Source organism: Lampetra planeri, chromosome 2 (assembly GCF_965212315.1).
Source record: "Lampetra planeri chromosome 2, kcLamPlan1.2.h2, whole genome shotgun sequence".
Lineage (NCBI taxonomy): Eukaryota > Metazoa > Chordata > Hyperoartia > Petromyzontiformes > Petromyzontidae > Lampetra > Lampetra planeri.
In genome coordinates this window covers 25,031,092-25,607,807 of record NC_136108.1, presented here as the reverse complement: position 1 = coordinate 25,607,807, position 576,716 = coordinate 25,031,092, and the positions used below count along the sequence as shown (strand labels likewise).

Below are 576,716 nucleotides of genomic sequence, written 5' to 3'. Positions count from 1 at the left end.
AAAAAGCAGAATGTCCCTGCGGATGTTAATTTGACGTGAAAATATAGACCTAAACCCGTAACAGAGACTACGGATTCAACGTGTTAGTTTCCCGGTAATTTATGGATGTCATATTCTCTGGGTGCTCCTTCTGGCCTGCAATATCCATGATGTAGATGTTGGAAGTCTCAGTCCCGAATGATGGCTAAGAACTGGTGAATTATGTACATCGGATCATTGTCGTCGAGTACACTATGAATCGCACATTTGTTCGGAAATGTATTTGACCGATGGTGATATACTGTACTCCCTTACTCAACTGCATTTTGCACAAGGGAACAGCAAATATATCGTCGATATAAATATGTCAAGTACACCTAAGCAGGTCCAGGGGAAATCATTAATATGATATTCCGCTACACTTTAAGTGCTACTTGTATACCGTAATGCATTTTTTTCAGTTTTCTGAATTTTTGTAACTTTCAAAACAAATCTAAACAATTGAATTAAGTATTTTTTTGTCAAATACCTAATTTTTTTTCAAAGCGAAAAAAGTAATTGAGCTAAATCAGTCACAATCACAACCTCACAAATGTAACCTTTGAAGAAAAACGTAGTCGCGACACGCGATTAGTGTACTCTGGGTTTGTAGATATCAGGTTATTGTGATTGAGCTGTTCCATAATAACATTAAATTCAATCCATATTTGGTTATATATTTAAATCCTCGCGAGATACAACCTTACATTTGTTTTACAAATACAAAGAAAATTGTTAAAGTAAGCCTAATTTGAAAAACTCGCCTTCAACAAGAATAGAACAATTAGTCCATATGAAATTTAACAATTGTAAACTGGATATAGTCACTTATTGTGCATTGATGATATAAGGGCCCTTTAAATTGTGGATACTCTTTTGGGAAGATAGTTGAGGTGGGACGTTGTGGGGAGAAAACATAAAATACTATTGCACTGATTAAACACACTCGATGATTACAAATACTATTTGTAAATGCAGTCATTGCAATTTAATTCAAGCAAATGTCAAATTACAGAATGTATATGACGCTACATGTCAGTGAAAGTTGGAGACTGCTGTATGGAATAATTGGCTGTGTATTTTTGCAGAATTATGAAGCAGAATGAGATCGCAATAAAACAAATCACATTTAAATCACTATTTTATTATATCTGAAAGTTTGGGTTGCATTTAGCATAGGAAAAGATATACACATAAAGGTAGAGCTAAAGCCAATGTTGTTTACACTATATATGCAAAGGTGAAATATAATAAAGAAAATAACACTCAGAAAATATGAATCGCAAAGCTGGCATTATCTGCATGAATATTACCATTGACGGTCCTTCAGTTGCAGTCCAATTGCAGTCCAGTTGCGTGTCGGTGCCATGAGAAATACAGATTCACATTTGGAGTTCGCGCAGCCGGGCTGAACGCCACCCGGTGTGGGTATAGAACTCATCTCGCGCCTTCACGGCGCCTCTCGGTACGGACGAGTGACACGCCTTGCATGCGTACGATCTACAAACGTGGCTTGTCGCATGTTAAGTTTTTTTGTTGTTAAATATCCGGGCTGGACTGAGCTGAATTCAGTCGAAACAGCAATCCAATGACCACTCCTTTGCACAGTCATCGTTGGCTGGAACCTTCGACTTGTTGCACTCAAGAACACGGCATAATCACGGGTGGCTTGAGTAGGCCGGTCATTTCATGACTGACAAACAGAGTAAAACGATTGACATCAACGGCTCTCTCTCTCTCTGTATGTTATCCCCCAACCTCACAACGGTGACATTGGCAATGTGCAAGGGAGACACCAACGCTGTATTGGACGATGTTTAATAAGCTACTACCTAAAACATCGCATGCGGTATGTTACAACCGAGAATACATTGCCGTGCAACTCTGTGCGCGTGCACCTTCGATTTCACGCGGCGAAATAGTGAACGGCAGGAACATGGATGGTGTCTATTTTTGAACGTGGCGTTGGCGTGTTGTTTAGTCTTCTTAACAGACGAGACATGCAAGCACGGTGGTTTAAACAGGGGGGAGGGGGCATTTAAATAACACAATCCATTATCGTGGCCATCAGGATTTAATTTCAGCAGCAGGAGCTGTCTGAGGCTGAGCGCCGGAAAACATTTCCCCAGGGGGAGGAGGGTGGTGGGGGACAGCTCCAGTGGGTGTGAGGGTGGTGGGGTGGTGGAGGAATGGAGGGGGTGTGGATAAAACGAATCTCTGGAATAATGGTGACGAGTGTTGTGGTGCTGGTGATGAGTGGTGCTGAGACTGGAAGAGAGAGAGAGAGGGGGGGAGGCAGGCAGGGGAGGAGGAGGAGGTGGTGGGGGTGGGGGTGTGATAAGAGAGAGGGGGGCAGGGAGGAGGAGAAGGGGGTAATAATAGACAGAGGGGAGAGGGAGAAAGCAGGAGGAGGGGTGATAAGAGAGAGAGAGGGGGGGGTGGGCAGCAGGAGGAGGGGGAGGGGTGATAAGAGAGAGAAAGGGGGGGGGCAGCAGGAGGGGCAGGGGTGATAAGAGAGAGAGGAGGGCAGCAGGGGGGGAGAGAAGAAGGGGGGGGGGGTGATAGACAGAGGGGGGAGGGAGACAGCAGGAGGAGGGGGAGGGGTGATAATATAGAGAGGGGGGGCAGCAGGAGGAGGGGTGATAAGAGAGAGAGAGGGGGGAGGGCAGCAGGAGGAGGGGGAGGGGTGATAAGAGAGAGAGGGGGGGGGGCAGCAGGAGGAGGGGGAGGGGTGATAAGAGAGAGAGGGAGGGGGGGGACCAGGAGGAGGGGGAGGAGTGATAAGAGAGAGAGAGAGGTGGGAGGGCAGCAGGAGGAGGGGGAGGGGTGATAAGAGAGCGGATGCGTGCCGAGTGCGTGAGGCTCTGGCGGGCGGAGCGAGGGCGCGTCTCGCCGGTGACGTGTTACGAGGGGGTCCTGACAAGTGATAAGGGCTGCAGATAAAAGCTCGCACAGGCGAGCGAGCGGGGCGAGGGAGGGAGTCGTGCGAGCGAGGGAGCTGGGGGAGAGCGCTGAGTAGCGCCATGGAGTAGCCGCAGACGCACACAGACACGCAGCGAGAGAGAGAGCACCGTCAATCACCACCGCTACCACCACCACTACCACCACCACCATCATCAATCAGATAGCAAAACCCCGGGAGCGCTGCGAGACACGGAGGGCGGTCGTGGCCGAGATCAACACAGTTCACACACACACAGAGGATACACACACAGAGGATACACACACAGAGGATACACACACAGAGGATACACACACACACGACACACAGAGGACACACACACAGAGGATACACACACACATACAGGATACACACACACAGGACACATACAGGATACACACACATAGGATACACACACACAGGACATACACACACGACACACACACAGGACACACACACACAGAGGATACACACACACAGAGGGTACACACACACAGGACACACACGGTATACAGGATACTCGTATACATAGACACCCGAATGCACGAAACAAAGAATATATAGGATCTGCGGACACGTCCACCTACAAGTACACGCAGTACAGTAACAGCGCATACACAGACATACGATCCGCATCCACAGCACACACGTACAGTGCCACACACAGCACCGCACACACAGCACCAGTGGCATTGCACCACCACCACCACTCTAACACCACCACCACACTAACACCAGCACACTAACACCACCACACTAACCCCCCAGGACACTGCGACTTGGGCGGTTAGCGCGGGTGAAGGAGGTGGAGGAGGTGGAGAGGATTTCACAGCGCGGAGCCGCCGGGATTTATGGCGAATCGCGACGCCTCTCGCTCGCCGGGCAGAGACGAGCAGAGCACCTCACAGGTGAGAGATGAACAGAGCACCTCACAGGTGAGAGATGGGCAGAGCACCTCACAGGTGAGGGGTGAGCACAGCACCTCAGGTGACGGGTGGGCAGAGCAGCTGACAGGTGAGGGGTGGGGCAGAGCACCTCACAGGTGAGAGATGGACAGAGCACCTCACAGGTGAGAGATGGGCAGAGCACCTCACAGGTGAGGGGTGAGCACAGCACCTCAGGTGACGGGTGGGCAGAGCAGCTGACAGGTGAGGGGTGGGGCAGAGCACCTCACAGGTGAGATATGGACAGAGCACCTCACAGGTGAGAGATGGGCAGAGCACCTCACAGGTGAGGGGTGAGCACAGCAGCTCAGGTGAGGGGTCGGCAGAGCAGATCACAGGTGAGAGATGGACAGAGCACCTCACAGGTGAGGGATGGGGCAGAGCACCTCACAGGTGAGAGATGGACAGAGCACCTCACAGGTGAGGGGTGAGCACAGCACCTCAGTTGAGGGGTCGGCAGAGCAGATCACAGGTGAGAGATGGACAGAGCACCTCACAGGTGAAGGGTGGGCAGAGCAGCTGACAGGTGAGGGATGGGCAGAGCACCTCACAGGTGAGGGGTGGGCAGAGCACCTCACATGTGAGGGGTGGGCAGAGCAGATCACAGGTGAGAGATGGACAGAGCACCTCACAGGTGAGGGGTGGACATCTCACAGGTGAGAGATGGGCAGAGCAGCTGACAGGTGAGAGATGGACACAGCAGCTGACAGGTGAGGGATGGACAGAGCACCTCACAGGTGAGGGATGAGAGAGGCCCCGGAGCGGACAGGGACACCGCCACCAACGCAGTGGGGACATCCTCGGCTGGCCGAGGATGTCTCCACCCGTCCGTCCCGTAGGTGGTGCCGACGGACGCACGAGGAGTGAAGAGCGAGCGACGTGGGTCCGTCGTAGCAGCAGGGCTGCTGGTAACCGGTTCGTGGTTACTCGTTGTGCTCTGAGATGATGATGATGACGATGAAGAGAGAGAGACGCAGCCGGGTACTGTGTTGAGTGGGAACTTGCTGAACCCGTGAGGAGGTGCTGGCGTGGGATTGGCGAGTAGAGAGGCGGATGGCGATGCTTGCTTGTGATGGTGGGGGGTGATGATGATGATGATGGTGGGGGGTGATGATTATGATGGGGGGTGATGATGATGATGGTGGTGGGGGGTGATGATGATGGTGGTTGGAGATGGAAGGTCGAGGTGGCTGGGGAGGGGAGTCCGGGGTTACCGGGAGCGCAGGCTCGCGTGGAGCCGGTGTCCCACTCGGGCGAGGAAGGAGGCGCTGGACGTTGGAGAGGCAGAGGGTCGTGTGGGTAGAAGGGGTAGGTGGTTATAGGGGTAGGTGGTTATAGGGGTAGGTGGTTATAGGGGTGGATGAGTCGAGGGGTAGGTTGCTATAGGGGTAGGTGGTTATAGGGGTTGGTGGGTAGAGGGGTAGGTGGTTATAGGGGTAGGTGGTTATAGGAGTGGATGAGTCGAGGGGTAGGTTGCTATAGGGGTAGGTGGTTATAGGGGTTGGTGGGTAGAGGGGTAGGTGGTTATAGGGGTAGGTGGTTATAGGGGTGGATGAGTCGAGGGGTAGGTTGCTATAGGGGTAGGTGGTTATAGGGGTTGGTGGGTAGAGGGGTAGGTGGTTATAGGGGTAGGTGGTTATAGGAGTGGATGAGTCAAGGGGTAGGTGGTTATAGGGGTGGGTGGTTATAGGGGTGGGTGGTTATAGGAGTGGATGAGTCGAGGGGTCGGTGGTTATAGGGGTGGGTGGTTGTAGGGGTGGGTGGTTATAGGGGTGGGTGGGTAGAGGGAGGTTGGAGGCGATGGTGCCACACTCGTGAGACTTGAGGTGACTTGGTTCGAGAGCGGCCTCGGCGCAGCTCAGTCGTTGCGTCTCGGAGTGGTGGTGGTGGTAGACGTGGTGGTGGTGTGGTTGTAGACGTGGTGGTGGGGTGGTGTGGTTGTAGATGTGGTGGTGGTGGTAGACGTGGCGGTGGTGTGGTTGTAGACGTGGTGGTGGTGGTGGTGGTGTGGTTGTGGTGGTGTGGTTGTAGACGTGGTTGTGGTGTGGTTGTAGATGTGGTTGTGGTGGTGGTTGTAGACGTGGTGGTGGTGTGATTGTAGACGTGGTGGTGGTGTGGTTGTAGACGTGGTGGTGTGGTTGTGGTGGTGGTGGTGTGGTTGTAGACGTGGTGGTGTGGTTGTAGACGTGGTGGTGTGGTTGTAGACGTGGTGGTGTGGTTGTAGATGTGGTGGTGGTTGTAGACGTGGTGGTGGTGTGGTTGTAGACGTGGTGGTGGTGTGGTTTTAGATGTGGTGGTGGTTTTAGACGTGGTGGTGGTGTGGTTGTAGACGTGGTGGTGTGGTTGTAGACGTGGTGGTGGCGTGGTTGTAGATGTGGTGGTGGTGGTTTTAGACGTGGTGGTGGTGGTGTGGTTGTAGACGTGGTGGTGGTGGTGGAGTGGTTGTAGACGTGGTGGTGGTGGTGTGATTGTAGACGTGGTGGTGGTGGTGGAGTGGTTGTGGACGTGGTGGTGGTGGTGTGGTTGTAGACGTGGTGGTGGTGGTGGAGTGGTTTTAGATGTGGTGGTGGTGTAGTTGTGGATGTGGTGGAGTAGATGTGGAGCGGTTGTAGGAGCGGGATAGGTGTAGGATGGTTGTACAATAGTAAGTGTTGACTGTGTGGTTGTAGTACCGTGTTTGTACGTAGTCGTAAGTATGAGGTAGTAATCGATGAGGTTAGGGGATGTGGATGTCCAGTCGTAGGAATGTTAGTGGATGTGGAGTTGTATTGGGGTGGTTGTGGAGTTATAGGGGTGGTTGTGTGGGGGTGGTTGTGTGGGGGTGGTTGTGTATGGGGTGGTTGTGTGGGGGTGGTTGTGTAGGGGTGGTTGTGTGGGGGTGGTTGTGTGTGGGGTGGTTGTGTGGGGGTGGTTGTGTGTGGGGTGGTTGTGTGGGGGTGGTTGTGTGGGGGTGGTTGTGTGTGGGGTGGTTGTGTATGGGGTGGTTATGTGGGGGTGGTTGTGTGGGGGTGGTTGTGTGGGGGTGGTTGTGGGGAGGTGGTTGTGTGGGGGTGGTTGTGGGGAGGTGGTTGTGTGGGGGTGGTTGTGTGGGGGTGGTTGTGTGGGGGTGGTTGTGTGGGGGTGGTTGTGTATGGGTGGTTGTGTGGGGGTGGTTGTGTGGGGGTGGTTGTGTATGGGGTGGTTGTGTGGGGGTTGTTGAGTGGGGGTGGTTGTTTGGGGGTGGTTGTGTGAGGGTGGTTGTGTGGGGGTGGTTGTGTGTGGGGGTGGTTGTTTATGTGGTGGTTGTGTATGGGGTGGTTGTGTGGGGGTGTTTGTGTGTGGGGGTGGTTGTGTGTGGGGGTGGTTGTGTGGGGGGTGGTTGTGTGTGGGGGTGGTTGTGTGGGGGTGGTTGTGTGTGGGGATGGTTGTGTGGGGGTGGTTGTGTGTGGGGGTGTTTGTGTGTGGGGGTGGTTGTGTGTGGGGGTGGTTGTGTGGGGGGTGGTTGTGTGTGGGGGTGGTTGTGTGGGGGTGGTTGTGTGTGGGGGTGGTTGTGTGGGGGTGGTTGTGAGTCGCTCACACAGTCGAGGGCAGCCTCGACTCAACCTTCACCAGCTGACACCACCACTAACTACCCAACTACCGTTTTAAACAAAGTCTTCCTTTTGTGTTGTTTGTGTTGCTCGCCGTCGAAGCCGTCTCTTTCATATATATTACATTTGACAACCGGCTTGTTTGTAAGAGCTGCGTGTGTCGAGTTCCCCTCCTTGTGAACCTGAGACGCGTAGCCACGTTACTGTATTTGGACATGGGGCCGCGTGCTGCCCACGTCTATTGTTGATGATGAGACCCAGTGACATCTACACACACATCTACAAAGATCTACACACACACATCTACAAAAACATCTACAAATATCTACACACACATCTACACACACATCTACAAAGATCTACACACACACATCTACAAAAACATCTACAAATATCTACACACACATCTACACACATCTACAAAGACATCTACAAATATCTACACACATCTACAAAGATCTACACACCTACACACACATCTACACGCACATCTACAAAGATCTACACACACACATCTACAAAGACATCTACAAATATCTAAACACACATCTACACACACACACCTACACACACACATCTACAAATATCTACACACATCTACAAAGACATCTAGAAATATCTACAGACACATCTACACCCACATCTACAAAGACATCTACACACACATCTACAAACATCTACACGCACATCTACAAAGATCTACACACACACATCTGCAAAGACATCTACAAATATCTACACACACATCTACAAAGACATCTACACACACACATCTACACACACACATCCACACCTACACACACACATCGACAAAGCTTGTAACAGAATGTTGAGGCAAGTGCTGTTAGCGAGCACCTGTGAAGCACACGAGGGGGTGATGTCGCCAGCAGTACCACGCCCGACCGCCTTTATCTCCCCAGTGGCGATATTTACAAATCGCACCGGGTACTCATTTTAGGCTGAGTCTACCTAGGGGCGGCCCAGATACTCGTCGTCGGTGTTTGTCCGTGAGCGGGAATCGAACTGGGGTCGCCGAGTTCGTAGAGTTCAAAGACAAAGATCCCCCGTATAGTCTTTAAACAGACTGTTGGGGCAAGTGCTGCCAGCGAGCACCTGTGAAGGCCGGCACGGCGCACAAGGCGGTGGGGGGCCACACGCATAAATACACGTGCATGCAGGTCGAACTTCTTTCGCACCGTACGTAGCCCACCGTGCGATAATCACATACGTTTGTGGCAAGTGGTGCTAACGAGTTCACACATCTGCACACGCACATCTACTTAGGCGCGCATTCATCAAGTCGGGGGTAGAGAACGCGTCTCGTCGTGTTAACGACATCTGGCCGCGTCAATTCATCTGCTGTGCACTTTTGATATGGTTTTGTGTAGCGGAGGCTCGTTAAGTGTAGCAGCATCAACTTGGAGTCGTGTATGGAGAGAGGGGGGTTTCCTGCAGTGGTGCGTACGCGTCGAGCAGTGTGCATCATCTGCCAGACACGATTCATATATTCGCACACGGCGACAGAATCCGTCCGCCGAGATCACGGCCACGGAGGCCGATGGAAGAACGGCGACGATGTTGCAGCTGGTGGCACTACAAAGTGCCAGTGGGAATGGGTGGATTGTTAAACATCGCCGGGGTGGTGGGAGGTTGCGGCAGCTTGGAGAGGGCTTCGTCCAGCAGTGGACTGACCGCGGCTGAACGATGATGGCGTTTGACTGTTCAGTGTTTAACATGGATGTATGTGAACGTCGCTTAAGGGTAAGTGTCGCGTGTGTGTGGGGGTCCTGGTGTGTGGGTCCTTGTATGTAGTTAGTACTGTGTGATGAACTTCTTTCGTACCCTACGTAGCCAACCGTGCTAATCGGATGTGCGTGTATGCGTGGAGCGTTTAAAATAATAATAATCATCATCAGCCTTGGTCTATCCTCTGCTGGACAAAGGTCCGCTGCCATCCACAATTCTGCGATGTAATAATGTAGCTCTTAATGCGTGCACAAGAGCTGTGTGATACGATCGTTCCATCTCCTTGGTGGACGTGTTTCTCGGACGCTTACCATCCACTCCCTGGCTGCCACTTCGCTATTATCGTTTACTTTCCTTGGCAGCGTGGATGATGTCTTTACCAACAAACAAAAAACCCTGAGTATGTTCTCCAATCCACGTGTTCCCTTTTTCCCTTCGTAATTGTAAACCCAAGCACACACCTCTTCGTATCTTGCGCTCGTTTTTTTGTGAATTAACCAAGTGCAACGCGACTCGTATAACCGTGCATCATGTCCGTTGAATACGTTTCGGTGGCTAATTTGAAGCGTATGTTCAAGTTTGCAAGGTTGCTTTCAAAAGTGCGCCGTGTAAAGTTAACGCGTACAGACAGTCCTGTCTCTATATGCAGCGGCAAGTACATTCCTGTACACGCTGGGTTTAGACGTCTCGATCACGCCTGTTGCGTGTCCAATACAACACTGGCAAACGCTGTCACAAGTGTTTTTTGAACTCTGATACAAGCACGTCAAGTAAAAAGCACGTGATTTATTGCCTCTAGTTAGTGAATGCTGTGAGCCTCCAGAAGTGACACGTGTGGTTGTTAGGGTGACCGTGAGAGAGACATGCTTTCATGTGTCTTGGGTTTTTAGTGGTGGTGGCTCCCGTCTATTGGGAAACATTGCAGGGCTGAAGGACAATTGACCATTGCAGAAAGCTTAGATTCATCACGCTTAGGCTTGTTTAATTATTTACGTTCACGAACCAGGCTCCGTGATGATTCACTTACATATTTCGCTGTTTAATGGCCAAAGTATCACACTGCAGTACGCAAATTAAAACATATCAGGAAATATGTTTGGCCCATTACTGCAGTGTTATTTAATTGTAAAATTGAAAAATGCCACCGTTGTAATTAAAATATTTAGCCATGAGCAAAAACTTATTTTCGCACTGTATATACAGCCTATGTATTTGTTACCACTAATATTCGTTTCACCATACGAGTTTAGACATTGATGGAAAAGTCGCAGTCTTAAAAGCGCACGCACAGTATAGTTTTGTGGGTACCCCAACAGGAAATATTGGTATCAAGTGCTAGCATTGAATTGTACATTTTCAGGTACTGTGTGTAATACATTGAGTACTAACACTTTATAATACTGTTGTTGTGTTAGAAATTAATTAATGAATCGGTTTAAATTATTAGATCCATAACCACAGGGACCAAAGGCAAAAGTAAAAGCATTGTAAAATTATTAAAATACTGCATCTTGTACCATATTGATAGTGTGGTGATGTTTAATATCGTCTGTAAAATACATTAAGAAATTAAATTCAATCAGTTGAGGACAACTGCCATGAAATACGAGGCTGGAATTACATGTTTAATGCATTTTTAATCCAGCGTAGTTTAAGGATTTGCAGGACTGTACTGTCGTTTCATTGTCATAAGATAACTCGACTCAACCCTCCAGGGTCATTACAACAAAAATGCCGCTGCGTGTGAAGTTGCCAGTGGTCTTCCGATCGAGAAAGACTGGCCCCTGCCATGGGAATATGGATTTTCCAACAGTGGCTTTTGGCTCCTAACTGAGAGGAGCGGCCACCCTTTAGCTTGTTTGAGCGGAGGTACCAACATCGATTGTGTATAGTCAGAGCTAATTCTCATTTCTTTTTTGTTTTACATTTCTAGGAATGGTTCGCAGAAAGAATCTCCCATTAAGAAATGTGTTGGAGGCATCAACTACTGAAGCCGCAAGTTCAGAGAGAACCAAGATACGCACAAGTTTAAAGGGGACTACAACCGCCGGGGTGGATGGACAACTGAGGTCAAGACTTGTGAATTCCAAGAGAGTACAACAGAAGCAGATTAATCCCAAGGCAGGCCCAGAGGGGGATTCCCAAGCAGCCATGATGGAAACAAGTCTTCTGTGTGTTGCGGCAGAGACCTGTTTGCCAAAGACTTGTGATTTTTTTATTGGTCAAGCCGAGATGAAAAGAGAGGACAGTACGGGCAATTGTCCGCCAGTGAAGCATGAAGAGGTCGCTGCTTTCTGTAAAACATACAGCCCTGAATGTACAAAACAAACACAAGAGAAGTTAACTTCAGACGATGGAGTGAATGACTCTGAACAGGCAGAAATCGCCGCCGACGACACTCAAAGAAAGAGCGAGCCAGACTCCACCACTGACACATCATGCAAAGTAACTACCGCCGGCAAAGATGACGAAGCCGACGAGGTTGGTCAACGGCCTTCCCCAAAGTCCCCTGACAACGACGGTGTCAAGATCACGGTAAAGGCGGACGATGTTGGCACCTCCCCAACGCCGGAGCTGCAAGACTTCACTTGCAGTGCCTGTGGCTACAGTTACTATGGCAACGATCCTACTGACCTCGTGAAGCACTTTCGCAAATACCACCTCGGGCTGCACAACCGCACACGGCACGACGCGGACCTGGATAGCCGAATCCTGGCGCTGCACCGCACGGGCCGCCTGTCGGAGACGAGCGAAATGTTGGGGCTCGCTGGCCACGCCGATAAACTGAAGATTGCAGTCATCCAGAAGACGACCACCTCGTCCTCGAATGGTTCCTACGATGTGCAGGTGAGTAAACGCAAAGCTAACTGATGAGCAGCTGCTGCCATTGTCCCCCCGCCTCCCCACCCCGATCAGCACTGGGAATTATAACTGGCATGATGGGGCATGCCGGTAATACACTACTTTTGTGGCAGTGGTTGGTGAGTAATGCAGACATATACAGTGTGCGGGGCACCTACCTGCAACATTTTGGCTGATGAGATGGTAGTGCACGCAGACGAAAGATAGTTTCGTGTTATCCTCCCCTGTGAACGTGTGCTCCAGGTATATGGTACTCTGTTTTACTCCCATAAGCACAGTACTCGCTAAGGAATTGGCCCAATATTCTCTTCAGGATCCCCCTGAAAGAGATTTTAAAGATGCATGCTTACCAGACAATTGCTATCTTTACGTGGGTATGATGAATGTTTAGTGGTAGAAAAGTGAAACGAATTTACACGAGTGTGTAGAAAATGAATTATTATGACAGTACAGCAATTTATATTGTCTCAGCCTTTAAAGTGAATTTTGGATATACTGTAATTTAAATGTTTGAAATATTTCCTTACTCATATTTGAACCAATGGGATATCTCAGTTTTTAGAAGACTGGGCTCACAGGTAGCTTCCCGGTTGGGACTAGCGTCCTCTGCTAGGAGCCAGGGTATAAGGTCAACCAATGTTAACTTTGCACAAAGTTGTACCAATTTAAACTACCGCAAAAAGGATGAGCGGCAGAGTAATTTCCCTTGCATGATTTGAACCATCAGATTGTGAATGCATTTCTCTTCCACACTCTCCTTGTGCTGCTGACCATAAAAGTATATATATTTTTCAGTAGACAAGTTTAGGCAAAATGTTGTATACTGTTCTTGCGTTAACAATGCATATGCATTATTATCCCTGAAGGTGGCGATACAGGGCACCCTTATCGGTATTGGGCGGAAGACTCCGGACTGCCAGGGCGACACAAAATACTTCAGGTGCAAGTTCTGCAACTTCACGTACATTGGGAGCGCCTCGGCAGAGCTGGAGAGCCATGCCCTCTCCGTGCATCCCAGCAAGCTGAAGTTGTCTGCCGAAAATCCCAACGATGACCACAGGAGAAGCAACGCAGCCGCAGACGTAGACGCCGACGGGCAGATTTTGGATGGTCCCGTTGGGGCGAGTCAAAATGCGCGTTGTGAAAATGTTGAGCAAGAGTCGGCATCTGAAGGTCAGGGTTTATCGCAGCTGCCCGCTGCAGGTGCCACATCCAGTGCCGCCGCCAAGCAGAGCGACGATTCACTTCGGCGTCTCCAGTGCAGGTCGTGTAGTTTTGCCTGCGAGGGCGGCGACGGTGAGAAGTTGATGTGCCACTACCGTGAAATCCACGGTGATACGTTTTCAGGACCGTCTCCTGAGAAACAGGAGGAAGCGACGGAGGGGGCTGTGATGGATGAAGTTGTTCCGGTGACGGATGGTCAAGGCTGGCTCGCCGACGGTAGCTCGTCCGTTATAAAAGGCCCCGGGCGAGGAGACTCCAGAACCGCGACGCCAACACACACCGTGCTGCCGGAGGGCAAAGATGGTCTTAATCAGGAGACCTGCCCGGACCAACCACTGGAAATCTCCGTGCATGACGAACGTCGTGACACTTCATATCAGTGCACAAAATGTATATTTACATCGCCCACCGAGGAGGGACTTGCTCGGCATTGCAGGTTGGTCACATCCGCTAACAGTATCACCCTTCAAGTGCGGTTTATTTTCTGTTGACCCTTTGCCCACATGCCACATAGCTTGGTATTGTAGTAGTGCATGATTATGCATGCTTTTTAAATTAATAATTAACCGTTCATGGAGGAAAGAGTTGAGCACGAACCCCCACGTGGGGGAGTAACGGTAGGGGTTATAAAATGTCTGTCGTCACCAAGCCGTTAGATCCGTATACGCAACTTTTCCCGTATCATACACCTCGATTAACTGTGATGGTGAAATATGAGCGCTGCAGTTCAAGGGATGAAACGATATACTTTACACGTTGAATGCAGACATTGTTGCTGTCATCCCACGCGACACACCAATGTATGTTTTTCTTTTGTTACTGGAATATACGGCAAATAAAACACATATGCGATATGACACGAATGAGAATATTCTAAATAAAATGCTATCGTTGAAGCTGTCAAAACAGGAAGGAGTATATGAAGCCATTCTGTTGGCATGCAAAAATGTGAATAAGGTATATGGGCAGACATTACCTACTATGGGTTACCTACCTGTTCAAAGTAATTGTAACGAGTTATGCCTCCTGTCGAGAAATGGATTGTTAATTTAACCATGTTTGATCAAATATATGTGTAATACGTATTTGCAAGATTTGGTAGACACATCACCTCCACACTTTTACTGATGTGGGATGTCTCATGACTTTCATAGTGTATGCCCAAAAGAGGTTTAGATCAAATCAGCTGGATTGTGGGTGATGCACATCTCTGTTGGTGGTCTTGAGCCAACGGTGGAAATTATACATTACTATGGCCGGGACAAGTCTCTCCATAGGTGTCTACATTTATTGCACAGTCAGTCAAATAGTAACTTAAGCCTTTAGTCACAGCTCCTCATGCCATGCAGATTATGGGTTTTGTTTTGACCATACCGTCAGTGCAGGTCTCATGACTGGTTCAGGTGTCATTCATCACCAGTCTTAGCCGCAGCTAGGAATCGAACTCAGGTCACCGGGTTAATAGCACAGTGCTGTAACCACTGACCCACTGCGCCCCCCCCCCCTACGCAGTTTGTGGGCCAGAGCAGAAATCAATACCACCTAAGGTAGCAAAACGTTCGTCATTCTGATGTATTTACATGGCCGAAAAGAGTGAATTATTTGAGAACCCACTCGTTTCAAACGGTTATCACATAATTAATCGGTATTGCCCACATAAAGAAATTGGAGCCGCAAAGGTCACGCCACCTCTGGTGGTACCGATAATTGAAATATACGATATTTGGCTCGAGGACTACCATGACTGCGTACAAGTACAGGAAAACAAACGTTGGTAACTGCTACTTTGTCAAGGAAACGTTTCTGTACGATCATTGGGAGGACGGATTCCTTCTCCAGGAGGAAGTTGTGTAAATACCCCATTGCTACATGGTAGGACAACTGTTGTATATGTTTGACAAGGTAGGACTCACTTTATAGACAGCAGAGCCATGGACGATGGACTACGTCAATCTCCAGCCAGCATTTGAACTCGCACCTTTTAAAAATATGAGCTGAGCCCTCTTTTGTCACGGGCTATAGCTGTACGTGTTAAAAGCCTCACGGCTTGCTGCGCTGTACATTTTAAATTGTATGTATAGATTTTGTTTCTATATATATGTGCTGGTTTTTTTTGCACCTGCAGAAAAATCCACGGCGTCATGAAATGCCAACACTGCGATTTTGTTGCTGAAGATGCGCCCTCCCTTGAAGAACATTTCCGAAAAGTTCCCCTGCATGTCATTTGCATGAGTCAGGTGTCACCGGTTACAGTGGGGCCAGAGAGCGCTATCAAGTCCGAGCATTCGGCACTCTATACCAATCTGCTCGCCACATGGGCCACATCTGGCTTCTCCTTGGTCGCGCCTGTTAAGAGCGAGAAGCCGTGCGATCTGACAGGTAACGGCTTAAGCCTGCAGTCAAACAAGCTCAGCGCGAGGTCTTTAAACAATCTACTCGCGACTCGGGGATCTGGATCGTCCGGTTCAGAGCACGGGGTAAGCCTTCGACAGCTTGAGGGCTCCGCGTCAAAAACGGTCCTCAAGAACGTTTTGACGGCGCAGAGCGCCGCACGAGGTTACTTCGCGACGAGGCAGTCGATGACGCAGTTCGTCTCGCCACATTTAACCTCCGACCTCGGCGCCAGGACTCAGAACTTTAAGGGCCACAATGTGGCTCCTGTGGAGGATGGCAGCAGCATGATGTCCGGCATGGATTTCATGACCTTCCCAGCTGCGGATGGTGAAAGATCCAGGGAGGAGCTCCCATCACTCAGAGTGAGTAAATGTGTTATCTGTTTTGTTTTGGTAATATTTACTTAACTGTACAAAAAAAAAGTGAGACTAACACACGTGCAGCTGCTGTATCTTGATTCTAAGAAATGTTTAATCAACCAAATCATCATGTTCATAATTTAAATATAAAGCCTGGTCTACTGTTAAAATATAGCTGATTCAGTAAAAGAAAATAGAAGGAATTCTTTGCAAAATAAAAAAAACTACTTGGATTCCCAACATATACTGTAATTGTGTTTTTAAAGGTGTATGTATGGCTTTCGTCAAAGAATACCTTTCATAACTACTATACAGTACTTTACTTTAAATCGTTTCCCCCCCCCAAACAAAAAAAAACTAGTCCAGTTGTTTATATAATGTCATAATGATGGGTGTTTTAAAAGAGCTGTAAAGTTTTTTTTAAACCCGCACGTGACTTCTGGATCACAGCTGAGGGTAATGAGACTTGTAGAGGGTTTAGCAGAGCGCGTTACATAATGTCAAACTAACATTGCTTGAAAAATGTACATTGTGCTCCCCATATACATATACACATACTCGTATTCATTAAAGTAATTTCCTACGCAGCTTTCAAACGCTTTGTAATAGAATAAAGTTGTCTCGTTGAAACTCTTGAGATTATTAGAGTGCAGTATTGTTTGGCAATATTTTTGCCCCCCCTCCATTCTTATATACGAGTTACGATGAATGATTACATTTTTGTTAATGTATATCGCGTGTAAATAAATGCTAAACTACGTCCGTAACGGCTGGAACATCACACAACACGAGAAGCGGCGGCTCAGACGCGACCCACAAGGGTTATGGGGGGAAGTCAAACGATACACAACGGAGCCAGGCCGGGAGAGAACGATGCCCTGATAAAAGTTTACAACGTTGAGTTGAGAGGAGGGCGACCTGCCACTTCTTGATGGTGATCCCCTTCCTTCAACTTTACACGACGTGTGACTTTTAAATGCCGTTTTTGTCAGAGGAAGGTGGGTTTTATTTAACACGCGGTAGGGCTTTCACTACCAATATTATCCAGAATAGAGGTTTTTGGGTGTGATCGCATAAATATGAATGTGTCGTTAAACCCGCCACCACCCGACACAGCCAATTTGTAAGTTTTGTCACATAAACACAACTTGTCAATTCGTGACTAGTTCAGCACACCGTGTTTTAGAGTAAACCCACAACATTTACAACTTAAGTACGACGTTTCACCGGTAATTACAAACAGCATCATCAAGCCACAGTCAGAATTGTTGAGAAATCCAGTTTTGGTATTACGTGAAAAACTCCTTCAAACAAGTAAAAAAAACGGTTTTATTCACAACTTTGTTTAACTCACGGTCGAAGTACGTCAATGATGCGACCCATGCTCCCACATCAACGCTTACTTGAATTAATTGATTACTTTATGAATGCATCTTCAATGTACAACTTTTGTTTGTGTGGAGTGAGGGTGCCCGTAACTCGTTGACACGGAGCAGGCGAGCCTGAGACACGTGGCGCCTGCTTCTTGGGCGAGGCGATTCGAGCGTTTAGGGCCCTCGGCGTTTTTGATCTACACAAATATATATATAAATAATAAGGCGTCCACACAAAATGAAAATTGCTTTAAGTAGCGAATACATTGATTATTTGATACAGCCACGCATTGTCACCGGATCTGAGTATGTGTGAAAAATGTGGAATTGATTTGACAGCAGGAAGTAGACTAAGTTTTGATTACAAGATTTGACCACGACAGGAATCAAGTTAAGTAAAACCGTTGAAAAAAAACTCTTATGAGTGCCATTTGTTGGTGAGGAGGTGGGGAAATGTCAGCGATTGCTCATTTATAATAATAAAAACCTTCATCGTTTCAACGTCAATGCCGTATTCCACGTACGCTTATGTGAATGGGGAGATTTTGTCGGTCATTTTTACCAATTTTTACCTATTGTTTATACGAAGTATCATTTGGAAATGATTTCGACAGAAAATCCCTTGAATTGTGTAGCTTTTTTGCCGTGCAGTGTTTTGCACAGCCCTTTATTGATCCACTGCTGGATGCGAGAGCCTCCTCCCACACACTGTGCGGATCATGGCGGGGTTATTTGGCCATTCTTCATTCACTGTGGCTCTGTGAAGGCGGGGTGACATTCACACTGAAGTACACAACAACAATTCACCATGCTTCTCTGCTCTGCTGCTGCTGGCCACCGCGTAGCCCCCACAGACTATAACACCTGGTTTATGCATGGCGATCACCCGTGCTGGCACGAGCACCCAGCCTCGATGCTGCTTTGGCTTCCGAGATTTGACGATGATTGGGGTGCACTGCGGGTGATGACTGTGGTCATCGGATGTTCTTGTGCAATTTCTCTTAATTCCGTTTGTTTACTTTTTTGTATCCTCCGCCTCGCCTGCCGTGGTATTTCCGACTCCCTTTGTTTAAGTCATATACTGCTCTCGCTCTCTCCGTTTACCTCATATTTTTTCATTTGCAGTGAACAGCGGGACAAAAAACGCAGCACTTGTCGTCGTATTGATTATTTTTCCTCTGGAAACAAATCGGTCTTTCAGCAGGGGGTGATTCTTTGAAATATGCTTGGTCGTGGCGTGGCCAGCTATTGATTACTCTGTACCGTGGGTTAGACTGGGGAAGGATAGTACCATGACTGTACTGTGGGTTAGACTGGGGAAGGATAGTACCATGACTGTAGTGTGGGTTAGACTGGGGAAGGATAGTACCTTGACTGTACTGTGGGTTAGACTGGGGAAGGATAGTACCATGACTGTAGTGTGGGTTAGACTGGGGAAGGATAGTACCATGACTGTAGTGTGGGTTAGACTGGGGAAGGATAGTACCATGACTGTACTGTGGGTTAGACTGGGGAAGGATAGTACCATGACTGTAGTGTGGGTTAGACTGGGGAAGGATAGTAACATGACTGTACTGTGGGTTAGACTGGGGAAGGATAGTACCATGACTGTACTGTGGGTTAGACTGGGGAAGGATAGTACCATGACTGTACTGTGGGTTAGACTGGGTAGCATAGTACCATGACTGTACTGTGGGTTAGACTGGGGAAGGATAGTACCATGACTGTACTGTGGGTTAGACTGGGTAGCATAGTACCATGACTGTACTGTGGGTTAGACTGGGGAAGGATAGTACCATGACTGTACTGTGGGTTAGACTGGGGAAGGATAGTACCATGACTGTACCGTGGGTTAGACTGGGGAAGAATAGTACCATGACTGTACCGTGGGTTAGACTGGGGAAGGATAGTACCATGACTGTACTGTGGGTTAGACTGGGGAAGGATAGTACCATGACTGTACCGTGGGTTAGACTGGGGAAGGATAGTACCATCACTGTACCGTGGGTTAGACTGGGGAAGGATAGTACCATGACTTACTGTGGGTTAGACTGGGGAAGGATAGTACCATGACTGTAGTGTGGGTTAGACTGGGGAAGGATAGTACCATGACTGTACCGTGGGTTAGACTGGGGAAGGATAGTACCATGTCTGTACCGTGAGTTAGACTGGGGAAGGATAGTACCATGTCTGTACCGTGGGTTAGACTGGGGATGGATAGTACCCTGAACCCACGTAACATGTGGGGCGTAAACGTGGGGACACAATTTCGAATAAAACGTGACGTGACCCAGAAACACATCGGTGGGGCTTTTTATGCAGCTCAAGTGAACAACGCTATGCAGACGTTTGGTTTCTCGATTCATCCCCGTAGAAATTAAAGTTTGTTGTTGTATGCAAGGGAACTATGAGAATGTTCACAAAAAGTAAAAAAATAGATCTTCCATAGCTGTGCAGTCGGTAATCTTGTTCAATAGACATTTCGACGAATGTAGGGATTTGGTTATAGGATGCGTGGGGTTGTAATGTTTGTAAATATACTCCCAAATTTGTACAATCCCTGTGACCTAATTAATCATTCATTCACGTTTTTTTGTTGAACGACAATGCCACGTTGGCAACTTAATCTTGTAACTACATGTCCAACTGGCAGCCCGGGATGTTTCTTCAACGCAATAATTTAACATAGATCTGCATGACCTAAAATACATGGAACAAGTTTCATTTTTTTTTAATTTACAGTCAAGGTGGCAATATGAGTAAAAAAGTGGATGAATGAGTGGACCAAATAAAAATGTAATTCTACTGATTTATAGACACTAAATATCTCAATTTTACCATTTTTTAAATAAGCATCACGTTAATGCCAACTAAAATACGGGTTGCTTTTTGCGACGATCGATTAAAAGCTTGCGTTTTATCCACGTCGTGCAGAAACATAGCGATGGATCCCTTTACCATGCGAATAATGACACTGGGCACCTTGCAATGTTTACACACACACACGCGAGTTTGTGTACACGTCCACATTTTTTGGTGTATGAAATGTCATTGTTGAGTCCCCACACCTGCCACACACCGCTGTCGTTGAAGCTAATGTTACTCAAGACACGTGTTCTGTACCCTTCAACCCTCTTTTCTGGCTGAGCTAATGTTATTCAAGACACGTGTTTCTTACCCTACAAACCTCTTTTCTGGCAGAGCTAATGTTACTCAAGAAACGTGTTCCCTACCCTACAAACCTTCTTTCTGGGTGCCCTCGTTCAAGACTTCACCATGCAGTGAGATCTTTGGACCTAACAATGCAGTGAATCTGGGTAAACAATTACAGCTTACTCAGGCCTGTCCAAGCTGTTGACGTTTAATTAGCTATTGTGTTGCACAAGTATTTTGCAATCACTGCCATTATCCATGATAAAATATATGTACATCCGATCCACGTAAAATAATGCCATTGATGTGTTGTTCTACAAAGACAAATCAAAGACAAATATCCCCTGTATAGCCTGAACAGACTGTTGGGGCAAGTGCTGTTAGTGAGCACTTATGAAGGCCGAGACGGCACATGAGAGGGTGGGTGGCCAGCACCACGCCTGGCCGCCTTTGTCTCCCTAGAGGCGATGTTTGAGGCTGAGTCGACCTAGGGCAGACACAGGACCGGTTCAGATAATTGTCGCAGGTGTTGGCCGTGAGCAGGAATTGAACTGGGGTCGCCAGGTTCGTAGCGCAGTGCTCTAACCCTTACACGTACTGCTCCCCATTAAACATGTGTCGTGTAAGAGCTTACAAACACACACACTCACGTGACTTTAACCCAGGCCAGACAAGTATAAGCTTGAGATGAATGTGCACATTGCTGAATGGCCACATGATTTTTTGGTTATAAGCTACTATATGCAATATATTACGTAGTATTTTTTGTTATATTAAATCATCTTGACTTCTGTATCAAAATTAAAATGTGCTTGAATCTTGACAGTTACCATAGTACAACTTGGTTTTAAGTCAACCGTTTTGATATACAAATGAAATCTGCCACTACGTCACAGCAAGTGGTGTCACAAGCAATGCACGTGTTATAATCTCGAGCTGTGGTCAATGTTTCTCCTTTCCGTGAAGAAACTCGGCGTACAATATCATTTCTGATGCAGTGCACATTTAGAAAACGTCCACAGCACACTTAATCTTCCTCGATTTAGCAGCAAAGATGGACGTTGCCTGAGACTTGGCTCGGTGAGCTGAAGAGCCAGATATCTTCCTAGTGAGGTGACTGGTCGGTCCAGTTTTGGCCACACTTTGACACTGATTGTCTAGGAATGGTGATTACTGCCCTCTTGCTGGTCTAGGACTTTATGTATCCTATCACGAGCCAATGGCATTGACCTTGCATCTTTATTGTGGTAATTTGTTTCATTTCTCAAGATTATTTCACTTTATAAATAAGTACGTGTGGATATAAAGCTCATCATCATCTTCACGATCCATGGGCAGATAGCCCGTCCACTGCAAATTCTGTCATTTTTGGGTTATAATGCTCAAACTGACAATATCTATGTATTTGGTCAAATCTAACATGGTTTAACATGTTTTAAAATGTTGAGCGCATATTGCGAAAGCCTGCGATCACCACTTGGAAGACAAGCATTGGTGGATCGGGCAGATTCGTGAAACTCCCTGTGGCTGCGAGGTGGCCAGGAGATGGTCGGTAATATGGCAACTTCGGTTCTTTCTGTCCTTCTGCCCGAGTGTGGGGGCTTTTCCACGATGCTTCATTTTCCACCCACAAAAGGGAATCACTCATGAAATTGAATTGGACAAATATATCCCAGTGCAGGATCCTCCTGGCAAGGAGTCTTGGGCTACAGCAAGGCTCCCCTAGATAAATACCTGGTATTACCGTGTTGTGTTTTTTTAATCGAGTTCATTAAATACATCCTGTTGATAGAAGTGGATGTTGCTTCTGAGGCTCGTGTGATGTGGACAGTTTTCTTCATGAATATAAGTAATTGCATCCCTTTTGTAAGATAAGTGCATAGATTTCGATTTAAAGCTTTCGTGACTGCAGGGATTCATCTTCTTGGTTCTTTCGGTAAAGTCACGTAGAAGGGAAAAAAAATTAACATAATAAAATACAATTCTCACAATAATTGGTGAGAATTGTATTTTATTATGTTTTATTTTTATTATTTTATTATTTCCCTTCTACGTGACTTTACCGAAAGAACCAAGAAGATAAGTGCATAGCTTTTGTCAATCCTGCTGCTGGATGAGAGGCTATCCACGCCGTGTGGTTCATGGCGGTTATTCGACCATACTTCACCATGCTGACCAATGCTGGTCGGTGAATATGAGATGCACAGACATTGGAGTTTAGTAGAGTACGGCAATGGATTTTAGCTACACTGCACTATGCCGACACTGCAGCCCCAAAGCTGCCTCCAAACATGCATTTCGCATGATGGTCAATCATTCAAGCACTACACGATTCATACTCCAACCCTGCTTCGATCCTGAGATCTGACGAAATAAAACACATTCCAGGTGCTTTGGACATATATAGGTCTAATTCATAAAAAAATATATTGACATTTGACATTTAAACACTTTTGAAAGGGGGAGTGGTGGTGCTGTGATTGGTGCACGCACTGTGCTATGTATCTGGCGACTTGAGTTCATTCTGCATCAGTCGTAGGGATTGTTTGACGATACTTCACCACGCTGGTCAGTGCAGGTTACTCAAGGTGGGACGGGGCCAGGGTTTCATTCAGATCAACTTGCCACTGATATTAGCTGTGGCCGGGAATCGAACTCCGGTGTCGTCGTTTGCAGCGCTTCGGTTGCTGCGCCACCGCCCCACCGCGCTTCCGTCGTGAGTTGATAAATAGTTGACAATGAAAGTGGATAATAACGTGTGCTTGATCTTTCTTGGGCCTTACCTGGTACATGAAAAAGAGTAAAACTCAACAAAATAGTCATAGCTTTTTGGAATGGATACATAAGATGACACCACTGCTACACCATTTCTCGTAGGCACATGACAAACGCCGACAGGATGGAAAACGTAAGCTGTGCACCTCGGTTTGTAAGCCGTAACCTAAATATTAACGCGCTGGACACGAGGATGGAAAACTGTGTTCGCGTCTGTCGTGGCTGTAGCACCACACATCGCAGCCGGGAACACTGTAGCCGAGGAGCATGAACATTGAGTGTGTTGACACAAACTCCACGCGACCGTTTTAATGCAGCGTGCACAGCGAGGTTTAAGCGAGTGTAAAGATAGCAATGCCTATGTGCTGTATCGCTAGCACATCCCTGTGCCATGTGTGTGTTTAATTCAGTGTTGTTAGAGCAGTGTTATTGACGAATGCGTCGAGTGTTTTTTTTATTTGTGCCAACCCAGTATCTCCTAAACGAATTTGTCCTGTGTCAAAAGTGATGGTTAGGGTTATTTTTAAATGCCAGTTGATTTAAACCAATACATTTTAATTCATCTTACACCACTTACATTTTTCTTGTCACAGCAATTCTCGGAAGTTTCTGAAATGCGTTAAGATAATTATCTTACAATTTATGAGTAAAACTCTATATACATAGACATAAAATGTAAAAACTTAAATATCTTGGGAACAGTAGCCAATCAGTTTTTTTTCAATTATCGTATTGAATTCAGCACATTAAAATCCATAATAAACAACACATTTAATCTCTGAAGCAGACGTCTAAGAATTGTAGACCGGTATAATAATGGGCTATTTGAATGGAAGGCATATACTTGTACTGGTGCATTATACAGTACTTTGAACACTCATCAGGCGGGATTTGTCAGTCCTACATCCGATGATGTATCTATTATCACGTGTGGAGCGGCTGTTTTATCACCGACGGAAGTCAGTCCAAGAAATATCAGAGCCGCTCTGTACATCATAACAATCACTCCTTTTATCCGTGAGCTTATCTGCAATTAATTTGTATCTGTCGATGGGCGTCTTTCCGCTTGAATATTTGGATAAGATGAAGAATGTGTTACTTCACTCACTCCTCCTTTCGCGTACAGAGGAGCCGCATGACAAATTCCACACGTTACTGAAGTGCGGGTTATTATATCATTATTATTACCACACTTGTTTACCCAGGAGAGCCTCGTTGAGGCTCAAGCCTCTCTTTTAGGAGGGTCCCGCCAAGTTTTCACAGGGGTTGGGTGATGTTCGTCACGTGTTTCCCAAATAAGATAATTTTGGGAGTAATATTACAACGTGCGTTTTAGAGTGTTTGGCCGCTATAAATTTCCACGTGATAAACCACTTGGTTGAGCTATAATGTGTGGCCAAGTCGCGTCTGAAAAAGAACTAACGTAGCTCAGTGGGCTTTACCTGGTAAAATAGAAAATAGTTTAATATAGTGCTAACCAGGGTGGCGAGCTCCCGGATACGAACCAGTGAACACAACAGCTCTGGACCGTGTCGATGTTTAAAGAGAGCAACGCAGTCATCGATCATGGAAGCGCCCACTCTGTGGACACCTTCGGCACGCTGTGCACGGCGCGCAACATCGTGACTGCCGTCGAGAACGCGTTCTACGCCGCCTGCTGCTGCTGGGTTCGTCGCGTTCAATGGCGTCCGCGGGCATCCGCAGGCATCCGCGATCACTCCCCCACGCAATTGGTGTAGACTAGGTCCATAATAGTACATGGCGGGGGGTGCAAACGCTGCAATTCAACTGTCGACAAGTTAAACTAAACTTTTTTTTATTTCACCAGGTAAGGTCCACTGAGCTAATTGGCTCTTTTTTCAGAAGCGACCTGGCCACAAATGATAGCCCAATGAAGTTGCTTATCACGTGGAAATGTATAGCAGCCAAATACTCTTAACGCATGGTGTTGAGTCTCTAAATGTGGAGGGAAAAACCGGATGACCCGGAGAAAAGTCCACACGACCACGGCGAGAGAGACATGCAAACTTCAAATACACAGGCGTCAGGGTCGGGATCGAACCCACGACCTCCTGTATACCAGGCGAGGTAGTTAACAGCATGTGAGGGGAGCAGGCGTTTCCGTTGGGGGTCCAGCGGTCTTCTCCGCGTGGCACCGCACGTGGAGCGATGCCACGGCATTAGGCAGTACCGAGGATGGGCTGATGTCCCCTTTGTTCACTTTTTGTATGAACAAGAAAAAGGAGGTTTCCACGCAGTGTTCACCGTTCAGGTAAAGTGAAGCTGTATTGCCGCATACCTCTGGGCTTGTGTGCACACGGCAATTTTCAGAATAGTTTGTTAGTCTCGGTTGGCTTTGGAGCTTAATAGTGAAAGGGTCTCTTCCTGTTCGTCATTTTCACAAAAAATGAATGAGGGGTTGTACTCTAAGTTCACCTAATTATCTGCAATAATGGAGATAAGCTTTTCAGATAAGGGCACTATTTTGGTTGACAGATAACGCGAGGAGTATTTATGTACGTGCGTGATGCTGGGATCCTAACACAGTGGTTCGCGTGCTGCGCTATGAACCATGCGGCCGCGGCCAGTCGCGGCAAACGCCCATGTGAGTGATCTATAAGCCCGTCCTGTGCCCATCCACAACAACTACAACCGCCATTCTCCACTGAGCAGCGGAGACGTCACCACGGCTCTTGTGCCAGGCTATGTGCACTTTAAGGCCGTGTCGTGTTGAACGCCCGCTGGCAGGGGGTAACGGGACCGACCCATCCACGAACCCGCACTGACCCGCGTGGTTTATAATGAACCCACACCGCCTGGGGAAGGCCTCCCTACATCTAGCAGTGGATCGACTCAGGACTCTGCATTATAATACGTTGAGAAAGGAATTCGGGAAACAATAACACGAAAATATGTCAAAGGTCAAAAAGGCGTAGTTTGAACGTGATATGCCAAACTGTGTAAAAGGTGCGTCACTTTGTATAAATTAAATTTGAAGCATTGTTCTAAAGTAAATAATGCGTAAACATTTATCTGTATGCAGTGATAGCAACAGTCAGTATATTTTGTTGATAGCTTAAGTTATTATAATTTAAACTCCAATTGTATAGTTACCTACTTACTCTGTGTGCTCTGTTGTACATGGTAATTTAGAATGGGTTTCTATCTATACTGTATCTCTAAAGTAATGGGATCCAATGTTGTGGCTGCCCACACATTCTCTTTAAAGGCACTTTGTCCTTGCCACTCCGTGTCGAGTGACATTACATTTTAATATGGAGAGCAATATATAAAATTTGTTGCACAGAATTATATTTTTCTACATTAATATGGATGTCATACAAAACACTACAAAAGTTTCGTATTTATTTAATAGCAAATTATTTAAATCTCGCGACTTAGCTTGTGGACTGAATAACTCTTAATTTGCCCTGTCGTAAAGACTTGTACAAAGATTTGTGCATGTAACTTTGCACTATTTTTTTTTACCAAAAATGAGACATTTCGGAACGGTTTCAAAATGGGAATTGTGAAGTGGATACTTTAGGTCCAGTATGAGGTCCCAAGTTGCGAAACATTTGCTTGGGCGCACTGATGAAATCTTATAAGGTCTTGGGGTAAATATGTGTTTTGTGTTTTCGTTCTCTTTCCCCTCATTTAAGCAGAAGTTGACATTCAATAGGCATGCTTTGCAGATGTTGGTGTAAGCCAGATTCACTTTGAAGCTCGCAAATGATGGCATGGGTCTTTAACATGCACATTAAGCAGCCGTTGCTGTCTTCCTGCACAAATTGCCGTTTGGCAGCAACAATTAAAATTGTGTTTTGTTTTGTTTTTTAAAGCTAGCCGAACGGACAGGAATGGCGCAAAGCTACGCAGCCACGAAACCAACGATGGATGAACGTGGAGTGTCGTGTTTTGCTGTGTGCATGAAGCATGCATTGTAATAATTACATGGGCAGTGGACCTGTTTAAATGGTAACTAATTAAACAAAAAAGTTTTTCACGAAACTATTTTTTATTCTACTGGGTAAGGCCCCACCGGGCTATATAGCTCTTTTTTTTCAGAAGCGACCTGGCCACAAATGATAGCCCAACGAAGTGGATTACTATAAAACACATGTTGGTTCTAAATGTGGAGTGAAAAACCGGAGAGCCCGGAGAAAATGGACACGACCAAGGGGAGAGAGAGAGAGAGAAACACGCAAACTCCACATATACAGCAGGTTGGGATGGAACCCCACGACCTCCTGCATACCAGGCGAGGCAGTTGACATCTCTGAGCCACCGTGGCGCCCGTTAAATGTGTTCTCTGTTTTTCCAAACAGAGGAAGAGAGGGCAGGGACTGTTTTGTGTAAACTGCCTCACAACTACGACGACACTCTGGAGGAAGAACGCCGGCGGTGTCTACGTTTGCAATGCCTGTGGCCTCTACGAAAAACTGCATTCTGTAAGTTTTCAAACTTTTGCACACACCCTCAGTTTAGCACGTAGTAGTTGTAGGGCTTTCGTGACCAATATAATCCACAGTAGAGGTTTTTTTTGGTTCGATCGCGTAAATATAAATGTGTCGTTAAACCCGCCACCACCACCCAACACAGCTAATTAGTAAGGTTTGTCACGTAACAAAACGTGCCAATTAGTTACTGCTTCGGCACACCGGTGTGTTGGAGAGAAAACCCACAACAATTACAATTCGAGTACGACGTTTCGCTGTTGATTAATGACACACCCTGCGATGATAGATGTACAATTATTTGAACTTTTAATGTAATTTATTCGCAGTTTGAACTCGTGCAAAATAACGTGCTGCCATGGGGGTTGGTAGTCGTGAATTGGCTGTAAGTAGAGGATGATCATTTAATGGCTTGTACTTTGCTGTTAAGGAATGACAATAGGCACTGAGTTAGCATTGCAGTGCTTCCACATACACGCCTGCCAATCATACGGCTCGCAACACCGCAAGTAGCATGTATACATATTTGTTCACTTGGAGATTTGTTCAAATATCATAAATCTCAAGGAAACCGTTGAACGTGTGCTTGTGTGTGTGTGTACGCGGAGGAATTCTCATGAGTGAATTGAACCTGTAATGTAATGACAGCAACCCCTATCCACGCCCTTGCCGACCACACCCAACTGGCCTTTAACAGACTTGAAAGAAGTGCTTAAATAATGGCACTTAAATGATCAACTGAACAACCAGCTGGAAAAGCTGGTTTCTATCTCAGGCGGACCTTCACACTTACAGTGCATTTGTGTCATTGTGGAACACTCAGAACAGAAGTGCTGCGGTGTTTTAATACAATTATTCTATCGCACGACGTTGTTACCACCCCCCAACTCCCCCCTCTGCTCACGTCAATGTCTCGGCGCGCTTTCTCCATTGCAAACCGCGCGGTCCCTCGTGCGGAGGCAATGGCGCAAAGCAGCAGCAACAACAACAACAATGAAAACAACACTCGCACTCGGCGTCTGTTAGTGGTGAGGTCCACGACAGATAGGACACGGTGACCTTGTTGTTATTGCCGTGGGCAGGAACGTCCAGACACTCCTTTCCGTTCCAGATCTTAATTGGACGGCATTCCGTTTCCAACGTCAAAGGGCACGTTCCTTTACAGGACGTCAGGTTGTTATTTTTTGTTATATTAGAATGGCATCATTATCGTACAATCATTATCTATCCACTGCTATACGAACATCTTCCCATACCGTTGCCATCCCTTATGGTACAGCAGCACTGTTCCCATACATCTCACTACTGTACTGTACATCTCCATATAATAAGCCAAAGTTGTGGTGCGGTGTTTGGTGCTGCATACCTGTCAACCCTTATCATTGCCGACCTTATTACAGACAAATTCAGACCTCATTAGCCACCCGGTGCCCCTTATAAAAAGTGTTCGTTCTACAAAGCCCGTATTGAAACGGCTGTACGCCGAATGGACCTGAAAACTGAATTTGCCTTCTTGGTTCTTTCGGTAAAGTCACGTAGAATGGAAATAATAAAATAAAACATAATAAAATAATTCTCACGACGTTTCGGCCACAACGCAAGCAGCCGTCCTCAGGTGAAGACCAGGTCTGTCAGGGAGACGGCTGCTTGCTTTGTGGCCGAAACGTCGTGAGAATTATTTTATTATGTTTTATTTTATTATTTTATTATAAGAAGATGAATCCTTGCAGTCACGAAAGCTTTAAATAGAAACATTCCCCCTTCTTCGATAAGCCCCAGATTGACCAGTGTGGTGAAGTATGGTTAAACAGCCCCCATTGCCGATACGACATGGGGAGGCATTCATTCAGTAGTTGATTTACTGAGGGCTGTATTTTATGAGTATAATGATATAGAAATGTTTCTTTTTATTTTAAAGGTGACCTGGTGTCTCCGAGGGTGTATACTAGTTGTGTACGGTAAAGAAAACCACAGGCCCCACCAAGAAAACATCATTTTACATTTGATGTTTCTTCTCTGCTCCGTCACTCATGGCTACGCAAACAATAAACAACATCGGAAACGATTGGTTTTGTACTTGCTGTGATTTGGCCAAGCCTAGGCTTGGCATTTTTGGCAGACACGTTGTGCCGACGTCTCAATTATCAGATGATCAGCGCAGGTAAAGAGCGCAGTCTAGTGGTTATGTCAATTAGAGTTCCTTTTCGGTCTTGTCTGATGCCGAAGACACAACTGGAATGCGATTGTTATACATTAGAGAGCATTTTTTCTAAATAGGCCTGGTGTTTGGTCAGCACTGCTTTCTTCAGTAGTCTAGAAAATGAGTTTCTTATAATATACAAAAAATAATAAGTAGGACATATATATTATTCACACATCTGTCCTTCCGTATAAAAAGAGGATGTTTTTTTTTATGCACGAGGCCTTCTGGGAGTTCTTCAGCAGCATTGTTTTAAAAACTAGCAAACTCTGGACCGGTTTCGACAATGTCTTATCAGCAGTCAGGCTTTGCTTGAACAGATGCTGCTGAATGGCCAGATGTCATAAGCAAGGACCCTCTCTATGAGTTGTTGGTCCGAGTTAGATACAAAAAAGTATACAACACATATTCTTGGTTCTTTCGGTAAAGTCACGTAGATAGAAAATAACGTAAAAATAATAAACACAAGCGGTCTTCATCAGGCGGATGAAGACCGCTTGTGTTGCGATCGAAATATCGTGGGTTTTTTGCATTTATTTTTATTTTATTATTTGTATTTTCTATATATGTGACTTTACCGAAAGAACCAAGAATATGAATTCCTGCAGTCACCAAAGTTTTAAGTCTAAATTTATACGACACATAACAACACAATCGGTAGCTTTGTTGACCTCGATTTCATTCTGACTTGCTGGATGTTCCTGCAGATGCTTGCTGTGTAGTTTCAATTTAAACTTCGTATCCCCATTGCTAAATTTGGTTGTGTGGATTGTTCTCTTTGACTTGACCAGTGAGCTGAAACAATCACGGTTGGCGCTTTTCAATGCACGTACACCATGTGACAAGTTTATTTGCTTGGCTGTGTCAGGCAGTTGATGGTCTCAAGACAGAAACCTGGCCAGACCATTCCGTGGACTAACCCGGAAATCAATCATTTAATCAGAATGTCGACTGTGAAATTCTACACGTTCAGCTACGTTTTACCACCTCCTGTGGTAACAACTTGCGATATGCTCCAATGACTGCCTGCGGTTATACTCCCATAGCATCTTGCGCCCTGTATTTGCCCAGGTTTTTTTTTTAAGCACGTGTGCAGTAAGACATGCGGAAACCAGACTCATTGGGTGGACAGCCTTTTATTCTGGAAGATTGGGCAATGTCTTTATATACTCCAAATAATTAAACGTAAATCTTTAGCCGGCGGTGGTGGCTATGCACGCCTGTAATCCAGCGCAGTGGAGGCAGCGATGGTTGGTGAATCATTCAAACGTTGTGAAACTCCGTACCCCGGCTTGCCCGGCAGAAGGCAGTTCAGCAAAGTGTGGACTAATATTATGTCTATTCTGTATGGGATTGAGCGTCGTCCCTCTCAAGCATGGCTTTTCTCGGTTCCCCGGTTTCACCCCCACATGGAACCACTCATTAATTGGCCAATAACACCTTCATATATAGAGGATCGCAGAGCTTGGGAGGTGGGAGTTTTCTGTCTGCGAGAGGGAGCGAATAACTGCCGCGGCAAGTTAGAAGTTGAAATCATTATCCGTAGAAACTATTGACGAATGCAATCAAACTGTAGACTAAAACATTTAATTAACTTAATATCTTTAAATTAGAACTCATCTACAATCATTTATTCGCAAAATAAATGTATAATAGCGAGAGAACACACAGTTCCAATTAGCAGAGCACGGATTTGCCGATGGCAGCAGTCTGCCACCGCTGTGCTGGCTCATAACCTTGGATCGCCCGCTTCTCGACATTAATTATCTAAACACAGTACTGTGAATAAAATGCATTTGTTATATATTTTACAAATTAATAACCGCAGAATATTTAACCCTCATAACCTTCTAACCACAGCTTAATCGCGGTGGAATGGCATTCTGGCTGGAATTCTAGATTTGTTTTGTGGCCGCTTTGTTCAACGTTCACCAGATTCCGGTTTACCCATGCTTGGCCTCGAAAAGTTTAGCCTTGTCCGTGGGCTGCCTGCGCGTGTATCTTGTGGGACGTGTGCGAGGTGCATTCTCACGCGTGTGGATTTCACGTGTGCTCTCTCTCCGCAACGTAGGCACCTCGACCATTGAGCATCATCAAGCAAAATAACGGAGAGCAGATCATTAGACGCCGCACCCGCAAGCGGACGCTGCCAGACCCTCCGCATGGAGACCAGCATTCTGGGATGAGCGGCAAGCAGAAATGCCTCTCCAGCAACAGCACTCACAACAGCGACGGCCATACCGCTGAAAACAGGATGGCAAACGGTGCCTTAAGCTGGGAGAAGGGGCCGCAGAGAGCCTCACCAGGGCATCCTCCCAAAGTGCCAACATCCTTGAGCAGGAATCATGCGTCTGCAAGCCACGTCCACGTGCCTACATCCGCCATCATTACGGCGACTTCGCCCGCTGACCTTAGCATCCAGGTATGTCCCTTGGTGGATGGAATATGTGTGTACGTTTATTTTATTTGGTGGGGGGGGGGGGGACATAACAGTGTTACATTTTGATTTAAAGCTTTCGTGACTGCAGGGATTCATATTCTTGGTTCTTTCAGTAAAGTCACGTAGAAGGGAAATAATAAAATAATAAAATATTAAATAATACTAATTCTCACGACGTTTCGACTGCAACACGAGCAATCATCATCAGGTGTGAAATCCACAGCACCTGATGATGATTGCTTGTATTGCAGTCGAAACTTCGTGAGAATTTGTATAGTTTTATATTTTTAGTATTTCCCTTCTACGTAACTTTACCTAAAGAACCAAGAATACATAACAGTGTTGTTAATGAGCTTAAATCCGCTTCGACACGGTTTTTGAAGTGTATCTTGAAGAATAGCTTCATCTCTTTGAAGGTAGGCTGTACACGTTGTGAATAAAATGTTTTAATATCTGCGAGGGGTGGGAGAAGCCGATGACTCGAGTTCCTTGCCAGCCACACGTCGACCATCAGTGGCGACAGATATCTGAACCAGTCCTGGGCCCATTCTTACACTAACCTACAATAGACCACCTGGGTCAAGTGTGGCCAAACAACCACCGCTACTGTCACAGCATGGGGTGGCCTTCATCCCAATGTGGATTTCTTTGAGTTAATTTCGTCATTGTGATAGAAACCGTGAACCCCCCACCCTCCAATCGAATCACGTGGGCCGAGCGGTAGTGCATTGTCCACGTGTTGCAGAGGTTTACGGTTCCCAGCCCAGAGGATCACCCCATGGTTAATCCTGCGGGCGTGCTGCCCGTAAAGCACTCTCTGTCTGCTTTGCAGTGGACGTAAAGCGATCCTGTGAAGTTATGAAATAAAAGAGTAAGCCACGTGTGCCAGCGTCATGTTCGCAAAACTTCCCAAGCGTGATTAATGACTCGCAATTTACCTAATTGGGTAAAAATCACGTGCAGCATCACCCCGACTGGAAAACTTTCATCACCCGTGAAACTTGAAGCCTTCGTGATAGCCATACACTTGTAGAATGGGGCAAATAGGATATATGTTAATTGCATTGAACAAACTTATGATGTAAAGTGAAGCACCGTACGAAACAGGAGAGGTGTGTAACGTATGGACCGTATGACTCTGGGGGGTTTAAACAGCTCGACGAGTTTGGAGATCATTGCAGAGACTAGATTTGAAGCTTTCGTGACTGCAAGGATTCATATGCTTAGGTTTTTTCAGTAAAGTCACGTTGATGCAGCAGTCGTGCTGTGACGGTTCCACCTGAAGACGGAAGCTTGTGTTGCCTCCGAAACGTTGTGATTTTTATTTTATATTTCTTTTACTTTTATTAATTTTAATTTAATTTTTTTTTACCTACGTGACTTTACTGAAAAAAACCTAAGAATATCATTGCAGAGGTTAGACACCAATTTAAAGACACCCATTTGATTGGCCAGTAGAATTGTCAGCTACTCTGAGCACAGCTGTGCAGAGGGGGACACGAGTTGGCAAAACACGTTCCTTCGGAGTGGGCAGGTAGGAACTTGGTTGGACAGCGCATTCGTGCACGACAGACAGACAAATAATCCCTGGTGGGCAGTGTGGAACCTGTTGTTTCTACTTGTATAGCACTCATTGGTAAGGTGTAGGGTGGTGATATCCCCTATTTGCTAAGGGTTTTTTAGGGTATTCTAGATGGGTTTTGATTGTGTGGTGTTTAATTTAATTTTATAGAGCGTCTTTGAATCTGTTGCATTGATCTAGCAGTTTGTCTTTTTGTATCCTGTTCTTACGCGTGTTCTCTTTTCATGCTTTACTTGTGTTATGGATCTCTGTGTTACTCATGCAGTGACTCGTGTTAAATTAACTACAGTGGTTGGATTCCTGGCTGTCGTCTGAAGGAGTGTCGGAATCCTAATAAACCTCTCTTCAGTGCTATTTTATGTGGAAACTTTCCATCTTTCATATGTTCCAGCTATATTAATAAAATAGGTCAAATTTTCATGTTATTTTATTTGCGGCCTCTGTGTTGCAAGATTTATGATCTCGCTTCTGTTTAATATTTCGTGTTTTTGGTTGGGAAGGGAGTTCCTAATTGGCCAAGGTTTATGTAAATATCTTGTGCTTGGTGAACCTGGAAGTAGTAGCCAAACATTCTGGATGATGTATGTATGTTGGACTTATTTTTGACAAAACAAGGATTTGGTAGTTTGATCGGTGTTTAGTATTCTTCCTCTTCTCTGTGTGGTTCTGGACAACAAGCTCCGCATTTCTAATTCGGAAACTATTTTAATGATAAATGTCCTCCTTTGCCAAATACAGAACTGTGTTCAGAGGCGCATACAGGGGGTAGGATCCAGTAACAAGAGTTCACAGAATTAATTTATCCCAGCCCCATGAGTTTCAGCTGCAAGTTTCTAAGACGTGATTCCCCCTTCAAAGTCGTCTCCTTACCCAATGTTACATCATTACCAGCGATCGCATGGCTTCCGCAAGCAGCCCAGGGAAGCCTCCAGCTCACTGCAGAAAGAAACCATCGTACGGGGAAAAAAATCCTCTGTATATATACACAATTCATGCACACTTTCCTCGGCGGATAAGCCAATGCAGCAATAAGAGGAATTCACTCTCCAACACAACCGGTGTGCTGAACGAGTGACTAACTAGCACGTTTTGTTTACCTGACAAACCTTACTAATTAGCTATGTCATGTGGTGGCGAGTTTAACGACACATTTACAATTACGCGATCTAATCCAAAAAAAAACCTCCGTTATGAAGAGGGGTTTTCTCTCTTTGGAAACCCTTGTGGTGTTTTTTACATCGGTGGAGAGACACATGCCGATGGCGTATAATAACCTTGCCACTGGTGTGCACTCAGTCTGCGGCGTGTCCTCAAAATACTTCCTTAACATAACCCCGTTAATTTCCACAAACACAACATTTGCCCATTCGCGGTTTGTAATGTTATTTATATCGCCAATGTCCGGTTTACGACGGTCCAATCCACATTTACGACATTTGCATAACACCATCGTGGATATATTCACGACGTGGAGGTTTGATTTGCGACACGACTCCGCACACATTTGAGCCGGTCTGGTTTTCCACAGTGACTCGGCGTGGAGCTTTTGTCATTGTCAAGTGGCTTTTTTGTGGATTTGTTTTACTGATGAAACTCTTGTTTAATATAAAAAGGATAAAAACCGAATGATTCTTCTTTGGTTCTTTCGGTTAAGTCACGTCTAAAAATAAAATAATACATTAAAATAATAGCGACGTTTCGATTGCAACACAAGCAATCATCATCAGGCATAAAAGAAATAGCAATAAAAATCTAACTAGAAAACTATAGACAGACATAAGCAGACAGACATCACAAGGACACACAGAGAAAGGACACATATCGGCACAGAGAGAGGCGTCGTTTCTGTGACGGTCCCTTAAATATAGAGAGGGGGGGCGGGGACGGAGAGAGGGAGGGGGCAGAGAAAATTAGCATATCAATGAGTGTACGGCAACGTGTTGCTGCTGCGCAAGTAAGATGACGACGTGGCACGGCACACAAACTTGAAAATTAGGAGAAAGGCACACTAAAATTAAATAACCTAGTAAAATATCGAAATGTAATGTAATACAACACAGAGAGTCGGTCAACGCACAATTAACGCATAGCCTGGTTGATTACGTATTTCAAAGATTGCTAAGTTAGAATTTAAGTGTGAACATTCCAAAAGAGAGGACACAGGCAGAGAGAACAAATAGCCAGAGAGAGAAAAAAGATAAGCTTAAACGGCAACGTGTTGCTGCTGCGCAAGTAAGATGACGACGTGGCACGGCACAACATGCTAGAACATTAGGAGAAAGGCACACTAAAATTAAATAACCTCGCAAAATATCGAAATGTGATGTAATACAACACAGAGAGTCGGTCAACACATAATTAACGCATAGCCTGGATGATTACGTATTTCAAAGATTGCTGAGTTAGAATTTAAGTGTGAACATTCCAAAAGAGAGGACACAGGCAGAGAGAACAAATAGCCAGAGAGAGAAAAAGGATGAGCTTAAAACTTCCCCATTGAAGTGGTTCAATCTTAATTTGGAGCTTTCGTGACTGCAGGAATTATTCTTTGGTTCTTTCGGTTAAGTCACGTCTAAAAATAAAATAATAAATTAAAATAATAGCGACGTTTCGATTGCAACACAAGCAATCATCATCAGGCATAAAAGAAATAGCAATAAAAATCTAACTAGAAAACTATAGACAGACATAAGCAGACAGACATCACAAGGACACACAGAGAGAGGACACATATCGGCACAGAGAGAGGGGTCGTTTCTGTGACGGTCCCTTAAATATAGAGAGGGGGGGGCGGGGACGGAGAGAGGCTATTTGTTCTCTCTGCCTGTGTCCTCTCTTTTGGAATGTTCACACTTAAATTCTAACTTAGCAATCTTTGAAATACGTAATCAACCAGGCTATGCGTTAATTGTGTGTTGACCGACTCTCTGTGTTGTAATACATCACATTTCGATATTTTGCGAGGTTATTTAATTTTAGTGTGCCTTTCTCCTAATTTGCAAGCTTGTGTGCCGTGCCACGTCGTCATCTTACTTGCGCAGCAGCAACACGTTGCCGTACACTGATTGATATGCTAATTTTCTCTGCCCCCTCCCTCTCTCCGTCCCCGCCCCCCCTCTCTATATTTAAGGGACCGTCACAGAAACGACCCCTCTCTCTGTGCCGATATGTGTCCTCTCTCTGTGTCCTTGTGATGTCTGTCTGCCTATGTCTGTCTATAGTTTTCTAGTTAGATTTTTATTGCTATTTCTTTTATGCCTGATGATGATTGCTTGTGTTGCAATCGAAACGTCGCTATTATTTTAATTTATTATTTTATTTTTAGACGTGACTTAACCGAAAGAACCAAAGAATAATTCCTGCAGTCACGAAAGCTCCAAATTAAGATTGAACCACTTCTCCGGGGAAGTTTTAAGCTTATCTTTTTTCTCTATCTGGCTATTTGTTCTCTCTGCCTGTGTCCTCTCTTGTGGAATGTTCACACTTAAATTCTAACTTAGCAATCTTTGAAATACGTAATCAACCAGGCTATGCGTTAATTGTGTGTTGACCGACTCTCTGTGTTGTATTACATCACATTTCGATATTTTGCGAGGTTATTTAATTTTAGTGTGCCTTTCTCCTAATTTTCAAGCTTGTTGTGCCGTGCCACGTCGTCATCTTACTTGCGCAGCAGCAACACGTTGCCGTTTAAGCTTATCTTTTTTCTCTCTCTGGCTATTTGTTCTCTCTGCCTGTATCCTCTCTTTTGGAATGTTCACACTTAAATTCTAACTTAGCAATCTTTGAAATACGTAATCAACCAGGCTATGCGTTAATTGTGTGTTGACCGACTCTCTGTGTTGTATTACATCACATTTCGATATTTTGCGAGGTGATTTAATTTTACTGTGCCTTTCTCCTAATTTTCAAGCTAGTGTGCCGTGCCACGTCGTCATCTTACTTGCGCAGCAGCAACACGTTGCCGTACACTCATTGATATGCTAATTTTCTCTGCCCCCTCCCTCTCTCCGTCCCCGCCCCCCCTCTCTATATTTAAGGGACCGTCACAGAAACGACCCCTCTCTCTGTGCCGATATGTGTCCTCTCTCTGTGTGTCCTTGTGATGTCTGTCTGCTTATGTCTGTCTATAGTTTTCTAGTTAGATTTTTATTGCTATTTCTTTTATGCCTGATGATGATTGCTTGTGTTGCAATCGAAACGTCGCTATTATTTTAATTCATTATTTTATTTTTAGACGTGACTTAACCGAAAGAACCAAAGAAGAATTCCTGCAGTCACGAAAGCTCCAAATTAAGATTAAACCGAATGATGTTTCTGCTGTTTCTAATGGGAAAATAGGGGTCTGGATTTACAACGACAGGCTTCCAGGAACGCATTGTGTCGTAAAAGCGAGGGACCGCCTGTATAGTACGCAATGGCGTAAAAACACTTCTTAAAATCCCAAATTAAGCCTGCAAGCCCAGTGCTGCAGTAGTTTCTGCATTGTGCAGCACTGGACTGGCACTGCCTGACATAGCATGGAGACACGGCTGACAGGACTAAGCAGTGCTGCTTTGCGCATTGTTCACTTTTGAACTTTCCATTAAAAAAATCCATTCTATCCATTAACATTATTTCAAGTACACGTTGAATAGGGTGCTTCAAAAAAAGGAAACACTTATATGGGACTTTCGTTTTTAATGGAAAAAGAACGGATAATGCACTGTAACATAACAAATGTATGTTAAAAGCTTCAAAAAGTCAAAGAGTCTCTTGTTCGCCATGATTGTCAACACATTCCTGGAATCTTCTCCAGGTGGTCTCCAGAGCCGGGAGGCACATTTTTCGTGGTATTGTTGCAAATTCTCCGAAGTGTTAACATTTTTTTGAAGCCCCCTGTATTTGCTTTTCTGATTCCTGTGTTTGCTAGATGAAATCGCAATCATTAGTGCACCTCGTTGTGTGTTAATCGAGTTACGTGATGCCGCGAATTTCCGCATTTATATGTGAGGATTAACATTTTTCCAACTTGTGTGCTCACTTTGGATCATTTCCGCTTTTAAGAGCACAAAGCCAGACCCGTTCCACGGAGGTTCAAACGACGGCGGCGGCGCCGGCGTTCAGAACTGGCGGGAGGCACGGACGGACTCTGCCGCCTCTGTGGAGAGGCAGCATCCTCTGGGGCGCGTGTGCTACGTGAGCCCGCTGGAGGAGCGCGAGTCTCTGTCTCGGGGCAGTCCCATCGAGAAGTACCTTCACCGGCCGCACTGCACCCCGCCGGGGAGCCCCATTGAGAAGTACCAGTACGCCTCCACCGCCGCCGCTGTCCCCACCACCGCCCTACAGGCAGCCCTGTCCGGCGCCATCTACCCCCTCAACGGGGAGTGGCTGCGACTCTGGAGCAAGTACAGGATGATGATGGCGGCAAACCCGGAGAGCTACGTCGGCGGATTTCCGGCCGGCCAGGCACCCATGCACCTCTCGGACTGGGAGGCGTACGCCTCCTATTACCGACTGGGCGCTCACCTGAGCGGTGCCGGGGCGAGCGACGGGCCCCTCGATCTCGTGGTGAAGAAAAGGAAGACGTCGACGCCCGACAGGTGTGTCTCGGCGGGATCCTTTGCCGCGGCCAGGCGGGAGAACCGGTCCGCCGGCTCGGCGACGGCACCGCCGCCGCCGTCTGCCACATCGCAGCCGAGGACGGTCGAGAGGGGCACGCAGGACGGCTGCTCGACGAAGTGCGCTCGCTGCGGGATCATCTTCCAGGACGAAGTGTTGCACACCCTGCACATGAGCTGCCACGGAGACGAGGGCCCCTTCCAGTGCAGCATTTGCCAGCACAAGTGTCTCGATAAATACGACTTCACCGTGCACATCCAGCGTGGCCTGCACAAGATCTCGCCTGCGGTGCCTTTGCCGCAGAGGCCTGGCAGTCAGTGAAAAGGACACGGCTTGTCGTTCGGATTTTACTTGACAAATCCTGCTTTTTAAGGTTATGCCCATTTCAGACGGCGCAAGTTCATTCGTAGAGCAACCGTCAAATAAATCGACACTTAATTGGCCATTTTTGTACGGGCATCTTTTCAAGTTCTCTAATTTGTATTTTTTTTTGCAAATATCCAAGTATTTCGTTGGATAATTGCAGATTCAACTTGCACTCCGCTTCTGCATTGTAAGAGTTGGCTCTGATCACAACGGCAGCTATTCAAGATTTGTCAAGTATGAATTTTAACGAAAATTAGAATTGATACATTGTACCCTTAAACAAAACATTATTTTAGAATTCAGCATCGCTAGATATTGCTGTGCCCGATTGAGCGATAAGGCTTTAGTTACAAATGTATTGCATTAAAACAATGATTTGCTAAATATCAACATGTTATCGGATGAGGCTGTAGGCAGTAGCAGCTGCCCGAATGCCATTCTGCAAGTGAATGGAGAGTTACCAGTGCCTTTGTAAAGCATATTGGGTCAATACTGCTCTCGATGGGAGTTTACAAAATAGGACAGCAAAAGCCGTATTTTAGAATTGTCTTTTTATCACTACAGCATGGCTAAATAGGGTTGACCTCGGCGAGTGGCCGGGGTACTCGTGTGCGTCGTGCGTAATACTGTTTGGCCGCGAGAGAAGAACGCGCTCGCGCGCGCCGTCACAGTTATTTTTGTACGTGCGTATCGTGGGACGCTGCCCCCGACTGCGGTTACCAATGGCTCGCGCGAGCTCGTACTGGGGTGCCCGCCTGCGCGCCCGCACCCACCTCTCCGCTTTGCACACCGTGGGCCCCTCTCTGCTTGAGCGTGCGTAGCCCGTTGTTCTTGTGGTGGCGGTGTGAGGTAAGGCCCCGTTGACTATTTGTACTCTTAGTATAAGCATGCTAATGAACCGGGTTTTTTTTGTGTTATAATTCACGTGATGCACAAAGTGGTCGCTTATTCTCACGAATACTTACACAAAGGGCTGTTACAAACGCGATAGATAAGGGATGATGTTACGTGCTTCATGATAAACGTTTTTGGGTTAGATCGCGTTATTTATAAATGTGTCGTAACCCTCCACCACCCGACACGGCCAATCAGCAAAAAAGTGTCACGTTGACAAAAGACAAATAGTTGACTACTTTAGCCCACCGGTGTGTTGAAGAGTGAATCCTGGATGTAATTACCAGCGAAATGTCGTACTCAAAAACTGTAAATGTTGTGGATTCACTCTTCAACACACCGGTGGGCTAAAGTAGTGAACTAATTTGTCTTTTGTCAACGTGACACTTTTTTGCTGATTGGCCGTATCGGGTGGTGGAGGGGTAATTACGACACATTTATAAATAACGCGATCGAACCCAAGAACGTTTATTATGAATAATATTGGTCGCGAAAGCCTACTACGTGTTAAACTGATGTTACGTGCTGTCCATTCCGTTTTGGGTGGAAGTAATTTGCGAGAATCTCGAGTGCTGAGCACGTTGTTGAGTGCTTGTCAGCATCCTCCCTGGACTCCCTCTCGCTGGTGACGGGCCCTGAGTCCCCCGCGCGCCGTAGTAAAATGCGCGAACCCAGTCGCGTGTCATTTAGACGACTCCACCCAATGCGCCGGTAAATGCTGAGGTTTTTTTGCGTTGCGCACATTTGCCGAAAGGCACCAGAACCTTTTTGCCGTCCTGTGTGCTTTTTGTTGTTGTTGTACAGGGAATACAAATGCAATGCAAAAAAAGAAAATCGATCATCGTTATTTGGCAAGAGTGGAATGCAAACGGTTGCATTTTACGTCCGGTGACAACACGTTAAGAAGTCGATCTTAATCCGCTACACTTGCTTACAAGTACCCAAAGCCACGCAAAGTATTGCTCCTTCTGTTATTGTTTAAGATGGAGAGCCATCGGTTTAAATTTTGTGAAATTGCATCTTCTGCAGGTGATCTCTCAAGCTTAACTTGCCAATCAATATCTTTTTTATCCTCTCCTTGTGGTTGAAGCATATCTGTTTTTTTATAGTTATTTTGTAGGAATTTACTCAAGCAGACAATTATACGAAGTTTACAGTGTGCAAGGAAAACATTTAGTATATGCAAATGAACGTATTCACATGAAAATGCAACAGGATTGCACTGTACAATGTATTAAAGTATATACTGATTTAGTTTTTATATATATCTTTAAAACAATCCACATTTTTCCACAGATTTTGTACTGCTGTTCAAAAGCATGTCTTTGGAACTAAATTATTTTGTAATGCTATTGCCAAAATACAGGCCCCCTCTTTGATATTTCTGCCGTTTGACATGCCAATATTTATTTAAGCAAATCTAAGTTTAGCTGGTCTATAGTGCACATGACTGTTTTACTATATATATCGATAAGCATGTGTGTAAAAACAAAATGCACATTGAACATATATATTGAAGCCTGTATTTTGAGCACAAAATACTCTCAACATTCCAAACATTCACTTTTCAAAATCTGCAAGATCCCGTGGAATGCATGTCATCATTGCAAAATAATACACGCACATCAATTGTATTTTAAGAAATGAGACTCCGTGTATATCTTCATCCTGAGCCCAGAATAACATATGTATAACATTTTATTACATTCATATTGTATTGCCTCTCAGTCTTAACGTTTAAAAATATATATATACCTGCTATGTATGCATGTGCCATGTTTACACAATTGGCGATACATACTGGATTGTAGTTTGAAGTGAGACCCAGTGGGGGGTCTGCCGTGTCGATTCTGACACGGACCACGTGCGGCCACAGGGGGGGGCGGGGTTGTTGTAACATTGGTTAAAAGCACACACACACATTGCAGTTGCGATTACTTTATAATGATGTGCGTAGAGTACATCATTTGCAAAATACTAGCTACGTAAAGTATACTGTATTTTACTTCTTTTGTAATATTTTTTGCACAGAGGAAGTGTTTGTTTTAATGCAAGCTGGCTTGGTCTCTTCCCCCCGCCCCACCCCGAAAGGTACTCTTGTTATTTCAGCTGCTTGGTGCATTTTCAGCATTTCTTTCTAACTTTTTAGTGTAATGCGTGTCGAATGTTGAAAACATTTTAATGCTTTTGTTTATTTTTTAACAGTGCCTGTCAAGTACTGTAGGATTTACAATATGTTAATTAAAAACGTTTTTTATGAAACTAAAAATGTCACTTGTGTGATCTGTTTGCACTGTCATGCTTGCACTCAAAACACTGTTCTTGCAAACCGACAAAAAGTAAGTTGCAAAACTAGTCCCATCCGGGAGGCATTGCTGCCCAGGCAATAAACAAAAGAACACAAATGAGAGTGATGGGTAAGGAAGGGAGAGCAATTCAAGGAATTGGCCAAGCACCGCAATGCAGAACCCTCCTGAGAAGTCTTTGAGAATCGGCGCGGTGTTCGGGAAACAATACATTACACTTGATGCTAAATAATGATTATTGTGCATAACAAAGATAAATATCACCCTTGTAGCCGTGACAGACTGTTGGGGCAAGTGCTGTGAGCGAGCACCTATGAAGGCCGGAAGGGCACACCAGGGGGTTGGGGTGGTAAGTACCACGCCCGGCCGCCTTTGTCTCGTGAATGGCGATGTTTACACACAGCGCCAGGTACTCATTTGAGGCTGAGTCAACCTCGGGAAGGCCCAGGACCGGTTGTCACCGGTGTTGGCCGTGAGCGGGAATCGAACTCGGGTCACCGGGTTCGTGGCGCAGCACGGTAACCACTGCGTTACCGCTACCCACACACACACACACGTGTTACTATTAAACCAGGAGAGCCTCACTGAGTCTCAGGACTTTTTTTCAGGGGGGTCCTGCCACGTGTTTTTCTGTAGTGGACGACGATGGTCACGATGCATCATCCCCAGATGCGCTGCTGCGGCCGTCTGGAACGTTCTTCCGATATTAGGAAGTCCGCTGGAGGCTATGCACGTTTAAATCTAGATTGGTTATGTACGGTGCAAAATAATTCGAGCATACTTCGACACACGTGGTTTACATCAGCAGTAGTCACCGCATGAAATAGTCATCTGGCTAGGCGACGCTGACCCCAGCACTGTGTGCATGAAAGTTGGATCGCGATCGTTCCATGGTTGCCAAATGTGAGAATGAACCCCACTCAGTGGGGCGAGACGGCGTGCAACGGGATTGCAACCGATTTCCTGGCGCGACAAACGACCCAATCGTGCGTGGTACAAGTTTATCTCCCCTCGATAGGATTGCATCTCATGTTGTTGCTCGGGAGAGCGGGAGATCGGCGATCGACTGCGTTGATGGCATTTCGTCGTTGATTTGTCACCTAACAGAGTGGGCCGCATCCGCTCCACGAACCATGGCGGTAGATGCGGATAGTCGATGCACAAATGGAAAAATGAAAAACTCTCCAGTAGTTGCGCGACTGTGGTCATCCGGAACAGACCGTCCAACGTAGAACGACGCTAATGCCCGATCCACAAAAAAAAAACACCGCCACTCCTGACGCGGTTGTCTCGGCTTGACAAACTGAATGTGAAATTGTAGTCGTTGCTCTGCATCAGCCGTACGAAAGAAGGATTGCATCTCACCGATTTGCATGGGGATTGCATTGTGCGCGCGGGCCTTCCGAGACAATCGAGTGGGCGTGTTCTGAATTGCACCACGTGGTGCGCCAACAGCTGAATCACGCCTCGAGACAATGGGACGGCGCGCGCGCCATCACCACGTGAAGTGGCGAATTCTTCCTCCCGTAATCCCATTAATCCACTCCATCTCATTTCCTGATGCTATCGCCATTAACGCGAACACCTCCCTCGGGAGCTCACAACCACAGCGCCAGTGTCCAGCGCCTCGATTATATCATCAAAAGACGAAGAAGAGCTTCCTGTACAAGCCTGTCACAGACTGTCGGGGCAAGTGCTGTTAGCGAGCAGCACCTATGAAGGCCGGCACGGCACGCGACGGGATGGGTGGCCGGTGTTTACACACGGCGCCAGGTACTCGTTTGAGGCTGAGTCGATCTAGGGGAGGCCCATGACCTGTTTAGATAATCGTCACTGCTGTTAGTGGTCGTAACCGGGATTGAACTCAGGTTGCCGGTTTCGTATAGCAGCGCGCTAACCGCTACACCACAGCCCCCCACAAAATAAAAAGATGAAGAGCCCCCGTGGAGCCTTAAAACTGTTGGGGAAAGTGCTGTTAGCGAGTACCTATAAAGGCCGTGCACGGCACACGAGGGGGTGGGTGGCCAGCATCACGCCCGACCGCTATTGTCTCCCCAGTGGCGATGTTTACTCCACACCGCACCAGATGCTCATTTGAGGCTGAGTCGACCTTCTCTCTATATATGTCCACGTGCACCCACGTGACGCGCTCACCATCACTGCCCCATTCGCCAGCCGGCGGCAGCAACAGCAGCAGCAGCGCCTTCAGGTAGCCCCCCACCCCTGAACTCTGCCATCTCAACTCCTCCTGGGTTGGGGGCAACCTCACCGCCCGCAAGCGATCGACATGGGATCGCTTTTTGGATCGGCAAGGGTGGCACGGGCAACCCCTGGATCGGAGGGGTTCGCCACAGGCTTGGGTTATACGCCTGGATCCGTCCACTTGCTAGGGCTGAACGATTTGGGGAAAATATCTACTTGCGATTTTTCTGACAGATATTGCGATTGCGATTTGATTTGCGATAAAAACATGTTTTTAAATCAAGCTTCAGTTCAATATTCACTGTGTAATAGATTTAAAACATGTGATGGAGCATTACCACATAATACCATCAAAATATGAACTGATATATATTATAATGCAAGGATGAGAACTTAAAATATATGAATTGCTTCCAACATTTGTTTATTCAATTTTTTTAATTTAAATAAAACAATCAAACATAGAACAATTGTTAAGTTAAGTAAATATAGTTATAATAATAAAAAAAATAAACAATTCCAATAAGAAAGTATAGTAATATGACTTTTCAAATCGCAAAAAATCGCAGCCTTTGCGATTTGCTAATCGCATTGTTTCAAATAGTGATTTCGATTTGAAATCGAACACGCTCCTTCGGAGTGGGCAGGTAGGAACTTGGTTGGACAACGCATTCGTGCACGACAGAAAGCTCGGGGTCACGTGACGCACTTCAACCAATCCGGGAGCGTACATGTTTGGGAGGGGCTATGCACGACAGACAAATAATCCCTGGTGGGCAGTGTGGAACTGTTGTTCCTACCTGTATTAATCGTTCAGCCCTACGACTTGCTCACCCGCCAACCTTCACGTCAGCATTGACGTTGGTGAGAAATCTCCGCGCTCGAGAGACGGACAGACCATGGTGATGTGTCCAACTTCAGTTCAGGACAGCCTTCTCATTACTCATTGGTTCTTTCGGGAAAGTCACGTATGTATATTTATTTTTTTATAAATCACAAATAAAATAACCAATGAGTATAGTAATTATTGCAGTCACGAAAGCTTCAATTCTAGCCTTCTCATTCATCTGAAGAAGGGGGCCCTTGTCAACAACGTTAGTCTCGTATGCGTTTGAAACCCCGGCGGGGAATATACATGTTATTATTTGTGTATGTCTCATAATCATCCTCATCGTCAGCCATGCTCAATCCGCTGCTGGATGAAGCCCCTCCCCAGTCCCCAAACCGTCACCACCTCTCACGATCCTGCGATGCAGCAATCCATCCGACACCTGCCGCGACACGTGAGCCGGACTTCACCGCTCCATCTCCCGTGGCTGGACGTGACCCTCGGACGCATTTCTGGAATGAGACGGATTTTTGTTTTAGTTTGTTACAAACAGCCATGTGGTGTCAGAAAGCAATGGACCTTGCAGGACCACTGGTGGAAAGCAGCAACCAAGGAAAGGAAGGTGGTGGAAGGACTCGGGGAAAGGTCGCTTGTGCCCAGACGACAGCAACTTGCGGTCGGTGCAATCGCGGGAAACAGTCCACGTGGCAAGTGGCCACATCGGAGCGACTTCTTTCAGGGGGTTCAGGTGACACGGCGGCTACGCTCTACGCCGTGTAGGCGTGGTTCCAAAATGTCTTGTGACCCCCAATTATTTGACCTTTGCTTATTCATTTCTCTTTTCACACACATTTGGTATGCAAAACAAATATGAAGTTTTAGGGAATTAAGACATCTGGACCACCCTGTACATTAGCAGAGAGCAGTGCGCAAAGCATTCAGACAATGATTATGAAGCAATTGTAAGTGTGGGCATGCAAAATTAAACGTATTTTTTTATCCTATTTGTGAATGTTATTACGATATTACTCGGTACATCATATTACATTTGCAAATAAAATTCCACGTTCATTTTATGACGGTATAAGACTCTCAGCAAGTGGTAATTGTAGGATTGAAGAGGCAGCCTTTTATACAATATGCCCGCTGAGTTTTTATTACAGGCAATATTACTGTGCGATTGGACCCACTGTATGAATAACCAAAGCGCCTAATAACCCATATTTTTGCATGACCCCTTAATCCTAGATGAAAACGCCATCTGCATCCCTTGGGAAACGTTCTTATAACCGCTTTCATCAAAATATATACCGGCAGCTACGAAACTAAACTATCTTTTTTAATTTTAGCAGGTAAAGCCCACTGAGCTATGTGTAGCTTTTTTATCGGAAGCGACCTGACCACAAATGACAGCTCAACGAAGTGGCTTATCGCGTGGACAGTTATAGCAGCGCAATATTCTAAACTCACGTTTTTCGGTGTGGAGAGAAGAATCGGAGGAACCGAAGAAAAATCCACGCGACCACGGCGAGGGAGACACGCACACTCCACATATACAGCAAGCGTCAGGGTCGGGATCTTACCCTCGACCTTCTGAATACCAGGAGAGATAGTCAACATCTCCCCATCCACATTGCAGCATCTTGGCTTTGTTCAGAATCAAAGTGTCTACCACTGACCCTGAGGCTGTTGTGAAATTACATATTCCTGTGATGGGAGCCGGTACATCCATAGAAGGTCACTGTAGATTTACATTTTAACGACCGCACAGAGAGGGAATCGTCATTTTTATACTGGAGCTGGAGGAATCCGATGAGCTATGAAGCTCTTTTTTCACAGATGACAAGCAGGGACAGGTCAGAAAGTTACAACAACAAACAATACAAAAACGTGACAGGAGTGCACAGGATAGGAAAAAAAAGCACATCAATTAAAACGGCCAGGTACGGTGTGTGCGTGTGTGTATGTCGATATATACTCAGCCTCAAATGAGTACCTGGTGCGCTGTGTAAACATCGCCTCTCGGGAGACAAAGGCGGCCGTGCGTGGTGTTGGCCACTCACCCCCTCGTGTGCCGTTTCGAGCCTTCATAGGTGCTCGCTAACAGCACTTGCCCCAACAGTTTAGTAAGGCTATACGGGGGATATTTGTCTTTGTTGTCTATATACTGGGTTGCAACGATTTGCCAAAATTGAAAAGTTACCCGCAAATAAACTCAGTAAATGCCTTGTAATTACGGCAATCATCGCCTCCCACCACCCCGTCCCCCTTAATGCAAACCAAGGCCGTCATTATAATATATATTGTGGGGGACACATCCCCCCAGTATTCAAATATTCTCAAAATATCCCTTCCAATATATTGCTATAAAATAGATTTCTGTTTATATGATTGTGGTTATGGTTATACTTTATTAATCCCTAATCTCTGCGATTACGTACAATAAAACAAGAAAATGTATCTAATACACTATTAGACATCATTGTAAAAAAAAACTCCATCCTATGTGCTAGTGAATTTTTTATGTTTTAGGCAGGAAATTCGTTTTCAAATTTAGATTTTTTTTCTTGGGGGGGGACCCGCAGACCCCCTGGAAGATTTGGTTCCCCCAATATTGACTCCATGGCTACGGCCTTGATGCAAACCAACGTGGCAGGACCCTCCTGACCGAATCACGAGCCTCGGCCAGGCTCTCCGACTGTCGACACGAGCCACGGGAACCGCGAGAGACGCGACGGGGGCCGTATTAATTCCCTCCGTCTCTGTCTAGCACCACAAGCACCGTTGCTTCGGTCTACCCGTTGTTGTGTGTGTGTGTGTTGACCGTTCCGCCATTTGCATACATTCTATCCGACTAACATTTAAAACGTTTTGTCTTAAAGTTGACGGTTATGACATCGGTCCTTTGAAGAGGCCTTTGTCACCAAACGAATGCTGAATGGAAGGGCAATTGCAAAAAAACAAGCAGGAATTGTTGTTCGTGACTTATTCGTCCCATGGGCATTGCGTTGAGGAAATATAACACAATGTAACACATTTCCCAAATGTAACACATTTCCCATTGGAAATGAGGACGCAATTCCGATTTCCAAAATTGCCTTTAAACGCTTCGGTCCGCGAGAACCTCTTAATCTTGGCCAATAAAAAAGGTTCATGAATGGCACGCGCTATCGATTTCACCCCTTTTGTAACAATCGGCGGTGGAATTCATCCTCCTGTCCATGGTTAATCGCGGCCGAGAGGAAGAGCGAGGAGTGGTAACGTCCAGGGGGGAAACAAAGAAAGAAGCGAGGGAACGCATTCACTTTTCTTTGGGTCTTTCGGTAAAGTCACGTCGATAGGTTCAAAGAAAATAACAAAAAACTGCGACGTTTCGATCACAACACAAGCGTTGCTGATGACGAACGACGTGTCGATCGAAACACAAGCGTTCGTCATCAGCGACGCTTGTGTTGCGATCGAATCGTCGTAGCTTTTTGTTGTTTCCTTTGAACCTATCGACGTGACTTTACCGAAAGACCCAAAGAATATGAATGCCTGCAGTCACGAAAGCGCTAAGTGAAGGTTGAACGCATTCAGCTTCGCCCGCGAGACGAGCGATGGCTGATTACGATGACGGTGACCCAGTGAGGTTATTGTACCGCGATCACAGGCAATCACGGATGCCCATCCATTTATATCATCTCCAGGGCGGTTCCTAATGAGGGCTGGCGGGGGTTGACGGACGACGTTGACAGTGACGAAGCACTGCGCTCGCGCTGCGCCCCTGACGAATGGCCGATACCATCCGCGCCCATAGGTGCCGCTCTGCACCAGCCCATCCCCCCCACCCCCTTTCGTGAAACAGGTAAAGGCGCAGCCTTGCAATGCCTCGCTCACGCCACTGCTGGCGGAAGGGCCTCCGCTAGAGGGGAGCTCGAGAAAGCCCCCCCCCCTCTAGAGCGGCGTTCTTCACTCATTTTCTGAGGGGCGGGGCGGGGGGTGGGGTCACTTTCGCCGACGAGACATCATGAGCGTGATTGGCCGCCACGCCATTTGAAACCATTGTCGGCTTTGACAGCAGCACGACGACGATGACGGGTAGGGGGTGTCTTCACCACCCGTGTCTTGTCGGAGTTTGCCGCACGTCAAGGGCCGCACTAAAGGCCGCCAGGGGCCGCCAGGGGCCACCAGTTGCAATGAAGAACACCGGCTTCGGGGCCATCCATTGTGTAGGTACGCAAAAATATGTCAAAACTTGAGCCCCTCCCCCCTTCCTGTACGCACGCGGACTTTTTACCCCCTCCCCCCCCGAATCCTAGAGAACGGCCGATATTTAATCCACGCAGAAACGATCAAGGATTAATCATATTGACGTGTTGAAGCAAACAGATAGTCCACCGCCGGACAATCTGACTCATTTGAATGTAGACAAATTATTATCGAGGCTTCACCCCCCCCCTCCGTTTCCTATGCGAACATTGTCAGTTGACCCCCCATACGCAAGCGTACGCATTTGGGTTAACCCCCCACCCCCTCCATGTGTACGTACTCAATGAATGACCCCTTCGAGGATATTTTGTCTCCGTTACGCACTGGTCAGACGCCTTGGAAGAGGTGGGAGCACCCACACTTTACCCCACCGCACGCGTCCTGCCGATCAACTAACTGCTAAGTGGACAGATGCCGAGGGGGGTGGGAGGGGTTCAGAAACTTGCCCAGCGTTTTAACTGCCGCGCCGGCAGATCGAACGGGCGACCTCTGGATTGCGAGTCGAGCGTGGCCAACTGGTTACGCCACGGAAGCACCCCACACACTTCGTAAGATCAATAAACGCAGCTGCACTGAATGCAGGAGTTCATATTCTTTGGGTCTATCGGTAAAGTCACGCAGATCTAAATTTATTTTTACAAAAAACAACAACGTTTCGATCGCAGCACAAGCAGTCATCATCAGGAGAAAAAAGAGCTTCTGATGACGATTGCTTGTGTTGCTATCGAAACGTCGTAGTTTTTTGTAAAGACAATAGTTCTACGTGACTTTACCGAAAGACCCAAAGAATGCCACCCTATTATTGAACATTCAAACAACACCCCAACTCATTGTTTGTTCCGTGGCAATGCAATTATTGTGATTAATTGTCTAAAGTTGGTGACCCGGCTAGGTGGCGCAGTGGAAGATTGCAAGTTCGAATCCTCGTCAGAGGTTAACTCAGCCCATCATCATTACAGGACAAATAAAATAGGTATCACTTTGTGGGGAAGTTCACAGTTGGTTGTCCTATAGAAATATCACTCCCCTCCATGCCCCCGGCATAGGAATGTGGATTTTCCGTCACTGGCTCTGGGTTGTGAACAGGAGATGAGAGTTACGACTTAACGGGAAACCACGTGGGCTTCAACTCATCCCATCAGCAGGGCCGGATTGAGGTTCTTGTAGGCCCTAGGCACATCAGTTTCGTTGGCCTTCAGTGTTGACTCTGCAGTTGCTGCTGCTGCCGCGTGTGTCACTACCGCCGCTGATAACAAACAAAAAGCCACTGTCTCCAATCAACGCTAGACCAACAACGCCGCTTGTCATCCCTGCACAACTCTCCATTGCGAATCTGCGAAAACACCATTTTAAGATGTTTTTTTGTAAATTTTGCAATGAAAAAAATCTCGAAAAGTTAATCTCAGGTGCCGAATTTCTCTCTCACCTTCTGAAAAGAAAAACGATTGACATGACTCTGCCTCTTTGTATATGCACTGTGCCTATCTTCACTATATACATATATTTATTCAAGAAAGTATCTTGGTTACATACAAATAAAATAAAATATGATCAAAACTTGTTTTCGTAGGCCCTTTAATTTCGTAGGCGCTAAGCACAGTACCTACTGAGCATATTGGATAATACTGCCCTGCCCATCAGGACTTTTTTTTATTATTATTATGGAGCAGAGAGAAAGGAGAGAGCATTCGCTATCACAGGCTTTGGCCGTCCTCTCGACAACCCACTTCTCTTGAAACATTTCCAGACAACAAATCGAGACGCAACATCGACACATTCCACCACGTGTTCTCGTTGCATTGGAGGTTGCCTTGCGTCAACGTGAATCACCCGTCCCGTCACACGATATGGCGGCGTGAACGTGTTTTTTGTTGTTGCTGTTGACCATGACGACGATGGCTCTTTCGGGCTTCACCTCGGAGTAGGTGACTGGCTCACTGCTGCCGAGCGGACGCTCGCAGTGAGAGCAAAGCAGCAGCGCCCCCTACTGGCCGATGCGTGCAATGATCTCTCCCTCGATCGATCTCTCGCCCGCTCGTTCCCCAGCAAATCGACGGCTGATTTCATTTTCCTTCATCAAATCGACATCTTAGCTCCTAAACGGGCCGGCTTTGTGTGTGTGTGCGCGCGTGTTGGGAGCGGCGACCCGAGTTCGATTCCCGATCACGGCCAACACCAGTGACGATTATCTGAACCGGTCATGGGCCTTCCATAGGTCGACTCAGCCTCAAATGAATACCTGGTGCGATGTATAAAAACATTGCCACTAGGGAGACAAAGGCGGCCGGGCGTGTTGTTGGCCACCCACCATGTCGTGTGCCGTTTCGGCCTTCATAGGTGCTCACTAACAGGACTTGCCCCAACAGCCTGTTCAGGCTATACGGGGCATCTTTGTTTTTGGGAATCTAAACTCAAATTTATCACAATCTCATCACTTCTTTGGGCAACTGGCGGCAAGCTCAGAGAGAAGTAGCCACAGGTCGAACGCGGTGGGAGGCGGCATTCATCAATCTACACACATTTAAACAATCTACACGCAACAATTTACACGCAACAATCTACACACAACAATTTACACGCAACAATCTACACACAACAATCTACACACATCGCGCCGTCCACCTCTACGCACGGACAGCACCAGACGACAGACAGTTGCATCAAATCACGGCCACGGCCGTGACATTCCCAGCAGGTGGCATATGATGCAGCCATACAGTGAGGAAAAAAAATATTTGATCCCCTGCTGATTTTGTACGTTTGCCCACTGACAAAGAAATTATCAGTCTATAATTTTAATGGTAGGTTTATTTGAACAGTGAGAGATAGAATAACAACAACAAATTCCAGAAAAACGCATGTCAAAAATGTTAGAAATTGATTAGCATTTTAATGAGGGAAATAAGCATTTGACCCCTCGGCAAAACATGACTTAGTACTTGGTGGCAACACCCTTGTTGGCAATCACAGAGGTCAGACGTTTCTTGTAGTTGGCCACCAGATTTGCACACATATCAGGAGGGATTTTGTCCCACTCCTCTTTGCAGATCTTCTCCAAGTCATTAAGGTTTCGAGGCTGACGTTTGGCCACTCGAACCTTCAGCTCCCTCCACAGATTTGCTATGGGATTAAGGTCTGGAGACTGGCTAGGCCACTCCAGGACCTTAATGTGCTTCTTCTTGAGCCACTCCTTTGTTGCCTTGGCCGTGTGTTTTGGGTCATTGTCATGCTGGAATACCCATCCATGATCCATTTTCAATGCCCTGGCTGAGGAAAGGAGGTTCTCACCCAAGATTTGACGGTACATGGCCCCGTCCATCGTCCCTTTGATGCGGTGAAGTTGTCCTGTCCCCTTAGCAGAAAAAACACCCCCAGAGCATTATGTTTCCACCTCCATGTTTGACGGTGGGGATGGTGTTCTTGGGGTCATAGGCAGCATTCCTCCTCTTCCAAACACGACGAGTTGAGGTGATGACAAAGAGCTCCATTTTGGTCTCATCTGACCACAACACTTTCACCCAGTTGTCCTCTGAATCATTCAGATGTTCATTGGCAAACTTCAGACGGGCATGTATATGTGCTTTCTTGAGCAGGGGGACCTTGTGGGCGCTGCAGGATTTCAGTCCTTCACGGCGTAGCGTGTTACCAACTGTTTTCTTGGTGACTATGGTCCCAGCTGCCTTGAGATCATTGACAAGATCCTCCCGTGTAGTTCTGGGCTGATTCCTCACCGTTCTCATGATCATTGCAACTCCACGAGGTGAGATCTTGCATGGAGCCCCATGCTGAGGGAGATTGACAGTTCTTTTGTGTTTCTTCCATTTGCGAATAATCGCACCAACTGTTGTCACCTTCTCACCAAGCTGCTGGGCGATGGTCTTGTAGCCCATTCCAGCCTTGTGTAGGTCTGCAATCTTGTCCCTGACATCCTTGGAGAGCTCTTTGGTCTTGGCCATGGTGGAAAGTTTGGAATCTGATTGCTTTTGTGAACAGGTGTCTTTTATACAGGTAACAAGCGGAAATTAGGAGCACTCCCTTTAAGAGTGTGCTCCTAATCTCAGCTTGTTACCTGTATAAAAGACACCTGGGAGCCAGAAATCTTTCTGATTGAGAGGGGGTCAAATACTTATTTTCCTCATTAAAATGCAAATCAATTGATAACATTTTTGACATGCTTTTTTTGGATTTTGTTGTTGTTATTCTGTCTCTCTCTGTTCAAATTAACCTACCATTAAAATTATAGACTGATCATTTCTTTGTCAGTGGGCAAACGTACAAAATCAGCAGGGGATCAAATACTTTTTTCCCTCACTGTAGACATGTTAGACTAGAAGTGGTGTGCCGTGGTTCAGGACAATGTTTCGGGTTGTCGACCAAGCTGAAATGAATCTCTGTTTCACAGCGCTGGGTCTAAGAGCAACAGTGCCACTTTGGGTCGCAAGACTCCACTTAGGTTTCCAGAATAGTTCAAGGCCCTGAGAGGTTTAGAATGAACTGTGACTATAGCCAGATGTAAATCAAATGAATACGATTTTAATTTTACCAGGTAAGACCCACTGAGCTATATAACCCTTTGTCAGAAGCGATCCGGCCAGAAATGATAGCTCAACGAAGTGGATTTGCACGTGGAAATGTAAATAAGCCAAATACTCCAAACGCATGTTTCTAAATGTGGAGGGAGACACCGCAGGATCCGGAAAAAAATCCACACAGAGACATTCAAACTCCAAATATACAGGCATCGGGGTCGGAAAGAAACCCATAACCTCCTCCATACCAGGCGAGGTAGTTAACATCTCGCCCATACTATGGTGAAATACGATGGCAGACGATGGTAGCACAGTCGTGATGTATAACCCAGAAACCTGAGCTTTCGATACCAATATTTTGACATGCATTGTTCGGATTTTGGACACACGTGATGACCTGGCCAAATCTCTGTCGTAAAACCTTCCACCAAACCGATACAACTATCACGTGTGCAAGCTTTGAACGCGCCAATTGTTCTTGTGACAGCTCACTGGTGAGTTGGCGATCAAACCTTTATCAGATTGTTCTCATTCGTCAGTGGTAAAGCCACTGCTGGTTTATTTTTGTTACCGAAACAAATGTTTCTTGAAGAAAAAACCCGATGCTATCCGACAAGAATATATTAAAAATATATATTAGGCTTCAATTCGTCTCGTTTGCTTTTGTGTGTGTGTGCACTTCAGCCATTTTGCAGCCGAGGTGTTGCAATTTCATTTCCCGACAGTGCCTGCGGTCCCCAACACTCGTTTTACTTCAAATTAACCCCAGGGAGGAGGGAGGAGGTCGCTGGAGACGAGGTTTAGGAATGACACACGGCTGCCTAACTCAATGCAGTCTGCAATTGCTCTCATCCACGTATTGTGGGCGGATTGACCGGTCCATGCTTATTGCTGCAAAACCCAAATGTTCATTGGATTTAGTGGCTTTGTGAAAGAAGAAAAAAAATCAGCATTTCCCGCACAGCCACAAAAATCTAGCTTTTTGTTATTTAAGGAAACCACGGAGCTGACATTGATGAATGGCCACTACCCAGCCACTGTGCAGAAGCAACTGTTTCCAAATTCCAATTACCGCATGTTTCCTAAATGCACTAGTTAATTAAAATCCTTTGTGTACGGGGAAGTTAGGGCATTCAAAATGGAATTACCCTTTAATAAAAAAAAAACATGACATGGGTTTCTTCATTTAGCCTTTCCTTTATGCTCGTTTGCATCATTCATCAACTTAAAGGTATCTGTGTGTTCCGTTACAAATTATTGATTATCATTATGCCAGGTATCCTGCCAAATAAATGTACGAAAGAAAGTAATCGACACGTGCATAATTTCCATTAACGCGGCTTCTGTTATTAAACATTGGCACAAGAAATAGGATTTTTTTAGACGTAATTATATATTTAAATCTGGCCCCAAATGCAGCGGACAGACTGCACGTGTGTGTACCGCGCATGTTTTAAACATCAAGGGAATTTAAACAATGTTTGCAAATCCCTCTAGGTGGCATGTGTGACCCGTAAGACGGAGGTGCAAGGTGCGTTACAAGCTGGAGAATTCATACAAAAAAACCCAACAACATACGATTACATTTGTCCAACCGTTTTGCTTTGGAATAAATGCATATGTGGGGGGGGGGTGTAAACAACTCGTTCTCAGCGTGACAAGTTATTTTGAAATCGTTTTCTAGCTCTGTGCGCCGGTGCATTATATTAATCATATTCCATATTTTGGATAAATTTTCGTGGCCAAGAAATACCCATTTAAAAAAGAAATACGTTTATTGATTTTTGTTTCCCAAGGTGAGGCTGGGTATTCTCGTAAGCAATTTAAAGCAAAGAAATGCGAACAAACCGTACGCGTGCGCTCTTACACGGTGTGCATTTTGATAGACCGCTTTGCTCTTGATAATATTGAGATTTTCTGGCTCGGAGGTGGATTATAAATTGCGTTGGCCATATTTCCGCTGCCTCTGAATGGACTGGTCCGTGCCTCAGGTGATGTATGGTAGAAAGGGAAACTAACTGCACCTCATTAAGTTCAGCTGACAGGATGGAACTTTCTGTGGTAAATCAGTATGGTGCCATCAATTGCCTCCACCACCTTGGCCCCGCTAAGCCGTTCATGCATTGAGCAGTGACTTTTCAAGTGGGGCCATCTGCTATGCAGACGTTTACCTTGGCCTTATCGCGCTGATGCATTTGCCTTTTCCTATATGGCACGGTCACCTCTCTCATCCACTCCATTTTTATGTTAGTGGTTAAAGACCTATTTATATTGATTTATGGGCCTTTTTAAAAATAATTTAGCCACAGTGAGAATGTCACCAAAAGTGGGACGTTGCGCAAAGGGCGTTAGTGCAAGTTCCATGGGACAACGACCCACTCCCGACGTCAACCCGCGCTACTGAGGCTGCAGCGTCGTGCGAGGTACAAAGCGGGAGCGGTCGCGCAGCGGTTAGCGGAGCTAACCCGAGTTTGATTCCCAGGTACGGTAAACTTTCGACGGCGAGTGACATCTCAATCCGAAGAAGCTCCCCGGCACGGGCAAGCACCCTGCCGAGCAACGCGAAGACGCATCGGAAAGCTACACAGCAGCACTGCCGCCGGAATGCTTGCTCGGTGGCGAAAGTCCGAGTTGTAGCGTAATCTATCGCATCCGGTGTGCGCGTCGCGTTTGTCGTACATGGACGTTGCGGTGTGTGCACAAGTTTTATTCGCATCAAAGTGAAAGAAAAAAAACAACCCCCGAGTTTGGAGAGTCTTAACCCCCGGTTTCACAATTAATGCGTCGTGCAAAATCGACTACAATACAACATCGTGGATTCAAATCGAACTATTCGTGGAATGTTTTTCTTCCAGGTCCGGGTATTACCATAAAAAATGTAATGATCCGCTCGCAGCCCCAGCAAGTTCGGGGATGTCAGCGGTGACGCGGTGGTCACGTGCACCGAGAGAACTCGGAATTGTTGTTGTACATAGAAAAAAAACACAACTAATTTTATCACAGTCATTACTTAGCATGCAGTTTTAAGACGAGATGTGAACACCCTTGTGTGTTTTTTCAGCAGATCTGTTCCCACCACCTTAATAAACGGATCAAATATTAAACGTATGAGCGTTTTGGACAAAAAGTCGCTATATAAATCTACATAAGGTAAGATATAGTGCCGTGGGATATAATTCACATCGTGTCTGTTCGGTTAAATGGATAAAACGCTGAAATATGAATGATAAAAAAATACTTTCAAATGTCAGGAGAGTATTGGATTTTCCTTAAATAATGATTGGATCGAGGCGGCTTGGTGATTTAGGGGTCAGGACACTGAGTGGGCACCGCCAAGATCCTGGGTGCAGATCTCAGTAGCCCCTCTTGATTAAACCGGCGACTTACGTGTCGCAAATTGACGATCTCGGCCCATGCTCCAATTATCGCACGTGCAACAACTGTCACATAACTGTAATATCGGCCGTTTTTTTCACATTTTGGTAAAATTCAAGCTCTGAGATAATTAAGCACACATCAGTTCGCTTGCCATCCTCCTCTTCGGAAGGGTGCGTGGGGTCGTGCAACGACTCTGGTGTGAGGTCACCGAAATTGTTTCAGAGGTCACCACTCTGATAAGGGGTCACTTCAATTGATATCAGAAATGGTTCCGTGGCATTGCTTTCATCTGGTCATCCCGTAACACGAGCTGACGCGAGGGATTCCCCGTCGGGCAAAAATTCGACTCTTCATATGACAACCGACAGAATTTGGGGGGGGGGGGGGGGAGGTCTCAAATGATAAAACAAAAAAACTTGAAAAATTATGACAGGAGCATGAAATTGGCCTATCTTGAAGTCACTCAGGCTCTCGCGTTGCGTTGTCAAAATCGAAGTGCCACTGCATTCGTTGCGTGTTTTTTTGAGCCAGTGGTGCAAATTCCACAGCTCTCTGGCAGGGTCCAGTATCGCAAAAGGACGGCCATTATTGATCGTTCTCCAAGCGGTTATTTACCCAGCTGTACCCATTCTACTAACCCCCCCCCCCCCGACCAAAAAAAACCGATGGTTTGAGTTTAACCCGGCCGGGAAAATAATCTTCAATTCTCACGATTGCCGATCATTGATTCTATCAAACGGCCCACACCTATGCGTATTGTGGTGTAGGCACTTATTCATGCTCGGAGTATTTGGCGAGATGCCGAATTCTGCTGCCCCTTGTGTTGTTTTCACGTCATGTTACCGCTGGCCCTTCGACGCCAATGCGGCGGAAAAAAAGAACAGAGGTTGAGAGTTGTCGCCCCGAGCACTTTTACACTCCGCACGCGCAGATGCGTGGGTCAGCAATCACGATGACGTGGGTGCCACCGCCGCTTCCCCGTGAGCCAACCCCAGCCCAGTCACGGTGGCTATGAAACACGCCGATTTTGTTTGGTGTGAGAAAAAAAACGTAAATTTTAAATACGGTACATACTGTACAAATTTCTAGGATTTTTTTGTTCATGAAAGTAATTCATAATAATAACACTTTAATAGTAATATTAATGATGCTGGAGTTTGAGCCGTGGTAGTGATTAGCACTCTGCACTTTGGACCTGACCATCCAAGTTGAATTCCCAAGCATGGCTAACAGTGGCGCGTGATATCCCTCTCCACCTTCACCAAGCCGCACTGACCAGTGTGGTGTAGTATCGTTAAAAACAACCCATGACCGCCATAGTTGTAGGAGGCTCTCACACATTGCTGGATTGAGAACGCATCTACAGTTGATCATCGATTATCCGGCTTCCAACATATCCCAATGCAGCAAAACCGGCAAAACCGCTCCAAAGGCTGTAACCAGTCTGGCCATTGGCACCACGTGTGTGACAAAAAAAGGTAGCTTACACTTGATTTCAGCGTTAAATATGATATCCAGTACATGCAACAACTCAATAAAAAATACTGAACGTATATTTATGGCTAATAACTATAGTAATAAAAACAGAAAAAATACGAAGTGCGATCCGGAGAAAAGTGCGTCTAATTCGGCTTTCGCCGGAGCACCGGTCCAAAGGCTGCATCAGACCTGCGGTCGTCAAACACATCAAGTTGTTGAGATTCGGAACGGAAACAGGAGAATGTCTCCACAACTCTGGTTGTCGCCTAATGAGGCTGGTTGTAATTACCGGCAAAACGTCGTAATTCGAATGATAAATATTATCGGTTTACTCTCCAACACACGACCGGTAAGCTGTACTGATGTAGTGTAATAGCGCCGGCTGGTGGACAGCAGCGGCAACTGTGGTGGACAGACAGCACACACGCCGGTGAGGGCGTGCACAGGGTGTAGGCAGAGCGGAGGCACTAGGGCAAGGGTCACGGAGGACCCCGTCTGGAGGCCCCTGGAACCTGCTGGCGGGTTCGAGAAGGAAGGCGCGGTCAGGGCGGAGCCAAGCCGCGCTGGGAGCATAAAAGGATCCAAAAGTGGGGTCTCGAGGCTGCCGGTTATGGGAATGAACTCGTCTTGTTGTTGCCGTCGTCTCGTCGCCGACGTCGCTAAACGTCTCCGCTCAATATTGCGCTATGAAGGATAGTAGTTGGCTATCTCAGTCAGCGCCGTCAGTGTTAGACGGCTGGTGTTGTGTACAGATTAGGCTGAGCTACAGTGGAGCGTGTGCGGACGAGACCGTGAAAGTATTTAATAAAGAAAGTGCCTCTTAGGAACTCTGTCTCTGAATCGTTGACACTACACTAGTAACGAACTGGCACGTTTTGTTTACGAGACAAACCTTGCGAGTTGGCTGCGTCGGGTGGTGGCGAGTTTAACGACATGTTAAACAATATTTTTTCTATTAAATTCATGGGAAAATTTCGTTTTTTACGCAGGTTTTTCTATGAACGCATCGCATCCCTTTTGTAAACCGAGGGCTACCTGAATGAAGTGCACCGCGCCCACGCGCGAGTGTCTGTGGACATTCGGCTGCTGTTGACTCGATTCAACCGAGCCAAGGATACGGCTCTCTCTTGAGCCATTATCCAGCGCTCCCTCCCACGACCTCATGCCTGGGTCACCCACGTGACGTAACCTCGTAATATCGACCTCTCTCGCAGGGCTTGCCTTGCTCGTCTATATGTTTAGGCCACGTTATCCACGGGTTTCCCAACGGCGGACGTCAGAGGCCGAGCCTCCTCGCTTCGATTGGCGCTTGCATGGTGAAACCCAACGATCGGCTCAATGCCGATCGACCATTATCCCTTCGAAGGCAGTCGTTTCGCTTCATTTTTTTACTCTTGGCCACCTTCATTGTCACGGCGACAGCGTGCACAATCCACCGCTCACAATCCCAGCGGTGCATTGTCCAGCGGTGCTGTTTCGCCGTGCCGCTCGTGGTGATGGGCCATTCAGAGGCAGTCTTTCCAGCTACAATGAAAGGCGAAGGTGCAGCCCTCCAATCGCTGGTCACGTCACTGCCGGTGGGAAGGGCATCGGCTGGAGGGAGCAGTAGAGAGCCCCTCCAAGGGTGCATTTGTATCTCTATGTACGAACGTATGTTGAGCTTCTTTCGCACCGTACGTGAGCCAAGTATGCTAATCGAAGGTGCGGTGTACGTGTGTCCCAGTGGCGGCGAGCGTGGCCTCTGAATCAATTTCCATGCATCTCTCAGGCGTGAGAGTGACGTCACACCCGACAGATGTTGGAGTGACGCGACAGGTGTGGGAGTGACGCGACAGGTGTGGGAGTGACGTCACACCCAACAGGCGTGAGAGTGACGTCACACCTGACAGGTGTGAGAGTGACGTCACACCCGACAGGTGTGAGAGTGACGTCACACCTGACAGGTGTGAGAGTGACGTCACACCTGACAGGTGGCCTCAGTGCCCTGTGGCCACCTGTGATCTTCTTGAACCAGGTTCGGCACGGAAAAGGCTCCGGGCGTGATATTTTACATCCACTGTGAGTTCGTGGCTGGTAGCAGTGGGGAATTTGAAGTGACATCGCGACTATTCACGACTGTTACATTTCCGATGGCAGTCTGTTGACTGAATGCACAAGCCACAATTATTGAGTTCTCAGCAAAAAAATGATATCGATTGAAGCCGCCCCGCCCGCTGCGTTGTCTGGAGGATCTTTAAAAGAGCCAATGTTACGTCCAAGGAGTCGATAGACATCACGAACAATCAAAACACGTTTGATGCAGCTATGGATTAAAAGTGTTCATGTTTAATATAATATGGTGTACGCAGAAACCTTGTTTACAATGGTGAAACAATGGGATTACGTTCCTGGTACGAGTGAACATGGGGGGGGGGGATTGTAAGCATTTAATAACAATAACTACAATAAATACATTATAAATAACAACGTGTTTTTGTATTACCTTTGATGATGATTTGACGACGATGGAGGTGGTGGTGATATAATTCAGGAGGATGCCCCCTCATGAGATGCAGGTGATTGATCATGTAGCCGGTATCGGCTGACCTGTAATGAATCGCATGTATAATTGTGCACTCTGCAACAAAGGGGAACCTACACATCTATTTTGCACAGCTATGGACAGCCGGGTGCGTTGTTTTATTATGATTATTATCTAAGACCAGGCGATGGTGATCAGAGTTTGGACCCCGAGCCCCCACGTGCACGGTAGAGTCCGAGGCACGCCGCAAATTGAGAATTTGGGGCTATCTTCTGAACCTGAAAGCTACATTCTACATTAGCTCCAATAAAATATAACTTTGATTGAAATTACATGAATGTCAATCGATTGACGGGAACTCGGTTCTGTTAACGTTGATTGAGTTATTGGTGTAAATGAAAATATGCACAATTAAGACTTTGATATTAAAGTAGATTTCAATATGTAAAATACTTTTCTGAAATATTAAGACTGGTGCTAAATCGCATTAACAAAGGAATTCAGCTACGTAGCAACTTATTTGATTAATGACCTTTTTATTTTGATCAATCCAACTCGAATCAATAGATATAACGGAGCTGGGAGATGTTGAGTGTTTTTAGTGATCAAAATATAAGTTGTTTTTGTAATGGTTCGTAACATTTGGGCTTGTCTCGCGTTGCGATCTTCGTTGGGAAGGCACTACATGGCTGACTCAGAGCTTCATTGTGACATCGCGTTGATGGGGTTGGCGGCACTGGTGTTCTTACAGGAGGTTCAAGATTAAGACGTAATAATTGTTTTGTTTGTTTCATAGCTGTCAGCCTATACGGCTTATCCCGTATTTTTGTGCAGGAATATTGAGTTTTCAGGTCCATACGGCGTACATCCATTTCAATACGGGCAAAAAAAAAATTGGTCTATTTATTTGTGTTTCTCCCTTGTGATGGGACTTTGTAGGATGAACGTTGAGATTTATAAGGGCACGGGGTGACCAATAGGGTCTGAATTGGTCTCTAATTAGGTAGGCACTGATAAGGTTCAAGTTCAAGTTCATTTATTAAGTATAACCCTGTGAGCCATTCGGCTTTTGAAAGGTGTTGACAGGTATGATGTGTATTGTCAGTAAAATTATTTCTCTAATTATATATTCTAATTTAATATTAAAACATAATTAATGTAATATTAGCAAGGCCTGTGAGAGGCACTATAGCTGTTTTTGGGCAGATGATTTATGTTGGATTTTAAAATGTTTTTTGTTAAATGTTTGTTAAATAACGTGTATGTTGAATGTTAAATGTAAGCGGCTGTTATCATAATTTATATTTGGGCTCTCTTTTGGACCGAGGGATTTAGCTGCGGTGTTGTGACGTGGAGGATATCTGATCGCTCTTTCAGATATGCAATTTGCCCTTCTTAAGAGGACCTTTGAAGTTACATTTTGCCGTTCCACAAACCCCTGGTGTTCCGCTGTTATCGAGTCGCCCACTTCTCCGGAGGGCAGAACACAAAGCAGAGTCTACTGATCGTCTCCGAACTTCATTATTGTTATTCTTATCTATTTATCTGTCTCCCCTGCTCGAAACAATTCAGGACGGGAGTAGAGTGGAAAGGGCGGACTGGCTACAATAACAACGCACAATTATCATTTTAGCACTCTGGGGAGCCGCTATCCGCAAACACTTTCCCTGATTGCATTTGCGTTATTTTTAACGGACCTCGCAATCGATTCGTGTACGCCGAAATGTACAAACGAGTCGACTGTAAGTAAAAATACACAACAGCAAGGTGAGAGCGGGGATTACTGCGAGACTGAGGACTTAGCGGGCAGCCGAGCGGGCGTGCCGAATCATCGCAGCAGACAGTACCTGGTGCGGTGTATAAACATCGCCACTGGGGAGACAAAGGCGGTCGGGCACGGTGCTGGCCGCCCACCCCCTCGTATGCGGTTCTGACCTTCATAGGCGCTCGCTAACAGCACTTGCCCCTACAGTCTGTTAAGGATATATGGGGGATCTTTGTTACACCACAGCAGCACCCTAGACACTTGCGTAGTTAATCATGCAGAATCAAAGACCCCCCCCCCCCGTAGCTGATTAATTATATATATTTTCATGAAACTAACAAGATCACTTGGTGTGTGTGTGCTCGTGGGACTTGTGTGTAATCTGTTCACACGTGATGGGTGCGCTCAAAACACTGTCTTTGCAAACCGATAAATAGTAAGCGCAAAACTCGTCCCATCCGGAAGGCATTGCTGCCCAGGCAATAAGTAAAATAACAGGGATGAGAGTGATGGGTAAGGGATAGCAATTCAAGGAATTGGCCAAGCACCGCAATGCAGAACCCTCCGGCAAAGTCTTTAAGACTCGGCGCGGTGTTCGTGGACTAATACATGGCACTAGTGATGCGAGAGAATGGTTCTTGTGCATAACAATGACAAAGATCACCCCTATTGCCTTCACAGACTGTTGGGGCAAGTGCTGTTCGCGAGTAGAACCTTATAAAGGCACACGAGTTGGTGGATGGGTGGGTGGCCAGCACCACACCCGACCGCCTTTGTCTCCCGAGTGGCGATGTTTCACACACCGCACCAGATACTAATTTGAGGCCGAGTCTACCTAGGGGAGGCCCAGGACCGGTTCAGATAATCGTCACTGTTGGTGATCGTGAGCACCAATCGAACTCGGGTCACCAGGTGCGTCGCGTAGCACGCTAACGGCTACCACTATCGCTCCACACAGAATGCGGATTCGTGCCCGTGCAGACAAGCGTGGCCCTGATGTGCTCTTAACAAAGTCAAGCTGCTCGGCGCTACGTTGCTGGGATTGCAGTCCAGATGTCGGAGGGACGTTATCGACTTGTTCCTGGGCCACTGGTTATTTTTTGCAGGTACATTTTTATAATTAAAACTTGGTATTTATTTTGTATTATTAAACGTAATAGTTTCACGAACCCGGGGGGGGGGTCAGCAATCTGCGGCTTTTTAAGGAGCTGCCTCGTGTCTTCATCATTAAGAGCCACCGTCTCGGATTCGCCCACGGTGCATTGCGGCTCTGGAAATAGAGGCTGGGTTTTTTTACACGAATTCGGGCAAAACAAAATCTCTCCTCTTGTTATTTTGGTTGCCGAGCCCTGAACGAGCTTGTGCCGACCGGCATGGTGAAGTACAATCGATTCACCCCCTTGGATGAGAGGCGTGGGCAGGCCTTACATCCAGCAGTGGAGTGATGGAGCAGCGCGTAATTAGGTTATTATTATTATTATATTTTTCCAGTATACAATTGGCACACTTAATTTACAATATTTGACATTCTACACCGTTCACTTTGCCAAGAACGTAACATTTGAACCGAGCTAGAGCATCGTAATGAGAACACAATGCATCACCTTAGCGCGTGGCATATCCATTCGAAATGGGGACGGGCATGTTCACACTTTGAAGCAATTTTTTACATTTCCGTGAAGCCGTATTTAGAGAGCACAGGATGTGCCCACAGTTACGCGAGGTAAATTATTACAAAAGGGGTTTAGTGCATTTCCGCATCCAAAGAATGTCCCCGATTGTGCGAACACTTGACTATACAGACGATGATCACCACCAGCGATGACGCTGGCAGCATTATCCGCTCCATCCTATCCTGCCAACCAGCGCCCACCAGCATCAACAGACCCACGACGATCTGCTGCTTCACCCGCGTGTGAACCTCGTGCGGCGACACAGTTTCGGGAGTCTCCGGCCCGACGACCTGGAATGCGTTTACCGGCTCACGGCCGCCATCCATCCCTGAGCCTGGGCCAGGTTTTGCAAGCGACTTAAAGCGGCGTTGTGTCCAACGAGTTTACGACATGCGATCAGTGCGCAATCCTGCCGTGCTGGACTCATAAGAGTACGCGATAAGACTTTCTCAGACTGACCTGTTCGTTTATCCCGTACAGATGTCAGAACTGTTCCTGACTGCAAATTGGCAAAGTCATGTGAGCACATGTTTCGGGTTCTGTCGAGTCAGCACGAAAGTCAGAGGTCCCCAGCAGCAAAGCAAATCAAACGGTCCCTCCGCTGTTCTACACGGGCCCACCTCGTTGTGAATTGGAGGCATTTCAATGAGTTTCATTTCACAAAAATTACCGAAAAGTAATTTCCGCGCTGAGCGACCGAGGAGTGCCGCCGCACAAGTCACAATGAGTTCTGTTATCACATTTCTTTTTTTAAATGAGCCCTCGCAACGTCGTAAAGCAATTTAAATTGACGAGCTTGCGCTGGGACGTGCCCTGTGCCGCCTGGCACGGCGCTCACGCTGAGATGTTTCTACAGCAATGGATCGCATCGGCTTGCTGTAATTATTCTTAATTTGTACAATTCCTACACCGTACATCAGCAAAAGCTATTAAAAAAAAATACACAGTACGCATCTCTCTCTGTACCTGTGCCACGTCCTTTCTAAAAGACGTCAGGAATCATGACCTTCCTTCCATTTAGCTCTATCCATGATATTACTCAAGCACATTGCATTAGATACTCCCAGCATATATATAGTCGACCCATAGCACCTGGGTCTGCCCCGTGACCTCCTGCCAGCGGGCGTTCGACACTTCACGTGGCCTTAACGTGCACATAGCCTGGTACAAGCGCCGTGGTGACATCACCGCCGCTTAGTGGCTAATGGCGATTGTTGCTGTTATACATATATATATAAATAATCGATGCACTGACTGGTGGTTGGGACATCTTAAATGTGCCAAAATGAAACGGTGAACAGTGGCATGACCCTAGCTACAGTATACTGTACTCCCACACGGAAAAAGCGGAGCAAAGGAGAATCTCCAAATGAAGTGAACATTTTACAATAATACAGTAAGTAGGTATGCTGAATTTATTTCGCACCGAACCTAGCCAACCGTGCTAATCGGAGGTCCGGGACAAGGACACAAACTGCACACACACACACAAACATTGCTGCTGTGTATGTTACACGTCACAAGATGTGAAGGGCGGCATCGCGTGACTTCCGAATTCGGGCTTGAAATGTGAACATTGTCAAACCGACCGCGTAGGATTTTCCCGATGTGCTTCTTGTTTTGTTCGCCACGTGTTTTCCGTGGCACGGTGTCCGACGTTTCGCTCCACGCGCTGGAAGCTTCTTGAGAAACTCTCCTTGCGCACCAGCTTCAGTGGCTGAAAATAAAAGAACACAAAATATTTCCCGGCATGTGCAGCGACATGACAGGCATCATCTCGTACAGGAGAGATGCTGTCATACCGTACGCCTACCCATACAAAGAGTTGGCCATGGTTGCTTGGCTGTTCAAGAAACGTCTCATGTTACATCTTTCTCGAGCTGTGCTCGTAATCATTCTCATCAATAATACTCAGAACGCCCGGCGAGGAGGTGGTGCCGGTCGGATTGCACCATAGCAAGATCGTGAGAAGTGCCAGCCGGGGCATTATCCGGCAGTGGACCGATCATGGCGAATGGTGACGGTGATCAATGATGATGAATTTTAAAACAGCTTTCGTGGAAACTGAACACATTACCAGCACATAAATAATGCGTTTGTTGTGCATTCTGTAATATAAAATATCCACGAGACGTGCAGCCCTGATGTAATTAACGTTCGCCTTCTCAACACAACCTCGGGCGGGTATTCAGGGCCCAGCGCCACAGAACCGGGCCGATCAATGGCAGCAAAAGGTGACGCTGACAATGGCTTGGATGGCCTGATTTTTTAATGGATTTCGTCTTTATTTAATTCAGAAGCATCGTACAACCGAGCACTCAACCCCCCCCCCCCCCTCCCATTAACATTTGCCTGTGCAATAATATGAAGCAAATTAATATATTCCATCCATTTTCATCGCTACTTTCCATTGCCGCGTCACGGTTTATCCTGCTGCCGCTTGCCAGCGTTAGTCCCTCTTAATTGGGGTCCGCTCCTCTCTTTTTCTGTGGTCCTCGATCCGTCGCCATCTCCACGGTAACGCCACCGCAGCGGTTAGGGTTGTGTCTAGGCTGGGCTGTACGACGTCGAGAAGGAACGAGGCGAACCTGTTGGACATAAAGAGTGTTAACAAAGGTGCCTCCTGCAACTACCTTGTCTTTGACTTGTGCTACACTACATGTCTCTCTCCCCGTGGTCATGTGGATTTTTATCGGGGTCCTCCGGTTTTTCCCTCCAGGTATATGAGCATTTGTTTACGAGTATTTGGCTGCTATACATATCCACATAATATGCCACTTTATTGGGCTATTAGTTGTGGCCAGGTCGTTTCTGAAAAAGCGCTATATAGCTCAGTGGGCCTTACCTGCACATTTTTTTGGTTTTAATTCACTGTTGTCTTGGTCTCATAAGCCGTTATATATTCACAATCGTCCCTTTGTTCCTTGGACTTGGTTCGTAGATCGCTGTGTATGAAAAGGTCAGATTTGTGAACACCTACAGAAAATTACGATTACTCGGTGCAAATTCGCAGCCGCAACTGGGAGCGGGGGCGCTTTGTCGGTCCGGACGGACACGTGATGCTCGGATATATGACGTTTTTACTGATGAAAAGGCCAACGTTTTGTACCTGCAGGGTTAATAACCAGCCAAAAAAACCAAGTCAAACCATTCTGTGTCCAGATTTCATTGTGTCAATGTATCTTGAGGGGGGGGGGGATGGAACTGAAATATTAAAACGCACCAAAGGTCATAAAGCCTCGACACATTAAATTTTCACTTGCTTTGCCAGCCGTTTCTTTGGAGGTAAACAAAGGATTATTACAGCACGTTTAGCAAGAGGAGGGGGGGGCAACGTTGATCCACGTGTGCTGCAAGCATTCAGTAGCGCATTTAAAGTGCAAATTATCACGACGTTGTATTATATTCTGCAACTGCGCAGGTTGCCACAGTCGTGCCGCGGTGTGTTATTTTAAGTCGCGCCACGCGGAATCGCTCTGAGCGTGGGGTGTGGAACGCGACGTTGGACATCGCGCCGAACGTAAACCCGAGGCACGTCAGAGAGTTCCGTTGCAATAATGATGATGACACACGTTTGTTCGAAGCGTGGGTCTTGTGGGACAGAATGAACGTGAAATGGGTTCACGGTTACACGGGTAAGCAAGATGCGTTCACTGGTTGGGAATTTTTGAATAGCATTAAGATACTGCTTTAGTTTAATAAGGCATATCCGCACAACATTTACATGTACGATAGAATCTGCGACATTAATGGAATAAAACACACATGCTGCACGAATGCAATTTCATGTTCCTGACCTGGGGGTTGGCGAAACCCAAATGTGTTTTTGGTCCATATTATTTATTTTTGGGGGTTTTCGTAACATAGCAGCTTCTACGTTTACTCTGATTGCCATTGTTAAACATGAACGCATGTACAGTATTCATTTCAAACACCGCCGTGATAATACATATCCTCTATGTTAATTCTTTAGCTCTCAACTTAAATTGTATTTGATTTAAAACATGTTTATTGAGTCTTATATTATAAGCCTCGAATATATATTATCTAGATGTTTGTGGCGAGGTCGCGTCTGAAAAATAAACTAATAGTGGTAAAATAAAAAGTGTATTTTTTCCTAAACTTTACACTCCTATCATATTTTTGTAGTGTTTGTTGTTGTAACTATCTGACCCGCTCCTAGTGGATATCTGTGAGAAAGATCTTTATAGCTCATGAGATTCCTCCAGTGTAGATATTCTGATTATGATAATTGGCTGTTGGGTTAGATCACTTAACCTTATCCCGTTCCAAGACATCTGCAAGTTGCAGGGTGAATCTCAGAATGCACAAGTAGCTTAGCATTAATTTTATTCAGAGGCAGAGCGCCGCTGTTTCTAAAGACATTACTGCTCACCGCAGAGAACCGTAGCCACACGACCGCCACACTCTGCGATAGCTAGCACCAAACTGTGCCACAGGCCTACCGCATGGCTTTGTGGGAGCCTTGGTACCGATGAAGTTACTTGAGCCTTTCTTACGGTTCTGTTCCGATGACGTACAGAAGGGTTAAGTGTTCCTCTCCGGTCAAAGTTGCATTCCCCACGCTTTGTGGTGGTCACTGCCTTAGGCCTGGACCCAGGAGGCGTGCCGCGTAGTGACGCAGCTCTCAAGTGTGCAGGGGGTGCAACTGCACTGTGTGGCGGCCAGGCGCCGGGCAACAAAAAGGGGAAAATAATACAAGGGGGGGGGGGGGGGGGGGGGGTGCCCGTATCATTCCACTCCTATTTTACTATTTTTGTCTTATCAGGTAAGATGTAAGGCCTACTGAGCTATGTAGCTCTTTTTCATAAGCGATCTGGCTATCCCAAATGATAGCTCAACGAAGCGGCTTATCACGTGGACATTTACAGCAGCCAAATAATCTAAACGCGTGATGTTGATTCTAAATGTGGAGGGAAAAACCGGAGGACCTGGTGAAATATCCACGCGACCACGAGGAGAGAAAGAGAGACGTGCACACTCCAAATATACAGCAGGCTTCTGGGTCGGGATCGAACCCACGACCTCCTGCATACCAGGCGAGGTAGTTAACATCTCGCCACCGTGGCCTCTCCTCACACTAGGGTCCGTGCCGCTGTCACTGTGTAAATGACCCCATTCTAGGCTGCTAACGGTGACACTACTCACTGGGTCACGAGTTGGTCTCACCGCTCTGCTGCCACGGTGGGAAATCCTCGAGAGAACATTTCCCTCCTTTGGCTGCCACTCGGAAGAAGCCTCGCCCACCGGCCATCATCGTGTCTGCCGACGTCCCCTGCCCGAGGCCTCGTGCACCTGCAGTTCGGCATTGCCAGGTGTGTGCCTCTTCCTGCAAAAGGTGAAGAGGGGAAAGGTGCGAGCCCTGCAAATGCCTGCTCACGCTGCTGCTTGGCGGAAGGACGACCTCCAGTGTTTTTCATCGCAAGGCCCCGCGGGCCCCTGGCGGTCCCTGGTGGCCTTTAGTGGGCCCGTGACTTGCGGCAATCCCCGACAATACATACAGAGTGACAACACCCCCACCCATCAGCGTCGTGCTGCTGTCAAATCCAACAATGGTATCAAATGTGTGGCGGCCGCTCAGACTGATTATGTCTTATCGGCGAAAGCGCCACCACCCCCACCCCACCTCTGAAAATGAGTGAAGAACACTGCTCGAAAGGACATTTGGCCTACCCTTTCATACTCACTGGACATGTTGGAAGAGGTCTACACACTTTGCCCCACCACGCGCGGGCCTGCCGCTCGACTGTAATCTACAGCTGGGTGGAGGGCGGTGGGGGGGCGCAAGTAAACCTGCGCCACCGTTTCCACTGCCACGCCGGGAGATAGAATCGAACTCTGACCCTCGGTGTGCTGGCCACTGCGCCACCACGATCCATACGCCATCGCCAGCAATTCGCATTGATTGAACACTATGTCCTGTAAAGAGCGTATATATATATACACACTGCATACGTACATATGTGCTGTATATATGTAAAGCACGAGGGACATTATATATAATGTATATGTATAGAGTATTTAAAATGCTAGAGAACTGAAGGTTACCCCGACCAGAATATTGCATAAATGTCACATTTGCATGTGCTATCAGTACTGGGTTAAAATACATACCGCTTTAAAAATAAATCTGAGTGAGGTAAGACGTTATCACAGGTATGTTATTTCTCATATTGTAAAAATGCATAGTCAATGTGGGTATAAATCTGTGCTGTGCTCTAGCCATTTCCATGTATTAGAGCCCCAAGAAGACCACTGTGAGCCCTAACACTGCTCCCTATTGGGGTGCTACAGTTCGGCGGAAACGGTGGCGTGGTGGTTAAATGCCGTAATCATGAGAAATTAGAAAAACTTGTGTGGGCCCGTGGGGGAGCGAACCGCAGTCGAATTCCAGCAGTCTTGATGTGCCTCAACGAGAACAAACGCTGCGATGACGTGAATAATCAGAACACGCAGGCGATGACAGAGAGGTGACAATTTTGCGCAGACAACCGCGGAGAGGGGCGCGTCGAGTTGAACGCCCGCGAAGAGACGGGGACACCGCATCGAGACGTCACATTGCTCGGGGCAGAACTCGTCGCGAGAAGGTCGGTGGTCGAGACCACTGATGACGACGACGAAGGAGTGGCAGCTCCCCAAGGGAGAAGCGATCGAGGGGGACGACCGACCGTGGAGATGGAACGATGAGATCCGCCTAAGGCAGAGGAGCGAGACGTGCTGCAAAAACGCCGAAGGTGGCGACGGCTTGGGGGGTGCCATCCTCCAGCAGTGGATGGATCGTGGCTAATGAAGACGACGACGAGGCAATGCTGCATCGGATTTCCGTTGCATAATGTCAAGGACGCCGATTTGTGATCCGTGCACCGTTTCTTGATTAGATTTGAAAGTATATTCGGTTCCATTTCAACATGGAAATTTCTCATAATGCCGCGTTATATAAGCCCGCGCATTTGCATGAAGATTTCTGTATATGTCTAAATCATTGACATTGGCACCCTTTGTCTGCCCTTGTCCATCCGTTTGCCGTATTCCCGATCTCATGTATACAAGTCCTTTATTTACAGCGCCATTGCGCCGGTGTACGCAATACATTTTCCAAACGGTTTCTCATAAAATGGCACCGTGCGTGCGTCGTCGTGATAGCAACTGAATTATTTATGCATCACGCCTTCCCATGATCTACCGACGTTAATTTGTTGAGCTTTATTCGATCCATTTAAAACGGAGCGGCGAAAGAACTGGAGCCTTGGCATTTGCCTGACAATGTAGCACAGCGTTCTTCACCACAACTACAACACTTGCGGGTGTCAATGTAGGCAGTACGAGGTTGTGGAAGGCGGGGAGTGTAATAGTGTGTGAAAGAGTAGACTTTTCTGCAATTAAAAGTTTTTAACATTTTTCCCACCACAACTCTTGTCGACTTGTTTCAAATGACATCACAGCATCTCTCTGGCCTGAACTGCACAGCACCGATTTCGCCGTGAGACTCACCGTACTATACACACCCATCCCAGATTATCGCACCGTCGTTTCTTTTGCCGAGTAACGTTGCAATCATGACTCTCACTGCTTCAACGTATTTCTTAAATTGTTTTGCCTCCGTGAAAAAAACACGTTTATGAAATAAGTTACCAAAAACGCGACCGTAATTCGAATTGGAAGTGTACGGCTGTTGCCCGTCATTCACGCGGCACGTGCCGCGAAACGTTGCTCCTCGGCGATTGGCAGCGTGACGCTTGCATGACGTCATAGTTTAACGTTGCATAGCCGGAAGCGTGCGTGTTTGTAAGTGTGAAGGATTGTAAAAAGTTGTCAACGGCCGTACGACGCACGGCAGGTTTCAGCTAAGCGAGCTGCAGCTAAAGAATATTCACGGAATCCTTACGCGGACTGGGAGTTCCAGCAAACCACAAAATGAAAACAATAATTATACAAAATTCAATTGACACTTTTTTTGGGGGGGGGGACTGTTTTTTGCGACAATCGTCATTGTGATCTTTGATATCGCCTTGATCATGATCTGAAAACTATTTCGAATAGTTTTCAGATTATTATTTCAGATTATGATATATACAACTATTTCAGATTATGATCAAGGCTCTTGATTGACTTTGTCCCTGCAAATGAGTGTCACTGCCCACTCACACTCCAAGGAAACCCTTCTCTTAAATGTTTCCACTCTTGAGATGGAGCTCGATAACCACGCTTGGATTGCGAGCTCATTTGTGACGCGGTTGTTGTTGTTGTTGTCTCTGCCACTGCTGATGGTAGCCCTCTTCAAACGGGCTCAACTTTCCCCGGAGGGCCCGCCATCCCCTCCCCTCCGCCACTGTCTTTCGTGAGTCATCTCCCTCTCTCTCTCTCGATGGTGCAAGCCCCCTCAACGCGCTCGCGTTTCCGTAGGCTACGACGCCTCGACTTAAAGGCCTCTTCAAAGCTCAATGCTGGACGCGTCATTAAGTAGCAGCGGCAGCAGCAGCGGCAGCAGCGGCAAGCCCCAAACGGTGTCTCCCTCACGGGTGACCTTTCCACGATTCTCCAATGGGTGACCCGCAGTCACCTTGTCACCGATGATCATTCTAAAACACAAACTCTCATTACCTCAGCTAAGCCAGTACAGCCCCCCCCCACCAACCCCCCAATCTGATCCCTTTGATTCTTTATTCTTACTAATGACCCCGGCCTCATTATCATCGGCGCATCTTTCTCGTCTAATTATCTCTGGATTTGCACACGCCCACTGTTGCTAAGGGTCCTTCCGACAAACAAGATACACACTGGGTGCCATTTGTGTGTGTGTGTGTAAATTCTCTGCTTGGCATGAGACACTTTCTCGAGCTCGTTACAAGCACAGAGAGTTTGTCAATATCACTTCACCAGCCTGTAATTTAACCACCCGAAAAGGGGTGCGATCTTGTCGAACCTCGCAAAGCTAAGGGAGAGAGAGAGACGTGTAAACTCCAAATATACAGGCATCAAGGTCGGGATAGAACCCATGAACCTCCTGTATACCAGGCTAGGTAGTTAACATCTCGGTGGCGAGTTGATGGGTGGATTGGATCATTGGGAATTAACCGACGGGGTGGAACAGATTGGGGCGATACAAGGACAGAGCAGGGCGCAGATAGGGGTGGCTTCTGATGCCGAGGCTGTATGTGGTTGCTGTGGCTGTATATTATGGTGGTTTTAAATGAAGAATATATATCGCCCACAGTTTCGACTCGGTGAAGTCCGCTTTCACACTTGAGAGGGCGAATTCGAGTGGAGATAGAGCGATGAGAATTGGCTCCTGTGCCGGAGCCATATGAGACTGCAACATCGCAAGAGCATGAGGGATGCCTGTGACGTGGGAGGGGGGGCTTCTCCTGAAGTCGACCGACCCGAGGCTGCTGACGGTGGTGAGGATGAGGATGAAGGAATTATTTTATTTTTCTAGCTCCGTAACTTTCCCGAAAGAACCAAAGAGCATGGATTCCTGCAGTCACGAAAGCTTCAAATCAAAAATGAAGATAAGAGTTGGAAAAGTTAAGCAAGAAATACAATTGTTTCTTTACCAAAATAACAAAGTTAGCTTCTCTTTACGCGATGTCCTTGAAATGTTTATGCTTCAAAATATTTTTGGGATTTAAACTTCTTGGTGAAAGCCCACAAACGTGGGCCTCTCCTTGCATGCAACGGGGAGCAGCTGAAATCCGCAAAGCATAAAGAATGAAATTATCCGCTTAACTATAAATTTAAATGGGTTCACAAAGGATGCGGTGCAGTGTTATCTCCTGTGGCCTTTCATGAACAGATTTAAACTCATAAAGCGAGAAGCCTCGTTTTGCCTGACTGTCGGCCACAACTCACCGTGGAGACACAACATGACTGCGGTGGGCTTGTAAAAGCAGCCAACTTAATTTAATTCAAATTTACGTTCAGCCGGTATAGTGATGAAGACGAAGAAACTTGAACTGTCAAAAAGACCGTTCTGCCGTGTAAGAGAATGGATGCAAATGATGTAAAAAATAAAAATCCTCATCGCATTTGTTACCAAAGGACGGTGACAGCCCCCAGAGAAACGTCGTTACCGCACACTCCGCTGCGTTGGCGGAAATTTCGCTGCTCAATCGCACGGCGCCAAATTTGAAAATTGCAAACGAAGATTTTCTCTTTTAACATTTCCAACAAAGTTAAATTTATTCGGCAAAAGTTAATTTGGCATTGCCGATCTATGATTTTTTTGTTTGTTCAATATGTGAAACAAAAACCCCGCCGAGAATTCAGAAGAAACACCGCACCATCTCTCGTCAATTTTGTTTCTTCCCAAAGAGTATTTAAGACAAATCGTTTACACGAACGTTGCGTGTTGCAAAGGTAATGGCTTGTGTGACCGCCCGCCAAAGCAACGAATTAACCCACTCAAGAGTCGCCGCGACGCTCAGGGAATTTACATGCAGTTAAGCGTCGCGCATTTCAATGCGCCATCAAAAAAGCTGTTAGACGCGCCAATATACGGCACCGTATATGCACCAATACATCATTGCCACACTCCAGAAGAGCCATGCGCTTTAATGGCAATGGAGCGATTAAACAACACAATTACAATTGGGGAGTGTATTTCAATAGTCACAGTCCATCAAAGGGTGTGAACGCATTGTGATAGGGACCGTGCAATAGCCTTACAATCAGGGTGTGCACTCTAAGGATGCCATCAATTTATAGCAATGCAGCGAAATGCCGGGAATAGGAGGCATTTATTTTAATGATAGGACATCTTTCAAACGGGGGGGAAAATTATCATACTAATAATAGCTATTTTATTTATCTGGGAAAGTCTCCGCCGAGTTTGAAGTCCTCTCGAAGGGTAATTTCAATTCATCTCGAGATATATCTGGCCAACAGGAGCACTTAAGGATAACACCGGCACGTCAGAGGACGATGATTACATATGCACCGGTGAGTAAAGTTTTTATCTTCTACTTCTTTTTGTCACCTTATTTTATATTTATAGAGCACCTTGGCTCAAGGAGCTCTGCGTAGTTTAAAAGCGGTAACAAATAGATTCGTCTCGATGGCGCGAGGCAATTGGAAGCGATGAGGAATGAATAACAGAAGGGCACACAGGGGGTCACGAAACGTTCAGGGGAGGGACGGAGTTTGGCGGGGGGGGGGGCAAGAAGAGGGGCATGGCCAATGGAGAAGTAGTGGAGCTGTCCATGTCAACTTCAATGGTGTTATTGTTCATGCTATCTCCTGCTATCTGCAAAGACAATCAACTAAATTGCAGAATGTAAAAAAACAAATCATGAAATAATAATCCGCCCATTCTCCGTTTTGTTGGGCCATTTCATTCATGATCGTGGACAAATTCGGATGCCCGTTGACCTCCGGCGAGCAAGCCAAGTGTACCCGCAGGATTTGGCTCATGCTGTGAGAAGCACGGGAGACGTCCTCACATTTTGCGTACCAGAGGAGTTGTGTTGATATTTCATCCTGTGATTGACCAGTCATTTTCCCAGCATGGACGTTGAGCAAATGCATACTAACTCTTATTATCTAAGATTAGTGTGGATAAGAGGAGTTAATTGGAAGAAAAAAATGTAACATCTGCCATTATTCCCATACCCTCCCCCTCCCTCCACCACCCATGCAGTGTTCAATCTGAACCCTTTTAACAATGAACATTTCCAGATCGGAGGATCAATGTTATGGCCAGCTACCCTTATCCATTTCAACATCTAAATGGGTTCTTGGTAGATGGAGCGCTATACTAAACAGCACTATAGGAGGTCACTATAACATGGTTCTAATGGAGATGCTTAACCAACAGCGCTATAGGAAACAGCACTATGGGAGGTCACTATAACATGGTTCGAATGGAGATGTGTTATGGACAGGGCTATAGGAAACAGCTCTAAAGGAGGTCACTATACACCGGTTCCAATGGAGATGCGTTACCAACAGCGCTATACTAATCAGCGTTATAGGTCACTATAACATGGTTCCAATGGAGATGCATATCAATCGTTATATATTTTTTTACCTATGAGAGCTTAATTGGGATATCAGTAATAGCCTTCATAATGATACTGTACACATGACAAATGTATGAAATAATTTTATGAACAGAAAATAATAACTTTAATGATAATGGCATTAACAAAAATACAATAAGTTATGTATTCACCAGTGCATTCGGTCAGAGCTTGCGTAAGATTAACGACCATCTGCCATAAACACACGATCCGCGGCAAGCTGTACAGCAGCTTGTTATTTTTTTTTAACCTATCTACGTGACTTTACCGAAAGACGTAAAGATTATGAATATGCTGTACAGCACTAAACAATGGGATTACTCGATCCACAGATCGCCAATGAATCGATGCACTGATTAACCATCGATGAATCGATATCCGAACGTGGCTGTCGGATCGACTTTGAGCAGACTCTACACAATAGACGCCTCGGCTCAAGTTCAACAAGACCACCTCCGATGAGCACGGTCGGCTACGTACAGTGCGAAAGAAGTTCAACATACACACACGGTACATACAAACACACCACCCTACGGGAAACGCCACGCCCACTTTCTTCCATATATGGGCGGCTGATAAGCGCAGGAATGTTCCTCCAGGACGAAGAGCGTTATAACGAAAACGGCGTTGTAAGAGGCGGCACTATAAGAGGTGCGCCTGTACTACACTTGATATGACTTTACAAAAACAGTTCATCCGTCGAAATCGAATTGCATTTCAAATTCCCAGTTACACTTGTTGACATTGGATAGGATGATAGCTGCGACTTTTAGTTGGGTTGGCAGTGGGAGGATCTCGTTTGAAGGAAAGCCTGTTTTGTCATTTTACTTATTTATTTTCGTACATTTGCCTTACCTTAAACATCTGTAGTCACCTCTGGGTGACATTAACGATGGTCGCCGCAGTTATGGTCTTTAGTTTTCCCCTGAATTACATGCAAACGTGAGAATAGGTTTTACCCTTTTTTCTGGCAACAAAACAAGTGTTGACTTAAAGTTTTCGTGACTGCAGGAATTCATATTCTTTGGGTCTTTTGGTAAAGCCACGTAGATAGAAAAAATACATAACATTAAAATAATAACAATATATATACTGTAACAATATTACGACGTTTCCGTCGCAACACAAGAAATTGTCATCAGGTGAACAAGCAATCGTCCTCAGGTTTTCACCTTGTGTTGCGATCGAAACGTCGTGATATTGTTATTATTTAAATTATATTATTTTTTCTATTTACGTGGCTTTTCCGAAAGACCCAAAGAATATAAAAACAGGTGTTACGATGTTAAAACACCGAACTGAAACATTTTACAAGGAATCATGTCTGCATTAACCACAATACTTGTGGTCAGAATGCAAAAAAAGGGAAAACCTATTCTATATCTTGGTACTGGCAAAGGAGGTCACATGATACATGAAAACGTGTATTTTGGGGAGTAAAAGTTGAATAAAGAAAAGGTTAACTCGACTATGTGCCGAAGGTTATCTTGCTAAGTCGTTAAGATGTGCAACTGAACTCACGGTAACCACCTCCCCTCCCTCCTAATAAGGGGGACCCAAATGGCTACTCTGTTCTATCCAGATGGTTGACAAACGTTTTGGGTTGATGTCCCCCTCAAAGAAAAATCATGCAATTTTTTTTATTGTACAGAATTTATCTTTTATATATATATATATATACTTTCGTTTTTTTCTAGCAAAATTGTACAAAAACAGGAGCTGGATCATAATGGGTTGAGATGACTTGTACAAGCGAGATGGCCGTGGAGGGAGTAGCTACTTAGCGGGCGCGAGAAAGCACTGGGCACGTGTTACGGCCAAATTTCTTTAATTGTCATGTTAAATAACTCCGTCTACCCGGGACACCACGGAGTCAACAGAATTCAAAGAACCGGGACAATGGGGAACGGAACGTAATGTTTCCATTCAAAAAGCAGATGGAGTAGGCCATTTATGCCAGTCAATCTTTAGCCTTGCTTAGAATAAATCCGGAGTTTTTTTCCCTTTCATGGTCGGGTTTTTATAGAAGACTATATAGCAACTGATTTCTTTGGGTTTCACATCTAACTCAGGCGCTCAGTCGACAAAAAAAAAACCCTTGGAATCTGAGACTTGACTTAGAATTTCAGTCGTGCTCCAAAATGAGAACATCGTTCAGTTGCCAGCGAGTTTGGCGCGCGCCTGTTATCGATTTTATTTTTAAGGCAAGGGATTGGTGGATCGCAGACACGCCACCGGAGTGGCGGAGTGTGATAGTCACGAGCGCCCCACAAGACGAATGCGACAAAGGCATCCGTACAATTGTGGCCCCTCTTTTCGTAGCCGAGCACCTGGGCCCCCTTCATATGAGGGCTGTACGACACATTCGACCACTATTGAGTCGTGCCATAGCCAACGCGGCGGTGTGTAGCCTTAGCATCGACAAGGCTCCATTATTGCAACTCACTACTCTATGGGACGTCTGGCAAAAAACATTAGCAAGCTGCAGTGTGTACAACATTTTCTGGCACGTGTCGTGACGGGTCTGCAAGATCCGACCGTGTCCGTCCGGTGCTCGCCGAGCTGCTTTGGCTTCCGGTTTCCGAACGAACACATTGCAAGGTCGCACTCACTACACGCAAAGTGCTTGCCACAAATAAACCACAATACCTCGCTGATCTCATCAAGGAGCATAAACCATCATGCAAACCCCGGTCAACCTCGCAGTGGCGTTTGGCTAACCATTGAACAAAGACGGTCACCGCATCGCGCCCTTCAAAATGTCCTCATGCGGCCGTCTGGAATGCTCTTCCTTCTGCTATTAAGAAGCCACTGGAGCTTTGCACTTCTACATCTCGATTGAAAACGCATTTCTTGATGCAGCTGGTCCGCCCTGTCCCTCTCCTCCAGTGGATCCTAACGAGGGGGGCAGGTCGGCTAAATAAATAACAAGAACAAAAATAAAGTTGGAAGACGATGAGTAGATACTCTGCGTTCTGTTCTGTCCTCCGCAGAAATGGGCGACTCCATAACAGGTGAGCACCAGAGGTTTGTGGAACGGCAGAAACTTTATTTAAAAAGTGTTCTTTCTAAGGGCATTTTCGTATCTGTAATAGCGACCGCAGCTCCATCTCTGTACAGAATCCGCAGCTCAATCTCTCAGTACCGAATCCGCCCACATCTTAATTGGGGGAGGGGGTCGTACCCTGTACTCTGCTGTGCACGTGCTGACTCGGGGTCCAACCCCTAATCAGCGTTGCATTCACTTAAAATACAAATTAAACGAACCTGGCAACCCGTTTCAGCTGTGAAATGTAATAAAACATAATTCACAGATGTGGCAGAGTGCACAATTACACGTTCGATTCATTTAGAACTGCTCCGTCTGCTTATTTTGTTGTCCTTTCTACGCACCTCCGATTAGCACGGTTGGCTAGTACGGTGCTAAGGAAGTTCAACATCCATTCTGGGCACAGTCTGGACGCCATCGACCGAGAGATGCATCCACTGCATCGTCGAATCCACGAGACTCCCTGCCTTGCCGGGAGATGAGCAGAGCTCCAAGCAGGTAAGTATATACGGGTACAGTAAGAAGGTGGCTGACCCTGCAGATATTTGAGCGCTGCACAGCTTTTCTCTGAGCGATTCTTTGCCGGTGTCCTAAAATGAACAGTAATGCAGAATCAAAAGCAAATAATCCAAATAATAGCAGTGCACAACACAGTCTAAGCGTAGAGCTTTCGCATCAAGATCTACATTAATAGCAACTCACATTAAATGTGGATATCCATGATCAGAACACATTATAATCGCAACCTAAATCTACACGTTCACTCAATTTAACGGCGCGCACTGAGAGTTTAAGGTGGGGGCAGTGGCGTGGATGGTGGTTGGCGTATTGCAGAAAGGACCCGGTGATCGAGGGTCAGTGGTGAGCGATTTTTCGAAATGTTAAAACCCTCCCCCCGATGGGCAGCTTGGCTTGTGGTGGGGTGGTGGGGGGCACGCTTGGACTGGCCATGGGGTTGCAGTTCAGAGGGCAAATGCCCCATGGTGGGCTGGTCCATTCCGAGGGCCGGTGGGGGGGGGGGGGTGTGGGCCGGTCTGTGTGGGGAAATTGCAAATGAGTAAAAATATATAACATGTTTTCAAATTTGTATATTTTATTATCTCTAATGTGTATGCTTCATCATTTACAATAATATACGCTCTCGGTTGGCATTAAGTCCCGCCCCATATTTGCAGCCCCAAAGATTCTTCCTCTCCGGGCCCATTAGTGTGGTTTACACCCAGCCCCAAATGGGCCCAATAAGGATTGCACGACAAAATGACACTCACACTCCGTCCCATCGCAACATCTAACTACCTCCATCAGTGCCGGATTAAGCTAGTGCGGGGCCTGTAGAATATGTTATAAAGAGGCACTACGAAAAATATTAAAACACAATGTTTTAACTTGCATAGTAATGTAATTGTATTTTTCATTTGCTATATAACCAGATAATACGATAAATTGCTAACCTTAACACCCAGTCGTTCGTAAAAGTTGGAGGCAGTATAGTACTATAGTAATAGAGCAAGTGCAGAATCACTGAACCGGAATTAATAGCTAAAAAGCATTTAGCGCGGGCCCCTAGAATGTGTGGGGCCCGTAGCATATGCTACTTGTGCTACTAGGATAATCTGACCTCCACGGCCCGAAGACTTTGAGCCCGATGTGTTAGTCCCAGTTCGTCTCTGGTTGTGGGGGGGGGGGACACTCGCAATGCTCCCTCACTGGTTCGTTGATCACGTGACCAGGAATACGCAGTGGATGTAGCAAGGTCACTGCAGATCCTGTGCAGGCACAGTCTGATACAATCGCGTCTCATCCTCAGCTGAACTCTCTCTCTCTACACTATGAGCATTTCCTGCTCGCAGCAGTCAAAGTGATTTCCTGCACAAATAAGCTTTGCGACGGTGCTCATCTCCTGTGTTATAACCGTACACCAATAGTGGAAATTCCACATTTCCATGGTGGTGGAAAGTCCATTCAACAGACAACCACTTTTAACCTCACCACAAAATGTAACGTATTCTATATACCCTAGAGGCGATTATGGACTGAGCCAACCTCCGACTAGGATGTGAACTCTCAAGTTTCATGTTTGTGAGTCACTCGCTCTACTGCTGAGCCACCTGGGCAGATCATAATTACGTACAATCGAAAAACAAAATCGAAAAACAACTCCAACACTCTTAGAAAATAAAATAAATACATATTTTTGTAACACAATAATAACTTTGATCATTGTATATCACAGTCCTGTATAGGCATTTGACATTCTTCTAGAATCCTACATTTCCCCACTTGCAGTGTGGATTTTTTTTGTATAGCCTCCCGTCCCATAAGCAATGTTGTGCGTTGTGATGAACCGGCCTCCGCAGTTCTAAATGATCAGTGGAGACGGCAAAATCGCTTTCTGGATGGGCTGACAGCAAGAAACAAATCTTGCCCCAAAGGTTTGTGGCAGGAAGCTGGCAAACATTTGGAATTGTGTTAGAGTGGAAGGGGATAGTGCCAGAGATGTGTGTCTTTGATGTGGTCTGTGAGATGATGGAGGTTGGAAGGGGGGGGGGGCGTGCGGGTTGCCGGCAGGTCTGCTATAAACAGCATCGGTTCCCCGAGGCAGGCCGACTGAGAGACGGGCGAGTGGGAAGTTGAGGTTGGTTGCTTTGATGTTCATCCGGAGGGCCCCTTGGACCACTTTGCGTCCTCAAGAGCACGGAGAGGTGACAGCACTGAATGAGGGACAAGAGTGTGGCGGGTTGTTTTTTTATTTCTCCTCCTCAAAATGGATGGAAATGACGAGTAAATACTGGGGTATTTTGTGTAAGGTATCAATGAATGGGTTTTGGGAATTTTCTAGAGCCTCAGAAAAGAGAGAGAACTGTGTATGTGTGTGTGCGACACCGCACCCTGGGGCACTGCACAGGTGCCCATGATATATTACTCTAAAACATGTTTTTTTTTTACCAGGTAAGGCCCACTGAGTTGTATCACTCTTTTCCAGAAGCGACCTGGCTTTCACAAATGATCGCTCAACGAAGTGGCTTACCGTTGCGTGGACATTTATAGCAGCCAAATTTCATAAACACGTTGACATTGATTCCAAATGTATTGGGGGGAAAGCCGGAGGATCCGGAGAAAAATCCAGAGAGAGAGACACGCAAACTCCAAATATACAGCAGGCATCGTCAGGGTTGGGATTGAACCCACGATCTCCTGTAGACCAGAGGAGGTAGTCAACATCTCCCAGCCACCGAAATAATAACTCGGCGGTGAGATGTAATTTAAGGCTTTAAAATGCCCCACTTTGACTAGGAGGGCCCACTTAGGCTGACCCTGTGGCCCGAAGCACTTTAAACATTTGGGAGTGTTGTCACCAGTTTAAATAAAAAAAAATGTTTGTTTTTGGCCTCACGCTCAATTCCTGGTCAGGACAAAGTTGCGTAGTGAGCCCGCCCGAGCAGTAGAGGGTGGCCAAAGAGTGGGCCCCGGGGTCCTGTGATCTGCGGTCGGGGCCAACGTAGGAAGTGGGCCATAGCATCATGCAGTTGCTCGGCATTGTTTGCTATGAGAGAGAGATTACAAGAGATCTCCGTCTTCATCGATGTAGGAGTCTCTGTTTGTGAAGAGGCTGCAGCCCTGACTCGCTGACTGGAAAGTGGGAGAAAAGTGTCAACCTTCACGCGATCCTGGCATCTGAATAATTGTGTTGCATTCATGATTTAGCAGGGCGAGTCAAAAATGACATTGCGAATTCAATGGAAGCCAGATATGATGATGATGATGATAATATCAATGCAGAAATTACGTTGCATCATAAAAGCCTGCGAACATATGCGCGTGTAGGTATATCTGCGGGAATATATTAACGCACTAAATTTCACATGCGAGATCTGCAATGTGTACTCAGTCACTTACACCAAATTAAATTGATGCTTATTCTGGCGAGAATGAAAATTTTATTGCGCAAAAAAAGATAGAGACGTTTTTCAGCGAAATTACTCCAGTGGCAGTTTAATCCAAAGTAATATTTCTCACCACTAATCTCAATGTAATATTTATTACTGCATATTAGTAGCAGAAGAAGGCTGCAGTGCCGTATTCCAGCATGCGTAATCAGGATGCAATAAAGCAACAGCGGCTGGCTGTCACACATCCTGATGGTGCGGTCGTCAGAATAATAATAATAATCACTTGTGCATGCATCACCACGATCGTGAACATTGTCACAATTGTAATCGATTTCATCACCGCTGGAAGCAAAATTGTCCCCGTGTACGTGATGATTCGTGGCTGTATTCGTTATCATCGTATTATCATCATGACCTCGTGTGGATAGAATGATGGACACGGCCCTGTCCCGGTGCCGTCGCACCATAACATCATAAAATCCCTGCATCATAAAATTTCGGGATTAAAAATGCTGCAAAGGGGGATGAGGCATCAAAGCTGCGCCAAACACACCCATTCCTCGCAGCAATGGGGTAACTCTAGGGGATACAATCTAAATCTTGCATGCCTGCTGCTACCCTTTAAAAATATGTTGCTACTGTATGCATTAATATCTAAAGAAGTTTACAGAGCCTCTATCGGGAATGGCCGTTATGGGTGATGTAATCATTCGAATGCCGATATGGCTTTGGTGTTCAAATTTCAAGTGTGTTTGTTTAACTAAGTGTAAGCATACAGTAAGAGACCCAGGTAGTCTCATTTGTAAATAACTTGGATCACAAACAAATGGAAATGCCAATAACATAAAATTAAGCAAAGCTATGTGGTTTTCCACCATGCGATACAAGTGAACATCCATCATAAGGCTCTCCAAACTGCACCAGAGCCAGGAGCAGTTACCAAAGTACGATTCAGCACGAGCCTATGCATCATCATTCATCCACTGCTGGATGAATGCCTCGCCATGTTGTCACCATGCCTCGTGTTCCTTTGGGGGGGGGGTCACAGTCCATCTCTATCTCCAGCATGTGCCGATCCCTCCTTTGGCTGCCACTCCTGTCACCGGTAACTCGTCCATCTGCCGTCACCCCCCTTCAAGCGATACGTGCTGCCCAAGTCCCAAGTTCCCCCAGGTATCAACGTAGACCCGTATCGAAGTGGACAAGAACGGTAACCACGGAACGCCCTGTTGCGATATTCCCCCTCCACCACGTCGCCTCCCCCTTGCATCATCAGCACGACACGTGGTGTAAACTCATCCATTCCGCTCTTTCTCCCCTCCGGGGCCCTGTTATTTTGCTGTTGTACGGCCCACGAGAAGCAGCTATCAGAGACTCGCTTGTAAGTGATGCGTAGCCATGATATTGCTTTGTCTGAGAGGTGCTAAATTGCTGCAGATTTATATTTGGGGCGGTGTGGCAATTTGTGGTCCATCGCACAAGAGGAGAGTTTGATTTCCACTTGCATATCAAGTATTCGCATCCTCCGTGGTTTGTGCTGATACCGGTATGCAGGAGGCTGTTGGTTCGATCCCGACCCTGACGCGTGCTGCTGTATATTTTAAGTTTGCACGTCTCTCTCACCGTGGTCGTGTGGGGTTTTGTCCGAGTCCTCCGGGTTTTTCCCTCCACATTAAAAAACAACATAATGAGTTTAGCGTATTTGGCTACTGTAATCGCGCGCGGTTTCAGATGCGCGTCTGCGGCCGTCCGAACGCTCTTCCTGCCGATATTAGGAAGCAATTGGCGCTGTGCACTTTTAAATTTTGAAGAATAAAAAACGACTTTCTTTAGAACTGCTTTTTTGTGTTTAGTTTGTTGTATGTATGTGGAACTGATTTTGCACCGTACGTAGCCAACCGTGCTAACCGGAGGAAAGAGCCTCCGCTTGGCGGGAGACGTGGACAAATCGCCTGCCACTGGGATGAACAACGCGCGGCCTCGACCGTGAACTCTCGTGAACGGGAAGAGCCGCGGACATCCCCTCGTGTCGTGGACCCCTCGGGTCAACAGCTCCTAAATAATCCAGCAGCTTCCTCCTCCTCTTCCGCACCGCCTCAGCACCCGGGAGTACTGTATTACCATTATTCACATTAATTGGCCACGCAAGGCATTGGCACAGTACGTGTGTATTTGCATGCGCATTTAGATGCGGCCAAATGAATACGCGTACCGCGTGTACGCAGTAAAAAAAATCGAACGCGAATGGGACTGCATCGACGCTATTTAGATTCTAAAAAATTGTTGCATTTACTTTGGAAGCCTTTAACACTTGAAGATCGCCTCTCCTGGTGTCTGCTGGGGCGTCTCCGGGTAGCGGCGCGTCTGATGTCCTGCATCAGGCGTCTCATTAACAGGAACTCCATCGAGTGTCAAGACCGCAGGTTCACTCCGGCAGTTCAGCGCGTTTTGTAACGGTCCCAAACTGCATCACTCCTCACCGCGAGCTGCGCCGTCTGTGTGTCCCCCCACCCCGCCCCCCCCCCCCTACGGGTTATTCCCAGATGATGGATCCTCATCTGGAAGTCACACTTGCAAGGATTTCTGTCGGTGTTGTCGTTGTTTTTATAGGCACTCAAAATAACTGTAGTGGTACCGGGGGCTACTGCATCAGAGCCAGGAATGTTGCTCGAAAATTGGTGAAACACATCGAGGTGCTGTGACCTTGGGTTACTTTTCTTTCGCTGCTGTGCATTCGAGGGTTGCAAGCGCTATAATATTGATTGTCCACGCGGTGTTGATTTTTCGCTGCTATCGCCACACGCTCATGTATATGCACATATGCACCTTATGGCGGGACCCCGGGGTCCCATACGCCCCCTGCTCTCACATAAACATTATATTTTTCATGTAAACAAAAACTTTGCTCTTTTTCACCAATGGGTTTGAAGGATGGTGGCAAGTGTTGTCTTGTTAACTGAAAACTACTTACCTGCAGTATCTCTATTTAAATACACTGTCGAAAAAATAATGTACACCCCTCTGTCAATCATCGTATTTCTCAGTGTGGATTTGTGAACACACTTTGTAAAAAGTACATAAAATAGTACGAGTTTTCAATTCGCTGTTCATATGGTAACAAGCTTTTATACCAATGTTATTCTACAGAGTAGTGGGTCGCCACTCCTCTTATCCGCATTGATACGAGGATATGTGGGGACTATGGCTTAACCGCAAAAAAAACTATCTAAACAGATGCATACGGACAAGAGAAGTATTATCAAACAGGAGGAATTAACGGTGCAACGCATCTCATCTGTTAAATATTTGCAGGTAATAGGATTGTCATCGATTGATCCTGTGGCTGCAGACATTGGTAGGTCACAAACAATAATGAAGATAAGAGAGCAGTTTCACTGTATTATTATGCATCGCGTGATGACAAATACAGGACTTAAGTCGTGTAGGCAGTTCGAGCAGCTTTGGATGAGACTTATGATCCTGCCCATACCCGAGCATGGAGTGCATTCGCTTGTTCAGCTCTCCTGCGCATTCGTCCTCGCTGCTGCTGCGCTTGGACACCACGTGACAACAGAACGATCCGCGCCACGTGGGTCGCGGCGTTTATGTGCGCGGTGGGACGGAGTCGCCAAAAATAAATACATTAATGACGATTTTGACTTAAGTTTATTCGGGACCCCGGGGTCCCGCCATAAGGTTCATTTGCGTATGCAATGTAAGCAATGTAAACAAACATATCTATTTTTTAACGACGAAATCATTAGGCGATGTCCCTGAGTGCTGCTCTGCAATTACTCTCTGACACCACTGCTCGCAAAAGAGCCTCCACTGGAAGGAGCTCACGGGAATCCTGTGTTGTAGTTGGGCCCACACTTCTCGCCTGGCAAGACGCCTTGGTAGAGGTGGGAGGACCTGGGTCGTATTATCCAATGGGCACAGCCAGCACAGTAGGAACTGTGCCTAGGGCCTACAAAAACACATTTTTTTCCCCATGTTTAATTTGTTTGTATGATAAAAAATGTAACCAAGATATCTTACTATTTGGTTCTTTCAGTAAAGTCACGTAGAAAAAAACAAAATTTAAGTGACTTTACCGAAAGAACCAAAGAGTAATTCCTGCAGTTACGAAAGCTCCAATCAAGATATCTTCTTGAATAAAAAAAATTCTAGCAAGGATAAGCCGCAGTTTATATACAAAGAGGCAACGCCATATCAATGGCAATGTTTTTTTTTACTTCATCAGGTGAGAGAAAAATTTACGCCGGTGATGGACTTTTCGAGAGTCTTTTCAACTGTAGAAAGTTATCACTGAAGTCCCGAGGACCTACAAGAACCTTAATCCGACCCTGGGGGGGGGGGGAGAGTTACCCACACTTTACCCCGCCACAGACGACTAGCTGCGGCGTTATCCGGTTTCTACGCTGCGTGGGTGGACAGAGGCGGTTGGGGAATGGGGAATCCTGCATAGTCGCCTTAACGGCCCTTCAGTGAGATTGGACCGACGATATTTGCGAGAAAGAAAAAAAAATCCTGGATCAAAATAATAGCTGGACTCGTTTGGCACGAACGTGCGCTGTGCTTTTGGCTACGACAGATTACTCTCAATCCAAACGGTGTACGGGCCAGAACACACACATTGACGACAGAGCATTGGGCGGCGTAATGGAGACATCGTCACGCACCCTCAGAAATCGGAAGAGGGCGAGAGGGACACAACTACACGGCGCGATTGACTCCAAGAAGGTCGAATGCCTCACCACGCAGCACGTGGCTCGAGGGCTGAGGTCCGTAGCAGGAGCGTGTTTAGGAGTCGGAGGTGGGGGGGCGGTGTAATCCAGAGGCCCTCACAGGCCCATCTAGTACGAATGTGACTTCGACACTTCTCTAAAACTACCGTCGTCCAAACTTAACACGAGTGACTTCAGTACAGGATTTGAATTTTGCGGATGAGGCTCGTTGTCATCCTGGTCGTGGATTCGATCCCGACCCTGACGCTGCTGTATATTTGGATTTCGCGGTGTCTCCGGGTCTTCCGTTTTTTTACCCTCCACATTTAGAATCAACATAATGTGTCTAGAGAATTTATTTGGCTGCTATAAATGTTCGCATTAAAAGCCACTTCGTTGAGCTATCATTTGTGATAGCCAGGTCGCTTCTGAAAAAGAGCTATATAGCTCAGTGGGCCTTACCTGGTAACAAAAAATAAAAGTTTAAATAGTTTACAACCTGAAACCCAGTTGAGACAAAGGTGATGCCCCTTGTCCTGCTCCGACAGCTGTTGAGCTTCTTCATCTCCGAACCTCCCTGCGTGAAAATGTCACACGCACCTCGGGCCACGCACCACGCCAGCTCCGTAGCCTGCAACGCGTGCCAAACGCACGACTCCCAGAGATGACCTCTGGCACACGCGCGTGGCCCCCGATGAATTAGAGCAGTCGCTGCTTCTCTCGCCGCTGCTTCGTACCACGCTGGAGGGCTCGCACAGGCCACCCCATACTCGTGAACTGACAACTCTGTTCCGCGTGCACAACGCGCGTCGCTATGCGTGTATGTGTCGTGACATGGAATCGGTCACTTAGCAGCATAGCGCTTGTCGCTGGCAGGGAAGGGGATCTGCAGCTACAGCAGCCCTGACTGACAGCAGGTCACGTGATATACCAGAGAGATGGGTGTAGGGGAAAGGTTACAGAAGGGACACATGAGGGAAGCCCAGGAACCCGCTAGTAGGTTCTAGAAAGGGGGCTTCGCCATGGCGGAGCGAGGCCACGCTGGGAGGATAAAAGGGGACCCCGAGCGGGAGCTTGGGGCTGTCGTTTGGAGTGGGATCCCCTCGTCGTGCTGCTGGAGTCTTCGTCGCCGTCTGCGTCTTCATCTTCTCGGCGTCGTTTGCCAGGCAGTCTGCCAGCTGTCCACACTGGGAGCTGTAGTTACCTCTTGTGAACTGTGAAGCTGTGTTTCTGAGTCAGTCACCTTATATATATGTATGTTGAACTTCTTTCGCACCGTCAATAGCCAACCATGCTAATCGGAGGTGCGAGGAGGGGGGGGGAATACAAACTGAACACAAAATGCAGTTTTGTAAGAAATGAGTTTTCAATCTGGTTGATTTAAAAGTGCATAGATTTATTGGCTTCCTAATATCGGCAGAGCGTTCCAGACGGCCGCAGAAACGCATATGAAAAAGCAAGTGATCGTCTTTGTTCCATGGCCAGCCAAGAAAGAAGCAGGACTGGAATGGTGCTGCAACCGCTCCCAACCAAGAACCACCATCGCCGCTTTGTGCAACAGGGGCTTGTCACCGCGCACTTCAAACGTACAATGGACACCGTCCCAACGTCGCCACAGAGTGACTCACAAGCACGCACACGAATACCTGAGCTGTACCCGCCGACTTGGTTAGATCGCGTAAATATAAGTACTCTGGCTGTCGCCTGATGAGGCTGGTTGTAATTACCGGTGAAAAGTCGTCCTCGAATTGTAAATGTTGTGGGTTTACTCTCCAATACAGCGGTGTGCTGAACTAGTAACGAATTGGCGCGTTTTGTTTACGTGACAAATCTTACTAATTGGCTGTGTCGGGTGGTGGCGGGTCTAACGACACATTTATAATCATGCGATCTAACCCAAACAAAGCCTCTGTTTTTGAATATCGCTATGAGTTACCCAGCAACCGCCATGTGGTATTACATTATTCATAGAGGGCGCTGATGGAACGGCAGGTCAACCCAAGTCGGCATGGTCTGTCACCAGGCAAGAACAGCAAAAAGAGACGATACACTCAGGATGCCCTCAAGTGCACTCATGAACAACGTAACAAAGTTACTGTGCGAGCACACTGCATGACCCACATGCCTTACGGCCTTAATTGTTACGATTGTCCTATCGATTAGCGTTGCCTATGTGACCAGATCGCCCGGAATGCACCCCTCCGTCGCCAGATCTCGGAAGCTAAGCAGACCTGTGCAGTGTTGTGATGGGTGACCACCAAAGCCAAAGATCCATCCCCTCCATCACCCCCGTATAGCCTCGTGAGTATACCTGATCTGTCGACAACAACAAGACAGATAATTTAATGGGGCTTGCGGGCCCCGTGTCGGGCAGCAGAGGGCACCGCATCAAAATCCATCCGAGTAGAGGAACTCCTCTACTTATGAACATTCGACTTAGGAACTTTCAGAGATACGAACAAACCTCTTCATGTGTGCAATTGCCTGTTCAGACCGAGAGTCGTAAGTTCAATCGCCGTGCAATAAAAGGCGGTGGTGGCATCCACATCTGCAGAACATGAAGAATCAGGGGCATCTACATCTTCAGGAGATTATACAACTTTTAAAGCCATTCCCCGTGTTTAGTGCACACGCCGTACAACATGTTTGGAATCGACAGACGAAAAAGCAAACAAATCGACTTACGAAAGGACCTCTGGAACCTAACTCGTTCGTGAGTAGAGGACCCAGCTACTTGTCCGCGTCTCCAGCTCTCGCCAATCTGCACTGACCACCAGCGTGGTGAGGTGTGGTCGAATAGCCCCAAGGGGCCGACACAATGCGCCGAAGGCATTTCACGTCGGAGTCCATTTTTTCGAACGGGTCTGTGAATAATTACATCCGAGTTGCTTTATTTTCAAAATGCACCCAAACATTCCTCTCTGCTGTGGCATCAAGGAGGGCAGCCTCCTCTCGCGGCTGCCATGACAGCGCTCTCAGCCACGGACTAATCGTTGTTGGGGCTCTTTGGCGCCTTGGGCTTGTGGGGCCAACTGAGAGTGCTTCTCGAATCCACTGCCGGATGGTGGTCGACTCCGTCGTCCCGTCGATGATATCCTTTGGCGACCGCGCGAAGTGTGCTCGAGGATACTTCACCACGCGATGGTCAAATGAGGGCTGGTGAAGATGGCAACGCGGCAGGGCAGTCACGCTCGCGGCCTCACTGGAGGGCGTTTCGATTGCCCTGATTTTTTTGTTCGTCATTTGCCTTTTATAAATTCATAAACAAACTCCGATCTCGTGTTCACAGCCTCGGGGTGCAGAGCAAAGAGGGCGCGGAATATCTTCTGCAAAAAAAAGATGTCAACTAACAATAGATGTCCGTTGTAATGTATGACTATATTACACCCCCCCCCCATTCCACCCCTCTCGTCGTCACAGTGGCATCATCACATTTACCCCCTCTGCTTAAGACCGAAACAGAAGGAATTCTCCACAATTCTGGCTGTCGCCTGATGATGCTGGTTGTTGTAATCACCAGCGAAACGTCACAGTGCACAAATTGTAAATGGTGTTGGTTTACTCTGCAATACACCGGTGTGCTGAACTCGTAACAAACCTTACTGATTGGTTGTGTCAGGTGGTGGTGGGTTTAACGACACATTTATATTTACACGATCTGACACAAAAAGAAAACTCCTGTGATATATCTCAGTAGCACTTTAGTGTTGAGCGTGACGAGCGGTGGCGCAGTAGTTAGCACACTGCGCGACGAACCCAGAAACCCTCGTTCGATTCCCGACCATGGCTATCTGCATTGGCGAGTGATGTCATCACCAGCCACCAGCCCCCCCCCCGCTGACCTTTAACCCAACCAGCACTGAAGACGGTGGTCAAACAACCCCCATAACTGACCACGATGGCTGAGCAGGCCTTCCATCATCCAGCAGTGGATTTACAAAGAGCTGGACGTCATAATTATTATAAAGCCGAATATATCCTCCAGACAGCAGGTGTCGCTCTAATACCTGGGATCGTGGACGGAAAATAAGGAAGGGCCAGCCCTGCAAACCAATCCAACGCCTCTGCAGATCCGTCATATTCACCGTAATATTCCATCCCAATTTAAGTGTTTTAATTGCAATAGCGTGTTCGGACATGAAGAAATAACAGCTTGTTCCTAATTACAACCTTAAGATTCCGTGCGCAAAGCTCGCCCCTACAAAAGGAAAACTCCAACTGTGCCAGTCGTTTTTTACGATTCGACATATGGCACAGAATGATGCTCGTAGACATTTGCAAAGGTCGGCAGTAGGTCTGCGAATATGTGAACGTGTTAAATCTCAAATAAATAAATAAATGACACGTTAAAAATTACCCAAAAGCGAACTTCGCGCCGGCGTTTTCAACTGAAACTTCGTGCCACGGCTTTGCTGCAACGCAAGCGAATGGGCAGCAGCAGTAGCCATGATCAATCCACTGCTAAATGAAGGCGTCGTCCCAAGCGTAATGACAGAGAGGCAGCCCAAGGCACGGGGGCGAGGGGAAGCCAGCTCGACTGCAAGGGCTCGATGCTCGAGGGGTTTCGCAGGATCGTCGTGATCGATAGCGACGGCTTAAAGACTCCCCTCCATCCAGCAGTGGACTGGTCATGGCTGCTGCAGCTGCTGCTATTAAATGGGAACACTGCCCAGGCATGATAGCAAGGCGGTGACGAGGTGCGGGGCTAGGGATTACTGAGTCACTCGCAGCAGGAGCCAGCAGCTGCAGCAGCAGCAGCGAGTGATGATCTCGCCACAGATTGTCCACCGATGCAATTTGTGCGGGGGGGGGGTATTTGGGAGCGGGGGGGGGGAGACGAAAACTTCCCGACGTCTCAGTCGCGAGTAACCTCGGGGCTACGGCACACGGCGGAGTTTTCCTTTGCGCGTCTCAACGCCGTCCGCCCGTCACTGCGATGTCCGCACGGTTAGCGACTGCCCCGAAGCCGCCGCCGGCGGCGAGCTGAGTTCGATTCCCAGTCACGGCCATCACCGGTGCTGCCCCCCCACCCCATCCCCCACCCCCTAGGTTGACTCGGCCTCAAATGGGTACCTGGTGCGATGGGTAAAAACTTCGCCACTCGGGGGACAAAGGTGGCCGGGCATGGTGGCGGCCACCCACACCCCCCCTCGTGTGCCGTGCTGGCCTTCATAGGTGCTGCGAGCTAAAAGCGCTTGCCGCAACAGTCTGTCCAGGCTATACGGGGAGGGGTAACTTTGTCTTTACTACCCGGGCTACGAGCATGGGGCCATGAGGGGCCAGAACCTCGTATCACCTACCACTGATGGTAGCCGTGACCGGGTATCTCGCCTCGGCATTCAGATTCGCATATTCAGCGCGCCAATTGCTGTGCCACTGCTCAAATGAGTGACAGTCGAGAGCGCCAACTGCCTGTTAGCGACGTGTCAATTGACCTGCGTGGACTACACACCCAGTACAGGGTAGTGTATTGTTCTACTAATATGTTCACAAATTATCACGGCGGTCGCATCCATACATCTCCGTAATATTTCCGATAAAACTAAATTGTAATCGTGTTTTACGATCAGTCTCGAATAATCTGCGCGAGCCGCCTTGCGCTGCAGGAGATTTCGTATTTAACATGATTACGTTTCCTTTCGATCTCTTGCGTGACAATTGTGGGGGGGGGGGGGGGTAGCGGGGCTTTGTTGTTGCTGCTCTGATTTATTATTTTGTACCATCGCTGCAACTTTTTGTCTTCGTAATTTTGGTGACCCGGGTAAGTCTGGAATTTCTTCTTGTTTTCACGAGTTGCTCACCTGGTTAACACAATAACAATATCAACATTGGAACTTTCAGCGTGGTCCAACAGCTCTGGTCAACATTCATCTCAGCAGTGTCATGTCCAACGGAATGCATTCAAGTACTTCGATGTTATATTGTGACAATCGCAGAATCGTACGCTGTAGCGACATGCGCACCGTGTGCCTATGCAGCTCTCACAGGCCTACACACAAAGTATACGTGGTAGAGAACGCGTTCCTGTGTGCGTTTCGTGTTATTTGTTGTGCTAACATCCCACCAAATGCTGAGAATAGTGATCATCATCAGGCGTGGGCAGTTCACCGCTGGAGGAAGGCGCTTCCCAACTATCCTCTCACGACCCCGCGTCATCCTTTCTTCTACTTTGCACTCCTATCGTGTTGTCGTGCTGTTTGTTGCTGTGGCGTTCTTACCCGCCCCTATCGGCTGCCACATGTGAAAACGAGCTTCATAGCTCATCGGATTCCTTCAGAGTACACACGTAGATATGATTATGTTTTGACCTGGCGTCGTCTCTTTCTTGTCGCTGTGTCTCTGTTTTTGCCACGTGCCGTATCATCCCAATGGAGTCATTCGCGGGTGATCGCTTATTTTGATCTTCTCCAAATTTGGAGAAAAAAATTGTACCATGACTCCGGCACGGGATCTTTAACATCCACCGCGTAGCGGACAGCGCGTGGTATTATTATTATGTTAAAGAGGTGATACACCAGTGGGACTGTGTCGCTCGGCTGGCCTGGGAACGCCTGGAAATTCCCCAGGAAGAGCTAGAGTCTATGTATAGTAGTGTAGTGTATAGTGTAGTGTATAGTAGTGTAGTGTATAGTAGTGCAGTGTATAGTAGTGTATATTGTATAGTAGTGTAGTGTATAGTAGTGCAGTGCATAGTAGTGTATAGTGTATAGTAGTGTAGTGTATAGTAGTGTATAATAATGTATAGTAGTGTATAGTGGTATATAGTGTAGTAGTGTAGTGCTGAGTCTGTCGCCAGTGAAAGGGATGTCTGGACCGCCACTACTCAACAGGCTGCCGCCGCGACCCTCACCAGGACAAGCGCATTGAGATACGAATGAACGTAAGTTGTGATCGTTGGTGTCTTGTCGACCATCGTAAGGCACTACTACCACTACTACGGAAGCACAAGGTACGCCTGTCCATAAACATCCCATATTATACCATACATCCCAATAATCCTATGGAACTAATTCATACATTTACAGACACACACACACACGGACAATTAGGACAATAATTAGGGCGCTGAGATGGATGTAACTGGGTGCCCACAACAATCCCCGGAACAGCGTTCTCGACTCTTCGGGCTCATCTGAAGCACTGGCGACAGCGTGGCTGTTGCGGCTCCTCATCTCGACACGGAGTGTTAAAGAGTCCGTGCCGTTGAGTTTTTTTCTTCTTCATAAAATCCCCGCATTCTCTTGCGCTTGGGCGAGAGCGCCACCACAGATACATTCCAAATCCGCCCTCACTCGTCTCTTTTGGCGCTGCGCTCGGCTCGCTAACCGATTTATTTTCCTCGCGCGCCTTCTAAAAGCCGCTCCGCCCCTGTGCTGCGAGGCGTCTCCTTCGCGCGAGTCGCACAGAGACTGCGCGCGCACTGACTGCGCGTGGATGCGCGCTGGCGGAGGAGTACCCACACTGGACCCCACCGGCGCCAGCCGTGCGCGCAGCGGCACCAGCAGCTGACGGGTTCGCTCTGAAGGGGCGGAGGCGGAGCGAGGGAGTCTGTGCCTGTCGCGTGTACCTCCTGTGTATTTGCGTGGTGCTGCTGTGCTTGCGCGACTCATCCAAGGCTCGAAGCTCGCAGCACCCAGAACGATCTCTCTCTCTCGCTCGCTCGCTCTCTTCCGGCCACTCAGAGGAGAGAGCAAACGCAGCGTGAGGCTCATGCCGGGGTGTGCGGTGGTGGTGTGGGGAGCAGGAGGAGGAGGGCTGGTATGCGAAGAGTATAATGCCACAAATCGCACCGCTTTCGGAGAGCGGAGTGGCAGAGTGTTGGGCATAAATCAGGGGAGCTGAATTCCAGCAACATCGCACGCCGCTCCGCTAAGCCTGCCCACCGCTGCCGCAGACAGACAGCCTTACGCTCTCCTCCTTCCTTCACCCCCCCCCCCCCGCCTTCTGCCGTCTCTCTGCTGCTCCACCGTACCCGTATTTCGCGTCACCCGTCAGCTGCCAGCGCGGGGAGCGATGGGGGAGATGCCGTTACGCAACCCCGGTGACGACGAGGAGTCCATCTCCACGAGAATCGTACGGACTCCGCGAGACCGCACCGCAGCAGCCACAGCGGCTATCATCGCCGCTGACATGGCCCCGGGGGCTGCATCGCCGCAGCCACCGCCGCCGCTGCCGCCGCCTCGGCTGCCAGCCCCTGCCCACAACCACGAGGGTGAAGGAGAGGGCATCGAGTCGCCCGGGTCGCCGGACACCCCGTGGGGGAGGTCCCGGCGCGGCAGGGCGCCCGCGACCCCGCGCGCCAGCGCCCCGGGGGCTCATCCGCGCGGCGCTGTTTCGGCCGAGACTCACGCGGTGATGGGCGAGCGGTCCGCCGGGCGCAACAGCAGCGATGCCGAGCCCCTGTCTGCGACCACACGAAGCCGTGCTGGCAGTCGTGATGGCTGTGATGATGGTGATTATGGTGGTGGTGTTGATGATTCAACGAGCAACGCCACTTCGTGCCAGGATGATGGGAGCGTCAGTCGCTCGCCTGTCGGGACGCCTGTAAACCGCGGCTGCGCTTCGCGGCAGGAAGCACCGCGGTGGTCCACCTCCTCCTCCTGCTCTACCTCCTCCTGCTCCACCTCCTCCTCGTCCACGACGGGAGCCGCGCCGCCGCCACGCGGAGCCAGCTCCACCTGCGCCATGCCCTGCGTGCTCTGGCACTTTGCCCTTCTCGTCCTGCTCGCCTGCACGGGCAGCGCGCGAGGTACGACTCTCGCACCGCGGCTCGCTCCGCTGTGCCTGCAACTTGCAGCCCGTAGCGTGGCGACACCACTGGCGACTGCGTGGCCGCTGTTTTGTTTTTTTTTCTTCTCGACACGACACCGGCTCGTGATTGAAGGACCTCGCTGTTACGCAGTGAGCGCGTTGCGGGATAATTGCAGTTTAGGTGACGGGTTTTTTTTTTAGTAGGCACACGGTATAATACCGTTTCCAATGTTGTAACACAAATAACACGGACTCTCTCTCTCTCTCTGTTTCTCCTAAAGCCCTCTCGTCGTGACTAGCAGACATCGACGTTGGCATTTAGCTCCTGAACAGATTGCTGCCATAAGCAAGGGTAGAATGCTGCCTGTTTGTGGCACTGTTATCGCACGATCGTCGTGCTAATGCATCGTGCATCCAACGTACACTTAAGCAAGGTTGGCCACGTACGGTGCGAAACGTTACGGACTGTGGGGGCACGTGCTGTCAGCCACTAGTTATTAATTTCCGCAAGGACGCACGAGAGAGAGAGAGAGTGGATGGTGGGTGGCGTCGTCAGCACCACGCCCGGCCGTCTTTGTCTCTCCACTGTTTAGAGATCGCGTCCTTGAGCGAGGCACATAACCGATATCAAGCTCAATTTTTGCGGAGTTGCTAACCCAATGCGCTAATCGTTGTGCCACCGCTCCACCCACCCACACGCATTCAACACACGACAGCGCGATACTTACGCACGCACCAAAGGCACACAGAGGGGGACACGTGCGCGCCGATGCTCTGTGACCGTCATTTTCGTCGCACTCCTCGCCTCCAATTGCGGAGGTCCCACCGGGTCCCGGGTGACGTCCCGTGGACACGGCGGCTCCAGCGCGGGCGGCCGCGTGCCCGTGACCGCGGTGCCGTCGGGATGCATCCACGCGTGCATTTAAAAAGGATGATAACAACAAACAACAACAACAATGTGTCGTTACACGTGCACACACGTAAATGGAACGCTACTAACACGTCGACGACAATCAGTGGCGTAGCTATTGGGTTGTGCAGGCGGTTAAACTGCGCCCGGACCTAAGGGCCTCGTTTGGCCCCCAGGTGCCCCGGATTCAAAGCGAGGGGTGGTTGGGGTGTGGGGATTTACAGCCATGCCCCAAAGTGCGAGCACGCGACGCAACGCCACTGATTGATATGGGGACACGTGGCCATGCGGGACTGGAAATAAAGTCACGGATGATTTAAACGCGCGCAGGTGAGCTGAGCGGGGTACCTGCTCGCCAGGTGTGTGGGCGCTCTGGTTGTGTGTACAACTGTGTGTGTGTGTACACCTGTGTGTGTGTACACCTGTGTGTGATTGTGTACACCTGTGTGTGTACAACTGTGTAATTATGTACACATGTGTGTGATTGTGTACACCTGTGTGTGTGTACACCTGTGTGTGTGTACAACTGTGTGTGTGTACACCTGTATGTGTGTGTGTACACCTGTGCGTATCTATGGGGAGAGCGGTAGGGGTAGCAGTTAGCGCGCTGCGCTACGAACCCGGCGAACCAAGGTTATATTCCCACTCACGGTATAACACGAGTGACAATTACCTGAACCAGTCGTGGGCCTTACCTAGGTCGACTCAGCCTCAAACGATTACTTGGTGCGGCGTTTCAACATCACCACCAGGGAGACAAAGGCGGCCCGGCGTGGTGCTGACCCCCCGCCCCCCACACAGGTGCTGCTACTCGCTAACAGCACCTGCCCCAACAGTCTGTTCAAGGCGACGCGGGGGCGGGATGTTTATCTTGGCTCGCGTGTGCGTACATCTGTGCGTGCGTGTCGCGATGAGCTGTGACTTGCCGTGACCCGCGCGTGTCAACGACACCGCGGCGCAGTTGAGCCGCGCGGAATAAACTTTCAGCGCACGTCCGCGAGCACTGAAAACGCGAAACAAATGGACCCATTGTTGTGTAGAGCGACCGTGGCGTTGCTACGTAGTACCATTGCCAAACGCGCATTGTCTTCCTGCCAATGGCGAACTCGTGTGGCCCCCCCCCCCCACGCATCTCCTCCACCGGCGTACCATGCGGGTGGACTCACCGAGCCTCCACTAGGTCGACTCGGAGTTAAACGGTAGGGCATGAAACCATCAGCGCTGGGCGTGCGTGCTGCTGGTTACCAGCACCACCACCAGCACCGCGCTGTCCGCGAGCCGTGCCGCTCACAGCACTTGCCCCAACAGCCTCTGTCGGATACCCGCGGGGGGGGGGTGCGGGGGGCGATCTTTGTCTTTAATTAATTTGTGTTTGCAGTCGTCTGGTACATTCAACAGTATACATTTATCACAATGGGTGTTTATGTATGCATTATTATGATGAATACGCCGTGTAGCGCCTGTGTCTACACAACGCGCGTGTGTGTGTCGAGGTCTGTTATGCCAGGAGGGATGTGAAGCTTACACGAGTGAGCGTGCCTGTTTTCATTTGTTTGTCTTGTCCGTCTGTAGCTGCTAATGCGTTAAAGCAGCACCGCTCCCGTCTCTCTGAATTTGCATGCGGCGCCTCCGCTGTGATGCACGCGTGCGGTGTGGTTGGTGGGGTACATCTCGGGAGAGAGCGGAACGCGATCAATAGGTGGTGGCAGGCGTCGCTCTTGAAACTCCTGGAGTTGTACACGTGTTTGTATGTATTGTGTTTGTGTGTGTTGTGGTTGTGTATGTTTGTGTGTGTTGTGGTTGTGTATGTTGTGTGTGTGTTGTGGTTGTGTATGTTATGTGTGTGTTGTGGTTGTGTATGTTGTGTGTGTGTTATGTTTGTGTGTGTTGTGTTTGTGTGTGTTGTGTGTGTGTGGCTTCTAGTTGTTGTGCTGCAGGCGAACACGTGTTCGGTGTGAGTTCGCGTTCCACTCGGATCATATCGGGGCTGGCTCGTGATGCGTGTGCGTCTACGTTGGGGTGCCACGCTGGCGAGATGTTAACTACCTCGCTTGGTGTACAGGATATCGTGGGTTCGATCCCCACCCCGACGCCTGCTGTTTATTTGGAGTTTGAGTGTCTCCTCGTGGTCGTGTGGATTTTCTCTGGATCCTCCCTCCACATGTAGAAACACGCGTGTAGAGCTTGAGGGTGATATACATTGTCACATGATAAGCCACTTCCTTGGGCTATCATTTATGGCCAGGTCGATTCTGAAAAAGAGTGGACCTTACCTGGTAAAATAATGTATCGTTTCCAGTTCATTATGGTGCGCGAATGCGTTTCATTGTAATCATCATCATCATTAGCAGCCACGACAATCATAATCACCCATCATCAATCAATCACCTGATAGATGAAAGTGGTCAGCATCTCTCGCCACGATGTGACGTTAATAATCCACCAATAGCACCGTCACACGAACTAATTGCATCGCCGTTCGGTATGTGTGTGTGTGCGTGTGTGTATGTCTGTGTGTGTGTGCGTGTGTGTATATCTGTGTGTATGTCTGTGTGTATGTCTGTGTTTGTCTGTGTGTATGTCTGTGTGTATGTCTGTGTGTTTTGCTGTGTTTGTGTGTGTGCGTGTGGTGTAGCTGTTAGCGCGCTGCGCTCCGAACCTGACTCTCCGAGTCCGATTCCCGCTCACAGCCAACACCAGTGCCGATTATCTGAACTGGTCATGGGCCTCTCCTAGGTCGACTCAGCCTTAATTGAGAACTTAGTGCAATGTGTAAACATCGTCACACAAAGGCGGCCGGGCGTGGTGCTGGCCACCCACCCGCTCGTGTGCCGTGCCGGCCTTCATAGGTGCTCGCTAACAGCACTTGCCCCGACAGTCTGTCACAGGTTGTTCTTGTTAACGACTGCGCGTGTGCGCTGTGTCACAGGCGGACTTGTCGCTGTGTCACCGCGCTGCAATTGCGCTGGAGGGGCGCGCGGTTTGCTCGCCGGCTCGCACGCGGCGCGGCCGATCTGCGATGGGAGTCTCGCGGTTGAGGCAGACGCCAGAGTGCGGGGCCGCGTATTTGGGAGGCGCCGGTGGTGTGCGGCCCGTTACAGCCTCGCGACAAGTCTTTCGACAGCAGTGCACGGAGCAGATGCCCATGCGTGGCTGAAGGCATGGGTACGGCCTCTGTGGCTTTCGCCGACCCTGCCTTGCTCCGAGCGCCGATTGCTACAGATGTTAAAACCCGAAGCTGACGAGGTTTGCTGGAACGCGTGAGGTTGTACTTGTCTCGCCGCCTAGGCGCTGGCAACGTAATAACCAAGGTGAATGTTTCATTTTGCAGCACCCCGCTGGGGCTGGACAGCGACTTGCCGCTAAGCATGACAAATGATGTGGAGAGGATTGCATCCAAACAGCGGAGCAATTGCACCGAGCATTGGCGACAGCGAGTCGACTGTGGAGATTGTGTACTCTGGCAGCTTTCCTTCGGCTGAAATGATTGCCCCCCTGCCGAGATTATGTTTTGTTGGATGACACGCATGGGAATCGAATGCTTTATCACGTTATGTGGCAATGCGTGATACCCTTTGTATGTACGTGTGTGTATGTTGAACATTCTTTCGCGCCGCAACGTAGCCAACGGTGCTCGTCGGAGGTGCGGGGGAAGGACAGCAAACTAAACACAGCAGAAGGACAAGAAACTAAACACAGCAGCAGGAGGAGGGGTTCTCGATGAAAACCGGCGATGCGCCGTGCCCACCGTTTTTTTTGTTCGATGGCTGAGCCAAAAGCCGTTGCTGCTACTGCGAGGGTGACACGGGAGAGTTCGCGTGATGATGATGATGGCGATGATGGTGGTGGTTTATGCTCTTTGACGAGATCGGCAAGGTGATTGTGGTTGTTGCACGTCGCGGAGTAAGACCCCTCGTCCATCCAGCCTCTGCTCCACAAGCGCCTTCAAAGCATGCCACACACTACGTCCATTGCGCAGTCTCGCCAACATTTATTGATGAACTGACTCTGCATGCGACAACACAATCCCGAGAGGGTAAAAAACAGGACTGGAGGTTAGCGACGTCCTGGTTGTATTGCCAATAGACACACACATTGAGTTTACTGTTGCCATGTTCATGTTGCATTTTATGGATAAAACGACACCTTAGTTAATGACAGCGACTCTATATAAAGGATATATACAGGGTGTTCCAAAAGGATGGACACAATTTCAAAGCAGTATGTTTCCCGATGTCAACATGTTACAATTACACAAAAAGTTACAAACGGTTTTATTAGTTATCAACTTTTACTAGTGATTTTATAAATGTGCCCTCCACCTGCTGTAAGGACAACATCGAGACGATAGTTGAATTCGTCCCAAACGCCTCTCAAAGTGTCTTCTTCCACTGAAGTCACCGCTGCCGTGATTCTGTCTTTGAGGTCATCCAGATTAGTCGCTAATGGTGGCACAAAAACACGGTCTTTGACGTATGCCCACAAGAAAAAGTCGCAGGGTGTGATGATGTCTGGGGATCTTGGGGGCCAAGAGTGTAGCGCCAAGTCTTGGGGTCTCGTGCGACCTATCCAACGTTGAGGCGGCGCGTCTTGCGAATGACTGAGGCTAGCGGCTGTTTGTGCGCTGGGAGAGGCATCTCGCGGTAATCATTTTAAACTCTATGCCCCGCCCTCTCTATGCCCCAGCCTTTCAAGTGGTAAGAGTTTCATTCATTGGAGGTTAGTGGTTGCAGAGATATAGCGATTTCAAATCGGGTCCATCTTTATAAACACCCTGTACACATAGCATTGGCCCTTCTTCATACACACGCGCAGATGCATCGTGTGCAGCAGCAGCAGCAGGTGATTTAAGCTCGCGATATGTGCATCAAAGAGATTTGTTTTTTTTAAATCGCATTAGCTGTGTTGCATGTAATGGGTTCACACGCAGGTAAATAGTTCACATTCGCGTGACCCCCCTCCCTCCCCCTCGACCAAATTAGTAAACAACAACAAAAATAATCAATTCTTGACTTGAACTCCGACCCTGAATTGCCAACCGCGCATTGAATAGCCGGACAGCTAAAATCGTTAATCCGACCCAGCTTCTTGCATCGCACTCCCAGTTTGACGTCAGGTTGCCATTTTAAATCAATTGGATGAAATGCGCCTTACAGCATGTAAATGATTGATATTATTATTTGTGAACGTACATCGCACCATTTTTTTTGGAAACCTTTAAATTGTACTGTGTCTGTTTGTGGCTAATATTACAATTTTAATTTGCGTTAATCCTGGTGTGCACGTGATCGTGCAGTGGTGGGGGGGGGGGGGATAAACCCCACAACGAGGTGGGCATGGAACGAAGGTCGTCTCCGATCGGGGTCTCATTCTCGCCAACAGTGGGGGATGAGTTAACGCGTTGAACATTTTGGAATTGAGATTATTGGGAGGGCACGTGTTGCATCTCTGCCAGTCACTGCTTGATGTTTGGATTATTCCCACGCCCTACCTGCCGTGACTGTAACCGTGTCGTCGTGATAATGAGAGTCACCCGGTGTCACGTGACACCCACTTCATACTCGGCAAATGTGTGATTGCAGATCGATTCGGACCAAATCTTGTTTGGATCAATCAATATACAAAACAAATCGGATCTGCAATTTCGTATTTGGACCTGATTTTCGTACCATTCCTTTTTTTTCGTTTATCTGAAAAGTGGGAGCTTAACCCCTTGACTCTGCCGGAGACTCAGAGGAGCATTGTTGCGGCAGTGACAGCTAGTCCTGTGATGCACGTCCTGATGGATAAGCATGCGTGGCCAGGACACCGACGCGCTATTGGCCCCCTGAATGTCGCCTTTGCAAGGAAGCATATCGCCAAACCAAGCCGTCGCTGTCCCGTTGTCTGTTGCGGGTTTTAATTCGCTCACATGCGGCGACGCGGTCGGACGTGGGGCAACATTGTGTGTCTGTACTGTGTGTGTACTGTGTGTGTGTACTGTGTGCGTACTGTGTGTCTGTACTGTATGTGTGTACTGTGTGAGTGCTGCGTGTGTGTACTGCGTGTGAGTGCTGTGTGTGTGTACTGTGTGTGTATTGTGTGTGTGTACTGTGTGTATTGTGTGTCTGTACTGTGTGTGTGTACTGTGTGTGTGTACTGTGTGTGTATTGTGCGTGTACTGTGTGTGAGTGCGGCGTGTGTGTGTACTGTGTGTGTACTGTGTGTGTACTGTGTGTGTGTACTGTGTGGGTGCTGTGTGTCTGTACTGTGTGTACTGTGTGTGACTGTGTATGTGTGTACTGCGTGTGTGTACTGTGTGTGCTGTGTGTGTACTGCGTGTATACTGTGTGTATGTGTGTACTGTCTGTGTACTGCGTGTGTGTACTGCATGTGTGTAATGTGTACTGTGTGTCTACTGTGTCTGTACTGTGTGTGTACTGTGTGTGTGTACTGTGTGTACTGTGTGTGAGTACTGCGTGTGTGTACTGTGTGTGTGTACTGTATGTCTACTGTGTGCGTGTACTGTGTGTGTGTACTGTATGTGTGTACTGTGTGTGAGTGCTGCGTGTGTGTGTACTGTGTGTGTGTACTGTGTGTGCAGTGTGTGTGTACTGTTTGTGCAGTGTGTGTGTACTGTGTGTGTACTGTGTGTACTGTGTGTGCTGTGTGTGTACTATGTGTGCTGTGTGTGTGCTGCGACGGTTTCCATCTTTTTGTTTTGGAAAGCATCTACCGCACGCAGCGAGGGGCAACTTTGTGCGGTTCCCAGCACTGGCACGGCCTGTTGAACAAGAGACGAGCAGACACTGCAGTGCTCATTTGAGCGGCGAACTATTTTGACTCTCGCTTGGGTTTCAATATTTATAGCATCACAAGGTTTTGGATTGGTGCGATGAATAATGCATCTCCACGAGTGACAGGACAGAATCGGAGTTTATTGCTTTTTATTATTATTATTATTACCCACTGTCTCATCACAAGCGTAACTTTATGCATCTTCAATGAGGTGTGGGGGCGGGGGACCCAAAAAGAATGCCCAATGAAAGATGACATTAATGTCATCGCGGATGCTGCAGCCTTCCACAGTTTATAATCTCGTTCTTTGCCTTGGTTCTGCGCGAATGCACATCGTTTCTGTCCCAATCGCCTTTCAGTGCTGCAAATGCTGCCGCACAATGGAGTGGGACTTGCATGTGTAAGTAGTGGTGAGAAATTAGCACCCAATACGAGCCCGCCGGTAACAGGGGCTGCGGGTGGAGCCAACTCGGTGGAAGTTTGGGAGGCAGAAACGGGGAGCTCAGGTGAGTGCGGACAATGCCCTTTGTTTACATCCACAATCGAGATGTGTGGGTTAAATCGCGCGAATATGAATGTGTCGTTAAACCCGACACCACCCGACACAGTCAATTGACAAGGGTTTGTCTACCGAAACGAAACGTGCCAATTCGTTACTTGTTCAGTGCACCAGTGTGTTGGAGAGGTAAGGGGCAGTCCATAAATGACGTTTACGCACCTGGGGGGGGGGGGGGGGGGTCAGACATTTGTGACGATGTGTGACGAGGGGGGGAGGGGGTTTGAGAAATGTGACGTCACATCAAAATACAACTTCAAATAAATATAGACAACACGTTCTACTTAATTAAATAGACTTTTTAACATATGTTTTCACCTACAACATCAGAGTGCAGCGGCACATTAAATACGCACTACAATGACAATAGTTTAAAGCGATTTGAAGCATGTTTTATTTTTTTTGGGGGGGCAGAGCTTTGTGACGTCATATTTTAGGGGGGTGTCTGAGTTTTTTTGACGCCGTGTGACCACGGGGAGGAGGGGGGTCATGAATCGTTCAAAATCTCGTGACGTCATTTATGAAAGGCCCCTAAACCCACTACAATATTAGCAACTTCGAGTGCCGTGTGGCATTTCGCTGCTAATTACAACAACCAGCATCATCAGGAAGACAGCCAGAGTCGTGGAGACTTCCTCCTGCTTCGGCGTGAATGTTTTGGGTTTGAGTTAGAAGTGCGTGATTGGGTGCTTTGTGCGTACTGTAGTATGCATGTTGAACGTCTTTCGCACCGTGCGTAGCCAACCGTGATAATCGGAGGTTGCGGAGGTTGTGGTGGGGTGCGGGGCCAACAATCCAAGCACAAAAAATCAGTCGTGAAGAAAGAAGGTTTCGCGTGATTGTCATCATCATCGGTCGTGATCATTATCGGCTGTGCTCGATCCACTGCTGGACGAAGGCTGCCCCTCCCGCGACCCCGGGGAATGCGGCAAATCCCCCCAGCGCCGGCAGCTTCCGTGCTCGAAGGTGCTCGCGTTCACTCCTCGCCGCTCGCTTTCTCCTTTGACTCCTCCACTTCCCTTCGCGTGCGTGAAGTAGAAAAGCACTAAACAATTTATACATAAAACTATCGCCCAGGAAAATGTGCGCCGAAGAGCCCGTTACGAGCGAGAAAGCAGCCCAAGTGTGTCGTCAACGCAGCAGACATCGTGCGGATGCTGTGTCCGTGCAGGGAGGGGTCCCGTTGGGGGTTAGTGACACCTGCGGGAATTAAGAGCCTCCCCCCTTCGTGTCCCCTTCCTTCATCCGTCGCAATGACCCCGCAAGCGCGTTGCGGCGTGGCGACCTCCGCCTGCTTTCCTCACGGGCAACTCCCCTCGTGAGCCGCGTGGTGCGGTGAGGCGTGCTGCCTGCGTGTACGCACCTACGTCGGAATTCTTTCGCACCGTACGTAGCCAACAGCGGCGATCGGAGGCACTGCGCCTGGCTGCCGTGGGGCGCCTGGAAGTGTCAGAAATGAGAGCGGCATCTTCTTCATCTTCGTCGTTTTTCCACCGCTGTTGCAATCATCTGACACCGTCTGGTTGGCGCTCCTCCTCTTCGCGCTGTATCCCCCCGGTCCCCTCTTGCGTCAGTCATCGTGGCGGCGGTCACTGGCGACGCAGGGCCAGCAACGGCAGCAGCAGACTGACAAAATAACAATCAGTATTAATGAGCAGGTGAGAGAGCCCATTGAGTCAACAACAATGGACGGCCGCTGTCACCGTCACTGACGGTGGCTGGGCACCGGTGCCAAAAGCAGCGATGACGAATGTCGTGATCGTCATCGGTCATCATCACCTACGATTACCTCCTGGATAAGGGGGTCAATTTATCCCCCCCCCCTCCGATGTCCACGTTCCCTTGCAATTGTCCGCGGACGGGCGCTGTGGATAATCGGATGGATGCAGCGACGCCTGCTTCCTCCCTACCCTTGCCCTCATCGCAGACAATGCGGGTGATAGGGAGACTTGATCTGTGGATGACGGGAAGAATCATGGATTAGCCAGACCACGTGGATGTTATTGGTCACTGATAAAAAAGAAACAAGCATGCAAAAGGGAAGCTCTACCGCATACCGAATCCCGGCTTATTTTAAAAAGCACGTTCAGACACTGGCATCGTTAAACATTCCTTTCGTGGGATATCTTTTGGTCTACTGAGCGGGCCAATTTTTCTACCTTGTGCTGGCCCAAAAAAAATAAAACTTTCTCACCACTGTTAGCACTGAGTCAGAGGTTGCCCGCTCGGCATTTCAAACTACAATCGTTTAGGGCCCAGCACCAGGGGGTGACATGCCCCACAATGCTCTCGGATCAATGGTCATCAGGGGCCCAGGGTGACGGTAATTGACGGGTTTGCTGGAGACTTTGTCGGCAGTTATGTAATAATTATGTTCACCCATCAACCCTGGCTGTGTCTCCGTCGCCCCCTTAGAAGACTGAAATGCTGGCTACCGCATATGTGCTGGTGACAATAGAGAAAGTTTATACTGGTAGGAACCTCCTGGTTAAACCAGCCCACAGGGGATTATTGTGTCCGTCGTGCAGTAAGGGGCTGGGTGGGGAGGGAGGGGCTGGATGAGGAGGGGAGGGTGGGGAGGGGCTGGGTGGGGAGGGTGGGAAGGGGCTGGGTGGGAGGGTGAGGAGGGGCTGGGTTGGTGGGGAGGGTGGGGAGGGGCTGGGTGGGGAGGGTGGGGCTGGGTGGGGGGTGGGAGGGGTGGGGCTGGGTGGGGAGGGGCTGGTCACCACGTGGTCAGCCTCAAATGAGTGCCTGGTATGGTGTGTGAATATCGCCACTAGGGAGACAAAGGTGTGGAGCTGGCCACCAATCCCCTCGTGTACCGTTCTGGCCTTCATAGGTGCTCGCTAACAGTTCTTGCACCAACAGTCTGTTAAGGCTATATAGGGGATCTTTGTCTTTTGTGTCAACAACGGTACTGTAATTGCAATCACTGCTATATGCATTTTATGAATCTACAAAAATGATTTTAACGAATTTACTTAAAATCGTGGGTTTTTTTTGTGGGTACGATTAATTAGTGTTTGCTCTAAATGACTGGGATTGGGAGGCCCAGGGTGCGGATTTCGCACGTTCAGAGAGACGCTGGGAGAAGTGGAGGGGGACACGCAGATGGGAGGCAGATGGGAACTGACGTGAACAGCTACGCAAGGCGCGGGGTAATTACGCAGTGAAACATCCCGCGAATGACGGAGACAACGAGGAATGGAGAGAGTGAAATAGGCAGGAGGAGACAGCCACAGACACGGGCAGAACGATAATAGCGATTCGTAATATTAATAATGCAATCATGACTAGAGAGGAATATGTTGCCTGCAAGAGATGCCAACACAAACAGAATCAGAAGTTATTTTTCACAGATGTCCAGTAGAGACGGATCAGCACGTTACAACAACACAACACAACAATACACAAAGGCACGGTAGGAGTGCGACATAAAGAAAAGGGTAAGCGAGTCAGTACAAAAACATTTGTTTTATATATTTATATACTGTACGTTCGATTTTTCAAGCTTGAGCAAGGCAGCAAAATAACAAATAACGACAACACTCCCAGACAATGCAAAGCAGTGCCGGCAGAGACGTCCACACGGACACGTCCACACGGACACGGCCAAACGAACAGGGCCACACGGACACGGCCACACGAACACGGCCACACGGAGAGGGCCACACGAACACGGCCACACGAACACGGCCACACGAACACGGCCACACGAACACGGCCACACGAACAGGGCCACACGGACACGGCCACACGGCCACACGGCCAAACGGACATTGTCACATGGACAGGGTCACATGGACAGGGCCACACGAACACGGCCACACGGCCACACGGACACGGCCACACGAACAGGGCCACACGGACACGGCCACACCAACAGGGCCACACGGACAGGGCCACACGGACACGTCCACACGAACACGGCCACACTGACAGGGCCACATGGAGAGGGCCACACGGACACGGCCACACGGACAAGGTCACACGGACAGGGTCACATGGACAGGGCCACACGGACACGGCCACACGGACACGGCCACATGGACAGGGCCACACGGACACGGCCACACGGACACGTCCACACGAACACGGCCACACGGACAGGGGCACATGGAGAGGGCCACACGGACACGACCACACAGACACGGCCACATGGACACGGCCACATGGACACGGCCACATGGACACGGCCACATGGAGAGGGCCACACGGACACGGCCACACGGACACGGCCACATGGAGAGGGCCACACGGCGAGTCACGCGAGTCACTCGTGGGGCCGTGAGGATCGCATCCCCGCTGATGCGCAGCGCTTCGCACGGACGCCTTCGCCGAAAGAGCAACCGTAACAGATGAGCAGCCCGTTCCCCGTGTACACAAATATAGCCGTGCTGTACGACCCACGTAGCGGTGGACAGCGTTGTGCATCTCACGTTGCATCGTCACCGTGAAGGGCAGTGGCCCGCCGAGTCAAGTGGCCGTGGTGTGGGGGAAGGGGCTGTGGGCTGGTGTGTGTGTGAGTGGGGGGTTGATGAGCTTTTGTTCGGCCGGATCGAGGGGGCTAAACGGGCGCGGCATGGGCTAGAAAAGAGATGGAGTAATGTGGTGCAGGAGGATGTGGAGCTGAGTGGACTTGCCGATGACTGGTACCAGCGGTGTCAAGATCGGCCTCTGTGGAGGAGGCTCGTGAAGGACGCTGCTGCTGCTACTGGGCAGTTGGAGGCAGTCGCCCTCCAACAACAACAGAGGGCGGAGGAGCGACGCTCACAACAACGAGCGGAGCGCCGGGTGGCTAAAGCACAGCAAGTTGGCACAGTCGGGGGCACAGGTGGTGCATCAGCCGGTCGTCTAAGCAAGGTCATATGTTTCTGTACAATTGAGCTGCGGAGCAGGGGCTAAACACTAAACTATTTTTTACTTCACCTGGTAAGGCCCCACTGAGCTATACATCTCTTCTTCAGAAGCGACCTGGCCACAAATGATAGCTCAACGATGCATGGTTTTGCGTGGAACTGTATAGCAGCCAAATAACCTCAACACATGTTTCTAAAGGTGAAGGGCAAAACCGTAGGACCCCGAGAAAAATCCACGCGACCACGGCGAGAGAGACACACAAACTCCACATAAACAGAAGTCGGGGTCGGGCTCGAACCCACGACCTCCTGCATACGAGGCGAGGTAGTTAACATCACCTAGCCACCGTGGGGCCGTGGGCATCTTGGGCCAGAGGCTTGAGTCTTGAGGCAGCGTTCAAGGCGACGTTAATCATTGCAGTCGATACCGCAAGCGAGTGAGTGAGCGTGAGTTGGTGTGTCTAAGAGCGGCTGGTTTGTCCCCAACAATCTGTACAGCTTTCCAGGTTGAGGGTCATCGTTGGTGTGTCAGGGGCGTGGAGGTGATTTCTTATCAGGGGTCCCGCTTGTTTTCCTGCAGAGATGTTGTGGGATAACATTAGGGGTGGGCGAGGGAGGCGGACGGTCGATATATTATTATGGGCTGTCGGGTATTTTGAGCCGTGGAAGAAATTGGGTGGTGTTGGGTGTGAAGGGAGTGGCGAGAGAGGGGCGGCGGGGGGGGGGATTTGACGGAACGCGTAATCTGCAGATATGTATGGACGCGTTGTTTGGGTAAATCACACACGTGGTTCGTAGGAAGGTATGAGGTTGATTGTTCAGGTCAAGGAGGTCCCTAATGGTGTCGATGCTTGAATTCTAAGTCTTATATATTTTAAACTCTACCAATTTATTGCTATGACGTCCACAGTAATATGTGCATTATTTGAATCGGCAAGAGCGCACGCGGTACAAAAGCACGGCTCAACACTCCTCTTCCCTTCTACAGTACTGTATAATGTCACCTTGATAATAATAATTGAGCACATTTAACATTTGCCCCAGTGGTATATGCACATGGCTATCAAAGATGAGCCGTGCTTCACAGACGAGTAAAGTCTGCCGGGAGGAGACCATGATGAGATGTGGCCTAACACAATTATTTTTTAAGTAATCAAATTTGGGAAAATCCCACCGTGATGCCAGCACACATAACCTGCTCTTGTTATTCGTAATAATGTCACGGGGTCTTTAACGTCTACTGGGAAGCAGAGGGCGTATTTTTCATGGTTAATGTGCTTGCAGTATTTACCAGGGTAGCTACCGGGTTTGAACCACGAAGCTCTTTAACAAGCGGCTTTAGCCTGGCCATGCCACGGGCCCTGTGTTCATGTGTATTCCCTGTGAGGAGTCGCCACGTGTTCATGTGTATCCCCTGTGCAGAGTCGCCATGTGTTCATGTGTATTCCCCTAAGGAGAGTCGGCATATGTCCAAGTCCAACGATTCCTCATTCAATCCCCCAGCTTAGAAAAGATGTAAAGGTCGAGATCAGCCAATCAGGGGGTGCAGGGATTAGAGTATTTATGTGACTCGTCCATTGATCCACGCTCATTCACAACTCTCTAATGCATGGCGTGCCTCTCCTCACTCGTGGCCACATTTGGCCACGGTCCACCTTGTACCCAGCTACGGGCGCCGTCTTCACAGCTCGCCCGCCACGATCAAATGCCACGCCACTGACTTGACAACCCCGTGCGCATTAATTCCAGGCAATGAATTAATTGCACGTTCATCGCACGCGCGCCCAATCGTCGATTGGCCGTTGTTCCGTTACGTACATCTGCATGTGTTTAGTGCGAGTCGTATATTTTGTGTGTTTAATGCGGACAGGCAGAGCGCATTGCAAGTGTGGTGCCGGTGGTTGTGGGTGGTGGTGAGTGGTGGCGGTGGTGGTTGTGGGTGGTGGTGGGTGGTGGCGGTCGTGGTGTTGGTGAGTGCTGGTGAGTGGTGGGTGGCGGCGGTGGTGCGTGGTGGTGGTGGGTTGTGGGTGGTGGTGTAAAGTTGTGGGTTTTTTTTACCCATTAAGGGCAACTGCACAATGACACTGACGCTCCCTGTTGAAGCCCACCTGCTGGTAAGGGACTCGCAAAAACACGAGGCACGGAATCGTTATGAACCTTTCTCGGTGCTTAAGCAGGTTCGTATGCAAGTTTAATTAGCTCGAACCAGCGTGGCAAAGGTAAAAAAATTGGCTTGGAAGCTAAAAAAAAGTTGAAATAAAAAAAATGATTGTTTCAAATAATGCTGAATTCATAACCCAAGCGGTCAATCCGCTACAAGGGCCTGCCAACGCCTCGTGGGTCGTGGGGTTTATAAAAACAACTTCACCGCAGGGTGCAATTTCTCACTTTGTTCCAGAATCGGTGGTGGGTTGGATTAGGTGGCAAGTTGGTGAGTAAAAACCACAGCAAATAGCAGGAGGTACACTGGAGGTGGTGTGTTAGCCGCAAAATAAGTCCTGGGATTTAATTCACCAGGTCAGGCCCACTGAGCTATGTAGCTCTTTGTCAGAAGCGACATGGCCACACATGATGGCTCAACGAAGTTGCTTATCACGTGGATTTCTTTTGGGATAGCAGCCAAATACTCAAAAGAGCGTGTTAATAAATGTAGAGGGAAAAGCCGGAGAAGATTTCACACGACCACGGGGAGAACATGCAAACTCCAGTTAAACAGGCGTCAGGGTCGGGATCGTACCCACTACCTCCTCCATACCAAGCGAGGTAGTTGACATCTCGCTGCCGTGGCGCCCTTAGGGATGTTTTCCTTCACATATGAAATCACATCATACTATGCAATACCCGATATCCATTTAAAAGTATAATTTCTCAGAGAAAAAATGCGTCAAACCACTGCTGGATGATGGCCTTCCCCATGGTGATCGTACCGCCCCACGGTGGTGAATGTGGGATGTTCAAGGTTGCTGCCGGGGCAAGTTTGGATCTCGCTCATTGCCCATCTTGGTCATAGCCTGGAAAGTGTTGCACTCTTATCGTGTTTTGTATTCATCTTCTTGGTTCTTTCGGTAAAGTCACGTAGAAGGGAAGTAATAAAATAATAAAAATAAAACATAATAAAATTATTCTCACGACGTTTCGGCCACAACGCAAGCAGCCGTCCTCAGGTGAAAACCAGGTCCGTCGAGGGCATCTGTGAAAAAGGAACCTCATGGCTCATCGGATTCCTCCTGCAGTCTCAATTAAGAGTCTGATTCTGGAGCGAAATTGGATCGTCGGGTTTCGTCACGCGCTGCACTAACCACCGTGCCAGCATTCTACCCGCAATGAATAAACCTACCAACATCAGTATCGCGAGTATCGGTGTATAAACAAACATGTGCTCAAACAAAGTTAATTGGAACGTCACTTGCTCTGAGAATACGGTGGCTTTTCTAGGATTACATAAACAATATTTGATGGAGATAGAACTCAACTTGTTTCTATAATTAAGGTGCCGTGGTTGCGAGATGTTAACTACCTCGCCTGACGTCGGAGTTCGTGGGTTCGATCCCGACCCTGACATCTGCTGTATATTTGGAGTTTGCGTGTCTCTCTCCCCGTGGTAGTGTGGATTTTTCTCCAGGTCTTCCGGTTTTTCCCTCCACGTTTAGAAACGTGCGCAGAGTGTTCGGTTGTTATAAATTGCCACGCGATAAGCTACTTCGTTGAACTATAATTTGTGGCCAGGTCGCTTCTGAAAAAGAACTATATAACTGAAGTGGGCCTTACCTGATGAAATAAATAAGTTTCAAAATAAACTAGTTTCATTATTACATATGCATATAAGTCTGAAAGAAAATGCATCTTTACTTGCAAATGTGGAGCGACAGTAGTACAGTGGTTTGCGTGCTGCGCTGTGAACCCGGCAATCCGAGTTCAACTCTGGCCACGATGAAATATCAGCAGCTAGTAATTTTACAACCGGTCCTGCCTTTTCATGGTCGAACAACATTTCTTACTTACTGAGATGGCATCTGGAGCTGTTAATCCGTTAGTGGATTGAGATTGGTTTGAAATATTTAAAAAATCTAAATCCGTAAGAATTATTCAGCAAGAAAAAAAATATCATGGTGATTTAAAGCTTTAGCCTTGCTATTTGCTGTCGATCGATCGTCACATGGAATCTTAAGGTCTAAAATATTATACACAAAAACTAAAATCTCCCGTATAGCCTTAACATACTTTTTGGGCACGTGCTGTTAGCGAGCACCTATGAAGGCCGGAATGGCACACGAGGGGGTAGGTGGCCAGCACCACGCCCGACCTCCTTCGTCTCCCCAGTGGCGATGATTTTACATACCGCACCAAGTACTCATTTGAGGCTGAGTCTACCTAGGGGAGGCCCAGCACCGGTTCAGATAATCATCACCGGTGTTAATGGCCGTGATCGGGAATCAAACTCGGGTCTCCGCCGGCTTCGTAGCGTAGCGCGCCGACCGCTCCACTGCCGCTACCCACAAATATAATAGAACACACACACACACAGGGGCACTGTGGTTGTATATGCATGCTAAATGAGAGCCACGTTGGCTGTAATTATCCGGGCCGTTCTTAACCCAGGATCTCAGCAGGGGCAGCCCTCTGGTCTGACACGCAAATTAGCCACCTGGGCCAGCCCAGCCATCGCTCTACACTCGTGGTCCACATGAATACTTTATGTCATTTACATATATATGAAGGAGAGTCAATGACTTTTGAGAATAGGATATTAAAATTATGTTCATACTTACATGTTTTTTTTTTTTATAATGTGATCACCGCCTACTATCGCGGTACAGTAATACAGTGCTTGGCACTTGTATAGGCGGGTGGATTGAGCTTCTCATCCAGCAGTGGAGAGGTGGGGTTCGCGGATCATGTAGACACTGAGTCAGGATGAGTGCACGACGCACCTATCTGCTGGGCAATCTGGTGCATGTTTGCGATGCAGTACAGCAAGTACGATTATTTTTTTATCTGCAGCATTAGAGAATTCTCTTGAAAGTGTTTGGCTTTTCTGTAGGCAATTTGGTTTCGTCGCGAATTCAAAGCATTGGATATGCAATGGGATTCATACTCTTAGGTTTTTTTTCGGTAAAGTCACGTAGGTAAAAATAAAAAGAAATAATAAAAATGATAAAAAATTATAATAGAAATAAAATATTTATCATTTTTATAATTTTTATTATTTATTTTTATTTTTATCTACGTGACTTTACCGAAAAAACCTAAGAGTATCAATCCTTGCAGTCACGAAAGCTTCAAATCTAGAATGCAATGGGCTCTAAAAAAAAACTTCAAGACTAAAATCTTGAAGACCAGATTAGGCTTACACGGGCCATCATTACTTTTCAAGTGACATTGTCCACAGACGTCGAAGGATTTATCAGATGAGATAACTGATAAAAACAAACAAAACTTCACAATTACCTTGGAAAAAATGTTGCTTTGAGACAAGAGGCACCCATAAAGCCCATCCACTCGTGACACGCTTTGCACGTGTGGCACACGCAACCTTGGCATCGGACGCTCTCGCTGGAGAATTCTTGACAAATAAGCATCGGGGTAATATTGTCCACAATCGGGCAATATCACCCCGGCGGTGAGTGCTTGCCTTATCTCTCTCGTGTACCTGCAACACGATGAAATATCGCTGCGCTCAACAACTTTGCAGATAAAGGCAGAGTTCTCTCCCACCATGTCCTGCTTTCGTTGCCCAACTGCACAGTGTGAATTGCACTCCCGCTTATAAAATATGGCTTTCATTAATGCCTTTTCCTGCAACACCGCCACCACGTCGGAGCCGCAAGAAGCCGACGGCTCTGCCAGATTTAACGCGCGCACGTTGAGAGGCCTCACATTTATCCTCCGCACGGAGCATATGCTTGATGTGGTGGATTTCATTAGCGATCTTTTCTGCAGCACAGCACAGGCGCCGCGGTAAGCAGATGTCCCCCCCCAAACGATTTAATGCCTTCCCAATTTACACAATCCTGGTATAATTCCTCTTATCTGAGATGAAGTGAGTTAATGGATAAGATAATTTGCGGCTAAGAGGATTGTCCTTTGGTCACCCAAAATGTTGTGTGCGGGCTTCAAAATCTGAACGGGCGGCTCTCCTCGGTTGCTTTGCCCCACATCGCACGCGTGCCATGGCGCAGGGCGGTGGAAACAAACAAACATGTAAAGAGGCTTTTTTATATATAGTAATTATTCAAACTAATTAGTCTGGTCAAATCAACGGGAAACTCTGCTCACCCACGCGGAATTCCTGGGGTGTAAATCCGCGTGCGACGCTGCGCTGCGTCCTGCATCCCTTTTAGTGCAGATTCACGGCCTATTTGAAGTGGCCTCGCTGACTGAACGGTCTAGGACGAGGAACGGAGGGGCTATCTCTCACAGTGTCAGGAGGGCAATCAATGGAATTATCGTGGACATTTTTCGGATTGCTGAAATTGAAGGGATGCAACGAGGCACGGAATTTAATATCTTTAGCACCGTTCTGTAGACATGAAACTGAATTTTACAAAAGTGAATTGCTGTATCATGACCCACGCGGACCGCTCTCAGGAGGCGGACCGTATAATTTATCAAAGTTGGAGGGCGTCAGGCATCCGATAGTCGTTGGAGAGGCGAGGAACCGGAAGCCAATCCTAGGAAACTTGCGCTGTCAATGAATGACGGGGTGAGCGAGTGTGTGAATGACTGGCAAATACAACCACAACTGTATCTGGTAGAGGATACAATAGGAGGCTGATTTGATGTCCTGGTGCGGTCACAAGATGGCTCCCTATTGGTCAACCATGCTATTATGTACGCTGATAAATCCGGTAATTGTTGCTTACTCTGAGGAGTTCAGGACTGTTGTTGCTGAACCTGTATGTGTTGAGCTTATTTCGCACCGAACGTAGCCAACCGTGCTAATCAGAGGTGCGGGGGAAGGACAACAAAAAGCAGTTATAAATTTGGAGCATGCCACCATCAGCCCCACCAAAACCAATCACCAATCGGCGTATTTTATCTCATCAAATGCTTCACCCGTTTAAACTCCCCAATGAGTGAAGGGACCGTTCTGGAGAGAGTGGAGAAGTTCCCATTATTGTGCAGTGTGCTTATGACCAGCTCTGGTTTGGCAACAGACGCGTCACTCCGAATTAGTCGAGTGGCATTATCATTTCATCGGCTGCATTTCGCTGTGTAGAAGCTACATTGCCTGTCGCTCCACACAAAGCTTCGGGTCTTCTCAGTCACTGATGCCCTCTCTTCTCTATGCTTGTGAAATGTGGACCCCTCTTGTGGAATATCTGCAACAGGTTGAAATATTCAGACTGGCCTGCCTATGATCCATTCTGGGTTTAACCAGACTGGATTACAGTACGCAAATCTCACGGTTTCTTGAAAAAATGTGGGCACAGTCCCATCGGTGAGTTCGACCATCAGGGAGGGCTGCGTTGGCTGGGTCACGTAGCTCGCATGCCCAGCCACTCATTACATGCCCAAGCAGCTTCTGTTTGGCTGCTTCGAGGTACCTAAACAGGCGCGGCACACGCAATAGAAGCCATCAGCTGATGCGATACATGAGGATGTGGAGCTGAGTGGACTTGCCAATGACCGGTAGCAGCGGTGTCAAGATCTGCCGTTTTGTAGGAGGCTCGTGAAGAACTGATACAATTATGCATTTCCAGAAAGCTATGAGGTCGATCGGTGGTCTGTGTAAAAAAAATACTTTTATACTGTTGTTCGTATGTGCAGACATTATATATGAGGAAAACATATTGTCTCGAATAGAGGTTTTGTTGGGTTCGATCGCGTAAATAAAAATGTGTCGTTAAACCCGCCACCACCCGGCGTCACAGCCGAATGATAGGGTCTGTCACGTCAACAGAACATCCTCATTTGTTACCGAGTTCGCCGTGACGGACGCCTGGTCGCAATGACGAACGTCGGGCGAACGTTCAAAAGTACCCCACGGGCAGTACTTACGAGACAGTGCGAACAACAACAACAATAATAACAACAACCACAACCACAACTAAACCCACCTAATTGATAACTGAATTCATCCACATCGTGACAAATGTTTTGGATCGCCGGAGCGATGTGAATCGTTTACGTGGCTACGAGATAATGTGATAAACAATGCAATAAATAACGCCATAAATAACAAACGGTGGGGGAGTCTCCGTGCGTGTGATAAGGAGCAGGAGGAGGACGAGGGGGGAGGGGGGATTGTTGGAGGATGCCAGCCAGCGAGGGAGTTTGAGAACTCGCGATTTATTGGAGAATAACGTGAGGTGAGGAAGCGAGATGCGCCCGTTTATTGAAGCATCACCGGGCGATCCGGCGCGGCTAATGTCGGAGAGCATTAACGTAAACCACAGCGGCCGGTAATGAAATAAAAGTCTTGGACAACTCATTTGAGGAGGCAATTCCGTGGAATGGGCTCTTAAAAAGTTGATCTTATTAAGCAATTCGAGCTGAGGGGATTTTTGATATTTTTCCACTAATAGAGTTGGAGATGTTTATTTTTTCTCTCTTTCTTTCTCTGTCTCCACCGTCAGAGAGTGTCTGTGGCAGGGGATGTATCAGAGGGTGTCTGTGGCAGGGGCTGTATCAGAGCGTGTCTGTGGCAGGGGCTGTATCAGAGCGTGTCTGTGGCAGGGGCTGTAGCAGGGAGTGTCTGTAGCAGGGGCTGTATCAGAGGGTTTCTGTGGCAGGGGCTGTATCAGAGAGTGTCTGTGGCAGGGGCTGTATCAGAGCGTGTCTGTGGCAGGGGCTGTATCAGAGGGTGTCTGTGGCAGGGGTTGTATCAGAGCGTGTCTGTGGCAGGGGCTGTATCAGAGCGTGTCTGTGGCAGGGGCTGTATCATAAGGTGTCTGTGGCAGGGGCTGTATCAGAGAGTGTCTGTGGCAGGGGCTGTATCAGATGGTGTCTGTGGCAGGGGCTGTATAAGAGTGTCTGTAGCAGGGGCTGTATCAGAGCGTGTCTGTGGCAGGGGCTGTATCAGAGGGTGTCTGTGGCAGGGGCTGTATCAGAGAGTGTCTGTGGCAGGGGCAGTATCAGAGGGTGTCTGTGGCAGGGGCTGTATCAGAGCGTGTCTGTGGCAGGGGCTGTATCAGAGGGTGTCTGTGGCAGGGGCTGTATCAGGGAGTATCTGTGGCAGGGGCTGTATCAGAGCGTGTCTGTGGCAGGGGCTGTATCAGAGCGTGTCTGTGGCAGGGGCTGTATCAGGGAGTATCTGTGGCAGGGGCTGTATCAGAGGGTGTCTGTGGCAGAGGCTGTATCAGGGAGTATCTGTAGCAGGGGCTGTATCAGAGCGTGTCTGTGGCAGGGGCTGTATCAGAGCGTGTCTGTGGCAGGGGCTGTAGCAGGGAGTGTCTGTAGCAGGGGCTGTATCAGAGGGTGTCTGTGGCAGGGGCTGTATCAGAGAGTGTCTGTGGCAGGGGCTGTATCAGAGCGTGTCTGTGGCAGGGGCTGTATCAGAGGGTGTCTGTGGCAGGGGCTGTATCAGAGCGTGTCTGTGGCAGGGGCTGTATCAGAGCGTGTCTGTGGCAGGGGCTGTATCATAAGGTGTCTGTGGCAGGGGCTGTATCAGAGAGTGTCTGTGGCAGGGGCTGTATCAGATGGTGTCTGTGGCAGGGGCTGTATAAGAGTGTCTGTAGCAGGGGCTGTATCAGAGCGTGTCTGTGGCAGGGGCTGTATCAGAGGGTGTCTGTGGCAGGGGCTGTATCAGAGAGTGTCTGTGGCAGGGGCAGTATCAGAGGGTGTCTGTGGCAGGGGCTGTATCAGAGCGTGTCTGTGGCAGGGGCTGTATCAGAGGGTGTCTGTGGCAGGGGCTGTATCAGGGAGTATCTGTGGCAGGGGCTGTATCAGAGGGTGTCTGTGGCAGGGGCTGTATCAGAGGGTGTCTGTGGCAGGGGCTGTATCAGGGAGTATCTGTGGCAGGGGCTGTATCAGAGGGTGTCTGTGGCAGGGGCTGTATCAGGGAGTATCTGTGGCAGGGGCTGTATCAGAGCGTGTCTGTGGCAGGGGCTGTATCAGAGCGTGTCTGTGGCAGGGGCTGTATCAGGGAGTATCTGTGGCAGGGGCTGTATCAGAGCGTGTCTGTGGCAGGGGCTGTACCAGAGAGTGTCTGTGGCAGGGGCTGTATCAGAGCGTGTCTGTAGCAGGGGCTGTATCAGGGAGTGTCTGTGGCAGGGGCTGTATCAGAGGGTGTCTGTGGCAGGGGCTGTATCAGAGAGTGTCTGTGGCAGGGGCTGTATCAGAGCGTGTCTGTGGCAGGGGCTGTACAAGAGAGTGTCTGTGGCAGGGGCTGTATCAGGGAGTGTCTGTGGCAAGGGCTGTATCAGAGGGTGTCTGTGGCAGGGGCTGTATCAGAGAGTGTCTGTGGCAGGGGCTGTATCAGAGAGTGTCTGTGGCAGGGTCTGTACCAGAGGCTGTATGTGGCAGGGGCTGTATCAGAGAGTGTCTGTGGCAGGGGCTGTATCAGAGAGTGTCCGTGGCAGGGGCTGTACCAGAGCGTGTCAGTGGCAGGGGCTGTACCAGAGAGTGTCTGTAGCAGGGGCTGTATCAGAGGGTGTCTGTGGCAGGGGCTGTATCAGAGTGTGTCTGTGGCAGGGGCTGTATCATAAGGTGTCTGTGGCAGGGGCTGTATCAGAGAGTGTCTGTGGCAGGGGCTGTATCAGATGGTGTCTGTGGCAGGGGCTGTATAAGAGTGTCTGTAGCAGGGGCTGTATCAGATCGTGTCTGTGGCAGGGGCTGTATCAGAGGGTGTCTGTGGCAGGGGCTGTATCAGAGAGTGTCTGTGGCAGGGGCAGTATCAGAGGGTGTCTGTGGCAGGGGCTGTATTAGAGCGTGTCTGTGGCAGGGGCTGTATCAGAGGGTGTCTGTGGCAGGGGCTGTATCAGAGCGTGTCTGTTGGAGGGGCTGTATCAGAGCGTGTCTGTGGCAGGGGCTGTATCAGGGAGTGTCTGTGGCAGGGGCTGTATCAGAGCGTGTCTGTGACAGGGGCTGTACCAGAGAGTGTCTGTTTGCAGGGGCTGTATCAGAGCGTGTCTGTGGCAGGGGCTGTATCAGGGAGTGTCTGTGGCAGGGGCTGTATCAGAGGGTGTCTGTGGCAGGGGCTGTACCAGAGGGTGTCTGTGGCAGGGGCTGTATCAGAGAGTGTCTGTGGCAGGGGCTGTATCAGAGAGTGTCCGTGTCAGGGGCTGTACCAGAGAGTGTCTGTGGCAGGGGCTGTACCAGAGAGTGTCTGTGGCAGGGGCTGTATCAGAGAGTGTCTGTGGCAGGGGCTGTACCAGAGTGTCTGTGGCAGGGGCTGTATCAGAGGGTGTCTGTGGCAGGGGCTGTATCAGAGGGTGTCCGTGGCAGGGGCTGTACCAGAGAGTGTCTGTGGCAGGGGCTGTATCAGACAGTGTCTGTGGCAGGGGCTGTATCGGAGAGTGTCTGTGGCAGGGGCTGTATCAAAGGGTGTCTGTGGCAGGGGCTGTATCAGAGAGTGTCTGTGGCAGGGGCTGTATCAGAGAGTGTCTGTGGCAGGGGCTGTACCAGAGGGTGTCTGTGGCAGGGGCTGTATCAGAGAGTGTCTGTAGCAGGGGCTGTATCAGAGAGTGTCTGTGGCAGGGGCTGTATCAGAGAGTGTCTGTGGCAGGGGCTGTATCAGAGAGTGTCTGTGGCAGGTGCTTACCAGAGGGTGTCTGTGGCAGGGGCTGTATCAGAGGGTGTCTGTGGCAGGGGCTGTATCAGAGAGTGTCTGTGGCAGGGGCTGTATCAGAGAGTGTCTGTGGCAGGGGCTGTACCAGAGGGTGTCTGTGGCAGGGGCTGTACCAGAGGGTGTCTGTGGCAGGGGCTGTATCAGAGAGTGTCTGTGGCAGGGGCTGTATCAGAGAGTGTCTGTGGCAGGGGCTGTACCAGATGGAGTCTGTGGCAGGGGCTGTATCAGAGAGTGTCTGTGGCAGGGGCTGTACCAGAGAGTGTCTGTGGCAGGGGCTGTATCAGAGAGTGTCCGTGGCAGGGGCTGTATCCCTGGCAATGCGCATAGAGTGCTCCGTAGACTCTTTTGGGGATATTCAGTAATTGCGAGTATCCACGTTGCATCTTTAGGAGTGGCACACAAATAAGTTACCGTTGTGAACGCATTAAAATAATCTTCTGAGAGCACAACCACTGAGCAACGCCTTTGTACGCACCAATGCACGCCGAACCGATTTCATGCTGGAATCAATAATTGCCTTGCAGTTGATCAATGGGGCATGCCAGGCCACAGAGTAACATTTTGTGGAGTTCAGGCAACAATTCAACAAACCAGATAAAATTCAACTATGATCATGATTTCTCTTCGCACATTAATCGATCCGCAATTTTAACAATAGACGGAAAACCCAAGGTCCCTCTATTCGTGACCCAAGAGTGAAGAGCGATTTCTGAACGTCCTTGCCTCTGCCCGAGGCTCTGATTGACAGCCAGGTGGCATTCTGCCCCGGCTGCCCGGTTCCAGACTCGGCGTGCCTAGCACAATTGGTGAGCACGTTTTTTCTTACATGAATAGGGTACAGTGACTCTTTAACAAGAACAACAAATCCAGTATTTTCGGAACATTTTCTGATGCAACAAAGGTGTTCATAATCTTAGATCGCGTAATTATGGATTTGTCGTTAAACCCTTCACCACCCAACACAGCCAATTATTAAAGTTTGTCACGTGAACAGAACATGCCAGTTATTACTTCAGCCCACCGGTGTGTTGGAGAGTAAATCCACAACATTTACAGAATATTCAGGCAAGTCGCCATGATGATTCTGGATGTAATTACCAGCGAAACATCGTACTCGAATTGTCAATATTGTGGATTTACTCTCCAACACACCGGTGGGCTGAAGTAGTAAACTCTTTGACGCGTTTTGTTTGCGTGACAACCCTTACTGGCTGTGTCGGGTGGTGGAGGGTTACGACACATTAATCCTGACACGATCTAACCCAAAAATGTTTATTATCCTTAATATCGGTCGTGAAAGCCTACGTGTATCACGGCATAATGTGTTGGTGACGACACAGGACACATTCCCCCTTTGTCAACATAATGTTGTAAAAGTTCTCAAAAGCATGAACCAAGCAAATGTTTAAAGTATTACGGGAGTTGTGAGTCTCTGTTGATTGTTATCGTCATGTTGCTTTGCAGGTAGCATGGCATCCGGGCGATGTGGCAGTTGTAATCTAATAACTGCGAAGAATTGCTTATTGCAGTGAAAATCTTTGCAGCATATAAAACATACGATCTCTCTCAAATTCCGTGCTTGACACTCTCATGAATGTTAAATGAAGTTATATGAAATTGTCAAGATTTCTTTTGTTGACACATTATTGAACTAAATACGGAAAAACACAGAAATATAACAACTCCCGCATATATATTTTTAGATGTCGACTTCATATATTACATTGACTTGCGGATTACACCTTTAAAAGTGTTGTCTTTTGCTGGCCGCTCGGCACTTCATGCCTACGGGTCTTGCACCCAACAACAATTATTATGAAATAGAAACGAAATAGAAACATGTAACATGAATCAACAAAACAATACATGTCAGCTTTTGTCGTGCGCGACTGCAACTTTGTTGGCCCCCAAAAGTGTTTGCGGGTGGCTCCGGCCCAAGAGCGCTGCAGTCCCCGCTCTGCTTGATCGGGAACGTGCTCATGACTATTTGTAACTGGTCGACAGTCGAAGCCTGTTGCCGCGTCGCCATTTTTCTTTTAAGCGGAATGTTTCTGGAAGAGAGAGGGAAGGAGAAAAAAAACGCCACCCACTATGAATGAGGAATATCCTCGTGGTGACAGATTAAATGTCATCATATTGCAGTGATTTAACCCCTTTACAGTACCTACATTGCATGTTATATACACACACACAGATAAAATACGATTACATGCGAGGTGATAGCACCGTCAGATTGGTTGGAATGAGGTCACGCGTCCGTGATGGCACCGTCAAGGGCAAGCTGCTTCGCCAGGGGAAGGAACATTTCACAGTGGTAAATATACAGTGTTTGTGTGTGTGCATCAGTTCAGCGGGCCCAAAGATCCACAGCGTCACATGGTCGGCAACAAACTACACTAAGAGGTGATAGATAAAAACGTGATGAAAATGAGAATAGATTTTTACCCTTTTTGGAAATAAAACAGGTGTGTTAAGAGGGTTCAAACACCAAAATAGATACCTTTTGCGAGGCATCAATTTTTATGTTGAACCACCACACACATGTGGCGAAACATACAAACATGCTCTAATAAGAGATGTATGTCTTTCCACAAGTGTGTCTGGTTAATGCAGGCTTGATGCCTTGCAAAAGGCATCTATTTTGGTGTTTGAACTCTCTTAACACCTGTTTTGTTGCCAGAAAGGGTAAAACCTATTCTAATTTTTTCATCATTTTGATACTTGCCAAAAAGTTCCCGTGGAGATAAGAGTGAGTCTGCCTTTTGTGTTCAGTTTGCCGTCCTTACCACGCACATCCGATTGGCACGTTTGGCTACATACGGTGCGGAAGACGTTCAACATGCATACGTTTCTTGAATTGAGCAAGGTTATCATGGTAAGAGCTTGAGAAAAGGGACGATGATGATGATGCTGTTGGGAGGGAAATTCCAAAGTGGAGAGCGGTGAGAGTGAAGAAGCAGAAAGCGGAGTGAGGGTAACTCACAATGTGGTGGTTGGCTGAGTCGAAGCAGCCTGGTGATGTTGGAGTCACCAGACCCAGTCACTTTCTGTGGCACAGCCATTCCGATATTTAACAGAGATAAATGTTTGAACTCCACACAAGGTGTGACATACTCAGTGTGTGTGTCGTGGTTTGTTTCGCTTTTTTTACGTGTGGTTTCCATGTGTAATAAACGACTGGACCACGATGTCTGGCTCAGTGTCCTTTATTCGGTTCGTGCTGTACACCCACACGGCTGTCTTTACTCTGTAGCTTCTCCACGGTGCTGACTCCAATGTCGGCCCGATCCACAACAGCAGCCCCGCTGCTGTTTCTCTCACACAGCCCCCCTTGGCTGTACTCGCTGCAACTCCTCTCTCTCCACAGCTCTGACAGCCTCGTGCTGTCTCCCTCTCTCCCTCCGCAGCTCTGACAGCTTCGTGCTGTCTCTCTCTCTCTCCGCAGCTCCTCCTGGCAGCCACACCGCTGCCTCTAACACGCAGCCCTTCTGGCTGTCTCCTCTGCAGCTGCACACCACTCCGCAGCTTCCTCTTGTCTTCGGGGTTGGCTCCCGATGGCCGTCGGTGCCCCCCCTCTTCTCACTCGCCCGCGTGGCCTCACTCTTTTCCGCTCACACCCCGACTGCCTTCCCCTTCCGGTTTACCCGCTTAAGGACCCGAACCTTCCACCCACGTCACATGACTCCACCCCCCGTGACGTCACATCCGAAAGGTCGCTTACGCCCGCATTACACCACCCTCCCCCGTAGAAAAATCCCAGCCGACCTCGGCTGACCAATAGCAAATCGTAATGCGGCGAACCGAGCTTCCCCCCCTAAAGGACACTAAGCATACAATGTAACAGCAAGAACAACAACAACAACGCAATTAACATCAACGAACGTACAAAAAGCATGCAATAAATACAACTGTAAGAAAAAAAATAACAAGACAGCAACAATCAACGAAACGTAAGCGATTTGGAACGTGTGCGGGTCGCCGGCCCGTCCCGGACGGTCGGCGGCCCACTCGCAGAACGGGAACGCGATGAAAGTCGAGGAATGACAGGGGGTAATCCCCCTGTCGCAGCTGGAAGTCCACCGACGTCCCGTGTCCCTAAAGAGTTAGTCTTGGGCTTGTCCTGTGACCGTGCCCGCAGCTGGGTCGGAAGGGCTGCAGGGCTCGAAGGTCCCGCAGACCTGGCAGGCGTCCTCCGAGCAGGGCCCCCCGTCCCCCGCAATGTCACGGCCGGCCCGTCTGGAACAGGCACGACAGGCGCTCCAGCAAGATCAATGGACGCAGGCAGGGGAGAGTCAGCAGCAACAGACCCCGGCAAGGCAACATTGGGGGATGACGCATCATGTAAGGGAGCAACATATGGTTTCAAGCGCGACGTATGCACAACCCAGCGACGAGACCCAATCTGGACGCGTGCTGACTGTGGGTTGGGAACCGCAATGAGGCGTACGGGACCATGCCAGGGTTTGTGCAATTTCGGCGAGGTCCCCGGACGTACCTGTGGACAATGAAGCCAGGCTAGGTCCCCAACCTTCCAAGGGCACTCCCCCTCAGACCGTCGCGCATATCGCTCGTTCCGGGCCTGGGCTTTGGCCGTAGCCACGCGGGCATTCTCCCGCGCCTCCGTGACTCGGCGAACCGTGTCCTGAATGTATTCAGGAAGTGGTTTACGAGGTCCCTTCACCCCAGTTCCCAATTGCACATCCACCGGCGGCACGTTTTCCCGACCATACATAAGGTAAAACGGCGAATATCCTGTAGCCGCATGAGGCGTCATCCTGTACGCCGAAAGCACCCCGGGGATGTGCAGATCCCAATCTGATTGTTGTTCACTCACGGTATGGCAAAGCATGGCAGACAATGTCCTGTTCAGCCGTTCAACCATACCATCCGTCTGCGGATGGTATGGGGATGTCCGTACTTTCTTAGTCCCAAGGCCCGCGCACACTTCCGCCAATAATTTAGAAGAGAAATTCCTGCCCTGGTCCGTGAGGAGTCTCTCAGGCGCCCCCTTATCCATAATATACCCAAACAAAAAGGCGTCGGTAATGGCCGCGGCCGACTGATCGGGCAACGGCCAGGCCATCGGCCAACGGGAGAGGTACTCAACCCCTACCAGCAAATATTTATTACCCCTCGCCGATGGTGGAAAAGGTCCCAATATGTCCAGTGCCACCAATTCATTGACTCGAGACACCTGAATCGACTGGAGAGGCGGCACGTAAGGATGTTTCGGCGGCTTACGTCGTGCACACGCAGGGCACGCGCGCACGTGCCCTACGACATCTGTCGCCATTCCGTGCCAAAAATAATGACGTTGCAACGTCAACAAGGTCTTCTGCACCCCTAAATGTAAGAGAGTGTCACAATGGAGGGTTCTAATCAACTCGAATCGCAAGGACGTTGGTACCACCAGGCGCCAACGTTCCTGGAACCCCTCCCGCCACATAAGCAGACCATCTCGGAGAGCGGTTTGCGGCCCCATAGCCGTACTCGGACTCCCATTGTCCCTAGCAGACCGCTTCCGCAAGGACACCAATGACTCATCCATCATCTGTTCCCGGATCCAGACAGACCGCGGCAGATTCAAAACCCCGTCAGCCGGTCCCGGTTCCATCGGAGTGTCCGACTTCTCGACGGCCAACGTAAGCGGCTGAGGGGGGTTTGGAATCGGCGAACACCTATGCGTCCCCGACTCACATTTACAAGGGGCGCGCCGCGGTAATCTGGAAAGTGCGTCAGCGTTCGCATGGCGCACTCCCTTCCGATGTTGAATTTGGAAGGAAAATTCCTGTAGCGTGTCCAACCAACGTGCCAACTGTCCGGATGGCTGGTCAATTTTAAGGGCATATTGCAAGGCCGCATGATCCGTACGCACAATAAAAGAACGACCGTAGAGGTATGGTCGAAATTGCCGTAGGAAAAAAACAACCGCCAATAGTTCTCTGCGAGTGACACAGTAGCGGGTTTCCGCAGGAGACAAGACTCGGCTACCATACGCCACGACACGCTCTACACCCCCTTTAGACTGTGATAACACCGCCCCAATACCTGTGTCACTCGCGTCCGTATCAAGAATGAATGGGTGATCGAAATCGGGATAATCCAATGTTGGGGCCGTGGCCAATAGATCACGCAGACTCCGAAAGGCCGCCTCCTCCGGCTGTCCCCAAACAAACTTCCGTCCTTTACCCGTAAGGAGATGCAAGTGCCTCGCAATCGTCGCAAAACCCGGCACAAATCTTCGGTAATACGAGGCAAATCCCAAAAACCGCCGAACATCCCCCACGGTGGCCGGAGTCGGCCAATCCCGGACGCACGCCGTCTTTTCCGGATCCGTGGACACTCCCTCAGCACTCACAATGTGCCCCAAATAGCGGACGGACCGTTGCAGTAGGTGACATTTCTTTGGTTTGAATTTCAATTTGGCAGAACGCATCCTCGTGAACACTGTCTCCAGCCGCGTCAAATGTTCATCAAATGTGCGGCTGAAGACAATAATATCGTCCAAATATATAAGACACGTCTCCCACTGCAACCCCGTCAAAACGAGCTCCATCAATCTTTGAAATGTAGCAGGGGCCGCATTCAATCCCATCGGGAGACAGTTGAATTGAAATAACCCCTGCGGCGTACGGAATGCGGTTTTCTCCCGTGAGGACTCGTCAAGGGGAAGCTGCCAAAATCCCGAAGAGAGGTCCAGTGTGGAAAAGAACTTAGCCCCCGACAATGCGTCGAGGGAGTCATCCATACGCGGCAGGGGGTACGCATCTGCCACCGATATCTTATTCAATTTGCGGAAATCAACACAAAATAGCAATTTGCCATCCTTCTTCTTAACCAAGACGACTGGAGCGCCCCATGGGCTGTTAGATGGCGATATAATGTCCGCAGCCAACATGTCTTCCACTGCCCCCCGTACGTGTTCTCGCTCCGCAGGACTCATCCGATGCGAATTTAATCGAATAGGGGCAGCATCGCCCGTCTCAATGTGATGGTAAAGCAACGAAGTGCGGCCCAAATCCAAATCATCGGAGCTGAACACATCGGAATATGTCAACAACAATTTACGCAGCACACCACGTTGCTCCATGGACAGGGAAGAATTTCCGTCACATAAATGAGCAACCCAACGATCATCCGAACTCCTTGGCTCGGAAACCCCAGCAACAACTCCCCGGCTATGTGGACAATCATGGGTCGCAAACGCCGTAGTGGCATGTGCCACAACCGTACCGGCCGGGACACGGACGTTTTCTCCCCCCGCATTAAGCACCTGTAAAAACGGTAATTGATCCGGCCGGACGATGGTCTGTGCCCCCACTAACGCCAACCCGGTTGTTATCGTGGCGGACGGTGACAACAAGACCCCTACTGCTCCTAGCCGATCAGGCAGGGGCTTCCGATACCGCAAGGGTATAAGCATCTGTGTACCAGGTGGGATGTCCACAGATGCGACGGACAGCGCCTGCACTTGTACGGCCGAAGCAGGTCGCCCCCAGGGCGACGGCAGAAACGAGATTTGACGGCCCCCCGGCAGTTCAATACAATTCTCATTGATTTTGATCAAAATGGGCATCTTAGCCAAAAAATCGGTGCCTAACAAACAAGGAACCGCCAAAGATCTCGATATCAACACAACACCCGAGGCCGACACATCCCCAATAGATATCTTAGCATCCACCTGACCCACGATACCCATGCTACCCCCGTTCGCAGCGACGCACGACCCATAAACCGGACGCACAGCCCCCGGCGGGATGCCCAACAGATGGAAAATGACATCCGAAATAATAGTCGCAGACGCGCCGGAGTCGACCAAAATGCGTACGTCCACCCCTTGTATAGACCCCGGTACAGTGGACGAGCCCGTAGCGGCCGCGACGACTCTCCGTGCCAACTTGCGCCACTGCGTGACCGAGCGACAAGGCCCCGTCGAAGGGCATGCTTTAACCACAACGTTAGGATGGCGCAACGACGGTGATGGGTGAGGTGTAAAGCCTTGCCGAGTGTCTGGTGCGTGCCGACATGCCTGTTTCGGAGGATCTTTAGCCGACTTGACCGGTGCCGAGGCCTCCTGCTGCGGCGGAGCCGGGAAGCGGGCCCAGCAGTCTCTGGCGTAGTGGCCCCTACGCCCGCAGCGGAAACATTCGGCCTCGTTGCGCCGAAGCGCAGGCCTCGCCTCCTGACGGCCCCGTTCTGGTAGCGCCGCGCGCGGTCTCGGCCCGCCGCGTCCCGTCCATGGAGCGGAGGCGGCCGTCAGTTGTTGAGGGCCCCGGTCATCCGGAACATAGACAGCCTGCGCAGGGTTCCACCCCAGCGCATCCCCTTCTTTGACGGGCCCCCCCGTCCACGCCGTCACTTGTTTCCAGCGACGGAGGTTGAATTGCGCATCGAGACACTTAGCAGCCGTCCGGGAAGTTAGCTTCTCATGCCCACACACAGGCATGGGGATCCCTAGATCCCGAGACAGCTCCAACATTTTCCCTAATATGAGAGGCTCGAGCAGGTCCTGTGGCGTCTCAGGATAAGCTGCCATGGCCAGCTCCAGCACCGCACCCCTGAACGCCACGGGCGACTCCTCTGGTGCTCGTTGTCGTTGAGCGAATCGCCGATGCGCATCATCTGGTGGCTCATAAGCATCGGCCATTTCTTGAAAAACACCACATAAAGTTGCCTTCTTATCGGTCGTTATGGAACGGAAGAATCGGACAGATTCGTCGTCCAGGAGAGTCGGCAACACCTCCAAAGCCTCCGCATCGGTCCATCTTGCTGTGCGTACCGCCGCCAAGAAGCGGCAGGCGAACGCGCTCCAGTCCCCACCGACGGAAAATTCTTTAACCGTTGTAAGGTGGCGACTCCGACTCCTCTTCCCGCCGTCTTCCAATGGTGGTGGTTGTGATGGCAAATTCAAAATGGCGTCGGCCCGCGGCGTGGCCAAGATGGCGGTTTGGCGCCACGGAGCGCGCAAAATGGCGGCCTCTTGCCGCGTGGGCAATGGCGGCGGCAGGACAGGCAACGTGGCGGCCCGCGGAGCACCAATTGCATCATCCATCGTCCCTGGCGCGACGAGATGGCATAGATGCGCCAGGACGTCCTTAAGTGCCTCCAGTTGTACCGCCATCGCTTGCCATCGTTGATCCGCGTCTGATGATGTCGACGGACCCGCCACCGCGCCAACATCCTCCACTCCCGTTCCCGTGGTCGCCTCAGCCGGGCTCTCCTCCACCACCCCAACAGGATCCGTGGTTGGAGGGAGTTCGTCGTCGTCGGACGAAGAAGCCGATGCAGGCGCCGGATTAACTTTCTTCCTCACTTGTTTCGACATGCCGTTGCACTTCCGACACCAGTGTAATAAACGACTGGACCACGATGTCTGGCTCAGTGTCCTTTATTCGGTTCGTGCTGTACACCCACACGGCTGTCTTTACTCTGTAGCTTCTCCACGGTGCTGACTCCAATGTCGGCCCGATCCACAACAGCAGCCCCGCTGCTGTTTCTCTCACACAGCCCCCCTTGGCTGTACTCGCTGCAACTCCTCTCTCTCCACAGCTCTGACAGCCTCGTGCTGTCTCCCTCTCTCCCTCCGCAGCTCTGACAGCTTCGTGCTGTCTCTCTCTCTCTCCGCAGCTCCTCCTGGCAGCCACACCGCTGCCTCTAACACGCAGCCCTTCTGGCTGTCTCCTCTGCAGCTGCACACCACTCCGCAGCTTCCTCTTGTCTTCGGGGTTGGCTCCCGATGGCCGTCGGTGCCCCCCCTCTTCTCACTCGCCCGCGTGGCCTCACTCTTTTCCGCTCACACCCCGACTGCCTTCCCCTTCCGGTTTACCCGCTTAAGGACCCGAACCTTCCACCCACGTCACATGACTCCACCCCCCGTGACGTCACATCCGAAAGGTCGCTTACGCCCGCATTACACATGTAAGCTTTATTTTGTTGTTGTAATGCAACGTTCACCTTTGTCCATTTATCATGGAGACCCATCTAAATGTGGCATCTTGGATAGCCTGTTCAGGTTTAGCGCAAAGAACGGTAAGTGTTTAGAAATGCGAGCAGGGTAAACCATTCCTCCACTCCTGCAATGCACCGCTTTGCCTTTTCCAGTCGCCTCATTCATCTCGCGCTTACATACTCATTCTTGTCGATCTTCAGCATAATACTGTCAACGTAACAGTTTACATTTTACTGCTCGCAGAACACCTATTGAAATATAAACTCGTGAATAATGATGATGATTGGGGCATTGTGAGGGCACAGATGTCCACAGACAGGTGGACACTCAGAATTATTTGCACGCGACGCAGAGCAGAACGAAGTGGATAGAAACCCAACCATAGCTGGACTCGCTTGTTCACCAGAAAGCTACTGGGAGCTATTGCACGTTTAAATAATCTCGATTGAAAACGTATTTCTTTAAAATTGCCTTTTGCGTTTAAGTTTGTTGTCCTTCCCCCACCGCACCTCCAATTAGCACGGTTGGCTACGTACGGTGCGAAAGAAGTTCAACGTACATACATCGTGTACTTACGTACACCGAGGAGGCTGGCGTTGGGAGTCATGGCTAGTAATGGAGAAGTTTGCCAGTTCGATCTCCCTGGCGCGGCATGCTGAAGCAATGGGCACGCTTATTTCTGCAAAAAGTAAAACACCGAACAACAACAATACCTTCCAGCAGTCTCTCAGTGAACGGGTTTAGTCTGTTCCACGAAAAATACTGTTAAACCGAAGTTACTCTTAATCGAATTCACTTATAAGTTAAAAGATACATTTAAAAAAATCACCGAGTGTGCAAGAGAGCTGTTTCCACCTGCCAAAACAGAAGACGTTACAATTGTAATGCGGGCGTAAACGGCTTCGCGGATATGACGTCATGCGGGGGAGGAGTTAGGTCACGTGTGAGAGAGGGGTGAGGTCTTAAGGGAGAGATACCGGAAGAGACGGGAGAGTGTGGGAGACTGAGTTAGAGTGAGGCCACGCAGGGCGGAGGTCGAGGAGTGGCGAGATCGCCACACGCACACGGAGAGTAAGACTTGGCACCGTCGGCCAGCGGTGACCAAGCGCGGAGGAACGACGGGCAGCGGTGGAGCTGCAGTGAGGGCAGCGGTGGAGCTGCAGTGAGGGCAGCCGGAGGACTGCACAGGGGATCTGCAGCAGAGCTGCAGAGGTGTGGAGGCTACGGGAGCGAGGGCAGCTATGGAGCTGCCAAGGGGAGAGCTCTGAGCGAGGGCCGTGTGGGACAAGTGTAAGAACCCGAATAAAGGACAACGGAGACAGACCCAGGATCGAGTCCTTTATTACACAATGTAAACAAAGCCAGTGGAGGTCTAAACGCTCATAAATGGGCGTCGCTGATTGGCTGAGGGCGTGGCTCACCCGCAATTTACGAGCGGTCGGATTAGCCAAAATTTGGTGCTCGCGTTCTTAACGGAAACACGTGACCGTTAATCAGAATGTTAATGTTAAGTCGAAACCGTGGTGTTCTATGGGAGGCGTTAAACGTTAACCGAAAAACCGTTAATAGATGTCACTGTTAACCAAGGGACTAGGGCACTTCACCTACTCTCCCCAAAGCCAAAACACAAACAATTTTAGTCGCCTCCTCTGGGCCAGTCCTAGGAACTCACGGCAAAAACTCATTGTTTATACTGTGCTGTATGTTGAACTTCTTTCGCGCCGTACTTAGCTAACCGTGATAATCGGAGGTGCGGGGGGGGGACAACAAACACAAAATCAGTTCAGGAGAAGTTCGTTTTTGCCACGGGTGTGCCTCTATATTAATATGCAATTCACATCAATCAGTATGGAGAGCAGTGTTTTTGAAGTGTTACTCAAAGCAGGCCATGCATTAGTTAGCGCACGATTTGCATAACTCCAGTGTGCCTCTACATGACACAGTAGTGCTTTTTTTACGTGGATAAAAGAGAAAGTTTAAATCTTGAAGAGCCAACGAAGGAGTGGCGTGTACACAGTGGGGGGGGGGGGGGGGGTACGGGAGATAGACTCAACACCTCTTGTGGCCAAGTCGCCCTGAAGGCTGCACGCACAGAAATCTGACCCTCGAAACGTCTTTGAACAAAAAAGTATTTTCGCTTGAGAAAAGGCAGAATGCTTTTAGTTCCATTCCCGGCTATGGGCCAGCGTCCATGCCGAGCGATGTCTCAACCACTCCTGGTCCGCCTCCCTCTTCACCAGCCCACACTGACCAGCGCGGTGAAGTATGGTCAAACACACCCCCAAAGACCGACGCAGCGTCAGGAGGCCTTCACCCTGCGGAGGATTGACATTAGTTGTTATGACATGTAGTTTATGAAGCATCGACATTGCAGTGACTATCTTGCCAATTACAGGAAAGTATTCATAACATGCAATCATGGTTAAACTCGTTATACACAGTACCGCTTATCTAATTGGAATTTGAAGCAATTTTAGATGAGATTTTTTTTATGCGTTCAATAGTGCATTGCATAATCTTGTTCCCAAATGTGTTTAATTGCAAGGGGCAATGCTCATCGAGAATTCAGATTTTGTGCGCTGCCAGCGGGACTTTGCGCCAACTCTCACTGCACACAGAAGCGAGAAGGAAAGTTTTCTGTGGGTCAAAAATTTTGTTTCGGAATGGATTCAGCGTGTGGTGCAACGATGGACTCGCAGAGGTCATTGGCTCATTTCCGCACGCCAGGTGAAATAATGGGCAAGCCCAACTTGAATTCTCCCTGCCTCTGGGCACACCGCAGTGAGTCGATTGGGAGAGAAGGCCACATGCCGTAGGAGCGGTCGTCTGAGCAAAGCACTTTGCAGAGCTCCACCTTGACCACTTTTCTTTGCTATGCAGCCATTTGGAGGCCCATCACTCTGGGCTATTCTGCTCTGTCAACGTGAACTGTCTGTGACATCACCCAACCCACTACTCTGTGAATGGCCGAGCACCCTGCTAATAATGAGGCTCCTCCCAATTGGTAAATGGGATTATTTTTGGGTTGTTTTGGTTGATTGGAATCTGGTGAAATGGTTTTGTGTGCACATGGTGACGTGGAAATGGCCCAACTTGCCAGGATATCCAGCATTAGGAGAGCATCTGGGTTGTTTTGGATAATTTGCGTCGTCTCCAGTGCGCCACAGATCCGGCATCAAGGTTTACCCGTCTGAGAAGGATTAGATCAGTTTTCCTTTTAGAAGGAGTTCATGTGAAGAGCATTTCCATTCAGTCGTGTACATCAGGTAAGAATGAGCGTTGGGAATACGAATCCATTTCCATGTATTCATACATTTTGGAAGTGATCAAACGTGAAAAAAAAATTGTACTGAAATAATACTATACATTTAAAAGCTTAATGCGAGACAAATGTTTCCTTGCACACGTTACACAAGACGCATGCAATCAGACACTTTATTTATTTTAATGTCGCTATGAGACCTTTGGCAATATATACTAATAAACAGACCTGTCAACCCCTTACCAGTGCCTACCTAATTACAGATCAATTCAGACCTAATTGGTTACCGGGTGCCCTTATAAATCTCAATGTTCATCCTACAAAGTCCCATCACAAGGGAGAAACACAAACAAATAGACAAAACATTTTTGTTGTTGTTGCTTTATTGAAACGGCTGTTCACCGCATGGACCTGAAAACTCAATTTATCTGTACAACAATATGGGCAAACCATATGAGTTGACAGGTAAGTAACATTAATAATAAATTAATGGAACATGTACTGTATAATAGTGTTTAGTTTCATATGGTGTCGTCTTTCATGCAAATTGAATCTCACAATAGCTCATTAACCACAGACCAAGCTTGGAAGGCAGCAACCAGGCAGTGAGTCGGCACCAGCAATTGCCCAAGCTCTGCAGTGCTTTATATATTAAGATGTTCTCAGCGAATTAGTGAGTGTTTACACGCCTGGAGACAACCCACACGTGCAAGGGCGAAACACTCAATCACATACAGAGGAGACACGATATTAGACCCCTAAGCCAGGGTAGGGTCTCCTCGACGCCCACAGGAAAGGAGTTTCGCAGCATTTGTTTAGTGAACCACCAACCCTCGCACCACCACCACCGCCTGATGATCCTATATGTAGCCGGTGTAGGCTTACCTGTGATGAATCGCTACGTATGATTGTGCACTCTACGGCATACCTAAGCAAACAGTTTGCACAGCTAGGGAGAGCCAGGTGCGTTGTTTTATTATAATTATTATCTAAGACCAGGCGATGGTGATCAGAGATTGGGCCCCGAGCCCCCACGTGCACGGTAGAGTCCGAGGCACGCCGCAAATTTAGAATTTGGGGCTATCTTCTGGACCGAGGAATTCAGCTGCGGTCTTGTGACGTGGAGGGTGTCTCCGATCGCCCACTTCTCCGGAGGACAGAACACGAAGAGGAGTCTACTCATCGTTATTTTTATTATTATTGTTTATTTAGCCGATCTGTCCCCCCCCCCCCCCTTCGAAATGATTCACGACTGGAGGAGAGGGGACAGGGCGGACAGGCAACATATACATGTGTACACCGTGCCTGGCACTCCTACTTTACCGCTTCAGCAGCACCTGGCCTATTACTGTGGGACATGTGCCACCTAAACCGTACCCACTGTTGTTTTCACGCTGTCGAATTGCCAACGTGTCGGATGATTGAACATAGTTTACGACGCTGTGTTGCCAAGAGTAATTGGGCACCCGGCCAAAGAGGAAACGGTCGTGACGACTGCAGCGCAAATCTGCCGCGTGTAGACGCAGGTGCAGCAGGAGTAGGGATGTACGTATATTGTTTAGTTTCTTCTTCAGATTTCGCATTTATTTGTGTATTATTTCTATTTTGTTTCATGAGAACCCAACCGTTACAGTCCTTCACGAAAACCGAACGCGCGGCGAATGTAAAGTATCACGGTTTTTCGGGTGTGAAGCCTATAGGTTGGATCAAATACCACGCCACCGCCGTGGGGGCGGTGATCGTGTGTGGCATACAGGCGATCCCTCGCCAACCGCGGTTTCATGCATAGACGGTTGTATTATTTGTATACCAATTCGCCAATCGCGGCCTGGAAATTTGAGTATCCGCGGGCAAACACGGTGTTGAGGAAGTCACACGACGTGCATATTACGCCGTTGCATTGCAGCATGACATCTTTGCACTGCGTGACGCCCTTGCCTCTATTACACACGGCGGGGGGATCCGCATCACGAATTGGTGAATTTCGCGGGGCCGCGGTTCTTCTCCGTGCCATGGCACCACCGCCCATGGCGACCCGCGGCGCTGCGTAGCTCGATCGGCTGTCCGTCTGTGTTTGCTGCGCCGCGCTGTCATCCGCGCGTCGCATCGCAAACCGCATGCACCTTCGTTTTGTCCTTGTTCATGGACCCGAAGCGTGCCCCACGAGTGGTGAAGGTGAGAAAAAGGGTCCGAGGGCAATAAAGGTGAGAGCAAAGTGGAAGTTACAAAATGGGACCGTTTTAAAAGAGGCGTTAATATGTTCAAACACCAAAAGATACATTTTGCAAGGAATCGTGTCTGCATTAAGCACACGTACTTGTGGTAAACATGCAAGCAAACATGCTCTGATACTATATGGCATTGTCTTTGAAACTGATTTGCCAACACCAGAGACAGCCTTCTTGTCAGCCTAGTCTCACCAGTGTCAGACCAGAAAACGCCAAACGGCAAACAGTACAAAGGCAATGCATTATGAGAGCATTCACATACCTTCAATGTGAAGGTAAAGAGCAAGTGTTAGGCCTGTACGTGGTGAGAGAGTTGCGTCTGTGACCCAAAGGAAGAGGGGGAGGGTGGGCTGAGCCCATACTCCCTATAGTATGTCGAGTTAGTGAAATGTGTATTCATGTTTGATTATTCTATTGTGTAATGGAATGTATGTCATTCGGTGTTTAGTTAACAATCAGGCAGCTTAGTTAAGCTACGGTGTGCGACTGCGGGTGTGGTTCCCCTAACCCCATATTTCCCAAAGGCCCTGTGATTCACCAACGGCGAATTTGCCTACAGCGGCCTTTTCCATGAACATAACACCCCGCGGTTGGCAAGGGATTTACTGTATTTATAAAGAAAGGCAGAAAGAGAGAGAGGGTGGGGGGCGATAATGCAATCTAACAAGTATGTAGGATATGTACGTACTGTATGTTGAACTTCTCTCTCACCGTATGAAGCCAACCGTGGCGATCGGAGGTGCGGGGCAGGGGGACGATACACTAAACACATGAAGCAGTTCCAAAGAAATGAGTTTGCAAATCTGTAGATGTAAAAGTTCACAGCTGCTGTGACTGGCACACAATCACAATTCCCATCCGCGTCCCCGGAGCGGCGTGCACAATGCAGAGAAGCGGCTTTATACTTTAAAATATATATTTATTTTCTATTTCAAACTGAATCATGAAGGCAGAAGCACACCTGCTGATACCCATTTTCTGGGGCGCCGTGGTGGCGAGATGTTAACTACATCGCCTGGTATAGAGGAGTTCGTGGGTTCGATCCGATCCCCTACCCTGACGCCTGTATATTTGGACTTTGCATGTCCTCCCCGTGGTCGCGTGTATTTTTCTCCAGGGTCCTCTGGCAATAAAACAGGTGTTAAGATGCTTAAACACCATTTTCCCCTCCAAATGTATAAAACATGCGTTTCATCATCCGTACTTTCTCGTGTCCATCGCCTCTCAGCCTTCGGCTCCACCAACCACTACTGCCTTGTGCATTGCTTTGATTTACCTCGTTTCCATATTCGTCGTCGCACCTTTCAGGAACGCATCGCCGACGTAAACCGGGGCGTTACTGTGCCGTGTGCCGTACTTCTATGCTCCCTAGTCTCTACTCCGCCATCTTCAGCGACCGACAATGGAGATTGCATGTTTCCAAACTGTACATTTGGATAAAATGAGACCTTTTTGCCATTGTCAAAGGATGAAGAAATACGTGTGGCATGGTTACGCGTGGTTAATGCGAACTTGATTCATTGATAAAGGTTTCTATTTGGTGTTTGAGCATCTTAACACCTGTTTTATTGCCAGAAAGAGCAAAACCTCTTCTTATTTTTTCACACTTTGATGTTGGCAAAAAAGGTCCCATTTTGTAGCTGCTCAACCCGAGCTGTAAATGTTCTGATACATGCATTGTCTTTGTACTGGTCGCCTTTTGGAGTTCCCTAGTCTGACAGTGGTGACACTAGAAAGGGTGAAAGCTATTCTTATGCTGTATATTTGCGTGTCTCTCTCCCCGCGTTTGGGGTATTTGGCTACTGCTACACATTTCCACATGGTAACACTCGTTGAGCTATTATTTGCGAAAGCCAAGTCGCTTGTAAAAATATAGCTACTTATATAGTTCAGCGGGCCTTATCTAGTAAAATAAAAACAAGCCAGGATAGGCTCTACAATGTACGTGTTGTTGTTGGTCTTGCTTGCATTCGATTTCGTGAGGGGGCATCCCTTGCTGCCCCGAAAATTGACGCACTCCCTGCCAGACAAGTTCAGAAACCTCTACCCTTGACCGCTCCTGCACAATTGGCGCATTGTTACCGATTAGAATTGGCCCCGTGTTCAAAAGGGACACTGCAAAAGCCACGTGCATCAAACTCCACAGGGGCTCAGGCAACAAACTCCACAGGCATGCATTTTTGTTTCGCTTCTGTGCTTTCAGCTGTGCTACAATTGCCACGTGGGTAAAATCGCCGGCAATTGAAAGTGCACGCAAACGAGCCATTTCGATTCAAATGAAATATCGCAAATGAAAACCGTTACCACGATCAACTTACGAGTGCTGTGCCAATTATTGACGTAGTTTGGATCTAATTGGGGAACTGATCACGTTGGGTGCGATGTCGGATACTGAGCTAAATTAATTTGATTATATTTTGTTGTTGGTACTACTGTATGAGCTGGCTGCTAAATCGTATAAGGATGTGGTTGTTCATAATTGTACAGCCGGTCTGTCAATCCACTGCTGGACGAAGGCCTCCCCGCGTCGTGTTGTTTGACCATAATTCACCATACTGGTAAGTGTGGGGAGCCTAGACGTTGGAGCATAGAAGTACAGTACAACCATGGATTTTTTTTGTCTGCACTGTCCTCTGCGGATAACATAGCCCCCGCATCAGGCTACAGCTCCTGCTCTGTGCATGAATGTCGCCCATTCGAGCACTATGCAGGCTCAAACACTGCTTTAGCTTCTGAGATGTAACAAAATAAGGAATGCATTGTCTATAAATTGGTCCTTTAGGCCTTTAACAACCACCTGTAAAAAAAACAAAGCGCAGGATTTTATTTTTTGAAAGAATAGCCGTCCGATTCTAGAATATCCTCATCTCCCATCGGCACTGGGGGAGCAGGGGCGACGATGATGATGAAAAAAGCGATGCCATTTCACCTCGTCTTTTTTTCACACACACTCGAGCCAACGCGCTGTCCGCAATAAACCGCCGCCCGCCGCCAATATCCACGACGCTGTAGCCCGGTCGCTTGCGCTGACGTTGGAAAAACCATCCGAGCCCCCGGCCAGCCTGCTGCGTTGCGACCCGTGTACGCATCCGCGCAAGCGCTCACCACGCTCCGCGTGTCGTTGGAGAGGAACCCCCGTGTGGGTGGGTGGGTGGTGGGGGGTGGACGCGAGAGTGCACCGCAATGGTGGCTCCGTAGACGTTGAGAGGCCATCGGGCCGTCGGTTGTTTACCACGTGTCTGGCACGGTGTCTGACGTTTCGGCGTGGAAGCTTCGACGGGGACTTCGTTGATCTGACTCCGCGTACAATTACGTTACTTGTATTTTGCTTTGCCTCCCCCCCCCCGGTAGCCATTGGATGTGTTTTTGCTTGGTATTGGGAATCCGCAGTTAAACCCGAATAGAGAACAGGCTGCTCTTATAGGGCGATGAAAACAATGCGTGTGGCAGGGTCTTTCATCTCAAGGAAGCTTCCTAGGCAACACCGCATTTCTTAGAGGGTGCAATGCAAATAAATATATATTTAATTTCGCGTTCGTTATTTTTGCATTCATAATTCAAACGCAATTGCACCACGTTACAAGAAGTGCTGCAGATTTCTCGAGGCGCTTTTCCACATCGACACTTTTTACGATGTTTTTTGGTGACCAGCTTCATCTCCGAAAGGTACCTCCAGAAGTGAGGTACAAGCCCGTGCCGAGGGTTGCCAATTACATCGCTGCGCATTTACGGTGAGCGATGCTCGGGAAGTATGCAATTGAACATCATCTGCATTGTGAATGCCGTTAACATACGATGACAATTACAAGGAAAGTGCAGTAGTCAAAACGCGAACTATATACCGACACGAACTCGACAAGCATACTTTGGTTGATGCAGAAACGTATGTAATGCTTACTGCTGTCTACCAATAATGACGGCGGAGGCTAATTTAACACTGGTTTTAGCAGCATGTAACATACAGCGCCAAATCGCATTGATGGAAAGGGGAGGGTGAAGGCTGTACTCTCTCGAATAAAAGAGAAAATGTGTAAATAACCGAGTGAGAAAATATAATTACAGCTGTGTACAGACGGCGAATGATGAGACCACATTGCTTAAAATTACATAGGATCCTAATACAGAAATTATAAGTGGTTTTAATTGGAAATTAAATTGTAGGATATAAAAATTAACCCGTAAAAACAAAGTTTGTCACTCTAAATCCTTTATATGCGTGGCGGCTAGAGTCCTCTCGTCCTCTGGCTTGAGATGGCTGCCACCTATGGGTCAGATGATTGTCAGCATTAAGCAATTGGTAATTAAATATTTTTTAAAAAATCCCTAAACAGTGTAACATTTTGGAAAAACATTTTCACGAAAATTAATTGTCACGCACAACGAGTCTGTGTGGAAAATGTCAGCTCGATTGGATCACGGGAAGTGGGTTAAAAAACGACCGAAAGATTTGCACGGTCGTAAGCAAGCAAGCAAGCACGCAAGCACGCAAGCAAGCAAGCGAACTTAATATAAAGGATTTAATAAACAACAACGTTTTGCAATATTATTCACTTTTACAATAGAATAAAATTACGAATTATTATTTACAAGCTGATCAAAATATGAATATGCAATGCTGACGTCCATAGTTACAACAATGGAAAACCGCACTCAGCACCCGTGGCAGCATGGGCAAAGCCAAGCACCGTGAGTCGAGTCGCCACGTGGTGTGATTTTGTCGGGAAAAGTGGCGTCTTTCAAGCCAAACAATTTACAGGGCAGCACTAAATATTGCGTCTATGGTAGCTCACGTAGCTGCTCTTGCCCAGCCCCCTATCACTCGGTATAGCCGTGGGATATGAGTGGATTTATTTCCAATATTGTTTTGTAGGGTTTTTTTTTATTTGCTGGGATATGTCTCCACGCAAGTAGTCCTCCACATCTCGTTCAATCCCCATTACACGACACAGACGTGTTTGATTCATACAGGTACTCCAGCTTGATCCTCTTTTGGACAGAACAGATTGTTCTGCCTAGTGGATGTCTTCAGAAGGCGGTGTTCCTGCGGCATATTAAGCGACGTGAAGTTTGATTTTATTTTTTCACCCTGCAGATGTACGCGCCTGCGGGTCGGACAGCCGGGCAATTTGGCACGAAGTCCGACGTTTCGCTCCACCTGCTCGGGAACTTCTTCAATTCCCTGAATAATTCAGTTCGCGACGCTCTTGGTGCGTGGGGCGAAACGTCGGACATTCCTCCGAATAAGACTCGGTTCAATCTGCACACACATTGGGAGCTGTGCGGTAGGATTCGTTTACTGCGCTCTCCGACACTGTGCCGAGGATCTCGGAGGGGTCGGCACGCCACGGTGATGTTACCATCCTCGCCACGGCGATGTTACCATCCTCGCCACGGTGATGTTACCATCCTCGCCACGGTGATGTTACCATCTTTGCCACGGTGATGTTACCATCCTCGCCACGGTGATGTTACCATCCTCGCCACGACGATGTTACCATCCTCGCCACGGTGATGTTACCATCCTCGCCACGGCGATGTTACCATCCTCGCCACGGTGATGTTACCATCCTCGCCACGGTGATGTTACCATCCTCGCCACGGTGATGTTACCATCCTCGCCTGGCGTGCACGAGGTCGGAGGTTCGATCACGATCCCGACCCCGACGCCTGCTGTATATTTAGAGTTTGTGTGTCGTTTTCCCCGTGGTCGCGTCGATTTTTTTTCTCCGGGTCCTCCAGTGTTTTCCCTCCACGTGTAGCAACGTCCACGCGATGGGCCACTTCGTTGAGCTGTTAGATGTGGTCAGGTCACTTCCTAAAAATATTACATTCAGGAACATTCATTTTTATAATGTCGATTATTTGGCTGCTATACATTTCCACATGATAGGCTACTTAGTTGAGCTATGATTTGTGGCCAGGTCGCTTCTGAAAACGAAGCTAAATATATATTATTTTTAGTGATGAGCATACATTTCCTGCCCTTAGCACTCCTGATCGTGCTTTTCGCACTGTTTGGTGTTGTAACTTTCTGACCCGCCCCTGCTTGTCATCTGTGGAAAAGCACTTCATAGCTCATCGGATTCTTCCCGGATAGGTAAAGATTCTGATTCTGAATGCGACGTCCACAAGCGGTGAGAACGGGGTGCGGAGGGGTGGGGGTCGAGATGCATGGTGGTGCCAGGCGAGGTGAAACATGCACTCCACCAGATAATTGGTTTTTTACCCTTCCATCTGGCAACAAAACTGACACCTTTTTTTACAAGGAGTCATGTTTGCATAGACCACAATACCTGCAGTCATAATGCAAACAAAAAACATAACTCTGATAATGTGCACTGTCCTTGAAGTTGATTGGTCCACACCCGAGACAGCTTTCCTTAGAGCCTAGTCTCACATGGGTTGGACCAGATGATGCCAAAAGGCACACAACTCAAAGACAATGCACCATCAGAGTATGAGAGCTCGGGTAAAGCATTTCCACCATTGGAATCTCATTTGCCAGTAAAACATATGATAATTGGTTTTTTACCCTTGTTTGCATTATGACTGCAGGTATTGTGGTCTATGCAAACATGACTCTTTGCAAAAAAGGTGTCAGTTTTGTTGCCAGATGGAAGGGTAAAAAACCAATTATCATATGTTTTACTGGCAAATGAGGTTCCAATGGTGTAAATGCTTTACCCCAGCTCTCATACTCTGATGGTGCATTGTCTTTGAGTTGTGCGCCTTTTGGCATCATCTGGTCCAACCCATGTGAGACTAGGCTCTAAGGAAAGCTGTCTCGGGTGTGGACCAATCAACTTCAAGGACAGTGCACATTATCAGAGTTATGTTTTTTGTTTGCATTATGACTGCAGGTATTGTGGTCTATGCAAATATGACTCCTTGTAAAAAAGGTGTCAGTTTTGATGCTAGATGGAAGGGTAAAAAACCAATTATCATATGTTTTACTGGCAAATGAGGTTCCAATGATGCACTCCACCAGTTCCCTTCTCCAAGTGTCGGCGACACATAAAGCAGCTCCCTCAATGCCCATTAGTCACGTCGCATCCACTCCATCAGAAGCTCACTGCTTTACGAAGCCACAAAGCCATCACTGAGAATTGCACGCAGCGTGTTGCATGCTGGAGGATGTGCACTTCATAAATGTGTAGTGTTGTACAGACGGACTCTTCAACGTCTTTTGTAGCACACACTTTTATTCGTCTTATGAACACAGTCCCTATGCACTGAGGGGTATACGGTCCCCTCACCCGTTACACTCAGAACGTACAAGCCTCCGCACCCTACAGGCTACTTAATATCCCGCTCTTTCAATGTCCTCTGACTGGACCTAGGGGATGTCTCCCCGACCACTGGTTACTCTGAACCCTAGCCCTTATAAGGGCTGGAGGGCTTGGTCCAGGGTCCTAGGCTTCTTCCGCCGTCTTGGGTCTTCGTGTAGTCGAACTCCCCCAGAGCTCTGAGCGCTCTGGCTTTATACTTGTTCGTGGCCGGGTTGTCCAATCCCCGGATACTTGTGGAACCCTGTGATTGGTAGTTCCCAATCTGCTTTTGGATCCCAATTCACCCTATCTGACCCTGACCGTTTGGTCGCGCGGGAAAACCTTGTTTATGGTCAGCTCTCACAGCTTGTGAGACCCTGACCGTTGGGTTGAGCGGGTAAACCTTGTTAACGATTTGCTCTCCCAGTTTGTGAACATCGAGTAGTTAACTCTACTACAAATGTAAATGATTATAATCCGGGTCCTACTAAGTGGTACTTGAAGCTTGTCTGTTCGCTTAAAGATGACTTTATTGAAATGGTCAACAGCTCGTGTTGTTTTGTACGTATGTTGAACTTCTTTGGCACCGTACGTAGCCAACCGTGCTAATTGTCGGGTTATGACAACAAGCTAAGCACAGAATCAGCGCTGTCGAAGTGAGTTGACTAGCTGCTGGGGCTGCTTCGACTCGAGCGGCATCTCTTTGTTAAACCACCACTCTAGCTCCCTTCCCTCGTCCTGTGTACAGGGGTGGTCCAAATGAATTGTGACCAACCTTTTCACTTTCAAAAAGTTAACATTTTTGTAAGTAAATTGTTAGTGAAAATTTGGGGGGGGTCACAGGACATTTGGAGAACCATGTACAGTGCAATTGACGCGTTGGTCTCGGCCACCCGGCTCCTGGGGTCAGGCCGACCCAGCACGAGCAGCGCGGCGTGGCCAATCACAGACCCTGGTCCTTGTGCCAGTTCCGGTCCTGGAGCTGGTCCCGGTCACATTGCCAGTCCCAGTCCTGGACCCAGGCCTGGTCCCAGTCTCGGTCTCAGTCCCATCCCTGGGCCCGAACGTGAACCACAGCCAGAACCCCGCTCACTGTGCCCTGCCAGGCAGCAGCCGCGACTGTGACAATCTGTGACAATCTGTGACGATCTGTGACAATCTGTGACGATCTGTGACAATCTATGACGATCTGTGACAATCTGTGACGATCTGTGACAATCTATGACGATCTGTGACAATCTGTGACAATCTGTGACGATCTATGACGATCTGTGACAATATGTGACAGGATGTGACAATCTATGGCAATCTGCAAAAACACCTGCAGCAATGTGCTGGCAAGCACGTGATCTGCAGGAGGAGCACCTCTGCCGTTTGGCAGACCCTCAAGACATTGCGTGTCTCCATTACAACGCTTCAGTCCCGACCCCTTCCACCATCCCCTGGGCTTCTCGCCGCCGTTATTTCAGAATGTGCAAAGCAATCGTGACGGATGCCTTGCCCGGCTACTCCACGGGGGGAAGGTTGGGGGGAGGGGTAGAGAGGCAGGCGATGCCTCGACTCCATTTCCACCGGTTCCACGAGTGCGCGCCACTCACGCCGCACACCCTGGCGGCTTCGCTGTGATCCGCACGGTCGAAGGACCTTAACGTTCAATTGTGACGTCACCCTTGCATGCCACGCGGAAGAAGACGAAGAGGAGCAGGAGGAAGGTGTTCGGGGACAATGCGTCCGTGGTTCCAGTGGCTGCCAATTGGAGGCGCCCCACCGATTGCCTCTGGGAAGGAGAGCTTTCATTCTTGATTTGAAGCTTTCGTGACTGCAGGAATTCATACTCTTTGTTTTTTTCGGTGAAGTCACGTAGGTAGAAAATATTTCTAAAATCATTATTAGAGAGCTTTCATGTCCACATCTCTGGGCATGGTCATCCGGACAGCATGGAAATGGAAAGACATGGGTGTGCAACACGCTGGGCTAAGGGGTGGCATCCTAGGACGTGATTTTGAAACCGCATTAGAGAAAGCGAGCGACTCCAATTCGCATTTTTCCCAATTAATGCTCACAGCTTTGGTCATTATGTGGTTCACTCTGTCTTGCTCCTCTCCTCGCCATTCATTACGGAAGAGTTTTTTTTGCAGAGATCTGCTGTTTTTTTCCTCCCAGACTTCTCGTTAGAGGGAGCAGTTCATCTCATAACGGCACAATAATGAGCAAGGAATTTCAGCGGGAACTTTCCGTCCTCAAATTAAAATGTATGTTTCTGACAAGGAAGGTTCTTGACAATAATAATGATAAAAAAAACACACAACTATCTGTAGCGCCGTCAAATAGGCGAGTCACTGCAAGAGCAGTGAACAAACAGGCGTGCACGGTAAACACGGATCCTTCGCTCTGAAGGGAACAGTCTTTTCGTCTTCTGTTTGCGGAGGTGGTGGAATGTCAGCAGCGTTTGTGTCGTACGGCGCTCAGAAACGGCTGTGGGCACAGCAGCGAGACTTAGACGCAACGAAGGGGTGGAAAGGGTGGGGGCACGTGGTGGTATCGGAGCGATAGCATCTCTCCACTCTGTCCCTTCCTCCATTGGCTGATTGTGGCCGCTGAAAGGAAGGGAGGTGGGTGGGAGAGGCACCTCATGGTGACGGTTCATTGAATTCGTCGGCTACGGCACGCGGTTGAGGTCACATATTCTTCTCCGGTAACCTGGGGGCTGCTTCTTCTGTTCGCTCCGGCTGAGTCGATGGAAGTCGGTGAGGGATAGAAGTGGCACCGCCGTTGTCGCATGCGCAGGATGCCGATAACCCCAGGAGGGTTTTCTTCTGGCTTTACGGAGGGTGTGTTCAAAATTTGATGAACGTCGGTTCTGTCAAATCTCGGTGTGATGCATGCGACGCGTAAAAGGCGCAGCCGTGCAGTTGCCCGCTCGTGCTCCCGCTGGAGGAAGGGCCTCCCACGAGAGGAGCGCGTGTGAGAGTCCCACTCGGGCAGCGGTTCTTAACCTTTACTGCAGCTTTGCACCCCTTTGGTTCTCAATCGTAAAAAATGTTTATAATGTTTGATGAAACAAAGTAGTTGTACTTACGTGCCTGTACTTAATTTGTGTTTCGATGATTTGCCTTCTAATAAAATGTGGCCGTGTCTCGCGCCCCCAGAAAGGGCATAACGCAGCCCCAGGGGGTGCAGCGTGATGCACCCCGGATTAAGAAGAACCACTGCTCTCGAGGACATGTGGCAGTGTGAAAAGAAAAAAGTTAATTTACGACTTGATAGCAGACTGAATGCATCCGCTTGAAAAGCCGAATGGGAATTTTTTGAATAGACATAACAATTCCGGAGTGTTTCTTAAACACAACATCACCGTCAGAAAAACGTTGTTTGGATTGCAGATTTTTCTTGCAAAACACTGTTGATGGGACTTTGTGCGATGTCAATGGTTAAACAATTTATCCGAAATTTTAGCTGCATCTTACACATTTTAAATCGAGTCACGCTTACGTCCTCTTGCATGCAGGATGGGAATCGGGCTGCTGTTACGCATGCATTCAATTACATGGTGTTGGCTTGACATATTTCCACCACAAGCCCAGGGCTGCCACTGGAGATGATGGCTGCCCCGGTGTTTGCTTGAGCGTTAAAGAAACCGTGACTTATTTTCCAAGTGGTTCGTGGTCTAAACAAATCATTTTATTATGTGGCCACAGAGCTTCTGACAACCCTATTATGTTTTGCTGAAATATAAACACATTAATGTAAACCTATACCCTCGAGATGATAGTGCTCAAATGTCTGAATTAGGCTCCTGACCTTGCGAGTTTTCATTTTGTCATTTGATCACTGGTTACAATTTATGTAATTCAGGACGGATCGGAATTAAACTCCGCATACTGCTAAATGAGGTGGCTAGTTGAGATCTCGTTAGACTGTGATGCATTGGTTTTCTTTTAAAGCAGTTGGATGGCAGGCTTCCAGGCATATTTATATAACGTGTAGTGTGGAATTGGATTACACTGCATGTGTCAAGATGATGTGATTTGTGAGGCTCGTTCCACCATCCATGTGCATGTGTATTTTGTGACACCTGCTACAGTATTTGACGCTGTTATATTCCGAGCTCGTGGCCCTTGTCTCCAGAATGGGGCATCAGAACTCTCTGCATGGCGGTAAAAAAAAACCTCACGTTTGACATTTAACGGATCGTTAAGTGTGGGGTTGGTTTTCTTCGAAAATTAACTATGAATTTAGATCTTGCATTTTATTCAACTGCATTCCACTTAAAAAAAAATTGCTCTTACAATTACTGGTACAATCGATGGACCAGAAATTAAAATCATACCATTGCCTTCCTGGTGTGTAACCACCCCCCACCCCACCACAATAATAACCGATTACAAATAACATTGATTAACGACCGTACAGTTCAACGTACGCAATCAGTCTAAATGTGACCGCATCTCAAAGCGTCGTGATTGTTTCAGCTGCAGTGCTCGGACCTTGAGAGAGAGGATGGGGGGGGGGTGGTTGCCGTGGGGGACGCGGGTGTGTGACAGAGAGGAGGAGCAGATAGCAGATTCCGTTAAAGAGAGGCCAACAGAGGCGCGGAGGTTGATTATAGAGGTCCGTAAAAAGGAAAAAAGAAAAAAAACACCCGCGCGCCTGAATGGATTAATTACTGAAATTAGTGGTGTTACCTGTGAAGGCTTTGTCCACGACACCTCCATTGTGCGCTGCTTGACAGCGAGGGGCAATCTCGCGGGCCGTAGGTCACACGCCAAATTGTTTTGCCACGGCGGTTTTTGCCATCATCGTGGATTTTTTTTCGTGTCGCCAATTTTAAAATCCCTCATTCGAGTGTAATGAGCGGTGTGATTGTGAGTCTCTGCACCGTCAGCCGTCGCGGTACTCTGGGTGAGAGCGATTGGAGGGGGGGGGGGGTTGTCACGGGGTCCTGGGGGTCAGAGTCAAGTGTCAATATTCGTTCACGAGTCACGTTTCAGGTGTAACATTAATGCTCCCGTTGGTGCGATTGCGGTTTGCCCATCGCTGTGCCCCGTTGTTTTTTTGGCTTAAAAAAACCCAAACATCGAGAGCGTCAGCGCGCTCGAACGGACAAACGCGGTAGCAGTCGCCTCCATGGATGAGCCGGGAGTTAAAATCCCACATTCCCATGGTCTTGGCACTCTCGTCGCTTATCGAAAGTGTACTTTTACAACTCAAGTAAAGTACTGCATTTATAGGGGAGGCTGCCACTGTGGTGTAACGTGTAGGGCCACTGGAGTTGTGGTCCAGAGGTCGCCGGTTCGCTCTCCTCCCACTACTGAATCGAGGCCTTCCAGTTCCGCGTCAGTCAGGTGGATGGTTTGATCGTGACCTTAACCACGCTGGTTTGTGTGCGTTGTTGAAGCGGTATTGATGCAGATAGCAATTTGCCACTCATTTACGTACATACAGAGTGCAGTATGTATGTTGAACTTCTTTAGCACCGTACTTAGCCAACCGTGCTAATCGGAGGTTCGGCGCAGTTGGTCCACCCAGGTGCGACGCAATTGCCCCACCCAGGTGTGACGCAGTTGGTCAGTCCAGGTGTGACGCAGTTGGTTAGTCCAGGTGTGACGCAGTTGCTCCACGCAGGTGTGACGCAGTTGGTCAGTCCAGGTGTGACGCAGTTGGTCAGTCCAGGTGTGACGCAGTTGGTCAGTCCAGGTGTGACGCTGTTGCCCCACCCAGGTGTGACGCAGTTGGTCCACGCAGGTGTGACGCAGTTGGTCAGTCCAGGTGTGACGCAGTTGGTCAGTCCAGGTGTGACGCAATTGGTCCACGCAGGTGTGACGCAGTTGGTCTACCCAGGTGTGACGCAGTTGGTCCACGCAGGTGTGACGCAGTTGGTCAGTCCAGGTGTGACGCAGTTGGTCCACCCAGGTGTGACGCAGTTGGTCCACGCAGGTGTGACGCAGTTGGTCTACCCAGGTGTGATGCAGTTGCTCCACGCAGGTGTGACGCAGTTGGTCAGTCCAGGTGTGACGCAGTTGGTCAGTCCAGGTGTGACGCAGTTGGTCCACGCAGGTGTGACGCAGTTGGTCTACCCAGGTGTGACGCAGTTGCTCCACGCAGGTGTGACGCAGTTGGTCAGTCCAGGTGTGACGCAGTTGGTCAGTCCAGGTGTGACGCTGTTGCCCCACCCAGGTGTGACGCAGTTGGTCTACCCAGGTGTGACGCAGTTGCTCCACGCAGGTGTGACGCAGTTGGTCAGTCCAGGTGTGACGCAGTTGCCCCAACCAGGTGCGACGCAGTTGGTCAGTCCAGGTGTGACGCAGTTGCTCCACGCAGGTGTGACGCAGTTGGTCAGTCCAAATGTGACGCAGTTGGTCAGTCCAGGTGTGACGCAGTTGCCCCAACCAGGTGTGACGCAGTTGGTCAGTCCAGGTGTGACGCAGTTGCTCCACGCAGATGTGACGCAGTTGGTCAGTCCAGGTGTGATGCAGTTGCTCCACGCAGGTGTGACGCAGTTGGTCAGTCCAGGTGTGACGCAGTTGGTCAGTCCAGGTGTGACGCTGTTGCCCCACCCAGGTGTGATGCAGTTGGTCAGTCCAGGTGTGACGCAGTTGCTCCACGCAGGTGTGACGCAGTTGGTCAGTCCAGGTGTGACGCAGTTGATCCACACAGGTGTGACGCAGTTGCTTCACGCAGGTGTGACGCAGTTGGTCAGTCCAGGTGTGACGCAGTTGGTCAGTCCAGGTGTGACGCTGTTGCCCCACCCAGGTGTGACGCAGTTGGTCAGTCCAGGTGTGACGCAGTTGGTCCACGCAGGTGTGATGCAGTTGGTCAGTCCAGGTGTGACGCAGTTGCTCCACGCAGATGTGACGCAGTTGGTCAGTCCAGGTGTGACGCAGTTGCCCCAACCAGGTGCGACGCAGTTGGTCAGTCCAGGTGTGACGCAGTTGCTCCACGCAGGTGTGACGCAGTTGGTCAGTCCAAATGTGACGCAGTTGGTCAGTCCAGGTGTGACGCAGTTGCCCCAACCAGGTGTGACGCAGTTGGTCAGTCCAGGTGTGACGCAGCTGCTCCACGCAGGTGTGACGCAGTTGGTCAGTCCAGGTGTGACGCAGTTGCTCCAGGCATGTGTGACGCAGTTGGTCAGTCCAGGTGTGACGCAGTTGGTCAGTCCAGGTGTGACGCAGTTGGTCAGTCCAGGTGTGACGCAGTTAGTCAGTCCAAGTGTAACGCAGTTGGTCAGTCTAGGTGTGACGCGGTTGGTCCTTCCAGGTGTGACGCAGTTGTTCAGTCCAGATGTGACGCCGTTGCTCCACCCGGCCTCTGCTGAGCCGCGACGAATCGTACTCGGCTCCTTCTTTGGTGGCCATTCCGAGCGGGAGGCTGCGTTTTTGTCAGCGTTCGCTCCATGACCGTTGCGACGGTGTCAGTCGCGCTGGGCACCTCACGCGGGGTACCGCCTCAAGGTCTCCACCTTCCCCGCATCTCAAAGTGCCTTCGTTTGGCTACTCGAGTCTATGGAGTGCACCGGGGACCTCTTAAGAACCCCACACGTGCATTCATTTGACTCTCTGACAGTCAGGCGTTTAACTAAATCTGAGCGTGAGTAAATAATTCTATTGTGCCTTAAATACGTAATTGTACAGTAAACAGATGTTGTCATTATTTTAATCTGCATAGAATTATATATTTTTTCTTCACAAATTAGCATCCTGTGCACACCGCACACCGCTAAACATCTACATATGCAGCAAGTCTCATTAATATTGCATTGCGCTCAAATGAAAAGTAATGACAATGCTATGCTTGGTGAGCTCATTAATATTCATGAGGCTGCACCCACTGCACAGCTCTACGCCGGAGCCATGCCACGCGCATGCTGCTCGGCATGATGTCCGACGTTTCGCTCCAAGCACAAATGGTCATTCAGGATGGATACACCTGTGCAAAAAAATGATATCCCATTCATCGTTGATTTTGCTTCATCGCCATTTCACCCAAACACCTCTTTCCTCAAAGATGAACGGTTCGGGGTGAGCTTTACAAAGCGGCTCGATCGAGCATCTTAAATGCGCCTCCGGTTAGCATGCGTGGCTACGTATGGTGCGAAAGAAGTTCGATGTACAGTAGAAGTCCTCTTAACAACGGTAATAGGTTCCACAGAACGGGTCGTTTGGTGATTTTGGTTGCTAAGCGAGTATAGGAGATGCACGTTAAAGGCTTAATTCGTTCCGATAGCATCGAAAGTTCCCCCTTTTTAGCACAAAAAAACGTACTTTATAATATTTAAACAATGAAAATTAATACATAAATATACTAACAACAGTATACACACAATATAAAAAAACATGGCTAATCAATACATTAATTAATATTTACTGTACCTACAACAGCCCTTTGTTAACAGGGGAATTGTCGGTAAGCGAACACATTGGGCTCTATGGAGGCACTATACTAATATACACTACACTATACACTACACTATACACTACTATACACTACATTATACACTACACTATACACTACTACACACTATAATTGTTTTTTTTTACCCTTTTATCTGGCAACAAAACTGACACCTTTTTTACAAGGAGTCATGTTTGCATTGACCACAATACCTGCGGTCGGAATACAATCAAAAAACAGCATGATTGGTCTACACCCGAGACGGATTTTCTTAAAGCCTAGTCTCACATGGTTTTGGACCAAATGACGCCAAAAGGCATTCCGACCACAGGTATTGTGGTCAATGCAAACATGACTCCTTCTAAAAAAGGTCTCAGTATTTGTTGCCAGATAAAAGGGTAAAAAAAACAATTATCATATTTTGCTACTGGCAAAGGAGTTTCCAATGGTACTATACAGTACTCTATACACTACACCAGAGGTGTGGACTCGAGTCATGTGACTTGGACTCGAGTCAGACTCGAGTCATGAATTTGATGACTTGCGACTCGACTTGGACTTGCATAACAATGACTTTGTCCCACCTATGAGATGTGGACTCGAGTCATGTGACTTGGACTCGAGTCAGACTCGAGTCATGAATTTGATGACTTGCGAATCGACTTGGACTTGCATAACAATGACTTTGTCCCACCTCTGCACTACACTATACACTACACTACTATACACTACTATACACTACACTACTATACACTACACTATACACTACACTATACCAGAGGTGTGGACTCGAGTCATGTGACTTGGACTCGAGTCAGACTCGAGTCATGAATTTGATGACTTGCGACTCGACTTGGACTTGCATAACAATGACTTTGTCCCACCTCTGCACTATACACTACACTACTATACACTACTATACACTACACTACTATACACTATACTATACATTACACTATACACTACTATACAATATACACTACACTATACACTACACTATACACTACTACACACTACACTATACACTACATTATACACTACATTATACACTACACTATACACTACACTATTCACTACACTATACACTACTATACACTACACTTTACACTACTATACACTACACTATACACTACACTATACACTACATTACTCTACACTATACACGACTATACACTACTGTACACTACACTATACACTACACTGTACACTACTATACACTAGACTACTATACACTACACTATACACTACTATACACTACTATACACTACACTACTATACACTACGCTATACACGACTATGCAGTACACTACTGTACACTACACTGTACACTACACTGCACACTACACTACTATACACTACACTACTATACACTGTACACTACACATTGGGCTCTATGGAGGCCCCCGTCGTTAAGCGATTAGTCGTTAACAGTGGTGGTCGTTAAGAGGGGTTCTACTCCACAATACTATACACTACACTCTACACTACACTATACACTATACTACGATGCACTGTACTACTATATAGTACACTGCTATACACTACACTATACACTACACTATACACTACTATACACTACACTATACACTACTATACACTACACTATGCACTACTATACACTACACTATACACTACACTATACACTACACTATACACTACTGTACACTACACTACTATACACTACTATACACTACACTACTCTATACACTACACTATACACTACTACACTATACACTACTATACACTACAATACTATACACTACACTATACACTACACTACTCTATACACTACACTATACACTACTATACACTACACTACTATACACTACTATACACTACACTACTATACACTACACTATACACTACACTATACACTACTATACACTACACTACTTTACACTACACTATTATACACTACACTATACACTACACTACTCAATACACTACACTATACACTACACTATACACTACTATACACTACACTACTATACACTACACATTGGGCTCTTTGGAAGCCCTTTGTGCGATTAGTCGTTAACAGGGGTGGTCGCTAAGAAGAGTTCCCATGTACATAAATACCAATGTAACTTGTTGACCCGCCCATAGCGGACATCTGTCCAAAAGAGCTTCATAGCTCATCGGATTCCTCCTACATTCTAAAGTAAAGATTCTGATGGTGGAATCTCCCAGCCACCTCTGCCCCATCCGACAGCACGAATGGGTTCCCCACAGCCTATCAATCGACAGGTCGCATGCCGATGAGCACGGTCGGCTGTGCACGGTGCGAAAGAAGTTCGACGTACACGTTGTGCGGTAAAGTGCGGGAACTCCCAGTGTGGAGCAGCTGGCCAAATAGTTTATCTCGAGAGGGGGCTCTCCCGAGGTCCCTTTGTTGTGGAGGCCTCGTCCACCAGCAGTGGCGTGGGCGAGCAATTGTTTTACCTTCACATTAACAGGTCCTTGCGGGGTGGGCTGGTAGGAACGAACAAATGAATGGCTATAATAAAATGAAATGGCGGGGGTACGATACGAAGGGAGAGTTTGAGGCCTAGTTCTAGGCTTTAGGCCTAGCTGTAGGCTTTAGGCCGCTGTGAGTTAATTTTTAATTTAAATGTTTTAATTAAAAACTATCTCAGGGAATTATAAGGGAATGTTACACTTGTTTAGCCAGGAAAGCCTCACTGAGTCTAAAGGTTTTTGTAGGGTCCTGCCAAGTGTTTGCAGTAGGGGGCGATGTTGCTACACCTAATCGGACATCGGACGGACGGACGGACGATATAATCTATTGTAGGCTGGTTCACTTCATTCCTACCAGTAAAAGTACTCGTGTCAGTCTTTCAGGGTACCGCAGATTCGAGCCACGGTGACTTGCACACCCCGTGTTTTTAGATTTAGAACGTAAGTCACGTGTCAATTATCTGCTAATTGCGTGCTCCTATCGGGAACCCGGATGAATCTGTAGTAGCCTGCCGACAAAGACAATGTTGAGCGCTGTGATAAAAGCTTCATTGTAATCAAATGAGGCCTTGGAAGGTGATGGACATGGGTGGGAACAGCTTCACTGCTTATTAAATGCAGTTCCAGTGTAATGTACTAATTAATGAGTCTTTTGTCCTTATAAGTGGGGTATAGCGAAATGTAGTACGTTGTTGCGACAGATTTGTGTAGGATAGGTTACCAGGCAGAATAAAAGATCACGTTACTGGTTTTTATCGTATTCAAAGCTCCAAAAACTAACATCGGTTAGTTGACTCATAGCCCCATATTTTTTAACTATGAGGCAGTAATTAATGATTGTATTAACAGAACAATGAACCAGTGTACTAAGGTATTCTTACATTCAATTTCATCCTTCCCCTTTAACATTCACATATCACGATCGTCCCAACGGCAGACGCAGGGTTTTCATCCCCAACATTACAAAAACAAGTCACGTGCAATGTGGCATTTTAGCAGGTACCCTTGGCTCATCGAACAGAATTGAAATGCTCACGACAATGATGGGCCAACATCTGGAATTTGTGATCACGGACGGGCAGTGTTCGCTCAACGAACCTCGGTCTCCCGTGATGACGCAAGCAACAGGGCCGACGTCTTGTAATTCGCGTGACACTGAGCACCTGGTTGGGTGCTGGTCGCATTTAACCGAGCGACTGTTCTGCGCAATGAACCGGATCTGTGCCCCGAGGTAACCACAACGTGGCGTACAAAGCTCCGTGGATATCTATAGTAGAGGTGTTTTGGGTTAGATCGCGTAAAAATATAAATGTGTCGTTGAAACCGCCACCACCCGACACGGTCAATTAGTAAGGTTTGTCATATAAACGGAACATGCCCAATTCGTTACGAGTACAGCACACCGGTGTGTTGGAGAGCCAATCCACAACGTTTTCGCCGATAAATACAACTCGCATCATCAGGCCTGACAGCCAGATTTGTGGAGAAATCCTCATGTTTCGTTCTTTAAACAGAGGGATGCATGTGATGGCGTCACGTGTGAGCCCTTCACGTGCGAAGGCAGGGTGGAGTGGGGGGGGCATTAATGAATACGTATAAATTACAATGGGTACCCATTACCAGGCATCTTCCGCCTACGTGTTAAACAAAGCTCCGTTTTTTGCCGGTGAGATTGCGATACCCCCCCCTTGCCCCTGGAGGAGTCTCTGCCGGAAGGGAGATGATGCCTGCAGATGTTTTTTTATCATGCGCCCAAATTGGACCAATTTAGGAGGAACAGCACAATTTGTTCAGATCACAATTCCTCGTCGTGATGGATAGAAGACATTTTCTCCGTGTCAAGTAAAAAAAAAACTAAATCCAATGAACTCGCTGATTGAAGACGTGAACCCCGTCGCGTAAAAAAAAAGAAGCCATTGTGTTGGATTTTGTAACAATGCCAAGCAGCATTTTTTTTACGATGGGAACGGGCTTGGCCAAGTGCCGCCGCCGCGTGTTCCCGCGCGGCTCCGTTGCCTTGCCGGCCCCACGCGTTGTGCGGTTTTTTTTGTGTTTTAGGGTCGTGCCCACGGACGGACGGAACGACGCCCTGCCCGGAACGTCGTCGCCGTCGCGCTGAACAAAGGCGACGCCATTGCGCGTGGGCGCACCGCGTGTGTTTAGTTTGTCACCAGGGGCCGCGACATCCCGACGGTGAAAGGGGCCGGGGGAGCCTCCCATGGCATTCTCGTCGTCGAATTTCCAGCGAGTCTTCGTGATTGAGAGGTAGTCAGGCGCGCTTGAATACTCGGGTTTGCACAATAACAATCGACGCACAACGCTCGCGCTAAACTCCATCTTATTAATAGGGACATAGTTATGCCTTCTGAGCAAATAAGAATTAACCCAAGACACACACACATACATTCTACACCGTAGCGAACATTTGTATGAAGAGAACATTTGAACAAATTTTTTTTTTTTTTAGGATGTATGTTGAACTTTGTTCGCACCATACGTCGCCATCCGCACTCATCAGAGGTGCGTGAGAAGGACGACAAACTAAACACAACATGAACATAGATTTTAAAGTACAAAGCTGCAGTGGCTTCCAAATATCAGAAGGAAGAGCATTCCAGACGGCAGTGAAGTCAGCAAAGGGGGCTCGAAAGGATATTCTCATTAAATATCACAGCCCCGATAATCACGGTTGGCTACGTACGGTGCGTCAGAAGTTCAACATACGTCCGTATTTGAACACATTTGTTTGTTGTTAAAATGTGAGATGTCAAACCTGCAGAGGGATTCGGCGAGCCCCTCGCACGTTACGATTTATATTTTAGGGATCAAAGTAAAGTTCTAAGTCCTTAACTGCAGAGTGACACTGTACTCACTCGCACTTTAACTTTGTAACCATCTGGAAGAAAAAAAAGCATGCGCAAGTAAATGCACCGGCAGTCTCTGTAAAAGCTTTCAGACGTAAGTCCGCTCGTCGCGACGCAAGTTTTACTTCGATTGCTGCAGCGTTCCGAAGGCTGCTTTGCGTGGCAGACACCAGAGGCATGAGCTGTCATGCCTCCCCGCGTTCCGGGAGAAATAGTGGCCGTGTTTGCAGACAATAGCGGAGTCCAACGCATTCCTCCATCATTCATTCAAATGCATTCCGCCATCCTGTTCGCGGTGTGGGGGGTGGCCGAGACCTGGGGCGGATATGTGGGATATCCCCTGCAGTTCACTATGCGTACGTCTCACCCTCCCCCCCCCGCGCAATAAATAGGTGGGCACAGCAGGTCGCGGGGTGCCAGTAGAGAGCTGCACTTGATCGTGAAAGGAGAGGGACCTGTTTTTATCCCGAAGGGGGGGCCGACAGTCTTTCCCCGGTCTTCCCTGCCTGAGGTGGCATTGAGCAACACGGTGGTTAACGAACAATACGGAAATAATAAAGAAAAACATGAAAAGTGCTTACAGAAGCGTGGAGAGACAATAATTGCAATTATGCCATTTATAACGCGCTCAGCGTTTCACGGACGTAAACGGTCGTGACTCTTAGACTCGGAGCTAAGCTCAGTGTCGCTTAGAAGTCGGGCGGCTGAGGAGGCGGGGGCCCTTTAAGTGCCTCTTAAAAGTCTATCGGTGTAGATTTAATGCTGCTGCGAAGTTGCGGCAGCGGGGATAAATGGTGGCCATGGTTCCACACGGCGAGGGCTGCCACGCAGAAACGACGCCCGGCAGTGACCACGGCCCTGCATATCGGTGTAGAGAGGAGGAGGTTCTGAGTCGCGTTGCTGCTGTTGAGAGTTCCACCGTAAGCCGTCGTATGTTTGTGTGTTGAACTTGGTTCGCGCCGTACATAGCCAACCATGATAATCGGAGGGGCAGGGTGATGGGAGTGTATGTTGAACTTTTCTCGCGCCATACGCAACCAACCGTGGTGATCGGAGGTGCAGGGCAAGGACAACACACTAAAACACAAAAGGCAGTTCTAAAGAAACGAGTTTTCAATCGAGATTAATTAAAAGTGCATAGCTTCAGTGGCTTCCTAATATCGGAAGGAAGAGCGTTCCAGAAGGCCGCAGGAGCGCATCTGAATGTGCCGCGCCCTCCTCGGCTAGATCCCTCACGTCCCTCCGCCGGTTTCCCATCCCCGGCTGGGTCACCTGTCCATGCAGGGTGATGGGAGCGAGGAGACGTTAGATGGACGACTGCAAGTCGACGTGTGGTGGCGCAGGCAGGCGGTCCTGCTGTCGATGGGAAATCGGCGGAGGGAGTTGGGGGAAACTAAACGAAAACTGAAATGTTTTTTTTTATATTACCAGTTAAGGCCCACTGAGCTGTGTAGGTATTTTTCAGAAGCCAACTGGCTTCTGTGGACATGTATAGCAGCCAAATACTCTAAAACGCATGTTTATTCTACATGTGGAGGGATAACCAGGAGGACCTGGGGAAAAATCCATGTGACCACGGTGAGAGAGAACACACCACCTCCAAATATACAGCAGGTATCAGGGTCCGGATCGAACCAGGCGAGGTCACTAACATCTCGTCACCCGAGGAGGACGCGAGTGAGATTGTGTTTCAAACCATTAGAGTGTTCTTCAGGATGGCCTCGGCTTTGGAGGCTCTCGATGAGAGATCGTGTGCCCCGCAAGGCGGCGGCGGTGACGCGGCACTCCCGAAAGCCCCTCTAGGTCCAGAGGTGTCGCTGCAATCGACCGTCTCCCGTTTGAGATTCGCCCTTGAGATATGAGCTCTCAATGAGGCGGCCGACAGTGGGCGCCTTGGCAGCGACCAACAGGGGCCAAGCGACCAAACCTCCCCCAAGGGACTCTTACCGGATGGATGCTTGGGAATCTCGCAGTGAAGGGCAGCAAATTGGAACACGCGGAGAAGGCGTGCAGGTTAATTGCAATATTCAAATCTGTGAAAAAATAAATGCAATTGGGCTTAATTACAATCTAGATTTGAAGCTCTCCCACTTCAGCAAAAAAAAAATCCTTGCTGTGCTTTTCCTACCTGATGATGATTGCTTGTGTTGCAATCGAAACGTCGTTATTTATTCATTTTATTTTATACCTTCGTGACTTTACCGAAAGAACCAAAGAGAATGGCTTCATTACAGCCGACGATCAAGAACAACGACGGAGTGACAGCTGAGGCGTGAAAGAGGGGAGATGCATCCGCCGGGGAGATAGAGCGACGCGATCGGCTTGTGCGCCATTCGCCAGGTGGAATCTCCCTTCGCAGATCGGTGAAGGGGGTAGCGGCGGATTATGGAAGCGTCCATCCAGCAGCTGAGCGAGCACGGCTGATTCTGACATGCGGCACATCCCACGGTTTGGCAAGTTGACAAGTTGGCAGCGCGAGATGCGGAGGGTGGGACTCGGCGTTATTCACCCCGTCGTCTGCCGGTGGCAGAAATTGCATTAAAACAAAAAAAATCCATCGCTTAGCCCTGCCCACACCCCCCCCACCCCCAGGTCATCGGCGACGGATCATTGCCCTGCTGTGGAAAGATCGGCCCGGCTGCGCGAGCCGTTGCCCGCGTGCGGAACTCTCGCGAGGCGTGCGGTGGAGAGCAATTTGCGTCGCGTTGCGCCCGGTCAACGAATCGAGAGCCCCAGATGGGGTTTTTCTTTTTTTAGAATCGATGCCGCCGTTTTGCGGCCACACGGCAGCGGGACTGAACATGTCTGCACTTGGCATTCGTCTCGCGCAGGCGCGCGAAAAGACCCGCTTTTTAGTTTAACTCTTTAAGCCTTCCTTTAATGTGCCACTCTCGACAGCGAGCATAGTCTCTGGCCCTGATGCTGCTACTACTGATGCTGCTGCCGCTGCTACTGATGCTGCTGCTACTGCTGCTGCTGCCGCTGCTGCTGCAGCTGCTACTGCTGCTGCTACTGATGCTGCTCCTGCTGCTGCACAGATGACAGTGCACCGCGAGCCGCGACAAAGTGCGTCAAGGAGCGACCGGGTACAAAAGGCCCAAAAATGTAACGGCACACAAAGGGACGCCCGATAAATGGGGCTCAAGGCCCGCTGGTTCACCCCCCGTAGCACCCCCCAACACGTCCGTACAAAAATGCAGCCACTGTTGCTTTGGGTTTACGCTGAGCAATCGACGCGTCCTTGGGATGTCCCCCCCACTGCCCCCCCCCGCCCACCCCAGCCCCCCGCCACACCCCACCCTAAATTTTTATAAATAATATTTATTTATTTGTTTTTTTTCGGAAAAAGTAACATCACGCCGCGTTGTGACGCCAGCGTCGGTGTCTCATACGGAAGAGTAAAAAAAAAACTTGAGGGTGGAAATTAGTATCAGAAGTCGTTCTGGGCATCCCCTAAGTGGGCGCAGCCTTAAATAGTACCTGGTGTGGTGTGACGGCACTCGGTAGACAAGGGTGGTGATGGCCCCACCAACCACTGGTGCCCCATACCAGCCTCAATAGATGCTCGCTAACAGCTCTTTCCCCAACAATATATATTATATATTATGTACGTATGTTGAACTTGTTTTGCACCGTACGTAGCCAACCGTGCTAATCGGTATCTACTGTTGAATTAAGCCTTCCCTACATCATCCCTATCCGTCACGATCTTCAGATTCAACCCATTTCACTTCTGCAGCATATGAGTTACCGTATTTTTTCGCATATAACCCGCTGGGTATACCTCTTTTTACAAACAAAACAAGACCCTGCGAGGTATATGGAGGTGCGGGCTATCCCAAAAATATTTGACACGTGTGACATGTCATAACTCGTTTAATGTTTTCATGGTAGGACTATCCACTGTGCAACACTTACCTTTGACTAAAGCACTGCTGAATAAACCACTCACACTAAAATTGCACATGTTGTCACGTTTTAAATGATTCGAATTGTTTGTACAATGAAACGACAATGTTGGAAGTGGGCGAACTTTGTTTACCGGCGACGGGAGAGTTCGGGGGAGAGAGGTGGGGGGGGCGAGGCGACGGCGTTACCGTAGTTCCGCTATTATCTGCGCAGTGCGCAATCTACAAGTGCTACAATTGTAATTATCTACCAGTTATGTGTTGCTTATTTATTGGATATTTACTTGTGTTACTCATTTACTGTTTTAAGTTCACTCGATTCCGGTTTGTTTTCTTTGTGCACGTTATGAGTTTAATGTTAACAATTAATAGTGGAATGTATTACAAATGTAAGCTTTGTATTAATATGATGGAATTAAGCTGCGGCAACGACGTTAAAGATGTGAATGCATGCGGGGTATATGGAGGTGCGGGCTATCTGAAATTTGTTTTACACAAAACGCTATTTTTGCGGGTTATATGCGTATGCGGGCTATATGCAGGGAAATACGGTAATCCCATAACTCCACTGTGGTCCTCTTGAGGGCATGTGCTGTCCCTTGGCTGATATTTTGTCACCAGACTTGTCCATCAGCCATCGTCTTCTCGAACCACGTGTCTTTTCCAAGTTCACTTTTCTCGACAGTTCATATGTCTCTGATGTGTATTTCCTCTCTCTATTCCTTTGTGTTCCTCTTCATGGCTCAGCGTATTTTCCAAGCATGCATCTCTCCATGCACCCTTTGTGTATTTTTCAGTTTATTGTTCAATGTTCATAGTAGGCGTCCATGTTTCTGCTCCGTGGCATAGCAGACAATGCGCGCTGATTGAAAATACATCTTTATCGTCCAACTATCAAATGCAATTCATGGCCAAATATCCATTTACAGACGAGTGGCACAAATGCTCTTAGAAGCCTACATGGCTCTACATAGACATATACATTGTATTTTCTACAGAAACAGATTGCTGCAGTCTGTTATTGGTGATATAGAGGATCTTTATCGTATCTATATTGAACTTCTTTTGCACCGTACGCAGCCAGCCATCCTAATCGGAGGAGCGAGGGAAGGACAACAAACTACAACACAAAAGGGAGTTATAATATGCTAGTGCGTACGACTGTGAATGTGTGGATGTACATGTAAGAGTACGGGTGCCAATGTGTGTTCGTGGCATCAAAGTGCACCTGGCCTGGCACAGGCGCCGTGGTGACGCCACCGCCACTTAGTGGCGAATGGCGGCTGTTGTTGTTTGTTCAAGGATGTGTGCGGATAATCCTGGGGAAAACCAGGACAGGTGACAACCCTCCTGCTGACCCCGGTGATTGTGGAACTGAAGGCAGACGCCCGAGCCAAAAGAAACCACTCGGCCATGGCAACACCGCTCCACCGGAGAAATGCAGCCCATTTCTACGAACTAAACTATTAACTATTTTGTGTTATTTTACCAGGTGATGCCCACTGAATTACGCAGCTCTTTTTCAGAAGCGACCCGGCCACAAATGATAGCTCAACGAAGTGGCTCATCATCACGTGGAAATTAGTAGCAGCCAAATGTTCTAAACGCATGTTACTAGATGTGTAGTGGATTAAATTGAGTCGCAGACGTACTCTTTGGAGGCAACACATTTATTAACACCAACACAAAGGAGTAACTGCCCCATTACCAGATAACAACCTATGGTGGTGGACCACCAGGCTAACTACACTAATCACACTGGGAGTAGCTACAACGGACAGGACCCCGGCTTGGGTCCAGGTCCACGTGTTGGTGACTCTTCTCGGACTTAGAACGTAGATCTTCAGGATAACAACAGCAATGCTGAACCCCAGTCCCTCTGGGGACCCGGTTTATATCCTCACGAGTCGTGACTGGCCCCGCCCTTGGCCACGACCACCTTCTCGAATCCTCGAGCAGGATCTCACCCGACACGTGACCACCCCTAGCCCCCACTTGGGGCATCTGTGTAGACTTTACCCATCACGTGCCTTCTAGGGTCAACCAGAGTACCCTGGCCTACATTAACCCCATTCATGGCCGGCGGCACCCTCACACCCCCTCCTATACGGGGCAGCACTGCACGCCGAGCGTGGTGCCACTCAGCGCTCTTGGGCTGGCACTACACCCACATGTACGTGATGTCCGCCATGTGAGGACATCGCACGCCGTGCCTCTCTAGGGCCGGCACCACACAGTGACATCCGCGACGTCACTACAAATGCGGAAGGAAAACCAGGAGGACCCGTAAACAAAACCACGTCATCCAAATATACAGCAGTAGGCGTCAGGGTCGCGATCGAACTCACGGCCCCCTGCATACCAGGCGATGGAGTTAATATCTCGCGGTACCACAGGACTCCGTTGATAGGCGAGGCTGAGTGACCTCATTCTGACACTGATGGGTCAATCCCGGCAGTCCTCATGTAACTTCTCATACAAAACCTTTCGATAGATACCGTCTGATGCAAATCAATCCGTACAATTCCCTGCAATTTCCGCTGCAAGCGCAGGCCATCGCTCCCGTTTACATGATCGACGGCCCTGGTCTATCCACTGCTGGATGAAGTCCTCGTGGTGATCACGATCGATCTGGTAGGCCCTGCACAGGAGCTGAGTCGTTGCTCAGTAACGTGACACGCTTTTAAAATTACCTGGCCAATGTTTTTTTTTTATATATAAATAACAATTTGACATTGCTACAGTTGCTCCGATGCCATGTTTCCCCCGTTCCTGTGTACATTTAGATGGATGTATCCCATGGACATAGCTGGTGATTACATGAATGGAAAACTGCCATCCCAGCCGGAGCATGTTGTGAGTCATGTGGCACTGGTGATTGCCCACGTGCAAGCTTCATTGTGCGAGCCACATTGAGAGGGAGCTTTTTTCCCCAAATGGAGGATAAACAATCCATTAACTGTAGCCTGGACAATGAATGACGCAGGACAATGGTTTTCTGCCACGAAATTAAAATGCCACGTTTTTGTCTTGCAATAATGATGATCATACTACTAACAAAAAATATATACTCCTGAATAATGTGCATTGCCTTTAATTTAAAAGTGCACGAATTAATTCGGAAGTGGCACACGTTTTCGTTTTCCAATAACACCCTCCGTTCTAATGTAGATTACGCACACAATAAAATATGGCATTTGCCAAAACAAAACGGTGACGTTTGTAAAGATGAAACTTTGTTTTGTACATGCGGGTAATTTGTCAATAATAACGATAATCGCAACCATTTACACCCCTTTGCCAATCCACTGCTGGATGAAGGCTTCTCCTCACGCCTTTTGGTCACGGGGGTTGTTTGACCATACTTCACCGCGCTGATAACGCGATTACGACTGGGTCTCACGTTGCGCCAACTGTGCTGGCAAGTCGCTTGCCATCGGCCGTGAGAGCGGTGACACAGGGAGGGGACTGTCTGCAATGGCTGAGAGTCGCGTGAGCGTACGTACGCTGAACTTCTTTCGCACCGTACTTAGCCAATCATACTTCATCGGAGGTGCGGGGGGAAGGAGAACAAACTCAATACAAGAAGCAGTTCGAGAGAAGCGAATTTTCAATCGAGATGATCTAAAAATTCACAGCTCCAGTGGCTTCTAAATATCGCAGTGAAGGGCGTTCCAGACGGCCGCGGAATCGCATTTGAAAGTGCGAGATGCGGTGACCGTTTCCGTTTGATGGCTGAACCAAAAGCCACTGCTGTTGCTGCTGCGTGGATGGCCGAGAGTTCAGCGACTCGCCCCGCTGTGAGCGCCCAAACCTATCCGAATCGTAAACCCCTCACGCAAAGTTGTATATTAACAAAGATGGCTCACGTAAAAAGCATTCGGCATTAACGCATTTACGATATAACGTGCGCTGTGTTGTGTTTACACTTTACTGGAAGAATTAACCACACATCTACCACAGTGTAAAAGCAGAATTACAGCTCGTAATATAAAAAGGATCGTTTATCTACGCTTGTTTTTTTTTATTATGAGAGAAGCAGAGGTCAGAGGAAACAGAATCCAGATAAAGAGAGAGAGGGGGAGGGTAATAAATAATGAACGTTGGGACATCGTGCCAAGGTTAATTGAGGCAGAAGTCCGCCTTCATTTCCCCTGACCTGTGACGCAACCTTGCGTTTGTCCTCCCCGTCGTTATCGGGGTGTAGTTAGCAGTAAATTCCATTTTGAACGAGAACGTCCCACCACGAGATCCTCCAAACGATGCTCGCTACCTCCGCCGCACGCGTTAACCCCTGCACCACGCTGCTTGGCCCGTCAAGGCCTTTCGCTCGCATCGCGAACAAAATATCGCCTCGCAACGCGGGCGCCACTGACTCACGGGAGAGGCGACGACTCGGAGGGGCGCGAAGAGGAACCCCAGAGAGGCGGTGAAGGCGGCAGATAGGCGGCGAACCCTGGTGCCAAATTCCGCCCAAGCTCTGCGGTCCTCTATATATGAAGGTGTTATCGGACAATTCACGAGTGTGTAGATGTGGGGAGGGAGGAAGCGCCCGAGCACCTGGATGAAACCCGAGCATGCAAGGGGGCAACACTCTATCCCAGCCGAGGGTATGCTGACCCCTGAGGCTACGTGGCAGTGTCCCAGGGGGTACCTGAAGTGCTTTAAAAATGTGTGAATTTGTATCGTACGTGAGAGTCATTGGTGAATAATCACGTATGAATAATCTGCCAATATAAAATAACTTCAATAACATTGTGATCCACGTGGTAACCGAGAACGATCTAAAGACCTTTTTAAACTCGTTGATTGTAAACAATGCGGGTTTCAAAGATAACCGACTTTACCGAAAGAACTAAAGAGTAATTCCTGCCGTCACGAAAGCGCCAAATCAAGTTTGAGCACAAACAAATGACATCACGCGTGCGGAACTCCCGTTGAATTTTTGGTATTATTCGCTTGCAGTTACCAATTAAGTTAACATACCTCACAAAAATTACAATTGGTTAAAATATTGATATTCATTATTCATACATTCATTTCTCGGAACCACGTTGGGTCATGCAAGGGGCTACTAGGTGGAATCAAAATTGAACAAGGGGGAGCCAAAAAAATGAATAATCTAATTTAAAAAAATATTAATGAAATCTAATAAAACAGGAGACAAAAAAGGTTGAGAACCACTGCTGCCCCATCCCATACAAGTGGGACCCACGTAGAGTCCACATTCTGGTGTTGCCACCTTCTACAAAGCCAGAGGATGGCGCCTCCTCAACCGTTTGTGCAGTGATCCACCAACCCTCGTTGCCCACACAGCGCTGGATTCTGTGATGTGCACGCCACCACCGCTCTCGCTCGTGTTTCCCCGAAAGAAGTTCAACATTTAACAACAATAACAAACAACTACGCAGCTGTGGCGGCATGCCGCTTGGATGCTGTCCCTCCCTCGCCTGTCACTCACTCTCCTGCACCGTGGTGGAGGGACGCTGAGACACGAGAGGGGTGTTGTTCTTGTCAACAGGCAACGCCTGCCAACCCTGCTGCCGATTAATGCAGTTGGCTGCCGATTCCGAAACCCTTTCTTGTCTACCCGTACAATTTTCAATGGTCATCATACCGTATTCTCAGGTTTTTTCGGTAAAGTCACGTAGGTAAAACATTAAAAGTAATGAAAGTAAAATAAAACAAAACAAAAATAAAAATAAAATAAAATTCATGACGTTTTATTTTATTTTTATTTTTGTTTTGTTTTATTTTACTTTCATTACTTTTAATGTTTTACCTACGTGACTTTACCGAAAAAACCTGAGAATATGAATCATTGCAGTCACGAAAGCTTCAAATCTAGAATTAGGTCATCATACCGCTTTATTAGATTTTGTTTTTCCTTTGATGCATTTTTTTGCTTTTGACACGAAAATAAATCGGTTCGCAGCAAAAAGGGGTTCCAAAAACGGGCAGGGCCGCCGAGAATGGAAGGGACAATGCAGAGCAGCAGGGCGTGAGCCAACCTCTCAGGCCTCGTAATTGCAGGTGACGCTTACACGCGCGCGGCCCAACATGCGTGTGTGTGTGCGCGCGCGCGGCTACGTGTGTGTGTGTGCACGCGCGCGGCTACGTGTGTGTGTGTGCACGCGCGCGGCTACGTGTGTGTGTGTGCACGCGCGCGGCTACGTGTGTGTGTGTGCATGAACGCGGCCACGTGTGTGTGTGTGCACGCGCGCGGCCCTACACGCGTGTGTGTGCACGCACGCGGCTACGCGTGCAGCTCCGCGTGTGTGCACGAACGCGGCTACGCGTGTGCGTGCAAGTGCAGCGCTTTTTGTCAGCCCACTAGAGTATTGCCTGCTGCGGACCCCTGCCCCCCCACCACCACCGTACGAGTCGCGGGGTTACTCTCACCATATTTCACCACGCTGGACATCGATTATTTTTTTCTAAGAAAATTCTTTTTTTTTGACCATGTCAGGCCCCACTGAGCTGTGCTACAGCTCTTTTTCCGAAGCGACCTGGCCCTCACAAATGATAGCTCAACGAAGTGGCTTGTCGTCATCACGTGGACATTTATCGTAGCCAAATAACTCTGAACGCGTGACGCTGATTCTGAATGGGGAGGGGGGAAACCGGAGGACCCGGAGCAAAATCCACGCGGCCACGGGGAGAGAGAGAGGGAGACGTGCAAACTCCAAATATACAATTTGCAAATATGCAATGTCCATTGTGCGTCGCTGAGGGCGGTGGAGCAGAGATTGGGGAGCGTCGTAATACGGGACACGCCACAGTCACGCCCCGGTTTGCGTCGGGGTTGCGTTCCTGAAATGTGCGACGACAGATATGGAAACGAGGTGAATCAAAGCAATGCACAGGGTAGTAGTGGGTGGTGGAGGCGATGGATAACGAGAAAGAACGGAGGAGGATGATGATGGTAATGTTGTCAGCGTTTTAAGTGTGAGCTGAGGCGACGCAAGTCAGGCACAATTATTTATTTTGGTGCACTGCCCCCTGCTGCCCACTAAATAGCCATGCAGCCCGCTTCCCCTGTGGTGTAATAAAGCGACTGCCTCTTCCACTCACGACGCAGGCTCGACGCAGCTAATGTCAATCAGCTTCATTGCTCGTACTCAATTTCACTTGTTTTCATGTTATCATTTTTGGTGACCCCCCAAGGTGACGCAATACAAAAACGAGACTCCGTGCCTTCGTCACCTGGTTCATACCAAACGGAGACACAAGTTTTGCTTAAAACAAAAAATACGACTTGATCAAATCGGGCACATCGTGGGCGATTTTGGTCACGAGGAAGGAGGCGAGCAGCGGGTGGATTTAATGAGAGAAGAGGCGACAGGAGGGCGATTGGTCACTCGAGGAGCGAGTGTTGCTGGGTAGCCTGGGAGAGGTGCTGACGATCTCCGAGTGATGAACGCGGCCCGTCTTGTAAATGCACACAACAACCGCGGCGGCGTGGGCCGTGTTACGGCAGCTAATTGACGAACGTTACACACGTTCACGCACGCAGAAACAACGACACAAAAACAAGACAACACCTCGCGCCTCGATTGCTTTGCTCCGTTTGTTGCTGTTCGAGTCGCAATTCTAGAATTCGGATGAGCGCGCCACCACCACCACAGCGTCCGCACTGCATCACATCCTCAGCTACGGCCGCTGGGTTGCTGCATTCTTCACCAGTGGCACTGGACGGATACATTATTATATCAACTCACGTTTGTTTTGTGTTCTCATGAGTGTCAAAACCGCGGCCGTCAGAAAACACTTAGGCGAACCCCACTCTTGGGCACATTTCTTAGAGACGATTTAAACGTCCAGATTTGAAGTGTTCGTAACTTCAAGGATCCATACTTTTTGGTTCTTTCGGTAAAGTCACGTAGGTGAAAAAATAATAAAATAAAATTTAAATAAAGAACAAATAAAATATAAAATAACTACTTCGTTTGCTTTTTTTATTACTTCTTCACCTACGTGACTTTACCGAAAGAACCAAAGAGTAACGATTTAAATGGTGAATGCGGCGCATCGCTGCACATGTGTGAGTGCGCGTGAGTGAGCAGCGCTTGCCCCAACAGTCTGTGAAGCCTGTACGGTGTAGGGGGGGTTCTTTGTGCGTTTGCGAGACCGTATCGATGCAGAGAGACTTGAGTAGCTGCTATACAGCACTGACATCACCCACAGCCTTGTGTGCGAGCATCACCGATGATGATGATGGTGGTGATGTTGTTTTTGTGTGCATCTGTGTCCTCGCAAGAACTCTTCCACGTTGTCTCTTGCCTGACTTGAGGAGAAGCTTGCAGACACTAATTGTGGGTATAGTAAGGTAGAGGGCCCCGTATTTTCCATCTTGCCTGCTATGGAAAAGTATAAGACAATTCTGTAATGATGGGGTTGTGGAGGGCTTGACGTAGTAGCAGTATTATTATTGTCATCTTCACACGCGCGGATTTATGCGCGCGCGCACAAAGTTCACGTGCGCGCGCGCCCGGGGGTCGATTGTCTACCGGAGCGGCGCGTGTGGGTGCCACCAGGTGGCACCGATGATGGGGTGGGTAGCGGCACAGCGGCAGGGGCCCGGAGAGGCCGTGCGCCCTCGGCCTCAGGGGTCGGCCACCTGCGGCTCCGGAGCCGCGTGCGGCTCTTTTACAAAATAAAAAAGTCCGCGTCGAGGTCGCCACTGTGACGATATATCAACTGCCTCGCCTGGTCTGCAGGAGATCGTGGATTCGATCCCGACCCTGACGTCTGCTCTATATATGACGTGTGCGTGTCTCTCTCTCTCCCCTCGTGGTCGCGCGGATATTTCTCCGGGCCCTCCGGTTTTTCCCTCCACAGTAGAGTGAACGTGCGTGTCGAGTATGTTGGTGCGATATATTTCCACACGCTGCGCCACTTCGTTGAGCTATCATTTGTGGCCAGGTCGCTTTTGAAAAATAGCTACGTAGCTCAGTGAGCCTTACCTGTTTTAAAAAACGAATGAAATAGAAGACGTGAAAATGGAAAAGAGGAGAAGAAACTGCTTCGTGACGTTATTTATTGAGAACCGTCGTCTCGTATTCACCGCAGTGCATCGCGCCTCTTGAAATATTAAGGGGGTGTTTTTTTCTTCCGAATTCAAGAAACTAAAATGGCTCTTCTGGTTATTTTGGTTGACGACCCCTGCCCTCGGCTGTACTGCTCAGTCGAGTATTTGATGTTTTGCTTTTATAAAAAAATAAAACGTCTAGATTGTTTTTCAATAATGATAGGCCACTGCTGAAAACAAAACAATTCCACATGACCTGCTGTTCTCCACCATAAACTTTATATGCTTTACCAGGTAAGGCCCACTGGGCTATGTAGCTCTTTTTTTTATAAGCTACGTGGCCATCACAAATTATAGCTTAACGAAGTGGCTAATCACGTGGAAATGTAGAGCAGTCAAACACTCGAAGCCAGGCGTCCGCAACCTGCTGCTCCGGATGCGCATGTGGCTCTTTAAGGACTGCTCAGTGACAGTTATTGATTAAGGAACCGTCGTCTCGTATTCACGTGCGTTGCAACTCTTTAAATGTCAGATTTTCTTACCGAATTCCATTTTGGTTTCCGACCTCTGCGCTAAACGCGTGACGTTGGTTCTAAATGAGGAGGGGAAAACCGGAGGACACGGAGAAAAATCCACGCGACCACAGGGAAAGAACGTGTTAACTCCAAATATACAGCAGGCGTCAGGGTCGGGATCGAACCGACGACCTCCTGGATACCAGGCGAGGAGGCTGTTAACATGCGGCATCCACCAGGTAAAGGCCCCGTGATACCACCAACAGCCGAAAACTTGGAGTTTTTGTTTCATGATTTTCAGTTTCCACCTCCCTGCTCACGGCCGGGAGGGAATTCCGTGATGATGCTGGACAGGCTTGGGAGAGTTGGGGTGCTCTAAATATCGGCATGCAGCAGACATTTTCTGCGGCTTCCATGAGATTTGATATCTTTTTTTTATTCGTTTTAAAAGCCTTTGCACCAATGGAGCATTTCGCGTGGGATGGTTACAGAATGGGACGGTTCAAAGAATGGCTCCCGATTTCACCGCCATGTAGGAGGTTGCTACATGTCCTCGCGTTCCCAGGGTCGTTCTCTTGTTTAGGTAGTCGTCCTGGGAAATCCGCATGTCTCCCGTACCTGGATTTTGTCCTGTGCATAACGATAGACCACTCTAGACATTTCATTGATATGCAGTTCCTTCCCTCTCTCCGATTCTTGTGAAATATTCTTATTCCCATGGTATGTCCCGATATTTTTTTTGTACTTCAGAGGTAGCAACCCTCTTGCAATGTTTACGTGTGTGCCAATGGCATGTTTTATTCCACTTCCCAGTGTGCAGGCTCACGCACACATCTCCCTCATGAATGGAAATATAAAGGCAAGCCACAGCAGTGCGACTGTAGCCGTGCAAACGAAACTATTGACCATATCCTCCAACAGTGGAGGAACAGCAAAACCACACGTACTCTCTCTCTCTCTCTCCTAAAGCCCTCTCGTCTTGGCGATCACACCTCGACACTGGCGCCTGGCCCCTGGACGTATCGCCAATACGCATGACCAGAATAGAATTCCGCTGCACCCTTCCGAGAAGGTAGTTACACACTGGCGCCGACCCTGTGGGCTTCCCGCACACGGCGCGTGTGTAGGGGGGAACCTTGCCGTGGAGCTCAGAGAGCGCCCGAGTTGAAATTCTGCCGCGTCCGCTGTGAACGTAAGACCTCTGGCCCCTCGGGCCACCGTTTCATTTGTCGTAAAAGCCATTTCTCCACTGCTGGAGAATACCGCAGAGGGAACGTGGGGGGGCGGACGCAGCGTCGGTGATAACGTGGGCAGCTCACCGCGTGTAGCCCCTCTTTCACAATCTCGACGCCGCACCTCCCTCCGCCGCTAATAACCGGAGCCAAGCCCCCTCGCCCCGCTGCTGCGCGCCGGTTACCATCTACAAATGTCACCCGGCAGCCTTCGCACATAAATCCTGGCTTCTACAATGACGGGTACCACAAAAAATCGCTCGTTGAGAACGCCTGCAACAGTTATTGCCTACAAAGTAAATGTGGGCCCAATATCCTATGGTGAGATGATATGTTTAATGATCCGAGGGCAAATTCTCTTGTTTACAAAATTTATGTTCGTTATAAAATGTAAAAAAAAAATCTGCTCGGTTGGATTGATGACCTGATGATATCTCGATCGAGTAAAATCCTATGATGAACGACATACGATCGGAGGAATATTTTCATTTAATGCAATTTTTTAAACACAGAAATCCAATATGAACGCGAGTCTGAACCAATTCCGCACTCCGAGTACTTTACGCTCAACAACCTCTTTACAACACTTGTGCGAGTTTAATGACACATTATCCAGAAATGGACATTTTGAACAAACTACTCTACAGGAACAATGTGCTTATATTCTACGGGTAAAACAACAACAACGACGATGATGATGCTTTAGAATGAACTGAAGTGTGTGTGACACAGAGGAGGCTCGTGCTCACGTTGGCCTGGGTTTCATCCAAGCCATGACGATGATCGATCGCTCGAGAGAGATCTCAACCAGTCCTGGGCCGTCCCTTTCACGAACTAAGCGAAGTATGGTCAAACAACCCCCACGATTGACGTGGCATTGGGAAGGCGCTCGTCCGGCGCTGGGATTGCCCGAGCGTTTAACGGTGCGAGCGAGTGCATTGAATCGCGTCGACGTCCACTTAGTTGTGCGTGCGTGCGTTGCGCTCCGTTTAGGTAGATTCCATTAAAACCCTGCACCGACACGAATGGGGATGTGTGTTGAAGGCCTAGGAGCGTGAATGAAACTATCCCTGTCACGTATCTGGAGCCCCATCTCATGGGGCAGTGTTGAGTGTGCTAACTTCTCGGTCAGACTCTTCACGATCACGCTCAGCTTGGGAATTTTGCTGCCATACTTTGGCCTTCGCCTTGAGAGACACTTGCAGCTCTCACGTGATTATTGTTATTATGGGCTGTGTCAAGTTGTTGTTGTTGTGTGATGAGTGCTTGTGCGACGGTGCTACCGTGGTGTAATGGCCGAAACAACCCCTGTACTGCCACTCCTTCTGTCCACCTAATTAGTGTAGTATATGTGGATAGACCACAGTATGTATGTTGAACTTCTTTCGCACCGTACGTAGCCAACCGTGCTAATCAGAGTTAAAAAAAGTGTTTTACAATCTGGATGATATAAAAGTGCATGGCTCCAGTGGCTTCCGAATATCGGAAGGAAGAGCGTTCCAGACGGCCACAGAAACGCATCTGCAAGCGCGCGATGCAGTGACCGTCTTTGTTGGCTGACCATCGAATGAAATACGGTCACTGCATCGTGCGCTTCCAGATACCCCTCTGTGGCCATCTGGAACGCTCTTCCTTCCGATATTCGGAAGCCACTGGAGCTATGCACTTTTACATCTAAATGGGAAACTAATTTCTTTAGTACTTCGCTTTTTGTGTTCAGTTTTTTATCCTTCCCTCACACCTCCGCTTAGCGCGGTTGGGTACGTAGGGTGCGAAAGAAGTTCGACATACGCACATACGTGGCATCTGGCCAGTGTGGAAGAGTAGACCAAATACCCTCCACGAGGCGGCTCTCGAGATGTCCCACTCGCTGGGAGGCCCCCTTCGCCAGCAGTTGCGCCAAGCAAAGCGACTACAGGGCTGCGCTCATTACCACCCATGGCGCACTTGTGCTGTAGCCCAGCTGGCGAAATGTGTCGGGGGCTGTGGGCCGCGTGGCGCCTGCTGTGCTGCCGCTGGTTGGGTGGGACCGGCGCCTGCCGTGGCCGGAGGGATAAGTGAAGCTTGAAGGCACGGGGGGAGACGGTGAAGATTGAAGACCACCACAGGTGACCTCATTTAGAGTGCCCAGCTGTTCAGCCGTGGGTGTGCAGCGGCAGCAGCGGCAGCAGCGGCAGCGGCAGCACCGCGGAGCACAATTATTCTTGCAGCACAGTGGTGGCGTGTTGCACGAGGATTGACTCCCTCCCGGCTGCCGTGCCTCTTTCTCACGCCGGCTTAATCCCGTAGTTTAACACGGACTAATTTTGGCAAGCGTTTTTAATATTTAATATTAAAAATATATAATTACGTGGAGTTGTTACTGACTGGAAATTCTGGGGGGCTTAAATGGCGTTCGCCAAAGTAATGGGATTCCACCGCCGTGCGCGATCGTTCCGACGGTAGAACTCGACGGGAACCTACAAACGCCGCAGCGCCGGCACATTGTTAAATGTGCAGCCCTTTTTGCCAATCCACCGCTGCCCGCAACGCGGCGTTCGAGGTCGCGGGAAACCGTACTTCACGGCGCGGGTTGGCATCAGCGGGAGCAACAAGGAACCACTCAGGAAGCGCTCGCCGATGATGTTTAACTGCGGCTGGGAATCAAACTCAGGTCGCCGGGTTTATTTCGCACCGCGCTAATATAACCGCTGAGCGACAAACAGAAAACCGGGTAAATAAATCATGAGTTTGCCACTGCTTTAGCTGGCAGGACGTGGTCGATAAATATTTAACAGCGGGGAAATATATTGGCTGATGTGCAATTTTTTTGCCCCCGCTTTACATTTAGAAAAAAAGTTGTTTATCACCGGTTTGAACCTCTTCCACACCCTACGTGGCCCACCGCGCTAATCGGGAGTTGCTAATCGAAACTCCTTCGATAGCAAATCCAAGGCATATTTATTCAGGCACATGTTACCTCTACCCTATTGGTCGCGATCCTCCTATCTGTGGCTAATATTATCTTAGAGAAGTCGGTGGATCTGTGAATCTCATGGAGGAGATGATGATGATGATCATCATAAAAAAAATGAATTCACCACCCCAAAAATTAAACACAAATCGATTGGTGGACGAGCATTCACAAATGCAGCCCCCACATTATGGAATACTCTCCCGCTACACATCCGAAAAATAAAATCAATTGACTTATTCAAATCTGAACTAAAGGCCATTGTATTTGTCCAGGCATACGCTGAAAAATAGGCATCGATATTCATGGTCCAACTGGCTCGTAACTTTCTGGCCACTCCACCTCCACCCGTCCTGTAAAGGTTCTCCTAAATCCGGCGAAATATTGGGATTGTGGTCTGGGCTATGGGGAGACCGAACGGATTTAATTAAAGTTATTTTCTCTGTGATGATCATTTACTTGTTATGTGCATTTTTTCTCTCCTTATTTTTGTATTCATCTTTTTGTTTTTGATTTGCAAAGTAAGTGGGGGTTTTATTTTGTTCATCGTCTGTGCTAATTGATGTTGCGGCGTTGTGGGATGCTATTGCATGAATGACACTCTAGAAAATTTAACTTATAATTATTACTACCCTGTGTTCTCCAGGATACAAACAGCTCGCAATGTCCTGCACAGCATCCCCACATTGGCCGAGCGAACCCAAACGGGATTGCGGTCGTGCTGTGCTTGTGTTGTGGTTGTGGTTGTGTTGTGGTTGTGGTTGTGTTGTGGTTGTGTTGTGGTTGTGTTGTGACAGGATCCAGGGCACCTCAGAGATTCCACACTGGCAGGAGGCGTGGCTTTTTACACTTTTGCCCTCCTGATGGAGTTCGTCAGTTTCTCATACCACCCCGCGATAGCTGTAGACATTTTCGGTGTACAAGAAAACCTTGCCCAACGTGGCTTCATGAAACGGGTGTTTCAGCAACGCGCGGTTTACCTAACGACGTCTGTTTTCTGCAAGGCCGGGGGTGATGCTTCGGCTTCAAAGCGGTTTGACGCTGCGTAGATTCCCATCACCGCGTCGAACATTGCTGCCGCGAGAGTGCCACATCTGTTTTAAAGTGTGAATGAATCGACAGTAATAACTATTTATTTGCCACCTGTGTCTGATGTGAATATGTAACACGCACTCAACGCGGACGAGACACAACGCGAATGCCCGTACAGCCACATGCATCCCGCCGTTCAGTCGTTGACGTAAGTCACGCGGACGCCGCGGTCGTGAATCACGCACGGGTTGTCTACACGTCCATGCGCAGGTGACGACGCTGCCACTTGCTCACACGCTGGCATTGAGGGCGCCGTATTTGTGGTGGATGCCACGGGGTTCGCGAAGGCTTCTCTACCCCTGGTCATGCAGATCACCCAGGCGCCGGTGCCGCTTCGGAATTATCTTTTTTTTTATATTTCACCGAGATAATCCCTTGAGACGGAAGATCTCATCTCCATGGGTGTTCCTGGGTGTTGATTGACACATATGAAGTATTGGAAATGACGGCAGGAAACTCCTTGACGGGTAACACACTTCTTTTATTAAATCTTCGCTTATCTCGATACAACGTGTAGTCTCTATTCTTCCACGTACGGTCACCAGACACCGGTACAACTCGTAACCTCTTTTCTTCTTATAACACACCGTACTGAACTCGTGTAGACTCCAAGCCTCTGGCTACACACGCCTCACTCGTCTCGTGTAGACTCGCCTCGTGTAGACTCCAAGCCTCTGGCTACACACGCCTCACTCGTCTCGTGTAGACTCGCCTCGTGTAGACCCTATGCCTCTGGCTACACACTCATCACTCGTCTCGTGTAGACTCTTCTCGTGTAGACTCTTCTCGTGTAGACTCTTCTCGTGTAGACCCTACGCCTCTGGCTACACCCATATCACTCGTCTCGTGTAGACTCTAGGCCCCGGCTACACACTCGGCATGCTGACACTGCATGCTCACCCTACACCCCGCCTCTGGGTTACACAGAGTCCCGGTCCTCGCAGGACAGCGGGACTAGGTACCGCAGGGCCCTGGCTCTTCCTCCCGTCTTCAGTCTTCGCTGGTTACACTCTCCCCGTGCGCCTGTGCGCATCCCCTTATATAGTCGTTCCTCCCGGGAGACGGAGCGGATGCGGACCTCGATGCGAGCATCGCTTGATAGTGAACCAATCACAACGCGCTATCTCTACGATCCTTTTTCCCCAACGCGTGTTTTCACTCACCAACCAATCACGCCGCGCTGCCACTCGATCACTCCCACACCAGCACGTCACCGGCACCCAGCCAATCAACACCACACAACCCACGATCCCGCGTTGACCCCTGATCCCTCACCGTCAGCGCGCGTCACCACACACACATCCAATCACAACGCGCTGGCACCTGATCGCTACCCCAGCGCGTATCACCACTACATCACCCCCCCCCCACATAGCTCGCAGCCGTCCCGGCTGCTAACCAACAACCTCCCACATCGTTAACACAACAAACCCCCCCCCCCCAGTGTGCCCCGTAACACAACAACAACACAACAGCAACCTATGTACAATTTGACAATAACCGCAAGAAAAGTTAACAATACCACACACAACACCTTATAAAAAAAACTATATACAGCCCGACGAACAACATAATAAAAGCGATTTCTAGAAAACGAACGCGCCCCGCGTGTCTGCAACTAACGAAGTGACGAGGCGCTCCCACTGCCTCGACTCCTCACGTGGCAGGTCAAACAAAGTAGCGCGACCTGGCGCGAGTCCGTCTGGCCGGTCCGTCATACGGGACGGGACACTGACGACCGTCAGGCGGCTCCGGCTGCTCTAGACGGCGTGGAACGGGCCTGAAAGGCCCGGCCCCGCCGCGAAGATCCGGCCGCCGGTGGTCGGCAGCTGTCAGTTCCGAGACACCTGGGAGCAGATCAGGCGGAGACATGTGAGGATCAGGCAGAGACATTTCCCCCTTTGGGTCGTCGGTCACGTCACATGCTCGGCCCTCACGACACAATGGGAGGCCATATGGAGGCGAGAACGGTTTCAGTCGGGAGGGGTGGACGTACCACCGTCGTTTTCCCCATTTTATCTGAACGCACTGGGGCCGTGCAACGCGCACGATCTCCACGGGCCCCCGCCATGGCCTCAACAATTTAGGCGACGTAGCCAAGGGCGCCTGAGGGCAATGTAGCCAGGCCCTGTCACCCGGTTTCCATTCGTGCACGGACACCTTCCGTGCCCGCAGTCGTTCATTAGCAATTTGGCAAGCCCGCGAATTAAGCCGTGCGGCCTCCCTTGCTTCTGTTAGCTTGTGAATATTGAATTTAATATGTTCCGCCAATTTAGAATTGGTTCGTGGAGCGGACAAGCCAAGCTGCATTTCCATGGGCGGGTCGGCTTCCCGACCGTACATCAAATAGAATGGGGAAAACCCTGTCGCTGCATGGGGGGCCATTCTGTACGCGGCAAGGACCCCCGGGACCTGCAGGTCCCAATCTACATGTGCCTCACACACCTGCTGGCACAGCATAGAAGTCAAAGTCTTGTGAAGTCTTTCCACCATCCCGTCTGTCTGCGGGTGGTACGGGGAGGTACGCACCTTTTTAGTACCCAATAAATCGCACACCTCTTGCAACAATTTACTCGAAAAATTTTTACCTTGGTCGGTCAGCAAGCGTTCGGGAGCCCCCTTGTCCAGGACATAGCCCTGGACAAAGGCGTCCGTCACAGCCGCTGCCGACTGGTTGGCGAGAGGCCACGCCATAGGCCACCGGGTGAAATATTCGACCCCCACCAACAGGTATTTATTCCCTCTAGGCGTGACTGGAAAAGGCCCCAAAATATCGAGTGCAACGAGCTCGTTAGTGCGCGAGACCTGAATAGATTGCAGCGGTGGATTAGCTAGCACGGGCGGTGGTTTCCGTCTGGCGCACTCAACGCACCCCTTCAAAATATTTACCACGTCACTCCCCATTCCTGGCCAATAATAGTCACGCTGAAGCAGGGCAAGCGTTTTGTTTACTCCCAAATGCAAGAGGCGTTCGTGTGCGGCCAAAACAACTTTCCCCCTCACAGCAGAAGGCACCACCAGCGCATGCCGCCGGGACAAACTGTCCCATCTCATCAACATGCCCTGTTTAAGTACATAGGAGCCAGTTCGCTCCTGGTCCTCTTTAGGACCACCCACCCTGCGGCGCAATGCTAGCAGGGAGCTGTCCGCCATTTGGAGGCGGCCCCACTCCCCCAGCGACAATGAGAGCAGCGAGTCCCGATCCTGATAGGTAGCGGGGACATCCCCGATTGGCGCGCCCGCAGTCGCAGCCAATGTCCCCTTATCTTCCACACCCGGCGGTTTACAGTGCGCCGATCCCGATAGACACGCACATTTCTGACACGGCAACAATCGCGACAGGGCATCGGCATTTGTGTGTCGCAACCCCTTAAGGTATGTGGTCGTGAACTGATAGTTTTGGAGGACTTCCAACCACCGTGACAATTGGCCCGAGGGTTGGGCAACCCTCAATGAATACTGTAGCGCCGCGTGGTCCGTCCGGACCATAAAGTGACGCCCATAGAGATACGGTCTGAACTGTTGTACAAAAAAAACAATGGCGAGCAGTTCACGACGGGTGACGCAGTAGCGCTGCTCAGCCGGAGACAACACCCTGCTACCATAAGCGACCACCCTTTCGACTCCCCCAACGACCTGAGACAGTACCCCCCCAATGCCCGTATTGCTAACATCCGTGTCTAGCAAGAAGGGACTCGCAAAATCCGGATAACGCAAGGGTGGGGCACCCACCAAGGCGTCCCGGAGGCCGCAGAATGCGGCCTCCTCTTCCGGTCCCCATTTGAACTTCACACCCTTCGCCGTAAGAGCGTGCAAGGGTTTTGCAATAGTGGCGAAGTGCTCAACGAATCGGCGATAATATGAAGCAAACCCAATGAAACTGCGCACGTCTGCAACTGACGTGGGTGTCGGCCATGAACTGACACAGTCCGTCTTTGCGGGATCGGTAGAGATCCCCGAAGAGTCGACAATGTGACCCAAGTATCTAACGGACTTACGAAAAAGGTGGCATTTGGCCGGTTTAAATTTCAATTTAGCCGATCGCATTCGCAAGAACATCCCTCTCAATCGCTGGAGGTGTTCCTCAAATGTTTTACTGAAAACAATGACATTGTCAAGGTAAATCAAGCACGTCTCCCACTGCAAGCCTGACAAAACCAACTCCATAAGGCACTGAAACGTCGCTGGAGAGGAGTGAAGTCCCATGGGTAACCAGTTAAACTGGAACAGGCCCCCTGGAGTCCGAAATGCTGTCTTAGGTTTAGACTCTTCGTCGAGTGGCAACTGCCAGAATCCCGATAACAAATCAAGAGTCGAAAAATATCGCGCACCAGACAATGCATCGAGGGACTCGTCCATCCTGGGGAGCGGATACGCGTCAGCCACAGAAATCTTATTCAGGCGACGGAAATCTACGCAAAATCGCAAGGAGCCGTCTTGCTTCTTAACCAGCACAATAGGTGCTCCCCACGGACTGGAAGAAGGCGAAATAATGTCGGCTTCAAGCATATCGTTAACGGCCGACTGAACATGTTCCTTTTCAGCAGGACTCAGCCGGAAGGGATTTAACCTGACTGGTGCCGCATCGCCCGTGTCAATGTGGTGGCGTAACAAATCCGTACACCCAATGTCATATTTATGTTTACTGAACACATCAGAAAATTCCATTAGTAACTCGCGCAGCGCACCCAACTGCACCCCTGACAAATCGTCCGAGCCCGCGCACAGCGAATGGACCCATTCAAGGTCCTTCCTCGGTTCAATATTCTGCGTGGGGCTCGGATCAACATGCGCAACCAGCCGCTCCTCCGCAGGAACCCGCGCCGCGTGAGCCAGCACGGTACCCTGCTGAATGACGGCTGGCCGCGATCCAGCGTTTAAAACCATCACAAACGGATCCTTGTCCGCCCGAACCAAAGTGTGAGCCACCGACAAATCGACCCCTCCTACAGCCCTGTTTGAAGGACCCAAAAGCATGCCTTGTTCCGAAGTCCCCTCTACCCATGGTTTCCTTAACCGGAGGGGAATTAACATCTGTGAACCCGGGGGCACGTGCACGGTCTGCGTCGCCAATGCTTGTATCGTGGCGCACGCCGTCCGAATCTCAGTAGGGCTCGTCAAAAATGAAATGCGGCGACCCGAAGGTAGTTCAATGCAACGCTGATCGATTAGAATTTTAATGGGCATCTTAGCCAAAAAATCAGTGCCCAATAGACAAGGAACCGCCAAAGAAGACGAAACAAAAACGGGTCCCGACAATTTGATATCTCCAATGCAAATGGACGCCCTAATCTGACCGATAATGCCCAACGATCCCCCATTTGCGGCGAAAAAACGGCACATCCACTGGGAGCAGTGGACGGCACTGGACGGGGAGAATGTTATAAATGAGGTCAGATATAATAGTCGCCGACGCCCCCGTGTCCACCAATACCCTGACCTCTACCCCATCAATAGAACCCGCAACGACGGATGAACCCGCTGAAGCAGCCACAATTCTATGTCCCAACTCCGACCACTCAATGTCTCTCCGGTCCCGGCCGAAACCCCCTCGCGTACCGAATCCCCGAACCCTAACCGGCCCTCTTCCGTCGCTCCGCGACGGCCCATGCGTGTCGAGTGTGTGGGCCGAGCATGTGAGGTGCCGCGACTTGCCGGGGTTTGTAGGGATGCCTTGGGGCCTTGGTCGTCGTCCAGCCGAGATCCCATGGCGCGCTGACGGGGAGCGCGGCAACCGGACGCCACGTGGCCCCGGAGGCCGCAGTTGTAGCACGTGATGAGGGTCGTCGGTGATCTCGGTTGCTCCAGCTTGCGGGTCGATCGCAGAGGCGACCGACCCCCCGACCTCCAGTCCCCCGGTCGTCCCGCGGTGAACGCCTCCTCTCGCGGACTGACGACTTGTAGTTCGGTGATCACCGGACCCGGAGTTGAGGCCACAGCAGCGTTGCAGACGACCCCCTGTTTGCGTTGAAGGGCCTCGTGCGCTTGTATACTCGTAGCGACCCGTAAGGAAGAAATGTCGATCTCGTCGGCCGTGTTGATGGGGACCCCCAGGTCCAGTGCCAACTTAAGCAGCTGCTCCAAAACCATCGCATCCTGGCCCTCCTCGTCCATCCGAGGGAATGCAGCATCGGCGAGAGCCAGCAACGCCGTGCGATAGGCGAGCGCGGTCTCCGTGTCCGCCTTCCGCCTCGCATAAAAATGATGGCGGCACGCCGAGGGAGGTCCGTAGACCCTGGCCATGAGACCCAGCGCTGCCTTAAGCGTGGATCGGTCCGACCTCCGAGCTGACATGAAGGCCGCGAGCGCGTTGTCGTCCAACATGGCAGGCAATGCCCGCAGCGCCGTAGCATCCGACCAGGCCGACATCTCCTGATGCGCCAAAAACCTGCGCTGAAACTGGCCCCAGTCCCCGCCTTCCGCCTTGAAGGCCGACAATGCGGGGAGGCGCTGTTGAAAAATGAAGTCGTCCTCTGCGTCGTGGTTCCTTCCCGCCGTGCCGTCGGTGTGTAAGATGGCGGCTCCAATGGCGGACGCCTGATGGCGGTCCGCAGCGCGCGTCGATGACGTAAGATGGCGCGCTTGGAGACCCGCAACCACGTGGTGGTCGCCGTTCCCGCCAAAAGTCGCCGCCGATGAAATGGCGGGAATCGCCAAGTCATTTTGGCGGGAATCTGCAGGGCGACCCTGTAGAATGTCCGCTGCCGTCTCCGCTCCTGCCGACGAGCTGATCTCCGCCAGGATGGACGCGGCGGCGAGCAGCAGCTCCGCCAGACGAGAGTGCGCCTCCCGGAGCACGGCCTCGGTCCCCCGCCGCTCCTCCTGCGCCGCCGGCGGATCCTGCAGCGTGGGCCATTCTTCGTCCTCACCCCCCGACGGCAGCTGGCCCGGGTCGTCAAGGTTGTCCTCGCGGTCACTCCCGTGGGTCCGAACGGTCTTCCTCGTATCCATGCTTGGAAGACAGTTTCACTTCTGACGCCAGTTGAAGTATTGGAAATGACGGCAGGAAACTCTTTGTCGGGTAACACACTTCTTTTATTAAATCTTCGCTTATCTCGATACAACGTGTAGTCTCTATTCTTCCACGTACGGTCACCAGACACCGGTACAACTCGTAACCTCTTTTCTTCTTATAACACACCGTACTGAACTCGTGTAGACTCCAAGCCTCTGGCTACACACGCCTCACTCGTCTCGTGTAGACTCGCCTCGTGTAGACTCCAAGCCTCTGGCTACACACGCCTCACTCGTCTCGTGTAGACTCGCCTCGTGTAGACCCTATGCCTCTGGCTACACACTCATCACTCGTCTCGTGTAGACTCTTCTCGTGTAGACCCTATGCCTCTGGCTACACACACATCACTCGTCTCGTGTAGACTCTTCTCGTGTAGACTCTTCTCGTGTAGACTCTTCTCGTGTAGACCCTACGCCTCTGGCTACACCCATATCACTCGTCTCGTGTAGACTCTAGGCCCCGGCTACACACTCGGCATGCTGACACTGCATGCTCACCCTACACCCCGCCTCTGGGTTACACAGAGTCCCGGTCCTCGCAGGACAGCGGGACTAGGAACCGCAGGGCCCTGGCTCTTCCTCCCGTCTTCAGTCTTCGCTGGTTACACTCTCCCCGTGCGCCTGTGCGCATCCCCTTATATAGTCGTTCCTCCCGGGAGACGGAGCGGATGCGGACCTCGATGCGAGCATCGCTTGTTAGTGAACCAATCACAACGCGCTATCTCTACGATCCTTTTTCCCCAACGCGTGTTTTCACTCACCAACCAATCACGCCGCGCTGCCACTCGATCACTCCCACACCAGCACGTCACCGGCACCCAGCCAATCAACACCACACAACCCACGATCCCGCGCTGACCCCTGATCCCTCACCGTCAGCGCGCGTCACCACACACACATCCAATCACAACGCGCTGGCACCTGATCGCTACCCCAGCGCGTATCACCACTACACATACATAGCGAGCAACGTAATGACACGTACACAAGCATTTGATATATATAAGCCCGTATCGTTTGATGGAGGTTAATTTATTATTTTTTAAACAACTGTGAATATCACACCAAGTCAAACACATCAATGAGTATATAAATAATCACAGGGCGCGCACCGCCGAATCGTGCAGAATCGGCGCTCGCTCACCATAACAGCTGCAGATGATGTGCGAGCGAGTTTCCCAATGAATCTTTAAATACGTTGAGACCGGCGGGCATGTGTCCGTGAGTCTTGGCAGAGAATTATTCTCGCCGCTGCGTGCCCCTTCAGTGACCGCTCGCAGATGACTCCTGCTAATGATGCCACTCAACCACCACGATGAGGGGCCGGCAACAAAGGGCAGTTGAACAGTGGCGTTCGTGTACCTCTGCATTATTCCTAAATACACAGTAAACCCAAATTACCCAATATTCCGAATTGTGTACAATGGTGCTCCCCAGTGCCTCCTGCCTCAATAAAAAAAATGCGAATTTGTTTTACAAACTCTTCACACACCGTACGCACTGACACACCTGCATCAGTTCTACCCAAAACTTTGAATTTGAATCGCAGACTGAGGGATTTCTACTTCAGTCCCCTTCCATTACTTCTCGATGTTGGTGTAGACGACTTGTCTGAGAGGGTTGACTTCCACAGAGTGCAAAAACAAGGTGAAGTCCAGAGCGACGGCTCTGCACGAACGCTCACCACTCTCACCACTCTCACCACTCTCACCACGCTAACCACGCTCACCACGCTCACCACACTCACCACGCTCACCACACTCACCACACTCACCACTCTCACCACGCTCACCACGCTCACCACACTAACCACGCTCACCACTCTCACCACGCTCACGACGCTCACCACTCTCACCACGCTCACCACGCTCACCACTCTCACCACGCTCACCACCCTCACCACCCTCACCACTCTCACCATGCTCACCACACTCACCACGCTCACCACGCTCACCACACTCACCACTCTCACCACTCTCACCACGCTCACCACTCTCACCACGCTCACCACCCTCACCACCCTCACCACTCTCACCACCCTCACCACGCTCACCACGCTCACCACCCTCACCACGCTCACCACGCTCACCACTCTCACCACGCTCACCACTCTCACCATGCTCACCACGCTCACCACACTCACCGCGCTCACCACGCTCACCATGCTCACCACACTCACCACACTCACCACGCTCACCACACTCACCACGCTCACCACTCTCACCACTCTCACCACGCTCACCACCCTCACCACTCTCACCACGCTCAGTACACTCACCACTCTCACCACGCTCACCACGCTCACCACACTCACCGCGCTCACCACACGCCCAACACTCACCACGCTCACCACGCTCACCACGCTCACCACTCTCACCACGATCACCACTCTCACCACTCTCACCACGCTCACCACCCTCACAACCCTCACCACTCTCACCACGCTCACCACTCTCACCACACTCACCACTCTCACCACGCTCACCACTCTCACCACTCTCACCACGCTCACCACCCTCACAACCCTCACCACTCTCACCACGCTCACTACACTCACCACTCTCACCACGCTCACCACGTTCACCACACTCACCACGCTCACTACACTCACCACTCTCACCACTCTCACCACCCTCACAACCCTCACCACTCTCACCACGCTCACCACGCTCACCACTCTCACCACGCTCACCACGTTCACCACAATCACCACGCTCACTACACTCACCACGCTCACCACGCTCACCACACTCACCACGCTCACCACACTCACCACTCTCACCACGCTCACCACCCTCACCACCCTCACCACTCTCACCACGCTCACTACACTCACCACTCTCACCACGCTCATCACGCTCACCACACTCACCGCGCTCACCACACGCCCAACACTCACCACGCTCACCACTCTCACCACACTCACCACGCTCACCACTCTCACCACTCTCACCACGCTCACCACTCTCACCACGCTCACCACGTTCACCACGCTCACCACGCTCACCAAGCTCACCACGCTCACCATGCTCACCACGCTCACCACGCTCACCACACTCACCACGCTCACCAGGTGCGCCGCCACCAGACTGAGTCGTTGTTCTGGTCGTGGCGTGCGGCGTCGCTCCACGTGCGCATGCCCAAATTGGACCATTCGGTACGCCAATTCGGCTCATGGCGAATTGCTAATACTGTATATGTGCCGAAAGCGCCGCCGTTCCGATTTATCCCCAATTACGAATGATCAACTACCAAAATAATGAGGTTTTACTGTACGTATGTACGAGTGTATGTGCGTAGGTTGAACGTCTTTCGCACCGTACGTAGCCAACCGTGCCATTCGGAGGTGCCGGGGGGTAATTTACCCCACCCACGACTCAGGTCGTTGCGCCGCTTACCTATACCGCGAATTGAGCACATGGCCCGGAAATGCAAGACTGGTACAACATACCAATGTTCTCACATCTTTTCAGGACAACCGGGAGAGCGAAAACATACATAACTCTAATATACTCACGCATTAGCTCTTGAAACTACTTGTACAATGAAATCGCATGTATATTTTTAACTTTGACTTGAAATTCATGTTTGCAAATATTTTGTGATACGATGTAAATATATGTGTGTGTGACTTTGTTTCAGCGTATTTTAACAGCTTTGACAGCTTTGTGCTTTGACAGCACAAAAAACAAACCTCCTGCAGCTCAGACGGGCAAACAATGTAAGAGATGTGTGGACAAGGTGAGACAGTTTAAAGGGCACGCGCCACTAAGACGCCTTACGGACACATCTTCTGCGTGCGTGGTAATGAATCGCACACGCTTGCGTGTTTGCGTGTGCCCACGTGGGTTGGAAGTCTGCTGCTCATGCAAGTCTCTGCAAGTTTGTACATTCGCCACATTAAGGCTGCCGCAGTATGCAGCTGCGTGGGTTGCTTCAGCCCCGACAAATTGTATAAGCTGGCACTCGGAAACACTTCTCGTGCATATCAAACGCGTTTACGCTTGTTTGTGCGGCAGAATGTGCAGCCTATCAATTTCTGCTGCCGACTCTCTTGAAGCAATTATGCATAGAATTGTGGTTTGCATGGTGCCATTAAGAGAACAAAAATACAATGACAGGACAGTGAAACTGCCATATCAAAAAAATGCAATAACATCTCCGCTTCATGACTTTAATAAAGTGCTGCAGAATAGCATAAAAGTTTTAAGTTTGTCGAATTGACCGAAACAAAATGTGAAGGCATAAATTTCAGGGACATTAAAATGGGATTTTTTTTTTTTTGGGACGTTGAGTGTAACTCACATGAGGCAAAAAAACAAGAACGTGAGTTATGTTCACAAATACTAATTTGCTGCGCCCACATCATGGGTTGCTTCGAACACAAGCCTCTATGTTTGTTGTTGTCAGCATATAAAAAATTCTTCAACGTGATTTAATGTCAATCACCGCTCCAGTACAGTACCTGCTAGCGTGTCTGCCTTGCAATTAATCATAAAAAAGGAGTTTGGGTCAAAGGGCACACGAGTGGAAGGGGAGGGTGGCTGACACTCTCCGTCCAAATCCTGAGAGTGCTCCACAACCCACTGATTATCGAACCACTCTGCCACTCTTCTGCTCGGCGCTTCCATCCCACCGGCCTGACATTTGACTCCCCTCTCACTGGGCGCCACACCCCTTTGCCATGGGTCTGCATTCCCTGAGTCGGGAAGAACCTGCCACGGCACGTCACCAGCAGGGACATGTTTTCGGGCCAACAAACGCACAGCCATTTTTGTTAACCCACTGCTGGATGCAGACCTCATCATGCGAGGGTTGTTATTTGACCGTGCCTCACCACGCTGATGAGTGAGAACTGGCGAAGACGGGGGAGCGTAGACTTGTGAGCAGAGTACAGCACAACAATGGATGCTTCTGCATTGCCCTCTGCTGCCCGCAATGCAGTGACGCTCATTGCACTTGATAATAAATACTTGCCGCCGTTTCACCGGGCGGAAGAGGCGGGTCTCATATTCTGACCCATGAACGGTAACCCAAGCCTCTGGTCGTCTGTTAGCCCGGCAGCAGCGTGGCCTTGTCGAACGAGAGGGTCATTCGACAGCTCCGACATGTAAATAAATGAACGAGATTTCAATAAATGCTATACATACGAATCCGAATGTTTATTCTGGAGGAATCCGATGAGCTATAAAGCTCTTTTTCACATATGTCCAATAGGGGCGGGTCAGGACGTCACAACAAACAAAAACAAACACGAAAGGAATGCAAAGTATAGGAAAGGTAAATAAATCTCTTAAAAATATACAAATCAAACTAAAAATGTTTTTGTATCTTACCAAGTTAAGCTCACTGAGCTATTAGCTTCTTTCTCAGAAACGTCCTGCACACAAACTATAGGCAAATGAAGTGGCTTATCACGTGAATATGTCTCGCAGCCAAATACTCTGAACTCATGTTTATTAACGTGGAGGGAAAAACCGGAGTACCCGGAGAAAAATCCACGTCACCACGGCGAGAGAGACACGCAAACTTCAAATATACATCAAGCGTTAGGATCGGCATCGACCCGACGACTTCCTGTATACCAGGTCGCTTCTCAGAAGCGACCTGGCCACAAATGAGAGAAACTGCCACCGGTGTTAAACATTCAAACGACACTTTCTGATTTGGCTATGAGGATGGAGAATGGGGGGCTCGGCCTTCGGATGCGGGGTGGGGGGGGGGCTCAGCCCCCTCCAGACACATCCACCCCTCCGGGGCTGCTGTTCTGTCTGACACAAGACAAAGATCACTCTTAAGATGTTGAGATTCGGGCTGCCATTGTTTCATGAGAATTCTTTCAAATGAAGGTCAGCATCGCGTATACCAATTGCGGAGGATGGCCAACATTGCTTGTGGTCTTTGTCTTCCCAAAGCTTTATGTCGATAAACCTACGCCAGGTATTCATTCTGCTTGAGGTGACCTAGGCAAGGCTCCAAGCCTGGTCCAGAGATAGCAGTGATATCTCGTGTTGTGCATGGCCAGGAATTAAACCTCAGTGCCATACAACAACCTGCGGGTTTGTGGTTCAATGCACGAAACACTTTACCAACGATCACAAAGACATAGATCCCCCCTATAGCCGTTAAACAGAGTGTAGGGGCAAGTGCTGTTAGCGAGCACCTATGAAGGCCGGCACGGCACACGAGGGAGTGGGTGGCCAACACCACGCCCGGCCGCCTTTGTCTCCCCACTGGCGATGTTTACACACTGCACCAGGTACTAATTTGAGGTTCAGTCGACCTAGGAGAAGCCCGTGACCGGTTCAGATAATTGTCTCCGGTGTTGGCTGTGAGCGGGAATCGAAATCGGGGCGCCGGGTTCGTAGCGCAGCATGCTCACCGTTACACTACCGCTCCCCGTGTGCATCTGCCCCACATCTCAACACACACACACACGCGAAGGGGCACGTGTGATGGAACGTTCAGCACTGATGCGAGGCTGTTCAAACTTGGGGTCTTTTGCACGCTGCAGAATCGCGTCTCGAGGAGTGGGCCCTCCCCCGCCTCCCCCACTGCAAATGTTCTCTACCCATGTCGGAATGTAGTCGACACCTGTGCAGGCCTCTTATCTGTTGATGTCACTTGGCCTATTAATAAGCATCATCATCGCTACCACTACGGGGTTAATTAAGAAATCATGGCCGTGCCGTTATTAACCTCCTGAATGACTTAAGAAAATTCCTCGCACATCGTACACTCGTCACGCGCAACTGGAAAGATCAATTCATTTTGGAATGCTCGGAATTCCTTTCACATCCTTCAAACTCCGAGCACTCTTTGACCTTAAGTGAGCGTCAATCTGACAACATTTCAATGAGACCTCGCCCACCGCTGTCTGCCGATCGCTGGTGAATCGATAGTAGCAGCAGCGCAACCCAAGTCGCCCACGTCTTCCGGAACATACATGTGAAACATACATGTGAACATACACGTAAACACCCTCGCCCGCAATGTTTCCTGGAGAAGTCCCGTCAGCTGAAGTGGTTATTTACACTCAGTGATAATAAAAAAGCACCCGTGTGATTATATGCTCATGTGTTATCCAATTATATAAGCTGACTGGTGCAGTATATCAGGTGGTAGATTTAATGTTTTGTTTGCTACAATGGGGCGCCACAGTGGCGAGATGTTAACTCCCTCACCTGGTATACAGGAGGTCGTAGGTTTGATCCCAACCCTGACGCCTGCTGTATATTTGGAGTTCGCGGTGTCTCTCCTCGTGGTCGCGTGGATTTTTCTCCGGATCCTCCGGGTTTTTCTTCCACATTTAGAAGCAACATCAACACGCGTTTAGAGTCTTTTGGCAGATTTGCACACGATGATAAACCTCCTCGTTGGCCTGTAATTTGTGGTGAGGTCGCTTCTCTAAAATTGCTCAACACAATACAGCATGCAAATATAAGGAAATGAATGCAGTCGATGCAGTTTCTTTTTACGAACGAAATTCACACAATAAGCTATTTTTAATGATGGGGGAAATATTAAAGTTAACTTTAAAAAATATGGGGAAAAATTATAATTGTATTTAATGAAGGCAATTAACCCGCGACAAAGCCGGCCCGCCGAGCGTCTCTTGGTCACCCGTGTCCGAGAGCCATCGACAAATTGCACGATAATGATGCCGTCAAAACAAAACGATAATGATGCCGTCAAAACAAAACAAAGAAAACCACGGAACAACTACAAATCATTGAAGTGCTAAAGACGCCGGCAAACATTGTCCACCCAATGTTCAAGGACGTTCATGATGAATTAATCTCAGCTTGCCACGATGCAGATATCAGCGGTGCTCCTCCCCAGTCTAACCCACAGTACAGTCATGGTACTATCCTTCCCCAGTCTAACCCACAGTACAGTCATGGTACTTTCCTACCCAGTCTAACCCACACTACAGTCATGGTACTATCCTTCCCCAGTCTAACCCACAGTACAGTCATGGTACTATCCTTCCCCAGTCTAACCCACGGTACAGTCATGGTACTATCCTTCCCAAGTCTAACCCACGGTACAGTCATGGTACTATCCTTCCCCAGTCTCACCCACACTACAGTCATGGTACTATCCTTCCCCAGTCTAACCCACACTACAGTCATGGTACTATCCTTCCCCAGTCTAACCCACAGTACAGTCATGCTACTCTCCTTCCCCAGTCTAACCCATGGTACAGTCATGGTGCTATCCTTCCTCAGTCTAACCCACACTACAGTCATGGTACTATCCTTCTTCAGTCTAACCCACAGTAAAGTCATGGTACTATCCTTCCCCAGTCTAACCCACGGTACAGTCATGGTACTATCATTCTTCAGTCTAACCCACAGTACAGTAATGGTACTATCCTTCCCCAGTCTAACCCACGGTACAGTCATGGTACTATCCTTCCCCAGTCTAACCCACACTACAGTCATTGGACTATCCTTCCCCAGTCTCACCCACACTACAGTCATGGTACTATCCTTCCCCAGTCTAACCCACAGTACAGTCATGGTACTATCCTTCCCCAGTCTAACCCACGGTACAGTTATGGTACTATCCTTCCCCAATCTAACCCACAGTACAGTCATGGTACTATCCTTCCCCAGTCTAACCCACGGTACAGTCATGGTACTATCCTGCCCCAGTCTAATCCACAGTACAGACATGGTACTATCCTTCCCCAGTCTAACCCACACTACAGTCATGGTACTATCCTTCCCCAGTCTAACCCAAAGTAGTCATGGTACTATCCTTCCCCAGTCTAACCCACACTACAGTCATGGTACTATCCTTCCCCAGTCTAACCCACAGTACAGACATGGTACTATTCTTCCCCAGTCTCACCCATGGTACAGTCATGGTACTATCCTTCCCCAGTCTAACCCACGGTACAGTCATGGTACTATCCTTCCCCAGTCTAACCCACAGTACAGACATGGTACTATCCTTCCCCAGTCTAACCCACAGTACAGGCATGGTACTATCCTTCCCCAGTCTAACCCACAGTACAGACATGGTACTATCCTTCCCCAGTCTCACCCACAGTACAGTCATGGTACTATCCTTCCACAGTCTCACCCACGGTACAGTCATGGTACTATCCTTCCCCAGTCTAACCCACGGTACAGTCATGGTACTATCCTTCCCCAGTCTAACCCACGGTACAGTCATGGTACTATCCTTCCCCAGTCTAACCCATGGTACAGTCATGGTACTATCCTTCTCCAGTCTAACCCACTGTACAGTCATGGTACTATCCTTCCCCAGTCTAACCCACACTACAGTCATGGTACTATCCTTCCCAGTCTTACCCACAGTACAGTCATGCTACTCTCCTTCCCCAGTCTAACCCATGGTACAGTCATGGTGCTATCCTTCCCCAGTCTAACCCACACTACAGTCATGGTACTATCCTTCATCAGTCTAACCCACAGTAAAGTCATGGTACTATCCTTCCCCAGTCTAACCCACGGTACAGTCATGTTACTATCCTTCTTCAGTCTAACCCACAGTACAGTCATGGTACTATCCTTCCCCAGTCTAACCCACGGTACAGTCATGGTACTATCCTTCCTCAGTCTAACCCACACTACAGTCATGGTACTATCCTTCCCCAGTCTCACCCACACTACAGTCATGGTACTATCCTTCCCCAGTCTAACCCACAGTACAGTCATGGTACTATCCTTCCCCAGTCTAACCCACGGTACAGTCATGGTACTATCCTTCCCCAATCTAACCCACAGTACAGTCATGGTACTATCCTTCCCCAGTCTAACCCACGGTAGTCATGGTACTATCCTGCCCCAGTCTAATCCACAGTACAGACATGGTACTATCCTTCCCCAGTCTAACCCACACTACAGTCATGGTACTATCCTTCCCCAGTCTAACCCACAGTAGTCATGATACTATCCTTCCCCAGTCTAACCCACACTACAGTCATGGTACTATCCTTCCCCAGTCTAACCCACAGTACAGTCATGGTACTATCCTTCCCCAGTCTAACCCACAGTACAGACATGGTACTATCCTTCCCCAGTCTCACCCACGGTACAGTCATGGTACTATCCTTCCCCAGTCTAACCCACGGTACAGTCATGGTACTATCCTTCCCCAGTCTAACCCACAGTACAGCCATGGTACTATCCTTCCCCAGTCTCACCCACAGTACAGTCATGGTACTATCCTTCCCCAGTCTCACCCACGGTACAGTCATGGTACTATCCTTCCCCAGTCTAACCCACGGTACAGCCATTGTACTATCCTTCCCCAGTCTAACCCACAGTACAGCCATGGTAATATCCTTCCCCAGTCTAACCCACGGTACAGTCATGGTACTATCCTTCCCAAGTCTAACCCACGGTACAGTCATGGTACTATCCTTCCCCAGTCTCACCCACACTACAGTCATTGTACTATCCTTCCCCAGTCTAACCCACACTACAGTCATTGTACTATCCTTCCCCAGTCTAACCCACACTACAGTCATGGTACTATCCTTCCCCAGTCTAACCCACGTTACCGCCATGGTACATTCCTTCCCCAGTCTAACCCACAGTACAGCCATGGTACTATCCTTCCCCAGTCTAACCCACGGTACAGTCATGGTACTATCCTTCCCAAGTCTAACCCACGGTACAGTCATGGTACTATCCTTCCCCAGTCTCACCCACACTACAGTCATTGTACTATCCTTCCCCAGTCTAACCCACACTACAGTCATGGTACTATCCTTCCCCAGTCTAACCCACAGTACAGTCATGCAACTCTCCTTCCCCAGTCTAACCCATGGTACAGTCATGGTGCTATCCTTCCCCAGTCTAACCCACACTACAGTCATGGTACTATCCTTCTTCAGTCTAACCCACAGTAAAGTCATGGTACTATCCTTCCCCAGTCTAACCCACGGTACAGTCATGCAACTCTCCTTCCCCAGTCTCACCCACGGTACAGTCATGGTACTATCCTTCCCCAGTATAACCCACGGTACAGTCATGGTACTATCCTTCCTCAGTCTAACCCACACTACAGTCATGGTACTATCCTTCCCCAGTCTCACCCACACTAGAGTCATGGTACTATCCTTCCCCAGTCTAACCCACAGTACAGTCATGGTACTATCCTTCCCCAGTCTAACCCACGGTACAGTCATGGTACTATCCTTCCCCAATCTAACCCACAGTACAGTCATGGTACTATCCTTCCCCAGTCTAACCCACGGTAGTCATGGTACTATCCTGCCCCAGTCTAATCCACAGTACAGACATGGTACTATCCTTCCCCAGTCTAACCCACACTACAGTCATGGTACTATCCTTCCCCAGTCTAACCCACAGTAGTCATGGTACTATCCTTCCCCAGTCTAACCCACACTACAGTCATGGTACTATCCTTCCCCAGTCTAACCCACAGTACAGTCATGGTACTATCCTTCCCCAGTCCAACCCACAGTACAGATATGGTACTATCCTTCCCCAGTCTCACCCACGGTACAGTCATGGTACTATCCTTCCCTAGTCTAACCCACGGTACAGTCATGGTACTATCCTTCCCCAGTCTAACCCACAGTACAGCCATGGTACTATCCTTCCACAGTCTAACCCACAGTACAGTCATGGTACTATCCTTCCCCAGTCTAACCCACGGTACAATCATGCTACTATCATTCCCAAGTCTAACCCACGGTACAGTCATGGTACTATCCTTCCCCAGTCTCACCCACACTACAGTCATGGTACTATCCTTCCCCAGTCTAACCCACACTACAGTCATGGTACTATCCTTCCCCAGTCTAACCCACAGTACAGTCATGCTACTCTCCTTCCCCAGTCTAACCCATGGTACAGTCATGGTGCTATCCTTCCTCAGTCTAACCCACACTACAGTCATGGTACTATCCTTCTTCAGTCTAACCCACAGTAAAGTCATGGTACTATCCTTCCCCAGTCTAACCCACAGTACAGTCATGGTACTATCCTTCCCCAGTCTAACCCACAGTACAGTCATGGTACTATCCTTCCCCAGTCTAACCCACGGTACAATCATGCTACTATCATTCCCAAGTCTAACCCACGGTACAGTCATGCTACTATCCTTCCCCAGTCTCACCCACACTACAGTCATGGTACTATCCTTCCCCAGTCTAACCCACACTACAGTCATGGTACTATCCTTCCCCAGTCTAACCCACAGTACAGTCATGCTACTCTCCTTCCCCAGTCTAACCCATGGTACAGTCATGGTGCTATCCTTCCTCAGTCTAACCCACACTACAGTCATGGTACTATCCTTCTTCAGTCTAACCCACAGTAAAGTCATGGTACTATCCTTCCCCAGTCTAACCCACAGTACAGTCATGGTACTATCCTTCCCCAGTCTAACCCACAGTACAGACATGGTACTATCCTTCCCCAGTCTAATCCACAGTACAGACATGGTACTATCCTTCTCCAGTCTCACCCACAGTACAGTCATGGTACTATCCTTCCCCAGTCTCACCAACGGTACAGTCATGGTACTATCCTTCCAAAGTCTAACCCACGGTAAAGTCATGGTACTATCCTTCCCCAGTCTAACCCACGGTACAGACATGGTGCTATCCTTCCCCAGTCTAACCCACGGTACAGTCATGGTACTATCCTTCCCAAGTCTAACCCATGGTACAGTCATGGTACTATCCTTCTCCAGTCTAACCCACTGTACAGTCATGGTACTATCCTTCCCCAGTCTCACCCACGGTACAGTCATGGTACTATCCTTCCCCAGTCAAACCCACAGTACAGCCATGGTACTATCCTTCCCCAGTCTAACCCACGGTACAGTCATGGTACTATCCTTCCCAAGTCTAACCCACGGTACAGTCATGGTACTATCCTTCCCCAGTCTCACCCACACTACAGTCATTGTACTATCCTTCCCCAGTCTAACCCACACTACAGTCATGGTACTATCCTTCCCCAGTCTAACCCACAGTACAGTCATGCTACTCTCCTTCCCCAGTCTAACCCATGGTACAGTCATGGTGCTATCCTTCCCCAGTCTAACCCACACTACAGTCATGGTACTATCCTTCTTCAGTCTAACCCACAGTAAAGTCATGGTACTATCCTTCCCCAGTCTAACCCACAGTACAGTCATGGTACTATCCTTCTTCAGTCTAACCCACAGTACAGTCATGGTACTATCCTTCCCCAGTCTAACCCACGGTACAGTCATGGTACTATCCTTCCTCAGTCTAACCCACACTACAGTCATGGTACTATCCTTCCCCAGTCTCACCCACACTACAGTCATGGTACTATCCTTCCCCAGTCTATCCCACAGTACAGTCATGGTACTATCCGTCCCCAGTCTAACCCACGGTACAGTCATGGTACTATCCTTCCCCAATCTAACCCACAGTACAGTCATGGTACTATCCTTCCCCTGTCTAACCCACGGTAGTCATGGTACTATCCTGCCCCAGTCTAATCCACAGTACAGACATGGTACTCTCCTTCCCCAGTCTAACCCACACTACAGTCATGGTACTATCCATCCCCAGTCTAACCCACAGTAGTCATGGTACTATCCTTCCCCAGTCTAACCCACACTACAGTCATGGTACTATCCTTCCCCAGTCTAACCCACAGTACAGTCATGGTACTATCCTTCCCCAGTCTAATCCACAGTACAGACATGGTACTATCCTTCCCCAGTCTCACCCACGGTACAGTCATGGTAATATCCTTCCCCAGTCTAACCCACGGTACAGTCATGGTACTATCCTTCCCCAGTCTAACCCACAGTACAGACATGGTACTATCCTTCCCCAGTCTAACCCACAGTACAGGCATGGTACTATCTTTCCCCAGTCTAACCCACAGTACACACATGGTACTATCCTTCCCCAGTCTCACCCACAGTACAGTCATGGTACTATCCTTCCCCAGTCTCACCCACGGTACAGTCATGGTACTATCCTTCCCCAGTCTAACCCACGGTACAGCCATGGTACTATCCTTCCCCAGTCTAACCCACAGTACAGCCATGGTACTATCCTTCCCCAGTCTAACCCACGGTACAGTCATGGTACTATCCTTCCCAAGTCTAACCCATGGTACAGTCATGCTACTCTCCTTCCCCAGTCTCACCCACGGTACAGCCATGGTACTATCCTTCCACAGTCTCACCCACACTACAGTCATTGTACTATCCTTCCCCAGTCTAACCCACACTACAGTCATGGTACTATCCTTCCCCAGTCTAACCCACAGTACAGTCATGCTACTCTCCTTCCCCAGTCTCACCCACGGTACAGTCATGGTACTATCCTTCCCCAGTCTAACCCACGTACAGTCATGGTACTATCCTTCCCCAGTCTAACCCACAGTACAGCCATGGTACTATCCTTCCCCAGTCTAACCCACAGTACAGTCATGGTACTCTCCTTCCCCAGTCTAACCCATGGTACAGTCATGGTGCTATCCTTCCTCAGTCTAACCCACACTACAGTCATGGTACTATCCTTCTTCAGTCTAACCCACAGTAAAGTCATGGTACTATCCTTCCCCAGTCTAACCCACAGTACAGTCATGGTACTATCCTTCCCCAGTCTAACCCACAGTACAGACATGGTACTATCCTTCCCCAGTCTAATCCACAGTACAGACATGGTACTATCCTTCTCCAGTCTCACCCACAGTACAGTCATGGTACTATCCTTCCCCAGTCTCACCCACGGTACAGTCATGGTACTATCCTTCCAAAGTCTAACCCACGGTAAAGTCATGGTACTATCCTTCCCCAGTCTAACCCACGGTACAGACATGGTGCTATCCTTCCCCAGTCTAACCCACGGTACAGTCATGGTACTATCCTTCCCAAGTCTAACCCATGGTACAGTCATGGTACTATCCTTCTCCAGTCTAACCCACTGTACAGTCATGGTACTATCCTTCCCCAGTCTCACCCACGGTACAGCCATGGTACTATCCTTCCCCAGTCAAACCCACAGTACAGCCATGGTACTATCCTTCCCCAGTCTAACCCACGGTACAGTCATGGTACTATCCTTCCCAAGTCTAACCCACGGTACAGTCATGGTACTATCCTTCCCCAGTCTCACCCACACTACAGTCATTGTACTATCCTTCCCCAGTCTAACCCACACTACAGTCATGGTACTATCCTTCCCCAGTCTAACCCACAGTACAGTCATGCTACTCTCCTTCCCCAGTCTAACCCATGGTACAGTCATGGTGCTATCCTTCCCCAGTCTAACCCACACTACAGTCATGGTACTATCCTTCTTCAGTCTAACCCACAGTAAAGTCATGGTACTATCCTTCCCCAGTCTAACCCACAGTACAGTCATGGTACTATCCTTCTTCAGTCTAACCCACAGTACAGTCATGGTACTATCCTTCCCCAGTCTAACCCACGGTACAGTCATGGTACTATCCTTCCTCAGTCTAACCCACACTACAGTCATGGTACTATCCTTCCCCAGTCTCACCCACACTACAGTCATGGTACTATCCTTCCCCAGTCTATCCCACAGTACAGTCATGGTACTATCCGTCCCCAGTCTAACCCACGGTACAGTCATGGTACTATCCTTCCCCAATCTAACCCACAGTACAGTCATGGTACTATCCTTCCCCTGTCTAACCCACGGTAGTCATGGTACTATCCTGCCCCAGTCTAATCCACAGTACAGACATGGTACTCTCCTTCCCCAGTCTAACCCACACTACAGTCATGGTACTATCCATCCCCAGTCTAACCCACAGTAGTCATGGTACTATCCTTCCCCAGTCTAACCCACACTACAGTCATGGTACTATCCTTCCCCAGTCTAACCCACAGTACAGTCATGGTACTATCCTTCCCCAGTCTAATCCACAGTACAGACATGGTACTATCCTTCCCCAGTCTCACCCACGGTACAGTCATGGTAATATCCTTCCCCAGTCTAACCCACGGTACAGTCATGGTACTATCCTTCCCCAGTCTAACCCACAGTACAGACATGGTACTATCCTTCCCCAGTCTAACCCACAGTACAGGCATGGTACTATCTTTCCCCAGTCTAACCCACAGTACACACATGGTACTATCCTTCCCCAGTCTCACCCACAGTACAGTCATGGTACTATCCTTCCCCAGTCTCACCCACGGTACAGTCATGGTACTATCCTTCCCCAGTCTAACCCACGGTACAGCCATGGTACTATCCTTCCCCAGTCTAACCCACAGTACAGCCATGGTACTATCCTTCCCCAGTCTAACCCACGGTACAGTCATGGTACTATCCTTCCCAAGTCTAACCCATGGTACAGTCATGCTACTCTCCTTCCCCAGTCTCACCCACGGTACAGCCATGGTACTATCCTTCCACAGTCTCACCCACACTACAGTCATTGTACTATCCTTCCCCAGTCTAACCCACACTACAGTCATGGTACTATCCTTCCCCAGTCTAACCCACAGTACAGTCATGCTACTCTCCTTCCCCAGTCTCACCCACGGTACAGTCATGGTACTATCCTTCCCCAGTCTAACCCACGTACAGTCATGGTACTATCCTTCCCCAGTCTAACCCACAGTACAGCCATGGTACTATCCTTCCCCAGTCTAACCCACAGTACAGTCATGGTACTATCCTTCCCCAGTCTAACCCACGGTACAGTCATGGTACTATCCTTCCCAAGTCTAACCCACGGTACAGTCATGGTACTATCCTTCCCCAGTCTCACCCACACTACAGTCATGGTACTATCCTTCCCCAGTCTAACCCACACTACAGTCATGGTACTATCCTTCCCCAGTCTAACCCACAGTACAGTCATGCTACTCTCCTTCCCCAGTCTAACCCATGGTGCAGTCATGGTGCTATCATTCCTCAGTCTAACCCACACTACAGTCATGGTACTATCCTTCTTCAGTCTAACCCACAGTAAAGTCATGGTACTATCCTTCCCCAATCTAACCCACAGTACAGTCATGGTACTATCCTTCCCCAGTCTAACCCACGGTAGTCATGGTACTATCCTGCCCCAGTCTAATCCACAGTACAGACATGGTACTATCCTTCCCCAGTCTAACCCACACTACAGTCATGGTACTATCCTTCCCCAGTCTAACCCACAGTAGTCATGGTACTATCCTTCCCCAGTCTAACCCACACTACAGTCATGGTACTATCCTTCCACAGTCTAACCCACAGTACAGTCATGGTACTATCCTTCCCCAGTCTAACACACAGTACAGACATGGTACTATCCTTCCCCAGTCTCACCCACGGTACAGTCATGGTACTATCCTTCCCTAGTCTAACCCACGGTACAGTCATGGTACTATCCTTCCCCAGTCTAACCCACAGTACAGCCATGGTACTATCCTTCCCCAGTCTAACCCACAGTACAGTCATGGTACTATCCTTCCCCAGTCTAACCCACGGTACAGTCATGGTACTATCCTTCCCAAGTCTAACCCACGGTACAGTCATGGTACTATCCTTCCCCAGTCTCACCCACACTACAGTTATGGTACTATCCTTCCCCAGTCTAACCCACACTACAGTCATGGTACTATCCTTCCCCAGTCTAACCCACAGTACAGTCATGCTACTCTCCTTCCCCAGTCTAACCCATGGTACAGTCATGGTGCTATCCTTCCTCAGTCTAACCCACACTACAGTCATGGTACTATCCTTCTTCAGTCTAACCCACAGTAAAGTCATGGTACTATCCTTCCCCAGTCTAACCCACGGTACAGTCATGGTACTATCCTTCCCCAGTCTAACCCACAGTACAGACATGGTACTATCCTTCCCCAGTCTAACCCACAGTACAGGCATGGTACTATCCTTCCCCAGTCTAACCCACAGTACAGACATGGTACTATCCTTCCCCAGTCTCACCCACAGTACAGTCATGGTACTATCCTTCCCCAGTCTCACCCACGGTACAGTTATGGTACTATCCTTCCAAAGTCTAACCCACGGGACAGTCATGGTACTATCCTTCCCCAGTCTAACCCATGGTACAGACATGGTGCTATCCTTCCCCAGTCTAACCCACGGTACAGTCATGGTACTATCCTTCCCCAGTCTAGCCCATGGTACAGTCATGGTACTATCCTTCTCCAGTCTAACCCACTGTACAGTCATGGTACTATCCTTCCCCAGTCTCACCCACGGTACAGCCATGGTACTATCCTTCCCCAGTCTAACCCACAGTACAGCCATGGTACTATCCTTCCCCAGTCTAACCCATGGTACAGTCATGGTGCTATCCTTCCCCAGTCTAACCCACACTACAGTCATGGTACTATACTTCTTCAGTCTAACCCACAGTAAAGTCATGGTACTATCGTTCCCCAGTCTAACCCACGGTACAGTCATGGTACTATCCTTCTTCAGTCTAACCCACAGTACAGTCATGGTACTATCCTTCCCCAGTCTAACCCACGGTACAGTCATGGTACTATCCTTCCTCAGTCTAACCCACACTACAGTCATGGTACTATCCTTCCCCAGTCTCACCCACACTACAGTCATGGTACTATCCTTCCCCAGTCTATCCCACAGTACAGTCATGGTACTATCCTTCCCCAGTCTAACCCACGGTACAGTCATGGTACTATTCTTCCCCAATCTAACCCACAGTACAGTCATGGTACTATCCTTCCCCTGTCTAACCCACGGTAGTCATGGTACTATCCTGCCCCAGTCTAATCCACAGTACAGACATGGTACTCTCCTTCCCCAGTCTAACCCACACTACAGTCATGGTACTATCCTTCCCCAGTCTAACCCACAGTAGTCATGGTACTATCCTTCCCCAGTCTAACCCACAGTAGTCATGGTACTATCCTTCCCCAGTCTAACCCACACTACAGTCATGGTACTATCCTTCCCCAGTCTAACCCACAGTACAGTCATGGTACTATCCTTCCCCAGTCTAACCCACAGTACAGACATGGTACTATCCTTCCCCAGTCTCACCCACGGTACAGTCATGGTACTATCCTTCCCCAGTCTAACCCACGGTACAGTCATGGTACTATCCTTCCCCAGTCTAACCCACAGTACAGACATGGTACTATCCTTCCCCAGTCTAACCCACAGTACAGGCATGGTACTATCCTTCCCCAGTCTAACCCACAGTACACACATAGTACTATCCTTCCCCAGTCTCACCCACAGTACAGTCATGGTACTATCCTTCCCCAGTCTCACCCACGGTACAGTCATGGTACTATCCTTCCCCAGTCTAACCCACGGTACAGCCATGGTACTATCCTTCCCCAGTCTAACCCACAGTACAGCCATGGTACTATCCTTCCCCAGTCTAACCCACAGTACACACATGGTACTATCCTTCCCCAGTCTCACCCACAGTACAGTCATGGTACTATCCTTCCCCAGTCTCACCCACGGTACAGTCATGGTACTATCCTTCCCCAGTCTAACCCACGGTACAGCCATGGTACTATCCTTCCCCAGTCTAACCCACAGTACAGCCATGGTACTATCCTTCCCCAGTCTAACCCACGGTACAGTCATGGTACTATCCTTCCCAAGTCTAACCCACGGTACAGTCATGGTACTATCCTTCCCCAGTCTCACCCACACTACAGTCATTGTACTATCCTTCCCCAGTCTAACCCACACTACAGTCATGGTACTATCCTTCCCCAGTCTAACCCACAGTACAGTCATGCTACTCTCCTTCCGCAGTCTCACCCACGGTACAGTCATGGTACTATCCTTCCCCAGTCTAACCCACGTACAGTCATGGTACTATCCTTCCCCAGTCTAACCCACAGTACAGCCATGGTACTATCCTTCCCCAGTCTAACCCACAGTACAGTCATGGTACTATCCTTCCCCAGTCTAACCCACGGTACAGTCATGGTACTATCCTTCCCAAGTCTAACCCACGGTACAGTCATGGTACAATCCTTCCCCAGTCTCACCCACACTACAGTCATGGTACTATCCTTCCCCAGTCTAACCCACACTACAGTCATGGTACTATCCTTCCCCAGTCTAACCCACAGTACAGTCATGCTACTCTCCTTCCCCAGTCTAACCCATGGTGCAGTCATGGTGCTATCATTCCTCAGTCTAACCCACACTACAGTCATGGTACTATCCTTCTTCAGTCTAACCCACAGTAAAGTCATGGTACTATCCTTCCCCAATCTAACCCACAGTACAGTCATGGTACTATCCTTCCCCAGTCTAACCCACGGTAGTCATGGTACTATCCTGCCCCAGTCTAATCCACAGTACAGACATGGTACTATCCTTCCCCAGTCTAACCCACACTACAGTCATGGTACTATCCTTCCCCAGTCTAACCCACAGTAGTCATGGTACTATCCTTCCCCAGTCTAACCCACACTACAGTCATGGTACTATCCTTCCCCAGTCTAACCCACAGTACAGTCATGGTACTATCCTTCCCCAGTCTAACACACAGTACAGACATGGTACTATCCTTCCCCAGTCTCACCCACGGTACAGTCATGGTACTATCCTTCCCTAGTCTAACCCACGGTACAGTCATGGTACTATCCTTCCCCAGTCTAACCCACAGTACAGCCATGGTACTATCCTTCCCCAGTCTAACCCACAGTACAGTCATGGTACTATCCTTCCCCAGTCTAACCCACGGTACAGTCATGGTACTATCCTTCCCAAGTCTAACCCACGGTACAGTCATGGTACTATCCTTCCCCAGTCTCACCCACACTACAGTCATGGTACTATCCTTCCCCAGTCTAACCCACACTACAGTCATGGTACTATCCTTCCCCAGTCTAACCCACAGTACAGTCATGCTACTCTCCTTCCCCAGTCTAACCCATGGTACAGTCATGGTGCTATCCTTCCTCAGTCTAACCTACACTACAGTCATGGTACTATCCTTCTTCAGTCTAACCCACAGTAAAGTCATGGTACTATCCTTCCCCAGTCTAACCCACGGTACAGTCATGGTACTATCCTTCCTCAGTCTAACCCACAGTACAGACATGGTACTATCCTTCCCTAGTCTAACCCACAGTACAGGCATGGTACTATCCTTCCCCAGTCTAACCCACAGTACAGACATGGTACTATCCTTCCCCAGTCTCACCCACAGTACAGTCATGGTACTATCCTTCCCCAGTCTCACCCACGGTACAGTCATGGTACTATCCTTCCAAAGTCTAACCCACGGTACAGTCATGGTACTATCCTTCCCCAGTCTAACCCATGGTACAGACATGGTGCTATCCTTCCCCAGTCTAACCCACGGTACAGTCATGGTACTATCCTTCCCCAGTCTAACCCATGGTACAGTCATGGTACTATCCTTCTCCAGTCTAACCCACTGTACAGTCATGGTACTATCCTTCCCCAGTCTCACCCACGGTACAGCCATGGTACTATCCTTCCCCAGTCTAACCCACAGTACAGTCATGGTACTATCCTTCCCAAGTCTAACCCACGGTACAGTCATGGTACTATCCTTCCCCAGTCTCACCCACACTACAGTCATTGTACTATCCTTCCCCAGTCTAACCCACACTACAGTCATGGTACTATCCTTCCCCAGTCTAACCCACAGTACAGTCATGCTACTCTCCTTCCGCAGTCTCACCCACGGTACAGTCATGGTACTATCCTTCCCCAGTCTAACCCACGTACAGTCATGGTACTATCCTTCCCCAGTCTAACCCACAGTACAGCCATGGTACTATCCTTCCCCAGTCTAACCCACAGTACAGTCATGGTACTATCCTTCCCCAGTCTAACCCACGGTACAGTCATGGTACTATCCTTCCCAAGTCTAACCCACGGTACAGTCATGGTACAATCCTTCCCCAGTCTCACCCACACTACAGTCATGGTACTATCCTTCCCCAGTCTAACCCACACTACAGTCATGGTACTATCCTTCCCCAGTCTAACCCACAGTACAGTCATGCTACTCTCCTTCCCCAGTCTAACCCATGGTGCAGTCATGGTGCTATCATTCCTCAGTCTAACCCACACTACAGTCATGGTACTATCCTTCTTCAGTCTAACCCACAGTAAAGTCATGGTACTATCCTTCCCCAATCTAACCCACAGTACAGTCATGGTACTATCCTTCCCCAGTCTAACCCACGGTAGTCATGGTACTATCCTGCCCCAGTCTAATCCACAGTACAGACATGGTACTATCCTTCCCCAGTCTAACCCACACTACAGTCATGGTACTATCCTTCCCCAGTCTAACCCACAGTAGTCATGGTACTATCCTTCCCCAGTCTAACCCACACTACAGTCATGGTACTATCCTTCCCCAGTCTAACCCACAGTACAGTCATGGTACTATCCTTCCCCAGTCTAACACACAGTACAGACATGGTACTATCCTTCCCCAGTCTCACCCACGGTACAGTCATGGTACTATCCTTCCCTAGTCTAACCCACGGTACAGTCATGGTACTATCCTTCCCCAGTCTAACCCACAGTACAGCCATGGTACTATCCTTCCCCAGTCTAACCCACAGTACAGTCATGGTACTATCCTTCCCCAGTCTAACCCACGGTACAGTCATGGTACTATCCTTCCCAAGTCTAACCCACGGTACAGTCATGGTACTATCCTTCCCCAGTCTCACCCACACTACAGTCATGGTACTATCCTTCCCCAGTCTAACCCACACTACAGTCATGGTACTATCCTTCCCCAGTCTAACCCACAGTACAGTCATGCTACTCTCCTTCCCCAGTCTAACCCATGGTACAGTCATGGTGCTATCCTTCCTCAGTCTAACCTACACTACAGTCATGGTACTATCCTTCTTCAGTCTAACCCACAGTAAAGTCATGGTACTATCCTTCCCCAGTCTAACCCACGGTACAGTCATGGTACTATCCTTCCTCAGTCTAACCCACAGTACAGACATGGTACTATCCTTCCCTAGTCTAACCCACAGTACAGGCATGGTACTATCCTTCCCCAGTCTAACCCACAGTACAGACATGGTACTATCCTTCCCCAGTCTCACCCACAGTACAGTCATGGTACTATCCTTCCCCAGTCTCACCCACGGTACAGTCATGGTACTATCCTTCCAAAGTCTAACCCACGGTACAGTCATGGTACTATCCTTCCCCAGTCTAACCCATGGTACAGACATGGTGCTATCCTTCCCCAGTCTAACCCACGGTACAGTCATGGTACTATCCTTCCCCAGTCTAACCCATGGTACAGTCATGGTACTATCCTTCTCCAGTCTAACCCACTGTACAGTCATGGTACTATCCTTCCCCAGTCTCACCCACGGTACAGCCATGGTACTATCCTTCCCCAGTCTAACCCACAGTACAGCCATGGTACTATCCTTCCCCAGTCTAACCCATGGTACAGTCATGGTGCTATCCTTCCCCAGTCTAACCCACACTACAGTCATGGTACTATCCTTCTTCAGTCTAACCCACAGTAAAGTCATGGTACTATCTTTCCCCAGTCTAACCCACGGTACAGTCATGGTACTATCCTTCTTCAGTCTAACCCACAGTACAGTCATGGTACTATCCTTCCCCAGTCTAACCCACGGTACAGTCATGGTACTATCCTTCCTCAGTCTAACCCACACTACAGTCATGGTACTATCCTTCCCCAGTCTCACCCACACTACAGTCATGGTACTATCCTTCCCCAGTCTATCCCACAGTACAGTCATGGTACTATCCTTCCCCAGTCTAACCCACGGTACAGTCATGGTACTATCCTTCCCCAATCTAACCCACAGTACAGTCATGGTACTATCCTTCCCCTGTCTAACCCACGGTAGTCATGGTACTATCCTGCCCCAGTCTAATCCACAGTACAGACATGGTACTCTCCTTCCCCAGTCTAACCCACACTACAGTCATGGTACTATCCTTCCCCAGTCTAACCCACAGTAGTCATGGTACTATCCTTCCCCAGTCTAACCCACACTACAGTCATGGTACTATCCTTCCCCAGTCTAACCCACAGTACAGTCATGGTACTATCCTTCCCCAGTCTAACCCACAGTACAGACATGGTACTATCCTTCCCCAGTCTCACCCACGGTACAGTCATGGTACTATCCTTCCCCAGTCTATCCCACGGTACAGTCATGGTACTATCCTTCCCCAGTCTAACCCACAGTACAGACATGGTACTATCCTTCCCCAGTCTAACCCACAGTACAGGCATGGTACTATCCTTCCCCAGTCTAACCCACAGTACACACATAGTACTATCCTTCCCCAGTCTCACCCACAGTACAGTCATGGTACTATCCTTCCCCAGTCTCACCCACGGTACAGTCATGGTACTATCCTTCCCCAGTCTAACCCACGGTACAGCCATGGTACTATCCTTCCCCAGTCTAACCCACAGTACAGCCATGGTACTATCCTTCCCCAGTCTAACCCACGGTACAGTCATGGTACTATCCTTCCCAAGTCTAACCCACGGTACAGTCATGGTACTATCCTTCCCCAGTCTCACCCACACTACAGTCATTGTACTATCCTTCCCCAGTCTAACCCACACTACAGTCATGGTACTATCCTTCCCCAGTCGAACCCATAGTACAGTCATGCTACTCTCCTTCCCCAGTCTCACCCACGGTACAGTCATGGTACTATCCTTCCCCAGTCTAACCCACGTACAGTCATGGTACTATCCTTCCCCAGTCTAACCCACAGTACAGCCATGGTACTATCCTTCCCCAGTCTAACCCACAGTACAGTCATGGTACTATCCTTCCCCAGTCTAACCCACGGTACAGTCATGGTACTATCCTTCCCAAGTCTAACCCACGGTACAGTCATGGTACTATCCTTCCCCAGTCTCACCCACACTACAGTCATGGTACTATCCTTCCCCAGTCTAACCCACACTACAGTCATGGTACTATCCTTACCCAGTCTAAACCACAGTACAGTCATGCTACTCTCCTTCCCCAGTCTAACCCATGGTGCAGTCATGGTGCTATCATTCCTCAGTCTAACCCACACTACAGTCATGGTACTATCCTTCTTCAGTCTAACCCACAGTAAAGTCATGGTACTATCCTTCCCCAGTCTAACCCACGGTACAGTCACGGTACTATCCTTCCCAAGTCTAACCCACGGTACAGTCATGGTACTATCCTTCCCCAGTCTAACCCACGGTACAGTCATGGTACTATCCTGCCCCAGTCTAACCCACACTACAGTCATGGTACTATCCTTCCCCAGTCTAACCCACAGTACAGGCATGGTACTATCCTTCCCCAGTCTCACCCACAGTACAGTCATGGTACTATCCTTCCCCAGTCTCACCCACGGTACAGTCATGGTACTATCCTTCCCCAGTCTAACCCACGGTACAGTCATGGTACCATCCTTCCCCAGTCTAACCCACGGTACAGACATGGTGCTATCCTTCCCCAGTCTAACCCACGGTACAGTCATGGCACTATCCTTCCCCAGTCTAACCCATGGTACAGTCATGGTACTATCCTTCTCCAGTCTAACCCACTGTACAGTCATGGTACTATCCTTCCCCAGTCTCACCCACGGTACAGCCATGGTACTATCCTTCCCCAGTCTAACCCACAGTACAGCCATGGTACTATCCTTCCCCAGTCTAACCCACGGTACAGTCATGGTACTATCCTTCCCAAGTCTAACCCACGGTACAGTCATGGTACTATCCTTCCCCAGTCTCACCCACACTACAGTCATTGTACTATCCTTCCCCAGTCTAACCCACACTACAGTCATGGTACTATCCTTCCCCAGTCTAACCCACAGTACAGTCATGCTACTCTCCTTCCCCAGTCTAACCCATGGTACAGTCATGGTGCTATCCTTCCCCAGTCTAACCCACACTACAGTCATGGTACTATCCTTCTTCAGTCTAACCCACAGTAAAGTCATGGTACTATCCTTCTTCAGTCTAACCCACGGTACAGTCATGGTACTATCCTTCCCCAGTCTAACCCACGGTACAGTCATGGTACTATCCTTCCTCAGTCTAACCCACACTACAGTCATGGTACTATCCTTCCCCAGTCTCACCCACACTACAGTCATGGTACTATCCTTCCTCAGTCTAACCCACACTACAGTCATGTTACTATCCTTCCCCAGTCTCACCCACACTACAGTCATGGTACTATCCTTCCCCAGTCTAACCCACAGTACAGTCATGGTACTATCCTTCCCCAGTCTAACCCACGGTACAGTCATGGTACTATCCTTCCCCAATCTAACCCACAGTACAGTCATGGTACTATCCTTCCCCAGTCTAACCCACGGTAGTCATGGTACTATCCTGCCCCAGTCTAATCCACAGTACAGACATGGTACTATCCTTCCCCAGTCTAACCCACACTACAGTCATGGTACTATCCTTCCCCAGTCTAACCCACAGTAGTCATGGTACTATCCTTCCCCAGTCTAACCCACACTACAGTCATGGTACTATCTTTCCCCAGTCTAACCCACAGTAGTCATGGTACTATCCTTCCCCAGTCTCACCCACGGTATAGTCATGGTACTATACTTCCTCAGTCTATCCCACGGTACAGTCATGGTACTATCCTTCCCCAGTCTATCCCACAGTACAGACATGGTACTATCCTTCCCCAGTCTAACCCACAGTACAGGCATGGTACTATCCTTCCCCAGTCTAACCCACAGTACACACATGGTACTATCCTTCCCCAGTCTCACCCACAGTACAGTCATGATACTATCCTTCCCCAGTCTCACCCACGGTACAGTCATGGTACTATCCTTCCCCAGTCTAACCCACGGTACAGTCATGGTACTATCCTTCCCCAGTCTAACCCACGGTACAGACATGGTGCTATCCTTCCCCAGTCTAACCCACGGTACAGTCATGGTACTATCCTTCCCCAGTCTAACCCATGGTACAGTCATGGTACTATCCTTCTCCAGTCTAACCCACGGTACAGTCATGGTACTATCTTTCCCCAGTCTAACCCACAGTACAGCCATGGTACTATCCTTTCCCAGTCTAACCCACGGTACAGCCATGGTACTATCCTTCCCCAGTCTAACCCACGGTACAGACATGGTACTATCCTTCCCCAGTCTAACCCACAGTACAGCCATGGTACTATCCTTCCCCAGTCTAACCCACGGTACAGTCATGGTACTATCCTTCCCCAGTCTAACCCACACTACAGATATGGTACTATCCTTCCCCAGTCTAACCCACAGTACAGTCATGGTACTATCCTTCCCCAATCTAACCCACACTACAGACATGGTACTATCATTACAAATCACAAAAGTACTGATGTTTCTCGACGCACTACCGCGCTATAGATCGAGGTTGGACTCTCCACCAGCGGCTCTGTTGCCTCGGGGTTGTGGATTGAGACCACGATTCTACGACCAGAGGGGTGGGAGTCCTCTCGAATTCGCTCGCTGTAAACGTTGCCTTCCACTTCACACCGTCATCGCCACCGCAAATGTGAGAATGACAGTGATGGAGTATGTATTCACGAGCCAAAGTGAATTTACATACGCTCATAAAACTTTTCAGTGGCAAACGAAAATCTCACCCCCACCCGACACGCGCTCTCCCATAATTGAACTCCGGGCAGGAGTCGGCTGGAACCACTCTTTGCAGTGGCGCTGTGCCCCAGCGAGTGGCTGGGATCGCGGCCAGAACCGTGATTTCACGTTCGCACAACAGTGTTTGAATTAAACATCGTCCATTGGTTTGATATGGGGCACGTGCCGCACGCATCCTGGGTGACGTGCTCCACACATTGCAGGCAATCATTCCCCTCCTTTGGTTCTGCTGAAAACTACTCCAGATGCGCTTAGGGGCCGTCCATAAATGACGTCACGCACCTAAGGGGGGGAGGGGTCAGACATTTGTGACGATGTGTGACGAGGGGGGGGGGGGTGTTGAGAAATGTGACGTCACATCAAAATGCGCAACTTTAAATAAATATAGACAACACGTTCTACTTAATTAAATAGACTTTTTAAATAAATGTTTTCTCCTACAACATCAGAGTGCAGCGCCACATTAAATACGCACTACAACTGTAATGCGAGCAAAGACATGGTCACGTGAGTGTGGGCGGAGTCAGGGTCACGTGAGGAGGAGGAGGAGTCAAGGTCACGTGAGGGGGAGGATATAAGGGGAGAACCGGAAGGGGATCGGGAGTGGAGACAGGATAGAGAAGGGAGAGGCACGCGGAGTGCTGGCGAGGAGTGGCGCGATTGCCACGAGGCTGGAGTCACGGCACCGTCGGCCAGCGGTGTTCGTGGAGCAGCGGGGGTGTCTGCAGAGTGTGCGGGAGCACACGGAGCAGCGGGGGTGTCTGCAGAGTGTGCGGGAGCACACGGAGCAGTAGAGTGGCTGCTGGGTGTGCGGAGTCACACGGAGCAGCAGGGGGGCTGCGGAGTGCGCGGAGCACACGAGCAGCGGTGTGGCTGCAGAGAGAGAGAGCGGGAGCGGAGGACTCAGACGACGTGCGGAGGCACGAGGCAGAGAAGGTGCGGGTCCGAGCGGAGACATCGCGGGGTGCGAGCAAGAACCCAATAAAGGACACAGAGAACAACATCACCTGAGAGTCCTTTATTACACAACGACAATAGTTTAAAGAGATTTGAAGCATGTTTTTTTTTTTGGGGGGGGGGGGGGGCAGAGCTTTGTGACGTCATATTTGAGGGGGGGTCTGACTTTTTGTGACGCCGTGTGACTAGGGGGGGGTAAAAAATTGTCCAAATTCGCGTGACGTCATTTATGGACGGCCCCTTATTAATAATTTCTGTTTTGACAAAACACTAACAACGCTTTGTGGATGAAAAAAGAAGCCCTTCCTCTTGTGAACATTTCAGCATTGCTGCAGATTATGCGTTGGAGCGCGAAGTGGGGGTTTTCTACATTCCATTTAAGTTGCTTTTACATCATAATTACGTATGTATTGTGTTTTAGGAGCATTCATATGATTATAATAATTAAATCATTACATTTTCACTTGGCTTATGCAGTCTCCCTTCAGCCGCTCTCTCGCCTTTACCCTACGGCCTTCCATGCGACTCAATGTGCGCACGAACATTCATGACAAAATCCTCCTTGTGAACTGGGCAGATGGACATGAAATAAAATCATCGTTATGAGTGATTGAGAAATATTAACGTCAAAATGTATTCCACTTTGAACGCCTTAATTCTATCTCTCCCAAGTTATCCTCGTAGCTTGGCGGTTGATGCACCATGACGGATGATTCACTTCCATCGCGATCTGCAGCGTCTCCCGTGGAGAGTCGGGTCCCTCTGCTTGCACTATCCCATCCCCACTTCTCTTCGCCTTTTCCCTTTTTGCAGAATTTTTTTCTAGAAAATTTGACTAAACAGCTCGCGGCGTCTTGAGAACTTTCGTCTGGTTTGAAGTCTCAAGTTTATTTCGTTATACCAGGATGTCTAATTGGATGTCTAATTTGCAACGTGACCTGGGTCAACAACATGACAAATCAGAATAATATAAAGTCTAATTCATGAAACTATGCTGAATAATACATTCGAGCATATTCTCGTAAGTGAAGAGGCAAATCAACACCAAGGTTTTTATTTATTTTATATATAGAGAAAGGCTGTGTTATAAAAAAAAAAGTACAGGTAAATACAGTAAAATCCCAACGATAAATGCTACCATAAAATGTGTATGGTCGTTTTCATATGCTTTACTTTTTACTCATGATTGGGTGCATATTCGGATAACAATTTGAGGGAAATCAATGTAATGTGTGCAAACGTGCTAGGCAATTACTTCTAATTGATTTTTGGGCCCTGGCATAATAGACTATTGCCTGATTATATAATGTGTGACAGTGGCGCCGGTATTTGTTATAATTTGCTTATAAATCACACTGTGTTAGAATGTGGTTAGGATAAGAAATTAAAGGTACACACGCGTAAACAAAATGCCATTGGATTATTTAGCGTTCTTAAAAGCTGTCACTATGGTGTTGAGACTTTACGGTGATAGCAATTTATTATCACCCCAGCCACATTTTGCCATTGTGTATAAACCTCTTAGAACCAAGCCGATATGAAAATAGTCACACGACTTGTGACGTAACGTCGTCCCTGTAATAAGGCCAATGTAGTTTGTATGCATGTTATGTGGAGCACATTTGAGAATACAAAAGCCACTTTTCAGAATTTGAGTGTAAATAACACACACACAAAAGAAATAATAATGCTTTAGGTATCGACTTTTCTCTTGGGAAATAATTGAAGCATGCATGGACATACCATTTCTCTCGGGCAATGAATACTGCCAATTTATTTACAGAAACATTCGAAGATGGGTTTTTTGCTTTGAAAATCGGATTGGATAAATAATAAGCATAATTATTTGAGTCATTATTAACAACCAAGGGAAATTAATGGTAGGATATGTTTCAAGAAATTAAAGAAGGCTGCAAATATGGGTTCCGGATAAATGGGAGTCTCGTGCAAGCTTACTAAACTATCGAAAACAAATTACCAGGTAAGGCCTACTAAGCTATTAGCTTATTTTTCAGAAGCAACCTGGTTACAATTGATAGGCCAATGAAGTGGCTTATCGTGTGGAAATGTAAATACTCTGAACGCGTATTTCCAAATGCGGAGGGGAAAACCCGGAGAAAAATCCACACGACCAAGGGGGGAACTTGCAAACTCCAAATCTACAGCTGGCGTCAGGGTGGGGATCGAGCCCACGACCTCCTGTATACTGCGCGAGGTAGTTAACATCTAGCCACGCACCTGGTGAACACGTGTGTTGCAGGCGAGTTGTCATCAACGTTGGAACGAGGCCATCTCGTGGGACACGAAGTTGTGCCAAGCCAAAGATGGCCGGGAATAGAACTCCGGCTGCCGGGTCCGTAGCTCAGCGCACCAACCACTGCACCGTCCCTCCTGTGATTGTCAAACGACATAAATTACTGCGGACCATTTAAAATCCATAAGTTTGCTGTCCCCCCTGCCCCCCCCCCCGCCCCCCGGAGATTGCTAGCTTATAAATGGTATAAAGCTCACAAAGAGCCTCCAGCTTTGTGCTGGGTTAACCCTATTCCATTCTCAGTCAAACGGGGAAATTATATTGCAATGTCTCAGCCCGTGTCCCTGGAGGGGAGGAGATGTGCGCACGCGCTGATAATGTTTATCTTTCCCTTCACAAGTTAGATGTCTGATTTCATCTTCATTGATCCTGGATGCACCTCATTACTGCACGATAAAGCCATTCGCTATTCGATAGCCCTCATAATAACCTCTTTGCTACAATGGAGCAGCTGTTTATTTGAAAACGCACCGCCCGTAGTATGACTACTTGTTAGGCCTCGACGTCTTCCCTGTGTATCACAGGGCCTTTGCTGCGCGAGTGCGACGCACACGTGTCATCCGGCTTGTCGTGTATCGGGTATCCCTTCAGGTGCGTTTGTTGCGGTTGCACCCAACTTAAGAGCCGCATGGCTCACAGGGCTATACCTAATACATGCAACTTGAAACGCCAGGCTGTATGCTCAAAATATTAAAGAAATAAGAATAGGTTTTATCATTTCTGGCAATAAAACAGGTGTTAAGATTAGAGTCCGACCGAAACTGAATTTCTGGTTTCGGCCGAAACCGAAACCAGACCGCAAGTTAAATATTCACTTTCGGCCGCAACCGAAAGTTTAACTACAATTTCGACAAAGACCGAAACAGAAAGGTATATAACCGAAGTTACCGAAGACAAGATTTATGAAATACGAGCTTTACTACCCAGCTTCGCCCGGGACTTGGATTCACCACGGCCGGCCACCTTTGTCTCCCCAGTGGCGATGTTGACATACCACACCACTTACTCGTTTGAGGCTGAGTCGACCTAGGGGAGGCCCAGGGCCAGTTAAAATAATCGTCACCGGCCGTGAGCGCGAATCGAACTCGGGCCGCCGGGTTCGTAGCGCAGCGCGTGAATCGCTACGCAGTCGCTGCCCCCCCCCCACTAGGTGCGTGACGTCATTTACGGACTGCCCCAGACCGTGGTTGCGGCTGTCACCTCGCTCGCAAGCTGCTGCTGCTGACGTTTGTGTGTGCAGCCTATCGCATAGGATTGCCTAGCGCCGCCTGACCGGCTGATAGACTTAGCATGAGCGTTATATTCAAAAAATAAATCTTCTTCATAATCAACGATTTTTGGGTTTAGATCGCGTTATTTATAAATGTGTCGTAACCCTCCACCACCCGACACGGCCAATCAGTAAAAAAAGTGTCACGTTGACAAAAGACAAATAGTTCACTGCTTTAGCCCACCGGCGAATTGCCCGATGATGCTGGATGCAATTACCAGCGAAAAGTCGTACTCAAATTGTAAATGTTGTGGTTCCACGCTTCAACACACCGGTGGGCTAAAGCAGTGAACTATTTGTCTTTTGTCAACGTGACACTTTTTTTACTGATTGGCCGTGTCGGGTGGTGGAGGGTTACGACACATTTATAAATAACGCGATCTAAACCCAAAAAACGTTGATTATGAACAATATTGGTCGCGAAAGCCTACGTGTTAAATAAATCTTCGGTTGACGACCGAAAGTCAATATCAGTTTCGGCCGAAACCGAAACCAGACCGAAAGTTTAAAATTGACTTTCGGCCGAAACCGAAACCGAATTTCGGTCAGCCTTTAGTTAAGATGTTCAAATACCAAATAGAAATATTTTGCAAGGAATAAAGCATTAACCACACAGAGTACTTGTGGTGAAGATGCACACAAACATGCTCTTGTTTGTTCGCATGTTGGTTAATGCAGACTTTATTCCTTGCGAAAGGTTTCTGTTTGATGTTTGAACATCTTAACACCTGTTTTATTACCAGGAAGGGTAAAACCCTGTTCCTATTGTATGCTAAAAATGTTTGTTCCAAGACTTTTAACAGTTCTTTATCGGCTATTCAAGCTGTCATATGTATCACTCAATACCTGTCATTCGCAAATACCAACTGCTTCTTTGCAAGTGACAGCACACTTGTATGTATATATGTTGAACTTCTTTCACGCCGTATGTAGCCATTTGTGCTATTCGGAGGTGCTGGAGAAGGACAACATTTTTTTACGCAAAAAGCAGTTCTAATGAAAATTGGTTTTCAATTTAGATTTAAAAGTGCATAGCCCCAGTGGTTTCATAACATCGGCAGAGCGATCCAGGCGGCCACAGAAGCGCGTCTGAATGCGCACGATACAGTGGCCGTCTTTGTTCGATGGCCTGCCAAAAGCCACTGGGAGCATGACCAGAGTTTGCCTGATGGTTTATGCTCGTTGGTGAGATCAGCAAGATATTGTGGTTCAATTGCAGCAAGCATCATACACATTTAAATCAACAAGCTGAAAGCAATCGACATTTAACGATCCAGTGCACGTTCTAACCTTCGTTATTATTTTCAGGTGCTTAAATCTCTCATCCCCCCCCCCCCCCATACAGAACTCCTCGTAAAACAATGAATTCCCCAAAAAAGCAACACCCTCCAGACAATGTGCATGCAGTCAGCCTCTGTGATGCGTTTCTTTGGTGGAGATTCACAAGTACAATAGAATGTTTGTGACATCATTGTTGGACTTCAGAACTGGCTCAGAGTTGCGGTAGTTTTTTTAGAAGAGATTTGCAATTTTTGACGGAGTTGACAATATCAGTGCAACTATCCAGCCTCGTCCTTGATAGGTGATTACATTAATAGTGTTCACTTGTGTATTACATCGTATTTGAAAATTCTGGATGGATTACTTGTTGGAATGACGACAATTTAATTAATAATCATCGTGTTTAGAATGTTTGTCATGTTTTTAGATACATTGCAAACTTTTCGGAAGCACGGATGCGACATGAAAGGTAAATTGTGAGGGAAACGTGAATACCGGGAGAGTATTTGTAAACCGATGAAACATTTACAGGCACGGCACTTGCATTTTACTGAATTTCGGAATGTTATAGTGCACCACCGTAATGAAACGTGAGCCTTAACTCTCAGAGGAACAGCAACAAACATTGGTAAAACAAACTGAATTCAGATTATTTTTAAAGTAATAATAATAATACAAATCCATATTGTAGCTGCTCACCCGAGATATATAGTGGCATTGTCTTTGTGCTGTTCGCCTGTTGGCGTCCTCTGGTCTAACACTTTGACACTAGGCTCTAAAGAAAGCTGTCTCTGGTGTGGACCACTTAGTTTCAAAGGCAATGCATATATTATCAGATAACGTTTTTTGTTTTTCATGTTCACCACAAGAACGTGTGATTAATGCAGACGGGATTCCTTGCAAAAGGTTTCTGTTTGGTGTTTTAACATCTTAGCACATGTTTTATTTCCAGAAAGGGTAAGCCCTATTCTTATAACACTTTCCTGTCACGCCGATATCAAAATGTGTGCATCTGAGTGAAAGGGGCCTCGATGCACGAGCATGATGCCTACCCTCGTGCAGACATTAATGTATCCACCTGAGGGGCGAAGCTTTTACCTTTCACTTCAGATGTTGAGATTGCATCGATTGGCCAAAAAGAGGATGGATCCACGAACACTGGAGCTTGCTTTATAATTAGTGCATCGGTAATGCCACCGTTGTTTATTTAGTAATGAACACTGCAATCGGGCGGAGAGGGTGGTACTGCAGCGTTCGCGTTCTGCACCGTTAACCTGGAGACCCGAGTTTCATTCCTGGCCACGGCTAACATCAGAGGTGACCAGAATCTTCACAGCCAATGGCCTCGCCACATTCACAAGTCAATAATGACCATCGTGGTGAAGCATGGTCATGAAACCCCCAAGACTGACACGGCATGGGAAGACCTTTAGATATTGTTCGATTGATACTGGCTGTAAGAAACATATATTAAAACAATCATTTTACTCATAATTAAGTGTGTTTAATTATTCAATCACAATTAATATGACTTGTATGCCTATATCCCAACTAGCTTCTTTGCCCGTCCTAGGATGGAAGCTGTAATATTTACGAAAAAATTGAGCAGAGTATAATTGTATCTTGTGTAAATTTAATGGCAGTGAATCTTGCACGAAAGTATGTCATCAAACACTTCACTGCAGTTCACTGTAGCACTGTATATAACTGACCTTCAATTTGTTCAAATTCACTGCTCTGATACTTTATTCTCTTCTGCTTTCGGTCGCTGTGGTTGAAATTAATTGGAAATCGATAAATATCTGGAAATCCACCGAGAAATGTCTATTTTACCATAATGTAGAAGCATACATTAGGCTTACCTTTTATCTCAAGTGCTGAAGAAATACATAAAAAACACCAAATCCACTTTGGTGCTGCGTAGAATTATTTATTAAATTCACTTTCAATAAAGAAACCTCAAACTTAAAGCGAATTTGCGAAAATAAATGACTTTCTGCTCGATCTTCTTCTGCGCGAGTGTAAAAATCCACCCGCTCATGAATATTAATGAGGGGGGGGGGTGCGGCATGTGGAGTGACGTCACGCGCGTTACACACAAACAGACATTCTTGGCTCATTAGAGTAGTAACAATGTGCCCAGTCTCATCAAGAAACGTAACAGTCTGGCTCGATGAGCGACTATCGTCTGGTGGGGTCTGGTCACAGCATCTCCATGTAGTAACCCCCTTCACCCACAGAGGAGAGGACCTCAGCCAGCAGTGGACTGACAAAGGCGCTGTCCACGTGTATTTACCACGTGGCTTAAACCTGGCAAACAAATCAATGCGGCTGTAAGCGGCACTCTAGGGAGAGCAAGTCTGACCGCAATTGAAGGGTTACGAGTGTAAGGACGTGTATTGAACTTCTTTCGCACCGCGCGTAGCCAACCGTGCTCATCGGAAGTGCAGTGTTGAGTCTATGGGCAGTTTCGATTTAAAGCTTTCGTGACTGCAGGGATTCATCTTCTTGGTTTTTTCGGTAAAGTCACGTAGAATGGAAATAATAAAATAATAAAAATAAAACATAATAAAATAATTCTCACGACGTTTCGGCCACAACGCAAACAGTCGTCCTCAGGTGAAGAACAGGTATGTCGAGAAGACAGAGTCTGAATGACACACTCCAGGCTTGGAGCGACTATTTAAGCTGGGATGGAGGGGGGAAGGGCGCCTTGACAAAATAATTTGCATATCAAGAGGAATTTAGCATATGTATGTACTACTTGTCAAATGCGTAGGAGGTTTGGCGGGGGGTTTAAAGTCATTATGCCAGTGCATTATGCAGGATTAGCAGCATCAAAGGGAGGGGATAGGGGTAACATTAATAAAGGGAAGGAATGTTAATAGTATGTAGCTGCAGTAACTAAAACACCACGCAAACAACTAAAATAAAAACTACATAGTATCATCAGTATACTAAATATACTCTCCAGTAAGCTGAGCTACTAACAGTAAGTAATACACTACAATTCTATGTCGCAAAAAATATAAGAAGCTTCCAGCTAAACTTTATTCTCTTACATCACACGAGTCTACACCGTACTATATACAGCCATAGACAAACCCAACATTAAATTATATACTGTATTACTATACGCCACACTATACCTTATGGGTAGTGTTGAATCCGTGGGTAGTGTTAGTCCGTGGGTAGTGTTAGTCTATGGGTAGAGTTAGTCTGTTGGTAGTGTTAGTCTGTGGGTAGTGTTGAGTCTGTGGGCAGTGTTAGTCTGTGGGTAGTGTTAGTCTGTTGGTAGTGTTAGTCTGTGGGTTGTGTTCGTCTGTGGGCAGTGTTAGTCTGTGGGTAGTGTTATTCTGTGGGTAGTGTTAGTCTGTGGGTAGTGTTAGTCTGTGGGAAGTGTTAGTCTGTGGGTAGTGTTAGTCTGTGGGTAGTGTTAGTCTGTGGGTAGTGTTAGTCTGTGGGTAGTGTTAGTCTGTGGGCAGTATTAGTCTATGGGTAGTGTTGAGTCTGTGGGCAGTGTTAGTCTGTGGGTAGTGTGAGTCTATGGGCAGTGTTAGTCTGTGGGCAGTGTTAGTCTGTGGGTAGTGTTAGTCTGTGGGCAGTGTTAGTCTGTTAGCAGTATTAGTCTATGGGTAGTGTTGAGTCTGTGGGCAGTGTTAGTCTGTGGGTAGTGTTAGTCTATGGGCAGTGTTAGTTTGTGGGCAGTGTTAGTCTGTGGGTAGTGCTGGTCTGTGGGTAGTGTTGAGTCTGTGGGCAGTGTTAGTCTGTGGGCAGTATTAGTCTATGGGTAGTGTTGAGTCTGTGGGCAGTGTTAGTCTGTGGGTAGTGTTAGTCTATGGGTAGTGTTGAGTCTGTGGGCAGTGTTAGTCTGTGGGAAGTGTTAGTCTATGGGCAGTGTTAGTCTGTGGGTAGTGTTAGTCTGTGGGTAGTGTTAGTCGATGGGTAGTGTTAGTCTGTGGGTAGTGTTAGTCTGTGGGTAGTGTTGAGTCTGTGGGCAGTGTTAGTCTGTGGGTAGTCTTAGTCTGTGGGCAGTGTTAGTCTGTGGGCAGTGTTAGTCTGTGGGCAGTATTAGTCTATGGGTAGTGTTGAGTCTGTGGGCAGTGTTAGTCTGTGGGTAGTGTTAGTCTATGGGCAGTGTTAGTCTGTGGGAAGTGTTAGTCGATGGGTAGTGTTAGTGTGTGGGTAGTGTTAGTCTGTGGGTAGTGTTAGTCGATGGGTAGTGTTAGTCTGTGGGTAGTATTAGTCTGTGGGTAGTGTTAGTCTGTGGGTAGTGTTAGTCTGTGGGTAGTGTTAGTCTGTGGGCAGTATTCGTCTATGGGTAGTGTTGAGTCTGTGGGCAGTGTTAGTCTGTTGGTAGTGTTAGTCTATGGGCAGTGTTAGTCTGTGGGCAGTGTTAGTCTGTGGGTAGTGTTAGTATGTGGGCAGTGTTAGTCTGTTAGCAGTATTAGTCTATGGGTAGTGTTGAGTCTGTGGGCAGTGTTAGTCTGTGGGTAGTGCTAGTCTGTGGGTAGTGTTGAGTCTGTGGACAGTGTTAGTCTGTGGGTAGTGTTAGTCTATGGGCAGTGTTAGTCTGTGGGTGGTGTTAGTCTGTGGGTAGTGTTAGTCTATGGGCAGTGTTAGTCTGTGGGCAGTGTTAGTCTGTGGGTAGTGTTAGTCTGTGGGTAGTGTTAGTCTATGGGCAGTGTTAGTCTGTGGGCAGTGTTAGTCTGTGGGTAGTGTTAGTCTGTGGGTAGTGTTGAGTCTGTGGGCAGTGTTAGTCTGTGGGTAGTGTTAGTCTGTGGGCAGTGTTAGTCTGTGGGCAGTGTTAGTCTGTGGGTAGTGTTAGTCTGTGGGCAGTGTTAGTCTGTGGGTAGTGTTAGTCTATTGGCAGTGTTAGTCTGTGGGCAGTGTTAGTCTGTGGGTAGTGTTAGTCTGTGGGTAGTGTTAGTCTGTAGGCAGTGTTAGTCTGTGGGTAGTGTTAGTCTATGGGCAGTGTTAGTCTGTGGGCAGTGTTAGTCTGTGGGCAGTGTTAGTCTGTGGGTAGTGTTAGTCTGTGGGCAGTGTTAGTCTATGGGCAGTGTTAGTCTGTGGGCAGTGTTAGTCTGTGGGTAGTGTTAGTCTGTGGGTAGTGTTAGTCTATGGGCAGTGTTAGTCTGTGGGCAGTGTTAGTCTGTGGGCAGTGTTAGTCTGTGGGTAGTGTTAGTCTATGGGCAGTGTTAGTCTGTGGGCAGTGTTAGTCTGTGGGTAGTGTTAGTCTGTTGGTAGTGTTGAGTCTGTGGGCAGTGTTAGTCTGTGGGTAGTGTTAGTCTGTGGGCAGTGTTAGTCTGTGGGCAGTGTTAGTCTGTGGGCAGTATTAGTCTATGGGTAGTGTTGAGTCTGTGGGCAGTGTTAGTCTGTGGGTAGTGTTAGTCTATGGACAGTGTTAGTCTGTGGGTAGTGTTAGTCTGTGGGTAGTGTTAGTCGATGGGTAGTGTTAGTCTGTGGGTAGTGTTAGTCTGTGGGTAGTGTTGAGTCTGTGGGCAGTGTTAGTCTGTGGGTAGTGTTAGTCTGTGGGCAGTGTTAGTCTGTGGGCAGTGTTAGTCTGTGGGCAGTATTAGTCTATGGGTAGTGTTGAGTCTGTGGGCAGTGTTAGTCTGTGGGTAGTGTTAGTCTATGGGCAGTGTTAGTCTGTGGGTAGTGTTAGTCGATGGGTAGTGTTAGTCTGTGGGTAGTGTTAGTCTGTGGGTAGTGTTAGTCGATGGGTAGTGTTAGTCTGTGGGTAGTATTAGTCTATGGGTAGTGTTAGTCTATGGGTAGTTTTAGTCTGTGGGTAGTGTTAGTCTGTGGGTAGTATTAGTCTGTGGGTAGTGTTAGTCTATGGGTAGTGTTAGTCTGTGGGTAGTGTTAGTCGATGGGCAGTGTTAGTCTATGGGCAGTGTTAGTCTGTGGGTAGTGTTAGTCTATGGGTAGTGTTAGTCTGTGGGTAGTGTTAGTCGATGGGCAGTGTTAGTCTGTGGGTAGTGTTAGTCTGTGGGTAGTGTTAGTCTTTGGGTAGTGTTGAGTCTGTAGGTAGTGTTAGTCTGTGGGTAGTGTTAGTCTATGGGTAGTGTTAGTCTGTGGGTAGTGTTAGTCGATGGGCAGTGTTAGTCTGTGGGTAGTGTTAGTCGATGGGCAGTGTTAGTCTGTGGGTAGTGTTAGTCTGTGGGTAGTGTTGAGTATGTGGGCAGTGTTAGTCGATGGGTAGTGTTAGTCTATGGCCAGTGTTAGTCTGTGGGCCAGACGTACGTTCAACTTCTTTCACAACCGTACATTGCCAACTGCGCTAATCGGAGGCGTGGAACCTGTGTGGGCGATGATGGGTGCTGGTGGACAGGGGCGATGGAAAGGGGGGGGGGGGCAGGAGAGGCACTGCCAGCTCTTTTCTCCTCCGTGCTCCCGCCTCCTATTAACAAGAGTCTGAGAGCCCCCCGTTTGAGACGTGGCGGTGCCACCCACTCATCCGGGGTCGGCGTCCAGTGACTGACATTTGCCAATATGTCGGCCACATGGAGTATAGAAAATGTTATCCATAATAGATGAGGTTATTGTTGGGTTAGATCGCGTAAATATAAACGTATCGTTAAACCCGCCACCAACCCGACACAGCGAATTCGTAGTCAGGTTTATCACGTAAACAAAACGTGCCAATTAGTAACCAATTCAGCACATCGGTGCGTTGGAGAGTAAATCCACAACATTCACAATTCGGGAATGTTTGTTAATGTCATGCTGTATTCGTTGACGTCATCTCACGCTTTGACCACTCCATTCTAAGGGCTCCCCTGGGCTGGACTGCATCAGCAGAGCACCGGAATGGTTGAGGTGAGATTTGATCGCAATGAGCTTTGAATTGCCGAGGCATTTAAAGTGCCCTGTAAATACAAACCCTGAAATCCTTAAAACACTGATGCAATCACAGCCACGATGCTTTCCAAATGTATTGATAATTTAAGTTATTTAATTGTTAAACAACTACTGCACTAATCAAGCTGGCATTGCCGCAGCTACGTATGAAACTGAGTCCAACTTTATAATCTTTCCTTCAACATCTGTTTAGGCGTTATCTGTGACTGCATTTTCTTCTCAGCTTTACGAATAATATCATGCATTGCCCACTTCGCGGATTTTGTTGTTGTGACGTTGCTTGTAATATTGTATCAAGACACAATCACACGATGCGTGTGTACAACAATGTTACTTAACATCGTCTCTTGGCACGTCACTCCACTCTTCTTCTTAAGATGTTGTCATCATAAAAAAATAACAGCCCGTGGTTGCTCCGGCTTCACTTCCGGTGCTGTTTACCAGGCACTCGCTGGGATATCTTCTGCGCGTGCCATCTCCCCGGCTGCTTCCTGCTGCTGTTGCTACTCGCTTGGCTCCTGCGTGTGTGCCATCTCCACATCTTGCTGGGCTGGCTCGTGTTTCTCTCGCCTAGTGCCCTCATGCGGTGCGGCCTTCTGTCACCAAATTCCCAGCCTGCGCTGACTCTGCGTGCATCACCTGTGTCCCTCTCCGTGACTGCTCGTACGAGCTTTTTTTCCCCCTTATGAACTCAACTTTCCTGTTGCATGCTATATAAGGATGCCTTAATCTGGTAATTCCAATACCAAATAAGGCATTCTTCAAACTTCATTTGGAGCTTTCGTGGCTGCAGGAATTATTCTTTGGTTCTTTCGGTAAAGTCACGTATAAAGATAAAATAATAAATTAAATTAAATACTAGCATACGACGTTGCGATTGCAACACAAGCAATCATCATCAGGTATAAATTAAATAGAAACACAAATCTAGTATACTTAGAAATGTAATGTAATACAACAGAGAGTCGGATAACATAACAGTCAACACCCCATCTGGTTGATTACGTTCTTCCTGAGAATGCTAAATTTGAGAGAGAGATAAAACACAGAACCAGAGACATATAGACAGACATATAAGCAGACAGATATCACAGAGATATCTCTGTGATATATGTCTGTCTATGTTTCTGGTTCTGTGTTTAATCTCTCTCTCAAATTTAGCATTCTCAGGAAGAACGTAATCAACCAGATAGGGTGTTGACTGTTATGTTATCCGACTCTCTGTTGTATTACATTACATTTCTAAGTAAACTAGATTTGTGTTTCTATTTAATTTATGCCTGATGATGATTGCTTGTGTTGCAATCGAAACGTCGTATGCTAGTATTTAATTTAATTTATTATTTTATCTTTATACGTGACTTTACCGAAAGAACCAAAGAATAAGGCATTCTTCCTCGGAAATACACTTTTCACCAAGCGAGACGAGGTTAGCCTAGGAGTCTCAACAAAGGTAAAACATTTTTTTTAACAAACCCACGTCTGATACAATGACATGTTTCATACAATGACATGTCTGATACAATGACATGTCTGGAAGCCGTCCTATTGTTCACAGGACACGTTGATTAGAGCCGCTATCGGGAGATGGAAAATCAAGATTTATGACCGGAGCAAACATTGTGGAAGTATTTTTTTTTAAGCTTGAGCACTTAAGACATTTGATCGGAGTCAATTACACTCGTTTTATCGATATATTATTTTTGTTAACACTGTGTTCTATTTATAGACACAACACATTTCTAATGACCCTCTTCTCAAGAGGTGATTGAATATTGTGAACGTGATGGCTCCATATCGTACAGAGGAGAGTGTTGAAATATTTAGTCAGCGCATTGAGATTGATTGAAGACACTGAGAGCCTTTCATATTAAATATTTCTCCATGTCTCATTGTTTTTGTCGTATTCTAGTCGTGAAGTATCTATAAATAAAATCACCCTGTGGATTATGATCTGTCGGAACCACAGGTATTGTTCGTGAATGTCAAATGGCACTGTTCATCTGAATACATTCCGCCACATCTAGAGTGGGTGCTACAAGTGCGCACGTTCTAGACGATTACTACTGACTATTTTTATTTTACCAAATAAGGCCCACTACTGATATACTCCTTGGTTTTAAGTAAGTGCTTACTACAGCGACTTTGGCTGTAACGGTTCCACCTGAAGACAGAAGCTTGTGTTGCCTCCGAAACGTCGTGATTTAATTTAGTTGTTTTCATTTATTTTATTTTATACCTACGTGACTTTACCGAAAAAACCAAAGAGTATGAATCCTTGCAGTCACGAAAGCTTCAAATCTATAATTATTACTTCTGACTATTTTTATTTTACCAAGTAAAGCCCACGAAGCTATACACCTCGTTTTCAGAAGTGACCTGGCCACATATCGTAGCTCAACGAAGTGGCTTATAGTCACGTGGAAATGTATAGCAGCCGAATCCTCTGAACGCGCGTTAATTCTAAACGTGGAGAGAAAACGCGACGGATCCGGGGGGAAATCCACGCGACCACGGGGAGTAGGTAAATACATTTGTTATTGCGCACTCTTATGAGTCCAGTCCATCACGAGTGCGCATTGATCACACGTTGAAGTAGGCTCTTTTGAAACAACAACAACAACGTTTAGAGTTTGCCGCAGAACTGGCTCAGACTCAGGGATGGATCCTGAACGTGAGCTGGTAGCATGTTCCAGGTCTCTGGGCCGGAGACCCCGAAACTGCGCTGGCCGCATGCGAAGTTCTAGATTTGAAGCTTTCGTGACTGCAAGGATTCATACTCTTTTTCGGTAAAGTCACGTATTATTTATATAAATTGTATTATATATGTTTATTATTTATTAAACATTATTTATTTATTTGTACCTACGTGACTTTACCGAAAAAACCTAAGAGTATGTTTGTACGCGAAGTTTACACGCGGTGGGTACAGCAGCAGATCGTTGCAAGCCGCGGATCGGAGTCGACGTGGGGCTGTCGAAGCTGGTGCGCACTGATCGGCGAGATAGAATGGAGCAAATTGACGGAGGCTCTTGAAGGCGAGTAGGCATAGTTTATGCACAATCCTGTACTTGATAGGTAGCCAGTGAAGCTCATCGCGTATCGAACTCGTGATCGGATCATATTTTTATTTCCTAACTATCAGACGAGTTACAGCATTCGACGCCGACTGGAGTGGTCACAGGTGAACAGAGCTGACACGGCCGAATACGCTGTTGCAGTAGCCCAAGCGGCTCATGATAAAATGCGTGGACGAGCATCCTCGCAGTCTCCAAGGTCAGAGAGCACGACGGACTGCGCGCTGGTCCTGGAGCCGGTCGGAGCACCCTGCAGAAAGGCGCCTGATGTGAGTGTGCGAATGTCAGTTCGCTATCGACAAGGACACCAAGGTGCGTTGCCTTGTCCGACACTGGGATGTCACAGCCATCTTTGTGGATAGACTCACGGTTGACTCGAGTAAGCTGATGGCGGGTCCCAAGCACGATGAATTTCGTTGTATTCGAGTTTAGGTTCAGAAGGTTTGATGTCATCCGGTTCTTTATGTCGGTGATGCACAATGTGAGTCGTGGAACATGTGAGACGCACAAGTCAGCTTTCGTATGGAAGTAAAGATGTGTGTCGTCGGCATATGAATGCACGCCGATGCTATGACGACGGGCGATGCCGATGACATCAGAGCGGTGTAAAGTAGGAAGAGCACCGGACCACTTCCCTGTGGCACACCGCACGTCACCGATGACCTGTGTGACCGGTCACCGGCAAAGCTGACCTCTTGTGGCCAACCTGTAATGAAGGATTCAATCCATTAAAGCACGGTACCTTGTATACCATGAGCAGTTCGAAGGCGGCTGACTGAGATGTTATGATCAACCGTGCCAAACGCAGCAGCAGCGTTTGGCACGGAGAGCAGGGTGGGGATCGAACCCATGAACCCATCCTGTAAATACGCCAGTAGGGACCACAGTGGACAAGGTGAGGGCAGGAACGCCCCCACGGCTCCCCGAGTGGAGATGGGGGCACTCACCACGGGAGTGAGCGGGCAGTCCAGTGGGCATGTAGAAGGTGTTACGAGCCGTACTGTGTTCTTCACCAAAGCCGCTTCATTGTCAAAGGTGGACATTGGATAAATCATCTCTACCTACTTGGGCCTTCTAGAATGCGGATTGCACACGGTGAGCCCTTTTTTGTCAATCCACTGTTGGACGAGGGCCTTCCCACGACATAAGGATTGTGGGTGGCTATTCGTTTCTACGTCACGACGCTGACCAGAGCGGGTTGGCGAAGGCGGGGAGCCTAGATACGCCCACCACTTTGCCCAGCATACCCTATGACAACCTGTTTGTGCATCGTGGTCACCCATCCACGTGCGATCCCTGAACCATTCCTGCTAAGCACATTGCAGATGATGCAGTTATAGGCGGAATACGACTTACCATGCTGGACATGTAATAATACATCACTTTTATACCACAATTTTCATCTAAAAATCCACTCCAATGTTCCTCCACGGTATGCATATTCTTGACAAAAAATATATATTCCACGTTACTTTCCACTGCCAGTTATGCAAATTCACTCAATTAATGCATTCAACAACTGGGCAGGCACACTCATAAACTGTGCTTCGGTTGAGCCATGTTATTGTGGCATAAATTGAAACTAGACATGGAATTGCACGAAAAAAGTTTTAATGGAAGATAGTTTCAAATTTGACAAAAGCTCTGTCACGGTGCCAGGCTGATGAGTTGGCTGTGCTGCCAAGAGATAAGAGCCCACTCAGCGCATTGCTCACGAAGGTTTATATGGTGCCATGAGTTCAACGAGATGTACAGGAGCGAGGCCACGGGTTGCCGTAAACATTAGCTTGACGACTTTAAAATAGATTTGTGCTTTCACTGAAGTACAATGCAACAACTGGTTCAGAAGAGGAAATATATGTGTTCATATGTATTGCCTCTTTAACTTAATTCGGCGGCGTCCTTTTTCAAGAGGGCTCCAATTGTTGGAGAGTCAAGTTAGGACGGCCGAAAAAAATTAACGCCGCTGCAGTGAGCCTGAGGCAGGTGTCACGACAGATGCTCTGACGTGCATTTAAGTGTTTGCTTCGTCAACCGAAAGTGGCTAATTCATAATAAAGGCTTTTGGGTTTTGTGTAACCCAAAAGTTTTTTTGGTTAAAAACAACAACTTTATCATGAATAATATTGGTCGCGAAAGGCTACGTGTCAAAGTGGTTAATGTCAGACGGAAAGTGTCAACCGTGGACGTCTGCAGTGGGGTGGGGGGGGGTTCAAGGACGAGAGATAATGGCGTCTTGACGGGACGCTCGGGCGGCCGGCGAATTGTTTTGGATAAACAGCACAATCACAGACGGGCACAATCACGGAGCTTTTCGCGGCGCAATGGGACCCGACGCAATTAGGGTCGTTAGTTTTCTTCTTATTCTTCTTCTTCTCATAATTGATCAATTGAATGTGTTCTTAGACTCCCTATTCGTGAGCATCGCACAGAGAAATTCTGATTAATGGGGCCATAGAAACATTCCCATTTCCACCTAATAGTCGGGGCATGATTCACGAACGGAGAGATTTATGGCCGAGTGGAGTTGCATCGGTAGGAAACCCTTCTTATTCTTCTGCCACAAGTTATCTTGAGGACATTGGGTTGTAACATCCCCCCAGAGCAATTGGGTGCAGTACCAAATTCGCTCTGGAAATAGCAGCCGTTGTTAAATTGTGGTTGGGGCACAGACAAAGCCCCCCCACCCGCTCCCCGGCACGTCCACACGGGCGCCAGTGGCGCGCGACGCCTCGCGCTTGGTACCTCTCCACTGTGACCGTTTGCAGGGCCTGAGCCAGAACAAAACCGGTGAAACTCTGGCCTCACGTGGGGGACACCTTGAACGTCGACTCGGGACCAGACGAGGCCAGGGTGAGGAGGGTGACAATGTTGGTCCCTCGTTGCAAGCGCTCGGTGAACTGGCTGACGACAGCCGTGTGGTTCGGCTTCTGTGGCGCACAACCAACCTGGCACGTGCTGAGGCATGGCAGGCTGGCTCAGCATTACCCCAGGCACTGCTCTGGTTGTGCACTGAAAAAAAGAGGTGCCTTGAGTGAAGTGGTGGACGTAATCTCTGCCCAAGGATGGGGCTAAACAATCAGGCCCTGGTCTGTTGTCAGCAACAGGCCGATATTAGGAAGCCACTGGATCTATGCACTTTAAAATCTCGATTGAAAACTCATTCCTTTAAAACTTATTTTTGTGTTTGGTTTGTTGTCCTTCTCCAGCACCTAAGTTTAGCACGGTTGGTGCGAAATCAGTTCAGCATGCATACAGGCCTGGACTAAATTATAATTACGGGGACTCCTCTACCTACGAACATTTGACTTACGAACTTTCAGAGATACGAACAAACCTGTCCGATTGTCCAGGTGCCTGTTCGGACTGAGAGTCGTAAGTTCAACCACCGCGCAATAGATGGCGGTGGTGGTCATATCTACATCTGCAGAACATGAAGAACCAGTGGCATCTACAGGAGATTATACACATTTTAAAGACATTCCCCGTGTTTAGTTGCCATGCCGTACAGGAGTAAATTTGTACATGGAAAGAAAGCGACTTGCGCACAGACCTCCGCAACCCAACTCGTTCGTAAGTAGAGGAGTCCCTGTGTAATACCGTTGAGGACTCTTGGACACCCGGGGTTGAGGCACACGTATTTATTCCGCAACAGTTGTCACAACCGCGGACATACAATACTGGAGGGTGTATCGGCCCCCTCACCCGGCTAGCTGGGAATACACTGCTAGCTATCTCTGACCTACCTCCTAGTCCTCCACTAACGGGCTAGGGGAGGCTGTCTGGCCCGACACTGGTAAGTCGGGCTACGGTACCCGGAGTCCCAGAGCACTAGCTCTGGTTCTCGGGACCACGCCGCTGGCTCGGTCCTGCGCGGCCCTGACAAGGGCGGCGTCCCAGGGGAGTCCAGGGCTCTAGCTAGACGATCTTCGGTCTTCACTGGTTTAGCTTTAACATTCTGCCTCGAGCCCTCTGACACATCCCCCTTTATACTCAACCCCCGCTGAGGGGTGGGGCCCCGGGCTGCCTGGTGCGGACGTCGTTGAGAGCACCCCCCCCCCGTGCACTCACGTAGCCCCGCCCACTGTGTTTGTTTCCCATAAGCTGCCATGCATAACGGCTCTCTCTCTAACACCCCTACATCTGTATAATTACAACAGCATTGTTACAATTCCACTGCGAATGCAATGAATGCCACAATTTCGATTGTGTTTGACCCGAGGTCTGGTCGGCAACTCTTCTGTCAAATGCCACTAACCGCAGGCTTGTCACTGACAGGGAGCAAAACGTTCTGCCGCCGTTTTGAGCGTTTTCCATCGTCTGTGTGGGGCTCGGCGATTGGGCATCGACGGCAGGAGCTGATGCAGCAGCAATACGTCACGTGACTGATTGATCATGGGACATTAATTTCGCCTTAATCAGGATTATTGGATACAGAGGTGACTGACTCGTTAAGACAACTTTAACTCGTGAACAAATTGCTGCAGCCGTAATTGGTTAATTGGTGTTGTGGAACATCAAACACGGTCTTCGTTGAAGCGAGATAATCTGCATTGCCATTGGGATTGTTTCCTTGCAACGTGGCGTCGCTGACGAAGCATGTGCCTTTTGAATGTGGCTATGGCTGGAAAAGTGACAACTTTTATTGACCAATGAACACATTAGCAGCAAAGATGCCATTTATTTTCTCGATGCCTTGATCTGTGGAAGTGGGCAACATATTCACCGAAATAATAGTTTTAAATCCCTTGAAAGTACATTAGAATACCATATTAGTATTGAATAGCTGTCCGTTACACCGCGGGTTTATAAATAGCAGACGCATCGAACACCCCCGTTGCAGTCTGCATTTTCACTGCCGCACATTATAACACATTATTGCACTTGTGTTCTGATCGAGCGTGTCTCGCAAAACACTGCAGCATCGCGGTGCGTTGCAGCGACCTCGGGATCTTGAGCCACAGCTGAGACGGCACCTCAAGATGTGAAAATCTAGACAAAGAAAATAGAGTTTGCACATTCTGCAGCAGCTTCCGCGGTGTTTGATTCTCGTCCAAGCCGATCAATAACCGTAACGTACGTGACTTGATTTGTAACTCAAACATGCACGGCAAACCTCTCAAAGGACTTGCTGAAGATGGCAAACTCATAATTTATTGAGCGCTTTATTTGGCTTTGGCTTTGGCTTTCGGTTTGCGGCAAAATTTCTTGTGATTTTTTTTTATAAATTAGCCCATTTAACGAGCACTCTGGATAATCGCTGTCCTGCAGCTAGCTCCGCTTTAGCACGAAATCTCGAGGGCAGGGTGTTGGTGGGGAGGGGCGTACGGGGGAGGGGAGGAGATGGGACATGTGGAGATTTTAATTAACTCCCCAAAAAATACACTTTGTTGAATAATACTATTTTTATCTTTTAAATCTATCTGCAAAGCATCTGTCGTTTTGAACAATCGCAGTTCAACTCTTTGTCGCTGCTGCCGCTGCTGGAAAAAAAAGCACGAAAAAAATCTCCATCAGAAATGTTTGTTTCAGTATTTGGTGTAAAAAATGTTTTCGTACAACCCGACTTGCCAGCTAGCGCAGGGCCCCGCTGATGTCTTCCCCCTCCCGCGGGCAGCCTCCTGCACCACGCAATGGGCTGCCAAGTCTGCCACGTGCTCGCTCTATCTTTACAATTCACGACGAGTACGTGTATATGTGCAATCCTTGTACAGAGAGTTATTAGTGGATGGCTCACGGGGGATTAAATATTTAGTATTGTATGATTTACATGCAGCAACTTACTATTTACATAACCTCAGAGCGCCGTTAGTTGAGCTTCCGGGATCATAAAGTAATCACTATCCGTTCCATATCTCCACGTAAAAATAAATGATCTTTTGGTCAGTCGGCCTCTTGGCCCTCGGGACGAATGTTAACCAGGAGCATTTGTTTAAACTCGGGATGGGACATGTTAAGAAAATTATCGATATTTTAAATGAAAACCTTGGATGTCGTTGCGATGTTTTTGAAATGAAGATTACTTGTAGAAGCCAGGTGAATTGTTACAGCACAGGGCGGTGAGATCCGGCGATGGTTGGGGAAGCATTCATGCAGCAGTGGATTGATCATGGCTGATGATGATGACGATGATAAACCCCTTGCCTATCTCTGCTCGGCTATCCCCGACCCGCCTTCACAGCCGCCGCCGTGTTGAAAATCGGCCTTAGATGAATGTTGCCTTCCGCTTAAAACAACCCCGTTTTGTATTTTAATTTTTTTGTTTTAGAGGTTTCCGCAAGTGCATTTTGCAATGTAGTGGAAATCTTTGTTTTCTTCAAACAACAACCGATGAGCTGCTTCTTTTAGACGCAACAATGTTCTACCTGAACTTGGCTTAATGGTGCGGCTTTATATTACGAAAGCCGCAAATCAATGGGAATAAAATATTACAACAATAAAAACAACGCCATCCAAAAGATGCACGATACTAAAGGAAAATAAATAGATTTATGAAATTATTATAGAGAAATGGAAATGAAAAGTAATTTGATTCCGGCTAGAGACTCACTATTGACATGGGTGCAATATTTTAATAAATCATCTTACTGTCAGTAAAATAAAGAAGCAATCTCAAGGGATTATGTTGATCGCGGTGGTGTCGATGCTCGGGGCTGAATATTCGGCACCGGTAAATTATTTCCCATGCATCTCCTCTCATAACAACAACTCCGTACGGCCTCGCAAATACTCCACCTGCAAACTACAAGCACGCGGGCGACGTCTCGACATTCGCGCTCGAGATTCGCAGGTTGTTCACAATGTTGAGCATCTCACGACTATGCGGCGGTTTCTCACATTTTGTTGTTGTTGTTGTTTACCCCGATTATTGCAGTGCTGTCCCGGCAGATGCTGTCGGTGGTTCGGGTCTCGTGTAAGGGTCATCAGATTTGTCATTAGCCTCCCACTGCTGCTACCACAAACTCGTTTAGTAACCCCTTCCCAAAAGTGGACTCGCCTGTGGCTGCTGCGTGACAGTTTAATGTCTCTGTGCACGGATCACTCGGTCGCCACGATGGCGAGATGTTAACTACCTCGCCTGGTATACACGGAGGTCGTGGGTTCGATCCCGACTCGGACGCCTGCTGTATATTTGGAGTTTGTGTGTCTCTCTCCGCATGGTAGCGTGGACTTTTTTCCTGGTCCTCCGGTGTTTCCCTCCACATTTAGAATCAACATGCTGTACATTTGCACATGGTGGCGTTTGAGAGCAAAACAATCGAGCCACCAAAGACGACAGATCTGTTCTTCTAACTTTGTACCTCAGCGGACTTGCTCTGTTTGACTGCTTATTGACATTAACACTCGCTGATGAATAGTTTTAGTTGTTTTATATATGTAAAATGCGCGCTCGAACTGGGAGGCGATGTCATAAAGCGAGAAGGGTCCTTGCCGGTGAAGGGATGGGCAGTTCACGCGCATTGATTCAAGCAAACCTGATGAGACACTTTCTTGTCGAAACGGGTGCAGGGTTTTTCTGGCGTTGAATCAATGCCGTTGAAATGATGCGCTTCCAGAAGGCCGCGCTTCGGATGGCTTGTGTAAGAAATACTCTTGAATATTGTTTTGTTTACGTTGGAGAGGTGGATGAGGATGTGTGAATGAGACGCAGGGAGAGGAACACGCTGCTTTCAGTCCTGCGCGGTGACCGGGACGTTGGAGGGGCGGCATCGCGGTGCACGATGCGACAGGGCGGCGCTTCGAGGGCAACGTGAGCGGCGTTGATCGTGCTGCTCTTTGGGTTCCGGAGGTGGATCTTAGGGTACGGTACCCAGACCACCAGCGCTGGTTGATTTGGACAATAATGACAATCATTGTACCTTTTTCATGAAAAATAAAACGATTAAACTACCCTAACCGTAAGACTTAAATGGCCCCGCCACTCCCAAAAAACGTATAGCTGCTTTAAAAAAAAGTTGGAATGTTCCGGTAATATGCATAATTTTGTGTCGCTTGTATTTAGAGAGATAAGTGAATGAGTTAATCACCAGCGTGTGGGGGCTTGGTGGTCCGCGGAAATGTTTGTTTCGGCGAGTGGTCCGCAGGTCAAAAGAGTTTGAGAAGCTCTGGGCTTAAGAGTTTGCATTTAATATTTACCGTTCTCATATGTGCAGTTCAATTTGCTCAGTTCTCTTTATCTTGGTTTGTGTGCATGTGTAAAGACGACTTGACACACTTTTCTTGGGATGGCCCTTTATTGAAGACATGTTCACGTGACATCAGGCGGAGATCCCCACTGCAACAGCCCCGAGTCTCCCTTTTATACCGACGCGAGGCCACGCCCCTCTTCCCGAACCTTCTCGCTGACTCTGGACGTTCGCTCCACCAGCAGACTCCACCGTCCTCTTCCGTCACCTGACCACGCTCCCTTCTCGATCATTCCCATAGCCACCAGTCCCTTCGCACTCACAGCTGACTCCCCTGTCATTACCTCCCGTGGCCACTAGTCCACTCACGCCGCATGTCGACTCTACTGTCATTACACATGTATATATGATTTTCATCAGGAGTTTAATTGATTAGAATCTTTTAGGTTTGACACGTATGTACAAGTGATCTAGAATTAGATATCTCTCTGGCTCAGACAAACACCCATCTCATCACCCCAAAGTTGATCTTTTTACTCTCCAAATGTAGTTTATACAGAGCATCAGAAACTCACGAAGTGTTGTTCATTGTTACGCCAACATAAACAAGTACTCGGCTACCTCCACGTCCTCACTTTCTTCTGACTCCCATGACGAAGATGCAGATTCCACTTTCCTCACCGTCACCATCAACTTGCCTCTGATTCAATGAACAAAACGAGATGACTAACACTAGAGAAGACGTGATGTGTCAGGACAATACAATCAACACGGCACAGACGAGAGACGGTACACCTGAGTCGGTACAGATACGACAAGAGGAGTCCTGGAGCAACCCCACGTCGTGACGACTGCTAGACTCTCCGTTGTGCCTTCGGGTCGTGCCACGTGTGCGCGAGGTGCCCGACGTTTCGCCGCACGCGCTGTTCAGTACGACGAATGATGTTTCGCGTGGTGCAACTGGAACACACGGGAGAGTTCAACAGCTGCTCTCGTGAACACCAAGGCAAGAATCATAGGCTCAGCGGGGGAGCAGGAGGTCGGATTAATTGGTGTGTGGCAACTGAATATGCACGCTTAATTATGCAAAGTAACAACAATGGGACGTATAATTAGGTGGCATAGCTTGGCTTTACAAAGCAATGAGGTATTTATTTGATATGTTATTCCACAAGACAGAACGTATGTTTGTTTTTTGCGGGTATCGGTCGTGTCGCGGCTAGCGCATTGCGCTCAGAATCTGGCGATCCGAGTTCGATTCTCGCTCGCAGCCAACACCAGTGACGATTATCTGAATCTGTCCTGGGCCTCCCCTAGGTCGACTCAGCCTAAAAAATAAGTACATGGTGCGATGCGTAAACATCGCCCTGGGAGACAAAGGCGGTCGGGCGTGGTGCTGGCCACCCACCCCCTTCGTGTGCCGTGCCGGCCTTCATAGGTTCTCGCTAACAGCACTTGCCCCAACAATCTGGCAAAGGCTATACGGGAGATCGTTGTCTTTGTATGTATGTTTAACTTCTTTCGCATCGTACATAGGCCAACCATGCTCATCGGAAGTGCGGGAATTCATTTTAATAACGAGTGATTCAAAACGTTCGCTCTGACGTTGCTATGGAGAGGCTCAGAATCATGGATGTCACTAAGCGCGCGACTGCGATTTCAGTGTAAACTTTGTGAGAATTGTTAGTGTATTTGAGTGTCACACTCAGGCAGGCGCTTAAGGAAAAACGGTCATCCGTGGGCACTCAGATGTTCCCATTGCCACCGCTTCTTACCCACGTGTTTCCCTGCCGCGCGCAGGGTACCCATGCAAAGAGGACATACGTTCGGGTGAAATGTTTAACTTTTAACACGTTTAATTCACCAGTTCCGTCACGCTACGGGAACGGGAGGGTTGATAATCTTCTGCAAAAGCTACGTGTCCTCGGCCTGCAATACGAATAGAGACAGGGTCGTGGGGTCGCACAGACCACTTGTTTTGACATTGCTACAGAGGGAGGTCTTGGCTGTCAAGCAAAAAACTTTGTAAATCGTGTGGATCCATAATGCAGGTGTTTTGGGTTAGATCGCGTTAATATGACGACGCATTTATATACTTACGCGATCTAACCCGAACCCCTCCCCACCCCCTAAAAACTCTATGATGCAAAACGCTTTCACTAATTTACGTGCTCGACTCGCCACAATCGAGCAACGGCGTTTTGTTTCTTCATATTTTACTTGTTCCCCCTACCCTCGTAAAGGGCTTTCCAAAACAAATAACAACCCCCTACCCCCTTGTTTGTGCTCTCGCCTTGGGAACAAGCCTTTCTTGGCGAGCACCCTCTGGTGACAAGCTTGGCCACAGGCTTACCGCGGTCTCTACAACCCAGCAGTGAAGCCCGTGGCGTTGCCCCTTTCGGATTGCGCGCTGTCGCCCAGCCGCGTGCAGCCGCGTGCAGCCGCTCTCTTGCACTGCGCACTGCCACTTCGCCAAGTTTTCCCCACGTTCATCACCGGACCCTTCCTCGCTCATTCCTCTTCTGCAGCGCCAGATTAGCGGAGAAACGCGCGGGGTTTAGCTGCACCGCGCGCGTTCTCGACGTCCCGCTCTAGAAGTCTCCCGCTTGGTTTACTTTATTTTATTCTCGCGCAAGCGTTGTTTGTGTGTGGTGGGAGCCTCAAAAGATTCAGGACATTATAAAGAGCGCGCAGAAGCGAAACGTCGGACATCGTGCCTAACAGCACGCGGCACAGCTGGGAAAGATAATTGGAGCGCTCGCCTATAGAACTATTCAGCTGTATTTTGTGCAAACAAGTTGAGAGCTGAAAAGACCAGGATCATCTCATTTGCACGAGTGACCTGGAGCACGAGTGACCCGGTTATGCGGGACGATGATTGCCCTGTCTGTGTGTGTGCGCGTGGTCTCAATTGAGGATCGAGTGTGGGGGGGGGCGAGTTTTAAATTTGACAAAACGTGGGAGCTGGGGCCGGCGCGCGTCATCGGCGTCCTCGTTGGGAATGGCGCCGCCGGGGGCATTTCACGTTGACTGTGGGGCAGGTGGCGGCGCCCCGTGGCGCGAGTGTTTTGTCATTGCACCGGGAGGAAGGAAATTGCGATGTTGCTATTAACGTGACATTTTTAAGCCAACGGCCAGAATGTGCCCGATCTCGGTGGCTAAGCGGGCATTGAGCCTGGCTAGCGCCTGGATGGGCGATGTCCCTGCGTATATCAGATGATGCGGGGCCACGTGGTGGGCAGAGGGCAGCGCAGCTGCATCGAATGTTGTACCGTACTATGCCCCCCCACCCCCCAATGTCTACGTTCCCCCACATCGACCACGGGCCAGTGTGGTGACGTATGGTCAAAATAACGCCCATTGACCTACACGGCGTGGGGAGGCCATCAGTGAATTGACAAAAGGACTGCAATAAAACAAGCCCGTCATGGCCATTACACGATTCGTGCCATTTTGTAAAAGAGCACAGATCGCCTAATTGCCATTGTGGAACGTTTCAAATGAAGGCAAAAAACTAAGAATAGAGAAGGCGTTTCAGTCTCGAGCCCCCGCGTTGAGGAGGTAAGGTGCGCCTCGCTGCGGAAGAGCTGTCTCGCCGGGGTGATGATGATGATGGTGGTTTGTCTCTCCGAGGCTCAGAAATTGCTCCGGCTAAACAATGCAATTTGCAGGCAATCCTCGCGGACTTTGTTGCCTCAGGGGGTTAAAGCGGCGGTGGCGGCCTTGGGGTTGTTTTTTTTGTTGTCGCTCGGAGGAGCGTCGGGGCAGCCGCGGCGCAAGTGCCGCTGCAACGGTGACGTCACTGACGGTGACCTCACTGACGGTCACGACTGACACACCGAGTTGGGACTCTGATTGTCACGTCCGTGACGTTCACGACACAATCCAGTTCGATTCGTCTCTGACGGGGGCCTCGTCTTCCTGTGTACAATAGACACAGCGGTGACACTGCCTGTAGCTTTGGTGGATGCGGTGAGTTCGGTGCAGTGGAGTTTAAATTGAACATGTAGGCTTTCGCGACTAATGTTATCCATAGTAAAGGTTTTTTGGGGGGTTGAGATTGCGTAAATATATATAAGTGCCGTTAAACCCGCCACCACCGGATACAGCCAATTAGTAAGCTTGTCAGGTAAACAAAACATGGCAATTCGTTACCAGTACAGCACACGAGAGGAGGTTCGTGTGGTGTGCGGTACTAGTAACGAATTTACACGTTTTGTTTACGTGACAAAGCTTACTAATTAGCTGCGTCGGGTGGTGGCGGGTTTAACGACACATTTATATATTTACGCGATCTAACCCCCAAAAGACTATTTAATGGAGTTGAGATGCCTGCAGGGTTATTTTGACCAATAAATGAATGGGACATTTAGGGTGCACGGACCTCCTCCGTGCTATTGAGGACACTTTTTATGCTAATATAATCCAAAAATACCGACTTAAACACTACTATTTTAAGACGTTCAACAGACTGAAGTATTGCTCTTCATTTGCTGTCTAATACTATAAGCAAATAATATGACTACGATTGCCTATTTTTTTCTCTCACAATTTTCTTGTATAAGGTAAGGGTCACCAACTTGAGACATTTAAAAATTAATCTTATATTCCATTATGATGTGGGTTTTTATTGTTTACATTCCAGCCAAATTGGTTTTGACATACATTTTGTAACGTGTGCCTTGAAGCTAAGAATACAGCAAAAAAATAACGTATTTTCATAAAATACTTGTTTTGACTTAGAACCAAAACATATTTGTAGCAAGACCAACAACTTTGGGCAGTAGTGCTTCAGAACAGAGCCAGATCAGCGACGTGAGTGTGGGGGTTGCTGCGACGCAAATCGAGTGGCGGCGTCAACAAAGTGACGACGTATTTGCAAAACGACGTTAAAAGGAGGAGAGACGTAAACCTGGGCGGTATTACCGTACAATGATATGAAACGCTCAAATGGTGGAGGGGAGAACGGTATCGCTAAGGTTGAGAAAAGCAACGGTTTAAGAAGGAAAGCTACGTGGAGGAGATGGATGCCATTATAATCAGGCTGCACATTTCAGGAAATCCGATTTGTTTTTTTACCAATCTACGACGCCGCATTCCGAGACTGTCTTTATCGGACGTAGGCGGGAGATTTTGTTGGACTTCCGTTGCACTGTGGGTAATGCAGACGATGGCTCCACCTGCCACCTGCGTGATGGTAATAGATAATTTCGGTTACGCGTTGAAATGCACAAAGAGAATGCTGAACATTGACGCAGCATCGCAATGCACGCAGCAGTAGTCGCTAGCAATTTGTGAAGAGTGAGGATGAAGCCAGAGCTGATTATTTTAATTGCATTTTAAAACAAGACCGATAGAGGTGTGACAGAAGTGACCGTTCATGGTAATTACTGAATACGCAAGCGATTGCTCAATAATCTTTTTTTAGCCACTGCTCCGCGTTTGCGAGCGGAGAACAACAGATTTGTGAATGTTGAACGAATTCGGGCAAGTAAATTGCCCTTTAAATGCACACAGCATAGATATATAATCAACTAATGCAGCAATTTGTCAATTATATAGGATATAATTTACAAACGCGCGGACAACACTGTTTTGCCATCAACACTTGTGAGCACTGGCCTGTAAATAAGTGTGCTGGGATAGATGGGCACGTGTTTATCACTGGACCGCAGCATTAGCGGCAATTAATTGTGGCAATAGCAGTCAAACTTGACAGTGATGTCTATTACTGGTGTGTGTGTCCATGTGTTTGAATGTCGCCATTTTTTCTGGAAGAGGTAGTAGCGTGGAACATTTGGGCTATTAATTTGTAGCGCCGTAATTACGCGGCCGTAGATTAGCTCAGTAGTGCCGCAGCGCTGGCTTGGTGAGAATCAGCATTCAGCCACACGTGACCCACCCCTCTCTATATTAATATACACCCATTCCGTGTCTGCCCTCACAGTGTCCTTACATGACCAGGAGATGTATAAATAAATGTAGTTATCGCGTCGGCATTATGGACCTGAGAATGCACGCGGCGCTGAGCTACTCCAATGGGATGAGTTTGTAATGGTACAATAATGCGATAACTCAGTCGGGCAAAAAAAATAATGACGTGTTTCTCGATAGGCGAGTCACGGGGCAGATTGTGAAGAGCACCGTTAATTGGGTGAGAGAATGTTGCTTCTGGTGCCCAATGCGTGCCTTGCTCGCCATTCTTCCATTAACCCGAGGTCTTGGGCGGTAATTTGACACCTATGCTGGCAGCCCGTCTGACAACACTCACCTTTTAAGCCCAAAAGTCACTCAGACTTAACTCTGGTCAGAGTCAGCTCTTCACTCGTGATCCGCAGTGTTCCACTGCGGCGCAGCGTTCAAGAGGAACCTGCCGTGGTGGAGTGGTTAGCGCAACTGGACTTTGCGATCCAGACGTCGCCGGTGCGATCTTCCGGCGCGGCAACTGGAACAATGGGAAAGCCTCTCTTGCGCCCCGCTTATGTTGACGTGACAGTGTAGACAAAGACAGCAGATCCCCCGTGTGGCCTTGACAGACTTTTTGGGGCAAGTGCTGTTCGCAAGCACCGAATGAAGGCTGGCGTGGCACACGAGGAGGTGGGTGGCCAGCACCATACCTCGACCGCCTTTGTCTCCCGAGTGGCGGATATTTATACACCGTACAAGGTACTCATTTGAGGTTGAGTCGACCTAATCGTCACTGGTGTTGGCCGTGAACGGGAATTGAACTTGCTGCACTACAGCAGTATATTTTGAGTACACCACAGGCAAAACATTTCTTCCAGATAGCCTTTATCGAGCTCCCTCTAGTGGCTGTCCTTCTGCCAGCAGTGGCCTGAGCAAGCAATTGCAGGGCTGCGCCTTCACCTTTTTACCTTTTTCAGTGTTTAGTAAAATAGAAATTATAATGGGAATAGCACTGCAAATTGCAAAGTGATTTTGAAATAATAATTCGATTGCTGGTATTCTAAATTTAAATAAAATTACGTTCATGGTATTCCTCGGGGCACGTCTCAAGACCCAGGGAAAAGTTTGTATTAAAATGATGATTACACTCCTGAAATTTTCTGGAGAAATTTAATTGAATTGCAAATACATGTAATGTTTAAAACAGGATGCGTTTTCCATTGAGGCATGCGGAATAAAATATATTCTTATTCACGTCAAAGTAGAGAACGCAGTTTGTGGATAAACACATTGTCAAAATACGGCAGTTTGCAAACTACTATCCATTAAAATTAGATAGATTTGCCACAACTCGCTGTGACGACAGCACAAATAAAGTTCACGTACCAAGTGGTTTATCCCTAATGACAAACATGCTCATAGCCTTGTTGTAACCATTCCGGCCATCTGTAAACAACAAAAATAGCAAACAAAAAACAACATAAACTCAGCACATTGGTCAATAACACTGGCTTAAAAGTGAAATGTATAAACGGGCGACGCTTTGGTCGGTGGCCCGTCTTCATTCCGCATCGATAGAGAGGCGGGAGAGATGGCGTGGATAACAGTTGGATGCTGCACTTTACACCAGGGGTCCCCAACCCACGGGCCGCAGACCGGTACCGGTCCGTGGCCTGTTAGGAACGGGGCCGCACAGCAGCAGGAGGTGAGAGCGGTGAGTCCGCGCGTGGAACCCGCCCCCATTGTTTTATTATTCACCACTTCCCTCCGTGCCTCTTTCCCGCACTGCACACTCGTCTCAGTCACAGTGTTGGTAAGCCCACAAGCTCTAACCCCTAGTAGCCACAATGAGTACAAAACAAACGTCGCTGGAGAGCTTTTTTGAAAATGGGAATGACCCAATGATCCCCCCCCCCCGATCCGTGAAAAAATTGTCTTCCACGAAACCGGTCCCTGGTGCCAAAAAGGTTGGGGACCGCTGCTTTACACCATGGGACACGTCACATCATTTCCATATGCCAGTTTATAAAACTGGTCATCAGTAAAAAAATAATAACAATTAAATCTCATCAGACCCCATAGTGCCTTTTTGCTTCCACTGCCAATGGCAACTTCACTAAAACATTTGTAAATATTACCATCATTGAGTGGCTTCCTGTACTAGCCCACATTCAACCTCCAGTTGGCCGCAGGGACAACATTCTTCTAAAAGAACACCACCGGCCGTCAGCCAACGAAGCACTCCCATGGACAAAGGACCTCAAACCCCTCTGTACACGCTTGAAATCCCGCAGCTCCTACTGGCAAACATTCAAGAACCCCCATGAACCGATGGCAGCCTTACTTCTCGACGTAAGGCTGCAAACGTCACCGATCGCGAACGGGCAGCCGAGCCTGAGCAGTGAAGTCGCCCAGGGTTCCAACCTACCACAGAACACTTGGACAACCCTCGACCGCCTGAGGACAGGGCCAGGGGAGATGATGTGGCCACTTGGTCCACCAGTGGAGTGTGGTGGAAGGATCAGCCCAAATTGTGACGGTGGCCACCACCCAAGAAAGACGATCGCCCCCACGCAGCGAACTCCCGCCCTGACAGATCCATTCCAGGTGGCATCTCGAGCATTTACTCTGCCTCGCCTGAAGCCGTTGAATCTCGTCTTACCTTAGACTGAATTTATATAAAGATACAGCAATGCGTGTGAATGTACCGGCGGAGATGAGGTGAATAAAATAGATGAGAGGAAGCAATGTGGACGAATCTGTGATGCATGACTTCGGTGAAAGCGAATTTTATTAAAATAAATGATCACGAATGGATTTAATTAATGGGGTTAATGATTAAAATCAATATAATGAGGACATGCCGAGGGAATAGTAACGGTGGTGGTTGTGAGGAGGAGATTAAGGAGGGTCGTGGGGTGAGCTAGGGAAGTGAGTTTTGAGTGAGAAGCAGAAACTAGTGAGAGAAGGTGACTGCTTAATGTGGAGGGGAAATTTGTTCCCGTGAAGGGGGTGGGCGAGAAGAGAGAGAGCGACAGCGTGGATTGAGCACAAGGAGCAGGAGGAACAGATAATGGATTGCTAATCTCAACATCAAACTATGACTGCTTCCCCAGCCACACGAAGATGGAGACCATAATTAATAGAGTCTTCATCACATTGCATGTTAAATTAATATCGACATGTCTGCAATCTCAGAGTACACGAACATCGCTGTGTTTCTGACGTGCAGTTGTGCAAGGTCACTGTCACCTTTGTCCATGTGAAAAGTCTGCCATCTAGTGGCAAAATCTCGAGGGAGAAATCATAAGAGCTCTAGGGCCATGGTTCAAAGGATCCAGACTCTTTATTGAAACCGCCTCACACAGTTGACAGATTCATCGTTACAGTTTTCAAGATTCACAATGTTATGCTTATACTGTATTGCAGCAGTAATGTGAAACCAGCCTCAAGGTTTAACCATTCTATGTAAATGCTCAAATGTCTACACATAAACGTATCATCGCCTTCGGCCATGGTCTACCCTCTGCTAAGCGAAGGCCTTCCCACACCTTCGCTATTCTTCAGTCTCTCAATGCCAGGCGTGGGCTGATCTCGGCATTCGAACTTCCGAGGTGGTCGTGGCCCCGTGGATTTCAACTCGCACCTCCTGCCGGCCAAGGATTGGCAGCTTTCCTCCTCAGTCAATTCGAAAAGCTGGGATATCATCGATTACAGTCGTAATTCTCAATCATTGGTTAAATAGTACCCCCCCCCCCCCCTCGAACTCATGATACTTAAACATCGATATGGACGGGCAGGATTGTTCGAATACAGGGACTCCTCTACTTACGAACGAGTTAGGTTCTCGAGGTCTGTTCGTAAGTCCAATTTTACTCGTATCTATTTCTAGATTTGAAGCTTTCGTGACTGCAATGATTCATATTCTCAGGTTTTTTCGGTAAAGTCACGTAGGTAAAAACATTAAAATTAATGAAAGTAAAATAAAACAAAACAAAATAAAATTCACGACGTTTCGGAGGCAACACAAGTCTCCGTCATCAGGTGGGACCGTCACAGCCGAATTAGCTGCATCAAGTGAAGCAATGATTCAAGATGTAATCCCTTATAAGCAAGTTGAAGGGAGGTGGAGAGGGGGGGGGAGAGCTTATCAGGCTGTGGTAGCCAATGAATGGAAACGTATCGGGAGGGAGGAGGAGCGGTGATCAAAGACTGCACGCAGTGCTCAACACAATGAATGGAGACGTGTCGGGACGGAGGGCGAGCGGCGATCAAAGACTGCACGCAGTGCTCAACACAATGAATGGAGACGCGCCGGGACGGAGGGCGAGCGGTGATCAAAGACATCACGTAGTGCTCAACACAATGAATGGAAACGTGGCGAGCGGTGATCAAAGAACAATGAAGAGATTTCTGTTAAACACTGTGGATGTTAACACTCGGTGAAGTAAATTAAAATAGTGCCTGTCAGATAAGATGGTCCAAAAAGTGTAATTAAGTCTTTTTTGCGTGGTTAATAACATCTTTCCAGTGATTACTGAGTTTGTACCCATCATCACGGTTGAAATTATGTCTGTGTTTGTATATTTGTATGGCTTCGTGTACCATCAAAGGTTTGTACACGAAGCCATACAAATATACAAACACAGACATAATTTCAACCGTGATGATGGGTACAAACTCAGTAATCACTGGAAAGATGTTATTAACCACGCAAAAAAGACTTAATTACACTTTTTGGACCATCTTATCTGACAGGCACTATTTTAATTTACTTCACCGAGTGTTAACATCCACAGTGTTTAACAGTAATCTCTTCATTGTTCTTTGATCACCGCTCGCCACGTTTCCATTCATTGTGTTGAGCACTACGTGATGTCTTTGATCACCGCTCGCCCTCCGTCCCGGCGCGTCTCCATTCATTGTGTTGAGCACTGCGTGCAGTCTTTGATCGCCGCTCGCCCTCCGTCCCGACACGTCTCCATTCATTGTGTTGAGCACTGCGTGCAGTCTTTGATCACCGCTCCTCCTCCCTCCCGATACGTTTCCATTCATTGGCTACCACAGCCTGATAAGCTCTCCCCCCCCTCTCCACCTCCCTTCAACTTGCTTATAAGGGATTACATCTTGAATCATTGCTTCACTTGATGCAGCTAATTCGGCTGTGACGGTCCCACCTGATGACGGAGACTTGTGTTGCCTCCGAAACGTCGTGAATTTTATTTTGTTTTGTTTTATTTTACTTTCATTAATTTTAATGTTTTTACCTACGTGACTTTACCGAAAAAACCTGAGAATAATATTTACTCGTATCGATTCAAAACAGGTTGTACGGCATGTGCACTAAACACGGGCAATGGCTTTAAAAGTTGTATGATATCCTGTAGATGTAGATACCACTGGTTATTGAAATTCGTAAGTAGAGAAGTCTCTAAATGCCGATCAAACTGCAGTGGGCATTCTCTCACTCCGGCGGTGTTTCCCTCCTTTGGGTGCCATTACATTACTAATGTCGTCCGTTGTGCATTCGTCCCTTCTAGTTATAAGCCCTGCCCCTTAATATTTCCTAACGGTCAATATAATGTCTCTAATTAAGATACGTTATCTAATCCCACTCGCTGCTCTCTGCTCTTCCCGTCTCCCAGAGCAAATTGCCAGCGTGGATTTCTCCAGAAATTCGTCGCACTTTTTTGTTTGAGCTTTGGTTGTTTTTAGCTCTCTCGGCAACGTTACGGATTCCACTCAATTTGTCAAAGCAAGGCCAACATGCAGGAGCTGAAAACATTCGCCTCGAGGAATATGTCACAGTTGCTTTCCATCATTCAATCACAGTTTCCCATAAACACCTGTTCTCAATGGCCTCTTTATTTTTAAGATTACGATCCTGGTCTAGGCCTTCAATAATTGCCCTGGATGTACAAACTCAATTGTGTTTTACAGTTGCTGCTTTTGTTCAATGTCATTGTATATTTGTTTTTATTGTATAGCGTTCATCCTCTGTAATGTTGATATTTTCAACTTTCAAAAAATCCTCTTTTATGTGGCCAGTTAAATATTTCAATATGTTATTGTTTTTACGTCATACTATTCATGACGATTGTTAACCACGATTACCATTGTCAGGACTATTTATCCTTCCACATTACTTTCGTAATTTTTTATTTCATATTTGTACAACTTTTTCCATGACCATTAGTCACAAGGCACAATAGATTAATAGATTAATCAATTCTAATGATACAAGCATCACATCGTACATATTAGGGATGAGTTTCAGAAAAAAACTCAGGTTTTGGATTTTATTAGGGCAGATTCGGATTTTTTTTTAGCTTACAGGTTTTGGTATCGTTTACACAATGTAGCAATTTAACGTGGCTTGTGTAATAAAAGTGCTGAAACTGAGTGTCTGGTGCCACCATTACCGTTGGCAAAAGCACGGCGTCGACATACGATATGCGTCGTTAGTTCCGGTGACATCATACTCTCGGATCAAATACGGAATAATACATTTGTGAGGATCATCTGACATTTCGTGACTGGGCCCAACGTTCAGACTTGTTGGACTAAATCCAAATGTTGGGCACGCGTCCCTCGTGCAAAGCCCGCGGTGCGTTACGCTCCGACTAACGGAGCAAATGAGACGCAGGGTAGCGTTGCAATGCACGTGACGGTCAATACAAACCCGCAAGAAAAATAATCAAATCGTGAGCCCCCCACCACCACCACCCAAAAACAGAACCGCGACCCTAAATTGTCACAACCCGGGGTGCGAATTGGTGCCTCGCGTCCTCCGGCAGGCGGTGTGGCCGCCGTCTCCTAGGCAACCGCAAATGCTCAACGAGCAGTAAAATGATTTGCCCGTGGCTGCTCGCGATCGCCAGTTCGGCTCTTCCCCCTTTCACTTCCCTATGGACAGCGCCACTGGAGGTTTCTTTCTAACGTATTTAGGTCACTCGGCTTAGATAAAGGGGGTGGTGGAGGAGGTTGGTTATAAGTGCGATATTTAAGGTGTCGCATGTAACCAGGCAAAGGGCTCTATCAGATCACACTTGAACTATCAAAACTACACAATAAAAAAGCACGCTTATAATGCGTGGATTCGATCATGCTCTCCTGCATTCGTTTGTCCTGAGAAGTGTTCAATTAGGAATATTAATATTGCAATTGAAGTCTCAATTTTTGTGGAAAGCCTTTGGAAAACGTGGCTGGTTTTCTAAACATATAAGGTTTGTCCCTAACAGCAACGTAACTTTACGAATATTGCATCGTGTTTAGGAGAGTTACAGTGGCCCGTGTTACAGAGAGATGGACAGGAGGGCGGAAAGCATTCATGCTCTCAACCTTTTGTTGTAAATCGTTAAAGGTCAACGCTGGTCAGAAGGGGGGCATAGTTTTCAGGCTGATTAGGTCAGATTTGCCCCGAGCCTAATTCTCAGCCCATCGCATCAACCAGAATCCAATGCCAATATGCTGATCGTGACTGGGCTGGGGTATAATTACTGTGTAATAATCCACCCTGCATGCCACGAGAAGAGCGTACGAGTGACGTTACGTTTCTCATGCGAATGTATTCGAGGGACATCGCCTTAGGTTTGCAATCATCGGCCAAAAAAATTTACTTTGACAGGACCCTCTTGAAAAAGAGTCATGAGATTCAGTGAGGCTTTCCTGGGTAAAAAAACGAAATGAAACATGTAATAAATAGATAAATACGTTGATTCATTTATGTCCTGAATGGACACTCTCGCAAAAGAGGCGTTCCATCTGAGGGTATACTGGAGGAGAAATGTACATGTTTTTTGTTTAACGAAGAACAATAAATGACAGCATTGAGAAACACGTGGAAAGATAAGATTGCATGGCAGTGGAGGCCGTGGCATTGGGGAGCGGCGGCGCTTGTGGCGTGGGCAGCGGTGGGGCCACCGGCGCTGGCAGGGGGCCACAGCGGAGCGCCAGAAATGGCTGCTCATGGCCATTAGCCACCTGTGTAGTGTACTAATTCACAGACACTAGTAGGAGGCACTCTCTCCCTTTTATTCCGGCCTTTACAGCCTTGGGGGATAACCACATACCGGGTCGGGACAGCCAACACGCTGCAAGACCCACAGCTTGAAGAGGCGAAGACCACGACAACGACGACGGCACGACGAGTTCCACTCCAGATCGCAGCAGCCCCGACTGCAAGTCGGAGCTCGCCTTTTATCCTCCCCAGCGTGGCCAGGCTCCGCCCTCGGCCCCGCACACCTCTGGATCCCCCAGATTGCTCCGTGCCTTGCCCACAGGTGCAACTGGTAGAACGGGCTGTTACCCCTAATTCTATTCTCTACCAATATCCCAGCGGCAAGCACTACAGTGACTTATTCAATGTCGCTCGCCTGCGACAGAATCCACGTTGTCACACTCTGTAAAGGACATTCAAATTCCACAACAACAACAACATAAACGCCGAGTACACCTCTGATGACCACGGTTGACTACGTACGGCGCGAAAGAAGTTCGACGTACATACATACAATATGGAAATGGCAAGATAGGGAATTATGGGTAATATCACACTGCTCGGCTGGCTTTTATTGGCACAGCTTAAAACCAATGCATGTGCACCCATTGTCTGATGTTTTTAATTTATTGTGATTTTTCATCTAAAATTTCTCCATCTATTTCTTCATGTAATGCGCAGAGTACTAACCAAATAAAAAACAACTGCAATAGTATGTTAGATTAATTATACATATCAATTATATTATGCGCATTCTGATCTTCTGCAATACTTGTTGATTACACGCATTTACATGCGTTTAGAGTATTTGGATGTGATACATTTCCACGTGAAAAACCACTTTGTTGACCTATAATTTGTGGCCAGGTCGCTTCTTAGTGGGCCTTACCTGGTAAAATAAAATAAAAATAGTTCAGTTTATTTAATTTTCGTAATTTACTTACATTTTCTGTACTTTGCACTCCTATCCTTTTTTATATTTTTGTAAATTTCTCACCCGCCCCTACTGGACATCTGGTGAAAAAAAGGTTCATAGCTCATCGGATTTCTCCAGGATAAATACAGATTCTGATTCTGTAAGGCGAGGCTGCATTGGGGGCGCCACCAGGGCTGTTTGGCGGAGGCAGGGCGTGCACAGCCGTCGCGGTGACGGGGCGAGAGGTTGGAGGTGACCAGGGCATGTGGGGTGTCATTGCAGGTGTGACATGACCCCATAGTCTCCACGTGTGTATGTCGAATTTATTTCACACCGCACGCAGACAGCCGTGCAAATCGGAGGTACGGAGGAGGAACAACAAGCTAAACACAAAAAGCAGTGGTAAAGAAATGAGTTTGGCAATCTAGATGATTTAAAAGTGCAGAGCTCCAGTGCCTTCTTACTATCGGAAGGAAGAGCGTTCCAGACGGCTGCAGAAGCGCATTTTGAAAGCGCGCGACGCGGTGACCGCCTTTGTCCGACCGCTGAGCCGAAAGCCGTCGCCGCTGCTGCGAGGATGACCGGAGTGTCACGTGGTGATCGTTTATGCTCCTTGACGAGATCAGCGAGGTATCGGTGATTCATTTGTGGCAAGCGCTGGGTGCGTAATGAGCACGACCTTACTGGGCAGATCGAGGATCGGTAATAAACCTAAGGGGGTTGCGGCCTCGAATATAATGGGGCCACAGTTCGTGGGCTCAAAAAACATTTTCGGGGGAGAAATCTGCCTCGGCCACGTGGCGTCTATGAGGAAACGTCACTTTGGTGTCTGAAGGAATCCAATCACGTCGGGTCCCACTCCTCCACGCCGACTGGATTGCAATCCTCGTTTCCCTGCATCTAATTGCTGGAAGAAAAAAAATCCAATTGCAATGGACTAATTGAGACTCTATTTTAATTACTGTATAATACGCTGCTTCCCAATGCTTTATTACCTAACCGAGAAACGTCGATATTGCACGTTATATTTGATCAACTCCAAAAACAAAAGTTTACTGACAACATTGGTTTTCATCATCCGTGAAAATTAAACTTAGATGTAGACTCGTGCCACTTGTAGTAGGGTCTGAATGCCTCCTGTTTAATTGATTTCCTACTGCTGAAGCATCTCAGTTAATATATTCTATAAAATAAACTCACATCTACAAAAAATAATACATTACTTAGTCTTCATCATCTTCATACTCATCATCATCAGCAGAATCAATATCGGCAGCAGTAACAACAACGGCCACTGCATCGTCACAATCATCGACAGTGATCGACATCGTCGTCGTCATCATCTTCTCCTTTGTTATGGTCATCAGTGTCGTTCTATTCACATGTGCGCCTCCAATATGCCTCTTGGTCACATAGTTTAGAGCAACAAAAGCCTCCGCTAATTATTGAGAATGACAAGTGGGATTATAAAGTTTGAGATGTAGGCACCAGACACACATGATGGACGTGTTTCCACACAATAATAGTTTCTGAATATTTCTCGAAACTTTTTCCCACCATTGGCTCCAAACTAAACTCTTGCCCTCATGCGTCACTCTACGACTATGACGTGGCTCGTGCTGGATTGGGAGTGTGGATTGTCCAAAAGGTGTCATCATTAGGCCCAAAGTAGCTAAATGAATTGATTCCTGAATATTCTTGGTTCTTTCGGTAAAGTCACGTAGAAGGGAAATAATAAAATAATAATGAAACATAATAAAATAACATTATCACGACGTTTCGGCCACAACGCAAGCAGCCGTCCTCGTGAGAATTTTATTGTATTATCTTTTATTTTTATTATTTTATTATTTCCCTTCTACGTGACTTTAGAACCAAGAATATGAATCCCTGCAGTCCCGAAAGCTTTAAATCGAAATTTGATTCCTGAATGTTTTATTTTCTTGCAACATTGAATCTCTTTTAAATCGATCTATTGAACATGTTAAACACTTAGTGCTAATAAGAAGATAGTATGTGTTACATCCTCTTAAAATATAAGTATCGATTTCTTTGGGTCTTTAGGTAAAGTCACGTAGATAGGTTCAAAGAAAATAACAAAAAGTACGAGTTTTCCATCACAACACAAGCGATCGTCATCAGTAGGAAAAAGGAGGAGGAAAGCTGCTGAAGCAGGCTGTTTTAAAGGTTCAAAAAGGGTGTAGGCCAAGGGTCATAAACGAAGTGGGCGGGGCGGCGCGGAGGTGTTAACATAACCACATGCTCATTTATCACGTGAACGTCACTAGCCCCACCCACTTCGTTTATGACCCTTGGGCTACATCCTTTTTGAACCTTTTAAACAGTCTTCCTCAGCAGCTTGCCACCTCTTTTTTCCTCCTGAGGCAATCTCTTGTGTTGCGATCGAAACGTCGTAGTTTTTTGTCATTTTGTTTGAACCTATCTACGTGACTTTATCGAAAGACCCAAAGAATATGAATTCCTGCATTCACGAAAGTTTTAAGTCAAGATATAAGTATACTATTCGAATTGACACTCATTACAATTTTGGCACTCGTGAGCAATCTCGAAACAAATGTGAAACTTCGGTCTGGATTTAATAAAAACTAAATAAATATTTTTCATGAACTTACTACCAATGTGTTTTTCTCCATCATCGTGTCTATTGTTGGAAGTGAAATATAAATCCACTGTCATTGCAGCCTGACATATCCTGGGCCTTGAAACTATTTGGCTTTGTGGTTCACTCCAAACGAGACCCACTCTATCACCGTCATCTCGTTGACAACACCGTCTGTTTTTTCAAAAAGAAAATACAAGTCTTCTCAATTGAAATCGTAACTCAATTTAAAAAAAAATCACTAAGTTTATCTGGATTATTCACTCTTAATATAAGCCCATAGATTGAGACATGCGTCAAACTTTGGAGGTGATGTCCCGAGAATAAATAATAACCACGGAAGGTGTTCTCTTGACTCTTGTGCTGCCCTTAGAATAACCTTGCGTCCCTTTTGTTTCAATCACGGCCCCTAATCCTGCCAGGCTTCAATGGGAGGATGTAGCTCATAGCTCGGTTATTATGAACGCAAGTGCCGCCTTCTTTCCGCCATGTCGCATACCTTATTTTAAAAAGATCTTGCAGATATATTAAGTTCCATTTAAACGTTATGATACATTTGTACTGTTGATTGTTTTTTTATGGTTTAACACGAAGTAATAGGCTTTCGAGACCAATATTATCAATAATCGAGGTTTTTGGGGTTAGATTGCGTAAAATAAATGTGTCGTTAAAATCAGCCACCACCCAACACGGCAAATTAGTAAGGTTTGTCATGTAAACAAAACGTGCCAATTAGTTAGTAGTGCAGCACAAGGGTTTGTTGGAGATTAAACCCACACCATTTATACTTCGAGTATGGCGTTTGGTGGCAGATTTAACGACACAATTATATTTACGTGATCTAACCCAAAAAAACACTATTATATATTTTTTGTGTTATCTAAGGCTCTGTGCAATGTTGTTATTGAGCGTTATCATAAATATATATGCTCCAAATTTGTTTTACTAAGTTTGTGCAGCGATGTTCAGCATCTGTGATGGACTTTCGCCTAAAACACATCACAATGCCGTTTGCATACATCGGGCAGTTGTCGAAGATTGTCCACGGTCGAAGTGAAAGTGCTGCCCACTACCGTGGGGACCGGAGGTCACTCAAAGCTAGTTTAGTAATATCTGCCATGGGCCTCTCTCTGAGATTGAATGGGTCACACGCTGATTGAAGAGAGATTCACTTCCATCTCGTGACATGCCACCGACGGTAACAATTGGGATGGACATTTTTTGAGAGACATGGGGAGAAGCAAAGTGAGCTTGGGCAGAACTTGTCGCTCGAAGCGATGATGGCTGGATGGATGAGGCTGGTGATGGAATGGGCAAAAGAAAGAACATGCCCAAGAGACAGAACACTGCGGGGGACAGAGGGAAAGACGGATTGTGGTGTCGCAGCGCCGAGAGGGATGGTGACAGTGTGCGGGGCAGACCTTCATTCAGCAGTGGATAGATCATGGCTGATCATTCCAACTGTAGTATATATTTAATTTGCTGAAGCAATTACTGTTTAAAGTGAAGTATTATATATTTAAATGTAACCACACCGCAGTAATTAGAACTCCAACTGAAATCTGCATTTGCGATCTAAGACGTGTAAAACGTACAAATCCAAAAAGAAGAACGACATGTTGTCGTTTTGTTTGTAGCAGAGGGCAGGGAGACTCGGCGGACTGCCGCGTTTGGCCCTCCTATCGCTCGGCGCCTCCTTATTCCCATGGCCACGGTCACCCCATCCCCTGGGCGCCTCGTCGTCCTCGGTTCTCGTCGAATCCGTCATTCCTGGGCCTCTCCTCCAGCGCCTCTCCAACACCACACAAACCTCCACTGCCTCGCCAGCTTGCGTTTGGCTTCCTGCTGTTTGCAAGCCAGTAATGATATAATTTCTGCTATTATTCCTACAACTCTCGAGTATTTTTCAGTAGGGTGCCGCGGTGGTGAGATGTTAACTCCCTTACCTGGTCTACAGGATGTCGTGGGTTCAATCCCGACCCAAACGCCTGCTGTGTATTTAAAGTTTGCATGTTCTCCCCGTGGTCACGTGGATTTTATCCTGGTCCGGTATTTCCCTCCACATTTAGAAATATGTGTTGAGAGTATTTGGCTACAATAAACTTCCACGTGAAAAGCCACTTTGTTGAGCTATCATTTGTGATAGCCCGGTCGCTTATGAAAAAGAGACATGTCGCTCAGCGGGCCTTACCTGCAAAAAGAAACATAAATTGTTTCATTTTGAGTTCAGAGCTTTATTCCCTGCCTTTTGCAAATTACCTTTTTTTTTAATGGATGTTCTGGCAACGATTCTCCAGAGTCTTCTCTGGTCCAATAGCTGAGAGAAGAGATGCAGTGAATTATTTCGTTCACTAGAGAGTGGATATGACTCCAGACTAAAAAAAAAAACGGAGGAGAGGTACAGTCATTGGTGTGGACAGCCAGAAGGCGTTGGGGCTCCATTAGGGAAACTAAATAAAGCTCCCTCGAATTACCAATTAAGTGGTTGTTACTGGGAGGTCTTTCAGAGAGGCGGTGCTCGTTGGAGGACTGATGTCTGTGTGTGGGGGGGCGAGATAGAGAGAGGGATGGATGAGTTCGGAGTTGTGGGGAGCGGTGGTGTAGCAGTTAACGTGCTGCCCTACGAACCTGGCGACCCGAGTTCAATTTTCACTCACGGCCGACACCGATGACGATTTTTTGAAGCGGTCCTGAGCCTCCCCTAGGTCGATTCGGCCTCAAATGAGTACCTGGTGCGTGTGTAAAACATTACCACGAGAAAGACAAAGGCGGCCGGGCGTGGTGTTGGCCACCCACCCCTCGTGTGCCGTGGCGGCCTTTATAAGTGCTGCTCGCGAACAGCACTTGACCCGACAGTCTGTTCAGGCTATACGGGGGATCTTTGTCTTTGAGCTGGAGAGGAGGGAGAGATGAGTTCGGAGAGATAGGCAGCGCGAGACCACGGAGAATCGGGAAGACGAAGCAATCTTGCAGCCATCTGTAATTGGATTGGAAGCCAGCTTGGGCGTCGGCAAGGGATACATAATAATATTTGCAGATGCAGTTTGATAATTTTTAGCTTTGAAAAATTCACAATTAGACTCTATCGGTATCGTTATTGAATGTTTTTTTTAAGCGTCGGCACGTTAAACACAATCGTTTTTTGCTCTTTGTACTTTGAGCTGTATTTTTGTAATTTGTTTTGGTCTCTTTTCGCTGTTTTACAGAGGTGTGGACTCGAGTCATGTGACTTGGACTCGAGTCAGACTCGAGTCATGAATTTGATGACTTGCGACTCGACTTGGACTTGCATAACAATCACTTTGTCCCACCTATGAGATGTGGACTCGAGTCATGTGACTTGGACTCGAGTCAGACTCGAGTCATGAATTTGATGACTTGCGACTCGACTTGGACTTGCATAACAATGACTTTGTCCCACCTCTGCTGTTTTGACTACGCTTATCACATGGGCGGGTGATGGATCTGAGCAGATTCGAGAGGTGGGAGTTGCAGCGGTGAACGCAAGACACGATCGTGGTATGAATATGGGGGGGGTGGCAGTAATCGTTTGTTGTAGGCGATGGCTCATAACTGAAAACGCCGCTCAAGAGGAGATTGCAGCTCCTGGAGCTTTGCGACGGCAGGGACATCGTCCCAGGGTCGGGGAATAGCCCTCATGTCGGCGTCAATCTATTAAAACCTCGTGCGCTTAAGCATGGAATAAAATCACGGGATAGGATGGCGGCACAGGGGTTGGTGTCCTGCATAATGAGCCCCTTGAGTTCGATTCCCGGCCAGGGCTAGCTAACATCAATGTTGAGTGAAATATGAACCGGACCGTAACCACTCCCCCACTTCATCACTCCACAACTGCCCCCAAAAGCATGTCAAGGTGAGGCCTTCATCCACCAATGTATTGACAAGGGCTGGAAATTCGCGTGATCCTTAACTCATCATCGTCACACCCGTCGTCATCGGCCGTGATCAATCCACTTCTGGATGAAGGCCTTCTCACATCACCTCGTTCCGCGGTCGTTATTTAGTTCACCGTTCCAAATTTTTTGAAAATACCTCGTAAGTTATAATCTCTTTTACCATAAAGGAAAGCGTTAGTAACTGTTTCGTGACTAGAGTTCGACAGCACTTATGTTGGCGTGCCAGTGAAGTGGTGTTTTATTATTCAGTAGCCGTGCAAATAATGAAACATTTGGCAAATGCCGTGCAGAGCTGTTCTTGCCACGTGCTATGTTTATAATGGCCTCTGACCAAATCACTCGGAATTCGTACCATTTCATCGGCGAAGTCGTATTCAAGCCTGGATAGTATTTCGATTGGTGACCGCCGTGCGTGCCAGGTTGCCATAAGCAGTTGCTAAGGGCTGCACAGTCGGGGCACCGCGGTGGCGAGATGTTAACTACCTCGCCTGGTATACAGGATGTCCTGGGTTCAATCCCGACCCAAACGCCTGCTTTATATTTGGAGTTTGCATGTGTCTCTCCCTATGGTTGCGTGGATTTTTATCCGGGTTCTTTGGTTTTTACCCTTCGCATTTAGCAACGTGCACTCAGAGTATTTGGCTGCAATAAATGTCCACATGATAAGCCACTTCGTCGAGCTATCATTTGTAGCCAGATCGCTTCTGAAAAAGAGCTATACAGCTCAATGGGCCTTACCTGGTAGCATTTAAACATGTTTTAGTTTAGTTTAGCAGAAGGCAGTGCAGCAAATCCATTTTCATGCTGTGCTTCTATGCTCCATTTCTCTATACTTATCACCTCCGCCACCCTAAACTGACTAGTGTGAGTGGAGTATGGTCCAATAATCCCCATGACCCACGTGACTTTGGGGGAGGCTCTCGTCCAGCAGTGCTTGCACGCCTGCCACTGCTTGCCCTGTGACTTGCAAAGGCAAGGCCAGGTACGTTTCACGTGAATTATGAAAAGATCGTTATATATCTCGTATACTTCCTTACCTGCAGTCTAACAATTTGAAATCAATTTAAACAGTTTTGCATTCCCTGCTGCAGATGCACAGAGGCACTGCGGGCCTGTTATTAGACCTCACGGACCAGTAAAATTTAGGCAATTAGGCTGTGCAATGTAAAAGTCATTTTGTTTTAAGGGGTGGGATGTGAATTGGAAACCAGTGGGCCAGTGCCACATCCTGGCTCCCCTGGGTTGCCTGGGTTATTAAAGCCATAGCAATGCGTGTGTACATTGTAACTGATAATGTTGAGGGTTTATAGGCCGCTCGTCATTCGTATTTGTTTGATCTGCAGTCGCATTGCTTACAAAGAGCACCCCGTGCTGCATATTTGTACTTTATCGTAAACAATGCCTTTTTTGTTAGGGGGGGATGGGGGGTTCTGACTGGTGGTTGGCTTTACGGACGCTAAATCCCACCGAGAGGAGTAGGGGCAGATGCTGCATGCACAAGAGGAGCCGTAATAAGCATTACGGCATTTTTAGGGGCCGGGTGCCACTTACAGAGGCCACCCAGACACATTTTCCCGCCATTAATAAAGTGCCTCGTAATCATTTCCCGCTTATATTTTACTGCTTTTGCCAAGCATTTCATCAGTCGTGGCAGCTCTTTGCCATTGAATTTATTGAATCGACTGCTAAATGTGTTCCCACAAAGTCATGCTGTGATTTCCCTGATGCATTTAACATATCCATCACTTGCCAGATGTGCTGGAGAGATAGACGGAGAGTGGCTTATCTTTGGTTGCTCAATTTTCCTCGACACACCTACAGTACAAAAATATCTTTCACGGGGTTATAGGGATTATATACGTTTTCCATGTTTAGAACATTGCTTTTGATCAGGTTGAAGCGTCCACATTGTTGGGAAAGAACCGCTTGCTTCACTAACCGTTCGAAGAATAAAGCTGAAGATTGCTATAGCGGCAGATCAAATTCAAGTTCAATTATTAGGTATAGCCCTGTGAGCCATTCGGCTCTTGAATTGGGTGCAACCGCAACAAACAAAAAACTAAAACATGAATAAAAAAACATCTTAAAGTGAATATGTGACTAAGTGCAAACAGAAAATCCAAGAAAAGACAGCTAAATATTGCAGAAAAAACACCGTGTCTTGGTAATATCGGAAGCGCAAATATGTTGGCAAAAGGAAACGCAATGCAGGGACGCAGAAATTGTGGAAAATAATGAGCAATTGCATCGAGCGGGGAACAATTGCCTCGGATTTTGAGAATCCCATTATCAGAGCAATGCATGTGGGGAGCAGTGAAGAGGATGTAGAGTCAGGAGATAATGATTGTATTGAGTAATAAGGATAAAGGCGCAGGGCTGCAAATAGCTTGCTCAGGCCACTGCTGGCAGAAGGGCCTCCGCCAGAGGAGCTCAGGAGGAGCCCCCTTAAGAGAGTACACAAGGACCTCTCCCATGCTGGTCAGGTATCTTAGAAGATGTGGGGAGTAGCCACAATTTACCCCCACCACAGGCGAAGTAGCATTCAACTAACTGCGGAGTACTCGTCTATACTCCTGGGAGGGAGGGACGGAGGGAGGGAGGGAGGTGGATTCAATAATCTTTGCCCATTGTTTCAATTGCCATCGCGTGAGATAAACCCGGTGACCTGGATTGCGAGTCCAGTGTTGCAACCATTACACACCGCATCAGCATCACCATTTTATTGAGCGCTGCATGGAGTGTTTACGACAATATTGGTGAGCAGGGGACGCAAAATGTGAAGCTTTGTGGATGCAGCGTGGGAAGGGTTTTGTACGGTATATATATTGTTATCCTGAAACAACGATTGAAGACGAAGAAAAAGAGTGACTAAGGGTGTGAGATTTAGAATTCTTTCGCAGACTTTAAAAGCAGAGTTATACTTCTGTTTACTGAAAATAATTTTACGGAAAGTGCCAACTGCTTTAGAAACCCTGTGAGACGTCAGATTGATTCACGGTGTTTCGTAGAAGTGGGGGAGGGGGGGGTTGGCGAGAACTCTTTTTTTTGTTCCACCGTGACGCTCTTTAACTATGCCTTTGCCCGACATCGTGGGCAGAATAATTGGGGTGGGAGACCCGGCGGCTCGCACTGGGTCGTTTGCACTTTAGAGATTCAGATGGCCCAAGTTATCAAGGACCTTGACTGGGGAATTGCAGCGTTTTGCGGAGTTGGGTAATTGGCGCCTAAAGTGAGATATCCTGAAATAGAGAGAGCGGCGGACGATGCCTCCTTCGTATATCTATCTTTGAGTGTTTAATTTCAGCAGCATTGATTCAATGCAAGCGAAGTCCCGACCGGTTCCATTATACAGTGGCTCATCAGCAATCCAGGCATCCTAAAATCTATTTGAAACATTTTAAAAGCTTCGTTTTTTTTGTGAAGCTATCCTTTAGGCAGTGTCTGGCACCGTGAATCTAAACCTGCCAAAGCTGCCATACCGATCAGTATGCCGGCTAAGAGGCATGCATTATGTGTACTGCAAGTCTCCCGAAGTATAAATAACCCCATGGTGACCCTCGGGCGTATTTCAGAATTACAATTCTGCAATGGTGAAACGATCAAGTCATATAATTGTAAGCAATAAACCAATGTGCCGACGGAAGAACGCTTATCCAGTCGTCGTTTTATAAACAGAACTTAAATAGAACAACATTTAAAAAAATTAAGTGTGCAAAGACGTGCGGAGAAATGTATTAAGGAATGGAACGTACGACTGTTAGAGGCATCCGATTTATAGCTAAGGTCACGTTGCTAGAAGCGATGATGCCCGACGGTTAAGAATGACGACCGAGCAGCGTCCAAGGAATGGAACTTGTCAGGAGAAGCTTTTTAGCGGAGAAAGATTGAGCGAAGAAATGCGTTCATTCGCATGCGCTGGCCGGATGGTTGCGTCGCAAAGCTCACGAGAGACGGCGGAGGCTTACGGAGCCTTCGTCCAGCAGTGGCTCGACCGCGGCCGACGAGGATGACTGTGAAAATAAATGCGCACATTCAAAAGATCCAAGATAAATCTGCCACGTTGAAGTCCATCTGATCTCATTGTACATTTCCAGCACAACCTTTTGCTACAGGAAAAAAAATGCAGCGGCGGCGATGTTGCCCGTGGCAACGCTGTACTCGCAGATACACATTACACTCCGTCGCTCATGGGTGCACACAAATAGCGGCGTAGGTGCAAGCCAGTTCTAGACTGACAGACGGATAAACGATTTTAAATGCTGTTTATAGATTTTAGAGCGATATTATGAGCTCGCTCCGTGGTCTGTTGGGTTTGTCAGAAATTGATTCTTGATTTTCTCGTTCACTCCTTTGGAGGGATTAAATATTTTGATTTTAATAAATTATCACACAGAAAATTTCCTCCGAAATGTTTTTTTTCTTCTTAAAGTCAAAATAATGCGTCCTCTCGGCAGATCATCTCCCATGACAGTCAAAATTACAGCCGGTGCCCGTCAAACCATCAGCCAGTGACAGGACAGCTTATACCCATGAAACATTTCTGCGTCTAACACCAATAAGCAAAAAAAATCCCAATTTTTCGTGCGCACTGTCCTTTAAAATGCATTTATTCTCCGGAATTTAGGAAGAACGAAATAAACATTCGACTTCAAACAAGAAAATGTCTAAATATAATTTGATTATTTTCTACAAAGTAAAAATATATCAACTGCAGTTGGATAATTTGCCACATTTAATCGAAATTATTTATGAAAACTTGCCTACTTGTGCCTATCAAAGCGTGTGCCAGAATTTGCTTTGGCCTGGAATTCCGCGGGTGTTGCAAAGGCGTGGACTTCATTCAAATGGCAGCGTTAGAAATGTGGCATTCATTTCCCCCTTACTCCTTTACCGATCAGCCATCGCTGCCCGTTAGAGGTTGTCACCGACCACTCTTAGGCACCAATTGGCTGCTTACAAAAGAGACTGTCAATTAACGGATGACAAATATAGCACCGATCGGCAATGTAAATTAGCAGTGTGGTGAGAGGACATTACAGCACCGTTAGGTTTAAATCATTGTGGCAGTCGAAGTCTCCAGGACACGGTAGGTGCACACGATGGCAGATCTGTGGATTAATCTCTGCCAATCAAGATATGACAACGTAACGGGTTTAGCAACGGATGCCCAATTTAGGCATCTGTTTAGAGTACATTGCCTTGTAGTTAGGTGAAATTCAGCGTTCGTGATTTGACCAGTGGAGAGCTTCTGGCTGAGCAGAATAAGTGTCAGCACAGCTCTCAAATGTGACGCGCTTGTTTCTAGTAAATTGACTTTCTGCGAGGTTAATATATGTCCACGTCCTTCCTTCATGTCAGCAGTGGAGAGCCTTGCTGCGCAGAATATTCACTCTTGGAAAATGTGGCTGATGAGACGCAGCGCGCCTAGCCAACGGGTATTAATGTCCACCCGACAACGGATATTGGATCTTTGGGAATTGGCTACAGAAATGAGGGAGTAGTTGAGGGAATCATCGATCCCAGGCAAATTCGCCCGCTGGCAAGGGTGCTGACCGCTCCGTTGGAAAATATAATTAATACATGAACGAACTTGACTTGTTTCAGCAACTCTTTAGTGAGAATATGATCATGAAATAGATTTGTTGCTGCTGCTGCTGCCGTACTTAAAGGTCGTCGGTATCATACATTTGTCAGAATTGTGGTTCTAAAACTAAAAATGCATTTTTTTTTACCAGGTAAGGTCCATTGAGCTATATAGTTCTTCTTCAGAAGCGACCTGGCTTTCACTGATGATAGCTCAACGAGGAGGCTCGTCACGTGGACATTTGTTGCAGGCAGCCATTCTTAACGCGTGATGTTGATTCTGGATGAAAAATCCACGGGATCACGGGGAGAGAGAGAGCGTGAAAACTTCATCTGATACAACAATCCGTTTGAGCTATCCCACCCACAGGGAAGCATACAGAACTGTGATATTGGAAAGGCTCCTCAGATGACTGCTATGTGCTAGGCCTAGATCGGAGGCCGAGGCAGTTCATATGTCTGTACATGAGTGGAGAACACATTGCTCTGCATAGGAAAACAAAAGAGACAGCTAAACTAAACCTTTTTTTTATTTCATCAGCTAAGGTCCACTGAGCTAGATACTGTAGCTCTTTTTCAGATGCGACCTGGCTATAACAAATGATAGCTCAACGAAGTGGCTTATCATCACGTGGGCATTTATAGCAGGCAAACACTCTTTGACGCGCATTTCTAAATGTGGAAGGAAAAAAACGGAGGACCCGGAGAAAAATCCACGTGACCACGGGGGGAACACGCAACCTCCCAAATGTATCGGCGTCAGGTTCGGACTCGAACCCCCGACCTCCTGTATGTCAGGCGAGGTAGTTAACATCTCGCCGCCGTCGTGCAACAAAGGTTTCTCACAAAGCCCTTACGGTGGCGTCATTCCGAATGTTGTCTTTGGCGCCCAGAGCAGAATGAATGATTCATTAAATTATTGGGATGATTTATTGATGACTAAGGAAAATGAATGGGTTATGAAAGCTTTAAGTTATTTATAGCTAATCAATGATTATCCATCACCACATGTGGATGTGATGTGCCAAGCCTACTAGCAATTAATGTCACTTAGTAACCAACCTTCAATCATTGGCATTTTCCTTTAATTTTTATTAAATCCCTCTTCATAAAAACAAGCGCATTCTCAAAATCAACATTTTGTAATGTGATTTTTTTTTTAATTAGAAGTGCTGCAATTACAGTAATCCACATTTTTTCATCCTCTCAAACGTCAATTCAGTGTCACGTGTCACATTGCAAAATGCATTTTGTCTCCCTGACAGGTAATTCATAGGAGGGAACAGGATGCATAAACCACATCCTGATTCAGCACGCTCTGACAGCGTGCACACACACATTTCTATCGCCAAACTGCATCGCATTGATGGCTTTCGCCTCTGCAATAGATTGTTTATGTTTCCCGCCCTACCCATTACGGTTTTGAATGGCAGGTGGAAACACAAATGGAAGTCCACGAACCTTATTTTATACACATGCAACTGTGTCAAAACCATGCCATTATTGTAATAGTAGGAGGCAGTAAATAGAATTGATGCAATGCAGTAAATGCAAATTCGCAGCAAAGTGTAGTGAAAATTCACACCGGTGGCATACCACAGTGGTGAACCCATGCAATGCATTGCACTCCGTGAATATCTCATAATTCGACAAGGTCATTGGAAATACATGCCATGAACGCGTATTATTCTACCACGATAGCAGTGCCGTCACACAACATATTAACGAAGGAACAAGAGGCTCTCTATTTAATACGACCGCTGTGTATCTACTCAGCTATGTGGGGACGCTGCCCGTGCGTTAACCGTCATCGCACCGGACTTGCAATCCAGAGACCGCCGGTTCCGTCTCGTGGCCCGGCAGTTGAAACGGCGTGGGGAGGTTCCTTAAATCCTCCAACGCCTCTGTCCACCGAAAAGTGACCAACGGTTTCGCCACGGTTAGTTGATCGGCAGGTCGTCGTGTGCGCGCGGTGGGGTCAATTTGGGTACTGCCATCTCTCTCGAGGCATTTGGTCACCGTGGAAGAGGAGGCAGCATCATATAATTGAAATGTCTCTCCTCGTGGTGGCGTGGACTTCTCTCTGGGTCCTCCGGTTTTCCCCTCCCATATTTAGAATCGACATCACGCGTTGAGGGGATTCGGCTGCTTAAAATGTCCACGTGATGATAGGCTACTTTGTTGAGCTGTTATTTGTGGCCAGGTCACTTCTGATAAAACAGCTGTATAGTTCAGTGGACCTTATCTCGCGAAATTAAAAAAAATGTTAGTCATAGTTATTATATGCAACAAATTGTAATGTATGTTCCTTGAGCGATACAGCATCACGGCTTAAGCAGCTAATTTTTATTGCAGTATAACCTCGCCTACGCTGCATCCCGTTCTTTTCTTCGTATTTTTACTTGGGTCCCACGGAGTTCCCTTTGGGTTATTGTCAGTAAGTGTCAACCGTCCACTTAAAAAACAAAAACTCCGCGTATCCCTGCAATGTGCGAATTGTTGAACTGCCAAATATCGTGCCAAACGTTGACGTCCACTGCATCCCATAACCGCACGGTAATACTTGATCGTTAATGACAATTCAACGAGGTTTATAAAGAAGAATAAGAAAAGAGATTTACCTGCTAAATACAACTGTTTACCGTCCAGAGCGGCATTACGCATCATGTGGCACAGGAGACACAGAAGACATTCTCCCTTATTGAGGTTGATTAGCGTCCCATAGTCAGCGTAGGATGCAATGGACTGCTCAGAACGTTATCTGTGAATAACGCGTATTTTCTATTCTGCACTCTGCTCGCAAGAAGCAGAATGATAGCGTCTCGCCCACAGACGACTGCAGAACGCCACAATAAGCAGAGGAGCCCATCGTGAACTCGTGTCCACCTCGAATCTATGGGTCTCTGTGTACGTCTATGAATGGCTGTGTGAGTCCACGGGTCTATGTGTGAGTCTACGGATCTCTGTGTGAGCGAACAGGTCTCTGTGTGGGTCCGCAGATCCCTGTGTGAGTCCATGGGTCTATGTGTGGGTCCGCAGGTCTCTGTGTGAGTCCACGGATCTCTGTCTTCCGGAGCCAGAATTTTCATTCCAACTTTTACATGATTTACCGCTGCTACTTAGTTGATATCCTTACGAAAGAGAGATGATGCACTGCAGTAGGCTGTTGTTTTTGTTGTTGTTTTCCACTACTAACTTGGCCTCAATGATAACAGTGGTGAGGTGTTGCTATGTTTGCTTTGCAAACCGCTGACAATGCAGCCTCCTGAATACTGCGTTTCTTCTACTGTATAGGAAACGTGTGCGGATAACGGGATGGGGTTTCCACCCTCGAAGCCGACACTGTCAATAAGATTTATCGAGCCAGGAAAAATGGGACGAGCCGAGAGTGGTATTTCAGTTGCAGGTCACGGGATTGTGGGTTCCCAAGACGACAGGCGAGAGAGAGGCTATTCTTCCAATTGTGCTGTCTTTGAAATATACGGCATCTCCACTGTAGACCACAAGGTTACTGTGGTCAGTAGTTACATTGTAAGGTTATGTCTGAGCCTTCACCCCACATATTTAGGGATTCACCTACGATGTGCACATGGGCGCCCCGGTGGCGAGATGTTATCTGCCTCGCCCAGTATACAGCAGGTCGTGGTTCGATCCCGACCATGAAGCCTTTATATTTGGAGTGTGCGTGTTCTCCCCGTGATCGCATGGATTCTTCTCCGGGTTCTCCGGTTTTTCCGTCCAAAAAATGTTCATACATGATAAGCCACTTCGTTGAGCTATCGTTTGTGGCCAGATCACTTCTAAAAAAGAGAGCTGTGTAGCTCACTGGGCCTAACCTGCTAAAACACAATTTAAAAAAAAAACATGCCCATGTTACAACTGGTCCACCCACTCTTTTGAATCGACATTTAATATTCCAATACACATGACAATAATTACGCCATAAAGCATGTTTACTTCTTACACTCGTGTCTCGTTTGGATGTACGATCTCAAACACCCAATAAAAATATATAACTCACAAAGAGCAAAGGTCCATCTAGATTAATAAGCGTGTATAGTTTAGCTGTTGTGCGATAATTAATTCACAGTGACAGTTGTTTCTCAGGAGGGATGTGACATTGAGTGTTTGGCATGTTCATGTGAGAGGTTTCTAATTAGCGTCATAATCAAGCAAAGTTCCATTAACCACAGGCCTCGAAACAACATGGCACGTGGTTAGCACGGTGCGTTCGGCAAGAGCTTGCCCAGAAAAAAAAACCCATCACGTCCGTAATTACTTCTCCACATTAAAGTAGCCCCAAATTTAATTTTTACAGATGAAGTGAGTGGGCTGTATTCGCAATTAGAGAGCACATTCTGACGAAACTTTCCCACGCGTGATGGACACACTGTGGATGCACAAGCAACCCAGCATCGATTTGCCACTTGGGTTTTGGAACACAGCAAGCAAATAGGAGGTGACGAGAAGCGGAATAAATAAGTTCCGGTTGGCCATCTCGATCCAAAGTGGTCCATCATAGCAGCCAGTTTATGTCTAACTCTAAGGGGTCAACTGGCTGATGGAGCCTCTCGTCTTGTCTGGAACGCAAAACCCTTCAACGGAAACATGAGGGTAAGGCCATATGCAGAAGGAAGGGAACTCGAGTTTACAGTCTGTCCTTGTTGTGTCAGGATCGTCCTTCCTTTGAGGTCGCTTGTCCTTGAGAATGCGTCCATCTTCCCGGAAGTTTAAACATTGACATTCAGGGGGGGGTTTCGTCTCTTATGTCTAATTCTTCCCTTTCCACCATCGATATTCCTCTTCGGATGGTATTTTCAGAGGTTTTTTTTTTGCATTTGAGAGATGATCACCCTTCAGGAAGCATACCCGTGAACTCAAGCCACATATCCTACACGTGCTGCTACTGTTGCCGTTTAAAGGATCTTTATACCTGTTGGGGGGGGGGGGGGGATTTGGCTTTTACAATTTAATTGAGTTGCGTCGTAATTTGCACAAGTTTTAACGAAACTTCTATGAAATTCATGAAATTACATTTTAACTCGAGTGTAATGTCGTACAACATTACGTTTTTATGATTATGCACAACTGCACATTTGGATTTTTAAAAAAATGTTAATTGTCACACAAGCAATCAACCAGGTAGGGTGTTGACTGTTATGTTAGCCGCCTCTCTGTGTTGTGTTGCATTATATTTGTAAGTTTACTAGGTTTGTTTTTTCTCATTCATTTGTACCTGATGATGATTGTTTGTGTTGCCATCGAAACGTCGTGTTCTATTATTTAATCTATTTTCTTTCTACGTGACTTTACCGAAAGAACCAAAACGTAATTCCTGCAGTCACGAAAGCTCCAAATCAAGTTTGTCACTATTTTCTTACGTACTTGCAGTACTTAATAATGAAACAATTCCTGAGTGGTGCTGTATAGCCGATAACTAGCTTCGTAGGTACCATAGCACTCTTATCAATGCTCCGGTCATCTGCAACGCGTGTTACCCGTGGCCTACATGCCCCGTGTGTCGTGAGATGAGTCGGCCACACACCCGTTATGACTAGTGGAAGCCCTTCCACCAGTAGTGTCCTGAGAAAGCAATTGCATGGCCGGATGTTCTATTACCTTGTCGTGAAATAATAATAATAAGAAGGATAATATCGCGTCAGCCCCGCTGGTTATTAAGCGCAGAGGGAGGCCCTTTGTGGGCGATTGCCACTTTTGGGGCATTAAGCAAGGGCATGGTTCAGGTTGATAATTATGTGAAGCCTAGTTTATGCACTGTGTTTTTATGCATGACTCTAAGATGTTTATGTTTAAAAAAATATGTGTTTCAGAAGCTAAAAATGCTGGCTTCAGACTACGCCCCTAAACACGATTATGTTTTATCCCGGAGGATTGCGCAGCATTCTCGTTGGGAGAGACACACCGCCCTCCACGCGACCGTGACGGGGAGTGCTTTTCTCTCCTGCACACTCTCAATGTGTAAGACAGCACTGTATGCGGTATGTTGTTCAAACTCATATTTTCATATTATATAGCATTGTTCATGCCAATAGCATCCCACAGCACTACTCATTCATTATTTATCAGGCCCAAATCCCATATTACAGCCACTGCCAAGCAAATGAATACCCTACTACAAAAGCAACAAATGAAAAAACTAATTAAGAAATGGTGACTGTATGCTGGGTGCATACCACACCTCCGATTAACATTGTTGGCTACTACGTACGGTGCGAAATAAATTATACATACACTCGTCTTTTGCCCGTCACAGGACGGGTGTATTTCAGTAAATCTGAAACTTGCAAGCGAAAAGCAGACGGCGACGTGATATTAATTGCGTAAATTCGTGTGCAATTTGTAAGGGCGCGGTGACAGAGACTTATTTCATTTAAAGGTTAAAATCCCTTAGTCATCATGACGTCCTTTTTACTTTGATGTCTCAACAGCATGACGGAGATCGCGTGACGTGAGGGTTCTGCCTTTGTAGTGACGGTTGTAAGTTGACGCCGATGAGGGGGGAGGCGGCCCCTCGGCCCCCCCATGTGTAGTGACGTCACCCGCTAATTATTATTAATGGAGGGGGGGGGTGTCCATTTGGAAGACGTCAGCTCTTCATGATTATTAATGTGGGGGGCTGTTTGATGTGGAGTGACATCTCCTGCTCATGATTATTAAGGGGGGTGGGGGGTGCCACATGTGAACCGACGTCACCCGCTCATGATTATTAATGAGGGGGGGATCCATGTGGAGGACGTCACCTGTTCATGATTATTAATGAGGGGGGCTGGCCGACGTGGAGTTACGTCACGCGCGGGACACAGACATTTTTGGCTCATTACAGTAGTAAATACAGGGTGCTGCAAAAAAATGTTAACTCTTCTGAGAATTAAAAATGTGCCTCCGGGCTCTGGAGACCACCTGGAGAAGATTCCAGGCACGTGTTGACAATGATGGTGAACAAGTGGAGACTCTTCGACTTTTGAAGTAATTAACATGACATTTGTTATCATGTTACAGTGTATTATAATTATAAAGAACGGATAATTATCCGTTATTTATAATTATAATTATAAAGAACGGATAATTATAATTATAAAGAACGGATAATTATCCGTATAATTATAATAAGTATCCGTTCTTTTCCCATTAAAAACGATAAGTGTTAACATTTTTTTGAAGCACCCTGTAATCCAAACGTTCGTATTCATTGATATACACGCGAAAACGCGTGTTTGTGCAAATGTACTGGAAACAGTTTAACGGGTGGGCCCTCCGACCAATACGCCCGTCCAGAAAATTGCACGAGGGAGGGCCTTTTCAGCCGCACCTCCGTGGGTATCGCAAGTGACGGCTTTGGCTGGTGGCATTTTTGTTGTTGTTGTTGTTGGTGGTGACGAATCAACAAAGGGTGTAAGGAGCGCAATTGAAATCCCTCGTGGAATGTCGACGAGCAGCATAGGAATCCCTGCGATTCATTGTTATTCTTATTATTATTATTCAGGTCCCTGCAGGCCAGACACATTGAGACCCCAGTTGCCCTTGCAACTAATAGCATTACCCATTGACTTCCCATAATTCAATTTTGAATATTGAATTAACTAGTCTGTTTGTTTTGCCTATTTGTGTATTGTGCATTATTTATCTATAAGGAGAAGAAGAAAAACACGCTGCGATATGAAAGGCACCAAAATATTCCCAAGGTCTCTGGTGCAATCGAAAAAAAACGTTAAAAATCACGTTAAATTAATAAATACATACACTGATCCACATACATAAACGATATGGGATGACAAATTATCATCAGATGCTCATTCAGTAATGATAATAATGATCTTCATGCAGAGTAAGCCCCAAAGACCCTCAAGGCTATTTTCCAGAAGGATCCTGCGGTGGGATGTTTGGCTGGTTCTGTGAACGCACGTTGAACTTCTTTCGCGCCGTACGTAGCCAACCCGTGCTAATCGGAGGAGCGTTGGCGGGTGTGGGCCGCGGTGTCTGCTTCCAGCACGCAGAGCCACCCAGCAACGGGCGAAAGCGTCAACGTTCCATTTTCGGGAATATTTTTTTTGCCAGGACGTTAATTGCCCTCGAGGTCTCTCGTGGGGGGAGGGTGTTGGGGGGGGTGCCTTGTATTATTCAGACTGTGACCAAAGCACCCAGACTATGTCAATCTTGTCAGATCTCAGGAGCTAAGCCGCGTTGAGCCTGGACAAAGCTGAGATGGGTAATCACCGTTCATAAAACTGGGGTTGCTGGGGCTACGTTGTGGGCAGCATGGGGCTGCGCTGTCAAATATATTGTTGTACTGTGCCGTGCTCCCACATCTATGCTCCCAAACCTTCACCAACTCACACTGACCAGCATTGTGAAGTATGGTCAAATAACCCACACAGCGTGGTGAGGGTCTCATCCAGCAGTGGATTTGCAAAGGCCTGTACATGTACATTTACCTCTCATATGGTAGCTTGCTATTTTTTATGTTTTATATAAAATCATCAAGAGGTCTGCCCATCTAAAGTCAATCACAAATAAAATGCACGAGCGAATCTTACTGATCAGGAACGGTACAATGCACGTAACATTATCAATCATAACATTTAAATAAATTAAGTATGATTGCGACCACATATTAAGCAATCTGTGTCTTGTAACCTACACTTACGTTTATCAGTTGGTTTGAGGTTGTAGTTAAGTGCACACAATTTATATTCACTTTTATCTGTGGATAAATTAATTTATAACATGCCCGCCATGGCGATGGAGAGGACATTCACCACGTGCAGACACTTTATAGTGAGATTGGAGTCGGGTGGTGAATGTATTTCATGGCTAAGCAGACAATCGCAGAGTAGCAGAACTTCCTGTTCCTACCAGGTGTTCTGATCTACGAATAAGTATAACCCGTAAAAACAAAGTTTTTCACTATAAATCCTTTATATGCATGGCAGCGAACTTAATATAAAGGATTTAAAAATATATTCGCCTGTGGAGGACGCGGGGATCGATCCAGCGACCTTTGGCATGGGAAGCGAGGGCGCTACCAACTGCGCTACTCCGCCACGGCCTGTGGAGGGGTTATGCTCTGGGCTCTTACACTGTGACGTTCAGCCAAAGCCATGAATGAGTTCTATTTGAATATATGTAAAATAAAACATTTTTGCCTAAAAAGTGTAAAATTTTGGGAATTTTTTTCACGAACATTAATTGTCTCGCACAACGAGTCTGTGTGGAAAATGTCAGCTCGATTGGATCACGGGAAGTGGGTTAAAAAACGACCGAAAGATTTGCACGGTCGTAAGCAAGCAAGCAAGCACGCAAGCAAGCACGCAAGCAAGCAAGCAAGCGAACTTAATATAAAGTATTTAAAAATCGTATTCAAGTAATGATGCTGATAGCTGACGATGTTGTTGGTGATTGTTCTCGTGATGACGATGATGATAATCATGATTGCTGCTGTTGTCATCACTTCCTTGGCTGTCAATAGAGTTTCCAGCTGACCTGGTTTTCCTCGGATCAACATGAGCCACATCGAAGAGCATCTCAGAAGCCACATGGGAGAGCATCTCCGATGTGGCTTCTGTACCGGGGAAATCTCTTAATGTCTCTGGGAGATTAAAGTTATAGTCTTTGTCAGTTATGTAATAATACACCGCCCAAGACAATGCAACTAATTTACAAGCAGTTATCCCCTCCAGCTGCATGCGAGATATCCTTCTTCCCGTGATGTTCTCACTTTAGCAAATGGACGTATTGGCTGTACACCGGTGCAGCGTAACACACTGGTCCTCATGAAATAGTCTAACATCAAAATTTGAACTGACATTCATCTACTGACTCCTTCGACATCATGATAACTGATTTTGACGCACCACCACCACCCCACAACATTTTCTGACTGTGATTGCGAATCGCGGGAAAACAAATAATTATTGCGCAAAAAATAGCTCTTTATCTTATACTGCGCATCACCGGTGTACCGCCAATACGTTCACATGCAAATGAATTACGACCATGTACATCTCACCAAATTGTGAGAGTATTGATCATCATCGGGCGTGGTCAATTCACCGCTGCAGGAAGGCCCTCCCCCAAGATCTGTCACCGTCTCTCACGATCCCGCGTTAACTCTTCTTGCACTTTCCACTCCTATCGTGTTTTCGTACTGTTTGTTGTTGGAAGCGTTCCTACCCGCCCCTAGCGGCTGCCGCCTGTGACAAAGAGCTTCGCGGCTCATCGGATTCCTCCCAGTAGAAATAAATACATCGGATTCTGATATTCCCCCAGGATCTGTGCACGAACCGGCGTCATTGCTCCGTCTCCACAGTGGACGGAGCTCTCCTTGAGCGGCTCGTTTTGTTCTTCGGCTGCCACTCCGCCGTTATTCTCGACCGTCGGCCACCATTCGTTGCAGCGAAGGCTCCTGCCCAAACCCGCTTCAACCTGCACATGCCCTCCAATCCACGTGTTCCTATTTCTGTCTGAACGTGTCAACGAAAACTAATAATACTCACGTACAAAAAAATTACCGCATGGTGCGCTGGGGTCCCCACGTGGTTCTGAGAATATTGTGCCACTCTAACTGTTTAAGGATCATCTTGCGATGTGCACGCATCGTGAATGTCCTTTCTTGGCAAACAACAAGCCGCAAAATCCAGGCAGCAAATATATATATACTTACTAAAATAAGTGGTAACATGAATATTTTTCATCACGACATATCGTATTTAAAACTCCTCTTTTCATGCATTAAGTAGAAACCTTGCCAGACTTATCAATTATGCGTGTCTTTTTTGCAAATATGTCTTCGGAAATGAATTTCAGTGAAAGCACTTTGTGTAAGAGTTTTTACTGGGTTTTAATTAGAAGTGTATGCATTAATTTTATGCCCTTATTAAATGGTTCCATCTGACAATTTAATCAGCCACCTGTGAAATGATATGAAAAATTTTTCTGCTTGATATAGCCCAATGTAATTTTGTACATGTTACCAATGGCATATAAATGAGCATAATAAGCAGAGGAATCCAATGAGTATTTCAATATTACTCATCTTTACCGGGTTTAGCTATGGAAAGAGCACCCAACGCGATTGTGAGTTATAATTCAAGTTGAGCATTGCCTCATCTCCCACTGGTTAGGTAACATCATTACCACTTTTTGAGAGGTTAACATTGGTATTCCTCTTGAGAATGTAAAAAAAACACCAGAGGAATATGGAATTTCCACAGACGGCGTTGGGCCGTCCAATCAAGCGAGTGGCTCTGCATTATTCGGTTGAGCAGAGAGCCACGATGACTTGATAAGGAAACCTTGACATTTTAAAACGCGTTGACCGATGAGATAGACAAGGAGCATTTTTTTTTACACAGCGGTTGAGCACAGGCCCAAAGGCCTAACATATGTCAGGAAGTGTTGTAACCTGCAGTTTGGTGAGTGAGTGGGTCAGTTGTTGTGGCCTCAAGTGTGGTGAGTGGGTGGGTGTGTTGTTGTTTCCTGAAGTGTGGTCAATGCGTGGGTGGGTTGTTGTGACTTGCAGTTTGGTCAGTGAGTGGGTCAGTTGTTGTGGCCTGAAATGTGGTGGTTGTGGGTGAGACAAACCAGTCATTCTGGTTCATCAACATGGGAGGAGGAATCCAAAAATGAAGTCCATGGAAAAATGGCCGTGGCATCAGCGATAGAAGAGTGATACGAGAGCGACTGACCGCTGGTGAGCAAGTAACCAGCGGGAATCGGTGAGTGCTGAAGCATCAATAAAGTCGACTGCTTTACTCATTGGTTATTTCGGTAAAGTCACGTATGAAAAGAAAATAATAAATTAAATACTAGCATACGACGTGTCGATTGCAACACAAGCAATCATCATCAGGTATAAATGAAACAGAAACACAAATCTAGTATACTTAGAAATGTAATGTGATACAACAGAGAGTCGGATAACATAACAGTTAACACCCTACCTGGTTGATTACGTTCTTCCTGAGAATGCTAAATTTGAGAGAGAGATAAAACACAGAACCAGAGACATATAGACAGACATATAAGCAGACAGATATCACAGAGATACATAGAGATTGAACAAACACAGGCACACAGAGAAACCACGCCTCTGTGTCGGGGCCTTAAATAGAGAGAGGGGGCGGGGGCGGAGACAGAGGGAGGGGTTAGAGAAATTAGCATGTCAATGAGTGGCACGGTGAGTGGCACGGTGCAAAAGCTTGAAAAAATTAGGAGACAGGGAGAGAGACACACTGAATTAAATAACCGACTGCTTTACCTATATTATTTGGATTTTTAAGAATGTCTTATAATCACAAAGGGTCACAGTGGCTTTGAGCTGTAGAATATGAATGATTCATTGGAATAAAAATTCCACAAGAATCCAATGAAGGAGGCATAATAACGGTGTATCGATGAGCTGGTTGCAGTTTTATTATTCCACTGACAATACAGTAACATGCGTGTTAGACATGATTTACGATTTTTTTTGGTTGTTGTGTGGCGATACTGCGTTTAGGCTGAAATAAGTGCAAGACAAATTTACTCAAGTAAACGTTTAAATAAAAAAAGAATGTTACAAATGGGTTGGTATAAAAATATACAAAGAACAATTCTTCATTCGAATTTTCACCCCAAATCATGATAATCAAATTGCCGTGGGGAGGGGTGGATTATTTATTAAATGCTCCGACGTTTGTTCAAATGCCTGGAAGTGGCCGTTGAAATAATGTTGGCAAGTTTATTCAATCTCTGCTGCCTCTGTCCACCCAGCAGTGTGAGCAGTTGGTACGACTACCTGGTGACCATGGCAGTAGCGATAGAAGAGTGATACCACGGTGACTGACCACTCGTGAGCGAGTGACTGGAGTAGGTACACCGACTCGTACTGAGCATTTGTACTTACTCATAGTCCATCAGCAGGTTGCAGTGTAGTGGGGACCTACACCTCTTCCTCGGGTCAGCGTGGAGGAGTAGGTCTCTAGAGTGGCTCTCTGAGGCGTCTCTAGTGGAGGTTCTTCTGCCAGCAGTGGCGTGCGAAAGAAGTTGCAGGGCTGCGCCTTTACATTAATACAGTGGCGTGTGTATTAATCACAACAGAGCAAGTTGTATCAAGTAAATCTTTCAGAGTACAATTTGCTAAATGTGATAGCAATTTAGGGTCTGCTTGACCAATGATATTGTGCGAGAATGACAGTTGAGAGGTGACAATGGCAACACTCGTTGATTCGTCTTTTTAATGCGATGCAAACTATGAATGTGTTAGGTGGTGTAATTGAACACTGCAGGGTAGTGGGTTTGTGCTTGAGTAATGGGAGTGTATTTGAGCGTGGCTGAGCATCTTCAGATTATTTTCCTCCGCTTACAAATGTACATAAAATGCTCGTTGTTGTCCACAGTTCTGCTTCTCTGGCATTCATAGACATACATAAAACGCAGTAAATTAGTCTTTTCAGATCATTAGTTTCATAATTGCCAGTTGGTAAAGAAATGTTTGAAAAATGGGCCTCTTGCTGATTTCTGAAAAGCCAGTTACTCACTTTAAATGAATTAGAAGTAATTGCAATTATTGAATAATTGTGATTTCTGTTAGGCGAAATCTGTTTTCTTACATTGTTGCACTGGGGATAGAATATCTGTGATGTGTTGCTTTGACTGCATGCATTGGCCACTCTCGCTGCTAATTATTCTGATTAAATATACTTGACGTATCTGAGGAATTTGCATCTATAAAATTGGCAAATTGAGAAAAATACACAACTCCAATTGCGATGTTTGTTCAGTTTGAATTCAAGATGCTCCAGCACCGCGCGTGTTTGTGTAATTGTGAGCTCCACCGAGTGGGTGTCAGATGTGGTTCTCAGGGGACAGAATTCGCAGCAGTGTGGATTTGGTAGCTATACTGTGCTGATGAATCCTAATAAGGGCGAAACCAGTCCACAGTTGTCTATCCCTGCATCGCTGCTGCTGTTTGTCAGTCACGTTTATTCAAATTTGTGTTGATGGCGAGCTCAGACATAAGGAGCACAATGTTACTTTTTCAGCAAATGATGATGGGGTTTGTTTTTGTTTTGGCCATGCACAGTTGCTGTGTCCTTTTGCCATTAGGTGTGTGTCTTGTTTGAAATGCACAGTAATAGTAGCGGCAGTGCAGTTGACTTCCTGCGAATGTCCAGTTCCAGAACAGCACACACTGTGTTGCTACTCGCCCGTGGTCCACTGCCAATGTATCCCTTGTGAGGTGATTACCGGCAGTGTTGGTTTTATGTGGACAGTTAGACATTTTGTGTGGTGATACCCGCATTGGCGCCGGTGCACAAGCACACGCTAACAACAACTCAACACATTCGTCAATGACAAGGTTGGGAATAAAAGCGAAATATATCATGGGACCTTTTTGCCACACAATGAAAGTATGGAAAATAAGACTAGGTTTTACCCTTTCTGGCAATACAACAGGTATTAATATATTTCAAACACCAAATAGAAACCTTTTGCAAGGAATCGAGTGTGCATTAACCACACGTGATTGTGGTGAACATGCAAACAAACACGCTCTGATATAATTATATGCATTGTCTTGGAAGCTGATTGGCCTACACCAGAGACAGCCTTCTTCAAGCAGACTTGATTCCTTGCCAAAGATGTTTGAACATCTTAACACCTGTTGTATTGCCAGAAAGGGTAACGCCTATTCCTATTTTTCACACTGAAATGTAACAGGCGACGTTTCTGGCAACTGCCCTTCTTTATAGCCCATAGGGATGTGCTAATAAGGAGTGCTGCCAGGAAGGGCAGTTGCTCGATAACGTTGCCTTTTGTATTGTTTAAGACTGTTTTTGATTAATGTGAGATGCGCCACGGAAAGGAGACGTTAACTACCTTGCCTAGTATACAGGAGGTCGTGGGTTCGATCCCGACCCTGACACCTGTTGTATATTTGGAGTTTGCATGTCTCTCTCTCTCTACCCATGGACGCCTGGATTTTTTTCCGGGTCCTCCGGTTTTTCACTCCATATTTAGAAACGCGCGTTTTAGAGCATTTGGTTTCCGCTATAAATTCCCACATACGGAACCACTGAGTTGAGCGACATTGTGTGACCAGGTCGCTTTTGAAAACGAGCGATCGATATCGCTCAGTGAGCCTTGCCTGATAAAATACACATCTTTTTAAAAATAGTTTTAGCATGCCTAGTTCTGCTTGTATCCACCTTCATATCTGCTGCTCCTCCATTAAACTGAACAGATGTGTTTGGGAAAGCACTCTGACCCGCCTTCTCGTAGATGATTTGCAAACATCCCAAAATAACTTTTCGGCACGTGTAATCATAACACGGGCACATAAAAAACCTCTTCATCTGATACAACAATTCGTTGGAGCTATCCCACCCACAGGGAAGCAGACGGAACTGTGATATTGGAAAGGCTCCTCAGAGGACTGCCATGTGCCAGGCTAGATCGGAGGCCGAGACAATTCATATGTCTGTACACGAGTGGAGAACACATTGCTCTGCATAGGAAAACAAAAGAGACAGCTAAACTAAACCTATTTTATTTCATCAGCTAAGGCCTACTGAGCTAGATACTGTAGCACTTTTTCAGATGCGACCTGGCAATCACAAATAACAGCTCAACGAAGTGGCTTATCATCACGTGGGCATTTATAGCAGGCAAGCACTCTTCGACGCGCATTTCTAAATGTGGAGGGAAAAAAACGGAGGACCCGGAGAAAAATCCACGTGACCATGGGGTGAACATGCAACCTCCCAAATGTATCAGCTTCAGGGTCGGACTCGAACCCCCGACCTCCTGTATATCGCCACCGCGGCACCCACACATTTCGTCACCGCGGCTGACAATGTTAATCCTCTTCCTCCTGTACTCGGAGCACTGAAAGTAGCATGGTTTTTAAAATTGTATAATAAAATGCCAAGATAATCTGTATTATGAGGGGTGTTTTAATATCCTGTCGGATTTTAGAAATCTTTTTTGGTGGAAGAGTTACATTAATATGAGCACACTGAAAAGTTTGTAGCAATTTTATAATAAACCGTATTCGCTCTTCTATATTCATTAATCGCACCCCTTCTGAGTTGCTATCTATTCAATGTCTTCCGAACTTCCTCCACCATTTCAACTCACTGTTTATTTGTTCATGCTGACAATCCCCTTCAGCCAGTCACCCAGCTAGTTTTGAGGTATTTACGGGTTGGAGTGGAGCTCAGTCAGCAGCCAGAAAACTCAAGCGCATCGATTCATTTCAACAGAAGTATGAACGTTGCCTAGAGTACTATTAACGCTACAATTGGCTGTGTTTATAATTTGATTTAGTGTAGTTCATCTTGTTGGTATTGCTATGAGGTCATTGTGGGGAAAGTTGCACCTCCGATGAGCGCGGTTGGCTACGCGCGGTGCGAAAGAGGTTCAACGTACGGACAACGCTACGGGGCGCACGGACACTTCTGAGCGCGCGCCACGCTGCAACACGCGAGCGGTGCATCACACTAACACCCATCACCTGGAGCCCCTCTCACACGGTTACCCTGACGATGAAACCGCTTCTGCGTCCTAATTAAAACGCGTGCACCTTCTCTGAACACGGCGCATTTAGCGGCCGTCGTGTACACGTGCTCTATATACAAAAATAAACCTATTAAGATATGTAAATTTCTATTTATTTCATCATTAATGAACAAACCAAAAAATCCACTTCATTACAAGGTGAAAAATTGAGATCTGTGCGATTCCTATCCAGGGCCTTCTTAGTCTTCTTCTCTCGCGTGGCATGCAAGCAGCCGTTTGTACAGATGACGTCACAGTTGAACGTTCAGGTCCTTCGACCAATCCCAGGCGGTGGTGGAACGCCGTACGGATTGCCGCGATGCCGCCAGGGTGTGTGGTGTGAGTGGCGCCACTCGTCGTCGGTGGCGCGTTTGACGGCTTGGGCTCTCCCAAAGTCGCGGTTTGGCGATTCTTCATTTTTACACCCGACGCGTCACGACACCGCGCATCTCCCGTGCTGCCCCCGAGCCGCGGGTCAGCGAGGTCCACAGCCGTCGTGAGAGACAGAGAGAGAGTGAGGTAGAGAATGAGAGAGTAAGAGACAGAGAGAGTGAGATAGTATCTCTGCTACTTCCACGGTCGGGTCATTAATGATGTTTTTATTTGCCACGTTCGTAGCCGCCCGACCCTCCAGACCATCGAGTGCCGGTGTCTCTACCGCGGTGGACTACTGCGATAGCAACGCTGTAATTTTGTAACTAAGGCTGCCACAACAAGACAACACAGGGGTTCATGAACCCATCTGTATGGAGCACTCAGTGTAGTCCACTCACACGCGTTTGAGTATTTTATTTTTTAACGCGCAGCTCTCCAATGTCCTTCCTCCAACGCAAAACATTCGTTGAGAACAAATTTGCCAATTTCTTCCCGGCGCATGACGGTGGAGTACTCAGAGTCGCGCGAACTCACCGCGGCACGGATGTGCGCTGCCGTCGGGTCGTGCCGGTGCAGGGCAGGCGCTCGTGTGGACCGCTCGGGGCACGTGACCATCTCTAGAACGGGGCCAGTTTGCAGGGTGTGCCGAACACACGGGCTACTGGGCGAGTGTGCCCTAAACGTGGAAAAAACGATTCGACATACTTCGGTAGTCAGCGAGATTAAGAACGCGTCGCGGTTCGCAAAAAAAACAACGGTCGGATTCGTGAACGTGTACAGGAAACGACAGTTTAAACTATGTTTTATTTTAGCAGGTAAGGCCCACTGAGCTGTATAGCTCTATTTCAGAAGCGACCTGGCTATCAACAAATGACAGCTCAACTTAGCGCCTTACCGCGTGGAAATATATTGCAGCCAAACGCTCTGAACGTGTGTTGTTTATAAATGTGGAGGGAAATACCGGAGCATGCGGAGAAAAATCCACACGACCACAGGGAGAGGGAACATACAAACCCCAGGGTCGGGATCGAACCCACGACCTCCTGTGTACCAGTCGAGGTTGTTAACATCTCGCCACCACCTCACCCTTATGCTATCGATTAGCACGGTCCGCACCTCCGCTTAGCATGCTTGGCTACGTACGGTTTGAAAGAAGTTCAACAGACATACATTGCGGGCGGTTAAATGGTTAGGGCGTATACATGTGGTGGTCGGATATGTGATGTTGTGCTGTGTAGTCCTACACGTTGCCATTTTAGCTCTGGGCGAAAAACTCGGTCGCATGCTGCCAAACGGGCAGGAGATCTCCACGCTCAGCTCCATCGGTTTGTCATCCAGCTACTGTCGTCTTTGCAGAGCTGAAACTTACAAAATCATTATGATCCGCATCGTATTTTCTTATCCCATCTATTGTAGGATGCAAGCAACATGAAGGCTTGCTATTCTCTGAACATCTAAATTATGCAGATGTCTTCAAAGTGCTTACAACTATTTTCACATGAAATATTGACAAAACGTATTTGTTCTGATAAAGTTCATCAGCCACATTAAAGTTTCCACAATATTTGAAAACGCATTGGCACCGTGGTGGCCTATGCACTCCCGCAGAATGTCAAATGAACGCGGCGTAGCATGCAGCATAATTAGCTGTGGAACTATAGGCAAGCTCTGCTCAACATGTGGGCTTTCGCTACGAGTGGCAATCAAAGTCTTGGATCCCACCCGCCTTGTTTTTGATAGGCTACTGACAGCTTCAAAGCAGTCCCGTATGCCCATCAGACTCACCGCAGGTGCGATCGACAAGACTCTTGTACTACTGGCAGGCGGCTTGACCTATTTGGGAGGGGATAAGCCCCATGTCTCGAGTGCCCAATTTTCTAGGAACGGAGCTGGCGTGTGCTCTGGACCGGAGTGGCCCCTGTGCGACTAAAGTGGGTCGCGCCCGGGACTCGTCGTGCCTAAGGGGACCCCTCCAAGTCAAAAGTATTCCCCACGAGTGCACCATGGGTAAAACAGCCCTCTGCGGTCAAGCGAAGTAGAGCCCTCACTTCTCTCCCCACTGCCATTGTCAAATGTCATGCAGCCAATGACTCAAATGACATTCCACACATTTGCTTCTGCGCCTGTGTGGCTGCGTGCATGTGTGTACAACGCTGCGCTACGAACCCAGCGGCCAACACCCGCGACGATTATCTGAACCGGTCTTGGGCCTCCCCTAGGTCGACTAAGCCTCAAATGAGTACCTGGTACAATGTGTAAACATCGTCGCTGAGGAGACAAAGGCGGTCAGGCGTGGTGCTGGCCACCCACCCCATCGTGTGCCATACATATGTTGAACTTCTTCCGCACAGTACGTTGCCAACCGTAAAAATCAGAGGTGCGGGGGTAGGACAACAAACAATCTAACAGCACTTAACCCAACGGTCCGTTACAAGCTACACGGGGCATCTTTGTCTTTGTACAGCTAGAGAACACAGCGTGGTTAAATACAACCAACTCACAACAGACGAACCCCCCCCCCCCCACCAATTCTCAGAGTTTGTTGCTGTGAGTGGGAACCCAAACTCATATTAACGACCCCGTTGTGCAAGAGTGGAATTAACATCCTTGGCTGCATTGGTTGCAAGGCCAGTATTGATGTTTACGACCACGCCAAGCGAAATAATGACAGGTAAACCAGTGGCAGGCCTAGATCAGATTCACGACCCCCCCCCCCCACACTTACTCTGTGGAGTCAGAAATCAAACATGTAGGCTTTCGCGACAAATATTGTGCACAACAGAGTTTTTTTTTATTAGATCGCGTAAATCTTCAGCTTAATTACACTGATAACGCGATTTAACCAAAGTACTGAACAGGCAATTAACGATGGTTCAAAAACATCCTGTGGGCACGCGACGAGATGGAATGATGCGGTGAATGTTATAAACATGAGGACGATGATGATGATGCGTGAGAGGAAACGGAGGTGAAGGTGGCATCGATGAATGAGTCGATGGAGGATGACTATGGAGACGGGGAGGGTACCAGTGATGACGCGGAAGGGTAGGTGAGTGAGAATAGATGAGTAGGCGAGTTATAATAAATGGGCCTTCAAGGAGGAGTGAAAGATAGTGAGAGTGGGGTGCCGTTTGATGTGTATAGAGGGAGTCCATTCCAGTGAAGAGGGGCTAAGAGGGAAAATGAATGGAACCGTGATCAAGCACAGGGACGAGGAGACATCTGGGATTGTGAATGCAGAGAGCGAGAAGGAACTTAGAGTGAGATGAGAGAAGCAAGGTGAGAAGGGTTCGAGACCTTGAAGAGATTTATAAACCATGGCGAGAAATTTGAAAAGGCAGCGGTAATATACAGGGAGCCAATGGAGTTGAATGAGTAAATGCGAGATGTGGGAGTTAAATGGAAGATTGAAGATGATCCGAGCACAGGCATTTTGAATTTGCTGCAGGGGAGTGAACGCATAAGAGGGGAGACCGAGCAGAAGAGAATTGCAATGGTCAATTCCAGTGAAGATGATCGAGTGGACCAATAACTTAGCTGCAGCGATTGAAAAAATGGGACGTGTTTTGCGAATGTTGTAGAAGTGGAAACGGCAGGAGTGAGTGGTTGCAGATATATGAACGGAGAAAGAGAGCTAAGAATCGAAAATGACACCAAGATTGCATGCAGATGGGACAGCGTTAATGGTAAGGGGAGGGAAGGAGATGGCGGGACAGGGAGGAGGAGATCGGGAAGCAGGAAATAAAAAGAATTGGGTTTTAGAGGGATTTAGTGACAGAGAATGCTTGGTCATCCAGGTTTGAACTGTGACTAGGCCGGAGGAGACGTGAGAAGCAATGGTCTGGGGTGAAAGAAGGAAAGGAAGAAAATAGTTAATATGGTCTTGTTGTGCGGTGAGTATGGACAGAGAGACTGGAAGGGAATGGCGGGACAGGGAGTGAGAGAAAGTGTATAGAGTCCATTATGCCAGTGAAGAAACTAGCAAAGTCGAGGGCTAAGGAAACAGTTGCGAAAGCAGACTGCGCTGGGGTGAGGGGATGGAGAAGTTTGTTGAGGGTAGAGAAAATGTTGCGGGATGGAGAGTAAGGGAAGAGATTAAGACCAGATACATATTATTGTTTGGCTATCTTCAAGGCAGATAGATAATGCGATCATAGCGATTGAGAGGGAGAGGAATTTTGTGGTGAAGGGGACGATTTGAGGAGCCTTTCCACTTTTCGGTTTGGAGGGAGGGAGTGGATCCAGGGTTGGGGAGGCTTGGATGGAAAATAATGAAGTGAAAGGGGAGCGAGGGAATTGAGGGAAGAAAAGAGAGCAGTGGGAAGGGTGGGAACGGTTGAATTGGGGCGGAGGGAAGCGAAGTCAGGGATGGTGGGAGAATATAAATTAAATAACTTATTGCTAGAAATTAAATAACTTATTGAAGGAGAATGGAGGTTGTGGAATACAATAGGGCATGGAATAGTTGGAGGGAGCGGAGTTAGAAAAATGGTGGCGGAGAGGAATGAGGTGGTCCAAAGGGAGAGGAGGGGCTTCAATGATAGGAGATGTTTTGCAGCCAGAGATGAAGATGAGATCAAGTGTATTGACAGGAATGTGAGTTTGGGAGAGGAATGGAGATGGAGATCAAATGAATTAACAAGAAAAGATGGCGGAGGCGATGGAGGGACTGGTGAGTTGAATATTTAAGTCGCCCGGAAGTATGCACGGGTGAGAAATGGGAAGGAAGGAGGAAAGGAGACATTCTAAAGGTGGTCGAAGAATGGGCAAAAACAACCGGGGGGACGGTGGATGATGAGGAATGTGATGTGGTAGGGGGACTTGAGTGACGAAAGTTGGAGTTATAAAGAGGGAAATGAGGACACATTGAGAGCCAGAATGGAGGGACGAGGAGACCGATCCCACCGCCTTTGACAAGCAGTTCGATAGTGTGGAATAAGGACAGAAGATGCAGATAGAGCAGCAGGGGTAGCTGTGTTCAGTGAAGTGACCCACGTTTCTGTGAGTACAAGAGCATCGAGATTGAAAGATAGGAAAGCATCGAGGGTGCAAGTTGATTCGTTGCAAATAGAGCGTGCGTTCTCTAGTCCAAGTTTCAAATGACAAACAGAAGGGTAGATAGGGGTAAAGAAAGGGACAGAAGATGAGACAGATTTAGTGAAAGATGAGGTGTTGATGAGATTGGAAGGGGTCCGGTGGGCGTGGTTAGATGGCTTGGAATGGTGTGGAGGCATGGCGACAGGGGAGACGATGGGTATTGGTACGGGGGAGGATGAGGGGATGGTGGGTGGCGAGTGACTGTTGAGAGGAGCGGGGATGAGGCAGCAGGCAGGCGACGACTCCTTCCACCTCGACACCCACGATGGTGGTATCTATGTCGAGGGACTTGGAGGAGACCAAGGCAGTGGAGTTTGCTAATAATGGTGGGGTGGAGGCCATAACTATGCATGTGTTGTTTAACCCACCACCACTCGACACAGCCAATTAGGAGGATGTATCCACAACTCTGGCTGTCGCCTGATGAGGCTGGCTGTAATTACTGGTGAAACGTCACGGTGCTCCAATTGTAAATGTTGTGGATTTACTCTCCAACACACAACCGGTATGCTGAACTAGTCACTAATTGGCACGTTTTGTTTACTTGACAAACCTCACTAATTGGCTGTGTCGGGTGGTGGCCGGGTTTAACGACGCATTTATATATTAACGCGATCTAACCCAAAAAAACAAAAACCTCTGTTACATATAATCAAACGCGTTCATCAGTGAGGCCGGAGCACGTCCCACTGTCACTTCTCCCTCTGTTGCCTGCAGACCGGCGCATACGACTACAGGGCATTGAACACGGGGCACGCGCATGCACTCATTAATGCATGACTTTTGAACTCTTTTTAATCATCAAGTAAGGCCCTCTGAGCGATGAAGCCCTTTTTCAGAAGCGAACCTGACTACCACAAATGTTAGCTCAACAAAGTGGCTTATAATCATGTGGACATTTATAGTAGCCAAATAACTCTGAACACATGTTGATTCTAAATGTGGAGGGAAAACCGGAGGCACCCAGAGATAAATCCTCGAGACCAGGGGGAGAACATGCAAACTCCAAATATACAGGCGTCAGGCTTGGGATCGAACCAACGACCTCCTGTATACCATGCAAGGTCGTTAACATCTCACCACCTTGGCGCCCCAATGGACATTGCAGTTCACCGTCTAGGATAGCAAACGTATTACATTTCCTGCCGGGTCACTGCTTAAGTGCGAACGTGTCAGGTGGGCAACCGATCTGTTTCCACGGCGTAGCCAGTGATGGTAAAGTGTTCGGCTTAAGATTCCAGTGCAAAGCTATCCAAGCCTAACCACCGTTGCATCCTGAGGGCGTGACGCAAGGATCGATGTCAAACGCTGCAGCGGTGTTGCTTTGGCAGTGTGGACCCCCGTTACCTCCGATTAGTGCGATTGGCTACGCACGGTGCGAAAGAAGTTCATCGTACCTTCATACAAAATGATGCAGGGGCATGTTATTGTTTATTTAAGTAGAGTGATTATTCCAGTGTTGTTGTTGTTTGTTATTGCTTGTTGTGGTGAAACGACCGTGTGTCATAATCCTGCCGGATTCCACGGCAGTAGAGCGAGCGGTTCGCAATTGAAATGTCGCGAGTTCACATCCAGATTGGGGTTTGACAGCCCATCATCCCTCCTAGGGTCAATAAAATGAGTACAGCAGAATTTTGTCGGGAAGTCAACAGTGGTCGTCCTACGGTTTGTAACCCGCCGCTCCCATCGGATTGGGGAATTTCCAACCACAGGCCCGGCACTGTGAACGCAAGATGATCACCACCTCAGTGCTCATTAGGAGAGGAATCACTTTGACCTTTGACTCGTACGTCCTCACGCAAAATTTTGCCTCCGTTTTGCTTGACTGCCGTTTACTCGGCGTGGCCTCACCTCACCTCTGACGGTGTCCCGAACACATTTGAAGCGCGAATGTGAGCAAAAGCTGGGTTGCTGCGGATGAAAATGCAAGATTTATTTCCCCAGGGTCTCAGTCCGTGTTAAACGTGATGGCGCCGGCAACGGATATTGTCTGAACGGCCACTCGACGTCACCCTCCGCCTGCGAGACAGAGAGAACGAGGGAGCGACTCATCTCCCGCGCTTGCGTAATTTGCGCGAATCATCGCGGTGCGGGCTGGGCTCGAGATGGCCCCCCGTGTTTATGAAAATAACGGGACACTCGGCAGCGGTTCGCCCCGCGCGGCTTCGCAACGTCGACTCACGTCGCGAGGTTGCGCCCAACGAAAATGGAACATGGGGTTTGGTGTTACTCACACGCGCTTGCGGACGGTGCAGCTCGTTCACGGGATATTCAATCTCATGATTGAGATTGTTATTGTCACGATTTGTGACAATTATTGCACAGCTGCCCTTAGTACCTCAGTGCCTCTTTCGCGAGTGGTGGCAAGTGGGAGCGGGAGATCGGTCGGCAGATCGGTGCGGCGTCCGCAGCGATGCGGGTGCTGTACCGTTCCGTGGCGGTGAAACGGGAGTCCGATCGCTTATTCCTACTCGCGCAACGTAGTTCCGTTCGCTCAATCGCGTTATATCCAATTCGCCTTATGAAAACAACACGCGTTGCAGGAGAACAGACTGCATTTGTCCTCTGTGTATTCCCCCTCAATATTTTGTTCATTTTTATTTCCCCCTCCCCACTCTTGTATTTTAAACAAACGATGCATCTTAACGCGTTGGCCTGAGCCATGATTAAAACAAGACCAACAACGCAGCTTATTGCCCTGCTACATTAAGTGATGCTTCAATGTCGAATCGTTCAGCGAAAGGTCAGCTCTGCATCTTTCCAATGGGGCTTTGTGGGTCTCGGTGACAGCGATGTTTTCACGGTGCCTTGGCTTGCGTTATGTTGTGCGCGAGCATCAAACATCCTGCCCGCGAGTACGCGACTGCGAACGTTCTGCGGTGATACATGGCATCCGTGGAAACAAAAGATAAAGGCGCAGCCATGAATTACCTCGCTCACACCACTGCTGACAGAAGGGCCTCCACAGAAGAGCGCTCCAGAGTGCCACTGTAGAGGGTATTTGGCCTACTCTTCTGGCCAGACGGCGTAGGATATGTGCAAGTGCCCACACTCTATTCCACAGCTGCCGTTTGACTAACAGTGGTATACCCATTGAGACCATTGATACACCTGCTAAACTTGCCGTTTGTTTCAACTGCTACGCCGGGAGATCAAACTTGGTGACCTTAAAACATCTATGATAATGGAACAACTTACATTGAGATTGCACGGATGAAAGGAACACACGATGACATGGATCATAAACGTGAACACTGACAAACAAAATGGAACAAAAGTGGAAAAGTGCAAAGGATCATTGAGAGGTTCACGCTGGGAATTATAATGAGAGGCAGAAAGAGAACTACACGGATAAGACAGCAAATTGCGAGTTCGAGACATGATATTGACTGCTCAGTTCATTAAGAGGGCTTGCTCAGGACATTTATCCAGTGATTGAGACTAACGATGGAGTGGTAGCCATCAAACAAAGACGATCACCGCATTGCGTGCTTTCAGATGCGCTTCTGCTGTCATCTGGAACTTATTTTTGTGTTTAGTTTATTCACCTTCCCCCGCACCTCTGATTAGCATGGTTGGCTACGTACGGTGCAAAATAAATTCGACATACATTCATACATAGAGACCCATACACTCGCACAGAAATCCATAGTCTCATCACACAGAAGCCCATGGACTCGCACACTGCATCGTCCACTTTCAGAGGTGCTTCTGCGGCCGTCTGGAATGCTCTTCCTTCCAATGTTAGGAAGCCACTGGAGCTAGGCACTTTTAAATCACATAGATTGAGAACTAATTTCTTTAGAACTGATTTTTGTGTTTAGTTTGTTGTCCTTCCCCCGCACCTCCGATTAGCACGGTTGGCTACGTACGGTGTGAACGAAGTTCAACATTCATTCTGTTCTCCCATAACACGGTCGTAGCTGCATTTCTGAAGAACACTGCATTATTGAAAAATAGCGTTATAATAAATGATCTACAGTATAGGGTATAAATTACAGTCCGTGATAACACGTGAGATGCGTACGCAGGCTGAACAAAGACTGAGCCGTGCGGATAGCGTCTAGAAGCATCCAGCAGCATCCCACTGCCTTGTGCGATGCTACGCCGGGGCAGCCGTACGACCGCTTATTCCTACACGCGCGACGTAGTTCCATTCGCTCGATCGCGTTATATCCAATTCGCGTTATTAAAACTACGCAGTGTTATAGGAGAACAGACTGTACATGTGTAGTGAGTCCAACTGAGTCGCAGACGTTATTCTTCAGAGGCAACACATGTATTTGTAACACGTATATACAACGGAGTAACTGCCCCTTTACCAGATACGGCCTAGGGTCGTGACCACCCAGCTAACTCCACTATACATTGGAGTTACAGCTACGAAGGGTAGGACCCTCACTCGTGTCCCCGGCCACGTGTTGGTGCCTCTTCAGACGTAGGACGTGGAACGTGGAGCTTCCAGCTTGTAGAACGAAGCGACCCTGGCCCCTCTCAGAAACCCACCTTATATCCTCCCGGGTCGGGGCCGGCTCCACCCTCGGCCCCGCCCACCTTCGCGAGCGTTCCAGCTCCCTCTCAGAAGCTCTCCCCGGACACGTGATCACCCCCTAGCCCCCCCACCTGGGGCCTTCTCTGTGGACACTCTGGATCACGTGCCTATGGGGTCAACCAGCGTGCCATGGCCCGGGGCAACCCTGCCCCTGGGCTGACACTCTCCCTCTCCCCCTTGTGGGAGCCCGCACCACACGCCACGCGTGGTGCCCGCGCTTTCCCAGCGCTCGCCAAGCCCCGCTAGGGCTGGTACTACACCCGCCTACGGGGTGTACGCGATGACGGTGCATCGCGCGCCATGCTGTGCTAGAGCCGGCCTCACACAGCAACACACACGGTGCTGTCCGCGACATAGGGACATCGCACGCCACGGCCCTCTCGGGCCGGCACCATACAGTGGGATCCCCGATGTCACTACACATGCATATCATGCCCGATTGGACGAGCCACGGGGATGGAGCCAGGATATCAGCTCGTGTGCAGGAGCGAGATGGATCGCAGGACTGCGAGGTGGGCGAGGCATTTGGGAGGCCTTCCCACAGCAGTGGATAGCAGAGGTGTGGACTCGAGTCATGTGACTTGGACTCGAGTCATGAATTTGATGACTTGCGACTCGACTTGGACTTGCATAATAATGACTTTGTCCCACCTATGAGATGTGGACTCGAGTCATGTATTTGATGACTTGCGACTCGACTTGGACTTGCATAATAATGACTTTGTCCCACCTATGAGATGTGGACTCGAGTCATGTGACTTGGACTCGAGTCAGACTCGAGTCATGAATTTGATGACTTGCGACTCGACTTGGACTTGCATAACAATGACTTTGTCCCACCTCTGGTGGATAGACCCTGCTTGGTGACGATGGCCAGGTTCACTGTGTAGTGTGGCTGCATTGTGTGCTCCCTAGCATGTGAGAGGATTGTTTTTTTCCGTTCCGTTTCTCCACTGCTGCGCGTTAATTGTCCGCGCGCGATTTTGTACCACTGTGCAAATATGATGTAGTCAGAAAAAAATTGAAACTTTTACATCAAAGGCATCCCCATGGTGTCAAAAACAGCTGATTGCGCCATCTGTTGTAAACGGGGTTTTATCGAGAGAGAGTGTATGTGGGTACAGGCTGTCCCGGTTACACATGAACTCCACTCTGTGTTCTCTTGGGGCACAGCCAAAGCCAAAAAACCCTGTTAACTATGAAATGAAATACATTGAGTGTAACGCTCTTCTCACTTTTACTCCTTCGACTTCGAAAAAAAAGAGTCGAATGAAGAAGTCGCCTCGCCTCCTTCCCCGACGTGCGACGCCCAGCGACGGTCGCCTCGCGCTGAGAACGACGGCAGCTCCACTCGGGATGCACGTGCGTGTGTGGGGAGCGGTGGCGTAGCGGTTTGCGCGCTCAGCTACGAATGCGGCCAACCCAGTTCGATTCCCGCTCACGGCCGACACCGGTGACGATTATTTGAACCGTTGTCCTGGACCTCCCCTAGGTCGACTCAGCCTCAAATGAGTGCCTGGTGCGATGTGTGAGCATCGCCACTGGGGAGACAAAGGCGGCCGGGCGTGGTTGTTGGCCACCCCACCCCCTCGTGTGCCGTGCCGGCCTCCATAGGTGCCCGCTAACAACACTTGCCCTGACAGTCTGGGAAGGCTATACTTGGAATCTTTGTCGTTGTTTTGCATATGTTGAACTTCTTTCTCAACCGTACGTAGTCGGCAACCGTGCTGATCGGAGGTGCGATGTGGGGGAGGACGACAAACGAAACATAAAAAAGCAGTTCTAAATAAATGCGTTTTCAGTCGAGATGGTTTAAAAGTACGTAGCTTGAGGAAATGCGTCAAGGTGGCCATTGTGAAGAGGTGTACATCTGTCAAACTACTTTCGAGCGATCGAGTAAGAGTCTCCTTTCGTCGTTGCTTCAAACCCAAGGACCGCGCGTCACGCGTGCGCGAGCAATTCGTCAAACGTCCCTTCGTTGAAATGCAATGTTTGTTTTTTTGCGAGAGGGAATAAGCCTGAGGTGGAAAGTGAGAAACATCGGTGGCTGGAGAGAAGGACAGCGTTCCCACATCCGCATCGTGCGGCCACCCGCCCACGTAGGCGAACTATGGGGGTCGCCTAGGGCGCCAAGTTGAAGTGGAGTGCCAAATTCGAGGGGGGGGGGAAATTCCAATTAAAAAAATATAATGAAGATGTCATTATTTCAGTTCCCGTGCACGGACAGTCCAGAGGGAATTTGAATTCTAATTAATTTCTCAACATTTCTGAGAATTATTCGTTGGATAGATGGACGGACGGACACACCGAATAATTACGCCTCTGTTTAAAAAAGAAAGAAAAACTACCCTTAAAAAACATTAAACGGAAAATAGGGGCAAAGACATGGGACCTTCCAATTAACCAAAAAAACCTCCGCCTAGATCTGCCCTTGGGGTTTGGGAGTGGTGGGCACCGACTTCATGGTTCGCCCTAGGGCGCCAGTTGCTGGCAGCTAGCGGAGGGCCACCCCTGACCTCCTCACCTCCACGTTGGAGTCGGGCCAAGGCAAGGAGAGAGAGAGAGAGTCAGGATTGCGCCCCAGTCATTCATCGGCCATTCGTTGTGGCAGATGGATGAAAGCAGCGGCAGTGAAGAAGTGAAGTGATGCTATTTTAGCGTGGCAGAATTTGCCTTGGCAGACGACAGAAACAATGCCGTACTGGTCACCAATCGGTGAACTCGGTGTACGCCGTGGATACGTAGCGCGCGAACTGAACGATCTTAGTCCCCGTTGTATCTTCAGACCGGTTGATCTCGTCTCGTCAATACGAGCCACGGCCAGGTTCTTTGATGGATCGTCGAGTCATCCTCAAGTTTGGTGGTTCTCGTCCATTCGAAGTCATCGTTCATGCGCAAATTTTAATACATTTTTCTCTCCAAAACGAATACAGCGAGCCGAGCGTGACTGCTCACTCGGGCCGGTTCATAAGAGCCACACGGGCATCTGCAGTCCGTCCTGTGGATTATGAGCTGGTGTTGCTCTCTCATTAGAATAGGAACATTTATCCTTGAGGAATCCGATGATCTATGAGCATCTTTTTTCACAGCCGTCTCCTTCATTTAACGGGAAGATTAAAGAAACACACTGAGAGGCGTTAAACACTGTCTCTCTTATTCTTGGTTCTTTCGGTAAAGTCACGTAGAAGGGAAATAATACAATAATAAATAATAATAAAATCATACAATAACATTCTCATGACGTGTCGGCCACAACATAAGCAGCCGTCCTTGTGTTGTGGCCGAAACGTCGTGAGAATTGTATTATATTATGTTTTATTTTATTATTTTATTATTTCCCTTCTACGTGACGTTACCGAAAGAACCAAGAATATGAATCCCTGCAGTCACAAAAGCTTTAAATTGAAAATTGTCTCTCTTGCAAGGGCGATTTGGTGCCAACAAAATAGTTAACGGGAAGACCTCCCCAGCGCCTCTCTCCTTTGCAATGGCATTGTGGAATTGAGTGTGAAGTTCGTCGCACTATCTGAAAGCTTGCACGGATAAGAGACATTTCCACTGACTTTTAAATGTTAACAATGACTCTGGGGGGGGAGGGGGCGTGTGGATGTCTCTGTGTGTGTGCGTGCATTGCTTTGGGGAGGTTGTGTGAAGACTGGAATGCCCAAATTGTTCACACTGCGCATTTCACAAACTTTGATGTTGGGCTTCGGTTAGAATAAAGCCGATGTCAAGATTTTTTAAAATGAGTATTGGAACTTGTCGTTGTCAAGCCGGAAGCTTCCACTGCTGGGAAAAGCCCCCACCCACCTTCTCCTCTATCCCTTCCCTTCCCCAGCCGCCCATGTCCAGTCGTGGCCTCTGAACTCTGCGGCGCGCTGCAGCTACTGCTGCCCCTGCTACTGCTGCATCTACTGCTGCTGCTACTGAAGCTGCTGTTGCTACTGCTGCTGTCCCTGCTGCTGCTGCTGCAGCTACTGCTACCCCTGCTACTGCTGCAGCTACCGCTGCTGCTACTTCAGCTGCTGTTGCTACTGCTGCTGTCCCTGCTGCGGCTGCAACTACTGCTACCCCTGCTACTGCTGCAGCTACTGCTGCTACTACAGCTGCTGCCCCTGCTGCTACTGCTGCAGCTATCGCTGCTGCTACTACAGCTGCTGTTGCCGCTGTTGCCGCTGCTGCTGCAGATACTGCTGCTGCTGCCCCTGCTGCAGGTGATAAGCCACTTCGTTGAGCGATAAGTTGTGACCAGGTCACTTCTGAAAGAGAGCTGTATAGCTCAGTGGACCGTACCTGGTAAAATAACAAAAAAAATACTGTGGATGTATGAAACCATAATCATTCTCACCGTTCGGGACATTAAGGATCCGCTCACATTAATTGGAAGAGTGAGTCATTGTGGGCTGGGATTCGGGTCCAAATCTGCCAAAATCTAAAACTACTCACCGCCCCCTGCTGGCAGACTCATGCCCCAGGTGACCCTTGCCAATGAGACTCATCCTGGTCGCTTGAGTTCCCACCCGGTTGAGCAATGAACTTGAAACGTTCCAAGTTTGTTGTCCATCATCCTTGCCGCATACGATCGATCAACAAACTCTCGCCACGGGCGTCATCGATGAGAGTCCTTTGGTGAGGGGGAATAAAATGAACGCTCGGTTCGCTGGCGATTAGGCTAACATCAACGCGCTGGACTTCGACCAATCCTGCGTCTCTCGGGATGCTGCACGGAATTCAGTGCCGCAGTTTTGCGGTTGCAATCACCGATGATCCTAGCAATCGTCAAATTCCCTTTTTTATCAAAACGACCATCTTGCACGTGGTCTCCGAAACACACGCGTACGTACATACATGCGGGGGTTCGTTTAATTATCAAAAAAGAACGATATTACCTGCACTCGCGACATTCAATCACAATTACAACGTCTTGCAGTAAAGTTGGAGGGGTTTTTTAGCAGGGGAGGCCATGAGCGCACTGGAAGCAGATGCGGGAAGGGGACCCCCGTGGGGGTGTGGGAAGGGGACCCCCGTAGGGGTGTGGGAAGGGGACCCCCGAGGGGGTGCGGGAAGGGGACCCCCGAGTGGGTGCGGGAAGGGGACCTCTGGTTAATAAATGCATTAATTTATATTTACTGTACCTACAACAGCCCGAACACATTGGGCTCTATGGAGGCCCCGTCGTTAAGCGATTAGTCGTTAACAGGAGTGGTCGTTAAGAGGGGTTCTACTATACACTACTATATACTACACAACTATACACTACACTATACACTACACTATACACTACCACTATATACTACACTACTATACACTACACTATACACTACTATATACTACACTACTATACACTACACTATACACTACACTATACACTACACTATACACTACGATACACTATACACTACTATTACACTATACACTAGTATACACTACACTATACACTACACTATATACAACTATACACTACTATACACTACACTATACACTACGATACACTATACACTACTATTACACTATACACTACTATACACTACACTATACACAACATATTGGGCTCTATGGAGGCCCATCGTTAAGCGATTAGTCGTTAACAGGAGTGGTCGTTAGGAGGGGTTCTACTGTACAGCCCTGTAGTTTATCGAGTGCTCTAGGACTCCGCATGAGGCGCCATGCAGCTTAGTGCGGATTGATCAAGGAGCCCCAGGTCTGGTTCGATTGTCACTCACCTCTATTATAATTTATTTTTATTGTTTACCCAGGAAAACCTCGATGGCTTCAGACATTATTTGTCCTGCCAAGTTTACCGCAGTCAGGATCAATGTTGCCGTAAGTAATTCCCATAAAGAATTTGCAGGTCATTTTTGGCATTGGAACGTTTAGCCAACACCAGTTACGTTGTGAGTTTTTCGCTACGGGAGGAACAGCACAGAACCCAGAGCAAACCCATGCAGAAAAGGGGGAGCACATATAAACTTGGACGTAAAGATGCCCGGAGTCAGGAATTGAACCCAGGCCCCTTGCTGCTGCGTGGCAAAAGTGTTACCACTGCCCCATCCTACCGCCCCATACATATATCACCCTTACGAAAGCACTCGCCAGTGCCTTATACAATAAGAGATATACAGAGAGAGAGAGAGTATAGCAGGCTAATATGTTGGAAAGTTGCTCCTATTCAGAAGCAAGGGAAGGCAGCCTGATTGATTCTGAGACTGCGAAGAGCGGTGCCTTGTAAACGTTTACAATTTAGAAGTTGACATATGACCAGATTTCCATTAGCAGATATTGGGCAGTAAACAAAACTCCTGAACAGTCAAACACAATTATGGATATTTCTTATTTTTTAAATGCCGCTGCACGTACTATATCAATATTAGAATGCGTACGCCACAGTTGCACGAGGCAATGTCACAATCCATGAGCCACTTTGTGGGAGTAACTGTTGAGCACCCATTGTTATGTTAAGTAAAGCCATTTATCATGAGCGGCAGAGCATTCATATCGCGGAGCGTTTGCAATCGGATGACAAAACGTGTGGGGGGGGTGGGGATTTTTATTTTTACATGCATTGTGAAACTTGAACAGGTCCAATATATATTATCCTAAAAACATACAGCCTGCACGCATAATACTTGTTGAAAAATATAAATAAGAATGGTCTTTTTAGATTTGTTTTTTATTGTTGTCTCCCTAAACCCCGCCCCGGGATGTTATATCCCGATTGTACAATCGTTTGTCTTGAGACGAAGAATCCATTCGGATCTCTCAGAGAGCAGTGAAACCATTCGTGATTGACAACGGCCCACTGAAGCGGACACCACAGAGCTACCTCCGAGATGTCCTTCAAGTGACCTCTGGCCCCACACACACGGAAGGGGGCAGCACTTTCCCACCCGCTTGGCCACGTGACAGCAATGTTCGTCATGGGACAGTGAAACCAGGGATTTACAGTTCTCAGAGCTGAGATTTATCTGCATTAAGTGCAGAACCAAATTGAATGTGATGGGGGTTTTTGTGTGTGTGCAGTCATTGGTAACCAGGCTGAGACGATCCACTCGCAGCACGTGACAACCTGGCTGAACCAAAGGCAGCAGCTGCACGATTTCAGACTTTTCAGTGGTGTTATTCTTGTTTAGCCTGTTACGTAACGCGCAAATTCGCTGATGCGGCAGGCTTTTATTCGTTAATTATGCTGTGCCACGGCTCTTCTATGATCCCAGCCTTCATTCTGCACTGACCAGCATGGTAAAGTACGGACAAATAGTCCGCACGACCCAGATGGTGTGAGAAGCCCCTCAAACAGCAGTGCATTGACACGCGGACTGTGCGTGTTCCACTCGAGTCCGTCACCGTCGCCACTGTCGACCAAACCCCAGAACGCGTTTCTCACTCAGCCTGATGTCTAATGAAGCCCTGCAGGATACTGTAATGCAGAGCCGGTTACCAAACCTTGGCACACATCAATTGCTGCCACCTGACGCCCGAACACAGATGCAAAGCTGTCAGACTGTCCGGGTCAAACCCAGACAGGTGGCAACCCAAATGTACATTCGCCAGTGGCGTAAGGAGCGTGGGGTATGCAAGGGGGTGACCCCTCACCCCACGGTGGTGGTCAAAGCTATGAGTTGGCGCCCCGCCTGGCGCCGATCGTTCTGTTGTCGTGTCGTGCAAGCGCAGCAGCGAGGACGAATGCGCGGAAGAAACAAAACTTTTAAACTTTGAGTAGCGCGTCGTGTAGAGCTCGTCGAGAGGAATAGATTGCCGTATCGTTCGCCTCCAACAAACATAAAATGACGTCGCAACGCAGTTTATGCGAGAGCCGGGGGCTTATGGGACCCCGGGGTCCCGCCATGAGGTTCAAATTGCAGCGCAGAACTCCACCGTCACTCACCCTCGTCCCTGCCAGATGCCGCCGCCGCCCTTGCAAAGTCGCTACCCGTGGGCGTCGCTGATGCCGCGGGAATTTCCCCATCGGCCGGCGACCTCTGCCTGCCACTCAAACGGCGGTGCTCTCAACTCGCCACCTTCCGTCATTCACAGATCTCCGCCCACGTCAAAGCGCCCCGTCCCAATAACATGGCCAACCTCTCTCTTGATTGCAACGCTGCCATCGTGAGGTCCCGGGTCGGTAACGCTGTCCTGCCAAAGGTGTTCCGAGCGTCTCCCTGAGTGTGGCCATTTTCCAGTCGGTTCATTAAACGATGAACTCCCTGACCCCTCGACGCATATTATTGTTGTTGTTATCATTACTGCTGCAAACACTTCCCTTCTCCTAACACTAAAGTGGATACCGTGTGGTTTTACAAAGTGCTTTCCGTAGCCTATCAAATAGTGCCATGCCCGTACAAACATCCCCCTCGAAGACATTCGAGCGAACTCCCCCCAGTACGTTCCACACTACTCTGCAAGTAAAGTCCCCATTCGCGTCCTGCGACGTGCTGCCGGCTTTCTGCTGAAAGGTGTTGCGGCCTCGCCCCGAAAACCGCGTTAATCCACTGGGTTTTAAGAGAGCCCATCCTCCGTACCTCCCAGGTGGCTAGCCTTCACTACCTTCCTACTACGACTATTACTCTGTTTGGTGAGTTTGTTTTTCCCATGAAAGCCTCAATTTAATCTCAAGATTATGTTTCAAGAGGATCCTGCAATAGGAGGAGGCTCCTCCTCCTATTGCAGGATCCTCAGCATTTGAATGTTTGGCCAATACCAGTTCCATTGTGTTTGTGGTTTTTTTTTACCTGGAAGCTGCAATGCCTAAACCAAGGTCTTAGCTAACAAACACTACATCATCCTAGCCCGGGTCTCTCCGGTGGAAACGATCAATTGTGCTTCCTGAGGTTTCTATCCCTGCCTTTAGCGGGCGCATAGTCAAGTGTGACATTGAACGCAGAATGGGTGGGGGGGAAAAAACACTCACGCTAAAAAGCCAGCCTTACCTAAAACCATTCTCGTGTTTCTTATAATAAATTAAATAAATCCGAGTATCGTGATGAATGTTATTTTATTATTATTATTGTCTTCCCCCCCCCACGAGTATTTGAGTCCTTGTGCTATTGACATCGTGTCATGGAACAAAGCATTCGTTTGGAATGTTTGCAGAGGAGCGCAACGCCGCCCTCGTGTGTTACCGAACGGCCCGCAGGGGAAGGGCAACATCGCGGACGTCTTTGGGAGATTACTTCGAGTGACCTCTGTATCCAGATACTTGTGTGGGCACACTTCCCCACATGCTGTGCTACAGATAAATGACTCTTGCATGGCAGCCAAATTGTTTTTTTTTTCAATTATCTTTTTTATTTTAATTCGAATTCAAGAAAGGTACGTGCTGGATTTTCTTGTTGGAGTAATTGGTCCCCGGTATCAACACTCATCGGACTCGAGGCCCATGCTGAACCACGGGTGACAGAAACTCCGACCCAATGCCGGCACCTCACTGGTTCCAGCTTCTTGGTGTCCACCTCATCACCTCATAGGGTTCAAGTTCTGAAATATTTGTCCCTTTCTTGTTACGAATGTTTCAACTCAAGACAATAAATATACAGGCGTTCCTGCAATTATAATTTTATTCAATCTGCAAATGTCTACAAACACAACGTCTGCTAATAGAGGTATTTTTGGGGGTTAAATCACGTAAATATGTGCCATTAAACCCGCCACCACCCAACAGCCAATTAGTAAGGTTTGTCACGTAAACAAAACGTGCCAATTAGTTGCTACTTCAGCACACCGCTTGTGTGTTGCAGAGCTGGTAATTACAATCAGCATCATCAGGCGACAGCCAGAATTGTTCTCATCAGGCGACAGGCTTGTTGTAACTACCAGCGAAACGTCACGGTGCTGGAATTGTAAAAGTCGTGGTGGGTTTACTCGCCAGCACACCGCTTTGCTTGGCACGAGTGACTGGCACATTGTGTTTACGTGACAAGCCTTACTAATCGGCCGTGTCGGGTGGTGGCGGGTTTAACGACACATTTATAGTTTAACGAGATCTAACCCAAGGAAACGCCCCTCTATTTGGATAACATTGGTCACGAAAGCCTCCTGCTCGGTGGTAAACTGACAAAGCCCCCCCCCCCCTACCACATAGGAGATCATCGCTGCCCAATGGTTAAACAAAATCTGACTCCTACCCATCTGTAATCCCACACTTTCTTTCCCTTGGGCATACTTTCTCCGATTGTTTATCCTATTCGGTAAGATTATTGATATAAATACCTGACCTGGATTTCGTAATTAACATATTCCTCCAGAGGTACCGGCTGCCTTCTCTGCCCCGTGTAATGGAATGGTAATAGCCTTTGCCGGTCCCGCGGCAACCGTTCCTTGTTCCCATGCATCTTTGAAAACCCCCCACGCACCCCCATCCAGCATCTGCCTCCTTTCATCAGTACCAGCGGTGGCACTGCACACTCGTGCTTGCCTGACCAAGTTTCAGCGGTTTTAATGATTTCTCAACCTTTGCTAGGGTTACCTGTCTCTGCGAATCTTTAGAAAATACTTCCCCCCATGCTGCCTGATGTTTCCCATTGATTCGGGTAAGTCTTGTGATTCCTGCATTTTCAAAGGTCGCATAACCCAGCGCTCTCATCTTCCAGAATGTCACCATCTCCGAGTGTTCTGAGGTGCTGCATGCATTACTGGCCCTACCCCTTGACAGTGGTGTGCGCTTCTTAATCGCGTCTCAAAATATAGCAATGCATGCACAGATATTTAATTAGCACCTTTCACAACAAGTTGTTTCCCCCTCTAGGTGCTTGACGATCTAAAAAAAATGGCACAGGCACTTTAAGTGTAGAACTCTTAATAAAATACATTAACACTTTTTTGCAGGGGCAAAACACAGACATTATATTCAGAAGGCACGTTACCAATTAGGGCAATGTAAGATAGAGAAAAAAAACACACAATAAGATGGACTCTTGATTTCTTGCTTGGTTTGGGCCAACCAGTTCCACGGGTGATGTCGATAAAATAAAACAGAGCGCTGTGTGCCTTAGATGTCAGATCAACTCGAGGCATGGTCCAGCATCCGATAAATGCAGATTAAGGACAGGGGGGTGATGGAACAACCAGGTCTCAAAGATTAGAAGGCTGCCAAGCAAGCCATGATAGGGCTTAATTAAGAGGGAGGCGTAAACTTGATTCTGGATGCCTGTGTAGTTCCTCTTATTCTTCGTGTCTCCTGCCCAACCTCTATTGCACATTTCCCAGAATTGTGGCGCTGCAGGGCATCTCACGAGATGAGCCACGGTTCCCTGTGTAGTTGGTGACAGTCATCAGGTGTGGTGACGCTAGGACAGCATTGATGAGATTTCCTCGTGGCGTTCCGGCGTGTTTTGTTTGTGCTTCGAGCTTCTTCTTAATCGTCTTCTTCGTCTTCTACTTCGTCTTCGTCTTCCATCTCCACTGCCTGCCGCTACCAATTATTTCAACGCCCCTGTAAGATTCTCTCAATACTCTGCCCTTTTTCTCCTTCTACTTATTCTGTCTCCTTCAGAGAGAGATGTTGAACGGTTTGTTTTTTTAAGTTTACTCAATTTGTCTAGTTTCTCTTTTTCCACGGGTTTCTCTTTTTCATAATTGGCAGCCCAATACACAACGTAATTACGCTTTGCCACGGGCGAATGCGTGGAATTTTATGCAACAGATGTTTAAAAAAAGAAAATTCAATTAATTTACGTTTATTTTCATGACACTAACGTGCAGTAGTGGACTGCTACTGCTGATGGTTTAAGCCAGGGGGTGGGGAACCTTTTGTCTGCAAGGGCCATTTGGATATTCATATAACATCATTCGCGGGCCATACCAAATTATCAACTTAAAAATTAGTCTGTTATATTTGGCAAAACATTTAATTAACTCACCTCTAATGCGATGGCTGGAACTGCTTCTCTTTGGTGAGGCGTGTGATGTTAGTTGGTATTGATGATGTTGCTACTCGCAACTGCGTTTCCAGGTTTGCTCCTAGATTTAATGAATTTCGAGTCCCGCCTGCCGTTGCCTTGGCAGGGCCAGGCCAAATGATTTTGCGGGCCTTATACGGCCCGCGGGCCGGACCTTCCCCACCCCTGGTTTAAACCACTTCGTTGAGCTATCATTTGCGACCAGGTTGCTTGTGAAAAATAAGCTAATAGCTCAGTGGGCTTTAGCTGGTAAAATAAAAATCATATTATTTGGTTCTTTCGGTAAAGTCACGTAGATATAAAAAAATAAAAGTAAATAAAAAAAAACGACGAAGTTTTGATCACAACTCCAATTTATTTTTTACTTATTATTTTTTCTATCTACGTGATTTTACCGAAAGAACCAAAGCATATATATTCCTGCAGTCACGAAAGTTTTAAGTCAAAAATAAAAATAAGTTTAGTCTTATTTTTAGTGATTTGCTTACCTTTCCTATACTTTGCACTCCTATCGTGTTTTTGAATTATTTGTTGTTGTCATTTTCTGACCCGCCCCTAACTGAACATCTCTGTCAATAAAATAAAGCTTTGTAGTTCATCGAATTCCTCCAGTATTAAAAATTATTCTGATTGATGCAAAATAGGGAATGTGATTTTTGCAATGGTCGTTGTGTGGAAGTCTGCCCCCCCCCCTTTCCGCCGCCCCCCTCCCCCGCCGACCCCCACGCCCCCACGCCCCGACTTGGGCCACCATTCAGGATGAGCACCACTCAAGAAAAAACACTCGACTTGAAAACGCGACCGCAATTTGTGCCCCAGATGTAACAGCATTAAATTTGAGGTCATTTAAATCTGTCAGATGCATTGTGAGCTGCGTTGCGTTGAAAGGGTTTTAAGTTGCCATGGAATACATGAAAGTGCGTGCGGATAATCAGAAACACACGTGGGTCATTGTCTACGTGAGATTCATCCAGCCTTTTTTTTCATGATCGTCCCTCAAACTCATGGATTTTGTTGTCAAAACACTGATTGGTTGTTAAGTTCGCAAAAGCGTTCAATATTAGGAGGCGCACGTCTGCATGATTTGATAAATCACAATATTTCCATCAGAGCTCCCGTGGGCAATCGCACTCTATCGTGAAGGCTAATTAGAGTGCCAAACTAACACGCGCACATCCAAGACCATCAGGTCAATATTGATTATTTTTTTAAGCTTGTCTTTTTAAAGATAATGCACCTGATTAATTTCCAAAGGTGACAGCAGTTGCGCCCCAAGGAGAGATTTGCTTGGAAATAGTTTTTTTTTCTCTCCACGTACTAAATACATTGTGCTCATTAGGAACACGTTTACAGCAATACGTAGGCTTGAAACACGCATTAGGAACACGTTTACAGCAATACGTGGGCTTGCAGCACGCAGGAAAAGGGAGTAATGATGTGCTGCGCCACTAACCCCGTAAAACTTAAGTTAGATTCCCAGCCACGGCTAACGTCAGCGCCGAGTGATTTCTGAACTGGTCCTTGCCACCCCTTGTCCTCTCTCCCCTTGCCAACCTGTAATGACGAGAATGGTGAAGTATGGTTTACACAAAAACCCCATGAACAGGTGGGCCTTCGTCCAGCGGTAGGTTAATACATGGCTTTGAATGATTAAAGCAATAGTAATGATTATAAACAGGTTATGCTGGGTAATATTTCTTGAATTCACTTAAGCGATAGTCACACGATTTTTTTATGAGTGTGTAGGCAGGGGGTATATGCGGAGGGTGCTTAATTCTGTAAAATCAATGAATGCTAATAGCCCACAGACAGGGGCTCCAGCGATATAATTTCTCAAGATACAATATCAATTTTCCCGATATGGCGATTATCGTGATATCGGTGTCAGACAACTTTGAAACTGTTGCATATGTTTATGTTGTTGTGCTTTGCTCTACTTTCAGCAATACTCAAATAGATGTAATCGCCTCCCTGAGTCTTCTAATCATTATTGCAACTGTATATCCGTAACTCTTATAACACACGACTCCGAATTATCCACAGACCCGCATCGGTCTGTGAAAATTTTGTTAACTACAGGTCAATTATTGCCATCATCCGCTATCCATCACGGATAAGAGGAGTCACCTAGACGTGGTCACAGCGATGCCAAATCTGCTCTTATAATACGCAGGCTCTGTGGGTTCGTGGAGTGGGGTCAATTTGCTGGGCCCAAACACACAACCCCAATGGGAATCTGCGACTCATTCATGCATGCACGGTGGTGGTTGCCAGAGGGCGAAGTGAAAAGTATACTCAGTCGCATAAATGCATGCTTCAGGGAAAACCGCTGTTGGGTTTAGCAGGAGGGATAGGCTGCAGTGATCAGTTTAACACGTAGCCTTTCGCGACCAATATCATCCAGACCGGAACAGAAGGAGGATTTCTCCGCAACTCTGGCTGTCGCCTGATGATGCTGGTTGTTGTAATTACTGGTTAAACGTCACGGTGCTCGAATTGTAAATCTTGTAGTGGGTTTACTCTCCAACACACGACCGATGTGCTGCACTAATAACTAATTGGTATTTTTGTTCACGTGACAAACCTTACTAATTGGCTGTGTCGGGTGGTGGCGCGTTTAACAACACATTTATAATTACGTGATCTATCCCAAAAAAACCCTCTATTTTGGATGTAGTGATCAGGTTGTGATAGCCCAGGGGTCGGCAACCAAAATAACAAGAAGAGCCTTTTTTCCGAATTCGGTAAAAACGAACTCAATATTTCAAGAGGTGCAGCAATGCAATGTGAATACGAGACGTCGCTCCTGAATAAATAATAATGGCACGAAGTAGTCTTTAAAGCGCCGCATGCGGCTCCGAAGATGCAGGTTGCCGACCCCTGTTTTGGACGGACAGCTTACGGAAGTGGAGCTCGACATTTGAAGGAAGATCTTTGTATTTGTTGAGTCGTATTACAGCAAACGTTGATGTGTCTCATTCTTAGACAAAGCTAACAAACGTTTGAATATTCCAAGAAAAAATTACAAATGTTGCTGGTGAATATTTAATGTGTTATTTGAGTGGAATGAATGTTGCGGGGAAGGTTTCTCTCACGGCTCAGCGTTGCCAATTTAAACCTCGTGGCAAGGCACTGATTGACAGGCGTGAATGGAGGGGTTTTGTGGCGTTAGTTTGAAGGTAAGCACAGCTGTGTATACCACCATGATTTTAAAAAATAATATAACACCTATTATCCGTGATCCGCTTATCTACGATTCCAGAAGTGACTTCCATGGAATCCTTGATGGTGCTTTTCTGCAATCCTTGAATCCCAGCAGATTGGCTGAATAGTGCATGATGGGTAATGCATAGTTCATCATAAGCATGGCACTGCTGCCATAGAGAAGGCCTTGTGCTGCAGTGCTAGTTCTGTATGAGGAGTTGTTGCACTGTAGAGCCTATGGCAGGGCAAAATAATATCGGTGTTCAAACCAGCTGGAATAACTACAGATCACGTTGCCCCTGATCACCCTTAACCAGGCGTTGTCATAGTAAATGGTGCGTGTGTCTGCGATAAATGCAAAGCGAGCGTCGCAAACCTCCATGCCACAACATCGCGGAGCTTAAGGAGTTCCCAGCATCCAACGCGTGTGTTTACTGTGATAATTATTATTTATCATGGCTCGGTTCAGGATTGGCTCTTTTCTCAAGTGGTCCGGCTTAGAGGCAACGCGCACGGCCCCAGCCATGCTCGGGGGACTTAGCACGGAGCCGAGCCTGAGCCAAGCCACGGCTGAGCCGCTCGTGCGTCAAGCAAACTGAGCCTGAGCGTTGTCGTGCTGGTGGAGGCCGAGCCAGAGCCAAACTGTAGACTGAGAATACGGCCCTTCCATCACGGCTCATTCTGGGTGCAGGCATTGACACCGGGCCACGTGCAGGAGGGCCCTCTGATTTCATCTCCCAGATACTCTGTAACTGTTTGCTGGCCTGCTTTCTAGCGATGCCCTTCCATAGCACGGACATCAGGCACCGAGGGTTCAGCGGAACTCCTTCGGTTTGGATTGGCAGAGGTAGAAAAGTTGCATTAATCTGACTGTGAGACTTGGGAGAATGAATGCGATGCCCTAATTTAATTTATAATTATAAATCTCACGGTAGTCTTAAGTCTAACCACAGGCATGAATACTTGAAGCTTTGTTTTTAATCCGCATAAGAAATGTCTCCAGCCTGTGCACATGTGGGTAATGTTTTTTAAAATGTAAATCCATATGTGGAGTTTGACTTCTATATTTGTGTGGGGTGGCAGGGGTTCGCTTTGTCCCTCACATTAGGAATCGCGGGTATGTACAATTCATGTTTTAAATATTATTTGTAAACTACTGAAAATGTATTAATAAAGGTGTCCAGTTTGGGGTGACGGCATTGCCCCCCCTCCACCGCCAACTCCGCCCATGTGTAAATCACAACATACTCAGGAGCATTCGTGATTCATCATATTTTCCAAACCAGATCTGTTGTTTAAACTTTCCATTTACATTGCTACCGAGGGAAACCACGGTTCTCGTGGGTGGCAAGCACCACCGCCTTTGTCTCCCCAGTGGCGATGTTTACACACCGCACTGAGCACTCATTTGAGGCTGAGTGGACCGAGGAGGAGACCCAGGACCGTTTCAGAAAATCTCCACCGGTGTTGGCCGGCAGCAGGAATCCAACTCGGGTCGCCGAGTTCATAGCGCAGCGCGCTAACCGCTACACTACCGCTCCCCACACACACTCACAGCACACCGACACACACCGATGTACGTACACTGTTCCACACGTGGCACACGTGGTATTTGCAATGAGCTGCCTCCTTCACATTGCTCCCCCCAGCTCTGTGTACGGAAACCTGCCACGCCAGTATTCTTCGCTCCAATTTAGGTCTCGGCAAGGTAAGGTAATTTACCCCTTTTTACCGGGTAAAGGGTAAACATGCCAAGGAGTAAGGTAAAGGGTAGGGTAAAGGTAGCGTGGAAGAATTACCCGGTAGGGTAAAAGTAGCGCGAAGTATTACCTGGTAAACACCTTGTTTATCGTAAACACCTTTTTTACTTACTAGCCTGTTTACCTACTACCTTGTTTGCCTACTACCTTGTTTACCTACTACCTTGTTTACCTACTACCTTGCTTACCTACTACCTTGTTTACCTACTACCTTGTTTACCTACTACCTTGTTTACCTACTACCTTGTTTACCTACTACCTTGTTTACCTACTACCCTGTTTACCTACTACCTTGTTTACCTACTGCCCTGTTTACCTACTACCTTGTTTACCTACTACCTTGTTTACCTACTACCTTGTTTACCTACTACCTTGTTTACCTACTACCTTGTTTACCTACTGCCCTGTTTACCTACTACCTTGTTTACCTACTACCTTGTTTACCTACTGCCCTGTTTACCTACTACCTTGTTTACCTACTACCTTGTTTACCTACTACCCTGTTTACCTACTACCTTGTTTACCTACTGCCTTGTTTACCTACTACCCTGTTTACCTACTACCTTGTTTACCTACTGCCTTGTTTACCTACTACCCTGTTTACCTACTACCTTGTTTACCTACTACCTTGTTTACCTACTACCTTGTTTACCTACTACCTTGTTTACCTACTACCCTGTTTACCTACTACCTTGTTTACCTACTGCCCTGTTTACCTACTACCTTGTTTACCTACTACCTTGTTTACCTACTACCTTGTTTACCTACTACCTTGTTTACCTACTACCTTGTTTACCTACTGCCCTGTTTACCTACTACCTTGTTTACCTACTACCTTGTTTACCTACTGCCCTGTTTACCTACTACCTTGTTTACCTACTACCTTGTTTACCTACTACCCTGTTTACCTACTACCTTGTTTACCTACTGCCTTGTTTACCTACTACCCTGTTTACCTACTACCTTGTTTACCTACTACCTTGTTTACCTACTACCTTGTTTACCTACTACCTTGTTTACCTACTACCTTGTTTACCGACTACCTTGTTTATCTAATAGCCTGTTTACCTACTACCTTGTTTACCTACTACCTTGTTTACCTACTACTTTGTTTATCTAATAGCCTGTTTACCTACTACCTTGTTTACCTACTACCTTGTTTACCGACTACCTTGTTTATCTAATAGCCTGTTTACCTACTACCTTGTTTACCTACTACCTTGTTTACCTACTACCCTGTTTACCTACTACCTTGTTTACCTACTACCCTGTTTACCGACTACCCTGTTTACCTACTACCTTGTTTACCTACTACCTTGTTTGCCTACTACCCTGTTTACCTACTACCTTGTTTACCTACTACCTTGTTTACCTACTACCTTGTTTACCTACTACCCTGTTTACCTACTACCTTGTTTACCTACTACCTTGTTTACCTACTACCTTGTTTACCTACTACCCTGTTTACCTACTACATTGTTTACCTACTACCTTGTTTACCTACTACCTTGTTTACCTACTACCTTGTTTACTTACTACCCTGTTTACCTACTACCTTGTTTACCTACTACCTTGTTTACCTACTGCCTTGTTTACCTACTACCCTGTTTACCTACTACCTTGTTTACCTACTACCTTGTTTACCTACTACCTTGTTTACCTACTACCTTGTTTACCTACTACCCTGTTTACCTACTACCTTGTTTACCTACTACTTTGTTTACCTACTGCCTTGTTTACCTACTACCCTGTTTACCTACTACCTTGTTTACCTACTACCTTGTTTACCTACTACCTTGTTTACCTACTGCCTTGTTTACCTACTACCTTGTTTACCTACGGCCTTGTTTACTTAATACCCTGTTTACCTACTACCTTGTTTACCTACTACCTTGTTTACCTACTACCTTGTTTACCTACTACCTTGTTTACCTACTACCTTGTTTACCTACTACCTTGTTTACCAACTAACTTGTTTACCTACTAGCCTGTTTACCGCTCGCTAAAAGCTCCGTGGCGAAGTCCGTGGCCTCCATTTTAAATGGGAATCATCGAGAGTATTCTATAGATGAATAAAGCGCTCTACCTAGCATTTACCTGTTCTAAACCTATTTCATGTGTAGCAGTACCCCAGTAATTACCCTTTAATCGGGTAATTTTGTATGGGGGTAAAAGGTAGGGTAAAGGTAGGCTCGTTGCTTTTGACCTTTTACCTTACCTTGCCGAGGCCTACTCCAATTGTGCGGCAGCGTCCGGAAAACGATGACAGCCGGCGTTCTATGACGATGACATAACGCGGTGCGTGCGTTCATCCCCGTGGCCGTGCTGCGTGTGCAGGTGAACTGTGCGGAGGGTTGCTGAAGGGCAGCAACGGGACGGTGGAAAGCCCCGGCTACCCCTACGGATACCCCAACGGGGCCAACTGCACGTGGACCATACAGACGGAGGAGCCCAACCGGATCCAGCTGGTCTTCCTCTCCTTCGCCCTGGAGGAAGACTACGACCTGCTCGCCGTCTTCGAAGGCCAGCCCAGCCAAGGGAACCTGCGCATGAGGTAACGTGGTTTGGGCTCGTTGTGCCGCTGCTGCGTTGCACCCGTTAAGGGGATCGCATCAAGCCCCGCGAATCGCTGGTGGAAGGGCCTCCACTAGAGGGAGCTCTCGAGAGCCCACCCCCCCCCCCTCTATCGAAGGTACTTGGCCTCCTCTTCAATGCTGCGATGGACATCTTGGAAGGTCGTGGGCAGGTACCCACGACTTCAACCCCGCCGGGTACGGCCTGCTGACCGGATTGCTGTGGTGAACCCGCGTACACGGCTGGGTTGCACAGAGGGTCGGGGTGGGGGTGGGGAGGGGGATTCAGGAAATTCGCCCCATTGTTTATGCTTTGTCGTGCCGGACGGTCGAATTGAACCGGAGGACATTCGGCAGTGCAAGGTCGGTGCGCCGAGCCTCTGATGACGAGTATACGCACGCCGTTCCGAATTCAGTTTCAAGTTGCACGTGGAAGCGAGAACTCACGAGACCGGGAGAGTCTCGTTCGCAAGGGTGAGCTGGGTCACGCAAATGCACAACAGCAAAATAAATCAAATGTGAGGCGAATAGAAATCGGAGCAAAACTCACCATTCACGTGATAAATCTAAGATATTGCACGAACATGAAATGACGTTTAACGATACATTTTCCACGTAGTGCAAGTTGGCTTGGGCGAATACATTTATGAGACAATTAAAAAATTAAGTGACAGAAACGCTAAAGAAATACAAGAGGTTGTCATTGAAAAAGGAGCACCACTCTCATATGCCCTAAATTCTGTTAATCCGTTGATACGTGAGTAGCTCCTTAACAAAATCCCTGCTGCAATTACGAATAGCCCGATGGAGGCAAGGGTTTTGTGGCTCGAAAAAAACTCAAATCCACGAGGATACAAGGGGGCCAGGAGATGGCAGTACAGCAAGTGTGTGTGTTTGTGAACCCGGTCCGTGTGGGATTTTGTTTTTTAGTGAGCTCTGAACGGCGTTTTCTCGTCAAAAGGAGCATAACCAATCCTGCGAACTGCGGTCATCCTCGCAGCAGCAGGTTTTGGCTGCTGGCCATCAAACAAAGACGGTCACTCCTTTGCGCGCACTCAGATGCGCTTCTGCGTCCGTCTGGAACGCTCTTCGTTCCGATATTATGAAGCCACTGGAGCTAGGCACTTTTAAATCATCTCGTTTGAAAACTAATTTCTTTATACCTGCTTTGTGTGTTTAGTTTGTTGCCCTTCTCCCGCACCTCCAATGAGCATGGTTGGCTATGTACGGCGCGAAAGAAGTTCAACACATATACTTGCATACATTTGTTAAGTGAAGCGTCCCATTTTAGCCAGTTACCCTGCTGTGTTGCAAGTGAGGTACGAAGAAATAGGCAACAACGGAACAGAACGCGTCTGAGGTGCAGGCAACAACAGTGGCTGAAGAACAGAAATGAGCAATTAGTAATAGACTAAACGTGAGGCACATTGCCTGTGCATCTCTGCTGAGCATGGCTGTATATGTACGTTGCGAGAAGAAGTTCAATGTACACACACATACACAACAATAATAACAACAACCGCCATTTGCCACTAAGTGGCAGTGACGTCACCACGACGCTTGTGCCAGGCCATGTGCACCTTGAGGCCACGTGAAGTGTCGAACGCCCGCTGGCAGGAGGTCACGGGGCAGACCCAGGTGCCACGGGTCGACTGACTGAGACGACCAAGACGACTGGCTGATGCACTCCTGTGCCCCCTACTGTGCCAATGTACTGTGCAACCAATTCGGGGGCGTTAATCACAGTCACGGAAGGACAGATCTGGGCTATTATATATGTAAATTACAGTATATACATTTGTATATATTGATTGTTGTATCAAGGGAACGGGGCTGGCACACGTTCCCCGAGCGCACAGCAGTGCCCCACAGGAGCATGGCAAGGGCCTCCGGTGCGCGGATTGAAATTACGAGGCCGCACTTCCAATCCCCCCCCCTCTCCCGTCATAGAACGACACCCGGAACCCCTGCGGACCCCTGTGCAGTTATACCGCCTGCACTCCCGACGTCGCCGCAACATCAGAATGCTCGCTCGTTTTCCTCTTTCTGCCCATTGATGATCAGCTGCATGACGTAGCGCCGGGGTTCCAACTCAAATTCAATTCGAAGGGCTCATTCACAGCCAAGGCAAATTGATTGGCACCGCACCCATGCCCACAGTTTCCTTCTGGCAGACCCCACAGCAGCAGCAGCTGCTGTGGGTTATTCCGCTCATGGATTTATTTCAATTGATGCTGTGATTGTTAGGGCTCCCCTATAACAGCAAGTGCCCTTCTGTTTACTATATCTTAGAATCAACACTGAGTGGCAGCTCTTGTATTCATGGGTTCTCTCTCAATAATTCTGTTTTTTCCCCACTTGTAAAAAGAAATAAGCCTAAATGAGAGGTTCGCCAAACTTTTCAATTGCAGGCCCCCATGACAAAGAGTCGTGAGGCTTAGTGAGGCTTTCATGGGAAAATAACAAAATTTTTACAGGAGATGACATTTCCCTGGGCAATCTGGCTTGGCCCCGTGTCTCTATCGTGGTTCTTATCACTCTTTCCATCACGAATCCCTCATCCCGCGCTGGAATAATTCTACCACCAAACACATTTACATCTTCCTGCGCACAGCCTCTGTCCAGCTGCTACTGCTCAGGCAAAAGTTGAGTTCATATTCAACTACCAATTCACCTTACTCGTGAATATTTCATTGTAATTTCCAAAACTGCCTCAGAAAACTGTTCACTTAAATTTGCCCCTTTCAATGCCCTCCTCTTTCCATTGTTAGTGACCCTAACTTTAACGTTAAAACCTTGAACCTGTTTTTCTGTTATTCCGCTGTAGACAAACCAGGGCCGATCGTGACCTGTGTTTCCAGCCATGGCTCCAATTTAGTTGTGTAACCGTTCAGTTATCAGCGTGTTCATATCGTGGCGATCACCAAAGCCTTATTTTGTGATTCCTGTCATCATCTTGTATACATGTCAACCTAGCTCCCCTGTTATCTCCACCAGTTAGCTTAAAAATTTCACGTTATATTGTCATGCTGGAATGCACTTTTTCTCAACTGTCCCCAAGAAAGATGACCCATTTACTCTCTCAAACCACTGGCCAATTTGACCTCACTCATGTTCTCTCAAGAGCTGTGGAGTCTATAATTGCTGAGGCAATTGTTCAATCATTTAGGAAAAGATTATCTAATTAGTGAGCCCCAAACGGGCTCAATGAAGGTCACGCAGCAGCTGTCCTCCGTCCTCCCGTGTCCCATCTGAGAGTTATGCCCCCAGAGTGCCTCAGCGAGTCAAGACTTCTCACTCTGAACTTTGCTCACGTCTCTGATAGAGAATAGCACTCGGGACGGTTCTAAAAGCTTCCATCCATTCAAGCAAACTATTTGCTCTTGCATTGCTATCTTTTCATCAGGTTATTCTGTATCTACCATTATTTATGGTTTCTGCTCTGCCACATTTCCTATTCAAAAGTATAACCCAGGGCTCTGTCTTGTCCTCAGCCGTTTTATCTTGTTTATTAATTATCCACTTATCATCGCGTGCAAACCGATCCTCTGTGGCGGCGGCAATGATGACATCACACTTCATTTCAGCTCTTCGTTCAAAGCTCCAGCTGGTCACTCCACCTTCAGCAGCCAGAATAGATGTGGGTGCCACGCCAAGGTGTTAACCGTTGCCGGTTCCCTAGCAGAGCCACGATAAACTTGTCACATGTCACACTTCTAAGACGCGGGCACTCAATGTTTCCACGGCGCGAACACAAACACCACCTCGAATCTCTTCGTCGGTCTGTTCCACCTTATTGCATGGTCTTACTCAAGGACTGTGTGTCACAAAAACCTCAGTACTTGTACGTAGATCAATTGATTTGTGAAATTTTTATATTTATTGATGCTATTTTGTCGCGAAATGGAATTCCCAGCACGACCTGGAAATTCCCGCAAGCACATTTATTCTCTTTACTCACGTGAATTGGCAAAATAACACGACGAATTGCCACACAACGCGCATCTCACTTGCGCGTGTCTGCGAGCGAGTCCCACAGTAGGCCTGCGACATCTCAGATGAGTTGCAACCTCCAGTCCACGCTGGGGTTTGTCCTGGAGACTGCCTCCCTCTCATCCACTAGGCCCCATGGATGTAAGCGGATTATAACACAGTCTTCTGACTTTCCTATTTGCCACGCAAAGTCATGGATGATAGGAAGGGCTCATCCTCGAACAATGGGGGGAGAATTGTGCATCCGCTTTATTTATTGCACAACAGGGGTCATGGATAAAATGCCCACGAACTACCTCTGCAGCGCCTGCTTCTGTGGGCCATTCTCTAACGGGACGCTGCTGGCACGTAATGAATAGAATTAATGAAAACGGACCTCCCCACATCCTTCACCTCCCCACATCTCTCATCTCTGCACTCCAGATGATCCAACATGCCCACGGGCAGACTTCTTATCCGCACACGTTAATGAGACCACATTATCCCAAGACACCATCCCCTCCGCTGGCTCCGAGTCCAATCCCTGTGCGGTATGAGGCCATGTAACCACATTGTACTGTTTGAGATACGATTGTTACAAATATCCCGTGTCCACATTGCTACGACTTGTTTGCTGCCACGTGTGATTTATTTCACGTGGCATACGATATGCGTTTCCTCGTGGCTTCATCTCAAACCTGTTTGGCTTAATTTGCAGCTATATTCTAAGCCAGGAAGACTGCGACTCCCACACACACACAGCTACTTCGAGTGAATGCTAAACATTCCCCAGTGTTCGTGGAAAACAAACACTGCCCTAATTAGGTACTTTATTTCAGGAGTATATATTAGCTTTCAGAGTTTTTCAAGACGTCCAATATCATTCCTATTAAAACAAATATGCATGCACGATTTCCCATGATGTGTGAGAGCCGCAAATATAATAAAAACAAATATACTGCACAAAGAAGTTTCCTATGATATAAATTATGTATTAGCTTATGGAGGTAGTGTCATTATTTTGCTATTTATATGGGAAAAAGAACACAATTATGTGCGTGTATCTAAATAGAGAGACACGTCATTTGAGCTGCTTCTCAGAGCAGTTTTATTTTCTATCGAAACGTAACGGTGGCTAGGAGATGTTATCTCCCTCGCCTGATGTACAGGAGATCCCAACCCTGACGCCTGCTGTATATTTGGAGTTTGCGTCTCTCCCACCCCGTGGTCGCGTGGATTTTTCTTCGGGTCCTCCGGTTTTTCCCTCCACATTTAGAATCAACATCACGCGTTTAAATTATTTGGCTGCGATAAAAGTCCACACGATGATGATGAGCCACTTCGTTGAGCTCTCATCTGTGGCCAGGTCGCTTCTGACAAAGAACTCCGTAGCTCAGCGAGCCTTACCTGGTAAAATAAAATAGTTAAGTTTTCTGTTTTTCCATAGAGATCACAATAAACATGTACAATACATACAATCGTTTTCAAAGCTGGTCACAGTTTGCGAATTCATCTCGGATATATTTTCATTGTAATTGCATAAATGAACTACTGGAAACCATTCTACTGAGAACCACGTTCCTACGCAGAAAACAACATCCACACAAATTTTCTATTTGGAAAACACATTGTGAGAATATTGAAACGGTAAACAAACACGCACGAGTGTGTTAATGTGTAAATAGTGTGACTGCTGCTTGCTCACTCCGCTGCTAGCGGAAGAGCCTCCACTAAAGGGAGATCTAGAGAACCCCATCGAGAGGATACTTGGCCGACTGTTCCACATGTGACCTGCCAGTCGACTAACTTGCATGTAAAGAGGCAGGTGGCTGCAAGAAACTGCTGCACCGAAATTGCAATCTGTAATTCACCAATTTGATCTCGCTGTGCGGAAATTCCAACAATGTGTGGAGTTTCTTTAATCGAGCAGCGTGGAAGAGTAGGCCAAGACACCCTTGAGAGGGGTTCTCTAGTAGAGCTCCCTCGGAGGGGGCCACTTTCGCTAATACGACATTAGTGCGAGGACCGCCACACGTTTGAAATCATTGGGGTTTGACAGAACGATGATGGGTGGGTGTTTTCATTTGTTATGTATTATCATGGACCACACACGTCAGGGGCCGCACTAAAGGCCACCAGCGGCTAACATTTGGCCCGCGGGCCTTCCAATGAAGAACAGTGATCGAATGTTTGGCCGGATAGAGGGGGCTAAATGGGCACAACACTGGCTGGAAATGAGACGAACTGATGCGGTACGGGAGGATTTGGAGCTGAGTGGACTTGCAAGTTGGTATCAGCGTTGTCAAGATCGGCCTCTTTGGAGGAGGCTCGTGAAGGACGCTACTGCGCATTTGGAGACAGTCGCCCACCAACAACAACGGAGGGCAGAGGAGCGACGCTCACAACAACGAGCAGTAGCGAAATTAAGCAAATTGGCAAAGTAGGGGGTACAGCTGGTGCATCGACCAGTCATCTCAGTCAGTCAACCAATGGCACCTGTGCCCGTCCCGTGATCTCCTGTCAGCAGTGAGCCATCGACAATTCACGCGGTCTGAAAGTGCACCTGGCCTGGCACGGGCGCTGTGGTGACGTCACCGTCACTTGGTGGCGAATAGCGGGTGTTGTATTGTGGGGGTTTTTACCAGGAGGTGTGAAAGGTTTGATTGAAGCGGAATATAAATGATGAATTGATGCGGCAATCGTCACGAAGCCAGGGAAACGTGGGATGCATGTCTTGAAGCCGTGCGCTGCACGAGCAGCGCACGGCGTCATTTGCATTGTAAGCCACTAATTATGCACAGTGCGTAATAGCAACACGCCACGAATACACATCAACATCGGGATTGCAATCTAATAATCTAATCATAAAGCTAGCGCCTTTATATGCATTGGAATTTTCAGATAAAATAACGAGCATATTCATCAAACTGGCCTTCTTAATGCAACATGTTTCCCCTCCAAGTGCAGTTTTTCATGTTTCGTGCAATGTAATTATGCAAAACAGCTGTCAACACAACGGACAGAAGCTGCTTTGAAAGTGCATGCATGATGCAGACATCCGCCGGTGCGCTTTTTTCAAAGATTATGCGCGATACGGCGCAGCGTGCAGGTGCGATCGGAATACAAAACGTCTCGGCAGCGCGCGCGGGGCATGAAATCATCCGCTATTGCGCATCGCCCCCTCTGTGTTCAGTACGTGTGTACGTCTTACTTCTTTCGCACCGTACGTAACCAACCGTGCTAATCGGGGGTGCGCGGGGAAGGACAACATACTAAACGCAACAAGCTGTTCTAAAGAAAAGAGTTTTCAATCTCCAGTGTGCAAAAGTACATAGCTCCAGTGGCTTCCTAACATCGGAAGGAAGAGACCCACAGAGATCCAGAGACTTATAGGACCGCAGAGACCCACATAAATCCATAGAGACCCATACTCATATGTATGTACGTATGTTGAACTTCTTTCAGAGACCTTACGTAACCAACCGTGCTCATCGGAGGTGCAGGGGAAGGACAACAAACTAAACCCAAGAAGCAGTTCTAAAGAAATTAGTTTTCAATAAAAAAAATATTTAAAAAATTAACCCGTAAATCCTTTATATGCGTGGCATCGGTTTTATTTTATTATTCATTTCTGTTTTTCTTGAGTAAGAGTTTCATTTTTATCACATTGGTATTTTAAATAAAATATGTAAAAAAAAATCCTAAAAAGTGCAAAATTTTGGGGAAAAAATGTCACGAAAATAAATTGTCACGCACAACGAGTCTGTGTGCAAAATGTCAGCTCGATTGGATCACGGGAAGTGGGTTAAAAAACGACCGAAAGATTTGCACGGTCGTAAGCGCGCAAGCAAGCAAGTGAACTTAATATAAAGGATTTTAAAAATGCATGACTTCCAGTGGCTTCGTAATATCGGACAGAAGAGCGTTCCAGACGGCCGCAGAAGCGCATCTGAAAGCGATGCGCGATGCAGTGACCGTTTTTGTTCGATGGCCAGCCAAAAAGTGAGGATGAGCAGAGTTTGCGTGTGCGCTTGCGATACTCGCCGTGAACCGTTTCATTGTAGAATCGACCGTTACTCAACCGCCACATACTATGGGAGATCTTATCCGCGACCCTATTACCCTTACGTAACTCTTATTATCCGCGGAATCTATAGGATTCATGGCAACCCCTATTGTCCGCGACCCTGTTCACACAATTATCCGCAACAATTACCTGCGGACGTGGAAGTACAATCTTGGATAACCCTGCGGATAATATTTAAAAGCCCACGTTGAATATTGGCCAACGTGGTGAAGTCCATGCGGTTAATAGGATCCGAGACTTTGGTCCTCTACATCATCGATAAGGGATTCAAAACTCAATACATCTTTTTGTTGTGTTTTTGAACAACTGGAAAATATCCAAACCCTTTCACGGTTGAAGTTCCTTAAGGATGATCGTGTCCCAGACACGTGCGCTCACTACGAGGAGCAGCTAATCATCAAATGCGTACGCATGTAATAACAGTGTTCATATGGGTTTTTTTTTTCAATCAGCACGGTCAATCCACAGCCCAGGTAATCTGCCCGCGGATAATTGGGCGTTACCTCGAAGTGCGACATTCGTCATTAGGCGCTGTCATTAGATGCGCAGCGGTGTTTGAAAAGCCGATTTATTTGTTTCCAGTTTTCTGGAACGAGCAGAGAGCATCTGCCATGACCCACCGGAACGGTGGCATTATAATTAGCATCCCGTCGCCACCGCCTTGCACAGAGTGCTGGGGGTTTCCTGTTTCCTTTCGCTTGAGTTGCGCTGGAACAGGACAATCATTATTAATCCCGCGTCGGAATGGACAACATTTTATGGAAGCACTTAAAAAGGTCGTCAATGAGCCATGTTTGGGCAAATCGATGGCCCAACTCGTCCATATATGGACCTGAACATGTTAATATAATGTATCATTAAGTCTGTCGTGGGATTCATTATATCCTGTTAGAGCGCGAAACATCTCACAGCCGATGTAGGTGACACTGCACTTTCTGCTTCGCATGCGCACAACAAATTGAGCTACTCTGGGGCGATGCAAAGAAGCAAGATCGCCGTAGTTGAGCTTGCCTTTCACTTCTTTGGAGAGGCTCAAATATTCTGTTCTGTAACTTTTAAAGAAATTAAACCAGCACTGCCCGCACATTTTGCGTGGGATCCACGACCGTGGGTGGAGAGTGGGGGGGCAGAGGCGTGATGACGTCAGCCCGACGTGCAGATGTGCTCGGTGACGTCAACACCGAGCCCTTTGCCCGTGCGCCAGCCAGCCAAACTTTTTCTCTCATATACAGGAGCATGAATACCGTATTGTTTATGAGTGTAAGGATAGAGTTTTGCACATTTCAAAAAAACGACGCCTTTTAACGTGAAAGCATTTCAAAAACAAGGAACGACATTGGCGAGAAAAATTGAAACGCGTTTAAAACTCTCCATCATGCGCAGGTTGCAGTTTCAGCAGTCGGTTGGCTGAGAACCCGCAATCAATGGTAACTTTATTATTTTTGACATGCACGTGTAATTGCCCGAGCACACTTTTGCCCATTGATTTAAGGGATGAGGTTTTTTTTGTTTTGTTTCCGAGTACGATGTTGCGATGTGGAGTCTGGACCATGTTGCGTAAATCCAGATGGCCGGCAGTAAATGAAGTGTGCGCCTCATTTGGTTCGCAAATTAGGGATACAGAACATCGCATGCAGATGCCGGACCACGGCGCCTCTAAAACATTACAGCTATAACTGTTTTTGAAAAATATAATGGCACGTCTATAAACATATATTATGTCTCCATCTCAATGTTTCATAAATCAAAATTCCAACTTAATACCTAAGCGGGCCAACACTGGATTTCCATACGTAACAAAAACACAGAATTTACAAGTATTAATTATTTTATACGTTGGATAATTAAAGCACTTTATTTTGAAGTAATTGAAAACCCGAAATGTCAGAAAGCCGTCAATAACGTTGACTCCTGTCACCCTGGCAACAGCGGCTGTTGCCTGGCCATCGAACAAAAATGGTGGTCACCACATCGTGCGCTTTCAGGTGCGCTTCTGCAGCCGTCTGGAACGCTCTTCCGATATTAGGAGGCCGCTGGAACTATGCACTTTAAATTCATCAACATTGCAAACTAATTTCTTGAGAACTGCCTTGTGTTTAGTTTGTTGTCCTGCCCCCACACGTCCGATTATCACGGTTGGCTACGTACGGTGCGAAATAAGTTCAGCACATATACGACGTTGGTTTGCCTACGGCCATTGTATTTGAGCCGTGGAATCAAATTATACACACACACACACTGGTAGTGGGGCCAAGATTATATCGCACGACTCTCATCCCCGTAAGCCGTCACATCCAGGATGTAGAGTCCCAGCTGATCTCCAGCATCTTGGCTGTGATTGTTAAGAACGCTTCTGTCATTTGCCTTTGTACGTACGTAGAACTTATTTTGCGCCATGCGTAGCCAACCGTGCTAATTGGAGGTGCGTGCAAATATCACTAAAGCCCTCTTGGTGTTTTTTTAGCAAATGCTTTATATATTTTACATTACTCCAAAATTCACCCGCGCTGTAGACACTGCTGTATCGTCATAATTCATCAATACAGGTATCGTTCTTCCAATAATAAGCCGAAAATGAAATTGCGCAAATCAGAATAGCCTTTCCCATTAATTTAATACAACATCCATTCCTACTCAACTCCAAACCAGTGCCAGATTATCCTAGTAGCAAAAGTAGCTACATATGCTACGGGCTCCGTACTTTCAAGGCCCCTGCGCTAAATGCTTTCTAGCTATTAATTCCGGTTCAGTGATTCTGCACTTGCTCTATTACGATAGCAATCTACTGCCTTAAACTTTTATGAACGACTGGGTGTTTAAGGTTATCGATTTGTCGTATCATCTGGCCGTATAGCAAATGAAATAATACAATTACTTCTCTATGCAAGTGTAGTGTTCCAAACTCGAGACACTAGTTGGAGGTACTCTCTCTCTCTTTACTTCCGGCTTCACAGCCTTCGGGGATAACTTCATACCGAGTGCTGCCAGACCCACGGCTGCAGAGTGGAGACGACGACGATCACGACGACGGCGACAGCACAACGAGTTCCATTCCCCACCGCAGCAGCCGCGACTGCGAGTCGGAGTTCGCCTCACATACTGCCCAGCGTGGCCAGGCTCCGCCCTCGGCCCCCCCGCACCACTCTGGATCCCCCAGAGGGCTCCGTGCCTTGCCCACAGGTGCAACTGGTAGAACGGGCTGTTACCCCGACTTCTATTGTCCAGCAATCGCCCAGCGGCACACTCTAAAGTGACTCATCCTACGTCACTACGCAAGTAAAAAATGTGTGTTTAAAAAAAATGTTATTTAGGGCCCTTTGATAACATATACTACAGGCCCCGCACTAGCTTAATCCAGGACTTCTCCTCACCTAAAAGCATACATCTATATAACGTTTCACGATACAAACATAATAATAGTAATTACGTAAAAAAACAACCTTTTCAGGGAACTCACCACTTGATCTGCTGCATGTTGCAATGAGTGGCGAGGCGACGGTGGTGCAGGCGTTGCTGCTGCACTGCAGGGACACCGTGACGCTGACGCGGATGACGGCGCCGCAGCCTCATTTCATGATCTCAGGGCGCGCCTCGCCGTCGTGAAATTTTGTTCGTGCGGAAATTCGATTTCGTTTATCGAAAAGTGTCAATAATTTGGCAATTGCGTGAACGCGAAATTTTGTAAACCGCGCGTTCGTAAATCGAGGGACACCTGTGATCTGATGGTTCCTCTATGGACACGCTATCGTCCAGGGAGCTGCCAAGTCCGGCCGTAGTTGTGTAACTACAGATAAAGCACATGTTTCCCAGTCTACATAAGTGACACGGCGACTTATTTTACTTGGTGGCCCGAGCTGGAAGTAAAAACTCCATGTACACATGGCAAGAACTAGTATCAATATACTGGTTCTTTTATCCCGACCCGGACGCCTGCTGTATATTTAGAGTTGGCATGTCTCTCTCTATCTCTCTGTGGCCACGTGGATTTTTTCTTCAGGTTCTCCGGGTCCTAAGGTATTTTACCTCCACATTTAGAAATACGTGTTTTAGAGTATTTGGCTGCTATAAATTTCCACATGATAAGCATATTCGTTGAGCTGTCATTTGTGGTCAGGTAACTTCTGCAAAAAGAGCATTATAGCTCAGTGGGCCTTACCTGGTAAAATAAAAAAAATATTTTAGTAATAGTTTCGTTTTATAGAACGTCCACAGTTCACGTCCCACGAAGTGGCGAGCTCAGTCGACTCCCAAGCACTCTAGCAACAGCGCTACATCGCGAGACGTGGTCACATGACTACAATATAGTACAGTCTGTTCTCCTATAATTGGGTAGTCGCGTTCCTGAAGAACACCGCGTTATGGAACAATGAGAATTCATCACATCGAGTTTTTGTGCAAGAATAATACATTTTATTTTCTACACTTCACTAGCACTAGTATCGGAAAACTTCATCCCCTTGTGACTCATCGTAATTAAAATCAACAAAGTTGTATGCAAAAATTGTTTGGTAAAAACAGTCCGCGATAACACCGTGAGATATGTACGCAGGTTGAACACAGACTGAGACGTGTGGGTAGCGTCTAGAAGCATCCAGCAGCATCCCGCTGCCTCGTGCGATGCTACGCCGAGGCAGCCGTACGACCGCTTAGTCCTACTCGTGCGACATAGTTCTGTTCACTCAATCTCGTTATATACAATTATAAAATAATGTGTTCCCTAATACATTCATCGCTTTATGTCCAATTTTCGATATGAAAACAACACGCGTTATAGCAGAACGGACTGTACATGTACTCGGCATTCCCACGGTAACTGTAAAGCCAGCCAGCCTGACCCAGGCAACTGAGATCAGCCTGGCTTCCCATGAAAGCTTCACAGTCTTTACTTCTATACAACTGAATCATTTCAGGGGGCCGTGCGGGGCCATCCCGGCATGGCTCAGGAGGCGAGATTCAGATGTCTTCTTGTGAGGCCAGCGTATCACGGTTTGGAACGGAGTTCAAAATACCTCACAAACCAACACCACGTAGTGAAAGACCCACCCCAGAAGATCCCTGGGTGTTGTCTTCCACAGAGCTCATGGTCCACCCTAAATCACATCCACTGCACAAACCGCGGCAGCTGCGGACACCTGATGCACAAATGGAAAAATTAAAAACTCTACAGTAGGGTGCAACTGTGGTCATCCAGAACATACCGTGCAACGTATAACGACGCAATGCCCGATCCACAAATACGAAGGAGACATCGCAGCGATTGTACACTCTGCCACTCCTGACGCGGTTATCTGGATTGACCACCTGAATGTATAGTCGTTGCTCTGCATCTACATCAGCCGTAAGAGCCAGTGGGTGGAAACAAAGAAAAAAACTTAACACCTGTACCATGAGCTGGTGCAGCTCAGATGTGCGAGTGGAAAATTCGCCGACTTCACCGCCCTCAAGTGGGCCACGCTGATTTAGCTAAAATTCCAGCTGAGGAATAATATTACATTTAAACAAGAGAAAATATTTAAATAAAATAAAATTTAAATAAATCACAAATAAAATTAAAATAAAATTTGTGATTTCTTTACATTTAATTTTATTTATATATACGTGACTTTACCGAAAGAACCAATGATTATAGTAATTTCTGCAGTCACGAAAGCTTCAATTCCAGATTAATATATTTAAACTAAATAAAATATTTTTAAATAATTCAGCTTGACTGCCACGTGCTAATCTCAAAGAAGAGTGTGCGGGAACTGGTGACGCCCACTGTGGGAAGGATAAGAATGCCACTCGGAGGATTTCCCTCGGGAAAACAGTCGGGCCGTCCTGGGAAGTAGCCGTGATGTGTCGGAGCCAAAGAGAATGTGGGATTTCCTGTCGTGGGAATCCCACATCTAGATTGATTCCAGAGCCATGGTTGTGTAAAAAAATGCATGATTGCAAAAGTAATAGATGTTTAGTATTCAATGGCGTATGCAAACCCACGTTAGCATGAAATCCTTCTTTCAAATAATCAAATTTTTTCATTCCTTCTTCTCTCTGGGGAAATGAGGGCTTGGGAAGGAGGTGCAGAGTGGGAGAGCGGCTGTAACAAACCTGCACGAGTTACACCAAAGGAAACTTCAATTATTATATTTACTTGCTTCGGTCAATTACAGATAATCATAAAATAAAGAGACAGCGGTAATTGCGGAGAGCCTAAAGCGGCGCTGGCCGTTGGAGCTGATGCATCCCACGTGGCCTGTGTACGCTGACGGCTAACAAGTCCCCGCCGTTGTGTGCTCACGTGGCCACGATGACATAGATGAGGCCACTTGCCATCTCAGGAGAGTTACAGCTCTCGGAAATTAAGCTACTGTGTGGCAGTACCATACCACGGTCAAAGGCACCACAATCTATTGCAATATATCAGCCAGCTCCTAAAAGGGATGCTTTTAAAATGATTGCTATTCTGCACTACCGTACTAAATATTAATGCGTGAAGCGTGTAAGCAGCTGAATGAATATATGAGTTAATCATGGACGCGCACTTGCGATGTTATTCATGAAGATCTGCAACAAATAGTTTCCACGGAATATTGCTTCGTTAGCAACACACATCAACTGTCGGAATGATGGGGTTTGTTATTGAACTGTTAGAGGCCGTCATTGGAGCTCATGTTACTACGCTCTGTCAACAACTGTGCATGATTGAATGGAACCTGGTATGCCTTCAATAACTGCCCAAGGTATATGGACTGTGATGTATTTTCCAGTTTTATCTATCAGACATATATCAGGAGTTGGCAGGACAAAAAAAATAGGTTTCATAGTTTTCTCACACGAGCAAAACACTCCTCAAATAGACATTGGCCAGAACAATGTCCCGGTAGAGCCCTGCGTTATGAACAATCACAGCCGAGATGCTGGAGAACAGCTGGGACTCACCAACCTGGATGCGATGCGTCGAGGCTCATGGGGATGAGAGTTGTTTGATTCGACGGCTCAAATACCCTGGACGTAGGCAAATCCACGTATTTATGTATGTTGAACTTATTTCGCATCGTCCGTAGCCAACCGTGATAATCGGACTGCAGGGGAAGGACAACAGACAGAAAATGCAGTTCTCAAGAAATTAATTTTCAAACTAGATTGTTTAAAAGTGCATAGCTCCAGTGGCTTCCTACTATCGGAAGAGCGTTCCAGACGGCCTTAGAAGCGCATCTGAAAGCGCACGATGCGGTGACCACCGTCTTTGTTCGATGGTTCACCATAAGCTGCTGCTGTGAGGATGACCGGAATTCATGTGACGATGTATGCTTCATGACGAGATAAGCATGGTATTGTGGTTCGTTTGTGGAAAGCACATTGTGCATCTGAAAATTGTTTCCACTGCTGGTTGAAAGGCCTTCCCTACTAGAGGGCCTCCTCTAGAGGGCATTTGTGGCCTATCCTTCCACACTGGCCACAAGTATCCACACTTTAACCCGTCACGCGTGACCTGCCGATCGGCTCGCTGTGGTGAACCCATTCACGCTTCTGGGTGGCCAGAATGTGGCGGCGATTCAGGGAAACTCGCACCGTTGTTTTTAACCCTCGCTCCAGGATATTTCAGGGGGCCACCTCTGGACCGCAAGTCCATTGTGCACAGCGTTACACCGCAAACAGCATCCCTCCTAGCCATATATTCCAATCCAGAACCGTGCTCACAAATAAGCCTTGGCTGCTCAATGTGGCCTTTTCCAGGATAAATAGATTCCCTTTCCGCGATCCCACAACAGATGCCTGCTCGCGGCGCTGCCCTGAGCTGCAATTGTAAACTCGAGGTTGTTTCCCCAAGGCTCCGTAATCTTCATGGCAATTAAGGTGCCTGAAAATTTGGTTTGAGGCCAAGCGTGTACAAAGACGCAGAGGTACTTGCTTCACTACACATATCTTAATGGCTTTCATCATCATCATCATACCATGGTCAATCTACTGCTGGATGAAGGCCTCCACCAAGCTGCTGCCATTTCCCACAATCCAAAGGTGTGCGGTCCACCTGGCACCTGCACCTCCTCGGTGGACGTCCTCTTGGGGCACGTTCCGTTCCTGGGCTGACACTCCATGACTAGTCTCCACCGTCGGCCATCATCCCTTCCAGCGGCGTCTCCTGCCCAAGCCTGCGTGCTTTTCCTGTCGCCGTTTGAGTTTTGTCTTCAGCCCACTATGTTCTCTAATCCTTCTGGCTTTGTGTTCTATTCAATTCACGTCGTTGTTCTGGGGGTGAAATTGTTGGTGCAATGTTCTGGTAATTAATATACGAAACCGTTCTGATGATGGCACGAGAATAATGCTTCACAATTGCAAAGCATAATAACTTAATCGCATACGGTGAAGGAGATTTTACGAGATCTGTAGTTATGCGTGCACATGTGTTTAAAAATGCAGCTGCAAAGCATTTTGATTTTAATTGCGTGGGAATTAACACAGTGAGTACAACACAGAACAGGCAAAAACAAATCGGCCTGTACTCGATGCAATTGTTACATTATTAAACAGTGCGCGGAAAATTTGCTTTCATCAGTGACAGTAAATTAATTTACACCCGTCGCGACAGCACTTCGTTATTCACGCTAAACACACACTGCTGCGTACCATGGTAGGACTGCGATGTTCCACTGGTGATTATTTACTGGAGTTACTCGTTTGAAACCAGGATATAATGTGAGTGACTTTTAAACGGTGTGTGCGATTCATTTGCCCCTCTGTATCCCAAATGCACGTTGAAGTTGTCCCGCGCCGTACGTAGCCAACCGTTGCTAATCGGAGGTCAGCATGCAGCGTGATGTCACGAGGCGACACACCCATTTGTAAATCTCGCAGTGAACCCTGTGGGTCAGAGCGTTGCATTCACGTGGGTGCAAACGGTGGCGAGATGTTAACTCCCTCACCTGGTATGCAGGAGGTCGTGGGTTCTGTCTCGACCTTGACGCCTGCTGTATATTTGGAGTTTGTATGTTTCTCTCCCTGTGGTCGCGTGGATTTGTCTCAGGGTCCTCCGTTTTTTCCCTCCACGTATAGAAACGTGCGTTTAGTGTCTATTTTGTTGCTATAAATTTCCACACGGTAAGCTACTTTGTTGAGCTATCATTCCGCGTGGCCCTGTCGCTTCTGAAAAAGAGCTATATAACTCAGTAGGCCCGCCTTACCTGGTCAAATAAATAAATACAAATTATTTTAGTTTATTTGTTTCCGAGAAATTTCCGGGGAAATCATCCGAGTGCCATTCTTATCCTTCCCACAGTAGGCGTCACCATTTCCCACACGCTCTGCTTTAAGATTGCCACGTGGCAGTCAAGATTATTTTTTTTTTCAACCTATTCTTTCTGAGCTGTAATTCAGTCAAATAGGTGCGAAATCATATGTCAGTTTATTTGTTTTCGTTTTTGCCATTCGTGAACAAGCAGGGATCATTCATCTTGCTACACTAGATAAACTGGTTTAACCAAGGATACAATACTGTGTCAATTTTCACAATGGGTCAGTTATCGTGAAATCTGTTTCCCGTCATTGTATAATGGTGGCATTATTATCGTGCTATTCTCTACTTCCAGTATGGATAGAGATTTATGAAAAAAAATCAACTGCAGTTCACTTAGCTTAAGCCTGCTATGAGTATTTATAATCACTACAATGTATGATGTTTATACAGGACACGCTGCCAGTTTAACTTTAAATGAACTCCATAGATGATTATATCATATAATTATCATTAAAAGAGAAATATTTCCCCCCATTAAATTATCACGTGAGTATAAATAAATAAATGCGTGCTCCACATTTTAAAGTATATTTAACATTATGAGAACTTTAATTACAACTAGCATTGAAAGATGCAATTAGAATTTTCAACGCATACGTATGATTGGTAGGCATTATTACATAATTGGAATATGTATTAATGAGTAAAAAAATATATTATTGGAAAAAAGGATTTACATTCAAATTCCTCAACCAGGGATCGAACCTATACCCTTTCTAAGGGTATGTATGTATGTTGAACTTATTTCGCACCAAACATAGACAACAAACTAAACACAACAAGCAGTTCTAGAGAAATTCGTTTTCAATTTAGATTGACAACGTGCATAGCTCCAGTGGCTTCCAAATATCAGAATGAAGAGCGTTCCAGACGGCCGCAGAAGTGCATCTGCAAGCGCGAGATGCGGTGACCCCCGTCTTGGTTCGATGGTCAGCCAACAAGCTCTGCTGTGTGGATGATCGGAATTCATTTGATGGTTTATGCTCCTTGACGATATCAGCAAGGTTTTGTGGTTCGTTTGTTGCAAGCACTTTGTGTGTAATGAGCGCGATCTTTATAATGTATTCATTAGGCAAACCGGAAGCCCTCAGCTTGGTAACCACGGGACAGACATGGTCGGATCTTAAATTAACTTGTCCCACCGGCCCAATGGATCTGTTTCACACATTGCGTTTAACAAACCTTGATGTGGAATTATTATTGCACTACAAGATTTTAAATATTTTTTCGTACGGCTGATGTAGATGCAGAGCAACAACTACAATTTCACATTCAGGTGGTCAAGCCAGATATCTGCGTCAGGAGCAGTGGAGTCTATCGCTGCGATGTCTCCTTCGTATTCGTGGATTGGACATTGCATCGTTATACGTTCTATGGTCTGTCCTGGATGACCACAGTCGCACACTGGAGAGTTTATTTTTTATTTTTCACTTGTTGTTTGTGCAGTGGATGCGGTTTAGGGTGGACCATGAGCTTCGTGGAAGATCAAACCCATGGATCTTTTGCGTTGGGTCTTTCACAACGTGTTCGTTTTAAATAGTACATCCTTTATATTATTGGTTCTTTCGGTAAAGTCACGTAGAAGGGAAATAATAAAATAATATAAATATAAAACAATTGCACGGCCAAACGGATTCTCTGATCAGTTATTGAACCAGAAAGATGATGCTCCCCTCTACGAATCGGAATTTAAGGTCACGTCAAGTGAAATAAAATAAAAACATTCAATTTAATCAGACTGGCATAATCAAGTTCGAAAGAAGAGTTAACAGAATTGAAAGTTAAAACAAGACCATATAAAATGCCCAATGTCAGTTTGTGTTTCCATGGATAGGTTCTGTTCAAGATGTTTTGAAAGCCCTTTTTGTCGGTCTTTATTTTAATTGGTTGTCAAATTTTCAGGGTTTTTGTCTTTGCCACGCACATTCAAATCTCGCTCTTTTTCCAGAGAAATGCCCAACAGGAGTTCCCGCAGATCCCGCAGAGGGGCAAGGAGCGCGAGTCTCGACCTGGGACTGCATCGTGCGGATCTGGCCAGTTTCGATCTTCGCCAATTCAAGCCGCTTGCAGCCTTTGATCTGAAGGGAATTTGATTCGGTGTCCAGTACTGGGAGACAATTTAGGAGGTGCTGCGACTTTATGGAATTTCAGCAAAGATTATTGACCCAATGGGTTGCCTGTATTCAAGAGATGAACATTCCGAATGCCTTGCGGACCGCAGTCTGCGTGGCGCATTTATCGGTGCGATGAGGGTCTCTGACCTTGACTTCGCTAATGATTCTCTGGTGTCCGCGGGGTCTCTGGACCTCCTTGCGTCGGCTCTAGAGGCCCTGGATGTGGAGATGAAGCTGTTACTATTGCAGCTCTCCTGGCTTCAAATAAAACCCCAGGCTTCTCTTGACGCTTTGGATTGAGATTTGGGGTCTGCCTGTGTGTGGTGAGAATCTTGATGTCTTGGATGGTTTGAGCGTTATCCAGAGCAACGGAGTTCAGAATGAAACGTCTCAATATGACTGAGACTGGCCTACGGTGCCAATGGATTCGCTAAAGGTAGTGTTTGGCGTGTCCATAGCAGGAGGACAAAGCTTCGTGTTGGCAAGGTTCTTGCGTGTCCCGTCTTGCTCTATGGAGCTGACATGTGCATGTGCATCGAATCGTTGGGGGCACGACTGAACTCCCTGTTTATCAGGTCTCTTCACAGCAACTTGGGGCACTGATTTATACGACTTTGTAACCGACGACGGCCGGACGAAACGAAGTTGAGGTTTAAATGGATGCGACAGGAACGCCACTGGGGATGTGGCTCCTTGCGCCCCCTTGGCTGGCCCTGCCCATCAGCATCTCTGTGCCAGAGAACCTCACGGGAACAGGAGGGGGGAGGGGGGCGAGGGGGTGGCCACGGTCCTCACCGCTGCATCGCGTCCGACCGTTCATGCCCCGACTCGGGGACACGGAGAGGGGAGGGTTGGGGGGCTTGTTTGGGACCTGTGCCAAGGAGGGACCCTGGGTGGGTGGTGCGTGTTGGGTGTTCGCTGTGTACGCTCCCCGCACTTGGCGCGACAATGCAATCGCAGCGCAATCCTATTGCCATTCAATTGGGTAGGATTAACTTCCAGCAGAGGCTTTGCTGATAACCTGATAAGGATCATATTCTAATTATAGTATAATTATGCATCATACAAAAGTTGTCACTTAATTAAAAAGTGGATTTATGGATTCTACTTGGTAGCATATTATTGAAATGATTTGTGTTAATTACTCAAACAAAAAGCGTTGGAGAGTCGCTGTGGAAAGATGTTAACTACCTAGCCTGGTGTACAGGAGCGCCTGGGTTCGATCCTGACCCTGACGCTTGCTGTATATTTGGAGTTTGCATGTTCTCCCCGTGGTCGCGTGGATTTTTCTCCGGGTCCTCCAATTTTTCACTCCATGTTTAGAATCAACATCGCGCATTTAGAGTAGTTGACTGCTATATATTTCCACACAACGGTGAGCCACTTCGTTGAGCTATAATTTGTGATAACCAGGTGGCTTCTGAAAAATAGCTACACAGCTCAGTGGGCCTTACCTGATAATAAAAAATGAATGTTTTTTAAGTTTAGTTTTTTAAAGTAGCTCAACATCATCGCTGTGTAAAAGCCTCCCCGTGGTAATTAGAAAAAAAAACGGCTGCTGTTTTGACAGGTCTGACTTTCCACGCAATTATATATCTTCAGTATAGCTTCACAATAAGAAATGAATATATGCCATTAAATAGGGTGTCCACAAAAAAATCACGGCCAGCTAGGTATGCGATCGATTAGGGAAGATATTATTGTAGCACTCATTGAACTCATTTAACCAATTTTCTAAGCCCTCAGGAAAACGGTTGTGATTAAAATGCGCTGACACATTTTACATTGTTCCAAAACTTAAAACTAAATTTCGAAAATTGTAATTCCCAAATGATGCTGTTCATCCTTTGAATATTTTACGCTACATCTAGCATCTATTCCGGTTGAAATAAATTTCTCGCTTTCACTCTTAATAATACATTATAAAATGTAGGCACCCATATAAAGTACGATTTTTTTTCGTATTTTTGCATGTTATTATGAAGTAATTCTTTAATTTGCTTAACTTCTTTTCAAATGGTGTGTTTCCCATTGTTTTATTTTCTGTTTTGCCGTACCCAATTAAAGGGGTGCCACGGTGGCGAGATGTTAATTCTCGCGCCTCGTATGCAGGAGTGCGTGGGTTCAATCCCGACCCTGATGCCTGTATATTTGGAGTTTCCATGTTTCAATCCCCGTGTTCACGTGGATTTTTCTCTGGGTTTTCCCTCCAAATTTAAAATCAACATTCGTTGAGAGTACTTGGCCGCTATAAACCTCCACACGATGATAAGCAACTTCGTTTAGCTATTATTCTCGAAAGCCATGTCGCTTCTAACAAAGAGCTAGACAGCTCAATGGGCCTTACCTGGTAAAATAAAATTAGAAGTATAATATGAGCAGTAGTAATCCCAGGTATCATCTGAAAACATAACCCTGCTTTCATGTTGGCCCTTATTTTGTTATTCACAAGTCATCTGTAAATCTATTTGTTCTTCTACATTATATATACGGAGTTGTTTTCTCCATTTTACAAAATTACATGAATGCAATTTCAACAGTTAACGTAACCGTTGACATTGTTATACACTAAAATAACCCAAAACAACTTAGAAGTAATTAAAACTATTTAATGACTCATCACACATCCCCTGTTGAGTTGGACAGGGCTGATTTCCATTTGAGGAGGGGGCAATGAGCCCAGTTGATGGTTCATCATCGTTGTTATTCATTCATAAAGGCAGCTCCCATGCTAAGCTAATAATACAAATAAGCCGAGTCACAGATGGCGGTTCCCTCGCCTCTCCAGAGACGCTGCAAGACATGACACCAGCTCGAACAATGTCGCCTCCAATCAAAACTAAACTTCGTTTTTATTTTGCCAGGTAAGGCTCGACTGAGCTATACAGCTCTCTTTCAGAAGGGCGACCTAGCGATCACAAATGATAGCTCAACGAAGTGGCTTATCATCGTGTGGACATTTATAGCAGCCAAATACTCTTCAACGCGTGTGATGTTGATTATAAATGTGGGAGGGGGAAAAAACGGAGGGACCCGGAAGGAAAATCCACGCGACCACGTGGAGAGAGACACACAATCTCCAAATATACAGCAGCAGACGTCAGGGTCGGTATCGAACCCACGACCTCCTATATACCAGGCGAGATAGTTAACATCTCGCCACCACGGCACCCCGAAACTGTTTGTGTGAGTAATTAACGCACATCATTTTAATAATATGCGACCAAGTAGAATGCATAAATCCACTTTTTAATTAAGTGGCAACTTTTTGTTACATTAATTATTGTGCATTCATTAGAAGACGATCCTCGCCACCGCGGTGCCCCATTATTCTGGAGGGACGCAGACCGGGGAAGGGGGGGGGGTGATGCACAACCTGCTGGGGTTTGACGCCGCGCATCGTGTGGCAGAGTCGCTCGTCGCGGCGTGCGCTGTGCCCGCACGCTCCGCTCGCTGGGCCGTGTCTGCGCTCGCGCACGCACGTGCCCGGCCGTGCGTGTTTTTTACTTGAGTCAATGCGCATGCATTGACTCAAGTGCGCAGGTGCCGTCCGGAGGCAAAAGAGAGGCAATATGCCAAGGATATCACGCAGGAGAGGGCTCCACAACCGGCCTGCTTTGTCGCTCATTAATGAGAGGTGGGGGGGCACAAGAAATAGGGACTGTGTGTGAGCGTTGAATAAAGAGGTCAAATAAGGAGGGTTAGAGACATTAGCATGAACATGATAAGGACATTTGTCTAATAACATATCCGACATTTAGAAATAATACAATAGGCCAATTGGCCTAATAGGCCAATTAGCCTATTTTGACTCACGACCTCATTTGCAGTCCTATATCCTCCAAAATATTGAAAATTATTTTTCTTCCAAGCCAAAAGTCTCATTGTATGATGGGGCCGGCTGCTCTGTGCCCTGTTCTGTCGTCAGTGAGCAGCAGCAACAGCGCGAGGGGTGAGCCCTGCATAAACACGGCGCCACGGTGGTGAGATGTTACCTACCTCGCCTGGTATACAGGAGGTCGTGGGTTCGATCCAGACCCTGACATCTGTATATTTGGAGTGTGCGTGTCTCTCTTTCCCCGTGGTTGCGTGGATTTTTCTCCGGGTCCTTCGGGTTTTCTCTCCACATTTAGAATGAACATGCATTCAAATTATTTAATCATAATAATTGCATTTATATAGCGTCATTCATGCAATTGCATCCCACAACGCTGCACATAAATTATACAGTTCCATACACAAATACGAAAACAAAACCCCACTACTTAGCAAACAAATGTTTTATACATAAATAACGAGGGAAACAATTACATAACAAGAACAAATTATCGCAGTGGAAATAAATTAAAATTCATAAATCCGTTCGGTCTCCATAACGCAGGCCACACTCCCAACAATTCGCCATTTGGCGGCTATACATATCTACATGATAAGCCACTTCGTTGAGCTATTATTTGTGGCCAGGTCGCTTCTGAAAAGAGCTGTATAGCTCAGTGGGTCTTATCTTTTAAAGTAAAAACAATTGTTTATAGTTTCATAGTTTAACCAGATGTCCCTTTGACACCACCCAAGTTCACCCTCCTCAGTGGTAAATCGCCATGAGGGTGGCCCATCCCTGCTGCAGCTCGACTCGCCACCTCGCCTCACAGGGCAGCACCGGGTGGCTCTGTCGAGCAGGAGAAGGAGGCTCTGGCTTTTTGGCTCGCCACCGAACAAGGAGGGTCGCCGTGCATCGGATTCGCTTCCCACTGATAATAGGCGTTATGGGTAAAAGGATCGCGGATAGGATTTATGTGCAGTGTTTATCGCCCCATAGTACGTGGCGGTTTGGTGTGATGGCCGATTGTACAATAAAAAAGTTCACGGCGAGCATCACCAGCGCTCACGCAAACTCCCCTCATCCTCGCAGCGGCAGCTTATTGGCTGACCATCGAACAAAGCCAGTCGCAGCATCACGCGCCAGCAGACGCGCTTCTGTGGACGTCTGGAACGTCCTTCCATCCGATACTAGAGCTATGCATTTTTAAATAATCCATATTGAAAACTAATTTCTTTAGAACTGTGTTTTGTGATTAGTTGATTGTCCTTCTCCTGCGCCTCTGATTATCACGGTTAGGTACGTACGGTGCGATAGAAGTTCAACATACGTACGTACGTCTGGTCCCAGAAGATTCCGGCCTGGAAATCTGATCTCATACAGCTGGATTGCACGGCTTCTCGCGTTGGATGTGCTCCAAGGCTGGACTATTATTGGTCTGTGTACCCCGTGTGTGTGTGTGTGTCACATAAAATCGAATGATTGAAATACTTGAATCTGCCAAGTGTATGATGCTGTTATCACAGTTGAACAGTTCTAATGATATTCTTACTCGAACGCTTTGCAACGTATCCCATGACGGCAGGACTATGCAAATTATGTACATTAAATCAACGCACCTAATTTGCGCCTCTTCTTCTGCATCTCCTCCCGGCGGTGTGCGCCGTCGGGGCACCTTCAACACGCCACAAGCAGCGTCGAACGCTTTCCCGAGCTGGACAGTCGTAACTCTCGACGGCGAAGGGTCGTAGCTCAAATGTTTTTTGTTGTGTTCAGAACCGATGTTGCCAAAATGCGGCCGCGGTGCGCTCGGGTGCTTTACGACCGTGTCCGCATTCTCACGTGAAAAAAAGAAAAAATACTCGGAGAATTTCCGCCAACATTGATTCCCCTCTTTGTGCTCTTGTCGGAGCAGTAAAACAACGTCTCTCTCACGCGCGCGGACGCCCCGCGCGGATCCAGGTGGCGTGAAGGAGCGGGCCAAACGACCGGGCAGCCCCGCCATAAAACTAACGGGCGCGCTCTGTTTCCCCCCCGCCGAGATATATTTTATATGTGTTTTACGCTCGCGTTATTCCCCTCCACGACCACGCGGCTGGGCGCGGGGATTGCGGTCGCTCTTTGATTTACGTCCGAGAAATATTTTCGATCTCTCGTCTGACACAGTTGGTTTTTGCTCCGATTTCTATTTGCTTCGTAGTTTTATTTACTTATTTTCCTTTTTTTCGTCATGTCAGTGATCCCAGGTCACTCTTGCTGGAACGATACTCCATCGTGGTCTTTTGAGTTATCAACTGGCTATACAGGTAAACTTGAACTTGTGTCGAAGGCGTCAGCTATTTTATAAATAAAGGCTGCTGCTGTCAGCAAGTCAATACATCAACTGCCTTCTCCTGCCTGCGACTAATATCAAACGTATGTGCAATTCAAGGGATTCATTGCCTCTTTGCCGGTATCGTTAACAGAAGCAAAATACGTGCACCTTGTGTTTCGTAACTTTTACCAGCCCCCTCCTTGAGCACGGGCAATTTTCACTCCATCACTCAAACGCATGTTTTGGGTCGCCGCTAACAAGCCCCGCTTCGCGATTAGCGAGTCTCGAAACTGGCCATGCAAAGGTTGGACTCAAAAGGTTGGAGGCACTCCCCAACAGAATGTTAACATTTTATCAACATCCCCACCGATCACTTGCAAAGCCTCATCAAAAAAATGTAGAACGAATTAATAAAGAGCACTCATATAAATCAAGAGTGGTTTCCCACTCAAGCTAGCCTAATGATTTATATTCTTGGGTTTTTTCGGTAAAAAAAGAAAAATTTAATTAATAAAAGTAAAATTAAAATAAAATTAAAATCACGACGTTTCGGAGGCAACACAAGCTTCCGTCTTCAGGTGGAACCGTCACAGCACGATAGCTGTATCAAGTAAGAGAAATTCCAAGAAAACAGTCCTTGTATATATACTGGTTGAGGGTGGGAGGAGCCAAAGTAGGCCCTGGATATTATTATTGTGAGGTTCGGTGCGACTGAAGTACGCTATTAGGAATGAGCCTTTGTTGTGTAGACTAGTTGAACTCGGAGGTTCCAAGAGTTGTTAAGCTGCGGCTGATGTAAAGATGCGTGGAAATGGAACTGAGCCTTTTGTTATGTAGAGGTGGAGCGGCTGAAACAGCTGCCAGGAATGAGTCTTTGTTGTGTAGACTGGTTGAACTGGGAGGTTCTAAGAGTTGTTAAGGTGCGGCTGATGTAAAGGTGCGGCTGCTGTGAATGGGACTGAGCCTTTGTTATGTAGATGAAACAGTACTTTGCTACGTTGCTGGGATTAATTCTAGATTTGCCAAATATGTGTGGTAAAACTTAAAGTAGGAAAACCAGTGTGTGAAAAAAGAAGAAGAAACTATACCGTAACTGAAGAATAGTGCCTGTCAAATAAGATGGTCCAAATATGTGTAGTTAAATCTTTTTTGTGTGGTTAATAACATATTTCCAATGATTATTAAGTTTGTACCCATCATCACAGTTGAAATTATGTCTGTTTGTATATTTGGATGGCTTCGTGTACAAACCTTTGATGGTAGCCAGGAGGTTTGCAGAGCACCTTGGTCTCAGAAAAGACAATTTCATGAGAGCCCACGATCGGCAACGGCGGAAGATTCAGTTTTGCCGTGTTTCAGATCTGACTTGTGCTCGTGGACACGATCAGAGATATGACGTTTCGTTTTTCCAATGTAGCAATCACCACAATTGCAACTCAGTTTGTAGACTCCAGGGTATTGTAAGTCAGGAATGACATATTTTGCGTGATCTAATTCCATCTGCGAAAGATGTCATTCCTGACTTACAATACCCTGGAGTCTACAAACTGAGTTGCAATTGTGGTGATTGCTACATTGGAGAAACGAAACGTCATATCTCTGATCGTGTCCGCGAGCACAAGTCAGATCTGAAACACGGCAAAACTGATTCTTCCGCCGTTTCCAATCATTGCTACAACTCTGTGGGCTCTCATGAAATTGTCTTTTCCGAGACCAAGGTGCTCTGCAAACCTCCTGGCTACCATCAAAGGTTTGTACACGAAGCCATCCAAATATACAAACACAGACATAATTTCCACCGTGATGATGGGTACAAACTTATTAATCATTGGAAAGATGTTATTAACCATGCAAAAAAGATTTAACTACACATATTTAGACCATCTTATTCTTAGGTTTTTTTGGTAAAGTCACGTAGGTAAAACATCAAAATTAATGAAATTAAAATAAAATAAAACAAAAAATCACGACGTTTCGGAGGCAACACAAGTCTCCGTCATCAGGTGGGACCGTCACAGCCGAATTAGCTGCATCAAGTGAGGCAATGATTCAAGATGTAATCCCTTATAAGCAAGTTGACGGGGGGAGGAGAGCGGGGGGGAGCTCATCAGAATGTTAGTACAACTCATCGGGAGGGGGAGGGGGGGGGCGGGGCCAAAAAAATTGAATGACGGCTTGGACGCGGTTGCTGCTGCACACGCCAACACAATGGACAGAGAGGGGGAGGGGAGGTCTGATACACATGATAGACAAAAGAACGAAAATGCCCATGTTTATACCAATGCTGGCTGAACAATGAAGAGGGTACTGTTAAAAAAAACAACTGGGGATGTTAACACTCGGTAAAGTAAAGTAAAATAGTGCCTGTCAGATAAGATGGTCCAAAAAAGTGTAATTAAGTCTTTTTTGCGTGGTTGATAATATCTTTCCAATGATTACTAAGTTTGTACCCATCATCACGGTTGAAATTATGTCTGTGTTTGTATATTCAACCGTGATGATGGGTACAAACTTAGTAATCATTGGAAAGATGTTATCAACCACGCAAAAAAGACTTAATTACACTTTTTTGGACCATCTTATCTGACAGGCACTATTTTACTTTACTTTACCAAGTGTTAACATCCCCAGTTGTTTTTTAACAGTACCCTCTTCATTGTTCAGCCAGCATTGGTATAAACATGGGCATTTTCGTTCTTTTGTCTATCATGTGTATCAGACCTCCCCTCCCCCTCTGTCCATTGTGTTGGCGTGTGCAGCAGCAACCGCGTCCAAGCCGTCGTTCAATTTTTTTGGCCCCGCCCCCCCCCTCCCCCTCCCGATGAGTTGTACTAACATTCTGATGAGCCCCCCCCCCCTCTCCTCCCCCCTTCAACTTGCTTATAAGGGATTACATCTTGAATCATTGCCTCACTTGATGCAGCTAATTCGGCTGTGACGGTCCCACCTGATGACGGAGACTTGTGTTGCCTCCGAAACGTCGTGATTTTTTGTTTTATTTTATTTTAATTTAATTAATTTTGATGTTTTACCTACGTGACTTTACCGAAAAAACCTAAGAATATGATTCCTTGCAGTCACGAAAGCTTCAAATCTAGAATTGGACCATCTTATTTGACAGGCACTATTCTTCAGATACCGTATAGTTTCTTCTTTTTTCACACACTGGTTTTCCTACTTTAAGTTTTACCACATATATTTGGCAAATCTAGAATTAATCCCAGCAACGTAGCAAAGTACTGTTTCATCTACATAACAAAGGCTCAGTCCCATTCACAGCAGCCGCACCTTTACATCAGCCGCACCTTAACAACTCTTAGAACCTCCCAGTTCAACCAGTCTACACAACAAAGACTCAATCCTGGCAGCTGTTTCAGCCACACCACCTCTACATAACAAAAGGCTCAGTCCCATTTACACGCACCTTTACATCAGCCGCACCTTAACAACTCTTGGAACCTCCGAGTTCAACCAGTCTACACAACAAAGGCTCATTTCTAACAGCGTGCTTCAGCCGCACCGAACCTCACAATAATAATATCCAGGGCCTACCTTGGCTCCTCCCACCCTCAACCAGTATATATACAAAGACTGTTTTCTTGGAATTTCTCTTACTTGATACAGCTATCCTGAAGACGGAAGCTTGTGTTGCCTCCAAAACGTGATTTTTTTTTATTTTACTTTTATTTATTTACATTTTTTACCTACGTGACTTTACCGAAAACACCTAAGAATATGAATCCTTGCAGTCACGAAAGCTTCAAATCTAGAATTAATAGCCTAATGATGCTCTCTGCATGTTTACAGCCCTGAGCCAGTGGTGGAAATTCCGATGGTGGGGTGGGCACCGTGGTGGCTAGGAGATGTTAACTATCTCATCTGGTATGCAGGAGGTCGTGGGTTTGGTCCCGTATATATAGAGTTTGCAAGTCTCTCTCCCCGTGACCGCGTTGATTTTTCTCCGGGTCCTCCGTTTTTCCCTTCACATTTAGAAACAACGTGCCTTTAGAGTATTTGGCTGCTATAAATGTCCACGTCATGATAAGCCACTTCGTTGAGCTATGATTAGGTGTGGCCAGGTCGCTTCTGAAAAACAGCTACATTGCTCAGTGGGACTTACCTGGTAAATAAATAAATAGTTTAGTTGTTTTTATCAATGCAAAGGATAAACACTGTTGGCCTTGTTGACCCTGCAGAGATGGAGAGTTGAGTTACGAGTCGTGGACCCGAAGCAAGTAGTGTCGAATTGGTATTTGCATGTATATTCAACTTTCTTGTTCTAAACAATCTCGTTTATAAACCACTTTGCTATTTCCTTCAGGTACCTTTGTAGTGAGTCCAACTGAGTCGCAGACGTTGTCTTGGGAGCAACACATTTCATTAAACTCTTAGTACAACATACTCCAGGCTATTAACACAACATACTCCAGGCTGCGTGGCTGGAGGCTTCTTCAAGCTTGACGTGGATCTCCTGCCTCTCCAACAGCAAGAACCCCGAGCCCCTCACAGGGCCCCCCTTATATCGGGCCGGGCTGGGGCTGGCTCCGCCTCTCGCCCCGCCCACCTTCTCGATCTCTCTCGCCCCCTTGCCCGAAGGCTCTCGAGAGTTCTTCCCGGACCATGTGACCACCCATTGGCTCCCTCGACCGGTGGCCCCCCTCCAGTATCATCCGGTCACGTGTCCCCAGGTCAGCCAGAGTATCATGCCCCGAACATAACCCGAGCTGGCTGACACTCTCTCGCTCTGTCAATGGGAGCCCGCACCGCACGCTGTGCATGGTGCCACCGCGCTTAACCAGTGCTCCCCCAAGCCCCCACTAGGGCTGGCACTACACCCCGTGTCCGGGATGTACCCACAACAGTTGACATCCCGCCGTGGCCTCGCAGGCCCGGCACCACACAGTGACATTCCCAGTCACTACACCTTTACTGTGAGAAGTCCATTTGGATGTGAATACTCTATTGATGGGCATATGGCCACCAGCATAGTCGTCGTCATCATCATCATCATCAATCGGCAGCAATGACAATGCCTTGCTCTGGATGCTACGTCAGTACTGGCACAAATCGGTCTTCGCGGCAGTGATAAATGGATACAAAATAGGCCACAAGGATGCTCCTGTGGCCTAACGCTCAGCACGCCGCTCCTGGTGCTGAAGTTGTTAAGAATGGGGAAAATTTCGTAAATCCCCCCCTCCCCTTGTCTTTATCAATTGTCTGGCCCAATGTGGACCAGACATTTGAGTCAGCTCTACCTGGTTAACAGTGGGCTTTACTTTGTAAAATAAAATTTGAGTTTTATTTGTTTTTGTTTGTGATTTGCTTACCTTTCCTATACTTAACACTCATATTGTTTGTGTTGTTGTGTTAACGTTCTGACCCCGTGCCCCTACTGGACATCTGTGAAAATAAGAGCTTTAGAGCTCATCGGAATCCTCCAGGATATATACAGTTTCTCATTCTGATATCTGGCCAGCATAAATGGGTGAGTGGGGAGCGGTCGTGTAGTGGTTAGCACCCTGCGCGACGAACCCGGCGACCCTAGCTAGATTCCCGCTCGCGGCCGACACCAGTAACGATTATCTGAACTGGTCCTGGGCCTCCCCTAGGTCGACTCAGCCTTAAATCAGTACTTCGTGTGGTGTGTAAATATCGCCACTGGGGAGACAAAGGCGGTGTGGTGCTGGCCACCCACCCCTTCGTGTGCCGTTCTGGCCTTCAAAGGTGCTCGCTAACAGCACTTGCCTCAACAGTCTGTTAAGGCGAGACGGGAGAATCGTCTCCTGAGTGGGTGAGAGACGTGTGCATTTAACGCGCGTAAGTGACATCCCACACCATTCAGGCTCCTTCAGAGTAAAAAGCTGCATCGTGTTGTCAGCCGTGGACCAGACAATGGCATCTCATCTCTGGTTTCTATGTGGCCCACGGGGCTGTGCGGTTTAACACCCCTAAAGTTTTGGATTCAATTTGGGGTGAAGTTTATCACTTCGGGGTTATGGTTTGCGGTAATCTTTACGGCTAAGAATTGGTGTTATGGTGCTGTGGCTCAAAGTAGTCACGAGTTGCAACGGCAATCAAAGAAGAATAAATATATATATTTTTAAACTCACAAAACTCATTTGCAACCAGTTGGGTGTAAACACAGAGGGCGCGGTGCAGAGACCGAGGGAGCCGCCCGCGCTTCGGCTGGTGGCGGTGACGTTTTTGCTGAGCGAGCGAGCAAGTGGCGGTGTATTATGGATGGCGGTCTAACATTCACACAAGTGCACTCTGAGGAAATCAGTGCTGTAAATTAATTAATTAACGACCCACATGACAGGCCGCTCACGTTGCAGTCCGACTACTACTGATATTTTTTATTTTACCAGATAAGGCCCCAATGAGCTGTGTAGCTGCTTTTCTGAAGCGACCTGGCCACAAATGACAGCTCAACGAAGTGGCTTATCACGTGTAAATTTATAGCAGCCAAATGCTCTAAACGCATGTTTCTAAATGTGGAGGGAAAAACCAAAGGACTCGGAGAAAAATCCACGCGACCACGGGGAAAGAGAGAGACATGCAAACTCCAAATATACAGCAGGCGTCAGAGTTGGGATCGAACTCACGACCTCCTGTATACCAGGCAAGATAGTTAACATCTCGCTACCGTGGCACTCCCAGCCAATCACACAGTCCGATGTCTGCGAGCGCTGACGAATATTTATGAAACATATGCTCCAGTGTTTAAAGGGAACCTCCGAAAGGTAATACCTCTTTGGATGCATGATGCATTTGTGTGTGTACGTGTGCGTGTGTGTTTCACCCGGTGCTCCACTCGTTGTTGTGAGCGCTGCTCATCTGCCCTCCGTTGTTGCTGGAGGGCGACTGCCTCCAACTGCCCAGTAGCATCCTTCACGAGCCTCCTCCACAGAGGCCAATCTTGACACCGCTGGTACCAGTCATCGGCAAGTCCACTCAGCTCCACGTCCTCTTGTACCACATGGCTCCATGTCTTCTCTAGTCCGTGTTGCGCCCATTTATCCCCCTCTATCCGGCCGAACAAAAGCTGTTTAGGCATGCGGTGGCTGGGCATAGGGGCTACATGACCCAGCCAACGCAGAGTTTCCTGCCGGGAGAGCTCACTGTTGGGACTTTGTCCAGATCTTTCAAGAATTTGTGAGCTCCTCACACAATCCAGCCTAGTTAAACCAAGGATGGATCGTAGGCAGGCCAGCCTAAATGTTTTTAACTGGTGAAAATGTTCCATTAGGGGGGCCACGTTTCGCAAGCATAGAGGAGGGAGGGCATGGCCTTGGCCGAGAAGACCTGAAGCTTCGTGTGGAGCAACAGACCAGGTAGCTTCCACACAGCGTTATGCAGCCGATGAAAATATAATGCCGCTCGCCTGATTCAGAGTGAGACCACTGCTGTCAAACAGGAGCCGGTCATGAGCACACTGCCCAGGTATGGGAAACTCCACAACTGCCTCATCACAAATTGGGAGTTCTGGGGGTGGAGTGTATGATGGTACAAAATACCCAGGCAGGTGCTTAGTTTTGGTGGAGCTGATGGTAAGGCCCCACCTCTCAGTGGCAAGCTCCAGATTCAGCAGCAGCGCCTCCAACTCCTCCTCTGAGTGAGCAGCAATCACCAGATCATCGGCATACATAATGTGGTTGACCAATAGGGAGCCATCCCTTGACCGCACCCGGGCATCAATCAGCCTCCGATTGTATCTGTACCAGATAGAAATTCCTCCGGTACAGCCATCGCAGGCTTCACGAACTACATGCTCGAAATAGATGTTAAATAATGTGGGAGCTAGAGGACATCCCTGTCGCACACCGAGGTGAACAGGGAATGGCCACGGGGGGAGTAGCAGCGAGCGGGTTGGTTAGAGGTGCAGCAGCGGAACTCCGCACGCAATAATAATATAATAATATATATAGATACCTGAAGGGAAGTATTTTTGACACAGCTATAGGCACGGCGGGGAAAACCTCGAGACACCTCTGGATATTTGGTCTAGTGGAAAGAAAAATGGAACATAGGTAGACCTAATACTGATGGGTAGGGTCATAAATGTAACTGGCAGCACCGCATCAAACAAATGCTACAGCAAAGGCAAAACTCGCAGAGTCGGGTCGCTTCCTCCTTGGGGGTCACGAATTCTTAGGATGAGTGAGACGACAGAGAGATATCAATCCTAATGAGAATTGGATTATCAGCATACTAATGTCTTGCTTCTGCTGTGGTCTCCACATTTGACTCTCCTCTGCCCCACGTCTGAGTCTGTTTGCTATGCTTGATTCTGTGCCTCTCTCCGCCCTCGCTTTGTTGTTATCCGTGTGATCTCTCTCTCTCCTGCCACTTTGATGCAGTAGAGCAAATTAACCATGATTAGCCAGAATTTCCACGTGGGTGAATGGATTTTCCAGCATTCGGCTGATGGATCTCCAGAATGTGAATTTCCAGAATGTGATTCGCCTGTGGCTGGCGAATCAGAAACATCGCTCCATTAGTCTCTGTTCCAGTCGATTTTTTTTTCTGTTTTCCAAATTAGAGCTACATCCACCGAGAATGTACAAACATTCCATTTCTACGTCTCTTCACCCGTTTAGGAGCTCGGTGAAACTGGAATAGAGTGCTTCGCAAGGTCTAAAAGGCCATGCGGGAAGCACCGGGTACCTCTGTAATCTAGGCAAGCCCATGAATATTGTAATCGGTGGGAAGTGAAACACATGATTTATCTTGTTCCTAGTTTGACCTTTAATTTTCGAAAGGGGTTATATTTGCATAATTGAGAAAAAATTCTGAAAATTAATTGGCCAAACAAGCCCAAGAGAGCCCACATGGTCAACGAGGCATAAGTTTCTGTAGATTACGCAAGGCACTGTTATTATTTTTTTATGGAACTTACAAATGCAGAGGCTTTGACGATTACAAATTTGCTACGCAATTAACTGAAATAACTGCTCAAATAGCACATTTGGGGCGACCCCGGTGGCGAGATGTTAATTACCTTGCTTGGTATGCAGGAATGTCTAGGATCGATCCTGACCCTGATGCTTGCTGTATATTTGGAGTTTGCATGTTCTCCCCGTGGTCGCGTTGATTTTTCTCCGGGTCTTCCGATTTTTCCCTCCATATTTAGAATCAACATGCATGTAGAATACTTTCCTGCTATAAATCGACACGTGATAAGCCACTTCATTGGGCTATCATGTGTGGGCCAGGTCGCTTCTGAAAAAAAAACTATAAAAATATTTTTAGTTTATTTGTTGGTTTACAAATCGGGGTGTGTAATTCGAAACATTCCTTTGAGCAACAAGCTTGAGCGCCCTAACTCAACAAGATAAGACGGTCGAGGCACAACCACAGAGTACTCATAGCAATGCCACGTGTAAACATGTCACAAAGCAAATCGACCAGGCTTGGGAAAAAAAGCCTCACTGAAACTTGTTGTTCACAATAACATTTTGACAATAATAGTCGTCTATGAGGAAACACGTTGCTCCGTTGGTGGGTCTCGTGAAGGTGGAAAGCAAAGACCTGGAAGTATGGTACCGTACAACAGTGGGGTTTGCCACACTGTCCTCTGCTGACTGCGTCACCCGTGCAGCGTCCGGTGACGGTCGCCCAGCCCAGCGCTATCCAAGCTCCACCTGGTGGTCTCCCAGCCCAGCACTATCCAGGCCCCACCTGGTGATGGTCGCCCAGCCCAGCGCTATCCAGGCCCCACCTGGTGATGGTCTCCCAGCCCAGCACTATCCAGGCCCCACCTGGTGATGGTTTCCCAGCCCAGCACTATCCAGGCTCCACCTGGTGATGGTCTCCCAGCCCAGCACTATCCAGGCCCCACCTGGTGACGGTCTCCCAGCCCAGCACTATCCAAGCCCCACCTGGTGATGGTCTCCCAGCCCAGCGCTATCCAGGCTCCACCTGGTGATGGTCTCCCAGCCCAGCACTATCCAGGCCCCACCTGGTGACGGTCTCCCAGCCCAGCACTATCCAAGCCCCACCTGGTGATGGTCGCCCAGCCCAGCGCTATCCAGGCCCCACCTGGTGATGGTCTCCCAGCCCAGCACTATCCAGGCCCCACCTGGTGATGGTTTCCCAGCCCAGCACTATCCAGGCCCCACCTGGTGATGGTCTCCCAGCCCAGCACTATCCAAGCCCCACCTGGTGATGGTCTCCCAGCCCAGCGCTATCCAGGCTCCACCTGGTGATGGTCTCCCAGCCCAGCACTATCCAGGCCCCACCTGGTGACGGTCTCCCAGCCCAGCACTATCCAGGCTCCACCTGGTGATGGTCTCCCAGCCCAGCACTATCCAGGCCCCACCTGGTGACGGTCTCCCAGCCCAGCACTATCCAGGCCCCACCTGGTGATGGTCTCCCAGCCCAGCACTATCCAGGCCCCACCTGGTGATGGTCTCCCAGCCCAGCACTATCCAGGCCCCACCTGGTGACGGTCTCCCAGCCCAGCACTATCCAGGCCCCACCTGGTGATGGTCTCCCAGCCCAGCGCTATCCAGGCCCCACCTTGTGATAGTCTCCCAGCCCAGTGCTATGCAAGCCCGAATCCTGCTTCGCTTCTAAGATCTGATGAAGACCCACACACACTTTGGACGATTTGATTCCCAGGGTGTTCGTGCACACAGTTGGTGTGAGCAAGTTAATAATCCAATTAAGCGCATTTGTTTTCTTGAGATTAAATTCTTGGTGGCGTGGCAGCAGAGGGTTGGAGTGGTGGCTCAGTGGTTGGCGCACTTCGCCATCAAACCTGGGAATTGAATTGAAATAACCGGGCACAGCTGACATCGGTGGCTAGTGGCATCCGAACCTCTCCAGCCGCTCGTCACCAACCTGCACTGACCAGCGTGGTTACGTACGTTCAAATAACACCCATCGCCGACGTGGCATGGAGTAGCACCTGATCCAGCAGTGGAAATGACAAGGAGTTTTGAGAATAAAACGGCGAGTGGGACTCCCGATGGGTGTTGAAGTTGTGGGGTTTATGGCCTCAAGAAGTGAACCAATTTGACCGACAGCTGCGAGTGGGCTGTGGTGTGGAGACGCTCCGAAACGGTTTAACGCCCGCAGCAATTGCATCATCCATTATTGCCAAATATCGCTATCTTAAATATAATATTTCCTCACAAAATATGCATGAAATAAATGACTCGGAGAATAAAATTGGCAATGAATGTCTATTATCTATTAAATGTATGTTTTGTAAAAAAAAAATCCAGAGTTATTAACGTTATGGCGATGCCATGTAACTGTCGGCATGCGTGTTGTAATAGTTATCGAGGGTGGTGTTTTAATGAGTATAGAGACTCGTCGTGGCAGGCTTAAATTGAGTGAACTGCCGTTGAAGAACATTTAAACAATCAATATTCATACCGGAAGTGGCGCAAAGGACACCAAAAATAACACAATGAAAATAAATTTACAATTACTGGAAAAGCCATTCTAAACTGACATCGCAATGCCGCGATAATCGCCACGTTGTGAAAATCGATGCGTCATATTGAATCGTAAACAATGATGTTGGAACAATGACAGCCGAGACTGAGGAAAGAGTTGCTGCTGACAGCTTGACAAGGCCGAAGCTCTGCCATGCCTCCCAAAAATGATGTTGCCATCGTCGTGGTCGTCCTGCAGTGCCATTTCTCTTGACCCGTGTCGTCTCCTGTCCAAGGACACCCAACAGCAGCGTCTTCAAAGCAACAGAGGAGAGAGAGAGAGAAAAACACACACAGCATAGTTGATAGGTGTTTCTTTAATAACTGTACGTTGTAGGTTTCAGGGGGGGTGACGGGAAAGTGTAAAATTACATGGTTTACGGTATCCTATTATAGAAAGGTGTGCTCTTTGGAGCATGCCATTTTATCAGATGCCAGTCTCCCAGAGGATCAATCATCGCACCTCTTTCGGACGAAAACTCACCGATGCAACCAGACAGTCGCGCGATGGAAACCTGAAGGAAGACAAAGTGGGAAAGTGCACGCGTGTTAAAACAAGCCGCATGATGTATACAACATACATACATAATGCATAATTTGAAAAGCAAAATCGGTAAAAAAAAAAAAAGACAAATAAATCATATTTGTAGAAAAAAAAAAGTTATACCTTTCCTTCCAATAGGTCAGCGTTAGAACTTTGTGCTGGGATTATATTGTTACATTCCCAGTGACATTCTCTTTGAGATGAACCCGAGGACATTTGTGCGCAATTAGGTCAGGTTACATTCCAGATAACGTCGTATTGCAGTTAATGAGAAGTCCTATCAACTGGAAAGCAATGTGTGCAGACTGAAACAAAATATCAATAGCGTATATGCCAAGATGAAAACATATCTTGGCCACACAGCATTAAGTGTGGGGGGGGGGGGATCCCCCTATGTAGGCTGCATGAGAGGGCCAGTTAAACTATAGAGGCGCAGTCCTGCAGATGCTGGCTCTCACCACTGCTGGCCTCTACTGGAGAGCCCCACTTGAGGGTTTTTTGGCCTGATTTTCCACACTGGCCAGGTTGGTGTACCGACACTTCACCCCACCACATGGGAACCGCCTCTCGTCTTAACTGCGGTTGTACCCATTTCTACTGCTGGGTCGACAGAGGTTGTGGGGGAAATTAAGAAATATTGCCGATTATCTCCGGCAGATCGAACCGGTGACCCGGGGTCGTGTTGCCCGTTGCCATGCGGCGCAGCTTCCCTGCGGCAGAGTGTGGAGAGTGCCCCGGCAGCGGCAGGCAGCGCGATCACGCCTCCAGCATTCGCGTCGTGCTCAACTTGCGCACGCCTTGTGCATTTCCGTGGCAGCTGTACCACCGGTCCCGCTCTCTATTGGGGTCACGAGCGCCTAAACGTGTCACAAGACGCGCTGGCATTTGGCTCCGGTGGACGGAGCGTGATCACCCAACTGCCGCGTCACCATCAGCTGGGCGCCGTCGACGGATGGAAGCAGACCCGTCTGTCGACAGGAGCTGGGGGTCGCGCGAACGAACTCTGCTCGGTACGAATGTTTAAGAGGACAGATTCGCCGTCCAGATGGCACCACCGCTTTGTCCAACCCCAGATGGAGACCCGAAGACCCTGTAAAATGACATTGAATGCGCCGTTAATGTGTGACGTGTTCACCATAAGCACTTAACCTTGCGTTGCGCACCAAACATATGCCTCTTTATTTATTGCAATCGAATCCCGTCGTCATTTCATTACGCCAAGTATTTTAAAGTACGGAGATATGAAAACTAAAAATCGGAACTGGAGAATTGACATTAAATGCAAATGCAGGAGGAATAGGAAGGAGTGAGGTCGGTGTATCCGGCGTGATCGCTCTGTGGCACAGCGAGCGGCTTGCAATCAAAAGGTTGAGAGTTAATATCCGGGTTGGGGGTTGATTCTGCCCATCATCCCTCTGGGGCAAATAATATATATATATACCACTTCTTGGGGAAATCAACGGTGGTCGTCCTGTAGATTGACCCGCCCCCCCCCTCCCACCCCGCCATAGAAATGTGAAGGTTCTACCACTGGCTCAGGGCTGTAAACTGGAGATGAGAAGCAATGTCCTCAATGCTCGTTTGAGGAGGGACTGCGCTTTGACTCCATCCCGCAGAGCCAGTCGAGTGGAAACCACAATTGCAAATGTCCTTTATTAATTGTGCATGTGGACTGAGCCAATGCAAACGCTTACACCAAAACATTATTGAAGCGAGGGCATCAGGTTAAATGAGAATATGCTATTTTAATCTGATCTATTGACCTCCCTCACTGGCCGAGTTAACATCTTTCCTTGAGTATCACTAATTTATACATTCATCGTGTATATCACCCCTACCTGGTGTATCTTCGCTCAGTACAGATGAAACCCTAGACCCGTTGGTCCATAAAACATTCACGCGCTCTGAATGTGGTGGCTTGTCAGGTGCTTCCACTGCGGCTCATTGTGAAGGCAGCTGATTTCCACGGAGGCTGAGCTGTCTTTGAAATGAATATTCGTGCATTAAAAATATACCATGCATGTCAAAATGACACGGTGTTTACGTAAAATATTTAGAATGTGCAGAAGGAGTGCAGTGGTTCATGCGCTGCGCAAGGAACCTGGTGACTTCGATTTCCAGCCATGGCAAACATCAGTGATGAGTGATATCTCAAACAGATCTGGGCTCTCTCCACTTGACCATCTTGCTCAGACAGGAGAGTTAAACAAAAACAATAAACAAACCCAGCCCATATTCCAACAAAGGGGCCATAGATTATTATTATTATTGCCATTCACATCTAGCCACAATGGAACACGGCGGGCAAACTCGCAACTACTCGCTACTCGTGGATGGAGTTAAAAGCTGCTGTGATCTCAACCGCACGTTGCGGCAAAGTTCCGTTGCTCGTTGTTCCACATTTCCCCTGAGCCTCGTGGAACAGGCCTCTTCAGTGGGTGAGGTGCGGGCCCTGAAAGCCACCTTAAGCCTCCTACCCATCCACTTCATGGCTCTATTTCACAGCATGCTCAGCCAAATTGGATTTGCAATAACGCATGCTGTCTGGTCCACGCATAATGGGCAATGTGGCTCTCAGCAGGCTGCCAGACATCATTAGGAAGGTGTTAGGGATTTGTGAGTTTTTACCATCCCTTTGCCAAAGAGTTCCGTACGCTTGTGCGTGTGTCTATTGCTCTTAGGTGGGTGCAGTGATAAAGTATTTTTTGAGAATTAATTGTGTTGCTGTGAATACGATTAATTTGCACAGGCTCTTTTTCTTGTCTACCTACAATTGTAATGCTGATGCTAAAGGCACATCTGCCGATGTGACAGCCAACCGATGGGGGTTTGGAGGCAGCAGTTTTGTACCTGATGAAGCAAGGAAGAAAGAATCGTGCACATGAATGTGGATTCCGTAACGCTTTCCAACACACATTTGTCTTCACAAGTACAGTTTTGACATTTGTTTTAAGGACCAGGTCAAATTACATGATTTACACTGTCAAGAAAAGTGAGTGGCCTTGGGCAGGATGCGTCCGGACAATGTACGATGATCCTTGGTCAAGGATATCGGCGGAACGGCAGCCAAGGAACGAAACGCGCTGCAGGAGGACATCCATCGAGAAGATGGAGCGATGAGATCGACTCGTGCGCCAGTGCTGGGTGGTTCGTTACATTTCAGGAGCGGCTTGGGGAGACCTTGCTGAACCACAATACCTTGCTGATCTCGTCAAGGAGCCTAAACCATCACGCAAACTTAGATTATCCTCACAGCAGCGGATGTTGGCTAGCCATCGAACAAAGATGGTCACCACATCGTACGCTTTCAGATGCGCTTCTGCACCACTTGAACACTAATATCACTAAAACAGTTTTTTGTGTTTAGTTGGTTGTCCTGACCCTGCACCGCCGATTAGCATGGTTGGCTACGTGATGCTGCGAAATAAGATGAACATAAATACATTCATACACCAACATTTAAGTCCGTGAAATATTGTGCTCGTAATAAATGACATAATTGTGATAACACTTTAAAAGAAAATACTTTACAGCCCATCGTCAATCCACTGCGGGATGAAGTTCTCCCCATGACGTATCGGTGTTGAAGCTTGCTTGACCATACTTCACCACACTTTGTCGGTACAGGTTTATGAACGGATGGCCCGAGGGGCCTCAACACCGATCCCGGACAATCCCAGGCAAACTTTGACCCTCGGCGCCATGGGCGGGTCCCGTGCCACGGCACTAAAATCCGTGGCGATGACCCGCCCGCCGTCACACCGTGTGTGACCTGAGTGTCGTGGCATTGCCGACGTTTTAGTATTGCCGCGCATCGCGCTCCATAGCGCGGTTTTCTGCTTTCTCCTGTGCCCAGTGCAAGACGTGCGCTGGCAGCTTGAACCACAATAAAGTAAAAAAGAACAAGACGGCACGCTACTCGCAGATACCAAAATTTCAAAAGAACATCCCATAACACAGTGGCGCCGTTCAGCACTACAATTACAAGTTACATTTGTATTTGAAAATCTGCCCTTTGTGGGTTATCATCCACTACGAATTTCAAAATGAGGTGTTTGCCGTGCTTGCGGATGTACCTTTTGGATGTCCTTGTCTCACCTTGTCACAAATGGCTTTCTTAATAAGTTGTGCGCTCTTGCCCGAGACACGAACGCACAGTCGAGCCTTCATACTCCTGCCGTTGCCAATACTGCCAGAGTTTGATTGGTTAACATCTGCTGCTGCTGCCGCAGTCTGTAGGCAATTTGGACAATAAAAATGTAGCAGCTTGCTTGATGAGCAATGGAATATGTATTCTTATTTTTAGTCTGTGTGGATTGTATCTTACCCAGGAGTGCGCAATATCATCGTGCACAATTGGATCCAGTCCAAAATGATCCAGTCAATTGATCTAATCACCTAAAATAGTAACAAATTATAATCGCAGGGTAATAACTTTTAAACTCAATCAATTACCGATTGACAACTAAATGTTGCTTCTAAATAATTCCCTAAGTATAATTTTGTGAATACAAATTAACATACTTGTTTTTTTTAAGTTAATGATAATGTAATGTGAGGTTATATCCGGGTCGTTGACGGATTACAACTCGTCACGCTGATTGGCTCTGCCGGTCCTGGTCCATAGCCAATGGGGGGAAGCCTAGGGGCGTGGCCCTGACGTAATGGGAAGGTGACAGCTGTTTGTAGAGGATTGGTTCTTCTGGCTTTAGCCACAGTCAATGGGGAGACGAGTCAGGGGCGTGGTCCCGGGAGCCTACGGTGGAGTCTGGAAGATTCCATAGAGGCTAACCAGGATTGGTGGAAACGTACCACGTGACCCGGGTATTAAATAGGGGTGGATACGAACAACACGTGGTCAGAACTGGAACGAACGAAGGGGAGAGGCCACGCGAGAGCGAGGGTCCAGGCTGCCACGTGGCTGCGCACGTCTCTCTTTTCTATCCCTCTCACGCTGTCTGTCAGCAGCGTGAAAGAGTGCTGTAATGAAAGACGAATAAAGACCGGATTCCAGAAGTCGCTTCAACGACCTTTATTACAATAACATTAAATATGTGGAGTGACTGACTCAGAGACACTCGCAGTAGGAGGCACTCTATTTATTAATAGCCTTCACAGTTCGCAAGAGGTAACTACAGCTCCCAGTGTGGACAGGTGGCAGACTGCCTGGCTGACAATGCCGAGATGGTGAAGACGAAGACGGCGACGAAGACTCCAGCAGCATGACGAGGGGATCCCACGCCAAATGACCCCTTTTATCCTCCCAGCGTGGCCTTGCTCTGCCCCAGCCACGCCCCCCTTCTAGAACCTACGGGTTCCTGCGCTTCCCCCACGTGCCCCCTCTGTAACCTTTCCTCTACATCCCTCTCTCTGGCTTGTCACGTGATCTGCTGACAGACAGGGCTCCTGCAACTGCAGATCCCCTTCCCTGCCAGCAACCAGCGATATGCTATGTAGTGACCCATTCCATGTGACTACATATGTAAGAAATTACAGATTTAATGTCTCTCGGAGCCAGGTGGTGGGAGTAATGGTCGCCACACTTCCATTGGGAAAACATTAAGTTGTCGTTTCAAACTCGGTTTAAGAAAAGTGAGAGAATGTTTGGTGTTAAATAATGTGATTATTGCGACGTTAATATTCAGTCATACATTTATTAACACGATTTTACACGTTTTGTTCCAACATCTGATCCAACTTCTCTGATGATGTCTAGTTATTCCATGAGGTCCAGGAGCCCTCCCTAGTTTCATGCTGCAGAGTGTGGTGTTTAATTATTCAAGCGTGACATCTGCATCCTCCTCTTCAAGTGGGAATGACTTGATATCGTGGGATATAGGATAGGGTTTTTTTGCTCGAGAGATCTGCATTAAAATCCTCCACACTCGTTTTAAGACGCTATCTGCGTCACGCGCTATGGGTTCATCACCCTCATCTCTGCCGCCTTCCTCGCTACGACATCTTCAATCACGTTTTGTTCTCCAACGTCTCTTCGTGTTCAGTTCCCATCTGTTGGCATCGTTTTCGTGTCGATATACACTTCACGCCGTGTTTGGTTCGTCCTTTTGCTTGTTCACCTTGAGGTGCACGGTCCATTCCTGTGCTCGTCGATGTATTATTTAACGAGTGACAAATAATGCATTATATTTCGTTATTCCCCAGACATTTGAATATGTTGCGAGCGTTCGGGCAGGCAGAGCTAACTCACACGTCCAGTCATCATGCACTTCCAAACATCTCGGACGTGCCTCTCATTCATTGTCCGTGCATAAATAAAATGGAGCTCATTTGTAAAAAAAATTGTTACAAAGGACTTTTTTTTTTGTTCAAAGTGCAAACCTCTAAATCGAGAAACGTAACCAAAATGTCGCATTCAGCATCGGGGAAAAACAATATGTGGAATAATTCATTGCAAATAATTTGAAACAGCTGCTGTCGTTGTCTGTGCCGAATAATTAATTTGTAAAACATTTATTTTCAAGCTTGCCAATTTGTGACTTCAAGTTGTCACGTTAATTTATATCGTGGTATGCGTTGGCCAGAAATCACAAATTAAAACTTTTAATTAAATGTTTTGAAAATTGGTCAAGCATGACTTGGAAATGCTTTATGCTGCACGAGTTTTAATGTTTTAACGCTGCTATTAGTTGGTCACATTAGCTTAACCTTATTTTGATGATGTCCAGGGCTAAATTAAGGATTATTAGGGGCCTTTACAAGTCATCAAAGCATAAGTATTAATTTACCTATGCAAAAATACAAAGGTATTCGACTCAAGGTGAATTCATCAAACTAAAATCAAGTCACTCATTCTTCAAAAGAAAGACAAAATGTCATTCAAACTTTAGCTATGGCAAAGTAACGAAAGATGTCATCGTAATTCAAAGATAAAAATTAAACTCCGATGGCCGTGCCACCGTCGCTCAGCTGTTATTTCAACGTGAAATGGAGGGCCTAATAGAGGGCCTACAAATGATGATGGCCTTAGGCGTTATCGGTTTAGGGTTAATCTGGCCCTGATGATGAGCTCGGACAAGAGGAGCACAATGGACTTCTTTAGAACATGCTCGAAGCTTTCACATATGCACAGAGGCTGCGTGCATTTGCCATGTTCATGTGCGTTGTTAGAAATGTATGGGTTTCCAGCCTGCACGAGTATTCTCTTATGTTGGGCTTTTGTCATCAATTACAGATTTCAGTGCAGCAGCATTTCGAGCAGTGATGTGTTTTACCGTACCGTGAAATTTGGCTACACAAGAAAAACACACAAAGCGTCAGTCTTATGGATAGTTTGGAAGAAAATCACTTTTTTAACATAGTGGTGGAAACTTTGCAAACAAATTGGTTGCACCAGGTAGAAATCAGTGTCTGCTGCGGACGGGGTCTACATCACATCTATGTCAGACCTGAAGAGGAGCAAACATTCTGCAGAATTTCACGAGCGGGATTTACACGCGACAGAAATGCGCGGACAGCAGATCACGTGACGAGGCTGCGCCGCATGAGGTGACGGGTGGAGGATGCACAGCTGCTAATAAGGACACAAATTTGGCTTAAGTTGGAATCCTGCTGTCATATCTGGGTTGGGGCACCCAGTTTACCACCACTCTACATTTAATATAATTCAACATAAGGCAATACAGTTGACTGATGTATGTATGCTGAACTTCTTTGTTCTATCACACCGTACCTAAACAAATGGTGTGGGTCAGTCTACCTCGTCAACCATCTCTCTTATATGAAGAAGGGCCATTGCCTGGAATGTTGTCTATCACGTTTCCTCTTTATGGCAATGCTACCGACGAATGTTTGATTGTACTTCGCAGTCATTAGACACTAAGTGCTTGCCACAAATAAACCACAATACTTTGCTGATCTTGGCAAGGAGCATAAACCACCAACATCATTATACCATCCTTTGCCAGTATCAAAATGTAATAATATGTTTTTTCCCATTTTTTTCTGGCAACAAAACTGAAACCTTTTTACAAGGATGCACGTCTGCATTAACCACAATACTTGCCGTCAAAATGCAAAAAAAAAACCTTTGATAATATATGCATTGTCCTTGAAACTGATTAGTCCACACCAGAGACAGCTTTCTTTTGAGCCTCGTCTCAATTAGTGCTCGACGACCCCGAGCCCTCATTACTTTGATATGCATTGTCTTTGAGCTGTACGCCTTTTGGCGTCATCTGGTCGAGCACAAATTGAGACGAGGCTCAAAAGAAAGCTGTCTCTGGTGTGAACCAATCAGTTTCAAGGACAATGCATATATTATCAGAGTGTGTTTTTTTTTTGCATTTTGACTGCAAGTATTGTGGTCAATGCAGACATTAATCCTTGTAAAAAGGTTTCAGTTTTGTTGCCAGAAAAAAGGGGGAAAACCCTATTACAAACCACCAAGTTAACTCCGGTCATCCTCACAGCAGCAGATTTTGGATAGGCATCGAAGAAAGACGGTCACCGCATCACGCGCTTTCAGATGCACTTCTGCAGCCGTCTAGAATACTCTTTTGATATATATTAGGAGGCAGTGACGTGTGGTGAGGTCAATGGCTGGGGAGGCACTGGCTCGTGTCAGAGCCAGATTCACACACTGAGGGGGGCGTATCCTCACTGAGGGGGCGTGTTAGACCCGTCCCCCTCAGTGAGGCAGATGTGATAGCTGCCTCCCCTGGTGCTTTTTCATTGCAGTTTCATGACGAGACCAGCGAGCCTAAATATCTTCATACATATACGTGAAATAAGTTACCTGGAGTATGGAAGGCGAGGACATGAAATGAAGGGGTCTACAAACATTACATTGGTGACATACTGAGATAGTAATAGGCACGCGCTTATTGCCCGCGCTCCACCCAGTTACTGAGGGGTTGCGCAATCAGAGGGGAAGCTGAGCTCGTTGCTGCCTCACCTCTCGTCTCTTCTTGTATTTGCAGCAGAGCTCCGCAAATTTAAAGATTTTTACTATAAAAATGATTGGAATCGTACAGAAATTACATTTATTACTCAGATCAGTGGAAAAATTGTAACATTATTTTTATTTGATTATTATAATTTTTTCACTTTTTGTAACAGCTATTTTCATTGGAGTATGACAGGTGAGGCTCTGCCTCCCCTGCCTCCCCTGACCGCATGTCCCTGTTAGGAAGCCACTGGAGCTGTCCACTTTTAAATCATCTCGATTGGAAACTAATTTCTTAGAACTGCTTTTTGTGTTTAGTTTGTTGTCCTTCTCCATAGCATCTCGGATTAGCACGGTTGGCTATATAAGGTGCGAAACAAGTTCAACATACATCCGTACATGTGGCACTTGCTCAGGGGCCACTCAGTTGGGCCTGGGCTGGTGGGAGCTGCCAGTGCGATAGGAGTTGACCGAGAGGCCACGGGTCGCACGAGGGCCTGGGCTAATAGACCGTGTGGGAAGGACGAGCAGCAGGGGACTGCACGAAGGACCACGCAGCCCCGGAGAGTGTGTGGATCTCATTGGGCTGAGATTGAAAGGTCATTTTTGACCACGTGGGGAGACCACCGACTGATCTCTCTCGGCGATGCCAGTGAATGAGTCGTGACGTAATGGGGCCGACAGGGTGAACATGGAAGAAGAGCGATGCGTCCAGCTCTCGGGTCAAAAAACACGGCAGAAAATTACAAAAATAATGGATTTTAGCTTGGAATAGTTTCACCTGACCCAAGCAAATGTTAAACCTTGTATGTAAGAAAACATATGATCACTTCCATGGAGAGAAGGAAGAGAGAGGGTGATGATGGGGGGGGAGGCTGCACGTTGGAACGAGATCAAAGCCACGTGGGGGGTGGGGGCTGCTCCGGGAACTGCTCGAGGTCTCATTTAAAGCGGCCGTGCTAGTGTAGCATCAGCTCGCCGAGTGCACCTTGGCTATTCCACCCGAGGTCAACCGCACACCGTTCATCGCAGCAGCAGCAGCAGAAGCAGCGGCGCAGGCGTAGTGCAGGGGCCACGGATCTTGGTCTGTGGCCTCTGGCCGATGCCGCAGCCCCCCCCTCCCTCCCCGTTCGTGGCATACCGGGCGCCTCTGATCCCGCCTGCCCTGGTGCAGTTGCACTGCCTGCACACTTGGCAGCTACGCCGCTGGCTTGGGTCTCATTTCTGATGGCCATGTTCACGTTTGTATCGAGCTTACTCGGGACACCGTTGGATATTCCTTCACGGAGCAACCCCACACCTCCGTTTCTGCGACGTCCCACCCAACATCCCCACTCCAAGACCCTCCGTGACCTCTCCCCACCCCCCAATCACCCCCCCCCCCCCCACCTCTCAACGCTTGCTACCCTACCCATCACACTCTCACTACTGCCTCCTCTTCTCTTCATTCAACCTCTTCTTCCTCTTGCCTCTCCTCTTTGTTGGCGGTTCGATAAGATGATCACAACTGCACGTCTGTGTTGGCTGTGCGATCTCAAAGAAAAATAGCATCCAGATAACTAAGGTTGTCACGTGAACAAAAGTGACAGCTTTTTTTATTGCTTCAGTACACGGGGATGCTGGGTAGCAGTCCTCAATGGTAATTAGTTTTTACGTTAACAAAAATAAATCAAATGTCCTTGTTGGCAGGCATGTTACTCTTGGCCCAGACTAATTAGGTAATCTATTAAAGTGGAGAGAAATAACAATAATAGTTTCAACAGAGCTGACAGATACAGAATGAGTGTGGCCTGAAAATGCATTATTAAGTAATCACATCTCAACCTCAATAGAATATTCATTTAAATTATTAAAAACGAACACACCATTAGTATAACATAACTATTTAGTATAACTAATTAACTACAACTAACCTGTATCCCTACATACGTATATGTACCTTTATCAGTGGCGGCTCCTGCAAAATCTCTCAGGGGGGGCAAATGTTTGGATGATTGATAAGGATAAGGTCCACCCATGCAATGGATAAATTAACAGCTTAAGCATGTAAAGGCAACTTCATTACTTTAATATTAATGAAAAATAAAGTGACGCTTACAATACATCTCCTTGTTTGTTTCTATACTCACTATTATTACACTGCTAACATCACATTACTCGCTTAATACACTGCTTACTTATGTAGTGTGGTTCAAGGAGGCTTGGACGACGTAGTCGGAGGCACACTTATTTGTTCAACACAGTTGTATCTACAGGCCGAGATATACAACACTCGGAGGGGTATCGGCCCCTCCACCCGTCTAACTGGGAGATCGACAACCTATGTTACAGCTAGCCTATTCCTAGGTCCTCCACTATCGGGCTAGGGGAGGCTAGCTAACCCAGCCCTGGTTAAGCTGGGATTACGGCACCCTGAGTTCCCAGACCTGCTCTTACAAGAGCATCGACTCTGGGCTCTTGGGGCCACGCCACTGGCTGGCCTTGGTCGGTCCTGAGAAGGACAGCGATCCAAGGGAGTCCCAGGGCTTATCTAGCAGGTCTTCTTGCTTCTCTGGTTAAAGCTGAACACTCAACCCCGAGCCCTCTGGCTCACCGCCTTATATAGCAATTCCCCCCTGAGGGGTGGGGCCGTGGGGGATCCCAGCGCCGTATTAGCCCCCCAGGCTAAACGGCGCGGACGTCGATGTAAGCACCTGCTCGCGTACAGACATAGCCACGCCCAGTGTGTTTGTTTCCCATCCGTATCAACTCTATAACACCCCCTCCGTAACACCTCTACATCACCCCCCCCCCCCCCCTGTACAGCCCGCAGCCGTCCTGGCTGCAACAAAATCACACTAAAGATGCATGCCCCCCAAATCCGTGTGTGCCTCACGAAACTTTCAACAATAACAACAATAACAACAACAACAAAAACAACCCGACGAACCCCCCCCCCCCCCCGAATAAATACCCCATCCCGTAAAACCAACATATATACAAGTACCCAGGACGCCCCCCCGCAAGGGCCCCCCAACGGCCGACCTCACAAAAGTCTGCGCGTTTTGGCGCGCGTTCTTGCGGCGGGCCCGTCACAAGGGGCAGCCCCGGCTTGCCCAGTGGCGGGTGTCAACAGTCCGGGTGTGAGAGTGTCTGGCTTCGCTGCTGAGCGACCCCCGACCCCCCCTGAAGGGGTTGGCGGTCGTGAGCACATCACTCCTGGTGCACCTGGAGGTGGAACAGTCGGTGTCAAGTCAGGCGAAAGCAGCGAAGTTGGACTCCGGGAGTCGGTGGACCCCTCACATGTTTGGCCACGCATGTGTGAAGTAGGAACATGGGCCGCAACGAACGGTTTCAATCTGGAGGGGTGCACGAACCACCGACGCTTCCCCCATTTGACACGCACACATTGTGGCCGCAAAACCTGCACCACTTCCACGGGCCCCCGCCACGGCCGCACCAGCTTAGACGAGGTCGCCAGTGGTACTTGGGGACAGTGCAACCACTCCTTGTCACCCGGTTTCCACTGAAGCACATGCGCCCGACCCAGCCTGAGCCTCTCATTAGCCTTCTGGCGGAGTTCCGAATTCTGCATGGCCGCCTCCCGTGCCTCTGTCAATTTAGCGATGTTGAATTTAACATGTTCGGTCAATTTAGATTTACCAGGCGGCGTGGAGATCTGCAGCTGAGTCGGAACAGGTGGGTTAGGCTCGCGGCCGTATATTAGGAAGAAGGGCGAAAATCCGGTCGCCGCATGGGGAGCCATTCTGTATGCCGCCTAAACCCCCGGAATCTGAAGGTCCCAATCGGTCTGGGATTCGGAGACCTGTTGGGACAGCATGGACGTGATAGTCTGATGCAGACGCTCCACCATCCCGTCAGTTTGCGGATGATATGGGGAGGTACGAATCTTTTTCGTTCCCAGGAGCTCGCATACTTCGTGGAGAAGTTTTCCCGAAATTTTTTTACCCTGGTCGGTCAGCAGCCGCTCCGGAGCACCTTTGTCGAGGACGTAGCCCTGGACAAAGGCCTCCGTGATGGCTGCTGCCGACTGGTTGGCGAGGGGCCAGGCCATAGGCCATCGCGTAAAATAATGTACCCCGGTTAACAGGTATCTATTTCCCCTAGGTGTTGCGGGAAATGGGCCCAGAATATCCAATGCGACGAGCTCATTAACCCAGGAAACTGTGATAGACTGTAACGGTGGGTTAGATCCCCTCGCTGGTGGCTTCCTTTGCGCGCACTGAGTACATGAACCTAAAAGATCATCCACATCCCTTGCCTTGCCCGGCCATGAAAAATCCAGCTGGAGCATGGCAAGGGTTTTGTGAGTGCCCAAGTGAAGGAGTCGTTCGTGCGCAGCCCACACCACTCTACCCCTCAATACGGAAGGCACCACCAGCCGGTGTCGATGGGATTTCCCGTCCCAGTGCATCAAAAGACCCTAGACCAACCCCCACGAGTCGACATTTTCCCCACCCCGCACAACTCCCCCGATTCGACGGCGCAAAGCGAGGAGAGTGGTGTCCTCCATTTGGAGGCGTCCCCACTCCGCAACAGACAACCCCAGCAAGGAATCCCTCCCTTGTTGCTCAATAGGGCCCGCAGTCGAAGGCGCGTCAGCGGCGGCCGCAAGGACCAGGTCAGATATCACATTCAGAGGCCTGCAATGCCCCGAACCCAGGAGGCATGCGCACTCGGAGGTGGTTGGTAACCGTGACAGAGCGTCTGCATTCGTGTGGCGAACGCCTTTACGATACGTAGTGTCAAAATCAAAATCCTGGAGAATCTCCAACCATTGAGACAATTGTCCCGATGGCTGTTGAACTCGCAAGGCGTACTGCAGTGCCGCATGATCTGTGTGGACGGTGAAATGACGACCGTACAGATATGGGCGATACTGTTGAATGAAGTTAACGATTGCCAATAGTTCCCGATGGGTAACACAGTATCTTTGTTCCGCTGGAGACAACACCCGACTGCCGTACGCTACCATACGTTCTACGCCGTCAACAACCTGCGAAAGCACGCCCCCAATGCCCGTGTTGCTTGCGTCAGTATCGAGCAAAAATGGTTTTGTGAAGTCAGGATAATTCAATGGCGGAGCCCCCACTAGAGCGTCCCGGAGGGAGCGAAAAGCAGCCTCCTCCTCCTGTCCCCAGTGAAACCTGACCCCCTTCGATGTTAAGGCATGTAAGGGCTTTGCAATTGTCGTGAAATCAGCGACAAAGCGTCGGTAGTATGACGCAAATCCAACGAAACTCCTGACCTCCCCCACGGAGGTGGGAGTCGGCCAGGAGCTGACACATTGCGTTTTGGCGGGATCAGTAGCAATACCTGAGCGTCCGACAATGTGGCCCAAATACCGCACCGATTCGCGTAGCAAATGACATTTCTGGGGTTTAAATTTCAAATTAGCAGCCCGCATTTTGAGGAAAACCGCACGCAACCTCTGGAGGTGTTCATCGAATGTTTTACTGAAGACGATGACATCATCTAAATAAATCAAACATGAATCCCATTGCAACCCAGCCAAGACCAATTCCATTAAAGTTGCCGGTGCTGAGTGGAGCCCCATCGGCAAGCGGTTAAATTGGAAAAGGCCGTGCGGCGTACGGAAAGCAGTTTTAGGTTTAGATTCATCATCCAGAGGGAGCTGCCAGAATCCTGAAAGCAAATCCAATGTGGAGAAGAATCGCGCCCCTGCCAAGGCATCAAGCGATTCATCCATCCGAGGAAGCGGGTATATGTCGGCTACAGAAATTTTGTTCAGCCGACGAAAATCGACACAAAAGTGTAATGAGCCGTCATGTTTTTTAACTAAGACAATCGGCGCACCCCAAGGGCTGGTAGAAGGGGATATAATATTGGCGGCTAACATGTCATCAACGGCCGATTTGACATGGTCCTTTTCGGCGGGACTCAACCGAAAAGGATTTTGGCGTATTGGCGCGCTGTCACCCGTGTCAATATGGTGTCGCAGCAGTTTAGTACAACCCAGATCGTATTTGTGTTGACTAAAAACGTCGGAAAACTCGCGCAGGAGGATTCGAAGCCTCTCACGCTGTGAGTCGGACAAGTCCGATGATCCCGCACAAAGCGCATCGAGCCACCCTTCATCACGGTCCGCATGTGGTTGCGAAGGAGGAGCAGTGCTCACGTGACTAATGACGGGTTCCTCACAGGGTACCGACGTCGCGTGTGCAAGCACGGTCCCTTGAGGAACCACAGTCATACGCGATCCCACATTGAGGACCGCGATGAAAGGGTCCCCGTCCTCTTTCACAATGGTCTGGGCCGTTATTAAGTCAGGTCCGTTAACCCCGGCTCTAGATGGTCCCAACAGAACCCCCTGGCCCCAATCCCCTTAGCAAACGGTCGACGCAGCCTAAGAGGCACAAGCATCTGAGCTCCCGGCGGTACGCGTACCGTCCTCGCAACCAGCGCCGGTACCGTCGCAAATGCCATCCGACCCGTAGAGGGGGAGGGCAGGAACGTAACACGTCAGCCCGACAGGAGTTCAATGCAACCCTGGTCGACTAGGATACGAATCGGCATTTTGGCCAAGAAATCCGTCCCCAACAGGCACGAAACTGCCAGCGAGGAGGAGACCAATATCAGGCCGGAAAATTTGATGTCCCCAATACAAATTTGCGCGCAGATCTGTCCAATAATGCCCAGTGAGCCCCCGTTAGCAGCGTAGCATGGAACATCAACGGGGAGCAAGGAACGGCTTTGAACGGGGAGAATGTTATGAATCAATTCGGAAACAATAGTTGCCGATGCTCCCGTATCAACTAGGATCCGCACCTCAACCCCGTCAATATGCCCCACAACGACCGACGACCCCGACGACGCGGCAACAACGCGATGGGCCAACTCGGACCACTGGCCCGGTTGGAATGCACTCCCCACAGTAGCACGTTTCGGCGCGACGACAGGCAATTTACGACCCCCGTCCATTGCGGTGCGTGAGTGTGTGACAGGTGTGTGCGTAGGCCAAACACGTGGGGTGCCACGACTCGCCGGAGTTTGCTGGTGAAGCTTGGGTAGAGGCGCGACGTCCTGCTGAGGCATCGCCCCGCGCTGTCGAGGAGCCCGGCATCCTGAAGCCACATGGCCCCGGAGGCCACAATTGTAGCAGCGCGTGAGTGCTCCAGATGCCTTGGGCTGATCCTGGCGGCTCGGTCCGTCCCGAGCTGGTCGTCCTTCGGATCTCCATTCCATCGGGCGATCGACGGCGCAGATTTCTTCCGATGGGAGGGTGGTTGCAGCCACGGTATGGCTGGCCGCCGCCTTGCTGGCCTTGCGACGCTGGGACAGCAAGTTCGCGTGGATGTGTCGCGCGGCCCGCAGGGAACACATCTCCGTGTGGTCTTGCGCCAAGACGACAATGTCCAACTCGTCCGCCAACAGCAGGATTTTCTCCGTCACCATGGCATCCATCCCTTCCTCATCCATCCGCGGGAAAGCCGTTTTCGCCAGGGCCAGGAGAGCTGTACGGTACGCCAGGGGCGACTCCTTGGCGCCCCGCTGGCGATCGTAGAACAGCTGCCTGCAGTCCGAAGGTGGTCCATAGACTGCAACCAGGAGTTGAAGCACCATCTGCAGCGTGGCGCACTTCGCTCTCGGCGCCGAGGTGAGGGTAGCGAGGGCATCACTGTCGAGCATCGCCGGCAGCGCGCAGAGTGCTTCGTCATCCATCCATTGTGCCATCTCTTGGTGAGCGAGAAAGCGTCTTTGGAAGCCACCCCAGGCACCGTCTTCACCCACAAACTCCTTGAGAGGTGGTAAGCGCTGTTGTAACGCGGCGTCCGCAGTCGAGGATCGCTCTCTGTCATTCCCGTCACTCCGTACGGTTTTGGCGCGAAGGGCGTGTGGCATCGGCGGTCGCTCTGTTGGTGACACGCTGGCCGCTCCTGACGATGTGGCGGCTTCTGTTTGCCGAACGTCGGTCACGTGACGTAGCCCGGCACCGCCCTCAACATTCACTGTACCCATGGCAGAAAATTCGAATTCGGGCCCCGTGGAAATGGCGGGAACCGGCGCTGCATGTCAGCTGTCATCGCTCCGTGCAGCTCCTCCAGCCCCCAGTCGAGTAATTTCTTCCAATGTGGCGGCTGCTGCGTAAAGTAGTTCCGCCAGTCGTGAATGAGCCAGCCGCAGTCCGTCAACCGACGGCCCTCATCCGTCCTGACGTTGCGGTGTGGGTGGACTTGGCCCTGGCTGCTTGGAGTCGCCTTCAGCCATCTCGGGCTCAAAGTCGGCCGTGGTTTCCTCCGCCCCCGGTTCCCTGGTACGAGCCGTTCGTCTCGTGTCCATCCTTTAAGAAAACCACTTCTGACACCAGATCTAGTGTGGTTCAAGGAGGCTTGGACGACGTAGTCGGAGGCACACTTATTTATTCAACACAGTTGTATCTACAGGCCGAGATATACAACACTCGGAGGAGTATCGGCCCCTCCACTCGTCTAACTGGGAGATCGACAACCTATGTTACAGCTAGCCTATTCCTAGGTCATCCACTATCGGGCTAGGGGAGGCTAGCTAACCTAGCCCTGGTTAAGCTGGGATTACGGCACCCTGAGTTCCCAGACCGGCTCTTACAAGAGGATCGGCTCTGGGCTCTTGGGGCCACGCCACTGGCTGGCCTTGGTCGGTCCTGAGAAGGACAGCGATCCAAGGGAGTCCCAGGGCTTATCTAGCAGGTCTTCTTGCTTCTCTGGTTAAAGCTGAACACTCAACCCCGAGCCCTCTGGCTCACCGCCTCATATAGCAATTCCCTCCTGAGGGGTGGGGCCGTGGGGGATACCAGCGCCGTATTAGCCCCCCAGGCTAAACGGCGCGGACGTCGATGTAAGCACCTGCTCGCGTACAGACATAGCCATGCCCAGTGTGTTTGTTTCCCATCCGTATCAACTCTATAACACCCCCTCCGTAACACCTCTACATCTATACTGAAATGTTGCTCTTCTCTCTTTCAAAGTAGCAAAGTGATCAATTACTCTCTCATTGAAAGCAGGCATGTTCCTGACTAGTTCCCTCTCCATGGAAAGCATAGCCAGTGCATTCAGACGTTCCTGTCCCATTACATTTCTCAGGAATGTCTTGATTCTTTTTAAGGTTGAGAAACACCTCTCAGCTTCAGCAGTTGTCATGGGAGTGGTTATGAGGATGTTCAACAGAGCAACAATCTCTGAAAAAGTATCCTGGAGGTTGTACTTCAGCAAAACCTGGTACAGCGCCAGTGCACCACAGCAGCCCTTGAATTCTGGACTCTCATAAATGAGAGCCAGTTCAGTCTTCAGCTTCGCCTTATTTAACATAGGGTATGTCCTGACAGTGATGTTCAGAGCCTCAACAGGGAATGTATGGCCATGCTGTTGAAACATCTCTCCTTGTAGCAGTGTGGCACTTACAAGGTGGTCGGTAAAGGAGAACCTTTCTTTGGTGTGGACCAAGATTGTGTCGTAGACCTGACAAAATAAATACATTTATTTTAGTTATAAAATAATTTTTGTATTATAATATAAATATGGAGATATAATGTTTCCATCCCGACAGCAACAATGTGTCAGGCAGAATCCATATTTTATATCTCCATATTTTTTCAAAAATGTATGCTATTGGTCACCCTTTACATCTGTCAATGTGTTTTACAAATATTTAACCAATGAAAAGCATTAAAGAGCTTGGAAATTATTTTGGGGAAAAAACAGGTTTTCTTTCGTTTCCTGAAAAGTAATAGTTTTGGACATACAAGGCTTCCGTCCGACAACGATGTTTGTTCCCACCAATCGCTGCACAAGTTAAGGATACATATGATGACGTAAGCACGTTAGTGCGAGCCCTCCCGGAACCCATAGAGAATGCATTGCCGTGCCTGCAGTTCGAAAAAAAACATCTTTGAATGTAAGTTTATGGGAACACTCTGGGCGATTTTCAGCCAGAGTGAAATCGCCCAAAAAGAGGTGGTACTCCACAGAACGTGACATGACGCTGATTGGACTATATCCAGAGGCAGAGTGACGGCTAGCGTAACTCTGTGGTTGAATGAGATTGTGAATGTGATTAAAAAAGTCCCTTTCACACTTTGGTGGTGCATCGCCCAATCGCCCTAATGAAGAAACCGCCCCTGACCTTCATGTCAACATATCTAGCATAGTTTAGTTCAATCTAACTATATGACAGTATAGTTTATTCAAATTCATTAACATCGAAGCATGACTTCCAGTACAAAGCCCATCACTATGAGGCTATAACTTATCAGCGCACACACACAACACAAAAACACAAACATTGCCTTTCTTTAAACTCCTACTTTGCCAAGTTTTGGAAAAATCAGTTTGAAGAAATGTCCTAACAAGTACAGATTAGAAGGTACAGAAAATCAATACATCAATAACATTTACTCCTGGTCCGCTACCCCAGAAGCCTGTCTTGGAACTCAAGGCCGGAATAAGTGTCTGTATGCACCATGAAAAACCCAAGAATCTATCATTATAGCGCTGCGTTTAAATATACTGCAACATCATTCTGTAAGAGTCAAATGACTACGCTTATGCTTAGGTTGATTCTGGGATGGTTATGGTACTTTGCTAATCACAACAGTAGGGCTCTTTTTACACGTGTAACCGTTAAAAATAAGCCTTGAATTATTTTTATACATTTGGTGATATCTATTCCTGAATATACACGGGTTTAAGGTACAATCCAACACACCGTTGGGCTGAAGTAGTAACTAATTTGCACGTTTCGTTTACGTGACATACCTTACCAATTGGCTCTGTTGGGTGGTGGCGGGTTAACGACACTTGTATAGGCGATCTAACCCAAGAAAACATTATTACGAAAAAATTTGGTCGCGAAAGCCTACTACGTGTCAAACATACAATTCAAACTTAAGAAAAGTGTGTGGGCTTGGACAGGACACGTTGTTCGAACAGATGATGTCTGATGGCCAAGAATAATAACGGAATGGCAGCCGAGGGATGGGACACGTGAGACAGGACGGTCACCGGGGAGCGATGGAAGCTGTTTGTGTGCAGAAGCTTTGTGAATATTATTCTTAGGTTTTTTCGGTAAAGTCACGTAGGTAAAAAATGTAACCGTCACAGCCACGACAGCTGTGACGGTTCCACCTGAAGACGGAGGCTTGTGTTGCTTCCGAAACGTCGTGATTTTTTATTTTGTTTTATTTTACTTTTACTAATTAACATTTTTTACCTACGTGACTTCACCGAAAAAACCTAAGAATATGAATCCTTGCAGTCACGAAAGCTTCAAATCTAGAATTTGTGAATATTACACCGCAGAATCTTGAGAAGGCGTTGGTGGTTTGGGGGAGGCCTTCATCCAGCAGTGGAATGACCATGGCCGATGATGATGTTTGTTATACTTGAACGTTCCAAGCATATATCGGTGGCTGATGCCAAGTGGCAAAGTGAATTATCACCAAAGTTGTTCATTCATTTTGAGTTGAAACACGAGCACTTTTTTTTTTCACCTAAATGCGAACGTTTCAGTTCACCGTGCGTGAGACAGCTGTCACGCACGGTGCCTCTGCAGAGCTGAGTAACAGCCGCCGTACATCACGGGACCCCCCGGGGGCCTGCAGGGAAGGGGTAATATGTGGAGCGAAACGGAGGAGCTATCTCCTCACCTGCTCACCTGAGGCTCATCTCCTTATATGGGGACTCCTCTACTTACGAACATCCGCCTTACGAATTTTCAGAGATACGAACAAACCTGTCCGTGTGTCCAGTGGCTCGTTCGGGTCCGAGAGTCGTGAGTTCAACCGCCGCGCAATAGACGGCGGTGGTTTTCCGGTGTCATTGCCCAGCATTGCCCAGCATTTCTGCCTGGGCCGCCGCCATTGTTTGTTGTTGTCACTGTGCGGTTCACTACGACGTCCTCTGTGCTTTTCACGTACATCGTCAAGCCGCATCGTGTCTCAGAAGCGTAATGGTGATGAAAGTGTCGAGGGTGGTAGTAAGAAGAACAAGTGGCATCTACAGAAGATTTTACAAGTTGTAAAGCCATTCCCCGTGTTTAGTGGACATGCTTTACAACATGTATGGAATCGACAGGAGTAAATTTGGACATACGAACAAATCGACTTATGAACAGACCTCTGGAATTTAACTCGTTCGTTTTCGAATTTTACCGTGATCTTTTCCCTGGCATGGGAGACTACTCTCGGCATACCTCTCCTCTGTGACTGCAGGAGCACGACACAACCAATAGCGGCTTTCTAACGCTCCAATGACAACTCACGCTTCCTGATGTGACCACTGCATGTCATGCGACACGTGAGTTTCTTCCCACACATGCCAAACATTCTTGGAAATGCGTCTGAGGAGCCAATGTGACTTTCCTGCGAACACCCATTGCCTCTTGACCATCATACCTACGTGACTTTACCGATAAAACCTAAGAATATGAATCCTTGCAGTCACGAAAGCTTCAAATCTAGCATCATCATAAACTTACAGTATGTCAACAGTGATGTTGTACTATGGATGGACTGGCCCCTGTATTGACCACAATCATGTCCAGTTTTCATTCTAACAAAAGCAAGAATAGATTTATATTTCAAAACAATACAAGAAGCATTTACACTCCAGCAAAAAAACAATCAAAAACGTGAAATCGTGACGAATTAGCTGATGATCACTTGCACGATGACCTTTGCAGGAAGTGACTCGTAACAGCTTCTTACACAACCTGCTCTTAACACGCTGCTGTGCTGTAATAAAACACCATGCTTCATGGGGGGCATGGGACGCTGGTTGACCTTTTAAACCAGCTAAACTGCTGCTGGCAGTAATGTTTCATTTTCTAGCAAACAAGCCGTGCAATTACTCCTGGACGAGCGGGGTTCTCTGTAAATCACATCTCTCTCTGTCTCCACAACGCTGCGCAAGCCTTTGGAAAGACACCCGACGAATAGGTTAATCAAGCTCTGCAGGATGTTGTTGTAATTGCCAAGAATTCAATGGCAAATTAATGCATTTATCGATTTTTCTAAACTGCCAATGTAGTTAACATGAATGGTCTGGTGTTTAAAAACTCTTTATTTAATAATAATGCAGTAATTCAATTACAACTGAAAATACTCACCCGGCGTTATGGATACGGCGTCCACGACACGGACAATCAGCAATTAAAAACAGGCCCTCTGACTGGTACTTAACGGTCCTGAAAGGGGATTGGTTAAAGGCAGGGAAATTGAAGGGATTGGAGGAGAAATACAACATGGAAAGAGCGAGGAACAGAGGATGATTGGCGGGGAGGATGGTTGGAATCCGTTAGGAAAAGTGGAAGGTGATTGGCTGGAGGGAAAGCGGAAGGTCAAGGAACCTTCGGGAAAAGGGCTTGAGGTGTGTATGAAGGGGAAGCGAGGGAGTTTGGGACACTTGGAGAAAAGGGAATCTCTGAAGAGCTGTGTGTGTCGTGCTGGAACAAATAAATAATGATTGAAGACTGCTGTGTTTGGTGTCACTGCAATATCAAGGCCAATGCTATGCATGGTTCACTAACAATACCGCAGCCTGAATGAGACTCCCAACCAGAGAGGGATGCCCGGAGAAGCGTTTTGTGACAACGAGCAGCGCAGCCATCGACTGTGCAGGCGGTGCAACTGCACATCGGGGTCCACGGGCCACGGGAGCCGTAGGTAGTCAAGCCACGAAGAGGGGAGGGAGGGGGTGGGGACACAACATTGGATATGGATGGGGGGGGGGCATTTCATTCCTCGGAACCGGGGGGCACGTGCCAGCTGTGCTGCGCCGCCACTTGATCTAACAGCTTTTGAAATGTGTGATTGAGTTTGATGCTGTGGTTTCTCGAGTTTTCCTGATGATGATATTTCACAATACCAAACCAATTGCAGTGGTGGGAACACCCACACACTTGGGGATGGAGGGCCCTTTTGCCAGGGACAAGGTGGAAAGCCTAAACATACATGTAATGTGTGCTGCTTTGTTGGAAGTGAAGGCTCCGTTTAAAGGCGTATTTCTTCAATATTTTGCTGCTTGGGTGGTGTCATTTGTAAAGATGTTGAATGAACAATAAAACAAAATATCGACAACTTTTTCATTTTGTATTGCAAAGATACTACTTTCAAATGTTTAAAATCTCACGCTGCTCGCTGTAGTGAACTGGAAAGGCTGTGATTAACTGGAATAATCCAGTCGGTTAAAGCTTCCTCAATTCTGGGAGGATCAACCGCGATGCTTGGCGAGCTGGCAGCCCTCTCCCCCCAACAACCCTGCCCACTGTTCCAGTAGCCCCACCCCTTAGCCCACAGAGTGGGTCGACCCTGAGGTCATCACATTTTCAACTAAGACAAAGCCGCAATGTGTGCAAATATTTGGGATAGTGAGACAGTTTCTTTTTTTTTCTGAAACCATAACTGTGTTGGCAAAAACTGGATATTTGGTCGCTTTACATTAGACCAACGGTGCTTGTGTAATGTAGTAACTTGGCGGGAGACGACCTTACGGGTAGCACACTCTTTATTAACACCAACTTATATTACACGGGTGGCTAACTGCAGCCTTAACCCACGGGGTTCCCCTGGCTACACCCACACGGGCTCTTACGCCCCGTAGCTTCTCGGAACCCACCCGGCTGGGGTGTCCGTCTCGACTCTGGGTCCCAGAGCCTCGTCCCACATGGACGTCAGACCACGGGTCCCCCAGTCTCGCCTCCGAGCCACACAGGGTCCCGGCCCTTACAAGGACAGCGGGACTAGGGGTCTCAGGGCCCTACCTCTTCAACTCCGTCTTCGATCTTCAACTGGTTATCAACTCCCCGAGTGCTCCCGCGCGTCCCCCTTTATAGTCCTTTATGCGGACGTCGCTGAGAGCACCCACCCCAGTTGACCAATCACTGCGCGCTGCCCACGATCCTATTTCCCACCTTGTGTCAGCGCGCACAACCACGCACCCCGCGCCGCCCCGTGATCTATCACTGTCGGCGCGCGTCAACACCACCACTACACTTGCAACGGGGTAGTGGGATACAGGGTGATTGTATAATTATCATGGAAAAGCCTTGAATAGGCCGCTGATGGCCCACAACAGGGCTATCGGACACTGAGTAATAACCGCATTCATGTGGCGTTTGTGTTTACATATTTGCAGAAATGCTGGCCATGTGGATACGCACACAAGTCAGTGGCACTCAATGTGTGTTCTTTGGGTCTTTTGGTAAAGTCACGTAGATAAGTTCAAAGACAATAACAAAAACCTACGTCGTTTCGATCGCAACACAAGTGGTCGTCATCAGTAAAAGGGATCAGCTTCTAAAGGCAAACTGTTTATAAAGGTTTGAAATGGGCTTAGGCCAAATGTCAGCAGCATGGGTGGGGCAGCCAATGTTAATGTAAGTGGTGGACAGCGACCGCGACGGTGGTGGATTTTCCACCAATTAGAGGGCTGCCAGGTAAAAAATAGCATGTTCATGTAAGATCAGTGAGCAGACTCCACGGCGAGTGCGCTGAGATGGCTATGTTAATGTGAGAGATGAGCATGTTAATGGCAGATCGCAGAGCTGCAACCTCTAGGTCGGCACGCGAAGGTGGCTGTGTTAGTGTGAGAAATTCAACCCGTTAATGTAAATTCATAGAGCCGAAAATAACAACTAACATCAGAAGGTGGTAGGATGGGAACATCACCGCCAGTCATGACTTGGTTGATAACGTCCTTCCAATGATTGCTCAGCTTGTACCCATCTTCTTGGTTGAAATTGTGTCTGTATATATGGATGGCTTCATGAAAGAATCTTTGTTGACAGCCAGTGGGTTTGCAAAGCACCTTCGTCTTCGAGAAATCAATTTTGTGTGAGCCCACCACATTAAAACAATGATCAGCCATGGCCGAGGTATTGGTCCTACAGTGTTTCAGATCTGCCTTATGTTCACGAACACGGTCCGAGACATGTCGCTTAGTTTCCCCAATGTAACTACTGCCGCAGACACAGCTTAGTTTGTAGACGCCGGGGTATTGCATGTCAGGGATCACATCCTTAACAGATGGGATCAGATCACTAATTTTATGTACTGTGTTAAATCGAACCTGGATCTTGTGTTTGCTCATGATTTTGGAAATCTTTTTATTGACCTCTGCTATGTATGGCAAGGTGATGGTTTTGATTGGGTCCTCAGATGGTTCTTTCCCAACGGTTGGGGTGATAGCTTTACGGATTGTGTAGTCTGAATATCCACTCATCTTGAGAGCTTGGCGTACGTGTTCCAGTTCACCGGCTAGGTGGTGATGGTCGGAAATACAATGAGCTCTATGGTGTTGAGTTTTGATGAGGGAATTATTCTGGGATGGATGGTGGTGGGAGTCAGGTTTTAGATAAGCATCCGTATGGGTGGCTTTCCTGTACACAGTATCCCATTGAGCCACCTGGTCTCTTTTCGATTAAAACATCCAAGAACGGTAGCTTGCTATCCGTTTCCACCTCCATGGTGAATTTGATGGCTGGGTGTAGGGAATTGATATGGTTGAGGAATTGGTTCAGAGCTGGTCGGCCATGTGGCCAGATGACGAACGTGTCATCTATGTACCTTTTCCACAAGGACGGACGTAGAGTGGATGACTGGATGGCATCTGTCTCAAAATTTTCCATGAAAACATTGGCTACAACTGGAGATAAGGGAGAACCCATTGGGGTACCATCAACTTGTTTATAGAATGTTCCATTCCAGGTGAAGTAAGTGTTGGTGAGGCAGTATCTCATACCTGACAGCCCTTTAATTGGTGGAAAACCCACCACCGTCTCGGTCGCTGCCCACCACCTACATTAACATTCGCTGACCCGCCCATGCTGCTGACATGTGGGCTACGCCCATTTCAAACTTTTAAACAGTTTGGCTTTAGAAGCTAACCTCTTTTCCTGATGACGACCGCTTGTGTTGCGATCGAAACGTCGTAGTTTTTTGTTATTTTCTTTGAACATATCTACGTGACTTTACCAAAAGTCCCAAAGAATATTAATTCCTGCAGTCACGAAAGCTTTAAGTCAAAACTCAATTTGTGCTTACCATTTACAGATTGTGCACTTGTATACATGCAGGAGAGTGCTCATTACAATTTCTTGTCTGCTCTGAAGGTAATGTTCTTTTTACAGCAATAGCTGCAACACAATTGTGGTTGTTATATATATATCTTACATTGAAATAAACACAACTTTTAAAACTACTTTTCAAAAAAGCCAGCTAAAATGAAAACCGAAACTTTTAATACAAAATCTATCTCGCACCAACAAGAAAGACTTGGTTACTGGAGGACTGGACAGTTGTCAATAAAGAAACTATGACATAGAGAAAAACGAATTCTTAAAATTGAACAATAAAAATACACAACTAAACTGAGCCCTGTTAAGGAAAAGGATTTTCGAAAGCTGCATTGGAATCTTTGATCCTTCAGAAGGAAAAGCAGCTCCGAGATTTTTAAATAGCATGAGGCCTAATCTCCTCATGCAAAACTTTGAGCGACCGAGAGCGTGCAAAAAAAACGCCAACATAGGTTCCCATGATCATAATAATACTTGTGTAGTGAGTCCAACTGAGTCACAGACGTTGTCTTGGGAGCAACACTATTTATTCAATAAATCAACATAACATAACACAACCTACACTTGGGTGTTGAATGCTCATCTAGCCACGCTATGGCAGAACTAGACACGGTTCGCTATCCCAGCCCTGACCGCAAGCTGAGTCCCGGACCGCGTGGCTAGAGGCTTATTTTACCTGACGTGGATCTTCTTTACCAACAACCAGAAGAACCCCGAGCCCCTCACGGGTCCCCGTTAAATCGGCCTGGGCTGGGGCTGGCTTCGCCCCTCGCCCCGCCCACCTTCTAGATCTCTCAAGCTCTTTCCCGAAGGCTCCCCAAGAGCTCTTTTATACCACGGGACCCCCCAGCGGCCCCCGTCCACCGGTGGCCCCCCTCCAATATCATCCGGGCACGTGTCTGCAGGTCAACCAGTGTGTCATACCCCAACGTAACCCTGGCTGGCTGACGCTCCCTCTCGCTCCCTCACCGGGAGCCCGCACCGCACGCGCATTGTACGTGGTGCCTCCGCGCTGACCAGCGCTACCCCAAGTCCCGCTAGGGCTGGTACGACGCCCCGTAAGCGGGATGCACATTACGACAACACAACATCTGCCGTGGCTTCGTAAGCCCGGCACCGCACAGTGACAATGACAGTCACTACACTTGTGTCTTCAGGGAAGCCGTGCACATTAGCGGACAGCAATTTGGTTTTGACGAAAATGTTGCCCAATGGGCTCCGATAACCTCGCAATTATGTGAACCACACACACATGCTTCGACAAACAAGTTGTTACGTGCACGCTTACTTTTGCTCTCACCTTTGGCACAAAATGGGGGACAAACCAGCCAACAACACCCCGGGCAACTTCGTATCATCCGCCCAAAAAAAATTGGCATACAATAATACGAAGAGCCAGTCTACAGTTAATAGGGATAATCATGCAATGGCTGGCTGACTACTACCTATGACACTGTCATGCATGGGCGGTGTTTGTTGGGGGGGGGGGCACCGAGCCCCCAAACTGAACACCTTTATGAAAACAATTTCAGTAGTTTACAATTAAGATTAAACAAATATTAATTATTTGCACCCCCGATTCCTAATGTGAGGGATAAAGCGAACCCCTGCTCCTTCCCCCCAAATGGAGAAGTCAAACTCCGCCTGAGCTGTCACGTTTATCTCTAGTCAAATGATGACAACACTGTTGGCCCTACCAGCCTATATTGTATTTATAGATGACGTATACCACGTCAAAGCGTCTCATGAGGGTGGAGCGCCTCAAAGGCATTTGAATGAAATATCCTGTAAAACCTCGTTATTTCGGTATTTGATCATTAATAGTTGGGGATAATTCGGCACGGCTGCCTTTCGTCACATATACAGTATTAGTAATTCGCAGAGGTGTGGACTCGAGTCATGTGACTTGGACTCGAGTCAGACTCGAGTCATGAATTTGATGACTTGCGACTCGACTTGGACTTGCATAACAATGACTTTGTCCCACCTATGAGATGTGGACTCGAGTCATGTGACTTGGACTCGAGTCAGACTCGAGTCATGAATTTGATGACTTGCGACTCGACTTGGACTTGCATAACAATGACTTTGTCCCACCTCTGGTAATTCGCCATGAGCCGAATTGGCGTACCGAATGGTCCAATTTGGGCATGCGCGTGGAGCGACGCCGCACGCCACGACCAGAACAACGACTCAGTCTGGTGGCGGCGCGCCTGGTGAGCGTGGTGAGCGTGGTGAGTGTGGTGAGCGTGGTGAGCGTGGTGAGCGTGGTGAGCATGGTGAGGGTGGTGAGTGTGGTGAGCGTGGTGAGTGTGGTGAGCGTGGTGAGCGTGGTGAGCGTGGTGAGTGTGGTGAGCGTGGTGAGCGTGGTGAGCGTGGTGAGCATGGTGAGGGTGGTGAGTGTGGTGAGCGTGGTGAGTGTGGTGAGCGTGGTGAGAGTGGTGAGCGTGGTGAGAGTGGTGAGCGTGGTGAGGGTGGTGAGTGTCGCGAGCGTTCGTGCAGAGCCGTCGCTCTGGACTTCACCTTGTTTGTGCACTCTGTGCAAGCCAACCCTCTCAGACAAGTCGTCTACACCAACATCGAGAAGTAATGGAAGGGGACTGAAGTAGAAATCCCTCAGTCTGCGATTCAAATCCAAAGTTTTAGGTAGAACTGGTTCAGGTGTGTCAGTGCGTACGGTGTGTGAAGAGTTTGGAAAACAAATTCGGAAAAACATTTTTACTTGGGCAGGAGGCACTGGGGAGCATCGTTGTACACAATTCGGAATATTCGATAATTCGGCAAGGCCAGAGACCCATATGTGTCGAATTAACAAGGATTCGCTGTGTATAGAAAGCCTTGTTCCCCTTGCAGCGTTGTGGCGTTACACACAGCCACTGTCCCCAGTTTGTCTCCGTGTGTGTGTGTGTGCACAACCGAGAGCGCAAATCCACACTGCTTCCATGTGTTGTGGAGCACATGTCGGCACCCGTAATCCCGTGTGGTCGGTCACACGCCACGGGTCCCCGTTCTCCATAGGAAGCAGTCAGATCGTACAGAAGGTCCTCATCAGTCACCGGCCTCCGTAAGCACCCCGGGGTGACTACGCTGGGGCCGTGGTGCAGTAGCGGCTTTTCTGTGCTCTGGGAGCTAAATGATTTGGGATCAATTCTTGTTCGTGAATGTCAGGGATGACCGATACAACAACTTGACCTGAATTTCACCCCCTGAGGTCAGCCCAGCTTAGCATAAATTTTTGTTGTGGCCGGGCATATGGGTTTAGCATCGCCACGTGGGTGATTGCCGTGACTGAAGTGTCCACGAACAGCAATTTGACCAAGAGTCTATAAGGCTACAGAGAGGCTCTCTGGTTTTGTATCTATGTATATAGGGCGATCAAAAACATAGTTCGGGAAAGCAATGAGGATTGCATTGTTTTGTGTTTGCTCCAAAGGCCTTCAACTTGTGGGAAGTTGTTGCTTCAACATGGAACAAACCAAGTACGAGTTAATAATGATACAAATGTACGGAAATAATTACGAACATGAAACCACTGTATTGTACTGACAATTACGTGAAGAAAGTTTCGAAATACGCCTTATTTGGGGAGTTGGATGAAGGTGGCAAGCGTCTAGCAAACAAATAAATAAATAACGGCTGACTGAAAGTCAGTTTCAAACTTTCCCACTTTTAAGGCTCCTCTATTCTTGTGTTTGAAATTGCCATTGATTTGTTATTTTTATATTTCAAAGACATTTTCAAACTGTTTTGATTCACAACCTCTAAAAGTTCCCACACATCTTGAATAGGTCTTTGCAATAAAAAAAACAGTATTGTAACCATTCTTCTTGCACTGTTCATCGAGCTTCAAATTTCGTGCCAATGAAAGCTCCCGCTGACATTTTTATCATAATAATATTTGAGCAATTGTTTTTTGTATTATGCTCTGTGACAAAACACATTACTGCTAAACTCATTGGGCCCTATTGTGATGTTGCAGTAAACTTACTTGGAAGCGCTGACTCTCACCGACAAACATTTGGACGATAACTGACTGTGTAGGTCAGGGGTGGGGAACCTTTTTTCTGCCAAGGCCTATTTCGATATTTATAACATCATTCGCGGACCATACAAAATTATCAACTTCAAAATTTGCCTGTTATATTTGGTCAAACATTTAATTAACTCGCCCCTAATGTGATGGCTGGAACTGCTTCTCTTTGTTGAGGCGTGTGATGTTAGCTGGTATTCATGATGTTGCTACTCGCAACTGCTTTTCCAGGTTTGCTCCTAGATTTATTGAATTTTGAGTCCCGCCTGCGGTTGCCTTGGCAGGACCACACTAAATGATTTCGCGGGCCTTATACGGCCCGCGGGCCGGACGTTCCCCATCCCTGGTGTAGGTTTACGCGGTTGTGCCGTGTAGCTTTCCGACGTGTTTTTGGTGTGTGAGGTGTGTTATTGTGCAGCGTTGTGCCCGACATTGCGTGTAGCAGAGTATATCGACAAGGCTCAATTATTTCAACTAACTACTCTATGGGACGTCTGGCAAAAAAAGACATTACCAAGCTGCAGGGTGTACAACTTTTTTTGGCACGTGTCGTGACGGGAACTGCTCACCGAGCTGAATTGGCTTCCGGTTGCTGAACGAATTCATTATGACGTCGCATTCGTTACAAAAAAAGTGTTTGCTACAAATTACCCACGATACCTTGCTGATCTCGTCAAGGAACATAGACCATCACACAAACTCCCGTCATCCTCGCAGAAGCTGTTGGCTAACCATTGAACGAAGATGGTCACCGCATCGCGTGCTTTCAGATGCGCTTCTGCGGCCGTCTGGAATGTTCCTTCCGATATTATGAAGCCACTGGAGCCCTGCACATTTAAATCATCCAGATCTAAAACTCATTTCTTTAGAACTGCTTTTTGTGTTTAGTTGGTTGTCTTTCCCCTGCAGCTCCAATTCGCACGGTCGACTACGTACGGTGCGCACAAAGTTCAACGTACAGACCCACATTTCTCTCCGCGGTCTGGAGCCTTCTTCACTCCTTCGCGTCGGTGTGAACCATCACACCTCATGCCAACGAACACGCAGCGCGACCAGAAAACACATGAGAGACGTCTGGAGAGGTCGTACTTGAAGTCGTTGGGGAAACACCTGTGCTTATCTCTCGTCCCTTAACGAACTTTAACCCCCCCAGAGTCACCAAAAACTGGAATGGCTGCCGTCGTGAGCATGGAGCCATCAGCAGTTTTTGGGTGGGTCCTTCATTCTGATCGGCTTGGAATGGCATTCCAAGAACTTGCCCGAGTGTGGAAACCATCAAGGATCTTGCGATCTCGTAGCAGCTCACTTTGGGTGAAGGTGATGGTGGTGACATTTGATGTAACACTGTCAAAATACTTTGAGTAGTATCTATAATGTGAACAGCTAATTTAATTAAGGTCAAAGGGATCCAACTATTTTAACTTGCGTAATTTAAGGGTAGGGGTGTTTTTTTCTGATTCATAAATGATAATGATACAACCAGAATGCCTCCCACTGCAGTCTTGATCTCAAATGAAAGCTACCTTGCTTCTTCTCGGCTCGAACAACATTGAAACTGATAAGTATAATAAAAACAAATTATGAAATCGTAGTCTTAAGTAATCTGTTCATTTCTATGGGAGCTCAAAAAGGCAGTGTTAATGGGGCGTGAAAATAATTAGTATATTCAAAGTTCCCCGCTCATTAATTGTGCGTCTGGCATTCTCAATCTCTGCACAAGCGGTGGGGAGGGGGGGGGTAGCGCGAGACGTCGATATCACGTCGGCTCATTCATATTCATAACCGCGTGCCATTCACCTCTCGACGTAAGCCTCGGGGGCGGGGGGCGGAATTGACACGTGACAGCAATTGTGACGCTCGCGAGGGACAGCGCCTGGATGCGCTCTGATTATTATAGTGACGAATTGGCACGTTCTGTTTATGTAATAACCCTTACTAGTGGGCTGTGTCGAGTGGTGGCGGGTTTTAAAGACATATATTTACGCGATCTAACCCAAAAACCCTCTATTATGGATGATATTGGTCGCGAAAGCCTACTACGTGTTAAACTAAGTTGCATCACGAATGCTTTAACTGAATGGACTTTCCACAAGGTTTGGGTGTCAGTGATATAGTGCGCGGTGATGTGGCAGCACGACACTTTAACAAGACTTCAAAGCGGCAGAAGTTTGCATTACACTGAATGTCAACCTCTGCATTTTCATAAAAATTCATCATTGTGTTCTTGGTATGCGATTTCTTTTTGTATTTTCCCCTAATTGTATTCTTGCTGCGCTTGCGGTGTTGAGTCCTGCGATGAAGTGTCTGTTCAGATCTCTGGCAAAGCAGTGCGACCCTGTGTTAGAGTATGGCCAATGGAAGAGAGTAAATATCCTCGTATATAAAATAACTACTCAGATCCCTTCAAGTGACCTCTGTTTCACATTGCAGAGAGCAGCACATCCCTACCGACAGCTGTTTGTGACACTCAAACCATTATTTTATTCTCACAGCTGGGATTCATTCTAAATTAATGCAGTGTTTTCTTTGTGCAGCCATTGGTGACTGGGCTTAGACCATCAACTCACTCCACTAAAGGACCCAGTTTGATTACAGATGGCTGTCTGAATTGTATATATATATATTTGTATCAACAAAGTAAACACGCAAAAAAAACATAACCAGGATACGAAGGATCACCACCAGTCCCCCGGAATGGACGATTGGGTAGAGAATAATATGGTCGTGATCTAAGGCAGGAAAGAAGAGCAAAGTGGAAAGAGAAGAAGAGATGTGAGGAAGAAGAGGGCATGGAATGGAACCAGAAGAAAAAACTAGAATAAAATAACTTTATTGGTACCAATGCTCCTACAAGGCCATGCGGGAGGGCGCGTTGCACAGTTTGGCGCCAGCCATCGTGGAGTTCGGCGGTCGTGTCACGACAGTTCTCTGCGGCGAGGAGCAATGTTTCTAAAAACAATAATAGCCCCGACATCTCTCACAATAAAATTAATCACCATCTGGGATCAAACCCCTGGGCAATGAGTTGTTGCTGAAGCGTGTGTTACCGGCTGTATGACCGGTTGCCTTACCTGTGGGTCATCAATGAAGAGACCTTTTCCGAGTTCCTTCAGATGTATAAAAGCTTAGATCTGCGTGTGTCTGAAACGTCGCCTCAAAAGGGAATCGTGATTCCTGATTTCGAGGAGAAGTCCCCAACCTTTTCTCAATTCCTCGGGTGCGCCAGTCGTGCCATCAAGGGGGGCCCTCTTGCCTATCCATATGGGGCGCGGAGGGGGGGGGGGTTCCCCACAGATGCGAACGAAGGTTGCGTGAGGAGGGCCTATAGCCAGTGTGAGCGACGGCTAGTTTGTATTGTGTGGACGTTGAAACTCTAGCACACCGTGCGTGCGTAGCCAACCGTGCTAATCGGAGGTGTAGGAGGTTGGAAGGGACAATAAACGAAAGAACAAAAATGCGGTTCGAAAGAAATTCGTTTTCATATCTAGATGTAAAAATGTCATAGCTTCAGCGGCTTCCTGATGAATACATAGATGTTTTTAAAGTTGCGCGTGTAAAGGACATTGAAGGTAGCAGCGATGTCCTTGGGAGAGATCCTGAAGAATTGTGTCTCATTAAGCTAGTGCGGGGCCTGTAGCATATGTTATAACGGGGCCCTAAAAATATATATTAAAACACATTTTTAACTTGCATAGCAAAGTAATTGTATTTTTTCATTCGCTATACAGCCAGATAATACGACAAATCGCTAACCTTAAACACCCTGTCGTTCATAGAAGTTGAAGGCGGTACAGTACGATAGTAATAGAGCAAGTGCAGAATCAATTAACCGGAATTGATAGCTTCAAAGCATTTAGCGCAGGGCCTTTGAAAGTGCGGGGCCCGTAGCACGTGTAGCTACTTTGGCGAATATGATCATTAATCCGGCACTGCCCCGCCCTCCCGAGTCAAGTCTCTCACGTCTGCATATCACAACGTGGGCGGACCCTGCTACTCGCTGTGCCAGCATTGTTGTGTCCTGCGGCGTCTGTTAAAAGAAAATTGGTGTGGAAATACTTTAAAGCGAGCATTCACTTCGTGAGCAACGCGCATCTCGACAGCGCGATCGACACGTACCAGGCGAGCTTTTTTTATTTTGCCAACGAGAACTTTTTTTTAATTTTGGCGACGTTAAAACAAACGTATTTCAGGAAAATTCGTCACAGTTTCAATTGGATATAAATCACACCGATTGTTTTTTATATATTTTTTTTGCACTCGGTAGTAAGTCGACAGCAATTATACGCGGATGTGACCTTGGTGGCCGTAGCACTTCACTTCATCTTCAGCGTGGGGCATGTTGTTGTGTGCTTGGATTTAATTTAAAAATGGCAGAAATACACATGCTCATGTCAACGACTTGCAATTATCCACAACAGTGAACGGTAACAGCGGGAGTTTGTAAAGTATTGCAGTCGTATTCTACTTAATGGGGCTTTTCTGTAAAAAAAAACATGTTATTGTTTAAGAGTGGGACATTTATTCCTGGTCTATTGAATGTCAACTTCTAATTTTACGAACAAAAACGCTGTAAGCACACGACACGTGCTACTGGTGAATATGCGATTCTTACCATTTGTGACATTTCACTCTTTGGCGGTGCAGGAACGTTGTTGTCCCTGCTCGGTGCACACAAGCTAAAATACTACTTACACATTTAGATTTTCTGCATTTTAATTATGTAAGTTGCTGCTCATCGCCCAGATGTCTCCCCCCCCGTAGCCTGATATGTTTTTTTGGCTTAGATCATGTAAATATAAATGTGTTATTAAACCTTCCCACCACCCATCACAGCCAATCAGTAAGGTTTGTCACGTAAAGAAAACATGCCAATGTGAACAAAACATGCTAATGCTAATGTTGTGTTTACGTGACAAACCTTACTAATTGACTGCGTCGGGTGGCGGCAAGTTTAACGACTCATTTATATTTACGCGATCTAACCCAAAAACCTCTTCTGGACAATATTGGTGGCGAAAGCCCTCCCACTCCACGTTAAACAGACTGAGGTGTGTGTTTCTTGCCATATCTGTGCCTTTATGAAGCTCATGAGGAAAAAACGTAGCGATCCATCTCCCGTTCGGAGATTGCCATTGTCAAATTGGAAAGAAAAAAACTTAACACGTCCATATAATCGCATTTTAACTCTCCCAAGAACGAGAATAGAAATGGGTGACGAAGCGTCTGCCATTGCAGCAGCAACGTTTTGGAACAACCGAGGTTCCTCGCCTTCACGTCATCAATCCTTCGTATCAGAACATATTCTGAAGCAGAGGATTAGTGCTGGATACAACTGCATTTGCAAATGTGGTTTGTAACTTTCATCCTTACCCATGTACAGTACCGATAGTTCAATTTTGATGTGCAATTTTATTGAGGGGCTGTGTGTTGCCTTGGTGTGGTCTGGGACTGTTTTTGTTGTTGTTTTGCTGTCTTGCCCAAGCTTTAGAATTGTACGTACGTATGTTGACCTTCTTTCGCACCATACGTAGCCAACCGTGCTTATTGGTTATACAATGTGAACTTATATACTTTATCCATTTTATGTATTTATTTTTAGTGATTTGCTTACCTTTACTATACTTTGCACTCCTATCCTTTTGTTTCCTTTGTTGTTGTAAATTTCTGATCCACCGATACTGGACATCTCTGAAAAATAACTTAATAGCTCATTGGATTTATCCAGCATGAATAAAGATTGTTTTCTGTGACTGGCCTACTACAGGATATGTCAATTAAAATACACCTCCCACACTGGCACAGTGGACTGCAATTCAAATTGGAATAGCCGGAAAGTGCGTTTGCGTGAAGATCATCCAAATATGTTTTCCATTTATTCCTGACAATTCTTTAAAAAAATGATTCGGCTCGATTTGTAAGCAACGTTTTTCACCAGTTTGCATGTATGTATGTTGACCTTCTTTCGCACTGCACATAGCCAGCTGTGCTAATTGGAGGGAGGAATGGGTCTCTGTCATCATTTCACACAAAACTTACCACGGATGATGAGGGTGATAGTGATTATCTACTTACCAGCGGAACATTTCTAATCATCATCATCTTTCCCATCATTACCATTCATATGTTTATCACAATTATCACCATCATAATCACCACCAAAATCGTAACTGCGTGCTACTGGTGCCAATTCTGGCATGGTTAGACTCCCCCCCCCCCACCCCGACTCTCCAGCGTGCCCGTGCGGACCGCTCGTGTCAGTTGATGACGTGAAGAAGGCCGAGTGGGTCGCCGCCGCTCCACTCGGCAATCGCTTCAGGAGCCCCGCGCGGGCCCAAGGTGCAGGACGCAGGAGATTCTGGCACGAATGGTGAAAGTGCGATCGATTGAAAGTCTGCCCACGACTGGCGGTGGTGGGGGCACTCTTCCCTAACTGCGACCTATCCACGACCACCGTCCACACGTTCCGCCGCGCGGGACGTGGCTTGCATGAGAAGTGCAATTTTAGCAGTGCCAACAATGGCCCGTTGTGAGTTGAGTTTGGGCGGCAACGGGTGCCGTCGGTTGGCTAAAAGATGGATGAAATTATGGTCAAAAACACTTTGTTGATTGTGCCCAAAGTGTGTTTGAGCTATTTCTACAAACGTTGGAATGCAGCCCTTTGAATACATTTTGATTACATTTTATAAAGTTCACCCCTAATTCTGACACCAGTTTTTCAAGCAAAATAGACATTTCTGATTAGGCTAATGTCTCCGTTATCAATTGCGGGTGATGGCATAATTTCACGTGGATGTCTGTTTCACTTTGTTGAACACTCTCTTGCAGTTAGCCATTGTGTGGTGTAATTGTGCATTATATTTCGCATATTATTCTTAGCCAAACAATCCTTCAAAGGTCCCTCAGTATTATAAACACGGCCACAGTTCATTACTAATTCCATATCAACTTTTCTTTCAACTACAATCATGATCATTATAAATACAACTTTCATGTCATGGCTCATGCGGGGAATGGGGTGGGGGGGCAGCAGCACGCACGGCCGCCCCCTGCCCGTCGCTGCCCTCCCACGTGGGGTTTGATGCGGCCGTGTTGGAGCTGCAGAGGGCAGGCAGCCATGCGGGTGGGAAGGAGGCGAGATGTTATGGCCCTCGCCTGGTATGCGGGGACGTGGTGGGTTCGATCCCAACCCTGCTGCCTGCTGTACATTTGGACGTTGCATGGCTCTCTCTCTCTCCGTGGTCGCGTGAATTTTTGTACAGTTCCTCCGGTTTGTCCCTCCACATTTAGAACCGATGTTACGTGTTTAGAGTATTTGGCTGCTATACATTTTCACGTGATGATAAGCCGCTTCGTCGAGCTATCATTTAAGATAGCCAGGTTCGCTTCTTTAAAAAGGAGCTACATAGCTGAGTCAAGCCTTACCTGGTAAAATTGCGCTGTTTGCTGATGTCCGCTTGATGTTTTTGGGGCTTTGCTCGGAGAATGCTAAAATAAATCTCTGACTGGAGTGTCCACAGCTGCTGGGAACTGGGGGACGATGGCTTAGGCACGTCAATCACGCGAATTGTTTGACCATCCTTCAGCCGTGCTGGCCGTTGTGGGTTGGTGATGGGAGCACATTTTGTGTCACCTCTCGCAGAGCATCGCCTGGGTCTCAGTCCCCCTATCCGTGTGTACGTATGTGTGCTGAACTTCTTTCACGGCGTACGTAGCCAAACGTGCTCATCGGAGGTATACGTCTCCACACCACTTTGCCACGATATTGATGATGTTGTTTACAGGTGCATGCATGTTACCATATGAAGAGGATCACAGAGTTTGTGTCCCATTAACTATTCAACAGATGTTTCTTGAATCGCACCCCTCCGTCCACTCGCGAGCATAAATGGGTATACCACATCCAATCAGCACGTCGCGAGTGGTGGGGCAAAGTGTGGGCACTTCCACCTCTTCAACGACATCTGCCCAGCATGGAAGAGCAGGTCAAACATCTTTTAGCGTGGCTCTCTCGAGCTCCTTGTAGTGGAGACCCCTCTGCCAGCAGTAGCGTGAGCTAGATGTTGCAGGGCTGCGCCTTGACCCTTTATAGTGTTGTTCCATGAGTAGGGGAGAGAGGCGGTGTTTGCTCTGCTTGCGTGCTCTAAGTGGGTCTCCCTCTCTTGCAGGTTGACAGGGTTTCAGATGCCAGCACCAATCAGCAGCTCCACCAACATGCTGTCTCTCCGGCTCACGAGTGACTTCGCCATCAGTGGACAAGGCTTTAAGCTGCATTACGAAGGTGAGTGTCTACGCGAGTATCGCTGGTAGGCGACTGTCATAGATTTCTGTCAAATATGCAAGGTCTAAATCTGAGGAATGACAACAAACTGAAGACAAAAAGCAGTTGGAAAGAAATTAGTTTGTCCATCTAGATGATTTAAAAGTGCACAGCCCCAGTGGCTTCCTCATATCGGTAGGAAATGCTTTGCCGACGGCCGCAGAAGCGCGCGTCTGAAAGCGTGCGATGCTGTGGCCACCGCCTTTGTTCGACGGCGAGCCGAAAGCCGCTGCTGCTTGGAGGATGACCGGAGCGTGGGTGCGAGGACAGCGTCAGACCTGCGGGGTTAGTGGCTGGGTAGGAGGTGATATGCAACCACAGTGGTGACAACGAATCCATGGTGGTTGTGATCGCTTCCAATCCGCATTTGCCGTAGTGTCATGCAATCTGGCGTAGAGCAGTCTGAATCTGCATAATGCAGAGCGATGTGAATCTGTGGAATCTATTTTGGTCTAATGGATCATCTAAATGCACCACAAAGGGCACCTATTTCCTGTGCCGCGTGAGCTCTCAGGCTTAAAACGCGAGGCCCTCGAAGAGTGTACGGGGTCACTTATTCTCTCTCCTTTTTTTGTTTAAACACCTTCCTATTTAATATGCGTGAATAATTCCGTTTCAAAAACCGAGGCACGTTTACTTGAGTATTTATCCAAGACAACCCCCCACACCGAGTCGCGGGACTTTTTTTTATTTCGTGGAGGGTCCCGCTGTCATGGGTTTTTATTTGAAGGTGTCTTTAGCCGATTAGTGAGTTGTTTATTATACACGTGGCAGGAATTCGGAGCACCCGGAGAAAACCCACGCGGGCGAGGGGGCAACGCTTAATCTCCGTACAGATTAAACTAGATGGCAATCATTCCACTTGCAGTACCGCCTTCTCCCGGACGAGCCCAGGGTATGGCACCTCCTGGACACCCACCTGGAAGGGAGTTTCAGAACATCATCTGTGCGGTGCCAATAACAGGACGCGTATTCACGCGGCAGACGACTCAGGTCGATGGCTCATGACGACAAATTTGGGGCTACACGACGCGGCACGGTGGGGCGGGGGGCGAGGTGAGCACCTTCAAAGAGGGGGCACGGTGAAGAGGGCACCCCTGGAACGTTGGGGGTTCTGCTGCTGCCACGGTGCTTCCACGTGCCAGACGACGGTGGCTACGACGCTGCACGTGGCTGCCCGTAATCCGGTGCTGTGGAGGCAGCAGCGAGGGTTGATGGATCACCGCACACAGATGGTGTTGTGAAACTCCCTTCTTCCCGTGGCCGTCGAGGTGGCGCCATGCTCTGGGCTCGCCATGAGAAGGTGGTACAGCATCCTGTTTCCATCTGTACGGGAGTAGAGTGTTTGCTGCTTCGCGCGATTGAGTTTTCTCCAGGCGCTCCGGTTTCCTCACACGTGTATAATAAACAACTCATTCATTGGCCAAAAACATCTTGAAAAAAAAACCCAACAAAGCGGGACCCTCTAGAAAAAAAAGTAGTCCCACGACTCCGTGTGGGTGTCCTGGATAAATACGAAAGTAAACGTGCCTTTATTTCTTGACGGAATATTCATGCATATTAAACAGGAAGGCGTTTCAATTAAAAAAGATAGAAAAACGTTATTTATTTTCAGAGAATATTTGTGAAAAACAACTCGACAGACTCTTTTTCTACTTAAAAATTATTTGACTTGGCATGGACATGGCGCTTAAATGCCTCAGCAATTCAAATCACCTTACATGTCATCTTGTACTCTTAGGTTATTTCGGTAAAGTCACGTAGGTAAAACATTAAAATTAATGAAAGTAAAATAAAATAAAAATCACGACGTTTCGGAGGCAACACAAGCTTCCGTCTTCAGGTGGAACCGTCACAGCCACGACAGCTGTATCAAGTAAATGAGAGATTACAGGAGCTACCACTCCGTTTATATAATGGTTGGAGAGGGGGGGGGACTGGGCAAGTACAGCACACTTTTTATTCATATGGTAAGGTGAGGCTTAAGAGGGTGAGCCTTTGTTATGGAGAGGTACGGTTTGTGACTCAACCTGTGAAAACAACTGAACATGGTAAACCTGTAATAGTTGTCTGTCAAATAAGATTGGCCAAATAAGTGTAGTTAAATCTTTTTTGCATGGTTAATCACATCTTTCCAATGATTACTCAGTTTGTAACCATCATCACGGTTGAAATTATGTCTGTCTTTGTATATTTGTATGGCTTCGTGTACAAACCTTTGATGGTAGCCAGGAGGTTTGCAGAGAACCTTGGTCTCGGAAAAGACAATTTCATGAGAGCCCACCGAGTTGTAGCAATGATCGGCAACGGCCGAAGAATCAGTTCTGCCGTGTTTTAGATCTGACTTGTGCTCGCGGACACGATCAGAAACATGACGTTTCGTTTCTCCAATGTAGCAATCACCACAAATGCAACTCAATTTGTAGACTCCAGGATACTGTAAGTCAGGAACGAGATCCTTCACAGATGGAATCAGATCACGGATTTTATGCACTGTACTGAATCGGACTTGGATCTTATGTTTGTTTAGAATTTTGGAGATCTTTTTGGTCACGCCTGCTATGTATGCTAACGTGATAGTTTTGGTCGGAGTTTCATGTGGCTGTTTCTGTGTGGTGGGAGAAACAGCTTGGCGGATAGTGCGGTCAGAGTATCCGTTCATCCTGAGGGCCGATGTACATGTCTTAATTCACCGGCCAGGTGGTGTTGGTCAAAAATGCCATGGGCTCTGTGGTATAGCGTTTTGATGAGATAATTCTTTTGAGATGGGTGGTGGTGGGAATCCGGTTTCAAGTAGGAATCTGTGTGGGTGGCTTTCCTGTAGACAGAATGTCCCAAGGATCCGTCAGGCCTCCTCTCAAACAGAATATCCAAGAATGGTAGTTTACCGTCTTTCTCCACTTCCATGGTGAATCTGATGGATGGTGTCTAGAATTGATGTGGTCCAAGAAGTGGTTCAATGCTGGGAGGCCATGTGGCCAGATGACGAAAGTGTCATCCACATACCTCTTCCACAGGGAAGGACGCAGGGTGGATGTCTGAAAGGCGTCTGATTCAAACTTTTCCATGAACATGTTGGCTATAACTGGTGACAAGGGGGAGCCCATAGGGGTACCCTCATTCTGTTTATAGAAGGTGCCATTCCAGGTAAAATAGGTGTTGGTGAGGCAATGTCTAACCAGCGCAGGTACATCAGAATTCAATCCATGTTGGACTAAGTCCTCAATTATTGTTAGGGTGTCCGGTACTGGGACTTTGGTAAAACCTAAACAAACATAAGATCCAAGTCCGATTCAGTACAGTGCATAAAATCCATGATCTGATTCCATCTGTGAAGGATGTCGTTCCTGACTTACAGTATCCTGGAGTCTACAAATTGAGTTGCATTTGTGGTGATTGCTACATTGGAGAAACGAAACGTCATGTTTCTGATCATGTCCGCGAGCACAAGTCAGATCTAAAACACGGCAGAACTGATTCTTCGGCCGTTGCCGATCATTGCTACAACTCGGTGGGCTCTCATGAAATTGTCTTTTCCGAGACCAAGTTTCTCTGCAAACCTCCTGGCTACCATCAAAGGTTTGTACACGAAGCCATACAAATATACAAAGACAGACATAATTTCAACCGTGATGATGGTTACAAACTGAGTAATCATTGGAAAGATGTGATTAACCATGCAAAAAAGATTTAACTACACTTATTTGGCCAATCTTATTTGACAGACAACTATTACAGGTTTACCATGTTCAGTTGTTTTCACAGGTTGAGTCACAAACCGTACCTCTCCATAACAAAGGCTCACCCTCTTAAGCCTCACCTTACCATATGAATAAAAAGTGTGCTGTACTTGCCCAGTCCCCCCCCCCCCCTCTCCAACCATTATATACACGGAGTGGTCGCTCCTGCAATCTCTCATTTACTTGATACAGCTGTCGTGGCTGTGACGGTTCCACCTGAAGACGGAAGCTTGTGTTGCCTCCGAAACGTCGTGATTTTTATTTTATTTTACTTTTATTAATTTTAATGTTTTACCTACGTAACTTTACCGAAAGAACCTAAGAGTATGAATCCTTGCAGTCACGAAAGCTTCAAATCTAGAATTAATGTCATCTTGTCTCAACCATTTTAAGGGGAACCACAGTGGCAGCTGTCCCTGTGCGGCATTCGTCTGCCAACAGGGGTCATTGATCGCTGCGCATAATCCCAACGGAGTAATGCGTCAATACATTTTCAATATTGGACCATGGCATAATGATCCTGCTCCTAATGGCAGCCGCACAGATGCCTTGTGCTTGCTCCTTTATCCATGACAGTGTCACTAATTTTTCACAGCATCATCAAGGCCAAAGCTCCTTCCGTGTAGAGTTTCTCTCAGCGGTCCGAACTGATGGAAGTTTTAAAAGGGCTGTGGTCTGTTGGACGTTCCAGGGCATAATGTCCGTGTTTTCCAAACGGAATGTGGTAATGCATTATCATGCTGAAGCAGCGCTGCCTTTCTCAACAGTCCAATGCACTTCAGATGGATGTCACACTTCAGTTAGTTCGAGTCACAACACAAAGCACCGGTGACAGTCTTTACATTTTCATGGAAAGCAACTGTTAGTAGATCTTGCATGTCCCTGAAACTGTCATCATTTCATTTTCCCACAGAAGTCTGGGATGGTTTCCATTCGAACAATGAATCCAAGTGTATTTACCCTGACGTGCAAATCTGGCTGGCAAGACATGACAGACGTGAAGCATGTCGCCTTTACTTTTTGTTTGTTAATCTTTTAGGCGCTGGCTGGGCCACAAACATTTTTTGAATTCTACTCGTCGCGGATTGTTGAATGCAATGTCCCCCTGCACATCCCGGTGAACACCGCTGATACGCGTGCCTGATCCACGTTTACATCTCACCCAGAATTGACCTCTCAACGTGGGTGACGCTGGCCAGAGGCGATACCATCAACCGAGCCACGGTTTTGCTGTCGTCATCGCAAGCGTGCCCACGACCCTGTTCGCTGCCATTGCACACGTTCGTAAAATGTTACCGCCGTTCGTAGAGTTGTCGCCTTTATTACAGCTGCAAATGTGGATATCGCTTTACGCTGTTGGCAGAGGACCAAACGTGGGAGAAGATCTTGTGCTCTACTCCCACGTTTGGTGTTCAGTTGTCCAAAGGCACCGCCGTTTTTGAATTTCAGGAATACCTCGCACTTTCGTCTGGTTAGGGACCAGAGCATGGACGAATGTCAAAAATGGACCAATGTCAAAGCCGAGCCTTTATTTAGCTTGCACATTTATTTTGGCCGGCGCAAAACGTACGTGGAAATAACTACAGTAAATATATAAACGTACATGCAAATAACTACAGTAACTACATAACACGTGCGTTCAAACCCTAAATAAACAGAATTAAATGAAGAATAAACATAAGAATAAATAACCAAAACTAAATAAAGAAACAAAATGATACCTTGAAAAAATGGTATTCTTGCGTAAGTAAACATATAACTATTAATTGTTTAGAGTACAATGACAGAAATATGTACAGTATTAATCATCTATGAATAAACACAAATATAAGAGATGCTCACTGAACGACTTCTATTCAAAGACTGAACGAAAAAGATGGCGCGTGGCACGAACGTCGTGGAAGGTTTGGGATGAAATCGGACGAAAGAGCAAAGTGCGTGGACGACATTTAAAATGTGGTTGTAATTGAAAACGGCCGAAAGAGCAAAGCGACGAAAGTCAAGTGGACGAAAGTCAAGGTGTCGCTGTACGTGATACATTTGTCATCCAATAGCACAATCGGAGAGAAATAGAATACTGCACACAACTACCCAGGTGTCATACTTCATTCACGATGCAATATTTTCCGAAATTGCATCGACATAGTTCACAGAATGATTAAGAGACTTCTCGCTTGTTGAAATCCACTCGTTAAGAGTTCATCTTATAATTACAAGGAATGGAGCTCATCGTGCTATAAAACGTACCAAACACACGTGGCTTTAAACAGCACATTCTAAGTTTTTTTTCCGTTAAGTCACGTAGGTAAACACATTTAAATTAATGAAAGTAAAATAAAAATAAAATAAAAATCACGACGTTTCGGAGACAACACAAGCCTCCGTCTGCAGGTGGAACCGTCACAGCACGATACACCTGAAGCCTCCGTCTTCAGGTGGAACCGTCACAGCACGATACAGCTATCGTGCTGTGACGGTTCCACCTGAAGACGGAGGCTTGTGTTGCCTCCGAAACGTCGTGATTTTTATTTTATTTTATTTTTATTAATTTTAATTTAATTTTTTTACCTACGTGATTTTACCGAAAAAAACTAAGAATATGAATCCTTGCAGTCACAAAAGCTTCAAATCTAGAATTTAAACAGCACTTCAAGAAATACATCTATATGCAATGCAATTACATTCACGTTGTCCAGCTGTGTGGGATTTGTAAATGGAATAATGCATGACAGCTGTCAACCGGCTTGTTATCCGAAAAGCAATGCTTAACTGAGGATCAATCATAGACGTAAACATCCCGCGACGGTTTGTCAACATGATGTTTTTGATCAATGGAAACGTAAATGATTATCATGTACCGGGATTTCGTGATGAGAAAAAAATATGACAATGCTTTACGCGGAGAGAATTTTAATCTCCCATCATTTCCTGAGACCTCCCCTCCAAATGAGATGTCACACTCGTTCCCCACGCGTTTTGAATACATGAAATATTTAATTCACTTTCATGAAGTTCTCGGCTCCATGGACTTGAACTCCATGTATCCGTAATTCTGCAAGCTAAACTCCATTTAGCTCGCAGAATAGAAAACTCGGATGCTTGTCGCAAAGTGTGATGCAGGAAATGTTTCAATCAAGACAAAAACATTGCTTGAAATTGTCATCATCACAGTCCTGATTGCGATTGTTTTTGATAATTATTTTATGTTTACGACTCTCATGAAACTGAACTGCCGGTAAAGTTTTTTTTTATCAATCAATCAACAGTACAGCAGTTGTCAGGCAATGTAATACATGTCTAGTGACACCCAACACTGCAGTCTTCAATAATATGAGTCTTTATTTCTCCCAGCACGAGACACACAGCTCTTCCTTTTTCTCCAAGCATCTCCAACTCCGTCGCTTCCCCTTCATAAACACCTCAAGCCCCTTTCCCGAAGGTTCCTTGACCTTCCGCTTTCCCTCCAGCCAATCACCTTCCACTTTTCCTAACGGATTCCAAGCATCCTCCCTGTCAATCATCCTCCATTCCCCGTTCTTTCCATGTTGTATTTCTCCTCCCATCCCTTCAATCTCCCTGCCTATAACCAATCCCCTTTCAGGTCCTTTAAGTACCAATCAGAGGGCCTGTTTTTACTTGCTGATTGTCTGTGTCATATATGCCGTGTCCATAACGTCGGGTGAGCATTTTCGGTTGTGATTGAATCCAAGGCCGTAGCCATGGAGTCAACATTGGGGGGGACCAAATCTTCCAGGGGGTCTGGGGGACCCCCCCCCAGAAAAAATCTAAATTTGAAAATAATTTTCTGCCTAAAATATTTTTAAAAATCAATAACACATGGGATGGATTTTTTTTTTTACAATAATGTCTAATAGTGTATTGTATTGCATTGCTCAGTTTTTTTCTTTTTTTACCTTTTCTTGTTTCATTGTATGTAATGGCAGATATTAGGGTACAACCATAACCACAATCAAATAAACAGAAATATATTTTATAGCAATATATTGGGGGGGACATTTTGAGCATATTTGAAAATTGGGGGGGATGTGTCCCCCCCAATATATATTATATTTACGGCCTTGATTGAATCACTATATTTGTAGACATCGGCAATGATGTATAATTTGTATACAGTTTTGGGAATCGGGCTCTGTTTAAACTTTACATTGGCTCTGTGCCATTGGTTAATGATGGTCTGGGAACACGGTATAATCTTCAACATTGTGTTGTAATTTAAAATACAATAATGATGCACATAGTTATTTTATTTGTAACAGAGTATACGCGTGGCAAGCTTTGTAGGCAGTGATTATACACCTGCTGATCTATCATTTTTTTAATTAAATTTCTCAAATCCTGAAATAAATATGCACCTTCCTTTCTTTAAAACAATTCGCTGTGTTCGACGGAAGCAGCAGGATCTTCTTGAGCATCATTTTTCCATCATCCATTGCTTTCCAGATTCCTATTTCCGAGGAGCTGGACTTTTCTGAGCAGTCTGTGAAATTGACTTGCTCTGCAAAAATTGCTTCAGGAATTCACGGTGGTGCTTTGAATGACCTTTCGTTTTAGCTGTAGATTTGTCGTGACCCAATGCTATCGCTGAGCCATTTAGCCAATGACCTTTTGTTACCTTGCATGATTATTCCTAAAAATGAACATCTTATACATTCGAGGTTATTTAGGGTACAATTAAACCTGGTCCTTAAAAAAATAGATTTATTTGCAGGAAATTGTTTAATTACGGCACGTGTTTAATGTCGCAATGGTTTAATGCAGCATAATTAGAGAGCATGTGGGACCTTCTTTAGCTGGTATATCACAAATTTCTTAACATAATTTGTGCGTCTGTTATTGTTGTTCGTGAAAGGCTTAAACTGAGCCTACAATACCTAGCCAAAAATACACTTAGAAGATTGAGCTCATCCACCAGCCAAGGGGATGCATCACAAGCATTGCTCGTGCTATGCTCAATTCACATCTCTCGAAATAAGGCTGGCAGATCTTGGCGTGCCACGGTGGTGAGATGTTAACTACCTCGCCTGGTATACAGGAGACAGTGGGTTTGATACCCACCCTGACGCCTGCTGTATTTGGAGTTTGCGTGTTCTCCCCGTGGTTGCATGGATTTTTCTCCAGGTCCTTCGATATTTCCCTCCACATTTAGAATCAACGTGCATTTAGAATATTTGGCTGCTATACATTTCCACGTGATAAGCCACTTCGTTGAACTATCATTAGGTGTGACCAGGTCGCTTCTGAAATAGAGCTATATGCCAGGTAAAATAAAATATAGTTCCGTTTTTAGTTTTAAAATGGAAAAAAAGGCACGCTCCATGGACAAAGTTGTCCTCAATGGTGTTGCAATTTACAAACCCAAATCTCCCAGTACTGCTGACCAATAGCCTGCCAGTAACTGGTAGATGCAGAGGCACGGACATGAATTAAGGCTTAGAGCGCCACGTGGAACTACCCTATTGAGTAGCAGAGCGCCAGAGTGTAGGACTGTTGTGAGAGAGAACAGACGAGAACACCGGGGTTATGGCCACAGCAAGAGAGAGATAGAGAGAATGCACACAGAGAACTCGGCAGGGGCAGAGAGGGGCACGGGCAGAGACGTATGTCTGTCTGTCTGCATGTTGAACTTATTTCGCACCGTAGATAGGCAACCGTGCTATTCATAGGTGTGGGAAACGTCGACGGCGGATACGGTGGGAAAACAAAATTGAGATTAAAGCAGAGATGGACAGATTTGAAGACAGTAATATCAACGGGGTTTTTTTTTATAATAATGATTTTAAACAATATTTGTCATGTCCCGGAAAGCGAGGCTAAGATACCGTGATGTTTAAGAGGCTGACACAAGTGTACTGCTCAACCCCATATGTCACCGGCGGTGCCGAGCTATGGAGATGTCTTGTCGCGAAGGTGCATTTCCCTGCGGGTCACACCACACAGCACCATGCTGGACTCTTGCCAATCCATCCACAGCATGGCTCTGCATTGGTGCTGGCTACCTTGATAGATTTCTGGCAAACGCACAAGGTCTGTTCGAAAACTGAGGTGTGTTCCATTCGTACGTTGAACTTCTTACGCACTCTACGTAGCCAACCGTGCTTAATCGTACAACAAACTAAAACACAAAAAGCAGCTGTAAAGAAATTAGTTTTCAATTTTGAATTCAAACTGTGGCTTCCTAATATCGGAAGAGCATTCCAGACGACTGCAGAAGCGCATTTGAGAGTGCGCGATGAAGTGACCGTGTGAATAAGATGGAGTAAACTAGGTGGACAATCGCTAATCTATGACTTACTTGTTTTGTTCTACCAAATCCATCAAATTACGTGAATTGCGCCCATGGAATCCATATCACAAACTGAACATTATGCAAGGACTTGGAAAACGATTGCCCGTTATCGTGGCCACCGAGAGAGAGGGGGGGGAGGGCTTGCGTAAAGGTCACTCACAATCCAAACCTTCTTGCCAAATATTTCAGTTTGAAGGTCTTGGCGGCAAGGTTGAGAATTGTTGCTCTCAATGGCGCTCGACTGGGGAACACCTTTGGCGGTGGTTTGACACTCGCAACACCTCGCAGAACTTCCAAAATTTTGGTATTCGGCCTGATCTTTGCTCTTTTGATAGCTGCCTTTTATCTGGTCGTTCCATCTTTTGCATGTTGTTGTTGTTGGGGCCACGATTTCATCTATTTGCCATTAACCTCCGTCCACCTCAGGTCTCTTGCCTTTGCCTCCAACCTTCCTGTCTTATTTATCAGTGACCTTTCCCTAACAAGAAAAACACGTCTGCTGCTCTGCTGACGAACTTGCACCCTTGTTTATGCAGTTCTGCATTCGGAGAGCTGGCCGCTCACCCCCCGAGAACACCGTGCCAGCAGCCGGAATAGATCCACGCCCGTCACCTTTCTCAGACCTTTCACTCATTCTCCAATGGGGGTCACAGTAACTCTTTAACCTTTAGCAAAATTGCATTTATCAAACGTGACATATGGAGATGGGAAAAGTGAAGAACAGGGGGTCAATACCCAGTTATTATCACGCCGCGTTACTAAAACAAGTATACGTTCTTCCAAAAAAACGGTGAGGGAAACCAGTAAAGGCGTTAGGCAAATTCACGTCCGCGCAAAGTGCACCTGTGCTTCCACGGCTGCAGGTGTCCGAGCAGGGACCTAGGCAGCAACAACAACAAAACTGATGCCCAGGGAACAGCTTCAAAAGCCAGAGAAGAGGGGGAAGGAACACAACGATATCACCAGTCCGAGGGGAAAGTAAACGACGCCTTCTAAAAAGTCCACCCCCAGGTGTGATTGGGTTTTGCTCATGTTTCCACTCGCATGCAAGTGCACTGACGTGCTAGGAATGTCAATTAGAAGAAGATGAAGAAGAACGATTGAACCTTGTTCGCTACATCTGGACATGGTAGATCACATCTCAAGGGGCAGGTGCTGTTATTAAGTAAGCTGTACTGACGGTGGAAAGCCTAGATGCCAATCGTTTAGGGTAGACATTGACAACAGGCGAATGGGTGCCAGAGTGGTAACGCAGCAAGAAGGGCCCGAGGTTGATCCCCCACTCGGATGCCTCTCTTGTAAAGTTTGTGCGTTCTCCCCCATTTCCGCATTGGTTTTCTCTGGGTTCTGTGGTTTATTCCCGTAGCTAAAACAAACCGAAAAAGTTCAACATAACTGGTATTGTCCAAAAAATCCCAATGCTCAAAAATGTTCTGCATATTACTCAATTGGGATGACACAAATAGCAACTACCCCCTCCTGCAAACACAAAACTTGGCAGGACCCTCCAGGAAAACAATCACGAGACTCAGTAAAGCGTTCTTGGATAAACAAGAACAATAATAACTTACGGGTAAAGTATCGAATAATGCCTAAGTATATATTCCTGAACATCTGTCGGTGAAAAAAACACAAGTGTGTTCATATATTTGCTGAACCGAGTGGGAGCATCTGGGACAACCTGGGCCCGAAGCAGATGCGAACTTTCATCCCCAAGCGCTTTTGTGAAATGCACACCGTGGAGAAAATGTAATTGTTCGAGTCTCAACGGAGCTGATTTAATGCCACGGAGCTCTCCGCACGAGAGGCTAATCTTGTTCTTGGACTCTACAAGACAGGGCTGCCCGGAGACGGGGGGTGGGGGCAAAAAATGGTATCGCCACTGGTCTGGTTTTTTGTGTCACTAATAAATAAGATGGTGCCATGTGGCATTCTGCTCGAGGCGTCGAAAGGCCTCCTGAGGCAGCCCAGTTGCCAGGTATGAGTTTGTTTTCTTTTCCCACGTGGACATTTAAGGCCCAAGCCTCTGATTGTGTATGCAAAGCAAGTACAAGACGCAGCTTGCACATCTCATCAATCTGTTCCCTCCTCGTCGAATGAACGAAGCATCTTTACCCTTCGTTTCATTCTAACTTCATCCTAACATGAACGTAACTTTTCAAGCAGAATCCCTCTTTAGTGAGCGTCACGTTATTCCTCTTTACGCATTAATTATCCGCCCAATAATGAAGCACCATTTCCACCACGTTGGTCTGGTGTATGCAGTCACTAAACACTGAGACTTCTCAACGGAATCCAATCGGCGCACTGTGGTCTATAGTCACGTGAGCACATTGACTCGGAATAGTTCATTTCATCTCTTCGTAGCCGACCGTGATAATCGCACCTCCGATGACCATGGCTGGCTACGTTAGGTGCGAAAGAAGTTAAACACACATCTTTACATGAAGAGTCCCGGGGTTTTTTTTAGTTGCATAGAAATGCACCACAGAAGATGATGCATGTGTCCACATCGTTCTCCCCTCACCCCGGTGTTGGTGGCAACCCGAGTGTGATGTCACAACAGTCTCACACATTGCAATGAGACTCACCTCGATGTGCCAGTAGCGATCGGGGTCGTCTCTCCGTGCGTGTTATTAATCCCAACTGCAATCAAAGAAGTTCAACAAACGTTAGGTACATAGCATGGGCCCACGCATGGAACCGAGTTGATCCCTTTGCAATAACTCCTATTATGTGGGCAAGCACAGGCCCAGGGTAACCGGCTGAATGGGTTTTAGTCAACTCGTCACAGTAATTGTTGACTAAAATAAAATAAAAACACGTTGTTTGATTCGTAATTTTTTTGGTCACTAATTTAGTCAACAAAATAATAATAATAATAATAATGAACGCCGCTCTGGCTTGCCAGCGGGCGAATGCTCGTCTCGGCTGCCCCCCTACCGGCGTCACCCATCTGCCCCCCTACGGGCGTCACCCTTCTGCCCACCTACCAGCGCCATCCATCTGTCCACCTACCAGCGTCATCCTTCTGCCCCCCTACTAGCGTCATCCATCTGCCCACCTACCAGCGCCATCCATCTGCCTCCCTACCGGCGCCATTCATCTGCCTGCTTACAGGCGCTGCGGCAGCTCTCCCCCTCGCAATGCAGAATTGCGTTCCTTCGCTGGCTTGCGACACATGGAACTTTGCCTCATTCTTCACGGTCCGCACCACAGATAACCTCCTGCCACTTATTGCCACACCTCTCTTCTTCCCTTCACCCCATCACAATTTGTCGTTAATTATTATTTTTATATAATGTCAAACGCTTACCACTCTGGCACAGACTTGAATTGCCAATCACGATTGGGTTCACGACGGGTCTTGACTCAACACCTTGTCATAACGTTATAAAAAAAAAATATGTTATCTCTTAACATCGTGGCGAATTCAATCATATACGTGTACTGTGAGCTAAGTTATGTACATTGCTTCTAGTGCGGAATGCAACCCCTCGACTATAACTTTTGTAAAGCAACTTGAAATACGACAACCAACCAGACAGACAAATACAACAGAAGCGGATATGGGGGAGGTGGGGGGGGTTGAATATTGCTGTGGCTGGGCTGGGCTGGTGGAGGCGAAAGCGACGTGAAGCCACTGAGTCTGCACTGCACAGATCCCCTGCCCGTTCGTGCGTTTCCACGCCACTCGCATTAAAACAGCGGGGGACTCGTACAGAGGCCGTGGATGGCCTGGGCCTCGTCACCGGAACGTTACGCTGGCTCTTCGCTCGGTTCAGCACATTGCAGCTATGATGAGTGCAATCGTTGCTTTGATTGCATGTTTTGTAAATAAATAAAACACACACCTTGTGTGTCATATGGTACACTCCATATTGCATATAATGGGTCTGTTCAAACGCAATTTGGTAAAAATCGTTGGTTGAGAGCCTTCTCTTATATAATGCGAGACACTGTTCGTTGTGAGAGTTTCGAAATTGGGGTTTGTCATCTCACAGCGACGTGGACCCTGCACATCTTGAGTTTCAGTTGTGAAGAGAGGGGAAAAAAGCTTCAATTATGAAGAAAATCGATGTGATTTTCCTTGCAGATGCTGTCCTGATAATATGGTTCCAGTAAATTATACGACCGAGCTGGGAATATGTAGAGCAGTTTGGATTTGTTATGGAGCTTTGGAGAGCTAATGGCTGATATGAACAGCTCAGAAAGTTCCCCGGTTATTTACATTGTGCCTGGTAAGACAAGACGGCCGCTTAAACATTTGTATGACGGGAGCCTGACTTGTGTTTGTAATCCGGAGGATTTTTTTGCAATAACATTTGCTTCTCACAGCCTCCATACCTTCTGCATGCTACATGGCTGACGGACATTCTGGAATTGTCACTTTTGCGCTGAATGCCCTCCACACTGCTGCCGGAGGAGCTCTCATTCCCACAAACTTCTGGCAAGCCAGCAGCATTAATCTGCTGATTAGAATCTGAATGTTGAAATCGGTTCAAAGTCGTGAGCTAAAACAATGACTATAGGGCTGGAAAGCAAGTAGGCCAATGGTTCTTGGAGGCAGAATGGAGGGTTTATCCGCTTCAACAAATGCTGATGGAAAACAGTGGTCCTGATAATAATCGGCTGGACTAAACATTTATTTTATTTTATGTTCACGTGGACACAGACTTCTGTCCGTGATTCTCAGGGCGTTTTGACTGAAGGTGTAACGGTGAGAAAACTATAAATCTCATATCTGCCCCTACTGTGATAAATAGCTTTATAGCTCATCGGATTCCTCCAGTATAAATATTCCTGATTCTGATACCAAAATTTAGGGTTCATCAGAGGAAAGTTCGGAACGGAAAACGGTACCGAAGCATCGTCGGCATAAACGGGAAAAGCAGGCTGCAACGGATCGGAAATTAGAAAGGCTTTGATTTTTATATATATAGCAAATTCCCGTAGACATGACCGTAAATGAGCATTATCCGTGCAACAAATCTGGCTCCCAATTTGTTGCAGCGTAGCTCAATTATGACGTTTAGCACCGTGGTAAACTTAAGGGCCGTGTGATGTGGTTTCACCGTGTCACCTGGGATTTTATTATGGTAGTTGTGCTGTTCAATATGGTTATCAACAATGACATCACACCCCAAAGTATGATTAAGGCAGGGGACGCTATTGGGCGCATCCCCTGGACATCTGTACAAATTTTATATGTTTGTTTTATGTGAAAATGTATCCTCATTATGCTAAAACATCAGGGCTACAGTCCCAGTAGTTTGCTGTTAATGTTGCTGAATAAATAAGAGTGCCATAATGTAATCGTAATGAATATTCATTCTAAAAGTGCCACTATTTTTATGGCCCAAACAAAAGCCTCATTGCAAAGTAAAAATAAGGGCGATGTCTCGGAAACTTGTACCGCTGCCCATGTGCATCACGATCATCACATTTTAGTTGGAATGTACCGTATAAAAAAATAAATCCTTAGTCTAAATTATTAAAGCGGAGTGTATTTATGTCAGTCACATATGGCACTTCGGCAGTGCGCGTGTCTCACGACCAAAAGGGCTTGAGTTGAAGTCCTGATTGGATGTCGGTTGAAATCATCTTCCCATTGGGATAAATATACCACGAACACCAGTTTAGAGGAAGCCATTAGCAGTTGCCCAATGAACAGAATAATCTCAACCTATATTAGGAAGCCACTGGAGCTATGCACTTTTAAATCATCTAGATGTAAAACGAATTTCTTTAGAAATGCAATTTGTGTTTAGTTTGTTGTCCCTCCCCCGAACCTCCGATTAGCACGGTTGGCTACGTACGGTTGTGAAAGTAGTTCGACACACGTACAGCAATGTGCAATTTACAATTATGGCGCAGGGCAACAAACGGAGATGAACACTGTGCATATGGTGGGTACATGACACTGCGGATGTTAATGTGGAGAGTTCAATGTACATTGTGGCCAAAATCTCTACGAATGAGGTCCATACTATATCCTCATAAAAAAGATGTATAAACATCGTCTTCGGTTAAACGTTCATGCCGTGATTCATGAGAATAATCTCATCCGTAATTGTAAGTACTGCAAATCCTATACGACTTCATGTGCCTGTGAGTGAATCGCTTGGGCAGTTTTTGGATCTCAAATTATTTCGAATTTGCTTGCAAAAGACGAATTCATATGAACTCTGTTTACAACCGTGGATACAGATCGCGCACACACATCTGTCCTCATGCACAGCTCCCAATCACATGGAGTGAGGCTGTTGAGTCCATAGTGAAGTACAGTAGAACCCATCTTAAGGACGGGAATTGGTTCCACGAAATGGGTCGTGATTTGGGTCGTTAAGTGAGTATAGGAAATGCACGTTAAAGGCTTAATTCGTTCCGATAGCATCGAAAAAAAGCGTACTTTATAATATTTAAACAATGGATATTAATACATAAAATACTAACATGATAAACACATACTATTAACAGAAACATTGTTAATTAATGCATTAATTAATATTCACTGTACCTACAACAGCACTTCGTTAACAAGGGAATGGTCCTATATTTGAAGCTTTCGTGACTGCAAGGATTCATACTCTTTGGTTTTTTCGGTAAAGTCACGTAGGTAAAAAAAAAACATGAAAACGAAATTAAATCACGACGTTTCGGGCGCAACACAAGCATCCTTCTTCAGGTGGGGATAACGTAGCGAAAGCACAACCGCGTAAGTGTGTCTCAGAGATGGCTGTGACGAGGGATTTTTAGTGGCGGGGCATGGAGAGAGGGGGGGGCATGGTGAGTGTGGGGGTGGGGTGTGGGCTGGGAGGTAAAGTTGGGAAGCCGAGGGAGCGCTGGGAGGCAACGACTTGGGCCGGAACTAGGGCTTTGTGATGTAGATGGCAGAAGTAGATAAGCAAGCTAGGATTAAGCCGCATTTTGTTATGCTGCCGGGTGGGTAAGTTAAAAATGCGCAGGCTAACAACGTATGGAGTTAAAACTGAAATGTGCAAGCTAAAAAACAACTTGTGGTACACACTACCATGGCTGTCTAGCAGTAAACTGCCTGGTCGCTAAAGTTTGACTTGGTTAATTACATATTTCCAATGATTGTTCAATTTGAATCCACCATCTCGGTTGAAGTTATGTCTATGTTTGTATATCTCGATGGCTTCATGGACAAATCTTTGCTAGTATCCAGGAGGCTTGCAGAGCACCTTGGTATCGGAGAACGCAACGTCATGAGAACCAGCAGCATTATAGCAGTGGTCGGCCACGGCCGAAGAATCCGTCCTGCCGTGCTTCAGATCAACTTATCCTCGCGAAAACGATCAGGAATATGTCGTTTCGTTTCCCCGATGTAACAATTCCCACAGGTGCAACTCACTTTGTAGACACCAGGGTACTGTAAGTCAGGAATGACATCCTTTACAGATGGGATCAGATCACGGATCTTGTGTACTGTACTGAATCGGACCTGGATCTTGTGTTTGTTTAGAATTTTGGAAATCTTTTTGGTAACGCCTGTTATGTATGGCAACGTAATGATTTAATCGGAGGCTCAGTGGGTTGTTTGTCCACGTTGGGAGAAACAGTTTGTCGGATAGCAGGTCCGAGTATTCGTTCATCTTGAGGGCCATATGTACATGCTCCAATTCACTGGCCAGGTGGTGTTGGTCAGAGATGTGGTCTTGCCAGTGAAGGGAAGCAGAGTATCCGACAGAAAACGGGCCAAAAGAAAAAAAGAATTCCCTCATCAAACACTATACCATAGGGCCCATTGCATCTCTGACCAACACCACCTGGCCAGTGAATTGGAGCATGTACATCTGGCCCTCAAGATGAACGGATACTTGGACCGTGCTATCCGCCAAGCTGTTTCTCCCAACGTGGAGAAACAACCCACTGAGACTCCGATCAAAATCATTACGTTGCCATACATAACAGGCATTACCAAAAAGATTTCCAAAATTCTAAACAAACACAAGATCCAGGTCCGATTCAGTACAGTACACAAGATCCGTGATCTGATCCCATCTGTAAAGGATGTCATTCCTGACTTACAGTACCCTGGTGTCTACAACCTGAGTTGCACCTGTGGGGATTGTTACATCGGGGAAACGAAACGACATATTTCTGATCGTATTCGCGAGCACAAGTTGATCTGAAGCACGGCAGGACGGATTCTTCGGCCATGGCCGACCACTGCTATAATACTGCTGGTTCTCATGACATTGTGTTCTCCGATACCAAGGTGCTCTGCAAGCCTCCTGAATACTACCAAAGATGTGTCCATGAAGCCATTCAGATATGCAAACATAGACATAACTTCAACCAAGATGATGGATTCAAATTGAGCAATCATTGGAAAGACGTAATTAACCAAGTCAAACTTTAGCTACTGGGCAGTTTACTGCTAGACAGCCAGTTTAGATGTATTTTCATAAAATACCCATATTCCCAGTCTGTTACCCCCAGTTTTACACACTACCATCACCATGGTAGTGTGTACCACAAGTTGTTTTTTTTAGCTTGCACATTTCAGTTTGAACTCCATACGTTGTTAGCCTGCACATTTTTAACTTACCCACCCGGCAGCATAACAAAATGCGGCTTAATCCTAGCTTGCTTATCTACTTCCGCCATCTACATCACAAAGCCCCAGTTCTGGCCCAAGTCGTTGCCTCCCAGCGCTCCCTCGGCTTCCCAACTTTACCTCCCAGCCCACACCCCACCCCCACACTCACCATGCCCCCCCCTCTCTCCATGCCCCGCGACTAAAAATCCCTCGTCACAGCCATCTCTGAGACACACTTAAGCGTTTGTGCTTTCGCTACGTTGTCCCCACTTGAAGAAGGACGCATGTGTTGCGCCCGAAACGTCGTGATTTAATTTAGTTTTCATTTTTTTTACCTAAGTGACTTTACCGAAAAAAACCAAAGAGTAGGGGAATGGTTGGTAAGCAAATACATTGACACCCGTCATTAAGCAATTAGCCATTAACAGGGGTGGTCGTTATGAGGGGTTCTACTATACACGACTATGCACTACACGATATACTACTATACACTACACTACTATACTCTACACTATACACTACACTATACACTACTATCCACTACACATTGGGCTCTATGGATGCCCCATCGTTAAGCGATTAGCCATTAACAGGCGTGGTCGTTAAGAGGGCTCTACTGCACAGTTCACTATGCAAATGCAGACGACCACCTTCCAATGTTAAAAAGCCAATTACAATAAAAATGCTGGACACGTTCCACGTTGGGGACACGTGTCTCGGCCCTTCCTGCCACTCTCACGAGTGGGAGAAATGAGGTGGAAAAGAAATTGTACTCTTTTCTGCAACCTTCTACTGCGGTCCCTTAAGTGTTTTGGCCATTCTATTTCAACGTGGAATGAACACAGTTTATAGAATTGTGGAAGACCTCTGCTATATCCAGACAGACCCTGTCCTCCATTGTGTATTCTGGATGAAGGACATTAAACTTAAAAAAAATCCTGCACGACTCTGGCTTCATGCAGTTTGTGTGTATCCTGATTTTCCAGGATTGTCCTGTTGTTGAGCAAGGCAGCTGTGCATGGGAAATGTATAAGTCTACCTTGCTGATCTCGTCAAGGAGCATAAACCATCACGCGAACTCCAGTCATCCTCACAACAGCTTTGGCTAACCATCTAACAAATGACGGTCACTGCATCGTGCGCTTTCAGATGCGCTTCTGCGGCCCTCTGGAACGCTCTTCCTTCCGATATTCGGAAGCCACTGGAGCTTTGCACTTTTAAATCATCTAGATTGAAAACTCAATTATTTAGAACTCCTTTTTGCATTTAATTTGTTGTCCTTCCCCCGCACCTCCGATTAGCACGGTAGGTTACGTACGAAATTCCATCCTTCCCTCCACTCTACCTACAACTGCCTGCCTAACTGCACACCAATCTAGCTTCCGCCTGCATGTATCTGGTTACTCGGAACCTAATCCACAGTGTGCAACACAACGTTTCCAAAAGTGTGCATTGTCTTTCGTAACGTCAACATTTCTCCCTTGACTATTTGTCCTCAGACACATTTATCGAATGGGAGGAATCCCTACAAAAACCCAAGGCCCTCTCCTTCTGACTTGGATGCTTTTATTGATACCGTGCGTCAATGACAAAAATAATCTAAAAGCATTTCCATCAGCGACTCCGAACCTCTCCAACCCATCCATCTCATCCCTGACCCTTATTCGCATCCAACCTCCTGTGCCATTTTCGCTCAACTGCCACCACCTGTTCCTACTCCCTTTCATACACCCTTGATTGCCTCAATGAATCTCCCATCTCGTTGACCACTCACGCGAATGTCGAGTGCCCCTTCCTCCATCACGACGGTTTTGGGTCCTGCCGCCGTCAGAACTTCCAGCTCTGAATTGGCTGTTGTTGGCCCGCCTTCCTCCCCCCGTCACCGCGCCGTCGATGCTTTCATCATCCACGTTGACCATCCATCAGACGTCCTTCATGACTGCATTTCTTCATTCCGTCGGTCTCCCTAAATTTATATCAGTTTAACGACTCGAGGATCAAGAGCGTCATCGCGGCCAAAGACGGTGATGCCACTGCGTGTCGCCAACCCCTCCACTCTGCCCTCGGACAGATTCTACAGCTGCTGCACAAGCAACACGCTGCCTCCAGGATCTGAGACTATCCCACCGTGTGGCACAGTTTCGGATTTATAGAGCATGCAAATTGCAACTGCATTCCGGGAGAGTTTTTATCAATGATAGCTTTATTTCCATGGTACTTTTCTTCGCACCTCCGATTAGCATGGTTGGCTACGTACGGTGAAAAAGAAGTTCAACGTAGATTCGAAGCTTTCGTGACTGCAGGAATTACTCTTTGGTTCTTTCGGTAAAGTCACATTCTTACCTGATGATGGTTGCTTGTGTTACAATCTTAACGTCGTATTCTATTATTATTTTATTTTCTACGTGACTTTACTGAAAAAACCAAAGAGGAATTCCTGCAGTTATGAAGGCTTCGAATCTAGTTTGAACCACCTCTACGGGGAGGGTTTACTCACAACTCACACTTTACTTCTAATTTATAAATCTTTGGAAGAACGTTAATCAACCAGGCTATGCGTTAACTGTGTTAGCCGACTCTCTATGTTGCATTACATTACATTATCTAATTTTACTAAATTTGTTGTTAAACTTCCTATTTCTCTCTAAATTTATCCCTGCTTGTCTGTTCCACACTTAACTTCTAATTTAGCAATATTTGGAAGAACGTTAATCAACCAGGCTATGCGTTAACTGTGTGTTAGCCGACTCTCTGCGTTGCATTATATTACACTTCTTAATTTTACTAAATTTGCTTTCTCAAACTTTATTTTTTCTTTCTCTAAACCATTGTCTCTCCTCCAGCCACTGTGGTCCGGAATTCCACACTGCTCCCTCCTTGTCCCCTCGTTTGTCCGCTGGTCCCCTCTCGTCTGTCCGCTGGTCCCCTCTCGTCTCTCCGCTGGTCCCCTCTCGTCTGTCCGCCTCCCCAGTCCTCTCTCTGCCCCGGCCCCTCCCCCCTCTCTCTATTTAATGCCTCGGCACAGATTCGTTGTCCTTCTGTTTGTCTTGGTGTGTGTCTCGCTCGGTGCTTCTTTGTGTGTGTCTCTCTCTGCATGTGTGTCTGCCCGTGTTGTTTCCGTGTCTGTGTTTTATCATTCATTCTTACCAGATGATGGTTGCTTGTGTTGCAATCGAAACGTCGTATTCTATTATTATTATTTTATTTTCTACATGACTTTACCGAAAGAACCAAATAGTAAGTTCAACGTACATAAATACATGGGACTTACTGCTCTGCAATTTAGCAAAGATCCCCTGGTATATCCTTAACATACTGTTGGGCAAGTTCTGTTAGGGAGCACTTATGAAGGCCGGCTAAGCACACGAGGGGGTGGGTGGCCAGCACCATGTCCGGCCGCCTTTGTCTCCCCAGTGGCGATGTTTACACACCGCACCAGGTACTCATTTCAAGCTGTGTCGACCTAGGGGAGGCCCAGGACCGCTACAGATTATCGTCACCAGTGTTGGCCGTAGAGCGGGAATCGAACTGGGCTCGTAGCCGGGTGTCCTAGTGCAGTGTAGCGCTAACCGCTCGCGCCACCACTCCCAGCATTATTCACGTAGTTCACACAGCGGCGTGTCTCTGTTCACTCTGTGGACCCCACTCGTTTGCATGCCCACACGTCCTCTTCGCACCTGCGGCATAAACATGGCCACACTTCTCTGTGCTTCACACGTCTTCGCCGGCGCCCACTAAACGTGTAAATTGTTTGATTGATTTGCCTCATTGTCAAAATCATATGTGGCCTTGCCTCCACTTGTCCATCCCGTGTCTTTCCGTTCCTGCCTCCTCGAGTAACAAAGACACACTCTGGATTTCTCCACTTATCTCATGTTTATACAGCGCTTTTTTCCAAGGCGCTTTAGAAGGGCTATGAGTGGTACAATTAGGGTAGCTAAAAGTGATAATGGTGAATAGGGAAGGGGTATGGGGAGGGAGGTTAGTGGGTGTAGGAATTACGGTGGGCACCTCGGGATGGAGGGAAGGATGGGCCAGGGAGGAGAGGCCTTGGGGGTCTTGAGGGAGGAGTGGAAACTCGACAGGGAGGAGGGTGCTTCTCACTTCATGTGGAATGGAAGTTTGTGGAATGGAAGCAAGTAAGGAAAAGGAGCGGAAACGGGATTGTGCACAAGATCACGAAATCTCAGAAGCTAAGCAGGTTTCAGCCGAGATGGTGCATGCATCGGGAACCACCGCACATCGAACAGGTGTTGTATGCTACTGCTGTGGCGCTGTGTGGTGAGTAGCAGAGGGCAGTGCAGGAATCCCATTATTGTACGAACTAGTGTGATGAACCACCCTTGTTGCCGGCATAACAAGGGGAGGCCCTCATCCACGGTGGCGAGATGTTATCTCCCTCTGCTGGTACGCAGGAGGCCGTGGGTTCGATCGCCACCCTGACGCCTGCTGTATCTTTGGAGTTTGCATGTTCTCTCTGTTGTCGCGTGGATTTTTTTCTCCAGGTCCTCCGTTTTTTTCCTCCACATTTAGAATGAACATACATTTAGAGTATTTGGCTGCGATAAATGTCCACATGATAAGCCACTTTGTTGAGCTATCATTTGTGATAGCCAGCTCGCCTATGAAAATGAGCTAAGTAGCTCAGTGGGCCTTACCTGGTGAGATAAACAAAATTGTTTTACTTTAAATTCAGCAATGAACTAACAAAAGGGCTGTCCACTCTCTCACCCTCGATATTCACGTCTCTCCCTCGCCACGCGGTGTTTCAACAAAGGCTCCATTGGTTAGGATTACTAACGGTTAAAGTTGTTGTTGATACAAAGCAGTAACCACTTTGTGTAATAAAAAATAAACAGGATAATGGCATTTGCCTCACCATATCTCCATAATTTCATTTAAGATGGTCTCCAAGGTCACTTTTGTCAACGGTGCCGTGAGTGAAAATCAAGTTAAGTTGCTATGTGGGAGGGAATAAAGTTAAGATGAACTGCATAGCATGCCGAGTTTCACCCTAAGTAGCTTTTAATCCTCAAACAAGTCATAATTGGACTTTAAATTAAATAACACTGTAATGCAATAATTCGGCTCTTTTAATTGAATACAAAGTATATGGTGGTGAAAATTAGCCAGGCAATGACTATTGTGTTACTAATATTAATTATCCGTGGGGATGTGTTGTTAGGCCTTGCCCACGCATCCCTAAGCCACGTGTCTCGACATTGTAACTGTCGCCCAGCTCTGCTTTGTAAAAACAATAAATCACAGTGGCTCTTAGTAAAATGTTTGCCTCTTTATAAATTTAATGTTTAATATTAGTTGCGCAAGCTGAGATAAATTAATGTCAAAACAACAATTCCTGCAGTGAGTTCTAAGTTGTGCAGCTCACAGTTAACACACAGGGCAAAGAACGTGAGTGCATACACATTGTTTAAAATTATAAGGTGCACCCTGATTTTGATTGTGTTCTTTCTCTAAAAGCCACTTGTACATTTAATCCGAGTATATTCTCAGAGCAATTAGAAGTCGGTGCACGATTTACCTGGCTATGATGCGTGGATCGGATGCATTCACAAAAACATGAAAGGTGCACAAAGAAGCAGGGTCAGTGAAGTGCACCTTCTAAATGACACTCGGAGGCAGAAGAGGAACGCATGGACCAGCGAATGAATATCAGATTCACACTGACAAAACGTTAATGGGCACGGGCCTGCACACGCGGCTGGAGGCGATGATGGCCGATTCATGACAACTCGTGACGGATAGAATGGCTGACTCCGTACCCCGACTGGACGTCTGTGAAAAAATAGCTTCATAGCTCATCGGATTCCTCCTCCTGCAGTCTAAATAAGGATTATGATTCTGAGGGAACGTGCCCTTGGTGATGGCTACTAGGGAGATGGCGCCAATGTTCACATGCAGTAGAGGGGTTGAATTGCGGCATCGCAGGGCCAGAGGGAAGGCAACGGCGTAGGGATGCCTTCATCCAGCAGTGGATAAGCATTATCTGATGATGATATCCTAAGGACAGCTTCAAATGTCCGTGTGTTAATCCTACACTTGTAAAATGCTATGATTTTGAATGCGTACGCATTCCTTTATGTCTATTTTGTGAACTGTGTTGAACATTTTAGGTCATCTGGATATGCCACAATAAAAATGGAAAGATACAAAACTACATCAATTACCGTACCCATCCTGAAAACACCATGCTGGACAAATAAATTAGTGGAAATTAATTTAATCTCACTAGGAGTCCATTAGCATAACGACTTCCCTCCACCCTCGCGTGAAAATAGGATTCCTGTACTCCGCCTGCAGACGCACCACAGAAAAAGTTCAGCAACAGATGTTGCACGACATCGGCCGATGACAAAACCACAAGCTATGGTAATTATTCACTCGCTAAACAAGGGGAATTGTATATATGGCGGGGGGGGATGGGGGAATACCACTAAATGATTGCATCCAGTGGAGAAGGTGCACCCACGGTTGTGAGCCAGAGACAGGTGGCCACGGGACCTGTGGGGGGGTCATGGGGCCTGTCGGGGATCACGGGGCCTGTGGGGGGTCACGGGGCCTGTGGGGGGGTCACGGGGCCTGTGGGGGGTCACAGGGCCTGTGGGGGGTCACGTGGCCTGTGGGGGATCACGGGGCCTGTGGGGGGGGGGGTCACGGGGCCTGTGGGAGGTCACGGGGCCTGTGAGGGGGTCACGGGGCCTGTGGGGGGTCACGGGGCCTGTGGGGGGGTCACGGGGCCTGTGGGGGGGTCACGGGGCCTGTGGGGAGTCATGGGGCCTGTGGGGGGTCACTGGGCCTGTGGGGGGTCACTGGGCCTGTGGGGGGTCACGGGGCTTGTGGGGGGGGGGGGTCATGGGGCCTGTGGAGGGTCACGGGGCCTGTGGGGGGGTCACGGGGCCTGTGGGGGGGGGGGGTCATGGGGCCTGTGGGGGGTCACGGGGCCTGTGGGGGGGTCACGGGGCCTGTGAGGGGGTCACGGGGCCTGTGGGGGGTCACGGGGCCTGTGGGGGGGTCACGGGGCCTGTGGGGGGGTCACGGGGCCTGTGGGGAGTCATGGGGCCTGTGGGGGGTCACTGGGCCTGTGGGGGGTCACTGGGCCTGTGGGGGGTCACGGGGCTTGTGGGGGGGGGGGGGGTCATGGGGCCTGTGGAGGGTCACGGGGCCTGTGGGGGGGTCACGGGGCCTGTGGGGGGTCACGGGGCCTGTGGGGAGGTCACGGGGCCTGTGGAAGGTCACGGGGCCTGTGGGGGGTCACGGGGCCTGTGGGGGGTCACGGGGCCTGTGGGGGGTCATGGGGCCTGTGGGGGGTCACGGGGCCTGTGGGGGGTCACGGGGCCTGTGGGGGGGTCACAGGGCCTGTGGGGGGTCACGGGGCCTGTGGGGGGTCACGGGGCCTGTGGGGGGGTCACGGGGCCTGTGGGAGGTCACGGGGCCTGTGGGAGGTCATGGGACCTGTGGGGGGTCACGGGGCCTGTGGGGGGGCAGGGGGCCTGTGGGGGGGTCATGGGGCCTGTGGGGGGGGTCACGGGGCCTGTGGGAGGTCACGGGGCCTGTGGGAGGTCACGGGGCCTGTGGGGGGTCACGGGGCCTGTGGGGGGGTCATGGGGCCTGTGGGGGGTCACGGGGCTTGTGGGGGGTCACGGGGCCTGTGGGGGGTCACGGGGCCTGTGGGGGGTCACGGGGCCTGTGGGGGGGTCACAGGGCCTGTGGGAGGTCACGGGGCCTGTGGGAGGTCACGGGGCCTGTGGGGGGTCACGGGGCCTGTGGGAGGTCACGGGGCTTGTGGGGGAGTCACGGAACCTGTGGGGGGGTCACGGGGCCTGCGCCACCCAGCCAGGGTTCTGGGCTGACTGGTCCTGAGAGGGCACTTATTATCACGCGATCAGAGTCTTGGAATTTAGAGAAGAAGACACCGTGTGAAGCCCAACATTGAACCTTGTTCGACTATATTCCTTCTTTTCTCAGAGTATGGTAAGTCTGAAGAAGAAGAAGGACTCCAAGGGAGCGAACTGCTAGTCCCTTCCGTCTGCAGCCACGGTACCGCCACTGTTTTTTGAAAGCAAACCGCGTTGTCTGGTGATGGCAGCCAGTGGTGCACAAGCACGAAGAAGAACAACAAAAAACAACAACAAAACACTCAACACATTCGGCAATAAAACTGTGGCCTTTAAAGGAAATACATATGCATTAGGAGACGTTTTGGGCAATTGCCCTTTAAGAGTAAACGAAACTATTACTAAACATTTTTATTTTATTTTACCAGGTAAGTCCCATGTAGCTATTTTTCGGAAGCGACCTGACCACACCTAATGATAGCTCAACGAAGTGGCTTATCACGTATCGCAGCCAAACATTCTGAACGCACATTGATTCGAAATGTGGAGGGAAAAACCGGAGAACCCGGAGAAAAATCCACGCAACCACGGGGAAAGAGAGAGACACGCAAACTCCAAATATACAGCAGGTGACCTCCTGTATACCAAGTGAGGTAATTAACATCTCCTAGCCAACGTGGCGCTGCAGAGTAAAGCGAGCCGAACTGTTTGTCCGATGACCGGTGAGGCCGGGGAGAGGAAGGAGTTGCAGGGAGCACCTCGCCGCCCGTAGATTCTGCAATACGGAAAGAGCCGTGTGCCGCCACATCGCTCCTGCTGCTGCTGCTGCTGCTGCCGCTGCTGCGTGGTTTATCACTGCTGGTGAGCACAGTATGTGGAGTGCTGAGACAACTGTGTCATTGTCACCGCTGTAGTTATTGCTGGTAACTGTAATACGTCTTGCAGTTAACGATACAAGTTACGGTGTTTTATATCCAGGAGTAACATTTCGGACAGACCTGCAAACCATCACTTCGATATCAGTGTAGGGACAGACATTACGAGACCCATTTTCCCGACAAAATAATAAGCTGACAATTCGTATTTTTTTTATACATCCTATCAGCCCCATGGCCTTGTTTTGTAATGGGTTAGCGGTGGGATTGTGGTGGTGGTTGTAGTAAAGTCAGAGCAGCTTTGTGTCCGTGTGACAAAAGCGTGGCGGTTGTGTTTATATTAATGCATTAACATTTTCAGTTTAATTGGCGTCGTTTAAATTTCAGGTTTTATGAAGGATTGAGAGTGATTACATTATGGAATTGTGGTGTATGCAGTGGTGATAGTTTGTGTCTTTGTGTCTGTGTGTGACACACACATAACGAAGTCCCGTACCTATCTAAAGTGTTTGTTCGAGACGAAAACCCTCAACATCCTAGGCGCCCCACAACACTGAGGTACAGTGAGCCAAGGGACAAACACTCACTCGACTCTCACTCGTTCTCTGTTAACGCCCCAAACACCTGGAATTCCAACGTTTCAAAATTGTCCTCGGTTTACGCTCCAATATCAATCGCAATTTGATTCACCACGCTGTTTGCGTTGACACGATTATAACCTGATGGAAAATAACTCAGGTGGCAATAAGGTCTTGACTTTAAATGTTTGGTCAAGGGTTGGCTAAGCCCATAATGCTTATGGGGTGATTAAATGCGTAAAACTTTGTAGGAAGTTAACATGGGCTTATCCTGTGGAGTCATTGCTAATGGTGATTGGCCCGGGCTTCGTTGAGTGAGCCTGGAGTCTGCTTGAGTAAGGATGACAGCCATTCATGTCTGTTACATTTATTTATGAAGGAAATATATTTCTTACGACAATCATGAGTGAAAGCCCTCGTTGCAATTGTTATACTGAAATTATGTCGTGAATGTTTTATATGTAAACACTGTAACGCCTTCTGTCTGCAATAACGTGAGATGATACAATCAATGTAACGTGTAATAGCTCTGCCCCAGAGAGATTTCACTGTGCCTTGCTGGTGTGACCAAACGAAACCTGGTCACGTGGAGGAAGGCCGTAGAAGGTAGCTCCGGAGGTCAGCGGAGCACTTAGACAAGAGGATGAGTGGTGGTCATGGGTTTCTGAGAAGATTGAATGTGCCTCGGTAGCCCTTGAACACAAATCACTTTTTAACACCAACAAAACAAAAAAAAATCCATTTGCAGTGCCTTTCCTATTACCACCATTAAGGGAAAGAAGAACAGCCTGATCTTTGATCCTCCGGGTCAAGTTTGCAGATTTACTGAGCGCTTCTGTATCGTCCTGGGGGAGGGGGTAGCCACACAGCCCAGACAGTACGTGGCCAGGAGGAAGCTGGTCTTATAGAGCAACGGTTGCCTACCCTTGGGGCTATGAGAGATATCTCTATAGCAGCGTTCTCAATTGCAAGGCCCCCCGGGACACTGGTGGCCACTGGTGGCTTTTAGTGCGGCCCCTGACGTGCGGCCCCGGACAATGCACTAAGAGTGAAAACACGCCCCATCTTCATCATCGTGCTGCTGTCAAATCCCAGTGGTTTCAAATGCGTGGCGGCCCTCACACTTATGATGTCTTATCGGCGAAAGTAGCAACCCTCTGAAAATTAGCGAAGAGCACTGCTCTAGAGGGTACTCATGACATCTCTCAGGGGTACACTTGATATCTCTACTTGGTCACGTACAATTACTAATTGGTGCGGAATTGTGTGTGTGCGCTAGCAATTCTACCATTGTTTACGTATCAGTTGTATGTATTTAAATGCATTTGCGCACTTGGACATCTCAGCCTTCTTGCGTGCGCTCTTGTTTATCGCTTTTATTTTACTTTATACTGTAGTATACAATGTAATGATAACTCTTTGAGTCCGTCAGAACATCTCTTCAGCCTTTCTCATTCAGCGATCCTCATCCTCCCATTTGCTTCACAATGACGGTGATTCGTAGTGTAGATTAGTGCTTTCTTTCTAAGTGTAAATATTAAATGGGAAATATTCGTTAATTGTTATGAAAAAAAGAAATATATATGGCTCGGTGGGCCTTAGCTGGTAAAAAGAAATTAGACAAACATTTTTTAATTATGAGTGAAAATATGTATTATTCTGAATGTTAATTAATTAATTTGCATTATGCGGAAATACAATTGAACATAACTTGCATGCAAAAATATAAAAACCATCAAGCTGGTAGGGGGTACGTGGGCAAGTTGATAGGTCTGGTAGGGGGCAAATGGCGAGCGTAAGCCTCAGAGGTTCAACGCCACACGGTAGTCACAACTAGGAGCTGGCTGGCTCCAGTGCCCTGTTACAAGAAGGCATATCGAGGGCAACCCACAGCCTTGATGATTTCAGGCAAATCGACGGGTTGCAGAATCCTCCCGAACAAACTGCTCATGGTGGTTGGTGATTATGGGCAGGCTGCCTCGAATGACATCACAATTGCTTGGACAAGAGGAATTGAAAGGTAGATTTGATTATCTAGGATTGGACGGATGCCTTTTGGCACAGACAACAGTGCGGACGCACCGTTATAAGAAAGGGTCCCCAGAGTAGTATACAATAACGGCCACGGCATCGTCTATCTCGTGGTGGGAAATGTTCGAGCATGCTGGGGAAGCCTGCAGAACCCCAATGAGGGTTTAGGCATCGACACCACTGCAACGAGCTTCACATTCTGCGTATGCTCAGGCAGACAACAGAACCCACTCCTCCGCTTCGCAGGCCTCGTCAGGCAACATGCAAGCGCATGTTTTACGTATGTACAGGGACTCTTCTACTTACGAACGAGTTAGGTTCCAGAGGTATTGTTCGTAAGTCGATTTATTCTTAAGTCCCAACTTTACTCCTGTCGATTCCAAACATGTTGTACGGCATGTCCACAAAACACCGGGAGACTGTATAATCTCCTGTAGATGTAGATGCCATTGGTTCTTCACGTTCTGCAGATGTAGATACCACCACCGCCTTCTATTGCGGGGCGGTTGAATTTATGACTCTCGGTCCGAACAGGCAACTGGACATACGGACAAGTTTGTTCGTATCTCTGAAAGTTTGTAAGTCGAATGTTCATAGATAGAGGAGTCCCTGTAGGTATGTTAAACTTATTTCGCACCGCACGTAGCCAACCGCGAGAAACGAAGGTGCGGGTGAAGGACAACAACAGAAAAAGCAATTCTAAAGAAATTAGTTTTCAATCTTGATCATCATGCTATAGGGGCTTGTGACCTCCATCACACAATCATTAAGGGCAGAGATTCCCCTATAGCAGGGGTGGGGAACCTTTTTTCTGCCAAGGGCCATTTGGATATTTATAACATCATTTGCGCGCCATACAAAATTATCAACTTAAAAATTAGCCTGTTATATTTGGTCAAACATTTAATTAACTCACCCCTAATGTGATGGCTGGAACTGCTTCTCTTTGGTGAGGCGTGTGATGATGTTAGCTGGTATTGATGATGTTGTTGCTACTCGCACCTGCTTTTCCAGGTTTGCTCCTAGATTTATTTAATTGGCAGGGCCAGACCAAATAATTTTGCGGGCCCTATATGGCCCGCGGGCCGGACGTTCCCCACCCCTGCTCTATAGCTTACATAGACCATTGTGGCAAGTGCCGTTTGCCTCGTGCATCAGAGTTAGCAGAGTGTAGCACCTCCTTCCATTCTCCGCTCCTCCAAACCTTACTAATTGGCTGTGTCGCTTGGTGGTGGGCAAACGGCACATTTATATTGACGCGATCTAACCCAAAAATCTTTATTATGAATAATATTGGTTGCGAAAGCCTTCGTGCTAAACTGACATACCCCTCCATTCGCTTACTGCGTCACCTCTCCATCGCTTTCTTGCCCTCCCGTGGGATCTCTGACCACGTGTACCTGCTGGTGCAATGGCCTCTTCTAGAGACCTCCAGGGTTGTGGACAAGGTGTCTGTGAAACCATCGTTTCTGCCTTTGCATGTTTGTATATATGTTGAACTTCTTTCGCACCTTAAGTAACCACCCTTGCTAATCGGAGGTGCTGGAGGACAACAAACTAAGCACAAAAAGCAGTTCCAGAGACATGTGTTTTCACTCTCAATTTAAAAGTGCATATCTTTAGTGGCTTCCTAATATCGGAAGAGCGTTCCAGATGGCCACAGAAGCGCATCTGAAAGCGCGCAATGCGGTGACCATCTTTGTCCGATGGTTAGCCAAAAGCTGCTGCGAGGATGACCGGAGTGCGTGTGATGGTTTACGCTCCTTTATGAGATCGGCGAGGTATTGTGGTTCATTTGTGGTATGCCATCACCTGGTGCTTCCCACACCCGGTTATTTATTCCATGTTCTGCCCATGCACCCGTGTTATCCGCCAGCAACACCACATCTCAAATGCTGCTTCGCAAGCGCCTATTAAGGCCGGCGCAGCGCACTGCGGGTTGATGTGGCCGTCACCATTGTCCGGCTTCTTTTGTCTCCCCGATACTCGGAGAGTCCCACAACCAATTAAAATCGTAAGATAACGAGGAACTGTCGAATGATGATCGGGGGATAATAATATCAGGGTGCACACGCAGATGTGGTTGCCACAGTACGGTTTCAGTATACGCACTGCCTCTTCCCCCGTGCCCTGTCCCACCACCGTCACCACCGCCGCCACCACCACCGCCACCACCACCACCGCTACCGCCACCATCACCACCGCCATCACAGCCGCCGCCACCACCATAACCGCCGCTACCACCACCGCCACCACCACCACCGCCGCTACCACCACCTCCGCCGCCACCACGACCTCGCTCTCTCCCAATGCCCACGCTCCACTGCAGCCCCCAGCCCCTTCCCACACCTCTGCCACTGTGCTTCGTCAGCACAGATTACCACATTTGGGGTGCGAATCAGCCGATTCTGACATTATGCCCTCATCTCTCGACATGCCATTGTATTTACCCGGGTGCGCATGTGGCCAGTACTGGGAACAAGTAATACCCAGCCAGCGTTTTTCACGGGAACGTACACTCACTCATACCCTTTAGTATTTAACGCTGCATAGCCTCTTATGGCCGCTGTGTGAGTATAGATCTCTGATAATGTATATATATATTTGTAGGTTCATAACAGTGTTTTTTGTTTGATTAGAGCGCGTAAATATAAATGTGACATTAAACCCGCCACCACCTTCCAGCCAATTAGTAAGGTTTTTATTTTGTTTATGTTACAAACTTTACTAATTGGCTGTGTCGGGTAGTGGCTGTTTTAACGCCACATTTATATTTACGCGATCGAACCAAAAATAAAACCTCTATAATGGGTTATATAGGTCGCGAAAACCCACGTGTTATATTTGTAGGTAATTATTTTCAGCCCTTTTGTCAGAGTTCTGCCTGGATGAAGGCCTCCCCAATGCCGTGGCGGTCATGTTGCTTGTTTTAGCTCACTTTACAAGGCTGGGCCCTTGTGGGTGGTTTGTGAAGGGCAGGCCAGCCCTGGGTGAGATACCACTCCCCCACTGCTGTCAGTCTCGGCCAGAAATCGAACTGTGATCGCCAGCTTCATATCGCACCACGGTGGCTAGGAGATGTTAACTACCTCACCTGGTATACAGGCGGTCGTGGGTTCGATCCCGACCCTGACGCCTGCTGCTGTATATCTGGAATTTGGATGTTCTCTCTCTCCCCGTGGTCGCGTGGATTTTTTCTCCGGGTCCTCCGGTTTTTGTCTCCATATTTACAAGCAACATCACGCGTTTAAGAGTATTTGGCTGCAATAAATTTCCACAAAATAAGCCAATACATTGAGCTATCATGTGATGATATCCAGGCCGATTCTGAAAAAGAAATATATAGCTCAGTAAGCCTTCCCGAGTAAAATAACAAATTAAATATACAGGGTGCTGGAAAAAAATGTTAACACTTATATGGGACTATAGTTTTTAATGGAAAAAGAACATATAATACACTGTAACATGATAACAGATGTATGTTAATAGGTTCAAAAAGTATCCACTTGTTCGCCATCATTGTCAACGTGTGCCTGGAATCTTCTCCGGGTGGTCTCCAGAGCCCGGAGGCACATCTATTCTGGTATCATTGCAAATTGTCAGAAGTGTTAACATTTTTTTTAAGCACCCTGTATATAGCTCCAGGTGTACACTACATGTATGGGGATGGGCGCTGTGGGGGATGTACTTAATGTGGACTTGCACTACCTTAGTTTGATACCTGGCCACAGCGAACATCAGTGGCAAGTTCTATCCGAATCGGTCCTGCGCTCCCACTGACACAGCACCACGCTGAAGTGTGATGGGACAACCGCCATGGCGAACGTGGAGTGGGGGAGGCCTTCCCGAGGCAGTGCATTGACAAAGGGGAGTTAAAACAAATTCTTTTTCATGCGGTGTCTGTCCTTAACCATTAAATATCAATATACATCGGGTAATGAATATAACAATACAATACATGCTTGAAATAGGTTGCACCTCGTATATATATATAATACATATTTCACGTGGCTATGTGCTCCATGTACTGATTTACAAGTGAGCCATCATTCACAACTCCCCTATACCTGGCAGTAGTTTCGCTCCAACACGCGCACAGTATCGTCGAGCTGTCATCTCTGGGCGAGGTGGACATACGGGCAGGAGGTGGCCAGTCGATACGGATTGATTTGACTTTCGCGCTATTTTCCAAACTCTGCCCTTATTATAGAAACACCCCACCGACATGCGCGTGCATGCGCACGCGCACACGCACACGCACCCCAATCCCCTTTCCCCCCTCCCCATCACATCCCCTACCCGTGTTGAAAAAAAACCTCAGAGATCCCCCCCAATTTAGCCTCATAAATTGTTGCCGTGAGTGCTTTTAACGAGCCACCACGACAGGCTGACGTGGCCCAGCTTCAAATTAAAGGTCGTTAGGGCCCCTTGGCACCTTTGCCTCCGAGGGGCCCTCACCGGTATAATTGCCAAATGTGTGGAAGAAACGGCTTCCGTACGCAGGTGACGTCTGAAGAACGGAATACCACCCTGGGAACCCACGGTAGGGAGCGGGTGCTGTCAGCATTTTCGAGGGAGCGTCCTGACTGTCGAGAGGGCCTTTCTGTTATGGATTACGCTTGTAAATAGAGACTATCTTGGTCTTTGTCTCTCTCTCTCTCTCTCGAGTTCTCACCGGTGCATGCGAAATAAACTTAAACGACACAATAGGGTGCCCGTGACGCCATAGGGTGAGTCCATGCGTGAGCCTGATGTAGGCATTTGGGAAGCAATGCCACAATGAACAACCAATGGAAAGTTTCGATTGGCTTGAGCTCTTACGGGTTGGAGCATGGGATGGAGAATTTAGTTTGTTGTCCCCGCACCTCCAATTAGCACGGTTGGCTACGTACGGTGTGAAAGAAGTTCAATAGACACACGTACATGAAGAGCCCTGGGATCTCTGCCATATCAAGACAGGCCCTGGTCCTCCAGGATTAAGGACATTCAACTTAAAAAAATCATGCATGACTCTGGCTTTATTTGGCTTGTGCGTGATGGAAGGTCCTGTACTGGTTTTCCAGGATTGTCTTGCTGTTGAGTGGGGCGGGCTGAGCATGGGAAATCTGTAAGTCTCCCCAGGACATGAAGAGTGCTAGGTTTTTTCTGCATAGAAACACACCACGGAAGATGATACATGTACACGTCGTTCTGCCCCCCATATCCGCCATTGGTGGCAACCCGAGTGTGATGTCACAACAGTCTCACAACATTGCAGTGACACTCACCTCGATGTGCCAGTAGCGATCGGGGTCGTTTCCCCGTGCGTGTTATTAATCCCAACTGCAATCAAACAAGTTCAAGAAACATAAGTACATAGCCCAAGCATGGAACCGAGTCGATTCCTGAGAAGAACAGGCCCAGGGTAACCGTATTTTGGACGTGACACACCTACATTACGTTGTAATGTATTCCTCCATATTTCACAGATTAATGCTACAGCTTTAGAGTGGCGGAAACTTCCAGCACGCGCTAGACGAGCTCGCGCGTTAAGCTGTTTGTCGTGCGGGCCAGAAACGCACCCGTGTGGCCTTTGTCTCGTCAGTGCTGATGTTGATACATTGCACTGTGTACTCATTTTTAGTCTGGAGTCAGGCAAGGGAGGAAGACCAAGGCCAGGTTCGTATACCAATTGGCAGTGGGTGAGCACACATAAATCACAACTGGCTTCCCAGGATTGTAGCGCTGTGCAACTTATTACCACCGCTTCCCACGCACACACGGCAGAAAGCTGCTTGTTATATTAATGTATGCCCATTTAGCTTACTAAAACCCAGCGTTCTTTAAAGGAGTCAGTTTTCAAAACGCCGCTCAGGCATATAACCTCTTGGCCTTACTCGCACCGTCCATTCAGACCACAGTATTAAAGGTCAGCTCGTGATGACGAAGCGATAATGTAATAAATCAATATGCGGAGGGTCTCTTAATGAACACGAGTTGCTTGCCCGTCTTCGTAACGTGTCTCTCTGCAATGCCATCATTCAGCGGCGGCTAATTGGATTGTTTTCTGCCGTATGATGCAGAAACAATCTCTCATTGGCTCGCTTTCTTTCATTATTTATAAACGGTATTCCTGGCAATTTGGGGCGGGGGAGCTTGCACGGAGAACACACGAGGAGTAGTCGTAGTTACTTCAGGTAGAAAATTAATTGCTAAGTGTCGTGCTTGTACAATGCGTATCATAAGAAATCTCTCTCCCAGGCAAATAAACAATCACCTGAAAACGTTTTTTGCGCATTTGGGTAATTTGCCCGTGCGGTACAATTTTGTTTTGGCACCAACAACAACAAGGACGAATATCACCCGGATAGCCTTAACAGACTGTTGGGACAAGTGCTGTTAGCGAGCACCTATAACGGCCGGCACGGCACACGAAGGGGGTGGGTGGCCAACACCACGCTCGGCCGCCTTTGTACAAGTTGTTTTGGCACCACCAACAACAGCAAGAGCAGCAGCAACGCAATTAAAGCATGTCAATTATAGCACAGTAACTGCGTGTAAAGAAAGTAGCAAAGTCTTCACGATTCAACAACCAAACGGGAGTGGCGATCATATCCAATGGTGACCCTTAAACCACCGGTGGAAATTCCACGGTCTTTGGAAGCGTTGGTATTTTCCACGGTACTTTTATCTTAAAACCGAAACGAAATAAAAATGGTGATGCAACGAGTCGCTATAACACGTTTTCTTTTTTTATAGAAATCACAACCTTTTGATTGCGAGCCGAGCAGTTGTAACGACTGCCTGGCTAGATGCTTTATGCCTCCTGCACCGTGTTAATCATTCGCGCGCCGTTTTCGCCGTCCGTGCTTGTGGGCTTGCGACTGCCCGATGCGAATGCATTAAAAAGTGGAGCAAAGGTAGTGTATTATGCTTGAAGGCCAGTCCGCCCCCTCACGTCCACACTTATTGATGTTGGTGCCCTGCCCAAGATGCACAGTGATTTTCACACAAACTAATCAATATGATTCAGCAGCAATTTACCGTTCCAGTTGAATTGAGAGAGAGACATATTATGAACAGTGCTCACATGGTTCCTGTTTCTTTGACGTCTTAAAATGGCACTCGCGAAGAACATCATTTGGATGAGGCTTACATATCGCTCTGCACAATGAATATGGTAATGTGTGAGTATGTGGGTGATTGTGCCTCGTAGATTTGCAGCAGGTAAAGCAATTGCAATGTGCACCATTTGCAACTGCATCCGCAGACAATGTTGTTTTGCACAGTAACATGCTTGTAATTAGATTGAAGACAAATAGCAACCTTTATGGGATATTCTGCCGTCACGTGCTCTTGTGTTCTACTAGAGTGAGCCCCATTAGAGGGTGGAGGTGGTGTGTGGCACTGGATTCCAATTCCTGAGGTTGTTCTGGATAGCAGCAACACTGATTAATGAAGAGGATAACTGACCATTCACCACCGCGGTTATCAAAATATCCTGCTGCCATTTCGCAGTCCCTATAAAATACATTTAAACTGCCGATGTAAATAAAATCGTCACGTGCCTTGTTTTTCTCCGAGTATCGAACGCATCGCGCCAATGTCACGTGCTCCTCCACACAAGAGAATAAGCCGCGTCTCTCCTCTCTCTGTGTGCTTCACACAGAGAGTAAGCCGCGTCTCTCTCTCCTCTCTCTGTGTGCTTCACACAGAAGCGGGTGCGAACGATGAAGAGCTCGCGTTTGATGATGAGAAAGGCCTCATTCGCCGAGCTAATCCACATTCTCAGCTGATGTTGTGCCACCCCCCCTGCCAGCGTTTGAGCAACGCTCGAAAAAATCATGAGCAACTTGGGAAAACTTTGTAACTCGTTCCCGGTTTTAATTTGAGTCGTTAACGACTGTTTTGATGCACAGTTCAATACCCCCACAGTGCAGCTGATATAATTGCTTTTGGGTTTTTTTTGTACGTTTTATGTTTGACTGTTACACACTGATTAGTTGGAATAAACAAAATGTAAACAATACCTTCTTCATCTTAATTCACTATGATTGATCAAGTTTATAAATATCGTTATTGAAGTGTGTTTTTTTTTCATCTAGACAGTGAAATGGGAGATGCTAGGTGGCTTGGGAGGTAATTCCCATATCGGGGCATTGAGCTGTCAGGGGTGTGAATCACAGTGAACCAACCGAGATGGAAAAAAACAGTTGAGTAGAATTCCCGTGAAATGAGAAAGATGGGGTGGGAAGACAGAGACACAGAGAGAGACATAGAGACACAGACAGAATGCATACATGAACAAAAGAGACAGAAACAGACCAAGCTATACACACAGAGACCAGACAAAGATCCCCTGTACAGTAAAGCCTTCAACAGACTGTTGGGGCAAGTGCTGTTAGCGCCTGTGGAGGCTGACACTGCACACGAGGGGGTGGGTGGCCAGCACGAGGCCCGACCACCTTTGTCTCTCCAGTATCGGTGTTTATGTACCACACGAGGTACTTACTTAAGTCGACCTAGGAGAGACCCAGGACCGGTTCAGATAATTGTCAATGGTGTTGGCCGTGACCGGGAATTGAACTCGGGTAGATCCTATGGTGTTGTGCACAAACCACTGTGCCATCGCTGCCTGGATGAATACAACAACAACCGCCATTTTCCACTAAGTGGCGATGGCATCACCACGGTGCTTGTGCCACGCTAGGTGCACTTTTAGGCCACATGAAGTGGAGAAGTCTCGCTGGCAGGAGGTCACTGGACAGACCCAGGTGCCATGGGTTGACTAACTGAGGTGACTGGCATATGCACCACCTGTGCCTCAGACAGTGCCAAATATCTGTGATTAAGTTGCCTGGCGCTCTAATCGTTGTTCTCAGTGTCGCTCCTCTTACCTCCGCTGTTGTTAGAGGTCAACTGCCTCCAGCTGCCCAGTAGCGTCCTTTAGGGGCTTCCTCCACAGAGTCAGGGACTTTGAAAGTACAAAGAACAACCCAGATTTCTGCTCTGTTGATGGTATCTTAGGCCTTGACCAGGTCAATAAAGCAGAGATGTAAGTCCTGTTGAAATTCCCTACACCACTGCTGTAACAGATGGACAGATAATATGGCATCGGTGCAGGACCGCCCTGGCCTGGAACCACATGGGGATTCCACAAGCCTCTCCTCAGCGTACCTGGAAAGGTGATGTTCAATAATAATCCTTGCCCGGACCTTCCCTGGCACAATGAGGAGGGAAATGCCCCTATAGTTGTTACAATCTGTGCGGTCCCCTTCTTAAAGAGGGTGACCACCAGGGCTTCCAATCCTCCGAAACCTGTCCAGTGGTCCAGACTGTTGTAATGGTGTCATATAGGGCAGTCTGCACACAAATGCCACCCTCCCTCAGCAGTTCACTTGGGAGATTATCACTGTGTAACAAAACATGTTTTTGTTCCTGGGTAGTATGTGTTATATCCGAGTTGCTTATGCCTCAAAAGTACAGAAAATAGATATTATTCCCCACAAACTTTGCTTTTGGGACCAGGACAGTAATATTTTGAAATTTACCTATTTTCAATGAGAAAACGTGTGCATTTATGTATTTCGTTCACATAAAGTCCTGGTCACAAAAGCAACGTTTGTAGGGAATAATAGCCATTTTCTGTACTTTTGAGGCATAAGCAATTAAAAAATTATATTTAGTACCCAGGAACAAAAAAATTTTACATAGTGAATTATCACTGCCCAGTGCTTTTCCTGGTCTCAGATTTTGGATCGCCTTCTGTACTTCCTCAATAGATGGCACCTCAGCCATCCACTGACAGGGGGTGACTGCTTCTTCCAATATTTGAGGCACCGTAGCCCCAGCAGGGTTATCCTCACCTTGCCTCATGTTATTTGGGCTAAGATGTTTCCCCTCATAGACCTTATATAAATGCTCAGCAAACCTGTTCCTTTTAGTCAGAGATCGGATCACCATTCTCTCTCCTAAGGATTGTGATAGGTGTGGTGCTGCAAGTTACTTTTTTGATTAAATGAAAGAGTTATTTGTCACTGTGGACTATCCGTGACCACCACTCATCCTTGCAGCTCCCCATGGCTCTCCGAACCGCTGAGTAAAGGCTGCAATAAGCCTTCCCATTCTCCAACGTGGGATACTGTCGATGGTGGGGGTGGGCCTGTTGCATTTTTCAGCTGGCCAGAACACCTCCGTCAGCCATGGTCTATCTCTGGGGAGGTCTGGACCACGTACCTAATGCAACCATTGCAGCTGCATGAGCCACAGTCCTGAACCTCATCCATTTCGAGTTTGGCATCAGCAGGAGGGGGGATGATACAACCCCAGCTGCAAGCGACGATTCCATTCTTGCTTGTGTAATAACATGCTGGAGACGGCTTGTAGAATCGGTCCTTTTATTTCACTTCCTTTGCAGTTCACAAACACTCCCCGTTGCTGGCAGGCAACGGGAAGCGGGCAGACAGCCACCAGAGACACACCACCACGTGGCACCCGGAGCCCCACTCGCGCGTGGCCTCTCTCTCTCTTAGTTCCGTGTCTGACCCCTCTCCCCTTATTTAATGCCTGGGTCACGTGGTACACTCCAGCCAATCCTCAATAGCCTGCGCCAAATGTTCCAGATCCCCCATCAACTCCCGGGACCACGCCCCTGACTTGTCTTCCCATTGGCTGAGGCCAAGACCAACGAAACCAATCACCTAGCTGACATCCCGTGATCACGCCGAGGCCATGCTCCCAGGCTCTCCCCCCATTGGCTGTAAAGCGGGACCGGCAAAGCCGATCACCCCGTGAATCCGACATAGGCTCTTATTACACTTGCAACATTATTCAGCTAGCTGAGACCAGGCCACGGTTGGTTTGAATGGACTCCTATGTGGACACCCACCACTGCAGTGGAAGAATGATAGGGACATTTTACAAATGGCAAGCAGATGGTCAGTGGGAAGATCAGCTCCACAGTAGGTCCTGCTGTCAAATAACTTGACTCTAATCTGTTGTTCCGTCACTTTATAGACCAGCAGATGATCTTGCTTGGACCTGCCGTGCATATATGATGTTCTGTGGATGCACTGATGCCGGAACAGTGTGTTGGTAATTACAAGCACATGGGCTGCACAGAAGTCTAGTAGCCTCCTACCATTATTATTGAGCTGATCTGACCCATGCCTTCCAATCACTCCAGCCCAGGTGTCTGCATCATGACCCACTCGGGCATGAAAGTCACCCAACAAGATGCCTCTATCCCGAGGGGCCACTTTAGCTAGCACTTGTGGCAGGAGGTCATAGAAGGCATCTGACTCATCGGCCTTGCCTATATCCTTCCACTAATGTTCATCTTCGGTGGGGGCATGAGCCACCACTACCATTCCTCACCTCCTTCTGAGAGGGAGGCGAGCCCACAATAGCCTGGGGCTTGCAGCTTCCGACACCTCAAAGCCGCACTCCCATGCTCCCATCATTATTTTGTTCAGAAGAATAGCTACTTACTGTTGTTTGGCAGTTTCCTGTCCTGAGTAGAGAATTATCCACCCTTCATAGTGACTGGAGCCAGAACCAGTCCACCAAATGTCCTGAATACCTTAGAGATCCAGGCAGTACCAGTCCAGCACCCAACAGAGGAGTGGCTGCCTCTTCTCCGAAGTAAGCGAGGATGTGGGTTTAGTCTCCTGGCTCCGCCAAATGGGGTTTGGCCAGGAGACGTCACAGACGCACGCCTGTCCCCCCGAGGCATCCTCCACAAGCTTAGTTTGGTCTTTAATTCGTAGTTTTGCAGTAATGTAATTTAATATGGAGGGATCACCAGCCCCTCGCACCGATCCAGAGCCCTTTGGTCTCTGTGGTGAATGCAAGCGCCATGAAGGGAACAACCAATTGGAATCGGCCTTCCCCCAGTACCATTGCTCGCAGCCACAGCAGCATTCCCGACCAGCACCATCAAAGAGGTGCAGGTTGTTTTTGCCACAGATGAAGACAAAGATCCCCCATATAGCCTTAACAGACTGTTGGGGCAAGTGATGTTAGCGAGCACCTATGAAGGCCGGCATGGCACACGAGTGGGTGGGTGGCCAGCACTATGCCCTACCACCTTTGTCTACCTAGTGGTGACATTTACACATCGCACAAGGTACTCATTCGAGGCTGAAACGACCGAGAGTGGCAATTTAACTCAGGTCACCGGATTTGCAGCACAGCTCATGAACCGCTACACTGCCGTGCCCCATAGACACACACACAAAGAGAGGCACACGTATTGCCAGAAAATCGTAGTTCTAATTGTAATGTAATTAGTTTATCTGAGAAAGCCGAACTGGCTCTCCGGACTCTTGGAGATTTTTCCACTTTTTTTTAAAGGAAAAGAGTGCTAGGAGAAGAGAGGCTGACATGCACATGTTTGAGCTCAGATTCACAGTCCAGAATCGTTGAATTGCAACATTCAGAGGTGCGGTTTGGTCATTCGTTTGGTCCTGTGTGTAGCCAGTCACCGTGGCTCTTGTTAATTTGGCTACAGAGTAATCGCCTGTCCTTCTCAATTGTCTACAGTTTGCGAACAACCCAACGTTGTACAGAAGACCACCAGACAGGTGCAGTTGTTGTGCACGTCGTGTGACAGCCCGGCTTTCCGCTTGGTTTGCCGTCCTCTAGGTAGGAGCAGGGAGGGAGCCGTGTTGCTGCCTCTGATTTGTCGGCCTGTGTGCGCGAGAATCGAGTGGTGGGGGCAGGAGGAGGAGGCTCTCATGTACAGTAAAACCATGGGAGACAGGTGATTTTCATTTGCAGCACCACAGCTATGGAGTAACCTCCCTGAGAATAATACGCTTAATCGACTCCATCAACACATTTAGATTACATCTAAACACACACCTCTATACGCCTGTCTACAACATTGAACTCAAACCACTTCTCTTATGCAGTGACGGTCGTGGCGAGGATGTTGGTGATGGTGCTGGAGAATTATTTAGCGAACCGAATAATTGTTTTGTGCTTTTTTAATTGGATATTTGTTTGTTTGTTTTAAACGCATTTCATACTTCTGTCCAAAATTACCTTTCGCCGTATTCTCTTTCGTGCGTTCGACCTAATGGCGTCAGGAAGGGGCCGCGGAGTAATTTGAAATCGAATTAACTTGGCTTGACTCGAGTGTACGTGGTTTCATAGCCACCCATAACGGTGACAGGCACTTCACACGTCAAAATACGACGTTAATTGCCTGGAACGTGACGGCTGGCTGAAAACAAGTGTACTTTGCCCACGTGCTAAGGGGCCGTCCCTAAATGACGTCACGCAATTTTGGACGATTTTTACCCCCCCCCCCCCTTCGTCACACGGCGTCACAAAAAGTCAGATCCCCCTCAAATATGACGTCACAAAGCTCTTCGCCCCCCTCCCAAAAATAAAATATGCTTCAAATCGCTTTAAACTATTGTCATTGTAGTGCGTATTTAATGTGGCGCTGCACTCTGATGTTGTAGGAGAAAACATTTATGAAAAAGTATATTTAATTAAGTAGAACGTGTTGTCTATATTTATTTAAAGCTGCGCATTTTGATGTGCCGTCACATTTCTCAAACCCACCCCCCCTCGTCACACATCTTCACAAATGTCTGAACCCCCCCCCCCCCCCGAGATGCGTGACGTCATTATGGACGGCCACTAACTTAATTTTCTTTGCTGTGCTGTGTGGAGGAGGGTGTACGACGCCGTGTGGCGTTATTCCATCACGGTTCTAACCCACAAAAAGACAACACGTTACGTGCACAAGGGCGCTGTGGTACAATGAAAGGGGACTGCGACGGAATCACCGATCTGGCTGATATTAGCCAATCAAATGAAGCAGGGGAGGGGGGGGGTGTCACGTTATTACTCGATCCATGGATCGATTGGCAAATAAATCGACACAGCGATTAACCCGCAAATGACGATTAACCCGGTGTTTTTTTATGTTTGTTTATTATGGATCGACTGAGCGGAATTGATACAATTAATCTCGATTAATGATCGGCAATGACCATATATGGGCAAAGGCACGCCCCTTCCGCCAAAGCCACGCCCACTTTATTCCATATATTTGGGATGGGGAGGGGGGAATCTCTGATCGGTGATTTTGTCGGGTGTATGATTTTACCCCTCTATTACAGCGTCGCGAGTGGCCAATGCTTTCCCGCGCCAAGCCGTCGGCAAGCACGACCCGTGCGATTCTGCGCGACGGGATGGCAGACCGTCTCTGCCGTCGCTTTGGCTCCACTCTGACCCGCCCTGCATTGGCGCCATTTCACGGTTTGGGGAACGGGTTCACGGCTGAATGGCCCAGAATTGCACCCCCCCCCCCCCCTCCTGATGAATTGCACTTTGCGCAATGGATTTGCCCAGTTTTCTGCAATAACAACCAAAATCAGTCATCGCATCGCCAAAAAGTAGTCGTAGTGCAATGGGCATCAACTTTACATGCATTGGGCACAATGCGTTTTGTGCAACCGAGCGTAGGACTTACATATTCCTCATTTTAGGGGGAAAAAGCCTGAGCGCACATGGTGTAAGATCGTGTTTATCGCTCCGTAGCCGAGTGAATATCGAAAAGGCACAGGTTGTGAGTAGGCACGACTTACAAGCATGCGTCGTTGCATCACTTCATACCGCCATGCACCGCTGCACTTCAATTTGCGGTCCGTGGGCCAGATGTGACCCGGGGTGTCTCTTGTTGAGGTGTAGAACTCGCCGAGGAATGCGGCCCACCGAGAGGTAAAGAGGAGATGGAGATTGTTGAGATGAGCGTGAGAAAGAGACGGGACAGAGATGAGAGAGCTGGAGACAAGAGATACAGATGAGCAGTGACTTGTGGAGGCGCCATGACGGAGCACCACGTGACACGTTAGAAATACGCGACGTCATAAGGGCCCGCCGCCGCTACATGTAAATGTTATGGCAGTAGTCTCTCGTTTAACGTTTTTAATCCGTTACTTGACAACTACTGTTAACTGAAATATCTGCGAATCGAATTCAATTAGAAGTAAACATCACCGAGTGTGCAAGGGAGCTGTTTCCACTGCCAGAACAGAAGACGTTACAATGTAAACAAAGCCAGTCGAGGTCGAAACGCTCATAAATGGGCGTCGCTGATTGGCTGAGGGCGTGGCTCAGCCCCACTTCACGAGCGCTCGAATTCGCCAAAATTGGCGCCATCGCCTGCATAACGTAAACGTACCGTTAGTCAGAATGTTAACATCAGTCGAAACCTTAGTGTCCTATGGGAGGCAAAACATGAATCGAACAACCGTTGTCCGATGTCACTGGTTACCGAGGGACTACTGTATGTAACGCGCTGAATAGTTCAACAATCCCGCCATGTACCGTACCTCATAGATCACGCAAACGTGGATAAAGTGTGGTAGTTTAGCAACCCAGCCGCATAATGTGGTTAAGGGTGCTCTCGTCATCCTCAGGGCTGAATTACTCTCACATAAATAACGTTTATACGTCTCGTTGACATATAAACGTTATTTATGCAAACTGCCGGTATAATTTGAGGATTTACTATCACCTCAAGAACCCATCCGCCACTCTGGACTCTCTAAACATCCCCTCCGTTCTGCGCAGTGGACCATGCTCCACCAACACCGCTTCCTATCATCGTCATCATTATTATTAAAGTGGAACTCCGTCACTCTTATGTGTGTGTCCCATTGTAGCGTACGTGAGATGAGAGACTCTGACAACTGTGATATCACAGTCATAGTTTTTAGCGTTTGCGAATGAGGGCGAGAGACCTTTTGATGGTTCCTGCTGCAAGGTAACCCAGTGTTAAAACGCGTGTGAAAATAGCCGCAGGCCGCTTCGCCCACAATCACACAAAGTATTCTGGGCACGGGATCCGCTCATCATCTTTCCATGTACTTCCATGGGAACTATAATGTACGTGGACATTAAACCCTCTGATCTGCGGCGCTGTGGACCGGAATGAGTCCCCACTCACACTTGGCATTCCTGTCTGCTAACGCATCATACTTGGTGTGTGACATTATACGACGAGAGAGAGGCTTCTGTCATGAGCGAGCACCGTTAAGTGCCCTACCTTCGTCTCTGTGGAAGAGGTGAAGTGGACTCTGCCTCTTATAGCAACAACACAGGACATAGCCAGGGCTCTGTACATCCAGATGTGATGCTAACCCAGTGCCACTGTGAGAGTCTCTCGTAGGCTCAGGTCAGGGTGAGTCGTCATCATCAAAGCCACAGACATATTCTTAGATATGTCTAAGAGACATTCTTACGAATCTACGAACTAAATATACACTGTTCTTTTTTTACTGCGCGTTTCTCCCTTAAACAAGTCGACGTAAATACCGCTTATACTGGTGACAGCCACACACACAAGAGTCTGCTCGGCACTGGGTCACAGACCCTCTTCGTGATCTGAACAACGACTGCCGGGAAGCATTCACGAGTGGGTCACCATCAGCGGCCACCTTGTGGCTGCATCCACCATGAACACCGATGCTCGCCACCCCCTTCGGTCTTGACGTCCTTCTAGTTCATTCCACCAAAGTATGAGGGTCGTGTTTGTCGTCCCTCTCTAGGCACTGTAGAATTCTGGTCACTGAGGGTGGCCCGCAAAGCCACCGGAGCGCAACGCAGCGGCAGGCCAATTATGGCTTTAACCCTCCTGATGATTCCTTACAACGGTGAAATCAGCATCTAGTTATTTTATTCTCCTACTGCTGTTTAGAACAATTCGGCCACAAATGTTGGCTCTGAGTTGGTGGTCAGACGCAAGTACTACGTGCATTTCACAAGCAGTGTGGTAATGCAACGTGACATGCAAGGCATGATGGGAGGACTAATCTACTGGTCACAGACGCAAGTTTTTTCTGTCCAGAATTCACCTCCTGCATGCATTTATTAGTATTACCCTTACCCGTTTCCATTGTCAGAGTTTCTTATCACCCGCAAAAATGGCTGGAATTGGTTTAAAAGTTGGAGGGAGGCCCCTAGCGCTTGGATTTCGTCGCTTAAAAGTTCAACAATATTTTTTTTATCTCAAAACACTTAAATCTGACTTGGACATCACAACATAGGGAATGGGGGTGGTGCGGGGGGGATGCTGAGATATGGGCAAATGTGACCCCCCCCCTCCCACATATCAATTTGAGAACAATGCTGGGGGGGAAGTCACCTTATCTGACACGCTTTGCCTTCCACACCGTTGCAGGCAAGGCGGAGTTCTATTGTATCGTCACCCGTTATTATTCCCAGAATGCACCCTAGAACCCCTCCACCGCTGAGACCTTCGCTCACCCACCCCCCCAATCGCCATTTGCCCCTCCTCCTTAAATGACGCCTCCGGTGATTATCATTCAATTATCTTTATTATACATATAAAAAGCGAAGGGTGTCTGCAACAACTCAGCTGGCTTCCAATTATATGTTACCGTATCCAGAGCCAAATCTTTGATTCACTTAGTGTCATGTCGGAAAAGAACCCAGAAATTGACGATTGTGTCTTTGGAGAGAAATCTTTGATTTACAAAAAATATAAGTAGAAAAAATAAATGCGTGAATGTTTAATTAAGATCTGCTAGATCGGCGTATGCTACGCCGGGTAAGGTTAGCTAGTATTATTATTATTTCCTATCTCGTCACTTCGCTGGCGTCAGGCCCCTTGGCAACAGTCGGGTTTGAATGTGGGGCCGCTTTAACGGCCGCCCTCTCGTGCCCGGCGGCCCTGCTTATTTAGCCTGTGCAGGGCACACGCACACACACACAGTCACACTGCGGCTCTTCCTGGATGGGCGCTGCGGTACAATAGAGACCGGACTGCGACGGAATCGCCCATCTTGCCGATGCTGTATTAGCCTCGGTTCACAATCCGCAATGACTGTGTACAGGTAAAGATATGCCCCCATCGGCCAACGACCACGTCCGCTTGCTTCCACATATATGGGGCGAATGTTTGGCCAAGACGAGTCTCATTCGATGGATGTTTTGGTTTATCCATGAGAGGAAACCAGAAAACCCAAAAGGAAACCCATACAAAACTAGCGGGAGAGCATACAAACTCCACGCAGAAAGACACTCGAGTTGGGAATTGAACCCAGGCTCTTCTTGCTGCGAGGCACAAGTGCAACCACCACACCTCCCTGTCGCTCTTTCCTGGAAATCACCTTTCATTTAAAGCTTAATGTCTTACTCCTGCGTAATTACCACGGTCGTCTATACATGTTATCTGCAGATTTTATTGTCTAAGAAGTTAATCCAACTTTTTACTGTCTCGGTAATAAAAATCACACGTGCATGCGTGTGTTGTACCTGCTAACAGGAACTGCGAGCGTTGGATTAATTTGCAGAAAAGTAATGAATTCACTGTTGGGAACCACTACGAATGGGAACCTTGCCAGAGACATTTTGGTTCTCGACAAATTTAACACAGGAAGCAATCACCGATGGTAAAACTGCACATCGTGAAGGAACCAGTTAAAGAAACAAAATTAGCGGACCTATGTATTGAAGCATGACTGTGCAATTCGGATATATGTCTAATACCTGCTGTGACATTTGTCAGAAATAGACATTTAACAACGAAAATAAAACAGCTGACAAGAGCACAAAGAATCAGAATCTTTACTTATCCTGGAGAAATCCGATGAGCTATGAAGCTCTTTTTCACACATGTCCAGTACTTCCACAGATGCGTGGAGAAGAACGAAGAAGTGGAGAAGTGCACGGTTGAAATTACACTGAGACAGAAGGGAGGGGGGAATGGTTTAGAGATTGCTCGCAAGTTAATAGCGAAGGCGAGTAAGTTAGCTTGGGCAGGTCACGATGATAGACGAGATAATGGCTGGTTCTGGAGATCAATGATGGGTGGCAGCCAAAGAAGGGAACGTGTCAACGACTCTGTCCACTGCAGATATGAAGCGATGACATCAGCTCCTGCGCAGGTGCCAGATGGACTGTTACTGTACCTTCCCGGACCGTGAGAATCGCCAACGGCTTTGGTAAAGACTTTGTCTCGTAGTGGATCAATCGTGGCTGATGGTGACTGAGGGAGGTCAGGGAGACTGCAATTGGAGGAAGTCCATTCATCCGATCAGTATACGGGGGGAGAATTCTAGTTAATTTGTTTAACCGGGCGAGAACTCAACATGGGACCAGGATGAGTCTGACTTGCAATAGTGACCTGTGGGGGGAGCGCCGAGAAGAAGCAAGCCGCGTGTGCTGATGTCAGCACAGTCAACTCCTCCTCGCATTCCGTGCAGAGGTGATTCGCGTACAGCAAAATCGAGAGAATTATTAGGAGTCAATGTTGTGGACCTTCCACACAAAGCTGGAATTCCGCTAATGTGCGGACTCAAACTCTACACGAGCCAGGCCCTTTGTTTCCGACGTGACAGTGCATCAGTCAGCTTAATTTTCATTCCAAGTCTATCCCTCTTCCTAACGACCCTAACCTCATTATCTTTGGTGTGCATTTCTCTTTCTCATCTAATCCGTCTCAGAATTCAGCCGCTTTATCATCGCCGCAAAGACATCAACAAACAAACAAAAAAAAACTATTAAGCGTAAAACATTTGTTTGTCAGACACGACTCCAAAACACTCGACTAATCAATGGCGCCTTCTCAAATGGCGTCACTGCCGTCGTGCCCGGGGCTCTGCTGTCGAAGTTTGGGCTTAAAACTTCTTGAAAGAAATCAAAGGCCAAAAGACCCAAATAATAATCAAAGGCAGTCTGCTTTATTGGCGATCCAGTCCCTGGCTGTATCCCTTGCCTGCTGCGTGATTGCACTGTCGCCTTCCTCCGACTCGTTTAGCACCACGGCCCTTGGTATTTAAACATCACGTCCCTCGGTCACTGCGCTCGCGAAGTTTCAAACGTTATTCGACCCGCCTGCATCCCCGCCTGCATGCCAACCTACTTGTTTGTTCTCAGGTTCGTTCTTCATTTCGTTTGCCCCCCCCCCACCCCTATTACTAAACTAAAAAATGTTTTACCAGGTAAGGTCAACTCAGCTGTATGGCTCTTTTACAAGAGCGACCTGGCGACACAAGTGATAGGTCAACGAAGTGGCTTATCGCGTGAAATTTAGAGCAGCGAAATACCGGAGGGCCTGGAGAAAAATCCACGTGACCACTCAGGAACCCATACCCCCTCGGCCTCTTCAATAATTACAAAGTGAAGTATCTTAAACGTGCCCTCACTCACTTGCCAAAATTGAGGCCTAACATGCTGACAATAGGTCGCAGCCCTTCGTAAGCAGCCCCACAAGGTCCTCGCTATACCTCCACAATTGCTGTAGCGAGGGCAAAAGTGTAATATATATGCGCAAGTAATTAATCCATCTCGCACAGCTTTAACACGTTGCTTTGTGGGCGTTGCGTAGAATTGATTTCGCATTATTGACGCGTCATGTCAAATCCATTTTGATTCCCGGCCTCCATGGATCATTGAGAGCCCGTTGCAAATGCACGTCTCTTATGGGGAACTTAATGAAGGCGATTCGTGAAATTAATTAAAGGAAGTGAAATATCATCAGCTGTAATCGATCCGCTGCTGGATAAAGAACTCCAAGCCATCGCCATTCCTCGATCCTGACCGTGTAACAATTTACACAACACCTGCACACGAGCAGACTTTATTGCTCCATCTCCCACTATGGATGAACCCTCGGATGCGTTTCCTCTGTCGGCTGCCACTCTGCCATGAGTGCCATCAGTCCTCCATCCTCATAGTTCCGTGTCTTGCCCAAGCCCACGTACTTTACATGGCAACTCGAATTATGCTGCCTTCTCTAATCCACACGTTCCACTTTGTCTCCCAATGCAATTCAAAGCGTGCGTCTCCTGACGCTTCTTGGTGACAAATGTTGTTCCATCTTGTTTTTTGCGATGACCCGTGTGTTCACTTTACTGTGGGTAGTATGCGCTGATTAAGACGTTCTCTTCGAGGCGCATTGAAATTGTTGAATTTTGAAATCAAATTAAAAAACACATTTCTCCAACGGCCCTCTCGCCAGCACCCATCCGCCAATTGATTTCAGCACCTTGCTCACGTCTCGCCTCAACAACTGTTGACACGTGCCGTCCTGCGATGTCAAGTATGCGATCCCAAACAAGAGTCAACCAAAAAAACATCATCACCCCCCCTATCATCTATGCTGCCTCATAATACGATTTATACGCAGCGGCAGGCTGACATTGTGAACAATGGTGCATCGGAGCGAGCAGGGAGTGCAGCCAGCAAACCAGACTGACTGACTTATAGATGGGGATGGCGATTTACAGTGTCGTGCCTCGAGAATACTGGGAGTAATGACTTTGACATATAAGTGCTGGTGAATTGATATATGAACAGTTTTCCATTGCCAGATATTTAATGGGAGAAAAAAACCGACTTCGAACACACGAAATGGATAAATAAACTGACTTGACCAATGTCTCTGTTATTTTCACCATTACTCCCACTGTTGTTTGTCTATTGCTTTGTAAAAAAAAAATACGCCTTGCGATGCGTCCGCGTTCTGGAGCTATATAAAAGGCAAATCGTCACCTGCGCGGGGAGCGTCAAACGTGAGATGTCAACACTGACGTCGCAGGCTGCGTGTGTGTGCGTGCGTGTGTGTACGTGCGTGTGTGTGCGTGCGTGTGTGTGCGTGCGTGTGTGTGCGTGTGTGTGTGCGCGTGTGTGTGTGTGTGCGTGTGTGTGTGCGCGTGTGTGTGCGCGTGTGTGTGTGCGCGTGTGTGTGTGCGCGTGTGAGTGTGCGTGTGTGTGTGTGTGCGTGAGTGTGTGTGCGCGTGTGTGTGTGCGTGTGTGCGTGTGTGTGTGCGGTGGACCGGTTCTGGCTCCTGCCACCATGAGGGGTGGACAGTCCTCTACTCGGGGCAGGAGACTGCCAAACAACAGGGTGTGGCTCTTCTTCTGAACAAAATCATGAAGGGGGCTTGGGAGCGTGGCGGTGAGGTGTGGGAAGCTGTAAGCCCCAGGATACTTTGGGCTCGCCTTCCCATCAACCGGAGGCGAGGAGTGGTGGTCGTGGTTACTTATGTCCCCACCGAAGACGAACATCCGTGGAGGGATGCAGGCAAAGCCGATGAGTCAGATGCCTTCTATGACCTCCTGTCACAGGTGCTGGCTAAAGTGGCCACTCGGGACAGAGTCATCTTGTTGGGTGACTTCAATGCCCGAGTTGGGCATGATGCTGGCACCTGGTCTGGAGTGATTGGAAGGCATGGGCCAGATCAGCTCAATAACAACGGTAGGAGGCTGATAGATTTTTGTGCAGCCCATGGGCTTGTAATTACCAACACGCTCTTCCGGCATCGGCGCATCCACACAACATCATGGATGCATGCCGGGTCCAAGCAAGAACATCTGCTGGACTACATAGTGACGGACCACTACCGTGGAGCTGATCTGCCCTCTGACCATCGACTAGTCATCTGTAAGATGCGCTTGCTATTCTTCCACTCCGGTGGTGGATGTACACCCAGGACCCCATTCCAACCTAAAGTGGCCTGGTCTCAGTTAGCTGATGAAAGTTGCAAGCGAGAATTTCATCATCGCTTGCAGCTGGGGTTGGCATCGTCCCCCACTCCTCCTGATGTCGAGGGTAAATGGGCGAGGTTTAGGACTGTGACTCATGTAGCTGCAATGGCTGCTTTGGGTACGCGGTCCAGACCTCCCCAGAAACCCTGGCTGACAGAGGAGGTGTTCAGGATAGTTGAGAAAAAGCGACAGGCCCACTCTCATCGGCTACAGCATCCCACGTCAGAGAATGAGGTTTACCGCAGCCTTCGCTCGGAGGTTCGGAGAGCCGTAAGGCGCTGCAAGGATCGGTGGTGGTCGCGGGTTGCTGAGGAGATGGAGTCTGCCTCAGTGGCCCGCAATCACAAATCACTATTTAACTCCATCAAAAAAGTAACCTGCAGCGCCACACCTATTACCATCATTAGGAGAAAAAACGGTGATCCAATCTCCGACCCCCAGGAACAGGTTTGAATATTTGCTGAGCATTTCTGTGAGGTCCTGGGGGAGGGGAAATCCCTCAGCCAGGAAAACATAATGGCACAAAGTGGGGATAACCCTGCTGAGGCTGCGGTGCCTCAAATATTGGAAGAGGTCACCCCCTGTGAGTGGCTGGCTGAGGTGCCATATGTTGTTGAAGTACTGAAGGCGATCCGGAGTCTGAGACCAGGAAAGGCACCTGGCAGAGATGATCTCCCAAGCGAAATGCTGAGGGAGGGTGGCGTTTGTGCATAGACTGCCCTATATGACATCATAACAACAGTCTGGACCACTGGACGGGTTCCTAAGGATTGCAAGGATGCCCTGGTGGTCCCCCTCTTTAAGAAGGGGGACCGCACAGACTGTAGCAACTACAGGGGCATCTCACTCCTCAGTGTGCCGGGAAAGGTCCTGGCAAGGATTATTCAACATCGCCTTGCTAGGCACGGTGAGGAGAGGCTTGCGGAGCCCCAATGCGGTTTCAGGAAAGGGCGGTCCTGCACAGATGCCATATTTTCTGTCCGTCTGCTACAGCAGAGGTGTAGGGAATTCCAACAAGACCTACATCTCTGCTTTATTGACCTGGTAAAGGCCTATGATACCATCAGTAGACCTGGGCTCTGGGTTGTTCTTTGTGCTTTCGGAGTCCCTGACCCTCTGCTCACGATCATTAAGGACCTTCATGATGGTGAGCGGGCCCAGGTAAAACTACATGGCCGGGAGTCAGAGCTTTTCCCTGTACACCGTGGGGTGCGACAGGGATGTCCTCTGGCTCCCATATTATTTAACTTCTATTTTGACCATGTAGTTCGTGAAGCCTTCAATAGCTGTACCGGGGGAATTTCGATTTGGTACAGATATAATGGGAGGCTGATCGATGCCCGGGTGCAATCAAGGGATGGCTCCCTATTGGTCAACCACGTTATGTATGCCGATGATTTGGTAATAGCTGCTCATTCAGAGGAGGAGTTGGAGATGCTGCTGCTGAGACTGGAGCGTGCCACTAAGAGGTGGGGCCTTACCATCAGCTATAACCAAAACTAAGCACCTGCCTGGGTATTTTGTACCATCGGACACTCCACCCCCACAACTCCCAATCAGTGATGGGGCAGTAGTGGAGAGAGTAGAGAGTTTCCCATACCTGGGCAGTGTGCTTATGACTGGCTCCAGTTTAACAGCAGAGGTCTCACTCCGAATTAGTCGAGTGGCAATATCTTTTCATCAGTTGCGTAACGCTGTGTGGAAGCTACCTGGTCTGTCGCTCCGCACGAAGCTTCAGGTCTTCTCGGCCACAGTCATTCCCTCCCTTCTCTACGCTTGCGAAACGTGGACCCTCCTAATGGAGCATCTCCGCCGGTTGGAAACATTTAGGCTTGCCTGCCTACGATCCTTCCTGGCTTTAACCAGGCTGGATTGTGTGAGGAGCTCACAAATCCTTGAAAGATCTGGGCAAAGTCCCATCGGTGAGCTCCTCCGGCAGGCAAGGCTGCGTTGGCTGGGTCATGTAGCCCGCATGCCCAGCCACCGCATGCCTAAGCAGCTTTTGTTACGCCGGATCGAGGGGGCTAAACGGGCGCGGCACGGGCTAGAGAAGACATGGAATGATGTGGTACAGGAGGACGTGGAGCTGAGTGGACTTGCCGATGACTGGTACCAGCGGTGTCAATATCGGCCTCTGTGGAGGAGGCTCGTGAAGGACGCTACTGGGCAGTTGGAGGCAGTCGCCCTCCAACAACAACGGAGGGCGGAGAAGCGACGCTCACAACAACGAGCGGAGCGCCGGGTGGCTAAAGCACAGTAAGTTGATACAGTAGGGGGCACAGGTGGTGCATCAGCCAGTCATCTCGGTCATCTCAGTCAGTCGACCCGTGGCACCTGGGTCTGCCCCGTGACCTCCTGCCAGCGGGCGTTCGACACTTCACGTAGCATCAAGGTGCACATGGCCTGGCACAAGCGTCGTGGTGATGTCACCGCCACTTAGTGGCGAATGGCGGTTGTTGTTGTGTGCGTGTGTGTGCGTGTGTGTGCGCGTGTGTGCGTGTGTGTGTGCGTGTGTGTGTGTGTGCGTGTGTGTGCATGTGTGTGTATGTGTGCGTGTGTGTGTGCGTGTGTGTGTGCGTGTGTGTGTGCGTGTGTGTGCATGTGTGTGCGTGTGTGTGCGTGTGTGTGTGCGTGTGTGTGTGCGTGTGTGTGCGGCACGTGCAAGAGCTCGTAGAGTGCTTTACACATTCCCGGGGAGGCAGCAGCACCTGTCAAAAGGTACACTCACTCAAATCAGAGTTGACAACAATGTCCCGATCACATGTTGTTGTGAATGGCGTGCATACGGATGTGACAGGTGAATTTGCGGCATACACCCCTTGCATTAAAAATCCCAACAAACTCATTCATTGTTCAAAACACCGCATAAGCAGGGGATAGAGAACATGAAGATGTGCTCCAATATATGAACAGATCGACAATGCATATTGGAATATATACTGCTCGATGAAAGTGTAAACATTACCAATTCGAGTACGACGTTTCGCCAATAATTACAACCAGAATCATCATCTACAACACGTGTTGTGCATAATCACACGTGTAGCTTTTTTGTAACCTCTCATAAGCCAAACAGATGCGTTCTGTGCAAGCTTCTGTGTTCAAATGTATGCACCGAGGTTACGATTGGACATTTTTGTTCTATTTTGGCGCCATTAACATAATTCCACTTTGGGACTTCTCAAACAAACCTGGCAACACACTACGTGGGAAACCAGTGGTGAGCTGACGCGATTCCGAGTCCAAGTGTACGCGCCTGCCGTCTAAGGAACAGCTAAGGAACAGCTAAGGAACAGCTAAGGAACAGCTAAGGAACAGCTACGCAACGCGGGAACTCGGCGCCACGAGGAACGGGGTCAAAACTGGGCCCACCGCTCAAATCCTGCGTGCCACTCGGCCGCTCGCTGACGTGCGTGCAAAACTCCTACCCCGTGAGCCGTGAACTTGCCGCACTGGGTGGTGGAGGCGGTGAACCCAGAGATGATCCCGACTTTGATTCCCAGGCATGGCCAATATCAGTGGCACCTGTTGTGAGCCTCGCCCTGGGTGACTCTCCCTTTAACGGGTGACTGGTGATGTTTAGGAAATGGGCTTGCACAGAAATCAAGCACTGCACCTCAACAAAAGTGCTGTACCGCGGAATGATTCTTAGACCGTTTAGATTTTTTTTTTTCAAAAAAGGAGACCAAACGGATTTGAAGAAACGGGAACTCGTTAGCCTCTTATTGCGCATTAGAGAGACATTCTCCACTGGGATCGTCGGGAATTGAGTTACGGGCAGCTTAAAGGCCAACCAGGCATGTGACAACAGTGGATATAGAAACGGATTCTCACCGTCGGCCACGTAATTCTATCAACCAGATGAAAGAAAAGACAAATGAGATTCATATCCTCTTATGATTGGCCTTTGTTAAGAGAAGGCAATTGATCCAGTGGAAACTGACAGTGATCCAAGATCTCGAATGCCAAGATCTTATAAATAATAAACATATATGCAGCATGAAGACGATGAAATAGGCAATGAGAAATGTTTCCAGAAATTAGATTCGAGGTATTAATCGCATGGAGATACAAGTGTAAAAGTATTATCCGTTTTAGATATGCACATGGCATTGTCATCTCAAAAACCCAGTGAAGATTAATTACGACCAAAAAATGTTGAAGAACTGCAAAGAAGCGGGATAAAAGTTTGTCAGAAACAAAATGAGCAATGCAGAGTTCATGCACAATAAGTTTGCCAAAAATATAATAATTGTTGTAAGGGCTCAAACTAAAAACACAGCAGACCTTAGGGTAGTTATTGGAGGCAGCCCAAAATTAAATTAATACCACGGCTGACTCGGAGCAAGACGGTGCAGTTTTTTTGAGAAACAGACTTAATTGTGTAATAATGATATCACCAGCCGAGGATAATACATACGAACATTGAGAAAGAGAATAAAACAATCGGCGGAGAGTTTATATAAAATATCAATCAAGGGGCGTATTCAGAATCATATTGAGTGAGGGAGGAGAGGTACGTGGATCTGGGAACGAACGCAGAATGATGAAGGCATCGTTGAGAGACGTGAGCTCGGGTGAGCCGCATCACTGACAGGGATAATTGCCCACGGCTAGGACGAGGGGGCACGATCGGGCACCCAAGGGGTTGCCCACCGCAGTGATGGAGCGTGGAGATACTTTGATGCGTGGGAGTTAAACGGATTAGGGGATTAAAGGGCCGCGTAGAACGTGAGGAAGCCATCATGATTCCCCCTCAGGCTGCTCGACAACGGAGCCGCGATGAATTACAAAGGCGGCCGGCCCCAGTGTCGTCTTGTGGATGCTGCCTCTGAGCCGAAGTGATTTATCTTTTATTATAAAAAACAATTGTAGGGATTTTTAAATCGTGCAGAGCACAATGTATCACTGTTTTAAAGAACGAAAGTGTTATGGATAGTTAGTTCATTTTAATGACTATCTCAAAACAACCTATATTATGGATGATATTGGTTGCGAAAGCCAACGTGTTAAACTGAGTGGAGGCATTAATGGATTAAGAGACACGCACAAGAGCAGCCGAAAATGAAGACTTCAGCACTCGCTATACGGGATCGTGGACGTCTGTGGACGTGGCAATAAACACCCTACTTAGGTCGCGACTGTGGAAGCGCTGGGCTCCTCACGCACAAGACAATGACGGATCTTGCTGAACCTCACTCGAACGCGGCGGTGGAGAATGGGCATTCACCTTCCACAAACGGACGATCATCACAGAATCGCCAAACCATCACACAACGCGTCGTTGCGTTTTCTCCATTGAAATCTCATTTCTTCTGAACTGCGTTTTGTGTTTAGTTTGTAAAAGCACACAAATAAAACAAGTAACTACTTCATAATAAAGGGATTAAAGTTATTTGTATTTATCTCAATTTCAATGGATTATCTAATTAGTCTTGGCCAGTAATAATTAGTTATACACAACATTTCAACGTTATCAAAATCAATTGAGTGTCCTTGTTGACAAACATGTTCTGCCACTGCCGACAGTTGTGTTTGAGATCATTTGATATTTCTTTGGTGGCTTAGTGCGGCCTGGAAGCGTATTATTAATATATATATATATATTGCAATTCCTTATAGGGGAAACAAATACCATTTAATAACAATTAAATTATTACCAATCTATTATATAATTACAATACCCTCCCCGCCTCAAATCACTGCACCAGATTGGGTTTAATGATGACGTCACCCTGCTGCTGCTCTATTTAAGACCGGGAACAAGTGGAGGGCTTCAGCATTCTGGCAAATTGCCCGAATTAGCTGGATGTAATTACCAGCGAACCGTCGCACTCAAAATTGTAAATGATGTTGATTCACTCTTCAACACACCGGTAGGCTAAAGTCGTGAACTATTTGTCTTTTGTAAACGTGACATATTTTTTTACTGTTTGGCCATGTCGGGTGGTGGAGGGTTACGACACATTTATAAATAACGCGATCCCTAACCCAAAAACCTTTATTATGAATAATATTGGTCGCGAAAGCCTACGTGTTAAACTAAGCAACTACTTGCAATTATTTCCGTGGGGAAAACAATTTTTGCACGCTTTGAGATGCGCTTCTGCGGCCGTCTCGAACGATCTTCCGAAATTAGAAAGCCGCTGGAGCTACGCACTTTCAAATCATCTCGATTGAAAACTAATTTCTATAGAACTTATTTTTGTGTTTAATTGTTGTCTCTTCTCCCGAATCTCCGATTAGCGCGGTTGGCAATGTACGGTGCGAAAGAAGTTCAACAAACATACACACACGTGACCGACGAATGCGCCGCCCACGCAGCATCGTGGCGGCGTCGCTGCCATCCACACGGCGTCTGCTGCTGCCACCCTGGACCGGTTGAACAAACTTAGCTTTCGACTACAACGCGACGATTCAAATTCGTTGCTTTTCCCTCCTGCCGTTCGAAAGAGAGAGGCAACACACACACAGAGGAGTGATCCAAGCATGCTTCTCTCCTGGGAGATCATGTGAATAACCATCAGAGTTAAATTCAATGGCAGGAACCTAACTTTAAATTGAGAAACTTTATCAGTTATGATATAAAAAGTATATATTTTCTACCAACACGCATTTAAATACTGAAACAGGAGGATTTCTCAACAACTCTGGCTTGCCACCTGATGAGGCTGGTTGTAATTACTGGCAAAACGTCAGCGTTCTCGAATTGTAAATGTTTTGGGTTAACTTTCCAACACATCGGTGTGCTGAATCGGTAACGAATTAGCACGTTTTGTTTAGTGCCAAACCTTACGAATTGGATATTTCGGGTGGTGGAGGGTTTAACGACACATTCATATGTATGTGATCTAACCGAAAAAAAACACGTATTATGGATAATATTGGTCACGAAAGCCTACGTGCTAAACACATTGAATTGTTTTACAAATATATTTCTTTACGAGCATAAGTTGAATGCTGCCGTAGTGTGATGGTGATCCCCCACTGTGAACTTTTCAACTCAGAGTTTGTAAGTCTAATCTCCCGGACGTGGTGGCTGACAACGATGGTGCACGTTCATTAAATCCCTCCACCCCACCTCTATCCACGCCGAAGTACACATGGGGTTCACCACAGTTGATCGGTAGGCCGCATGTGGGTGGGGTAAAGCGTGGGTACTCCCACCGTGTATCCATGTACAGGGTGGTCCTGATGTCTTGCGGGCGCTGCGGTGGCGAGATGTTAACTACCTCGCCCGGTGTACAGGAGATCGTGGATTAGATCCCGACCCTCATGCCTGCTCTCTATTTGGAGTTTGCGTGTGTCTCTCTCTCTCTCTTCCCGTGGTCGCGTGGATTTTTCACCGGGTCCTCCGGTTTTTCCCTCCACATTTAGAAACACAACGTGCTTTTAGCGTATTTGGCTGCTATACATTTCCACATGATAAGACACTTCATTGGGCTATCATTTGTGGCCAGGTCGCATTTGAAAAAGAGCTGTATTGCTCAGTGGGCCTTACCTGGTAAAATTAAAAAAATAGTTGCAGTTTTTTAATTGACCCCTAACATTTGTTTTTACTTTTTTATATTTATTTCTGTTTTAAATAAATCTTTACACGAGACTATCCATTATCCGCGTGAGGTTTATCCGGTTTGCACCTGAGATTTTCACATACATTAATAACGTATGGATTTTCCCTTAAGCCCAAATTCATTACCGAAAAACAGTAATACATTGTTATTCTTGGAAATGTTTATTACAAGTTGCGTGTTTAAACCAAACAAATATGTGCTCCGGTTAACTCGAAATCCACGTGATCGCCTCTATAATACAGTAGTTGCATATCTTTACAACAGTGGGCGGAGTTTGATTGATGTTGATTGGCATGGCTCTGCTATCCACTTAGCATATAGATTCTGCTGCTCTAGAGCAGGAACGTGTCATCACTGAGCATGCGCATCTATCAGTCGATCATTAGTATTCGTTCTAAATCGAAAGAGTAAATCTAAATCATCAGTTGTGCTTCATTTTGAGTAATTTATCCGATCACTTATATCTTTACTTCAAATTTCGGTTTTGTTCATTAACAAATTACATTTTCGTAACGTATATACAATTTTTACTTATATTAGTGTTTTTTGGCATAGAGATCCGCGGAAAATGATTATATTTTCGTATTATCCGCGATTTTGAATTATCCGCGACCGTCCTCCCCGTCATTAGCGCGGATAATCTAGAGTCGACTGTACTTACAAAATATGTATGTAACATTTTAGAGAATTAAATAGATAGGGGTCATAAGACCATCATATTCTTACATAAAAAATACGTTTTAAAGAGTTAAATGCGGGTCACAAACAACTGGACCACCCTGTAATTTAATATTATTCTTTGGTTCTTTCGGTAAAGTCACGTATAAAGATAAAATATTAAATTAAATACTAGCATACGACGTTTCGATTGCAACACAAGCAATCATCATCAGGTATAAATTAAATAGAAACACAAATCTAGTATACTTGGAAATGTAATGTAATACAACAGAGAGTCGGATAACATAACAGTCAACACCCTATCTGGTTGATTACGTTCTTCCTGAGAATGCTAAAAATTGTAATATTACCTTTTAGAGACTTAAATGGGAGTCACAAGACATCTGGACTACCCTGCACTTACAAAAAATTATTACGTTTTAGATCATTTAATTGTGGTCACAATACATCTGGACCGCCCTATACAGCACTCCCATATTGGGCTTGATAATGATACGTTATTTACCTTCTGAGAGATCGTCAAACTGGGAGCATGCCGGCCGGTCTCATTTCTACTCCGGTTCAGTGATTTTCCAGGGAATGATCACGCCGCCCCTGTCCGGCCTTGCCCAACTTTGCACCGTGCCGCCTTGCGCCGGACAAAATAAAACACTCGAAAGAAGCCGTCGTTCAAGATGAGGCTCAATCTTGCAAATGAGCTCGACGCGTCGGTGGCTCGAGCCTGGCAGAGGTGCACCTCGTTGTCAGATGGTTAAGGGGAAGATTGTGGTCATCTGTCAGCTCTGCTCTGTGATGCCAGGACACCCTCGTAATTGCTCTATCTCTTCTGGCGGAGTAAATATTGACCGAAGTGACTTTCACTCTGTGGTTCTTATTAAAAAGAATGACGCAGAGTGGCCTTTGGAATGTTCTTGAGCTTTTGGGTAAGCAAGTCTTAACACGGACTTTTTTTTTGTATTGTTATTTTTGTATTGAGACTCAAAGCGAGCCCAGCACAAAGCGCTGACGGCAGTGCGGTGTCGGAGTGAACGACATTGTCAGCCGAGGGGTTGAGGCAATCGTTCAGGTGGTGCTCCAATATTTGATTTGTCTCGCACGGTCACACCACGCATAGCCACTGGAGTGCTCAAACGGCAAACATTAATTATTTTTATTTATGGGGCCTCTTTACCCATTCGAGCAATGAACCAGGTGTTAAGATGTTTAAACACCAAACAGATACCTCATGTTTAATTCTGCAAAAAAGGTCCCATCGATATAATGGCTCGACCTGAGCTATACGTGTTCTGATACTCGCGTTGTCTTTGCGCTGTTCGCCTTCTAGCGGTCTCTGGTCTGTCACTGGTGAGACGAGGCCATAAAGAAGGCTGTCTCCGGTGTCGGCCAAACAGTTTCAAAGGCAATGCCATCTATTATCAGAGCATGTTTAGTGTGCATGTTCACCACAAGTAAGTGTGGTTAGTGCACACTTGATGCCTGTGAAAGGTTTCTATTTGCTGTTTGAACATCTTAACACCTGCTGTTTCATTGCCAGAAAGAGTAAAATCTTGATTTGAAGCTTTCGTGACTGCAGGAATCCATACTTGTTGGTTCTTTCGGTAAAGCCACGTAAATAACCTCTTGTTGTAACAGCTCCCTCGCTGGGTCAGTAGTTCCACTGCTGGATTATTTTTTCCCGCCTGAGGACGACCGCTTGTGTTGCGATCGACACGTGATTTACTATAATTTTTCTACCTACGTGACTTTACTGAAAGAAACAAAGAGTATAAAAATGGTAAAACCTATTCTTATTTTTCATCACCAATGCTTTCGTTCACCTAACAGCACTGCCGTTGGATGTCGGCGAACGTGCGCGCACCCAGCTTGAACGCAAGTGTTGCCACCTTATTTACACCTCCCCCTTATTCGCCCCAACCCGGTAAGACGGCTCTGCTCGTCTACCTTGTTACCACTGTGGTCCGACGACGATGACAACAACATCGACACAAACGGGCCAAATGAAATTAAAGTAGAGCGTGGAACGTGTACGAAAGCATCTTCATACCAAACATTTTTTTCACCGCGTTTCAAATAAGGGTTTTGGTTATTTTAGACTTGTTGTTGGTGGTTGTCAAGGGGGGACGACTCGTAGCTTTGGCCACGAGGGGGGGGGGTAAGGCACCCCTAGCCTGCCCCACGTTCGTTCTGCTACTGACTGATCACAGTACAGGGACTCCTCTACTTACGAATTAGTTAGGTTCCAGAGGTCTGTTCGTAAGTCGATTTGTTCGTAAGTCCTAACTTTACTCCCGTTGATTCCAAACATGTACGGCATGCACACTAACACGGGGAATCTATTTAAGAGTTGTATAATCTCCTGTAAACGTAAATCCCAATGGTTCTTCACGTTCTGCAGAAGTCGATGCCACCAACGCCATCTATTGCGCGACAGTTGAACTTACGACTCTAAGTCCGAACAGGCAACTGGACATACGGACAGGTTTTTGCGTATCTCTGAAAGTTCGTAAGTCGGATGTTCGTAAGTAGAGGAGTCCCTGTACAAGGGCGTCGTGGTGGGGGGTGAACATAAACCCCGCGATCGGTACGTCAAGGGGCTTAACCACGGGGGGGGGTGGAGATTCGGGCTCTCTGCGCCACCCAAGTGGGCACTGCGAGCGAGAATGTGAGGAGAGTCGATATGAGGAGGGGAGGATGATGGGAAAGGGGTGTTGGGAAAGAGTGTGAAGGAGGGGAGGGGGGGTTATAAACACAGACGACGGGCTGAATGCCGTGTTTGTGTGTAGTAGTAGCGGCAGGGGAAGCACTTGCCACCGCCCTCTTTCTGCGTCTGAACAAACGGCAGGAGGCTTGAGTCTGCCTCACTGCCAAGCACCAACCAATAGTTTATTCAACAGCAGCGATAAGGCGGTGGCGATGTGGAAAGACGTCAAAGTTAAATGCGCAGGTCCCGCTATATAAACTTGCTCACTGACAGAGGTTCAAGTTCAAGTTCATTTATTAGGTATAGCCCTGTGAGCCATTCGGCTCTTGAATCGGGTGCAACCGCAACAAACAAAAAACAAAAACATGAACAAAAAAACATCTTAAAGTGAATATGTGACTGAGTGCAAACAGAAAATCCAAGAAAAGACAGCAAAATATTGCAGAAAAAACACCGTACACCAACGCTGTGTGCAAAATCCCAATGGGATGCAAGTCAAACAACAACAACAACAACCTCGGTTTGACCCCGGCCGACGCGACCTGCCGAGTGACTCATAGTGGTGGACCCACGCGCACGGCTGGGCGGAACAATTTGAACAACTCGGACCATTGGTTCGCCTGCCACTCCGGGAGATTGAACCTGCTACCTCTGAATGTGCCGAGCCCGGCATGCTTACCGCTCCACTGCGACAGACTTACTTGCGAAGTATGTGTGGATTTTGTGCACAAACAAGCCAAGTATAAACGACTGTACAATGTCCACATGCTGTCCGTTCGTCGGAAGCCCACTGCTTTTAAAACACATTCTTGCGGAGGGAGCTGGTAGGAACGTTGGGTTGCTCGGTCAATGGCCAGGGTCAACGGCGGCGTGGTGTATTCCGCAAATATGCCCGACTGTGAGGGCGGGCACAAACCGGCGTGAGTAGGTTAATCGTTGAGTTTTAGAAGGGCACCACGGGGTGACCAGCCCCTCCCCACCCAGCTCCACCCCTCCCACCTCCCACCCAGCCCCACCCTCCCCACCCAGCCCCACCATCCCCACCCAGCCCCTTCCCACCCTCCCCACCCAGCCCCTCCCCACCCTCCCCTCCCCACCCAGCCCCTCCCTCCCCACCCAGCCCCTCACTGCACGACGGACGGACGGACACAAGAATCCCCTGTGGGCTGGTGTAACCAGGAGGTTCCTACCAATAATAGTCGTCAGGATGCTGTGAACTGCATCCCCAGCCAAGATGGCTGATGAGAGCTCAATGCTATTGCTAACCCAAGCAGGTTACCGCTCAGACCCCGCTCTCCTGCCCTCTCACCGCTGATTTTGGCGGAAAACCAACATCAGATTCACCGCAGTGATGCTGCTAAGCAGCGAGGCAGTGAGAAACGGACTGAAGTAAAAGCGTTACTTCTTGCTGAGGGTTGGAGCTGGAGTCGCAGATTAAAAGCAACCCACATGCACGACATGTCCACGTTCATTGGTGTGTGTCCGTTGACATCCGAGTACACTGATTTTCTTAATTTTTAAACAACGCGCAAGCTACTGAATCGGACATACGCCCGGCACTTCGTAAGTGCTGCACTCCCAATTGTCAGTTTCGCGCAACTCTTTGGGAGGACACTGGCAACTGCAGCGCGTGCTCGTGCCATGGGTCGCGTTGACTTTGGGTGTGCTTCTGGATTTTTGAGGGCCGATGGTTCTGGATCCAATTGAAAATTTGCGTGCAAAGAGCTCGGCACCTGGGAAAGGACCACGGTGGTTTATGTCGGACGCTCAATGCACACTTTATAAAAACGCTTCTGAATAACAAGTGACAAGAACTCGCATTTCCCCGGGGGTGCCCCGGATGACGCCCTCTCTCACTAAACGGGGAGCTCAGAAAATATACCGTCACGCGGCAGGGACATTTCATTTTTTAAACCTCCTTTTATGCCATTCATTTTGAGAAATAATTGTACCCGGATTTCATTTGGATCTTAGAATACAAGGCAGTAGGCCGGCTCTTTTGTGCGTGTGTGTGTGAACTGATTGGATTGTGGAACTCACATTGTCGTGCGTGAAGGCCACACTGTGTGTGTGCGTTACGGAGAGCTGCAGTGTCGCAGTTGGCGACCCGACTTCGAGTCCCGCTCACGGCCACCACCAGTGACGATTATCTGAACCGGTCCTGGGCCTCCCCTAGGTCGACTCAGCCTCAAATGAGTACCTGGTGCGGTGTGTAAACATCGCCACTAGGGAGACAAAGGCTGCCGAGCGTGGTGCTGGTCACCCACCCCCTCGTGTGCCGTTTCCGGCCTTCATGGGTGCTGCTCGCTAATAGCACTTGCCCCTATAGTCTGATACAGGCGACACGGGGGACCTTTGTCTTTGTTATGGGGCTAGCGGTGCTGAGACGAGCAGCGGGCACGCAAGACGCAGACAGCCACAGACTCTTCTCTGCTGCAGGAAATCCTGTTGCAAGTTGAGGATGGCTTTACATTCATTGCTTTGCTTTGCTCCGGTTGGCAAAGGGCGGCACAGATCATTGTGCAGCTTGGATGCCGAAGTCGTAGATTATGCAAATGACATCTTCTTTTTAACTGCGACAAAAATGCAATACTGTCTGCAAGCTAACACAGAGACTTACTTTTAGGATGAATTGGTCTTCCAGTGTTTGAGTAGTCCGTGTGCAATGTGCACGTCATGCCTCGACACCATTCATTTGTAATTCTGAGCATTCTTCCCAAGAGAACCAAGGGAATGCATCCAAAATTACATACACAGCGTTGTGTATGTGATGTTACACACACAGCGCTGTGTATGTAATGTTACACAACACTGTGTATGTGATGTTACACACACAACACTGTGTATGTGATGTTACACACACAGCGCTGTGTATGTGATGTTACACACACAACACTGTGTATGTGATGTTACACACACAACACTGTGTATGTGATGTTACACACACAACACTGTGTACGTGATGTTACACACACAGCGCTGTGTATGTGATGTCACACACACACACTGTGTATGTGATGTTACACAGCGCTGTGTATGTGATGTTACACACACACACACTGTGTAAGTGATGTTGGATGCATTACCATGGTTAAAATGCACCATTCGTAGTTGACCACATTGCGACTGATGCTGACGGTTGTGTGCCTGTTGGATCTTGGCAGCGCCCTTGAGTTGTGTTTCAGCAACAGCCGTGCTGATTATTACAACAGTTTTATTCCAGGAGCAAAGACGAAGTTGTTTCTGTTCATCTTACGTTCATTTGTTTTCATTGCGCCATCCCTTGTTAAGTAGCTAAAGTAGCTAAAAAGCGCCGTTTGTTCGCAATCTAAAACGTTACCCCAATTAAAAGGTGAATACAACTTTTACTAATTGTTTCTTTCATGAACTCAGAGATAAAACATTTTGCGGAAGCAGAAACATATGCAAGGGGGGGGGATTTTAATAAAATGTTACTTTTAATTAGGTCATGCGGTAAGAAGAGGTGAATTAAGACGCGCACGGAGCACACGGCAGAGTTGCGTGCGGTCCGCTCCGGAGCGAGAGAAAGCACGTGCCGCTTAATAAGCGTGATAAGGAGAGCGCGTGTCACGTGATGAGTGTGACGAGGAGAGCACGTGTCACGTGATGAGTGTGACGAGGAGAGCACGTGTCACGTGATGAGTGTGACGAGGAGAGCTCGTGTCACGTGATGAGTGTGACGAGGAGAGCACGTGTCACGCTGTGAGTGTGACGAGGAGAGCACGTGTCACGTGATGAGTGTGACGAGGAGAGCACGTGTCATGTGATGAGTGTGACGAGGAGAGCACGTGTCACGTGATGAGTGTGACGAGGAGAGCACGTGTCACGCTATAACCACAGGCGCGCTCGGTGATGTCACGCCTCCCGCTTCACCGGGCCACGCGGCCCCCAAGCACGAGGTGATTACGCAACGAAACGAGATTAATGGGGTTGGGCGTTGGTTTCTAACCCAAGATTTAAATTCCACCGTCAGTTTTAATGCGTTGTATACCTTTTTATGCATCCGTAAATCACTCTCTGTGCGTATTACTAATTAAACGCCACCCCAATTAAAACGACGATCGTTTTACCAACGCGACATCCGCCCCCCCCCCCCGCATGTGAATGATGTAATAGACCCCCCCCCCCCGCAGCCCCCCCTTAATAGACCGAACGCATCGAGTTCATAGGGCCCCGTGTTTCTGTTTGTATCACCCAGAGCTTTGTTATGAGGGGGGAGGAGCTACGTTCTTGGGTATAACAAAAACCTGATTTTAAAAATATATTACAAAAAATGTTTCCCCCCTCAATTCTCAATCCGCCAATGGATGAAAGACCTGTCAGGCCACGCACCGTAGCGGTCACGTTGTTGTTGTTTGTGACCATACTTCACCACGCTTGGTCCGTACGGGCCACCGGGGTTCATGAGACCGCTTCGTCATGGTCCACATTTTTGGCAAAATTTGAGTATTATCCACAAGTGAGTTAATTAAAAAATATATATATACATAGCAACTATATTCGTGCGTGCGTACATATGTCCTGGAGCTCATGTGTTGAGTGAGCTGATCGTTACCCCAGTGTCTGCATAAACAGACGAACCCTCCACACCATGTGCTTGTCATGGGAAATGGCCTCATCATGATCAGGTGTATAGCTTGCCTATACTCGTAAATAGTCAGAGATATAAATTAATTCTGAAATCCACTGATCCATTGAGAATTGGTGAACAGTGTAAAATAATAGATTTCACAGCGCACAAAGATGTGCATGCATGTGTAGTGGTGATACGCGCTGGGGTTGGGATCGTGTGTCAGCGCGTAGTGATTGGCTGTGTGTGTTGGTGACGCGCGCTGACGGTGAAGGATCAGGGGTCAGCGCGGGGTCATGGGTTATGTGGTAGTGATTGGCTGTGTGCCGGTGACGCGCTTGAGAGGGAGTGATCGTGTGGCAGCGCGGCGTGATTGGTTGTGTAGTGGTAACACGCGCTGGGGAAAACGGATCGTAGGAACAGCGCGTCGTGATTGGTCAACTAAGGAGCGATGCTCACGTCGAGGTCCGCATACACTCCGTCTCCCGTGAGCGGGGACTATATAAGGGGATGCGCACAGGCGCACAGGAAGGGAGTACCAGCGAAGACTGAAGACGGAGGAGGAGGCGGAACCCTGGGACCCGGGGCCGAACGTCCGTGAGAGGGCCGGCTCGTGGGACTCAGAGGTTGTGGCCCACGCCCAAGCTGGGGTGGGCCTGTAGGCTCCACGGACGTTATGGGGTCAAGTGAAGTGTGTGTAGCCGGAGGAATAGAAGCTACACGAGTCAAGTGAAGTGTGTGTAGCCGGAGGAATAGAAGCTACACGAGTCAAGTGAAGTGTGTGTAGCCAGAGGAATAGTAACTACACGTGTCGAGTGAAGTGTGTGTAGTCCGAGGAATAGAGACCACTCGTTGTATAGTGACAAGTCAAGATTTAATAAAAAAGTGTGTTACCCGTCAAGGAGTTTCCTGCCGTCATTCAAATACTTCAACTGGCGTCAGAAGTGAAACAGTCTTCCAAGCATGGAGACAAGGAAGACCCGTCGGACTCACGAGATTGACCGCGAGGATAACCTTGACGACTCGGGCCAGCTGGCATCGGGGGGTGAGGAAGAAGAAATGCCGACGCCGCAGGATCCGCCGAGGGCGCCGGACGAGCGATTGGGGACCGAAGCCGTGCTCCGCGAGGCGCACTCCCGTCTGGCGGAGCTGCTGCTCGCCGCCGCGTCCATCCTGGCGGAGATCAGCACGTCGGGAGGAGCGGGGACGTCGGCGGACATTCAACAGGGTCGCCCCGCGGATTCCCGCCAAAATGACTGGGGGATTCCCGCCCTTTCTACTGCGCGGCCATCTTTTGGCGGGAACGGCGAGCACCACGTGGCGGCGGTTCTCCAAGCACGCCCGCTTACGTCATCAACGCGTGCTGCGGACCGCCATCAGACACCCGCCATTGGGGCCGCCATCTCGCACACCGACGGAGCGGCGGAGAGGAACCACGAGGCAGAGGACGACTTCATCTTTCAAAAGCGCCTTCCAACATTGTCAGCCTTCAAGGCGGATGGCGGGGACTGGGGCCAATTCCAGCGCAGATTTCTGGCGCATCAGGAAATGTCCGCCTGGTCCGACGCTATGGCGCTGCGGGCACTGCCTGCCATGTTGGACGACAGCGCGCTCGCGGCCTTCACGTCAGCACGGAGGTCGGACCGCTCCACGCTTAAGGCCGCGTTGGGTCTCAAAACCGTCTCATGGCCAAGGTCTACGGACCTCCCTCGGCGTGTCGCCATCATTTTTACGCAAGGCGGAAGGCGGACACGGAGACCGTGCTCGCCTACCGGACGGCGTTGCTGGCTCTCGCCGACGCCGCGTTCCCTCGTATGGACGAGGAGGGCCAGGACGCGATGGTCTTGGAGGAACTGCTCAAGTTGGCGCAGGACCTGGAGGTCCCCATCAACACGGCCGACGAGATCGATATTTCTTCCTTGCGGGTCGCAACAAGTATACAGGCGCACGAGGTCCTTCAACGTAAACAGGGGGTCGTCTGCAACGCTGCCGTGGCCTCAGCTCCGGGCCCGGTGGTCACCGAACCCCAAGTTGTCAGCCCACGAGAGGAGGCGTTCACCACGGGACGACCGGGGGACTGGAGGTCGGGGGGTCGTTCGCCTCTGCGATCGGCCCGCAAGCTGGAGCAACCGAGATCTCCGACGACCCTCATCACGTGTTATAACTGCGGCCTCCGGGGTCACGTGGCGTCCGGTTGCCGCGCTCCACGTCAGCGCGCCATGGGACCTCGGCTGGACGACGACCAAGGCCCCAAGTCGTCCCTACTAACCCCGGCAAGTCGCGGCACCTCACATGCTCGGCCTACATGCACGACACACATGGGCCGTCGCGTTGCGGCGGAGGAGAGCCGGTTAGGGTTCCGGGATTCGGTTCGGCGAGGGGGGTTCGGCCGGGACCGGGGGGACATTAAATGGTCGGAGTTGGGGCACAGAATAGTGGCTGCCTCGGCGGGATCATCCGTCGTTACGGGATTCATTGATGGGGTCGAGGTCAGGGTGTTAGTGGACACGGGGGCGTCGGCGACTATTATATCGGACCTCATTTACAACATTCTCCCCGTCCAATGTCGACCACTGCTCCCAGTGGACGTGCCATTTTACGCCGCTAATGGGGGATTGTTGGGCATTATCGGTCAGATTAGGGCGTCCATTTGCATTGGAGATATAAAATTGTCGGGACCCGTTTTCGTTTCTTCTTCCTTGGCGGTTCCTTGTCTATTGGGCACAGATTTTTTGGCTAAAATGCCCATTAAAATTCTCATCGATCAGCGTTGCATTGAACTACCATCGGGTCGCCGTATTTCATTTTTGACGAACCCTACTGAAATTCGGACGGCGTGCGCTACGATACAAGCGTTGGCGACACAGACCGTGCACGTGCCCCCGGGTTCACAGATGTTAATTCCCCTCCAGTTGCGGAAACCGTGGGTGGGGGAGACCTCGGAACAAGGCATGCTTTTGGGTCCTTCAAATAGGGCTGTCGGAGGTCTCGATTTGTCGGTGGCTCACACTTTGGTTCGGGCTGACAAGGACCCGTTTGTGATGGTTTTAAACGCTGGGTCGCGGCCGGCCATTATTCAGCAGACCAACGTGCTAGCTCACGCGGCACGGGTCCCTGCGGAAGAGCGGCTGGTTGCGCAGGTTGATCCGAGCCCCACGCGGAACATTACAGCGAGGGAGGACCTTGGATGGGTCGATTCGCTGTGCGCGGACTCAAACGATTTGTCAACGGTACAGTTGGGTGCACTGCGTGCGTTGCTGATAGAGTTTTCTGATGTGTTCAGTAAGCATAAGTATGACATTGGGTGCAGGAACCTGTTACGCCACCATATTGAAACGGGCGATGCGGCACCGGTCAGGCAAAATCCCTTCCGACTGAGTCCTGCTGAGAAGGAACACGTTCAGTCGGCCGTCAACGATATGCTGGAAGCCGACATTATTTCGCCTTCTTCCAGTCCTTGGGGAGCACCTATTGTGCTGGTTAAAAAGCAGGACGGGTCCTTGCGATTTTGCGTAGATTTCCATCGCCTGAATAAAATCTCTGTGGCTGACGCGTATCCGCTCCCCAGAATGGACGAGTCCCTCGATGCATTGTCTGGTGCGCGATATTTTTCGACTCTTGATTTATTATCGGGATTCTGGCAGTTGCCACTCGACGACGAGTCTAAACCTAAGACAGCATTTCGGACTCCAGGGGGCCTGTTCCAGTTTAACCGGTTACCCATGGGACTTCACTCCGCTCCCGCGACGTTTCAGCGCCTTATGGAGTTGGTTTTGTCGGGCTTGCAATGGGATACGTGCTTGATTTACCTTGACGATGTCATTGTTTTCAGTAAGACGTTTGAGGAACACCTCCAGCGATTGAGAGGGGTGTTCTTGAGAATGCGATCGGCTAATTTAAAGTTTAAACCGGCCAAATGCCACCTTCTTCGTAAGTCCGTTAGATACTTGGGCCACATTGTCGACTCTTCGGGGATCTCTACCGATCCCGCGAAGATGGACTGTGTCAGTTCATGGCCGACGCCCACGTCAGTTTCGGACGTGCGCAGTTTCATCGTTTTTGCTTCTTATTACCGCCGATTCGTTGAGCATTTCGCCACCATTGCAAAACCCTTGCACGCTCTAACGGCAAAAGGAGTCAAGTTCCGATGGGGACCGGAGGAGGAGGCCGCGTTCTGCTCCCTCCGGGACGCCTTGGTGGGTGCCCCACCCTTGCGTTATCCTGACTTTGCGAGTCCCTTCTTGCTAGACACGGATGCTAGCAACACGGGCATTGGGGGGGTGCTCTCACAAGTCGTTGGGGGAGTCGAAAGGGTGGTCGCCTATGGTAGCAGGGTATTGTCACCGGCGGAGCAGCGCTACTGCGTCACCCGTCGCGAGCTGCTTGCTATTGTTTTTTTTGTACAACAATTTAGACCGTATCTCTATGGCCGTCACTTTACGGTCCGGACGGACCACGCGGCGCTTCAGTATTCATTGAGGGTCGCCCAACCCTCGGGCCAATTGTCACAGTGGTTGGAAGTCCTCCAGGACTATCAGTTCACGACTACATACCGTAAGGGGTTGTGCCACACAAACGCCGATGCCCTGTCGCGATTGTCGCCTTGTCACAAATGTGCGTGCTTATCGGGATCGGCGCGCTGTAAACCGACAGTTGGCGAAGGTATGGGGGCGTTGGCTGCGACCGCGGGTGCACCAATCGGGGATGTTCCGGCTACCCCTGAGGGAGAGGACTCGCTACTCTCACTGTCGCTGATTGAGTGGGGCCGTCTCCAAATGGAAGACAGCTCCCTGCTAGCATTGCGCCGCAGGGTGGGGGGTCCCGAGGAGGGCCGGGAGCGAACTAGCTCCTGGGTACTAAAGCAAGGCCTATTAATGAGATGGGATAGTTTGTCCCGGCGGCACGCACTTGTGGTGCCTTCCGCTGTGAGGGGGAAAGTTGTCCTGGCCGCACATGAACGCCTCTTGCATTTGGGAGTAAACAAAACGCTTACTCTGCTTCAGCGTGACTATTATTGGCCGGGGAGGTGGAGTGACGTGGTGAATAATCTAAAGGGATGTGTTGATTGCGCCAGACGGAAACCACCGCCCGTGGCATCTAATCCACCGCTGCAATCTATTCAGGTCTCGCGCACTAACGAGCTCGTTGCGCTCAATATTTTGGGGCCTTTTCCAGTCACGCCTAGGGGTAATAAGTACCTGTTGGTGGGTGTCGAATATTTTACCCGGTGGCCTATGGCGTGGCCACTCGCCAACCAGTCGGCGGCGGCTGTGACGGACGCCTTTGTCCAGGGCTACGTCCTGGACAAGGGGGCTCCCGAACGCTTGCTGACTGACCAAGGGAAAAATGTTTCAAGTAAATTGCTGCAAGAGGTGTGCGACCTATTGGGTACTAAGAAGGTGCGTACCTCCCCGTACCACCCACAGACGGAGGGGATGGTGGAGAGACTCCACAGGACTTTGACTTCTATGCTGTGCCAGCAGGTGTGTGAGGCACATGTTGATTGGGACCTGCAGGTCCCGGGAGTCCTCGCCACGTATAGAATGGCCCCCCATTCAGCAACGGGATTTTCCCCATTCTATCTGATGTACGGTCGGGAAGCCGACCCGCCCATGGAAATGCAGCTGGGCCTGTCCGCACCACGAACAAATTCGAAATTGGCAGAACATATTAAATTTAATATCCATAAGCTGACAGAGGCAAGGGAGGCCGCACGGCTTAATTCGCGGGCTCGCCAAATTGCAAACGAGCGGTTGCGTGCACGGAAGGTGTCCGTGCACGACTGGAAACCAGGTGATAGGGCCTGGCTGCATTGCCCTCAGGCACCTTTGGCTACGTCGCCTAAATTGTTGAAGCCATGGCGGGGACCCGTGGAGGTCGTGTGGGTTGCACGCCCCCAGTGCGTTCAAATAAAATGGGGAAAGCGCCGTTGGTACGTCCACCCCTCCCGACTGAAACCGTTCTCGCCTCCATATGGCCTCCCTTTGTGTCGTGAGGGCCGAGCATGTGACGTGACCGACGACCCAAGGGGGGAAATGTCTCTGCCTGATCCTCACATGTCTCCGCCTGATCCGCTCCCAGGTGTCTCGGAACTGACAGCTGCCGACCACCGGCGGCCAGATCTTCGCGGCGCGGCCGGTCCTTCCAGGCCCGATCCGCGCCGTCCAGAGCAGCCGGAGCCACCGGACGGTCGTCAGCGTCCCGTCCCATCCGACGGACCGGCCAGGCGGACTTGCGCTAGGTCGCGCTACTTGTTATGATCTACCGTTTGAGGAGTCGAGGCGGCCGGAGCGCCTCGTCACTGCATGTAGTCGCAGAGACACTGGACGCGTTCATTTTCTGGAATTCGCTTTTATTGTGTTGTTCGTCGGGATGTACATAGCCTCTTATCTAGGTGTTGTGTGTGTTGTTGTTGACTTTTATTGTGTTGGTTGTCGATTTGTACATAGGTTGTTGTTGTTGTTGTTGTGTTGTTGTTGTTGCGTTACAGGGCACACTGGGGGGTGGGCTTTTTCTTGTGTTGACGTTGTGTTGTGTTGTTGTTTAGCAGCCGGGCCGGCTGCGAGCTATGTGGGAGGGGGTGATGTAGTGGTGATACGCGCTGGGGTAGGGATCGTGTGTCAGCGCGTAGTGATTGGCTGTGTGTGTTGGTGACGCGCGCTGACGGTGAAGGATCAGGGGTCAGCGCGGGGTCATGGGTTATGTGGTAGTGATTGGCTGTGTGCCGGTGACGCGCTTGAGAGGGAGTGATCGTGTGGCAGCGCGGCGTGATTGGTTGTGTAGTGGAAACACGCGCTGGGGAAAACGGATCGTAGGAACAGCGTGTCGTGATTGGTCAACTAAGGAGCGATGCTCACGTCGAGGTCCGCATACACTCCGTCTCCCGTGAGCGGGGACTATATAAGGGGATGCGCACAGGCGCACAGGAAGGGAGTACCAGCGAAGACTGAAGACGGAGGAGGAGGCGGAACCCTGGAACCCGGGGCCGAACGTCCGTGAGAGGGCCGGCTCGTGGGACTCAGAGGTTGTGGCCCACGCCCAAGCTGGGGTGGGCCTGTAGGCTCCACGGACGTTACGGGGTCAAGTGAAGTGTGTGTAGCCGGAGGAATAGAAGCTACACGAGTCAAGTGAAGTGTGTGTAGCCGGAGGAATAGAAGCTACACGAGTCAAGTGAAGTGTGTGTAGCCGGAGGAATAGTAACTACACGTGTCGAGTGAAGTGTGTGTAGTCTGAGGAATAGAGACCACTCGTTGTATAGTGACAAGTCAAGATTTAATAAAAGTGTGTTACCCGTCAAGGAGTTTCCTGCCGTCATTAAAATACTTCACATGTACAAAAGCGCCCTGCGTTATCCACACCACCAGCTTCAGAAGAACTGCACGTGTGGCCATTTTGTCGTTTTAGACCACTGATCATCTCGAGCCGCGATAGCGAGATGTCAACTACCTCGTCTGGTATACAGGAGGTCGTCCGCTCGATCCCGACCCTGACGCCTGCTGCTGTATATTTGTAGTTTGCGTGTTCTCCCCGTGGTCGCGTGCATTTTTATCCGGATCCTCCGGGGTTTTTTTCCCTCCGCATTTAGAAACGTGCGTTTAGAGCATTTGGCTGCAATAAATTTCCACATGATAAGCCACTTCTTTAAGCTCTCATTTGTGGCCAGCTTGCTTCTGAATATAAGAACTACGTAGCTCAGTGGGCCTTCACTGGTAAAACACAAAAAAACATATTTCGGTTAATTTCAGAGTGGCCGGAAGTTATTTACAGGTTTGAGTTTGTGCGTGAAAACAACAATGGCATGTGTCCTCTCATCCCACTCTCCTCCAGCCCCCACACTCCGCTGTGGTAAATGGCAGCGGCACCCTCAATCCACGCTGCGTATGTGGGTTTTTTTGCGGTGCGAAACCCTCTGTGCCGTAACTAAATACGCAAACCATAAATAGTGATGTTGCTTGGCATTTAAATATCTGGATATTGCTTTAAAGTTCAATTTATATTCTCTTAAGCAAATTAAATTGGAGATGGGGGGAGTAAGCCTCGAGTCTAATAAATATGCTGAAGTCACTTACATAAGGCGAGTGTGTGAAGCAGCTTGTGAAACAATTGCGATTGTGTTTTCCCCTAAAGTTTCACCACTGAATAATTTTAGCGAAATACATGTCAAAATGTGATTGCAGCTCGCTTCGTTTTAACAACAGCATCGCGCGGTTGCAGAACACATGTTCATGACATCATAAATTACCCAGAGTTTTAATAGACTGTTAAAGAATATACTGTAAACCTCATGGTGGAGATTTCACATCATGTTTCATAAGTCACTGCCACAATTGATGACGGCCAGGAAACACTGGCTTTGCTCGTAAATGTTGGCATTTATTTTAATTAATGAATTGCAGAATAAGAATGCAAGATGCTGCTGCAAAGTATTGAGAATAGAGTCGCTGCTTCGTGTGACGAATAACGACCGGTGCCAATGATGAACGTGTTATTGTGAAGGTCTGAGTTGATTGCCTTTCGTCGGCAAACCTACGGCGTTGCAACCGCTCTGCAGCCTTTCGCAGTTGCCATTGCTTCGTGATGGCAGGGAAATTATGTATTACAGTCTTTTATATATATTTGGAGGTGACCTCGTTGGTTGAGAGAATAGGCGGTGTCAGAGCAATTTCCTAACTAAACTAAACTTTTATTCTACGAGGTAAGGCCCACTGAGCTATATACTTATTTTTGAGAAGTGTCCTCCGCACAGATGATAGCTCAACGAAGTGGCTTATCGTGTGGAAATGTATAACAGCCAAATTCTGTACTCTCAACACGTGTTTCTAAATGTGGAGGCAAAAACAGGAGGACGCGAAGAAAAATCCTCGCGACCATGGGGGTTGGGATCAAACCTACGCCCTCCTGTATACCAAGCGAGGCAGTTAACATTTCGCCACCATGGCAGAGATGCTAGATTCGGATCCTGGCCTGCCGTGCATAGCAAACGGCACACTCGAGCACAGCAGCAGCAGCAAGACTTGAATGAGTGGCCTCTGGTGTTGAACGAGAGAGGCTTTTGTTGTGGCTTCAGACGTACATGTTTGGTGTCGCCTTCGAGTGCTTGTTCTTCCGCCGTGTGATGCCCTGCCTTGCGAGGGGAGCCTGAAGGATGGTTATTTGTGACATTACTCCGAAAGTACATTTGGGAACAATCGTGCTGGATGAGAGACGCCTTTTGAAGTGACTTTAGAAGTAGTTCTTTGGTGTCACTTTCCAAGGGCCCTTCTCCGAGATTGCTGTCTCCAAGGGGCTCTGGGAGCCCTTTGTCTCGTCACTCAATAACTCCGCTCGTAAATTATGAATAATAATTTCTGTTGAATAACACTTCGTATTGACAATGTTTAGTTGACGGACTAAAATAGCTTTAAAAGTGTACTGTGTTTGTAAAATTAGCAGTGAACGTAATACCATTACCAACATTGTTTTACGGATGCTACGTTAAACAACTACAAAAACGCGGTTTGCGACTTCCATTGAAAAACCAAAGTAAAAAAAAATAGTTTCCCAGAATGTTAATGGCAATAGGTCTCCATGGAATTCCCATGAGATAAATCACAAAACTCTCCTTTTTTGCGAGACGTTTCCCGAGCAATCCCCCATTTGCCTTCACCCCCACTGTGTCATCGTGCTTCGGTGATCCGTGAGACGCAGGGGCAATCGGCAACGCAAGCGCACCGCGTCAATATTCACACATGCATCCGTTATCCGTGACGATTGTGCGTGCACAATAATACATTGCATCGCAACAATGAAATTCCTTTTTAAAATGCATATTTACGTAAATATTTTTTTGGTGTTTATTTAATACGTCAATGACAGACGCGTGTGACTATGATGGTAAATGTGTACTTTACATTGACTTTACTTGATGGATAACGCGCTGGTAATATTCGTTGTAATAATGCCAACACCTTTTTTTTCATCGTGCCAAGAAAAGTATATTGCTTTTAGTCATCTATTCTTGAATCATCAAGCAATGAAAGACACGTTAATAAAAAAAAAATACTGAGCAGAAAAATCGGGCGAAGTCAATGGCTCTCACATCTCTTTATCTTGTGATTGGTTGCTCGGAGCCTCTGGTTGGTTATTAAAGTTCAATAAGAGATCGCGCTTGGGTATTTCATTGTGTCTTATTGATGATGACCACAATTATCAGTGGCACTGCTGAGCGTTTAAATCAATATCTCACGGCACTCGTTTCATTGACAAACTGCGCGATTGGGGGGCCATGAGACCCAAGCTGTGGCCCATGTCGTAAAAACCCCACAGAGAGACGTAAGATAGATTTATATAAAGACTCATCGAGACAGAGAGAGACCCATAGACGCATAGAGATACATTAAAAGACAAGCCACCGCAGGAGTGTGATTGTAGCCATACAACCAAACTATGGATCGTATCGTAAACCACTCTAGCCCTGTGCTCTCTCCATAGAGGAGGAGCAAAACTACATGAGCCCTATCGTTCTTTCGGTAAAGTCACGTAGGGTAGAAAAATAACATAAAATAATAAATAATAGATCACGACGTTTCGATCGCAACACAACAGTCGTTCACAGGTGGGAAAAATAATCCAGCAGTAGAACTGCTGAGCCAGGAAGAAGACAGCGAGAGAGTTGTTACAACAAGAGGTTATATGTGTTGGCGAAGGGCAAGCAAGCTGATGTCTACACGAGCTCTCTATCTCTCTCACGCAGCCCTATCGTCGTGGCCAGCAGACCTCGACGTCGCCGTTGAGCTCCTGAACACGTGCTGCCGTCATGGGCAGGAATAACGTTGACAAACTTAGAGCAACTGGCTCTATGTAGAGAAGGGTGTATGCGTGGCTGTACATCATACACGAAGACAAAGAACCCCCCGCATCTCTAGGGGAGGCCCAAGACCGGTTGAGATCATGGGCATTGGTACTGGGCAGTGAGCGGGAATCGAACTCGGGTTGCCGGGTTCGTAGCGCAGCGTACTAACCACTCCACTGCATCACACAAAAACAAAGACAAAGATCCCCCGTACAGCCTGAACAGACTGTTTGGGCAAGTGCTGTTCTCAAGCACCTATGAAGGCCAACACGGCACACGAGGGGTTGGGTTGCCAGCACCATGCCCGGCCGCCTTTGTCTCCCCAAGTGACGATGTTTACACACTGCACGGGGTACTAACTTGAGGCCGAGTCGACCTAGGGGAGGCCCACGACCGGTTCGGATAATCGTCACAGGTGTTAGCCGTGAGCGGGAATCGAACCCCGATCGCTAGGTTTGTAGTGCAGCGCGCTAACCGCTACACTACCGCATCACGCACACACACACGTATACACACACAGACGCATCACACACACGCACGTATACACACACACGCACACACACACACGCACACACAAACGCACACCTGTGCGCGTGAGTCGTCCCTCGTACATGGCAACGTCTTATCTGAATTTATCACGCACAGGCCTCCTTAACTCGCCATTCGTTTCGGCATGACTCTGTAGAAAACGCGCCCCTGAAATGATTTTCCCCTAAACTGACGTCTCGGAATGAGTCTCAGAATATCTGGAAAATCTTTAACCTTTTTTATGTTCAATCGTTCCCCAGAATGCTCATGGTTCTGATTCATCCTCTTGCGCAGCAGTAGCAAGAACTCCAAACTTTGTCAAATATTTACGTTTCCGTCGCAAATTGTGTATACAACACACTTTGTAGTGTCAAAATATCCACCGCTACCTCTTGCTGCTCATTTGCCTTCTCTTCTGTAACATCTAGGTCATGATCAAATGTACACCGGCAGCCCTGTGTATCCTCGTCTTTGAAACAGATGTACAATGTTAACTCCAGGTACAATGCAAGCTAAGGGTATTACAGATAACCAGCCTATTGCCCCTGCAAAACGTAAGAATTATAGTATTGAAATATTGTTTTTTTAATTCCAGGACAGTTAACTTACCATTTAAATATACGATCTATTTAAGAAATACTTAAATCCACAATTATAAATATGCCATGGTCCTACTTAAGCAGGTTAGGTTCACAATGGCACTCCACCCATTGCAAACTGAATGGCATCAAAACCCTTTTGCATTAATGCGGTCGATTCTAATTTGCATGAGTTGCATGCTAAAGAGATATACTTCTTGGTCCCCGTTTGCATATGCGTGTTGAACTTCTTCTGTATGTATTTTGTATGTATGTTGTATGTATTTTGAGACTTATTTTGCACCGTACATAGCCAACCGCACTAATCGGAGGTGCGGGGGAAGTACAATAAATGAAACACAAAAAGCGGTTCTCAAGAAATGAGTTGTTTTCGTATAGATGACTTAAAAGTCCATAGCTCTGGTAGTGCCCTAATGTCGGGAGGAAGAGCGTTCCAGACGGCCACAGAACTTTCGCACCGTATGCAGCCAACCGTGATAATCGGAGGTGCGAAATCGGTCATTGCATATCTGCTCAGAGCATTAGATACGTGAAAGAACATCAACTGTATGCAAAGGATAAATACGAATGAGTGTATGGAAGAATATAAAAATGGTGGTTGTAGTTGTATTCATGTCTGCCTCAGTAATGCTGTTCCCGGTGGCCGTGACCCCTGATGACAACTGTGGGGCTGGCATTCACAGTGACGAAGGCGATGGTGATGAATGTCGTAAATCGATACTGTCATCATCATCATCATCCATCACCTTCATTCTCATCTCTAGTCATCATCATCTTACATCATCATCACCATCGAAATTGTCATTCGTCACCCTGCGGATTGCACGCCTCGCGACATTTGACGATGGTTCGTGATATTTGAGCAGTGGAGCAAGGACTTGCGGTAGAACCAGGACATTTCTACGCTGGGGGAAATTGCGGGGAAGGGCCCCTCTCCCCCCTGCTGAAACTCCGCGACGGTCGCACGCGGTCCCCCATCCCCCCCCCCCCCCCCCCAGCGAGCGCGATGTTCCTATGCCGCAGTTTAAATCGTCATCGCCTCTCTCCTCTTCTCTCCCATTCCCCCCAGTTTTGCAGAGCAGCGCGTGCGGCAACCCGGGCGCTCCGCCGCACGGCACCGTGCACGGCGCCGGCTTCGGCGTGGGCGACGCCATCCGCTACGGCTGCGTGCCGGGCTACGTGCTGGAGGGGCACGCCGTGCTCACGTGCGTCTCCGGCGCCGAGAGCCTCGCCTCCTGGGACTTCCCCGTGCCGCACTGCAAGGGTGAGTCCCCCCACCCCACCGGGGCTCGGCTCTCGCTCGGAGACGCTCGCACGCGCGTGCGCTCGCGCCCTCTCCTCCGACGTGCGGTGCAGAGCCCCGCCGGGGGGCCGTGCCGAGCCGACCCTGGCGCGGATGAAGAGCCGCCGGGTTGTTCGCGAGTGGACGGTAGCGATGGGTAGGCCGCAGCCAATTGGCATGTCACGTGCGTGGTGGGGTAAATTGTGGGTACTCGCCGCCTCCTTTCAGTCAGCCAAGATAATCCTCGAAAAATGGCCCTGCAGTGATTCCTCTCTTGTCCGAGGAGCATCCGCCAGCGGTGGCGTGAGGAATCCGTTGCAGGGCTGCACCTTTTCCTTTCATACGTATCACCGCTCGGCGGAGAGATGCCGCTCCCGCCCGATTGGAGGTGTCTCGAATGCATTCGCGATGCATTTCGGAGCGCAGTCTCCCAATGAGAGCTTGTCTGAGAGTTTGTCTGATCACAACCATCGGCACGCTGCTGTTGTTGTTGTTGAAGTGGCTTCACATTCTGAGGTGGTGACGTCAGTCGGCACGGCTCACGTAACGGCACCGCCGCTCCACCTACAGGCGTCTCGAGTCCGTCATCAATGGCAACATTGGCGGCTCGGCTTCCGCAATTAAAGAACAAAATCTTGCTTCAAATTAATTTGTTTAATTAGTGGGGTATTTCACACAAGTTTTACATGCACTAATTATAATGCAAAATCTGATAAGGTGATGAGAACTCATTTTAACCACCGGAAAATGTAATCCAAAGTGTGGATTGATTCAATTAGCTCTGGATCTCAATGGTGTCTGATTGGATCTGACAGATTCCAATTGTAAAAAAAAACAATTAGTCCTCCCTAAATTAAAGTATCAGCGGCAATAATGAATCACATGTACAATTCCCAGAATGCTGATTTTTTTTGTTTGAAATAACAAAAGATTAAGCAAAATAAAACATGAGAATGATGAGCTTTTTACATCAGTTTAGCGGTCTGCATTTTGGCAACTATGAGCTGCATTATCCGACGCAACGCGTCTGTAGAGTTCCATCACCGCGCCGAGGTGAATCCACCGGGGCTCAATGGCTATCGGGCCCCCCCCTCCCTCCGCCTCTGTCTCGCCTCCCAACAGCCGAGGGGGCCTGCGGGGGAACGCCGCACGGCCCCAGCGGCACCATCAGCAGCCCGGGCTTCCCCAACGAGTACGACAACAAAGCGTCGTGCACGTGGCTCGTGCTGGGCGAGCCGGGCGACACCGTGTCGCTCGTCTTCACCGACTTCCAGCTCGAGGCTGGCTACGACTTCCTGGAGGTGTCCGGCGCGGAGCTCCCCTCCGTGTGGTGAGCGCGGTGACCGAGTCCAGGGTGGGGGGGGGCGGTGGTTATCCACGTAGCCGGCCAACCGGTCGGCCTATGAAGGTGCTTGCACCGGTGGTGGCCGTGAGCGGGAACCGGACTCGGGTCGCCGGGTTCGTAGCGCAGCTCCGCTGACAGCACTCGCCCCAGCAGTCTGCTAGGGCTGTATGGGGGGATCTTTGTCTTGGGTTAACCACGTGCGGCCACTGTTAGCGTGTTCCGTCGTAATAAGGGAAAACAAATCAATCTCGCCGCAAGTGCTGATTATGACCGGGAGCAGCGAGGTGAGCCCGTGCCTAAAGGGCGTGATGCATCGCACGCCCTGTGAGCGAGGCTCTCCCAACCCTGTAATCCCCGCTCGCGCTCTCTGCAAAGGCATCCGAATCGGGTCTGCTCCGGCAGATATTCCCCCGTCAATTAGTCACCCGATGCCATTTTTGTAGCCGCGCGTGACCGTGCATTTCAAATAGGTGGCCAGACGACACTGGCACAGCGTTAGATTGAAAGTCGCAAGGTTGGAATTTAAACTCCTGGTCAGGGTCAACTTGGTCTATCCTCATGAGCAGCAACATCATAATTATCTACTCATTGCAGATAAAACCGGCCTCTGACATAGCAACATTGCCATTTTTTGCTAAAAAAAATAATTTTATGCTTGAGAAACATTGATTTAAAGGAAAACAGCTGGAAATACAAACAGCTCTTTTTTCATGGACACATGCCCCGGATGTGCGAATGGGGCCGTCCAACGTGAGTGAAGCCTCAGTAGAGGTTGAAAAAAAAAACGATGTTCAAAATCTCAGCCAGGAGCAACTGCGGCGGTGATGTGACCGGGGCATCGTCGTCTCGCAGCGAATAAAAACCTCCGCAGCCATCGCACTCCCAACGCTACAACTTAGTTCCTCATTCACTTCGAATCATGCTCGTGCCGGGCCCACCCGTGGCACGCAGGGTCCACAAGAGCCGATCATTTCGCGGGTGCTCATCTACCCTTTCGTCGTTAACGCTGAAAGCGATGACCTCTGATTTGTAAAGATAAAAACCCAATGTCATGATCGAAATACCACAAGGTGGACATGCAGTTATTTCGCCTCCTTTGGCAGCGCGGAAACTAAATTATCTCACTGTCTGTGTACTGCACATATATACGTACGTATGTGCGTACGTATGTTGAACTTCTTTCGCATCAACCATAGCCAACCACGCTAATCAGAGGTGCGGGGGGAAGGACAACAAACGAAAACGCAATAATCTCACGTTCTTATGACATTGTTCCGTTCAAAATACGTATGTGTGTTGAACTCCTTTATCATCATACTTAGCCAACCGTGCTCCATTTATTCTGGATACAGAGGCATAATGCTTCCTCAAATCTGCCATTCCCCATTACACTCCATGCTGTATCACCATTACCATTTACATGCGTTCCCATTTCCTTCCATTATCTTCATGTATAAAACCTCGCTGCTCAATTACATCGCATAGCGCATATTCTAAATCTCCATTATGAAAATATTAGGAGCAGCAGGAGCAGCAATGTAACACGTTGCAAAAATGTCACATTTATGTTTAATAATTAATATTATGCTTAAAATTAAAGTACTATATATGAGTAGTGACTTGTTTTTTTTTTAAGTCCGAGGCATATTTTGTATTATTTCTGACTGCAGTTGGCCACAGTCGGGCGTCGGCTCTGTTTGTCTAAAATCCGTGAGTGTGACCCAAGATGGATAGAGCCCTCGTGAGAACTTGTTGAACTTCTTTCGCACCGTAAGTAGCCAACCGTGCTAATCGGAGGTGCTGTGGAAGGACAACAAACTAAACACAAAAAGCAGTTCTCAAGAAATGAGTTTTCAGTATAGATTTTAAAGTGCATAGCTCCAGTGGCTTCCTAATATCGGAAGGAAGAGCGTCCCAGACCGCCGCAGAAGCGCATCTGCAAGCGCGAGATGCGGTGACCATCGTCTTTGTTCGATGGTTGGCCAAAAGCCGCCGCTGCGAGGATGACCAGAGTTTGCGTGATGGTTGATGCTCCTTGACGAGATCAGCGAGGTAAAAAAACGTGTGTCCCTACTCGGGACGCGCCCTTGAGAAACTTGTCACACGCCACACGACGTCGTTACGACTTACAATGTGACACCTCGCTTCGGCAGGCGAACGCATGGCAGAAAGCGTTACGGAATCCGCGCACGTGCATTGTTTTTCTTCCTCGGCGGTGGCGAGAGGGATCGATCGTGTCGGTTGACACAGCGGGCGATCGGTCCCCGGTAATTTCTGCGGGGAGATACAAACGTGCGCTGTCCGCGCTACAGGGGGTGCTGAACGCTCATTAGCGAGACGAGTCCGACATGAACACTGCCTATAAATAAACTGTTAAATTAACTCGTCGCCACTTGGCGGTTACGCAGTTAACGGTTCCAAGGCAGATAATGGATCATGATTTGGAGTTAGTTACTTGACAAATATTCACCAGAGCATTTTTTAAATATCAGGAAACATGTAAATGTGTTTCATTAGTAGGTTTTTTTGAAGTGTGTTGTTTATTATAGCTGCTCTTACCGACAACTAGTGTGGAAAATTCAGTTTTGGCACGAAATTATATTGATCGTCTTATTCATTCGTCATTCCTCTTTCATTACGCCTACCAATGTATGCCCTCTTTATAATTAATCAACTAATTTACACTGCATCATCAGCAGCAATGATGTATCCACTGCTGGATGAAGACCTCTCGGCCATCTTCCATGGTCTTAACTTGACACACAAGTAGCCAATATCGTAATTCATAATTTATTTTTAGGCTAGGCCACAATGATCTTACTAAAACTGTGACGATTCGAGACGTGGCCCTTCTCATAGCACATCTGTATTTAAAAAAAACATATTTTAAGACCACAGTGTTGTTTCGAGTGTGTTGAGTTTCTTTATTTATTTGAATTGTGCTTGTCCACCATTGCCAACGCAGCAGAAGCAGCACCAGATAATGCATTTACCAAACATGTGTCGTGAAACCCTCCGCCACCCGACAGCCTGGCAAGATGAATTGTCACGTGCTGTGCGAGTGTTTAACAATGCGGCGATCGTGTGTCCGCTTACCGGCGAGTTGAAGAGCAATTCTCACAGCGAAATTGGGCAATAGGCATGACTCTTCATTTGGAATTTTGCCAAATGTATATGCCTAACATTGCCGTTATATACACTGTGAGGCTCGTACTTCAACCAATCAGACATAATTTTCAGCCTCATTTTCCAAAGTTTTCAACAATTCAGAATATTTAAGTTTACGTGATACTTTTAAAATGTATGTTTTTGTCATAAGATGCTGCACTAGGATTATTGCATGCCAATGCAGAATGGTTCCGTACATCTGCAAATGAGTGCAGTCAGTGTGTGGATTCAATGTCTCATTTAACCAGGAGAGAAGCCATTATCCAGTGAGGACTGGCGATTTTGCTGAAATGTGGATTTATATTCCGGGAACTTTAGTCGCAGATTTGTTTCACTTTTCAGTGGCCATTCTACGAACTGCGGATGCTGTCGTAGTGCGATGGTGAGCCCACTGGACGTGCGATGTAGAGGTCACCCACCGTCTGTGAATAAAGCGCTTTATATCTCATCGGATTCCTCGAGTGTTCATAAAGATTCTGATTCTCAAATCTCGTACTGTGGCAGTTGAAACAATGGGACTCGTTTCTTAAATCCCTCCACCTCTGTCCACCCAGAAGTATAAATCGTTTCACCAAAGTCAGTCGATCGGCTGGTGACATGTGGTGGGTGCAGAGCATGGGTACTCTGACCTATTCCAAAACTTTTGCCAAAAGGGAAGAGTAGGCCCAATACCTTGTCCAGAGGGGCTCTATAGAGCTCCCTCGAGTGAACGCCCTGAAGCCAGCAGTGGAGTGAGCAAGCAATTGGATGGCTGCACCCTTACCTATGCAATGTGCACATTATGCCCCTTCTTGCAAATGGTGTAATATTAAAGTTAAGTTTACGACAGATGGCACAATAATGTGATTCACTTCCAATGCAGAAAACATTCCAGAATCACAATCAGAATCTCTATTTAAACTGTAGTAATTCCGTGAGCTATGAAACTCTTTCTCATAGATGTCCAGGGACGCGGTCAGACAGTTACAACAACAATTAACAATTCCACGTGATACACAATTGTGCAGTGGTATCTCTGTACGAGGCTACCTCAACCATAATGCCACTTCGATAACAGCTTGCCTCGCGTGACTGAACACGCTGTAATTAAAAACTAACGGTGGCCAAAGCCAAAAGAATGGCTTTCCAGACCGTGTTGCAGTTATTTATCTTTGTGCACACAGCACGCCCCCTTATGCAATTGCAACCTTTGGTGCTTTTTTGTTTTAAAGATTAAATGACATCTCAGCGGAGGTCGAGACCATTGCTGACATCCATACGGAGTTGCTCATCGGTAGAGCGGTGTGGAAAACGTTTCCGAGTTGAGCTCAATGCAGTTAAACCCAAGCAGACGTGGCTATAACCACTCTTCACGTTACATGAAGAGTGGTTGGTCATTCAGAACAAGTGTCTCAAATGAAGAGAAATTTGACGTAACCGCCGGCAGCCTTTAATTGTGTGACATACAGTCACACATCATATATTTCTGGACTCACACGGGACAGTTTGTTAAAACGGTGATCCCGGCTTTGGTGAAGATGGTTGTGGAATTCCGCTTGTTTAACGTCACGGTCACTCAGCTCATCTCAAAACACTGAAATGCGGCAAACACAAATGACTCAAATTAGAAAATTTTAATTCACTAAAAGGTCAAGGTGCAGCCCTGCAATTCCGCGCTCACACCGCTGCTGGTGGAAGAGCTTCCACTGGAGGGGCGCCGCGGTGGCAAGATGTTGACTATACAGGAGGTCGTAGGTTTGATTCCGACCTTGACGCCTGCTGCTGTATATTTGGAGTTTGCGTGTCTCTCTCTCTCCCTGTGGTCGCGTGGATTTCTCTCTCCACGTTTAGAATCAACGTGCGCTGAGAGTATTTCGCTGCTGTAAATATCCACGTGACAAGCCACTTCATTGAGCTGTCATCCGTGGCCAGGTCGCGTCTCGAAAAGATACATGTGGCTCAGTGGGCCTTCCCTGGTCAAATAAAAAAATAGTTTGGTTTTAATGATCGATTTAAAGCTATGGTGACTGCAGGGATTCATATTCGTGGTTCTTTCGGTAAAGTCACGTAGAAGGGAAATAATACAATAATAATAATAATAAAACACAATAAAATTCTCACGACGTTTCCATTGCAACACAAGCAATCATCATCAGGTGTGAAAACCACGGCAAGAAAATTTCGTTTTCACACCTGATGACGATTGCTTGTGTTGCAATCGAAACGTCGTGAGAATTTTTTTTATTTTTATTTTATTATTTCCCTTCTACGTGACTGTACCGAAAGAACCAAGAATAGTTTGGTTTTAGATTTTGGGAGCTCTCGAGAGCCCCTCTAGACAAGATATTTGGCCAAACTTTTACCCACCGATACTGCTACCAGGTACACAGAGGTGGTGGGTGGGGGGGGGGAGATTGTATAAACTTTAACCGTAGCTTCAACTGAAAATTGGGTTATGCAAACTAAATTGAGTGATGTCTTCTAGCTGGAAAAAAAAATGTTTAAATTCTATATTGAGTTTCTTTGCACAAGACGCGGGACTGTAAACAGTAAATGCTCCGCGTGGCTATGCGTTTGCGGCACGCGTGTGGCTCGAAGCGTATGTTGTGCATGATGTTATCACGACGTAGCCCTTTGCCTTCCGTATAAAGCACCCATTTTTCATCTGGCAGAGTAATTTAAAAAGGATGATTTTCGCTCCCGTGAGAGCTATGTACTCGAGGAGAATCATATTAAAATGTGGTACAATATCTCACAGAGGCCAGCTACCCAGGAGGCCGGCTTACGAAATAGAAATTCGAAGATTAAGGAATGTAAAATACGCGCATTAAAATAGACTCCTTAAAGCACGATAAGCTGCATCTTTGCGGATATTGTTAAACGACAACTCCCGTGCGTTAAGCCAAGGTGTTCGACTAATGTGAAAACATGCTACAAATCGGATAACAAAGTACACTGCATTTGTGCATCCAAGGGGATGGTGCGCGTGATAGATAAGGCACGACATTAAATGATTCTGCACAGGCAGGACATCTCAGCAGCTAATTTCTCCCAAGTGTGCAGTCTGCGGTTTTGTCAAGGTTACGAATTAAAAGTATTCAGCCTCTGATTACCCAAGGTTCAAAAAAAGGAATTACATTCTGTCACACAATCCGATCACTTGATTACCTTTGTGATTACTTTATGAAATGTTAAAGGTGCAGCCTGTAATTCTTTTCTCATTCTACTGCTGGCAGAAAGGTGTCCCACGATAGGGGGCACTTAGGGAAGCACCTCCAGCGAGGCATTCTGCCTACTCTTCCACACTGGCCTGACGAGGTGGATTTTGCTCTCCCCCCACCCTTCGCTCCGTGGCAGCGGCCGGGAGCCGGTCGCCTTGTGGACCGCGGTCTGCGTGATGCATTTATCGGACCGTGACTTCGCTAATGATTCTCTGGTGTCCGCGGGGTCTCTGGACCTCCTTGCGAGGCCCTGGATGTGGAGATGACGACGTTACGATTGCAGCTCTCCTGGCTTCAAAGTAAAACCCCCGCTTCTCTTGACTCTTTGACTCTGAGGATCGGGGTTTGGAGTCTGCCTGTGTGTGGTGGGGACGTTGATGTATTGGATGGTTTCACTTTACATTCGCGTTATCCAGAGCAACAGGGTTTCCGACTGCAACGTGTCAAGGTGACCGGGACTGGCCTATGGGGCGAATGGATTGGCTCGAACAGTGTTTGGTATGTCTGTAGCAGTAGGATGAAGCTCCATGTTTGCGAGGTTCTTGTGTGTCCCGTCTTCCTCTTGCGAAATTTTCCAGGAGGAACCCTCAGGGTTGGTGCTGGATTGTGGATGTTGCTCCGTGATGTCTCAGCCAATGCCCCTACATCTGACCTCGCTGCTTTTAATTAATCACGTGCATGTACTGTGTGTATGTATAACTCCTTTCGCACCTTACATAACCAACGGTGCTAATCAGAGGTGTGGGAGAAGGACAACAATCTAACCACAAAAATTCGCTATAAAAAAATAAGAGTGCATAGCTCCAGTGGCTTCCTAATATCGGAAGGAAGAGCGTTCCAGATGGCCATTGAAGTGAATCTGAAAGCGTGCGATGCCTAGAAAATGCTGCATTTACAAAAAAAACTACAGGGAGAGCCTATTGTTCACCAATTATTTTGCTGTGAACATTAATCAACTACTTTTTTGTCCATTGCCCTCAAAGCAGCACATTCAGAATTGTACTACAAATTTAGGTTTGTGCTTTACTCAATTTATTTTTTTACAAACTCCTAATATGTGAGAGAGATTGACGAGATTGTGTCACTGAAATACAGAACTGGTTTGGTTGGCTACAAATTAACAGCCTCATTGTCAATCGAAGTGAAGGATTTATAATTTGGTGATTATGACATTCTATACTCCATGGAAATGTCTACAAGTAAACTATCCATACGGGGGAAACAATTTTCTGTCAACCTTTCCGAACAAATGCGATGAAGTCATTTCACATTCTACACAGCAGCGGTTACCAAGTGCATAATTATAAAATGCCTGCAGGGACACTTTTGTCCATTGCCATATCTCCGGTGCAATCGGCGTATACAGATCAAAGGGCAAACTGTGTCAATAATACGTGGTGTCGACATCGGGGGGGGGGGGGTGCTAGACCTCACGGGACGTATCTTAGACAAGGACAGATGCGTTAAACCTTTCCCTAGCGCCGCAGAGAGAATTCTTCATTGCTCTCAGATCAGCATGTTTGTTTTTTGTTCATCTCCAAATAACCCCATGCAATGAGACTGCTATTGTGCTGCTACAAAGTCCGTCGGATCCTTTCCCCCTGTGAGGAGGAAATGCCCTCCACGTTGGCCACGCACATCTGGTGACTTAAAGCAACGATGAGCAGCAATGCAGTTGTTCGGGAACGGGTGGTTCTGACATTACGCTCAAGGCTGCCACATGGTCGTATACGACACGGTGCACGTCTTGGTGCGTTGCCGATATGTTATGCAAATGTGAACAACATTCTCTTCTCCAAACGTGCAAACGGGCGACGAGTCCAGCGTCGGACAAAGACGACGGCGGTCGCCGCATCGCGCGGTGCTTTCAGATGCGCTTCTGCGGCCGTCTGGAACGCTCTTCCTTCCGATATTAGGAATCTACTGGGAAAACTCATTTATTTGGAACTGCTTTTTGTGTTTAGTTTGTTGCCCTTCCCCCCCCGCACCTCCGACTAGCGCGGTTGGCTACGCGCGGTGTGAAAGAAGTTCATCGTGCATTACAGATACTGCCAAGTTGCGGCAGTGGAATAATTGTGACATTGGAATGGCCACTTTATTGTCGGCATGCTTTAACTTTTTTCCGTGGGAGATTACAGAGAGGCAACGCGCAGCCGGTGGGAGGGGATAAGCAGAGTGACCGACGCACATTCTTCTCCCCGTTACATGTCTTCACTTACTTTTGTACGAGTCTTTTTTATGAGTATTCAAAACAAGATTTGTTCAGAAACAAACGCGAAAAAAAATCGTCCGCGTTTAATAACCGCAACATTCATTTCTTGCCAAATCATGGTAAGAACTAATATTTTTCTCGAACAAAAAAATTCCTTCCAAAGTTGGGTTTTAATTTAGGCGTTTTAATCACCACGAAGGTTGATGCTTACCCTGCTATATATTCAGCTGGCAATTACGGATCATTGTTTAACCTTACTGCTATTGTATAGCTCAAACACTCAGCACCAAGCAATTGCAATTACTTGCAGTTACTGTGAAATGCTGCATATGTCAACCATTAGGATAATGATAACCATGTTAAATAGGCTTAAACACAAGTGTGACTTTTTTTCACAATACATTTAAATGTACGTATTAACGTGACGAAAAGAAACACATTATCAATGTACGATCATGCAGTTTCAGAATTAAACATCGCTGCCACCACTACCGTTCTAATTAACGGTACACACTGCTTTGTAAACACAACAAAACTAGCGATTGCCTTCAACACCAATAATCGCATCACCATGGGGCTTGTGCCAGGCTAGGTGCACTTTAAGGCCATCACGTGAAGTGTTGAACGCCCACTGGCAGGAGGTCACGTGGAAGACCCCGAGGTGCCATGGGTAGACTGACTGAAATTACTGGCCGATGCACCACCTGTGCCCCCCTACTGTGCCAGCACACATACCCACAGCCATCAGAACACAATTGTAGGATGATTTTCAACAAACAGTGGCTCTTACAGGTTACACCATCTGACCAAATCACCCACAATTATCCCAGACTCATCAGACCTCAGAAGCTAAGCAGAGTTTTGAGCCGATCTTGTGCTTGAATGGGTGACCACCATGCATACAACTGGAGGTTTAGGCCGCTGCGGGGATATGTTCTCAGCAGAGGGCGGTGAAGCACATTCTGTGATTGCACTCGAGTATGCTTCGACGTCTGTGCTCCCCACCTTCACCAACCTGCAATGACCAGCATAGTGAAGTATGGTCAAATAACCCCCATGACCAGCACGATGCGGAGAGGCCCTCATCCAGCAGTGGGCTGCAGAGGTAACACAATGGGAGGTTGAATGTTCGCGTTTAGATCGATACAGGGCGACGACAAATGACAAATGACAGACATATCTGCACCTAAGCGGCCCACACGGGCTGTGTGGGGTGGGTAAGGGAGCGGACTGCATCCCTGCACCGTCGGCTCCGTCACCCACACACCCACGCACATCCACGCACCCACACACCAACGCACACCCACGCACACCCACACACCCACACACCCACGCACACCCACACACCCACGCACACCCACACATCCACACACCCACGCACACCCACGCACATCCACACACCCACGCACACCCACACACCCACACACCCACGCACACCCACACACCCACACACCCACGCACACCCACACACCCACACACCCACGCACACCCACACACCCACACACCCACGCACACCCACACACCCACACACCCACGCACATCCACGCACCCGCACACCCACGCAGACCCACACACCTACACACCCACGCACACCCACACACCCACGCACACCCAGACACCCACACACCCACGCACATCCACGCACCCGCACTCCCACGCAGACCCACACACCCACACATCCACGCACACCCACACACCCACACACCCACGCACACCCAGACACCCACACACCCACGCACATCCACGCACCCGCACACCCACGCAGACTCACACACCCACGCACATCCACACACCCACACACCCACGCACAACCACACACCCACACACCCACGCAAATCCACACACCGACGCACACCAACACACCCACGCAGACCGCCGTACCACATCCACCCAACAGCGGCTCGGCGCTCTTCACCTCTCATCTCGAATCACTCCCCCCCCCCATACTCCAGCCGCCGTCCATAGCCGCCCTGAACCAGACAGCAAGCAGCTCGCTACGTCTCCTGACAGACATCGTGGTGGTGGCAAATGAATTCGAGTGCTCGCCTTTAATGTTGTCGCCTCGACAATGCGGGGCGGTGGAACGTCCCACCGTTGCGTGGCCCGCCTGACCGATTTACCACCACACACCCAGCGCAAGTGTCTGTGCACGTTGAGAGCACTCACACGTCCGCGTATCGCTCAGTCCCCGGTCAAGTCAGGTGTGCGACGTTTGACTTGACTTTTTTGTGTTCGATTCCACGATATGGTACCGTTATCGTTAATGTAAAGAGATGGTCCACTGTTGTCCGCAAAATATAATCTCCGTGCAAAGTTGCCCCACGATAGGCGGTTGTTCATGACAAGTAACTGTGGGATTGGTCGTGACAAATTGCGCTCGTGTCCGGCATCCTGCGATGACCCGGGGCGCTGTTTTACTTCTCACCACGTCTAAACAGTGTCACGAAAGTGCGCATTGGCGATCATCTCGCCTCATTTGAGATGGGAATCACACGTTTAGGTCCACTTGACGTTTGTGTTCGTAAACAACGTTTAAATGGCGCGTTCTAAGTGACGTCTGCACGTGGACACAATTATGTCCACAATAGAGGTTTTTGGGTTAGATGGCGTTAATACAAATGTGTCGTTAAACCCGCGGCCACCCGACACCGCTAATGAGTAAGGTTTGTCACGAAAACAGAACATGCCAATTTGTTACTAGTACAGCACACCAGTGTGATGGAGAGTAAATTAACAACGTTTACGTGACAACCCTTACTAATTGGCTGTGTCAGATGGTGGCGGATTTAACGACGCATTTATATTGAGGCGATCTAACCCAAAAACCTATTATGGATAATATTTGTCGCGAAAAGCCCTGCGACTACTACGTGGTAAACTACAATTCTGCCATCATCATCTCATTCTCTGCCATTCGCCAGACGTGTGCAATTGTCATTCGATGTTATGACCATACCGTTGAAAGTAATGATATAACAGAATCAAGCAGCCCCGTGACTAAATCCCTCCTCGGCTTGGTTTTCTATTTTCTGTCCGATCGAGTTATGACGCGGCTCGCGCACGCCCGTGCAGCCGTGTGCGGCGATTTGGTGGCATCCCATTACGGGGGGGGGGGGGGGGCGAGCAGAGCCACCTGCGCCTCTCGCGAGGTCACCCGGGGCCGCGTGCGCCGGCTGTCCGTGCGCTCGCGTCGACGCGTCAACGTGTGCTCGTGAACGCGTGAACGCGTGCTCGTCGACACGTGCGCGTGAACGCGTGAACGCGTGCTCGTGAACGCGTGCTCGTGAACGCGTGAACGCGTGCTCGTCGACACGTGCTTGTCGACACGTGCTCGTGAACGCGTGAACGCGTGCTCGTCGACACGTGCTCGTCGACACGTGCTCGTGAACGCGTAAACGCGTGCTCGTCGACGCGTCAACGTGTCCTCGTCAACGTGTCCTCGTGCACGTGTGCTCGTGAGCGCCGTCCCTTGAGCAACCCCCATCTCAACTCAAACTCAAGCCCTCTGGTCTTAATAGTTTTGCTTCTGAAAATCATAACAATTTCTAAAATGCAACGCTTTCTTTCCATATTTTGGAGAATATGTATTTTTGTTGTTGTTTAGACACGAGCAGCCCGTGCGTCCTTTGGATGTGACCGTCCTTCCGTAACCCACCCCCAGACTTGAAGTCCTTCCTGCCAGCCAGCTAGCCCAGCACATGTACTTATGTAGTATGCTCTGTTCAATATGTAAATGTCTGAACGGTGAGGAGCACAGTTGTCTCATGGAGGGATCCCACGACCGTGGTGAGCGTGCATGCACGCCTGCATCCATCCCTACTGCCACCATTCCGTGGTTGCTCTTGGAAAACAGAAGCGCGTAAAAGAAGTGGTCGTGTGGTGCCACTCTTTATTGTTCCGCTGAAAAAAGTGCCAGAATGGCGAGAAACGCACTCGGACTGCGCGCATTGCAGTGCAGTGCAGATGAGCAGGAGTCGTGCAACGCGGTGTGGTCATGTCAGCTGATGCCTGCCAGGAGTATCGATTGGATGTTTGGCACCGAGAGCGCCACGAGGTTTACCGCCAGAGGGGTTGAAACAACGCTCGCAACCAGCTCGCGCGACGAGGTAAAAGGCTTCTCGCGCGCTCTAACGCGACAAGAGATTTAAAAAAAATTAACCCGTAAAAACAAAGTTTTTCACTATAAATCCTTTATATGCGTGGCATCGGTTTTATTGTATTATTCATTTCTGTTTTTCTTGAGTAAGAGTTTCATTTTTATCACATTGGTATTTTAAATTAAATATGAAAAAAAAAATTCCTAAAAAGTGGAAAATGTTGGAAACAAATTTTCACGAAAATAAATTGTCACGCACAACGAGTCTGTGTGCAAAATGTCAGCTCGATTGGATCACGGGAAGTGGGTTAAAATACGATTGAAAGATTTGCACGGTCGTAAGCGCGCAAGCAAGTGAACATAATATAAAGATTTTAAAAAACACGAGGCCCACGTGTGTGTCAGTCGCGTTCAACCTGCAGCGTCGACCTGACAAGTGCGTTGTAGAACACGGTGAGCTGCGGCAAAGGTGCAGCTTTGCGAGTGCTCGTTTACAATCGCTGCTGGCAGAAGGATCTCCGCCATGGGGTAGCTCGAGAGAGCCACGCTACAAGAGGGCATTTGGCCTCCTCTTCCACGCTGGCCATATGTCTTGGAAGAGGTGGGAGTTTGCCGCACTTAGAATTGTGAATTTTTACTCGATATGCAACAATGTGTGATTATAATGGCAACATCCAGTTTAAATGGTTATCGCAAAGTAGGTTTTATAACTGCGAAAATAGCGGTCATCAGAATATTCATAATCATGCAGTTTGACATGTTTGCTAGCTTAGTTCTGTTTTAAATGTTCAGTCATATGAATATACCACTGCTTTTAATAATGTATCTAAATCCCTGAAATTATGCTGGCCATGATGCTATCTCACAATTTTACTTGGAGGTAGCATAAAGCTCCGTTATAATCTCAGCGTGGCATTTTATATATCAGTTCTCATCGTGCCTAATGATTGGAAATGTCAATGTGTATGTCCCTTTCTCAAATATGATGTAAATTATCCAATATTTATGGGATAAAGCATATGTACACAGAACCCCATTCTGTCTGTGCACATATAAAGCAAGATATGGTTTGATCCATCAGCCTATTGGCTTTGTCGACTAATATATGAAGCAAGCAAAGTCGTATGATTGCGGACCATATACAAGCTGGGTTTGAAAAATAATTGCGATATAAAACGTGGTATAATTCAGCTTGTTATCATATTGCAGGGAAATCGGATTTTAAATGCCAGGAAAGCTGATTTTACGTCTCACCTGATGTCAATAAGAGGAGACAAGTGTTGATAGGCAGCGAGGCTTTCTGGTGTAAATCATTCGTCATTATCTTTTCTTATTAAAATATTATTTAATAGAGGTGATGATGTTATAAATCCCTCAACAGCAAATTATTGAATAACCTCTGTTGATCTTTTCCAGTAAAGGACTCAAGACATATAATCCACAAGGTACATGTTCCTGATTCCTAAACATTTTGAAACTCTTTTGAAAGAACCAAATCGTTTAATTTAACACTCGTCGAAAAACTGCGACTTCTCTTCAGTTATTTCGAGACGAATCTGGCATCACGTGGCAACTTGGGACGTCACGACTGTTACCTTGACAACATTCTTAATTGGTACACAACGCGAATGATCCGAAAATCAGGAGAAAAAAACAGATCTGCAACCGCCCTTAAATATGTACCAACAATCCATTATAAAAAAAATACAATTCTTACTCCAAACACGGGTGATTTCTTCCTGTTTAGTATGCATCAGAGAACTCAGCTCTGTTCTACCTCAAAATAGTTCTACTCCTGTGGGGCATTCCACACAAAATGTTGCAAAGGATGCACATGTTTGTGTCGTTTCCTCTTGTACTATTCTCTGTGTTCTTGGTCTTTATTATCATCCCTCCAGCAAAGCATGTATTCCCTATTGAATCATGATTGTTAAAGGTTTCATCAGCACCAGCAGCAGCCATGGTTGATCTACTGCTGGATGAAGGCCTCCCCAAGGCCTCGCAGTCCATTAAGTATCTGAACACAGCTGATTTCGTCGCTTTGTCTCCATGGCGGTGTCATTCCTTTGTTTGTTTTCAACCAATGGGCCGACAGTGTGACGCCCCTAATCACATTGTTTGGTTTCCTGAAAGGTGTGTTAATAAGCTGTGCTAATGAGCGCATACACCTGCCAACTCAGATCCCAAAGCTTTTTGAAAGATCGAGAGCGGCGATTGTGTTCCTGAGCCGCCAGCTTATATATCTGCTGTATTCATGGTAAAGAGCTAAATACTTCAGGGTTTTTTTCTTCAGTAGTGCATTGCCAAAACTCACGAGCAATAATGCCTCCACAAGAGATGGAGAGAGCCGACCAATTGGCTTCATGCGTCTCACACGCTCACACCCTGCGGACCCCTCGTTGTGGCCGGGTAAGCAGCTTCATAGCGCAGTCGCTGTGCTGCTGCTTCAACCAATCCCCCCATCTGCCTCCACCATCACGTGACTTTATGTCAATAGCCTGTAAAGGCTACACAGGAATAGCTTGCCTTTCACGTGGTTGTACGTGTGTGTGTGTGCCAAGTTGGTGGGGGGCGGTGGTGTAGCGGTGAGCGTGCTGCGTTACGAACCCAGCAACCCGGGTTCGATTCCCACTCACGGCCAACACCAGTGACGATTATCTGAACCGGTCCTGGGCCTCCCCTAGGTCGACTCAGCCTCAAATGACTACCTGGCGCAGTGTTTAAACATTGCCACTGGGGAGACAAAGGCGGTCGGGCATTGTGCTGGCCACACACCCTCATGCACTGTTCCGGCCTTCATAGGTGCTAGTGACTAACAGCACTTGACCCAACAATCTGTTAAGGCTATACTGGGGACCTTTGACTTGGTTTATGCTAAATTGGCAGAGTGCAGATGGAGCGCATAGGGTGATTAATCTGCCAGTCATCACAGTCAGCCATTAACACCTGGGCCTCTCCGTGACCTCTTGCCAACGAGCCTAAATTTAGAAGCAAAAAGGAAATATCCGAGTCAGGATTCCAGGCCAGAAATAGAAGTGGTTTTAGCAATGCTTGGTGGCACGGACGCCGTTGATGTGGGACCCAATCATAACACAATAAGAGCCTCGCATTCGTATGGCACCTATCTGGATCAAGACCTCACCAGAGTTCTTCCCACCCATTCACTCTGCCTAATTCCCCATGCAATCCCCGCTCTGATCTCTCAGCCTCACACTATTTCCCCTTTGATGCATGTGCCACGTTTTCTCACAGCCCTACACCCCCGCCGCCACCCCCCCCCTGCTCCATACATCTGCCCCTGGCTCTTGTTCACCTGAAATGGCCCTTTTATTTTCTTACCTACGATAGTAGTCGTAGTAATAATAGTGGTAGTACTTTTGCTGGCCAAATTGGTCACCGGTGATCAGTGTCGTGAAACTTGCAATGTCCCCGAACGGACACATCAGCGGATAATCAAAGGTATTAGCAACTAATTGAACGACATCCGCAACTAATCAGTGGCAGGAGCAACGAATTGAAGACACGAGCAACTGATAATCGAGTACACTAACACATTGACGACACTTAGCAACGAATCGAAGACAATCTTATTTAATGTAATATAGCGCCTTAATCAAGGCCCTTTATAGATTATTAACGATGGTTCAATAACGCGTGTGAATGTAACGGTGGAGATGAGGTGAATGCAATAGACGAGAGGAAGCAATGTGGATTCATCTGAGATGCGTGAATTTGGCGAAAGCAAAAATGTATGAGAGCAAATGATGACGAATGGATTGAATGAATTGGAGAATGAGTGATAGCCATGTCATGAGAACATGAAGAGGGACCGGTAACGGTGGTGGTGGTGGTGGTGGTGATTATGAGGGGGGATTAAGAGGGGGTCATGGGGTAAGCTAGAGAACAATGAGTGAGTTTTGAGTGAGGAGTGGAAGCTAGTGAGTGAAGGTGACTGATTAATGTGGATGGGAATTTGATTCCAGTGAAGGCGGTGGGCGAGAAGAAAGAGAGAGAGCGACAGCGTGGATTGAGTACAAGGAGACGGAGGAACAAAGAGAGGGGGACGGCAAAGATTGAGAACTTAAGAGGGCAAGAAGGCGACACGTAGAAAGATACAAGAGTGGCAAGATATGGTGGGGCAAAACTATGAAGTGATTTGTAGACTAGGGTGAGGAATTTGAACGGGCAACGGTGGTAGACAGCCTGAGTAGACGGCCAATGGGGCTGCGCTGAATGACGTTGAGACAACGCACTGCCGACGTGTGGCCAGCTCCTTCAAACGCGGAGACGAAAGGGGTCGGCCCCTGTTGTGAATGTGCCGAAGTGGGATCTGTTCGTCACGCAGCCGACCACTGCCCATTGCGCAGGAGGTACCGGCGCGGTCGCAGCAAGCAACTCCCTGGTGTCATGGAATGTATATTACCAGACTCAATAATGTTTTCAGTTGGCCTTTACGAGAGATAGACTTATAATAGTTCTAATGTACAGCCCTCTTGTCAATTCACTTCTGGATGACAGCCTCCCCCATGCAGTCTCCGTCACGGGGGTTGTTAGACCACGCTTGGTAACTCTGATCAATGCGGTCTTGTTAAAACTGTGGGCCTGGGACCGTTTCAGATATCACTCGCAAACGATTGACGTCCGTCGTGGCCGCGATTTGAACTCGGCTGTCCCTGCTCCTTGTGATGACGACATAACCCGCTGCCCCCCCCCCCTCCACTGCTTGCTCAGGAGACTGAAAACCGGGCGTGTATCTGACCAAAAGGATCTATATTCGTGTTTCTTGGAGCGGTTAAATGTCAGCAGAATCAAATATAACATGTAGGCTTTCACGACCAATATCCATAATAAAGGTTTATTGGGATAGATCCTCTAAATATATCAATGTGTCGTTAAACCCACCACCACCTGACAGCCAATTGGTAAGGTTTGTTACATAAACACAACATGTCAATTCGTCACTAGTTCAGCACACCAGTGCGTTCGGGAGTAAACCCACAACATTTACAATTCGACATCACAGTTATCACTTTAGTTAAGAACTAAACAGGAGGATTTCTCCACAAATCTGGCTGTCGCCTGATGATGCTAGTTGTAATTACTGGCGAAACATCGTATTCGAATTGTAAATGTTGTGGATTTGCTCTCCAACACACCGGTGTGCTGCACGAGTAACTAATTAGCACGTTTTATTTACGAGACAACCCTTACTAATTGGCTGTGTCGGGTGGTGGCGGGTTTAACGACACATTTATATATTTACGCGATCTAACCCAAAAAAAAAACGTCTATTGTGGAGAAATCTGTTCACCTTAGAAATGACTCAGCACTGAGGTACAATGATAAATAATGACACTGTTACGATGACTCTGATTTTGGTAAATGGCGTGTTTACGCTCGCCCTGTTGTTTCTGCCATAGAAGAGACAAACACGTGATCACATGGTTCGTGAACAAATGTGATTATTTTAATTGACCACTACATCTAACGCAGCATTGCACACAACGCCTAACCCTCCAGTGAGCCATCTACATTCCTGAATATAATATTTGAATGCCGTACCAAATAAAAGTAATCATTTACATATTAAATGTAATGCGTTTTATCCAAGAAAGTGTCACGACCAAGGGCACAAGAAGCGCCGAGCGTCCACGGAGACTGTACAGAGGGTACAGACATCAGGACATTTATTTATACTGCAGCAGGAGGAGGAATCCGATGAGCTATAAAGCTCTTTTCCATAGATGTCCAGTCGGGGCGCGGGGTCAGAAGGGAGATTGGCACGGGAATGGTCCATCGGTGACAAGGGGGTGGAGAGGGAGGCCTCGCGTCCACCACCACCAGCCGGCCGCGCCACGCCTGGCGACGGCAATTTGTCCACGTGGTCGACTGCACACGTCGAGTGGATACGGCCACAGCGGTGCAATGGTGAGCGTGCCCGACTTGCAACTCCGGGTCCTCCGGTTTTTCCCTCCACATTTAGAATCAACACGCATTTAGATGATTTGGCTGCTATAAATGTCCACACGACGAGCCACTTCGTTGAGCTTTCATTTGCGATGGCCAGGCCGCTTCCGACAAACAAGCTGATAGCTCAGTGGGCCTTACCTGGCAAGATTAAAAATAGTTCTGTTTTATTTGTATATATTTCGAGGTGATTTGCTTAGCTTTCCTATACTTTGCACTCCTCTCGTGTTTTTGTAGTGTTTGTTGTGACGTTCTGATCTGCCCCAACTAGACATCTGTGAAAAAGAGCCTTAAAGCTCATCGGATTCCTCCTCCGGTGTCAATAAATATTCTGATTCTAAATCGCCGGCGTGCCAGTTGAGCCATCGGCAAGTGTTTTGATGCCCCCTCTGTCTACCCGGCAGTATGAATGGCTTCACCACAGCCGATCGGCAGCTCGTGGGTGGTGGGGTCACGGTGTGTGCGCTCCCACTCCTACCCAAGACGTCTGATCACTGTGGAAAAGTGGGCCTAAATACAGTCTGGTGAAACTCCCTAGAGCTCCCCTCCCCCCATTAGTACAGGATCCTTCCACAAGCATTGGCGAGAGCAAAAAACTGCAGGTCTGCACTTTGACCTTAAATGTAATTTGCTTATCCAAGGATATTAAATCGAATGTGGCTCTTTAAAAAAGGAGGAAAAAAAGGCCGATGAGACATTATGCGCATTGTAATTAAACGTTAACATTTACGCGCGATGACACGTAAGGAATGGCAGTTGGCAATCGCTCCGAGTTGCACTGCTTGTCTCGTGATGGAGCGTTGACATTCACGCTCCACGATAAATCCCGCAGCCAACGTCACAATCAGCCACGGCGTGAGCGCGAGAGACAAATGACACCGTCGCGGAGTGATGAATACAGCGCAGGTTCATCTGTGAACGTTGCCTCGAGTGCCGTTTCTGTTCAAAGTATCTGCTGCATGGAAACAATTTCAATTCGCTGTGACCTATTGCTTAAAGCCCCACTCATATTTTGCGGACAAGGCGGAGTGTTAAACAGACCGAGCATCCATTTAGGAGGGTTATGCATTCAGTTCCTAAGTATGTGGTGCGTGCGTGCGGGCGTGAGGTTCTTTGTCTGAACGTGATCCGTCCGTTTGTGTGTGCGCGTGTGTGCATGGGTGCACTCAAGTGGTCCTTGGTTAATGGACCTCGAGTCCGTACTTTGGCTCGGTTGTTTCAAGCCTAAATAGGTGCACTGTTTACACAGCTTGATGGCAGCCACGTTAGAAAGGCAAAGGTAATTTGAGCATTGTGCTGGACCATTGGCCTCAATGTATCTTCACGCGCTGTGCCGCCTATTGCGTTCTGTGTAGCAAGAGCGCTTACAATGAAAAGTCTCGTTCTAGCAGGTTGACTGTGTCATCTCATCCGAGGAGGTCGCAACACACTTACTCCATTTCTATCCTCAAAGTGCCCCGTTTTGGAATTTCTTCCAATCGTCCCATTTACCCTAGTTCTTGTCGTGAACTTTTGCTCGATTCAAAGAACGTACCAACTCTGACCTATTGCACCGTTCAAATCACGCGATGTGTTTCTGGACCTTCCTGTGTTTGCGCTTAGCAAGTGCCAAAGTGTCCCGTAGACTTACAGCCTCCTCAGTTACCTGTACCCTAAGGGAAGAGGTGAGACAATAGAGTCACGCGAACGAGACAGATAATCAAGCGAAACACTACAAATGAGACAAAAAAACGATTGTCTCTTTGAGTCGAATTGTGACAATTCATGAAATCGAGGACATGGAAAATCGTCATATGCCCAGCCATATAAAACCATGTTTTGTGATCATTTCGATTAAATATTACCGTCATCAGCCATGATCTGTCCACAGCCAGATGAATGCCTCCCCAAGTGGTCACCATTCCTCGTGGTCGTGTGATCTATACCGAAATAATTCTGCCACGAAACATGTTATAAAAGTGCATCTGTTAACGACAAATATATACGAGTTAGAGAAGTGGTGGCCCAACTGTGAACCCAAGTGACCTCGATTCGATTGCTGGTCCTGGGTCCCTCCTTCACGAACCCGCACTGACCATCCTGGTGAAGTATGGCCAAAAAAAACCCCATATGACCGACACAACGTCTCATCCAAAACCCCATTTGTCAATCTAACAGCGGATTAACAAAGTTCTCTGTAACCCGCCTCCACCAGACACAGCTAATTAGTACGATTTATCACGTAAACAGAACGTGCCAATTCGTTACTAGTACAGCACACCGGTGTGTTGGAGAGCAAATCCACAGCATTTACAATCTGAGTGCGACATTTCGCCAGTAATTACAACCAAGCTTCATCAGGCGGCAGCCAGTTCTGTACATTACAATGCTTTTTCATTAAAATCTCAGTCTGTTTTCTACTTGACTTAAAAAATAAATTCCCTTTCAATATCAATGTTACCGCACAATCTTGAAACAATCTTGTAAACAATGAAACACAGGATACTCTGTTTGCAAAATACTGAGAATAAATATTCTAAGAAATCCATTAAAAGGCATTCATCAGCATCACTCGTCAGACGTGTGCTCAGCAATATTTTGTTGTGATCCATGAGGTGGATTTGATGGTGATAGCAGAATGTGAGAAGCACAAACACACGCACACACGAGGGGGGCTTCAGCTGTGGCTGTTGCTGCTGCTGCAACCGTGATAATTATCTGAACCGGTCCTGGGACTCCCCTAGGTCGACTCAGCCTGAAATGAGCATCTGGTGCGGTGTGTAAGCATCACCACGAAGGAAACAAAGGCGGCCCGGCGTGGTGCTGGCCACCCACCCCCTCGTGCGTCATATCGACCTTCATTGGTGCTCGCTGGCAGCACTTGCTCCGACAGTCTGTTAAGGCTATACGGGGGATATTTGTCCTTGGTGCACCCATCTCAATGTTAACACAATTGGCACAACTGCTGCAAAATTGCATTTCACGTGTCGCCTTGTTATTTTAAGCCACGCATGAAAGATGTTTGGTGTCATATTCAACATGGCTTTATTTATGTAAACATTAAAACCTGGTGTCGTCTTAAGAGGCTTTATGTTGACAGAGGTTTCGTTGGACAGATTGCTCTCCATATGTGTATTTATAATAAATGCCATTAACACTTCAAATGCCCGTTTCTTCTATCCAAAATTATCAAAGCAGAAATCTTCACGTGCAAACATGAATGCTCCTTCATGGCATTAACAGGCTTTTTGTAGTGACGTACCTGTATTTTAATTTTGATACATATCCAACCACCACGTAAACATGTTATATCGGGTTAAAGGTGCAGCCCTGCACATTGCTCGCTCACGTCACTGCTGGCGGGAGGGCCTCCACTGGAGGGAGCCCTCGACAGCCTCTAGTCCAGGGGTCGGCAACCTTTCAAGGAATAAGAAGAAGCAGAGCCTTCGTTGGGGGGCTTTTGTCTTTGAGCAAAATAGTTGGAGAGCCGCATCACACGCAGAGCCACTTGTACACAAACACAGCAGCAGGTATCCAGCAGATGACAACACACATTCTGACCTAAATGAACAACAATCGATTGGGAGGTTGAACTGACGACATCTAAAAAAAAACTTAGTATTTTGCCAGGTAAAGCCCACTGAGCTATATGAACCTCATGGCGGTACCCCGGGGTACCATAGTACCCCGGCTCTCGCATAATGTCCGTGATGCAGTGATTTTTAGTTTGTTCATGGTCAGCGATGCGGCAATCGACTCATCTCGACGAGCTGTACACGATGCACTGTTCAAAGTTGAATTTTTCGATAACGGATTTTGTTATGCTGATGTTTGGCGTTTCGACATCGCGGAGTAGCGCTGATTTGGGATTGATTGGTACCCCAGTCGCGGAGTGAAGTACACCCCTGGAAAAAATAGTGTCCCAAAAATAAAATATTTAATTGCCTCGGCCATTCAGTATGATTTGTGTACCCTGGAGTACCGCCATTAGGATCATTTAGCTTTTTTTCAGACGCGACCTTGCCATAAATGATAGCTCAACAAAGTGGCTGATCATGTGCACATTTACAGCAGCCAAATAATCGAATCGCATGTTTCTAAATGTGGAGGGGAAAACCTGAGGACCCGGAGAAAAAAAAACGACGAGACCTACGGGGAGAACATACAAACTCAAAATATACAGGTGTCAGGGGATCAAACTCACGACCTCCTGCATACGAGGCGAGGGAGATGACATCTCGCCACCCCAAGTCCAGCGTATTGCAAGTCCAGTGTACGAACCATGACACCACGGCAGCGTCCATCCAAAAGTTAAAAGCTAAAAAAAACGTACAAACATATCATAAAGTGGTATTTCATCCCCTTTCCAAGTGAAATAATAAACCAGTCGCTGTGCTCAAATGAGCGTTGGTGGGTGGGGGGAGTGTTCATCTCAGCTGGCAGCCGTGAGCGAGTAATTGGCACTCCACTTTCCTTGAGGGTAGGCATCAATTATTTTTCTGTTCAGCAGTCATGGTTGACTTTCCGCACTAAGACTCATTTTATCATCGGCCCAATTGATCCCTCATCGGTGTTTTTTTTATATATACCGCCACAACCTTCCGATTATGAGTGAATCCGCTCTGAAGACAAGTGTCAGCCCCTGCTGGATTTGGCCTGGGCAGTGGGATTAATACGGGGCCAAAGACCAATGCAAATGTGGGTCTTTGATGGCAGAGAATAATGGCATGGAATGTTCGAATAAATATGTGAGTTGCCCTTTTAAAAAACCTTGTCCAAAAACGTACGTCTGTTGTCAAGCACTTATTTTACCATGTCAGAGGAACTATTTGCGATCACGCTTGCTGAATATGAAATCGAACAAGTAGCAGTCGGGGTTATGATCCAGCGATGGAGATGCTATGGCTCCGTAAGCAGACGCCAGTCATCGCGATTGTGCTGCGTAGCACCTCTGTGTTGTTCGGCGCGATGTCCGACGTTTCGCTCCGCACGCTGGGAGCTTCGTTCGTTCCTGAGCCTACTGCTGTACATCAGCTGATACTTGAATACAGCCACCAACCTGTGGGAACGTCTGCTGAAAACCTGGGCAGAGTGCGGACTTGAGATGGTGAAGTGATGCAAGGGATTATGTGCAGGTAGTTACATTAAGACGTTGGAATTTTTATGAGCCAGATGCAGCCATTCTTCAGCAGTAATTAGCCAAAAGTAAAGGTTGTCCCTGAATCTTGGGTGCAGGTGAAGAGGACAAGAGGCAAGAAATGGCGAACTTAGTTTTTCGTATGGAACAAACGTGCATGGTGCGTGACGAGTCCGAAGAGTATCAACCAAGAAAAACTCACCAACACCCTCACCAACACCCTCACCAACACCCTCACCAACACCCTCACCAACACCCTCACCAACATCCTCACCAACATCCTCACCAACACCAACACCCTCACCAACACCCTCACCAACACCCTCACCAACACCTCACCAACATCCTCACCACCACATTCACCCTCACCAACACCCTCACCAACACCCTCACCAACACCCTCACCAACACCTCACCAACATCCTCACCACCACCTTCACCCTCACCAACACCCTCACCAACACCCTCACCAACACCCTCACCAACACCCTCACCAACATCCTCACCAACACCCTCACCAACACCCTCACCAACATCCTCACCAACACCTTCACCAACACCTCACCAACACCTTCACCAACACCCTCACCAACATCCTCACCAACACCCTCACCAACACCCTCACCAACATCCTCACCAACACCTTCACCAACACCTCACCAACACCTTCACCAACACCCTCACCAACACCTTCACCAACACCCTCACCAACACCCTCACCAACACCTTCACCAACATCCTCACCAACACCCTCACCAACACCTCACCAACACCTTCACCAACATCCTCACCAACACCCTCACCTCACCAACACCTTCACCAACACCCTCACCAACACCTTCACCAACACCCTCACCAACACCCTCACCAACACCTTCACCAACATCCTCACCAACACCCTCACCAACACCTCACCAACACCTGATAAACTGGAGCCGGTCATGAGCACACTGCCCAGGTATGGGAAACTCTCCACTCTCTCCACAACTGCCCCATCACCGATTGGGAGTTGTGGGGGTGGAGTGCCCGATGGTACAAAATACCCAGGCAGGTGCTTAGTTTTGGTGGGGTTGATGGTAAGGCCCCACCTCTTAGTGGCACGCTCCAGTCTCAGCAGCAGCGTCTCCAACTCCTCTTCTGAATGAGCAGCTATTACCAAATCATCGGCATACATAACGTGGTTGACCAATAGGGAGCCATCCCTTGATCGCACCCGGGCGTCGATCAGCCTCCCATTATATCTGTACCAAATGGTAATTCCCCCGGTACAGCTTTTGAAGGCTTCATGAACTACGCAGTCGAAATAGATGTTAAATAATGTGGGAGCCAGAGGACATCCCTGTCGCACCCCAAGGTGTACAGGGAAAGGCTCCGACTCCCGGCCACGTAGTTTTACCCGGGCCCGCTCACCATCATGAAGGTCCTTAATGATCGTGAGCAGAGGGTCAGGGACTCCGAAAGCACGAAGAACAACCCAGAGCCCAGTCCTACTGATGGTATCATAGGCCTTGACCAGGTCAATAAAGCAGAGATGTAGGTCTTTTTGAAATTCCCTACACCTCTGCTGGAGCAGACGGACAGAAAATATGGCATCTGTGCAGGACCGCCCTTTCCTGAAACCGCATTGGGGCTCCGCAAGCCTCTCCTCAGCGTGCCTAGCAAGGCGATGTTGAATAATCCTTGCCAGGACCTTACCCGGCACACTGAGGAGTGAGATGCCCCTGTAGTTGTTACAGTCGGTACGGTCCCCCTTCTTAAAGAGGTGGACCACCAGGGCATCCTTCCAGTCCTGCGGAACCCGTCCAGTGGTCCAGACTGTTGTTATGGTGTCATATAGGGCAGTCTGTGCACAAACGCCACCCTCCCTCAGCATTTCGCTTGGGAGATCATCTCTGCCCGGTGCCTTCCCTGGTCTCAGACTCCGGATCGCCCTCAGTACTTCCTCAACAGCTGGCACCTCAGCCAGCCACTCACAGGGGGTGACCTCTTCCAATATTTGAGGCACCGCAGCCTCAGCAGGGTTATCCCCACTTTGTGCCATGATGTTTTATCCTCACCAACATCCTCACCAACACCCTCACCAACATCCTCACCAACATCCTCACCAACACCCTCACCAACACCCTCACCAACACCTTCATCAACACCTTCACCAACACCCTCACCAACATCCTCACCAACACCCTCAACAACATCCTCACCAACATCCTCACCAACACCCTCACCAACACCTCACCAACACCTTCACCAACATCCTCACCAACATCCTCACCAACACCCTCACCAACACCCTCACCAACACCCTCACCAACATTCTCACCAACACCCTCACCAACATCCTCAACAACACCCTCACCAACATCCTCACCAACACCCTCACCAACACCCTCACCAACACCCTCAACAACACCCTCACCAACATCCTCACCAACACCCTCACCAAGACCCTCACCAACATTCTCACCAACACCCTCACCAACACCTTCACCAACACCTCACCAACATCCTCACCCTCACCCTCACCAACACCCTCACCAACACCCTCACCAACATCCTCACCAACACCTTCACCAACACCTCACCAACACCCTCACCAACACCAACATCCTCACCCTCACCCTCACCAACACCCTCACCAACATCCTCACCAACACCCTCACCAACACCCTCACCAACATCCTCACCAACACCTTCACCAACACCCTCACCAACATCCTCACCAACATCCTCACCAACACCCTCCCCAACACCCTCGCCAACACCATCACCAACATCCTCACCAACACCCTCGCCAACACCCTCACCAACATCCTCACCAACATCCTCACCAACACCCTCACCAACACCCTCGCCAACACCATCAGCAACACCCTCACCAACACCCTCACCAACACCCTCACCAACACCCTCACCAACACCCTCGCCAACACCGTCACCAACACCCTCACCAACATCCTCACCAAAATCCTCACCAACACCCTCACCAACATCCTCAGCAACACCCTCACCAACATCCTCACCAACACCCTCACCAACACCCTCGCCAACACCGTCACCAACACCCTCACCAACACCAACACCCTCACCAACACCCTCACCAACATTCTCACCTACACCCTCACCAACACCCTCAACAACACCCTCACCAACATCCTCACCAACACCCTCACCAACACCCTCACCAACACCCTCAACAACACCCTCACCAACATCCTCACCAACACCCTCACCAAGACCCTCACCAACATTCTCACCAACACCCTCACCAACACCTTCACCAACACCTCACCAACATCCTCACCCTCACCAACACCCTCACCAACACCCTCACCAACATCCTCACCAACACCTTCACCAACACCTCACCAACACCCTCACCAACACCAACATCCTCACCCTCACCCTCACCAACACCCTCACCAACATCCTCACCAACACCCTCACCAACACCCTCACCAACATCCTCACCAACACCTTCACCAACACCCTCACCAACACCAACACCCTCACCAACACCCTCACCAACATTCTCACCAACACCCTCACCAACACCCTCAACAACACCCTCACCAACATCCTCACCAACACCCTCACCAACACCCTCACCAACACCCTCAACAACACCCTCACCAACATCCTCACCAACACCCTCACCAAGACCCTCACCAACATTCTCACCAACACCCTCACCAACACCCTCACCAACACCCTCACCAACATCCTCACCAACACCTTCACCAACACCTCACCAACACCCTCACCAACACCAACATCCTCACCCTCACCCTCACCAACACCCTCACCAACATCCTCACCAACACCCTCACCAACACCCTCACCAACATCCTCACCAACACCTTCACCAACACCCTCACCAACATCCTCACCAACATCCTCACCAACACCCTCACCAACACCCTCGCCAACACCATCACCAACATCCTCACCAACACCCTCGCCAACACCCTCACCAACATCCTCACCAACATCCTCACCAACACCCTCACCAACACCCTCGCCAACACCATCACCAACACCCTCACCAACACCCTCACCAACACCCTCACCAACACCCTCACCAACACCGTCACCAACACCCTCACCAACATCCTCACCAACATCCTCACCAACACCCTCACCAACATCCTCAGCAACACCCTCACCAACATCCTCACCAACACCCTCACCAACACCCTCGCCAACACCGTCACCAACACCCTCACCAACACCAACACCCTCACCAACACCCTCACCAACACCCTCACCAACACCGTCACCAACACCATCACCAACACCCTCACCAACACCCTCACCAACATCCTCACCAACACCCTCACCAACACCCTCACCAACATCCTCACCAACACCCTCACCAACACCCTCACCAACATCCTCACCAATATCCGCCCAATAAATTGTCGAGTTAATGAGAACAAGAAATTATCTCAGTAAAACAACTTTGACCGGCAACCATAAAGGAACAACTGCAAATGTTCATCGATTCACTCATCATTCAGCATGACGATGTTGTATCCTGCCAGGCCGCTATTGTAAGTGAATTTCTGCATAACTACAACCAAGAGCGCTACATATGGGTAAAACTATAAACTCTTTTTATTTTACCAGATGAAGCCCACTGAGCTATACAGCTCTTTTTCAGAAGCGACCTGGCAGCACATGACAGCTCAACGAAGTGGCTGATCACGTGGAAATGTATAGCAGCCAGATACTTTAGATGTGTTTCTAAATGTGGAGGGATAAACCGGAGGGCCCAGAGAAAAATCCACGCGACCACGGGGAGAGAGAGAGACACACGCAAACTCCAAATTTACAGCAGTAGGCGTCAGCGTCGGGATCGAACCCACAGCCCTCCTGCATATCAGGCGAGGGAGTCAACATCTCCTAGCCACCGTGGCGCCCCGCTAAATGTTCAGGGCACCCTTCACGTGCACGTTACATTGTTGGTCCACGCTGTCTCTGAGGCCCCAAATTACTTGTAAATGCCAACGTGTGAAACATATCCTGATTACATTCAATTTCAGTAATGCTGTTAATGTAATTAATTATTTGGTGACACTGTTGCATTGGCAGTGGTGCACACGCACAAATCACACACACGGCAAACACTCAACACGCTCTTGATGAACACCGTGGCCTCAAACGGAGTTTTTTCTTGACAAGAGGACAATGGGACATGGCTCGAGACATTGCTGATTATCCGCGTGTCCCGTGAAGGCGGTGTCATTGACAAATGCGTCGAGTTTTCCTGATAATACCGAAGGTAAATTTGCAATTATTCTCACAATGTATTGTCGCTTCTCGTGTCACGTGTCACTCCTTTTTCGCCTTTAAGCCACCCAACCTCCTCGTGTGCCACGGCGCCCGCCTTCGTAGGTGCTCGCTGACAGCCCTTGCCCCAACAATCTGTTAAGGCTATACAGGGGATCTTTGTCTTCCTCTATACAGTATGTGTGTGCGTGTGTTAATATAATTAGATGCTGATTCAAGAATCCAGAAAGTAATTCGTGAATTGTGGTTATATACTAACTACATAGCCCGGTCATAATATGAAACTACAGTTGGCGATCCTCACGATGGAGTATGGTTTTAATTCGTTTCATTTCCATATTGATTTGTTGCGATCACAATTTGTGCTGGATAAGCATTGGCACCCAACGTTGTTGCGAGAATTGAGTTCGGTGGTGTGGTTATGGGAAGGTTATTCGCACGCCCCAGGGATCACAAAGTTATCCAATAAACAACCCCACAGAGCTGTGGGTGAAGCGATGTGCGGCATGGCTTCACACATTTGCATACTTATTTAATAATTGATAAACATATAAAATTGATAAGCATTTAAATTCGACTTGTTTAAATTAAACCGATAATTAGCATTTTTAGATTGGGTTTTCATCCCCACTTCTCGTGCGGTTTAATCGCGAGTTAGTCTGAGCTTAAATGCGGCTAATAATTTATTGTGGAAATGCACCATGAAAATCACACATACATAACTGTGTTGAATTAAACATCTGGAAGGCTTTTTAGTTGACAGGAGCGTGCCGCTAAGCTTGAATTAATGGGTTATTAAGCTTTTCGAGCAGCTGTCTTTTCACTGCAAGTATTTGTTTCCACTTTTTACTCGCGTATAAATTGCAAAGAAAATATGTATTGCCGTATTTATAATTAAATAACATTGCAGAATTAAAATGCGTGAACCTAAAAACGTACACAACATGCGCTCCACTGAAATATTTCAAGCATCATAGGACGCAACTTTACGCCAGGACTGAAATAGAGCTTCCATGTTACAATACAGATTTATGCGAGCATGTGAGTTGACTTGCTAATTGCCTATGATAAATTAACCCAAATTAAATGCGTCTGCTGGTGAGAGATGTGTCATTTGTCAGTGATTTGTTGGTGGGTGGAGAGGGTGATAGATTGTTTTAAATGAAAGTGCGTTAAATCATAAGCTGCTCCAACTTAAGGAATCTAAAACCCTCAAGCTCGGCCCTGTTTTACTTATGCATATGAAGTAATACTTATATTGTATGAAGACAAATTTTGTATGAAAACCTGTTAAAGTTGATAGCCCTGAGGCGTTAAAACTTTTCAAATAAAATGTTAAAACCTGCTCTGTGCGCGATTGGGAGACTCCATCACAGCCAAACCAAAACCCAAAGTTCTACTGAGCCCATGAATTCAATTAATAATATTGACCAAACGTGACACTTCATTGCTTCAATATGAAAGTACACAAATAAAACAAATAACGTGCAATCATTTCCGTCGTGAGAATAATTTGCGCGCGTTCATATGCCCTTCTGCGGCCGTCTGGAACGCTCTTCCTTCCGATGTTATAAACCATCTCGATTGAAAACGCATTGCTTTAAAACGGCTTTTTGTTTGTTTGTTTAGTTTGTTGTCCTTCCCCCACACAGCCGATTACCACGGTTGGCTGTGTACGGTGCGAAATAACTTTAACATACATACATACTACCACCAGTGCATGTTGAACTTCTATCGCACCGCACGTAGCCAACCACGCTAATCGGAGGTGCGGTGGGCAACAATAAGGGTGGGGAAGGGAGCCCAATATCCACGACTCCTCGTGCTGCACTTGCCCCACGCTGCTCCTCCGGTCACACGCGCGCCCACGCGTGAAAAATGCCCGCCCCGCGTGGTGCATTCCAGCGATGAGGTTTATTGCCTAACCACGCAGATGGGGGGGCGGGGGGCGTCCTTGTCATGAGTGCCTTCGATCACACCCCTGCCGCTCAGCAAGCTCCCGATAAACTTCCACTTCCTCCTTCTTCTTTCCCGGAGCTGCTGGCCACTGTGGTCCATGATTTCGGCTTTTTTCGGTCAAGGGGGGGGGGGGGGGGGCTTAACCAACCCTCGCTGGCCACCGCTTCTCGACGATGTTGCTGCTGCTGATGATGACGACGACGACGTCATTTAGTTATCCAAGAACGTTTCTCAAAGACTCTTTCACGAAGGGTTTGCATTATAATTTTTGGCCATTTCCATGCTCATGATGACGACGACAACGTCATTTAGTTATCCAGGAACGTTTCTCAAAGACTCTTTCACGAGGGTTTTGCATTGGAATGTTTGGCCATTTCCATGCTCATGAGTGTGTACATGTGGGAGGAAACACCCAGATAAACCCCACACACAAGGGGCAATAATTAGGTGCGAATTGATGGGTTCACATGCCCACTTGCTGTGGCATCTGCGCAGGTTTTCCCGTGGCCTAAATACTGAACATGGGTCTCCCCAAGCCACCTCTACGCATCCACAAAATGGCCTTGTTAAACAATTCTTCAAAAAGCATGCCCTCACATCGCAAGGGGCGGGGGGAGGTGGGCGACGTCTGCCCCTGGTGAATGTGGGCGAGGCTGCGACGTTCGTGATGGCCCACATTGATATCGACAGACCCTGACTCGTTGGCCCGTGCGGCTTTTGATTGGCAGCATCAGCGCAAACAGAGGTGTCGAGTTGGAGATGGCGGCGGTGTGGGTGATTGGGCAATCCAGGCGTGAGACTCAGTTCGCCAGCCATTCTCTGGGCCCGTGTGTGCTGTAACAAACATGTTCTGGTGTTTTACACCCAGAGTGAGATATACAGTGGCCCAAAAGTCGTAACACGTAAGGTTATTTGATCTATTTTAACACTGGCATTACAACTTTGCAATTGTTTAGTCGTTAAGTTTATATTCTTTATCTTTGTCATAATTAATATCCTATTTTTCTTCGTCCTTTTTTCGTTGACATTTAAAAAATGAAAAGAAAATTTACGAAAGACGAAGGATTCAATTAGTTTTTTACGTGTGCTAAAGAAGGCAGCTGTCATCTTTAAAAAAGAAAAGTCCTACATTTGTTTCAAAAGAGAATGCATGCACGGATTCATGTTAGTGGAAATCATTTGGGAAATTTGTCAAACATAAATTAAATAACCCTGTTTTATTTGTGAATACGAATATAACTCTGTGTACTCTTAGGTTTTTTCGGTAAAGTCACGTAGGTAAAAAATATAAATAAATATATGTAAAATAATAATACATTATTTAAATAACTTTTAATCAATTAAATTATTTAATTGATTTATTATTATTTTATTTCTATTATTAATTTTATTTTTTCCTACGTGACTTTACCGAAAAAACCTAAGAGTATGAATCCTTGCAGTCACGAAAACTTCAAATCTAGAAATAACTCTGTGTGCCCTCACTTTTGGCCACCCTTTAGTACCACATGGACAGTTCCCATTGCTGGGAAATACACGACGATTTGCCAGCGCGTGAGACGCTGCCCACGGTTGCATTGCGCCCAACGTGTGACACCTAAACGCTGTTGGTGTGCCCGGTGTCCATGGAGACCCCGTGCTCTGACGTCCTTCATGGCCTGAGAATCATGACGTTGTACGCGGGCAGTAACCTCGAATATGGTGAATACGACACTGCTTAGTAAGGAGCTGAATTTACCCCCCCCCCCCCCGAATGAACGCTCTTCCTTCCGATATTAGGAAGCCACTGGAGCTACGCACTTTTAAATTATCGAGATTGAAAACCCATTTGTGTTGAGTGTGTTGTCCTGGTCTCGCACCTCCGATTAAATTGGTTTAAAAAGTTCAATATACATAAAGAAAAACAACGTCTGCTATATTGCATCGTTCACTGTTTTCAGCACCTAACATTTGTATATATAATTTTACAATACCTTTACAATTTTTTCAGTAGTTACTTACCACCGAAGCCAACATTGTTTAGTCAATTAATTACCTTTCATGTGCTCAATGTTTGATGTTTTTCGGTGCTGACGATGCACACAATTATTTTCATCTTTTAAAAGGCGTGCCCACATTTTACGTTTTCTGTGGGGGGGTGATTAGCAACTCCCGTGCGTGAGAAAAAAAAGTAGGAAAATGTGGACAGGGAATACTATGCAACTTAATATTTGTTTTGTTTTTATCTTCAGTTTTAAGCAGGGCCAAAAGCAGCGGGTGAGGCATAATTACAAATCAGCCTTGGGCACGGATTTTTTCCACCGGTTTTGCTCAATGTGTGTTTGTTGCTTCACCATTATCTTCACCGAAATGGCTCTTAATTATTCAGCTTCGAAATTTTTTAAAGGCACTACGTTTGCAATTAGTGTGACTTCCTCAGCAATTTGAGGTAGCAAAAAAAATGCGGCAGAAGAACTGCATCGTGGAAATTCATTGCTCGTCGCATTTTATACGTACATATATTTTTTTTAAGTTTCTACTCAAAGTACCTGATGTAAAACTATTCGTACTGAATTTGCGAAACTTTCTTTCGCAACTAGCTCAGCCACTGCAATGCAAGGGGGAGATCTCCAATGAAGGTTCAGTCTCTCTGGCTTTGACAAGAGGGCAATTGCTCGTATTGTCAACCCTATTATTTATGTTCCTGTTATACAGCAGTGTCATAGATATAGTGAGTTTTTGTGTGCTTCTTTATTAATAAATAACACCTTGTGGAGAGAAAGAAGTGTTGCCCACAAGAAGGATTCATTACACGGAGCCTTGCTACCCCTCATTATGATTCCGTCGATCTGGCCCCAGGATTCCACACATGCCAATTACCGCGTGCGTACACGTTTTGACAGTTTTATGCGCACAAATGGAGGATGAGAAGTTCCTGGCTGGACTGATTGGTCTGCCCGGCTCGTTGTCGAACGTTAGGCGCTGAATGCGGTTGAGTCGCCGTGACCTTGGGTTGACCTTCGCTCTTGTCGCTCCCATCGGGTGGGCCGGTGCAAAAGCAGCGCTTTGGGTTGGGGCGCTGCATCCTGGGAGCCACTATAGATATTCAAACGTATGCCGGTTCATTCCTCTCTGCAAACGCTGTCCTGGAAATATGATTTCAATTTGACACAAAAATTGTCACGTGATCTTGCCGTTAAGTTTAAATGTTTAAATAAACGGTGGATAATTCTAACGTTATATATATTGACTTAAAGCTTTCGTGACTGCAGGAATTCATACTTTGTGTCTTTTGGTGAAGTCACGTAGATAGAGAAATGATAAAACATCACGAAGTTTCGATTGCAACACAAGCAATCGTCCTCAGGTGAAAAAAACGTAGCAAGGGAGCTGCTGAAGCAGGATGTTATATAGGCCTGAGATGGGTCATATTATTTCTCTATCTATGTGACTTTACCGAAAGACCCAAAGAGTACGTTTTATATATATGTAATGCGGGCGTAAGCGACCTTCCGGATGTGACGTCACGGGGGGTGGAGTCATGTGACGTGGGTGGAAGGTTGGGGTCCTTAAGCGGGTAAACCGGAAGGGGAAGTCAGTCGGGGTGTGAGCGGAAAAGAGTGAGGCCACGCGGGCGAGTGAGAAGAGGGGGGGCACCGACGGCCATCGGGAGCCAACCCGGAAGACAAGAGGAAGCAGCTGCGGAGTGGTGTGCAGCTGCAGAGGAGACAGCCAGAAGGGCTGCGTGTTAGAGGCAGCGGGGTGGCTGCCAGGTGGAGCTGCGGAGAGAGCGAGAGAGACAGCACGAGGCTGTCAGAGCTGCGGAGAGAGAGAGAGACAGCACGAGGCTGTCAGAGCTGCGGAGGGAGAGTGGGAGACAGCACGAGGCTGTCAGAGCTGCGGAGAGAGAGAGGAGTTGCAGCGAGTACAGCCAAGGGGGGCTGTGTGAGAGAACAGCAGCGGGGCTGCTGTTGTGGATCGGGCCGACATTGGAGTCAGCACCGTGGAGAAGCTACAGAGTAAAGACAGCCGTGTGGGTGTACAGCACGAACCGAATAAAGGACACTGAGCCAGACATCGTGGTCCAGTCGTTTATTACACTGGTGTCGGAAGTGCAACGGCATGTCGAAACAAGTGAGGAAGAAAGTTAATCCGGCGCCTGCATCGGCTTCTTCGTCCGACGACGACGAACTCCCTCCAACCACGAATCCTGTTGGGGTGGTGGAGGAGAGCCCGGCTGAGGCGACCACGGGAACGGGAGTGGAGGATGTTGGCGCGGTGGCGGGTCCGTCGACATCATCAGACGCGGATCAACGATGGCAAGCGATGGCGGTACAACTGGAGGCACTTAAGGACGTCCTGGCGCATCTATGCCATCTCGTCGCGCCAGGGACGATGGATGATGCAGTTGGTGCTCCGCGGGCCGCCACGTTGCCTGTCCTGCCGCCGCCATTGCCCACGCGGCAAGAGGCCGCCATTTTGCGCGCTCCGCGGCGCCAAACCGCCATCTTGGCCACGCCGCGGGCCGACGCCATTTTGAATTTGCCACCACAACCACCACCATTGGAAGACGGCGGGAAGAGGAGTCGGAGTCGCCACCTTACAACGGTTAAAGAATTTTCCGTCGGTGGGGACTGGAGCGCGTTCGCCTGCCGCTTCTTGGCGGCGGTACGCACAGCAAGATGGACCGATGCGGAGGCTTTGGAGGTGTTGCCGACTCTCCTGGACGACGAATCTGTCCGACTCTTCCGTTCCATAACGACCGATAAGAAGGCAACTTTACGTGGTGTTTTTCAAGAAATGGCCGATGCTTACGAGCCACCAGATGATGCGCATCGGCGATTCGCTCAACGACAACGAGCACCAGAGGAGTCGCCCGTGGCGTTCAGGGGTGCGGTGCTGGAGCTGGCCATGGCAGCTTATCCTGAGACGCCACAGGACCTGCTCGAGCCTCTCATATTAGGGAAAATGTTAGAGCTGTCTCGGGATCTAGGGATCCCCATGCCTGTGTGTGGGCATGAGAAGCTAACTTCCCGGACGGCTGCTAAGTGTCTCGATGCGCAATTCAACCTCCGTCGCTGGAAACAAGTGACGGCGTGGACGGGGGGGCCCGTCAAAGAAGGGGATGCGCTGGGGTGGAACCCTGCGCAGGCTGTCTATGTTCCGGATGACCGGGGCCCTCAACAGCTGACGGCCGCCTCCGCTCCATGGACGGGACGCGGCGGGCCGAGACCGCGCGCGGCGCTACCAGAACGGGGCCGTCAGGAGGCGAGGCCTGCGCTTCGGCGCAACGAGGCCGAATGTTTCCGCTGCGGGCGTAGGGGCCACTACGCCAGAGACTGCTGGGCCCGCTTCCCGGCTCCGCCGCAGCAGGAGGCCTCGGCACCGGACAAGTCGGCTAAAGATCCTCCGAAACAGGCATGTCGGCACGCACCAGACACTCGGCAAGGCTTTACACCTCACCCATCACCGTCGTTGCGCCATCCTAACGTTGTGGTTAAAGCATGCCCTTCGACGGGGCCTTGTCGCTCGGTCACGCAGTGGCGCAAGTTGGCACGGAGAGTCGTCGCGGCCGCTACGGGCTCGTCCACTGTACCGGGGTCTATACAAGGGGTGGACGTACGCATTTTGGTCAACTCCGGCGCGTCTGCGACTATTATTTCGGATGTCATTTTCCATCTGTTGGGCATCCCGCCGGGGGCTGTGCGTCCGGTTTATGGGTCGTGCGTCGCTGCGAACGGGGGTAGCATGGGTATCGTGGGTCAGGTGGATGCTAAGATATCTATTGGGGATGTGTCGGCCTCGGGTGTTGTGTTGATATCGAGATCTTTGGCGGTTCCTTGTTTGTTAGGCACCGATTTTTTGGCTAAGATGCCCATTTTGATCAAAATCAATGAGAATTGTATTGAACTGCCGGGGGGCCGTCAAATCTCGTTTCTGCCGTCGCCCTGGGGGCGACCTGCTTCGGCTGTACAAGTGCAGGCGCTGTCCGTCGCATCTGTGGACATCCCACCTGGTACAAAGATGCTTATACCCTTGCGGTATCGGAAGCCCCTGCCTGATCGGCTAGGAGCAGTAGGGGTCTTGTTGTCACCGTCCGCCACGATAACAGCCGGGTTGGCGTTAGTGGGGGCACAGACCATCGTCCGGCCGGATCAATTACCGTTTTTACAGGTGCTTAATGCGGGGGGAGAAAACGTCCGTGTCCCAGCCGGTACGGTTGTGGCACATGCCACTACGGCGTTTGCGACCCATGATTGTCCGCATAGCCGGGGAGTTGTTGCTGGGGTTTCCGAGCCAAGAAGTTCGGATGATCGTTGGGTTGCTGATTTATGTGACAGAAATTCTTCCCTGTCCATGGAGCAACGTGGTGCGCTGCGTAAATTGTTGTTGACATATTCCGATGTGTTCAGCTCCGATGATTTGGATTTGGGCCGCACTTCGTTGCTTTACCATCACATTGAGACGGGCGATGCTGCCCCTATTCGATTAAATTCGCATCGGATGAGTCCTGCGGAGCGAGAACACGTACGGGGGGCAGTGGAAGACATGTTGGCTGCGGACATTATATCGCCATCTAACAGCCCATGGAGCGCTCCGGTCGTCTTGGTTAAGAAGAAGGATGGCAAATTGCGATTTTGTGTTGATTTCCGCAAATTGAATAAGATATCGGTGGCAGATGCGTACCCCCTGCCGCGTATGGATGACTCCCTCGACGCATTGTCGGGGGCTAAGTTCTTTTCCACACTGGACCTCTCTTCGGGATTTTGGCAGCTTCCCCTTGACGAGTCCTCACGGGAGAAAACCGCATTCCGTACGCCGCAGGGGTTATTTCAATTCAACTGTCTCCCGATGGGATTGAATGCGGCCCCTGCTACATTTCAAAGATTGATGGAGCTCGTTTTGACGGGGTTGCAGTGGGAGACGTGTCTTATATATTTGGACGATATTATTGTCTTCAGCCGCACATTTGATGAACATTTGACGCGGCTGGAGACAGTGTTCACGAGGATGCGTTCTGCCAAATTGAAATTCAAACCAAAGAAATGTCACCTACTGCAACGGTCCGTCCGCTATTTGGGGCACATTGTGAGTGCTGAGGGAGTGTCCACGGATCCGGAAAAGACGGCGTGCGTCCGGGATTGGCCGACTCCGGCCACCGTGGGGGATGTTCGGCGGTTTTTGGGATTTGCCTCGTATTACCGAAGATTTGTGCCGGGTTTTGCGACGATTGCGAGGCCCTTGCATCTCCTTACGGGTAAAGGACGGAAGTTTGTTTGGGGACAGCCGGAGGAGGCGGCCTTTCGGAGTCTGCGTGATCTATTGGCCACGGCCCCAACATTGGATTATCCCGATTTCGATCACCCATTCATTCTTGATACGGACGCGAGTGACACAGGTATTGGGGCGGTATTATCACAGTCTAAAGGGGGTGTAGAGCGTGTCGTGGCGTATGGTAGCCGAGTCTTGTCTCCTGCGGAAACCCGCTACTGTGTCACTCGCAGAGAACTATTGGCGTTTTTTTTTTTCCTACGGCAATTTCGACCATACCTCTACGGTCGTTCTTTTATTGTGCGTACGGATCATGCGGCCTTGCAATATGCCCTTAAAATTGACCAGCCATCCGGACAGTTGGCACGTTGGTTGGACACGCTACAGGAATTTTCCTTCCAATTTCAACATCGGAAGGGAGTGCGCCATGCGAACGCTGACGCACTTTCTAGATTACCGCGGCGCGCCCCTTGTAAATGTGAGTCGGGGACGCATAGGTGTTTGCCGATTCCAAACCCCCCTCAGCCGCTTACGTTGGCCGTCGAGAAGTCGGACACTCCGATGGAACCGGGACCGGCTGACGGGGTTTTGAATCTGCCGCGGTCTGTCTGGATCCGGGAACAGATGATGGATGAGTCGTTGGTGTCCTTGCGGAAGCGGTCTGCTAGGGACAATGGGAGTCCGAGTACGGCTATGGGGCCGCAAACCGCTCTCCGAGATGGTCTGCTTATGTGGCGGGAGGGGTTCCAGGAACGTTGGCGCCTGGTGGTACCAACGTCCTTGCGATTCGAGTTGATTAGAACCCTCCATTGTGACACTCTCTTACATTTAGGGGTGCAGAAGACCTTGTTGACGTTGCAACGTCATTATTTTTGGCACGGCATGGCGACAGATGTCGTAGGGCACGTGCGCGCGTGCCCTGCGTGTGCACGACGTAAGCCGCTGAAACATCCTTACGTGCCGCCTCTCCAGTCGATTCAGGTGTCTCGAGTCAATGAATTGGTGGCACTGGACATATTGGGACCTTTTCCACCATCGGCGAGGGGTAATAAATATTTGCTGGTAGGGGTTGAGTACCTCTTCCGTTGGCCGATGGCCTGGCCGTTGCCCGATCAGTCGGCCGCGGCCATTACCGACGCCTTTTTGTTTGGGTATATTATGGATAAGGGGGTGCCTGAGAGACTCCTCACGGACCAGGGCAGGAATTTCTCTTCTAAATTATTGGCGGAAGTGTGCGCGGGCCTTGGGACTAAGAAAGTACGGACATCCCCATACCATCCGCAGACGGATGGTATGGTTGAACGGCTGAACAGGACATTGTCTGCCATGCTTTGCCATACCGTGAGTGAACAACAATCAGATTGGGATCTGCACATCCCCGGGGTGCTTTCGGCGTATAGGATGACGCCTCATGCGGCTACACGGTATTCGCCGTTTTACCTTATGTATGGTCGGGAAAACGTGCCGCCGGTGGATGTGCAATTGGGAACTGGGGTGAAGGGACCTCGTAAACCACTTCCTGAATACATTCAGGGCACGGTTCGCCGCATCACGGAGGCGCGGGAGAATGCCCGCGTGGCTACGGCCAAAGCCCAGGCCCGGAACGAGCGATATGCGCGACGGTCCGAGGGGGAGTGCCCTTGGAAGGTTGGGGACCTAGCCTGGCTTCATTGTCCACAGGTACGTCCGGGAACCTCGCCGAAATTGCACAAACCCTGGCATGGTCCCGTACGCCTCATTGCGGTTCCCAACCCACAGTCAGCACGCGTCCAGATTGGGTCTCGTTGCTGGGTTGTGCATACGTCGCGCTTGAAACCATATGTTGCTCCCTTACATGATGCGTCATCCCCCAATGTTGCCTTGCCGGGGTCTGTTGCTGCTGACTCTCCCCTGCCTGCGTCCATTGATCTTGCTAGAGCGCCTGTCGTACCTGTTCCAGACAGGCCGGCCGTGACATTGCGGGGGACGAGGGGCCCTTTGGAGGACGCCTGCCAGGTCTGCGGGACCTTCGAGCCCTGCAGCCGTTCCGACCCAGCTGCGGGCACGGTCACAGGACAAGCCCAAGACTAACTCTTTAGGGACACGGGACGTCGGTGGACTTCCAGCTGCGACAGGGGGATTACCCCCTGTCATTCCTCGACTTTCATCGCGTTCCCGTTCTGCGAGTGGGCCGCCGACCGTCCGGGACGGGCCGGCGACCCGCACACGTTCCAAATCGCTTACGTTTCATTGATTGTTGCTGTCTTGTTATTTTTTTCTTACAGTTGTATTTATTGCATGCTTTTTGTACGTTCGTTGATGTTAATTGCGTTGTTGTTGTTGTTCTTGCTGTTACATTGTATGCTTAGTGTCCTTTAGGGGGGGAAGCTCGGTTCGCCGCATTACGATTTGCTATTGGTCAGCCGAGGTCGGCTGGGATTTTTCTACGGGGGAGGGTGGTGTAATGCGGGCGTAAGCGACCTTCCGGATGTGACGTCACGGGGGGTGGAGTCATGTGACGTGGGTGGAAGGTTCGGGTCCTTAAGCGGGTAAACCGGAAGGGGAAGTCAGTCGGGGTGTGAGCGAAAAAGAGTGAGGCCACGCAGGCGAGTGAGAAGAGGGGGGGCACCGACGGCCATCGGGAGCCAACCCCGAAGACAAGAGGAAGCTGCGGAGTGGTGTGCAGCTGCAGAGGAGACAGCCAGAAGGGCTTCGTGTTAGAGGCAGCGGGGTGGCTGCCAGGTGGAGCTGCGGAGAGAGAGAGAGAGACAGCACGAGGCTGTCAGAGCTGCGGAGAGAGAGAGAGAGACAGCACGAGGCTGTCAGAGCTGCGGAGGGAGAGAGGGAGACAGCACGAGGCTGTCAGAGCTGCGGAGAGAGAGAGGAGTTGCAGCGAGTACAGCCAAGGGGGGCTGTGTGAGAGAACAGCAGCGGGGCTGCTGTTGTGGATCGGGCCGACATTGGAGTCAGCACCGTGGAGAAGCTACAGAGTAAAGACAGCCGTGTGGGTGTACAGCACGAACCGAATAAAGGACACTGAGCCAGACATCGTGGTCCAGTCGTTTATTACATATATATTAGCGTGTCCCATCTCGGGTTACTTAAATAAATATTTCGCCCTGTTTATTTCAACGTCAACAAAAAATAATAACGTGAACCAAACTTTGAAAAGTAATATTATTCAAAACTACATTTTGAGTTTCCATAAATCAAGGGGTTGCCGGGTGGCTCTGAGGTCAGAGCGCCTGAGCTGGCACCGACCGCTGATATCCTGGGATCGAATCCGGGCACCACCTCTGATGAAGCTGGGTTCTCAAGTGTGGTAGCAAGTTGTAGGTCGCTACCACACTTGCACACACACAGAAAAAAAAACGGTCACATTCAATTAGGTTCCGCACTTAACCCTTTCTTATTCCGATGGCGTATGTGTATGTCTTCAGTTGTTCTTTCGATTACGTTCCGATGACGTTCAATAAAATAACTTTATCGCTACCGAGGCTCCCAAAAGGCCGTGCGGGATGGCGTTTGGCAGTTTGGCGCCAGCTATCGTAGAGTGCGGTGGTCCTGTCGCCCCGGTTCTCTGCAGCGAGTAGCAATGTCTTGAAACACAGCGGCGCACCACCTCTCCAAAATAAAATTAACGCTGAACCGACTGCGCGTTCTGAGATTCAGCGGTGAACGGGACACCCAACCCTGCAACTTGCAGACGTCTCTAAACGGGAGAGGGTTAATTGGCTAAATTCCAGCACTGAGAGTTAAAAGTACAGTTTGACTGCAGTCAAAAATCATTCCTCTCATAGGGCCGAGCGGGCAGAATAGCGATGCCCCCTACTCTGTTGAAACAGTTAGTCACCTGAAGGAATTTTAGAGGAAGTTCTGTGATATCCGCTTCCGTGGGCCGTTCCCTCGCATCGAGGGATGCACTGCTCTGCGAGAGATCCGAGCGTACACTTTGCCTCATGGTGTGATGCCCATGGCACGATAATGTTCGGATAGAAAGTAAATACTGTCAAATATATTTAAAAAATAACTTTTCTAAAATATTATAAATGTTCTGCCATATCTTGACTTAAGGCTTTCGTGACGGCAGGAATTGATATTCTTTGGGTCTTTCGGTAAAGAGGGGGAAGGCTGCTGAGGCAGAGACTGCTTTAAAGGTTTATAATTGGTGGAGCCTCCTGATGACGATCGCTTGTCTTGTGATCGAAATGTCGTAGTTTTTTGTTATTTTTTGTAATTTTTTGTGAACCTTTCTACGTGACTTTACCGAAAGACCCAAATAATATGAATTCTGTCATATACACGTTTTTTTCATTCTGAGATCGAGTTTCGCATTGCGTGGCGATGTGTGGAAAGGGAAGCCGGTTGCAGGGTAATACTTCAATTGATTGCTGCTCGTGTTTTACCGTCACATCTTTCTTGCGCTGCTATGGCCCCTCATTTACACTGCCTCCAGCAATCCTGGTTCTACTTAAGTACATATCATTACAAGTTGTTTCAACAATGATTCTCATCCATATGTATTACTTTACAGGATACATGATCACATTTCACCAGCTGCAAAATTATGTGCACTGTAATGTCAATTACATCTGCAATGCAGTGCGACTCCTCCATATGTTATTGACATGGTCTCTATGTATTGCACACTAATGGATGAAAAAGACAACATGTTTTTAAACGTGAACAATTATTTTAAAAATGTTATCATCTTATATAGCGGTGTCATTCGTGCCAACAACATCTCACAACGCTGTACATTAATTATATAGAAGGACCAAATCCAATAAACACGGTTGGTTACGTACGACGCGAAAGAAGCCCAACACTCATATACACACCAAACAAATGAAAACCCTGCTAACAAGCAACATCAAAAATGTATTTTTTTATTAAGAAATCGCACCAAATTAAAAAGCACAAACAGCAAAAAAGATATCAAAAGAAAGAAATTAGTCCATTACAAAGATAAAACAGTTGGAAATTTCCAACATCATTAAAAACTAATATCTCTTAAGTGTGCCCATTGAAACCCTAATTTATGGCAGCGCATTTCTAACCTATAAGAGTTGTCCCCTGTTGCTTTCAGGCTGACCGGAATGACCCTGCCTTCCCCCATCACGAGCAACACGCACTGGCTGCGACTCCACTTCACGTCCGATGGCAGCCACCGTCGGAAGGGCTTCAGCATCCAGTACCTCGGTGAGACCCCCCCCCCCATCTCCTCCTCCTCCCCTACCTCACCCCCCCTCCCCCCCTCCTTCCTCCTCCTCACCATGGCGGCACCCACCACCCGCGTCGTGTCGGACCCGTCATCACCATCATCATCACGGTTCATGGGCAGATGGCCCATCAGTGTCCACTGCACATTGCCTTATTCGTTTACACTTTCCTCTATCGTACTGCGCCCCTGTTTGAAGCTTTACCACCTTAAATCTTGACGACCTCTTGGTGGCCACCACAATGAGCATTATTTTCCAAAATGCTTACACAATGGCTTGTGTAAGTTGGTGATATGGATTATATGGACGCAATTCATGTAACTTGATGGATTTGGTGGAACAAATCAAAAGGTCCTAAATTGGCGAATGTCCACCTAGTGTGCTCCATCCTATTCACACGGTCACTGCGTCCGTGCACTTTCAGATGCGCTTCTGCGGCCGTCTGGAACGCTCTTCCTTCCGATATTAGGAAGCAAGTGGGAGCTATGCACTGTTAAATTGAAAACTCTTCTCTTTAGAACTGCTTTTTGTGTTTAGTTTGTTGTTCTTCCCCGGCACCTCCAGTTAGCACGACTCGCTACATACGGTGCGAAATAAGTTCAAGGTACACACATTAATGAACGGTAACGACGATTGAATTTCAAGGCACACACCCGGCAGAGGCAGAGGAGGAACAGGTTCACGCTGTGAGGACAACATGGGTAATTTCCGTCGGTGTGCATTGCACGTAAATGATATTGCGTCGCTCCGACGGTGTTAAACAGCAGCTCTCCCCTGGGACCTATCCTCGTGCTTAGCTCAGAGAGATACTCAGTGTCACATGATGATATATAATTTTCTTCTTTCTTTGCAGCATCAGAGTTGGCTGTGATTTGTACGATATATTATTTTCTACTCTGTACAATAGATTCCCCTTCATGAAATTAACACCAAAGTAATGCATAAAAAGATTACACTAATTGCACTTGGATTTTGAACAGTTTTTCTGTACTTAGGTGAACAACCCTCGGGAACTTAGGAGCATGTGTTATTAATAAGCAACAACCCTCCGGATGAGACTCACAAGGTCTTCAACTATAACGGTTGGCTATGTACGGTGTGAAAAAAGTTTAACATACATACATACATAGAAGGTCTAAATTGTGCCAGGATTTTCTGCGTAGAGAATACTGCCAGAAAAAATTGGTTCGCAACGCTCACGGGGTGATGGATCTGCTATTTTACATTTGGATAATTTACATTTGGAAGTGAAGCAGACCCCCTGTCTGTCCATTATCTCTTTTATTACTTTGAGCGAGCTACTTCCATCGGATTCAAGCTTGGATGAAAGGCTTATTCTGTATATTTGGATGAAGGGTATTGGCACACACAAAAAACCACAGATTCATAAAAAAAATCCCCCCAGCTATTCAACAAAAACAGTTCTGCCAAGTGATTTGGATTTTTGCTGCGGGTGGCGCGTGGTGATGGTGTAGCACGGGTCAGGCGATCGTGCAACGGTATCCCTCCGCCCCCGTCAAACGGAGCGCGAGCGCACTTCTTTTGTTCTGCTGTTGATCAGTTGAAGCGACGTGAAGGGACTTTTAAACCCTACCGAGACAGTTTAAAACATACATGCAACGAAATTCCTCTTTTCCGTCCCTCTACGATCCACTCTCAATTATCCTCGCCCCTGAATCGGTCTATGGAGAATGCCCTTCTCTGCACATCGATCCTTCCTATTTCCCGTGTTTATCCTGAGATGGGTCCCTCGGAGGCACCGAATTCATCCGCACTGTTCAGGACTCTCCGCAGAAAAGAGGATTGACTTGGGAGTGGGGGTATATTCATCCTATTATCCGCATTTATCTGCACATGGCGTGTGGATAACAGGAGTGCATTTTCCATGGATAGCTGTAAATAGGAACAGCCAATAGCGCTACACTCATCGCTGTGGAATCGAAGCATTGTACGGTGTACGTTATATCCACTCGTGGAGAAGGCAGAAGTCGTGAGTTGCGGTTGAATGCAAGCGAATTTATCCCAGATCTGAACCTCTTTCTCATCTGAAAACCCCATGAAATATCACCCGTTCCCAGATCTCTGACCACGCCTGTCCCTGCGCGGTGTTCACAACTCCATCCAAATCCAATTTCCATCAACAACCTCCTCCAGTCCTCTGACCCTGGACCCCCACCTCCTCCTCCTCCACATTCTTCTCCTTTACCTCACTGCAGCCTTTGACACCACAGACAATTTTATCCTCCTTAAACACTGTCAGGATAATGCAGGCATCTCTGGAACTCTCCTGGCGCTGCACGTACCTCACACCTGCACTCGTGCGTCTCCGTGCGAGGGTTATCTTCCCATAAACCTATTCCACGGGGCTCTGTCATCGACCCAATCCTCTTCTATATCCATCTTCTCTCTCTCTCTCTTGGGAATCCCATCTCCTGATTGATTTCACAGAACCCACCACACTCTCTTGTTCCTCAGCCCGCTTACATTTCATCTCATGGATTATCCAACATAATCCACCCATAACTTGAGTTGCCTCTTGTTGGCAAAAAAGTGAGCCCTCCTTAACTAAGACATCAAGTTTGTAAAGAGCCTTATAAATATTAACATCACCATGCATCTGGAGTTCTAGTCCCCCTCCACCCACCGCATGTCTCTCATTTGCAAGACCTACATCAGAATCTTGAGCTCATTACATTTGGACATTTCCTGAATTCAAATCTTCTTTTTGTATAAGCAGTGTGCTTCAGGGTTAAGTAAACTATCCTAGCTCGTTATTCAACACTGATTAAAGGTGGTACGATGGAAGACGATAATTAATTAACGAACGTGGAGCTACACACACCAGCCCCTATTTATCTGGGAATACTCTTGCACCCGTTGATAATGGTAATAATTGCAGACAATCTAATTTGGCAATAAGATTGACGATGAATGAAATGGCCTTCAACATACAAAATCAAGAGGTTACAGCAGACGTTGATGTTGGAGCCACACAAACCTCAGCGTTGCTTCCTTCTGCTAGGCACCGTCAGCTGTTGCACAGTCGACATCGATGGTAGGGGGGTCACAACCTATCGCGCTTCTTCCACGTGCTAATTGTTCCTTCGGTCACTGGAGGCGGGACAGATCCCCCCGGCCGTCTTCGGAGGGGGGTGTACGTGAAAATTGACGGTGGCCTGGGCAAAACGGATCTGTGTGGCGTGAGATAAGGTGCCACCCAACAAGCTGAACGCTCGCCCCCATTGGCAGAGGCCGAGATGTCGTGACCCTTCACCCGGTCTACCCCACGGCGACCATTGGACTGAAACACTGAGCCAACAAGATCATCTCAAGAAGACGACCAGCCGCGAGAGTCGAGTCTCGCACCAGTTCGCTTGGCATAGTTCGCCGGTGCACCGACCCTACCTACGTCAGCGCTCTCGCGTGTGGACGGCGGCGGATACCGTCGCCTGTCCGGGGTTGGCCATCGCGCACTGAGCTTGCTGGCAATCGGCAATGCACATCACCATCTCAGGAAGTCTTCGACCCACTCCTCTCTCATGGCTGCCAGCGCTGGACTAACATCATCACCACCCCCCCGCCCCCCACACATTCCATTGGGAGGCTGCGACCGGCACAGTACCAGAGAAGATTCGCGCCGACTCAAGTCTGTCCCGATTTACACCGATCTGTTTCGCCGAAGTGTCATCCTGACACTTGCTGCGAGGCAATTTGGAACGCCAGGGAATTGTGGGTGCCACGGTGGCAACATGTCAACTACCTCGCCTGGTATGAAGGAGGTTGTGGGTTCGATCCTGACCCTGACGCCTGCTGTATATTTGTAGTTTTCATGTTCTCTCTTTCTCCCCATGGTCGTGTGGATTTTTTTCCGGGTCCTCCGGTTTTTCCCTCCACATTTAGAATAAACGTGCGTGTAGAGTATTTGGCTGCTGTACATTTCCACGTGATAAGCCGCTTCGTTGAGCTATCAGTTGTGATGGCCAGGTCGCTTCTGAAAAGAGCTGCATAGCTCAGTGGGGCCTTACCTGGTCAAATAAAAAAAATGTCAGCAGTCGTTGTGGTGCCGATGAGCGGGTTGGCTCTCATCAACGAGGGCACAAGCCACCCGTGGGCGAAGCTACGATCCGCCTGCCCGGGTTTGAACATCAGCGCCTTGACCGGGGCCCTGCTCAACAGGTTCCGACTACCGGCCAAGGCCTCCTCCTCCTCTGCGCAGGAAAAGCCTGCACAGAGTGGGGCTCAGGCGACAACCCGATCGGTACTGTGTACATTGAACTTCTTTCGCACCGTACGTAACCGACCGTGCTCTAATCAGAGGTGCTGGACGATGGCGCACGCCGTTTGAAGACTGTCCACCGAACCAAGCCCATCGGTGGTTTGAGGACTAACTAAATGCATGAACTAATCGCGTACGCTAAAACAAACATTAATTCACTGTAAAAATAAAAAGCCGTTAAATCATTTGTAAACATGCTGCATGTGGCGCAAGATACACACAACCCAAACAGAATTTGTTTTAAATACTTTTTAACTGAATACTAAAGGGTCCTTTAGATTCACAGCACAACTTGTAAGCAGTAGCAAGCAGGTTAATTCGTAACATCACAGTATACGGTCAATAAATGTAGTCAGTGCATTAATCTACGTCAATTCTGGTTAAAAAAAAACTTACCAATCCATAAAAAGGGAATTCGCAACAAATATTTTCAGGTCATGAGGTTAACTAAACATTTAATTTGTATGTGTTTAAGCCACTGTCAATAATAGTCACACTTGTACAGCTCTGGTATTGTATAAAACAAACGCAATCATTCTTATAATCTCACCGGAGTAATGTGTTCCATTAATTCTGAATAAACGATTTTTGTGTAATTGTATGTCTCGAGCGTGAAGTTTAGATGTATCGATTAGGATGTGCACTGTATCTTAAACAGTTTGTGCCATGCCATTGGATGTGCTTTAATTGGGGTGAACAGTCGTTTAAACGTAACAAACAGCAGTTTACAGGACTGTGCCAACATGACCTTCCCGAAATATATTTGTCTTTCATGAGGAAAACATAGGCAACTTTCAATCTTTTAAACGATATTGGGCACGCAATTGTTGGTACGAACAAACACACAGATATTACAGATTCGATCAAATAATATCACTTCTAGATTTGAAGCTTTCGTGACTGCAAGGATTCATACTCTTAGGTTTGTTCGGTAAAGTCACGTAGGTAAAAATAAGTAAATAATAAAATAATATTATTAATAATAATAGAAATAAAATAATAAATCACGACGTTTCGGAGGCAACACAAGTCTCCGTCATCAGGTGGGACCGTCACAGCTACATTTACTGTCTCAAGTGAGACAAAATTATATTATTATTTCTATTATTTTATTATTTGCTTATTTTTACCTACGTGACTTTACCGAAATAATATCACGCCAAGAAGAATAGGCTTTAACCTTCCTGGCAATAACACAGCTATTAATGCTTTAATACCTGCATTGCCTTCGTAATGTTTCCCTTTTGGCTATTTTCTGGTCTAACAACACTGGTGGTGAGACTAGGCTATAAAGAAGGCTGTCTCTGGTGTAGGCCAATCAGTTTCAAAGACAATGCCATTTCTTATCAGAGCACGTTTAGTTTGCATGTTTACCACAAACACGTGTGGTTAAACTTCATGCCTTGCAATAGGTGTCTGTTTGGTGTTTGAGCATCTTAACACCTCCTGCGTTATTTCCAGAAAGGGTAAAGTTTGTTCTTCTTTTCATCATTTTGACACTGGAAAAAAGGTTCCATAGATATAATATCACATCACCACAGCACAATTTGGATTGAGATGTATTATTACGTATGTATCTGTGGAGGAGAAGCAGTCATGCAGTGCTAATCACACTCCGCCGTGAACCCAAGCCACCACGAGTTTGTTATTTGAACCGGTTCTGGGTGCCCCCGTTCACAAAAGCTAGCGTCCCAGCATGATGAAGTATGGTCAGAAAACCTGCATGACTGACGTGACATCGGGGGGGGGGGGTGGGAGGGTCTTCAGCAGTGGATTGACGAAGGGTTCCCTTACTTAACACGTGCAGGCATTGCATGTGAAATGACAGTCTTGTTCTGTGACCATTCCGCTCGTTTACACAGGAAAGCCTCAAGACTTCGTTTCAGGATGGCCCTGCCAAGTCCACGCAGCTATGTTGCTGCGATGTGTAATCCCAATTGAGAACATTTGCCGTGTGATTTTTTTCAGCATTGGGATTGTTGGCCAATGCCAGTTACATTGCTTGCTTTGTATTGCTCGGAGAACCCAGAGGATATATATGCAGAACAGAGGGAGAACATACAACTCGACATAGAAAAGCGCCCTAATCGAACCCAGACACTTCTTGATGCGAGGAACCAGCGTTGCCACAGCGACACCCTGCCGCCCCTGGCCGTGTTCTTGAAACCTCTTGATGAAGAAAGGAAGAGCTATCTACACGACTGCCAAACTTGAGTTAATGTACATATTTAAAATCAATCATTTGTGGAGTATCGAAAATTTAAATATACTGTCATATTAAAAATACCTGTTACTCAAACATCCATTCACTGGATCTGGATGAAATAATTAAAAGTAAGTGTTGTAATAACACATTGTACTAGAATGCCACTTTCTTCTAAAATCTCAGTGGTGTACGACACATCCTATTATTGTCGCTGTTCTGACGAGGTTAATTAACAATGCATAGAGATGGCTGCGTGATCTTACATTTTTTGCTGTAAAATGCATTATGCTTTAAATTAAATCTGGGTAATATGCTATTTTAAATGCTACGGGGAATGACTCACCATTCGGTCTTTGCAGCCCGTGCTATCAAGGTGATGGCAGCTCATTCCGTTTATCTATTCACGAGCATGCATGGTCTTTGCATTTGATGGCTTGCATGGACCAGGGCTCAAGTGCAGGGAGCTGAAATATGGTATTTAACTGTTTCAGAGCATCGCGTGTTTTCAAATGAGTTGAATCGCGCAATATCCTTTCCGGCATTTTTATGATTGCAATTATACCACGTAATAAAATGGTAATATACGTACAATATAATAGCGCGCATTTGGCCATCTCATATCCACCCTGACCAATTAACTGCCCACACCCGCTTGCATTTTCTCGTGCATGTTAAAGGTGTGCTGGAAGGGCAGAGCGGGCCTACTGGGGAACTAATCGAGCATGCAAAGCTCACACACAGATGCAATTGCGCAGCTGCCATTCGCCACTGAGTGACGGTGAAGTCACAACAGCACTTGTGCCAGACGAGATGCTGTTTTGAGGTCGCGTGAATTGAATCTCATGGCTGGACCCTGGAGTCCCATAAGCCCCCGGCTCTCGCATAAACATATGATGCAAACAAAAACTTTGCTCTCTTTCAGCAATGGGTTTGAAGGATAGTGGCAAGTGTTGTCTTGTTAAACTATGTCTATAAAACTGAAAACTACTTACCTGCACTACCTCTATTTAAATACACTATCGAAAAAATAATTTACACCCCTCTGTGAATCATCGTGTTTCTCAGTGTGGATTTGTGAACACACTTTGTAAACTACATAAAATAGTACGCGTTTTCAATACGCTGCTCATATTGTAACACGCGTCTACAGAGTAGTGGGTCCCCGCTCCTCTTATCCGCATTGATACGAGCGGTATGTGGGGACTGTGGCTTAACCGCATAACAAACCTATCTGCACAGATGCATACGGACAAGAGAAGTATTATCAAACAGGAGGAATTAACGGCGCAACGCATCTCTTCTGTTAAATATCTGCAGGTAATAGGATTGTCATCGATTGATCCTGGCTGCAGACATTGGTAGGTCATAACTAACAATTAAGATAAGAGAGAAATTTCACTGTATTATGCATAGCGTGATGACAAATACAGGACTTAAGTCGTGTAGGCAGTTTGAGCAGCTTTGGACTTATGATCCTGCCCATACCCGAGCATGGAGTGCATTCGCTTGTTCAGCTCTTCTGCGCATTCGTCCTCGCTGCGGCTGCGCTTGGACGACACGACAACAGAACGATCCGCGCCACGTGGGTCACGGCGTTTGTGTGCGCGGTGGGACGGAGTCGCCAAAAATAAATTAATTACGATTTTGACTTCCTTTTATTCGGACCCCGGGGACCCACCATAAGGTTGAGTTGTGGATTGCTCGCTGGCAGGAGGTCACGGGAGAGACGCAGGTCTATGGGTTTACCGACTGAGATGGAAATGAAACTAAGCTATTTTAATTTACCATGTAAGGCCCACTGAGCTATATAGCTCTTTTTCAGAAGTGACGTGGCCACAACTGATAGTTCAATAACGTGTCTCATCACGTGAACATTTATAGTAGCCATATACTCTAAACGCATGTTGATTATAAATGTGGAGAGAAAAACCGGAGGACCCTGAGAAAAATCCAAATGACTACAAGGAGAGAAATATGCAAACTCTAAATACAGGCAGTCCCCTGGTTACGGAAGGGTTAGGTTCCCGAGACTGATCCGTAACCCGAATTTTCCGTATGTCGGAAACTTAACAATTTTTCCCCAAAACCAACGATAAAATCCCATAGCCGGACATAGTTGTGCCTCCCCTGCTGTTTCCTCTCGGTACCGCATCGCACTATCATTCGCTTTCTATCGCTGCCCGTATCGTATATACGCTCTGCACTTCCTATGATTATTCCATTTCATAGAATATCTACCCTAACACTACCCATAATTGAACTAAGGGAACGCGTAACTGTATCCAATTATTTATGAAAACCACGAAACATTTTCATATTAGTTGTTCGTTTGCCGTGCATGAGGCTAGGCCTAGACTTCTCCCGTCGCTGTTGGCTCAGACCATAAGCAATAATCGAAGTGTAATTGTGTTAAGTAAAGTGCATGCAGTAAATAACTCATTAAATACATTTGTACGCATAAAACTAGCAAGAGAACATAGGGGAAAATATACAGTAGTTCTAAGCATAGAAAACAAACAATTTCATAATGCTAGAAAAGGAAGAAAAATACATAATCCAACAAAAATATCCATTTACCTTAATCCGAGTGAAGCTCTGCCTCGGTGAAGGTGGCGTCTTGGTGGGGCGAGGCGTAAGGCGGGTCGCCTTGCTCTTCGCTCCACCGTATTCATACGCGACCTCACCACGCTGCACTATTTGCACTTGTGTAACTTACGCAAACATTTCCGCATGTTGATTTTGTTTCACGATAAGTAGATTAATTTACGTAAAGTCGGATTTCTGTAAGTCGGGTCTTCTATAACCCGGGGACTTACTTTATACAGGTGTCAGGGTTGGAATCAAGCCCACGACCTGCTGTATACAGTGAGGGAAAAAAAGTATTTGATCCCCTGCTGATTTTGTACGTTTGTCCACTGACAAAGAAATGATCAGTCTATAATTTTAATGGTAGGTTTATTTGAACAGTGAGAGACAGAATAACAACAAAAAAATCCAGAAAAACGCATGTCAAAAATTTTATAAATTGATTTGCATTTTAATGAGGGAAATAAGTTTTTTTACCCCTCTGCAAAACATGACTTAGTACTTGGTGGCAAAACCCTTGTTGGCAATCACAGAGGTCAGACGTTTATTGTAGTTGGCCACCAGGTTTGCACACATCTCAGGAGGGATTTTGTGCCACTCCTCTTTGCAGATCTTCTCCAAGTCATTAAGGTTTGGAGGCTGACGTTTGGCAACTCGAACCTTCAGCTCCCTCCACAGATTTTCTATGGAATTAAGGTCTGGAGACTGGCTAGGCCACTCCAGAACCTTAATGTGCTTCTTCTTGAGCCACTCCTTTGTTGCCTTGGCCGTGTGTTTTGGGTCATTGTCATGCTGGAATACCCATCCACGACCCATTTTCAATGCCCTGGCTGAGAGAAGGAGGTTCTCACCCAAGGTTTGATGGTACATGGCCCCGTCCATCGTCCCTTTGATGCGGTGAAGTTGTCCTGTCCCCTTATCAGAAAAACACCCCAAAGCATAATGTTTCCACCTCCATGTTTGACGGTGGGGATGGTGTTCTTGGGGTCATAGGCAGCATTCCTCTTCCTATAAACACGGCGAGTTCAGTTGATGCCAAAGAGCTCTATTTTGGTCTCATCTGACCACAACACTTTAACCCAGTTGTCCTCTGAATCATTCAGATGTTCATTGGCAAACTTCAGACGGGCATGTATATGTGCTTTCTTGAGCAGGGGGACCTTGCAGGTGCTGCAGGATTTCAGTCCTTCACGGCGTAGTGTGTTACCAACTGTTTTCTTGGTGACTATGGTCCCAGCTGCCTTGAGATCATTGACAAGATCCTCCCGTGTAGTTCTGGGCTGATACCTCACCGTTCGCATGATCATTGCAACTCCACGAGGTGAGATCTTGCATGGAGCCCCAGGCCGAGGGAGATTGACAGTTCTTTTGTGTTTCTTCCATTTGCGAATAATCGCACCAACTGTTGTCACCTTCTCACCAAGCTGCTTGGCGATGGTGTTGTAGCCCATTCCAGCCTTGTGTAGGTCTGCAATCTTATCCCTGACATCCTTGGAGAGCTCTTTGGTCTTGGCCATGGTGGAGAGTTTGGAATATGATTGATTGCTTCTGTGAACAGGTGTCTTTTATACAACTAACAAGCTGAGATTAGGAGCACTCCCTTTAAGAGTGTGCTCCTAATCTCAGCTCGTTACCTGTATAAAAGACACCTGGGAGGCAGACATCTTTCCGATTGAGAGGGGGTCAAATACTTATTTCCCTTATTAAAATACAAATCAATTTATAACATTTTTGACATGCGTTTTTCTAGATTTTGTTGTTGTTTTTCTGTCTCTCACTGTTCAAATAAACCTACCATTAAAATTATAGACTGATCATTTCTTTGTCAGTGGGCAAACGTACAAAATCAGCAGGGGATCAAATACTTCTTTCCCTCACTGTACCAGGTAAGGTAGTTAACATCTCTCCACTCTGGCCAGATACTGGCCCCATTGTGCCGGCTTTGTTGTGTTTTGGCCCTACCAATGTTGCTGAAATGATGCACTCGCAGAAGGCTGTGTAGCTGATGGGATGTATAAAAAATACTTTCATGTGGATAGACTGATATGTGTGGTAGGCTTATTCTGTGCACTTTTATTTTGTTTCTTACATTCTGTACAACGATGGTAATAGCTAGTTTGTGTTTTGCATTGTCTATTTGAACGTCAAACTCGGACCCATATCTAATAGAGAGGGTGTTTGCCTGTAACAATTTGGCAGTTCGAGCATGCTGATGAGACAGTGAATGTGGAAACTGGCCCAGAGATTCCTGTCTATCGAACTCGTGCTGCTGAAATTAAGCACTCCCAGAAGGCGTGTTTGGCTTATGGGATGTGTCACAAATACTTTATACTATTGATGTGGAGACAGATATGGGAAGGTGTATTGTCTGCTGATTTATTTTCTTTCAATTACAGATACATGTTAGCAAACCTAGTCTGATCGGCTGGCACACACGTGGTTAATTGTTGTGCATGGTAAGACTTCCTGAACAGTCGACCATATGTTCAATAATTACCCTGAGCTCATTACTTGGTTGTGTTGGGAATCAAGACATCAACTCCACATACTGGCAAGGTGGTAGGTGTGCCCACCGCTCGACCATTAAGCCACGCAGCCACCTTGTTGTCAAGTGAGATTACAAGCATATAAAAGGCAATGCTTCTTCAGTGTTTACCATATATAAAGTATTCAATTACAATCACATTTAGCTCCTCAGGTATAGTTTTTTATTGAGTTTAACCACATGCCAGCATCTTTAAGCCTTACAATTCCATGTGCAAGAGCTTTTACTGCACAAATGCAGATGAATAACCCATTGATATGGCTCTCTAAATGATAATGGTCCTTTTGTAGTCTTTACAGAAATTCCATTGTGTGCCGTATCACGGCAAGTTAACGAGCTCAAATGCACATGATGCACATTACTCTAAAAGGCGCTCAATGAAAGCCTGTGTGGTATTATGCACCATCGTGTTCTTCCTACCGGCATGCAAGAACAGACAAAAAATGTACACCCTTATATTTGAAACGTACCCTCGCTGTCGCGACGCCAGACAGAATCTGCGCCATTCCCATTCTCCAAGCGGGAGGCGTGATTGAGTCGTGACACAAGTGGGCCCTTGCCGCACCTCTTAGTTCTGGGGGTTTTTGACGTGGAGTTACATTTTCTATTGGTTTAAACGTTGGGAGAAGTCATTATGCCCATATAATGAACCATTGCTTGTCCCGGTTTGCTCGAGGGAATGGGTTGGATGACAATGCACACGAAACCCAGCAGCCAATGGCAAGCTAGAGGAGGGGCAAAAGCATTGTGATGTCATGATGAAAGCCCCGCCCCCCCAGACCAAGCCAACCAATCGCGCTGCGGTGTGCCTGACACAACACAACAAAGACAAAGACCTCCCGTATAGCCTTTAATAGACTGTTGGGTAAATGCTGTTCGCCAGCACCCATAATGGCTTTGGACGGTACACGAGGGCGTGGGTGGCCAGCACCACTCCCGACCACCTTTGTGTCTCCCCAGTGGCGATGTTTACACACCGCAACCAGGTACTCATTCGAGGCTAAGTCGACCTAGAGGAGGCCCAGGACCGGTTGAGATACTTGTCACTGGTGTGGGACGTGAGCGGGCATCGAACCCGGGTCATCGGGATCATAGCGCAGCGCGCTAACCGCCAGAGGTGGGACAAAGTCATTGTTATGCAAGTCACAAGTAAGTCTCAAGTCTTTGCTCTCGAGTCCCGAGTCAAGTCGAGTCAAAGATGAGGCAAGTCCCAAGTCGAGTCTGAAGTCATCAAAATCATGACTCGAGTCTGACTCGAGTCCAAGTCGCATGACTCGAGTCCACACCTCTGAGGTGGGACAAAGTCATTGTTGTGCAAGTCACAAGTAAGTCTCAAGTCTTTGCTCTCGAGTCCCGAGTCAAGTCGAGTCAAAGATGAGGCAAGTCCCAAGTCGAGTCTGAAGTCATCAAAATCATGACTCGAGTTTGACTCGAGTCCAAGTCGCATGACTCGAGTCCACACCTCTGCTAACCGCTACACTACTGCTCCCCGCACAGCGCAGCGCGCAAACCGACATGTACTTGTATGTTGGTTGCGAACTCTGCAGAGGCCTTGTCAACAGAATACTAATTCCACAAAGCCCTGGGACACGCCTTGCGTGGTACTGAACTTGCTCAGCAAATTGTCGATGGGTGATGAGAGCCACACCAGTGGAGTGAACCTGTGCTGCTATTATATGCCTGCACACACACGCAGCCAGGGTTACTGCACTCCCGCATCCCTCCTCCCGCTTAAACCTGCAACTTTTGCACAGCCACCACTCGATGTCCAAGGACGCCACTCACAGTCTCGTCACGACACCTTGGTCGCACTCCTCTGTCTGTCTCGCCAATGTTTCCCTCCTTGGCTCTGCACTAGCACCCACCCCATCGCCACCTCCACTTCCATTTCGATGTGGCGGAAAAATTCCTCACGTCCATTACGGATTTGCGGAGCGGCTTTGACGGCCCCCAACGGCGGCTATTATTCCCTTGAAATGTGGCTGAATCTTTGAAATTTTGCCAGAAGACTTGTTTTGTATGTATGTTGAACTTGTTTCCCACCGTACGTGGCCTACCGTGCTAATCACAGGTGCGGGGGAAGGATAACAAACTCAACACAAAAAGCAGCTTTAAAGAAAAGAGTTTGGATTTTTGGGGGGAAAAACGGTTCAGCGTGTGTTTAGATGTCACAGACAACAGTATTGAAATAAATGATCATTTTGCATGCAATAGATTTTAACTTTTGTAACACTAAAGGGGGAGTGGCACAGTGGTTAGCACACCGGCCAATGAGCCGGGTGACCTGATATTAATTCCTTGCCATGACTAATATCAGTAGCTAAGTACGTTTTTAACAACTCCCATGGCTTTAAGGTGTGGGGAGACATTGATCCCTCGTTGGAAAGTATGTATGTTGAACTTTTTTCACACCGTACGTAGCCGACCATGCATTGGTAAACAGCGCAATACAATTTGGATTTTAAAGCATTTAAATGCAACCACATCTTTAGACTATATACAAAACAGTGGTATGCATGTATGTAGCCAACCATGCTAATCGGAGGTGTGGGGGAAGGACAACAAACTGAACACAAAAACAGTTCTAAAGTAACGAGTTTTCACTCTACTGATGATGATTTAAAAGTGCATAGTTTCAGTGGCTTCATAATATCGGAAGGAAGAGAGTTCCAGATGGCCGCAGAAGCGCATCTGAGTGACCGTTCGATGTAATGACAAAGAGTTATAATTTAATAATTAATGTTTACTCGCTCAAAAGATAAAAATCACAACACGACTGATCCATGATAGCCAATATCCTTAACCACAATTACAAGCTATTGTAAACAGCAGAAAAAAATTCATATGTTCAGCCAAATGCATCAACAATAATATGATGAATGCAATGCAGATTGACCACCAATCCAAAGACTGCAGCTGAACGAACACACATAAGCAATTTGCCATTTTGTCTCAGGAAGGGTGCGTTTGGGCGGTCGCGGGAGCGCACCAGCGGAGAAACTCTGGGGGGGGGCTTAGCCCGACAGCGCAGGCGTGAGCTCGCCGCAAGCTCGCCGCGGTGACGGCTTGCGGCAATTGAAGTGTCCGCCCGAAACAGATTATCCGCACGCCGATGGCTTAATGACAAATTAAACGGTCTTTCTACCTGCCAAAATAATTATTTCAAAAACTCGACGTGGCATTACACGCGATGAAATGCTCAAATGTCACGAACCATCGTGACATTTGTTTATGCCATCAATACAATCCAATTAACTATCGTGGCCTAGTCTCCAAAAAATTGAGCTGAAGCCACGAACTTCAACATCATTTAACGTTCCGTACAATATATGCACTCTTGAGTGATGGAGCTATGTGCTGATATAACATAAAAGATCACATTTTCGTAATGTGCCTATTTGGACTAAACACCTTCTTGCTAACTCTCACGTTGCCCTAGAACGTCATGGATTAACAACGAACCACTCAACCAATGCTTACACATTGGGTGAGCAGTTCCCATTCTTTGTGCATGTTGTGTTACGTGTGGCTCATGACGGAGCACACCTTCGATCGGCACGCTTGGCTGCGTACGGTTGCGAAGGAAGTTCAACGTGCGTACATACAGGCCAACGCAAGCCTGCAGTACAACGAAAAGAAACATGGGTGGCTTTACCCACGTTTCGGAAAGGTTACCCGTGCATTCGGAGGCCTTGACATGCTTCGGCCTAACACGTGACCCGCATTGCAATGTGCCTTTAGGCATAGTCTGCAAAGCCCTGCAGCTTGCCCAATATGTCAGTGCTGCTTTCTACACTCCGTGCACATCTGTGGCCATGCAAATTGCGTGCAATTACATGCAAATTCTAAGCGGCGTGTACGCGATGCGGTGATCATGTCCAAATGTGCGTTTGCGTCATTTGCAGGCAAGAAAATATTACAATGCCGGGTTTGTCTAGATGCATGTCGCACGCTTCTATGCACAGAATTAAATAAATTAGGAAAACCTTCCATTCCCGTATAATGCGCTCGTGGCTGTTCCACTGAAAACAATGCAGGATTCTAGCAAAAGATTTTCCATTCAAATGAATGCTGCTTTGCTTTGTGCATTATCAGTCTCATCAATGACAAACGGACAGACTGGCTTTGCTTTAGCTCTGTGTTTCACGTCATATTTCTTTCAACGTGGACAATGAATAAGTTTTCACAAAATGCATAATATATCGAGCCATACAAGTTCCATGATAATCGTGTCGTCCGTTGAGCAAAACATCATCACATCATTGCTCATTCACTTCTTATATATGTATTTCCTGACAAAACATTTGTGAAATAATAAACTCGATTATTAAAGTTGTTAATTAATAGCTATAACCCATTAAAGGAGTGCTCCACAACAGGATTCTCCGAGCGACTAATTGTGGTGATTTTACATCATCATTTGCGTCCTGAGCGTATTTATTTATTTTTTCCTGCTGTAATTGACGACACGTTGTAGAGTGAGAAGTTGTATCGATCAAACGTCCCTGTGGCACACTAAGGTTGAGTGAACTGCATTTGTAGCAACTTTTAAAGTCGCCGTTAGGTTATGCTGGAAGTGCAACGAAACGTGCGTGCAATCAATTTAAAGCGTGAAACTATTATAAAGTTACGGGAAACTGAGATTGTATCGTGAACCATAACACGACATCCGCGGTCAAAACCCCGTTTGCAACAAAAAATGTTGATCTCTGTGTGACAGCGCGGGATGTGGTTCCTGATCCCCTAATTACCGGTCTGGAGCGCCACGCACCCTGGCCGATACGTGCCGTGGCTGTGAAGCGTGCAATCACGTTACAATCATGTTACAATCAGGTTACAATCACGTTACAATCAGGCTACAATCACGTGACAATCACGTCACAGTCACGTCATAATCACGTTACAATCACGTCACATGCACGTTACAATCACGTTACAATCACGTTACAATCACGCTACAATCAATTTACAATCACGTGACAATCACGTCACAGGCACGTTACAATCACGTTACAATAACGTTACATCCGCGTTACAAGTAAGTTACGAGCACGTTGCATTCGCGTTACAAGCACGTTACAATCACGTGACACCGGCCCGGCCATGGCACGGGCCACGTCACTTTCAAAAAGTTAATTTTCACTCAAAACGACATTGTTCAAGGTAATTGCACAAAATGCATTATATGCCCGTTGTGCTGGTTTGATGAAATAAAAAGAGCGGCAATGTTGCTGATAACTCAGCCGAGACCGGTGCACAGTTTGCCTGCCGCCGAAGTAAGTGGCCAATGGACCGATGGACTCGGACGTTTATTTATTTATTTGTTTCCCATGGCAAAATAAAGCCAAAGAAAGACAACCAAAAGGTTACGGTGCAATCCTCATGATGTTTGCTCACACCACGGTCGGCAGGAGGGCCTTCGCTAGAACTCGCTCTCGAGAGCCCCTCGAGATGGTATCTGTGGCCTCCTCTTCCACGTTGGCCGAGATGGGAGTGCCCATACTTGACGCACGTGCGTATGTTGAACTTCTATCGCGCCGTACGTAGCCAACCGGTGCGTGACCTGCGGTCGGCTGCAGCGAAGCGACTTGCACGTCTGGGTGGACAGTGGCGGACTCGCGCCTCCGTTTGAACCGTGGTGCCGGGAGAGGAAAATCGAAACGGCGACCCCTGGACTGTAGGTCCATGGTGCGAAGTGTCACCCCACGGCAACAACATTAAGCAGCAGCACGATGATGATGATAATAAGAATAATTCTCATCACCAACAGCAGTAGCAGCATGATGATAATAAGACTAATTTTCATCATTAACATCAGTAGTAGCTTGATGATTAAAATCATTCTCATCATCAACAACAGCAGGAGTAGCATGATGATTAAAATTATTCTCATCATCAACAGCAGGAGTAGCAGCAGCATGTTGAAAATTATCATCACCATCATGTCATAGTTTAGACATGCCGGTATGGGGGGGGGGGAGAGTGGCTCATCGCACTTCACCACGCTGGCCAGGGTATCTGGTCCGCGACGCTCCTCCAGGTAGTCTGCGGGGCTGTCATGCAAACGCAGCTTGATCCGGAGAATAATGACATCGATTATTACACCATTTGTTGCATACATTAGTTAATATTGTCCTCATGATATTTAATTAAAAAAATTAAGTTAGGTAAACTATCCCGATTAAACTACCCTAACCCGAACATCTAAATGCCCTCCCCCCTATACTTGTGTATGAGTGGTATTTAGAGTTTTGCCAACAGAGGTGGCGGGGGGTGGTTGATTTGGTGATCGGCGAAAATGTTTGCATCGGCTGAGTGGTCCGCGGGCCTTAAAAGTTCGAGAAGCACCGCTGTAGACAAACAGGACGAGTAACCGGATGTGCGCACAATAACCGGCGTAATGCACAACGTAATGCACAGCGTGGAGTGTACGAGCCTGCGAACGAATTATCCGGAATGCTCCCCACGTCGTGAGTGAGGCTTGAGCCTGCACGAGTGCCTGGGATGGGCGACGGCCGCCGCACAACGCAGGTGTGGGGCAGTGTGACGCGGTGTGGCTGGGTCGTGTGATGCAGTGTGACGCGGTGTGGCTGGGTCATGTGATGCAGTGTGACGCGGTGTGGCCGGGTCATGTGATGCAGTGTGACGCGGTGTGGCTGGGTCATGTGATGCAGTGTGACGCGGTGTGGCTGGGTCATGTGATGCAGTGTGACGCGGTGTGGCTGAGTCATGTGATGCAGTGTGACGCGGTGTGGCTGGGTCATGTGATGCAGTGTGACGCGGTGTGGCTGGGTCATGTGATGCAGTGTGGCGCGGTGTGGCTGGGTCGTGTGGTGCAGTGTGACGCGGTGTGGCTGGGTCGTGTGGTGCAGTGTGACGCGGTGTGGCTGGGTCGTGTGGTGCAGTGTGACGCGGTGTGGCTGGGTCGTGTGGTGCAGTGTGACGCGGTGTGGCTGGGTCGTGTGATGCAGTATGACGCGCTGTGTGGCTGGGTCGTGTGGGGCAGTGTGACGCGGTATGACGCGGTGTGGCTGGGTCGTGTGGTGCAGTGTGACGCGGTGTAGCTGGGTCATGTGATGCAGTGTGACGCAGTGTGGCTGGGTCGTGTGGTGCAGTGTGACGCGGTGTGGCTGGGTCATGTGATGCAGTGTGACGCGGTGTGGCTGGGTCATGTGATGCAGTGTGACGCGGTGTGGCTGGGTCATGTGATGCAGTGTGACGCGGTGTGGCTGGGTCATGTGATGCAGTGTGACGCGGTGTGGCTGGGTCATGTGATGCAGTGTGACGCGGTGTGGCTGCGTCATGTGATGCAGTGTGACGCGGTGTGGCTGGGTCGTGTGGTGCAGTGTGACGCGGTGTGGCTTGGTCGTGTGGTGCAGTGTGACGCGGTGTGGCTGGGTCGTGTGGTGCAGTGTGACGCGGTGTGGCTGGGTCGTGTGGTGCAGTGTGACGCGGTGTGGCTGGGTCATGTGATGCAGTGTGACGCGGTGTGGCTGGGTCATGTGATGCAGTGTGGCGCGGTGTGGCTGGGTCGTGTGGTGCAGTGTGACGCGGTGTGGCTGGGTCGTGTGGTGCAGTGTGACGCGGTGTGGCTGGGTCGTGTGGTGCAGTGTGACGCGGTGTGGCTGGGTCGTGTGGTGCAGTGTGACGCGGTGTGGCTGGGTCATGTGATGCAGTATGACGCGCTGTGTGGCTGGGTCGTGTGGGGCAGTGTGACGCGGTATGACGCGGTGTGGCTGGGTCGTGTGGTGCAGTGTGACGCGGTGTAGCTGGGTCATGTGATGCAGTGTGACGCAGTGTGGCTGGGTCGTGTGGTGCAGTGTGACGCGGTGTGGCTGGGTCATGTGATGCAGTGTGACGCGGTGTGGCTGGGTCATGTGATGCAGTGTGACGCGGTGTGGCTGGGTCATGTGATGCAGTGTGACGCGGTGTGGCTGGGTCATGTGATGCAGTGTGACGCGGTGTGGCTGGGTCATGTGATGCAGTGTGACGCGGTGTGGCTGCGTCATGTGATGCAGTGTGACGCGGTGTGGCTGGGTCGTGTGGTGCAGTGTGACGCGGTGTGGCTGGGTCGTGTGGTGCAGTGTGACGCGGTGTGGCTGGGTCGTGTGGTGCAGTGTGACGCGGTGTGGCTGGGTCGTGTGGTGCAGTGTGACGCGGTGTGGCTGGGTCATGTGATGCAGTATGACGCGCTGTGTGGCTGGGTCGTGTGGGGCAGTGTAACGCGGTATGACGCGGTGTGGCTGGGTCATGTGGTGCAGTGTGACGCGGTGTAGCTGGGTCATGTGATGCAGTGTGACGCAGTGTGGCTGGGTCGTGTGGTGCAGTGTGACGCGGTGTGGCTGGGTCATGTGATGCAGTGTGACGCGGTGTGGTTGGGTCGTGTGATGCAGCATGATGCAGTCTGGCTGGGTCGTGTGGTGCAGTGTGGTGCAGTGTGGCTGGGTCATGTGGTGCAGTGTGATGCAGTGTGGCTGGGTCGTGTCATGCAGCATGATGCAGTGTGGCTGGGTCGTGTGGTGCAGTGTGATGCAGTGTGGCTGGGTCATGTGGTGCAGTGTGATGCGGTGTGGCTGGGTCATGTGGTGCTGTGTGATGCAGTGTGGCTGGGTCATGTGGTGCAGTGTGATGCAGTGTGGCTGAGTTGTGTGGTGCAGTGTGGTGCAGTGTGGCTGGGTCATGTGGTGCAGTGTGATGCAGTGTGGCTGGGTCATGTGGTGCAGTGTGATGCGGTGTGGCTGAGTTGTGTGGTGCAGTGCGATGCGGTGTGGCTGGGTCATGTGGTGCAGTGTGATGCAGTGTGGCTGAGTTGTGTGGTGCAGTGTGGTGCAGTGTGGCTGGGTCATGTGGTGCAGTGTGATGCAGTGTGGCTGGGTCATGTGGTGCAGTGTGATGCAGTGTGGCTGAGTTGTGTGGTGCAGTGCGATGCGGTGTGGCTGGGTGCACTGCGTGAGGTTACATTCTGCTGGAAGAAAACGTATTTAATGAAGCGCGGGGGAGAGGATATGAACTTTCTATTTGCAGCATGCCAAAGAGTCGCCCTGTGACCAGGGACTCGGATAATGCGCTGTCTGGGAATGAGTGTGGATGCTGGCTCGGTGAGCGCCACTAGATTGAACATTGCCCTTGAATTCCAAAGATGCCAAGTTTTTTTGTTATTTTCTTTTCACACTGTGATTTAAGCACTACTTCGTAATGACAAACAAAACTTAATAGGAAAACAATTGCCAAGAAAATGTTTGAGTTTATGGTCAATGTACAGGATGTGTAAGTGCAATATGTACTTTGTAAGCTATTTTTCCGACCGAGGTTGAAAGCATTAATTCAACTGTTCTGTCCGTCTGTAACAGGGGTCACGATAACTCTCGTGAAGATGGTCCAATATGAACGAAACTTTAGCGGGTGGGACTCACCCTCGGGAAAATCGTCATACTCCGTGGACAATGTGCAATGTGAGGAAAAACGCACGTTGGAAAGAGTTAAATAATCCATGCATAGGTATAATTTTTCTTCCTCGTTCATAATGAGTGGCCATGTTTCTAATTCTTGTCATTTCAGATGTATTGTACATTTGTTGCCTTCTTCATGAATAATGCCCTGTAGTGTGACATGAGGGGGGAGGGGCGGTTACTAAACAAGACGGGGAGATTGAGTTCAGGTGGCGATGTGCCTTGGTCGGTGTGGGTGATGTGTTTCCGCCGCTTTCTACCAACACACCAGTCGGGTCATTAACGCAGAACTTATATTATTTGGGTCTTTCGGTAAAGTCACGTAGACTTTACCTAAAGACCCAAAGAATATGAATTCTTGCAGTCACGAAAGCTTTAAGTCAAGATTTAACGCAGAATTTATCAAGGGGGGCTTTCCACTTGCGCCCCTGTTAAAACCCAACGCCTTCTAACCTCTATCCACAGATGTCCACGTCCTTTCACAAGAATGCACTTCCTGCATTACCTTTCAGGTCCGTTAATAAACAATGACTTGACAAACACGAGCGCTGATTGTTGATCATCGGCATTCCCTGCGGAAAGATTATTTCATGTGCCAGTCGGCAGTCGTACAGCAATGAGTACGGTAACATTATGCACAATCTTCACGTGATGGATGGAGCGAGAGACGCAATCGCTCCTGCTGCAGTCATTTAACAATGGGACACATTAGCACCGTTTGAACAGGGCAATATTGTGCCATTAATTAAAGGAATATAGACAAATAGCCGTTTTATTACTTTGTACGTGGATTAAAAACATTGAGGCTGAAAAATGGGGCAAAGAGGCTTGAATAAATGTAAAAATTGCTCACATAATGGAACGTTGAAATAGCATTTTAAAGAGTTTGCTCCCACCATTGTAATTCTTGTAAACCGTAATTTAAATTTAGGAAGGCTGTACTTTACATATATACTGTATTGGCATGGCACATTGTGTCGATTGCAGAATGCTAACAAGGAAGCAGACAGTAATTAAACGAGAGGCGGGCTGGCGCTAGGCATCCGACCACTTCAGTGTCTCCGCTGTGGTCATGAATGTCTGATATTTGCTGCGTAAATTCTGTGTGTGCACAGTTGGCCCGACTACCGCCGAGAGCCATCTGCTGTCCTGAGGCTGTCGTTATGCCAGCGAAACCCACCCGTCCATCACGAACTGTCGGAAAATAAGAGGAATTCCAAAGCGAGAGAAAGCCAGCAGCTGGGGGGGGGGGGGTGTAGGGGGGGACGTGACGATCTGAAGCGACGGCCTCTTCCATTCTAACTCGACAACAAAGTGGGGAGATTATTTTCTTCTGTTCACCCGTTCGTTCCACGCGGTAATTCCGGGAGGTCACCGAGGTCGCCAACGGTAGTGTTGGGGCTAAACTCGCGGAGAAGTTCCGGCGGGCAGGGACCCAGCGACGAGCGGCGCTTCCTCCGTCGCGGTGAGCGAGACCCGCGCGGGGGGCATTGCGCCCCCGACGAAACGCTCATCATTGGAGACAGGACCGAACGGGCGACGCTGTTCGTGTGCGCGTCGCCCTTTGCCTCCGTCGCTCAGGATGTCGTAGGCCCCCCAATAGGTTGGCAAGCGCAGCATGAAACGGTGTGGAATTGTGTTGCCTTCGTTGTGGCATGCGCGCCTATTTTTGAGGTGGAAAGGGAGAGCAAGTGTCAGTCTGACGGTAGATATAAATCCAAGATCGATATAATGGCATGAGCTATATGGTGAAATAAGTTACAAATGGTGAAGCAATGTCAATTGATTTTTTTTATGGTTTTTTTCGATGACATTAAATGTTACAGACCTGCTCAGTGAACCCACTTGTCCATTCCCCTCATGTCCTCAGATCCTGTTTACGGCTCCAGTGGATTCGTAATTCATTCATGGGGATCCCTAATAAATCACAACGCAAGCACGGAGACAGACTACGCACACACAAACAAAAATCCACCGTATAGCCTGCAACAGAGCGTTGGGGCAAGTGCTGTTAGCGAGCACCTATGAAGGCCGGCACATCACACGAGGGGGGTGGGTTGCCAACACCACGCCCGGTCGCCTTTGTTTCCCCTGTGGCGATGTTTACACATCGCACCAGGTACTCATTAGAGGCTGAGTCGACCTAGGGGAGGCCCACGACCGGTTCAGATAATCGTCAGTTATGTTGGCCGGGTCGCCAGGTTCATAGCGCAGCACGCTAACCACTACACTACCGCTCCCTAAACGCACACACAAACAGACAGACGACTCACACACACAAACAAACACCCCCCGTGTAGCCTCCGTCAGACTGGGCGAGTGCTGTTAGCAAGCATCTGTTAAGGCTGGCACGCATGCAACCTTGCTCCCCAGCTATGTGCGGTGTTCATCGCCAAAGTCTCATCATCATTCACACAATTTACAAGAGGAGGGATCAATATCTCAAAAAGACCGAGTGGATGCGGATTTAGAGGAAAGCCTTTGACTGGTATGACCTATGTTGCAGCTATATTTAAATCTCGATTGAAAACTAATTTCTTTAGAACGCTTTTTTATGTTTAGTTTGTTGTCCTTCCCCAGCACCTCTGATTGGCGTGGTTGGCTGAGTACGTTGCGAACGAAGTTCAACGTACATACAGTGAGGAAAAAAAGTATTTGATCCCCTGCTGATTTTGTACGTTTGCCCACTGACAAACAAATGATCAGTTTATAATTTTAATGGTAGGTTTATTTGAACAGTGAGAGACAGAATAACAACAACAAAATCCAGAAAAACGCATGTCATAAATGTTATGAATTGATTTGCATTTTAATGAGGGAAATCAGTATTTGACCCCTCTGCAAAACATGACTTAGTACTTTATGGCAACACCCTTGTTGGCAATTACAGAGGTCAGACGTTTCTTTTAGTTGGCCAACAGGTTTGCAGACATCTCAGGAGGGATTTTATCCGACTCCTCTTTGCAGATCTTCTCCAAGTCATTAAGGTTTCGAGGCTGACGTTTGGCAACTCGAACCTTCAGCTCCCTCCACAGATTTTCTATGGGATTAAGGTCTGGAGACTGGCTAGGCCACTGCAGGACCTTAATGTGCTTCTTCTTGAGCCACTCCTTTGTTGCCTTGGCCGTGTGTTTTGGGTCATTGTCATGCTGGAATACCCATCCACGACCCATTTTCAATGCCCTGGCTGAGGGAAGGAGGTTCTCACCCAAGATTTGACGGTACATGGCCCTGTCCATCGTCCCTTTTATGCGGTGAAGTTGTCCTGTCCCCTTATCAGAAAAACACCCCAAAGCATAATGTTTCCACCTCCATGTTTGACGGTGGGGATGGTGTTCTTGGGGTCATAGGCAGCATTCCTCCTCCTCCAAACACGGCGAGTTGAGTTGATGCCAAAAAGCTCCATTTTGGTCTCATCTGACCACAACACTTTCACCCAGTTATCTTCTGAATCATTCAGATGTTCATTGGCAAACTTCAGACAGGCATGTATGTGTGCTTTCTTGAGCAGGGGGACCTTGCGGGCGCTGCAGTATTTCAGTCCTTCACGGCGTAGTGTGTTACCAACTGTTTTCTTGGTGACTATGGTCCCAGCTGCCTTGAGATCATTAACAAGATCCTCCTGTGTAGCTCTGGGCTGATTCCTCACCGTTCTCATGATCATTGCAACTCCACGAGGTGAGATCTTGCATGGAGCCCCAGGCCGAGGGAGATTGACAGTTCTTTTGTGTTTTATCCATTTGCGAATAATCGCACAAACTGTTGTCACCTTCTCACTAAGCTGCTTGGCGATGGTCTTGTAGCCCATTCCAGCCTTGTGTAGGTCTACAATCTTGTCCCTGACATCCTTGGAGAGCTCTTTGGTCTTGTCCATAGTGGAAAGTTTGGAATCTGATTGATTGCTTCTGTGAACAGGTGTCTTTTATACAGGTAACAAGCTGAGATTAGGAGCACTCCTTTTAAGAGTGTGCTCCTAATCTCAGCTCGTTACCTGTATAAAAGACACCTGGGAGCCAGAAATCTTTCTGATTGAGAGGGGGTCAAATACGTATTTCCCTCATTAAAATGCAATTAAATTTATAACATTTTTGACATGCGTTTTTCTGTATTTTGTTTTGCTGTTATTCTGTCTCTCACTGTTCAAATAAACCTACCATAAACATTATAGACTGATCATTTCTTTGTCAGTGGGAAAACGTACAAAATCAGCAGGGGATCAAATACTTTCTTCCCTCACTGTACATATATACCGGGAAGTCAAAGATTGCAGAAATCCTAGGCTGGAACCCAGGTGCAGTGGAGTTTCAGGCTTTGATTCAAGGGATATTTAAATGGGTTGCTATAAATTTGTCACTTACATTTAAGTATATCATCGGGACAAATTTAGATAGGATTTCATCCATATCCAGGAATTGAATGCTTTGAACTCAGGCCAATGGGTTCATCACAAACATTTTGTACCATTGAATCACCGCTTCACCTGCCCTGTCGCGAACATGAACGCTACATTATCACGTTTGTATGGGTATAGTAAATGTGCTGCATAAAAATAAACAGCATGAAGGTTCTAACACATCTCTCCTTTGTCCTAAAATAGCATAAAAACAACATCTTAGAATACGTGATTCCTTTATTACTGACATGTACATCCTATTCATATTCATGTACATCCTAGTAGGGTAAAATAAATACAAATAATATGGAGCGATATGAACGAAGGTGTTTTCTTCTGCCGTACTAGAGGCACGGATATGGGGGATTGTTTTCCTCACCGGCAATAGAATATGTTTGAAAGACAAGTTACGTGTTCCCGTCCAGCCAGTAGCCGCCTTCCACAAATGATGTACAGGCATATCTTGGATTCGTGGATTCATTACGTGTGCCTAATGGCATGCTGCAAATGATATAGTGGCATATGAAATGGATGTGAATCGTGAGGTGCAGGCTGAAAAGACTTTAGCTCTCATGCGCAGCTTTTAGGGCTCGTCCCCCCGCTATTTTATATTACAGTGATCTCATGTAGTAGCAAGCGGAGCAGAAAATAATTCCGATGGAACGCTTATTTAATTCCCCAAATGTCAGGAAAGATGCTGCATAAGCAGAGCCGCAGATAAAATACACATATATAAAGCCTGTTGAGATACGGCGAGAAATTCGATGCTTGCGCGAGAATAAGACCGTATGCATTTGTCCGTGGCTTTTGTACCAGTTTTAATTACCACGAAGCGTGGAACTGGTGAATTGCAAAAAAAAATTTCCTCACAAAAAATTATTGAGAAAAATTCTTGCTGGGTGACGATACAGGACTGGGAAATGTCAACTCTTACAATGTTAATAGACCATATATACTGTAGCTGAAGTTAGTATTTATATACTCTGCACATACACATACAGTACTGTACAGTAGATAGTGTGGTGTGTAGTAGATCATTGTGCATTGGAAGCATATGACAGTGTATAGATAACACGGATTAAAAAAGAATCCTCTTTATATTATCTCTTTAGAACTGCTCTTCGTGTTTAGTTTGTTGTCCTTCCTCCGCACCTCCAATTAGCACGACTGGCTAACGTACGGTGCAAAAGAAGTTCAACAGACATTACGAGTAACACAAACTTCGTTTTTACATCATCCTAAAACATCACTTTGCTTTCTGTGCAGCGTTTCTCCTCCTCGTGCAATGCGCTTTATCCTCCCTCCAATTCGCTTGTGAACCACGTGATTTGTTCCTGGCAATGTATTTCCCTGAAGCGTGTATTCCAGAGCAATTAAAAAGGAAAACAGATTAACCAGCCACAGGTTTTTATTTCCTCAATATTTCCATACAGACATTATGACTCGCCGTCTCTCGGCAAACGCCTAATAAACTGGCAGACTGCTTCCTTCACGGAGCCACACCGCGGCCAAGCCGACCCTGTCTGCTTGAGATCGGAGCACAGGATGTGCATGTTACGCGCAAACGGACTGCACACCACAGGGGCGCCGCGGTGGGGAGACGTTAACTACCTCGCCCGGTATGCAGAAGGTCATACGGCTTCGATCCCATCCTTGACACCGGTACATTTGGAGTTTGCATGCTATCTCTCTGCATGGTCGCGTGGATTTCTCCCCGCGTCCTCCGGTTTTTCCCCTCCAGGTTTAGAAACGCGCGTTTAGAGTATTTGGTTGCTGTACATTTCCACGTGACAAGCCACTGCTGTGTGTTTAAAGCGCACGGGTTGGCAACCCGCGACTCCTAAGCCGCATGCCGCTCGTCAAAGACCGCTTCGTGATGTAATTTGTAAAGGACCGCCGTTTCGTATTCACCACAGTGCATTGCGGCTCTTAAAATGTTGAGGGGTGTTTTTTTTTTTACCGAGTTCAAAAAAAGGCTCTTGTTATTTTGATTGCCAAACCCCGGTTTTAAAGTATTTGGCTGCTATAAATTTCCAAGTGATAATCCACTTTATTGGGCTATTATTTGTGGCCAGGTCGCTCCTGAAAAAGAGATATACAGTATAAGCTCAGTGGGCCTTACCTGGTAAAACAAAATAGTTTAATAGTTGACAGCAGAACGTATCACACACGTGAAGAATGTTCATCTGCAGAGACGCGCTAATCCATGGCACCGAGACAGACGCACGCTGCAATATAGGATTGTCGGAAGGGCAGACAATTTACTTTCACCATGATTTTACAAATAATTAGATTTTGCTCTCTGTTGGCATGAAATCCCTGTAATTCAGGGTACATGTACTATTAATACAACACTGTGCATCTTTTCAGAGCGTGCGATTCGAATTCTCCTGCATGCTTGCATAATGGCATGCTTTCCCTGATGCATTTTTACACGTGTGTAATTATGTGCAATCGTGCACATTATATATATACACACTGTAGAATCCTCACGTGTGTAGGTCTGTGGCGCATCGGCAAATATCAGGTCGAATACAATGAGCACGCGTGGGAAGTTAATATTCGCCGTGCGATGGAAAAGCTGGGCCCCGCCATGGGAGAGTGGAATTTCCACTTCCAGCTTAAGGGCTCGGTGCTACCCCATAATCAATATTCAATATCAATCCACTGCTGGCTCGAGTCCTCTCTAACACCGTCGCACTCCCTCGCGGTCTTGTGATGCCACAGTTCGTACCGCTCCTGCGCGTGAGCTAACGTCATGCATGGATCCATTTCCATGGTTACGTGATGTTATTCATAATATACGTTTGTGGGTTAGATCGCAGAGCCAATTAGTAAGGTTTGTCACGTAAACAAGACGTGGCAATTCCTTGCTAGTTCAGCGCACCGGTGTGTTGCAGAGTAACATCCGCAGCATTCGCAATTCGGGAACGACGTTTCGCTAGTAATTACAACTCGCATCATCAGGCGACAGACAGATTCGTGAAGAAATCCTCCTGCTTCGGTCTTTAATAGAGCAATAAATGTGATATATCAGCCAATCAGGTGCAAAGGCCTGAGGCGAGGGGGGGGGTTAATGAATGCATTTAAACTACAATGGATATCCATTACAGGTTGGGTTATTCATAGGTTAATGTAAGTCGTCATTTAAGAAAAGCAAAATCATGCTAATGGTATCTCTAATGCACACTGCTGTCTCGTCACGCTGTGCTCATTAAATTAAATGTAAGGTCTCTCATGAAGTGGTTGCACTCAAACATTTCGTTTCTTGAGTTTGCCGGGTAGAGAGTTCTAAGCGACAGGGCCCCCCCAGCCTCCTGAAAAGCGCAGTCACTACGCGTCTTGAGGTGGGGTTCTCATAACAACAACGACATCACCACGAGATCATCACGAGACCATCACCACGAGACCATCACGATATCACCACGAGATCATCACCACGAGATCATCACCACGACATCACCACGAGATCACCACGATATCACTACGAGATCACCACGAGATCACCACGACATCATCACCACGAGATCATCACCACGATATCACCACGAGATCACAACGAGATCATCACCACGAGACCACCACGACATCATCACCACGAGATCATCACCACGAGCAACAGCAGCAGCAGCAGACCTGAGGTATTATCGTTTCCGATTGTTGGCGACAAGGCGCGCACGACCCCTCAACAAAATAACGGGGGTGCCGTACCACGTGGCGGCGGTGGTGGTGGCGGTGGTCATCCCTCTCCGACGCGTTCCCATCTCTTGACAGCCATTCTCTCACCAACCTCGACCATCGAGCCATCAACCCTTCGAGCAATGTGCCCTCCCCACGTTCACTTGTCTTTCTTTCTCAGGCCATCTCGGTGCCCTTCCTCGTTTTGTTTACACTTTCGAGTTTTTGTTCCGCCCTCTTTGCCAGTCGCTTCCCTTCCGTTCATCACGGGGTCCCATGTGGTATGTCGTTGCTTGTTTTTTTTGTCACCGAACACAATTTTGCAACAGCGCTCAAAACTATTCTCAGTTGCTTTGTTATGTCTTAGCTTGATCCCAATCTTCCTTGAATCGTTGTTGTCCACTGTCGCTGTGTTGTTGTTGTTGTTGTTGTTTCGACATGGCCCTGCGTTGCTAGTAGTACTTTGTTTAGATGTTTCCCTCATTTCCCATCAGTCATTTACATTAGTTTGTATAATGACTGTGTCATCAGGACATCTGCTATGGCTCTCACTTTCACCATTCATCGTCAGGCCTTTATTCCAGCAGTTACATTTTCAGAATAATAGCTTCTGTGAGCAAGAGTGCGTTCTTGCCTGGCTCCTCTTCTGTAGGATGTTGTAACTCGGGCCATTCAATCTCAAGGTCCTGGTTTGTGAGATCCTAGATGACTGCATTCATTTCCAGTGAATCAAATGCCTTTTCACAGTCTACAAAAGCCCGGTATAAATGGTTTTTGATGTGTATTTCATTGTTTAGTTCTCTATGTTTTTTCTCTATATTTGTGGCCAGTGGTGGAGCGCCATTTTCTAAATGAATCCAACTTGCTGCGGTGGTTTGTTGGCCTCTAAATTGTCTGTAATTCAACTCTTCATGAACAGTTTACATGCATGGGATGCAAGTCTCCTGGGTCCTGATTATTTTCGTCTGGCTTTCCTTGAGAGGAAATATAAACTTTAGAAGATGCTACGGATGAAAGCACTGCTCTGTGAAATTGCCATCCTCATCAGCCAGGGTCAATTCACTGCTCGATTAAGACCTTCACAAGCCGTCTCCAACTCTCACGATCCTGCAACGCAATAACGACACACGTAGCACACTTGCACACCAGCTGATATAATCGCTCCATCTCCTCAGCGGATGACGTTCTCTCTCTGACACGAGCGATCCATCGTGAATAATTTTGGAGTGTGGAAAATCGCCACTTGTCCATTGTGGAGCTGCTTTGAATTTGGTCTCAAGCGTGGGTGCCTCCCTGAACCCATCTCCACATGAAATAGTGGGTACCTCGCGTGTAAAGTCACCTCCGTTGTGTCTCCACATTAAAATATAAAACATATGTACAATTTTAAAGCTCCAATATTTTAGTTGTTTACATTTTTCTATTGGGTTTTCACATATCCGGCACTCATAGAAAAGGGTGCGCTTGGAGGGTATGGGGTGGGGGATTGGTTTATGGATTGGTTCCTCTGGGTTAACAATTCCCCCAATAAGGGGAGGGGGAGTGTGTATCCATGTGGGGGAAGCCTATCTTCTAACTAGGGAGGGGGGGGGGGAACGAGGGGGGGAGGGAAAAAATGAATTATGGGAAGCGTGGTACGGGGTTCAAGACAGTTTAACACATAGTAGACTGTCGCAACCAATATTATTCATAATAAAGTTTTTGGGTTAAATCGCGTAAGTATAAATGTGTCTTCTTGGTTCTTTCGGTACAGTCACGTAGAAGGGAAATAATACAAATAAAACAATAAAATTATCACGACGTTTCGATTGCAACACAAGCAATCATCATCAGGTGTGAAACCCACAGCAAGAAAATTTTATTGATGATGATTGCTTGTGTTGCAATCAAAACGTCGTGAAAATTGTATTATTATTTTATTATTTCCCTTCTACGTGACTTTACCGAAAGAACCAAGAATATGAATCCCTGCAGTCACGATAGCTTTAAATCGAAATATAAATGTGTCGTTGCCTCCTCCACCCAACACAGCCAATTAGTAAGGGATTTGTCACGTAAACAAAACGCCAAATAGTTACTTCTTCAGCCTACCGGTATGTCGAAAAGTACATCCACAACATTTGCAATTTGAGTACAACGTTTCTCTGGTAATTACATCAAAGCATCATCGGGCGATTTGCCAGAATAGTGAAGCAATCCACCTGCTCCCGGTTGTCGACTTGGCGGTTTTCCTCTCTCTCCTTGCCCCACTCCGGTCCCGGGCCGGGTGTTCAGGGGTAACTCATCAGCTCTCCTCTGTCTCAGACCCCACTGCAGCGAACCTCCGGGGGGAGGGGGGGGATTACGTTGAGTTGGCTATTGAGGAAAGGGTCCCAGAGTGTCTCAAACTCTGCCTCCTTTCCTTTTAGTTTATAGCTGAGATGTTCCATTGCAGCTCGTGTGTGCAATGAATGATACCCGTGTTGCAGGGAGGGTGGCTCGTGGTCCTTCCATTTACTCATTAGAACTTTCCTGGATGAGGTGTTAGAGGCCTGGAGGGAGGTGCGCTGCGTCTTCGATATGCCGGGAGGTTTTAGGCCCCAGAGGGAGAGGAGTCCACTGAGGGTCCGACGTTTGTGTCACAGATTCTGTTCAGAATTGTCTCGTGATGTCTTCGTAGAAATTCCGCGATATCGGGAAAGCGTGTGGATATGTCAGTGTGGTGCCTTTCAGAGGGGCCTGGGGTAGTCTGGGGGAGTGTGTTGGAGAACGTTGCCCTTCTCCAATTCGTGAGGAATGTTCGGTGTATGAATTTGGACTGGATGGTTTTTAATGGGAGTGATCTCGGGGCTACCGAGGGGGCGCGCCAGATTTTAGCCCATTTTTTTAGAAGGGTGGGGGGGAGTCTGGGATTAGGTTGTCCCACAGGTGGAGTTTGACTTCTGTATTTGGGGGGGGGGGGTGTATTGGGGGGGGGGGCAGGGGTTTGCTTTGTCCCTCACAGGAATCGTGGGTGCATGTAATTTTTTTTATGGTAAACTCATACGTTATAATATAGTTTTTTTGTGGTTAGATCGCATAAATATAAATGTGTCGTTAAACCCGCCACCACCCGACACAGCCAATTAGTAGTGTTTGTCACGTAAACAGAACATGCCAATTCGTTACTACTACAGCACACCTGTGTGTTGGAGAGTAAACCCACGCCATTTACAATCTGAGTACGACGTTTTCCCAGTAGCATAATTAGGCGGACAGCCAGATTTGTGGAGAACTCATCCTGTTTCGTTCCTTAAAAAGAGGGATATATGTGATGACGTCACTTGTGTGCACTTCCTGCACGAATTGGGCGGGGGATTAATGAATGCATATAAATGGCTATGGGTATCCATTGCCTGTTGGGTTATTCATACGGTAATCAACATCCATTATGCGTGCACATTATATTTACACATATTTACGCTATCTAACCCAAAAAAACCTATATTATGGATGATTTTGGTCGCGAAAGCCTACGTGTAAAACTCATACCTGTCAACCCCTGATTAGTGGCTACCTTATTACAGACCAATTCAGACCGTATTGGTCACCCCGTGCCCTTTATAAATCCCAACGTTCATCAAAGTCCCATCACAAGAGAGAAATACAAACAAATAGACAATTGGTTTTTTTTGCCCTTATTGAAACGGCTGTACACCGTATGGACCTGAAAACTCAATTTCCCTGTATAAGAATACGGGGTTAAACCGCATGGGTTGACAGGTTTGTAAACTACTGAAAATAAATTAATAACGGTGCCCAGTTGCCCCCCCCCCCCAATCTCCACCCATGGGTTGGCCCGGCTGTCTCTGCCACAGTTTCCTAGATTCTGGTCTGCTCCACCTCTGGATGGAGAAGTCGGCACTCTTCCACCATTTGGTATTTCTCGCCACCTGACGTTGGCCTTGCCACTTAATCGGGAGGATGGGATTTGCCGGAGAGGTCCTGGCTCGGGGCTTTGGTGACAGCGTCTCTGATCTGGTGGCATTTTGTGGAAGTGTGAGTTTGGGAAGCCATCCTGGGACTTTATGCTCCTGGAATGAATGAAACATTTCCACCATTGATCGATAGGTCTCCCGATTTGTGTGAATGACGGCGGTCTTCCAGTGTAAATAATCCAATATTTTAAAGTCATCAGCCTATTGGCTTTCCAGACCAATGTTGTCCAGCTGCCTTTGTTTTAGCGAGCAAACTCTGGCCTGGCTTTGACCTTCTGGGTCTTACCAGCAGAGACAGGCTTGTGAAACAGGTGCTGCCACTTATTTTTTGCAGATGCTATTTGTAAGGGCACTCCATCTGAACGACGGGGGCCCTGTTCACCTCAAACAGTAAAAATTATGGTACGAATGTGCATCGTGGATGACATCGTACGCGATGCTCGTAAAGCGACCATCTTTTCCATAAGCGGACCTTCACCTTTCCGCTTGGGGATCGTGAACCGAGGGTAATTGTTATCGATTCTGCTCAGTCGATGCAGCAAGCCAGCTCAAAGTTGATCGGACAGCCGTCTTAAAAATGTCGATTCATCGGCAAGTAATAATTGGATCGAGTAGTCGCGTGACAACACCATTTATTTGATTTGGCTAATATCAGCGAGATCGCCGATGCCGTCACGCGGTCCGCTGTTATTGCACCACAAAGCGCGTCGCCCTTCGCCTGGCACGGGCGCGGGGGAGAGGAGAGACAAACGAGCCCCAATGCTGCGGCGATGACACCCGAGGCCCGGCGATGTCGCACACATTTCTCTCTCACTCTTAAATAATTGTTGCCGCATGTACGGCGCCGGTGCTGTGGATATCAAATCTCCGCGTGTGTGCTCCTGTGTGTCAGTCGACCCGTGCCACCTGCGTCTGCCCCGTGACCTCCTGCCAGCGGGCGTTCGACACTTCACGTGGCCCCAACGTGCACCTGGCCTGACACAGGCGTCGTGGTGACGCAACCGCCACTTAGTGGCGAATGGCGGTTGTTGTTGTGTGTGTGTGTAGGGAGCGGTAGTGTAGCGGTTAGCGTGCCGCGCGACGAACCCGGCGACCCGAGTTCGATTCCCACCTCAGGGCCACCAACATCAGTGACGAATATCTGAAGCGGTTCTGGGCCTGCCCTAGGTCGACTCGGCTTCAAATGAGTACCCGGTGCGATGTGGAAACATCGCCGCTCTGGAGACAAAGACGGCCGGGCGTGGTGCTGGCCCACCCACCCCTTCGTGTGCCGTGCCGGCCTTCATAGGTGCTTCTCACTATCAACACTTGCCCCAACAGTCTGTTAAGGCTATACGGGGGATCTTTGTCTTTGCGTGTGACGTAGCATGTATGATGAAGGGATGTCACGTAACAGGTAAACACGGCCCATGAATCATTCATCCTGGTCCGAGGGCAATCCTAATTGCCTGGAAATACTTTTATCTTTTGACCTTGTCTCCCCACTCATCAAGGATTAGACATGCTAATGCTCTTAAAATGCTGTAATTAGACAGCAAAAAATTACAGTCAAGTAATTGCCCTAAAAATAAATATATTATCCGTATATAGCATGGGAATCATTCGTCTGTATACGAGATGGCAAAAAATCATACATGGCCAAAAAAAAATTTCTATCGCATTTTATGCAACTTGGTTTTGCGACATTATCCGATTAGCGCGGTTGGTTACGTTCGGTGCGAAAGAAGTTCTGGAGATCTCACACCCCCCCCCCCCCCTCTGCCAATGTGCACTGGCCAGCGTGGTGAAGTATGGTCAAATCCACTGGGGCTGACATGGCACGGGTAGGCCTTCAACCGACCAGTGGATTGACAATGGTGCTGTAATTTTGCTGAATATCACCGTGTGTTCTTGAGAATTGCATTGTGTGTTTTGTGCTAATGGTGTTCCCTAAATACGTACAAAAGGCTCCAATAGGAGATTAATTTGGTTATTTCTTTAATTGTAACCCAAATTTGATTAACATCGCTGTATAGTGCGTCCATTAAGGTGTCATCCATTATAAAAATGATAATCAGGCGGCAGTTTAATTTGCAACAATAACTCACCATAACTTAACATTTTTATTTTATTTTAACAGGTAAGACCCACTGAGCTACATAGAGCTCTTTTTCAAGAAGCGACCTGGCCATAAATGATAGCCCAACAATGTGTTTAACACGTGGAAATGTAAGGCAAGCAAATGCTCTCAATGCATTATGCTGCTGAATGTTGAGATAAAACCAGAGGACCCGCATAAAAGAATCCACGCGACCACAGGGAGAGAGAGACACAAAAACTCCTGTATACCATGCGAGAGAGGTAACATCTCGCCACCACGAGACAGGCCATGCGGTGTGGGTCTTCATGAATCTGACGACCAAGGAAGGGGAAGACCTAAACAGATGGCTGGAGACTGAGGGCAGATCTCGTCACGCATCTCCTTGTGCAGCAGCTGTGGAGTCTGGCGGATGGAGCATTGGCAACGAGCTGTGGTGGTGGTGGTGGTGGCCACGATGATGTCTTGATCTGGAATAAAACTACGCACACACTGGGTAGTGTTACGATATTCTTATACAAGCCACCAAACCTCAACGTGTCTGTCATGGCACTCGTGGGCACGCATCGCTTCGAGATTTGAGTGAGAGCCCCGCGTGTTTGCCCATGGCCGATTCGTTTATCAAGCAAGATGTTTAAAATCACTCGAACTTTTTGGTTGCAAAATATACATAAGTGTGTCCTGCATGTATGTTGAATTTCTTTTTGCACCGTGTGTCGCCAACCGTGCTAATCTCAAGTGCGATTAGCACGGTTGGATATTTACGCAATATGTGTCCGATGCTTTGACCGTCTTTGTTCGATGGCCAGCCAAAAGCTGCCACGAGGCTGACCGGAGTTCACATGATGATGGTTTATGCTCTTTGCTGACGAAATTAGCGAGGTATTGTGGTTAATTTGTGGCAAGCAACTTTTGCGTAACGATCGCGATCCGCATCTGGCGTTCGTTCGGCAACCGGAAGCCGATGCAGCTCGGCGAGCACTGGACGGGCACGGTCGGATCTTGCAGTAAAGTGGTCAGATCTTGTGTGGGCAGCCGCGCGCACGCTCTGGCACATTGAAGAGCGTAAAACAGAAAATATTTAAACGCTTGGCCGCCCATTCTGTCGGTGCTATTTCACTCGGAGAAATCGCCCTCGTCGTGCGCGATGCAACAGGGCGTAATGCCTTATGGATTATTTTAAGCAATGGTTTTGTTGCACGCGATGATATATCGAACGTCGTTAATGAGCCGTTAGTGTAGTTGGGATTTAAAATCGGCGTCGATTTAGCAAAACCCGCGTGTTTTCCCTTCATCGTCGCTCGTCAAATGAAGGCGACGTAGCACCGGTGCCAAGGTGGCAACCGACTTCGTGCTGGCGCCATTTTTTGTCCACCGAATTTGCCAACACTGCGCAAAATGACATCCGACAGCAGAATCGGAATCTTTACTTAGACCAGAGGAGGAATCCGATGAACTATGAAGCTCTTTTTTTCACAGACGTCGGAAGGTTGCGACAGCAAACAATACAAAAAGGAACATTCCTCGAGAGCCAGGTAGTTTCTGGTCTCACTCTAGTTCGGACTGAAACAGGAGGAGGATTTCTCCTAAGCTCTGGCTGTCGCCTGATGATGCTGGTTGTTGTTTTTAATTAGCGGTGAAATGCCACGGTACTCGAATTGTAAATGTTGTCGTGGGTTACTCTCCAGCACACAAGTGGTGTGCTGAACGAATAACTAATCGGCATGTTTTCTTTACGTGAAAAACCTTACTAATTGGTTGTGTCGAGTAGTGATGGGTTTAACGACACATTTACATACCTGTCAGCCCCTTATCAGTGCCTACCTTATTACAGACCAATTCAGACCTTATTGGTCACCCCGTGCGCTTATACATTTCAACGTTCATCCTCCAAAGTCCGTTTAACACGTAGGCTTTCGTGACCAATATCATCCGTAATACATGGGAGAAACACAAACAAATAAACAAATATTTTACAAAACAAAAACGTTTTAAGTATTAATGTTGATTATTGGTGTCAATGATTTTACTTACCATGCTACTGTGTTATTGCATGCTGATGCTGCTGCTTGCTTGATATGTTGATGCACACACTCGTGTAGTAAAGGTACAACAATAAACACAGAAAAGTATGAAGGGTTCAACAATACACTTTGGATTTCACACCTGATGATGATTGCTTGTGTTGCAGTCAAAAAGTCGTGATAATTTTGTATTGTTTTATATTTATGTTATTTTGTTGTTTCCCTTCTACGTGACTTTACCGAAAGAACCAAGAATATAATACACTTTCATTCACGTCTTTTTTTTTTATTTGGCCGCATGCTCTTTCTTTTGCCCGTATTGAAACGGCTGTACGCCGTATGGATCTGAAACTCAATTTCCCTGTAGAAGAATACGGGTAAACCGTATGTGTTGACAGGTATGCATTTGTATTTACGCGATGTAGCCCAAAATAAACCTCAATTATGGCTCACTATGAATTGCCACAAGTGACCTTGATTCCGTGTTACGTTTTCTTTAACTTAATCTCCCCTGTGCTTGTTTTAAAAAAGTTATTTTGTGACGCCAAATTATTTAGTAGGAAATTTTTATTTTATTTAAGAATGATACATATTTGCGCAGTGTTTTTTTTTGTTCGTTCCTTTCTCCTGTAAAGTAGTGGTCGTGTGGCTCAGATGCTTTCTTTTCTTCCCCATGGTTACTTGTATTAGTTTGACTTCCTCATTTTGTGTTTGGTGACACAAGTCAGCTTGCAAATGAGACTTTCTCCCGGTCTCTTGAGATCCTCACCTGGTAAAACAAAATAACGAATGAAAGGGATGACGATTTTGAAGCTGCTGTGTCGAAACAGCTGTTTTGTCAGTTTCTGTTAAGCATATGCTTAAAACATGTGTAAATGACTCCATGATGTTTCCAGAATGCATCACATGCTTGTTCTCTTGTTGCGTACGTGTGTGCGTGTGTTGCTGCAGTAAAAAAAGCGATTGATATGAAGTCAAGAGGAGTGAAATTGTTCCCGGGAAAAGAAAATAATCACAAGTATGCCGTCTGTAAGTGAAATCAGCAATATTTTACGTTTGCGATTATTCACCTTCAAGTCATTCACACAATGTTTAAGCGTCATCATTTTCAGACCATTATAATTTAAATTGATGGAACTCCGGTGGTTACCTTTTAAGATTGTTCACACTCGGGGGGTAATAGGGGAGCGTAAAGGACACGTCCATCCGTCCCAGTCATAATCCCCTTCATGAATTAATCATCGCACAAAACAGCGCCGTCAGTCACGATCGTAGGGCGGCGGCGACGGCTTTGTCGTAACGATTTCTTCATCGTACTCATCGTGAGCTCATCAAGGAGCTCGCCTACTATCGGTCAATATGGAGCAAATGAAAGGAAGGGCATCTGCTTAACAGCCTCATGCTCCCCCACCTCCCCACAGCCACGGCTCCTCTCTGTGGGTGGGGGGAGGGCAACCCGTTGAGAAATGCTGACAGCCTCTCATCCCGTGGTATAAACATTAACGCCGCAATAACCCAAGGGCTGCATTGTTCTTGGCTGTGCTGGGACCAGCGATCGTGATGGGCCTGCAATCACAAACTCCACGGAGGGCACGAGGGGGAAATTGGTTTGCATTAAGGGCGCGATACAAAATCTCTCCTTGCACTGCCCCCGTGGGAGCCGGCGAATGCACTCCGCGTCGTCGCACGCAGGCGGCGACTTGCGAAATCTGCAGTCCTGTGGAGGAGCTGCCACGGCTGTAATTACTCTCCTTTTTATACGTTGTTTATAATTCTCATTACGGGAGGAATGTTACCTTTAAGGGAAGAACGTGATACAGATAGCAAATGGAAGACAACAACAGTGTTTTATGAGAAGAATGTGTCCCCCGTATGTTATCCACTTTGTTACATTTTTACGAACGTATGTGTTGTTGTGGTCGTATTCTCAGTTGTTTGACGCACGGTATTGATTTGGTCTTGCAGCGAGCGAGGGAGGCATTGCCCAGGCATCGAATATTTGCCCAGAACCAGAGGTCCCACGGAACGGAGCACGTTTGGGGTCCGACTTCAGGTGAGAAACAATATCGCATCGCTGCCCCCCCCCCCTAGCACCACCATTATCGGACTTTGGGGGGGGGGAAGAAACGATCTTTTAAAATTAATACAAAGTATTTATGGATTTTGTTCATTATAAATGCTTGCTGGGCAGATGGGGATGTCAACCGGCACGGTGATGGTGGTGGTGGTGGTGGTGATGGTGATGTTAACTGCCGGGCGAATCCGAATGAGGTCGGGGGGAAAGTGATTGTGTTGGTAGGTGACTGACAGGACCAATCCCTGATGTGCAGTGATATGCTTTGGATAGTTGTGGACTCTGGATGGTCGTGTGGATATCTGGATGAATAACTCTGTACAAACACGGTCCAAATCTTGCGCTCTATATTTGGTATATCTACGGACATCTCCCCTTCTTGGTATATTCCATGTGTTTGGATTCTAAACTAAACTATTTTTATTTGACCAGGTAAGGCCCACTGAGCTATGTAGCTCTTTTTCAGAAGTTACCTGGCCACAAATGATCGCTCAATGAAGATGTTAATCATGTGTAAATGTATATCAGCCAAATACTCTAAACGCACGTTTCTAAATGTGGAGGGAAAACCCGGAGAAAAATCCACGCGGCCGCGGGGAGAACGTACAAATTCCAAATATACAGCAGGCGTCAGGGTCGAGATCGAACACACGACGTCCTGCATACCAGGCGAGGTAGTTAACATCTCACCACCGCTGCGCCCAGAATCAAAAGTTGCCACACCAGCGTGCATCATCAGGGGACACCATGACGATGCTTGTGGCACCAAATGGGGACTTCGCCAGCCCTCTATTTACAGCCCTGATGGCCGAATCGTGTGGACATCGTTTATGCCCCAATTGCGAAATTCCAGCAGTCAACGTGCTGGCAGCCAGAGGCTGCTGAGCCACACTTTGTTCACTGTGCAGCTTGTTTGTCTATACTTCACCACACTGGTTAGTCCAGGTTGGTAAAGGGGTGGGGGTTGGACCCAGAACCGGTTAAGATATCACCTGCCACCAATGCCAGCCATGGGCGGGAATCGATCTCGAGTTGCACGGTTTAGAATCAGAATATAAATTTCGTCTGGAAGAATCATGAGATATGAAGCTCTTTTCACAGATGTCCAGTAGGGGCGGATCAGAAAGTTACAACAACTAACAAGACAAACACACGATTGGAGTGCAACTTATAGGAAAGTTAAGCAAATCACTAACAGTAAATGAATTAAGTACATCAGTACAAATTGCAAAAGTATATCAATCGTTGCCGATTTTTCAACAAGCTTGGGCAAGGCAGCAAAACAACAACAGTCCCAGACCACAGCAAGACAACACAGTGTCTCTCAAAAAAATTACACATTACGATTGGACTATTGATACGTCTCATCGTGTACTTAGCCATGGCCGGGAATCGAACTCCAGATGCAAGGGTCACAATTGCAGTGCTTCCTCTAGCCCTGCCTCTGCCTCGCCATGGCTTGTGTTTGGAGAGCCGATAAGGCAGCATTAAGGATAATTGCCTGTGCAGACATATCTGATTGTGTGTGTGCGTGTCTGTATGGGGAGCGGTCGTGTGGTGGTTATTGCACTGAACTATGGACCCAGCGACACGAGTTCGATTCCCGCTCACGACCAACACGAGTGACGAATATCTGAACCGGTCCTGGGCCTCCCCTAGGTCGACTCAAATATTTGAGTACCTGGTGTGATGTGTAATATCACCACTTGGGAGACAAAGGCGGCCTGGCCACCCGTGTGCCATGCGGGCCGTCATCATTGCTGTCCCAACAGTCTGTTCGGGATATACGGGGGATCTTTGCCTTTGTGCATGTCTGTCTTTCGAATTGTCAACATCATTTTATTCATCATCATCATGAGCACGCCCGCATTATGCCGCTTGCAAGGAGAGTTTAGAGCGAACAGACGGGTGCCGAGGGTGCCGTCAAATTCTGCCCCGAAATGTGGAAAAGCTGTCGTGCCAACGAAGGAGAAAGAGCGTGGAGCTCCCCCACGCGAGCCGCGCGCCCTCTTTAGCGCTATTGACGCGGAGTCAACGCCGCGGCTCTCCGTCAAACCGTTGGCTACGCCCTCACCGCGGACCACTTTTTGGGCCATTCCACAATTTGCCACGTAAGCAGCAAGAGGCGTAAGCAGCGGTGCGTTGGGCCTTTTTTTTCTTTCGGGGAGGGGGGGGTGAAATTGGCTGCGCGTGAATTGCGGAATGGGCCTAATTTGTTTGCGAAACGGGCGTCGCTCTGGCAGGATAAAAAAAAGTGCCAGAACAAAGGACAAAAAAAACCAGCTGACTCTCAAATTCACATTTCCGTGTCGCCCTTTCTGTGAATGCAAATTATAATATCGGGAACCCTGTGCAGCTCCGGCGGGGACTGGGGGAGCGTTGCCGGTCTTAGGGTCAGATCGGACATGGAGCTGTTTTATTAAAAAAAAACCGCGTAGCTTAAGCCCCCCCTCCCCTCACCGGTTCGTCGATGGATCTGCGCGTTCGGAAGTCCGACGCCTCGGACGAGAATTTCTCAATGAGCAGTGTTCCAGCAGTCACCGCTGCCCGTGTGTGCGTTTAATTAAACGCCTGGTGCGACGCAGCTTCTGGTAGAGCGTCAGCTGATTATGTATTATGGTTGTTTTGGCCACGGTGTGTTTGGAAGCGCGGGTGTTTGAGGCAAGTGGGCATCCTTCTACCGAAGTGAAACGCGCCATTAATATACGCTTTGTCCATGTATTGCATTTAAATACATCAGAATATGTATACTGGAGGAATCCGATCAGCTATAAAGCTCTTTTTCACAGATGTCCAGTACATATCTTCCAGTGAAGAGAAATAGACAATACAGTCTTGATTTGAAGCTTTCGTGACTGCAGTTCCACTGCTGGATTATATTTTAGATAATACAGTATTCTCTTACTTTACTGCATATTAATCAGACCCTTAGCAGTGTTTATATAATAATCAGGGCATGTTTGTGTGCATGTTTTTTTACACAAGTATGTGTGGTTAATGCAGACTTAATGCCTTGCAAAATTTACCTATTTGGTGTTTGAACAATCTTAACACCTCCTGTTTAATTGCCAGGAATGGTAAAAACCCCTTCTTGTTTTTTCATCGTCTTAACAGTGGTTGCCACGTGTAAATACTCGTCCCCAACCTGAATAATGTGGCATTTCTTCCTCCTGGTTTTCCCGGCTGCTGAGAGAGAGACGCGCACGACGCCGTGCTCATTCCACCGGAGCGGGACACGTGACGTCGAACCCTCGCACCTCTCGCTCACAACCTCCCCGGACCGCCCCCCCCCGCCCCGTCTGTCGCCGTCACATTTGACGGCCTCGCCTTGCCACCTGCTCCTACGCGGCCACTCGCCGTTGGCCAATCAACCAATCCGTGGTGCGCCCGGGAACGGCCGCGCTTGTGCCGCGCACCCCCGCTCTGTCTCTCGTCGCTCGCGTTGCCCCCCAGCTTTGCCAACACCCCCCCTCCCCCGCTGCGTTTCTCCCCAGGCTCGGTGCCACGGTGCAGTTCGCGTGCGACGAGGGCTTCGTCTTGCTCGGCTCCAAGAGCGTCGTGTGCCAGCGCCTGGCGGACGTGTTCGCTGCGTGGAGCGATCAGTCTCCGCAGTGCAAAGGCGAGTGAAGGAAACCCTCCGCTCGCCGTTATTGCCGTCGTTTATGCTCAGCGGATTATTGACAAAAAATACCGCGGACGGGCATTTGTCCGTGTTTTGCGGTAATTACTCCATTGCTTCCAATGTATTTTACATTCACGCTGTTGCGTCTATCGCAGACCTGTGCCTCTTGTAACGAGTAATTATAACAAAACTACTTCAAGTTATTAGGAAACCATGAGTGTTGCCATCTGTTATCGGTTAATAATTACCTTCACAGCTTTCCGACGTGTTCGCGGGTTGTACCGCATGCTGTCCAGAAACGATGCCCAAACATGTTTTTTTTTTCCCGGAGCCACAGAAGGGATTAATTTTCGTGAGGCAGCTCCCATCACGTGCAGCGACACATGTGGAGTCATGCTGAGCTCCCTCCGACATCCGAGAGCCACACACACACAAAAATTACGTACCGGTAGTTTGCAAGAGAGCCACTCACTCCTCATTCATAACTCACGTTCTCATCCCAGCCCCCATCTATATACATAGCTGGCAGCCCTGCTTAGCAGCGTGAAACTGCTTAAATAGATCGAGACTACACGCGTATTTCAATTATCACTGCTCCGGTACATTCATCTGGCTCATCGATGCCGCCTCTTCTGCATCCAGCGGGGCCTGAGATCGTTGTCTGTGATGTCAAGCGGATGCTTCGCCGCCTACAGCTCCCTTTGTTTGGAAGCCATGGGCCAGGTAGCAGGCGCTATATTGGCTAAATCTGGCAGGTCCTTTTCCGACGATCCATATCGGCGTCCGTTTCAACGCCTGCCCCCTGAAACTACTGCTAGTGGCACCGTGTCAGCCTGACATAGAGGAGATTACACTGTTCTGTACCGAGAGATGTCACCTTGGAAGTGGGAGCGGCTGGGATTGTGGGAGGTGGGTGGGTAGTTCTGGCATTGGAGTCCTGAGCAGGGCAGGTCGCTGGGCCAAAGGGTTATTCGCATGGCCTGGCCGGAATCACAGACTGTCCCATCGGCTTGGGGCCCAAAGCCAGATATTTATATTCTTTGGATCGTAAACACGGTGGCCGATTCCTCGTGTGGCTTTGAGCCGGACAAGTGGCGGTCGTAATTGAACAGGCCGGGCACTGTTTGGCAGCAGGTGAGACAGATCTCCCCACACGATCTCCTCGGTGCTCCGCGGCAAACACGCCTTCGTGCGTCGCGCAAACACAGCATCGCCCACGTAGCCGTGCAGTCCTTAACCTTGGACATCGTCCGTCAGACATCAATTGGTGACCCCTTGCACGCGGGGATATATCGCGTGCGGTGTGGGCCGGGCCAGTTGTATACGAGCAACATCTTTCACACGGTACGGAAAATCATTCAGTGGGAGGTGGGGGGGTCATACATAAATAAATAATCTTGCATGCAGAATCCCAACTCGCACAGTGCACAACCATTCATCACGGCTGGGGTGGTTTCCGCTGCTTTGGAAACACCATTCGGCTGCGATATAAAGCAGGCACATCAGTGTGTGCACGTTGCTGTGGACGTGCAGACGTACCTATGCTGCCGTGACTTCTGGGCGTGTGCGTACGACTTCTAAGTAATTTTATTCCCTTCCTTAGTTGGCATCTCAGATGCTAATCCGTGGCACGGTACACTCGGTCTAGCCTGATATGGACATGTCAAAGTTCTGCCGCAATTTTATTCCTAATACATCGTGTAGCATCAAGGCTTGTTTGATTTGGCAAAAAAAGCTTAACTGCCTCAACGATTCTCGTCTTGTCGCATACATTTTATTCGCAACGGGCAAAGTTAGCAAAAACAGAGTTCGCTTACGCGCGCGTTCAGAAAACCTAAGACCTGTATATTTGTCACCGACCAGCGTGGTGCCAAAAGTGAATCGAGGAGCTGGGCAACCCGCACGTAGATTTTGCTGTCCTCACCGCTGCCCCAGCAGCAGCAGCGGCGGCGGCATCCTCCACTCGCCAGCGCGTCAACGTTGCCCAGCGCCACCTTCACGGAATCCGTGGGCTCGCAGATAACGGCTCATTTATTGTACCCTCTACACCCCGGGACTAAAAAAAGATTCCCCGTATAGCCTTAACAGACTGTAGGGGCAAGTTCTATTAGCGAGCACCTATGAAGGCCGGCAAGTCACACGAGGGGGTGGCTGGCCAACACGCCCGGCCGCCTTTGTCTCCCCAGTGACGATGTTTACACACCGCACCAGGTACTAATTTGAGGCTGAGTTGACCTAGGGGAGGGACAGTACCGGTCCAGATAATCGTCACTGGTGTTGCCGTGAGCGGAAATTGAACCCGGGTTGCCGTGTTCGTAGCGCAGTGCACTAAGCAGCTACACACCCCGGGACACGGACACACACACGCGGCGGTGACTTGAAGAGCAATGCGGACAGCCGCCTTCGCAACGCAAACGAAAATAAGTCATCTCATCATCACCATCATCACGATCCATGGGCAGAGAGCCCGCCGGTGTCCACTGCACATTTCGTCAATAGTCATCTCGCAAAACGCAGGACCCGCGCTGAAAAGCATTCACGAATGCACAGCGGTGCATCCTCGCCTGACGCGGTCGAGCCTGAGGTCGAGGTTTGTGCGTTCATCCGGCGGCGGGGGGGGGGTGCCCGCGACCTCGCCAAGTCACGTGCGCGTTCAGCAGCGAGGTCACCGCCATCGCGAGCGGCGCATCTCGAGTGCCGCGTCCCGGGACCCTGGCGACAGCCCCCATACAAAAAGCTCCACATCGCTGGCCAGGCTGCCTCACGTTGCGGACGCTCCGCGAGGCACCCAAGTGACTTTGTTTCGTGCCAGAATGGAGAAGCGTCCTCTTTGACGCGTGCCGGTTTGGAGGGGACAATTCTTCTTGCTGGAGCCACCCAACAATGATTGAAAACAATCACCCAGAGCTGGGTTCTCCGACTACTTAAGCAATCAATGACTCTACCAATTATAGGATTAATTACTCAACTAATTGGATAACGCGTGTAACCACTGAACGGGAGGTGATGGGCGGGACGCGGTGATGTCACAGGCATCATCATCACCCGCATCACGCTGGGCATGGCTTGAATGGGCTTGCTGCTGTCTTTAATGGATCCGAGAAAACCACCACAAGGAAGGAGTGGATTAGAATTTTTAGTCGACTATCACCTGAATCAACCATTTCACCAACTGCCCCGATGGGACTCCAGTGGTTAGAGTAGAGCCACCTGAAACAAGAACTATAACAAGTTACTCGCAAAATAATCCACGGCAAATGCACCTCCTTCCCGTATCTGTCTCTCCAAATAACAGAAATGCTTTAAAAAAAACACAAATCACTCCCAAAAGGCCGTGTGGATAATGAAAAAATGCCTTTATATTTTTACGTGAAGGGACAGATATGGGAAGTAGATTTTGTTTCTTATAATACCCGGCATGATAAACGAAACTATTGTTTTTATTTCACCAGTTATGTATGTATGTTGAAGTTCCTTTGAACTGTACTTAGCCAACCGCGCTAATCAGAGGCATGGGGGAAGGACAATAAACTGAACACCAACATCATTTAGAAATAAATTATTTTTAATCTGGATTTAAAGTGCAAAGCTCCAGCAGCTTCCTAATATTTGAAGGAAGAGCGTTCCAGACGGCCGCATAAGCACATCTGAAAGCACGTGATGCAGTAACCGTCTTTATTCGATGGCTAACCAACAGGTAAGGCCCACTGAGCTATGTAGCTTTTTTTCAGAAGCGACCTGGCCACAAATGATAGCTCAACAAAGCGGCTTATCACGTCGAAATGTATAGCAGCCAAATACTCTAAGCGTATGTGTCTAAATGTGGAGGGGAAAACCGTAGGACCTGGAGAAATATCCACTTGACCACGGGGAGGACATGCAAACGCAAAAAATGCAGGTGCTCAGGGATAGGATCGAACCCATGCCCTCCTGTATACCAGGCAACATTGCGCTTCCATGGCGCCCCCTGTGATGCGAATGAGAGCTTTGTAGCAATATTATAATAAGTCTGACTGACCATTCTTCACTCCACGTCTCAGCTCTAGATAATTAATGTTTAAAAAAAAAAATCGGTTCCTCGTTGTGTGACCATGTTTGTATGGAGGTTTATAATGCGTTTCAATGTAAAATGACGATTTCGTTAACTATCTACGAAGTCTAACCAATCAGGAACCAAGGAAGAGATTGCAAATATTGCCGCGGAAAGGCGCAGTAACGGGTAGCGTTGCTTTTGTTAATCGCCAAGCCACTTGTCAAGGAGGGCTGGGCGACTCTTAACTATCCATACAGGGGGATAGATTTCACTTGCGTGCATACGCGCGTGTCATTATGCGTTCGCGACGTACGCGTCAATTGACGTCTGAACACCTTCGCAAACGAGGATGTTCCATCTCAAGGAAACGTCCAGGTGGGTATATTTTAATAAATTAAAATTTATATTAAATATATAATCTCCTTTTTTTTTTCTTGCCATTTTACAGCTCAGAACTGCGGTGAGAATGTTCAAGGTCCCAGTGGGATCATCTTCTCACCCAACTACCCGGGCTTCTATGACGGTGATTCCCACTGTGTGTGGATCGTCGCTGCTGTCAACCCCGACAAGGTGAGGCATAAAACTTCGGTAGTGTTTTTGGCAGTGCAACGGGGGTCCTCCGTCGTAGGAAAAAACGATTAAAAACATTTCAAAGTTGTCAACTCTCCGCTATGATCTCAGAAGGGACACTCGCCGATGCTTGATAGTCCGATGTCGTGCACGTTAACTTTTGTGCGGCGATAGCGCCCGAGTCGTGACGTAGCCCTCTTGACCCATGGGGCTGATTTTTTTACATTTTTAAAACGACGAGCATGAGTGAGACATTTTATATACAGTGAGGGAAAAAGTATTTGATCCCCTGCTGATTTTGTATGTTTGCCCACTGACAAAGAAATGATCAGTCTATAATTTTAATGGTAGGTTTATTTGAACAGTGACAGACAGAATAACAACAACAAAATCCAGAAAAACGCATGTCAAAAAATGTTATAAATTGATTTGCATTTTAATGAGGGAAATAAGTATTTGACCTCCTCTCAATCAGAAAGATTTCTAGCTCCCAGGTGTCTTTTATACAGGTAAGGAGCTGAGTTTAGGAGCACACTCTTAAATCCTGAGATTAGGAGCACACTGTTAAAGGGAGTGCTCCTAATCTCAGCTTGTTACCTGTATAAAAGACACCTGTTCACAGAAGATTCCAAACTCTCCACTATGGCCAAGACCAAAGAGCTCTCCAAGGATGTCAGGGATGAGATTGTAGACCTACACAAGGATGGAATGGGCTACAAGACCATCGCCAAGCAGCTTGGTGAGAAGGTGACAACAGTTGGAGCGATTATTCGCAACTGGAAGAAACACAAAAGAACTGTCAATCTCCCTCGGCCTGGGGCTCCATGCAAGATCTCACCTAGTGGAGTTGCAATGATCATGAGAACGGTGAGGAATCAGCCCAGAACTACACGGGATGATCTTGTCAATGATATCAAGGCAGCTGGGACCATAGTCACCAAGAAAACAGTTGGTAACACACTACGCCGTGAAGGATTGAAATACTGCAGTGCCCGCAAGGTCCCCCTGCTCAAGAAAGCACATATACATGCCCGTCTGAAGTTTGCCAATGAACATCTGAATGATTCAGAGGACAACTGGGTGAAAGTGTTGTGGTCAGATGAGACTAAAATGGAGCTCTTTGGCATCAACTCAACTCGCCGTGTTTGGAGGAGGAAGAATGCTGCCTATGACCCCAAGAACACCATCCCCACCGTCAAACATGGAGGTGGAAACGTTATGCTTTGGATGTGTTTTTCTGCTAAGGGGACAGGACAACTTCACCGCATCAAAGGGACGATGGACGGGGCCATGTACCATCAAACCTTGGGTGAGAACCTCCTTCCCTCAGCCAGGGCATTGAAAATGGGTCGTGGATGGGTATTCCAGCATGACAATGACCCAAAACACACGGCCAAGGCAACAAAGAAGTGGCTCAAGAAGAAGCACATTAAGGTCCTGCAGTGGCCTAGCCAGTCTCCAGACCTTAATCCCATAAAACAATCTGTGGAGGGAGCTGAAGGTTCGAGTCGCCAAACGTCAGCCTCGAAACCTTAATGACTTGGAGAAGATCTGCAAAGAGGAGTCGGACAAAATCCCTCCTGAGATGTGTGCAAACCTGGTGGCCAACTACAAGAAACGTCTGACCTCTGTGATTGCCAACAAGGGTTTTGCCACCAAGTACTAAGTCATGTTTTGCAGAGGGGTCAAATACTTATTTCCTTTATTAAAATGCCAATCAATTAATAACATTTTTGACATGCGTTTTTCTGGATTTTTGTTGTTGTTATTCTGTCTCTCACTGTTCAAATAAACCTACCATTAAAATTATAGACTGATCATTTCTTCGTCAGTGGGCAAACGTACAAAATCAGCAGGGGATCAAATACTTTTTCCCTCATTGTAAAGGTGAGCGACACACAGACGCACCTCGGCACGGGCAGCGGCAAGCGCATCTGATGAACGTGACCTCGTCACGCCCGCACAGTCATCCACAACTTTCTGACAGTTCCGATTGAATAAGACCAAATCCACGGTTGAATCGGCACGCGGTGTGACCCGGGCCTGACATCGATGTAGCCCGCTTTGGGCCACGCACGACAAAACTCCCGAGCCGAGGAGGAGTCGAGGGCTGGCGGTTGTGTCTTTCGCGAGGGACTGGAGCCTCAAGACCGAATCACGTTGTCGAAGAGGGTTGTTGATGAATGTGTGGGCAGAAGAAACAACCCCATGACATGCAAAGGGACGCGGATGGTGTCTAGGCTTGTGGGGCAATCTCCCTATCGCTGCACCTCAAATAGGCGAGAAGGGCCACGTGAAATTCCACTGAGCCGGCTCTGCCACCGTGTACGGTCAAAGTGCACAATTTTGGAAGGGAAATCGGGAGTTTCACACTCCCCGTGAATGTTCCTTTTCAGCCTGCTGAGAATCATTTCAGCGGCATTCGTTCAGCGCAAGCTTAAGTTACAATAACTTTTCCGAAATTATGTACTCCCAGAAGGCCGTGCGGTTGATGGGATATGTAAAAAAAAATAGGTGGAGGGGCAGACAGGTGTAAGAGGGGCATTGTCTGATTATTTATGTTGTTACTCATATTCTCCACACCGACGCTAATGATGTTTTTTTGCTACGTGTAAATCATCCGCGATAGCATTACATTAAGCCACCGTGTATGAACATGTTTGCTTTCAACGAGTACGAGGTTTGTGGCGGGGTTTTGTCTCATGTAATCCTGTGCTTATGAATACTTTCGGTTATTACCGTGTCCTCGCCACGTATGTGATTGGCACATAAGGAGAAGGCTGACAAATAACGGGATTTATTTTTATTTTGCTGATAAAGCATTTCACGATAATGTCCCCTGAAGGGAATACATTTTTTTCTCACAATTTCTAAATTACCCATTGGCATCTGGCTCTCTGAACCGAGTGGTATTACTCAGGGGGATATCTATTTGAGGCAAAGTGTGTGTTTAGCCTTTGAGCCAAGTCACCTTGGAGAAAGTGAGTCATTACAATGATTGGCAATGACCTGATAGAGTACGTGGCATTTACTAACAGCACCTGACCTGGGTAAGCAATTCCTATCACCTCCTTATCGGGTGACGTATTGAAACATCTGCCATTGGGAGTGTGAGCACTTTGCGGTTTGTAAAAAAAAAGTGATCTGCAAACGAAATTGCTTTTGTACGTGAATGTACATTTTTACTTTATTTGTTTCCCTTATCAACCCCTTTCACGTTTCCGAGACGACTGCGAGTTGCAGGGTGGGCGGCGTCCCACTCACCGCCGAATCTCGGCACGCGTGAGCGGTTCAGTGTTAATGTTATTTAGAGAGGCGTAGTAGCACCGTTGTTTCTGAACACATTGTTACTCACCGCAAAGAACTGTTGCAACACGACCACCGCACTCCACGATAGCTGGCGCCAAACTGTGCCACACGCCCTCCCGCATGGCGTTGTGGGAGCCTCGGTACCGATCAAGTTATTTTGGTTTCGTTTTCTTCCGGTTCGGGAATCGGAAGAAAAACTAATGACGTACATCGGAATGGGAAAGGGTTAAGATTTATGTTTGTGCCATAATGTTAATTTCCCACGATGTTTATTTTATGCTTCGAATGAAATTGGAGAAGATAAAATGAACGGCCTCGGCTCAACAGTTGTGCTCGCTCTACACATCCATGCATGCAGCACTGACAGATGGTGCAGTAACGTACTCGCATACTTTATTCGTTCGTGATTTTTACTGGAAAATGTAAATGGCATGGGATCTATTATAAGGTCAGGATTTGTCCGCCTATTCGCGATATTTTTTCGTATTAAAAAGGGGTTAAACGTAATATTTCACCGTGAGCGCGCACGCGCCATCAACAGCGCCATCATTGGCGACGTTACCCACGTGCGGGCGTGGGGTGGGGGGGGCTTAAAAGCCAGAGACAATGTCCACGTGGCTGAGCGCCCTCGTGCAGGAATGACGCCGTGCTCGTGCGCAAAGGGGCAGCCCAAATGTCGATTGGCTCGTGCCGCTGCCTGCAGAGAGGCCTCCCACTTGAGGGATCTCTGAGCTCCTCTCGGTTATATCTCGTTGCCTACTCTTCCCCACCACACACGGCCTGACGATCCCATTTAACTCTATATTCCTGGTGGCTTGAAACGGGAGCTTTTTTCTTGTTGTATGTGTATATAAATATATAAAAACAAATATTGTCATTCAAGAACCCAGAATACAAAGTAGATTTCAAAAAGAGGTAGAGAGAGAGAAAAGAAAACCCAGCAAGTGACGTGTAGCGAACTCGGAGCAATGCGCCCTCGAGATGAGGGATCCGATCGGGGGAGGTGGTAGAGGTTCTCGCTTCTCTGCCCGGGGTACGGGTAACGATCGTGAGCAGTCAGGAAACAGGCATTTAAGAAACCTTGAACATCGTTTCAACTGCCCCGCCGGGCAAATCGAGCGGGCAGCCCCCCAGATTGCAAGTCCAGCGTTCCGACCGTGACGCCGCTCATGGCAGCATCCTCCCGTGCTCCACGTGCACACCGAGCAGAGGCGGGCGGGGGGAGGTCAAGCCTCCACATTTCAATGACAAAGAAATCCACCCAACAAACAAACCGTGAGACGTAATGCGCCGGCGAGGTGCCTCAAAGTTGTCACGCCACAGCGACAATGACTTAGGCGTATTCTTGAGCAGAAATTGCACGCGTGCCCAAATTATAGACACGCGCCAAGAGCGACCTCTGAATTCCTTGCCAAGAACCGTACCGTCGTGAGCGTTCTCGCCTGAAGCCCATTCATGTTGTGACGTTTATTTCTATTCTTCTGCGATCATCGGTTAGAGCACTTGGCAAGGAAATTAAGGTTGTATTACAGCGCGTTGCCACAGCATTCGTAAATTATGCTTTCTAATTGCATAAAGTATTACTGTAAATACTGGATTCAATTACAAACGCATCCTTCTGCAAATAAAGCATCTGGATCGCCGTGCCGCCAAGAGCACACACATTCGCAAAATGCATGAACGCCGACACCAGCAACTCATGAACAAAAGAGCAGCATTGCTTATCGTCGTTATTGTACATTCATTATTCAAGCTGAACTTGTGAATAATGTAGCATTTTGTGTAAAATCAACGAGTATGCTCTGAAGGTGGTCAGAAAATGCTCGCCATCCGTGTCAGGTGTAAATATATGTTTGGTGATGTCACAACCTGTGCTCCCAGTTTACATGTTTAATCCCAAAGAAAATCTCAACAAAAAAACTAAAAATAACTCGTTTTGGTTATTCCCAAAGGAGAAGGCGATGTCACCGATATGGCATCACATCGGCTGTTGTCACTCCGCAGTGGTGTCACATGGTACCCTTCTGCTGTATATTTGTAGTTTGCGTGTCTCTCTCTCTCTCTCCATGTGGTCACGTGAATTTTTCTCCGGGTCCTCCGGTTTTCACACAATGTATAATGACGCATGCTGCTGTATATTTGTAGTTTGCGTGTCTCTCTCTCTCTCTCCCTGTGGTCACGTGAATTTTTCTCCGGGTCCTCCGGTTTTCCCCTCCACATTTAGAATCGTGCGCTTAGAGTGTTTGGCTCCGATACAATTCCACGTGATAAGCCGCTTCGTTGAGCTATCATTTGTGGCCAGGTCGCTTCTGAAAAAGAGCTGTACGGCTCAGTGGGCCTTGCCTGAAAGGTTTAAATCTAAAACTCATCTCTATAACCCTGTCCACCTTTCCACTTGTATTCACGAGCATCTCGTCATGCTAATTGATTCCATGACACAGGTACCATAGAGGGCCACATCGACCCCTGACCTGGTTTTGGCTTTCCAATGGCACAACCATTTGTTTATTTTTTCAGGAACACTTTGTCGAGTCTCAGGATGCTTTCAAACGTCTTGAGAGCTGGTCCAAGGAGTGTTTTGCACATGGCAAAAAACGGGAGTGTGCGGGTTAAACCAACGGCCCGCTAATGCAAGGGGGATAAAGCACTCGAAGGTCCACACGGGTGGGATGATGAATGCACTTTGCTGGACGTCAATCGTCTGGCTACCTCGCGGCTGCGTGCGTTTGGAATTTTCGTGGTCTGCAAAAGTAATGCGCTAATGATGGGTGGCGCACACACACACACATAATTATGTACGTGTGTGTGTGCACGCTGTGTGTGTGTACACGCTGTGTGTACACATGTCCGTACACACACTTCGTGTTTACGTACACACACTGTGTATGTGTACACACTGTGTGTACGTACACACTATGTGTGTGTACACGCACACTGTGTGTGTGCACACCGTGTGTGTGTGTGTATACGCTGTGTGTACACATGCCCGTACACACACTTCGTGTTTACGTACACACACTGTGTATGTGTACACACTGTGTGTACGTACACACTATGTGTGTGTACACGCACACTGTGTGTGTGCACACCGTGTGTGTGTGTGTGTACACGCTGTGTGTACACATGCCCGTACACACACTTCGTGTTTACGTACACACACTGTGTATGTGTACACACTGTGTGTGTACGTAGACAGTGTGTGTAGACTGTGTGTGTGTACGTGTATGTGTGTGTGTACACTGTGTGTGTACAGACGGTGTGTGTGTGTGTATGTCAGAAGCGATGGATGGGTCGGGGAGCCCTGTGGATCGAAGTGTAGCAATGATGGTGAGATGAATAGTAGCACTTTAAAATGCATACGCTTACAGCATCCGTGCACAGTGCTCTTCTTATCCAACTTGAGTTTACGTGAACGAATCGGATAAGGGACAATTTACGGACCTGTAAATGACACCGCTAGAGTCGAGCACATTTACAATGCACTGAGTACATCAGCAAAGTCGTTATTGCCGCATTATTGCAGCAAATATTACAATTGCTCTCAACACGCCACGGCAGAGTTATTGTTGTGCATCCGTCAAAAAGCCTGCCAATGCGTGGCTGACAGCCTTATGTTGCTATCAGGAGTGTCTGTGTGTGTGTGTCCCTTGGTGATCACGGTTATTTGTTAAAATATTTATTGTCAATTCTAACTCGGTATTCCTTGGGCCGCCCTTTGAGAAGCTGACATGTAATGAGTCACGGTGCCTTAAAGTAAGACACAGCCCCGACAACAATTTGGCTTCCCTTTATCATCAAAACAGTTTATAGGTCCGTAGCAACTGGTGTCAATTGATATTCAGCTTCGGTCCATACAAAACAATAAACATAAATCCTTTTCCCTTCCCAAAAAAAAATCCAAGCGCCCAGCTACGGGACTGAGCAGCGCAGCTCATCATCATCGTCATCATCGTCGTCATCATCATTGTCGTCATCGTCGTCATCAACATCGTCATCATCGTCGTAATCATCGTCGTCGTCATCATCATCGTCGTTATCATCATCGTCGTCATCATCATCGTCGTCATTGTCGTCATCGTCGTCATTGTCGTCGTCGTCATCATCGTCGTCATTGTCATCGTCGTTATCATCGTCGTCGTCGTCATCGTCGTTGTCGTCATTATCATCGTCGTCGTCATCATCGTCATCATCGTCGTCGTCGTTGTCGTCATTATCATCGTCGTTGTCGTCATTATCATCGTCGTCGTCGTCATCTTTATCATCGTCGTCATTATCATCGTCGTCGTCATCATCGTCATCATCGTCATTGTCGTCGTCGTCGTCGTCATCATCGTCGTCGTCGTTGTCATTGTCGTCATCATCGTCGTCATCGTCGTTGTCATTATCATCGTCATCATCGTCGTCGTCGTCGTCACCATCGTCGTTGTCATTGTCGTCATCATCGTCATCGTCCTCATCGTCGTTGTCGTCATTATTATCGTCGTCGTCATTATCGTCGTCGTTGTCGTCATTATCATCATCGTCGTCGTCGTCATCGTCGTCATCATCGTCGTCGTCATCATCATCATCGTCGTCGTCATCGTCATCATCATCGTCGTCGTCATCATCATCGTCGTCGTCATCGTCATCATCGTCGTCGTCGTCATCGTCGTCGTCATCATCATCATCGTCTTCATGAGCCATTTATCCACTGCTGTACGCAGGCTTCCCCTACTATCCCTCACGCTCCTGTGATGCCGCGACCCAAATAAATTCCCGCACGTGAACCGATCTCATCGCTCCATCTCCACAAGGGTTGAAACTCATGGGCCCTTGCTCTCCTTTCCTTGTACGCGTGTTGAACTTCTCTCGCGCCTTGCGTAGCCAACCGTGCTGATCGGAGGTCGTCAACTCTCCCACTGATGGTGACGACGTCTCTTCCGTGCGTTTCTTTTGTGTCTGTTTTAAATCGATCAGCGTGAACGCCATCAAAGCACCCAGATAAACAAACAGCCAGGCATAGGCAGGCAGTGTTGTGGTTTATATTCTAATCCGGAATAATACATATCAGCACCAAGCTGATGAGAAATTGAGTAGTTTCTTGCAAAACTGCGCTTCGTTGTGTGAGACAAACACTTGTGTAGCTGATTTAATTTAATGGGTTTTTTTTTTATTATAAATTATATATCGATACCGATGGCCTTTATAACTAGGCCAGAGCACATTGACTCCAGAAATGTATTTTTCAAGGGGAACTTTGCTTTGTTTATCTTTACGGTTCTTTTTTTTTAATACCAGAATGTCATTAGCTCACTTGTTTAAATGTATATTTGCGCTGACATTTATTTGATTTCTGAACTCCTGCAGACTTGATTGTGCGTGACCCATTGCAACCGTTATTCACTGCGACGGATTTTACTTAAGCATCCGCTCTCCATAATGCGTTGGGGAATTTGTTTTTTTTTCTCTTCAGTGCTAGGGGGTCATTGCGCGATATTGGACAGAGCATTGCTGCCTCCTCTTCCTTCCCTAGGGCCCAACATGCGGCCAAACTCATAATGTCGAATTGTCGCGAGCCATGCCCCTCAGGTGTGCCGCTGTCTTCACGTATGGTGAGGATTTAAAAAAAAAGTATTCATGGGGAGAAAGATGGAATTGCGTGACACGTTTCGATATTTGCGTAAAAGATAGTGCAGTATTCTGCTTGACATGTGATCGCACTGATGATCGGTAAAACAGTGTGAGGTCGTCTCCTTGGAAGTAATGAGCTGCCATGTCTCTTTGATGGAGTTGTGCATTTAAAGAAACGTCAGACTTTTGTAATAAAATGGCTTTGGGTTCACAAGTGTTAACTAATGATACTGTTGCATTTCTTGCAGCACGCGTAACGGTCATTCATCAAAGCAATGTTTACTTTAAAGTGTTGGGCTATTTTAAATGAATGGTTTGGATTTTTAAATCTCCGTACAATGAACACATCAGATATATAACCGTTCACAAGCGCCGTGGTCGGCTGTTGAATCGACCAAGCAGAATCCATGTTAGTATTCTGTTCTAAATCTGGTTTAGTTTATGGCGGGAACATTTTCTGCTTAAGCTTTTGAAAAGTAATTTGTGTAAAATGTAGAATTTTGCAGTGAGCGGCTTAATAACAAGTGGCCGAAAGTCATTGGTTGGTGGCAGCATTAATAATGATGATTTACTGCATTCTATTAACCGTTCGGTGACTCTAACAATGCAACTGTGGCATGGGAGGGTTAATGGGATAGACATGGTGCCGGCTGCTAAAGCTATCATTCATATTTCCAATTCGTTCAAACGATCTTTATTTACAGAGCATCTAAGCACAGCAGTATCTCAAGGCAATGTGCATGTGGATTTTGAGGGGTGATATAAGGGGGGTGGGTGGACGGAGATATAAGAGGTCGATTTTTTTGTTGTCATAAGATGAAGACAGCGTTTTGAGAGTGGCGACTACTAGGACAGAGAGAGACAATCAAGACGAGCAATGCAGCGTGGGTTGCCATGAATGAGGCGGGGGGGGGGGGGAATATGTGAAGGCCGAGGTTGTGTATATATATTGAACTTATTTCGCACCGTACGTAGCCAACCGTGCTAATCGGAGGCCCTGGACTTGGGGTCTAGGCCAGAGGAGCAGGATAAACAAGGGATGCATGTCTCTGTACGCAAATAAATAACTCTTGGCAATATTATTTTTGCACACTTTGTGCATATTTTTTTTTAAAACAGAATATTTTGGCGCACAACCAACGACTTTAAAGTGTTATAATTCCGATGTGAGATTTCAAGACGGACGTGTTTTACCGCTCGACCTTAACATTGCACTGAACGCTTTTGATGCCAACTTCTTACATTGTTCAACAGCTACCCAACACCAGGCTATTGCTGTTTTGAATATATCGTGATGTGTCAGAAAATGTTAGCATTTACACAGGGACATACTGTGCCGTGGTGGCGAGATGTTCATTCCCTCGCCTGGTATATAGGATGCCGTGGGTCCAATCCCGACCCTGACTCCTGCTGTATATTTGTAGTTTGCGTGTCTTTCTCACTGTGGTCGCTTGGATTTTTCTCCGAGTCCTCCGGGTTTTTCCGCCACAATTAGAAACAAGCGTTTAGAGTGTTTAGCTCCTTTACAGTTCTACGTGATAAGCCGCTTCGTTGAGCTATCATTTATGGCCAGGTCGATTCTGAAAGAGAGCTGTACAGCTCAGTTTACCTGGTAAAATAAAAAATAGTTTAGTTTTAGCTGATCTGTGTACCTAATGGTTGCTGATAATCTACGAAATTATCGACTGGACATTTCTAAAAAAAGAGCCTCAAAGCTGAATGGATTCCGCCAGTCTTCATGCAAATTATGATTTTGATGAAACAAAGATTCTGAAAGGGCTTCTCGGATGCCGCCTCAACCAATGGAAGAGCAGCAGGTACATTTTGCAGATGATCAGCGACCACCAGTACGTGTACAGATCAACTGCACAGTCGGTCCCCTGTGTAAAGGCTTACACTTGCCGCTGCATCGCTAAATATTCCCGAAGATGTTCAAACTTTAATTTGCCCCCCCCTCCACTCCACAATTGTGTGTGGATACACCGGTGACGGGTCGCAGCCATGTTGGCAATTACAAGCCGCGCAGAAATCTCTCTGACTTGTCTTTATTGTTGGGCTGCTCCGGACCACGCCTTCCAATCACTCCAGCGCATGTGTTAACATCGTGACCCATTCATGTAATGAATCCACGTAATTAAATGGCTAACCCAAGGGGCCATTTAAGTGAATGCCTGGGACAGAAAGTCATAGAAGGCATCTGGCTCATCAGCCCACGCTTGCATCCCTCCGCATCTGTTGTGTGGGGCAAAGGTAACCGTCGTTATTCCTCACCTCCTTGCCTCAGAGCGGTGAGCCGCCACCATCCTGCAACCCGCGCCCTCCCGGACCTTACGGCCATGCTTGCAGGTCTCCATTATTTATTCAGCAGAAGAACCCCCTCCCCTGTGGTTTCTTTCTCTCCTGAAGAGGAAGTTCCACCCCTCTTGGTAACAGGAGCCAAACCGGTCAATTGGATCTGCAGGTGCTTACCGACCTAGCCCCCTGAATATCATCATTCCATCTCCAGCGAGCGTTTAGAACATTTCAAGTGGCCGGCAACACTCAAGGGAGGCGTTACAAGCCCCACGCACCGAATACAGAGCTCCCATTGGCCACTGTGGTGGGTGTCACATTCCTACCTGAATTGGAACTTTCTACATACTTATCTGACTACTCCGGCAGTGGCTTCACCACCCCGTGACTTGTGTTAATGGCTTCTCGGACTACAAGGTGGTCTGTGTCGTGTATGTCTGTGCGTGTGTGTGCGTGTGTGTGCGTGAATGTAGCGTGGTGCGGTGGTGTCGCGGTTCGCGTGCTGCACTACGAACCTGACGAGACGAGTTCGATTCCCGCTCAAGGCCAACACCCGTGACAAAGGCGGCCGGGCATGGTGCTGGCCACCCACCCCTCGTGTGCCATAGTGCCGGCCTGCTTAGGTGCTCGATTGCAGGATTTTCCTCAACAGCCCGTTGAGGCCACACGGGGGATGTTTGTCTTTGTGTAAATGTATGTTGGTAGTGGGCAACCCTGCAAGGTGACACAGTGGAGAGCACAGGTGGTCCATCTGCCTGTCTTTTCAGCTGGCTAATCCATGAAGCCTGAAATATCTGCCTCAGTTTCACCTAAGAAGTGCATGTATTCCCCTCGGTGAATATGGGAACACGGGTAAACGGTTGCAATACAGTGCTTCAAGTTAAGGGTGAGTGTTAGACGCAGGTGGGGTAATAAAACGTGAATATGAGGCAGGTTAAAATTACATTGATCCATATGTACCTTGCACTTACAAATGATTCACGTGTGGCAGCCATGGGGGGGGGTTCTTATTTCAAAAGAGTAGCCCAACTCTTTGACACAGCGGCACGCACGATTAGTGATGCATTGCATCCACTGGGCCCTGCTTTTCTGCACTGGCTGACACCTCTCACAGCCTGTCAAGCGTTGTGCCTGTCGTCGTAGCGGCGGCGACGGCCAGCGGCAAGTCAACATCTGTTGAGGCTGATTGGTAAATGCCAATCTGGCTGACAGTGCTAATGTGACACGTGCCAGAATATCCAGCAATATAAACGGAGACGATTTAATAATATGAAATGAGTTTTGTAATGCAGGGCAGTACCATACACGCACCGATATACATTATTTTCCGTCTGTGTCCTTAAATTCCCAGTGCGGGCGATGTTCACATGGCATAGCTGGAGTCCCAACGAGATTTGGGTCGTGAGTCATGGAGCTGACTCACATCTTTGGCATCTCTTGAATGCGGTACCTGCCCTCGGGTCGAGCAGTCCGTTGTATCGGAACGTTTACCATCGTAAGGCTATTAGAGTATATATCCTGGTTCTGCACTCTTAAATTAGGTAGTAAAATAATCCCTAAGGTTGTATAATGAGAGCAGCTGGGAGAAGTCAGAAGTGTCATGACTTAGATATCCATGATCATTGTGTGTAGAAATGTTTGTTTGCCTCTGCCCTGTTACAAGGCAACACATAGCCAATGTGGAGCTCATCAACCCGTGATCGCTGCCCGTAAACCCCTTGGCGGTCTACATCCACCAGGCATCGCCAATGCCTCCATTTGTTCTGCCGCCATTCCCCAACCACTCGAGATGCTGCCGCCGCCGCCGCCATCATCGCTGACATCCCGAAAAACCCCCCCGCCGGGCCTACTCGCCCCGCCTCAGTCCCTGTGTAGTGAGCGGCTTCCGAGACGCGTCGTGTAGAGGGCTTCTTATTTATTCTCACACTGGGCACAACACAGGCCGATACATACAGAATATACGTCTCCTCTCGCTGGGCACAACACTGGGTAATATATATACGTCTCTAGCTACGCACAGCTGACCTCTCTTCATAGTGCCATCGCCTTCATCCAACCACGCAGCTGACTGACTAGCATGACGATGACGGCGATGGGAGCCGTGCGGAAGATCTTCCACGCAGCCGGACGACGGAGAGAGAAGACGGCGAGCAGCGACGCAGCCAGAACCCGGGACTCCGCAACAACCCTGAACCCTCGGTTCCATCCCCCTTATTATATACCTCTCGGCGTGGCCAGGCCCTGCCTCTGGCCACCCCCTCTTCCAGAACCTTCGAGCATGTTCCCGGAGCTCCCCGACTAACCCCACCTTTTACCTTTAACCTGATTAATTGTTACATAACCTTGCCCATGCCCGTGATTACCCTTCCAGGCCGACAGGTGGCACCCTGTCATTACACCTGTCACCCGCTGCTGCGTCCACAGCACCCCTCGGCCTCCCTCCTCGACTACATTCGTTTTCCCAGTGTGAACAACTCAGTTTAACACGTAGGCTTTCGCGACCAATATCATCCATAATATAGGTTTCTTTATATTTACGTCCTCTAACCCAAGAAATATATATTATGGATGTGAACAACTCGCCCGCCGATGTCTCTGGGAAAGAAAAAAAAAGTCAAACTGGGGAATGGCAACCCTGGAGTCTTATTTCGCTCCCCCCGGCTACCTTGTCCTGCCGCTGCCAGCCCCCTCTGCCTGTCACTAAATACATCGCTTCTATTACCCGCAACCTTAGAAGACTGTTTTTCATTTCATCCTTGATGCTCTGTCAACCCAAACTCATTCCTCGCTGCCTTCCCACCCTGGCCACCCCCTAGACGTGACCATCCTCGCCAGTGGCCCTCTCTCATCCCAAAGCATCACCTCAAGCCAGTGGTTCTCAACCTTTACTGCCAGACTTGCACCCCTTTGGTTCTCAATCATTAAAAAAAAATCATAAATACACATGGTTTGATGAAACAAAGTAGTTGTACTTACGTGCCTGTACTTAATTTGTGTTTCGATGAATTGCCTTCTAATAAAATCTGGCCATATCCCGCACCCCCAGGGGGTGCATGGTGCAGCCCTGGTTAAGAACCACGTCCTTAAGCTCCCAAGGCAACTTGCTATTTGCTGCTGTTGCTGTCATTCTCATTGGGGTTTCCTGTCTGTACCTGTGGCTTCTTCAATGTAAAAACAAATCCCATGTCCTGCTCAAACGATCGTTGGGGTTATTTGACCACACTGTGTGCCTCGCCGTACCACGCCGCCGGTCAGTGCGGGTTGGCGACGACGGGGATCATAGACGTGGGGAGCACAGAAGAAGCCCACGACACACAATTCACCTGCCCTGTGCACCCGTAGCCCGCACACCACACCCCTGAGTGACAACCCGGTTTGTTTCACGGAAGTCGCCCACACACGCCGTGTATCTTCCCACGTCTCTTGTGACATTGGGGTGGGGGCCCGGCTCCGGGTGGGGGCTCGGCACCACCGCACGTCCCTTTTGGCGCCACCCAAAGTTCACTCTCCTCGGCGGATCGCTGTTATGATGCCCCCCCCAGCCCCCCACATAACGAATAGACTGCCCGCCCCCCCCCCCCCAATCGAGGGGCAGCTGGAGCCGGGCCTGGTTCTGGGCAGTCAGGAGCTTGCACGTTCCCATGAACAGTCCGTGAACAATCTGAGTATTCTTTATCGGCTGCCTGAAGGTGTTGGGCGCGTTTCGTGAGGCACTGCGTCACGATTTGTCTGCATGAACTCCCCCAGTCTCCCTCGCTTCGCTGCCTCTGCTCGTCGGTTCCCTATGAAAACAAATATTCTCCAAATGGTTCCTGTGGAATGCATGCAGCGCAAGCGTGGGTGAAGTATTGCCAAACCCACAGGACAGCAGTTGACACCGTGTGGCTGCACCGCCAGCTCAAGGATTAGGGCCAAATAATTTCCCCGCGTTCAAATAGTTTAAAGGAATGATTATTTTGTTTAAATAGCGCAGCACGCGTTTACAGAAAAAAAAATCATGTTTACCACGATTGCGTTAACCAACTTGAGCTGTGTCGTTGTGACTTGCGACATGTTGGAGGCTAGGTAAATATTTTATGCTCATCTGGTATTTGTGATGTTTCTATTTCCCCAATGGCAGTTAATTATGTAATCAATGCTAATTAGCTCTCAACTTGATAGCTTGTCATTTATTTATTTAACAGTTGCTTTGTGTTAGACCGCTGATACTGGAGTAGGTTATATTTAAATAACACGCGCGTGCCATGCATTTAAAATCAAATGATAGTTTTAATAAATTATACCCCCAGCACATTCTCAAACAACTTTGATATTGGATCAATTATTTAAATTCCACACGGCAGGATATATCACAGAGCGTGACCTTGAGGACCATCTTTTCCGGCCGGTTATTGTGGTCACACGCGTGACAAGTCGGGGCAGACCTCCCAACATTTGCTGAGCACGTGGCGCGGCTCGCCCCCTGCCTCGCCTCGGGCATCTTCACCGCCCCCTGACAAGGGTGCCACGCCGCCTCTCCTGGGACCACAGTCGCAGCACCAAAGGCAAAAATCCCCCGTGTAGCCTGCAGCAGACTGTTGGGACAAGTGCCGCTGGCGAGTAGCACCTATGAAGGCCGGCACGGTACGGGAGGGGGTGGGTGGCCAACACCACGTCCGGCCGCTTTTGTCTCCCCAGTGGCGATGTTTACACATCAAACTGGGTACTCATTTGAGGCGGAGTCGACCTAGGGAAGGCCCAGGACCGATTCAGATAACCGTCGCCGGTGTTGGCCGTGAGCAGGAATCGAACTCGGGTCGCCGGGTTCGTAGCGCGACTTGCTGACTGCTGTGCTACCGCTCCCCGCTCAATCGAGCACCACGCCAGGACCCGCATGCAACTGTTTGCCCCATTGCAAAATAAATACGCAGGCGACGCAGGGCCCCGTGACCCGAGTGTGGTGTTCTGAGTGGCTTTGTTATACTTGCCACTGCACATGCGCAACACGATATCCTACCGCGTGCGGGAGAGCGTTGTCAGATTTATTTTGTTTATATTGCTATGGTATTTTTCTTCATTGATTTATTTCAGTAACATGACCAGCTTACCCCAATTCCCCAGCTTCGCGAGGATTTACAATACAGTCTTGTTCTCCTATAACGCGGTAGTGGTTGCGTTCCTAAAGAACACCGCGTTATGGAAAAATAATGAATAAAATGGGGTAAAGCACAGTCCGCGATAACACGTGAGAAGCGTGCGCAGGCCGAACAAAGACTGAGGCGCGTGGGTAGCATCTAGAAGCATCCAGAAGCATCCCACTGCCTTGTGCGATGCTACGCCGAGGCAGCCGTATGACCGCTTTGTCCTACTCGTGTGACGTCGTCCCGTTCTATCCAATCCGCATCCGCGTTATAAAAAAATGTGTTCCCTCGTACATTCATCGCGTTATAACCAATTTGTGTTATGGAAACTATGCGTGATAAGAGAACAGGCTGTATTTCACAAACCAATGTAGCCTGCAAGCACACGTCAAATGTAATACATTATTTCTTTCTAGATTTTAAGTTTTCGTGGCTGCAGGGATCCATACTCTTTGGTTCATTCGGTAAAGTCACGTAGGTATAAAATATAAAATAAATTAAATCACGACGTTTCGGGCGCAACACAAGCGTCCGTCATCGGGTGGAACGACCACAGCAATAAACAATTGTTGAAGCGGGCAAGTGGAGGCTGCTGGTAACAAGAGGCTGTATATAGGTAAGAGAGGGGGGGGGGGTTGCCAGGGAGAAGAGATAGAGAGGGTGGGGGTAGGGGGAGTGGGGGAGAAGTGGCCTGCTCAACACCGAGTACAGCACAATGCCGGGGCTGGGAAGTGCAAGATCCAACACGGTATTTTTATGTTTCCAGAGGTTTCAGTGCGACTCGGTGTGATTGTAGTCACCGCTTTCTTCTGCCCTACTTGTCCCAGGTTATCCAACTCCAGTTTGAAGAATTCGACTTGGAGAAAGGTTACGATTCGTTGGTCATCGGTGATGGAGATGAGCCTGGGGATCCCAGATCCGTCCTCAACGTGTAAGACCTCGAACGACGCACGGACGTTCACCGGAGCCGCGCCCTCCAAATTATTTAACAACTGGCGTCAAAACTTTACCGTTAAAAAATGGAAGTTGGTACATCCACACATTTGGTCTTGGGGTGGAATGGTCCAGAGTACACAATTCAAACGAAAAACTCTTCCAATAACAACAAGACTTGTTATTTTCATACCGTGTCATTTCTTGCAAATTGCTTCTCAAAGACGCTGTAGAATGTGTGATGCGTACAGCGCCGCTT

General features: G+C 47.9%; 2 protein-coding genes across 2 annotated transcripts; both read left to right on the top strand.

Annotated features, from left to right (window-relative positions):
* The first annotated feature begins 2,967 nt into the window (after positions 1 to 2,967).
* On the top strand, positions 2,968 to 43,167 carry LOC144730698 (zinc finger transcription factor Trps1-like). Its single transcript, XM_078611391.1, has 7 exons — positions 2,968 to 3,867; positions 11,152 to 12,065; positions 12,947 to 13,740; positions 15,430 to 16,060; positions 27,687 to 27,809; positions 32,087 to 32,437; positions 39,084 to 43,167. Exons 2-7 carry the CDS (start codon positions 11,154 to 11,156, stop codon positions 39,957 to 39,959), a joined length of 3,687 nt encoding a protein of 1,228 aa, XP_078467517.1. The 5' UTR covers positions 2,968 to 3,867; positions 11,152 to 11,153; the 3' UTR covers positions 39,960 to 43,167.
* A 266,173-nt stretch (positions 43,168 to 309,340) lies between these two features.
* On the top strand, positions 309,341 to 576,459 carry LOC144724254 (CUB and sushi domain-containing protein 1-like). Its single transcript, XM_078603232.1, has 10 exons — positions 309,341 to 309,353; positions 309,516 to 309,732; positions 385,491 to 385,603; positions 466,688 to 466,882; positions 468,023 to 468,230; positions 511,572 to 511,684; positions 550,860 to 550,947; positions 554,463 to 554,587; positions 559,072 to 559,193; positions 576,352 to 576,459. Exons 1-10 carry the CDS (start codon positions 309,341 to 309,343, stop codon positions 576,457 to 576,459), a joined length of 1,302 nt encoding a protein of 433 aa, XP_078459358.1.
* The last annotated feature ends 257 nt before the right edge of the window (positions 576,460 to 576,716 follow it).

What these genes read in the sequence shown, in the direction of transcription:
- LOC144730698 (XM_078611391.1), top strand. Translation starts at nt 11,154, where the DNA reads ATGGTTCGCAGAAAGAATCTCCCATTAAGAAATGTGTTGGAGGCATCA. An exon ending in ATGGTTCCTACGATGTGCAG is followed by an intron (nt 12,066 to 12,946) that starts GTGAGTAAACGC and finishes TTATCCCTGAAG; the next exon opens with GTGGCGATACAGGGCACCCT. An exon ending in CCGCTGACCTTAGCATCCAG is followed by an intron (nt 32,438 to 39,083) that starts GTATGTCCCTTG and finishes TCCGCTTTTAAG; the next exon opens with AGCACAAAGCCAGACCCGTT.
- LOC144724254 (XM_078603232.1), top strand. An exon ending in GCGGAGCTCCCCTCCGTGTG is followed by an intron (nt 468,231 to 511,571) that starts GTGAGCGCGGTG and finishes TGTTGCTTTCAG; the next exon opens with GCTGACCGGAATGACCCTGC. An exon ending in CGTTTGGGGTCCGACTTCAG is followed by an intron (nt 550,948 to 554,462) that starts GTGAGAAACAAT and finishes GTTTCTCCCCAG; the next exon opens with GCTCGGTGCCACGGTGCAGT.